The sequence below is a fragment of the Aptenodytes patagonicus genome, chromosome 2, assembly GCF_965638725.1.
Source record: "Aptenodytes patagonicus chromosome 2, bAptPat1.pri.cur, whole genome shotgun sequence".
Classification (NCBI taxonomy): Eukaryota; Metazoa; Chordata; class Aves; order Sphenisciformes; family Spheniscidae; genus Aptenodytes; species Aptenodytes patagonicus.
The window spans coordinates 59,606,812-60,183,527 of record NC_134950.1 but is presented as its reverse complement, the minus strand read 5'-3'; the positions used below and the strand labels follow the sequence as shown (position 1 = coordinate 60,183,527).

General features: G+C 41.5%; 5 protein-coding genes and 1 long non-coding RNA gene across 18 annotated transcripts; 3 read left to right on the top strand and 3 right to left on the bottom strand.

The window, feature by feature from the left end:
* The first annotated feature begins 106,660 nt into the window (after positions 1 to 106,660).
* Positions 106,661 to 107,620, top strand: MC2R (melanocortin 2 receptor). Its single transcript, XM_076332227.1, has one exon. The coding sequence runs from the start codon at positions 106,661 to 106,663 to the stop codon at positions 107,618 to 107,620; it is 960 nt and encodes a 319-aa protein (XP_076188342.1).
* Positions 107,621 to 149,774: 42,154 nt separating this feature from the next.
* MC5R (melanocortin 5 receptor) lies at positions 149,775 to 154,268 on the bottom strand. 3 transcript variants are annotated; one of them, XM_076330043.1, is made up of 2 exons: positions 154,058 to 154,268; positions 149,775 to 153,220 (listed from the first exon to the last, which is right to left on the bottom strand). In XM_076330043.1, exon 2 carries the CDS (start codon positions 153,136 to 153,138, stop codon positions 152,161 to 152,163), a length of 978 nt encoding a protein of 325 aa, XP_076186158.1. In that variant the 5' UTR covers positions 153,139 to 153,220; positions 154,058 to 154,268; the 3' UTR covers positions 149,775 to 152,160. The 3 variants fall into 3 exon arrangements, with proteins under 3 accessions (XP_076186158.1, XP_076186159.1, XP_076186160.1); XM_076330044.1 differs by having other exon boundaries at positions 154,066 to 154,268; XM_076330045.1 differs by lacking the exon at positions 154,058 to 154,268 and having other exon boundaries at positions 149,775 to 152,908; positions 152,995 to 153,035.
* Positions 154,269 to 190,004: 35,736 nt separating this feature from the next.
* On the bottom strand, positions 190,005 to 214,435 carry RNMT (RNA guanine-7 methyltransferase). Of its 4 annotated transcripts, none has more exons than XM_076330036.1 (11): positions 214,219 to 214,435; positions 211,599 to 211,875; positions 208,685 to 208,817; positions 207,065 to 207,187; positions 205,670 to 205,785; positions 203,550 to 203,731; positions 202,783 to 202,947; positions 201,506 to 201,623; positions 194,590 to 194,691; positions 192,010 to 192,043; positions 190,005 to 190,132 (listed from the first exon to the last, which is right to left on the bottom strand). In XM_076330036.1, exons 2-11 carry the CDS (start codon positions 211,857 to 211,859, stop codon positions 190,095 to 190,097), a joined length of 1,272 nt encoding a protein of 423 aa, XP_076186151.1. In that variant the 5' UTR covers positions 211,860 to 211,875; positions 214,219 to 214,435; the 3' UTR covers positions 190,005 to 190,094. The 4 variants fall into 4 exon arrangements, with proteins under 4 accessions (XP_076186151.1, XP_076186149.1, XP_076186150.1 ...); XM_076330034.1 differs by lacking the exon at positions 214,219 to 214,435 and adding an exon at positions 213,560 to 213,605; XM_076330035.1 differs by lacking the exon at positions 214,219 to 214,435 and adding an exon at positions 212,880 to 213,180.
* Positions 213,734 to 232,945, top strand: FAM210A (family with sequence similarity 210 member A). 4 transcript variants are annotated; one of them, XM_076330040.1, is made up of 5 exons: positions 213,734 to 213,798; positions 225,655 to 225,772; positions 227,036 to 227,508; positions 229,679 to 229,790; positions 231,082 to 232,945. In XM_076330040.1, the coding sequence occupies exons 3-5, from the start codon at positions 227,060 to 227,062 to the stop codon at positions 231,313 to 231,315; spliced, it is 795 nt and encodes a 264-aa protein (XP_076186155.1). In that variant the 5' UTR covers positions 213,734 to 213,798; positions 225,655 to 225,772; positions 227,036 to 227,059; the 3' UTR covers positions 231,316 to 232,945. The 4 variants fall into 4 exon arrangements, with proteins under 4 accessions (XP_076186155.1, XP_076186156.1, XP_076186154.1 ...); XM_076330041.1 differs by having other exon boundaries at positions 213,756 to 213,798; positions 225,652 to 225,772; XM_076330039.1 differs by lacking the exon at positions 213,734 to 213,798 and adding an exon at positions 213,891 to 213,960 and having other exon boundaries at positions 225,652 to 225,772.
* A 10,244-nt stretch (positions 232,946 to 243,189) lies between these two features.
* Positions 243,190 to 442,447, bottom strand: LDLRAD4 (low density lipoprotein receptor class A domain containing 4). Of its 4 annotated transcripts, XR_012994631.1 has the most exons (6): positions 441,989 to 442,444; positions 404,560 to 404,700; positions 266,205 to 266,359; positions 254,896 to 254,949; positions 250,351 to 253,604; positions 243,190 to 249,916 (listed from the first exon to the last, which is right to left on the bottom strand). XR_012994631.1 is itself a non-coding variant. In XM_076330031.1 (5 exons), exons 1-5 carry the CDS (start codon positions 442,026 to 442,028, stop codon positions 253,062 to 253,064), a joined length of 933 nt encoding a protein of 310 aa, XP_076186146.1. In that variant the 5' UTR covers positions 442,029 to 442,447; the 3' UTR covers positions 243,190 to 253,061. The 4 variants fall into 4 exon arrangements, 3 of the variants coding, with proteins under 3 accessions (XP_076186146.1, XP_076186148.1, XP_076186147.1); XM_076330031.1 differs by having other exon boundaries at positions 243,190 to 253,604; positions 441,989 to 442,447; XM_076330033.1 differs by lacking the exons at positions 404,560 to 404,700; positions 441,989 to 442,444 and adding an exon at positions 270,094 to 270,157 and having other exon boundaries at positions 243,190 to 253,604.
* On the top strand, positions 270,317 to 290,008 carry LOC143156474 (uncharacterized). 2 transcript variants are annotated; one of them, XR_012994630.1, is made up of 4 exons: positions 270,317 to 270,480; positions 285,276 to 285,410; positions 289,199 to 289,359; positions 289,816 to 290,008. It is a non-coding gene; the product is annotated as an uncharacterized LOC143156474 (long non-coding RNA). The 2 variants fall into 2 exon arrangements; XR_012994629.1 differs by lacking the exon at positions 270,317 to 270,480 and having other exon boundaries at positions 285,199 to 285,410.
* Positions 442,448 to 576,716: the final 134,269 nt, after the last annotated feature.

Sequence of the window (576,716 nt, the reverse complement as noted above, 5' to 3'; positions counted from 1 at the left end):
TTTCTGACCGGTGGGAGGATAACCATAATCCTTCACCATCAAACTCTTTTTCTAGTCTTCCTCGTTTAACTAAACTTTATACTGCTGGGGTTGTTGCATGGCGATTCACACCTTCCAACCAAAAATTTCATTTAGTTACCAAAAACAGATAAATGTCTGCTTAAAAAATCTCTTTGATGTCTTTTGAATGAGCTTGGCTTTTTCATGCTCAGAGGAATAAGTATAAAAGAATATGAAATCAGGAAAGAATTGTGCTTATAATTTTAAATTTATGCTATTCCCTTATTCTCCTTTAAACTGTTGAAAAGGTTGCATTGCATCTTTTTTGAAACCTGGGAATGAGACCTTCAGCTTTTAAAAAAAAAAAAAAAGTTAAAACAAAAACTAACTAGAAACCTTCAATAGTAATTCTTTAATATAAAACAGGCAGAACTGAAATCATTAGATGGAAGTGTAAAATTAACAATGGATTGGGTAGAAAGAAGTTACAGAACAGTAACAACACAATAACTAAACAAGAAAAAGAGATTGCCAACTCCTTCTATGTGTACATGAGAATATCAGGACTCCAGGAATACCTTCCAAGGTCCCACCAGTGACCCCCAGTGCAGTGTTTGGGCTCTGGCAGAGCTGCGAGCTTCCTCTGTATGCACTACATGCCCTCCACACCAGCCAATCAACCTCTTTGCCAAGAACTTCAACTTGCAATTCTAAATAAATCATGGGTGATTACATTGCTGAGCTTGTTGCAGACAACACCTTCAGTGTATCGGTTGTTATGCTGCTTGGGATTTAACCATTTTATTGTAACCAAACCTTTTCCCAACATTGCCAAACAGATGTAGTAGGCCCTTTAGATAAATACCGTAATCAACAGATAGGACTGTAGGACATGAACACTTTCATGGATTAAGCTGCTAAACAGTGTGATTTTTTTGAGTTACTAAGAAAAACAGAAGTTGATGACAACAGGAGAGAGGAAGTTACAATGTGAGGCTGTTTATAAACCACAGATGTCAAAATTAAACCCCAAATTTCTAATTTTTAATAGAAGGTGTGATTGCCTACTCCCTTTCTAGCTCTTTTAACCTTTTTTATATACAGAACAAAATAGATTGACTAGGAAGGAGTAAGATTAATCTCTGACTACCTACTGGCTTGGTGGGAGGCCAAACTGGTTGGGAGATGGCCCAGACTAGGTCCCGTGGGTTCAGTCCCTGACTCTCAATCACTCAATGCTAGGATTTCAAAGCAGATCTCCCAGGTCACAGGTGCTATAGGTACTAGACTGTCAGTTCTTCATCATTTCTGCAAATAGAATAAGGAATAAAGAGCAAGCATAGGCTTTTCAAAAAGCTAATCTGGTCCATGCACACCACTTTTCTCTCACTCCAAAGACCCTTTCCTGCCTCTCATTCAAATTAGGTGTTTTCTTGCTTGGCTGGTTTTTAAACCTGGTTTTAAAACCTCACTTACAGTAGCAAACCCCAGCCATCATCCTCCTTCGCTCAAACAGAGAAAAGGCTTTTATCTCTGCATGCAGCTTCACAGGTGGCACATACAGTGACAGTCTTGCACGTTGGGGACACACCAACTTCACCACTCATGCTCAGTAATTACTATGTGCACCCAGTTCCCTCTGGGTACACATAGTACCTGAGATACTCCAGATACTGCCTAGAGTGTGCATGCACACCAAGACTACTCTGAGCACACACTGTAAATCAGGGCTGATATGTGGGTATGCTATGGCTCTGGTCATGCTGCCAAGGAGGAAGTACTGTGTGGGAGCTCGCACTTGCCAGCACTGAGCAAATTTGAAATTACAGATGTGTTTTGAAATGTGTTTCTGTATGCATTTGTATTTTGTTTTAGTGGAAAAGAAAAGCCTCCTGCAGGGGTCTTGGGCAAGAATGACTCACTGAAAAGTACATGTTATTAAGAAAAGGATAAAGCAATCACAAGGAACATAGTTTCTGTCATCTTTTGCAATGAAAGGCAGCAGGAGGAATCAACTGTTGTTTAGTACCAGGTTTAGTTTTCTGTTAAAAATCATGGAATGAGACTATGAGAAGGCAGAGGATAACTTACAGGGATGTCTTGAGAGGAGAGGGCTCCTTGCCAATGCAAGAATTAAAACATCATCTGCACTAACCAAAGGATCAAAGATACTTTTTTGTAATGCAAATGTCTGAGCAATTCGACTACAACATTTTCTGTTTAGGTTGGTTTTGTCTTTTTGAGATAGGTGGTGCAATTGCAGGTAGAAGCATGGGGGTTTTTTTCTGTTTTCCTGGGGAAAGACCAAACTATGTCAATACTTTCCTGGGAAAGACCAAAGTATGTTAATGTTTTACTGAAACCACAAATGAGAGTCATGACAGTGTTACATTTAGCCCCATACATTACACTGGCAAAGGCTGCATCATCAAATAGGTGGTCCATGTTGGCAGACAGGTATGGAGGGGAAAATGAAGCCCACATGCTCATGTCAGCAAGGTGGACAGGGTGGAGATTTCTTGCATGCCCTGTTGCTTGTGCACCTAGCTTTCAAGTAAGTAACATTCATGTTCTCTGGCTTTAAGACACATTTAGCATCTCTCATAGTGAAATGCCTCACACTTTTATGAGATAGATCATCCAACATTTTAAACAGGAGCAAGAAGCAATCTGAATAAGGACTTCAGCATGGATCATAATTGCTCTTAAATATGCTATTGAATACCAAGGAGTTTGGACTCAGTTGCAGTAAACAACAGCATATCACCATAGAAATTGCCACCTAAGATAACAGCAGGTTCTGAGTCAGTGTCTTTGTTTATAAATTTAATCTATTAATCATGATAACAAAAGGCATGAAGGGGGAGCTTGCAGTAGAGAAATGTAGTATCTGAGAATAGAAAAACAAGACAAGAGCTTATTGATAGGCCAAATAAGACCTTATAATGTTATTTGCATAAGCAAAAGACAGATTGCCCAGAGGCACCCTGTACTCAGAATCAGTTGAAAATAAATTAGTTTCCTAGTAAAAACATAGAAGAAATCATAAGGATCATATAATAACTGAATGCTGGGGAGGGAGTTTCTTCCTCAAGTGAAAGGGAGAATTAAAGCTTCAAGTTCCCTCGGTAGAAAAAACATGATTTTTTTTTTTTTTTTTTTTTTTTTTTTGCTAGTCGTTGTTAAGTGGAATCAACAACGGAGACTCCACCTGAAGACAAAAAGGCTGCTCTTAGCTTTTAGCAAATACAAAGCTATTTTGTAACAGGACAACCCTTCTCTTTTACAGCTCACTTGTTCATGAGAAGACTTGAACAGCAAATCCGGCAGTTATGGACAAATAGCTTTCTCAGACCTCTGGAGGCTTTTAGTAAGATGTCTGCTTTTGTGAAACGTGATCAGGTCTCTCAAGGACTGCTTTGCAACAGTCTCCTGCTTTTGGTAACTCCTGAATATTCAGTAAGTTGAGAAGAAATCTGTTACTTCCCTCAACATCATGGCTACTTTTCAGTAATACATCCTGGGATGCAACTAGCCTTTTTTTGCTGTGAGGGCACACTGCTTATTCATGGTCAACTTGTCTACCAGGACACCCAGATCCTTTTCTGCAAAGCACCATTCCATCCAGCTAACCCACAGCCTGTGCTGGTGTATGGGGTTATTCCATCCCAGGCGCAGCACAATGACATTCTTGAAGTCCATGGGGTTCCTATCAGCCCATGACTCCAGCCCATCAAGGATCCACTGAGCAAGATCTTTGCCCCACTTCCCAAGCATATCAATCCCTTCCTGCAATTTGATATCATTCCTCAGCTTTTTGAGGTGCAAAAAGCACCTGGTTCATCATCCAGGTCAGTAACAAAGAAGTTGAACAACATCAGCCCCAGTATTGACCCCTGAGGAAAGCTACTAGGAACGATCTACCAGCCGGACTTTGTACTGCTGATCTCAAACCTTTGAGCCCAATGGTCCAGCCAGTTTTCCACTTACCTTGCAGCCTACCTATCCATTCCATATGTCACCAGTTGAACTATAAGGATACTATGGGAGACTGTTGAATATCTTGCTGAAGTCAAGGTAAACAGCCACCTCTCTCCCATCATCCACAGAGCCAGTCATCTAAAGAAAACTAGCATAATGGCCAGGTACACAGTGCCCTTGGAAAATCCATGCTGGCCATTCCCAGTCATCTTCTTGTCCTTCATGTGCTTGGACATGGTCTCCAGGAGGATTCGCTTGGTAACCTTCCCAGGGACTGAGGTGAGACTGAAGGGCCTTCAGATTGCAATCCCTTGTAATTTCTCTGACCATTTTATGTAGCATGACACAGGTTAATTTGGATTTGTTGAGATACAAGACTTAGTAAAATTATTTTAGTTCAAGGATTATAGAACCCTCCTCTACTTCTCACTAATACAGGCACATGATATTTTGATTAAGCTCAGTTCTGGCTGTCATTTAGCAGTTAACTAAATTGATAATATTTATCAAAGGTCTCACGAAGGAAAAAGAGTGTGAACATCTACATTTCTTGTTTTTTTTATTATTACTTTGTTATTTTACTGTTGTTAGTTGCTAATATTATTAAAACAAATATCATAAAAGATAGAAATAAGGGAATGAAACAGGTTTATACACTGCTAAAAGTCAAGATTTTTATGGTGGCAGCTATTTATGGGTCATATCTAATATCGAAAATGTCAGATGGATTTTTTGGAAAAATAAGTGTGGGGGAAAAAGGGGACATGAAGAGTTTTCTGCCAGAAAGTTTCCAGGCTACAGGAATGATCAACATTTTCCTCCAATTACAATTTTCAAAGTCGCAAATTCACATTGTTGAAATGAAAGACCTCACAGAAGTTGCTAACTAATGGTCAAAAAAAACTTCTTTTACAGCTAGAACAGTTACATTTTATTTTAAATAAATGGCTAGCATACAAGAGCTCGAGGCTTAGATAGGTCCTCTGAGATCTACTAGAATACAAATAATTAATAGATCATCTGCCTTGCTGTGGCTTTATCTCATTGTAAGGGATGAAGCTCCTTTGATGATGCAAGCTCATCAGAAAAGAAAATTCATTTCAAAGCAAAAAGTTTAAAGGATGCTCAGCACCATGGCATTTGGATGCCTACCATACCAAAGGCTTCTTTTTAAGCAGGAGCAGCTTTTACCTTGAGGACAGTGGTGTCCATCCACACCAGAACTTAGTTACCCCTGGTAAAATCTTTCTGATCCTTGTTTACCTCTTGGACTAAATGCAGAAAATGCACACACTAGCATTAAGACTAGCACCACAACATATCAGGAAATACACACCAGAAAAGGCAGATTACTGTGCCTGAACATAGTCATCAGTGGGGACTCCCTTAACTATCTCAAAGTCACAGAGACAGGCATGTGGCAGCCTGAGCTGAGCATGAAAAGAAATGCACAGGGCAGAGTTAGAGTCCCAACACCACAGCACTACTGTGATTTCATTAGTAAGGTGAGTGATGAGAATTTGATACATAACTGTGACCCTCAGCCCCTGCTTTTGTGGTGCGGTTGAACCCTTTTGTGTGCAAAACCAAGTTCAATAAACGTGTGGGAGAGCTCTCATGCACTTGCGTGTCTGCACAGTAGCTCTCCAGAGGGATTTCACTGGCTACCCCCATGGGTCTGTGGCAACTCAGGCTGCACATGAAAAGGGGTATGTAGGAGAAAGACACATGGTCCTTCACAAAATAATGTCAATTTTATTTTTTTAATACATAAATTTCTGCAGTGCCATAATTGCAAGACCAAGGGAAAAGCTGCCAAAAATACAATGCTGAATCGTGAATCAGCTATTCATGTGTGCTGTAGATCCATTTAAACCATGTAGGATTTTATTATTCTGTGTGAAATTGCATTGTTTTCTCCAAGAATGTGTGCTAATAGCTGTTCCCCAAAATTTTGGAGAGGCAAAGCATGATATACTCTTGAAAAACATATTTTTGACATGCCAATCACCATTACATTTCTTGGGCTCACTGTTCTCCAGCCATCCTACCAATGCCACATCTTATGTAAGGTACACTATTAAATCCAATTTCTCCTCTCACAGAAACCATTGTCAGCATTCTAACCCTCGTCACGTCGGTATGAAAGGGGTTACAATTTGTGAAGCAGAGGATCTTCAGGTCAATTAAATTTTAGTAAAAGGGGACTATTATCCTGTCAACAAAGCTGATATTGTTATAAACTATTATGAACAAGACACACTTGATAACATCCTGCTATTGTGAATACAGTAATTACAGATAAGTAGAAAAAGAGTTTGCTCACCCCACAAAGCCTATAATGATTTCTAAAAAGTTTCTGTTTTCAATCAGGACAAAAGTTTGACCTTAGGAAAGGGGTGAAGGAAAGACAGGGAAGTTTGGTGAAACCTGGAAAGAGGTCTTTCCTCATCAAAATAACAAATTCCCAAATGGTTATTGCAGCCGTCCTTGGTCATCCTGCAGGACCTCTTCTATTTTGTATTAACATGGACTAACATGAGAAGAGTTGAAGCAAGAACCAACATTCACCCCTCCAAAATGCTGAATGAACGCTCCAGCCACCAGGAAATTATCTAGTCTTTCATGGAAGATGGATGTGTGCCTGACTTCGGATTTGTTTTTTTCCTTTTCTTCTTATTTAAAAAATTGTTCATTACATTTACATTGTTCACTACAATTAAAGAAAAAATTGCATGTAAGACCTAAAAAGACTTGCCAAAAAGAGTTCAAATGAAGAAAATGCTTCGCTGAAAAATTCTCCAAATTGCAACCAGTACTATTACTTTAAACATGAGAACGTTAAGAGATTTTATTCTTTCCTGAAGGTGGTCTGGAGAGAAAGGGTACATATTTCTAACTACACTCTATTTCTCTCACTTTTTATTTCAGTGACTGTGAAGATGAGGTACCTTCCAAACTGTCTTCATCCCTGACAACATGCACTGAACACCGTACCCCATATTTGGAGTCTTGGTGGAGACAGGTAGTTTTTTGTAACTAGTCACTTAGGCATCCAGTATTCATGTGCAAAACTGGGAATTCGAAGTAGCACAAGCTGGGTTAGCCAGGAATTAGTCCTCAGGTAGCTTGGATAGACAACATGACCAAGATAAACACTGGGACACTAGAAGAGAAATAAGGACCCCACAGGTCAACTACCAGCATCATCTGGCAATTTCTGTGTGTAGATTATTTCAGCTGATGGAGGCAACAAGGACTTTGATTATAATAATGCAATGGAGAAGATTACAGTTGTCACAAATATGAACTAACTACATTGCCAGGTGTGAGAAAATCATTAAACCCATAGGAATTACAAATTGGGTACTGTTTCAGGGGCTGAGGAATGTTATGAGTTATTTATTAAGAACATAAAGATGAAATTGCCCTTTTTATACAACATCAGTTAAAACAAAAGAAAAGCCTGTAAGATGTCACACATTTCCTGTTGGTTGGGTTTTGTTTTTTTTTAAGAAGAAGCAGCTGTCTATCTCTATAATCAACAACTTCATTAGTGGCAGAAAAATGCAGAAAAGGGGTAAACATACTTGAATTGATACTACTGCAACTAATTTTTGGTGAACAGAATATTTCCCAAATAACTACTCTGTGACCCTAATATTTTTTTCCTTTTACCATTTGCAAATCTGCCTGAAAACAAAAATGTGAAAATGAATCTCCATTACTGACAGATTCCGTGTACTTTGCCTCCTGCTATTTGTACCATGTTTGTGTAATGCAGGAAAACTTTCTTTCACTCCAGTTTTGACTGGAACCAGACCAAAAACTATAATTTGGAAAATGTTTTTGTCAGCATGGCTAATTCTCTTCAGAAAACTCTCTCTTTTTTTTCACTTGATGGACTCTACATGAAAAAATCTTTTTTTCAAAATGTCAACTCATGATGTTTCAACTTAAGACTTTTCCGTCTTTGGAAACAGACACCTTTCTGCTTTCCATTTACAGCATTGGATTTTCTGTCAAAGATTCTAAATTCCTCTCTCTTGTTTTTGGAGTTAACAAGGTGGTGACTTTTTTCAAAGGTTTTCCTGCAAGAGTAAAAGAAATTGAATATTTTATTTTTGTTAAATTTAGAAATATTCCATTGAACTAACTCATAATGAAATAATCCTCCTGAAGTAACTCAGGAAAGAGTCTTTACCAAAAAAGAAAAAGGATATGGTGGAAATGTCTTTTATCCCTTCTTATAAGAGATATTATGATGAAAGGTGTCATAGAAATGTTATCATTCTGCAGAGGACAATGTAACAGAACTCGTTATTTCTAATCCTGCCAATCTCATTTGGTTTTGCTATTCCCTGTGGTACTATTCTCTGACAGAGAAACTTGCTAGGAAAACTCCATACAACTAAATTAACATCAAAATAGAAAAATGGGAAAGAAAGTGGTCTCTTCAGGTCCCACGCTTTTTTGGAAGACACAGTATGCCTGCAGAAATTGACATCTTTAGAAGTAAAGCAGCTTTGGGGCTGAACTCAGCCATACATCGCTTTTTAGTTCTTTGAGACAATGAGGATAAGGCTGAGACATGAAGGGAGCTCAGCATGTTTGATTCTAGTCTGTCAGCAGCAGACCTTCTGCTAATGTGGATCTAATACTAACAAATAAGACCATGTCCTCAGTAACTCATACTGAAGCAGCTTGTATGATTGCTATCAATAATCTGTGTTTCAAAGCCCCCTGAGTTTTGTTGCATTGATTTTTCTTCACTTCCATATGCTTTATGGAACAAGTTTAATGACGTTGAGAAACTAGTGGACGAAACTTTTACCATTGCATTACAGAAACACTATCGTAATACCATAATGCAAAATAAAACACAGTAATATCTGCAACCATTTTGGTCATCCTAGGAAACTGGTCTTTTGAAGAAGCAATCACAATGTTTACTTTTATAAAGGTAAAAAAAAGCAATCTGAGTCCTCAAAGAAAACTTTTATTGAGTTTTGTTGAGTTTCTAGCAGTATCCTTCAATAATATCTAAATCTCAACTTTCCTCCTTCTCTCCAAACAGACACAAATATTTCCTTCCTTTTCTGCTAGCCTTCACCTAATGAAGCTAAAAATTTTGAGCAAAATCCAGTTTTGAACATGTTCCTGAGGGATGGCCTGAATGAAGTACATTTTGTTTTAAAGGCACCAACCTCAAAATAATGGTGTTACTTATCCTTTGGGATCAGTTTTCAAATGTATCATCCAGCTGATCTCAGCTTCTAGCAATTTCTTGCAAGACAGATAGTTTAGGTAGTCCAGTGGACTGTAGCTGTGATGAAGACTGATGACCGGTGAGGGCAAGGTGGTTCATCACAGGGGCTGGCACTACAAACGGTGTTTAAGATAGAGACAGGCCTACTGTGTACAGACTTAAATTCTTTACTGTTAGTGATGACGTATTTCAGAAGCCTGAGAGCTGAATCAGACAGGAGGGGAGTTTCATACTAAAAATGGATGGAGAAGCATATTTTGAGGAATGCACTTTGTTCCTAAAGGCTATCTCAGTCAGAAAGCTCTGACTTTTCTAGCTGTGAACTAGACTTTGTAACTGAATTGTCCCTCAGATTTCTTTCAATCAGACAAGAAAGCAAGCAGCAAAACAGCTCATGTTGAGATTTTAGACTATGCTTGAAGGAGGAGGCCATTGTTTCTGTTGGCTTCTCGACAGCAACATGACCGTCATCTTCCCCCTATAGCACTAAGCTCCTGAAATAGCTGACAGATTTCCTGCCAGTTGTCATGCGTAATCATTATGCTCAATTAGGCCCAGAGCTACAAAGGGAGAGGGCACACTCAGGCTCTTATAGCGAAAAACCCACTAATTTATCCTTATGCAAGGCATAATATTCGGCAGAGAAACATGGAAACTCTTTTGTGCAGCTAAAAATTACCACTATTTTAAGTCCTGCAATTACCACTGTTTTAACTCCTGCAAGGTCCTAATTTTTACTCTACAGCCTCTTTTCACTCACATTCTCATTATCCAAAAAAGTAAAGTCCAGCTGCAGCAATAGCTATCATCTTCGTGAAAGCTACAGCAGGATGGAGCGGGGGGGAAGAGAAATGTGGTTTGTCTGACTGGCTACTAAACTGTCCATTTTGGTGGTTATCAGCTGCTTAAATAATATTTCCCTTAGGCACCCTAAAGGCACAAAATCACGTTTTATAATGTGCTCATCCATCAGATAATAAAAGTGTTTGTTTTAAACAAGTGTTGGTGAAATCCCTCCTACCCCCCTACCCCCTCCTTAACAGTACAGTTTGTATGCTTATGTCATATACAGCTTCCACTAATTAGTGATAAATGACAAAAACGGCAAAAGGTGACTCAAATTTCATGAGTGTTCCTTTGTAGAGATTTCATATTATAGTACACGCAGAAGTGTTCTGTCTTCTAGCTGCGATTGCATGAAGTTTGTATTTGATAAATACATTCACTGAAATGTGATCTTACTGAAAAATTAGAAAGAATTAATGAATAGTAATTGTTTTTCTCCTTTCAATGGCATTTTTTTTACTTATCATTGAGCCTTTGCATTCAGGTTTGTAACAGTATTAACCATAAAAGTGTTACTCTTTCCGAGGTTTATTTTAAGTGATATTATCAGAGATACTATTTACCAATAGTATCCAATAATAATTTACCAATACATACCAATTAATCAAGTGATATCCCTGGGAATATTCATGCCTCCATCAAGGGACTGGGTGCTATGAACAATGAAGTCTAATTGTATTTAGAATACAATTGTTGGAATAATTTGTTCACTGCTACTGTCCATGAAAGGAATGTCTGTAAAGGTTAAACTCAGTCACACTATTAAGGCAGCTTTCTGATACACTGGCAAAAGAGCATCTCATTAAAAAGACAGTATCCTTAAAGACTTCCTCGTTACAGACTTTCTTGACTGAAAACCAGGGCAGAAAGAGCAGAAATGAACCCTAAACAATTGCAACACAAATTATTCAAGTTCAAATACTTTTTCTGTACTCAGAAAAGCTGTCTTTTATGTCACACATTTTTTGTTTCATCAAATATTTCTTTTTCTTGACAAGACCCTGGTCCAGTCTCTGGGCACAACGAATGCATATACAGCCCCAGTTCTTGCCACCCGAACCCTTTCAGATCCCAACTGCATGTGTCCCTGGCTATGTGTGCACCATGAGCGGATGTGTGATTTTACAGGGTTTAATTGGGCTGGCTCATGCTATAGCTGCAGCCCGGCTTCAGCACAGCCTGCTGACTTCCTTAGCCATTTGAGACACCAGAGTGGGCTCAAGTAGCTGACACAGCCATCTGAGCTTAACTATTATCCAAATTAGCTAGATCACACTGAGCTTAAGTATATGTGTATACACTGTGATCCCTCTTTTGATGTGTCTGTAGGTGTACCTCCCCTCCTCATATCACGCTGGGCGAGGGGGATGTAAAGAATTAATGACTTCTTGCAATTATTAAACTTGCTGCTTTCAAAAGGACCCCAGGAAGCTGTTTTATGAGGATGCCACATTTCTTTCTGGTTTTGGTGGATACCCCTTATTAGGCATTTTGACTGAAACTGAAACTTGTGAGTTCACTTTCCATTCCGTATTTCAAGCATGGTGTGCCAATTTGGAAATTTGAGGTCAGATTCTCCCATTCTTACCCACTTTCAGCACAATTTCTGGAAACTCCTGGAAATATGAGTGGGCCATACCATAAATACATTAGTTACTGAGCAAGGTTCTATTAACAGTTACTGAAGATGTCAGGATTTAACCTATAATAAAATGACCCTAAAATTGATGCACTCAAGTGCAGTTGTAACTGTATTGCAGCTCAATGTGCCCAAAATCCTTTATAAATATTAATTAAAGCTAAAACTGTGCTGATAATGCAGCACATTCTGAGCTCTGGAGAGCTACCATTATACCATATTCATAATTTTAATGCAATTTTAGTATAACCTAACTTATACTATATAAATAATATAAAATAATATAAATTAATCAATGGAGTATATATGTATGTATTAAAATAATAAAATTTAAAGTATATAATATGATATGGAGCGGTTCATCTTGAGGGCGCTCACAAGGCATATGCAGGACAACCAGGGGATCAGGCCCAGCCAGCACGGGCTCATGAGAGGCAGGTCCCGCTTGACCAACCTGATCTCCTTCTATGACCAGGTGACCCGCCTAGTGGATGAGGGAAAGGCTGTGGATGTGGTCTACCTAGACTTCAGTAAGGCCTTTGACACCATCTCCCACGGCATTCTCCTCGAGAAGTTGGCGGCTCACGGCTTAGACAGGTGTACTCTTTGCTGGGTCAAAAACTGGCTGGACAGCTGGGCCTGAAGAGTTGTGGTGAATGGAGTTCAATCCAGTTGGCGTCCGGTCACGAGCGGTGTTCCCCAGGGCTCAGTTTTGGGGCCAGTCTTGTTCAATATCTTTATCAATGATCTGGATGAGGGGATCGAGGGCACCCTCAGTAAGTTTGCAGACGACACCAAGTTGGGCGGGAGTGTTGATCTGCTCGAGGGTAGGAAGGCTCTGCAGAGGGACCTGGACAGGCTGGATCGATGGGCCGAGGCCAACTGTATCAGGTTCAACAAGGCCAAGTGCCGGGTCCTGCACTTCGGCCACAACAACCCCATGCAGTGCTACAGGCTTGGGGAAGAGTAAGGCTGCCTGGCAGAAAAGGACCTGGGGGTGCTGGTTGACAGCCAGCTGAACATGAGCCGGCAGTGTGCCCAGGCGGCCAAGAAGGCCAATGGCATCCTGGCCTGTATCAGAAATAGTGTGGCCAGCAGGACTAGGGAAGTGATTGTTCCCCTGTACTTGGCACTGGTGAGGCTGCACCTCGACTACTGTGTTCAGTTTTGGGCCCCTCACTACAAGAAGGACATTGAGGTGCTGGAGCGTGTCCAGAGAAGGGCAACGAGGGTGGTGAAGGGTCTGGAGAACAAGTCTTCTGAGGAGGGGCTGAGGGAACTGGGGTTGTTTAGCCTGGAGAAAAGGAGGCTGAGGGGAGACCTCATCGCTCTCTACAACTCCCTGAAAGGAGGTTGTAGCGAGGTGGGTGTTGGTCTCTTCTCCCAAGTAACAAGCGACAGGACAAGAGGAAATGGCCTCAAGTTGTGCCAGGGGAGGTTTAGATTGGTTTAGATCCTAGCCACTGCACAAGAGGAAAAGCACATAAGGAAATTCAAGATCTTTGAGATCTCTATGCTTGAAGATCTAAATTTTATAAGGAAGCTCTGGAAGAGTCTTATAACGTCTTGAATTGGAGAGTACTCCTTGAGCTTAATAGTTTCATGTCCTTTGAACAGATATCATTCCCTAGAAAAGAAGAAGTTTTACATATCTGTAATTTATTGTGGACCTAAATACCTATTTTCATTCAGGTGAAAGCAAACATAGAATCATAAATCATAGAATCATTAAGGTTGGAAAAGGCCTCTAAGATCATCGAGTCCAACCGTCGACCCAACACCACCATGCCCACTAAACCATGTCCCTAAGCACCTCATCTACATATCTTTTAAATACTTCCAGGGATGGGGACTCAACCACTTCCCTGGGCAGCCTGGTCCAATGTTTAACCACTCTTTCAGTAACCCACATTCACTGGGACTCTGGGTCCCTGTACCTGGTTTGAGGATGTAAGGAGAAAAAGTGGCCTGAGCTGGTCTAACAGTCCTCTCACCCTTTTAGCAACTCACCCAATGGAAAAACAAGTCTAGATTTCTGCCTGAGCAGACACTGAATCAGCTCCCTTGGGAGACAAAGGTGAGCACCAGAAGGACAAAGTACGCACCTCAGATGCAAGCCTTCTCAGAAAGTTTGTTCATAACTGTGCAATTATATTGTAACTGAAATAAACAAGTCATATACATAACCTATAATAATTACATGTATGCAATTATGGAATTAAATATCATGTATCATTTTATGATTAAAACTATGACACAGAATGTCATGATCTTTAATCTCCTTTTTAGAATAGAATAGAATAGAATAGAATAGAATAGAATAGAATAGAATAGAATAGAATATTTCAGTTGGAAGGGACCTACAATGATCATCTAGTCCAACTGCCTGACCAATTCAGGGCTGACCAAAAGTTAAAGCATGTTGTTAAGGGTATTGTCCAAAAGCCTCTTAAACACTGACAGGCCTGGGGCATTGACCACCTCTGTAGGAAGCCTGTTCCAGTGTTTGACCACCCTCTCGGTAAAGAAATGCTTCCTAAAGCATTCTTAAAGCATCTTACTTTTGTTGTTGTTATAATGTTTTGCTTGCTCTGGAAAGTGTTTTCACCTCTAAGGAGTTATATACCAAAGCAGAAAATAAAATGTGTGCAACAAAGGTTGTTAGAATTTTTTTTTTTTTTTAATCCCTATAATTGTTTCAGTGTTAACATAGGTATTAATAAGATTCATTACCAAAAAAATATATTACATCTCTTTCCCATATTTTAGAGCACACAGAAAAAGCCTCACTGTTCTTCTCTCAATCTCCGTAGTGGCCACGCTAAGTTTGTAAAAGAGTTACATTTTGCAAATGCCACGTTTCATGTTTTCAGTCATTCAAGCACCAAAGAGTTGTATTTGACTTGAAATTGTATCTAGGCTGAGTTCTCAGCTGGTTTGTTTTTACCGTGATTAAATGTGGGGCTTTACTAAGGTCAAGGCTATTCATTCCCATGTTCAGTCATCACTGACAGTGAAGGGTGTGTCCAAAGGTCCATCTCTTCCAGTGCCTGAGCTCAAACAGATGAGCACTACAGCACACCAACTTCTATGCACCGGTGCTGGCTCTAGCTGGCTTATAGCAAATGCTCTTCAATATGACAAGTGTCTTACTTCCCAACCAAACAACCCTGACAATGAACACTTATGGATGAATATGGTATTTCAGAGAGCTGGTACTAAATTAACTAGTGATGTTTAGCAGCTCTTGGAAGCATGCTCTGCAGCCAGCGGGACCTTGGGTCTCATCTTCAGAAGTAATGCCGGCAGTGCAAACTTACTTTTTTTCTCAGAACAGACAAAGCTTTTGTTGTTTGTTTCTTTTTTGAATCAGAGCACCGTCTAGTCTGGATTGTTCTTGAGAGCACTTGTGACAAAACCTCTGTTTTACCTCCAGTTTGAAAATCAGACATTTGTAACAGGAGAGGGGCAAAATGAGGTCTCTATTCTAGGAGGCAAGTAAGGGTAAGCACCATTTCCAATTATAATAAATGGCTTTTGACCAGTTGCTGCTAACACTGACCTCCCTTAAACAATGAAAAAATCTTAACACAGGCAATATCAGAGCATTATTTTCATGTATGGACACTGCACTCACATTTGGTGATAGCTCTTACGGTGCACAACCAACCACCTACAGTTACGAGATCTGTTTGGGTAATGTGCTTTCACACTAGTTTTGCCAGCACCGCAGGGTTCATTCAGGTCCTCCTTTCCTGAAGATTTGTATCCCATTTCCCACCTCAGTGTTCACAGGCTGTTGGGACTGGCAGCTAGATCAGACACAGATATTACCTCTTGTGAAAACGGCAGGAATGATGGCCTTGTTCCTAACATGATCTTTCTGCACATTCTCCTCTCTTAACTTACCTTTTAACTACATAATCAGCCTTTTGTTTAGTTTGTTCTTTTAGATTTAACCAACCAATTCTGACTCTCCCTCCAAGGCTTCCAAGAGCCTTCAGCTGTTTTTCCTTTCCTCGGAACATTTCTTATGCAATCCTTACTACTCCCTATACCAGTGTTACCCCATTTGTAGTGCATGGACCACAGATGATCCACAATATATTGAGCAATCTGAGAAAAAAATATATTTAGAAAGGCCACAATGCATGCATTCCTTCCCCTCCCCCTCCACACCCTATTGTTCCCCAACCAGGCAAACACATGTACAAAATGGCAAAATGGGGCAGGAGGGAGAATAAAAATAAAAACTAGGCAAAACTTTGCACATTTGTTATATGATTGTAAATAAAAAACATCCTGTCAGCATTGTATTCTCACACAATATATCCATTGTTAAATTAATGCTAAGACACATAGGCAGGGCTTTGAAATCTATCCAGATATACAGCTACCTTTTTTTTTCTTTTTCTTTGTTTATTGTTTTATACTTAACAATTTTTCCTTCCTGCCCTTTTTCCATTCCTTTTTTTTGTTTCATTTTAGAATATGTTGAATGCAGCCACCTAAAAACAAAGAAGCAACATACCTTTTAATGTTTTTTCAAATGCAAATCACCATGTACTGAAATAGCAGTCTGCAGAAAATAATTGCAGTGTTAGAACTTTAAGCCAAAGAGGCGATGTAGTTGCCAAATGTTTACCACACAGAATGACTCCATTTCACTTTGTAAATACTTAGTAGAGAACAAAATTATCTTGAATGGCAGACAGCTTTCCACCTGAAGGAAAGTTTGCTAAGAAAACAGCATCTTCAAAGTGAGTAGAAACATGATAAAGACTTCAGGGGAAAATGTTGGGCTTGTGAATTCAAAGAGAAATTGATGAATGTTGTGACATTTCCTCATCTTTCCCAAAAATAGTAAATGATAAATACAATAAATTAAATAGTTAAAAATAGTTAGAAAATGGGCAGTTGTGTTCTTGCTCTTCAGAACAGATTTGGATATTGCAGTTTGATAGAAAATTATTTAAGGCTGAGAAGAATTCTTCATCCTTGACCCACTATCTAACCTTAAAAATAATAAATATTCTAAGGAAGAAGCACTGCTAATTGAGTTATATTTAGATAATCCTGGACTTATAAAAATAAAGAAAAGATAAGAAAGAAATGGAAACTCCCCATCTTCTGATTTAGATTGAGAAATAAAGCAGTAAGTGTGTTGTTACCATTTCTGGCAGCTTTCTTGTGAGAGTCTTCCTCCCCACCCCACATTGTAACGATAAAATCATCAAAAGCAGAATCCGCAGCAAGATCTTGTTGATGCAGAGCTTTTCATACATAAGCTTCACATTGTGGATCAACAAACTTGCATAAAAGTCGTATCTAAATGGAGTACATTAACATTTTAATTATCCATAGTTTTAATTAAACAATTTAAAGTATTAATTCTATTTCTTTGACAGTAACTGTAACCACATGAAGAAAATCTTGATTTCACAGCTGTCATATTAGTTTCCTAAACGTTTTACTTATCACATTTTGCCCCTTTTCCTCCTTTATTCTGTAACCAACAAGTAATAGACAGAAAATGCCATGCAGATTTTTTTCCAAAAAGAAAAGTCTCTAGCTGCAATGCACCATTCAAACATGCTCTGCTGGCAACTGAAATGCCTTTGATGTTATATGACCATTGATAGAAATGTGTTAAAGGAGATGGTATATTTGCCGAAGATAAATTCTAGTATTCTACAGGCAACAGCCTGTGCTCCACCATTGTGTGACATTTTCCACCAAGAATGCATTAAAAACAGTCCCCCTTGTTTCAACTTACTAAACTGCTTGGTTGGATAGAAGGATAGGTATTATTGACTTTTTAAATTTCATTTTATTTTATTTTTTAAATGAGCAAGTCCTGTGACTGCATCTTCTGTGATTTCTCCTTTATTTCTACCTTAAAAAGCAGAAACTCGTTTCTGAATCTGCGATCCTTCACGTCTCTTCTGCAGAGGCTCACTATCTTTTGGAGGATCCCTAAACTCTTTGATTACTTCTTCTCTTGTCTTTCCATTGCTTAGATAAGGGGGTCATCATTTTTAATCTGAGGAATTGTCTCTCTTTCTCAGTGTAGTACCTACCCATATAGTTATTTCACACATAGATTTGGCTGGCATCAGCTAACTCGCCACTGTGATGCCCAAATTTCATTCATTAACTAGGTTTCCATCAAGTTGTTCTGCAGTCTTATATTCATTTTGCCATGATATCTTTAAAAAAATTAATAATAACCCAGAATTATTCCTGAAAACTCGTCTTTTCAGTCATTCCCAGTGGTTAATAAATAATTTCTTGGTTATAAACTCCTCCTTGAAGGCATGTTGACATGCACACTACAGTATTATTATGGATACAGGAGCTATCTTCAAATATAATAGTTTAGAAACCAGAAATAATTTTGCCACCCCAGAACAGAGCCCTGCATGAGTTAATTTATAATGTCAGAAAACATTATGGTATTCCAGTCTGCTGTGGTAAGGTTGTTTCAGACTATAAAAAGCCCCCTTTTTAGTAATGCAGTTATGTGAACAAAAAAGCTGACGTAGCATCACCTTGATGAAACCTGTTAGTCCTTTGTAGGACTAGTAGGGCTTAATACGTGCCCCTGTAACCTCCTTGCATCCAGAAGAATATTGCGTACTCATGACTGCTATACAATTATTTAATATCTTAAACCCATTGCAAATCTGATAAGCATTGCACTCCAAAGAACATCCATCCATATGCAATAGTACTATTTACACAATTCAGCTAGAGGTTTTTATGTGCTTACCGCTATGCATTTTGCTGTATAGCAAATACTCTTCCAATATTTTCCCCCCGCATACATACATACTCTTGTAATATTACAACTCTAAACTGCATAAAGGAGATTTGAAAATTGACATGGAGTGGTCAAGAGAATTGTCTGAACTTTTCTGTGTGGAAAAAAAAATCATCCTCTTCTCCCATGTTAGTTCCTATGAGGAAGAGACGTTGACTTCTAACTTGGTGATTGAGGCTCATTTGATCAGAGGCTCATGTTACCATGACAACACAGAGGGATCAAAGTCAGTTCTGTGAAAGACAACCAAGCTGATGCCAGCCGCCTTTTCACAAAAATCTAGCAGAGCCTCAAGCAATTCTTCACCATCCAAAGCACGTCTGGGCTTCTCTGGCATTCCCTTACCCACTGCATGGGCGGACTGCTCCTTCCAGGCTCGTGAGTCTATGTCCCGAGCAGTACCGAAAGAATCAAATCTCTGGCAGATGAGAACAGAGGACTGCATGACATTTCACCCTTGTCATATGTGTACTTTGCATTCATTGATTTCCCTCTGAACACATTTTATGTGTGAGTCACTTTCCATTTGTATTTCACAATGGGTAGTCAGCGTACTCACCAACTCCCGATGACAAATATTTTATAAGAATGTTCTAATTTATAGCTTCTTCCTGAGGTCCCTGTATCCACTTTTCAAGAATCGTGTAAGATAAGTGTGGATACTAAAATGCAAGGTGTAGAAATATTTTAGCAAGAAAAATGTAACTGCCATCTCATTGTCTTAAAAACAAAGATGGAAGATTACAATGGTAGCCTCAAAGTGAAAAATTATCCATTCAAATTCAAAAAGTATTTTCTTAACCTCAGCTTGGAGCTGGAATAAGACCAATTAGATGCGCTTCATAACATAATAGACACCCTGCAGTATGGTTTTGTTTAATTAACTAAAGAAAAACTAACAACTTACTAAAGAAATTATTCAGTATATTTCCAGAGATAAAATACTTAGGCTCATTTGTTGAAATTAATTCATTAATTTAGAGTTAAAAAAATTAGCAGATCTCTGATGGGTCCGTTTTCTTTCCCTCATGATAAAGATTTATTTTACTTTTACAGGCAACAATATAGACATTAGAACATTTGATGTAACAATGCTTTGCTGCAGCTGTGAGAGTCCAGACATGTTTAAAGGTAATTTAAACTATTTGTTGGAAGGTTATGCTCTGGAATCCTTATCCCAGAAAAGGATCATAAATACATTCTGGTAAGCTACTCCTACCTTGTTTAGGCAACATCTGAGCTGTGTTCATGCCCAATAAGATTCCATTTGATAAGTTGGACCACTATGTTAAGAAAAGTGCGATCTTATAGAAAACACCTCTGCAGAGAAGGACCAGAGGATGGTGGTGGACAACAAGCTGACCACAAGCCAGCAATGCAACTTCATGGCAATGAAGGCCAACAGCCTCCTGGGCTGGAACAGGAAGAGAATTGCCAGCAGGTCAAGGGAGGTGATCTTTCCCCTCTGCTCAGCACTGGTGAGACACATCTGGAGTGCTGGGTCCAGTTCTGGGCTCCCCAGAACAGGAGAGACACAGAGAGAGTCCAGTTCACTGGAGAGAGTCCAGTGAAGGGCCACAAAGATGAGTAAGGTAAGAGCTTGCAGTATCCCTCATGTGAGGAGAAGCTGAGAGAGCTGGGGCTCTTGGTCTTGGTCTTGGAAAAGACCTTTAAGATCATCGAGTCCAACCGTCAACCCAACACCACCATGCCCACTAAACCATGTCCCTAATTGCCTCATCTACTGCTTAGCCTGCAGAAGAGAGGTCTCAGGGGGATCTTATCAATGCGTATAAATACTGAGGGCGGCAGGAGGGCGGGAGTGGCAGGGAGCAAAGAAGTTAGGGAAAAAGCTGTGCTTCACTCAGTGCATGATATGGCTGGCAGCTCTGGAATCAATAAAGCTTGACTGTTTCATTAACACTTGCACTTTTCAAGGTAATTTGATAAGCACAATTAAACTTCAGACATTTAGGCATCAACCGCAGTACAAGACTAGATACACCACCTTTCTGTGAAGATACTACTATCTGATCTAAAGTAGAAATGCACAGGATCTCAGACAGTCATTTTGAAAAGCTGCTAGGGAGCCAATTCTGACTCCTTTACGAATAGTTGACCTCCAGCTCAGCTATCAGTGTAATTTAAATTTGCTAGATTTGAATGCAGTGCAGAATGAGTCATTCCCTTGTGTAAGCAAGTCTTTGTACGCAGGACAAGAATATTAAAATCAGAGCTTATCTTACAGCTGTGAACACTACAGAATACTTCTGTTCTGCATTTAAATGTTGAAAAGAATAAATAATCTGTTAAGGGACCAGACAATTATAGAAGATAAAGAGAGACAAAAAGCAGGAAATTAACAAAGAAAATACAGGAAAGAACAGCAGACAAAAATATAATTTAAAATGAAAACAAAAAAAGGAAAAAAAAAGACCCACATGGGAGAATTAGAATATTTAGATATGAAAAAAAATTATTATAGAAAATGCCACCATAGAATCATAGAATCATTAAGGTTGGAAAAGACCTCTAAGATCATCGAGTCCAACTGTCAACCCAACACCACCATGCCCACTAAACCATGTCCCTAAGTGCCTCATCTACTCCTCTTTTAAATACCTCCAGGGATGGGGACTCAACCACTTCCCTGGGCAGCCTGGTCCAATGTTTAACCATTCTTTCAGTAAAGAAATTTTTCCTCATGTCCAATCTAAAATTCCCCTGGCACAACTTGAGGCCATTTCCCCTCGTCCTATCACTAGTTACTTGGGAGAAGAGACTGACACCCACCTCGCTACAACCTCCTTTCAGGGAGTTGTAGAGAGCGATGAGGTCTCCCCTCAGCCTCCTTTTCTCCAGGCTAAACAACTCCAGTTCCCTCAGCTGCTCCTCAGAAGACTTGTTCTCCAGACCCCTCACCAGCCTTGTTGCCCTTCTCTGGACACGCTCCAGCACCTCAACGTCCTTCTTGTAGTGAGGGGCCCAAAACTGAACACAGTAGGCGAGGTGCGGCCTCACCAGTGCCGAGTACAGGGGCACGATCACTTCCCTAGTCCTGCTGGCCACACTAGTTCTGATACAGGCCAGGATGCCATTGGCCTTCTTGGCCGCCTGGGCACACTGCCAGCTCATGTTCAGCTGGCTGTCGACCAACACCCCCAGGTCCTTTTCCGCCGGGCAGCCTTGCAGCCACTCTTCCCCAAGCCTGTAGCGCTGCATGGGGTTGTTGTGGCCGAAGTGCAGGACCCGGCACTTGGCCTTGTTGAATCTCCTACAGTTGGCCTGGGCCCATCGATCCAGCCTGTCCAGGTCCCTCTGCAGAGCCTTCCTACCCTCGAGCAGATCAACACTCCCGCCCAACTTGGTGTCGTCTGCAAACTTACTGAGGGTGCACTCAACCCCCTCATCCAGATCATTGATAAAGATATTGAACAAGACTGGCCCCAAAACTGAGCCCTGGGGAACACCGCTCGTGACCGGACGCCAACTGGATTGAACTCCATTCACCACAAGTCTCTGGGCCCGGCCGTCCAGCCAGTTTTTGACCCAGCAAAGAGTACACCTGTCTAAGCCGTGAGCAGCCAGCTTCTCTAGGAGAATGCCGTGGGAGACAGTGTCAAAGGCCTTACTGAAGTCTAGGTAGACTGCATCCACAGCCTTTCCCTCATCCACTAGGTGGGTCACGTGGTCATAGAAGGAGATCAGGTTGGTCAAGCAGGACCTGCCTCTCATGAATCCATGCTGGCTGGGCCTGATCCCCTGGTTGTCCCGCACATGCCTTGTGAGCGCCCTCAAGATGAACCGCTCCATAATCTTCCCCGGCACCGAGGTCAGGCTGACAGGCCTGTAGTTCCCTGGATCCTCATGCCGGCCCTTCTTGTAGATGGGCGTCACATTGGCAAGCCTCCAGTCGTCCGGGACCTCCCCCGTTAACCAGGACTGCTAATAAATGATGGAGAGTGGCTTGGCGACCTCCTCCGCCAGCTCCCTCAGCACTCTTGGGTGGATCCCATCCGGCCCCATAGACTTGTGATCATCCAGGTGGCGTAACAGGTCATTGACTGCTTCCTTTGGATTATGGGGAGTTCATCCTGCTCGCCGTCTCTGTCTTCCAGCTCAGGGGGCCGACTACCCTGAGGATAACTGGTCTGCCTGTTAAAGACTGAGGCAAAGAAGGCATTAAGTACCTCAGCCTTTTCCTCATCCTCGGTGACAATGTTCCCCCCCGCATCCAATAAAGGATGGAGATTCTCCTTGGCTCTCTTTTTGTCGTTAATATATTTGTAAAAACATTTTTTGTTGTCTTTAATGACAGTGGCCAGATTGCGTTCTAGCTGGGCTTTTGCCTTTCTCATTTCCTCTCTACATGACCTAACGAGATCCCTGAACTCTTCTTGAGTCACCTGCCCCTTCTTCCACAAGCGGTAAACTCTCCTTTTTTTCCTGAGTCCCAGCAAGAGCTTCCCATTCAGCCAGGCCAGTCATCTTCCCCTCCCATTCTTCTTACGGCGTATGGGGACAGCCTTCTCCTGTGCCTTTAAGACTTCCTTCTTGAAGATCGTCCAGCCTTCCTGGACCCCTTTGGCCTTCAGGACCATCTCCCAAGGGACTCTCTCAACCAGCGTCCTGAACAGGCCAAAGTCCGCCCTCCGGAAGTCCATGGTTGCGGTTTTGCTGCCCCCCCTCCTTACTTCACCAATAATGGAGAATTCTACCATTTCATGGTCGCTAAGCCCAAGACGGCCTCCGACCACCACATCTCCCACCAGTCCTTCTCTGTTTGTAAACAGCAGGTCAAGTGAGGCACCTCCCCTGGTAGGCTCACTTACCAGCTGTGTCAGGAAGTTGTCTTCCACACACTCCAGGAACCTCCTAGACTGCTTCCTCTCTGCCGTGTTGTATTTCCAGCAGACGTCCGGGAAGTTGAAGTCCCCCACGAGAACAAGGGCTAGCGATTGAGAGACTTCTGCCAGCCACTTGTAGAATGCTTCATCCGCCCCTTCATCCTGGTTGGGTGGTCTATAACAGACTCCCAGCAGGATATCTGCCTCGTTGGCCTTCCCCCTCATCCTTACCCATAAACACTCAACCGTATCATCATCACAATCGTTGAGCTCTATACAATCGAAACACTCCCTAACATACAGGGCCACCCCACCGCCTCTCCTTCCTCGCCTGTCCCTTCTGAAGAGTTTATAGCCATCCATTGCAGCACTCCAACCGTGAGAGTCACCCCACCACGTTTCTGTGATGGCAACTAAGCCATAGCTATCCCGCTGCACAATGGCTTCCAGCTCCTCCTGTTTGCCGCCCATGCTGCGTGCATTGGTGTAGATGCACTTGAGCTGGGCCATCGATTTCACCCCCAGCATTGGCATGCCACCCCTAGGCTCATCTCTAGTGAGCCTGGTTTTATCCCTTTCCCCCTTCAAACCTAGTTTAAAGCCCTCTCAATGAGCCCTGCCAATTCATGAGCAATGACCCTTTTCCCCCTGTGAGACAGCTGAACTCCATCTGTCGCCAGCAGGTCCGGTGCCGTGTAAACCTCCCCATGATCAAAAAAGCCAAAATTCCTCCGATGGCACCAGCCCCTGAGCCACGTGTTGATCAGGTGTGTTTTCCTGTTCCCTTCAGGATTCTTCCCTGCCACTGTAGGGATAAAGGAAAACACTACCTGTGCTCCTGATCCTTCAACCAGTCGCCCCAGTGCCCTGAAGTCCCTTTTGATACCTTCTGGACTTCTCTCTGCAACCTCATCACTGCCAGCCTGTATAACCAACAGTGGGTAGTAATCAGAAGACCGTACCGGACCAGGGAGTTTCCTAGTAATGTCTCTGACCCGGGCCCCAGGGAGGCAGCAGACTTCCCTGTGGGACGGGTCCGGTCGGCATATTGGGCCCTCTGTTCCCCTCAGAAGGGAATCGCCTACGACAATTACCGTCCTTTTTTTCTTAGCAGAGGCAGTCATAATGCGTGGGGCTGACTGCCTCACCCTAGGCAACCCCCTGGATGGACCTTCATCTACATCCTCATTTGCCTGGCCCTCAAGTTCCAGGGCCCCATATCTGTTCTGTAAGGGTAACTGGGAACGTGAGGGAGGCTGGGTGGGGGTTCGCCTGGCACCCCGAGCAGGGACCTGTTTCCATTCCCCCCCCGTCGCTTAGGTCCCCTCCTTCTGCCTGGTGGCAAGAGGGCAGGGGATCCTCTGCTTCTTGTGGAGCCTCCATCTGCTGCCTCTGCCTCAGGGACGGTAGGGTGCGGCTCCACCAATCTATCTCCCTCTCACACTCCCGGATACTCCTTAACCTTTCTACTTCCTCCTTCAGCTCTGCCACCAGGCCGAGCAGATCATCCACCTGGTCACACCGCACACAGGTGGTGTCTCTGCTGCCCTCCGGTACAAGTGACAGGCTCGGGCACTCCCTGCAGCCGGAGACCTGGACAGCTGTATGCTTGCGTGAGGGCTCCATCTGGGTTGCCACATTCCTTCTGGCAATGGCTTTCGGCCAAGTGGAAACCATAGCTGGTCCTCTTCTGGGAGGGTGACGACTACTAGTTGAGTTGGCCTCTGGAGCCAGGAGGGGTCTGCGCCCTGCCCGCTCACCTTCCCTGCACGCCCTGCCTGCACGAGCTGTCACGCCAACTGCCACGCCACGCCCTTCTGACGTGCCACACCTTGTTTGCCCGCCCTGTTCGCCGTGCTCCCGGTCACTCGTGCTCCCTGGGGGCTGCTCTTGTATGTGAGGGGGTTTGGCCGCCGTCCCTCCTGTCCCTGCCCACACTGAGTCAGAGTTGCCGCTCGTCAGGAGCTCCCTCCTCCAGCTTTTGCCTTCACAGGTTTTGCCGCGGTTTTGCTGCTTCAGGAAGGGTCCCCCGGTGCGATCCTCTGCTCCGGAGCCCTTCGTCTCGGTGGCTTTGCTGAAAAGCCAGCACACCAAAGTCATGAAACAGACAGGAACAAAAGAAGTGATGCAACAATACCATGAAATAAGAAGACCCTTCATTAGAAAGAAAATTTGAAGAAGAAATAAAAGAGGTGAGTAAGATTTCATTCCAAGGAGCAAAGTAGATAGCAGTCTGGAATTTTCTCCATGTTAACATCTGCAGTAGGGATCATTTGTTTGAAGCGCTACTGTAGGTTATAGGTAAGAAGGAGGACACTGGTCCTTGGAAGGTGTCCAGGACAAAAAGTGTTGCATCACTAAAAAATTGAGACTACTGGCACGTGATTTTCAAAGTTGTTGAGATACGCAAGCTCCCACCAGTGACATTTGTAAATGCTGAATCCCACTGAAACTACCGATATCCCACAGAAACCCCACTGAACTACAAAACCTTAGTTTAAGCTGCTTAATCAGCCTCTGCCACATAGACCCCATTCTTACACACACCTCTTATCCTACTCCTCCATCACATTTCACTTGTGCCATACCAGATGGAGGTACAGATATGCACCGCATCCTGGGGTGCATTAAACACAGCATAATCAGCTGGTCAAAACAGGTGATTATCCCACTGTATTCAGCATTGGTGCGGCCTCACCTTGAATACTGTGTGCAGTTCTGGGCCCCACAATTTAAGAAGGGTGTGAAGGTCCTTGAATGTGTCCAGAGGAGGGCAACAAAGCTGGTGAAAGGGCTGGAAGGCATGTCCTGTGAGGAGCGGCTGAGGACTTTGGGTTTGTCTAGTTTGGAGAAGAGGAGGCTGAGGGGCGACCTCATTGCTCTCTACAGCTTCCTGAGGAGGGGAAGTGGAGAGGGAGGTGCTGAGCTCTTCACCCTGGGATCCAGTGATAGGACGCATGGGAATGGTTCAAAGCTGCACCAGAGGAGGTTTAGACTGGACATTAGGAAGCTTTTCTTTACCGAGAGGGTGGTCAAACACTGGAACAGGCTTCCTAGAGAGGTGGTCGATGCCCCAAGCCTGTCAGTGTTTAAAAGACATTTGGACGATGTCCTTAACAACATGTTTTAACTTTTGGTCAGCCCTGAATTGGTCAGGCAGCTGGACTAGATGATCATTGTAGGTCCCTTCCAACTGAAACTAAACTATTCTATTCTATTCTATTCCATTCTATTCTATTCTATTCTATTCTATGTAGTGAAACTTCTAGATTAAAACTGATCCAGAATTTTTTTTTTTTTTTTTTTAAAGGGCAGTTCTAGTGCATCAGCTGTGCCAGAACAAGGAAAGAAGCCAGGCAAGAATGGTGGACAGCTATGGTGGACAGTGATGTCCATCACAGATAGATGATAGGCAGATGGGACACCATCTTCTTGTAGTGCTGGATTGCTGCTGATTGCAGCTGACACTCCAAGAGGCATATGAGTAATTTACCATGATGTAACCGCAACATTTTGGAAAAAGGCTGAAAAGATCTTTCAGTTCACTGTTGAGGAAGGGGGGGATGTCACTCTCCAAAAGTTCTGTCTCAGTTTCTGCTGTCTAATCCAACTACTTCCCTTACACCAGCTGAGCACTCATCAGCTCACTAAATGTGTAGAAGAGGTTTTGAGTAATGAGTTTGACTTTTTTGAGCTAAGGGCACTCCTGAGGCTCCCTGAGTGAAAGATCTAGTGCAATAGAAGAGCTGGGAGCAAGACCACTTCTTCCAATGGCTGGTGGATGGCTTTGCCGTTTTCTAAAAGTGTATCCCATCTTTGTCCCACCTTTTAGACATTTCTTCTTGCCATCTAAATACCATTCATACTAAGTAGTTGCGAAGAACACATTGCATCCATACTTAGATAATGTAATTCTCATTGCAAGCTAATATTTCTAGGCCAATGCCTTCACAGAACGCCAGAAGATGTATGGAGCACCGTTTTTAGAAAGAACAAGTTACAGGCTCTCTCAGAAAGAGTCTGAAAATAGTGAGCCTGTACAGGACCTAAGTTCCCTTGAAGATGATATATTCAGCTTTCAGGATCCAGAGCGACCTATTAGGAAATTATGACAATGAGCATGTTTCCAAAGGTGTCTGCTGCAACGGTGGTGAGCTGCTAACAAGTACCTCTGCTTCCTGGGGACCCATAGCCCCCAAGGGCAGATGCCTACAACTTTTCAGCCCCTTTCATTCTATTATTCTACCATTATTATGGGTAAAACAAGACAACCCAAATGTCCTAAAGTCATCTAGCTCCCACGCCATAGAGTACAAAGCTCCTCTTCAGTCCTGGAGAAGAGTTTACTCCTGTCCTGGTTTCGGCAGGGATAGAGTTAATTTCCTTCCTAGTAGCTGGTACAGTGCTGTGTTTTGGATTTAGGGTGAGAATAATGATAACACACCGATGTTTTAGTTGTTGCTAGGTAATGCTTACACTAGTCAAGGACCTTTCAGCTTCCCATGCTCTACCAACTGAGAAGGCTGAAGGTGCACAAGAAGCTGGGAGGGGGCACAGCCAGGACAGCTGACCCCAACTGGCCAAAGGGATATTCCATACCATGTGACGTCATGCTCAGTACATAAACTGGGGGAAAGCTGGCCAGGGGAGCCGCTGCTCAGGGACTGGCTGGGCATCAGTCGGTGGGTGATGAGCAATTGCATTGTGCATCACTTGCTTTGTATAATATTATTATTATTATTACATTATTATTATTATTATTATTATTATTATTATTGGTTTTTTATTTCAATTATTAAACTGTTTTTATCTCAACCCACAAGTTTTTCTCACTTCTATTCTTCCAATTCTCTCCCCCACCCCACCAGGGTGTGGGGGGAGTGAGTGAGTGGCTGTGTGGTGCTCAGTTGCCGACTGAGGTTAAACCACAACAACTCCAAAACAATTTCTCTGAAAAATGTTCTTGTTTTGGAACAGTGTGTTTCAATGATGTTCTATTTCCCTGAAAATATTCTATCAAGTTTTTGTGTGCTACTTTAATTGCAGCTAAAAGACTCAACCACCTGTTATGCTTTCTGCATGTTTGGAATATTTATGTGAGGAATTAATTCAGTTGTTTCTTCTTTAGTGGTTTGGAACCCAGCAGAAGTCCTACATCATCTCTGAAACACCACCATCCAGGGCACTGGTGTTCACGTGTATTCAGCCTCCTAAGCTGCCATGCTTTGCAGCCCCGGTGCACCATCTGGCTCTTTTCACTTAAATTCTTTAAACTGGGGAAGAGGGACTCTCATAGTCTTGCAAACCAAGGTGCTGGAGGAACTAACTTAAAACAGCTAGTCAGAGTAAAATGCTGCTCCTTTTTTCCTAAACGTTCTAGTAACCAGGAAAACAGGAACAACGATGATGCTGTATGTGTCATTGCTGGTGTCAAAGCTGGTACACAACAAAGTGTAGAGGTCAATTTACATGACTCACACCAGTTATTTTCAGACTTCGAGCAACATTACCAAATGAATGGTAACATCCAATTACCTTTAGTTGTGTTTTCAAGGTTTTCTATACAACTGTGACAACACAATACTTCCTCAGTCTCTTGTGGGGTTTTTTTGGTTTTTTGGGGTTGGTTTTTTTTCCCCTTTTTCTTAATGACAGGTGACAGAAATAAGAGCTAGGAGAGTAGCCAGTATGCAATACTGCTATGCCTCTGACAGACAGGGAAAAGAGAACAATATTTGAAAGTAGGAGTGAAGACAGGAATAAATGCTTCCCCAGTGATATTTCCATGCACGTTATCAAATCCTCCCCAGTGTATGCACACATGCACTAAAATCTCATCCACATCTGTAGAGAAGTGAGTCTTATTTTTAGCATGCCAGTTTACACAGGCTGAACAAGGTAAAAGATAGATAGCCACTGTCATGAAGAGTATGATTTAAAAAAAAACTTTCTTGCCTTTGGAGGATTTTCCCTATTAGACTGTAGATAACTGATAAAGTAGGATTTATTCTTAAATATCCTTGCATATTATGGGGGAGTGTGGAAATGTGTAGAAAGCCCTGCTTCTCTGGGCACTTTAGAGATAAATAGCTGGTAAAAGAATCTTTATTCAGATATGTCACTACAGGGAATCCTACATCCAAAAGGATGAGCAACTATGCCACTTCTGCAAACACCTGCATTTACAGCTGAGAAAACACTGCATTATTTAGGTCTTATTTGTCATATCACCAAATGCCTCAGGCCTTTCCTCCCCGCATCTTTCCCATTGCCTTTACTAAATCAAGAACCTTAATTGCTCCTTCTGTTAAGTCTGAAAGATCATTTGTTACTTCCACTCATTTTTTAAATGTGATTCTTTCTAGCTGAAAAAATTATGCTAGTATCCATTAACTATTTTAAACATAAGCTGTTTTGTTCAATTCTTTTTCTATTTTTTTTCTCTTACATAGTATTTGTAGCGAACTCTGATTAAAACCATTCTCATTAGGCTATTCCAAGTAAGCAATTCAGAAACTACAGCATGCAGGGAAACCCGCTACCTGATTTCTTTGTGGTAGGGGACCACACCATTCATATGGGCACAATTTGACCTTCTGACAAAACTGAAACAGGTGCTTCACAGAGCTTTCACAAAACAAACTAAACCTTTCTGGGTACAAAAAGTCAGCAACCATTGCAAAGCCAGCCATCCAGCACTGTGGTATTTCATTAATTTCCTTAGCAGTTTGCTTGTAGCAAATATATTAAATCTCAAAAAAGATGTGATCCAAAATAGGATTTTGCAGGGAGATGTTATAATGAAGCTGACTTCTAAAGACTGTTTCAGCAATGGTGTATATACAGGTGTGTTCTTGTATACATAAGAATGTATAAGTATTTTAAATCAGTAAAACTAGGGAGTTTTTTATTGATGTGAAAATCTCCTTATCATAAAGTCTCAAGCATTCAACGTCAGGTAAATCTCCCTAGCAATAATAACAGACACACCACAATTTTAACTCATTGTACAATTGCATACAATCAGGGGTTTTTTTCTTTTCTTTTTAATTAAGCATTAACACTTGAAGATGTGTAATATATGTTTGCTTGCAAGACCACAGCTGAGTTCAAGGCACAGTATACCACTCTAATTAACATTACTTTTAGCACAATTTCTTAAAACTTGCAGGGTATCATAATTTGACATGGGGGGAGATTGACATGGCTTTTCCCAGCAGTGCATGTAGATTCAGAATAGTAGCAGGATAAGCTAGGCGTGCAATCTTTGCACCACACTTTCAGTCACCGGTTAGTCATGTGTGATTTTTCTGCTGGCTTTTATTAGCTCTTGCCTCCCTCTGGAGTCTTTAGTCTTGCACTTAACCTCACTCAAAAAAACTCTTTTTTTTCTTTTTTTATAAAGTGCACGTTAAACATTTAGAGAAAATGTTTGTTCCACATAGACTGAAAATGTAGACCTGTGTCTGCCCAATAGGCTACAAATCATCCCTGACCTGAACACAGCTCTTTAAGGCAGGAGCTGTGCAGGCTTCACCAAAGATTAACATGGACCTGACTGGTTAGGAAAGGACAAGTGACACTGTACCCAAAGAATGACCATGACAGGGCTATACTACTCAAAATATCCCTTTAGAAGTTTTTATTAAGAGAGTTTTTACATTGTACTGCTATCAAATTTCAAGTTTCTTTCACTTTCAGAAGAAGAAAAAATATCTATCTTCCTCTGGAGCTGAATTACATTTTAGAGTTGGAATCAAGCCCTCCAGGTAGGACAATTACAAGTATCTTACTCATTCAGTCATACTTTAATGAAAGCCATAACTGTTTAATCATATTTAATAGTTTGTATTTAATACCAATCTTTGCCGTTTCTGAAAAATCTCTCTCTTGATAGCGTAAAAGCCAGCATACTTATTATCCACACAATGTTACATCACATAATATGCTAAGTTGGTGACTGTGTACAATCGTCAACGAACTTCATTTTTCTTTTTGCTGAAGGACAGGAGATTTCTGTTGACAGCACTTACATTAGACAGTGCAAAGTTGAAAGTAAAACATCAGGGGTGGTTCTCAAAGAATACTTTTTTACTGTTAATGTGTGTGCAGATTTTTCCAAGCAGCAAGGCAGTAGATGACTATGACTTGTCACTGTTTTGATTGTATCTCAGTAGGACTTCTGAATGAGACAGAAGCACAGCACTGTATCTTCCAAAAGAAAAAAAAAAAAAGAGAATTTATAAAATGCAGTGTAAATCTCGCATGCTAGGTTTTCCTTCTTCCCTCCCCCACAATGACATTTTTAATAACCATCTTATTCTAAATGTTTTTACATATGGCGCTCTCAGGGACAGGAACAATTCACATCTGTGCTCCACAGGATCCCAAGCACACTCTTCACACATAACAAACAGCACCATGCCAGCTGTCTGCCTGTCCTATAATGGGAGGTAATTGGTATGTCCTGTTGCCCTGTGATTATTCTGTTCTGCAAACTTTCATTTGCACATTTTAAAGGCAAGCTTGAACTGAAAACCTAGATCTGGGTCAGTGTATTTCTGTGAGTCCAATATATTTCTACACAGCTGAATCTCAAGGACAAATGTGAAAATCCTAAGCTTTTTTAAAATTTAATTTATAACTGGATATCGGAGTCCAGTTTCAAAATGTGTATTTCCTAGATTTAGATTCAATGAGTGTCTCTGTTGCTGTCATACTGAGTGAGAGATACCTACTTTTTATAATTATTGGTAAAAGAAGCCTATGATACCATTTGAAAATTGTCTAGTTGATAAATCTTTCAATGAAATCAGCTTACATAGTTGCAGAGAAAGAGAGAATGGCAGTAATATATAAAGGAGACAATGTATCTGAAAATTAAGACTTAGGCTAATGTTTATTAAAGATGTGGATGAACTAGATGGAAAGGGCATTCAAGAGGGACTGCAGCAACAACACCACAGAGAGCAACAGCTGGATACTCCAGACCCAGATTCAGCACTCCTGACTGTGAAAAAGTGCAGGGGGAATAAATGCAGAATGCTTCGCCTTAACACCAGTATGGCCTTTGCCAAGACATCTCCTGTAGCAATTAAATTTCTCATTTATTAACAATGTAAAATACAGCCTGGCTTCTCTTTGGAAGTAAGGGCTTGTCCACACAAAAGTGCAGCAGCCTGATAGCTCATAGCAGAAGACAGTGATTGCAGCAGACAGAAGGAACACTGACAGAGAACGTAGAGAAAAGGACAAAATTCCAACAGGAAAGTCAGTCCGGTATCAAAACACACTTCCTGCTCAAGATTCAGAAAATCTTGAGAAATAGGAGACTTTCACTCAGGTTTTTACACTTGAAAATGTTCAAATTTTCATTTGCCATTTTTATATTCAAGTAATGTAGGAGAGGCACTTACAGACTGAGAAAAATGAAAGAGCTCCACATCCCATTATCAATCATTGAAAGCTGTCCTGCGTGTCCTGAACATATATAGTTTAAATTAATGCTGATATCTCCTGACAGACCATAGCACAGCCAGTTCTCATATCTTTCCACCAAGCAACACAGTATTGACAGGCATTCCACACACGTACTTGGTGTCACAAGAGATGTGCTGTTTTTCCTATACTTAATTAGTTTACTTTATTAAATCTAGCTTGAGGTTACCTTTCAAATTTTTAAAGGAAGAAGGCCACTATATTCCTTCATTTCTGAAGTGTAATTGAATTATTCTACTGTCAAGGTATAAATCATGTTCTTGTAATTGGAATCAATAATTGAGTTCAAATTCTCATTATTTCATGTGGGGAATTAAAATTTTCTTACAAAGATCAAAACTAGCAGTTATCGCTAAGCAAGCTATTGTAATGCATTGCAAACATCTGTGTTGACAAGGTTAAGTGTCAATAATTTTTTAGTCATACATGGATAACAGCACTGAGATTTGAGGGTTCCTTCACTCTGCCGCTCTCTCTCTACTACAATTAGAGAGGAGACATATGAGACACTGGAATGCAGCTGCTTTACTAGTGCTTTCGTAGAATCGTAGAATCATAGAATAGTTTGGGTTGGAAGGGACCTCTAACGGTCATCTAGTCCAACACCCCTGCCATGGGCAGGGACATCTTCAACTAGATCAGGTTGCTCAGAGCCCCGTCCAACCTGACCTGGAATGTTTCCAAGGATGGGGCATCTACCACCTCTCTGGGCAACCAGTTCCAGTGCTTCACCACCCTCAGCGTAAAAAATTTCTTCCTTCTATCTAGTCTAAATATACCCCCCTTTAGTTTAAAGCCATTCCCCCTTGTGCTGTTGCAACAGGCCCTGCTAAAAAGTCTGCCACCATCTTTTTTCTAAGCCCCCTTGAAGTACTGAGAGGCTGCAACAAGGTCTCCCCAAAGCCTTCTCTTCTCTAGGCTGAACAACACCAACTCTCTCAGCCTTTCTTCATAGGAGAGGTCTTCCATCCCCCTGATCATTTTTGTGGCCCTCCTCTGGACCCACTCCAACAGGTCCGTGTCTTTCTTATGCTCAGGGCTCCAGAGCTGGACACAGTACTCCAGGTGGGGTCTCACCAGAGCAGAGTAGAGGGGCAGAATCACCTCCCTCGACCTGCTGGCCACGCTTCTTGTGATGCAGCCCAGGAGACGACTGGCCTTCTGGGCTGTGAGCGCACATTGCTGGCTCCTGTCCAGCTTTTCATCCATCAGTACCCCCAAGTCCTTCTCGGCAGGGCTGCTCTCAATCCCTTCATCCCCCAGCCTGTATTGATACCAGGGGTTGCCCTGACCCAGGTGCAGGACCTTGCACTTGGGACCTTGCCTCATGAGGTTCACACAGGCCCACTTCTCCAGCTTGTCCAGGTCCCTCTGGATGGCATCCCATCCCTCTGGCGTGTCGACCGCACCACTCAGCTTGGTGTCATCTGCAAACTTGCTGAGGGTGCACTCGATCCCACTGTCTATGTCATTGGTGAAGATATTAAACAGGACCGGTCCCAGTACGGACCCCTGCGGGACGCCACTCGTCACCAATCTCCATCTGGACTTTGAGCTGTTGACCGCTACACTCTGGATGCGACCATCTAACCAATTCCTCACCCACCGGACAGTCCACCCATCAAATCCATACCTCTCCAGTTTAGAGAGAAGGATGTTGTGGGGGACTGTGTCAAAGGCCTTACAGAGATCTAGATAGATGACATCTGTAGCCCTTCCCATGTCCACTGATGTAGTCACTCCATCATAGAAGGCCACTAGATTAGTCAGGCAGGCCTCGCCCTTGGTGAAGCCATGCTGGCTGTGTCGAATCACCTCCCTGTCCTCCATGTGCCTTAGCATAACTTCCAGGAGGATCTGTTCCATGATCTTCCCAGGCACAGAGGTGAGACTGACTGGCCTGTAGTTCCCGGGGTCTTCCTTTTTTCCCTTTTTAATAAATGGGGGTTATGTTTCCCCTTTTCCAGTCAGTGGGAACTTCACCAGACTGCCATGGCTTCTCAAATACAATGGATAGTGGCTTAGCAACTTTGTCTGCCAGTTCCTTCAGGACCTGCGGACGGACCTTATCAGGTCCCATGGACTTGTGCACCTTCAGGTGCCTTAGATGGTCTCAAACCTGATGTTCTCCCACAGTGGGCGGCTCTTCATTCTCCCAGTCCCCGCCTTTGCTTTCTGCGGTGGTGAGGCTCGAGCACTTGCTGGTTAAGACCGACGCAAAAAAGTCATTGAGTACCTCCGCCTTCTCTGTGTCCCAGGTAACCAGGTCTCCCGTTTTGTTCCAGAGAGGGCCCACATTTTTCCTAGTCTTCCTTTTATCCCCGATGTACCTATAGAATCTTTTCTTGTTGCCCTTGATGTCCCTGGCCAGATTTAATTCTATCACGTTAGCTTTCCTAACGTGATCCCAGGCTGCTTGGACAATTTCTCTGTATTCCTCCCAGGCTACCTGTCCTTGCTTCCACTGTCTCTAGGCTTTCTTTTTGTGTCTGAGTTTGTCTGGGAGCTCCTTGTTCATCCATGCAGGCCTCCTGGCGTTTTTGCCTGACTTCCTCTTTGTTGGGATGCATCGCTTCGGAGCTTGAAGGAGGTGATCCTTGAATATTACCCAGCTTTCTTGGGCCCCTCTTCCCTCCAGGGCTTTGTCCCATGGCACTCTACCAACCAGACCCCTGAAGAGGCCAAAGTCTGCTCTTCTGAAGTCCAGGGGAGTGAGCTTGCTGTGCGCCCTCCTCGGTGCCCTAAGGATCTTGAACTCCACCATTTTGTGGTCACTGCAGCCCAGGCTGCCCTTGAGTGTCACATTCCCCACCAGCCCCTCCTTGTTGGTGAGAACAAGGTCCAGCATAGCACCTTTCCTCGTTGGCTCCTCTACCACTTGGAGAAGGAAGTTATCATCGACGCATTCCAGGAATTCACCATCAATTCACCTCTACGATATTCTGGCTGGATTGAGACTGCAAAGTGTGGAGCTTGCTGAAAACCTTCATTGTGCTCAGAGGTCCTACATGTTTTCCAGTCACCTTGCTGACTGCTAGCCTGGCTAGCGCCCAGGGTCATATCATGCAGATTTTGCTCAGAAAGAATCAAGCTAGGCCATCAGCTTGTTACCTGGGTTATAAGAAACTTACATCTGTGCAAAACCCTTCCAAAAGAGGTCTAAAGCTCCTCTGAACCACCTGAGAATAAATGGCGTGGATCAGAGATGGCTCAGTGTGAAAATAGGTGCAAGACCCAGGCTTACTTCAGAATGTAGAGGTGTGTCTTTATATTTATTTCAATGCACCTTTGTGACCCTATTTGTACCTTCTTTTCTTCTCACCAAGCATACGCACTGCTGCCTTTCCAAGCAATTTACTTAGTCCTTCAGCTTTGCACAAACACTTATTCATTTCTGTAGGATGCCAGGCTTTTGACCTTCTTCTAGTTTCAGTTCAAAACCTTAGCTTATTAAACTGCATATGTTCTTCCCACTATAAGATTTAGCAGCAGGATGCATTTGTTTCTTTCTCTCTTTCATTAACTCTGTCATTCTTTCTGAGTTGAAAAATGCTAATAATGCTTAATCAGCCAGGCAATACTGAGCTTTCCCATCTAGATGCCATTCTCTAGCATAGCAACTACTGAAATAACCCATAATTGTACTGGAAATAGTTTATAAGATTTTTTTTTTTTCCGGACTATTCTTTTTCTGTAAGTTATGTGACTGAAAACCACTCACAGATAGAATCATTAAAATCATTAGCTCTATGAGACATGCAAGTGACAAACAATGGGCTAGCCCCCCAACTCCTCTACCTTCTTTCACTTTGGCAATATTCCTAGTTTGCTTAGCCATTTTCGTAACAGAAGGCCAAATTTTGAGATCCTTATTCTGTCCCTTTCAGGTGAATGCTAACTGAACTCCATTGATAAAGAAGAGACCACAGGATTGCATCTGATCCTGTGTACAGTCTCCAGTTTCATGTGTTTCATCTGTAGCATTGCCAGTTTTGCTCTTCAGGCAAATTTATTTGAGCTAATATTCTGAAAAACTTGTGCAGCTTATGTCTTCTTTCCACAGAGCCCAGGCTTTGCAGTATCCTTTCATCTTCACTTTATTCCTGAAGCTGAGTTTGGTTCTTGAGTGAATAAAAGCAGGTTATAGGACTAGAATGTTTCTAACATCAAGTCCAGTCCCCTGGTATTATGTGTGATAACATATAAAATCACTTTCATAAATTGCTGCTGGGGAGTGTGACGAATGGCTGTTGACTTTGTGTTCTTGTGATCCACAGCAGTAAGGTTGAACTAATGAGTCCATAAAGGTGGATATGTGGGTCTTTCTAGTGGATGCATTACCCAGGGGCAGAAAAGATTCCACTTTTGATCAGGAAAAAGTCTTTTATAATGACTATTTTTTTCAGTTTTAGTATTTGAGATACTGAGGTCAGAAAACAGAGCCAACAGTGCTCATCAAACTAAACAAAAACATGCAACAGAATAGAGATTCTGTGAAGAATTAAGTGAAGACCATATCCAAAAGAATTACAGTCACACACAAAGATTTTCCTATAAACTTCTATACAGCAGAGATTAGATCCACAGTATCTTCTACCTTGCTGCTTCTCCACATCTTCACCAGACGATGGCCTTGTGATATCTGGAGATGGCCAACGTGAGCTGGGTTTGTGGCGTGCAAAAACAAGGTAAATAGATAATTTTGTGGAAGGGAAGATGGAATAACAAACTAACAGAGGTCCATGCAAAGGTTTACAGAACTAAGGTTTTAAAGAAGAGCTAGGACTGATAGATAACATTGATGGAAACAATTGTCAAACTACAGCTTATCAAGTAAACATAAAGAAATGGAATCCACTTTGCCTTTTGTAAACACCTTGTGGATGAAAACACAACTCCTGTGCCACTGAAGTGCTTAATTTACTTATATAATACATCTGAGAAGGCAATTCTCTCTCCATTAAGATCCATTGAATCTGGAAAATGTATTTTAGCTACTCAAAATGTTGACTTTATTCAGCAAGCATAAATACCTGTTTGATAGTTAAGTTCACCTTGGTTTAATTCTATCTGCAACAAAGGCTTTGTTAACAAGAATTTTCTATTTAATAATGTGTTTCCCCACAGGATGTCTAATTAAAGCCTATACTTATGTTTTCTCCTACTGAGTAAACTGCGGTATGGATAGCTACTCTTGCCACACAGCTACATCTAACAAAGATGACAAAAACCAGTGTATTTTGCAAAACAACAAGCTCTGTCCATGCAGCAGCTAATTGGAATTTAAGAAAAGATTATCAGTTTGTGAAGACTAATTCATAAAAAGGAATATAACAGAGATGATGCCAAGACATTTAGAGTGCAGATATGAGCAACTGGGAGAGAAAGTACCCTTTGGGTGTGGTAATTTGTTAGTTTTCATCTTAAATTATTTTTGTATCTAGAGATCTACGGAATTCTGCTAGATACATGGAATACATTAAATGGGAAGAGTTGGGTTCCAGATTTCAGCAGTTTCCATCATCAGCTTCATGAAAGAAAATGATATTTGTGAACAACATAGATTTCTTTTTACTTAACCTACCATACTTGGGAAATATCCAAGGCCAAATTACCCAGTAGCACAGATTAGCTGTATACAGGCAACCGTAGCCTGTATCCAACTGTTTGACAGGGAGCATGTAAGAATTAAGGATTTTACTAAAGACCAAAGTGTGCCTAATCTTTACACAGAAATAGAACAACATTTTTATAGTACTCTGATACACATGCAATACTTGAAAGTAGGAGCAAAGAAATTGCTCTGACCCTGCTCTTGAAGTACAGCCTAAGGGATCTAAGAAGAGAAGACTCGGGGAAGACGCACGGTGAGGCGTAGGCTACTACCCTAAAAAAGGTTTAGCACCAAGTCATACTTCTCCAATGGGATACTCAGTTGGGAGGGATGAACCTAAAGCCTGCGAGGCTCTTGCACTCTCTCTGAATGTGACAGTAATATTGATACAGCACCAGTTCATGCATTAACCTGTAAAAGCCTATTCCTGGTTGCTGAAGGTATTGTGAAGGTCTTTTCTAAATAAAAGTAAGGGGTTCTTTAGTTAAGTTTGACGGCTAAGAAAAGCATATAATATAAAAGCACTGAATTTCTTTTCCCAACTCAGGGGGTTCTGGTACAGTGGGAATGGTTTTGAATACAAATGTGCAATAAACTGCCAATTATGAAAAGAATCCAATTAGCTTGTTCTTGAACACTGAATATTTTCTTTGCATAAATATTATTTATTATGCACTTGAAGAATGGGGAAAAGGTGATTGTGGAGATCACAGGAGGGAGGATTTTTTCTTACTTTCAAAAGCAAAAGCAAAGCCAAAAAGCTTTGGGGTAGGGTTGGCTCAATGTTACAGTACAAACACACTTTTCAGTGACTGTATATTTTATTTTCATATCAGAAAAGGTCGTCTGGTTTGAATTTAGGTTTAGGATTAAGTCGGTAGTGGAATCCAAGTTATTGCTGTTTCTTGGTGGCCCTGCAGAACTGGGAACAGAGCTGGTGTCCTTATTCACACGTTGAATTTAATGTTTTTCATCCAGGTATGTTCCTTGTTAGATGAAAACCACAGCATTATGAAAAGCTACTTTGAATATTCCCTTTTAGTGATGTATGGTTTTGCACACATACGTTATAAATCTTTTTCTCTTATAGTTTACCTGCAGTATTCCTGTTCTCATCACAGTTTCTTGTCTCTTAAGATCCACTTCTTTTTTAACACAATGCATTGAATAGCTTTTTATCAACACTGCTTATTGTTTTCATCTCTTCTCTGTTATTTTCATTTGTTTGAGAGGTCTTTCAATACAGCTTGCCTTAATCTGCATTTTGAAATCTTCTGTAGGCAATTGGAGTAACTTGTGACTAGCTCATGGAAATAAGGGAGTGAAATTAAGCACTCACATAAATTATTTGCATGCCTGGACCACCAATACTGTTGTAACTGTCCACGTTCATGCTTACTTCATCAGGGAAATAGAGACCATTTACTTTACTTACCAGTGCTACTGAGCCAGCAACCCCTGAAAACTCAATAGTGCTGCCACAAATAGGAGAAAATTACTTAACGATTTAACAAAAAAAATCTTTTAACGTCTGACATCTTCAGTGGGAGAAAAGGGATATGCTGTTTTTCCCAACTTTAAATGCCCTGTGTAATTTTTCTCTAAGTGAAGACTCAAATATTCTACAAGCTCTATTTTCAGGAAGATTTCTATGTTTAAACAATCTGTTTTTCAGCCTCCAGAGGGACTGGTTAAGCTCACTAAATTCTCTTAAGACTTAGTTAAGTTAGCATTAGGAACTGCATAAAAGTGCGGTTACTTAATTTCTTTAAAATATTCATAACAAGGAGCTGATACTTTTGAAGTTTGTGATTTAACAGTTATAAATGTATCCTATATACATTCGTACATACGAGTCTTCTTCCCCCAGCTTTATATACTGAGCATGACGTCACATGGTATGGAATATCCCTTTGGCCAGTTTCGGTCAGCTGTCCTGGCTGTGCCCCCTCCCAGCTTCTTGTGCACCTCCAGCCTGTTCAGTCAGTAGAGCATGGGAAGCTGAAAAGTCCTTGACTAGTGTAAACACTACCTAGCAACAACTAAAACATCGGTGAGTTATCAACATTGTTCTCACCCTAAATCCAAAACACAGCACTGTACCAGCTACTAGGAAGGAAATTAACTCTATCCCTGCTGAAACCAGGACACATGGTAAAAGCACCAAGTCAAATTCTGCTCTATACCTGGGTAAACCCATTTAGCTCCAAATGATTCATTGTGGTGCACATTAATGCAGCTTTTGACCTATGAAGTGGAGGAGTGACAGGGAAGCATGCCCTGCTGTTAAAAGCAAGCTGTATCTGCAAGGAACAGACTCCCTTCCCTTGTACCTTGCCATCCTTGCATGCAAGTTAGGATGGTCATTTTTAATAGTCTACACAGCCTGAAAAGCTGCAAGGCATTCGTGATTCAAAACTGCAATGACATAATGTTTTGGCATAAAGTAAAGGGCAGTAAGATCAAAACTTGCAAACAGAAGCTACACTGAATGAATTATACTTCTGAAGAATGAACTTTACTGGTGGTGCTTGACAGGTGAGTATGAACATAAACCTGCCTCATAGATCTGCCCAGTAACAGGACAGATATGCTGGGAAAGGGATCACATTATGAACTCCATGTTGCCGGCTTCTCCATATCCTGCGGGATTACGTGAGAGAAGACCAGATACGCAGATGGAAGCATCTTTTATATTATTCTGTAGAAGAATTAATAAATGTAGAGGGATGGGCTCCCTGATTAGGGGTTAAGTTAGTGGCCAGCACAATGGCAGTGCAAGTGGTTGAACTAATAATAACAGCCATGAAAGTGATGAGAGAGTAATATAGGAAAAGAATAGCAAAAGAAAAAGAAATTATCAAAATCAATATGTAATTTCCCTTACATTGAAACAATTATTTTTTTGGGTGCAGAATTTCTAGCTCTTCCGCAATCATTTCCTCAAAATCTAGACTACCTAAATTATGCTCCCTCTTAGCCAAAAGTGTTGTAACGTGATAGAATAATTAGAAAAAGGTTTCCAAATTCATTCATTTCTTACATACCTTGTAGCAACTAAATACATGAGGAAGGCAGCACAGGAGTAGAGAGCAGTGCCAACAGGATGATAAGCATCATAAAGGAAGTAACAGTTTTTAAATCAAATAAATATTCTCCTGAAGAAAGTAAAGAATTTTTCGAGCAGTCTGACAACTGAAGCAGCAAGGGTTGTGGTAAGCAAGGAACCATACTCTCATCTCTTTATCCTGTCTTCTACCTACTTGGTCACTGTGCTGACTTTTTTCAGCACATTTTATCACAGTGATTAAAGTCTACAAAGGGAGACTGGTAAAGACCGGTTCTCTGCTGACTTTCTGTGCTCACATCAAGGCCAGCATTCAGTGAAGGGAGCACATAGGCAGCAGCTAGAAGTGTCGTACCCAGCCACTAGGCAGTACAGTTAGATGCTGAAATTCCCCTTAAATTATATATAAGTGCTCTACACCACCGAAACATGCCCATAGGAAATGTCAAAAGCAAGCCAGTTTCTGCTAAAGTTTCTTCCATGATCTGCTCACCTCATTGTTCAGGCAGGCACTTGCAAAACTAGAGCTTAAAGCTAGGGTCTGCATCAGCAAGTCGAGATGCCATATTCTCACACAAATAATGCATATCTTTTACCTTGGACAATATCAGTGAGAAAACAAATAATCCAGAGATTCTCTGGCCTCAGCCAAGTGACCTAACTTCTCAGGTTGAAAGAATCAGGCAAAGAAAGGTGCCAAACCAGTTAGCTCAGTCTGAAGAAGTCCCACTGAGGAGGCTCTACAGGTTCAACAGGTCAAATAACACAATTGTAAATACCCTGGAGAGCTTCTGCACAAAACTTTAGGCATTTATGACTTTGTAAGCACCAGTCAGGTATTTTCTTGCATTATTCTTCTGAACATGTGCTCTTAAATTCCATTTCCACCAGCTAACTGGTTTATTTAATGTCTTCCTAAGCTCAGTTAAAGGATTTGGCCCACTGTGTTTCCTTGGAAATTAAACTGTTAGAAATTTTAGCTGTAAAGGGTTTCTGTCATCTTTGGCATATTCTTTATTAACAAGTTTCATAAGGCTAAAAACAAGAGTTCACTTGCCTTTTAAATACTTTAGGTTTCACCTATATGAGTTTCCTGTTACTGTTCTGTACACAGCTTATTTTGCTCCTCCACCCATCTTCCTGCATATCTTTACTTTTATGTTAAAACCTTGAAATTTGTTGTTGTCTGGTAGAGATTCAAGAAGTGGCACAATACATGCATTATCTAAAAAAGTGATGCTATATAATCTCGATCATTTTTACCTAATGGCATTTTGTAATGTCAGGAGAGTGTCTGACCTTTGAAGTTATTCTGAAGTACAAAGTCAGATGTTGAAAAAGAAAACTAGTTCATCTAATATTCAGTCCATTTCCACCAGAGAAAAACAGACTGGCAGGATTTCTGTGTAGTATGAAATAAAAAAAAACTTAGTATTTTTTAGATTACAGAGGAGACATACAAGGAAGCAATTATAAAGTTATACAGAATAAGCAGTAGAACCAGAAAGGTAAGTCAGAGCTTTCTTCACTTAATAGAGGACCAGGAAAAAAATTAAAGTACGTAGATGGATATAGTTTTGTGCACTGTGCAGTTTAGATAAGCATGAGAAAATTAGACATGTAGAGGCAAAACACAAATGTGAAACTGCATAGAGTTCATGGGTTTGATTCAACTTCCCACTGAAAGTGATTAAAAATCTCTGAGTTTAAGAGTTATTGGTCAAGTTTTGAAACCCTGCCTCCCTTCACCTCTTCTTAATTCTTCTCCTATGTCAGAAAGCAAGCAAAAATTGGTACCTTTTCAAAGCTAGTGACAAGCCCTCTTGGAGCAAGATTTCATATAACTGGACATTTGGATAATACTTTTGTGTCTTATGCTGAGATCTTTAGTATTGACCCCTGTCATGGACAGAATAAAACAGACTGGTCTGACTTAAAAGACAATTCCTATTTTCCTAAAAGTGCACCCTCTATTGTAAGTAGCAAAGAAAAAAAATCAGACATAAGCCTAAGTACATGTCTTGTATCTACATTTTTACTTCACAACACTTCAATATAGAATATTCCACTTGCCACCCACCAAACAATTCCTATCAGAACATAAAATGTCACTCACTAGACAGGACTAGATTATGGAGACTAAGACGTACACAGTGCTTGCCCTTACATTGGAGAAGATTACAGCAGTAATGTAAGTGGGGTACCACTTTAAAAAGGCAGCCAAGAAAATACTGAGTTCCTATTCATTGTCTAGGCATCTTTTCACCATACAGATTGACGCGATCTCTGTCTCCAAGGAGCTGACCAAACTTTAAAAGATTGTGTTCCACTGAACAAAACTGCAGAACTTCTTTTGTTGTCCATGTAGCAGGGTTGGATTCAGCTCTCACTGAAAGCAAAATGATGAGAGAAAGGAAAACCTTCCATGTCAAAGGAACTGTGAGATCTGTTGAAAAGCTGTATCTCCAAAATTCCTTTCCTACTTCTGTCAGCAGGACATTCAGGTTGCTGCAGAGTACCTAACTCAAGACCTCCAGTTTCCGTGTTAAAGCTAAATCCTTTTGAGACGGCTGTTGTATCACACTCATTCCATTTCCTTTTAGCTGTTTTTAGGGGTGGATTTCAAAACTGAATTCTTTAAAGGTTTAAGTTTATCCAAAATACAATTGATACAGTTAGTACCTACTGAATAAAAAATTATCATATAGAAGACTTTCCCTGCTAAAATGAAATACTGCATCAAAGATTAACGGTAGCCTTTCTTTTCCCACAATCTCTGAAATGTGGGGAGAGGACAGAAGCAGCCTTAGGACTAGCAGCTTCAAAATAAAGACTCTACTTTCAGCTAAGATGCATACTGAGTATAATTGTTATTAACATACATTTCACCTTTTTACATTTATATTTTTTTTAGGCAGAACTGAATTCCGTGCCATACTGCAACTTAAATACCCCCCACATCATCGGTTGGACTTGATGATCTTAGAGGTCTTTTCCAACCTTAATGATTCTATGATTCTATAATGAGACATTCAATTCCTAGCAGTTTTCTTATTTGATTGCAATTAGCACAGACAAGGGATTATAAACAGGAGTGCGTTTAACAACAGAAGTAGGCTTTTCATAAAACACCCCCTGAGAAGTTAGTAATGTGCAATTACACACAGAGAAAAATGTAATTTATTTGGAATAGATATGCGAGGTATAAGATTAATCCTGTCAAAAAAAGATGGAGATTGTCAACTAAATTGCACCTTTCTGTATGTTGCTACATTGAGACTGATATTTTACATACAAAAAAACCTACACTGCTGCCCAGATTACAAGAACTGAAGAATCAAGAGTGCTGTAATTACAGTGCTCAACACTGAGAGAGGGGTCCTGAAACCTGACACTTAAATTTGAAAGACTGATTATCCATGGACTCTGGACCTTTACCAGAAGCAGACATGCAAATACATAGTATTATAGAAAGAGCTTAAACAGGAGTGTCAGTGCAGTAACTGCCTTTAAATTACTTCTATAAAATAGAAGAAAATTATGAAGTACAAAATTACTTCTATATGCATAAATAAAGGGCGGCAAGAAACCTTTCAGATGCTGCAACTGAGTCATCTATGTCTTAATTATCATTACAGTCTCTGGCACACTTTGGACCGTGCAATTTGCACTCTCCCAAATCATTCACAGGCATGGTTCGTGAGATAGCAGAGGTCACAAACAATTACCAGTCAACCACGCTGGTTTGCAGGGTTAAGAAACTTAATTAATAGCATTAATTAATTGCAGGTCATTCAATGCCAATTGGTGTTCAAACCACAGAGCTGTTGTACAACTATTTAATTTGCTAGTGTAGACACAGACTGATGGGCTTAGGGAAGACTCCCTAAGATCTTGGTTTACACAATGTGGTAAGTCCAGAATGGGGATTCGAGCTGCAACATATTTTAGGGTTCAAATCAATCAATGTCTAAATCCTATATCCTTCATTCCCAACTCCTGTACCTCCCCACCACGGCGCGGCGCCGCAGGGTGAGGGACGGGAGCTCTGGCAGCTAATGACCTGCTACGCCACCTGGATGCTCACAAGTCTATGGGGCCAGATGGGATCCACCCGAGAGTGCTGAGGGAGCTGGCGGAGGAGGTCGCCAAGCCACTCTCCATCATTTGTCAGCAGTCCTGGTTGACGGGGGAGGTCCCAGACGACTGGAGGCTTGCCAATGTGATGCCCATCTACAAGAAGGGCCAGAAGGAGGATCCAGGGAACTACAGGCCTGTCAGCCTGACCTCGGTGCCGGGGAAGATTATGGAGCGGTTCATCTTGAGGGCGCTCACAAGGCATGAGCGGGACAACCAGGGGATCAGGCCCAGCCAGCACGGATTCATGAAAGGCAGGTCCCGCTTGACCAACCTGATCTCCTTCTATGACCAGGTGACCCGCCTAGTGGATGAGGGAAAGGCTGTGGATGTGGTCTACCTAGACTTCAGTAAGGCCTTTGACACCATTTCCCACGGCATTCTCTTAGAGAAGCTGGCGGCTCATGGCTTGGACAAGCGTACTCTTTGCTGGGTCAAAAACTGGCTGGACGGCCGGGCCTGAAGAGTTGTGGTGAATGGAGTGAAATCCAGTTGGCGTCCGGTCACGAGCGGTGTTCCCCAGGGCTCAGTTTTGGGGCCGGTCTTGTTCAATATCTTTATCAATGATCTGGATGAGGGGATCGAGTGCACCCTCAGTAAGTTTGCAGACGACACCAAGTTGGGTGGGAGTGTTGATCTGCTCGAGGGTAGGAAGGCTCTGCAGAGGGACCTGGACAGGCTGGATCGATGGGCCGAGGCCAACTGTAGGAGATTCAACAAGGCCAAGTGCCGGGTCCTGCACTTTGGCCACAACAACCCCATGCAGCGCTACAGGCTTGGGGAAGAGTGGCTGGAAAGCTGCCCGGCAGAAAAGGACCCGGGGCTGTTGGTCGACAGCCGGCTGAACATGAGCCAGCAGTGTGCCCAGGCGGCCAAGAAGGCCAATGGCATCCTGGCCTGTATCAGAAGTAGTGTGGCCAGCAGGACTAGGGAAGTGATCGTGCCCCTGTACTTGGCACTGGTGAGGCCGCACCTCGACTACTGTGTTCAGTTTTGGGCCCCTCACTACAAGAAGGACGTTGAGGTGCTGGAGTGTGTCCAGAGAAGGGCAACGAGGCTGGTGAAGGGTCTGGAGAACAAGTCTTCTGAGGAGCAGCTGAGGGAACTGGGGTGGTTTAGCCTGGAGAAAAGGAGGCTGAGGGGAGACCTCATCGCTCTCTACAACTCCCTGAAAGGAGGTTGTAGCGAGGTGGGTGTCGGTCTCTTCTCCCAAGTAACTAGTGATAGGACGAGAGGAAATGGCCTCAAGTTGCGCCAGGGGAGGTTTAGATTGGATGTAAGGAAAAATTTCTTTACTGAAAGAGTGGTTAAACATTGGAAAAGGCTGCCCAGGGAAGTCATTGAGTCACCATCCCTGGACTTATTTAAAAGACATGTAGATGAGGCACTTAGGGATATGGTTTAGAGGGCATGGTGGTGTTGAGTTGGTGGTTGGACTCTTAGAGGATTCTAAGATTCTATGGATTCTATGGGGGGGTTATCCTTCTCACGGTCCCTGTCTTCCAGCTCAGGGGGCCGAGTACCCTGAGGATAACTGGTCTGCCTGTTAAAGACTGAGGCAAAGAAGGCATTAAGTACCTCAGCCTTTTCCTCATCCTCAGTGACAATGTTCCCCCCCACATCCAATAAAGGATGGAGATTCTCCTTGGCTCTCTTTTTGTCGTTAATATATTTGTAAAAACATTTTTTGTTGTCTTTAACGACAGCGGCCAGATTGCGTTCTAGCTGGGCTTTTGCCTTTCTCATTTCTTCTCTGCATGACCTAACGAGATCCCTGTACTCTTCTTGAGTCGCCTGCCCCTTCTTCCACAAGCGGTAAACTCTCCTTTTTTTCCTGAGTCCCAGCAAGAGCTCCCCGTTCAGCCAGGCCGGTCGTCTTCCCCTCCCGTTCTTCTTACAGCATATAGGGGCAGCCTGCTCCTGTGCATTTAAGACTTCCTTCTTGAAGAACGTCCAGCCTTCCTGGACCCCTTTGGCCTTCAGGACCGTCTCCCAAGGGACTCTCTCAACCAGCGTCCTGAACAGGCCAAAGTCCGCCCTCCGGAAGTCCATGGTTGCGGTTTTGCTGGCCCCCCTCCTTATTTCACATAGTTACACCAAGAATAAGTAATCGTATAAAATCATCTCAGTTACCAAAAGATTGAGTACATGCAGAATTATACATCCTCTCTTACTTTTTTAATTTTACTTTGCTTAGATAGACTAAACAGATTCTGGAAACGCAGCTCATACCTAGTTTTTTGCAGTTATCTGATGGTTACAAGGAAAGGCTCTGCCAACACATACACCACCATTTTTGGGAAAATGAGTCAGTTCTTGTCATGCCAGGAGACGTTACTCAGGGCAAGAGGGACTCCTTCCCACCGCCTGCTGCTCAGACTTTCCAGTGGCAGAATCGGATACAACAGGTCTGCAATACCAACACAACGCATTCGTCCACAGTGTTTGCTTTAAAAGGCTAATTTTCCTATCGGTTTCTCATTGTACAGCAAAACTTTCCCAAGATATTGAATTATTATTAATAATACCATTAGTCATAGGAATCTCCTGGGCTAGCTGCCACTGTTTGAACAAACACTGAATAAACATTAGCATGTCCTATTGTTCATTTTCAGGGTTTCCAACTAGCGCAGGGAACTGCAAACTATTAGTAGAAAATACAAAGTTTGAGTCAGTCAGAAAAGTTACCTTCAATCCTTGCAAAAATTTCACTGTGCAGTACCGTGTGTTTGTAACATTCTTAATGAGAGAAAAGGGGATAACTTGGTGTGTTGTTAACATTAAATGGAAAAGCAGAATGCATGTTTGCTTTAAATGCAATGAAAAAGCATTGGCTTTCAGACTTCTTTATTAAAATATTCCAATACTGTACAGACATAAAAACTTAAGCTGCAATAAAACCTAAGTTCTATTTCATTTTTTAAATGAAACTTAACCTGGTAGTAGAAATAAAGTTATGGAAAAAAATATTAGTTAATATTTGACATTTTTTCAGAGAAATGGGAAAAGTATTCAGAATTATCTGTACATACAAATGAATACTCAATTTAGAAATACTTTATTAAGAAAGAAGAAAAAGAAATGAGAATGATACTTCAGGCTCTTCTATTACACTGTTTCGAATTGATTCATGAAACAGGAAAATGTGAACAAGAGAAATCTGGAAACTTGTTTTTTTCTACCAAAACATCTGTTTTTAAAAGGATGTCTTGAAACTGCAAGATATAACATACACTGATCATCAGACTTAAACTTAACTTTATAGCCTGGCAAATGCAACTTTGCCATTGCTAATAAAGGCTCATATGCTTTGTAGTGACTTGATGCCTCAAGGTCTCAGGACCTGTTTGGGCTGGTCTTGGCCTGAGAAAATTTATCTTGTCTACTTGTGATAGCAATTATCCATCAGTCAAGTAACTCTTGCCTAAATTTGTATTAGTTTAGGTTTAATCGACAGCAATAAGAAGCAGTGACTGGAACCATGACTCTAGAATACAACATAGTGGGGAAGAGTGCAGACACAGGTGATGGCAGGAGGTCCCAGACTGCAAACACAAATCACAGCGGTCACGCCAGTCACTACAGAAGGGCAGCCTTCTGAATCACTTACAGCTGGTTTCAGAGATAACAAGGAGAATGGAAAACAGATTAACTGGGAACCAATGAAAAGAGAGAGCATGTGAGGTGCCAGTCTTAATGGGGAGAAAAAAAAAAAACAAACAAACAAAAACACCAAGCAGACTGGAGACTGAGGAGAAAGAAAAATGAGACATTGAACATTGCACTTATCCTGTGAAGATGTCAGGACGCTGCCAGCTCTTTGTAAAGCGTCCCTCCTGGTCTTCCTGCAGAAGTCTGAAACATCAGCTTTGGGACATCACCAGAGCAACATTGGAAGGTCAAGCATGCCTTCAGCCAAAGAGAAGGTGGAGATGCTAGGAAGTTCTGGAACAACATTTGACACTATATTACTAATGAGACCTTTCTGGGTTAATTTGGACTATGAGTGTTAGTATCATTGCAACTGGACTCATGATAACTCTTTGTTCTCTTTTGATTACACTGTTAAAGTTAGACTAACAGTAATGTCTCAGCTCCATAAACAAGGTTTGTTCCCTTTTGTCCATACTAAGATTTTGAGTGTAGTGGTATCAAGATGGACTTAGATAGTGAGCATACAGAATTGTTGAGAGCTGGTTGTGGAAAGTTACAGGGGCTGTGAAATTGACGGAGAAAAATGAGAAAAATATACACTAAAAAGAGCTTAAAAAGAGATAATTTAGATATGGTAAATATAACTTCCACGATTTTTCAGTAAAATGCTAGAAGATGTAGTTGGAAAATATGCATAAACATCAAAGTGATAACCAGATCATGTTCATTAAAAAGAAACAACAATGGAAACCCTTTAGCACTGTTGCATGTGCATTTCTAGAAACAAAGACTAGAGGTTATACAATTGACAGGGCAAACTGTTCTTATATGAAATGGTGTAAACAGTGAAAAATTCACCAAAAACAACAGCTACTATGTTTTCCCCATTTTATCAGCAGTGCTGACGACTGAGCTTGGCCCACAGTATATCAAAACCAGTAAACTATGAAATGATTTTCTCAGTCTATCTATCTAGAAAAATTATTTTTAAATGGCTCTTCTATGAAGTCAGCCAAATGGACTGAATGCCAGTTTGGTACTGCATAGAATCATAGAATCATAGAATCATTTAGGTTGGAAAAGATCCTTAAGATCATCGGGTCCAACCATTAACCTAGCACTGCCAAGTCCACCACTAAACCATGTCCCTAAGCACCACATCTACACGTCTTTTAAATACCTCCAGGGATGGTGACTCAACCACTTCCCTGGGCAGCCTGGTCCAATGCTTGACAACCCTTTTGGTGAAGAAATTTTTCCTAATATCCAATCTAAACCTCCCCTGGCGCAACTTGAGGCCATTTCCTCTCGTCCTATCACTTGTTACCTGGGAAAAGAGACCGACACCCACCTCGCTACAACCTTCTTTCAGCAATAAGGTCTCCCCTGAGCCTCCTTTTCTCCAGGCTAAACAACCCCAGTTCCCTCAGCCGCTCCTCATAACACTTGTGTTCTGGACCTTTCACCAGCTTCAATGCCCTTCTTTGGACACGCTCCAGCACCTCAATGTCTTTCTTGTAGTGAGGGGCCCAAAACTGAACACAGTATTCAAGGTGCAAACACATACTGACTTTTCTGTGAATCAGTGAATCATTTAGCTGGAAATATTAGCTGCCTATTTCAGTTTGAAAGGATAAGGTGGAAACACAAGAGTACAAGACCCCTGAATTTATGTAAAGATCACATGTGGTCATAATCTTTGTACTCCTATGGCTGATGCAAAAATTTCTGAAGACAAGTGGAGTCCCTGCAGTAGAGAGTCAGTCTCTCCAGTGAAAGAGTGATGTGGCTACAAAGGCACTGGCTACCCAATTCCAGGCTTCTGTGCTGACATCTTCCTCAAATTTCTTTTATGTCCCTGGAACACTGTTTTTAGACATAGCCTGAAAAGTAGGAACTGCCAACAGTAAAATGGATCCTCCTAGGTAACATTATCAAACCCATAAGGCTGGGGACAAAGCAAGACAAGGCAAGGCCATAGATCTGTCCCACATAGCTGCACTGGCTAATGGACTTTGGCTGCATTCTCCTTTCTTAAAGAGGAATTTTTAAATGTTTTTATGTCATTCATAAATTTCCACAGAGGTTGTCCATTTAATAGCCAGCGGAAGAGCACTAGACTGATTGTTTCATTCATTGGTTTAAACGATAATTTTAACCTACTCTTGGCTGAATACCATTTTAAACCATTCTTTCAGGCATTTCCAATGGAAAAAGAAAAGAAAGAGAGAAAGCAGGAACAAGAAAGAAAGAAAAACTTAAAATCTTGAAAACATTTTATTTTCCCAATAAATACGTGTGTTTCTCTGGAAAGCTATTTTTCATCAGAAAACATGTTACAAATCTCTTAAATGTTGTCCTTCATAAGAGAATGTGGCAGGCAACAGTTATTCTGAATTTTATTCCAAGATCAAGTACTGAGTATTTGCTAGCAGCCATTTCTGAATTAATAGAAAAATCATTATAATGTCACTCAACAGTGTTGTTGCATGCCTGAGTTAAAATGCTATATATGTTTGTATTTTATTTAAGTGAATACTTTTCAGCCTTCACTTGAATCTCTGCAGTATTTTAGGATATACTACAAAACTCTCTATGCTTATTCAAATGCATGCACAAAAACATTGCCCGTGTTCTACCTCTCACGATTTCTAGCTTTTCAGTGGATTTCCTTCGTTTGGGATCAGCACTCCGTTCAAGCTACCTTTGCACTGCACTATTCCTGCTAAAAAGCTTGCAAAATTTTGCAATTATTTAAAAGAGTTTATTTTAGACAATTTCTGTAGAGTATTCCCAACTAGCAACTTCAGAAGAGTCATTTTGGTCCCAAGATTGGGAGTTACAAGAGTGGGTGCTGCTCCCAGCTTTGCCACAAATCTGCTGAGAGACACTATGCCCCTTTGCAGTGCTCTGCTTCCCTTTCAGCCCCTTCCAGGTAGATGTCTTCCCTTATTCTGTGTTACATTGGATTTATCACGATAGATGACTTTCACCATCTGGAGACCAAAAGCGTACACTCAGCTGAAGCAAACAAATTAAACTCAATCTGGGAAGAAAGTTCTGAGATTTTAAATTAACTTAAAATTTAGTCAAGAATTAAAATTTAAGTTGTCTACAACAGCTAAAGTCTGAAAGTGACTCCATGGTGAGGCAAGCTCAGAATCAAAGACACCTAGTCCCTGACATCAGTGTAGCATGCAAGGGTACCCAACAGCCACAAATATTCATGGTTTGCTAAAGACTCATCAGTCAACCAAACAGATAAGAAATCATTTTAAAACTGTGAACCATTTCAGCTCCAACTGCTCAGCTGCCTTAATGAAACCTCCAACTTCAAGAATTCAGAGAACTCTAAGTAAAAAAAAAAACCAACAAAAAAGAGATTTCACATAACTTTCCCACCTCTGTTGTAACATACAATATTTGATATACATGTCATACCTTGTGATATTGAATGTTCACAGCAACATGTTATACGCATAGACAGCATACAGGAGAATAATGCTTTTCAAAATTATTACTATGGCTTTACTTAGGGACTGGACACTTTTGTAAGATACTATAGAACCATAACTTTACATACAAAGAGATGCTCCCTGCCCTAAGGGACAGCTTACATTGAAAGGGAACTGGTATGCAAAATGTGAAGAGAGATAGAAACAAACAACATTAAACAAATTATGAACTAATTGTGCTTTTTGTTACTGTAGTTCTTGAGAGATCCTGTCACTTTTTTCCTCTGTAAACCATGAATAGTTGTTGGATAACATTTGGCAGCATGGGTCTTCCTTATGAATTGCTATATTCTGAATCAATGATAGCCTGGAAGAAGATGCTAAGATTTTTGTCTGAAAGTCAATAGGTAGACAAGGGAGTTCGGTGCCAAAATAGAAAATTAGCAGTACTGCAGAAAAGAGTAGGTCTTCAGGCAGGAACAGAGTAAAGAAAGGTCTTGAAAATTCACTTGACTTACTTTTGCTGAAACAAAATGAAACAACTGTGAGGATTCATAGTGATTGGCAGCAGCAGTAGGACAGAAATAAACTGGTTGAAACCATGCAAAAGAAAAATGTGCTTGGTGTTGACGAAAGTTGGAGTCAGAAAGTTAATGAAAATAATAAGGTCTTGAGACCTGATAATTAAGAGTTATAGTGGTTGGCTGACTGCACAGAAAGGAAGTTATGAAGTCTAGTAATAGGGAACAGAAATGCAGCTCAAGCTCATTACATGGAAGAAGGCATACAAGAACAACCATCACCCCTTGTTCAGGTCCAGTAACAAGAAGAACTGCACTGTTGACAATGACAAAAAGCCAGTGAGTGAAGATCCTGGACCATAAAAAGTATAGTTTCAAACTAGAAATAAATTAAAGAAAGACATGATCCCCTCATGGACTCCATATGAACAGGATAGGAAAAGTAATCCTACAGACAATTCATCCTATGCTAGCAGTATCCAAGTTATTTTTCACAAAAGTTATCTTAATCCATTTATACCACCTTGGCACTTATTGAAAGGTGTATTTTCAAAAATTATATTCATGTCTTCATTACTCTCACAACTTAGCATAGAAACATTGTGTATCAGTGAATTAAAAGAATCTAATCTAATTTTGTATTAAACTAGATGGTAAACTGTTAATGTTTCTGCATTCCCATTTTAAATTTTGAATCTACCTTAGGTTTTTAGAATTAATAATTGTAATTATTCAAAACCCTTCACATTAATATGTCAATCAATTCAACTATATACATCTTGTGATCAGCTGGGATAGGGTTAAGTTAGAGATCTTGTTCTTCTTTAAACAGGAAGAGAGAAATTCCTCCAGACAAATATTTACCCACCCTTAAATAAGTGGGTTTGAAAGAGTTATTATACTGGGGCATATTATCAACTGTGCAAGTGTTAATAATTAGAAGACTACCATGCCTCTTTTTTGCAGCAGTTGCCAATTCCAGAAAAGTGAGGAAGAGATTAAATATTTCTGTCAAAACAATCTTTATTAAAAAACTTGTGACTAAAACAGATCATCAAAAAAAATCCCTCTCAGTTAGCAAAGAGAAGATGTTAGAGAAGGTAAGCCCTATGAAAAAGAGGAATTATGGTGTTCATTCAAACACACTGATCCTTGAAGAATTGATCTCTGAAGGCAATATTTCTCATGTCACTGAAAACTGGAATAAGCCAAGTCATGTTTTACTCCATTTCATAGCCTGTAGCTCAAGAAGAGTGTCTCATCCCACAGGAAATAATTGCAGCTGAGTTACCGGTTTACCAAGCTGGTTCCATCTTGACAGTGTTAGCAATATTTAAAATGGAAGCTTTAAGATCAATAATTCAGATTTAGATTCCCCAGGCAGAATAATCAATGGAAGAAGAAGAAGAAATCACAATAAACAAGTAAAACAATGGTGTAAGAGTAAAAGTACTGAGTGAGGTTTATATATTCACACCTGCAGTGAATGCCACAGCTCTCCTAATGTCTAAATGATGTGCTGTTATTATTCCTAAAAGGCAGATTAATCTAGTACTCTTACATAATGCCAGTTGCGCACAGTATTAGTTAAGTGCATTTTCACATGTTTCAGATGTCCATGAATTGTAACATCCCACAGACAAAAACTGAAATGCCTTAAATAAATTCTTAGGAAATATAAATCTGCTTTTATTTTTAAAGTCAAGAGTCTTGCTTTAACACAACTTGTGTCACTGAAGAAAATGGGGTATTTGTGCTACGAGACCTCTCATTCCAGGGCAGCACAACAATTTTTGCAAAATTCTAAGACATTTTAATATATCTTGTATGGAATATGTACGATAATTACCAGCACACAAGTGCTGTATAAAACTAAAGTCTTTAACCCAAGAATGTCCAACGAGTGTTAGAGAGGTCATTCATTTACTTTCATATAGAGTTCATCTTTATTTTGGATGGCAAAAAATATTCCTTTTTTGGAAAGAGAATTCCTTTCTCTTTCATCAAGGAATAAATTGTTAGTTCCCTGAGATGAATTCAGACCTCCTGCACGCCCTCTGGTCATTTTCCAAGTCATTCAGGATTACAGGGCTACATTTGCATAGAGCTATCAGCCTGCATCACAGAGGAAGAATTAAACAAGTATTCATGAACATTAGTAATGGTTCCTTTATTATTAGTGTCAGATTAAAAATATCTTGGTATGCAAGGAAGACACTGTCCTTCCAACTCAGGGCTGTGGAGAAAAAAGAACATTACCCAGCCCAAACAAAATGCAACGACTGTCATCACGGCAAATAATCAGTATTCACCGCCAGTCTAAGAACACAAGGTAAAGGAAGAAAAGGAAAAGCAAAATAAGAGCTAAAAAGAACCGAAAAAAAATCAAGAAGTTTTATAGCCACTGCACTGGATCCTGCTGTCTTATTTCTTTTCTTGTGTGTGCCACTTATGCTACAAAACTGTTATTGCAAAATGTAGTCCAATGGAAACAAATTGTGTGAAACTCCCCTCATGAACCATAGGAGTCACCTGTGCTGCTGAAGTATATACAGCATGAGCAACACAGCCTCGCATACGCGAACACCCACGTATGGCTGGCACAGAACTAGTTTCCTTCTGTATCTGCCAGCTAGCCAGCATCTGGTGTGTCACACAGAAAAAAAGCAAGTAATCCAATGAGAGCAACTTTTTTTCTTCAGTTCTGTTATATCAGGTTTCTGCCTTTGCCTTTCCCATGATAACCACTACTAGATACAGAAAAAGCGAATGAGTTTTGATTGAAGGTTGCTCTACATAACTCATGCACTAGAAATATTCTCCTGCATACAGCTAAAGTATACGAGCATTTTATTTCATCTTTTGTTTTTACATTCCAAAGTTTCTTCTTCTTTCAAAGCACAAAGTTGAATATGGTATCTGTTGTTTAATTTGTTGTTTCATAGGCACAAATGCTCGCTAGTTGTCAACCCACAATCTGTACCTTTTAAAATGTTTATTTTCAAGAAATAGTGACTGCTTATAAGCACAGTTAATTTTTTTTTTTTTCCCCCACTGCTATTCAGCAAGTATAACTTTACCTGTTCTAGCAGGGTTACTGTTGTAGAGCACGTATTGCTGTGAGTGATATTATGAAGATTTCCTTGGATTTTAAGGGTGTAGGCGTGAATTTTTAATAAGGCTACAGAAAACTGATTTAGTTTTCTAAACTAAACACACACTCTGCTTGTGCGTGTGTGTATGCATTCAGATTTGGAAGTGAGGGGGATGCAGCTGAGCAATTCTGCATGAAAGAAGGAAAAAAAATTGCTATGATGAATCACAGTGCATTATAAATCAGTGTTTTGATGGCATAATATGTTGGTTTGTCCTATATAGATTTCACTTCAATGATGATTTGTCCCACAGCTTATAGAAAGAGCAGTTCTACTTGTAGGGTTAAGACTTCACGTCAGCTAATAATGTCTTAGGCTTTTTTGTAAGAGATGTATTCCCCGAATTATCTCTTGAACTGAAATTTTCCAATAAATATAGAACATTAGAGAAGTTATTTGCTGTTCTTTTTTCTGTAGTAGCTCTAAATCTCTTAAAGGTCTTTCTACAAGCAGGGAAAAAAGTGATCATTTTCACATTACTGAAATCTGGTTCAACAATATCATATCAGATTGCTCCTCAGTTTAGCACACAATACTGTGCTCCACGTTGGAACATGATTTCTTAGTGAGTAACATTCAGATGCCTGTGGATGTGTCACTAAACCAAAAATGCCGGCTCATTTCTCCAAGTCAGGTGGCTTAGATGCAAGAAAAATGCAGGAATTGTTGATGCTGGTGAAATCCAAAGGCCCATAATTTCAAATGAGAGCTATGTAATGCCAAATTATTTGAACACTAGATCTGTAAAACAATAACAGGAAGCTTACAAAACCCCTTCTAGGAAGTCAACGTGCTGGGGTCCCTCTCTGAAGTGCCTGTATAGTTTTGCATGCGGTATGGGGAATAAACATGATGAGTTAGAAATCTGTGCAGGGCCAGAATATTGGGATCACAGAAGGTCATGCTGCCAGCCAGAGGGACCTCAACAGGCTAGAGAAACAGGCTGACAGGAACCTCAAACACTTCAACAAGGGGAAGTGCCAAGTTCTGTACCTGTGTAGGAACAACCCCAGGCACCAATACGGTGCTGCACCAATGCAGGCTGACCAGCTGGAGAGCAGCTTTGCAGAAAAAACCCTGGGGGTCCTGGTGGACATCAAGTTGAGCATGAGACAGCAACATGCCCTTGCCCCAGAGAAGGCCAGTGGTATCCTGGGCTGCAATAGGAGGACCTGCATTGCCAGCAGGTCGAGGGAGGTGATCCTTCCCCTCTACTCAGCACTGGGGAGGTCATAGCTGGAGTGCTGGGTCCAGTTCTGGGCTCCCCACTACAAGAGAGACATGGACATACTGGAGAGACTCCAACAAAAGGCCACAAAGATGATGAAGGGACTGGAGCATCTCTCCTATGAGGAAAGGCTGAGAGAGCTGGGGCTGTTCAGCCTGGAGAAGAGAAGGCTCAGGGGAATCTCATCAACACATGTAAATACCTGAAGGGAGGGTGGAAAGAGGACAGAGCCAGGCTTTTTTCAGTGGTGCCCAGTGACAGGACTAGAGGCAACGGGCACAACCTGCAACACAGGAGGTTCCCTCTGAATATCAGGAAACACCTTTTCACTGTGAGGGTGACCAAGCACTGGCACAGGTTGCCCAGGGAGGCTGTGGAGTCTCCATCCTTGGAGATGTTCAAAAGCCCTTTGGACATGGTCCTGGGCAACTGTCTGTAGGTGACCCTGCTCGAGCAGGGTAGTTGGAGCAGATGACCTCCAGAGGTCCCTTCCAACCTCAACCACTCTGTGATTCTGTGATTCTGTTTCACTGTCCTTCACACCTGAGGTGTCACCCCATTAGCCAATAGCTGCACCTTTACCTCTCATGACTGTATCAAACAAAACAAGGAGTCAAACAATACTTATGTAAATAAAGCAATAAAGTTCAAAACAGCTTGTGGTACCACAGAATACAACTTTGGGAAAGATAATACTCACAGTGATACCACTGAACATAGTAATACAAAGTTCCAACTGTATAGACATAATTTTTTATATGGATGGATAGGTAGGTGGATAGTTAGATTTGCCTTAGTTTATGTTGGCTGTTATTTCAAAAGATAAAAGGGAGTCAAACTGACATAAGCAAATACTTCTAATATTGGCTGCTTTTTTCTTTTTTTTTAAAGAAGTAAAAGTGTTTTCATGATTAACTTTCCCCTCATGGTTGAATTACTCAGCGAGTATACAGTTGAGCCTATTCAGGCAAATGAAGTTTGCAAAATGATACTCGTAGGTAGATGAAAGTGGGATTTTCAATTTTTTAATATTTATGAAGTACCAAGTGCACTACAGAGAAGACAAATGCTAATACCTGATGAAACATAATTGAGGTTAGGCTAGATTTTATTTAAAACCCATCTTATCTCCCACAATACTTTTGTGTTGTCTATTATGAAGACATTATTGTTGTTATTTGCATTGTGGGAGTACCTAAGAACTGTGTTCAAAATCTGGCACTCCATTAGACTGGAGTGCAGTCTATACAATAGACAATGTATATTTGAACAACCTCTTTCCCACAGAGTTTGCAATTTAGAACCTGATTTGTGGATTTACATTATACGATCAATATCTATCACACTGTTGCTGATAAGAAAAGGTAAATTTTCTTCACTGTAATCACAAGTTGTAGACCCTCCATTTATTTTTCTGATGTTTTGTTATAGCCTGAAAGGGAAATCTCATAAAGTCAAGCCTTAAACCTTTCCATTACTGAAGAAAGCAAGAAGCAATTACCCCACATCCATCCAACTTCTGAGCAGAACCAGCATTAAGTGACTCTTAGTCATGAATAATGTGTAAGAGCCCTGAGACACAGAAAGAGATTTCTCTTTCTCATTTTAACTCTGAGAGGACAAGAATCCCAGAATATCCCATGTTTCTAGATACTGTAAGAGAAGAGATTCTGCCCAGGGAGATTCCACGGAGCCACACAGGAAAACACTCCCAATCATCTTCCGATGCCAAAGTATCCTTCTTGCTATTGAGGTGGGTTTTAATCCAGTTGCACTATTAGCAGGAACTCATATAGAGTTAATAATGAATCACTTTTTAAAAAATCTCTGATACCTACAGATAACATATGACATAGCAAAGTCAAACATATCACATAGCAAAGTCACAGTTAGCCTAAAAACACCAGCCTCTTCATTCATACCCTCTTTACAGAGGCATAATTTCTAGGCATGTATATAGTGTGTCTTAAAGCAACACATAAATATTTTGAGGGACAGCTTGACAGAGGGGCAAAGGGCTGAATATTAAAGGTTTGGTGCTATCAGATTGGATACTTGAGTCCAGAAGAACACATGTGAGCAATGGTTGTACCACCTGAAAAATATTAGAGGAGATTCAAGTGGGGTGAAGTGAACGGGCCTCAGCCCTTCTACCAGAGGGGGCCAGCCAGGCACCTTGTGTAAGGATGTGCAAAGCTCCACTCTCTCATAAACAGGAATGATAACAATTATCTCCAGGCCACCTCTCTTCTGCAGACTGGTCCTCCACAGTTGTTCTGCACTGAGGCATTAAATCTGCCACACTGCACAGCAGTGTGATCCAAAATTTCCTGGTTCTGATCTTCATTATCTCTCTAACATTATCTCCTCATTCTCTCTCTTTGTTCTCTCTCTCTGTTTCCTCTATAATATATCTATTTTCAGTGCTAATATGTCTGTTTATGGTGATTTTGTAACACAGGCAGCTTCTGGATTCATTCAGAGCCAAACCATTCATTCACAGTAACCACTGAGCAGCCTTGGGACAAAAGAGACTATGATGTGCTTTACTATGATGCGATTTTTTTGGTCATCTTCCTTGATGCTGTATCTCTACTTCCACTGAAAACAGAGCTAAAACTGGTGTTTACTTGAGATAATATAAATTTCTTCAGAAAATATAAATTGAACATAAATTGCCATATAAATTAGCCTAGACCAATAAAAGCAATGTAGTGGTGAGATTCTCCATCTTATCTTCAATCCTTTAATTTACAGCTACTTCTCTGCCTTCCAGCGCAAGCAAACAAAATGCAAGAAGCAGACAGTATAATCAGTAATACTACAGAGTATTAGTTGCAGCAAAGGAGCTGAGCATTCTTAATCTTCACGGTCATCTGCAGCACTAATTATGTTCTCAGTATCACCAAGCTATTGTCATGTGAAATTTGCTTCACTTCCATGTGTCATCATTTATGCACTGGGTGCAGCGGATGGGTATAAAATCTTCCTCTTCTCATGAGCAGAGGAGGCATTTGCATGCAGACCCTGGAGCAAATGAAGGGCAAAAAATAATTAGCAAAATGTTTGGAGCTAAACACAGTGCTGGAATGGTGAATTCATTGGAGAAGGGCTAAGCTGGATCATCCCAAGTTGAATGCGAATTCATTCAATGCCAGCAATCAGCAGCAGAAGTTCTGGGAGAGCAGTTGGGCCAACAGCAGAAAAGAAACTGTATCTCTCAGAGTTAGTCTTTGGCATAACAGTAAAAATGAGCTTGCTTCCCACATCTGTTTCTGTTCTATTATTTAGATTTAGATTTACTGGCTGCTACAATATTTCTGTAGATTTTTTTTTTAAAAAATGGAATGTGATTTTCTTGGAAACTTCAGGTTCCCTGTTGCATCTATTCAGGAAATCAAAATATGCATCAAGTAAAACATAGGAGATAATGAAATTCACTATGTACTTCTACAAAATGTGACATATAATTAAAATAGCAAGAAGCTGTTTGGAAAAAATCATTGAAGTAAATCCCTGAGAGGCTGGAAGTACTTGGCTTGGCTGATACTCCAAAAATACTTATAACAGTCCTGAAAACAAACATCTGCATCTGAACAGTCTCATTACATGTCAGATCACAGGATCTTTCTTTGAGCAGATAAACTTTTTAAATTTTATTCTGTAGTTAATCACAGTAAAAGTGGGAAGCACCATTTAGAACTGGTGAAATAACATCCCAGGGAAATTGTCTTTCCTGAATCAAAATCCTGTGAGATTCAACTATTTTGTTTTACAGAAAAAGATGTCTCATCACACTTTCAGTAGTTTTTATTTAATTCTGTGAACAGCCTCCAAACCACATGCTGTGAGGTAGTACCTATAGTAGCACGTTTACATAAATTTGATTTAAATGAAGTGACAAAAACTCTTCAAGGTTGACGTCTTCAGTGCTGTGATGTTACGGGATGTGCCTGGGAAAAAAAAAAAAAAAAAAAAAAAACCACAAAACCAGAATGTTTCCATTTAGTTTCAATGCAGGAGACGGCTAGATTCACGGGAAAACAGGATTTGAGACTACTTGTAGGATCATGTTTCACAGGACATGCTGGGTTGCAAAGATTTGTTACGCCCACACTTGCACAGAGCAGAAGTGCCCCACACCATCACCAGTACTACAAGAACAAGCTGGAGGTACCAGAATGGGCACCACACAATACTGCCATCACCACAGCGGTAACATCAGCAGGTCCTGCTGCTTGCGTAGGCACAACTCAGTCAGTCTGTAAAGTTTTGTTCTCCCATATTCTGGCATGTGTTTATATGATTCTATTCCACTGAGATCAAGCAACTGATCACAATTCCTTTATATTCATGAAAAAAAAAAAAAACCACCAACAACAAAACCAGATTCTTCAGCCTTTTCCTTATCTCCATTGCTATGCAACACACTTGCACTTCTTTCTTCCAGCAACTCTTCTTCTACAATTGCTATTGATGCCAATGCTGGACACTTGCAACATAAAAGGTAAGCAGTTTCTCAGAAAACCTAAGACATCTTTGTAAAATACTACTTCTCTATGCTTAACACCTGTTTCATTTAAACGCACTGGAAGGATAAAAAGACCAGCGCCATATTTTGGTTTCACCTCCTATTAGCACAGTATTTCTAGTTACATCTTTGAAAAATATTCACAGAGAAGATAAATAGAATTTTCTGCTAGTCCTAACTAAAGAGAATATACCCAAAATGCATCCCCTGGAAGATGCCGATTTACATTTCTGTCACCGCTAAAGCACAGAATAGAATTGGCTCTCTAGGGGACTTTTTCTGTTGTTTTTGGTTTGTTGAGTTTTTTTAATAATAGGTGCAGACTTCCTTTTCTATGTGTGAAATTAATTCAGATGTAATTTTAGCAGAAATTATGCAGAGAGTGTTAATATGATGTAGATTGCTCAGTTTAAATCACAGAATATTTGTATGAAATAGATGTGTTCATTTTGTGTTGCTGAGGAGAAAAGAAGTGTTTGATGAATATGTTTGATTCAATATTAATAAGATCAGTCTGTAACTATGTCTTTTAAAGAGTAAGAAACTGCTTTCATTGCTGTACTGTACACCATGAAAAATTATACCAATACCCTACTCCACTAGATTTCTGATTGAATAAGGCACTGTTCCTTTGAATAACACCAACCTAAACTACAAAGTTTTGCTGTTATAGCTATGTGAATGTAAACCAGGGGGGAAACATCCTTTGTAGACACAATCTGTACCTGACAGGTTATATCATTCTGGTAGGTAATTTAATTATCCTATAGAAAGAACTCCTTTAATGGGTACAAGCATCTCCTTTATTAGAAGTGTAATCATTTCAGTCTAACTATACAATCAGAGATTTTATAACATAGGTAAGCTCTGAGCTGGGTTTTTAAGTGATAATATTTAAATTAAAAAAATATATAAATCAAAGAGGAGGCAGAGAGACTAATGGAAAATAATTTTACTTGTTACAAAAAAAATTTATGTGCAATTTTTAACAAAATGAAGGGCTGTTTTGTTTCAAAACATCTCTCCTGAATCTTTTTTTAGTTAATATCTTCGTATTTAATACTTAATTAACTTAGTTAATATCACTCTGAAATTGTTTTCCTATGGAATAAAAACTCCAGCACCATCTTTACCTGCAGTTAAACCTCCCTCCTTTCTATGGAAGTTACTGTCTTTTTTTGGAGTGCAGTGAAGTTACTGGGAAGTGTTTTCCCTCCATTTTTTGTTCACATTTTAAAGAAATACTTTGGCCTAATTATATTCTTACTTACATAGAAATAAATTAGATAAGTACAAAACACTAAAAGAAAAAATTCTTCTTAACGTGTTCTTACATTTATTCCCTGCTCGTAGAGATAATCCCATTTCTCACTGTACAGATAACCTCCATCCTATCGCTTCACCCTCTTCAACATGAAATGGCATTTACTATGACATTTAAAATATCAGCATTTCATTTCTCCTGTACATGTCGGCTTTATCACTCCCAGTAATTGCACACAATTAGGGACAGATTTTCTAAGGAACAGCTTGACAACAAAGGGAATGATGACAGGAATCTTAGTACTGGGATAAAGAATGATTAATTTTAACCTGAAAAACTGCAGGCTTCATATTAGCAATTCTAATTAGTACCTGACAAAAATTAACTAGAATAGAAAGAATCCAGTGGAATCCCCAAGGAGAGGTAGCACATAGCATCCCACCTGACGTCCTACTTCACCTCCTCCCTGCCCTTCCTCACAGCCAGTCGTGGGACCCCACTCCCCTCCCTGCACTGCACTGGCTCAGGTGCCAAGTGGGCATTTTTCTCAGCAGAGTCAGCTCCCTGACTTAGCATAAAGATACTCATTTTTAATTGTTATATTCGTTTTCTGACAGTATAGTTATCTGAACCAGTTTGGCACAGCAGATGAGCATCAGAACCTGTAGAAGGAGTAGAGAGGTGAAGAGGCTGGACTGGGGATTAATTAGCTCAGGCCGTGAAGTATTACTTCACCCCTAAGTGCACTGTCTGCAGAACTTATTGATGTAGAGCTACTGTCATTTCAGACAAATCAGCCCCTGAAAATGTATCAACATTGATAAACTGCTATGAATATGGAAATAAAGTAAGCTCATTTGCTTTACTAGGCTTCGCTCAAGCCATTTCTTCTGTTATTACTAGTAGAACAGGCTCTTTAGGTCACAAAGGCCACTTCAGGTTGTCTCAGGAATAACAGAATTCTCAGCTGTTGAACCAGCAAAAGTAGATGTATCAGACTAGATCAGGCATAGAAGTCTGCTGAGGCTCTGTGTGTGCACGTTGACATAGCCAGCACTGAAAGCAGGAATAGGATGTGTGCGAACCTAACCATGGGATGGGGAACAGGCAACCCAGACAAAGTGATTGCAACGGGAGAAAGGGAGACACTCCCTATATGTACTCACCATAGGTGGGCTTTAGGTCCATAAAGGCAGACTTTAGCTCCAGATTCAGATATTTCAATTTAGGTGTTTGCGAGATTGGTATCCACATATGGACAATGTGCCTGCATTTCCACTACGGTCAGTGGCTAGTCTAGTGTATCCTAGAGCGATGTTCAGCTGACCAAATGTAGGTATGTTTGTTGGGATGAGCTAAGTAGCTCTTTAGATCCCACTTAGTGGACTTAAGCATCTTAGTGCATGAATCAGCTGCCTAAACATGGGTGCTTGCTGTCGTCTGAGACCCCGTCAGTTACGCCCAACATCTGATGGATGGGCTGGTGGATATGACACAAGACCTACAGCAATCTGCTTCCCTTTGGAGTTGCAACTGGGGACCTGAAGGGATACCTTACACCACCACCTAGAATAACACTAGGCATCTCGGTTTAGGCAACTGGTTCCCCTTTTCCCCTTCCCCAGCTTGAGATTTAGAATGACTCTTACCAAACTTGGGCTATCTTATATTTTAAAGGCTATTCTGAAAAGAGATACCAGTAGAATTAATAGTTTATAGGGTTAGGTACATGCCACTCATTCATTCCTAATGATTGCTCAGTAGGAACATCTTCAAAAAAATAAGGCACAACAGCCACTCTCTAATAGACATGTTTTTCCCTCTCTTACAGCTACCTCTGCCTGGTAGGAGAATATTGAAAATTTAAAGTTGTCTTTCAGACTTGAAGCAGAGTAACAGGTCTCAAAGAAAAATTCTTCCAGTCTGTTGACAGCTTCTAACTCCTCAAGCTGGGAACAACTAGAGAATGACAACCAGCTAGACCTTATAATAAAAGCAGTGATATCAAAGCTCAGGCTTATGCCTAAGGGAAGGAAAACAGCATCTAGGGACTTGGGCTAGCATATTAATCTACTCTCTTTTCATATTTTGTACCTGATGGTTTGAGTGGATAACATTGTCTTTTGAAACAAAAAGCAAAAACATTGCATTTTAAATCATATCAAAAGATCTTGTTTAGTTTGTCATTTCTGGCCAGGCAGTTGACATCATTGCACTAATTCCCAGAAGCATTTAATCAGCAATTGGTGGAATTAATAATAAATTTAGAAATGATTGTAAGGTTTTCAGGGACAGGACCCAATACAATTAGATTTGTATCGTGTGCAGTTCTGGGCCCCACAATTTAAGAAGGATGTGAAGGTCCTTGAATGTGTCCAGAAGAGGGCAACACAGCTGGTGAAAGGGCTGGAAGGCATGTCCTATGAGGAGCGGCTGAGGACTTTGGGTTTGTCTAGTTTGGAGAAGAGGAGGCTGAGGGGCGACCTCACTGCTCTCTACAGCTTCCTGAGGAGGGGAAGTGGAGAGGGAGGTGCTGAGCTCTTCTCCCTGGGATCCAGTGACAGGACATGTGGGAATGGTTCAAAGCTGTGTCCATCAGGGGAGGTTTAGACTGGACATTAGGAAGCTTTTCTTTACCGAGAGGGTGGTCAAACACTGGAACAGGCTTCCTAGAGAGGTGGTCGATGCCCCAAGCCTGTCAGTGTTTAAAAGACATTTGGACAATGCCCTTAACAACATGCTTTAGCTTTCGGTCAGGTAGTTGGACTAGATGATCATTGTAGGTCCCTTCCAACTGAAACTAAACTATTCTATTCTACAAATTCAGCTGCCTCACCCAGCCTTCAGTGCAGTGATAACTGCTTACAGCAGGGATCTTTAGCAACCAGTGGAGCAGGAGTTAGCAGTTCAGCTAACCAGCAGCAAAGTTCAAGGGAAATGGCAGGGATTAACTGACATAACAAAGCTAGACATTTTTCAGGTAGGACATAGAAAAGCCTCTTCCACATATGAACAATGATTTGGCAACCAGTTAGAACTTTTTATATTCTGTGTTGGATTTTCTCTAAGCCTCTCCTATCAGCATCCTCGTTCCACTTTGTGCGAGTAAATGGCACGCATCCAGAGAAAGTCACATAGCCACGTGGCTGACCATCCATCTGCGAGCAGGAGGTATCTCAGTCCCTGTTTACCCACTGCTGTATCCCACTGGCAGCTCATCATCACTCTACGGTAACAACTGCCGTCAGATCACTGTGCTGCCTCTCATGTCTCCAACTGATGAGCCAAAGTTTTATGGCTTTATTACAAAACACTAAACTTTGCAATCTGCACTTTAATGCCTTATTTAAAACTGCTTTTAGGTTACGTACATGATTAAAAGCAGTGAAGAAGCTTGTAATACTTTTCTGTCCTCAATTTATTATTTTTCAAAGTGTTAGCATTTAAATGGATTCAACTTCAAAGTTAATATATTACTGAGGTGAATACAGTCTTGTAATTTCAGAACTCTGCTATTGTTTCTGCTTATCTGGAACTAGTTTTCTGCACGGTTACATATATAAAAATAATTATTTTGGTTACCTTTCTGTGACATGTAAAATGAATTGAAATGGGAAGTCTCAGAATGTTTCATGGTAGGGATTATATTTTCCTAAAGGAATAAGCATGTGCATGTGCCTAAACATACTTCCCTACCCATTCACAATGAAGTATCAACCCTAAAAAATGTCAGCATCTATTTACATGGCAAGGTAATGTTATGAAAGAAGTTCAAGTATCTGTATTCTTTACTATGATTTAGTGGTAATAAACAAAGTGGCTAGAAACAAAATCTATACAACTAGCTGTCAAGTGCCTGAACATTGGTCATTAGCATTCTGAAGTTAACCAAGTTAACAAAAATGAATTTTAAAAGAAGAATTTATTTAAAAATTTGCTGGTGCTTTCTTTTGCCTTGCATACTTGGTGCCAACTCAGTTTACTGTCACAAAACTGAATAAACTCAAAAAAATTCATCCTGTTAGCACTAAAATGTGATTCTTTGCTTACCATACTGTATTTCATTGCTTCATACACAGGATTAAAACACTTTCTGAGACTAGTTCTCAAGACAGTTAAGCACCACTACATCCCTTGCAGCCTCCAGTTATGGACACAGATAATGGACTGTTGACACCATACTTCAGAAGTATCTCTAAGTTGGAGTCATCAAACACTGGTACAGGTTGACCAGAGGAGCTGTAAAGTCTCCACACTGAGAGCTATTAAAAACTCTGCTGGACACAGCCTTGAGCAATCTGCAGGTTGCAATGTAAAAGCAGGTTTACATTGACCCTGCTTTGAGCAAGGGGCCAAACCAGATGACCTCCACTGGTGCCTCCCAGGTAAAATTATTCTCTGATTCTGTGATTACATTTTTGGAAAAAAGACAGAGGAGTTGGCCTCCCTTCCCTTTTTTTTTTTTTTTTTTTTGGTCTATTCGTTTTTTTCTTTCTGTTTGTATTTACTTATAAATTTATTTATTTTCTTACCATACATTTGTTCTTTGGAACAAAGATCAGACCTCTGTGCCTCTACTTCAGCATACAGGGTCCTGTCCAAGAAATAGTACTGTGTCCAATCTCATAGTAACTGATAATTGTGCTCCAAGCAGTTGCTATTCCTATTATTTCTGACTTTGAATTATGGATCTGACTTAGCAATCAAGTCATAGTTGTTTTGATTTGCATAACCTGCAAGAAATTGTTCTGGAACTTTCCTGAAGGAAAAAAAAAAAAAGAAGAAAAGGAATATGCTGTGAGCAGAACCTCACAGAAATAGAGGTAGCCTGAAATGTCATAATTTTTTCTTTATTCCTAATTCTGATGTTAGTATAAATTGCCCCAATAGATCACTGCATTGTTCAGGACTTCATAAACCCTGATGCTGATGTTAACCTAGTTTTTACCCATTGCAGTTTAACATTAAAACCTCTCCTCTTCTGCTTACTTGAGTCATAATCAGAGATAATGCATTCCCATGTTAGTGATGACAACTGTGGGCAAGCATCTCTTCTTTATGATTATGTTGCTAGTTAGAACACTTTCTTATTTTTTAACCTTATCATATAAATGATGACTTTCAAGTGCTTCAAGGGACTTGATGCTCTCCTATGAACCTTGAATCATTAATTAGTTTACCTTGAAACGTAGTTTTAAAATGGATAATGGATGTTTTGTGGTGCCAAAGGCACAAGAACCTTAGTAAATATGATAATAATGATTTTACACTGTATAAACAGTCAAAAAAAAAAGCAAAAATAAAACACAAAAAAACTTAAGTGAAGCATGGCTCATACAAGACAGGATATAATTTGCTCTGGAACATTTAGCAATCATTGTCATTTGAAGAAATATTTTATCATCATACTACGTAACAGGCAGAAGATTAAACCATATTTCTTTTCTCTTTACCCTGATATAAACTCATGACAGATACCAAGTCCATTCATAAACTGAAATTAGTAGGCTCAGTTTAATCCTTTGCAATATCAAGTGGCAGATAAATTATATGCCATCTATCGCCCCTTCAAAGGTCCTTCTTACTGTGTCATGGTTCAGGCAACACCAATATTCTCAAAATCAGTGATCAGGTATTGCTTCATCCTGGAGATTTCTGAGCTCCTACTAGGTGATCTGAGCAAAGTTATAGGTGAACTAACACCACTTCACAGGGGAAAAAAACAGACACTGAAAAATAAACAAACTCCAAAATAACCTGCTAGTTTTCATCTCTCAAAATCAGCTGCCTGTACAGGATGTTATCCATGATTGGTGTGAGGCCAATTTCGTACATACGCTTTCAGCTAGACAAAATAAGTACAAATGCCACTGTGATTTCAGAGGAGCGCACAGCCCCTGGAAGTCCATACCTTCCACCTCCAACAAGTGCAGAGGTTCATCACAATGCAGGCAGTGTGGCACACAGTGTGCTGGCCTGCACCTTTCTTCTGCACCTCTGAGGAGCTCTGAGATGACCATCTGCTTTTACTATCAGTTTCAGAAGTTTCCTTTATGATTTATTTGAGCTGTCAGTATTTTCCTAGGACTTTATCAAGACCTGGAAGCTCTTTGGAGTCACCAGGCCACACCTGGGAGAAGCTGAGCTGAGGTGTCCCTAGCTGCAGAACCCCCATGTCTGTTTGCCCAAGGATGACTGCAGCCACCATCACCCAGTTTCGTGGAACTGGCAATACTCCAGGCTGCTCTCACCAAGCATGAGGGGTACTATGCACCTGTGTGTTGGGTTCACCTTGGCTGGCTGCCAGATGCCCACCAAGCCGCTCTCTCGCTCCCCATCCTCAACAGGACAGGGGGAGAAAATAAGGTGAAAATCTTGTGGTAAGGACAAATCCTTGAGGTAAGGACAGGAATTAACAACAATCACCAATTACCAACACCAGCAAAACAGACTCGACTTGGGGTAGATTAATTTAATTTACTGCCAATTAGTTGTAACAGAGTAAGATAGTGAGAAATAAATACAAAACTGAATACAACTTCCCCTCCACCCACCATTCTTCCCAGCCGCAACTTCGCTCCTTCATTGCCGACTCTTCTACCTCCTCCTCCAGCCTGAGTGGTGCAGGGGGATGGGGAACGGGGCTTGTGTTCATAATGCTCTGTCTCTGCCCTCCAATGTAGGTCCTTCCCATGGGCTGCAGTTCTTCAAGAACTGTTCCAGCATGGGTCTTCTCCATGGGGTACAGTCCTTCAGGAATGGACTGCTCCAGTGTAGGTCCCCCACAGGCCACAGTTCCTGCCAGAAAACCTGCTCCTGGTTGGGCTCCTCTCCACAGGTCACAGCTTCTGCCAGGAGCCTGATGCTGTGTGGGGTCTCCACAAGCTGCAACTTCCTTCAGGGTATGTCTACCTGCTGCAGAATGGGGTCCTCCACAGGCTGCAGTGTGGATAGCTGCTCCAGTGTGGTCCTCCACGGGCTGCAGAGGCACAACCTATTTCACCATGGTCTTCCCCATGGGCTGCAGAGGACCCTCTTCTCCAGTGCCTGGAGCACCTCCTCCCCTCCTCCTCTGGCCTGTGTGTCTGCAGGGCTGTCTCTGTCACATTTTTCTCACTCCTCTCTCTCACAGCAGCTGCACAGTGTTCTTTGCCCTTTCTTAAATATATTATCACAGAGATGCCACCAGCGTTACTGATGGGCTTAGCTTTGGCCAGCAGTGGGTCCATTTTGGAGCCATCTGGAACTGGCTCTCTCCAACATGGGGCTAGCTCCTGATGTCTTCTCACAAAGGCCACCCCTGAAACACACACACACACACTCCTCACTATCAAAACCTTGCCACTTAAGCCCAATACAGCACCACATAAAAGATGATTGCAAGGTGCAGCATCAGCCTCAGACCCCTGCCTTGGAAATCTCAACATGCTTATGTTACACTTGTTCCCTTTCCTCACCCTCATGTCTCTATGCCCAAGCTCTACATCCATGCACACTGCCAAGGCACAAAACTGTGGTGCCTTTCACCCCCAGAAGAGGGTGGGGAACCCTGATGAGCCTGCTGGCACCCCAAGGTACAACCTCACACACGAACTGGGAAATCCTCCATAGAGGTGTGACCTGGGAGAGTTCACAGAGCAGAGTCCTATAAACTTGTAGTCCTTTCCATGAAGGAATCCTGTTGCTTGTAGTCTTTCCATGAAAAGAGGGAAACCCTGACACAGACACACATCAAGCACACCAGGCCGCAACCCTTCTTCCCTCCAGATGTTTGATATTTCAGCTGCATGTTTCACCTCTTTAACTCTTCTCTTCCAGTCCCACCAAGCCACAGGACATCCTTGCCACAGCTATCTATTTCCAGCTGTTCATGCATGGTGTGTCTCCAGACAGAGCATCACCAAAGAGCATCTGCCAGCTCCTTGGAGAGCTTCAGGAATTCTTCGCCTTCAGGAATGCTCTGTCCCCCTCTAGCTCCAAACTACCCTTTGAGGCTCAATTCCTTCCTTTTTTCATTCTTTGCTCCCTGTCATAATCTATTTTTCTCCCTGATTTGTTTCTTAGCCCTTCCGCTTCTGTCTGGATGATGGAAGAGGACATTTGGTTTAGGGGAAAACCAGTGAAAACAGTTGCCATTAGCAGGGAGGACTAACAAAAGTATTGACCTAAGGCCAGTGCATGAAGGGAAGCATAAGGGCAGGGCAACTGTTCAGCCACCTCCAACCATCTGCAGCTCAAGGACTTAAAATTAATACTCATACAAAGGAGAATAAAGCTGTAATGAATTAATCCATACAGGACATTACAAAGAAGTGTTTTACTGTCAAATCTGGAAGGATTTTCCAAAGAAATTAGCGGGGATAACTCCCCGTTTGAAGATGGAGATAGCGTGATTCAAAGACTGAATTGTCTGAGCTGATCAGTGAACTAACAATTAAAATGTCTGCTACAGTGGGTATGATTCACAGATATGATAGATAAATTAATTGCTATGAACCTGATGTATTGTATTTGAGTAACTAATTACATGCTTTAGTATTTCACTCACTTGCACAGGTTGGCTTTTGAGTGAGGAGCAAAGACGTTTTCTTCAGGCATCAGGTTTTAGAGGTATCTAAAGATTGGGACAAGTGTAGTTTAGGGAAAGTGCCAATTTCTACACCTGGGTAGGAACAACCCCAGGCACCAATACATGCTGGGGGCTGACCAGCTGGAGAGCAGCTTGTCCTGGTGGACATCAAGTTGAGCATGAGACAGCAACATGCCCTTGCCCCAGAGAAGGCCAGGGGTATCCTGGGCTGCAATAGGAGGACCTGCATTGCCAGCAGGTCGAGGGAGGTGATCCTTCCCCTCTACTCAGCACTGGGGAGGTCATAGCTGGAGTGCTGGGTCCAGTTCTGGGCTCCCCACTACAAGAGAGACATGGACATACTGGAGAGACTCCAACAAAAGGCCACAAAGATGATGAAGGGACTGGAGCATCTCTCCTATGAGGAAAGGCTGAGAGAGCCGGGGCTGTTCAGCCTGGAGAAGAGAAGGCTCAGGGGAATCTCATCAACACATGTAAATACCTGAAGGGAGGGTGGAAAGAGGACAGAGCCAGGCTTTTTTCAGTGGTGCCCAGTGACAGGACTAGAGGCAACAGGCACAACCTGCAACACAGGAGGTTCCCTCTGAATATCAGGAAACACCTTTTCACTGTGAGGGTGACCAAGCACTGGCACAGGTTGCCCAGGGAGGCTGTGGAGTCTCCATCCTTGGAGATGTTCAAAAGCCCTCTGGACACGATCCTGGGCAAGTGGTTGTAGGTGGCCCTGTTTGCATCAGTGGGGCTGGAGCAGATGACCTCCAGAGGTTCCTTCCAGCCTCAACCATTCTGTGATTCTGTGACATGCTAGTGCTCCTAGGGGTATTGAGAAATTACTTGGGTGTGTGCCCAGCTTGCCCACACACGCAGAGATAACATCAAATGTCAGATGAGACACCTGACTTCTCCAACTTGGATGGAGGATGACTGCTGGGTTGGATGGTTTGTTTAAGCACCTGTTTTTTGACAGCCCTGAGCATAAACCACTTTCTGGGACCATCATTTGGCTGGCTGTGTGCTAGTGCTGACACGCTGACCATGTCCCTTGAGCTCTTTGCTCTCTTCCATGGTAGATTTTTCAGTGGTCGTGTTTTCAATCATAGAAATAAAATCTCCTCTGTTAGAGGAATGTCATGTGTTCTGTGATCTGAGAAGAAAGAGAATGAATTGACATGTAACTTCCTGATGTACTCCTGTGCTGGTTTTGGCTGGGATAGAGTTAAATTTCTTCATAGTAGTTACTATGGGGCTGTGTTTTGGATTTGTGCTGAAAACAATGTTGATAATACAGGGATTTTTTAGTTGCTGCTGAGCAGTGCTTACACAGAGTCAAGGCCTTTTCTGCTCCTCACACCACCCCACCAGCGAGTAGGCTGGGGGTGCACAAGAAGCTGGGAGGGGACACAGCTGGGACAGCTGACCCCAACTGACCAAAGGGATATTCCATACCATGTGACGTCATGCTCAGCATATAAAGCTGGGGGAAGAAGAAGGAAGGGGGGAACGTTTGGAGTGACGGCGTTTGTCTTCCCAAGTAACCCTTATGCGTGATGGAGCCCTGCTTTCCTGGAGATGGCTGAACACCTGCCTGCCCATGGGAAGGAGTGAATGAATTCCTTGTTTTGCTTTGCTTGTGCGCGGCTTTTGCTTTACCTATTAAACTGTCTTTACCTCAACCCACAAGTTTTCTCACTTTTACCTTTCTGATTCTCTCCCCCATCCTACCGGAGGGGAGTGAGCGAGTGGCTGTGTGGTGCTTAGTTGTCGGCTGGGGTTAAACCACAACAACTCTCCTGCTTGATTTCCTGCTACTGCAGGGGATTGAACTTGACTTAAGTGGTCTTCTTTGGTCCTGTGTTTCTAGACAGCTTCCAATATCCAATATTAATGGATAATTAAATGAATGGTTTTGCAGGAGTAAAGTGGCTAGAAACAGTGTGTGGCATTCAATTAGTTACCCAGAATTACAGAAATATTATATGCCAGAAGAGCCTGCCCTATACAATAAACAGGATCAGGGAAAGGCTGACCTAAAACTCCCACAGGATGCTACAAGTCTCTCCAAATCAAAGTAGTTCACAGTTCATTGTTTGCCCTTACATTTTTTTTCATTTTTATTTTATGAAAGGGAAAAACAGGCAATTAATATGAAAAAAAAAATTGTTCTGTTAGAAACTTAATCTGTCAAAACACAATTTCAACAGAGAATTTTCAACTCATGCTATTTTCCATATCACTCTGACTTTAATTGCAACAAGGGAAATTTAATTTACATATGAGGAAACACTTTCTCATAGTAGCAATAGTGAAAAGCAACACTTAGGGAGGTTGTGACATACCCAGAAGTAAAGGTTTCTAATAAGAGGTTAGAAAAGCAACCTGCACCAGAATAGGTGCAGGTGTTTCTGCCTTGGGGCCAGGGAATAGACTAGTTCAGCCTTATTTTCTATTTTCTGTAGTTTTACTGGAGCTAACCAAACCAACTGTCAATGCAACTCAGTAGTAATTATTCTAGACTTAATACATCAGAGTCCACAAAAGATGTCTGTGAAAGGCCTAAAGCCATAAGTGTTGTAAGAATAGACTTATAATCTCTCACCCTCTCATAATACAATACAGAATGGATGCAGTGTTAAGGCAAATGATAGAGGACTTAAGCAAACCAAAAAGTCAGTACTTATCTAATTATATTAATTTGTGAGAGGTTTGGTATTTTTCATATTTAGCTATTGTGACACTACCTCAAAGAGGTTTTTTCTTCTTTTTGAACTATTTATATATGTTTACAGTGGCACTTATGAAATATCATACCTTGATTACCAGATCTGAGAGAGGTTAGGAAAAAGGGGTGTTTTTCATTACACTCTCTGTGCATCTCAGCTATTCTGAACTGACTTGCCATAATTACACCTTTAAAAAAAAGATTCTGTATACAAAGTAGTAACCTATGGTTTTGATTAAAGGCAATGAATTCACCAGAAGCTAATGAGGGGGTGACAGGTTTCAGAAGGTAGGAGAAACAAACAGAAGAAACAACAGTTTTCTGTTTGCACATTCCACTTTGATTTCATTTGTGCTCCACAGCTTCATTTGGAACACAGCTCCTGCATTCTTTGACTTCAGCAGGATCCTGCTCTGTGTATAATTGCATATATAAAAAGTATAAATATATATAAAGGCTGAGAGAGTTGGTGTTGTTCAGCCTAGAGAAGAGAAGGCTTCAGGGAGACCTTGTTGCAGCCTCTCAGTACTTCAAGGGGGCTTAGAAAAAAGATGGCAGCAAACTTTTGAGCAGGGCCTGTTGCGACAGGACAAGGGGGAATGGCTTTAAACTAAAGGGGGGGTAGATTTAGACTAGATGTAAGGAAGAAATTTTTTTACACTGAGGGTGGTGAAGCACTGGAACAGGTTGTCCAGGGAGGTGGTGGATGCCCCATCCCTGGAAACATTCCAGGTCAGGTTGGACGGGGCTCTGAGCAACCTGATCTAGTTGAAGATGTCCCTGCCCATGGCAGGGGGGTTGGACTAGATGACCTTTAGAGGTCCCTTCCAACCCAAACTATTCTACGATTCTATGATTCTATAAAACTAGAAAACAGCCAGAAATTCTTCATTACTTAGAGATTTGGGTTGTTCTGGGTTTGTTTTTTTTTAATCAAGCCTGGCCATCTTTCTAAAAGATAGGCTTTAACCTATCAAGGAGGAATGAATCTTGATGCAAGAATCATGAATATGTCTGCACAGCCTGCCTGCAGACAGACACAGGCCAGTTCTGCTTGTTCTTCCATTCAACCAGCTGCAAATCAACTCCAAACTGAGGCTATTAGCTGAGATTCTGCATCCAGCTAATGTACCCCTATTGCTTCCAATCGAGAACCAGGTCCGAATGCAGAGAGAGTGTGAGCCTGTTTCTGCCTGTGATCATATCTCACATACCAGCTACAGCCTGATACAGGAGGTCGGACCATTGCGGCTTTCAGGTTTTGCAGGGAGAAAAGGAATAGGAGAAGGCAAAAGGGATGCAAAACAGAAAACAAAATTTGCACTGAACATTAAAAGGACAGCTGAAAAAGCAAAAAATTGCATGCAAAAGCAAGCATGTGTCTTCTCTGACCTTATTATTCACAACATTGCATAGTGATATTTTTTTGTATGCCTCCCCCTGCAACAACAGAAGGTAATCAAAGGGGTTGTCTCTTTAATCAGCACATAAATCCGTTTACACACAAGGGTTTAATTAAACAAATACTGCAGTTCAAAGGCACAATCCAGCAGGGAAACTGACATCTGTAATAAAAATCTGGTTGGCAAAGAAGCAAGAGTATAGTGGAGGGGGAAGAAAACTGGTATTATCAGTAACCACTCCCCACATAGTAATTTAGTTGTTCTTTTTTACTGCAGCACAGAAAAATTCCCCAGCTCTCCAGATCTGCGTAAGGACTAATGTGTGAAGTGCAGTCCTCTTTTCTTGCTGAATCTTCCAGAGTTAACCTGTGCAGTCTCCCATTAATAATACTGTGACTTTGTCCCATAAAGTAATTAATAATCAATCCCAAGAAGGGCTGGAGGTAGTTTACTTACAGTAGAAATGTTTAAGTACCAGAAAGCTTAAAAAATGCATTTCACACATCAAGTGGTATATACATGCATCTCAATTCATGACAGAACGAAGTCATTGCACTTCACTATCAGTTGCAATCCAGCCTCGCCACTGCTCACAAATGCTGCCAAATTGCTGGAGAAACAATTTCTCAATTTCAACAACACAAGCTAAGTCAAAATAAGACATTTAACGTAAAACTGATGTACAAGTGTTCATCAAAGTAACAATGGCAAAAGCCTAAAACGATTACATATTTGCAAACTAGTACATTGGGGAACTGCAATTTTTGTAGAAGCAGACATTAACATAACATGAAAAAAATCCCTCAGAAATCTACCTTTAAAGGTCTATAAAGAACTATTTTTTTAGACAGATGGATAACAAGAAAAAAAACCAAACCTCAAATTCCATTGGATTGGAAACATCTAGAATATTTGTGAAGTGAATAATTTGGTAACCTTTACATAAAGCAGAGATTTAGGGAATAAGCAGAGTAATAATTAGTCTTTTCTTAATCATTAAAGTGAAATGTGTAAAACTGACTATAGTGGTAGAAGTAGTCAACTGAAAGATTTATTTCACATAAAGGGCCCAATGCAAATATTGTTCATGTGAGCTAGCCTTTTTGCTGCACTTGAGAAGGAAAAAAAGAAACTACTCAGAATTGCTATACAAATAGAATTCCCCTGAGAAAAGCCAAAAGATTCATCCCAGCATGTGGCCATTATGAACTGTACCTTTAAAGTATCTGTTTTGCTGTATCGTATTAAAACGTTGCCAGCTGGTTTGGAAAACATGTTTTTAAGATACTGTCAGACGGTAGGTGGTTCCTAGATGTTACTGCTACAGAGCAATGCTTTGCTAGCTCTGTATATTACATAAATGGTTGCTCTTGGAGAAATGCCCATTACCAACTGCCCGCAGAGCACTCTGATGCTGGAGTCTGTGTCAAGTGGGATGCATCCAGGCTCTCATTTCCATTGAAATCCATGGCTAAATACCTCTGTGAATATGGTGTTTATGGTTAATATCACTGATTGGAGCAATAGCTAGTAATTAAGCTGTGTTTCAATGGCCATGCATTCTGGCACCCTGCACAACACAGGCCATAGACATGCTATGCATTAAATGTTGTTTCAAGTCTAGTATTTGTGCTTGAACAAGAATTTTTGTTTTAGAACAGCATCTTGATTTAAATTATCACTACTTTACCCTTCACACATTGTCCCTATTGTTAACTATAAAAAATGAGAATCTGAATACATCCATCTTCAACTTTGTACTTTGGTCAGATGTTTAAAACCCTCTATTTTGAAGCTGCTACTTGGGTTTCAGTAAGCTGTATTCAGATCACCCCTGAACTCTTGCTCTTGTAGTCTGAATAAGTGAACTAGAATCTCGTGTTACGTTATGCTGTAGGCTCAACTCTTTATAAGTAGCCTAAAGTTAAAAAATATTTTGCACATATCTTTAGAAATTGCATATTTTGGCAAATACTTGATGCATAGGACAGTTTGGAAAGCAATGCCTATTCGTAGCGCTGTGTGCCAAATTTTCAAACAATCATATTTGCAAACTATGGGTTTTCAGGCTTCTTGAGCAAGCCCTGCACCACTGCTAGTGGGTGTCTAATCCAGGGACAGCAACTGTTCTGAACATGTAACTGCTTTTATGCAAGAACCTAACTGTTCCTAGTGGATAGTCTGCAGGTGTGACAAGACTTATCTCCTTGTTTTTCAGTTTAGTGGTGGTGATGCCTTAGAGTTTGCATGTGGCAGTTTTTATAAAAAAACCCATAATGCACAGACAGCTTATGAAAACTTTTGTATTTATTCAATATTCTGCATGCACAACCATGCCCTTTGCAATGCTGCTTTTACAAAGTAGAGAGGTTTATAAATAGAAAAGAAAATGCGCATAATCTACAGGAATCTTTTTTTTTAAGACACTCTTCATTTTGTTAGCATAATGACTGTCTATTTCACTTCTTTTTTTGAGCTCTTTCTTGCTGAGCATCCTGTATCTCCTTATCTAGCACAGACCCCTCTTAGTGGGAAAATAAAATAACTCCTTCGACTCCAGTTGTTAGCAAGGTTCCAGTACCACAATTACACACAGATGTGTTTATAGCTGTGCATAAGCATTTGCAGGAACATGAATCTCTCTCAGATGGCAAAATGCAGTCACTCTCCTTTTTGCCATATCATTATCCTAAAAGGTGATAATTAAAATTATTTCAAAGTTCAGATTTAAATAACATTTTGATTAATTATGGACTGTTCATTATTGCCATATTTTGAAATTTCTCTCATTAGCTTTGTATTCCATAAGCAAATTAGTATGACTGTTTTATCGTTAATAACTCTAAATAGAAATAATTTTCATAATCTGTACACTGGATGTGTCAAACTGTACAGATTTTTTTTTTTTTATTTCACTTTCTGAACTACTCCATCTTTCTGGCTTAATGTAATTATGCACCTTCTTTCAGAAAAAAAAGCAAGCTATTTTGAGCTCTGCTGAGAGCAAATATAGCTCTTTAGCAGCCCTGAACTATAAAGGGATAAGATGAAAAGTTAAAGCACACGTAGCTTGCTGAAGAAAAACATTTTCTGATTAAAATGGTGAAGGAGGTAGCGTTCTTTAACTATAATACAAAACATCAAAGATCAAACAATACAGTCAAAGTGCAGGAAATCTGTGTTAGCTCTCCAGATCAATGTGATCATTACAGATGTTTTCATTCTTCTGCTTCTTGGAAGTATTTCAAACTGTTTCAATTTTAGCTATTGCACATAATAATCCTGGTGGGAAAAATCTTTTTTCAACTGATTTTTTTTAAGAAGTGTTCAATTCAACAACTTTAAGATCACAGCCGACCTGTGCCAATGCTTCCCTAGCTAGATTGTGTCTATGGCGGACCCATCTCACAGACACGTTCTGTGTTCACGCTGCCTGCAAATTGTATCGCAATGAATGAACTGTGGAGAAAACCCCAAGTGCTTATGCTCCGTTAGAGTGATTCGGTTGCGCTGCCCATTGGTGGAAAAGAGAGGGAGGCTGAGAACAGTCTGGTCTCCCTTCTGGCCCATTTATTCAACTTGGTGGCTGAAAATACGCAAAGAGTCTGAGAAGAAAAGGACTGCAGCAGTAATGGTGTCCTGCTGAGAAATGTGAAGTCCTCATCTCTTCTTCTATTACATATCGGTGGTAAACCAGTCAAAATATAACAGAATTTAAAAAGTCAAACTCTCTATGCTCAGGAACTGTCCCAGCTGTGGGTGCAGGAAGCCTTTAGGTCTTGTCTCTTAGAGAATGGTTATGAGAGATTATCCTGTGGAGCAAGGTGTCTTCAAAACCTGGCTTCCTGATTCATGGAAAGTTCAGGAAGGTTGGGGTAAAAAACCCGAAAGAAATTCCACCTCCAGAGCCATTGTTTCTGGAAATACTGTGAGGTATCAGCATATATGGAGTTTGGCTGGAGGAGGTTTCAGAGCAAGTCTGTCAGGGCAGTTTATCTTTCTCACGCTGTCTTGCAGGTTGCCTAGGACCCCAACAGGCAACTTAACAGGAATGTGCAGGCTGCTGTGGCCCTATTCAATGGTGGCTTTGTTCAAAAATCATTCCATGAGACCTTCTCACCAATTGCGGTGATCTTTCATGTTACAGGATCTTCACTTCACTGTAGGTTATAGTCAAACATCTGTAATGATCTGGGAAATTTTTCCACTTGCCACCTATAAATTGCTTAGTATTGACAACTCATTATATGTAACAGCTAGATTAAAAATCACGAATCCCCACATTTCCAATATTTGCTTCCTCTGTGGCTTTTTAATTACATTTAGAATGCAGTTCCAAGGGCTAATGAGAGACCATAAACAACAATATTCATTAAACCTTGACAATCTTTCATTTAAATGGAAGCAACCCCTTGGGCAACAAAATACACCAGCACCACCAAATCACATCAAAGAAAAGTGCCTGCTGGTTATAAGACTACAAGGTAGGAAGGTGAATCCCTTGACAAAAGATACAGAAAACTACACAGCAAGGAGGTAATTTGGCAAAAAGGAGTTAAAGCCAAAAGCAATCAGCTTTTTACAGGAGTGAGAGGGAGAGTTAGAGATGCAACAAAGAAACCATGCACAGAGAAATAAAGATCCTGCACTCCATAACTGAGTGTGACAGAATTTCAAAGACCTTTTGGTGGGGAGAAGAGGCCAGAGCATGTTGTGCACATTTCTGAATGTCTAGTGTAAACACATACATTGTCTTTTGTACCATCAATCTACAGACAAGGATATTTGGATTAGAAACCATTTATAGGCTCTATATTTGTTTAAGCTTCAGTATCATTTATTCCTGGAGGCTTAAATAGTACAAAATTCCTGGAGACTTAAGCAGCTCAAAAATTTGAAACGCTCGGAAAGGTTATGCTGAAGTTAGAGAAGAAGATATTCCTGGGCAGAATTCCCAAACCACAAGAAAGGTCCAGCCCCTTAGCTCTCAGAAAAAAAAAAAAAACAAGACCTCGATGTATGGGACTGGGACAAAAAAGCTCATTGCTCAGTAGAGGAAGAGAATTGACCTGATCTGGAACATCATCCAATAGGAAAAGCATGAGTATATGTTTCAATATGCCATTATCCGTGTCTTTCTTCCCCACCAAAACCCAGCTTGTCCTTCATAAAATGAAAATAGGAGCCATATTCTAAACAATAAAAGCAGGATGTCCTTCCCACAGAAAAAAATCCCACAGGTCATAAACCTGAGGAACTCATTGCAAAAGGATGCTTTGAAGGCTTTACATGAGCATGAAGGGAGGCCAGACAACCACATTTAAAAAAAAAACTTCCGATTGTCTCCCCCATCCCACCGGGGGGGAGTGAGTGAGCAGCTGCGTCATGCTTAATGGCTGGCTAGGGTTAAGCCACGATAGTCCTTTTTGGCTGGCAGGTGTTCAGCCATCTCCAGGAAAGCAGGGCTCCATCACATGTGACAGTTACTTGGGAAGACAAATGTCATCACTCCAAACGTCCTCCCCTTCCTCCTTCTTCCCCCAGCTTTATATGCTGAGCATGATGTCACATGGTGTGGAATATCCCTTTGGTCAGTTGGGGTCAGCTGTCCCAGCTGTGTCCCCTCCCAACTTCTTGTGCACCCCCAGCCTACTCACTGGTGGGGTGGTGTGAGAAGCAGAAAAGGCCTTGACTCTGTGTAAGCACTGCTCAGCAGCAACTAAAAAATCCCTGTATTATCAATACTGTTTCCAGCACAAATCCCAAACATAGCCCCATACTAGCTACTGTGAAGAAATTTAACTCTATCCCAGCCAAAACCAGCACAATCATTCCCCTCCCATCTCCTTCCTGCAGTGCTCCCTGTTGTAGTCTTAGGCAGCAAAACAGCCAAATAAGCTCCAGAAAGTGCTGTTGCTGTGGCTCTGCCCTGGGACTTGGCAGCAGGGGGGAGCCAATACTGAAGTCAGCACAGTCTCATGTAAGCGATCTGTAAGTAAGCAGCAGCAGGTTACAGTGACGTGATCTAAGGGTTCACCTGCCCGTGCAAACCCAGTTTCCAGCACAGTTCCATGCAGCTTTTGCTGTTCACAAATACGGCTGAGCTAATACTGATAGCTAGCCTGAAACTAGCTCTGAGGAGCTTTTATCTTACTGTAAATAGGCCCTTTTCAGCTTCTCCATGACTCAATTACCCATTGGCCGAGGCAACTAGAAAAAATGAGTTAAGTATGTTTTTTCCCTCAAGGGTACTGTGTGGATAAATATATTGAAGATGATGGAGTGTGTGCTCAGACGCTGAAGCAATAGAGACCAAGCTAATGTCTTCTTCGTTTGCTTTCCATTCTCTTCTTACATTACCTTCCACTGCCCCCACCTCCTACCAAGACAACTACCCTCTGGCTTTGGAATTAAATTAAGATTTTTAAAAAGGGAGGAGGAAAACAGAGTGCCTCCCTTTTCCTTTCTTTTATTGCCTACTGAGCCCAAATGCCACTTGTGAAAATTAGTACGAGTACAAAAAATTTTATTTACCGATGCAAACACGCACAAATATTTCCTCCAAGTCTCAATACCCATGCATGGCTGAGAACGACAAATGAACAATATAAGAGGCCTTTCAATTATACATAACAGATAACCAAACATTGTTTATGGAAAATGTGTTTAGGTGGAATAATAGGCAGGTAGATACAAACTAGATTGAGAACAAAATGCAAGTCTTTGTCAATTTTCTGTCACACTAAACTAATGAAGCATTAAATAAAAGCATGCTATAGAATAATTAATAGTCAAAAGAAAAACTAAACTACAAATGCCTGAAGAAATGTTCTTTTTCTTCAGTTTCTATCATGAGCCTAAAACAAAAGCTGAATATTAATGTATCGAGAGAGAAAAAGCAATAGACAAAGATGTTATATTGGTTATCTCTGTTCTTTGCATGTCAAAAACGAGAAGTATGTTATTTTAGACAGTAATGATTTCATACTAAACAGAATATGAGAAGTACACAAACAACACTTTAAAATATCACCTGATTCCTAAAGCTAGAAATTAAATGTAAGAACAAAAAGATGTCAATTAAAAAAATTCTCCATAATCCAAGGGGAAATGGTTAGTAACCTGCTACACCACTTAGAAACACACAAACCTATAGGGCCAGATGGGATCCACCCAAGGGTCCTGAGGGAGGTGGCAGAAGTGCTCACCAAGCCATTTTCCATCATTTATCAGCAGTCCTAGCTAACTGGGGAGGTCCCAGTTGACTGGCGGTTAGCAAATGGGACACCCATCTACAAGAAGGGCCAGAAGGAGCATCCGGGGAACTACAGGCCTGTCAGTCTGACCTCGGTGCCGGGGAAGGTTATGGAGCAGATCATCTTGAATGCCATCATGCGGCATGTACAGGACAACCAGGTGATCAGGCCCAGTCAGCACGGATTCATGAAAGGCAGGTCCCGCTTGACCAACCTGATCTCCTTCTATGACCAGGTGACCCGCCTAGTGGATGAGGGAAAGGCTGTGGATGTGGTCTACCTAGACTTCAGTAAGGCCTTTGACACCATTTCCCACGGCATTCTCCTGAAGAAACTGGCTGCTCATGGCTTGGACGGGCGTACTCTTTGCTGGGTCAAAAACTGGCTGGACGGCCGGGCCCAGAGACTTGTGGTGAATGGAGTTAAATCCAGTTGGTGGCCGGTCATGAGCGGTGTTCCCCAGGGCTCAGTTTTGGGGCCGGTCTTGTTCAATATCTTCATCAATGATCTGGACGAGGGGATCGAGGGCACCCTCAGTAAGTTTGCAGACGACACCAAGTTGGGCGGGAGTGTTGATCTGCTCGAGGGTAGGAAGGCTCTGCAGAGGGACCTGGACAGGCTGGATCGATGGGCCGAGGCCAACTGTATGAGGTTCAACAAGGCCAAGTGCCGGGTCCTGCACTTGGGCCACAACAACCCCATGCAGCGCTACAGGCTTGGGGAAGAGTGGCTGGAAAGCTGCCTGTCGGAAAAGGACCTGGGGCTGTTGGTTGACAGCCGGCTGAATATGAGCCGGCAGTGTGCCCAGGCGGCCAAGAAGGCCAATAGCGTCCTGGCTTGTATCAGAAATAGTGTGGCCAGCAGGACCAGGGGAGTGATTGTTCCCCTGTACTCGGCACTGGTGAGGCCGCACCTTGACTACTGTGTTCAGTTTTGGGCCCCTCACTGCAAGAAAGACATTGAGGTGCTGGAGCGTGTCCAAAGAAGGGCAACGAGGCTGGTGAAGGGTCTGGAGAACAAGTCTTCTGAGGAGCAGCTGAGGGAACTGGGTTGGTTTAGCCTGGAGAAAAGGAAGCTGAGGAGAGACCTTATTACTGAAAGGAGGTTGTAGCGAGGTGGTTGTTGGTCTCTTTTCCCAAGTAACAAGTGATAAGACCAGAGGAAATGGCCTCAAGTTGCACCAGGGGAGGTTTCGATTGGATATTAGGAAAATTTTTTTTCACCGAAAGGGTTGTCACGCATTGGACCAGGCTGCCCAGGGAAGTCATTGAGTCACCATCCCTGGAGGTATTTAAAAGATGTGTAGATGTGGTGCTTAGGGACATGGTTTAGTGGTGGACTTGCCAGTGCTAGGTTAATGGTTGGACTTTATGATCTTGAAGGTCTTTTCCAACCTTAATGATTCTATGATTCTATGATTCTAAAAGTCCAGGTTAGACTGGACGCAACAAGTGTCCAAAAGAGACACAACAGATATCAATACATTTAGAGACTTCCCAGATAAATTGTTTTTAAAAATCCATTTGGACAATGTTTTTGTTTTTATTGGGTATTGATATGTAATAGTCATCAGAAAAAGTAAATGAACACATTTCAGCAGTAACAGAACCTTCACCTGTCTGTCTTTTGGGGTTTAAGTGGTATAAAAATTGCATGGGCTGTCTTTGACATTCCAGTGAACCCTCCTCCACTTACGCAGTCACTGCATTAGAGGTGTTTTAACACTAAGAGGTTTATACTTTAAATTGCAGCATTTCTTTCTGTAATATTGTCCGTCCCATTAAGCTTAACTCTATTGTCAAAGCTTCCAGTATAAAGGTAAATTAGCATTTTATAGAACACAAGGCAGTACAGGTAGTCAGGTTAAATGCAGTTATAAACCTAGGATTGTAGGGATGATGTCTCAGCCTGACATGAAGTCTTCACATACTCCATCACCAGCCCTCTGCAGAAAAGGAAAAGGAAGCAGGAAAAATAAAAGGAGAACTTCAACTTGCTTTATCAAAGTATGACACTCTTCCCCCCTTCCTGCCTCCTGCTCAGTACCAGACAGACATACTGCTGCTTTCGCCCTCAGACAATCCCACTGAGGGCCCCGGGGCTCAAGATTTTTCCGAGAGGAAGATAAGAAAGAAGAAAAGTAAAACAGCTGAAGTAACTCCTCAATCTCTGAATCATCAGCTAGAGATTTCAATAAATTGACAAATTATTTTACTGTCTTGAAAGTTTAGAGTCTTTTAGTGATACTTATCTCTGTCATCACCCTTATTCCTTTGCATATTTTTATTTGTTTAATTAGTGTTAAAGGCATTAATATTTCTTCTCCTACTTAGAGAGAAAGCACGAAGGTATAAAATGTTATTTAGATGTTCATGTTTCTTTAGAGATTTTTTTTAAAATGAGAAATAAAAAGCCAAATATAATATTAAATTTCAAATCAAGAAACTTCTCATGTTGCATTGATGGTGATCCTATGCAAATTATTTGGAAGTTTATGAGGTTTTTTTTAAAATTAGCTGCACTAACTGAACATGAAATTTCTGCTTGTCAATAGCAAACTAGAAGACCCACTCAACAGATTATCCCCTTATGTGAAACACCATTTTGCTGTCCTTAATGTGATGCATGTTTTACAATTAAGCAATAAAACATGGCTTCCCCATCAGACAGTGAACGATGAGAGAAGCAAGCTATCCCAAAGAAGACTCTAGGTTAAAAGCTACCTGATCTGTGCCACAGTCTGCCATTAGCAATGCTTACCATAAACAAGGCTAGAAGGAGAAGAGGAAAGTACTCCTACCTTGTAGGAGGTTCTGGAAGAGGAGAATGAAAGTCCTAGATACTTCCCTTCTAAGGTATTGGCTCCTCCTAAACTTTGAAAGACTAGACCTGTCAAAAAAACCTAAACTGTATGTATCTTGAAGGCTTTACTGTGTTTAAGTTCATATAATAATGAATATCTTTAAGTTCTTTACCATATTTACAGATACTTTTTAACAAGTGTAATGATCCCAATCTACCTAGAAATGTTGTCATTTATCTAAGTGTAATGTAAAATTAAGGATATGGGGTTTTTTTAAAGGCAATTGTATCAATGAAAGTAGGTTTCATTGAAAACTACATCAAGATCAATTATTTTGTTGCCAGTACTCCAAAAGCAAAATTAGTAAGAAAAAGCAAAAATAAAGTTCAGGAATTTAAAGAAATGGGAGAAAATCATGGAAATAAAGTCCTTGATAGAAATAAATTCATTAATTGAGAAGCTTGTTGTTATGCATCACAATACTTGCTTTTTGAAGGTGAAAATAATTATACAGTAATTTTGATAATGGATTATCATGTGGAAAATACTTAGCAAATGCCTCCTCTAGGTTTTCTTTGGTAGGAATGTCCCCCAAAAGCTCCATAAAGAGGGAACACAGGGAAAACAAACAGTAATTAGGAAAGAAAAAAAGGATGATGATCCTAGACAGCCAATCACACTTAATAACACATATACTCCTTTTGACAGTTCTCATTCACACTTTTGAAGAAATTAACGTACTTTTTACAAGATGACTAAGTTGTCCTGACATACTATTGGTTGAATGTACTGAACATCTATAGAAAATGTTTCAGTCACCTTGAATACCAGTATTTGAGCAACAGTGCCTGACCACTACACTATGTGTGTGAAAACCATCTCTCAGGGCAAAAGCAATGCCAGCTTTTCCTTTTAAAACTTTTTTAATCTTTCACATTGAATAGCAATATTATACCTAAAACACTTGCAACAACATAACACAAAAATAGCAAATCCAAGTATTTAAAAATTAGTAAATGTTAACATTAAAGTAGAGCATGCAACTGCAGTTAACCCTTATGAGTACTGAGTCTAATGCACTCCTTAATTATGCTATTGTAGGCTTTAACAAAATCTCATATACAATTCCTTTTGGAAAAATTGAAGTGGGGGAAAAAAGTTCTATTGCAAGAATTTGCATTAATACACACATGAGGTATCTGAAATGAAAAGCCATTTAGATCAACAGTGTACTCTTGTGACATTTGGGCTGACAAAATTAGCTGCAGCTCTCCACATGGGCTGACACCAGAGATTGACTGCTCTTAACCTCAGAGGAACGTAAGAGGATCAGGAAATTAGGTCTCCATTTTAAAGAAGTCTGAAGGAGACCATGGTCACATAGCCATCCTTACCTCCTCCCACCTTCTTTTATTACTCTTTCCAGCCTGCCCGGGTGAGGGTGTCATGCCACCCCACCACCCCAGACACACACCCCCCGCAGGCTGCTGGTTCATGACTTTGCCCTTTTCCATGCCTCATCAAGCAAGGGCACACCAGCTGGGAAGTATCCAGCTCTCCTCCTTCTTTTCCCCTCACTCTAATACACTAGATACAACTACTTAGTGCAAGAAAATAAGAGCACTACCTTTGATATTACTGCAAGTATTTTTGATTAATGACATACCAAGCTTCCCAGGGGTTTGGCACCGTAAACATACATTTATGCTCAACAGTGTTCAGCTGTGAGGTGCTGGGAACCAAGCAAGAGGTGATGGCTGGAGACAGAAGTATACCAGTGTTGCACCCTGGGCTTCTCTATCTACCCCAAATTCATCCCAAAAATTCTCTACTGGCATTTTAATACCAGCTGTTATCATCACACTTGCTATATTTCAGTGTGCAAGATAAAACATGTTAACATCTGAAAAAGTTGGCTCTGTTGGAGCTTTGTTTGACCATATGGCACTGCCTCAGGGATGAATTCATTACCAGTGTGCCTCCAGAAATTCCCTAAAACTTAATTTTCTATCATACTCCACATTTGCTAAGTCACTGAAAAAGAACGAGTAACATCTTCGTGCAAATATTGGGTTATTAGTAATAAAATTGCAAATATTCACATATTCTTGATTTACCAGACAGTCTCAATTAGGCTGTCTTCTGCTTAAGAAAAACCTCTTCTACTAATGTCTTCTCTAGCCATCTGTCCCCAAAATATTTTGTTTGCTTTCTGATGATAGAGTAGCCTAATAGTTGCCTTTTCTGCAAAGTTCCAAGTTTGCATAGCATGCTGAGAATGGCATGGAATGAAAATCTGACCTAACAGGACTGTTTTTAAGCAAGAATCAAATGGCAGGCTAAATCCACTGATGAAGGCAGTTGACTTTTGCTTGCTTGTTTTGCTAAAGATAATGGCTACAGAATCTGAGACTTTACTAAGTATTTAATATAGCTAATAAACTACAGTTGATGTATTCCCTGTCTACTGGATGGAAAAATTTTGTATACTGTGGAAATAGCATTTGTGTTTTTCTTGGCCCATCTGAGCTCCCAGTTTTCATGCACTCCTCTTCTAGTCAACTTTACTGATCATGGCTCCTCTTTGAAAGCCTGGACTATTTACAGAGCTCTTTACTGCTACAATTTCTAGATCTCTTTCTGTCTTCACATGTTGTGAAAATACTCTTTATTTCCTGGTGTGCTCTTCAGAATTGAAACGCAGTGGGATGAAAACATACACAATGTAAGTATTAAATTGGCTATAGTTTTGTAAGCACAGAACTGGTAAAATCATTGAAAGAAGTCTGTCAGGTGATAATGTCCTTCTCTAATTATTTTGCATTTTCAACCTTTAAACTAGAGTTGTCTACTGATTTCATGGCTCAATAAATAGAAATAAATTTTATGCAGTGTGATAACAGGTGCATTTTTTTATTTATGACATGCAATTCTAGCTGCTTTTTCATTGTAATTCATCGTAGCACATTTGTTTTACACAGTAATATTTTATTCAAAAAAATATTTAATAACTCTTGGCCCCTCCCTGACATGTCCTTTCATCTTTACATACCTTACTGTCACAAAACAAAACAGAAAATGAATGCATTAACATTAGAAAACCTGATCTGCCTAAAATTACAGGGTTTTGTGCTTAGGTAGGTGGTTTGTTAAGGGAAATTTTAATTTATTTCTCACCTCTGATCCCCTCTCTAAATGTACCTTCCAGAATAAATCTCTGAATACTAGCTTTCCTATTTCTTACCGTTGTGCTTCCTCAAATATTCACCACTCGTTTAACCGTAGCATCATACATCTCTGCTGAGCAGCAGGGAGCCTCTATAGCCAGGTCAAAATTATGCAGTTCAAGCTCTTTTACTGCTGCAGCTTTGTACTTAATGTGCCTCCTGGAGGCTGAAAGTTTTGTTAGCTGCAGTTAGAACAAAAGGCACAATGTTGTCCCTCGCAAACCTACAGCCCCAGCTCTGTTGGGCTGGTAGGAGTAACATTCACATTACATCTGAACACAGGTATTTGAAATATTAGTAGAGACATACTAGAGTGTTAGGCTAACGTAACCTGAAGAAGACTTCTCTGAGGGCCTTCTGCTCTTCCGCTCGAAAGTTTTAAGATAATAAAATGATCATAGGGCAAATCATGTCCCCAATTCTTTTTACTAACCTGGTAAATCACCAGAATTCAATGAAATCAATATACCGCTCTCTTGTTGACAGCAAGTACCTTCTGGCTTTCTAGACTTAAATAAAAATAAAAATTGAATTTTTGTATTGTACATGACCCTAAACGTTGTTATGAATTCTGACTCTTTACTTCATTCTCAATTCAGACTTGATCCAAACTTATTTGTTGCCTAAGGCTGAGTGGAGGCCTCTGTGCCTCCAGTGTGTTTATTTTCTCTGCAATCGAAATAAAATGTAAGCACAAATTTACAGACTTTTTTCCTTATTAGTTATTTACTATACCTTATGGTACAGACATTTGTGCATTCAATACACTGGTAGGCTGTGTATTGTACTCTTAGTCTAGAACAGAAATTCACAACACAAGAAGAGGTGAAGGCCTTCCACAATTAACTTCTAAGGCACCTAATGAGTGTCTTCAGGTCCAAAGCAGTGCAAAGAATCTGAGTTCATAAGGAGATGAGTTCTGCCTGACACGATATAGAATGAGTGCCTCTGAAGCTGGCGCTCAAGAGCAAGGACCATGATGAGGTATATTTGAAGGAGGTTATTCAAATGATGGACAAGGCAGGTGAAAACAAATAGTAAAAAATGTTCTGCACTCCCGTGACATCAGTTGTCTTGACTGTGTCCTATTCTTCCACGTCATGCACACTTTTACTATTAATTATCTTTGTGTATCATAATGGCACTCAGTGGGTCCACTGGTCTAAAGAAAAGGAAGTTAAAAAGTGAAGATGAAACCTGTGTGCATTTGAGGATGGAGAGTGAGAATAAGGCACTTTTTTCCTCCTTGGAAACCTGAAAGTCACTCGAATATGATGAACATACCTTCCATTTGCTAAAGTTTTTTTCTTCTTCAGGTCCCCTTCCCTCAAATGTCTTGCTAAGCCTTTTCCCCTCCCATTATTATGCACCAGGGACCCAAATGACTCTCACTGGAGCTGTCAAACTGCTAATTGCAGAGGGTTTGTGTTTTCACCAGTCCTTCTGCACACAGATGAATTAAATCCTCAGTTCCTGAGTCCAAATTCACCCTTTCTATAGTAGGCTTGAGCTTTTGTTTGGTTCCCTGGAAGCAAACAAATTTTCTCAGTTTATAGCGTTAAGAATATGATTCTGCTTTTGGGCATTGCTATTTAACCGCTACTTAATAGATCCAAATGTGAAGTCTTTCCCTAAGGTAACTAACTTATGCTATTCCCCCCTATTTGTTTCAGTAACAGGGACTACCACCTCTTCATGAAATATTGTTAAAGCTCAGTACATGTTTTACCTTCATGACCTAAATTACTGTTCTCCATAATGATCACTTAAATTTATCCAGAGAAGTACAGTTGGACTTTGGTGCTGCCGAGTTCTCTCTACCTCGTTAACTTTTCAGTTCAGCTACCGACTGTGTCTTTGGTGGAGGTCTTAGATTGAAAAGCAAACACAGTGACCATCATCTTGATAGACCGTGAACATCCTATGACATCTCAACCCTCTCCCTGAGTGTTTAAACACTATTTATAATATGGACCATGGTCTTTTTGTGAATAGACTCCTTGATTTACAGTCTGCTAAATATTAGGAGGGGAGGTTACAAAGATCAGGAGTACCTGCAAGGGTAGCCTGCTGAAACATAGAATATTTTCCCTTTGACTGGGCATCTTTTCTTTTTTTTCCTTATAAATCTTTCCAGAGACAGTGGATGATTTATTTTAAAGTGACCCTAATTCAAGGTTATGCCAATGAGACAACTGTCTTTCTCTTTGATTTAGATGTCCCAATCTTTCCTTTACGCAAAGATTATGTTGGCTTCATTTCATTTATAAGTAATCTTGCTCCCAGAGTTACCAGCACACTGACTCACAAGTTGTTTCACTAGCAGGTAAGTGGGGGTTTACTAAATCTATCTATCTAAAACTTAGAAAGCCTGCTTGGAGAAAGTAGTGAAAGATGCAATGTTATTTGTGGAATGAAGTGCCATATTTCTGATGTTCCCTGAAATCTTTCATCTTACAATCATTCTTCTCTAAAGCAAAATTTTGGCAGGGGTTTTACGCCTCTTTTATGAAGTTTGAGTAAGATTTTCCTCTTTACCACCTGAAGAAGTTAAGCTATACAGTAGGAAAGCTTCCACTGAAATGTTTCTTATCTTTTGGATACTGCTTTACCTGCTCCATCTCAGTTTTTTCACTGCATCAGCCAGAGGTCACACATCTCTCAGAGACTTTCTAACTGGTGATCAATGAGTCTCCTTCTGGATCTGGACTGGGAATTATGCAAGGAAGGCTACTCCTGCCAGGTACAGCTTTGAACCATTCACTCTGCTGCAGGGAGACCAAATTCTGTTCTCACCTACTCTAGTGTAAATATTGAGCAATTCCATTGTTCTATCTGATATTATCATAGATTTTCAGGAGTATAACTGACAGAAGACTGTGTGCTTTGGTGCACTCTAACTACCAATACTCTTAGATACTTAATCCTGTGTCAGTCTGCAGCACACAGAAAAGGAAGGCAAAGGGCAGCAGAGGTCTCTGTCCTTGAAGGAGATGACCACAACGAAAATTGAGGCAGAGTAAATGCCTATATTTAGCACATGTTGTTGTAGATACCTGAACTAACATTTATCCTCCGACTCTCCTTGTTACTTTTTTTAGACCAGAAGCAGAAGCCAAATGACACACCACACACACACACACACAAATATAGTTTGGGGCATCTTCATAAACCTCCCACACCTCTCCAGATGTGGGTTTGGATGACAGCACACCTTTTTCAGTGGGACTTTGGCTACTTCTACCTATAGCAGAAGCTGTGCCAGCACTGGATTCCGACATGCAACCAGACTAAAGCTTTATGTGGCCACTACTCCAAATGCAAGCAGATTTTTATGGGCTTGCAGAATTTAGGTTCGAGTCTTCCCACATTTGTTTTCCTATTCATTATTTCTCCCTCCCAGACAGATGGGCATGAAGACGGCTCTGAAAAGATGCATCTCAAAGAGGTATTTTCTTCACCCTGCCCCCATCCTATAGGTTTCCCAGAGAAAGTAACCATCTGTTGAATTCATTTTCTAATCATTGTCTTTTCACTATTTTTATTTTTTAGCATAAAGAGATGTAAATATAACAGCTCAGTGGCAAGATAAAAAGCACAATAGTGTTTTTAAGTAGCTCTCAGGAAAGAAGATCCTGTATCTTTCATGCATTTTTTTTCAATAAGACATACTTGGGTTTACAAGGCAGTGCACTTAAACAGCAGTGAATGCAGTATAAATCCACACCCTCATTTTCTGTCATTTTAAAAATGTAAAATATTATTCTAATGATTCCATCTACTTTAAATATTGCTTTCTTTGCAACTACTGGAGCAATCACAGCCAGAGAAAAAGATGGGTGGCTCCTAGAAGAACCCCTAGGAGGGCTGCTTTCTTTAGAGCAGAAACACAGAACTTCTTTTTCAAGAAATGGTTAATGCTTTTTTGTACGGATTTCCTTGATGCTTGTTGATAACAACATTTCTGCGATGGCACTATTACTGGCAAACTTAATGATTTACTGTAAAGAATAAGAACAGAGCAGTGGCCTCAGAAATGTCACTTGAAGGCCTCTTGATTGATTTTTACAACGATCCCAGAGAACTATGTGTCCTGTATTCAAATTCACTATTATTTTTCATTCCTTGTAGAAAGTTACAGCTATACATAGACTTAAAATTAATTTACTCTGGAAGCAAATAAGAAAGAATAGTGTAATAAAAGCAGACTATGAAGTCTGGAGCACAGTAACTAATGTTTCAAAAAAACATGAATCAGCCTACTACAACCTTAATAAAGGAACATATATTTAGTAGGCATTGATCATTGTAGCTTTTCACCAAGTCACTCGAATGGATTGAGACTGATCTGCTAGATTGAAGGATGTGACCGAAGGGTGTAAGTACATCACTTCCAAAGAAATTACCTGTATCAGGAGCAGCACGGTTTGGGGTTTTTTTTTCCTTAGGTATATTATGTTGTCACAAATTACAATAGACTAATAATTATATTTCTTAATGTACCACAACCTTACAAAGCAACAGCAGCTCTATGGAGAGTGAGATTCCCTGTGTTTCAAAAAAAACCAAATAACTCTCATGATCACATAGACTGTCCAGCTGCAAAGACAGGGGAAACCTTCCCTGAATTTCATTCCCTTCCCTGATAGCTGTGTATTAAATGACTTGTGAAAGTTCCCCCTCCCCAGGGCACAGCGTGCTGTCTGCACTGGTGGGAAGGCCCCTCCAAAGTGCAAGGACTGGATAAGGAAGCAAAACACCAGTCAGTAGTGCATTAGTGCATTTACAGCCCTTGACTTTCTACAAGTTTTAGGTTTTCTCTCTATAAATTGCTCATTTTCAATAATTTGTCCACACACTTGATATGAAGAGGGTTATTTCACTAATAACTTTGTGGGCATTCTGTGCTTATGCCTCATGACAAGACAGGCATTTTTATATAACCTCCAACGCTTTATGCAATTTTTTTTAGTTCCAGATACTTGAGATAACAGCATAGCTTACAGCCTCAGCAATTGTATGTGAAAAATGATACTGCTGCAAGGAGGTACTCAATTAGAAAGCTTTTCCTGACTTTTCAGCTTTAATTTATTTTTCTGTCATTTTAATGACTCTTGTAATTTCCTTCATAAACATCCTAAATAATTCCTTTTCCTCTCTGCTATTGCAAAGATTTTTTTTTTTTTAAGTATATTGAGAACTCAGTCCATCTTTTCTTAATCACTTTTACTTTTCTTGCTTTCAGTATCTTTGTTGAAATACCCGGGGCTGTGCATGTTTTGAATGAAGCTACACTAGCGTCGTATAGAGAGAAGCAGTCCTGGCCAGTAAGTTTCTGCATAGCTTAGATGCTTTATTGCATTTTTTGTTGTTGGCAACAAAATTGTTGAATTTACCTAAGCTTAAATACGAATGAGGAAATCTTTCCCAAAAGTGACATTTTTCCTTATTCATAAAACAAACACGTAATTGTGTTATTTCAAAGTTGATCTTAAGGGGAAAGAAAAAGAAGTATCCATAAGAAATAAACCCGTCTTTCAGATTTTCTCCATCTGGATTCTTTGCAAGACCTCCAGTCTGTCCAGTTTCTGATCCAGTCAGAAAATTCTTTTCACACAGTTTCCAAAATCAGGAAAAAACCTAGTATATAGAATTCTATTCAATTTATACATACATATCTGACATTTAAAATTTCAGCAAGTGTGATTTGCAGCCTAATTTCAGTCTAGAAATGCTGCTTATAGGGAAGCCACAGCTATAATCATGTGAGTAACATTTTGTTAGTAATTAGCCCAGTCGGTACATGTGTGGCTTTAGATACAACAGTATTTTTTCTGTATTTAGCTTGTATAGATATACACTTCCCTTTTTTTGTCTCTTTGCTGTTTTTTTCAAAAAGTACTGTCTCTATGTCTGTCAGTATGAAGTTAGTTCTAAGAAAGTACTAGACACTGAAATCATACGGGACATATATTCATTATTCTGATGCAGTAAATCTCCAAGACAAATGGCAGTGAACACTCTTATACGACAAACATTTATCTAGGTCTGATGCCAATTCATGAAATTGAAATTAAGCTACATAACGTTATATAGTGTCTTGGGCACATGTGAGGAGCCAGAATAGCTGTAATCAGTCATTAGTACCTGGCTAACCCTATTTTGTTGAACACTAGAGGGAGATCAAAGCAAAAGAATAAATGATCTAATAGATTATGGATACTAATTGGAGTTGTTCATAAAATTTCAATGGATGAGAAGATGAAACACCAGGTATCGTAGTATCTTAATTTTTCATCATAGTTTTCACATACCCTTATTTGATACTGTTTTACCCAGAATGTAATTTTAAAGAATGAAAAAAAAAAAGACTTAGAAGGAAAAGGACGGTGTTTATATCAATACCTCAATTAATGTATTCTGTATTAAATTACTTTTTCATATGACATACGTTTACTTCAATGAGAAGATAGAGGTTTTAACAACTGAAAAATGAAACATAAGCGCAGAGTCCAGCTATCTCACTGTTCTCTGAACAGGCAGTACTTTGTTTTAGTATGTACCTACAGCTGTAAGCAGGGGAAACTTGTGTTTCTGCAAGACCTTCCCTAGAAAGAGATCTTTCTGTCAGACCTAAAGGCAAGCAGCTGAGACTGTTCACATTCAGAACAGGATGGAAATTAATGCTGTCACTCTTTTGCCATCAGAACTGTCATTTTGTTCAGTGTTTGCTGAACAAAGTTTGTAACATAAAATGCGTATTTTAAAATACAGACATTTTTGAGTTTTGCGTGAAAGAAAGTTATCAAATGCACACTTTTTTGCCCCCTCAGTTACTGCTGGGAAATACCAGTACTTTCAGCAGGATTCCCAAAGGAAGGGTCCTTAGGGCCTTGAGTAGTTTCCAAAGAGGAAGGACCTGGTTAATCAGCCCTAGCGGAGGAGGAACACTGGCATCCGAGTTTCACAACCAAGGAACTACTCTTGCTGCAGTTTGTACAGAGCTTGTTATGCTGGTAGGGATGTCTGAGCTGGATGGAAACAGCATGGTGTTGGCACTGGTAGAAATGTAGTTATTGACAAAGAGCTCACAAAGTTAGGGTTAGTTTACCCTGAGTAAACTCCTGTGCATGGTAGATTGCAGCTACATCACACATCAGTACAGTGTGCTGCAGCCCCTGCACCAGTCGGCACCGCCAGCATACCCCGTTTTCAGTGTACACCATGGTGTAAGGAGAAAATGTGATATATACACACTAATAATTGCTATTGTTTTTTAGCAAAGAAAAGGTTTATATAGGCTCAAGGGAGATGACAGGAATGAGAGGGCAGGAGCAGAGAGAAGCGCAGATGGGAAGGGAGAGACGGAAAATTGCCTTTCAGCACGGCGAGCTGCTGAACTGGCTCAGGGCTTGCTGTGAAGCCATAACCTCTCACAAAGTTACCAGTCAGCTCTCCTCCACACAGAAAAAAAGAATGCTCCAAGTCTCACCTCACAAAAAGGAGCAATATTTATACAGTATTGAACAACTGTGCTGCCACTAAAGTTAAGTAGCAACTTCTCAGATGCTTTCTGCACTATTTGGGTCTGTTTAATAAATGGTAAGGAATTTAAAATCCAGGCCATCTGAGGAAACTATTTCCTTCAAGAGTTTAACAACTGCAGCTGAGGATGTTTCACATATGATCTGCTCTTGTTCATCAAACAGACAGATTTCTGTTTGGGTTTTTTTATGCCGGACATGTTGAGGTACCTTAATCACAGTCAACCTAGAATTCAGTGAGATATTTTAAGTACTCTGAGACAGCCAATGGTCTTCACTTTAGCCATGGCCAGAAAAGCTAGGGGAGGTAGAGCAGGCAACTTGCAAGCTAACAGAGCCCATAGGAGTCTGTAAATATTGTAATTCCTCCGACTCAGTTACTTTTAACATCTGTGAAGAACTATACAATGTGCAGGGCAAGGCAGAATCAGGCTCCGTGTGTCCTTTTTCACTTACTTGCTTGTTGAGGGCTAAGCCCAGCTGGTAGACAAAAAGAAATGCCCATTAGAAAGTGTAGGGAACATCCTATCCTCATAGCTTACCTTACTATAACAGGTCCAGTCCCCTTTGTCTCTGTGAAAGCCATTGCTTACCTACTGAAGAAAAAAAATAAAAAGAAAAGAAAAAAAAAGTTTCTCCTTTTACTTGTTTTACAGCTTTAAAAACTAAGCCTCCACATCAATGTTTTTAAGTGGCTTGTTTCCTTCTTAAGCACCTTGTATGTATATAAAACCTGGAAATAAGAAAAAAAGGTAATTGTCCATAGTGCTTTTGTCAAACATATTTTGATACAAATCTGTAACAGCTTGAATGGAAGTGACTGAAAATGTATACAGCTCCCATCCACTGAACACGGGACTCATGCTGTCATTTTCAGAGGAAGGTCGCCCTAAGCAGCACCAGACAGCGCAACCAGTCACACACAGCTTGTCTGACCACCTCCACAAGGGATTAGTGTTCCACTATGACCAAGGCTTAGGAGGAGAATGAAGCTGAACGGATTACCAGGTGCCCTGATGCCCGAGGTACTTTTATTTAAGCCAATGAGTGGTTTTACACTGGATGGCTTTGGGGATGAAATGCTAGAGATAATGACATTAGAAGGCATTTGTTACCATATTGGAGATTTTTCTGGATTGAGAAAAGGTCATGGTATTTTAAGTGACAAATAAGTACCTCTGTCTATACTGAATGGATTGTGAAGTATACTGTATATACTGCGTCTGAAACACAAAACACTTGTTCTTTTCCATTCCTAATAAATTACTTTTTTAAAAAAACATATATACATAGGAGGACAGGGAATTAATACATTTCATGGTTCTAGAAACAAATCATTGCATCTACATAATTGGCTAGTTATATCTCAGCTGTTTTGCGCAGTCCAAAAGCAGAAGAGACTACTCAATACCCTTACAGTTTTTATTTACTGCCAGCTCTTTAGAGAGCAAATACAGCTTGGGGTCTCTCCAATAAAGGGAGGTACGGTTTTCTAGTAAAAAATTAATAGATGCAAAAAAACCTGGGAAATTATACAGTATTTAAGGTATATAATTTCTTTACTATATCTTATCATTATAGTTCATAGCTGAAATTACTTTTGTTGCTATTACAGCTGACCAGGCCAGTTTATCTAACATTTTGGGATTGAGGGAAGTGTGTTGTTTATTTATTTAATGAATAAGTTTTCATCCAATAAAAAAAAATAAAATCGAGTGCAGACCTATTACTCCCAGACCTTTCAGGTGCTAAGTCATTGCATTTATACTCAGTGAAAACTGAATTTTTTTAATCGATAGGCACTGGGCACACAGGAGAGAATTATGCTTTTTGTCCAAGGCTAATCCTGCATGGTGCTGGGAGCTCCCAGCATACATGGAGCCATTCTCAGCCTTGTCACAAGCTGAAGTACTGGGGCTGGCTTCTAGCTGTGTAATATATACCAGTGTGAACATGCTTTGCAAGTGTCAGTGTTGTAAAGAGCCAAACCATAATCATGGTGAATGAATACAATTGACAGGTAACCTGAATTCTATTTGTTTCCTAAGTCTGTACAATACTGTCAGTATAGTTTCTGGTCCTGTCTTCCAGTCTCCCAGCTTCCTGCTTCATCTTGCTTTAGATAACTACAAATTGAATAGAAATTGCTGATAATATTACAAATGTATGCATTTTTAGTAACTTTGCTATTGCCATCAGCTCATTGCCCATTATACCAGCTCAGGAGACCGCCTCTTTCTAGATAAATAATGTTTCTGAATATCCAATGTTACTGAGCTGTTGATTTCTCCTTCCAGGACCTAATTTAAACATGAAAAAGAATGGGTTGAGGTTTTTGCAGTTTTTGTAATACAGCTACATTTGCAAATGTGTTTCAAACTTAAAGGGCCTTTTTTGTCATTTATTGCTTTTTGACTGTTTTACATTTCTTGCTACAGCCAGGCAAACTTATTCTTAGACTGTGAATGACCTTGAGAAAGGTAAAATCCAAATAGTTCAGCCATTGCCAGGAAAAAATGATTGTCATATAAGGCACTTTTTTATTCTTTAATTGTTGTGTTCTATTTTTAACAATTCTGACACGTAAACACTAGCTGTGAAAGGTCAACTTTGCAGATACCTGCAAAAGATAAATCTGAGGCCTTTCAAAGGGTCGTGTTGGTGAGTGGCATGAACCCTTTATCTGGACGATACAATGATGAAGCAAACTGGCAAGGTACTGACAGCAGAGAGGAAATCCATTGCATCCACGCTGTCTCTGGTAGTGCAAACAACACAGGAGGGTAAACTTTTTTTTCACCTGATAATTATTTACAGCTTTGTGTGAAATGACCTTGGCTCTAATATCTGTAGCCAGTGGAAATATGCATCCAAGCTCCAAGGTGTCTTGTTTCTCCATTAGAATCATAGAATCATAGAATCATAGAATCATTTAGGTTGGAAAAGACCTCTAAGATCATCAAGTCCAACCGTCAACCCAACACCACCATGTCCACTAAACCATGTCCCTAAGCGCCTCATCTACTCCTCTTTTAAATACCTCCAGGGATGGGGACTCCACCACTTCCCTGGGCAGCCTGGTCCAATGTTTCACCACTCTTTCAGTAAAGAAATTTTTCCTTACATCCAATCTAAACCTCCCCTGGCGCAACTTGAGGCCATTTCCTCTCATCCTATTGCTAGTTACTTGGGAGAAGAGACCGACACCCACCTCGCTACAACCTCCTTTCAGGGAGTTGTAGAGAGCGATGAGGTCTCCCCTCAGCCTCCTTTTCTCCAGGCTAAACAACCCCAGTTCCCTCAGCCCCTCCTCAGAAGACTTGTTCTCCAGACCCCTCACCAGCCTCGTTGCCCTTCTCTGGACACGCTCCAGCACCTCAATGTCTTTCTTGCAGTGAGGGGCCCAAAACTGAACACAGTAGTCAAGGTGCGGCCTCACCAGTGCCGAGTACAGGGGCACCATCACTTCCCTACTCCTGCTGGCCACACTAGTTCTGATACAGGCCAGGATGCCATTGGCCTTCTTGGCCGCCTGGGCACACTGCTGGCTCATGTTCAGCTGGCTGTCAACCAGCACCCCCAGGTCCTTCTCTGCTGGGCAGCTTTGCAGCCACTCTTCCCCAAGCCTGTAGCGCTGCATGGGGTTGTTGTGGCCAAAGTGCAGGACCCGGCACTTGGCCTTGTTGAACCTCATACAATTGGCCTGGGCCCATCCATCCAGCCTGTCCAGGTCCCTCTGCAGAGCCTTCCTACCCTTGAGCAGATCAACACTCCCGCCCAACTTGGTGTCGTCTGCAAACTTACTGAGGGTGCACTCGATCCCCTCATCCAGATCATCGATAAAGATATTAAACAAGACTGGCCCCAAAACTGAGCCCTGGGGAACACCGCTCGTGACCGGCCACCAACTGGATTTCACTCCATTCACCACAACTCTCTGGGCCCGGCCATCCAGCCAGTTTTTGACCCAGCGCAGAGTAAACCTGTCTAAGCCGTGAGCCGCCAGCTTCTCTAAGAGAATGCTGTGGGAGACGGTGTCAAAGGCCTTACTGAAGTCCAGGTAGACCACATCCACAGCCTTTCCCTCATCCACTAGGCGGGTCACCTGGTCATAGAAGGAGATCAGGTTGGCCAAGCAGAACCTGCCTCTCATGAATCCGTGCTGGCTGGGCCTGATCCCCTGGTTGTCCCGCTCATGCCTTGTGAGCGCCCTCAAGATGAACCGCTCCATAATCTTCCCCGGCACCGAGGTCAGGCTGACAGACCTGTAGTTCCCCGGATCCTCCTTCCGTCCCTTCTTGTAGATGGGCGTCACATTGGCAAGCCTCCAGTCGTCCGGGACCTCCCCCGTTAACCAGGACCGCTGATAAATGATGGAAAGCGGCTTGGCGAGCACCTCCGCCAGCTCCCTCAGCACTCTTGGGTGGATCCCATCTGGCCCCATAGACTTGTGAGCATCCAGGTGGCGTAGCAGGTCATTGACTGCTTCCTCTTGGATTACAGGGGGTTCATCCTGCTCGCCATCCCTGTCTTCCAGCTCGGGGGGCTGAGTACCCTGAGGATAACTGGTCTGCCTGTTAAAGACTGAGGCAAAGAAGGCATTGAGTACCTCAGCCTTTTCCTCATCCTCGGTGACAATGTTCCCCCCTGCATCCAATAAAGGATGGAGATTCTCCTTGGCTCTCTTCTTGTCATTAATATATTTGTAAAAACATTTTTTGTTGCCTTTAACGACAGCGGCCAGATTGCGTTCTAGCTGGGCTTTTGCCTTTCTCATTTCTTCTCTGCATGACCTAACGAGATCCCTGTACTCTTCTTGAGTCGCCTGCCCCTTCTTCCACAAGCGGTAAACTCTTCTTTTTTTCCTGAGTCCCAGTAAGAGCTCCCCGTTCAGCCAGGCCGGTCGTCTTCCCCGCCCGTTCTTCTTACGGCGTACGGGGACAGCCTGCTCCTGTGCATTTAAGACTTCCTTCTTGAAGATCGTCCAGCCTTCCTGGACCCCTTTGGCCTTCAGGACCGTCTCCCAAGGGACTCTCTCGACCAACATCCTGAACAGGCCAAAGTCCGCCCTCCGGAAGTCCATGGTTGCGGTTTTGCTGCCCCCCTCCTTTACTTCACCAAGAAGCGAGAAGTCTATCATTTCATGGTCGCTAAGCCCAAGACGGCCTCCGACCACCACATCTCCCACCAGTCCTTCTCTGTTTGTAAACAGCAGGTCAAGTGAGGCATCTCCCCTGGTAGGCTCACTTACCAGCTGTGTCAGGAAGTTGTCTTCCACACACTCCAGGAACCTCCTAGACTGCTTCCTCTCTGCCGTGTTATATTTCCAGCAGACGTCCGGGAAGTTGAAGTCCCCCACGAGAACAAGGGCTAGCGATTGAGAGACTTCTGCCAGCCGCTTGTAGAATGCTTCATCTGCCCCTTCATCCTGGTTGGGTGGTCTATAACAGACTCCCAGCAGGATATCTGCCTCGTTGGCCTTCCCCCTCATCCTTACCCATAAACACTCAACCATACCATCATCACAATTGTTGAGCTCTATACAATCGAAACACTCCCTAACATACAGGGCCACCCCACCGCCTCTCATTCCTCGCCTGTCCCTTCTGAAGAGTTTATAGCCATCCATTGCAGCACTCCAATCGTGAGAGTCACCCCACCATGTTTCTGTGATGGCGACTAAGTCGTATCTCTCCTGCTGCACAATGGCTTCCAGCTCCTCCTGCTTGCCGCCCATGCTGCGTGCATTGGTGTATATGCACTTGAGCTGGGCTATCGATTTCGCCCCCGGCATCGGCACGCCACCCCTAGGCTCATCTCTAGCGAGCCTGGTTTTATCCCCTTCCCCCTTCAAACCTAGTTTAAAGCCCTCTCAATGAGCCCTGCCAATTCATGGGCAATGATCCTTTTTCCCCTGTGAGACAGCTGAACTCCATCTGTCGCCAGCAGGCCTGGTGCCGTGTAAACCTCCCCATGATCAAAAAAACCAAAATTCCTCTGATGGCACCAGCCCCTGAGCCACACGTTGATCAGGTGTGTTTTCCTGTTCCTTTCAGTATCCTTCCCTGCCACTGTAGGGATAAAGGAAAACACTACCTGCGCTCCTGATCCTTGAACCAGTCGCCCCAGTGCCCTGAAGTCCCTTTTGATCACTTCAGGACTTCTCTCCGCAACCTCATCACTGCCAGCCTGTATAACCAGCAGCGGGTAGTAATCAGAAGGCCGTATCAAACCAGGGAGCTTCCTAGTGATGTCTCTGACCCGGGCCCCAGGGAGGCAGCAGACTTCCCTGTGGGACGGGTCTGGTCGGCATATCGGGCCCTCTGTTCCCCTCAGAAGGGAATCGCCTACGACAATTACCCTCCTTTTTTTCTTAGCAGCGGCAGTCATAATGCGTGGGGCTGACTGCCTCACCCTAGGCAACCCCCTGGATGGACCTTCATCTACATCCTCATTTGCCTCGCCCTCAAGTTCGAGGGTCCCATATCTGTTGTGTAAAGGCAACCGGGATGGTGAGGGAGGCCGGGCAGGGATTCGCCTGGCACGCCGAGCAGGGACCCGTTTCCATTCCCCCCCGTCACTTAGGTCCCCTCCTTCTGCCTGGTGGCAAGAGGGCAGGGGATTCTCTGCTTCTTGTGGAGCCTCCATCTGCTGCCTCTGCCTCAGGGACGGTAGGGTGTGGCTCCACCAATCTATCTCCCTCTCACACTCCCGGATACTCCTCAACCTTTCCACCTCCTCCTTCAGCTCTGCCACCAGGCCGAGCAGATCATCCACCTGGTCACACCGCACACAGGTGGTGTCTCTGCTGCCCTCCGGTACAGCTGACAGGCTCAGGCACTCCCTGCAGCCAGAGACCTGGACAGCTGTATGCCTGCGTGTGAGCTCCATCTGGGTCGCCACATTCCTTCTGGCGACGGCTTTCGGCCGAGTGGAAACCATAGCTGGTCCTCTTCTGGGAGGGTGACGACTACTAGTTGAGTTGGCCTCTAGAGCCGGGAGTGGGGCTGCGCCCTGCCCGCTCGCCTTCCCTGCACACCCTCCCTCGTGAACTTAGCTTTTAGGACACAGTGAGGTTACTTACCATGTTCACAACAGCTTTACATCCCATGTGTACTCTATCCTACACTGCTTAGAAATGTTAAACTACTTCATGCACACTACCTGGTAGATCTGCAGCAGTGAAAGAATCCTGTAAATGTGGGACTTACTACAGATGTATGATACACTGTGTATTGTGTAGACCAAGCACTGGATTCACTACCTGTGTACAACACTGTATACACAGATATTTCTGTCTGGGAGGTCTGAGACAGCAATATGACTGTGCACCACACTGAAGCATCAGAAAAGGAGATAATTGGGAACATCCTTGATGGAACCCTAATAAAATAGTGTGCAATAGCCATGTATACATGCTGAAATTAAAATCTCTGAAATAAGAATGGCGTTTTCTGGTTTTCTATTAATTGTTTGAAAACAACATTAAGTGGTATAAAGTAATTATTCAGTCTACTGTAACTGCTCTAAAACCCTTATAAGTTCTCTGCTCTAACCAAATGCTGTACTTAATATGAAGTTACTGTAAAATTATAAGGAGCAGATGTAATATATCATGCCACTCATAATACTGTATGTTTTCTGTGAAGGAACCTTCATGTTTGTCAGGCAGGTTAGTTCAGCAATATGACTATATCAGCAAAGAAGTATTATTGAAAAACAGTTATGAGAGAATAGTGGCTTAATAGATGCATTTTTGCCTACTGATTGTCCTGTTGAAATCCCATTGAAATAAGGGATTGTCTGAAGTGTTCGTGTTGACTTTCTATTAAGAGTGAAAATTAAGTTGTTAAACAGATTGCTAGATTAGAAGTCATAAAACTTAACTGTGACAGTAGCTGTAGGTGAGAATAGGAAAAATATATCATAATAAAGACATTGCTGAGTCTCTTATTCTTGTTAGTAACTCCTTCCTTCACATACTGACAGATGTTGACCTAATTGGCTTTGGGAATGTCCATGCATGCTGCAGTGCAATACAGTTCATTTATTCCACTACACAGCCTTTGTTTTCAGGTAAGTATGGGTACTGTCTTGAATGCTTTCTCTTAAGTGAGCTTGTTGGAATTGAATTCATGATGGCTGGTGGTCCAAGTCTCAGCATTCTTCACCACAGGTAGCACCTTACTGGCAATCTCAGTAGATAACATTAGCAAACCCAGGTCAGAAACCTGGTTTCCTTTGAAAAGTGGCCAAACACATTCACCGGCATTAAGGCTAATCTCATTCAAGCAGCAGTTCAGCTGTCCTGATTACAGATACCCACTGACACTTGCAGAGGGCATTGTTTGTATACAACGTAATTAAAACTTTTTACTTCTCCCTTTGAAACAGTAATAGAGTCTGTTATGGCATTCGGCAACCCTGACTATGAACAAATGTCCAAAGGAATTTCAAGACTTACTGGTATGAAAGTGCCAAACAATTAAAAGCTATTTTGAATTTAAAAACAGGGGGAGAGTATATCAGTTCTTCAAAAAAGGGGACGTTCCAAATAGCAACTGCATCTGTGTTTCACAAATGGGGCTATAAAAACTACAAGAAAAAGTGGGTCTTATTGTTTATGGGTAATATCCAAGCTAAATTCATATCATATCCATTTATACATTAATGAAAAGCCTGAAAAGCCTAAAAAGCCTAATCCTTTGGAAAGATTCATATATGTTTTAATGTAGTTTAGATCAGGATCATTATGGAGAAAGAAAGACATTGTCTTGATGCTGAAATAAACATTTGGTCTTTTAGATAGTTGTAAAATACAGCCAAGAAAAGATTGTACTTTGGATCTTAATCTGCATTAGAAATATGTTCATCAAATCAAAAGACGGTTTCAATTTACATGAAAAGGAAGTCTCTCACTAGTACGTAACATGCCTCAGAAAAATATCAATATTTACAAATGTTCACACCTAAATTGAGGGCATTTTATTTCACCATCAACAGTGTGGTGGTAAACATGTTACTGTCCTGGACAACAGTTTATATTGGCATTGGTCTCATTTGTGTATAATAATACTGCAAATCTTGTGAGAAATGCCAGACTTTCTCAAAGCAAACAGCTGGGCCAGTAAAGGTTGCCAAACTCTTGAAGTCTGTCAGATCAGTTTCAGTAAATGTGGAATGCTCATTGGTAAAGAAAATTACATATATTTTTTAAAACTGCTTTGAAGCTAAAAGCGAATTTACACTTTGTTTTCCTCTAAGGCTCAGCGAAGCCTGGAGCAGCTCTTATTTTATCCAAACCAACTATGCCTCTCTCTGATGATGATATATGTTCATTCCATTGCAATAGGTGATATTTCAAATGTCTATTTTTGCCCTATATGTGTGGTAAATTTCTTCTTGATACTTATGTTTCTACATGTTTTATTGTAGGAGAAATTCAAAACATTTCAGTTAAGTCTTAAAATTGCTCCAGATAAAGGAGAAAGTCTTCACCAAAGGAAGAATGGTCTGACTGACAGGTCAGCTTCAGAATAAAGCCAAGCCTGAGAAACAACAATCCAGAATCTTTCCACAATCAGAAGAAATGAGCACTGAGAGACCTTCCAACCTAATCAAACACCCAGGGCAGACAAACATTCCTTCCCTCGAAAATATGAGTGATTTCTCCTTAAATATCACTGACTGCACCCAGGTCGTGGTGCCAGAGGAAGTTTTTTTCACTGTTGCTGCTGCTGGAATACTGGAAAATCTGCTTGTCCTTATTGCTGTCATTAGAAATAAGAATTTGCACTTGCCCATGTACTTCTTCATTTGCAGTTTAGCCATTTCAGACATGTTAGGTAGCTTGTACAAAACTCTGGAGAACATCTTTATCATCTTGTGCAAAATGGGGTACCTGACACGTCGTGGGGACTTTGAGAAAAAGCTGGATGATGCCATGGATTCCATGTTCATTCTGTCTTTACTGGGGTCGATTTTCAGCTTGTTAGCTATTGCAGCAGACAGATACATCACTATCTTCTACGCTTTGCGGTACCATAACATCATGACGCTAAGAAGGGCCTTGGTTATCTTGGCAATCATTTGGACGTTCTGTGCTGGCAGTAGCATTGCCATTGCCCTCTTCTCCTATGAAGCAGCAACAGTCATTCCCTTCACCATCCTGTTCCCTTTAATGATGTTTTTTATACTGTGCCTCTATGTCCATATGTTCCTCCTGGCTCGATCTCATGCTAAAAAGATCGCCTCACTGCCAACCAGCACAGTCCATCAGAGAACTAACATGAAAGGAGCCATTACACTGACCATTTTCCTTGGAGTTTTCCTTTGCTGTTGGGCCCCCTTTGTTCTTCACATCCTCTTAGCAAGGTTTTGCCCACATAACCCTTACTGTGCCTGCTACATGTCCATTTTCCATGTGAATGGGACGCTCATAATGTGCAATGCAATCATCGACCCTATGATATTCGCATTCCGAAGCCCAGAATTACGGAGTACATTTAAGAAGATGTTCTGCTGTGCCAGGTCAAACTGGAGCTGGTAAACACTTCATGAAAAATGAAGATTATAGAAGCACACCTATGGGGTGCTGTGCAACATCAGTTTGCAGAGTTAAAAATACTAACGATTATGCCCAAAGTAATACTATGCTTGTAGGATACTGCCAGTGACTTTCAGCGGGCTACCAAAGAATGCATAAAAACTAAGTATGCACATAAATCTTTGCCAACCAGACCTCCAGAAATATTACTGATTAAGTTAATTCTGCAGACATTTTTCATGCAAGTAAAAAGTAACTGCATCTTAACTATCTTTTGTAATTTCAGAAAAAATCAGACATAAATCTTCTGCAGCAAGTATTGCATTACCCCAGAGATGAGTTTATGCCAACTCTTTTTGTACCAGTAATTTCAATTTAAGGTGTATACCACTTAAAAATTCTGTTGTTTAAATCACAATGAAATGAACATTTGTTTCTAAACTGCACATTTATATAAAAGCCTATGATAAAGCAGAAAATGTGGACATGTAATTGGATTTTGCTGGAAAAGTGAATTCATGACTGTTCTTTAACATCTAGTCTCTTTAAAATCACACAATTAGTGTTCTCTAAGCTTCAAAAATAACTTTTGGAGTGTGAGTCCAAGAGAAGAAGATATTTTGGTTTAAAAGCTATTGTTAGTGACTGAAGAGTTTTTTCCAACATAAAGTTGTTGTGGCAGCAAAGACAGGTTTTGAATTTTAAAAACCCAAAGCCGTGTCTGAACTAGCAAAGCGAATTGCTGAGCTTGCCAGCTCCTGGGCCAGTTTATTTTAATAAAATAATAAGCTTGGCAGACAGTAAAAGAACTCTGATTTAGCCATGACTTTCTAAACATGCCACAACAAAGAATTAAAAAAATAAAATACCAAAGAGAAAATTCAAAGACCTCCAAGGAAGTCAGTCAGCTGGATAAGGAATCAGCTAGCCAGTCTGGAAGGATGCTATGAAGCAGTTTGTAATTTACAAAATCCTAGTGAGAAAATTTTGAATTGTCCCTGCCAAAATAATAGAAAACTCACAAACCTTTAAGGCAGAATAGTTTTCAACAGCAAAACGTCCTGAAGCAGTGCAGAGCATATGGTGAGGAACTAACCTCACAATAATTTAGTGGAGTTATTCAGCTGTGCCACAGACAGAATGTTTAGTAAGAGACAGCCGTGAAACTGAGAAAGCCAAGGCACAGCTAGAACAAGGAGAGGAAAAGATAAAAATCTATTAGAATTCATAGATAAATAGAAGAACTTACTCTGATGGAACACTAAGAAAAACAGGAATTTCAAGATACATGGAATATGGACCAAACCATACATATTCAGGTGGACTTAGGCTTACAGATAAAGATATAAGAAAGGGACAATAAACCTGAAAGCTTCTATAGAACTAAGCAAAGAAAATATCTTAAAGGAGAAAATAAATACTAAAATGAAATTTTTCAAACCTACATATTTATTACAAAAAACGGTTTCTCTATAAAATGCAAGTTCAGAAGGCAGTTCAGATATAATCACACATTTTATTCTAATGAGAATTTTTTCCTTTCCATCAAAAGCAGAACAAATGTAAAGCTGCACAGCAAGAAATGACTGTTAGACCTGAAAAAAAAAGAAAAAGATTATACAATATTGTCCTGGTTTCGGCTGGGATAGAGTTAATTTTCTTTCTAGTAGCTGGCATAGTGTTGTGGTTTGGATTTAGGATGAGAATAATGTTGATAACATACTCATGTTTTAGTTGTTGCTAAGCAGTCAAGGACTTTTCAGCTTCTCATGCTCTACTGACTGAGAAGGCTGGAGGTGCACAAGAAGCTGGGAGGGGGCACAGCCAGGACAGCTGACCCAAACTGGCCCAAGGGACATTCCGTACCATGTGACGTCATGCTCAGTACATAAACTGGGGGGAGTTGGCCAGGGCGCGGACACTGCTTGGGGACAGGCTGGGCATCGGTCGCTTGGTGGTGAACAATTGTTTTTCACTGGCATCATTTGTCTTTCTTGGGTTTTATTACTCTCTCTTTTTGTTATTTTCCTTTTCATTACATTTTATTATTATTATTTTTACTATTATTATTACATTTTATTTCAATTATTAAACTGTTTTTATGTCAACCCACAAGTGTTCTCACTTTTACTCTTCCAATTCTCACTGCCCCCCACCGGGGGGGTGTGGGGAGGGGTGTGAGCTAGTGGCTGTGTGGTGCTTAGTTGCTGGCTGGGGTTAAACCACAACAAATATTAAGGCAAAACAAAAGACCTACAGTACCATAATACCCCGTGCACATAGTTGATGGGCTTCAAAATGATAAAAAATATTGGACAGACAATTGTGATTTAGGCAACCCTTACGTCAACTCTGCAACACATGAAATATCTACTAAATGTACCTTCCTCAAAACTTTATTTTCTATCCGCTTCCCTAAAACAGACATAGTTAAGAGAGCGAAGTAGCCTCCACCGTGTTAGAAGTCACTGCACCTTGTAAGGAAGTCCACTCTAACTCTACAGATGCAATGTCTCCATGTTCAGACTGAGATCTCCAAGTGTAAATTTTAATAAAATATGTACAATAAAAAATTAACCTATAACTTCTAAACATGGAGAAGTAATCAATAAAGAACATACATTCAGCACTGCAAAGAGGAACATTCAAGACAGACTCATGTCGAAATCCAAAATTCAACAGTAAAATATATCATTGAAATTCTGTATGAAGTCCTTTGCAAAGGACTGCTCATCTTGTGAAAACACTGGCAGTTTCGGCTAGGAAAGGGACAAATGTGAGAGACCAGGCTGGGGGTGGACATGGCCATGGCTACAGCAGGCCCCAGATGGGGCCACCAGCTACTGCTTTCTTCTACCACACCAACATGTGGCAGCTTAGAATAGTCCTGAGACAGGGTTGGCTTGGCCTGGAGGGAACAGGACAACTTGGAGCCGGCTGCCTTCAGCCCTCATCTGACTGCCCCCACCTACACAAGAGTCTCAGGAACTAGCTGGCGCCAACCTTCCTCGCAGCATCCCCAGGCCCAGGGGAGAGAGGAGGGCGAGCCGTCACTCACAGACCCTACGAGCCAGAGCCTAGCTCTCATCCCTGCGCTGCCGGCACTGTGCTTTGCAACAAGGACCTGGGCTCCTACCTCGCCACAAAGCCTGGCCTCCAGGCCGTGCCAAGGGGAGAGCAGCCTGAGGAAAGGAGGTTGGATGAAGCACTATACCCACCCTCATCCCAGACCTCCAGCCTGCCTTACAGGTTCCCCACTGCCCTGCCTATGCCACAGCCTCAGGACATGGCTGGGAGCGGTGACACTCTCCTGCCATGGTACCAGACCCACACTAGGAGCCCTCAGACAGCCTGTGTGGGGCACAAACTGCTCACCAAGCAGCTGGGCTTACTCCCTCCTTTCCATTACCCATGCCTCAGCTTCACCCTCAGCCTAAGACCCTAAGGGCACCTAAGAGAAGAACTTAAGATACAAAATCAGTCCTACAGCACACCTTTGATGCCCCACTTCAAGGGCAGAGCAAACTGTCCTCTAGTAACCCAGCACCTGTCCACTCCTTCCCAGGCTGTCCCACTGTCTTTCTCAGCACCATCCCCAAGCCTCCAGCCATGGTTTACCTGCAAAACCTTGGTTATGTAGGATATGACCCAGTGAGATTTTTTTTTTTCCATCCAGTTTGTTAAAACAAGTATTGACAAGGAGTCAATACTTAGGCAGCAAATTTTTGGCAGGTTTTATCCCACATTGTTCTCTTTGACTTGCAAGTATTTCTGCAGTTACTGACATTGGATCTCAGACTGCCATGAGATCCGAGCACTGTCAGAAAGTGGTTCCTACCTAACGTTACCAGGAATTAACTGCCTGTTCTTTGTAGCTTACCTGGTCTCATCTGTGGATACACTCAGAACAACATCCCAAAAGCATTTGTTCATGTCATGATGCCTGAACAACACTTAAACTTATGGCTTGAGGTTATGTCTTTAAACTGGTGATAGAAACTTGATGGCTGTTACTGTTAGACTGTGTGTCTAATATCCAGGCAGCCAGCAAGGTGGGGAAAAAGCTGCTACATAAGGGGATCTAAGACAAAGCACAGAGAAAGCAGGCTTGTAAAATATGAGAATTGCCTGTTGTTCTCCATTTTTAATGGGTTCAGGACAATAGAACTTGCCATGTTCTCTGTGTAAATTTATAAGAAATGCAGATCCTATGCATTTGCAATATAGCTAAAATCTGCAGCAGAATATTAGATCTCAAGCTGAGCCTAAGAGTTGTATAAAAGACTCAATGTAAAATTCAAAAGACATATAAAAACTTTTTTTTCTTCAGTGTGCACTAGTTACAATTATTTCTTTTGAAAATATTTCATTTCAGGGGAGGTAGAGTCAGGAAGAGCACAAAATATTCTTGAATAAAAAAGCTTCTAGGAAGATTTTCATTTTTAAGTCTGCAACCATTTGTTGCATGTCAGCAGATGGGTAAATCTCCATATGTTATCTCCTAATTGGCTGTAAATTTGGCTTGCATTTTAGCTGTTGTGCAGTCTCCAAGCAAGTAAGTTTTTCTGTTTCACATACTAATGTCTCCATATATTTCCCTGTGTTGCTCTTTGAACAGATTCTTTAAGCCATGATTTGTGAAGCCTTCATTGTATTGTACTGAAGTCACTCTTGAAATTCTACCCTGATATATTAAGGTATAATAGTGAACACTTTTCTCAGATTTTTGGACTTTCCTTCATCTGCCCAGTTTAAAATTACAAGTGTTTGGGGGGCAGAACTGTACCTCAGCATTGGGAGAAATAAGATATTATTAGAAGCTAATAAGCCTGGAAGGAAAATCCAGTCCCTTGAAAATCACAAGCAACACTACAATCGATGTTTCATTTGGAAGGGCCCACAGAACTTCACATGCCTGTGGCAACAAAATATTTCCTAGCCACTTACTGCAAAACCAAAGAAGAAAAGCTCCTCCTGTTTCTGTTGTTTTGAAGTGAACTTCATGTTCAGGAACAAAGTGAACAAATCTGATAAAGGCACCCAGGGGAATTAATTCCACTGAAGCAGTCGGTATGCCAGTGAGAGACAGACTTGCATAGCAGTTTGATTTTGTTCACAAAATAGCAAGACAAATATAGTTTATTTGTGAGAAAATATAGTTTAGAGTTTATTTATGTGAGAAAAATCTTGTTTCCATGAATCATGGTCCAGGGCAAGACTGTCAGAAAAATAGGTGTCTTGGACTCCTATTAGCCGAACAAAATTTCAATTTTTCAAACAATATTTAAGTAACTGAAAAAGAAGTTTGACTTGAAGTGTAGAGCACCATCAAAGGCAAGCAATACTTATTTATAATATTTGTTTATAATACAAGGCAAATGTTAGCCTTCTCTTTTTAAAAATCTCAAGCAAGATACTTCATATAGAATCAGCTAAAATTACAGGCAAGGAAAACAATACAAGGATCTTAAAGTATCTATTTATCGTGAAACCTAATACTGCTTGTAAGACTACTGAATTGCGATTATGTTCACAACCTTATCGATTTGGTTGATTTTTTGGATTTGGTTTAACCTTGGAGGCTTGGAACCTTCAGTACTTTTTTTTCAGTACTAAACATCTATATTTCAAGCGAATACTTTTTTTAAAAAAAACTTTTTGAGTCAGATTTGAACTAAACTCTTCAAATGATACATTTATTCAGACAGAATCTATTCCCCAAATAGACACAGGGTCTGATTTTTAATTCTCTCAAGGTAATTACAGTAGATAGCCATCTATGAAGATAGTATGTATTCATCACTCGATAGTGCTTTGATACAGCTTTGTTTGAAGTGTCACTTTTACAGAAGACACAATGCCATTGTGAGCTTCTGATTCAAAGAGGATGACTCACAGTACAGTTCTGGAGAAATGAGTGTCACCATTTAAGAAAACTTTTTATGTCCACTTGAAAGCAGTTTTCTTATGTCTGCAAATCCCCTCAAATTACTGCTATAACACAAAGATCATACTTCTGTACTGTCACACATAGTCTAATGAGTGACCATTAGCTATCAAGTAATTCTGGATAACCCAGCTGGAGTACAAATGCCTAATGAGTAATTAAAATTATTTATTGCTTTCCATATTTTTTTTTTACATTAAGACCATGAGACAGGTTTGTTACTCCACGTTCCACTGCTTCAGCGGCACCTTTACACTACCATTTATTACAAATTCAGTCCTTCAACAGTTACACCTAAACTTCATATGAACTATCTGAATAAAGGTAGAGCTAGTCAAAAACCATTTACTAATGAGAGGAGTTACTTCACCGGAAGCATTACACAGTCTGACAACCTGACTGAGGATGGAGGAGATGGAGCACACGGCCTGGGCAGATACTTCTGTTGACAATTCAGCTGTAGTAAGTCAGATGCGTGATTTACATGGATACCCAAACAGCCCTTTATTAGTATTGCTGTATAGAAAGGTTTCCAGAACAAAAAGGCAGGCTGCACTGTATGCAGCTTTACAGGGCAACAACTCATTTCAGTGTCATGGCCCTGAGGCACTGCCAGGTCTGACTGTCCCTGCCCACCCCCGGGGCTCCCCCCACCCTGCTTATGGCCCAGGACCCCATGTCAGTCCCACGGAGCCGGCAGACCCTGCCTCAGTGATGCCACAGCAGGGCCGGTCTCCAGCTCCCCACAGCCCTGCCCTGTCCGGCCATGGGCCCTGCCGAGCCTGGCCCACCCCGTGGGCCCACGTCCTGGCCCAGACTCGGACCATCCCCAGGGAGGTGCCCGATGCCTGGGGCTGGGGCTGCCCTGGCGCTGCCCTGGGGCTGGGATTGCCCCGCTCCTGGCTGGGGCAGTGGGATGAGTCCTGGCTGCCAGGCCCTGCCCTGACAGACCCCAGAGGAGCCCCATGGCCACCAGCCCCCACAGAGCCCTGACTTGAAGCTGTTAGTTGCAAACAGGCAGTTAAGAGCCACTCTCACAGAATCTGAAACTATACAGGAGCCTCTGCAGCATAGCATGAGAGCATTCAGCTCTGCAGGAAGCCTCGGTGTCAGCATAATAACATGTAGTTTAATACAGTCTCTAAAGCCAGCAAGAAATATCTTCAGCCCCTTTAAAATCCTATTACGTACGTTATTCTTGCTAATTGTCCCTTCCTGACAATTTAAATTTGGTCTCAGTATTTGGTGGCACTGAAAGTCTAGGGCAGATGTCTTCCAATTCAAAACTAACTTCCCAGTCCCAGGGACTCCTGCAGCTACTCACTTTCAAAATTAATTTATATTATCCACCATGCTAAATACGCATTTGAGCTTTCACTTGAATTTTAAAGAATGATCTACAGAGTCTGCTCCACTGATGTACCGTTTCAGCCTTACAGTCTACAGTCTTACATTTTCATTTACTTGAGAAAGGAAACCACAGCCAAGCAATTTGGGTAATCACATCATCTGGTGTGACATCTAAATCTGTCTTAACTGCCAGTCTGTGCAATGAGGAAAAAAGGAAGTCAGAAAAGAGCGCTTTAGCCCAGCATGGAGTGGTCCATGTCAGAGGGCAAGCCGAGAAGAACTGATGGAGGCCTCAGGTCTCTCTTCTGCGCTTTGCTTCCTCTCAGAACACAGCAGAGCCTTTGAAAGAGGGGGAATTTGGATAAAAGGCAGCTGCTGGCTCCTGGATGAGCAAGCAGATGAAAGAAGCACAGCCTTACAAGTGAGAGCTGGCTGGTTAATACGGGGTTGAGACCGGCAATGTTTCCCATTAGAGGAGCTGGCACTAGGGGTTGTTAGAAGTCTGGGAACAGACCCAAGGAAAAGGGTCACTGAAGAATAATCATTTTTTAAAATAACAGTGTTAAATGAACTAAATCAATTGTTCAGCCTTTTTCTATACATAGGGGTCTTTACTGAAGGCTTTGTCTGGGTGGCTCGGGAGTATCAGGGGCATGAGAAAGCTCATCGGGCAGAGGGGTCCCTGGGCTCCCAGGCTGGAAACATTCCCAGTAAAGCCAGGGTCAGGCTAGGAGGGAAGAGGTCAGTGCTGAGACCTGGATGGGAAGAAATTAATTTCTAGGATTGGGTAGGACAGCATGGAAGTAACCAGAACAGAGAAAGAAAGGGGTGGAGAGGACGTACTTGTCTTGCACTGCTGGACAGAAGTGTGCAGACCTGAGAGAGAAGCAGAAATGAAGAAAGCAACATTCAGGTTCAAACAAAGCAAAGGAATGTCAAGAGATGAGTGAAAGGAGCAGAGATGTCCAGAATAGGGCTTTTGTTCTTGATTTGCAATAACAACCAATAATTGCTTTTTTTTTCCCCCAACTGCATTTTCTGTTCAATATTGATGTATTGGGTGCAGGTGGCCAGGTGCTGGCAGCAGGGGGGCTGCAGGGGTGGCCTTTGTGAAGAGAGGCCAGGGCTGCCCCATGCCAGACACAGCCTGTTCCAGCCAGCTCCAACGGACCCACCACAGGGCGCAGCTGTGGCACCTCTGTGAAAACGTGCTTAAGAAAGAGTAAAAACGCTGTGCAGCAGCTGTGAGAGAAGAGTGAGAAGAAATGTGAGTGAAACAGCCTGCAGACACCAAGGTGAGAGAATAAGGAGGGTGAGGAGGTGCTACAAGCACTGGAGCAGAGACTCCCTGCAGCCTGTGGAGAGGACCATGGTGAAGCAGGTATTTCCCTGCAGCCCTCAGAGATGATCATGCCGGAGCAGCTATTCACACTGCAGTCCATGGAAGACCCCATGATGGAGCGGGAGGATATTTCCTGAAGGAACTGCAACCCATGCGGAGAGCCCATGCTCGAGCAGGTTTACCCTGAAGGGCTGCAGCCCATGGAGACGACCCATGCTGAAGCAGAAAAAAAGTATGAGGAGGAAGGAGCAGCAGAGAGGAACTGCTATGGACTGACCACAACCCCCATTCCCCATCCCACTGCAGAACAGAGGAGGACATAGAGGAGTCAGGAATGAAGAAATGAAGTTGAGCCTGGGAAGAAGGGGAGGGCGGGGGGAAGGTCTTTTTAGTTTTGTCTTTGTTTCTTGCCATCCTACTCTGTTTTAATTGGCAATAAATTAATTTTCCCCGGGTTGATTCTGTTTTGCCTGTGACAGTAACTGGTGAGCAATCTACCTGACTGTATCTTGACCCACAAGCTTTTTTAATCTTATTTTCTCCCCCTGTCCTGCTGAGGCGGGGAAGTGAGAGACCAGCTGGGTGGGCATCTGGCAGCCAGCCAAGGTCAACCCACCACAATTGATTAATCCTACAAATAAGGTTTAACTGTACTAGTCTAGAAATCAGATGCAGTAGCACTGCAAGGGTGGGCAAACCACAGGCGAAGGAAATGGCTTGCAATAGACTAGTGTGGTTTAACCCGGCAGGCAGCTAAACACCACACAGCCATTTCCTCGCTCCCCCCCCCCACCACCAGTGGGATGGGGGAGAGAATCAGGGAAAAAAAAGTAAAATTCGTGGGTTGAGATAAAGACAGTTTAATAAGACAGAAAAGGAAGGGAAAATAATAATAATAGTAATGATAAAAGAATATACAAAATAAGTGATGCACAAGGCAATTGCTCACCACCCACTGACAGATGCCCAGCCAGTTCCCGAGCAGCGGTCACTGCCCCCTGGCTAACTCCCCCCAGTTTATATACTGAGCATGACGTCATATGGTACGGAATGTCCCTTTGGCCAGTTTGGGTCAGCTGTCCTGGCTGTGCCCCCTCCCAGCTTCTTGTGCACCTCCAGCCTTCTCAGTCAGTAGAGCATGAGAAGCTGAAAGGTCCTTGACTAGTGTAAGCATTACCTAGCAACAACTAAAACATGGGTGTGTTATCAACATTATTCCCATCCTAAATCCAAAACACAGCACTGTACCAACTACTAGGAAGAAAATTAACTCTATCCCAGCCAAAACCAGGATAACTAGTTTAGTGAACTTGCACCACCTTTCTTAGAGATCCCAACCTGAAGCATCCTTTGTGCTCTTATACTGACAGGAAAATACTGACTTAGACTAACAGACAAATAAACCACAGATAATCATGTTAAACTGGGTTCTGTCCATAAGCCTTGGACATCCACTCTACCTCAAAGCACTGGGATAAACTAAAACAATCTCTCGTTTCAGCTGATGAGAGTAAACTTTGCAGGTATACATGGCTTTATGTGCTGACTACCATCTGCCAGCTTTCTGCCATCACATGGTGAAAACTGGGTGAAAACTCCTCTGACTGTTAGAAGGCAATCTGAATTAAACAGAAGGGTGATAATAAAATGACCACAGAGGTTGGCACTATTGCCTTGATAGTACCAAATAAAGTCTGAACACTCAAGAATATTTTATATTGAAAATGCAGAGCAGTAGCTTTTTATAACAGAATAATCCATGACAGCTGCTCAGGAGTGTTCCCAAAATGGTCCAGATATTTACTGTTTATTTAACTGTTGTTCAGGCTCGAACCCTGTAATATTTTTTGGAACCAATGTCAGTCTAAGCATGTTAAAGGCAAGATTTTCTGACAATACTCAAGCAAGATATAGAGAGGAGGCAGAACTGACATAGCCTGTGAAGCAGTTATTTCTGTTTGACATATTAGTGCCAGAGCTACAGTACCACATGGCAAAAAGAGCACTTGCCTCAGAAATCCCAGTGAAGAGGTGGCTAATAGAGAAAAATTACCTTGAGCACCATCAGCCATTACTGCTGCCAAGGAGGGGGGACATCAGTGGTGGCAGCAGCTGGAAGGAGTCCCTGGTGCCTGGAAGGAACGGCGAAGCTATGGCTATCTGATTCACCCAGATCTCTTGCTGTGGCTCTGCTCAATGTCATGCCACAAAGGAACTGAAATATTCATACGTATCTTCACAGACACACAGCGCATTTCCTGTGTTATCTCTTTGGATATGTGTAAATAAAGTGATATCGTATCTCATGGAAGGAATTCAAAACAGGTCCTGAAGAATCTATAATGTGAACAAGGGTTATGTTTGTGTTTGATGGCTTAATTATTAATTTATTTTTTATTTCCTTCCCCATATCTTTCAAAAATGTTCAGTTTCTTCCTTAAATCATCATCATAAAATTGTCTGCCATGATCCTGGTCCCTGTTAATGTATTATGTCTGGGGGTCAGTCATATTAGAGTCAGATTAAGTGTGGTGCTTCTGGTATTTCAAAAATAACCTGAATATTTAAAATTTAAAATATATTGCACATTCATTTGAAATTCAGATGTTGAGGTTTCAAAAAATATTTCATGCATTATATCTGCAAAATGCTTTATATCCATTCCATAACTAAGAATCTTACAGTATACTTTCCTCAGCTGATTGTCCTCCCAGCAACTAAGTCGTGATCATAAATTTAGCTTAAATGACTAAAATTACCTAAGGTAATATCTGTACTAACATTCAGTAGTCTGTTCAAATGTTTGCCTTCTTATATTTGTAACAGAAAATGTGAATAAAAGGCAGTATTGTGAAAAAAAATATTTTAGGACTAAATAAAATTAAGGACTTTGGTGGAATTTGGTGCCTAAAACAGGAACTCGTACAGCTGTTTCTGTTTTCTTTGCAAGCAAATGCACACAAGCTCAGTGACACAAGCAACCCCCAGGAAATGGGAGACTAAGATTCACATTCTTCTTAAACAGAGAGAATTCAAAACCTTACTTACAGCCTTTCTAAAGCAACTGTTGGGTCACAGGGTTTATGTAGGTAGAAAAAATTCCGGTTGCTCTTCCTTGAAGATGTTCCTACTGTTGAAACTGTGCAGTGAAGAAACCAGCATTCACTGGAGCAGGGGAAGAGAGAGGCGCTTGTGGGTCAGAAGCACCCCTGCGGGTCAAGGAGCTCTGCGACCAGGTCCTCCTCTCTGCACTGCTGACGTACTTCACTTCAGCAAAAATATAACAAAGTGATTCCCTAGGAAGTCTGAACTAGAAGTCCCTCAGGTAATAGAGGGACCAGAATCCAGCCTCATGTACTTCTGGAGGGGTCGTTTAAACATCAGTCTATTGCATGAAGATCATAGTCTTACAAACAAGACAATGGCAGCATTTTACAAGAATGATATCTAGTACGCAGCTCCCTCAAAAAGGACGTGTGTGATCACCTGCTCTTAAAAGACATATCCATTATGTGGTTCCATACCCCACAAGATTATTTGAGTCACCTCCCTCCTCACTTTTTTCAATATTTCTGACCCTCTTTTTAGAGACCACCTTGTATCCCCACCCAGTCTGGTGGGGTAAGGTCTAGAACCTTAGACCTAACCAGGGCTCTGGATTCCTCTCCTGGCACCACCGAAACTGACAGGATCCTCAGAACTAAAACAGTTTAACTCAGCTCTCCAGACTGTCATCTCTCCTATGTGCAAACGGAGTGGATGGTGACAATTTAGCTCCATTCCCAACATGCTCTGTGCAAAATCAGAGCCCCGTAGTAGCTGTTTGGCCTATGCAAAACTGTGGAGCATGAACCATCCAGAAAAAAAGTATGAAAAAGGTACTGTGTAGCCCTGGTTCCCAACTGCAAGCTCACCTGCAAAGCAAATCTCTGAGAAGTGAGAGCAATCCTGCTTCCTCCTGATTACAAGAAAGATCTGGTTTTGAACCAGTTAGAAAGCATCTTATTTTTGTTAAGAGGCACTCTGTATTACACTAAGCCTGTAAGGAAGAATTTCTCTCCCAGAGAAGACAGATAAACTTAAGTTTACTAAATGATCTCATATTGCCTGCAGTTAGCTTTGTACAAGCCCAGCCTTTCAGTTTAAGGGTTTGTAAAATGTTCTCCTGAAAGAATGTGACAGGAAATGAGGGGGAAACAAAAGGTCTTTTGAATTAAGTAAGTCTGCTCTCCCAGCCCTTCTGGCTATACTGATGACAAAGCCTCCCCCACAAAGAATATGCCTTACCAACTGGCAATGTGAAACCAATGCCTAGAATAAGAGTCAGAAATAGCATTTGGCAGTTCAGAAATGCAGTTAATGATACTTTCATATCAGTATTTTTGGGTCACAGATGAAGCTATATGGAAATGAAAGTGTCTTTACATCAGTTTAATTCTTCTCACGCTAATTTCACTCTGAGGCACACTTTTTTGTCCATTGGTGAATCTGTTCAACAAATATCTTTGCTCAGGTCTGCTTAATAAGTCCTAGAAAGGCATACGTGGGCTGGTTTGTGCACCTGACCAGTTACCAACTTCTCCACCACAGACTGCAAGGCAGATTGTCTTGCCTGTGAGCTTAGGTGCCCAGAGCACAGCTTCATTAGTACAAGACAGCAGGACAGCTGTGGGGAAACAAGGCCTTTCCCACAAAAGAGAAATCTGATGTTTGCTAGCAGCTGCAGCGCACTGGGTGACAGTCCCCCCAGGTTCTGAAAGTGGGTACGGGTAGGAGCAGCCACGCTCTCCAAAGTGCACAAACCTCTGCAGCAAAGCGTGGCATCTGCTGGCAGGTACGCAGCCAGCATTGCAGGGTAGGTGACACAGAGCAAAGGAGTTGCCAGCAAATGTAACCTTAAGAGAAAGAAAAGGCAAAGAAACTAACTGCTTCATTTTAGTAGTGCTTTCTAGCAACAGTAGAAATACTGTCATAATTAGCAAGAGAAAAATGTCAAGCACTACTGTGCCTAAGACGCTGCAGGTTGTGAAAGAGTTCCTTGGCACAATATTCAAGCAATAAGAAATGAGAAAGCACTAAAGATAGATTATTAGGAATTAAATTTAAAACAGTGTATAATTCAGTAGCGGTAAAAAAGGAATTTAATTCTAACATTTCTGCTTAAAGCTTAGCAATCTGTGAATTACCTGAAGTGCACACTGAGTTTCAACGTTTGGCTTTTGAAGGATATTCTAGTACATATCGTAGCCTGCATTTTCTGTAATCACTTTTATCCATCAGCTCTAGAGATATTTTGCTGCCCTTTAAAAATCACTTTTTCAAAAATCATAGAGTGCACTTTCAAGACCTGTTCTTTGCTGCTAAACCTTCACACCTTTTCTCATGACCCACTCACCACTTTTTTCAACCAGTTGCAAGATGAAGCCTTAGTACTACTGTCCTAGACTAGTTACCTCAGGGTATTTTCTTTAAATAACAATACTCAAGTTTATTACAATAATATTAGCTAGAGGGAAGGTCCCCTGATTAAGTAATAAACACATTGAAAAGTGAAGAGGACATATTTTGACCATGTGGAGGAAATGTTCTTGTAACAGGGGTAGAAGGTCCCTCATGCTTTCCTCCGTAACAGCCAAGGTGGGCCAGACTAATAGTAGTATCTGAGCCCCATTACAGGGAATAGCTACAAAACATTTCATCCCACCCTCACCATTGTAGCTGAAGGACCCCAAGAACTATGAACTCTGTGCTATGAGCACACACACCCACCAGTAGGTCCCTGCAGCTGAAAAAATTGTTCTTTAAGTGAATTAGTACATAAAATTAAAAGACAAAATCATGATTAGTTGGACAAGAAAGACTGTATCTGGAAATAGAGGCCAGAATGTAGCCAGCTTCTATTTCTGAGGAGGAGGTTAAGGAAACAGGAGGTGAGCCACAGGCTGATACTCCAGGGAGGGAAGAAAACAACTGTGAGTTTAAACCCAAACACAGTTCATCCCTGCAGGAAAGAAGGTAAAGGTAGAAGAATACTCCTGCAACAGAGCAATGAATTAATTAGTTTTACCACCTAGCAGTGTAGACTGACCTCTATGTGGTTGCTTATGGTACTTTGGCCCCTGGTCAAATCACAGGGGCTTTCTAATAAGATTGTACTGTTTTTAACTCTTGGTTTTTGACTCTCTTGTTTTTACCAAAAAGATATAATGAGAGTAGTGGATTTACTGTGCGGAATTTAACAGCCAGTACACTAGCTTCCCTTAAGGAATACTAGCATCCCTTCAGGGGAGAAATGCTGTAGCAAGACATAATGGTGAGAGTAAAGAACAGATACTTGAAATAAGCTTTCAAATAGATGTTTCCATGGGAGCAGATTAGCTATACTATATGGAAGGACTGTACCCACACTTCAGCCAGCATTACTTCCTCTCCTCTACCTGGCCACATCTTGCTGTCTACGTTTCAAATGTGTGTGCATATGTTCAAGATTCAGATGTCTGTCCTCAGCTGACTTAAAGTAAGTTCATCTATTATCTTTGGCATGTTTTATAGACCATTTGACAAGTAGTGCATTATCAAAACCACAATTTCATATACTTCAAATACAACTGTACCCACCCCCAAGGCTGAGAGAGCAACAGCTGAGAAAAACAATCTGAAACAAAGAAGAGCTTCACCTATCCACCAATAACTTGTGTTAGAGCAAACATCAGGGAGAAGAAATGCAAGACCCTTTTTTAAGACACGAGGAAATGGTAAGTTGGCAACCTGTCAGGACAAGAGGAAGAACCGACAAGGACTGCATGTCTCTTATGCCAATGCACAACTTGGTTAAGTCTATCCTTAGCTTTGCAGCCCATGACCTTTGGATCTGTATACAGATGCCTGTTGTTCAGTACCCCTTTTGTTCTAGGAAAAATGTCTTTCCCAACTATAGTTCCCCCTTGGTTGCACAAGTTTCCTATAAAAGAACTGAGCTATTACACCAGTATGGCTTTAGGTCCCTTAGAGAGGTCACAAGTTGCTGTGCTGCTGCAGGAGGGGAGTTGGAAGGGCCAGAGGGACACGCTCCCATGCAGAATCTGGTCTAAACAGAGGCTCTCAAAGGAGCCCATTACAGAGAGCAACCCTCTTGCCTTCATTTAAAGGGAGCGAGCTCTACCTAGCCTGAAAAAAAACTGAAAAGAAATACTGGGTGACTCTTTGACATTTCACTAGCCATGCCACAGGTTTGTCTCCATGAGACTGGTTGACTTTTTAAAACAAATATTCTTTGCTCCAACATTCTGTGCATATCTCTGACATGGGATGAAGTTCCACAGAGCTGTTTTGTACATGTGGAAAAAATAGGAAGATTAACAATAGCCACCCAAAAATTTTGATCTGGAGGTTCAGATGTGTTTCACGAGCTGTTAGATCACTAACATGTATCACTTGTCAGATGAATAAAGAAATCTATTTATCTATTTGTCTATCAATAAATAGATAATAATGTTATATCATTATTATGGTTTTTTGCCACTTTAGAAGCAAAGTTAGCCACTCAATAAAGAAGTACAAAAGCCTCAGAGACAGAAGCTGACTGGTAAGAAAAAAATACATTTTTGGGGAAGGATAAACGGAAATAGCCCAAATAATGAGACTAATGTGATCAAAGCACTAAGAAAGTGCTAACAAGAAAATTAACTCTATCCCTGCCGAAACCAGGACAATAGGACAATGACTATTTCCCACCAACAAATGGGCATGTCTGGATGGTGGTTTCTAGGGAAGATAAGAACTTCACATCCTTGTCTTTAGTATACAATGGAGCAGAAACAAAAAACAGAATTAGTGTTGCCATCTACAGCACTGATGAGGTCTAAAACTATAATGATGAAGGGAAACTTCTAAAAAAATCTAAAGAATTACTGATTCAAATGCTGCCAAAAAAAATGAATGTGGAATTGTAGAGTCAGAATCTTCTTACTAGTTATTATAGCTGCAGCTTTTATTTACAGGGACTCTGTGAATGTAATTAATTATTATACTAATGAAGACGGCTTTCATGTTAGTATCAAAGACAGAATTGTGGTCCAAGGAAAGGTCCAAAATTTCTCAAAATGGAAGTATAAAGCTGTGTCTTATATTTCCCACCTCATTTTGGCAGAATGTAAGTGGCTTGCTACTTCATCTCTTTTGCAGAGAGGACAGTTTCACAATCAATTACTGCAGCCATTGGTTTTAAAAGCATTGGTTTCCCTGGATGGAAAAAGCACCTATTCTGTAGTTGAAGGTAAGCACAGTACAATTTTATGCATTCAGCTATGACAACACTTGTTGATTTAAAGCCAATGACATGATTACTGAAAGAAATCCCTAGACTATTTTGCAGACAAGTTATTATTTTGCCTGACCTCTGAAAGCTCCACTGATCAAAAACAGAGGAAAAATTAAGCAATTATAGTAATTAACCAAGGAACAGTAATGGAATCTCCATTAAAGGGGGTAATGTATTCCCTTCTAAAAGACACATCCCGATCTAGTTTATTAACAGACATGTGACATCGACAGGAGATCTCACTTAGGGAAGCAGTTTTCTTTATCTTTCACAGAAAGTTTTATTAAATCTACTTAAATCAAAGGCTATCAGAAAACAATAAGTTGTTCATTTCCTTTTTGCTATGTTGATTGAAGTAAAAAACTATTTCTCTACCTAGTCATGTCAGATTGAATCTAAGTACTTGCACCATCATTATCACCATGGCAGCTATATTCATAGTATTTTTCATTACTTTCCCAGCCACTCTAACTCCTGTTTTGACAAATAGTGTTAATAAAAACTAAAATTGCTCGAAAAGCACTTCACAGATGAATTGTCTTGTGTATAAATTCACCTTTTTCCCAGCTAATTAAAATAGCATTCTGCAAGGAAATCACTTTTCTTGCAAAAACCATCTATTGATTTTATTTTTAAAAGCTTACAGTAAAACTAAAATGTTTCAAACAGAACCAGTCCAAAACCTGTACTTTCTTCAGGAGCTAGAAAGCTATAAATGTTACTTGAGACGATAAATGGAACTGAGAAAGGACATTCTGATAATGTGAAGGCAGCTATCTTGGGGACAAAGGTTGGTAACCACAGTCCTTTCCATCTCTAGTAGTTGCATAACTAAAGATTTTGAAAGAGAGTAGAAAAAACAAACCTAATAGTGCTGCCAAAAAAAAAAAAAAGCCTAAAATTGCAGAAAGCCAGAGTGACTAGTTACTAATTAGTCCCTTCCCCAGCCAGAGATAAATACCTGTATTTCAGGGAAACATGTTTCAGCTTCTTTTATTATTATTTTAATTACAGTGAGTAATTGAGGATTCACAGAGAGAGTGTGTTTGTAGGCAATAGAATAAATACATGCAGTGAGCTCCAGAGAGATGGCAGCAAAGGAAAAATAGTAAGTAGGCAGCTGGGAATGTCACATATTTCAGCCTGGAAGAGCTTTTGGCCTGGTACCTTGCTGCTGGCTGATGACCAGCTTTCTCATTAGAAGATCTGTTTTGTTTAGGTACAACAGCATAAATAAAGATAATGTATTGTGCTTTCAGGTCTGTGTTTGCATTCACATTTCTTCCCACTCCTAATGATCATATAGGGACACATTCTTTCGGCACAAGTGGGATTTCAGTGTACAGACCTGTTCTCCCACTCAGCAATCACTCCAGCTTTGATGCCTGAAGTCATTCTTGAGCCACTGGGAAACTACATTTAAAGACCTGGCAAGATGTATGTTGCAACCCCAACCCAAACAGACACTACATCCCAGCCAGTACCTATTCCTCTACCTCTTACCTTTATGTTACCAGTGGGATCTTCTCCCAGCTGGTGCCACAAGGGTAAAACCAAGCTTCCTGACCTTCCCAAACACTTGCGCACTGGGAGACAGGGAAATGTTTCCTGCTGAGAGAGATGGCTCCTTTCTCTGTGGACAGACTTAGTGTAGTGGATCTCCCTAACACAGCAAGAGTGTTTCCATACAAGTCCATACTTTCTTGCATACACACAAAGCCAAGCTCAGAGTAAAGCCCAGAGTAACAGTAATGCACAGTATCTTAATTCTTTGTGATATTTCTACTTGCTGGTTTGAATCTTCTAGACAAGTGACTTACATGGGATAATCTTTTAGTGTCCTCTAGATCATAAGGAACTCACATGACCAGTAGCTCTCTATGCAGTAGCTGTCCACCTGCACTGACATGTGGAATGACATAGGCTATAGATGCCCATTCAGTCATTCTGCTTAACTATACTCCGATTGATAGCTGGTTTTATGTAGTACCTCAGCACATAAAACCAGAATTCCTTGCTTACAACACCTGGTCCACACATGGAAAAGGTTATAGCACTCTCCCATCCACAACAGTGGGGAAGAAAAGAGCATGCTGAGATAGAAGTATGCTGTCTAAGAAAGGAAAACCCTTCCCAGGCAGACTTCCTTCCCCAACTTATCATCTATCAGCGCATGACTATATCGTTCCACGTGTCACACGCTTTAGGTATCCACCATATTTCCCTCCAGAACTTACAGCTTTTAAGCTTCTAATAGAAGTCCATCGTTAATTCTGTGCTCTTTTAAACTGCTTGAAGCAGTTTTGCACTTTTTTAAAGTTGAGGTGTCTTTCAAGGCTTACTGGGAGATCAGAAAAAGAATCCTGATCCTGGCTCTCCTGGGACTGATGGAAAGGGGAACCCAGCAACCTTCTCTCACCTGAAGCTGAAGCCCAGGCTTGATCCTTCACTCATTTTCATTTCCCCCAGAGAAGTTAATACAGGTAGGTACTACCTGCTGCTGGATTCTGCCACGAATGCTAACCTCGGAAGTCTCTGTCCACGTAAGCTGAGGTCTCAGTGATTTTACTTCACTGGCAGAATTAGGATCCCTGCTTTTTCCCTGCCTAATATGATGACAGGCCTGTTAGGTAAGAAGCAAGGTGGTTCAGCAGGCCTGCTAGGAAGGAAGGAAGGAAGGAAGGAAGGAAGGAAGGAAGGAAGGAAGGAAGGAAGGAAGGAAGGAAGGAAGGAAGGAAGGAAGGACAGACAAATACCAGCTTAGGAAGGTTGGCTCCATTCTCAATAAAAGGTCTGAAACTGTGGCATTCACAAGTGGAGAATAAGCACAGTGATTCAAGTTCAGATTGGCTACAGAGTCAGGCCAGTGCTGGCAGTAGCCTGACAGCAACTGTGGATAAACTCATGAAACTACTTGACTCATTGAGTCAAAAAAGACCAGGAAGACCTAGAAAAAACTTCAATTTGCTTCATGTAGAAGAAACCATGAGCCATGAAAGGAACCTGAAGTTGACAAAAGAAGGTTGGTAGCCTCAAGTTGCGCCAGGGGAGGTTTAGATTGGATGTAAGGAAAAATGTCTTTACTGAAAGAGTGGTGAAACATTGGAACAGGCTGCCCAGGGAAGTGGTGGAGTCCCCATCCCTGGAGGTATTTAAAAGACAAGTAGATGAGGCACTTAGGGACATGGTTTAGTGGACATGGTGGTGTTGGGTTGACGGTTGGACTCGATGACCTAAGAGGTCTTTTCCAACCTCAATGATTCTATGATTCTATGATTCTATGAACAGGATAGGAGTCATTAACCTGCAATCAGCAGTGATACAAACAAGAATGATCCAGGGAACTGCATACTGAAAGAGCACCAAGATCTAACATGATGTAGCAGTAAAGCAGCCAGGATAGAGTAAAACTATTTCTCAGTGATGAGCTAATAACCTTTAAATCCCTTTAGTCCCCCTCAATTGTCAATAGCTTTCATAAAAACACTTCAGCAACAATAACCACTGTAAAGAGATGTGATAAACAACTTGGCAAGGACAGCACATGCTGCAAAAGAGAAGAAGAAGAAGTCAGTCTGTCAGCATGTGCTGGGATGCTACCAGCAGCTATGCCTGACATAGATTTCTCAATAAAGAGAGAACTTAGTTTTTAAAACATGGAGAGTTCTGATGTTGTAAGTATATAATCTTCATTGACCTTGTCATAACAGGACAACGAAAAGGAGAGAAGCGGAAAAGGGAGCTAGTTCATTTATGATATCCCCTCTATCCTTGTCATCGGAGTCAACTCATTAACTTCTCTGCTTCTCCCTGAACTTCTTGAATCATCTTTGACAACTTCACCTTTCATCACAGAGCTCTCTGTCACTTGGATTGCTCAAGCAGATCAAAACTTCTTGAGGGAGGTTTCCTCTTTTTCTTTCACCTTGCCAACAGAACAAACAGGAATGCCAAGTCTGAATGAAGTCCAGTGTCATACCTTCAAAATAACATGGGTCACTTGAGAGCTGTGAAATGCCTCTGTCACTGTTTTAGTCTTGTTGCAGTGCAGTTGTATTCAGCTTTGTATCTACTTATTTCTGTGCCTGTATAATCCCCTTACCTCCAACTGCACAATAAAGGCTTTGAGGAGAACAGAAACTCTTTTTTGACACAGAATGCCACAAAGAGCCAGAGAATGTGGCAGAGTTTTGCAGAGATGTGCTCTCAGTGCCCTGCAATTCTTAGACCTGTGGCAGCATAATTTGCCTTAGGAAATTATTCTTTCACAGAGTTTTGTTTGGAATAAGGTCTTCAGAGGACCATAGTGACACCTGTAGCTCATGCACCACAGGTTTCTAAGCAGAAGGGCAAGGCTGTTGCTTCTACAAAACACTCTTCTGCCTCTGCCAGTTATGAGTCAGTCCTGTTCTGTTCTTAGTCAGTTGTTGTGGGTTAATCCCCGCCAGCAGCTCAACCCCACACAGCCACTCGCTCACTTGCCCCCAGTGGGATGGGAGAGAAAATGGAAGGGTAAAAGTGCGAAAACTTATGGGTTGAGATAAAGACAGTTTAATAGGTAAAGCAAAAGCTGCACACACAAGCAAAGCAAAACAAGGAATTCATTCACTACTTCCCATGGGCAGGCAGGTGTTCAGCCATCTCCAGGAAAGCAGGGCTCCATCACACGTGATGGTTACTTGGGAAGACAAATGCCATTGCTCCAAACGTCCCCCCCTTCCTTCTTCTTCCCCCAGCTTTATATGCTGAGCATGATGTCACATGGTATGGCATATCCCTTTGGTCAGTTGGGGTCAGCTGTCCCAGCTGTGTCCCCTCCCAACTTCTTGTGTACCCCCAGCCTACTCATTGGCCGGGCAGCATGAGAAACACAAAAGGCCTTGTTGCTGTGTAAGCACTGCTCAGCAATAACTAAAACATCAGTCTGTTATCAACACTGTTTGGTCACCAATCCAAAACATAGCACCGTATGAGATACTATGAAGAAAATTAACTCTACCCCAGCCAAAACCAGTACATCAGTGTAAAGAAATTATATTTGCTTCAGCTATAGGAAATATGAACACTTTAAAAATAAATAAATAAATAAATAAATACTTAGTAAATACTATCAGTAAAGCTGAAATGAGAAAATAAGAGTAGCACCAGATGGATCTTTAGTTTCATAAAATACCTAAGCAACCTTGAAGGAAGAGAAAATGTGCCATTAACTTTCCATCCAGGATTTGGCTCCCTCTTTGCTTTTAAAGATGGAACATCAAATTCTAAGTCATCTATGGACTTTTCACATGTATTTTTAGTATATACTGTACTACTATAGAGTACAATTGTACTAGTTACCAAATACAGCAGTAAAGTGTCTTAAAACGGACCCAGAAAGGGGGAGAAATAAGGTTGACTTTGTACATAGAACTTTTGGGGGTTTATAATTTTGTGCTTACAGTTCTTTTATACATAAATATATTATTACAAATGAATGCTTCCTCAAAAATGCATTACACGGGAGAGAGCAAAAATCCTTTTTGCTTATATGGCAAATGCTTGCTCACTTCTTTTGTTCTAACTTTTGCCTCTGCTCCACATAAACAACACTGAGCTGAAGTGAACTTGCAGCAAACCTCACTAAGTGAAAGTGGAGAAGCAGGATGTATATTCCTGTTTTGGTTCCCACTACTGTATCTCACTTTCAACTGGGACATTGGGAACAGTCAAGGGCCTATACTTCCTCATTTGTCAAATGAAAGAAGCTGAAGTTTCTGAGGCAAGACACTCAAATGCTCATACAGAAGAGAATTAAATCATCTTTTTCCCATGACCCTTAAGAGACTTGACGTTAATACAGTTCAGGCAATCTAGCAGGATCAACACTGGAACAATGTGTATTTTTGCAAATTTGGGTTAAGATACATTGGCAGAAGTCCACAGCATGAAACTCGCCTAGCAGATACTCCTACAGCTATCGAAAGTCTTACCACATTCCACTGGAGCAGCATTCCTTTTCAAAGTTGCCAGTTGTAGGAAAATATATGTATTACATCCTCTTGGGAGTAATTTAACAGGTATTAGCTACTCACTGAAGCATAATTATTCAAAAGAAACAGATAGGTTTCATGTTTTGACGCTGTTTCCAGTCTTTAAAGAAAGGTTGATCTTTACTGCATAATCCATCTCTCCAGAAAAAATCTCCTAGCTCCCTCCTTTGTAGCAACAAAGTGATGAAAAATCAAGTAACACCATCTCTCAACTAATGTAAAAGGAGATAGCAAAATGATAAGTCTGAATACATACAAATATTTGAAATCCATTCCTTTAGATCTAAAAAGCTTTGCAGTGATTTAAAAATTAAATCCTAACTGGCTTCATAGGTCTTGTCATTATTGACTTTTCTAAGAAAAAGATAACACAAGACTGTACTCCTTCAGCAGTAACATCCTTTTAAATGCATTTGCAGATAAACAGCACTTCCCCATTTGTGCTCCTACAGAAGAGACATCTTAGACGCACACAGAGAAACTCCTGTATCTTTGAAACATTCACATATGTCACTTTCAGGGTATAGGACAGTTACTAGATGGAAATGTTTTATTCCTGATAATTACATAAGCACATAACTCAACATGGCAGCTGTGAGCCTCTCTCTCTGGCATTTTGGATCAATTCAATTGTGTATGGAAAATTAGCACTCAAGTCCAGAGTTCAAGTCTGTAAGAAGAAGAGATCCAAAGTGTTTTTTCCTTTTGGCAGCTGTTGTTCAGATGTTTCGGTGACTGTTCTGAGGTAAATAAAGCTTTTTAGTTATGAAAGTGATTATCACAACATAGGATGAGTTACAGCGATATAGTTTCAACTCATAAAGGAGCAAGCTGCTACATGAGACTCAATCAGCTGGCCAGTTACAGATGAAATAATTTGGGATCTTGTAGAGCTGGTGAAAAACCAGGAAGTGCATTTAGAGAAAATATCTGGAACTTTTAGCCCAAAATTTTAACTTTTATTTGCAAAAAAACCCACCAACTTTGAAACCAAATAAAACAATTCCTTCCTTTTCCTTTTCCATTCTTTTTTAATTTTTTCTTCCCTGATAAAATTTGATGAAAAACAACCCAAGCATCGGCAGGAAGAAATAGGAAAAAATCACTCCTTCCATTTTAAAAAATACTGAAGCTTCATAAAAGTACATTTGAAACTGAAAATATAATGCAAAATACACTAAATTATCACCTTTTACCCTTTTTTGAGAAAGGCTTTTGCAGTGCCAGAACTGTCCTGTACTGCTAAAGCCAAATCATTCTGTAAAAGTGTGTTAGCTTCAATGGCCTTTGTATGGGAATGCTTCTGAAGTCAAGGAGTCCCCGGTCACCTCAGAAGCCCAGAGGAAATAACAGGCAGAGCCTGAGACCTAAATCTGAAACCTTGACACAGTCACATTTCATAAAAATGGGTTACAAAGCACTACAAATTTCAGAACCTTAAAATCTCATAAAGTGTGTTTGTCCTCCGGTGGACATTCATTCAGCTGTGGTTTGAATGGAAGGCTTCATCCCGTTCCAATGAGGAATACACCACGACCCAGGCTGCAGACAAATGCTGGAAGCTGGGCTGGGGAAACTCTTCAGAGTAAATCAGGTAATAGCAGCAGCTACGTCTTGGGAACATTTTTCTTTTTTATCAGCTCTATTCTGCCTACGCTACTTTTGAAGTAACTGCAATTGACTCTGTGAGGGCTTCAGGAGCATCCACAGCAAATCTAGATTAGGAGAATAAGAAGACCAACTTAAGTACATTATCAGAGGTGAAAAAACATTCTAGCATGGCTCATGGCTGTCATAAGGCATGGCCGGGCTCATCTCAGAACAACCAGGATGCACCGTGGTCACGGTCCTAAAGACACTGACATCCCAAATAGCATAGCAGTAGACGAGACAAAAATAAGCAGCTTGCCCATGAAACTGGTGGGTGAGCAGAGTGTGCTGTTTCCTTTCTCAGGATGAGAGAAAAGCAAGGTCAGTTTACTAACCGTGAAGAGGAGCAAGGGATGTCAGGCTCCAGTTTTATGATCATAAACATCTTGTCACTAGAGCCCCCACGGCCACCCTTTTTTAGCAGGTCTTGTGTCCTGGGAGTCTCTCTGCAGCTGTCACTTTGACAGACAGCCATGCCTGCACTGGCCTTGCCACTCTATTCAGCTGGTGCACAACCCTGTGTAATTCCTTTCTGTACCCTGTGACTACTTTCACAAACTGTTATGCCGCAGTTGCCTTAATCCCACACTTCAGTTGTTACTTCTCAGACAGACTATGTAATCAACTGTTTTCTTCTTTCCCCTCAAACCAATCCATCTACTTCCTAATACAATGTTGGTTTCCCTTTTTTGGAAACAATTCCAATGTGTTAGACTCTCTGCTATTTTAAGTGTTCAGATTACAAAGAGAATAATTATGAGGTTGGTAAATCTTGAAATGTTACTTTCCAAAGTAAGAAGGCAACACCATAGACAAAAGCACAAACCTTAGAGGAGAAAAAAAGTTGCTAAGCAAGTCTGTGTAAAACAATAACATTGTTTTAATTAAATTGTAAGCCTGGTCCATAAGCTGTAGCACAAGAGACTGGCAGAGGCAGCAGCAGAGTTTGTATTTTTCCTCCAGTCATGAAAGTTCACTAGTTACTAATTGAAATGTATTAAAACCTTAAGTCCCAATTATTCCTACCCCTGCATTCGCTCAAATGTGGTGATGGTTCATGTATGAATTATTCTGTGTTTATAGTACATAAAGTCGGAGGGTGAGGACTGCAGTTATAGCATTTACTAAAGCGTCTTTATTACAATCCTAATCCTGATCCCACTTTCCAAGCCAATTAGGCCAGTGGCACTGGATGGATGAAAGGAAGCGATGGGATGACATGCTCAGCTCAGTGCTCTTGAGCTATTTGTGTGATCATAACTGGGCAAAATGACTTCCCACGGTGTCTCACACTAAGAAAGCAGGCAGTGCTTCTCATTTCCCTTCTCCATCACATGAGGAAAAAGCATGAATATGACATGACTGGAACAAGAGAGAAAACTCAATCACAGGTTTTTCCTTTGCCTTCTTGCAGTTGTGCGGGTGCCTTTATTCCCCCTATGGCCAGGCTGCCACTTTCAGTCTAGGCCACAAAGGAGGAGAAAAATCCTGCTTCATACACAATTGGCCCACAAGTTCTCGAACTGAAATAAGTAGAATAATACACAATGTGTAGTATCCCCCAGCAGGATTCAAATAGTCTGCCTCTTCAGCTCTCCATTCATTTTAAAAGTCCATTGCACTCCCAGGAAATCTGTTGTTGGATTAAGATGAGTATTTTCAGGTATTTTATGTCTAATGGGTTTCTACAGCTGAGACTGTGTTCGGGAAATTCCTACCCTGCATTTACTGCATTTCCACTCACTTTTAGTTTGAGAAAAAAGGCTGAGGCATAATCGTTATTTTCATTCATTCTCTTTTAAGTCCATTAGGAGAAAAAAAATCTAAACCAGAATATTTTAACGCTATAGTAAGAATTTGCAAGAAACAGTCATGCAGGGGAAGAATATCTCCAGAGTCCCCAGTAATGACTGGCTTTTATTTTGTCACTTAATCATAGGTTATATAATGGTGTATGTAAAATGAAGATCAGCATAATACCATTCATATAACTGCCAATTAATCAGGCCCTTTAAAGTTCTCCCTGTATTTCACCTTGCCTAGAAGAAAAAAAATGTACCATCAGAGGACATCTGGAACATGCATCTTCCTTCCAAACATCCTGCCTGCTGCATAAAGATTCATGATGCTTATTTATACATTTGCCAATCAACTTCTTAGCCAGAGTCTTGTATCACAGCACCCCTCACTGCTCCTCCCTGTGCCAAAGCCACAAAAAGTCAAGGTGTTGGTAACTCCTAATGGCCCTGCAATCCCTGCTCCGCAGACAGAGAAGTTGGCAAAACTGTCTGCATCAGGGGAACTCAAACAAGTTTTAAGAGGACCCACTAAAAAAATCTAAGTAAATAGAAACTTGCACTGTACAAGCACTAGCAAGTAAAGACATATGTTTGAAAATAATTCTTAACCAGCTAGATTATGGGGCTACTAAAATGATATCCAGCCATCATAGACATTAGTATTAAACAGGAATTTCTGCTCAAACCAAGTTAAACTTTAAACATACACTTGAAAACTTCAGAACTGCTCTAGAAGCCATAATTAAACAATTTTACTTATTTCTAAATTTATTCCAAAGAAGTTCTCCCATCCCAATCAGGAATTATTCTATCATTTATCCTTTACAATCTTATTTACACAGTTTACCATCCTGATGGTTGAATGGATATCTAGAATGACAGCTCATCCTTTCACTTGTGGGAATTTAAAAATGAACATTGACAGGCATGCATGAATTTAAGGTGATTTTTATTATTCCCTTGCATTTTACCTCCTCCAAATTTTGTAATTCATTGCTACCTATACTAAATATTTTGGAGGCAGAAAAAATATACACATAACCAAAGCTCTGGATGATTAGAGATGCAGTAACCATAATCAATGCAAAACTAAATAAGGTTAATCATGGTTGATTCAAATAAGGTTAAACAATTCCAGGAAATTAGCTGATGAATTAAATGTGTCATGTCACTGCTAGATCTGGATAAATTAATTTTAACATAAATTATTCCATGCACTTAATTCTTCTTTCTGTTTTTTTATCAGTTAATTACACCCTCAACACTTCTCAGCTGAAGAAAAATTTTGTACAAAGCTACTTCACAGTTCAGGCTGTTCACTTGTACTGTGATTTCTGATTCAATTCTTCTGTTAACCTTTGCATAGTTCTGATGTTCTGGTCTTAACCTGGTCTCATGAAAGCTTCTAGCATGAACCTCCACATTTATAAATGTAGGCAAATTTCTTTTGGACCATATTAATTTACTCCTTAAGAAGAACAGAGTTATCACCATTCATTAGCTTTCTTGGGAAAGAGACCTGAACATTTGTTAACTTTCCAGGAAACTTAAATCAGAATTTTAAGACCAGAACAGAGTAACATGATCAACGAGTCTGACTTTCATAATAAAGGCCAAAAAAATCTCAGCCTGTGATTTCTGCACCAAAATCATTGAGGTATTAATTCCTCACTATTAACAACTCAGTTTCAGAAAGTTCTTGCCACAACTGTTTTCACAGCCTCTCAATTCATTATGTTAATACAATAGTGGCACCAGACATGAAAATTCACATTTCCACATGTCTGATGAAGAATTTACTCCATTGATAGTATCTACACAATCCCTTTACTTATGTTTTCTTGCTTAATTCTAGCTCCAAAATGAAATACATGCATACTGTATGAAGAAGGGGCAGAGATTAATGACACTTTGCAAAAATAAATGACATGAAGAATCATCTAATATCATTAGGCACTTAAATCTGTCAAGTACAGAATATGGAGGCAATGATCCGGCTAAGCAATTTACTCAGGGTACATCTACCCCTTGCTTTGGGCCACAGTGCAGAGATCTCTGAAGCAGCCCTAAACAAGCTGGCGCCAAGACTGTGAGAAGCATCACAGGCACTGACACTGCTGTCGGTGGCTGGCTGTTACACTTAGCCCAAATGCACCACCACATTTAGTTGGCTGGATTATCTGGGAGCCTCAAGTCAGTCCTTGTGCCATATTTTCCTTTGCTATGCAGGGATATTGCATCTAGTCGTGGGATCTCTAGCACAGTCCTCTCACCCCAGAGTCATCAGGTATGCAAACAGTCCTGCAGATTTCAGAAAGACAGTTTGCACTTGCAAAGAGCAGGCTGTTCTTACGTATTTGCTTGAATTGGAGACAAAATCAAGAATGCTGCCATAAAGTTAATGAACAGCAGGTGCCAGTCAACTACAGATCTTTTCAAAGGAAAACATGCAAACTGAAAAAGATGCCCTCAAACCATCTGACTGCAGATAGACTAAGGGGATTTCAGACCAGATGGCTACATATAGGGTGAGTAATCAAAGACAGCAACCTTAGTAAAACTAAGGTATTTTAAAAAGCTTTACTTGTTTTCATCCATCACTGATTTTCTTTTTCCCAGAGGATGAATTCTTTTTAAATTTAGTCTGTTTCTGCAATGCAGAGGAATGTGTTGCTGCAGGAGGCACAAGCAATGCTTATCACTAGCTGCTATGGAAGTCCATGGTTACTTAAGAAGTTCTCAGTGGACCCATAATACTACTAGACTGGAGCAGTAGATTGGTGAAAGAGTAAAACTGGAAAGAAAACCATTAGAAGTGCACAAAAAATTGCCTCATCTGCAGCACAAGCAATACAAAACAGCGAGTGGTAGAGGGTCACTGACAGCTAAACAGCAATAGCCCTAATGCCCCCAAGAAATTGGGAGTTAAATGTCCTTTAGTAGAGAAGTAGAAAAGATTTTTAAGTGATTCCTACCCTATACAAGAAAAATAATTTCTGTAGAATAAAAATCACTTCCATTGGTTTTATAAATGCCTCAAGTTGTAGCAAAAGATTAGCTTAAAACTGTGGATGTCATTAACAAATCTCCATCTAATTTCAATGCATTTGCACATTTCAAGAGCAAGAAATGGTGTTTCGTATTCTAACTTCCCTTTTTTTCAGAGAATTTTCTAACTGCCTCAGAAAATAACAGGGAGAATTTGACACAAGCTTCTGTCTTTGCCTTGTTTGTGGTTTTGCCAAGACATTTGCATAAGAACATTTTTAGACTACCAGCATCCTTTCTAAGCCCCTGAGCTACAGTCTGAGCATGCTTCCCTCTGGAACTACTGAGCCCCATACTACAGGCCAAAACTGAAAGAAGGTGGATGTAAACGCTCATATCAGAGTACCTGGTAGGAATTCCAGTGGCAAAATTATTAAGTTTAAGAATCAGTAGTTCGTCAAGTTGAATTACATTGGTCACTTCAATCTAGAGGTACTTCGCTATATCTTTGTACTAGCGATATCCCACCTCTGCCTCACAAAGTTTCCCTGTCTGAAAAGTATTTTAAATGAAAGCAGATATTATATTGAAAGTACAGTTAAATTAAAACATCTATAGGAAAACGCAGAAACTCATCAAGCACAACTTTTAAAGTGTGCTTCCCCTGTGGCCTGGCTCATTAGGAAAGCCACGCCAGTCTAATAAAACCTTACCTTACCTATCAGCTAAGTCTATTGCTAACATCCAAGTCAGTAGCAATGAATATGACACCCTTAAGCCTTGAAATCCTATTGACTGTGACTGTTTCAGTTAATTAATAAATAAAATTGGTTGTATTTGGTTTGTTATCAGAGGACAGTCCTAAGCAGTACAAGCATTTCAGAGGACTAAGGATGAATTAGGAGGGCTTACTAGTGTGCAAAGTGCTCTCAAACAGTTTGAAAAAGCCTCCAGACACTTTCGCATCCTGCAAGTCAGGGTCCCACTCCCTATGCTTAACTTATGTTTTTATGTATTTATTTATTTATTCAAGCTCCATTCATTGCAGAGCTCATAGCTGCTGCTTCAGATTTTTTTACATTGCAAAGAGATTCTGGACCTGTTACGAAGATGCCATTCACAGGCCACAGCCCAGAAACTAGAGAAAAAAAAGGAATACACCCAATTGTCTTTATCCCCCGAGGGAGCAACCTCATCAGCAAACACTGCACTGGTATCTGATGACTTCCTCCTGTGCTCTCACTGTGTCTGGGCTCCAGGGGAGAGGAGGAAGAGTCAGGGCTGGAAATCCACTTTTTGAGAGCAGGAAATGCCCTCCCTGCCCTTGCAGCCCAGCGGGGACTCGAGAGTCATGGCTGGTACCACCGCACAGGGCATAACCCTTTTTCTCAGATGTGGTACAGGAGGAAACTAAGCTTGGGACTATCCTACCACTCCACGTTATACCATGGGTGTCTTTTTGGTGTCTCAAAACTCGGTTCTTCAGATTGTGTGATGACTTCAGAGAAGTGCTACTTAAGTGCAAAGGGATGAAATCAGTATTTTAGAGCTCTACTTTCAAAAATAACTTATCTTTAGCTCTCTACCTTCACCTTCAGGGTAATGTTATGCTTCTGCAAGCAATCTTGCAGCAATGGTTTGAGATTTCATTCATTAGTGTTTGCAAAATACTTTGAGACTCTCAGAAGGAAGATGCTACTGAATTCTAAATATCTGCTTAGTTAGCTCTGTTCAGAAGTTATTTTACCCAGTCAAGCTGAAAGATCAAAAATATCATAGAAAGGTAAACTGCAGAACAAAAAAAAAAAAATCAATTTGGAGATGGTTAAATACCTCCCTATTTCTCTATGGAGAAGGCTTATTATATCTCTTCCAAAGTGCGTGACTGCCAGGGCCCCATGGGTGCCCCCCCTCCCAGGGCTGAAGTGTGGGTGGGGGGCACCTGCTGCAGGCAGTAGTGACCTAGGACGAGGTCTGGGAGCAGCCTCCACAGGGCCTTTCCTCTATCAACTCCGTTAGTTCACCACAGATTTCCTTCATTATTATTAGCCATATTCTTGTCATTAGATGCTTTTCTTCACAGCAGTAACAATACTGGCACTTCACTGGACATTATTAATTCAGCAAAGTTTTAATGTATGTGTAGTTCCAGGTGTCCAGCCTCTCTGGATCTTCACTCTGGTTCTTCCCTGAGCATTAAACCTTTCATTATTCAGTCCAGTTATTTATTACCTTCTTTACAAATTCAGTACAATCTTCTAACTGACATTTTCAATGAAAGGTCATCTGAAATACACATGGTGTTCCTTGTATCACCTGCCGTCCCCTCTAAAGGTCCACCAGAGCTGATGTTGTACTTGTCATCTATTTACTCATTACATTGTGCAAGAGACCTTTGATCCCTTGCTTGTCTGTATGCCAGGGTGTCCTGGTTTCGGCAGGGTTAAACCACGACAAAGGGCTGTCTCCCATGAGGTAGCTCTAGGGTGTCTTTCTTCTTTTCCATTGCCTTCTCATTAAGCTGGACATGTTTTCAATATCCCCCACTCTAAATACAGTTCCAGTGTATTGCTTAAAATGCCATGGCTAAGTTCAGTTATTAATCGCACATGACTGGAGCACCAGGCATGTGGCCAACAAAACCAAAGAGCTGAAAGAGGAGCTGGGAGCCTAAATCCACCTGCCACTTGTTGTCCCTAAAGTCCTTGCACCTTCCAGTTTTCTGGAAGCTGAGCACTTCTGCTTTGGACAGCAGGGGCACCGAGGGCTACAGACCGCAGATCCCATCTTAAAAATAAGTCCAGTCAAAATTAACTGAAAAGATGTTTCTCCACTTATTTCACCAGAGGGACTGTCAGACTTTCCCAGAGTGTAACTAAAACAGTAGGCTACACACCAAGTACCATTTTTTTCTTCGCAAAGTTTTCCTTCAAAAATCTACCTCCAGATTCAGAGGTGGCCATGCCAATGTCCCTTTAACAGTGAAAACCTGAATATTTAGCAGCTTCGCTGTGAGATGAAAGACCTGGACTTCAGTCAAGCACTTACCTCCTACCTTTTCATTTTTTATGCACTTTATGCAGGGACATGAACTGTCATTGGAACTGCACTTGAAATTCAAGTGATTCATCTCTTTCCTCTGCCATTTGAAAGAAGGGCTTTTTAAGCACCTGCTGTACAAACTGTGGTTACCAAGCAGGGCACTTAAGCCCAGGAGAAGTCAAAGGTTTAACCTACCTTTTCCAAGTGAGTTAAGCAGGTTCCCTATGAGCTGACTTTGCAGACACCCCCAGTCAGAGCACTGGATCCTGGGGGCCCACTGTGGACAGCTGGCAGGTTCTCGGTCTGAGGAATGTGAGAAATAAATGTATTTGTTGACACACTGATTTTCCACTAATGTTTAAAATATTATTTTCCTTTCTAAGGAGGAAGGAGCTAGAGAGCTACCACATCCTGAATTCCTACTATATATCTTTGTGGGGACAAGATGTCTTACAAGACACTTCAGTGGAGTGGGATTCAGTCGCACCTGGTGAGGGCCTTGCACACCGACTTTTGGTCAAGTTTCCAGCACTCACTGGTTCTTTCTCTAAAACTGAATTTGGCACAAGTTTGTCTACCAGGACAGAGGCGGCAGATTTAAACGCAGTGTAACCACCACCAACCGTCACTCACAGATGCGATCAGCTCCGGTGCAGGCGCATCCCGCAGCAGAGCGCTGGATCGCAGCATACAGGGGGGTTTCCTGAGCCAGGGAACCCACAGGGGAGCGCAGAGACCCGCCAGGAGCCGGCAGCTCTCACCAGGGTGGCTGACGAGGTGTGGGCGGGGCCAGGAGTAACGGCTGCCACCCCCCACTCCCGCTAAAGGCAGCCCCAGGGAGCGCTGCCACCAGGAGGGGCAAACAGGGCGTGGCGCGTCAGCTAGGGCGCGGCACGGCAGTTCGCGAGGGAGGGCGCGCAGGGAGGGCGCCTCTTTGAAGGAGGGGCATTCCACGGGCCAACTGGGGGACTCGGCGTACACATAACCCAGCAACTGGGTATAGGTCAAGGGCACTCATCCTACCTGACCCTCAAGGCAGAATGGTGGGCACTCGTCTGAGGGTAAAGACCATGGCTCCAGCTGGGGGGTCTGCACCATCTATCCCAGAGGCGGCTGATGTCTCCACGCAGATGGAAGTGCTGAAGGGAGAGGCTGCAGTGCAGACCTCAGGCTGCAGGAGGTGCCTAGACCTCTCTCCTGGGGCAGTGACAGGCAGCAGACCTGCCTGCAAAAGGTGTGCCCAGGTGGAGGACCTCCTGCAGCAGGTGGCTGAGCTGCAGGAGGTGGTGAGAAGACTGCGTAACATCAGGGAGGCAGAGAAGGAGCTAGATAGCTGGTTCCAAGCACAGTCTGCAGCGGACCCGCAGCCCACGGCCAAACAGCCAAAAACTCCCCCACCGGCACACGCAGAAGGGAGCAGGGGGGCCAACAATGCAGAAGAATGGACAGTTGCAAAGGCAAGGACCAGCAGGAGGAAGACACTTCCCCTGAAGCCTGAGGTGCCCTTGTAGAACTGCTTCACTGCTCTGCAGGCCGAAGAGGAAAGTCCTGTCACACCAGGAGAAGCGCTGGAGCTGAGTAATGCAGCCTGATCTGCCTCCTGTATAACAACCAACACAACTAAGAAAAGGCGACGGGTGATAGTAGTAGGCAACTCTCTTCTGAAAGGTATGGAGGCACCCATTTGCCGACGGGACGCACTCTCTAGAGAGCTGTGCTGCTTACCAGGGGCTCGCATCAGGGACGTCACCGAGAGGCTACCAAGCCTCATACAGTCCACTGACTATTATCCGCTGCTGCTGTTTCACGTGGGCACCAGTGATGCAGCCAGGAGCAGTCTGAGGACTATCAAGAAGGACTACAGAGCCCTGGGAGCGGTGGTAAGGGACTCGGGAGCGCAGGTAGTTTTTTCATCAATCCTGCCGGTCAAAGGGAAGGGGTTTGAAAAGGCCAGTCGAACCTGGCGAGTCAACAAATGGTTACCGGACTGGTGCCACAGCCAGGGGTTCAGCTACTTAGACCATGGGACTCACTTTGAGAAACCTGGTCTACTGGGGGCTGATGGAGTCCATCTGTCAGAGGAGGGGAAGAGCATCTTCAGTCATAGGCTTGCCAAGCTGGTGAAGAGGGCTTTAAACTAAAGATGCCGGGGGAGGGGAACCTCAATCCATCCCATTCCTACCAGTTTGATGCCAGGGCCAGCAATAGATGCCCAGAGCCTGGAGGAGGAACACACGTCAGCAGGAGAGCACCTGAAGAGCAGCACAAAGGAACTCCAGCCAGTAAGACAGCTTCATCGGGGGCCCAACTTAAATGCCTCTATGCAAACGCACGTAGCATGGGGAATAAACAGGAGGAATTAGAGACGTGCGCACGCCTGCAGGGCTATGACCTTATTGGCATCACAGACACATGGTGGGATGGCTCCTATGACTGGAGTGTTGGGATGGAGGGATACAGGCTCTTTAGGAAGGATGGGCAGGGGAGACGAGGAGGGGGTGTTGCCCTCTATATCAATGACCAGCTGGAGTGCATGGAGCTCTGCCTGGGGATGGATGAGGAGCCGACCGAGAGCTTATGGGTCAGAATTAAAGGGAAGGCAGGGACAGGTGACATTACAGTGGGGGTCTGCTACAGGCCACCTGACCAGGAAGACCGAGAGGATGAGGCCCTCTATAGACAGATAGGAGCAGCCTCACGCTCACAAGCTCTGGTCCTCATGGGGACTTCAACCACCCTGATATCTGTTGGAGGGACAACACAGCAGGGCATAAGCAATCCGGGAGGTTCCTGGAATGCGTCGATGATAACTTCCTTCTCCAAGTGGTAGAGGAGCCAACGAGGAAAGGTGCTATGCTGGACCTTGTTCTCACCAACAAGGAGGGGCTAGGGGGGAATGTGACGCTCAAGGGCAGCCTGGGCTGCAGTGACCACAAAATGGTGGAGTTCAAGATCCTTAGGGCACCGAGGAGGGCGCACAGCAAGCTCACTCCCCTGGACTTCAGGAGAGCAGACTTTGGCCTCTTCAGGGGTCTGGTTGGTAGAGTGCCATGGGACAAAGCCCTGGAGGGAAGAGGGGCCCAAGAAAGCTGGGTAATATTCAAGGATCACCTCCTTCAAGCTCCGAAGCGATGCATCCCAACAAAGAGGAAGTCAGGCAAAAACGCCAGGAGGCCTGCATGGATGAACAAGGAGCTCCTGGACAAACTCAAACTCAAAAAAGGAAGCCTACAGAGGGTGGAAGCAAGGAACAGGTAGCCTGGGAGGAATACAGAGAAATTGTCCGAGCAGCCCGCGATCAGGTTAGGAAAGCTAAAGCCCTGATAGAATTAAATCTGGCCAGGGACATCAAGGGCAACAAGAAAAGATTCTATAGGTACATCGGGGATAAAAGGAAGACTAGGGAAAATGTGGGCCCTCTCTGGAACAAAACGGGAGACCTGGTTACCTGGGACATGGAGAAGGTGGAGGTACTCAATGACTTTTTTGCGTCGGTCTTCACCAGCAAGTGCTCGAGCCTCACCACCCAAGCCGCAGAAGGCAAAGGCAGGGACTAGGAGAATGAAGAGCCGCCCACTGTGGGAGAACGTCAGGTTCGAGACCATCTAAGGCACCTGAAGGTGCACAAGTCCATGGGACCTGATAAGGTCCGTCCGTGGGTCCTGAAGGAACTGGCGGACAAAGTTGCTAAGCCACTATCCATCATATTTGAGAAGCCGTGGCAGTCCAGTGAAGTTCCCACTGACTGGAAAAGGGGAAGCATTGCACCCATTTTTAAAAAGGGAAAAAAGGAAGACCCAGGGAACTACAGCCAGTCAGTCTCACCTCTGTGCCTGGGAAGATCATGGAACAGATCCTCCTGGAAGTTATGCTAAGGCACATGGAGGACAGGGAGGTGATTCGACACAGCCAGCATGGCTTCACCAAGGGCGAGGCCTGCCTGACTAACCTAGTGGCCTTCTATGATGGAGTGACTACATCAGTGGACACGGGAAGGGCTACAGATGTCATCTATCTAGATCTCTGTAAGGCCTTTGACACGGTCCCCCACAACAGCCTTCTCTCTAAACTGGAGAGGTATGGATTTGATGGGTGGGCTGTCTGGTGGGTGAGGAATTGGTTAGATGGTCGCATCCAGAGTGTAGCGGTCAACAGCTCAAAGTCCAGATGGAGGTTGGTGATGAGTGGCGTCCTGCAGGGGTCCATATTGGGACCAGTCCTGTTTGATATCTTCATCAATGGCATAGACAGTGGGATCGAGTGCACCCTCAGCAAGTTTGCAGATGACACCAAGCTGAGTGGTGCGGTCGACACGCCAGAGGGATGGGATGCCATCCAGAGGGACCTGGACAAGCTTGAGAAGTAGGCCTGTGTGAACCTCATGAGGTTTAACAAGGCCAAGTGCAAGGTCCTGCACCTGGGTCAGGGCAACCCCTGGTATCAATACAGGCTGGGGGATGAAGGGATTGAGAGCAGCCCTGCCGAGAAGGACTTGGGGGTTCTGGTGGATGAAAAGCTGGACAGGAGCCAGCAATCAGCACTCGCAGCCCAGAAGGCCAATCATCTCCTGGGCTGCATCACAAGAAGCGTGGCCAGCAGGTCGAGGGAGGTGATTCTGCCCCTCTACTCTGCTCTGGTGAGACCCCACCTGGAGTACTGCGTTCAGCTCTGGAGCCCTCAACATAAGAAAGACACGGACCTGTTGGAGCGGGTCCAGAGGAGGGCCACAAAAATGATCAGGGGGATGGAAGACCTCTCCTATGAAGAAAGGCTGAGAGAGTTGGGGTTGTTCAGCCTCGAGAAGAGAAGGCTTCAGGGAGACCTTATTGCAGCCTCTCAGTACTTCAAGGGGGCTTAGAAAAAAGATGGCGGCAGACTTTTTAGCAGGGCCTGTTGTGACAGGACAAGGGGGAATGGCTTTAAACTAAAGGGGGGGTAGATTTAGACTAGATGTAAGGAAGAAATTTTTTACAGTGAGGGTGGTGAAGCACTGGAACTGGTTGCCCAGAGAGGTGGTAGATGCCCCATCCCTGGAACCATTCCAGGTCAGGTTGGACGGGGCTCTGAGCAACCTGATCTAGTTGAAGATGTCCCTGCCTATGGCAGGGGGGTTGGACTAGATGACCTTTAGAGGTCCCTTCCAACCCAAACTATTCTATGATTCTATGATTCTATGACTTTTTTTAATACAGACCAGTCCTCACAGCAAGAAAAGTCAATTCATCTTCATCCTCTGTAAGAGTGAAGTGTGAACTTAACACAGATTTAAAATGCTTGCTTCCCCAAGCTCCACCACTTATCTACCACTGTATGAGCAGAGATCAGGAATTTCCTCTCCTTGTTATAGCCAGGGCTCTTTCTGTCCTCTGGGAAAAACTTTTGGGAAAGAGCTACTTTTGGTTTCAGTGATGTATCTCTGAGCTTAGGTCAATGTTGGCACTACTAATAATTATGTTGCTATAGATTTAAAACAAAGTTAAGGTATGGGAGTATTTCCTGCTACCCTTTCAAAGGAAGAATATCCTGGACAGATTCCCCTGACTTTAAAAAGCACAGGGAACCTGTGAAGCAGCAATAATACTAAGGTCTATGTAAGGCTATCCCAGCACTATGAACTGCTGGGATATCGCTAGAAATTGCTAGAAATTCAGGGATTTAGGTCCTGACTCAAAACCCATGCAAAGCTTTCCAGAAAGTAGTTCAGAGCAAAGCTATGACAAACAAAAGGCATAATACAAAGATGATAGGTATTCCTAGGGTCATTTTTTCAGGGTAGGTGAAGTAGGCACGAAGTTTCTGTGCAAGGTACAAAAGCCAATGAAAAAGCTAATTTATGTGCAGCACCACTTATTGCTTGCCAAAAGTAGCTGTGTCCTGTTAAAAACTGGCAAACTAGAGAGAAAAAATAATCCCATTTTCTTTGTGGGTTTTTGTTTTGTTTTGTTGCTGATAATTAGGGCATTTTTGCAACAGGGCATCAAAAAAGTTCATTTAGAGCCTTTGAAAATCATCTGGGACCAGCATACAAAGCTTATAGTTCCAATTCTTGTTTCACTTTAATCAGGTGTAAAACCAGCCTAATTGAAAGGAGAGGCGTGACGAACCACCATCTGGAGGTAGCTGCACAAATGACATTCTTACCATCCTTCTCAAAGAAATGATGGGCTTCCAGGAGAAGTTTGTGTCTGAACTTGGGGTCCCTGATCCTCAGCCACCCGGAGCGTGGCTGGTACACACTGCAAGGCCCTTCCAGCCTCTGTGGCCAGGCTTCCTTCCCATCAGAGGTAGGGAGATGGAAGCTGTGTCCATCAGATGAGTTCTGCTACAGAGCTGGGACACAGCCAAGGCATGTACTTGGACCTAGAAACACAGAAGCACTCCTAAGCACCATATTTTTGGCATATGTTTTACATGCTGATGTATGACCAAAGCCCTCACCATTGAAAACATAAGCCTATTTAGAGAACAGAGAGTACGTGTTCCTATGAGCATTTGCAGAGAGGGAATTCTTTTAGAGATCTTGAAATTTTCAAAATTATGGAGCATGCTGTACTAAATGAAAGTGTATTGTTACATACTGCTAAGAAAAGAATAGAGAACAAAATGTGCAGCAGCATCTGGCACTGTGGAAATTTAGTTTTCACCTATATCTGGATTATCACATGCTTATCTGGTCGCCCCTGAGTCAGAAGGAATATAGTAGATCTAGGAAAACAACATAAGGACAACAAGGTATGAAATTAAATAGGCTAGGATCCTTGGTTGGAAAAAAGAAACTTTATAGGGGAAAATAAGGGAGTGGGATAATGAATGGCACAGGGAAGGTGAATGGGGACCAGTTTTTAACTCTTTACAACATAAGGACTCAAGGGCATTGAAGAAAACTTCTAAGCAGATGTTTTATAAGAGAAAAAAAATAATTTTTCCACACAACATATCTAACTGTGAAACTTACTGTCACAAGATGTTGCAGATGAGTATAGAGAGATCCAAAAGTGATTAGATAAATTCTTGTAAGAAACATTCACAAGCTGTAAATATAACCTCCTGCCCAAGAAGTCCCTAAACCATAGCTTGCTGGAAGCTGTAAGGGTATTCCAGAGGATTACCATGCACATGTCCAGACTTTGTATAATTCCCCTAAACAGCTGCTCTTTATTTTGATGGAGACCCTTCACTTTCAGTGCTCAGTACAGCCAGTCACACATTCCTAGGTTTTTTTAGGCAAACAGCTCAAGAAGAAAGTGTTCTAGGGATAGTGCTTAAGGACCATAAGAATTTAATTTTTACTAGACAGTGTGACAGGTGCTAGGGGTACTCTGTTCTGTCACACTGATTCACTATCACTTTCAAAAGCTCAGGATGCAAAAAGCACTTGAGGTTTTTTTGTTCTACTTCAGGTTTAGACTGTTGCTAGTTTGTTCACAGGTGGAGGAAATATGTGAGAAACAAACTGCAAATTGGAAAGTAGTGTAACAAATAACTGGATGACAAAGAGCAGAAAGGTTAGGGAAAAAGAAACTATACATCCTCACATATATTTTGTTTGTTGATGTCATTTGTGATTGTACTCTATATTTGGGAGTAAGAACTCATACACACATAGGCATATATGTAAGTATAGACACATACATACATACTTCAGATTGTCCTTTTCCGTCCTGTGTGAAGAACAATCTGGATCCAAGATGCACACAGCTCCGGTTGTAATACATGATAAGATTAGAAAAGGAGGGAGAATACCTCACGTGCAGATAACCTAGCACAGAGACTTGTGCAGGCAGCACCACCACAGCCTGCATGACTCTCCATCCCTGATGTGGGGATCCCCATTTCCACATCCATGTTCCCATATCTTATTCACCCACCCTACCTAAAAGGAAGGGCACTGTGCATGCATACCAACACAGCTGAAAACTGGGACCTTCCATTGCAATCCCTGAACACAGCAGTGGTCACCACGAGCTGGTCTTCTGTGCAAGAAGCTGACCAGCAACAGAAGAAGGATTTACTGCAAGAGAGGCAGGAGAATCCCCCACAAGGCTTTGGAGGCAAAACAGAGTGCTTTGAGATTTCAGAGAGCAGACTGTGTGAGGGAGTTAGTTGCTTTCCCACAGATGTATAAACCTTTTCTGCCTTCTTAAAGTTTGTGTGTGCAGGAAATTCCTGTGGTTTCTTCACTTATTTTGTACAGGATTCCTGAAAAATGCAACTGAAGTCTCCAGAGAGCCACTCAGAGAAGGTTTTGTAAAGGAAAAGCCCAAGCAGTGGGAATGTGCAACCCACTTTCAAAAGGGAGTTGGACACTGGTTGCACGAAAGTTGCAGGCCTGTAGGTTGTAGAGCTGAAAGCAGTCATCCCTCACAGCCCAGACCCAGAGGCAGTAGTACTCAGTAGTTAGAGCCCTTTGTGACAGACTTGTGCCCATTTGGGAAGCAGGGCTGGCACAGGATCATAAACCACCTCTTTGCTCCATTCAGTTATGACTTTTGTGTTACGGGAGATGCTAAGGCTCTTGGAAAACTAGTATTTCCAGGTACCTTATTGTGGCCTTGGCCTGGAGAAAAGATTCAGATTTCCCTAATGCTAGTATAGAAGCATGCTGGGTGTGGGATTATCCAGGCAATGCCATCATTTGCAAAAGCCAACCACCTACTTCAATCTACTAAAGCAAGCAAAACTTAGAGCAACATATGAAGTACTTCAGTGTGATCTGGAGACAGAGTACCATGCCTACCATCAACCACCCTTTGCATTATTACAGACTGAAGAACCCAGTCTTCTGCTTCACTGGATGAAGTTCTGGTGCAGCTAGAAATGTTGGTTGGTTTTTTTAATATTTTCCCTGCTCCTACTAATCTACTTAAAATGCAGGTGTAATTTCACCATCCTTTGTGAGTTTGTAGAAGTTGACCCCACCTGCAACAGGAGTGAGTTCAGAATAATTTCGTATTAAAAACTTCAAAATAGTGGCACACAAGTTAGAATTAGTGAGGTGTTCAGTCATCAAAGCAGCAGTGGACAACAGAAGTTGGTTTTGGAGCTCTGGGACAGAAATAGTATGATTTGAGCTTCTTTCCAATGACTGATACCAAACGGTAAATGACTGGCAGCATAAGCAAGAGTAGTACCATTAGCTGTGGGGACACAGTGCAATGACAGCCTAGCAGCTATTTTTTTCATGACTGTCTTTTGACAGCAGATTTTGTACTTACACAACGCTTGCTTGTCCCAATCTATCAGAATACTTAGTGTTTTCCAAGCTCTGGTAGAAGTGAAAGCATGCTAAATGTTGCTTTCATTCTGTGGCTAAGCAGGAGAAAGAAACAGATTAAAACATGTCATGGCCTGAGAGAGACATGTATTTTATATGCATTCCTATAATGTAAACAGCCTTTTTTTGCAGGAACTGTTCTAGCCTGTTCTTGAAAATACTTTCATTTCCCCCTTAAGCTGTCTTAGCTCCCACCTGTAAAGCTTATAAAGAGGATATGATGCTGACACCTAGAGGAACATAGGTATGAATGTAAATACATTGTATGAGTCTGTAACTCTCTTTCATAATGTGTTTTTTAATAAGCCATCTGTTTAAATTGAGAAGTGAAAGCCTGTAGTGCAATATTTCCTCTGTGAATAATTTGTAAGGTTAGTGGACACGTTACAATGAATAACCAATCGTAGTGGGTTTTCCAGCAATCCAGTTTAATAGCTTCTTCATATGTCTGTGTTTATACATCAAATAAACTTCCAACAAAAAAGTAATGTACAATTCAAGAAAATACCCAAAGCTATTACAGTTTTGGCTTCCTCTTTGTTGATTTACAATTATGTACAAGACTGCCTTTTTTGCAATACCCAGTGAAGATTTAATGATTAATTTACAACATCAGCTGGTACCTTTCACTACGCAATTGAACTGTCTCCTTTTTGCTATTTACATTCATAGTAGCAAGAGCCCACTCTTAGGTGCCATTTGTGGATCGGGTTAAGAGGTGGACTGAAACAAGGGAAGATTCTCACTACTGACCACAAACATACCTCCGAAAGCCCATTTTCAGATATAGCTGAAGGAAGATTCCAGTGCCTAGTGCACTGATATAACCATTATATTTACAGTCAACATAATAAGGTGTCTCCACTGAGAATAACATTCCCGCTCATATCAGAGGGAGGTATGTGCAAGCTGGAGGCAGTATATATTTTAAGCTGCAGCAGACAAAAGGTATAAGGTGCTAAAGGTGCACTCTACTTATCCTGCCAGAGACCTCCAAAGCAAATGAAGACACAAAGTATGCTATTATTCTAAATGTGTGGAGTAGAATCTTTAACAAGTCTTCTTACACAAGAGATTAAATTAGGAGGGGGAAAAAAATGATAATTTTATCATAATATGCAAACTGTTTCATAGAATCACAGAATAACTTGGGTTGGAAGGGACCTGTGGAGGTCATCTATTCCAAATCATTCAAAGCAGGGCCAACTTCAAAGTTAGAGTCAGCTTTCAACTTAGAGCAGATTGTTCAGGGCCGTGTCCAGTCAAGTTCTGAATATCTCCAAGGATGGAGATTGCACAACCACTGGGCACCTGTTCCCATGTTTGACCACCCTTATGGTAAAAAAATTTTCCTAACACATGATCAGGACTTCCACCTTGAAGGTATAACCTAAGGCCCGTTGAATCAATCGTAGTCCTTCTATTGACAGCAACAGTTTTAGAGCATCCCTAAACCAAGTATAACAAGTGTTATTCTTTCAGCTTTTCAGAAGAAATAATTCATTTTTCCAAGGTATTTTCTGATATCTAGTCAAAAGGGTACCACTGCTTGAAATATTTTCATAGCTTATATCGCAGTGCATATGTACCATCCATTGGCATCAAGAAACCAATGCCACAGTTGCACTTCCTTCGTCTGTGATAAATCCAATATTTTGCACATTACACAGCTGTTGCAGAACAGCATGTTTATGAGAGCATGACTAGATGCAAATCACTCACACAAAAGGCATGAGTGTTTCACCTTAGAATCCTCTCAACAAAGACAAAAACTCTTTGTTTGGGGAGCAAAAGTCAGGAGACTGTTGTAGCTACATGTGCTTGAGTTTTTGAAATCCCTGTTTTGCCATTGCCTGCTATGTCTTCTGATCATCAAACTTGTTTTGTCTCTCCCAGCTTAAAAGATGCATTCTACAGTACAGCTTCCTCCAGTAACAAAAGCTACTCCTAGCTGAAACACTTTCCTAATGTCTATATAAAGGCAGCCACTCACCCAGTCTTTCCATCTCCACAAAACATTACATGACTCTAGAGGCCATGTACCCTTTACCCTAGCCCTGGCAAATAAAGAAAACAGACAAACTAGAATCAGCTCAGTCTTCATATTCAGCCTTAAAATCCACCTATGATACATCCTACCCCACAGTGGTAAGAACACATATAGTTAGATTTGAAAATCTTGTGGTAACACTGTCCTCTTACATAACACATATTTTATGACAGTAACAGTCATGACTGGAATACAGGACTGCTGATATGTGCGTATGTATTGGTCATAACTGTTGAGCGAGGTATGTGAACCCTTATAATTGGAGCTACTTCTCTGATTTTATGTCTTCAAAAGGAAATAGCAAAAAACCTGTTAATTCTGGGCATTAAAATAAGCCATGCTGTATCTAGAGAGACAAAGAATATCAAGAGAAACACACACTGATGGGCTCATTGCATGGCAGGTCACGCTCATTGCATTTGTCACAAATTAAAATAAGGCTTCCCCTGTATAATCCTCTTATAAAGATCCAGTCTTCAGTAGGGTAAATGAGATTCAAAATATTCTTTCTCCCCGTAATACAGATGCACTGGGTAGCTCCTACCACCAGTGTGAGAGAGGTGCGTGGAGAGAAAGAAAGGCAAAATCACATATTAAAATATGGTTTCTGATTGCCACAGAAATAATGACAGCTGAATGGAGAAAGATGTTCCATAGGCATTTCAGCAGAATTACAAGATGCTGCAAGATGTTGCATTTCGATTCCCTTCCCCGGTTTTGAGAATTTTCCCTTCCTTGGCTTTGTTTTCTTAATACTTGTTTGATAACCCACAGACCATTCTCAGGCTATAGCAACAAATTATCTCTTTGAAGGTCTTCCTCATTTCCTGGCTACGAAAGGCATAGATCAAGGGATCAATCACTGAGTTGCACATAATGAGAATGAGGTACATGTTGAAATGAGACATGAAGCAAACACAGTAGAGGTTTTGAGGGCAGGAGATCATCAGGATGAGATGAAGGAAGAATGGAGCCCAGCAAACAATGAAGATGCCAAGAAGCATAGTCAGAGTGATGGCTCCTTTCATGCTGGTTCTTTGACGGACAGAGTTGTACCCAGGCAAAGCAGCTATTTTCTTCACATGAGTACGAGCCAGGAGGAACATATGGATATACAGCGAGACCATGAGGAACAACATGGTAAAAAACATAGTGATGAGACAAATGATCACGTAAGTTGATTCATAATAAAGAATGAAGATAATGCCACAGCCCGTGCAAAAGGTCCAGACACATGCGATAATAAGCCCTGATCTTTTCACTGTCATGATGTTGTGATAACGCAGGGCATAGAAGATAGTGATATACCTGTCTACTGCTATAGCCAGCAAACTGCACATGGAAGCCACCACAGATATGCAGATCATTGAATCAAAGACATTGTCTATATGACGGACAAAGGCATCTTCCATAATTATGTGTCTATTGTTTATTAAATATATTGTTATGGTCTCCCAAGCATTAGACACACTAACCAGCATGTCAGCCACGGCTAAACTGCAAACAAAAAAATACATGGGTGAATGCAAGTTCTTGTTCTTAACTACTGCACATATAACTAAGATATTTTCAAGGAGGCTTACAATGCCCAGAGTTAGGAACACCTCAGCTGCAATGACCACTTGCTCACATGGCGATGACTTGCTCTTGACAGTAGGCACAGTAAAGTTGCTGCCAAAGGCACTCAGGTTTAGTTCAGAAACATACAGTTGAGAGGACGTGTTCATCTCTGGAAGCAAACACGTTCTGTTCTTTCTGAGGGACTTGCCAAGGAGTGTGGTAAATGCATTTTCCAAAAGGCAAAAGACCCTGCCAAAAAAAATATAGCATGACGAGAACAGGCAGAAGTTGACAAAACAAGTATCACCCATTTCTGTTTAATTTGGCTTGTACACATTCTGCCTCTTCCACACCATATTCCTCTACTGTTTCTAAATTAACCTCCGATTGGCTCAGAGTTTTTCTACCCATCCTTACTGGGAAATTAAAACCACAAACTAACAAAGAGATTCATGCACTCTTCATTCATAGTTTTGTTTATTCTATTCAGTCCCCCAGAAGTGAGCACAATGTCCTGGAAATTCTGCTGAACACCAAACAACAAACAGTTTTCAAAGTCTCAGTTCTCAGACCCCAGAAATGCAGGAGAATATAGTGTTAGGTTCAGCAGAACCTGCTCACTTGAATACAATATATAGAAGTTTGAATTATTGCCACAATTAAGAATTGAACATTTTCAGTAAAAGATTTAAATGTTTTCCTGACCTTTGTACTTCTTAAGTTCACATGAACTGTTATAAACAGCTTATCTGAGGAATACTAACATGCTCACTTAAGAGCATAGTATTAAACACCTAACCAAGGCAAATCCATACATTTCAGGATACCCTAAGGTTACAAAATCAGTATGGGTGTAATTCTGTCATAAAAATAAGTTTTCTCTTCCAGATCGTCAGTATTTTATTCAGTGCTCTTTTGGTAACGACAATATTCAGGGCAAGTTGTAAGCCATTGGATTCTTAATAAGGGGAACACTTAAAGCTGATTGTCAGTGACTTGTTGCAAATAAAATTCAAAGCATATCAAGCTAAATCATTTTCAGTTTTTAAGAGTAACCTTTTGTTTACAATCAAGAATTAACTGTACCTATTTACCAGAGTTGCTCCTTCAGCTGCTCTTCCTCTTCATCGTATGCAATCTTTCCTCCAGAGAGCAGAAGTTTCAGCCCCCCTCTTCACCTGACATCTGGGGCTGGGGACTCCTTGGTGGGAATGGATGACAAAAATAGAGGAAAAGGAATGAGTAAATCCATAGAGTCAAGGCTGACCGCGTATAAATTACTTACTGTGCAACTGCCTTTTTATAGACTGCAAGCAATAATGACTTCAGTACTCAAACTGTAGCTCCTCCTCCCCTTCTTTGCCCCTCTGAACTTCTCTTTTCACAGATTTTGTTAGCAAAGGCTTGGGTTTTTACCACCATCTAGTGGTCTTCTCTTGTTTTTCTAAGTGTACAGTGATCCTGATCTAAAATTCATGATGAGCTTTTTAAAATGTTAAAGGGGGAAATGCACTAAGCATGCTCCTTTCCAAAAACATTTCTTTTTTGTTTTCTCTGCTGTTGCTACTACTCACTGACAATAAGTTCATACTGCAATAGTACTCCAAAAGAGGTGAGAGCAGAAGACTGTTATTGGTGGGAGGCTTATTACTGTTACAAGCATTTGTCTTATATTCACAGTTACAATTTTGCAAGAATAAGAACCACACTGTTACAAAAATCAGAGAATGTACAGTCAAGCACCACTAATAGATGATACAACTCAAGTAATTTGTGGGAAAAAATAGAACAAATAAACAGTTGTGTTGTGGTCCCCTTGCTAGAATAGAGATTTCGATGCAGACGTGGAAGGAGTACACAGCACATTGTGCTGGGAACCAGGGCTTCCCGAGATGGATGTGAATTCCCCCAGGTTTCACAGGGTCTAAGAGCTGGGAAACTCAGTGCTCAGTATTGCAATGGCTGAAGTCCCTCTGTGGGGCTAGCGGTCAGGCAGTCCATGCTCATTCTGGGCCTTACCTAAAAGGTGGCAAAATCAGTGAGAGTCTTTTCTTTAGCAAATGGGCTTTGCTTCTGCGCGCAGACTGAGGAATGCAAAACACACACCTTCCTGACACTACCAAATGCCCTTTATGTTATCCACTAACCAGCTAGTCAAATACTATGCAGGTTTTGAAGTTAGCTTGAGATAAAGTCTCTGCTTCCCCAAATCACCACCTTTCCACAAATTAAGGGGTTTGGGGGTTTTTTGTGGTATATAACAGCTTCAAATGCTTATTTTTAACCTGTAGCATTTTTCTTAAAGAATCGCCACAAACACAAACTTTATTGCTGTATCCTGTGCCGTTTTTGTGTTTTCAGTGTTCAGATGGAGTTTATTGTTATAATGCAGCTAAATCCATATTTCTGATTTTATATTCCACAGAAGCTTCCTCTGTTGTTACTGTTAGCTTCACTCTAGGGACACTGAAAGACCTGGGCCATGGTATGAAATGTTCTTATGTACAAATAGTCCCTGCAGCAAAGGAGACAGTGAAAAGCATTTTTATTCATTTGAGTAAAATGGCTCCTCTAGCATTATGTAGTTATAGTCTGGAGATGAACTTTGCATGCCCCTTCTTCCCACTACAGGAAAGAGAATTTAGATTATCACAAAATAGAGGTAGCAAACTATGCTCAAGTGCAGCTGTTAGATCTGAGCAGATAATGCCAGCTAGTGAACAGCAACACTCCCTGCTGTATTCAACCTGTCTGTGTGCCAAATCTGAGCTCATAATTCTTCACTATGCTCAAAAGAATAGAGGATGCCCATCTGCAGTTCTCTTTCTGTTCTTTAACGTATAGCATGTTTTAGTTCTCCTAGGTTATCATTAGTTAACTTATCTTCGTTATCTTTGGTTATCTTTTGCATAGTTTCTGATTTTTCCCACTGTAGACCCTGGAAATCATACACCTAAAAGTAAAATTTTACTTCTTTCACTGCTCCTATATCTACCAAGAACTGTGCAGATGCTGTGGTCTTTCCATTTCCAATTATTTCTCTTCCAGTATCCTATTTTTTTGCTTATTACACTCTCTCTCTAAATTCTGTTCATCTTCTGATTTACAAATTTCCCTGTATGTTCAGTTTAATAAACTTCTTTGCAGCCCAGCTTAGCTGCCTTTACAAAGTTCTCACTGTACCTGGTAGGACTCAGTAGACCAGCTGATTACAAGAAATAAATCACACATCAGACTGGATGGTTTGGCTGTTACTCCTTAGAGCAATGCCAGGTCTCTCACATATAAATTACAAATCAGCCTTTGGATTCTTCTTCCACAAGCCAGACACTGCAGGCGTAAACCCTGGTACAAGTGTCTATGCTAGACAAAGAAAATCCCTTATTTACAAAACCTGCAGAAAAATTATCTGCCTGGAAACTGGGGTAGTGATATAGATGTAGTTTGTTTATGTTAGAGGATTAAATGAAAAAAATACTTTTTTTTTTCCCCCCAAAAAAAGAGAGTTTTATCGTTATATTGCTGCAGCAAGAAACTATAAGCATAGTACTTTGAGAAGCCAGTAGCTGAAGGGGCATCCAATTTGCAGTGGGTGGAGGCATGCAGGTGAGTTATAAGGATTGTAAGTAAAGGGGCACTGGAGCAGATCTTTGGATTCTCTCAGGAAAAATCCAAGAGGAGCTTCACTTTCCAGCTGGAGGACTCCTGACTGAATAGGCTGGTCTTTCAGATGTTCATGATCTTGGTGTTCAGCTCCCTTGTTTGTTCAGTTAAATAAATTCTCTGTCTGTACAGACAGATTGGTGCTCGGTGTTTTCCAAGGCCACAAAGATCATGTTTGGACTGCCAGTGTGGGCAAACAGTACTCTGTGCATCACAAAGCCTGTGTTGGTATTTAGCTATTGGGCTGTACCAACACAGCACAAGACCTGATCCCTTGAGTGCACAGAGTAGGCACCCTGAGGAACACACTGAAACCTCTGTCCTGTGCCCAAGCCAGCATTTTCTTTCCACAGATGGAAAGAGGAAGGGAGGTTGGACTGCGGGCTTGGGGTGTGGGTGCACAGGTCTCCCTGCAGCATAGAAACAAACACAGCTAGGTCACACACCAAGAAGCCTAGATCTGGAGCCCTTGGGAGTGCTCCTGAGATCCATGGTCTACATATAGCCAAAAGCGATGCTAAAATGCATCTTCAGGAAAAGGTGTTCTGTTCATGTAACATCTTACCTGTGTAAGAAAAATGCCAACTTCTTAAAGTCCCTATTCCACTGAACTCAAGAGTTTGCTTTAGGCCCCAGGCAAAAAGATTGAAAGTGACATCAGTGAACATAAGAAAGAAGTAAAACATGATGCCAACAGAGAAAGAGATGCCAGGGCCTGTTTCGGTCCCATGCCATTTCTTTCCATTGTGAAGTGGTGAGAGAGAGCAGAAAGCCGCTCCAGCTGCATATCGGCCTCGCAGGCTTCATCAGCGACGAGAGTGGGAGCCGTGACAGTGTCACTGACAGGAACATCCAGCCCTTGCCTGCCACCAGCACCGCTAGCAGTCACGCCAAAGCCCCCCTTCACCCAGCACGTCTGCTGGGACAGGAGAGGCCGTGACTACCCTGACCCGTAGGCCAAGTTACATCATGCCAAAACCAGCAGGGAATTGCATGCCGCCTTCATGACAGCAAGGTACTGATTTTATCAGTGAATGCATAAATGAAACCAATGGTACAACATGCCCCCAAAGAAGTTTCTGTAAGAAGAGCTTATTACAATCAGATGCATTCTGGTATTAATCTGTACTAATATTAACAGGTTCAGAGAAGAGTTATACTGAGGCCAATACAAATCTATCCAACTTGTCTAGTGCTAATACATTGAAGCAATTTAATTCCAGTGTCCTTCTGTAGCTATTTTTATCTGTTTGATGAAAATACACTTGTCCTTCATAACATAGCTTTGGATTGGTGCTCTTGGCCTATTTATGCAATCTCTCTTCTGTCCACTCCTTGCCTATGCTGTCATTAGCATAGTATTTCTGAGCCACAGAGGATCCTCTCAGACTGCTCTAAGACATAACCGATGGATCACCAAAAACGAAGATCGTGGCCTTCTCTGCATTTGAATCACATAACAAATGTTCTCTAACTTCTCAGACTGAGAAAACTATTTCTCTTGACCTCTGTGCTGAGTAGCTTTGGCTGAGCCCATCAAGGTCCCCACTGTTACCTCCCCAGCATTACCATCCAGTTAGCATTTAATAAAGACAGGCAATTAATCAAGATCAAAAATAAAAGGCATCAATACTTCCTGTCCTTAAATAAAAAAGCTGGATGAAGTGGTGATAGACCCTTTGTAGTTCAGTCCCCTCCCCTGTCCAGGGGACAGCTGAAAGCCTAAAAGTTAGGCTTTGCAGTCAGCAGTGGTATAGTGAATATATTCTTTTACATCACGGCCCTAATCTTCAAATCAACACTTGAATGTTTTTTGCAGGAAGAATCACAAAAAAGCAAAACTGAAAAAAGACCTCAAAATATCACGTAAACTGCACCCTGTCAAAGGGCGGGATCAGCCATACTTAGTATGACTGCACCAACACTTCTAACCATCACCCCTTTCATCTGAGTGCTTCAAAATGGTTTGAGATAATCTCTGGCCACTCTCAGTTAGTACCGATCAGCGGTGCTTCTCGCATCAGAGTAGAAAGCTGTGAAAGACGCAATATAGTATAAAAGGCATTTTAGAAAGATACCTCCTAATAACCTAAACCAGACGATGTCATAACTAGCCCCCTAAACTGTAAAAGGGTAAGAGGTTTAGTAACCATCATTTTTATGTGCCTTCTAATGGGAGCCAATTCCAATCATTAATCATCCCCAAACATTTTGTTAGAGCATGGATCAGCAGTACAGACCTGGTGAATCATACAGAGGTGCCAGCTACAGACTCAAAAAACCACAGATGACCAGTGAAAAACCGTAGAAACTTTCTGACAGAGAGGAGGGCTAATTCAATAATGGACAAACAGACTGGGGAAAAAAAAAACACAAAACACTTAGCAGGTTCTTATTGGATACTACTTTCTACAGGAGAAAGGAAAGTATTTCTTGCTAGACCACAGAGAAGATTTAGTACATCTTTATCCATTAGTATAGTGATCTAAAATAAGTGATTAAAAATGCTACTTAATTACATATTATAAGACATTCCATGTCTCATTTCTGCAAGCTTATCTTGGCAAAGGTAAACATTATGATCACGTTGTTCATTTGCTTCAGAAAATGCTTGTGCATGAGAATAATTTTTTATATATATAAAATGCTGCTAATTTGTTGTATAATTCAGCTTCTCAGTGGGACTTTGATGTTTGAGCATTTAAACTTTTTTAGAGTGACCACAGGCAATTCAGTGAGTGCTGACATATAATACCTGGTCTTCACATTCAGAATTCCCCATTTTTCCAGCCCAGTTCATAACACCAGTGCTAGATACACAATTCGCTGCCAGGTGGACCTTCCAGTCACTCATTTACCAACAAATACTCACAAGCAGATCATTCTTTTCCCAGCAAGAACCAGCTGACTTGATTTGCACTCTTCTTGAGGGGATCTAAGAAGAAGTAGCCCAGCCTAAGACTCATTTTGTTTCAGCTGGGACCAACCTGGGGCTTGTTTCACAGACCACTAGCAAACAGCAAACCTTCTAAACCCAATGCACTGCACTTAGGTCATCCTGCCCTGGGAGTTTCCTGCATGTGCATCTGAGTATAAAAAGCCACCTATTCCTCAGAAAGAGTGAAAAAATTCTGACTTCTGGGTTTTTATAAACTTCTGGTCTAAAGAGAACCCCTGAACAGCTGCGCACTTCCCTCTTCCCTCCTGCCAGATGAACACAGGAGCACAGCGTGAATCCTCCCCTGGGAGCACTGCGCTCCCCATCCTGGGCTGGCTGCTTGGTTTCAGCAGAGCCCCGCCAACCCGGTGTCTCTCTGTCCTGTGCTGTAGTCAGGTGTTGGCATTTTAGCACAACATGGGGATGACAAACAAGATGAAGGACAACTTCAAGAAGATGTACAGTGAGAATAATCATTAATTCACTATACCCACAGAGATATTGTTACACACACAAAATTGCAGATGCAGCAATGTGTGCATGCAGTTCCTATCTAGGCAAGTGCAAATATCTCTGATTCAATACATATGATGACTAAACATAAATATACATGCTACCCAGGCAATTTTCAAGAATGCTATGACAGCAATATCAATATTTCGGTCTTTAGAAGTAGTTTTCAGTGCTATTTCTAATGCCTCTGTACTGATACACAGGTTCTTTCCTCACTATCTGTTCAGGTTAGTAAAAAATTCAGTTACTTCCTATTTAATGAGGTGTCTAAATGCATCAGAAATGAAAATTAAATATTAACCATTTAGCTCAGAAATTATTTTTTTTGTTAAGCCCTTACTATACTACACTTTCTGAGCTTTCCTACAACACAGGCTTGCAATATACAGTGTCATTTTTAATGTCAGGATGTTTTTTTAATCACTCTATTCTGAAAGAAAAAAATAAACAACATTATTTCAGGAATAGGAATAATTTATCTTCTAGCATTCACCTGCTAAGGAGTGAAAATGTGGAGTTTTGCTATGGCTGAAACCAAAGATGTAAAAATTTAAAAGGCAAATTATGTTAGCCAGAAACAAACAGATCTGCAGAAAGGAAAGAAATCCAGTATTGTGTCTGAGCACAGAATATTGTCTTCCATTCTGAAGCAACCAGTGCATTCAGTTGTACTAGTGACAACCTAAATCAGTTTACACTTAAGTGTAAACAGTAAAACAGTAAAGTGTAAACAGTGTAAAGCTTACAGTTTACACTTCCATTTATACTAAAGTTTACACTAAAGGGGGAAAGGGAGAAAACCACGCTTGCTAGAGCAAAGATTGGGGGCAGCACGCCAATGTTTGAGGGACGGTGTGCTAGCAACACACTTCCATCTGCCATCTCAGTGGAGGTAGGGGATGGAGATCCATGCGTCAGCAAAGACGCAAGGGTTATGGATGTGTTAGAAACCACGGAAGCACCTGAGAATGGTCAGGTCAGGCCAATGGCATCCTGGCCTGTATCAGAACTAGTGTGGCCAGCAGGACTAGGGAAGCGATTGTCCTCCTGTACTCGGCACTGGTGAGGCCGCACCTCGACTACTGTGTTCAGTTTTGGGCCCCTCACTGCAAGAAAGACATTGAGGTGCTGGAGTGTGTCCAAAGAAGGGCAACGAAGCTGGTGAAGGGTCTAGAGCACAAGTGTTATGAGGAGCAGCTGAGGGAACTGGGGTGGTTTAGCCTGGAGAAAAGGAGGCTGAGGGGAGACCTCATCGCTCTCTACAACTAACTGACAGGAGGTTGTAGCGAGGTGGGTGTCGGTCTCTTCTCCCAAGTAACAAGCGATAGGACGAGAGGAAATGGCCTCAAGTTGCGCCAGGGGAAGTTTAGATTGGACGTGAGGAAAAATTTTTTCACCAAAAGGGTTGTCAAGCATTGGAGCAGGCTGCCCAGGGAAGTGGTTGAGTCACCATCCCTGGAGGTATTTAAAAGACGAGCAGATGTGGCACTTAGGGACATGGTTTAGTGGTGGACTTGGCAGTGCTAGGTTACCGGTTGGACTTGATGGTCTCAAAGGTCTTTTCTAACCTAAATGATTCTGTGATAAAAATATCACTTCCACTGAATCAGGTGTCCTGTACTTTTTCTCACTGCATCCTCTAACTCATAGGAGCATGTCTTCATAAGAAATTGCAATGGCCGTCATGTTATTCTCTAGCACTTTACAAGCTCTCTATGTTAATTTCAAAATCATGTAAGAAGGAGACATTAAAAAGAAGCATGTAGTTACTGACAAATTTACTGTCTTTTAGGAAGACCCTAATGAAGATGAAGAGGTGGAAATTTCACTAGTTGATTAAATTATCTCTCATATTATGAATTCTATAATAATATTAAACTTTAATTTGCCTTTGTATTTTAATCAATTGTTGTATTATTTATAACTGAGAAGCACTGCAATTTTTTCCTAGTCTTGTTTAGGACGCTAAGTCTGCTGAGAATAGACTTCTATAAATCTATAAATCTGAAAAAGAACACTGTGTCTTACTTTAAGTTTTGTTTTCTCATCATTGTTGTCACCGCATTAGTAGCAGTTAATTTTAACTCTCAGTGCCAAAAACAGTACTTGGGTGCAAACCTCAAATTAACATTCTCAACAAGATAATCGATTTTCTCTAGTTTGCTTCTCACTATGTATTAAGACAAAGCTCCAACTGTCCTACAGCTAAGGCTGAAATCAGGCTGTACTGGGAAGTGTACTTCGTGTTTCCTGGTTTTCAGAAGTGATGGTATCATTGAACTTGATAATGTTGGTAACGCAGGTCAATAGTAATTCTGTTACTGAAATTGAGATGTATGCTAACCAAGTGCATTTCTTTCTCATTGCTGGAAATTGGGCTCCTTTTGTTTCATCCTATTCTTTGAATAAGTGCCTGTGAACTTGCTTCGCTTGCAAATTTATTTTCTGGAGAAAAGTCAGGAGACTTGCAATTTCTCTTTGTCCTGATTCTTCTAATTGATCTGAAACTTTGAATTAACTTGTTTATCCCCTTCTCTTGAAAAAAAAATATTTGCATATATCAGCTGACTACGCTGCTACTACTTTCCCTGAAGCCAAAGTTAATTCTTTGCTACTCCTTTGTGTGTTTGTGAGTAGGTATTCAGACCTTAGTTGTTCCCTGCTGGCTTTCAGGGAATTTTTCATAAGAGCTAGTCATTGACAGAACAGGACATATCAACAAAAAATATACTTGGTTTTGTGAATCAGAGCCATGTTCTGTAGCTACGTGACATTACTGACATTAATGGAGTTATACTGTTGAGTGCAATCCTTACTGTTTAAACTTCTGTAACAACGCTGGTGGTGGTTCTATTCGTCCATGGGAGAGTACAAGGAGTACAAGCATAGTCAGTAGAACTAGAGGGCCATGGTGTTTTTGTGGTATCAAACTGCTGCTCCATCACTGTGTCTTATATGGACATGTGGAACGGGAACTCCTATCACGGTGTTCTGCTGTAAGGTCTACACAACTGCATCTTCCCTCCTGACTCCCCAGAGATTTTCTTGAAAAGCGCTCAAGCTTTCTGCCTGTCAGCCCTGGAGACTGTGAAGGCTGGCAACTCAAATACAGATTCACGGAAAAGTTTAGTTTGATTTTTCCTTAAGATTAAAGCTTTGGGGGTTTTTTCCAGAATTTTGAAGTGTCTGTCTCTCATCCCCTAAATGGAAATATTTCAATCCCAGCTTTCAACTAGCCATAGAGTTTGAGGTGGATTTTAGGTATTTGGCATCTTTAATAAGCACAAAGGTAACTTTTTCAAAAATGGAGCTTTTCACCGCTTTGAAGGCTGTGATGTTTAGCCAGCATTGACCTCCACGCTGCAATAATTGAGGAGCTCAGCAAGAGGAAGTAAGAAAGGTCATAGATACCAGGCAATTTTTTTCTTTTTACTTATCAGCAATTAGAGATGGCATGAAGAAATGTAATTCAATTGAGAAACCATGGCATAGTCCAGCTTAGCTCTTGCAGAAATTGATTTCCCAATTGATCCAATAGCAACCGATTTCTTGGAGACACAAATCTGCCATTCTTTTTAGCCTGAATGATTAACCCATGCACTGGACTTTCTGGGTTATTTTCATTAAAACCAGGGCTTGCTTTAGAGGCTGCCCTCTCTCTGAAATCATACAGGATTTCTTTGGTTGGTTTTTGGGGGAAAAAAAAAAGTTGTTTTTTTGATTCATGTTTCAAAACCTGCCAAAAAGAAATTCTTTTCTGGTCTTCTTTTATAACCATGCACTTTGTAAGCCCAGGAAAGCCAGAAAACTGCAGCTTATAGGCAGCTTCACCAAACCAATACGACAAGAATTTTCTTGGTTTCAGCTTCACTCTTAGTACTGGCTTAGAAACTAAATACAGCAGGGCACATGGTGCCTACTTTTGTGAGGGGTTAATGGTGCTTGAAATTTTAAATACCACAAATTTGAGGGGCTCATGAGAGTCGCTTGGTTTTTTTATGTCAGCAAAGAGCTTGCCATCGAGGACAATCATAGAATCATAGAATCACAGAATCATTTAGGTTGGAAAAGACCTTTGAGACCATCAAGTCCAACCGGTAACCTAGCACTGCCAAGTCCACCACTAAACCATGTCCCTAAGCGCCTCATCTACATGTCTTTTAAATATCTCCAGGGATGGGGACTCAACCACTTCCCTGGGCAGCCTGGTCCAATGCTTGACAACCCTTTTGGTGAAAAAATTTTTCCTCACATCCAATCTAAACTTCCCCTGGCGCAACTTGAGGCCATTTCCTCTCGTCCTATCACTAGTTACTTGGGAGAAGAGACCGACACCCACCTCGCTACAACCTCCTTTCAGGGAGTTGTAGAGAGCGATGAGGTCTCCCCTCAGCCTCCTTTTCTCCAGGCTAAACCACCCCAGTTCCCTCAGCCCCTCCTCAGAAGACTTGTTCTCCAGACCCCTCACCAGCTTCATTGCCCTTCTTTGGACACACTCCAGCACCTCAATGTCTTTCTTGCAGTGAGGGGCCCAAAACTGAACACAGTAGTCGAGGTGCGGCCTCACCAGTGCCAAGTCAGGGGCACGATAGCTTCCCTAGTCCTGCTGGCCACACTTTCTGATACAAGCCAGGATGCCATTGGCCTTCTTGGCCACCTGGGCACACTGCTGGCTCATGTTCAGCTGGCTGTCAACCAACACCCCCAGGTCCTTTTCTGCCGGGCAGCTTTCCAGCCACTCTTCCCCAAGCCTGTAGCGCTGCATGGGGTTGTTGTGGCCAAAGTGCAGGACCCGGCACTTGGCCTTGTTGAACCTCAGACAATTGGCCTCAACCCATCGATCCAGCCTGTCCAGGTCCCTCTGCAGAGCCTTCCTACCCTCGAGCAGATCAACACTCCCGCCCAACTTGGTGTCATCTGCAAACTTACTGAGGGTGCCCTCGATCCCCTCATCCAGATCATCGATGAAGATATTAAACAGAACTGGCCCCAGTACTGAGCCCTGGGGAACACCACTTGTGACCGGCTGCCAAGTGGATTTAATTCGATTCACCACAACTCTTCAGGCCCGGCCGTCCAGCCAGTTTTTTATCCTAAAGGTTTGTGCTGGATTCAGCACATAATATAGAGTCTATGCTCCACAATGGGATGATCAATACCTCACCTGACATAGAGTTAGAATGGTGTGGACAGGCAATTCAAGCACTGCCATAGAGCATGCCAGTATCAAGTTAACCCATCAAAATTGTTTAAAGAAATTTGAGCCAGCTGAATGAGTCTGTATTGCATCAGAGCTTTACATCACAGCCACATTTCTAACAGAGGATCAGAACATTAATTTTACTGCCATGTCAAACCACAGCTCCTACATCCCTTACAGTTGAGGTCTTTGCCAATTTTAATATTGCAGGCTAACTTGCCAACTACTTGCAATTGTAATAATAAGGGTTTTTCCATGTGAATGTGTCCACTACACACAGTGAATAAAACCAAAATACATTGGATCTTAATACTTTAGCCCTGTCTAAAAATTTTTCTTCCTATTTTTTCACCCGTTTTTTATTTTATTTTTAACTTCTGATTTTTTGTGTTTCTTGAGGTTGTCCTATGCAATCATTGAATTGTTTTTTTCCAAAATACTTTCCAGAATAGATTTTTATTAACAGCAGAATGATCATTACTTTTGAAATTCAGGACATATGTTTGGGTCATTATTTACTTAAAGGCTAACTCCAGGCACATGTTTTAGAAAACCTTGCCCTATATAATGTCCAGCCTAGAGTTATGAAAATATACTGGGGGCTTTGGGTTTGGGGATTTGGTTTTTTGTTTGGTTTGGGGGGAGGGTTTGCATCTTTCCTATTTCTTTGGCATAACTAAAGTTATCTGAAGTATCTGAAAATTATCATTTGCAAATAAACACCGGAAAATGAAACCATGAAAGAAGCATTCACACAGTATGTCATGAATGTATTTCCATGTACTTCCACAGCTATGGAAGTACTTCCCTCACTTCCCAGCCTGGCCTCCACACTGACCCTGACAGCAGGAACACGTGGAAGCCGTACAGCAAACAGGATCAGGGAACAGTTCTGAGCTGAAAAAAAAGTAGCCTCTTAAAAGTATGTTTATTTTACTGCTAAATTTTGCTCTGGTCTATATATCTACATATAGATCTGTGCAATACAAGTGGGAGGAAAAAGTGGCCAACAGAGGACAGAAACTGTTAGAACCAGCAGAGCTGCCAAAGGAAATCTGTGCCCAACCACGGTCTTAGAAACCAAAACTGTTCTGCTAGTTTAAATGTTTTTCACATACAGATAAAATAAACATGACTGACCTTACTTGTCGATGTGTGTCTGCTAACAAACTAAATCTGTTAACAGGAATATAGATGCATAGTAAATGGGGTTTGTTTTTACTGAAGCGCCACACAATTAACAAGGGGGTGAGCTAGCTCAGAAAAAACTTACTTAGCTGAGGGAGCCACTTAGTAGATGAAAGGAACAAGGCAGCCTTCCTCAGCAGAAGCATGGTAATGATACCTACCTATTCCTCCTCTCCTGACCCAGACCCAGGCACAGCCTTTAGCTGCCTGAAAGACCACATACTCGTTTGAGAGGAAGAAGAGTTGAGTGCTCTGAGGTTTGTTGCCGTTTCTAATCCAACAACAGTAAAACACTTTGTCTAGGGAACAAGGTCAAAAATACCAGCTTCTCCTTTCTCAGAGGAGGGTCCTATTGACCAGCTACTATTCAGAGATCATGGCTTCCTCTTGTTTGATCCTTTTCAGCTCCAGAGAACTCACTTTGGTGTAGCTGCAGCAAAAGATTGCCTCTGACAGCAGTCCCGTAGTCAGACGAGCAAGTCTTTTTCCTTGGGAAGTGAGAGGCTTGGGGTTGAAGCCCGTGCCTCCAAGGGGGCCTGAGGTGGAGGCACCACTGCCCTGAGTGAGGGCTTGGGCCCCAAAGTTGTTCACTAAGTGGTAGGCAACTCTTTGAACACATTGCTCAAGGCTGCTATAGTTAAGGGGCTCAAATTCAGCCTGGTGTAATATTTATTTCACCTACAGCAATGCCAAGTTCAGTGTAACCGTGATAGAAAATATGTCAGATGGGGTGCAATATTTTAAAAAAACAAGCTCTAGCTTCCCTTCCCATAACAGGACACGGCATCACTTGCCAAGTGAGTGATGCTGGCAGAGCAGGAGTGAGACCAGGACCACCAAGCTGTAAATACCATACCAATGCATCATTATCTTTTTACAGCTCTGCCTTGAAGGTTGGAAATGCACGCAATCATGACAGGAAGATCGAATTCCTATTAAACTTTCTTAATCTAGTTTAGAAAAGATATGTCAGGTAGAGGTGTGACATCTTTACTAGGATAGTTTCACTTGGCACACCTTGTTGTACTTGAAGGGGTAGAGATGTTTCTGTGTATAACATCTGCCTCTTTGCATCTGTAAATGGGCTGTAATGGTACAAACACACCTCCAGCGAGAAGTTGTACCACTTTCACGTAACTGGTGGCACTAATGCAAAACAGCTGCTGTCTATAGGGAAGCCCTGGGTGAAACTGAGCATTTGGATTCTTGCACACGACCACTTAGAGGAGAACTGACATATTTGTTCTGCCTATTTCTATTTCCTGCCTGAAAAAAGCCAGAGCAACGATGTCAGCAAGGTACTCTCTGCCCTTGTCAAAGGGTACAGAAACCTTCTTTTAGGCCTGATGCTGAACTCTTGATTAAAATACACCATCCTTGTGCTTTTTTGGAGAAGCTGTGCTCTGGCATTTTCCTCTGAAATCAACTGCTATATCTAAATACCTTTTTGCATGAACTTTTTCTTTTAGTACTAACTGCACTTGATTTGCTGTTTGCACAAAAAGCCAATATTACTATTAACAACAAAGAATAATCCATGCATTCACGACTGTGGTTTGATTCCAAGTTTTCTACTCCATATGCCTCCCTTGCATAGCTTTGAAAAGGCTTGCATAGGACAACCTTTATTTGTTTCAGACTTGTTTTAATGTTTTTACTTGAAAGGAGACTAATGAATTTTCTTTCATTAAAGGATGGGTATTGTTCTGAAGCAGTGGTATAGCCGCAGTCGCACTGATGACAGTCAGATAATGGACTTCAGACGAACAGTGTCTGAAGATTAGCTTTCGGCACAAGGACCAGAGTTCAGTCTTTGTGACGAAATGTTATCCAGGCAGGAGGAAATTCCACAGGCTCTTTTGCTAGCACAGGATGCCCCGGTGACCAAAACCTCCAGCTCCTACAGCAGGAAGTGTGAAGACATGAAACATGCTGCTAGGTTTGGATGCACAGGAGTAGGGCAACGGCAGTAGTGTGAGTCTCCTTACCTACATCTCCATCTTGGATAGCTAATATTTCTTTCAAGTGCTTCTTCCTGGCAGCCAAAGGTTTTGACATCCCCAAGTGTCCTCCTGTAGTGCTAGATTTATTCACATGAGATTAGGTCACTGTGTAAGAGACATGCAGGAGTGGATTTTCATCTCAGTGCCTGCTCAGGAACAAGACAGGGCAGAGGTACAGCGAGGCTATACCACCCACTATACCATCCGATGCTATGAACATCAGCCTGTGGTCCAGAGCAGCAGGGGGAAAGCTGCGGGGAAAAGCTTCCATTATGACACAGTACAGGGATGTGTCTGGAAAAAAAGCAGTCGAACATCGCCACCAATTTCGAAAGTCAGAGTTCTGGAGTTAAAGAAAACAGCTTTTCACTAGCCTTTGATTACTGCTATATTAGATTTTGTCTGCCACAGTAAATGTTAGTTCTGATGTTCTTAATACCTTAGCTACTGTGTTATAAATCTTTGATTGATGAAGCCGACTGCAGAATGAAAGCCTCTGTGGAATAAGCTCTACTAGCATAACTGTAGTATAAATTAACCCCTTACCTCTTTTCAGAGTAATCATTTAATGCAGACAAGCTTTAAAGATATGGGGTTTGGGTTTTCAAATCATGTGTTTACTGAGCCCTTCTGATAAGAACAACTGCTTTCCTCCTCAGCTTCCTCCAATATACAACCACAAACTTGTGACTTGGGTAGTACTCAACTTCAGGTCACAACACGATCCTCTGCAAATCTGCAGCATGCCTTGGTTTTCAGTTAGAAATTTTTTTTTATGTAGACACTTCTCAATTCAGATTTAATTTTCCCCACCACAGTGAAAGATTCACCATGCCCACCCAACAGCATCCACTGCTCCTCACAGGCAGCAGTGGTGCAGGTAATGGCACACGCTCCAGGGGGCTCCAATCACATAACACCGTGTTTTCAGTTCAGCAGCAGTTTATTTTCCAGGTAAGATATGTAAGGTGATAAGAGGTAAAAGTGTTGTATCTGTGTCAGGAGTAGACACACACATTGAGGACTGATCAAGACGGTGTGCTGGAGACAACTCTCAGACAGTGGAGCTGGAGCAGAAGGCAGGAAACCTCAGCTGGTACACGATCCCTAAGAGGGTCTTAAGAGAGTCTTTCTCTGGCAGGGGCAAGAAGTTAAAGGAAGCCATGTGAAGGCATTCCACTATCTCCAGTTTTCCTTCATTGGTCCAAATTAAAAAGTTACTTTATGAGTCATTTCTTTTTCAAATAGCATTTGGGAAGCCAGTGCCCTCTGCTTGATCCATAAGATAAGTGGCTTTTTTCTTAGTAATAAGATCAATAAACTAATAGCATTTTGCAAATTCCAAGCTTCCCATTACATGAAACTCTGCCCTTCGCTTTCAGTGAGGAGATAAACTATCATATTTAACTATCATATTTAAGATTAAAGTAATTTTTTTTCTTTTAAAGCCATGTTGGGATTTTACCATTAAAATCAAGCCAAAAAATTTAGAAGACTTTCAGAGAAACTTTGATGAGCAATGTAAGATAGACATTCTTCTGAATACATTTATGTTAAATTATGACTTAATATCATGTCTAGTTCAACTGTTACTGGCAGAGAAGGCACAGTGACCTATCCTCACACACAGAAATACTGATTGATTTCAGAGAAAGCATTGGGAGCTCTCAGAATATCAATAGGGCACGGCTTTAATGAAAATTCCAGCCTCCAGCTTTTCACAGGAGCACTCTACCCAATCTTTAAAGCACATAATGGTAAATTTGGCCATAAGTAGTTCAAAAGCATTTGTTTTCTAATATGACTTTTTCTCTTCAAGGGCATTTTGACCACAGATTAGGAAATTGTGAAAGTTTCAAGGAGCAGATTCAAACAGATGGGAGCTGAATGTTGCACTGAACAGGCTGGTGTGACTTTCAGGTGTGAGCAAAGCCTTGTCCAGAAATTCACCCCTTTGGCTCTCCCCGTTCCTTCGGTATTATCAAAGGTCACCACAGCAGTATTTTACCCACTGAAGTTACTGGAAGTCACCTTGGCCATCAGTTGTGGAAAGTTACTCAAAACCATATTGATGATTGAGGGTTTGATATCCTTGAGTACATGTGGCTGCCACTATCGCAGTGTGGAAGTGTAAAATCAGATATTCTCTTCAATGGTTGTTTTACTGATGTTGCAGACGTAATACAGATTTTCTTCCTCATTTTCTTTTTAGATTATACAATTCAATGATTTTCTGCACAGTATTTTCTAATGAATATATAAATGTGAAATTAAAAATAATGGCTGCTTCTTTTTTCTCTTAGTTGCTTTTTTTTTTCTTTCTGAACATGTAATAAATAGAAAATTAAATAAAAAGTGATCCCAGCCTGGCCAAAAAACTGCTTCTTACGAAGTCAGCAGTGAATAAAGAATACTAAATATTGCACTTCCATTGCTGAAGTTGGAAGATCAATGAGTAAAGTGGTATTGAGGACAAATTTACTACAAAACTGCCTACTCCATTGAAGGTAGCACTGAACTCACGTTGCCAAATTGCCAAAAAACATCCAGGTTCTTCTCTAAAGACCCCCTGCACTGATCCAACTTAGCAAAGGCAGCAGCTAGGTAGTGCATTGTGACCAGCCACAGTAATTAGCACCTTCCCCATCCACTGTTAATTGCCTGCACAAAAACAAGAGTCATAATCATGCTGCACTCCAGCTCTGTCACTTGGTTACACTAATTGTGCAGCCACCAAATTTTGAAACTTAAAACAATGCAGTGATAAACAGAATCTTTAGTATTCACCACAAGTGTTTAATTGGGTCTCAAGGAGGCAAAAAATTGTGCTGTGTATTTGTGATGAAGTAGACCACTGTAATGATTACATGTACTTGAGTGAAGACAAGACTGCAGAAGTTGTGAAAGATCACATTGTATTGCTACTCAGTAGATGGAGCACAAATACATACCACCAGGGTAGCCACCAGCAGTAATCTTTCCTATAGCCCTGTAACTTATTACTTTGCCATCAGGAGGAAGAGGATCATAGACCCCTAAATTTGCTTGTCTTACTACCATGTTACTTTTTTTATGACGTGGTACACACTGATGTTCAAATATCAGTGCACACAAATCATTTTAGCAGCTAATGAGAGTGGCTTTATGTACTCACTATTACATGCAGGGTATTTTAAGAAAGACTTTGCATGTCCAGCTGCGAGGGACCTGATTTTCAAGGTCTGCTGAACAGGTCATTTAAAAAAACAGACCTTTTTATATTATTTCCACTAGGGTGCCTTAAAACATAATTTCTAAAATCAGTAATCTTTTAAAATTCAGCTTTGTTGTACTGTGGTGGGTTGACTCTGCCCGGCAACCAAACACCCACCCTGCCCCTCACACTTGCCTCTGCCGTGGTATCAGGAGAAAATATAAGGAAGGTGAAAAGACTCGTGGATCAAGGTAATGATAGTTTAATTTTCAAAGCAAAAAGAATTCATTCACTGCTTCCCATCAGCAGGGAGATGTTCAGCCTCTTCCAGGAAAGCAGGGCCCCAAGCATGCATAATGATTACTTGGGAGGACAAACACCGTAACCACAGACGTCCTCCCTTCCTCCTCCTTTTCCCCAGCTTTTAGTGCTGAGCATGACATCATATGGTACGGGATGTCCATTTGGTCTGTTGGGGGTCAGCTGTCCCAGCTGTGTCCCCTCCCAGCCTCTTGTCCACCCCCAGCCTACTGGCCTTTTGGAGGAGTGGTTTGGACAGGCAGCGTTGATGCTGTGCAAGCACTGCTCAGCAGCAGCCAAAACACTGGTGTGTTATCAGCACTGGTTTAGCCACAAAATGCAAAGCACAGCACCATACGGGCTGCTATGAACTCCATCCCAGCCAGACCCCATACAAGTACTTTCCATATGTGATTTCTCCAGTGTTCCTGTAGACTTTGACAGTCCTGGTTTGTCTAGGTATCCCAGCCGAAACCAAGACAATACCACAGCCTAATTGTACAACCAGACACTGCACTTCTACCTTTAAGAAAAATCAAAAATATTAGGTTTTATTACAGTTTAATTCAGAGATTAAAATGTATTATGTGAAGAGGCAAAGACAGCAAACTTTACCTTGTCTGCGATGGTCTTCTTCAAGTAAAATTCCTAGAATTGAGCGAGTAGTCATAGACTTACAGAACTCTTTTGCAATGTTTGAAAGAAATCTCTTGGCAGATGGGCAGTGCCTCAAAAGAAACACTATTCGTTTAGGTTAATCAAAGAACCGGTTAAATGTGCTGTGTTGAAATCTAGCCTCTATTACAAGACAGGTTTTTTGCAATGATATTCAGACAGATCTGAATTGCAGTTGCATGTCTGCTCTGAGGCAAAGACACACAACCTAAAGAGGGAACAATTATATATTAGATGTGCAAAAATACCTGAAAAGGAGCCAAGAAGGAGCTTTCTAATAAAGTGCTGGCTTGGAAGACATTTAAGACAAAGAAGCTATTCCTATCTGATTGCTGCTACCTTGTCAAGGAAATAGGACATTCTGGGCCTTTTTGGTGAATAAGGAGGACTTGTTCAGTGTTAGGATCCTGGCAGTTTAGAACAAGTCTTATAAGCTCCTCCCCCAGGACTGGACAAATAGGAAGAACAGCTTTCTTCTGCATTGTGCTTTACTGATTCCACTGTCAGCTTACTTACCTGGAAACTCGGCCTGAAGTCCAGTTAATGTATTGAATCTTTTTACACTGAAGTATTGGTTTCCTACATCGTCACCAAAGATCCTGAAGATGGCTTCAACTATGCCTTTGCAATGTGATTTATACCTCTGTATGGTACCATTGAGGACATACTCTGAAGATGAGGCAAAAGCACAGGTCAGCTAATTTGTCCTACATGAATTTTACTATCACTTCAGAGATGTAAAGAGTCTATAAGACAATGTGGCTTTCATTGGTGGCATTGTAAGGCTGGCAGCTGAGGTATCCAACTTACCATGTGTGAATGAAGCAGTCTTAACGTGGAAGTAATGAACACACAAAAAATCGCAACTCCTCTGCGCTCTCCATGATGCTTCTTTAGAAGTGGAGGGGCAGCAGTAAACTCTGCACAGTTTCCATAGGTACCGTCTTTACATTTCACCTCTTCACATTCTTGTGCAGCTGGATGCCACCCTCCACTTGTATTTCCTGGTAAATCATTCCAACCTCTGTGAGGCGTAATGAGGACTTTATATACGAAAAACACTCAAAGCAGTGGGTGGCTTTAGTATTATACCCTCACCTAACAGAGGTTTAGTCTGTTTATAGCCAAATCTTCAGGTACACTGAATAGCACCTCTTACTTCACATACACCTTCTCATTAACGTAATAGCCTACATGCTCACCTGTTGTGATGAAAATTGTAAAATTTTTCTGTAATTATGAGCTACTTTTTGCCTTTCTTCAGCAAGAGAGTAAGAGCAATTTGCCTTCGGCTTGTGCAGGTAGTATTGTTTCTTTATTTTGATTATATCTGACAGGGTTCCAATATATGTTGCAGGGCCACTGCTTGCTGCAGAAAAACAATCATCGTAGACGGTATATAATTATGCCGTACTAATTGAAGCAGAAGATATTTCCTGGGCAGTAATGAGTAGTAGAGAGGGTTTAATGGACCAAATTGCTACAGAAGCCAGTCTCAGTCACTCATTATGCCTTCAGTAGCTGTCCTATGCTAAGTGCAACTCAGCAACTACACAAAATATCAGATGAAAACCTAAGTGTACACTGCAATAATATGATATTTAAAGTTTCCACCAACATATAAAGCTTTAAAGGTGGTATTTTTTGCACCAGTAAAAGTCACATAGTGCCCAGATCTGCAGAATATCTTCCCTTCTAGACTGGGATTAGTTGTTGGACAAAAGACCAGTGCCAAAACCACCTAACATGCCTCTTTGTTCCAAGAGTGATCAGTTGATCGTAACAAATTTATGCCTATCTTGCTTTACTTTTTTCTACTTTTACTTCTCTTAGGGAGAACGAAATGACTGAGTTTTTTCATAATAAATATTTATCAGTGTTTCTGATGCAAAGTCCTGCCAGACAGATGAAAAACCTGGAACTTTCACATGTGCTCTGCTCCTTACTGTAGTGTGTGAGAGGTAGAAAAAGCTTTCTCAACTCAGAAAACCATCTTAGATTTCTCAACTAATGGTCTTGTCTCCTGCTCCTTCTCCTCCGAGGAAAGTGTTGCCTTTTATTTGTGATGACTGAGGTTACTCACAGGGTGACTTATCAGCTACAACCAGCTCTCCCAAGGAAAGCCACCGAGGAAGGATGAGATGGCTTGTCTCACCAAAAAAAGTGACATGGCAGTAAGCAGCCCCAGTCATAGTCAGGGGAAACCAAAGCAACTGCTAAACATTATGACACTACCACATCAGAAGAATATATATCCCAACTTGTTCTGGCATGGCTGATCTGCTGCAGGCCCTTGTTAATAGATAGGTCATGTTTACTCTGAAGTTAATCTGCTTTCTATCACAGTCCTTTAAAATCAGATGCAGGCAAAGAAATGCATGAAGAGAAGTTTGGGATTCACAGTAAAGCAGGAGAAAATATATGCCTATGCTAGTAATATGGACACTGTCCCTTTTCCTACATTTACTCATACATTCAGCCAGAGCACTGCTGTTCACTGTGACGCAGGGCAGTCAAAAATTACCTCCCTCTCTGCAAAAGGAGTCTGGCAGAAACACCCTGTGCTGGAAAGCCAACTTCTACTTTTCCTGCCTGTATTTACTGTCTTCACACCTCACTGTTACCTTTTGACCACCATCTTCCGTACCAGCACAGAACAAAAGACTCAGCAATGCTTCTGCTCCATTTGTGGGTCATCCCAAAGGGAAAGCAGGCAGGCAAACCAGGTGCTGCTCTTTGTGCGCATATCCTTTCTCCACCACCCTGTCCCTTTCCTCTTTCTGATATCAAGGGACAACTATACTCTTGTAGCTACTCCTCAGCATTAATTGGGGTTTAAGATGGGGACTGCGGGTAAGCGTCTAAAAATCTGCACGTGGACATACAGCCAGTCTCAGAAAAAACATCCTGTATGAAAAAAAAGGCAAAGAAAAGCATTAAATTGTGTGAATGATAACAGAGTGCCTAACTTTTGCTAGGATGGGCATCACCACCTTGCAAGGCTATACACAGATTTGCAAGCACTTTTTCCCCCTCACTTAATGAGCAATCTTGACTCTTGGAAAAGTACGCTGCCCCTGCTCGTGCTCTGGATTGCTCAGAGTTTTTTGTCAGAGTAACCCTGGAGACCAGAAAAAGTTACCCTGTCTCAGGAGAATGCAGCCACTGTCTTGGACTCTGGCAGCGTAAATCTTCGATGCAAAGCTGTTATGAGGAAACCTGACCTTGGTCTTGGGCTGACAAAGAGGGGGGTGGATAAAAAAGAACACAGTACATCATGGCGCTCCCAGCTTAAGCATCGCTGGGTTTTCCTCCATTAAGAAGCTGACAAAACATCTTTTGGACATGTGATACCACTCAGCAAAGGGACGGAGGCAAGTGCCAGAAAAGGACAAATAGTGTGTTTGACATTCGCATCTGCGTAACCACCAGGCTGCTCAGAATTAATACAACCATATGATGAACCTGCGTTCTGATTACAGCCTGCCTGTGCAAAATCAACACCGAGGAAGAAGCTGAACTGTGAACTAGTTTGAAGGAGTAATTGTGCAGGCTGATGAAAACTACAAACCACTTCCTCGGATTGCCAACCTTCCTCCAGAAAGAAGGTATAGTGGTCCCACTAACAAGCCAAACACACTTAGGGTAGCAAAAATAGGCCACCTGCAGCACAAGAAGCCTTGATTGCATCCGTATTTTACATGCATTTCTTTGGTAGCACCAGAAACTGGAAAGGGCAATGACGCTTCTAAACACAGCATACGAATGAGTCCCGATTGCCATCTACTCCTGCTTCCCAGAACTCTGTAACATAACTTTACTCTTTTCACAGTATTTTCCACCCTGGCCCTTACTGAAAACAGTCAGAAGTTAAAATTTTAAAAGGAGCCTAGAACGGCTGGAGACAAAAAATCATAATTTCTTTTGGATGAAAACCGGATTCCAGCTCCCTGTAGCCTCCTTGGAAATTCCCAGCCCCTGCTATTTTGGGAGCTTAAGAGAGATGTTAAACAATATAGAGGATTCTTGCCTTAATGAGTCTTTACATTATTACATTAAAAACTACGGTACTCACAATACAACAGGGTAGACATACACAAGCCAAAACATCAGGTGTGCACAGTGCTGCTGTTCCTGCGCAAGGGAAAGTAGATCCAAATGCAAGTACCTGCAGTCCTTTGAATGAAATATCCTCCGAACACACACCATATGATACCTGGACAGCTCTGATGATTTACACTTGAAAAATGCTAAAAAGTTTTCAAGTAATGAGGATGGCTGAAAGTAATCGTATCATCCTACACAAATGGTTAATGCAAAAAGCAGAATTTAAAGATACATTGGAAGTGATATTGAAGGCTGCAACAGCCAAACACATAATCTACTAATAAAACCTATTACCGTGTTGTTACTGTATTCTTCCAGTTATGTCAGTGCCCTGATGTGATTAAGGAAATATCTCAGTTATTTTACGCTTGACTTCTTTTCCTCCGTCAAGCTCTAATTTATGTGTGTCACTAGTGGGTTTGTCTCTGAATTACAGCTCCTGGCAAATTCTGCTTCTGAATGTGCCTGAAGTTCCCACATGATTTAGGGAAACAGTTTCCAAGTGCTGAGGTATCATTTGGTTTCTAGAAATTGAAAGGAAAGTCAGTGTTGAAATCAACAAGGCAAGGGACCAACTGACTTTTAAAAGAAGAATGGATAAGATCGTAAAATGAACCTTTCAAAGTACAGGTTTTTAGTTTGGTTTCAGGCACAGTGCAGCCAGTGCGGTTATACGCAGATTCTCCTGTATAGCTGTGGGACATCCTCAGCAAAATAGGGGCAATTTATAGAAGACCGTGGGAAAACTCCCTCCACTCCCAGTGGAAGTCAGACTGAAGCCTGATCGTAGTTGCATGAGGCTTTTCGTCCCAATAGCGCATGCTAGCCAAAGGTTTTCAGTAAGTGTGACGGGGCACAAGCACAGACTCACAAAGTTTAAGAAAAGAAAAAAGTTCACAGTTGTCATACTTTTAGGACTGAAAGTAAATGGACTTCTATTTTGGCATAGATCTACGCTTGAACGTATTTTTTTAAGGTGTTGAGTACCAGGCACAAGAGTGACATTGGGCATATGTTTATTTCTGCTCCACACAACTCTCATGACTGTCAGTATCTGGCGTGTGAAATGCTAGCAACTAGCTGGAGATCTGCATATAAGCTTGAGTTGTACCTGGAGTAGCTTGTGCTCCCTGAAGCACCTCCCCTACATTTCATTTTTCCCAAGCAGAGAAGCAATTATAAATACCTTAGGTCCTTCATTTAATAAAAATGTTCATCAACTACATTGATTCATAATTGATAATCAAATTTCATTAAAAAATACTGATCATTTCTTCTTTACTTTTCTGGTCTCTGGAAATAAATAAAAGAACTTAGAGGAGGATTGGGAATAAAATTTAGTGGAAAGTATGAATTAAATCTTTGGTGACTTCATTTTTCCCTCCCCTGCCCTGCTCCTATTCCTGACTACCTACACAGAATATGGTTTGCCAGCAATATTTAATGAAGATTTGCGTGAGGAAGACTCTGGTCAAAGGTTACAACAGCTGGGCTAAAGAAGGACTTTCTTGGCCTCTCTGTATAGGCATTGTCCAAAGAACTGTCAGAAACCTACGGCCTTGGGAAAACGAGAACAAAGGCATGCCTTAATTATATTCCATGGAGAACTGGATCTGAGAGAAACGCTAGCAAAGGCTAACATGAAATTTTACAGACGCAGTGTCGCCTCAGTACTGTATATGAATGCAACTGAATGCGTAGAACAGGACAGAAAGACGAGAGAGCCAACCTGGATCTACCAACTACTGACGTTTGGTACAGGCAGAAAAAATGTTGTTATATATGTAGAAGCAGACAACCAGCAGCTGAAAGTGAACCAAACAGCTTTTAAGTGATTCTCTGACAGTGCTAAAACACTACAGAGTACTCCTGTTGCTTTCTACAAACCAGTTTCTGGCCAAATCAGTCATCTAGCCAGGAGACCAGAAATATTTTTGTGTGCAATATCGCCCAGAGCCTTTGCTGAGTCACTTAGCGTTTTTCTGTATCTATCAGCATATTAATAGATATCAGAACTCAATTACTTATTCATGTAGTTGTATTAGCTCAGCATTTCCCAGACTCCTGAGCTTTTGCTGGTAGTCTGCAGGTCTACCCTGCATTCATTCTGCTGCCTGCCTTACATCATTATATGAATTGGTGTAATTGCCCAGCAGAGCACTGCCTGGCATGTCTCATTAGCATTCTTTAATTACAGCAGGACTGAACGGCATGTCATTTACTTGTAAAAACTATTCATTGTATATTACAAAAGTGATTATAAACTAATCTCTAAGCTTTGGCTTCAGCTTGGACCTGACATTTTTATAGACATCTATACTTCATTCTGGTAGTTCATGACAACAGATCCCCTTGACTAAGCTGTTGCCCGTTAATAAGCAATCTATCCTAATTCATTATCTCCCACTTTATTAAGCACAGGTAAACAAGAGTCTGGGAAATTCCTTTATTGCTTATTTGACTTGTTAGCAAATGTTCACACTCATTTGAGCTATTCTCCCTCTTAGCTCCTACTTGCTGATTCCAGTGATTAAAAGAAAAGTTACATTTCAGCTGGACTTACGTAAGTTTTGTAGTACAAATACAAACTAACATGCTCTGCCTCCATATTGGCCCCTCTACCCTAGCTCTCTTGCTGTCCCTTCTCTTTGCAAAGTGATGGCAATGAAGTCCACCTGAAAAAAGACTCTTCTAGGCAATACTGACTCTGCTCAACATAGTCTGAGCAAACCGCCTGGATCAGGGTTCTCAAGGACTGCGCCACAGAAGAGGCAAAACTGCACTTAAACTTGGGGAAAGCAAGAAAAACAGGAGGGGGAAAAAGAGGAAGAGGTTTCTACAGGAATTTGGAATCTGGTAAGCAGGTCTGGGGGAATCACAATTTCAAATCCAAATACTTAAAACTCCTCCTCAGTCCGGTTTTAGAGATCTGAGACCTTTTGTATTACTAGCCCTTTGTATAATCCCATGCCAAGCAAGCCAGCCAACAGAATAAAGTTTTGCCTCACAGCACAAGGCTGAGTCACATAAAGTCTGTGGTCCTAGTGAATGATCTACAAGGAATCCTGTCATTGCTCTACATAAATGTCATCAACTTAAGCTGATCAAATTGGATTGTGTTTTTAGATCTAACATGCCTAAATCCAAAAAGAGTTTCAAGGTGACAGAAGTAAAACAAATACTTTACTGTGTAAGTGCGAAGTCAAGATTACCCAGGCTGGTTTATTACCGAAAGAAAGAAAAAGTACTACGTTCTGTAGGGAGTATATGCCATCTTCCATTTAGGCTGAGGGGAATGCAGTTAGCCCCAGTAGCTGAATACAGAAATCCTGACTATGAATTAGTTTTTCTGCACCACACTGAACACAGTCATCTATATAGTGGGCGAAGTGGGCAATATTAACACCCTAAATCAATCAGGATTTAGTTTCATGCCCACATAGGAGGTTCAGTACGTTAAATGACTATAAAGGTACCACCACATCTGTGAAAGATTCGTTTTTCTTTTTATAAGACATGCTTCAGTGTATAACTGCTAGATTGCTGCTAGAAAGGGCCGCTGTGAGAGGAGAAAACATGATAAGCAAAACCACAGATACTGTCTGGAGACAAGCACACCTTCAAGAAAGGATGAAGGAAAATATTCACCTGATTTAAGCCGTTAATTTAAAGTAGAAATTGTAAGCAAAGCACAATGAGAGCATGTTCTCTGTTCCATGAACTGCTTCTGGCCTTGAATCCACAAGCAGAATGTTGTATTTTCCCCACTGTGGACAGTTTATGGAAAACTCCTCACCTGCTAGACCCAGAATGCTTACATTGCTTTGTAATGTATATTTCCATCAAAATCTTATTTGCACTGGAGGACCCATGGCCTTTTCACACATGAAACGGAAGTATTTAATACAGCTAATAGGAACTGATTATTTAAAGCAGTGACCACCACTTACTGAAATTCATTTCAAGTAAAACGAAGAAATGGGCAGTGATTATTCTACACTACGGTTTGAAGGAAATCCTGCAAAGCTGAATAATGCATTTTACTAATAAGTGGTCTTCTCCCCCAAAATAGTCTCACTATAAAAGTCTGTTACGATAATTGAACTGATCAACTCCCACAGGAAACATGAAAAACACCCTTTCAGCACAGCATTTGATAGAAGAATAGAGAACAAGGGGGAAAAGGAAATATAGGAAATTTAAAAAAAAATAATCCTTTTATCTGCTTTTTTGTTTATTGTAAGATGTCCTACCCTGCTCTCTACAAACCACTTTTAAAGCAAAAAACCAATGAAATTAGTTGCTGAGCCAAAAAATTCTACAGCAGGCTCCAGCTGTGACTCACGCACAGATGCACAGACACTGCAGATGCTCTTGGTTACTGCACCTAAGTCATCTTTGGAGTTAGCACAAATTGACAACAGGAATGATGACTAAAATTAAAAATTGTACTACAAAAGTAGAAGAAAGTTGTTTAATACACTGACTTCTTCTGTCAGGCCAGCTGTAGGTGAAAGTCAGCTAACAAAAGAACATTTTAGCCAGTCTTTTAAAAGTGGCTTCTCTATAAAACTCCATTGTTTCATCTTGACATTCCTAAATAATGCTGTGAGAATGACAGGTTACAATGCTGCAGAATTAATGGACTTCTACCAGCAGGACATCCTTCCCTTTCTCCTCAGGAAAGAGGGACACAATTTTGCTTGGCATATGAAAACACTGAAGACAGCAGCCAAATTGCACATTTAATTTCCATTTACCTCAGGAGTCAACAGAAGCCTATGAAAAGGAAAAACATAAAACTTACCTTTTGCCTCTTTTTTTCTAATATTTTGCTAGTGATTAGTAAAACAGTAAATCCATCTCCATCAGCAGATTAATTTCATAAAATAGCAGTGATTTTATAATTCGTATTCTGGCAGGGATGAAAGTATGGCAAGAACAAGAAAAATATTTCCAAGATGTCAAAGCGGATATAAGTAACATGCACTTTATATAAAAAATTATATTCCAGAAATAAATGGGTTATTGCAGCCATTAAGTGTCCTAGGTAGTCTTAAACCATTTGGTAGGGTCTCTTTGCCTTCTGTGCATCCTCCTGTCTCAGATGTTGGGCTAACAGCTGCTGCACGGGTATTTAAAATCCTGGTCTCAAGGGCTAATGCACATATTTATTTATTGTTGGGCAACGATGTAGTCATCTGGTGGCAAGAACTATGATAAAGTGCCAGGTTTTGGTACATTAATTTTGGATGTTCTTAAATACCAACATACTATAAAATACTGCTGCTTTGCTCGGAATTCTTTAGCCTGGAGAAGAGAAGGCTCCAAGGAGACCTTATTGTGGCCTTTCAATACTTAAAGGGGGCTTATAAGAAAGATGGGGACAGACTTTTTACCAGGGCCTGTAGTGTGTATGGACAAGGTGTAACAGTTTTAAACTAAGAGAGGGTAGATTTAGATTAGGTATAAGGAAGACATTTTTTACTGTGTGGGTAGTGAGACACTGGCACGGGTTGCCCAGAGAAGCTGTGGATGTCCCCTCCCTGGAACCATTCCAGGTCAGGTTGGACGGGGCTTTGAGCAACCTGAACTAGTTGAAGATATCCCTGCCCACGGCAGGGGGGTTGGACTAGGTGATCTTTAAAGGTCCCTTCCAACACAAACCATTCTATGATTCTATGAAATTGCCAAAATGTTCTTACAAAATTACAATAAAATATCAATTCTTCTCTATTCAGGCACAAATCCATAGTACTATTGAAGGCAAAGTTCCACCCAGGTAGGGCAACTTAGAAAACCATTGTCTTCTGATTTAAAACTGTTCTTTAGAGGAGAAACTGTTCTTTCACTTGTCTGGACAGCATCTGGCATGCAAGTGCTACCACACCACAAACCAGCGACACAACCCACAAGCAAAAGGACAAATTTAACCTAATCACTGACGGGTATGCCTTTAGGGCAGCCTTAGGACTACGTCTTCCTTTCGGATTGTGTTCCATTTTATATAAACTTCACCTTAAACAGGCGTGAGACAAACTGTACACTATGTAATCAGCCCCTTGGTTATCACAGTTGGGGTTCCATGTTTTTGCCCAAAAGCCTCCTGTGGGCTCAGACTCACAGTAATCAGCCCAGATCCCCCAGTTTCTAAGAGGTCCAACAGTCCATACCATTATACTCAAGGTGCAGGGGGCCCTACACACTCTTAAGGCAGCCCAATTTTTCCTTGAGGCTGTTGTTAAGAGGAAGCAGTGATCTGCTTCTAGCTGAAGAAGCATTTAATTGAATCTTTTATGAATTATGCAAGGAAGCCAACAATTTCCAACCCTGTAATTATTGTTTTTTGTTCAGCTCACTACAGCTCTTTTATAAAGAAGCAGGCTTCAGTTCCAGCTGTCTGTTGCACAGATGTACACGGGCAGGTGTCAAAAGCAAGGGAACTAAAGAAAGAAAAGGACTACCTGGACCAAAGAATTCAGAATAATTCTGCTACCAGAAAATTACTACTCCACAAAGCAGTTTCCTTGGACTATAAAAATTAGAGATTTAAAAGCTGTATTTTATATATAAACCAAGGCTGTCTTTGTGTTTATGTAGGTTTTTGTAGTTTTAAACCAACAAACAAAGACTATTTTTGTGCCTAAAGTCAGAACAATTCCATCACTGTCAAGTTAGAAGTGAGTACAAACTGAGAAGGAAGTGTTACTGGTTGGGAGCTAGTAAGTCATCAGCTGAGTAATCTTACTCCAAGACTATGAAAAAGCCTGAAAAGGTAAGACGAAGAGCCAAGCACCTAGGTGGGAGTGAGAAAGTATGACTCCAGAAAATGAGAATATTGTTACACTGAAGCCCATGGTGATGTTCACTCCACCACTAAGTGCAGTAAATTTCCAGTTTAATCGCAATTAGTGATTAATTAAGGGTGAGCAAAAGCACATCCTTCTATCAGACTGTTTCAGAAACATTGTGTGAATTCAGACAAGACTCAGAGAGACTCAGAGAGAGAGCGCAACTCTTATGAAGCTGTCTAATGAAACAATATGGCCTATGAACTAAAAGAATATCCTTTCCTTGGGCTTCAAGTATTAACAGCACAGATCAGTCAGACCTTAAATGTTCAAACACCTTGCCCTGAAAGCGAATTTCAGTTGCTGGGAGACACATTAAAGCGAATAAAAAGACGACAATGTTGAGAACCAGCTTTAATAAAATGAAGAAAGGATGACAGCTTCCATCAAAACGGCATTTATGCACCATCGGAAAACCTTTAACTTATCAAAACCTGATTTATCAAGTTAGCTTTGTTCTGCCTTACATCTGTTCTCGAAGTAACAGAAACATTCAAGGCAGTACATAAATCTATGATGGTGATGTATTAAAGAGGTATGCTATAAGGGAGGTTAAGGGAAAGCCATTTCACCAGCATCAGCACATCTATGTAAAATGCTACACATTGAAGCTGCAAAAAATTAACTATATTAACAGGTTTTAGTTCAGTACACAGTATTCATAATGTCATCGGCACAAGGATTCAGATTTCAGACTTTTTTATTTAAATCTCAAATGAGGTTTCTTGTTCAAAACCCACTCAAACGCTTGTCTCCGTGTCTTTTGGCACTTAAATGACCTGATTTTTGTGCTTCACACTTCTGAAAAATCAGGACGCTTATTTGCATTCATGAGCAACAATACAGATGTCGTTCCCTCACTTCCATACAGAGGCTCTCATTTGTAGCATACAAGGAACACTGGGGACTGAGATTACAAGACTACTGCTAATCCTGCTTGATATTAGACAAGCCATTTCTCCCCCCAGAAGCATTATTACTTTGGCAATAAGTGGATTGCAAAAGTGGATTTATTATCAGCTCCTTGATTACTCTGCAGATGTTTTAAATTTATTGCTACCCAGCTTAATGTTCCCTAAATTAACCATTTTCAAAGTCTTTACAAACAGTTTAGCAACCAGACTACAGCATATAATTACTTTTTTTAATAAAAATAGATATTAGAAGAGAGAGTGCTTTATTAAATAGACCATGACTCAAAAGGAAAACACTTTTAGTCAAAGGACTGAGATGTTCATTATGTAAATTAAACTATTCAAATGTTGCAACAGGAGTACGTGTAAGATTTGCAGCAAGTCTAGCTTCTTAAGTCAGTCAAATACATTCTACATGCCTCCTTAAGCATTTGCTTAAAACTTAAGCACAAAACACAGCACATGCTTAAGTGCTTTGCAGCAATTTCTACCGCACTGGTGTGCAAGTCACAAAAGGAAACTCATACAATATAGCACTAATACAACAGTAACCTACTGAAGCATGACATATTTCCTGCACAAATACAATATTTCATTTCGTTATTTTTGCTGTAAGGCTGCAGAATATCCTAAACCCCACAAGGAACAACTACCTATACTAACAGTGCTTGGGCAACTTCGTTGCCTCATAACCTCAGCTACAGGACAAGGAAGCAAAATACATAGCTGCTGCTTTCAAAAGCGAAGAAAGATGGGAGAAAAAAAGTTAGGACAAATCGCCACTGGCAGCCAAGTACCTTTGTTTTGAACAAGTCTTCCATCCTTACCTCGGCAAATCATCTTTCATGAGCACTGAATCCATCTTAAATAGAAAGGGCTGGTGTTTGACTTGACTCTTTATCGACACAAAATTATACATATAAAGCATTATACTTTTGAACATATTAAACAATTAGTTAAAACAGGATTTTCATACATCCAGTTTCATGGTGAACCGAGGTGTTTCCTGAGGCAAGGAATCTATTTAACATAAATGCAAAACAGTTTTTTCAGCTGTGCTGGCTCTCCACAACAACTACATGCTGAGCAACTGGGTTCTACCACAGTTCTCAACTGCCTGCCATCACAGAAGGAACTAGAGGAAAAGGTTGCACCTCGTCTAGCTCCTGTTGCCAACTCGTATGTCTCAACACCTAGGTGAGAGAAGATAAACTGAACTACAAAGTTGCGTTGCCATTTCTAATCTGAATTCCTTGATTGTGTAAAGTGAATTTGAAAATTGAACCACTTAATTGGTGTAGCACCCTTCATGTATCACTCCTCCATCCTTTCTTAATTCAAGGGATTGCCAAAACTCCTTCTGTCGCAAAAAATCACCCAGCTCAGATGACCTTGGCACTCCCGTCTTCACTTTTTCAGCAGCAATCCTGAGGGCCTTGATGCTCTGCACTCCTTTAGTTGCTTCTCTGAAGCCATCCAGTTCTACTGGGAGGATGCATACTGTATCAGAAAATGTTGCAGGGCTACGCAGTTGCTGTTGCAGGGCTATGATCTTGCTGGGATCACGGAGACACGGTGGGGTGACTGGCATGACTGGAGCGCTGCAAAGAAGGGATACAGGCTCCTTAGGAAAGGCAGGCCAGGAAAACAAGGTGAAGTGGTGGAGTTGCCATTTGCGTAAGAACACAGCTGGAAAGCATGGAAGTCTGCCTTGGGATGGACAATGAACCAACTGAGAGCTTATAGATAAGGACTAAAGAGATGACAGGTGTGGGCGACATTATAGTGGGTGTCAGCTATAGGCCACCTGACCAGAAAGAAGAAGCGGATGAGGACCTCTACAGACAGCTAGAAGCAGCTTCACATTCACAGGCCTTGGTCCTCAATATCTACTGGAGGGACAACACAGCAGGACATAAGCAATTCAGGAGGTTCCTGAAGAGCATCAATGACAACTTCCTGACCCAAGTGATAGAGGAACCAATGAGGAGAGGTGGTCTGCTGGACCTCATACTCAGCAACAACAAGTGGCTTGTTGGGGATGAGAAGGTCAAAGGCAACCTTGGCTGCAGTGACCATGAGGTATTGGAGTTCAGGATCCTGAGATGAGGGAGCAGGGCAAAAAGCAAGCACAACGCTGGACTTCAGGAGAGCAGCTGGCCTCTTCAAAGATCTGCTTGGTAGCGTCTGATGGAATAAGGACCTGGAGGGAAGGGGGGCCCAAGAAGGCTGGTTAATATTCAAGGCATCACCTCCTCCAAGCTCAAGAGTGGTCCATCCCAATGAATAGGAAGTCAGGCAAAAATGCCAGGAGGCCTGGATGGATGAACAAGGAGCTCCTAACAAAACTCAAACACAAGAAGGAAACATACAGAGGGTAGAAGCACAGACAGGTAACCTACTAGGAATATAGAGACACTGTGCAAGCATGCAGAGATGCAGTTAGAAAAGCCAAAAGCCCACCTGGAATTGAATCAGGCCAGAGATTTCAAGGGCAACAAGAAGGGCTTCTATAAGTACATCGGTGAAAAAAGAAAGGCTAGGAAAAACGTGAGCCCAGTGCTGAATGGGGCAGGGGCACTGGTGACACAGGACATGGGAAAGGCTGAGGTCCCGAATGCCTTCTTCACCTCTGTCTTTACTTGCAATACTGGCCTTCAGGAATCCCCGGCCCAGAGACCAGGGGGAAAGGCTGGAACAAGGAATATGTGTCCTTGGTTGAAGAGGATCAGGTCAGGGAATGCTTAAGCAAACTAGACATGCGTAAGTCCATGGACCCTGATGGGATGTACCCACAAGTGCGGAGGCAGTTGGCAGATATCATTATGAGGCCACTCTCAATAATCTTTGAATACTCATGGCAACTGGGAGAAGTGCCCAAAGACTGGAAGAAAGTAAATACCACTCCTATCTTCAAGAAGGGCAAGGAGGAGGAACCAGGGAACTACAGTATGGTCAACCTCACCCCGATGAGGTGATGGAGTAACAGATATTGGAAACAATTTCCAGGCACACGAAGGACAAGAAAATCATCAGGAGTAGTCAGCATGGATTCATCGAGGGGAAGCCACGCTTGACCAACTGGATAAACTTCTATGATTAAATAAATGACTGTCTTGGTAGATGAGGGGAGAGCAGTGGATATAGTCTACCTTGACTTCAAGAAGGCTTTTAACACCATCTTGGATGAGCAGACAGTGAGGTGGATTGCAAACTGGCTGAGCAGCCGGTCCCAGAGAGTGGTGATCAGTGGAAGAAAGTCTAATTGGAAGCCACTAACAGTGTACCCCAGGCATCAACACTGGGTCCAATTGTATTCAAAATCCTGGATCACCTCTCATATGAGGAAAGGCTGAGAGAGCTGGGGCTGTTTAGCCTGGAGAATAGAAGGCTCAGGGTGGTAATCTTACCAATCTGTACAAACACCTGAAGGGAGGGTGTAAAGATGGAGCCAGGCTCTTTTCAGTGGTGCCCAGTGACAGGACCAGAGGCAATGGGCATAAACTGAAACACGGGAGGTTCCCTCTGAACATCAGAAAACATTTCTGTACTGTGAGGGTGACCGAGCACCGGTACACATTGCCCAGGGAGGTTGTGGAGCCTCAGTACTTGGAGATACTCAAAAGCCATCTGGACATGGTCCTGGGCAACCGGCTCTAGGTGAACCTGCTTGAGCAGGGGGGCTGGACCAGATGACCTCCAAAGGTCCCTTCCAACCTCTAACCATTCTGTGATACATTGAAATTTGCTTAAAAGAGGAAAGACACTCCACTGTATTTCCCCTCTTTTTATTATTCTGATTTCTTCCAAAAATAGCATAACAACATACTTGCAAATGAAATTTGATACAAGAAATCTAACAAAACTAGCTTTGATGCACACAAATTTCAATGCAACATTTCAGCACTTCTAAAGTGTTGGTGTTTTTCAGCTAGTTTCATGAATACTAATTCTAGCAGACAAGAAAGTTTTTTTTTCTTAATTTCAGCAGCAGAACTGACTGTGATTCTACTGCTTTGGTGAAGGTTATAGGTGTTCTTCTATACAATTGAAAAAAATAAATCAGGAGTCATAGCGGGAAGAGTACGATGTAATTACAGGGGGAAGGCAATCAACTACAAACTCAAATAATTTGAACGCTTAACTTTGTAACAGAAATGTTCTTTCCTAGGTTTATTATAACTTTTCAAAATACTCATGTACCATCAACAGTTCATCATTTCATCTCTATATAAACTATACTAGCCAACGGCAGCAAACAGCTACTGTTAGCCCAAGAAGGGAGAGAAAAAACATGAAGTACCCATGCGCTCTCAGTAGTGGGTGGCTACAAGCATGTGGAAAGCAGAGCAAACACCATGTCAGAAATCCCTAAGCCAGCTCTAAGAGACTGACAGGCAGTTAAGATGGTAGTTAGGCAGTTCTGCCTATTGATATCATTAGATTACATTCCCAAACAAAATATTTGGCTCTAATTTGGGGATTGTTATCCACATCTACTGGGGCATGTACACACATACACAGCCCTCCCTCCCAGAGTGAACTTCTAGTATCTTCAAATGTTATACAGGCTCCCCTTTTAGTTCATGATCCAGTACGTGACCATGTTTCCTAATGCCTTCCTAATGCCTGCAATGAGGTCCCCATCACCACCAATAGCTCATCTTTCTGCCGAGCCCATTTGGAATTTTATGAAACAAGTAAAAAACACATCCTAAGATCTGTCTAATAAGTTTCAGGAGACATTAAAACTACCAAAAAGTCAGGGGAGTCTTTAATACAATAGAAAATGTTCAGTAATCTAAGTTCAGCAGCTGTTACTGATTACTGCACAGTCATATTTGGAAAAATGACGTAAAGATTTAAAACTTTAGAAATTCAGTTCTTTCAGAGCAGTTTTGTACAGAACAAACTCATTTAATCTTGAAAGCACCATGAAGTGACACTACGTATCAGCAAGCACAAAAAACAAGAACATCATGGGACTTCACCATGTAAACTACACCTTGAATACCACTAAGGTAGATTTACACTGCAGGCTTGAGCACAGCACAGAGGTACTCAAACTGACTCAGATACTACTTGCCACTTAGCTCTGCATGCAATGTAGACATACCCTATGTGCCTGAATATATCTCGTTATGAATTAACTGAGCTCTGCAGTACAATATTTAGGCCCTCATTCTGCACCATCGAAGTCAACAGTCATTTTTCCATCAACTTCAGAAAGTGCAGGGTCAGGCTTGTAATCACAAACATACTTCTACTAACAAAACATTTGTTTCTAACATGAAGTTGTGTCAAGTTCAAACATGAGTTTTGAGAGCATGCAGATTGCTTACAAATGCTTAAAAAGACTGGTTCAGAATCTTTCTTATATATACACACACAAGTCCATCTGTCACAGACAGGCAATGTAACTCAGAATCATGAGCTTGCTCTAGTTTTTGGTAGTGTCCTGCACACTTCTGATAATTACAAAATAAAAAATAAAAAAATAGTTGCAACAATGGATTTCTGACCATTCCAACTTGCACATGGATATGATCTCTTCTTGCTGCATCCAGTACGTGAAGTTTCACAGTTGCTTCTCAAATGCAAATACCAAGTAAATACCTAAAAAAGAAAATGGAGTATTTAAAGTTTCAAGCTTCCTCTGCCACTCAATTAAGTTTTCAAAATATAAACAGGTTAATACTCTGCCCAAACAACCTGCTAGCAGGTTACTGAAATTATAAAAACTGCTACGGTTTCCCAATGAGTACTTCTAGCACTCAATTCCAGCATGGTTTTAGACATATTTTCACAATAGAGCTAAGACTGCACAAAAGCAAAATATTTTAAAAACTGTTGATACGGTTAATGCAACGCTAACTTCAGTTAACGATATTACTGAAATGTGAATGTAATTCATAAATTACTACGCCATTCTACACATAATTAACATTCACTGGTACATAAGAAGTCATATGCAACTAAGTTTAAAGACTCCTTCATACACGCAGTAATGGACAATTAGGGGTGAAATGATCAACTTCATTTTTAATTAAAAAGTGAATAAATTCATGGTACAAAATTATTAATTTTGCTCTTTTAAAATATCACGGACAAAGAAGAAATATTTACAAATGCTGGACGGCATTTTCTCAACTCCAGAACAGTATGATTCTACAAACGGGTACTCATACAGTCCACACCAGCACCCTTGGAAAATACTTATTTGGCATATAATCAATGCCAGCTATGTCAGAAATTCTTATGCTTCATACCAGACAGGTAAGTTAAACCAGTTTCTTGAGACCGTGACTCTAATTAAACATTTATGGATTTCCACTTGAACTCAGCTTTTGTTTTACGGATGAGGTGCAAATCTTTCAAGACAAGCCTCAGCGATAAAGCAAAGTGAAGTTCCATGTAATGAGCAAGCTGTGCTTATACCCTAACTATCAGAAGCTCTGTACTCCAAATCTCTCTGAAAAAAAGAGACTACTTAGAAAATACAGTCATCACTGGACTTTTAAAGGTATAAAAAGCCCCTCTCAATTAGATTAACAGTTTACATAATACTTTTACATTGCTGGAATTAATGTGCACCTTATGATTCATACCTTTAAAAAACAGATAATAATTTAAGAAAGCAAACACCTTAACTACAGATTTTTTCATTCATGAGTTGAACAGCATTTTTTGTTTGTTTTTAAACAACTAACACAACCAGTATAATGGTCTGAAAAATGCAAATGCTGGTTGGGTGCAGTTACACAGAAGTTAGTAATAATCTCTGTGGGAGTCAATTTTTATCCTTAGAATTCTCAGTCCCTTATATCTGAGTTTTATTAAACTCAACATTGGAAAAAGATGATGCCAGAAGTTTTCCATGGCACATGCTCACAAAATTTCAAAACATATTTAACAATAGTGTATCCTTTTTGGTGTCTGAGGCACTGACTTTCTTCTCCTCCCTTTATAAAACATTCAAATACCTCTTCACCATCCATGCTTTAATTGCTTCTTCCTGAAACATGTATCACTACAGGCAAAGAGTAAAGCTTCAGTCCCTGTCTTCCCAAAATAGATTTGTATTATTTTTGATGAATGTTATGTCCCAACCGAAGTTTGTTTTCTAGTTGACTGATAACAGTGTAATACCCAAGTGTACCAAACAGAAGTATAGTATTTAATCCTCCAACACTAGCAAAATACTGGCATCCTCTTTTCATACACTCTAAGTAAGGCTTCCCCAAACTATTTTAGCCCAAAAGTTTGTGTGCTAAAAGCTACTTAAATAAAGCAAAATTTCAACCTACTTTATGCATTTCCCTCCCAATTTCTTCAGATGTGTGCACAACATAATCTATACACAGGCATTTGAATAACACAAACAATAAAATTTCATTATATTTAAAATTTGGATTTTCTTCCATAAGCAGGCTATTTTACAGCCTTCCATAGCAGTCATTCAGTCAATACTGAGTTTTCAAAACAATACTTACTTGTTGCTTCCCATTCAGATTTACTCAAGGTTCCCTAGAAGGGGACAAAAAAACCAAAAACACAGTTTCAACAAAAAATGAGGAAACAATAAAACACTGCTTTAACTCAGGATAATCAATCTTTCACAGACCAACTTCTAACCACCCACACTGGCTGGCTATTTAGGGACTAGAAGAGCATTACTGTAGACCATAGAGACTTATAACTCCAATAACAAGGACGGTAGGGAACTGGAACACCACAGATAACGGAACACACCTAAATTACAGAGGTATAGGCGAATGGGCCAACAGTCTGCTGGGCTGGATGTCTCTGCAATGCAGAGCACGCTGGGTCCATTACCACACATCAGTGTGACTTGACCTGGCTCAAGCTGCTCTCCAGCCTGAGATGCCCAACACTTGTGCAGAAGTCAAGAAGAGGCCCTATATCACGGTGCTGCCACCTTCCCCAGGAATACTGCCTGTCTCCACCTAACACCTCCCTGCAGCCCACAAAAACTCTATTTGCAAGAGACTAACTCCCAAGCCCACTCACACACTGAAAAAACAGACTGCCTTGCAGCCTAGGAAACCTACTCCTAGCTCAGCCTTTCAGATGAAAGCAGGACAAGTGCACAAGTGAAAAGCTGCTGCCATTTACCCCACCTATTAAGAAGCACGAGGTAACAACAAGCTGGTTTTCTGCTCTGCCCACTCCATCCCCTTCCAGTGAGTTCTCACTGGGGGCATGATTTAGCCCATATGCTTGCTACCCACTGACCAATCCTGACCAAATGATTCATCTTTTAAAACGCTAGTGAAAAAAGGCTTGTTCAAGCAGATTTCTTCTTTGCCAGGTGACACAGCACCTGGCAAAAGAGGTCTTTGGTCTGACCTGACCATTCTCCTGTTCTTAAGCTTATTTCTTAAAAGAAGCATTTTTCTTTTTAAAATTTTTAGATTTCAAATACAGAGAGTGGGTTTCTTTTCCCTCTTGATGTACAATTTTTGTATATACAGTAAAAGGAATATATCTTCAAGAATTCAGAACACGAACCAATAACCAATGGATCCCAATTAATAACCAATAATCCAATAATCATTGGATAAACCAATTATTAAAAAAAGAAAAATCCAAGTGGAAAAACTTCAAGCTGACCAGCCTCATGCTATGTCTATAACAATGAAATACGATGCCATCTATCAGTAACTGCATATGATTTTACTAAAACTACAATCTTTACTCAAACTAGTCTCCAATTTTGGTTCTCTCTTGTCAAAGAGCCTCAACACATAAAAAAGACCTGAAGTTCAGACTGAAAGAGCCAACGCTGCTTATCAGGAACCATTCAGCATGAATAGTTAGGTTGAACCAAGCCTTTGCAAGGATTCCATCCAGCCTGACTCCCCAAATGCACAGACAGAAGCAAACACACAGCTATATGCTACCCTGAATAGCTAGCCTGGCTACAGATGGAGAAGCAATAGCCAAATGGCAGCAGCTTCTGGGAAAAAAATGACAGCAGGCATTGCCTGTCCTCCCACTCACTTCCCAGGAACAGCAGCTGTGCGGGCTCCTGTCCACCACGCACCCAATTCTGAGATCAATACAGAAGAATGAAAGGCTGGGAGGGGACCAGCTGCAGACAACGCCAACATTGTCATGTACTGCTAGGACAACGGAAGAAAGAAAAACTCTATAAAAACATGAGAAAGACAGCAAGCTCAGAAAGGTAGCGTGTGCATTAGAAGCCAGGACTAGAAGCAGAAAAAACATATTTAATTGGACCACCGATCTAAAACCTAATATGACCTCCATTAAAGATGGTTCAGTATTCTTTTATTTCTGAAGTCATAAATCAAGCTGCCAAAACAGGAGAAATGCAGAAAAATATATGACTGGATATCAGACTAAGTTTTGTACAAGGTAAGATTACGATCATCACAAAGAAAGTTTCTTTTCATTCCAGAACATGAACAGAATATCATATTTAATAAAACTGAGGGCGGAAATATATGGATTTTGTTTTATGCATGTAGGACTACTCTAATTCTAGGAGCTCTATTAAAAAGAAAAAAAATGAAGGCACAGCAGGTTTAAAAAAAATAGCATTTACAGAACTTTAATAAAATCGGCCGAGAAGTGAGCTGGATCTTCTTCACCCAAAAAGACAATAGAAAAGCAATGTTTAAGATTTCAAATACATACAGTATTATGAAGAAAGTTCTCAACTCTCCTGACAGAGGATTAAAAGAAGAAAACTAAATCTTTAAATCGGTAGTATGAAGATCCGTAAGAAAATTCTTCAAATTAAAAAGAGTTACGTTAGAACAGCTGGCCAAGGAAGATGGCAAAATATCCTTTCCCTTTTGCATTGTTACAAATTTCTTAATAGCTACCAAATTAAGTGAATTTGTTTGAGTATGGGGTATAGATTACATGAACTCCTCAGCCCTGCAGCTTTACGATTTTTCACATGCACATAGACATTCATACCAATTTCACTGCAGTTGAAATGAAGAAGGCACCACATGTCCAAAAGATCAGGACCTCAATTTTAGACACCATTTGCTCTAGTGAAGCAAGAAGGAGCTTACCAGTGGTAACTTTGCCTTGCCATCTTTGATGAACTCTTTTGCGTGCTCATAATCATCAGGTTTATCGGAAACAAGCCTGGAATCACCAAATGTAGAATATGGCTGGAGAACATAGAAAAAAAATAACAAAAAGTATTAATTGCATAGTAAGATACATTAATCACATCAGTCAAGGGTTTGTCACAACATAGCCCAGAATGGAGGTCAGTAATTATTAAAAGGATTCTAAATTTAGATCTCTCCTTTACAGCACCTATAAGGTCAAGTCCAATATTCCCTACTTCCCAGAAAATCTGACACCCAGGATTTTTATAAATGAACTTTGATCCTTATGTTTCCAAAACAGGGGAAACAAAATAACTATAAAAATTATTCTCCCTGTACAGCACATTATGAGTATTACCTAGATACACCCTCTTTTAGAACAGCAACTGAACAAACCAGCATCTCTTAAGTAGAAACACTAAGAAATGAGCAACTGTAAGATTTCAAGCAGAATGCTTAAAATGCTTTAATAACACACAGGAGCTGTAACAGAAGTATACAACTGATTCTTCAAAACTAATATATACTTATTAAGGATGCCAGTTACTGCATAATGGTCTGTACTTAACAATGCAGTTCTCAATAGTAAAGTGGCCACTAATTTAAGACAACTCTCACTTTTAGAATCATAAAATCATAGAATTGTTTAGGTTGGAAAAGACCTTTAAGATCATAAAGTCCAACCATTAACCTAGCACTGCCAAGTCCACCACTAAACCATGTCCCTAAGCACCACATCTACATGTCTTTTAAATATCTCCAGGGATGGGGACTCAACCACTTCCCTGGGCAGCCTGCTCCAATGCTTGACAACCCTTTCGGTGAAAAAATTTTTCCTAATATCCAATCTAAACCTCCCCTGGCGCAACTTGAGGCCATTTCCTCTCGTCCTATCGCTTGTTACTTGGGAGAAGAGACCAACACCCACCTCGCTACAACCTCCTTTCAGGGAGTTGTAGAGAGCGATGAGGTCTCCCCTCAGCCTCCTTTTCTCCAGGCTAAACCACCCCAGTTCCCTCAGCCCCTCCTCATAACACTTGTGCTCTAGACCCTTCACCAGCTTCGTTGCCCTTCTCTGGACACGCTCCAGCACCTCAATGTCTTTCTTGCAGTGAGGGGCCCAAAACTGAACACAGTATTCGAGGTGCGGCCTCACCAGTGCCAAGTACAGGGGGACAATCGCTTCCCTACTCCTGCTGGCCACACTATTTCTGATACAGGCCAGTATGCCATTGGCCTTCTTGGCCGCCTGGGCACACTGCCGGCTCATGTTCAGCTGGCTGTCGACCCACAGCCCCAGGTCCTTTTCTGCCGGGCAGTTTTCCAGCCACTCTTCCCCAAGCCTGTAGCGCTGCATGGGGTTGTTGTGGCCGAAGTGCAGGACCCGGCACTTGGCCTTGTTGAATCTCATACAGTTGGCCTCGGCCCATCAATCCAGCCTGTCCAGGTCCCTCTGCGGAGCCTTCCTACCCTCGAGCAGATCAACACTCCCACCCAACTTGGTGTCATCTGCAAACTTACTGAGGGTGCCCTCGATCCCCTCATCCAGATCATTGGCAAAGATATTAAACAGAACTGGCCCCAGTACTGAGCCCTGGGGAACACCACTTGTGACTGGCTGCCAAGTGGATTTAATTCGATTCACCACAACCCTTCGGGCCCAGCCATCCAGCCAGTTTTTTACCCAGTGAAGAGTACGCCCGTCCAAGCCATGAGCAGCCAGTTTCTCCAGAAGAATGCTGTGGGAAACAGTGTCAAAGGCTTTATTAAAGTCCAGGTAGACAACACCCACAGCCTTTCCCTCATCCTTTAAGCGGGTCACCATGTCATAGAAAGAGATCAGGTTAGTCAAGCAGGACCTGCCTTTCATAAACCCATGCTGACTGGGCCTGATCACCTCGTTGTCCTGTACATGCCGCGTGATGGCACTCAAGATGATCTGCTCCATAACCTTCCCCAGCACCGAGGTCAGACTGACAGGCCTGTAGTTCCCCGGATCCTCCTTCCGGCCCTTCTTGTAGATGGGTGTCCCATTTGCTAACCGCCAGTCAACTGGGACCTCCCCAGTTAGCCAGGACTACTGATAAATGATGGAAAATGGCTTGGTGAGCACTTCTGCCAGCTCCCTCAGGACCCTTGGGTGAATCCCATCCGGCCCCATGGGTTTGTGTGTGTCTAAGTGGTGTAGCAGGTCGCTAACCATTTCCCCATGGATTATGGGGGCTTCATTCCGCTCCCCGTCCCTGTCTTCCAGCTCAGGGGGCTGGGTACTCAGAGAACAACTGCTCTTACTATTAAAGACTGAGGCAAAGAAGGCATTAAGTACCTCAGCCTTTTCCTCAGCCTTTCTCACTATGTTCCCCCCACATCCAATAAAGGATGGAGATTCTCCTTAGCCCTCCTTTTGTTGCCAATGCATTTAGAGAAACATTTTTTATTGTCTTTTATGGCAGTAACCAGGTTAAGTTCTAGTTGGGCTTTGGCCCTTCTAATTTCCTCCCTGCATAACCTCACAACATCCTTGTAGTCCTCCTGAGTTGCCTGCCCTGTCTTCCAAAGGTCATAAACTCTCCTTTTTTTCCTGAGTTCCAGCCAAAGCTCTCTGTTCAGCCAGGCTGGTCGTCTTCCCCGCCAGCTCATCTTTTGGCACATGGGGACGGCCTGCTCCTGCACCTTTAAGATTCCCTTCTTGAAGAATGTCCAGCCTTCCTGGAGTCCTTCTGACAGTGTGCTCCCCCCCAGCCTTTTCCCGTAACCCTGCTCAAGTGATAACCAGCAGTGGCAGTCATAATGGATGCATCTGGTTATGATGGATGCATCCGGCTGAAAGTGGATTCTGGGGAGACCGATAACAACACAATAGCCAAGGGCTAATTTATGGCAATGCATCCACCTAACCACAGTGCTGGTCAATGTCTAACTCAAGCCAAATTTGGAAGAAACTAACATCTGCAGCCAGGATGTAAATATGACTATGAGTCAATCATCTTACCCCCATAAATAGTGAGCAGCCCAAGAACTCTTTGAGCTCTCCTGCACAGCAGCAGGCTGCATGCCAGGATCTCCCCTTGAGTAAGGACGCCTCTCAAGGTTACTCCTCGAGGTTGAGAGAATCCTTATCACGTCAGATACTCAGTAATTGGGAATAAGCACACTGAAACTTTGAAATCTTAGCTAAGTGATACAAAGGATTGACTGCGCATGTATAATCCTTTAGACATAAACCATTGACCAAGTCTGGGACTAGGATTGGACCCAGCCACACCTAGACTCTTCTCTGAGGAATTTAGAAAGCAAGGGGGTCCTTTCTGAACCTCATGACTCAACAGGAGGGTCTCCCTGACAGTTTTGTCTGACCCTGTCCCCTATGCAGTAAATAATCAAGTGTATCTTACCATCGAATCTTGTTAAACCACTGTCACATTTACTATCAAACTTTGTGAAATCGCTGTTTTAGATCAATAAACATATTGCTGCTTGTCTCTTACAAGTGAAGTGCATCACTCTTTCTGCGACACTCCTTTGCCCTTCAGGACTGCCTCCCAAGGGACTCTGTCAACCAATCTCCTAAACAGGCCAAAGTCTGCCCTCCGGAAGTCCAAGGTAGCAGTTCTGCTGAACCCCCTCCTTACTCCTCCAAGAATTGGAAACTATCATTTTGTGATCGCTGTGCCCAAGACGGCCTCCAACCGTCACATCACCCACAAGTCCTTCTCTGTTCACAAAAAACAGGTCCAGCGGGGCGCCCTCCCTAGTTGGCTCACTCACCAGCTGTGTCAGGAAGTTGTCTTCCACACACTCCAGGAACCTCCTAGACTGTTTCCTCTCCGCTGTATGGTATTTCCAGCAGACCTCTGGTAAGCTGAAGTCCCCCACGAGAACAAGGGCTAGCGATTGTGAGACTTCTGCCAGCTGCTTATAGACTATTTCGTCTGCCTCTTCATCCTGGCTGGGTGGTCCATAACAGACTCCCACCATGATATCTGCCTTGTTGGCCTTCCCCCTGATTCTTACCCATAAACATTCAACCCTATCGTCACCATCATTAAGCTCTCGGCAATCAAAACCCTCCCTAACCTACAGGGCTACCCCACCACCTCTCCTTCCTTGCCCATCCCTTCTGAAGAGTTTATAGCCATCCACTGCAGCACTCCAGTTGTGCGAGTCATCCCACCATGTTTCCATAATGGCAACTGTATCATAGTTTTTCTGCTGCACAACAGCTTCCAGCTCCTCCTGTTTGTTGCCCATGCTGCGTGCATTGGTGTAGATGCACTTCAGTTGGGCTACTGATCCCGCCATCTTTTTGGGGGGAGAAACCCTAATTCCTACATGACCATTCTCAGGTGCTTCTGTGGTTTCTAACACATCCATAACCCTTGCGTCTTTGCTGCCACATGGATCTCCATCCCCTACCTCCACTGAGACGGCAGACCAAAGGACCTTGCTAGCTCACCATCCCTCACACATTGGTGTGCCGCCCCCAGTCTTACCTCTAGGGAGCCTGGTTTTACCCCTTTCCCCCTTCAAATCTAGTTTAAAGCTCTTTCAATGAGCCCTGCCAACTCCTGTGCAAAGATCCTTTTCCCCCTTTGAGACAGGTGTACCCCGTCTGTTGCCAGCAGGCCTGGTGTCGTGTAGACTGACCCATGATCAAAAAAACCCAAATTCTGCTGGCGACACCAGGCTCGGAGCCAGGTATTGATCTGCTGGCTCTTCTGTTTCTTCCCTCATCATTCCCTGCAAGTGGAAGGATAGAGGAGAACACTACTGGTGCTCCTGATCCCTTAACCAGTCTTCCCAAGGCCCTGAAGTCTCCCTTGATTGCCCTCGGACTTCTTGTTGCAACTTCATTGCTGCCTACCTGAAAAATCAATAATGGATAATCATCTGAGGACAGTACCAGGGTAGGAAGCGTTCTCTTCACATCTTTAACCCAGGCCCCAGGGAGGCAACAGACTTCCCTAAGAAGTGGGTCCGGTCTGCATAATGGGCCTTCTGTTCCCTTCAGAAGGGAGTCTCCTATGACAGTGACCCGTCTTTTTTGCTTTATGGAAGCAGTTTTGATGCAGGGCGTAGGCTGACTTAACCTTGGCGACACCTCCAAGCTAGATGAACCATCGTCCTCGTTATTGTTTGGTTCCACTTGCAGAGCCTCATACCTATTATGCAAGGGCACCTGGGAAGGTGGGGTAGTCACAGAGGAGATGTGCCTGCTGCACCGGCCAGGAACTTGTCGCCATTGCCCCCTATCCCTTGAGTCACCGCGTTCAGCCAGGTGGAGAGAAGATAGGGAATCCTCTGTATCATGCGTCCTGTCTGCCTGTTGGGCCTGTCCCAGGGAAGGTAGGGTGCGATTCCAGTAGTCTCTCTCTCTCTCGCACTCCCTGATACTCCTCAACCTACTCACCTCCTCCCGGATCTCTGCCACTAAGCAGAAGAGTGCCTCTGCCTGGGTGCACCTCCCACAGGTGTGCTCACTACTGCAGCCCAACACTGGCATAAGAGCAGGGCACAGCCTGCAGCCTGACACCTGGGTGGCAGCGTGTTCCCGCCGGAGCTCTGTCTGGGAAGCTGCGTCAGTGGTGGGTGCAGAGCTTAGAGAGGCCATGGCTTTCTGCCGGGTGGATACCACTGCTCCCTGGTCGAGCTGGCAGAGCTTCAGTGTCCTTCCTGCACGCCCTTCCACGCAAACTGCTGTGCAAACTGCCATGCCATGCCATGCCCTTGCTGACACACCATGCCCTGTTCGCCCGTCCTGCTGGCGGCGCTCCCGGTTGCTAGCACTCCTTAAGGGCTTCTTTTATATGTGTGTGGGGCTCCTGGCCCTGCCCAGGTCTCGTCAACCGCTGTCATGCGAGCTGTGGGCTCCTGGCGGCTCCCTCAGCTCCCCCTGAGGTTCCCCTGGTTCGGGAAACCACCCTGTGCACCTCGCTAGAGCACTCCACTGTGGATCGTGCCGGCATCAGAGCTGCTCGCCTCAGCAACTGAGAACAATGCTGGTATGTCAAAGGCTGTGTCACCATGCTATTGGCAATATGAGCCCATACAAAGCACCGTCCCTTTCAGATGTCAACAAGGACAGTCAAGTCCACTTGCAGCCCATGTGACTCAGTTTAGTAAGTCACCAGATACTTGACTTGATAGTTCTATGCTGAAAAATTCTACTGTTTGAGGGAGTAGGGAAGCACAGAGAACTGTGAGTAAAACCAAAGCCTCAGAGATGGCTTCTCTGAAGCTGCTCAAGTCATCCAGGATAAGAGCTTGAGGATAAAAAAGCAAAAACATTGGGGAAAAACAGAAGCTCAGTTACAGGTAAGTACCATTTTGTTCCACAAACACAGCCTGTCCTTTTATTCTACAAAGATTACTTTCTGTCTTTTCAAACAATATTCCTTGCACAAAGATCCAGCTTTCAGTTTCTCTCTGCTGAGGAAGAAATGGATTATGGTTACCACTATCTGACACCAGACATGATTCTTGTGCTTCTGCTTACTAGTTAGTAAAAATGAAAACTTGCCTCAAAATTAAAATTTTATCTACAGAACTGAATCACTCTATTGGGTGCTGGTGCCCAGGTGATGGCAGTGGGGGGGCTGCACAGGTGGCCTCCATGGGGAAAGGCCAGGGCCAGGGCTATCCCAGACACAGATGGTTCCACCAGTTCCAACAGAGCCATCGCAGGGCACAGCTGAGCCCTTCAGCCATGAGTGGGGCACCACAGTCACACTTTCAGCCACAGGAGTTTAGTTCTTCTATTGGTAGCCCTTAATTAATTGCACAATGTTCACAACAGGAATTTCAATTATTGCACAAATAATTACAAGATGTAAAATGCTATTTAAATGAAACAAGTTAACTCCATATTTACCTCCAAGGCCTGCATTCTCCTTAACAGCATTTTATGCTCCTCGTTCTTGATTTTTTCTTCATAGAATTCCCGAAATGTCATTTTGTAGACTAATTTCATACCATGCTTCTTTGCCATTCTGTCAAAATAATAAGCTTAATTACAGAAGCCACAAAATTATTGTAGTTTTATTTTGAAAGGAACAATTTTAAGCCACAGTGACATCTTATGGTATTCACTAGGATTACACTCCTTCTAGAATTTGTTTTTTTAGTAAAGACATTTAGATGAGAAAAACTGCACTGCCACCACAAACTGTACTTTTTTTAATTAGGACAACAAAAATCTACACAGAAGTCATTTACAAACACTTTAATAGAAAAATGTCTCTTCTCCCAACACACAGAAGTAAGTTCCATTTGAACTTCCAGAAAGACTACGCTATTTTCCCTGCAGTATCATCACCCTGTCACATCAGATATTATGGATATATTTAGAGAATCTCTTTCTACTAGATTTAGTGCCTTACATCTCACTTATATGTAGACACTGTGGTCATACAACACTGAAGTTACAGGTTTCAGTGACAGACGCTGGTATTTTTCATAGAGAACTACAAATGAAGTGTGTGAAAATATACAGGTTTGAAGGGAAAGCTTAATATTGTTTAACAACAGTTTAACAATAACTGAGCTTGAATGGCAGGAAAAACCCCAACATAGAAACATTTGTCTGTACCTCAGGAGACAGGCTGGGAAAGGCAAATCTGAATTCACACAGAGGTAACAGCAAAATGTATGCGCTCACAGATGAAGATTTAGAGGAAGAAAAAATAAGTCGTAGGAAAAATCCTACAAACATCCAAAGGAAGTTGGAGAAGACAAGAAAGAGGTACCATGATGAAGAGGATATACAAGAAGGCTTGCTGAAGAACTAAAGAAAGGTAGAATGAAACCCCCCAAAAAGTTAAGATTAAAGAAAAAGTTGACAGCACTAAAGGTTTGCTGACAGATCCAACATATGAGATACAGACATTCTCCTGTGAGACCTAGTTTAAGTCTTCACACAGCTTCTGACCAGAGCACCTTCAACTGAGTGCAATGGACAGACCACAGTTGTGGGTGGAAATGCAAGAACCTCTTCATTTGGAGCAACAACAAAAAATGAAGAACTGAAAAATATAATAAGAAAGCCAAAATGTAATCTTCTGCAAGTATTATGCAATGATGCACAAGCTAAACAAATGCTTATTATGTTTCACAGCTTTCATTGTATAATGAATTCAAAACTTAACTTACTCTTCCAGTAATGGAAAGTAAACCAAGAACTCAGGGACATCAACCACTTCTTCCAAGTGGAAATCATACTTGCAGCCAAACAAGGGATATTCTCCCTTCTTTTCAAATTTTACACTGTACACCTCATTCCCAAATGAATTTGTTTCTGAAGCTTCAAGTCGCTTTCTATAAAATGAGATATAAACAAACATTTATTGACCAGTTTTTAATTTAACAGGCAGAGAAAACTATGCATAAGAGGCCTGAAAGTGTTTCTCCCAGCACGACAGCATTCAATGATCTCTGTAGTCTCCCACCTCCCTTACCTAGAAAGGCAATGAAACAGTGAAATGAAGAGAAGAAACATACTAGGTTTTAATAGTTTATCATTCCTATATAACATACCAAGGACTAAATGGACCTAGAAAATTAACCTTTAGCCCAGACACAGTCTACATGGACAAGTCAAGCTTCTTGGAACAACCACAGCAAAACCCTGACAGTTATTCCCCAGGCTGTGGCTACTTTGCCACTATTTAAGTTGCTACAGAGGGTTTATGTATGAAGATCTATATTCTATACCAGAAGAACCATGGGTGCAGGAGACAAGGATTAGTGCAGATTTACGTGTTTGAGTCAAGTTCACAGGTGAGATTTTCCTGACTAGAATCCAAAACTGTTGCAAAAAACTCGCTTATGTTTGCACAAACATATCAGAGCACGGTAAGAACAACTATCACAATGCTTCACAGACTTTTGAAAGACTAATAGAATATAAAAGTACTTACACAAGTTCAAAGCTATTTGGAGTTGTGCCAATGAAATACCCTCCAGGAGAGAGGTTCCCACAAGCGTTTTTAAGCATCATGTCAGCCTGTTCATATGTCTCAAATGAGTAATGGTAAACAAATTGACAGCTGCAAATGTCAAAGCGCATATCTGGATCATTGTATTTGGAAGACAAGAGATCCTGAAATAGATTAAAAAGAAAAAAAACTGTAACAAAAGCTACAGAAACAAGCATGATTCACTTAAATCTTCCAACAAAATACGCTACTTCCATAATTCTTTGAAGTTTTTCCTTTCAGCTCCCACTACTTCACAAGTTCAACAAGAACAAGATGAAAAAGGTAAGAGTAAGAAAAAGTCCTCTGCTACACAGAAAACCATACGTAACATTTGGGAACAACAAGAATACACATTTCAAAGTTATCATGTCCTCGACTTCTTTTCATGTTGTCAAGTAACACCACGGCACCTGAAAGGCCAAAACGCGAGGTTAGTTACCTAACAGTTTCCAGAGATATTTTACTGCTGAGGGTTTATAACCGGCCACCGTTTAGCTGGAAACAATTATGATAATAAAATGAATTTTCAGTTTACTAAGTCTCTGTAATGAGAACTGACCCATTAAACATATAATTTAGCAGAGGAGGAGTTGTTTTAAATACGGCAAATTGCCTGCTCACCAAGTTGTGTTTATCTGTATTCTCACACACGTACATACATGTGTACCAACATACTCCTCCCCACCCCAGACCAAGTAACCATTAACTCTAAAGAACTTGGAGCCCTTAAAATTTGTCAGGTTAAAGTTTGCCACAGTTTGACCCTGTACTCAGCAGTTCTCTAACTCTTCTTGGTCAGGCTTCTTTTATACAATACTAGTAAGCCAACATAAATAACACAGGAGCACATGGGTTCTCCCCAAGGCCCATGATGTGCATTCCATAACAGTTCTACCCAAGCTTCTCTTCTCTCCCAGACTTCCCATCCACCCACTCACTCTCAGTCTCTACCAGTTCATGCCACATACTGTCAACGTTCTGCATGTGGCAAGACAAAAATGGACACTTCACATACCCATAGCAATTTTATCTGTTCATTTACTCCCTCTCTGCATTTTGAGAAAGAGATACAGGAAACTGAGAAACAAAGGTGGGCGGAATTGGACAAGCTGTGAGAAGGAGATTTTGCATTATATACAACATAGATGATAGAGAGACAAAGCCAGGGAGATGAACTTTTGTGTCCGTGGACAGACAGAACAGAGTGTGCAACAGAAAATACACGTGCATGTAAGACTGAGCTGTAATAGCAACATGAAAAGACCCCTTTCTCTCCTGGCCAAGGCGCTCTCCTCTCTCTGCTGACTGTAATTTTAAGCAGAGACAGATGACCTGGAACCTGCAACAGACTGTATTCCTCAGAAGAAGGGGAGGCAACCAAGAATTCAAGTCAACAACCCTTCCTGCAAGTCTGGGAAGAACAGTTTCAGCCTTTCCGCAGATATGCTGGAAGCAGGCAGGCTCTGTCCCTCAGCCTGCATCAGCAGCACACTCTCAGCCTTCATTTCATGGAAGCAAAAGCAGCGCTGGTTGTAAGACTGTCTCCTAAGCCTCAGCGATGTATTCAATATTGCCTCCAGACAGTCTCAGAAATCTGCTCTATCACACAAGTTTTGAAGATATGTATTATAGTAATCAAAATGCTGCTAGAAAAAAATTATTGGGATAATCAAAATGTACAAGTCAAATCAGAAAACATCCCTTATTCATTCCAGCATAAAAACCACATTCACCAAGACAGTTTCCAACATTCCATGCTGGCTCCCAGAACTCCAGAAATAAGTAGTCATTCCCTTTCCCTTGTCAAGTGAAAGAACCTAAAAGCACCACATTTATTATCTGAAAGACATTCAGGCTTCAAGAATGTTACACTGTAAAACAGTAACGAAACACATTTAACTACGTCTCAGTAACCTGTATAGTTGATTCTCCTGATAGCACAATAATCTGATTTTAAAAATACACATGCCCTAAATAGTACAGCACTAGCATCACTTTCTATACTTGCTTAACACAAGAACATTAAATCTCCAACATATTATAAAGCATAGGAACTGTACCTTGGTGCTATCTGCTTGTATAAATTCTGCATCAAAAATATGTTCATTGTAACGACATCGGGCTTTCATGTCTTCGTATCGCTGCTTGCACTGCTGCACAGAAATGTCAGCAATATCTAGAGAGAAATTTAAAAAAAAAAAAAAAAAAAAAAGGTGCGTAAACTGTTCCCCAGACAAGAAAACCGTAATGATTACTGGAACACAGCAGATCCATTACAGTGGGGATAAAAGTTGATCTTCAGTTACACTTCGATGGGAACAAATGCTTTCATTTCCAATTTGTAAAGAAGGAATTTAATTTGCAGGAGGTGTTTTCGATTATAAGTCTTTGTCATTTTCAGTCTTTACGTCAGACAAAAGTTGTAATCTGAAGATTTTAGAGAGCTCCCATCCTCAAAAATGCAAAGCAAGCCTCCAAAACTTCAAATGATGGATACTAGGTGATTGATACTAAGTGCTGTTAGCATTAAGTGTCTGGTATGCATTAGCTAAAACAGTTCAGCTCCCAGAGTTTCTCCAACAGTACTGAAAGCTCTTCATCTTCTTACAAATATACAAGATGTTGAAATGCAATTATTTGTGATATATGCGGATATATTGCATCATGGGAATTTTTTTATTTTGTTTCTAAGACTGTTCCTCTCTCAGAGTTTCACTGAATTATATTAAAACTAACAATATGCAATAAATTTACGTAAGAACTTTGTAAGCAAATTCATTAACTGTATTTGAAGACTGCCAATGGAAAATGAAAGGCAAGAAAGAACTGTAAAATGTAGAATACCCAGAATAATTCCCACTAAAGGAATTTTACGAAATTTCAGTATCTGTTAAATTTGAAGTTAAGTAATGCTTCCTCTGATTATCCTTGGCATGCTTTTTGGGAGAAGAGAAGATGGTATCTCCTTTCCAGCATCTAAACAAACTATTTAAATGAAAAATTTTATCAGACCATATTTTGTCAAACGACTGTGGGGTTTGTTTTATTTTTTTTTAAATGTAACTGTTACGTGTGTATTTTCAGAACAGTTAAAAACACTACAAAAGATTAGATGTGGAAGAAAATACATAAAATACAAAATGTCGGTCTTCTCCCCAGTGTTACACTTTGCCTAAGACAATCTGTGGTAATTGTGCACTTCTTTACTGATAGCAGTTTTTATTTATGAGTTGAACTGAAAGCTCATTACACAGGAAATCAATGGTTCTTATATTTATGCTGGCAATCAAGTTGATATCTTCAGGTTAAAAGACAAAAGAAGACTTTTTGACAGAAGGTATATCATTGCATTCTTGGGCTTACTGAAAAAGGAAATAATGAAAGACTGGGAACGTGCTTGGTTTTCCCATAAAACACTGGTATACTTTCCCTGGAAAGTTATTATGTCTTCTTACCCGTACAGACAAGTTTTTTAATTCTGCCTTTTTTCCATTTCAGTAAGTCTCCACCTTTGCCACATCCTAGATCCAAAACAGTTATATCATTCTTTTTCCGTCGTACCCGGTCTATAAATTCACCTAGAAAAATAAAGAGAGAATGCATATACAGGTCTCTAATTCACTTGTATTGTACAGGGATCCCTAAAGGACCAGATGGGTTTGAGAATTTTAAAACATCTCAGAACTTACTTTGCCTATAAGTTTTCTTAACATTACAGACTTAAATCTCTTTTTCTAGAAACCACTAATGATGAAAGCAACCACAAACTTTTAAAACTATGGAGAAGATAATGAATGTTTTCTGTGCTTAATGTGCTTTGCATGTAATGTGACTGGAGCTCTGAACTGTTTCCCTGGCAGACAAAGGCAAAACTGCACATTGCTAAACAACCACCCCATGCGTGAGTGGGGAAACAGGGCTCCCTTTCACTACCATTATAACGAAGGCAGATGTTATTTCAAAGTATGGGAAAGTCTTTTGCAAAAGAGTAAAAGCCAATTAAATGCATCAGCCACAACTTTTCCTTGCGGTCACATTACAAAAATGCATAATGTTCTCCACCCACTCTCCTAGGCCTTGCAATAACACTAGCTACTTGTTTGCTGTCTTTTTACCCTACATATACCAATTTCATTTTCTCTTCTACCTCCACTCTGTCGAGATTATCTCTGCTCTGACTGATGCTGGCAAATTATGCAAAATGTATCAGCATGCTAGCAACTTTTCTTCACAGTAAGAGACATGAAATATGTTTGGATACAACTGCTATAACACCACACTACTGAAATTCATCATGACTGAAAGGCTTCAACACAGGCTCCAGGGAAGTCTTTATATAAACCAAAATACTGCCTCTAACTGCTCTGATACAACACAACAAAAAGCAGCATGCTAAGACAAATGGTGCCAACATCTCCTGGCATGGATCCCTCTTCATGAATCTGTGGTGCTCTGCCGGTAATTCTTTCCTTTGTTTGGAGATATCTGATGGTTTTGTTTCCTCACTTTGGAATTAATTTGTGGGATAGCAGACTTTGCCTTTTATAAAAAGCTGCTGATTCTTAAAGAACTACATCCTCCAGTTTTTCATCTTTTTAAACCGTTGACTATGGGTAATACAGAAAATATTTATGTGTTCAAGTTTCCTACAGAATTGCTTAATCTAGACCTAAAGACAGACTACTTTGTGAAAACAGCTGTGAAATTATGAGACAGATTTAAATAACAATAACAGCTCAATCTAACAAGAACAGATAGGTTCTTTATGATTTAAAGCTGTACCTTTCTCTTTAAAAAGGTCATGAAGAAGAACAGTTTCTAATAAGAACTTTTTCTATCTTTCAGATCAGTTGATCTTTAAAACTTTAGCATGTATTTGGCACCCCAACAATATAAAACACTATCACAAAGATTCAAAATATAAATATAGATATTTTATTGCACTTGAAAATCTTATTGTGTATTAAGAGACAAAGTGCCATAATCAACACCAGAAAGCAGGAAAAAAGTTACATTTTGATACAAAAATTAGTTACATTTTATTAAAGTCTAAGCAATCAATTAAGGAAGTTTACCAATGAGGACGCTCTTTGTCCAATTATTAAAGTTTCGGAGGTAGAATATGCGAGACTGGCTACGTTTTTCCAATCCAACTTCTTGAAGTTCATTATAATGTGCAGCTACAGCTTGCCCATGGCCTATCTCACGCTGCAGGAACGAGGGAAGCAATAGACTCAAACAATGAATTCTTTTTATTACTTTTTCATGTAATCAAAAGCCCTGTGTTCACTTTGAGCATTTAAGACAGTAGACAAGTAATACTATGAAAAGCACCATCATTATATATATAAAAACATTTCCCATATCAGTCCTGGTACTGACATCAGTACTTCAATTATCACAGAGACAACTCCCTTAAAAATTTAATCCCCTTTTCAGTTGGTCCAAGTAATTTCTGATGGATGATGCCCACCATCTTTCCTTCACAGAAATACTTAACTTTCAGTTCTCTAATACTCTCACCCCTCTCAAAGAATCAGTTTCATTCCCCTTAAGCCTGGGATTGAAGAAACGGACATTCCTTCTCAAGGAACTTTAAGCTTCTTCAAAAATCCTGTTTCAGAAATTCAGTGTTTACATCTAACAGAAGTGTATAAACTGCTAATTTAACCAAAAATGCCAATGTCACATTGTCCTGGTTTTGGCTGGGATAGAGTTAATTTCCTTCCTAGTAGCTGGTACAGTGCTGTGTTTTGGATTTAGGGTGAGAATAATGTTGATAACACACCAGTGTTTTAGTTGTTGCTAGGTAGCACTTACACTAGTCAAGGACTTTTCAGCTTCTCATGCCCTGCCAGCGAGAAGCTGGGAGGGGGCACAACCAGGACAGCTGACCCAAACTGGCCAAAGGGGCATTCCATACCACGTGACGTCATGCTCAGTATATAAACTGGGGGAAAGCTGGCTGGGAGGGCAGCTGCTCAGGGACCGGCTGGGCATCCGTCGGCGGGTGGTGAGCAATTGCATTGTGCAACACTTGCTTTGTATATTCTTTTAGTAGTAGTAGTATTTTATTTCAATTGTTAAACTGTTCTTATCTCAACCCACGAGTTTTCTCACTTTTACTCTTCTGATTCTCTCCCCCATCCCACTGCGGGGGGGGGGGGAGTGAGCGAGCAGCTGTGTGGTGCTCAGTTGCCGACTGAGGTTAAACCACAACAAGCATAAAGCCCTAAGTGGATGATCCCACTGCCAGAGCTTTAAACAGACCATGGTAAGGGAATGAGAGTAATGACTTGACAATGTATCCCATTTAATGCTTAACAGTTAGCTGTAAAAATGTCTGGTTTAGCCTTAACTGTAAATACTCCAAGAAATTTCTGTCCCACGTGACACAGAGAAGCAGTCTACATCCAGATATTATGCTAACATTTCTTCACCTTGAAAATAATCTTCAATTATATACATGAAATTAAAATAAATTATAAATAAAATACAAAGTAACAGAACATGGATAACCAACACAAATTCTGTGAGGCACAAAAGTGTTTGAAATAACAGTACAAACTAGAATGAAGGATTCTCAGTTAAAACCCACAAACATGCCATAAAGCCCCCGCCAGTATGAATTCACACAGCAATTAAAAGCATTCCCAACAGTTGACTACAGAAGTCAACATCCCGGTATCTTATTATTCAAACAGCAGTTCCTCAAGGGAAAAGAAGGTTTGACTGACTTTCATATATTACATGAATTCTTCAGTGTTTCATATAATTTTGGTAACCTTCAGAATGAACACAGACATACTTGTCTGGAAACTCTATGACCCCATCATCTGTTTATTACCACACTCAGCTGACTGATACTGACAAATATTTTGACCATTTCTAGTCCTTTTTAGGGTAAGCACAGATGGCTCCCTCAGTGGCCACTGAAGGTGATGTAAGCTAGAATGGCTGACTTCAGCAAGTGTGAGGGACATATTCATACAACCCATTAATACAGCTCAGCTGCTGCAAGCACAGTTGCAAACAGCCATCAGTGATAACAGCTAGAAGCTGGCAGCTGCGTTCAATGCAATCACCTCTCTACAGCCTTAAGCTACACAAAACCAATGTACTTCTTGTCTGCCTAAACCTTATACCAGAACTACCTTATTAAAAAGATGAAAGGGTTAATAATGTTTCTACCACAACAAAGGGCACCCTTTATTTTACCAGACTGCTTAGCCATAAATTAACATCCTGGAAAAATTCTGAACAGAGAAACAAAACATTACGTCAAAGACATTTTTAAATTATACTTAAATATCCCAAAAGGTCAAAATTAGACTGGATATTACAGCACCAGTTTCTACAAGCTCATACGTAATAAAGGACAGCGTCATATAAAACATTACCCTTTTCACCCTCCCAGTTAAAAGGACAAACATTTTCTGCTACTCTTGCAGTCTTAAAAAAAAAAAAAAAAACACCATGTCTGTAAACCTTTCAGTACTTCACTTTGCTAACAAATCATACTGAAATTATATCACAGAGGATGCAGTTTGTAGAATTTTCAAATTATACAATACCTTATTGAGGAAGTTAAAGGACAAAATTATCTTATAGAAGAACCTCCCATGCACAAATACTAACACACGGGATAACAACATACAAAATATATCAATTCAAGATACGGGACTTGGACTAATGCCAGTAAACCCTACACTACACTACCAGATTGCTACCACATAGATGATGGAACGATAATCTTAGAATCAGACTAAGCATGTGCTGAGATCAGTTTTCTTAACATTCTAATTACTAGCCCTCTTTCTCTTCCGTTAAACCCAACGTAACTTCTGCACTGTGCACTAAACCCACAAACTTTGACATTTGGTGTTTCATGCTGGTTCACATACATTTAGCATAAATATTTTCAATCTTTTCTTAATCTAAGGCTTTGAAACAAGGATTTGAACATAGCTTAAAATAAATGATACTCACTACTTTCTTAGGAGGTTCATCTTCAGAATCTAAGTTCTTCCTTCGTGCTCTGCCGTCCTGATTAACACTACCAACTTCTTTTTCATTTTCAGTGGAGAGCACTGTACCTGAAGTTGAACTATCACCTTCCCAACCAATACCTGAATCTGCCTCTAAAGTACGAGGTGTTTTCTCCACTTCTTCATCCAAACTCTTCTCTGCTTCCTGTTCTTCTATCTTGGTTATATCAGCCATTTTTGACAGGTTAGTCCCCTTGTCCATTGATCAGAATGGAACTCTATAGAGGGAAAAAAAAAAACAAAACACCAAAAACCACCACCAACTATTTTCAGTGTTGAATTTCACTCACTCGTGGTTACAGTCACAACTTTCAATCATAATACTAGCATTCTAAAAAAATAACACACCTTTGCCCTAGACAACATATAGACTTCAAATTTGACTAGTTATTTAATAAAGATAGCACGATAAAATATGTGGAATTTCAAAGTACTCTCATTATAATAAGATCAAATTAAGATAAAACTTTACTCTTCATGTTTGAGTCTTTCTTAGCTATCTTTATTGATTCAACCGCAAAGTGTTATTGTTTTTAAGCCTGTAATCTCCCTTTTCCCCTCCCCGTATAAAGTAACCTACAAATCACTTTATGTTTAGAAACACAAGCTGTCAGAGCCCCAGAAATTAGCAAATTCATTATTTAATCTGAAATGCTTTCAAATGGATGCCCTCAAAAAATCAAGGTGTTTTTAAAGATCAAATTTTCACAGCAGTTGTGGATTTTCAAGGTTGCCAAGAATATCCGCTATGCCTCAAGCTTTACTAACGCTAGCATTCTTCAGCTGTAACTGCATTCCGTATCTCCACTTCACAAATATCTACGCAGTCTGTAGGACTGCAAGCGACTGCTATAAAGCTCACTTAGTCTCCAGCACATCCCAGCCTTCTTTACACCATCGCCAGGAAGCAGGGCACCTACTTTTCAATAAAGCATAGAAAATAATTTGGCGACTCCTTTTCTAAAACAGTGGCCTATTTCAGTCCAACAACAAACACCCACACTCCACTGTATGCAGGCTCACGTCTCCTAACGAGGGCCGAAACACATTCATTAAGTGGACCGCTACACAGAGACCCCAGAACAGCTTTCCTCAAAACGGATGGCCCCGAAGTATGACTTCGTGGTGGAAATAATTTTTCCACTACGGTACAGCATCTAACTCACGCTTCCGAAGAAGCGCAGCCTTTCTCATCTTCACCCGGCTGCTCCAAGCAGCTTACCAGGTGCTTTTAAGGCCTAAATTCAGAAACGGCCGCAATTTCAGAACCAGCGATGGCAACCAAGTGCCCAGGAGGCAGCTCCTTCGGAAGAACAGCCGGAGAGCTCAAAGCCCCAGGGGGACGGGGGACGGGACGGGACTGCGCTCGCAGCCTAGGAAGCGCAAGGAAGCGCCAGACGCTGTAGCGCCACCCCCCCGCCGCCCCGTTAACGGCCTGGGCCCTGAAGACTTCTAGCTGCGTCACGGGGGGGCTGCGCAGGGGGAGGGAGCGCGTCCCGACGCCGGCAGGCACGGACCCTCCGGCGGGGCGCTACCGCCGGCAGGCCGCCGCCCGGGCGGTTTCCGAGGGACGCGGGAACCCGCCGAGGCCCGGCCCACCGCAACAACGGACAAAGCGCGCGCCGCCGCGACACCACCCAGGAGTGACGGCGCGGCCGCAGCCGATTGGCGACGGCCGGTGGCGCAGCGCAGGCTCCCGCGCGCACCGCCCCCCCTCGGCCCCGCCCACCCCGGCTGCCCGCGAGGCCGAGGGCCCGGGGCCCGCCTCCCGCGCGCGGCGGGGCGCGTCCCGCGCAGCCCACCTCGCCCCGCGCCGCCGCCTCGCGTGCTCCGCGCCGCCCGCCCGGCCCCGCGCCTCGCGTCTCCGCCACCGGGCCGCCCGGGAGGGCGCGCGGCACTCACCCGGCCCGGCTCTCCGCCATCCTGTTTGCGGAAATGACGCCCCCGCAGCGCGGCGGCAGGAGTGGCGGCGTCACGTCCGGGGGGGGGGCGGCGGGAAAGGGGGACGCGACGCTGCGCACGCGTAAAACGTGACGGGGCTCGGCGCCCGGGCTCGGCCCGCTGCAGGAGAGGACTACGAGCCCCAGAAGGCCGCGCGGCGGGGCGCGCGCCTGCGCAGTCGGGCCCCGCCGGGCCTCAAGGTGATGGTGGGGACGGGCGTCGCTGCACGTTGCCCTGCCGCGCGCGCGGGGCGGGTAGGGGGAGGGGGCGGGAGCGGCGCGCGCGGGAGCGGCCGTCGGTCGGCCGCCGCGTCTCCATGGCTCGGGGCTCGTGAGGAGGAGGAGCGGTGGCTTGGCCGCAAGGTACCCACTTGGTGGGGCCGAGCGGGAGGGGCTGCCGCCCGGGAGCGGGCGAAGGAGGGTGCGGGCGCCTCCCGGAGCCCCCCTGGGCGAGCGGCGGCGGGGCGGGGGGGAGCGGGGCCGCTTGCGTGCGGGGGGCGGTGGCGGCTGGTGGGGAGCGGCAGGACCTGCGGGCGGCGGGCAGGTTCCCCCGCCGCGCAGGGGTGCCGCCGCCCCCGGCTGTTTTTGCTATCGCAGTCCCGGGGGATCGGGCTAACTGACCTGCGGCTGCGGGGGGACGGTCCGCTGAGAGGCGCCGGGGCCGAATGCCTGCTGGGAGCTCCGTGCCGTCCTCCTGGCTGCTTTCTCTTTTGTAAACTCCGGGGCCGTTTCGTCTGGCGTGAGAAATGTCGGCCGCGAGTCCCTGAGAGTGGTACCGTTAAAGGGCCGTAGTTAGGTTATGCTCCTTAGGGTGCTTCTCTCCCGAGACAACTGATTCTGCGCGTGTCTTGACTTCTTAGACTACTTAAAGTGGCTGTACAAATATTTTGTTGTCTAATAAATGCTTTGCACGGTTTCTGGTGACTCGCTTGTGGCACGTGACAAATACGTGCAAAGGGCTGGCTTCCCTCGGTGGGAGAATCTCAAAACTGAGAAATCTGATTTTTGCTCCTCGTATGCGTTCACTGGTAAAATCATGTTTTCTTGCTCATCTTGAGCTTTCAGTGCTTTTTTTTTTTTTTCCCTCTTACGTTTTGTATGGACTAGCTTTGGAGGTCTCTGAATCCATAGGAGGCAGTGGCTGGCTGAACGAGACGCAACCCTTTTGGCAAAGCTGCATAGAGTTATGGTTCTCGTTAATAATCTGCTTCTGGTAATTAACTATGGGAGTTATCCAGGGAGTCAGACTGAGAAGTCATAAGAATTTTTATTAAGGCTCTTAAGTCAAATGTGGATTTATGTCAGATATTACAAACTACATGTTCAGCCTCATTTATGTCCATTTCTGAAATGCCTTCTACAAGCTGGCCCAAAAGAGAAAACATTAATTTGGACAGTAGTACATGAAGGGCCCTAGAATTCCTTACCAAAACTAATTCTTAAGCAGGCTTCAACTGAAAGCGTTCCTCAATTTACCTAAACCTCGAGATGTTATTGCTGTTACAAGTATAAACGTAAAATGATTTGCCAAAGTTTTACTACTTTAGGAAGAGATGGGGACAGGTTCCTCAGTTGGAATGTGTCTTGCTGCCTGTGCCGCTAGCTTATATGACTTGCAGCTGCTTCTGTGTGGGAAATGCATGCACGGAGGATAATGTGTCCCCGCCATCCATCTCCTCCTATGGGGCTGACAGCAGGTGTTTATCTCCCTTTTTTGTTCAAGGGCTGTTTGAGGTAAAAGGGGCATGACTGGCCTCTGTGTCAGCATTATTGAATTGCACTTGCTGCTTGAGAAGCACTTCCATCAGTGAGGAAAAAATAAAAATCATTTGATGATTTGGGTAGGTGGATAATCAGGTGCCTTGCACATGGCAAAAACTGAGTAGGCAAATTCAGACTGTTAAAGAGTATGTAAGGAATGTAAGAAGTTAAAGATTTGTCTGGCATGACTGTCTACAGATCTATTTCACAGACTATAGCAGCTGATAAGAAAAGGCTTGTTCTGGTTTTGTTTTTTAAAAGGATCCATGTAATTCTCCTACTTTTCTCCAGATAAACTGACCTAGCTCTGTGTGTATGCTTATAGGCATCACTAAGAAACTGAAGTCTGTTTTTGCAAGATAGGGAGTTCCTGATGTCCCCTTATCCCAGGTAACAGCCCTCGGTTTGCATCTTGACACATTTCTGGATCTGTAGGGAGTCCTGACTGGTCTTGAAGATGAGGGCACAACAAATTCAATGACAAAAGCAGAAAGACCACTGATTTTTAAAATGTAAAACTGCTAGTTGAATCCATAACAGTCCTTGCAATCAGTTAGTTTTGCAGATTGGGAAGAAGATCCAACGTAGTTCTTGTTGGTGTTGATACACTGTGAACCCAGATAGTTGAAGCTGAACTTACTTGCAAAATTAGATGCTGAAGCAAATTAAACATCGGTCAGCAATATTTCAGTATTAAGAGTGGAGTAAAACCACTAGAAGAACTGAGGCCTGGGCCCAAAACATGATTGAAGTCTTCCTGGACAGTAGGATATCGTCACAATAGATCATAAGGATTTTATCTTGATATTCTGATGGGTAACTACCTAGTTCCATCACTTTAGATCAAGGGTCAATCTCGGGGTCAGGGATTCTTAATGACTATAAAATATCTCTAGTAGATTCTTTGACTTGAGACAAATGGCAACAACAACAACAAAAAAGAATACTGCTCAAGTTGCAGCATTTTTTCTTAATTTTTAAGTCTTGGATCATGATACCTTCTCTAAAAACCACAGATTATTCTTCATGTCCCTGTCCTTGTAATAAAATTACAGTAAGAGTAGAAAGTTATTATTCGGTTAAAAAATCTTTATCATCTGTTGTGAGGATACCTTCTTAAATTCAGTTGATAGTGAAGATACCAGTACAGGTGTGTTAAGTCCAGCATACTTTGTTCATATTAAGTCAAGAATGTATTGCTTCAAACTGTCAGGAAAATTATGGTTTAACCAGGTGTTAGTAGGCCAGATTGGTGTGTCTAATTATGTCAGTCCTCCCACCTTTTGTCTGTATTAGTAAGCAACCAGTTAAGGACAGAAGTCATTTCTCCCTTGAGACACTGGGATTATACAATAGGGCTTTACCCTGGCAGGTGTCTGGACTTTTCTGCAGCACAAGTGGTAATGATCTGTGTTCTCATGAACTTGGTGTTTCTTCTAAACAGCTCCAATCCTTTCTACCCCAGTGCCTTCTATCACTCAATTCTCCCCACATCATCTTCAAACTAGCTACCCGTTGTATGGTTCAACAAAAAATGAAGTATTTTTGTTATGTTTCCAGACGTGATACTGCTTCTAAACAAAGACATCTGAATGGTAAAACTAGGTCTTAGCCTGTGCACATCAGAAAATGAAAGCGCCACTTAGCTGGGCTATAAATTTTAATTCCATGGATCTGCTGTTTGATCTTGTCCAAAAACTGACCTTGACCATGTGCAACAGTTCTTACATAAACAAAACAAGAAGTTGCGTGGCTGTGATTGTGGCTTTTTACAACGTTGTAGCAGATGATCCCCTGCATCTCTCTAGAACTTGCGTAGTCTGTCCTTGCAGAGTGGGATGAGGGAAGGGAATGGGGGTTAATACAGTCAGGTGCTCATGAACAAGTTATAAAACACAGCAGTAGATTTTTCAGATGGATGGATTTTGCTGGTTTTAAATAAAAATACGTGAATGGCTTTACAGCAGTTCTGCAAGTCTCTTCCAAAAGTGGCTGATGGAAGAGTAGAGTAGAACGTGAAAGCACTTGTCTTTTAACTGTAATGGTAATGCTTAGCCCCAGTGTGTGCCAGTCAGTTAACTATTTGCTCTTAATATTTTGTGGATTTAAAAGCTGATTTTGCTGATGTTGAAGTTAGATAGCGTCTTTTGCTTCCTGCTGTCTCAGGCCATAGGATAGTACTTTCTGACGGAGGGATGTTTCTGTGCTGAAACACAAGCCTTGGGCTTTGTTGATCACATCTCGTAGAACGCAGTGTGCTTTCCAAGGTTGCAGTGTCGCATTCGCGGGATTCCTTTCTCAATCTGAATACTGAAATGTAGTAAATCTGCTACTTCAGACTGTGAGTGGGAGTGTTATTAGGGACCTATTACTGAAGTCCCATCAGAGTTCCTTCTGGTGTAAAGACACAGCTCTGAGTCTGATGCTCTTTTGGACACTTGTAGATGATGTCATTTTGTTGTTTGCATGACTGGCAACGTTAGCAATCATGTCTTCTAAGCAAAAGATGCTGTGTAGGGCATTAAATTGAATGGTGGGCAAGAAAGTTTATCCACTCGGGTGTCAAGACCTTAATAAAAATAATACTTCTTTGATAAGAACAGTTCACATTCATTTGTAGAGATGTGGGGAATAGCATTTACTAAAAATTAGATGAAGAGTGTGGTTTTGAGCATGTGTGTGTTCTGTAAATGTTATGATCAGCCTCTTCACACATAATTTTTCAAGATATTCTGATTGATACTACACATATTTCCCCATATGGACAAGTTTGAATTCACAACAGAGAATTCAACACTTACTTTGAATATTTAGAAAAGATTTATACTGGAAGTGAATGTCTGCCAACAGTAATTCAGCTGAAAGATGAACGTTCTGGGTTTTTTGCTGGGAAAAATGACAGCTTTTCAGTGTTTGAAAATGTGAGGTAAATGTGGTGAGAGAATAAAAAGAAAATCTTGAGCCTAATGCTTCCACTGTGAATTCTGTTCTTACTGAAGCTGGAGGTTTTTTGCAGTTTGGGGCTGTTTTACATTTATTCCTACTTTGTTTCTAATTGTAAGGCTTCCACGTTTTTCCTTGAGCATGGTTTTTAGAAGTCTTAGAAGCACTTTGGGTGAATTTGATGGGCAAAAGACTTGTTACTTGGTGGGGATTGTTATTTTAAGTGTTTTGTAATATTTTAAATGCAAATTATATTATGTAACAATTTTATTACAGCTGATACTGTTGATTACAGTTGGGTTATGGAGGGAAGGGACACGGAACAATGAGCCAATACCTGCAAAGATCCAAGTTGGCAAAAGCGGCATTTAGCAAGGCTAGAAAAGACAGTTTTGGTAGTCACGATGCAAGATGAGGCAGAAGGCTGTACAAAGTTGATGCTAACTAAGTTTAAGCGTATTCCTAATAAATGCCTTTTATAATTAGTCAAGAGAAAGTATTTGCATACCTAAGCTCTTACTCTATGATCTGGTCAAAAAGGCTGAACTTTATTTGGGTTAGCACCATTTGTTTTAGTGGAAGTCACAGTATCCGCATTGTGTCTCCAGTTGTTTCATTAGACCTTTCAGGAATAAATATTTGATTATAACTCCAAGAGCTGTTTAAATTACATATAATCTAAATTTTACATGTCAGCGAAATCCTGAAGTCACCAGAAAGATTATGAATTAAAAAATGAGCTTGGCTACTAGAATCCAAATTATGAATAGCAGGAAGTCTTGAGCAAGCTGGAGTTCAGTTTTGCCTGCAACCTTTTGACTGTTATTGATGGCTCTGTTAGTGAAGAGAGATGTGCACAGCAGTTCTGAACTCTAAAGAGAGGTAGCAGAACTTCATAAAATAAATATCTGAACCCTGAACATAGAACTAATAGTTATGTTTCTCATGCCTTCCAATGTGTGTTAAAATGTAGAGTCAGAACTCTTGAGATGCTCAGTGAAAGTTGAAAGAGGCAAGGAATCTGCCAATTAAAGGTTCAATGAACTATTGAGAGAGGAGATCCTAAGAGTTTCTCAAACAATGTTTCGGTGAAGTGTAGAAAACCGATCTGTGTGTTTATTTATTTGTTTGTGTTCTAGCATCTAACCCCTCACCAGTTCAGTTGTGGGGTATTTTTCTGAGGGAGTTCAAAGCCGTATGCAGGAAACTGCTGACATGAGGCTTGCTTATGTGAATTACCTTTTGCAGCCCTTTTTAGTTATTTAGTAGAAACTTCCCAATGCTTTGCAAAACATACCCCCGCACCTCACCGTTAATGGCCCTCTGACAGAAAAACACAAGTGTTTTGAGGGGAATGAACTAATGATACATTGGGAGATACAAGGACAAAAGAGGCTATTAGGGGTTGCTTGGGAAAGTTATTACCTAAGAGTGGAATAAAAAGGAGACAAAATTACATCTTATTTTGATCATTAGCTTAAAGTGAAAGGTAGTATGCAGAAGGGCAAAATAATAAGCAGATGAGTACAGTCCCTGCTTTGAACTAACAAGGGGCGTTTTTTAGCCTTTTTAGCATAGATCTATATATACTATTTTTAAGCTTAGTTAACCTCTAAAAGCATAACTTTTCTAACTTGCTTATTGCAGACGTGTCTATAGAGTGACAAATGGACAAAAAATCAAATCAGATAGCACTTTAAAAGGCAGGGTTTTTTCCCCTCCCCTTGACATGTGCCTCTAATTTTGGGGGGCTCTGGAACGAACATAGAACATGATCCAGCAAATTTACACTTGTTGGAAGGAATTGTGGAGAGTAGAGACCTTTTGTAGCATTAGTACAAGAGGTGTAATTATGTAAAAATTCAGTAGAGGGCAGAATGAAACTTCTGAACGAAGGAACCCAGCATAGCTGTTCAGCACTGCAAAGCAGGAAAACAGAGTTAAAAGGTGGAATAGCACCGGTTATTAAAAACATAGTTCTGAAGAGCAGAAAGCACTACAAATGATTGTGGTACTTTCTTTTAGAAGAATTAGAGAGAAAACATTCACACTTTTATATGATGCCTAGCTGCATGCAAGCTTAAGATCTAATACCTTCCAACATAGCAGAAAATGGGGATACCACTGTCATATTGACTGGATGCAGATGAGCTGTTAAGCCTCCTGTTTAGCATTCCGGATCTATAACTCAACACACAGGCATTGCATTAGGTTTTCCTGCTTTATTTGCCTTCTGAATCCAATGTTCAGACTTTATAAATGTCTACAAGAGTTTTTATTCTTCTTAAAGCTACTTTTTTGTTGTGCTTTCTAATGCTTAAGTATCAGAAGATTGTAGTAGTGAAGACTGTGTGTGTAAGGACCCTGTGAGGGTTTATTCTACTTTCTTGACTTCACTAAGCTTGTTTTAGCAAGAACAAGAGTAGCTTAGATAAAATAAGGGTAAAAAAGTTGTTGGCTTGTCTCCACTGATATCAGTATTGAACTGTAGTAATATGATCAATTTAAAAATTATAGCATAGCATTTACTAAGTGAAGATATTATAGAGATTAGACATGATGGAGGTGGGATGGGGCTAATGTTTTAGGGTAGTTTGTCTACAAGAGTTTACTCTTTCATTTGTTTTAACGTGATGGGTTTTTACCAAGATTTTAATAAATTTCACCATGACTTATTTTGCATTACTCCCTTTAACCTAAAATGCGGTGTTATATTTTTTTTAGACAGTTCTGAATGATAGACAGGATTAGACAGGTAGTGATGCCCAAACTTCAAATTATAACCAAGTTTCTTAGTTTAGAATGAATAACAGATTGTATCAGGGACACTGCAAAAGTAGTAAAGGTCAAAATACAAATTCTAAATGCTCATTCATACACTCTTAAAGTACTAATACAAAGAATAAAAAGTCCCTATACACTGCCATTTTCCTGCCCATGGATAGTGACTGCATGCTATGCTGAACCATTGCAGTTACTAAGGGGTTTATAGTTATATTTTACATTGAGTTTAGGAAAAACAATGATGCTTTGTATTTATTACACTATTATTACAATGATTTTTAAATGTGTTCCCAGCTTTTTAGGCAATGCATATGTTTTCTGTTCAGTTGTGTTTTTCTTATTTTAGTTTATTAGCTAGGCAAGATTTTTTTAAAAAATATACTGTCAATAAGCTCTTGAAAAGAACAATTTAAATCTGAAAACAATTTTTGATTATTTTTTAATTAGATTTAGTAAAAATGTAAGCAATACAGTGGGGGGGGTTTAATTATATTTAGTAAAAATGTAAGTGGTACAGTGGGTTTTTTATTAAACTGAGATGTTTGGATAAGATCTCTGTACACTTGCTTTTTATGCAATCTGAAAGGTGAGCTGGAAAGGATTTCTGAAAACTTGGTTTGTGTCCTTTCAAAATTCTTCTGTATATACAACACACAACGCTCAAAGTTTGCTTGATTTTACACTAAAAATGACAAGAATGTAAATTAATTCTCTGGTTTCATAGAAAGATGCCTTGGGAGTGGAAAAAGCTCATGGATTTTCATTGGGAACTCTCCTGTGGTATAATTAATGTTCTTTTTTTAAACAGTAACAGAACAAGTAAAAATGCTTTAAATTCATCCATATTTACATATTGTGTCCAGAGTGTTTCTGGTAGAACTGAGAAAATAAGCCAGTGTAGTCTACATATACTATGCCCTCAATTCCCTCAGATGCTTTCTGACCTCTTTTGTAAAAGAACTTACACTAAAGTTTTTGCCATCTTACATCCACCCCCATTCTTGTATTTTAATTTCTCTGGTAGCTCAAAAAATGTTAATTGTAACAGGGTAACTGCTTTTATACAAATTATCCTGATGCAAATTTCATCTGACAGCATCTCTGGCATGATTTCTCTTTCCAACAACAGATATCCACAGCAGCCTTTGCTGTATCTATACCAGCCTGGCTTGTTACTTTTTTGCTTAAAATGTTAGTACACATCCAAACACATGAATTTGTGGTAGTCATGCAGATCAAATCTGTGACATTAAAAGATCCTGAACTGTTGATGTCCTTGGGAACAAGATAATCACTGGAAGGTAAAGATTTAGCAGAGCAAATGCAAGAGACAGGGTACTCCTGCAGTACATCAGTTTTATGCCAAAGCTGATGTAAATGATAATAGAAGTACCAACGTTTCCTAAACAAAGCCTCTGGCACTCTAATGAGAAGCTGATCTATACTTTTACTCAAGAGGCCACTAGAGCACTCCCTTTATGTCAGAGGGCTTGTTAACAGCTTGCCATGAGACAGACGTGCCTTCAGGAACTAAATGGATGTCCAAGAATCCCAACCAGGAGTATGTCCTGAACAGCCAAGATCTCTTCAGCTCAGTTTACAGCCAGCTGGAGATACTACTAAATAGTTAGCCAGAATATGACAGCACTGAAGAGGAGACCTTATCCCAGAAGCGTTTGTATTTCATTTTGTAGTTTGTCCTACTAGCATTCAGTCACTGACCATGTGAGATTCTTACAGCAGAGAACAGCTATATTTGTCCTTAGACATCTCCATGTTGTTGGGGTTTTTTCTTTTTCTTGTGGCATTTTTAAGAGAAAGCTAATGTAGAAATCTAAGATCCTTTAAAACACCTTCTGCCCCCCCCAAATTCTCATGCCACAGACCAGCTGCTTTTCCACCTTGGTATTTGAAGCTTCTAGTTCTGTCCTTTTCTGTGCCTTTGCATCATCATGCAACGGCACAGAAAAAATGAAATATACTAAAATGAATGAACAACTTTTGAAAAGTCACTAGGTGTAATTGTGGATAACATTTAGGTTACTGTCCTGACTTCCTTAGAATCTGAGGGGTTTTAACAACGTGAAGTTACAGGGGCAATTGTATAACTTTTATAGCTCCAGTAATTTCTATAAGGAAAGTATTATACTTGGAGAATAAAACTGCCTCGAATCCATAGGCTGACACACTTTCTCCTGCTGCCTGTTGGGTGCACAGGGTACTAGGAACTTCCTTTCACTTACCGTATCTTAAAGGACAGATTTCTCTGTATTCATCTCATGCTTTAGAAGGATGAAACAACTACAATTTCGTCTTTCTTTGGACCTCATTTATTGTGCACTTTGAGTTGTCTGTCCTGTTTAAGATTTGTTTGCGATGTTGAGCCAAGTAATTAAAATATTAGTTGAGCAGCTGCATTCATCACCCCTTTAACAACATTCATTTCTTTAAAATCAGTTACAAAGTGTATGCTATATTAATCTGTTATTTTATTCATTTGTCTTTCCTACATCCTGCTGCAACCATTATAAATATAATACTTCCCTCCTTTAGTCTTGTAGTGCTGCTGGATAGTAGCGTCATCCTCAGCTTACGAACACTTCAAAAGTCTCACCTTTGTTAATTTAGATTAGTAAAATAAAGCATGTACCTGTAAAACACAGTAGGATTGTTAGGAAAATTCCAACCTTGTTTTGAAAAACCCATTTTCTTTTATTCTCAGATATAAGCACTATCATATCTAAGCCTTTTCTTATATATCAGGTATTTAGCAAAAAGCATTTTTAAAGTGGAGAAGCAAAAAGTAAGCTGTTTCACAGAATATTAGCTAGGACCATGCTATCATCTGTGCTTACAAGGTTCAGGACCTTTTCAGGCTCTACCATAGACAGAGAACCTTCCCTTTGACCAGCCAGGTCTTGCATCATGGAGAAAAACCCTTTAGTTAATGAGTTCCAAGTCCGTCTGAGGATGTAGGAACAAAAAAAATGGTGTGTCGGGTCTTGTCAGTGGCCCTGGTAGCTCCCCTGCTTTAAAGCCTTCTTCAACATTCTATCTTTAAGTCTTACACGGTGCACCTAACTCTGTGAGCAGAGGCCTTGAAACTCATTTACCAATCACAACTACGTTAGCTACTGACTGATGAGTATTGAACATGTAGTAGTGACCCATTGCTTCTTCACATTAAGGAGAATTCTCACCCCCTGAAAGCTATTTCATACCTCAATGTTCTGCAGCCATTGCAATGAATCAGAGGTGTGGTACGGTGTTACTTTTGTGCCGTCAGTAGGTGCTGGACAGCAAAACCTAGAAACAGGGTTCTGAGAAATGCTACTATATATACACTATATATAATGGGAAAATTCAGAAATACTTGTTCAGTTTCTCCTTGCTTCTGTACAGAAGAATGATCTCCTTCTAAGGCTGTTGGAATGCAGAGTCCTGTTAATAACATTAATGAACCAAAATCAAGTGGTTTCCCCCATGCTGCGTGGTGGCAATTTTCAAAGCTTGTTTGGAACAGATATTTTTCAATAGGGTACCATCCACTGTAAACAGATGAACGGCAGAAGTCTGACTCAAGAGCTCCCAAATTCCCATAGATGGATAGGTATCTTTTGCTGAGTCTGCTGGCTGGATATTGTGAAAAATCTCCTTAGGGCAGATGCTCAGTGTTGTGTACTTATTAGTGAGGGGGGAAAACAGTCCTCTGGAGAGTGTTGTCCCTCAGGAAAGGAGTGTAAGTGGCAATAGGCAAGCAATGTAGTTGTTTTCTTCCAGTTTATGGTTATAATTTCTATAAATCAGTAAGGTAGTTGGTATGTGACAGAGTGCCATCTTAACACTTGAGTTTTGCTGAGCGTTTTCACTGATTTTTTTTGTTTTGAGAAGCAATTGCATTTGGATCTAAGAAGTCGGCAAGAATCTCCGCTTCTCGTAAAACCAGAGATACCACAGGCAGTTGCTACTTCCAGTGAATTCTTACAGAAGGATGACTCGTTGAGAGGCAGTACCTGTAGCTGATTTACTGCTCTATAAGCAGCGGTACTTCTTGGCTCCCACTAAGTTCGTAACTCAACAGGAGTGAGTAACTGCTTGCTTACATAGAGACAAGAGTTCCCTTTTCCCCTGTTGATGCAATACCTCCTCTGTTAGTATGAGTTCAACAAAAGTGGGTGTCTGAGCTTCACATGCAAGGTAGAGGTTCCCAGGGAGTTTGAAACTATTCCTCCAATCTTTTCCCCACGTCAGATGTTGTAATTCCAGTAATTGCAATTAATTCAAGCACAACAATAACATCTAGAAAACATATAGATAGGCAGGAATGTTCCAACAGATGCATTTGGGTTATTAAACTTTTCTCTCTTGGAAGGAAACAGTAGTTCACAGTTGAGGAACTTCTAAGTTACACAGAAAAAAAATCTCCTGTTAGCATGTCAGTATCCAAAGGGGAATTTATACCAATAACTTCTTCAGTAAGCAAGGTTTCAGGCTGACCAAAAACCTTCATAATATTAGTTTGCTGCTGTTGCTGTTTCTCTAAATGTGCCTTTTATTCTACTTTAGCAGACAGTCCTCAATATGTTCAAGACATATATTTGAAAGGTGGGGAACTAGTGGAAGAGTTGCAACTTTTTGAAGATACAAACCTTATCATACTTGTTGCATATCTGGAAAGTAATAAAGGGTATGTATGGCTTCATTTTTTTGAAACTTCTGCTTGTGTTATGAAGTATTGATAATTTTCAGCAGCCTAGACAAATTCAGTATCGAAACACCTGACTGAAATATATCTGAGACTATAGGTGAAGGGGAAGCAGACATGAAGACGACAGTGGAGTTTCAATTAAACCTAAATGATTTCTAGTTTGGATCAAAAATTGTTATGATAATTAAAAATGTAAAAGCATCAGAAAGATTCAGAAGTTATATTACAACTGACTTAGTTAACTGGTATTTGTTACATAAAATCAATTAGTGGCACTTGTTTTGGAGGGAAGGAAAATTAATTCTGTAACTTGCAGTCATTGTATAAAGGAGAGGAGAGAGTTAGTGTTTCATTCACTAGTTCAAAGTATGCATTTTTGAGGGGGAAAAAAATGACTTCTTGATGTCTATCCATGCCAAACAAAATTCCTCTCTTCTTTTATGGGGAATCTCTCAATGGTTCTTTTGAACTTTCAGGAGTAACTGTTAAGTATTAAAAATCATAAGGTTAACTGGGTTATCCACAGTTTTAAAATACTCTTTGCATTGTAATATTGCTGAAATTGCAGTTCAATTTTGCTCCTGTTAATACATGCCATTCAACAGTACTGTCCCCCTTCCTAACAGATGTACACTGGGCAGGCTCTTGTGGTTAGGTTTGTTACTATTAAGATTACTGATTGATTGTTAATAATAATAATTATTGACTTTTTTTACTGTATGAGCTTTTACTCTTAGTTCAAAATAGTATAGAATATGAAAAATTATACCAAATCTAAGAATGTATTGACACCAAAAATTAATTTTCATTGCACTTCAGTGAGTTCATACTACATTTATGTAGGCTGGAAATATCACTCAAACTATCAGTAGCTACTAGAAGTGAAGTTTCAAGGGTAACTTTTCAATGGCTATGCCGGATTATGCAGATAAAAGCAGTAGTTAGCATTAAACATCTAAAAATGTTTTTAGAGAGTAGAATGAGCATTTTAGCTGTGAGGAACAGTGTGTGTTAAGTGAAGGGGCCATTTTAGTTCAGAATGCTAAAGAAGTGAGATCTAAAATTATTTGCTTAATTCTAGAAGGTAACAATTTCTGCAAAGCAAGATAAGGAAAACCTTTTAAAGTAGAAGAATAGAAAGCAATTTAAAATTTGAGAATTTCAAGTGGCATTGGAGCAATTAGAAATCAGATTCTTGAAATGCAATTTGTTTACTCTTTTCTTCTTGTTTCCGCTCTATAGAAACCTCAGCCACACTTCAACAAAATGCAACGGAGTCTATTACATACTGCATCTCAGCTGGCGCATGGGACATGTTTGGTTTTTCCTCGCACTAGTATCTTTCAGTGCTTAAAAGGGCAATCAGTGTTGTCTAATGTTGGATGCAAAGTGGTTCTGGCACTGGACCCTCCTAAACGATGTCTTCATGCAGGTGCAGCACGCTTTGCCTCAAAGAAAAGTGCTTTTTCATCACAGCCAGCAGACGCTCCTCACAAAGTACCAGAAGAGAGAAATCCTTTGACTTCGGCCACTGATACGCCCAAGCAGAGCCCTGTAGAGTCAGATTCTTCAGATCCTGATCCATTACAAGACAAATCAATTAGTCTCGTTCAGAGATTCAAAAAAACTTTTAAACAGTATGGAAAAGTCATGATTCCAGTGCATCTTCTGACTTCCACTGTGTGGTTTGGATCCTTTTACTATGCAGCCATGAAGTAAGTTGATATTTTTGTTGCAGTGTCCAATACTGCTGTTGAATTGAGACTGACTTTCACAGGTGAAAGGACAATAAATTATTATTACATGTTAAAAAGTGCCTCTATATGTAATAGGGAAATGAGGCTACATTTTTAACTGAAGCACAAGATTAATATCGAAAGTGCATAGGATTCATGAGTGTGTCACGTATGTACTATTATTATGCAGTTACTGCTCTATACCAATACGTTGCTAACATTTTAAGGAGTGCTCATTTCCACAAAATACGCGTGGATTTAAACAGCGTTGAAATTGTTAGTAACCTCTCACAAGGTAAAGATAGGGATTTGGAATCCTGATTACAATTTGCTAGGTGAGATCTTTATAGACCTGTTCTTTTTTTGCCATTGGACTTGAGGGGTGTTTCACCACTTCCTCCCGCCTTCATCCCCAGTCCTTCCTCATCATTGGACTTTCATGTCGTTCACCTCACTCTGAGCTCTTCACAAGCCATGTGTATGTTCTCCTTTTTTTATTTGTTTCCTGTCTTTCCTGCCTTCCGCTGAAAAAATTGCTTCTGTAGGCCAGACGTTTGAATTGGAAATTAAATATTTGTGTGGCTAAAAAAAAAAGATAAATTATGTATTCTAATTTTAGTTTCTTTCAGCTATAGCGTGTGCCAGATACTGTTCTGGAAAATGGCATTTATTAGGAAAAAAACTACTATATCAGCTCTAAGCTGCTAGTTCAGATGAAAGAGGTTTTATCTATCTGCAAGTGGTTTGCTAAATATGTGTAAATATCTCTGGATTGCTGGTGTTGTATATTTAATAATAGAAGGCATGAAACAACGACAGTTAGTGGTGGCAAGGATGGGGCTTTAACATCAGAATGCCTTGCCGCACAAGTGTTTGTTTTAGTTACTCTAACCAGCTGGCATAATTGCCCTTTCTAGGAGCTATAGAACCAAATGTCATTCTAAATTTAGCTCATGTCAGAGGAATAAAGGTCTTGAGCTATAAAAATATTTTGCTTGGATGAATTCAGATTGATGCTTACATGCAGACATTTCAGATTGAGTGAAGATTACTTTTCATGAAACACTTAAGTTAGCTGCTAAAATAGATATTTGACATGAAAACAACTGAAATATTTAACTAGAAACTAATTGTAACAAAGCTTCAGTTTGTCATGCCACAGGAGCAGCACCCTCTTGAAGTGGAAAAAAACTTTCAGAATGACTGCCCATGATACGAGACTAAATAATGGTGATTTGTTAAATAATACGGTTAATGCTGTCTTTCAGACCTTACTAGGTCTCCATTTTCTACTCTGGGGATAGGCCTTCAGATTGTACATTCTAGTAACTGTTAGTAAATTACTGCCCGTTATCGTTCCTGATGCTAAAGTCATCGCATGCACAGAAGCATGCTTAAAATATTAGGTAGAAATGGATAATGATACTAATAATACAACAGCTCTAAATATTGGAAAGGCAGGTCTTCTATAACTGCATGTAGCTTTCTACTGTAATGTAAAGACGGGCTGTCTTTTTTTTTCTTTGGTGCTGATGTTAGCTTAGCTTCCCTGGTTTTCAAATAGAAAGAAATTGTGATAGGAGCTCCCTCCACCTTATATTGATAAGGTAGAACAACTGGGCACAAAACCCCTGAAGTCTTCTCCATACAACATGTTGCCTCCTTTTCTTTTGCCACGTTCCATCCGTTTGATATATTTAAAAGTGAATGGAGGACACTGAAGTCTGGATTCTGTGCTTCTGGGCATGCTGCAGATTAGTCTGAAATTGTAAAAAGAAAAAGTAGTAATTTTAGGCAAAACAGAACCTGAAGTTGAACCTGCACAACTGGAGCCTGAGTAGCTATCTTACCACCATTATATCTACTTACCTCCAAACATAATAAACTGGGACACAGGTAAGTTAGTAGCTGCTCAGCCCAACAGGGATAATAAAAATGGGTCACCTCTTGATGGAATGCTGAAAAGAACATTGATTTGCCTATATGTACAGAAATATAAATCCTGTAAGTATATTGCTTAAATGAGAAAATACTTTGCTATCAAATTAAAAAGTCTGTGTAATAGAGTTAAAGAATGGAAATGGTACTGTAAATCACTGTTCAGGTTTCAAATTCCAATTCAGGTTGTCGATTTTTTTCTCTTTTACAGAGGAGTGAATGTTGTTCCATTCCTAGAGTTGATTGGCTTACCAGACAGCATAGTAAACATCCTGAAAAATTCCCAGAGTGGAAATGCACTAACTGCATATGCATTGTATAAAGTAAGTACAATTATAGTTTGTAAATAAGCTCTAAATCTTGCCTGGTGAACTAAATGGGGTTTATTTGTTTACAGCAGAAAGAATTAATGCTCTTTTCTCTCTTTGATAGTTACACATACTTGAGCAGTCATTTTTGTAGTAAAAATAGCCACATGTAAGTTGATACGGGCTCTGTGTTCCTTTAAGGAGTCTCTCTGTATTTCTAAAATAATTTCTTTGTTTGCTGCAGAGCTATTGTCTGCCCTCAGAGATTTAATTACAATTAAGTTATTCCTCTCTATCCCTGACATAATTAACAGGGATGAAGCGGTAAAGTCTAAACACCTCATGATCTCCAGATAAAAGTACAGTTATTTTTATCCTAGAGGATTCGCTAGTTTGTCTTCCTACCTTAGTTCTCCATCATTGTCAAGTACTTTCATTGTCCATTTGAATCAATTACATTCAGTTTTGGGTTTCTTTTTATTGCTTTATATGTGCACAATCCGCATTTGGGAAACTTAAAACGTGTCAGACCATGCAAAAACAAAGTGCTGTATTTGCTTTGAATGCCACTCATCTGTTTTGTTTCCAAACGTGATGTGCTTCTTATCTGTTATTTAAAGGGGTTATTTTCCCAAACAAAATGTGAAAGCACTACTCTTGCCAATTATTCCTGTGCCTAAAAGAGACCAATAAATAAATGTGGTTAAATATAAAGATTTTATTATAGCTGGGAGATCTGGCAGTGTTGGAAGAAACTTTCAAGACGTGGAAGCACTAGAATAGGTTACAAAGGGAAGATTGTGCAGGCTCTATCTTTGAAGTTGTGAAAGAACAGGTTAGTCTGTCTAGCGTAACAAACCTGGTTTGTTGTGTCTTGGATTAGCTGACCTCTAAAGGTCTCTTTTAGCTCTGGTTTTCTATGTGTGGGTCCTAGTTTTGGACCGAAAGCTGCCTATACTTTTGTGAATTTTAGAATTTAAAGCATATCTTGTTGTCGGCATTTCCTCTTTGCTTGTATGGCTCAGGGTTCAAACTGTCTGTTCTGAATTGCATTCCGAGATGCCTAATGCTCATCCCACAAGCTGCACGGGGAGTTTTTTTTAAAATGGAAGTCTAATGCCTGTGCTGGTTTTGTCAAAAGGATACTTTAAGTAAAAGGTATGCATTTCTGCATATTATATTATTTTCTTATAATAGAAGATCTTTTTAGTATCTGACGCTGGCCAAAATAAATTCTCAATATTAAAAATACCTTTTGCTAGATAGTATTGTCCTGTCTTATGGTGTGTTCTTTGGTTTCTTTAAGATTGCAACTCCTGCCAGATACACTGTGACTTTGGGAGGAACGTCCATCACTGTTAAATATTTACGTAAGAATGGCTACATGTCCACACCACCACCAGTAAAGGAATATCTACAAGATAGGATGGAGGAAACAAAGGATAAAATTACAGAGAAGATGGAGGAAACAAAGGATAAAATTACAGAGAAGATACAAGAAACCAAAGATAAAGTTTCATTTAAAAAAATAAAGGACTAGGAGAGATACTTAATTTTTGGATATATCAAACTTAGCACTTTAACCCTTTTTGAGGCAGGATAAACGAAGTGCACTTCTGAGCTTTTTTTTTTTTGCCTTTTACTCTTTTTCCCCCCCTTGTCTGGAGACTACAATTGCTCTGTGGATTTAAAAATTCTGTATATTCACCAAGGATAAAGTTTTTTGGGGGAGAGGTGGTGGCAAAATTTCAATTTACAGAAGGAAAAGCAAATCTCAGATTAGAAGTTTGTGTGTCCAGTGGTAATAGTGTTAAGTTACTCTTCCCTCTCTTCCCCCCCCCCCCCTTCCCCCCTCCCCTCAAAATGAAGATGGTTTCTTCCAAAAGCCACTGCTTTATTCTTCTTCCATCATAGTGCACAGCCATTATTTCATGAGACTGAATCTTCCATTAAATGAGAATGAAGATTTCTCTACTGGGAAAGGCAACGTATTTTGGTTTTCAGAGTATGTGGACCCAGGCCTCTTTAATCGTGATCATCTCTCAACTTGGAGACAGACCATTATTGCTGATAACTGCACATGAAGGAATCAATGGATTAGCTACTCAGTCTGAATGAATTATAATGGCTACATTGACTTCAGCCGAGCTGTGATAGTTTACAGGTGGAGACTATGAATCTTTCTTGGACAGTATATCTTTTCAGAAATCTCAACTGAAAGCTATAGGAAGATGAGTTAATCACAGTAGCCATACTGTCAAGTATTCTTTGTTTCCTAAAGTTGATTTACGGTAGAAAGAAAGTTATTAAATGAAATTAATCAATAATTGTATATTAAAAACTAGGATTTTTTTATTATGTTAAAGTTTACAAAACTGTTCTATTTCGGTTTTGGAACAAAAAAAATTCTGAAAGAGGTTTACTTGAGAAATTGGTATACTAAGGGGCTTTTTAAATACATGCAAAGTTAGAGTTAAGCCCAAAAGTTCTTCCTCCTATTCAGGAATCCCTCAGACTTCAGTAGAACAATTTAACTAAAAATAAGCATAACTTCTGAGACAGTGATCACAGTCTACCAAACTTTTTTTCCCTAGATTTTCTTAGATCAAGCAAATACTTATTCATAGTTGAAGGCTGAAATGCTGTCTCAGAGATGTCATAAAGGACTGATGTTGAAACTGTTCTATTTGACTGGGCAGGCAAACTTCTCTCATGGTTTTATTCAAATGTAGGCTAAATTGAAGTGGGTTTTTTCCTATTTCTATTACAGACCTCACTTTGTAGCAACTGTCTGCATGTGTATCTTGTTTAACAAAGGTGGTTTTTTGCAGGGGGTTATGGGGAAGCAACAGAGTTGGACCCTGGGCATTGTAATTGACTAGAGTAAAAGAATATAGCTGATACTTTATCAGCTCTGCCCCGCTCTTATGTTTTCAGTCAAGTCACTGAAGGCATCTCCATGTTTAAGTGAGTTGAACTTCATTAACTTAATTGTGCAGAATTGATTACATACTTCTCTGCCTCTGTCCACATGTCAAATAGTAACTGCAATCTAATGCCTACCTCACGGGGAAGTTGTGAGGAAAAATCATTGTATGTTCAGTGCCCTGAAGATGTAAAGTGCCATGTTTCTGATAAATATTATTAAAAAATAATTCTGTGAATTCTTACGCTGCTGAGATGAGCACTACTGTAGGATTGGCGTTAACAGAGGCTTTTCTTCCTGCTTTCTATTTTAGTGTACTTTTCCTTACTGTCCCCATGCACACATTCTTCTGATGTTGGCATTTGTTCCGGTTTTCCATTTTCCTGGGCAGTGTTGCCTGTGTCCTGCAGCACCCTGCAAAGCCCCAAGTCTGCCCCAGTAATACTGCATGGTCGTCATCTCAGTCTGGGACCAGATGTGGGAACCTCTCGGTGGAGCTCACAGGATTCATCTCTTCTTTGCACGTGGCAGGGGTTGCCCAGGGGCACCTTGGTGTCCTAGGATGGGACAGCCGCATCCTCCACCCAGGATGTCAATTAACAAAGCACACAATTATGTGGATTGATCCACACAAAGCGGGGGGGGGAATCTTCAGGACTTTGAAAATCTGACCTGGAGAGCTTTTGTGACAATTAGTCAAATGCTTGGTTGTGCTGGTGACCTTGTCTCAAGTCAGCCTGGTCTGGAATCAATGCATTGTCTCATTAGCGTGGAGACCAGCTGGGGAGTTCCTGGGCCACCCAGGGAATGAACTACGTTCGTCCACTGGGTGCCCAACATGTAGCCAGCTACACTGCGGTTTTAACTATAGGATAAAGTTGACTTTCATCCTTGTATCTCACAACTTAATTTCCGTAGCTTTTGCCACAATACTAGGGTGCAGTGCTCATTATTGACAGTAAGTCATAGTGGGTCCGCGTGGCTGGAAGCCAGTGTCCACCCCCCTTTGGTGAGGCAGTGCACCAGGACTGTGCTCACAGGCTGGGCATTTGCATCAGGCTAGGGGGCACCTGGGGACAACACAGGGTCTCCTCTTAACTGGTGCCCAAGCCAGCATAGTTGGCAGGCTCCCACATGGCAGCAGTGTCCCTCAAGGTGGAGCAGCATCAGTGGGTGCCTTTGGCAGCACAGAAGGGACAGAGGAGCAGGTGCCATGGCCTGGGAAAGCACACAGTTTGGCCGCAGCACCTAGAGCTAGCACTGAGGCAGCCAACAAGCAACCTGATCAAGGGAGTGCCCAGCAGAGCTCCCTGAACTCTCCCCAGTGGAGTGCCATGAGTCCTTGGTGAGGTGAAAAGCACAGGCAGAAGCCTAGGTGTGCCTTTCATTGCCTGCAGGACCACCCAGTCAATGCTAGCAGGACTGCCTTCTTCCCCTGGCAGCTCAGCATCCTCGTGGGAAGGGGCTGTCCCTTTACCTGCCCTCTAGGCCCTTGAGGGCGCAGGTCCCTCCACCTCTTTGCAAAACCTTCGGAAACCTGGTGAGACCAGGACTGAGGCATCTGCCACCACACAGGCAACAAATTGCTGCTTTGGTGACTACTTACCCAGTTCTGCCTGCTCCCTGACTCACACATAACATCACTGCAGGGCATCACATTGTCTGCCTCTGGTATAGGTACATATGTGAAGGCACCGAGTGCCTGCCATAGCAGAAGCTGGAAATGAAGTCGCAGCCCAAACAGAAGCCGAAGTGGTGCCCAAGCAGGACCTGGAGCCAAAGTTACAACCTGAGATGGGGCTAGAGCCAGAGTCACAGTAGCAGCCTGTAAAGGAGCCAGAGCCGAAGTAGTGGTCCAAGATGGGGCTGAAGAAGTGGCCTGTGTAAGGGCCCAAGCCAAGTGACCACTCAAGCAGGAGCTGAAGCCAAAGTCATGGCCCAAGGTGATGCCAGAGCTGAAGTAGCAGCCTGAGCAAGAGCTAGAGGCAAAGTCTGCCTGGAGGCAAATTAAGAGCCTGAGACATGGCTGGAGGCAAAATAATGCCCAAATGAGGACCGGAGCCAAAGATAAGACCCAGTCAGGGGCAGGAGCCAAAGTTTCACCCCGAGCATTGTTCAGAGCCAAAGTCACAGCTGAAGATGGGGCTGGAGCCCAAATAGCAACCTGAGGTGGGATCAGAGCCAAAATTGCTGCCCAAGGTGGGGCAGGAGCTGACATCTCAACCCACTATCTTGACAAAGTTGAGGCTTGATTTGGCACCAGTGCCAAAGCTGCAGCCTGAGCATGAGCCAGAGCCCAAGTTGCTGCCTGATACCGGTCAGGACCCAAAGTCACAGCCCAAGATAGCAGCAGAGCAGAAGTCAAGGGCCAAGCAGGAGCCGGAGTAGTCATGAGAGCCCAAGCAGAGGCTGGAGCTGAAGTCACAGCCCAATATCAGGCTGGAGACGATGTTGCAGACATGGATGTGGCCAGAGCTGAAGTCACAGCCCAGTACGGGGCTGGGAGCTAAGTGGCAACCCAACATCAGGCCAGAGCAAAAGTCATGGCTCAAGATGGGGCTGGAGCCAAAGTCGCTGCCCAGATTAGGGGCCAGAACTGCAGTAGCCTCCCGAGCAGAAGCCTGGAGCCAAAGTAACAGCCCAATGCCTGACTGCAGCCAAAGTAGCAGCCCAAGATGGCACCAGAGCTGAAGTTGCAGCCCCAGATGGGGATGGAGCCGAAGTGGCAACCTGAGATGGGGGATGGACCTGAAATCGCAAGCTGAAATTAGGACAGCACTGAAGTGGAAGTCCAAGCAGGGCTGGAGCCAAAAGCAGGGCTCACGATTGGGCACAGAGACAAAGTCGCAGCCCAAGGCCAGTCCAGAGCTGAAATCACTGCCCAAGGTGGGGCTGGAGTTGAAATCACAGCCCAATATTAGGCTGGAGCTAAGTTGTGACCCGAGATAGATAGGTCTGGAGCCCAAGGAGCAGCCTGAGATGGGGCTGGAGTCAAAGTAATAGCCTGAACAGGGACCAAAGTCACAGCCCAAATAGTGGCCAGAGCTGCAGTAGCCACCTGAGCATGGACCAGAGCTGAATTTGGGTTGGAGGTGAGTAGCAGAAGCTGACGTCACAGTGCCATACAGGGCTGGAGCTGAAGTCATGCCCTGAGTATGGGGCGGAAGCAAATTTGTGACCCAAGGAGGGGCCAGAGCTGAAGTTATGACCTGAGATTGGAACAGAGCTGAGGTGGCAGCCTGAGCCAGGGCCGGAGCAGAGACCATGGCCCAAGATTGGGCTGGAGCCAAAGTCACAGCCTGAGATGGGTTTGCAGCCAAAGTAGCGGCACAGATGGATAGAGGATGGAACTGAAACCAGAGCTGAAACAGGGGCCAGAGCCAAAGTTGCAGTCTGAGATGGGGCTGGAGTAGATGTCATGGTCAGAGCAGGGATCGGAGCCAAAATTGCGGCCCAAGATGGGGCTAGAACCTAATTTACAGCCTGATATTGGGCTGGAGCTGAAGTTGCAAATTGACGCAGGGGTTGAAGCCAAATTTGCAGATGAAGACAGGGCCAGAGACAAAATTGTGGCCCAAGATTGGGCCAGAGCCTAAGTCACTGTTCAAGATGGGGCAGGAGCTGAAGTCACAGCCCAATATCAAGCTGGGGACAAAGTCGTGACCAGAGATGGGGCCGGAATCAAAGTTGTGGCTCAAGATAGGGCCTGGAGCTGAAATCATTGCCAAAGATGGGGCTGGAGCCATGGTGGTGGCCCAAAGTGGCTCCAGATCTTCATTCAGCCTGCAGAGAGGTCAGAGCTGAAGTAACAGCCCAAGGTGGGCCCAGAGCCAAAATTGCAGCCCAGTCAGGAGGCAGAGCTGGAGTCATGGCCCGATATCAGCCTGGAGCTGAAGTTGTGGCCAAAGCAGGGGGCCAGAGCTGCAGTCAAGGCCAAAGCAGGGGGCCAGAGCTGCAGTCAAGGCCAAAGCAGGGGGCCAGAGCTGAACTCACAGCATGATACACAGCCAGAGCCAAAGTTGTGACCAACACTGGGCCAGAGCCCAAGTATCAGCCCGAGTTAGGGCTGGAGCAAAAGCTGCAGACCAAGATGGGGCCAAGCCGAAATTGCAGGCCAGTATTGGGCTGCAGCTGAAGTTATGGCCTGAGCAGGGGCCAGAGTCAAAATCATGGCCCAAGATGGGGCAAGAACCGCAGTCATAGCCTGACACAGTGCTGGAGCCAAAGTCATGGCCTGGCATCAGGCAGGATCCGAAGTCTCAGCCCAAGATGAGGCCAGAGCTGAAATCATGGCCTGAGCAATGGCTGGAGCCAAGGCAATGGCCGAAAATGGGGCCAGTCATAATAATGGCCTGAACAGGGACCAAAGCCAGTCATGGCTGAAGTTAGTGCCAGAGCTGAAGGTGCAGCCCAGATAGGGACTGGAGCCCCAATAGTCTCCCAAACAGGGCTGGAGCCAAAGCTGTGACCCCATAACAGGCCAAAACAGTGGCCCAAGGTGGGGCTGCAGCCAAAGTCAAAACACATTTTCTGATTGTATCCCCTTCAGGGTGTCAGCTTAGAGCATCGCGCTGCATTCATCCTTGTTCATCACTTACCGTCACCAAAAATAATAATTAGAGAATTGTAATTATCCCCTGGCAATTATCTGGCTATTTTGATGAAGATGATCTTCTTTAGTAGAAAGAATACGTCTTGATTTCATAAGCCTGCAGGGCAACATGTAGCATTAAGTTTGGTTTTGAGTTTGATGAATTGATTGGACAATCACAGAGGAGGGGACACAGGGGAGGATACACAGGCTTGCTTAGGAATGAAAGAAGAAAAAAAAAACCCAAATCTAATACAACATGGAAAGAGTGTCATAAGGAGACATAATTAAAGAAAGATTTCTAACTAACTGCTGCTCTGTCTGGCAAAATGGCCAGAAAGAGACTAAACCGCAACTGGAGGAGAACCTACCTCAGATAAATTCTCCAGCACTGTTTTAAAAAAGTTTTTCTTTTTAAGTTGTTTTTAAAAGGTACTGTTAAAAAAAAAAAAAAAAGTAGTCTGCAAAGCTGTTACTTTTTCTGTGCAGAATTGGTATAACTGAAAGCTGCTCAGTTCTTTGCAGGCGCCAGACGTGAGACATCCTCGTGATGTGGGGCAGCTCCGTGAGCGCCCAGAGAGCGCTTCGTCCTCAAAGGCGCAGCAGTGAACATGGATCTCTGGCCAGGAACCACAGGGGGTAATGGTGGTCGTGACAGTGCCCACCTCTGAAGTGAAGCCACGTTTCCCTAAACCTTGTTCATTACCGTAAAGAACTGTCCTACGTGGGAAGACAGAGATTCACACTGGGACATCTCCTGTGTCCCAGCTCTCTGAGAAAGCAGCACATGGATGGGCGTAGGGAGAAGGCAATGGGTGCTCTTGGCAGTATCTCATTTGCAACCTCTGGGCTTCAGCATCCCCTAGGAGCAACTCATGAACTGTGTGGCAATATTGCTGTGTTAGGCGGCTTCATGCTGAGCAGCTGAAGGGTCAGGCTGCTGCCAAACACAGTTTCGATAATGTTGGTTCACCAATGGGCTAAATCCAGGTTTAGCATACTTAGTACCAAGTTACGTGTGCCATGGCTTCCTGACACGTGTGATCTCATGTTGCTCAGACATGCTACAGTTTTTGAGTCGACTCCATTGGCAGACTGACTCATTACAGAATCAGTCTGTGTCCTCCTCCTTTTAATCTCATGCTGAATCAAGGATCTTACGTTCTCTTGCAATCAGAATAAAGTCATAAAACTGACATCATTTCCACTTGAGATGCCGTGTTGGATCCATCTGAAATGCAGTTGTGATCCTACACCTAATCCGAAGCAAAACTTTACTGCTGGGTGGTTAGTAGTGGAACGGATCCAGTACTGGTAACTTCAGAGCGCTGTCTGGGCAGCCCTTCTGCAGTAAAGCAGGCGTGGAGAGACAGCATGGGCTCCTCGCAAACTGCATTTACCTGGCCCTTGTGCCTACTGACGTCTTCCCAAATGGGGTCTCAAAGCAGATGGAGACAAGATGCAGATCCACCGTTAGGCTCTAAATACACAAGCTGCAAGTTTACCACACTCTTTTTTTTTTTTATTATTTCGTATCGATTTGCCCATAAATGCCAAAAGAGTTGCCAGAGAGCTCATAAGCATGTGGAGCTGAGAGAACATGAGAGAAGTTGGAGACGAGAAGTAACGCTGTACTTGCCCTTCATGCTTAATAGGCTCTGCGGTAAGCGGTGCAAAGTGCCCTCAGCTGGCACCAACTAGCACTTCCCACCAGCGCATTTGCACCGACAGCGCTGCTCTTTATCCAGGCACTCCATGAGAGCCGACTCAGAGTACCTTTCCCCCAAAAGCAGGAGTCTGCACACAGCTACGGCATTCAGCCACCTCCCAGATGTGGCAGCCGTGTTTCGATGCGGAAGGAGACACTTCGGAAGAATTTTAGTGGGGGAAGGGAAATTTCTCAGCCTTGGCTGACTGATGGCTAATGCTTCGGTTCGCCAAATACCTGCATTTAATTTTTATCCTGGATTAGATAAACCAGGAAAATAAAGATAATGTACTATAATTTTGTATAAGGAGTACTCCAAGTTCTGCCTAATGTCACTAACAGTGTATTTTACATTTTTTGATTGTTGTGCAGTAGTCCTGTATTTAAGCAGAGCTGCATATATCTGCATAGTATGTACCCGTATACAGCCAATCTGCTTTTGAAAAAGAAAGTAAAACTGCCAATGCACAAGCAGCACTTAAACTACAGCTGCACAGTTTACTCCGAGTACAGTTTTACCGCAAACAGGCACTTTATTTCTTCTGTGTTACTGTCAGACGGCGATTTTAGCGTACCTGATACCGTTCTCCTGACAGAGCATAATTTTACAGTAGATGAAAGTGCCTGTTTCCCCTAGCATGTGGCTGGAGCTAGCATGCATATTTTCTTATCTATGGGCATAGTATCAGCAGAATATACAGCATAATTTAAAAAGGGGAGGGGGCCTGCATGTTGAGCAGCTAATGTAGTTATCGCTCAGCCATACGGCTTTTAACACACACCAGTGCACCTCTCGTTGAGAAGCTGTGACACCTGATATTGCACCAGCGACTACCCAAAACAAATACAGTTAAACTTTCAAGTAACTATCAGCACCTTGGATCTGCAGAGCGAAGGGGGCCAAACGAACCAGACTGACTTTGCAGTCAGTCACTCAGGCTTTACTTGTTAGGCCTTTCCTGACAAAAGGTTAGTGAAAGTCACCAGCCCATCAGCTTTTTCCCTGAGAGCTATAAAGTTTGCAGCTGTAGGCAAATTTTATAGCACTTACAATCCTAACCCCATTGTCAGGAAAGAACTAGCTCCTATACATTTTGCCGTTGCCATAAACCCTGCTGAACAGCCATGCAAGCACATTCGTGCTTTTATATTTGACTTATATGGCTTCTTCGCCAAGTGAAGCCAAGTAGGGCAAAATTGGCTCAGCTTATGAAACATTCACAGCATTGTAACACAATTATGGGTGTATGCATAGACACAGGGACTTGTAACAAACTGGAACGTTCTCACTGCTTTGAGATGAAAAGTGTTTCTTGCCTTTTTCCTCTAAGAGTTTCTTGCTGCCCAGGGTTAAATGTAGGTCAAGCTGTCTGAGCCCGTGTCTGTGGCACACAGAGTGGGATTAAACCAGAATTTTCCACTCAACTCAACTGTCAATCACTGTAATGTCTGCAAATGTTAAATTAATCTGGAGTGATCTGGTGTTGGCATTGAAGGGAGCTTTTGGGGCTCAAGGATGGCATTTTGGCCTCCATGAAAAAGATGCCCTCTTTCTCTGGACGAGGGATGGCTGTGTTCTGGCTGCTTGCTTAAACGCCTGCAATGGTCAGCCAAACACAGAAAAATAGCTCTGCACGAGACAGCGGTACGTGCGTGCTAGAAGTGAGCGGGGAGAAACTACGCCTCGCAGGTGGAGGGACTGAGAACAGTGGCGACGGGAAGGTTATATTCCCAGCACCGCCACAGACTGCGCTGAGACCTGCCATGTCCTTCTTAATGCACGTTTCCTCATCTTTAAAATAGTATTAGCACCTTTCTGCTGCTGTTCTGCAATGCGCTTCATAGTGGAAACCATTAAAAGGTACAAAATATTTTACAGTAAGCATCTTCTGGTTTACATGTTAGTCCCTTTTTCAGGGAGAGCAAGCCTTCAACATGCCCCCCTCTAGCCGTAGTTAGTACGTCCACTGGCATCCCAGCCAAACTGCCTTCAGCTTAGCATGTGATGGACACCACTGGGACCGATCATACAGTCCTGCCAACTTAAATAACATACTAAGGGCAACTCGGAACACCTAAGGTAAGCAGAAATAGGCAGTTAAATAGCAGCAAGTACAGCACATAGTTTCTCCCATATGGTTTGAAACATTCTGGGGACAAGTGATGTTACTGACTATAAAGGATACTGAGAAACTCAGCTCAGCAGTTTTACCACATGTAAAGAATTCGGTATCTCAGCTCTAATCCCCTTTCTCAGGAGCAATCACTTGGCAGTCAATCTGGAAAAAAAAAAATGTAGAAAACAAACAAACAAAAAAATCGTGCAATTTTTTATCCTAATCAGTGCTAGACTTCGGTAAAAGTGGCACAATGCAAACTGCACAAAAGCAGGGCATCGCCGCAGTAGAAGTGAGCTATTAGAATAGGATTCAGCAGTAAGGTTTTTAAAATGTGCATTTTAATTAGGACTCATTTAAAGCACAACTGATCAAAACAGTGATAACAAGAGAAGCCTAATTAATTTTTGTCTAAGTAACGAAGCCTCATTACAGACGGGTCTTTGGAAGAAAAGGGATGTTAAAAACAGGGTGTTTGTAATGAGACGCAATACTGCTGGGAGCCTGGAAGCCAGACCTAGAGGTTTCACAGGACTGCAGCAGCCACTGTATTAATCTTTTAACAGGAAAAAGTAACCCTACTGAGATAAGACATCCCATTTATAGCTGAGTTCTGAGTTGCAACCATTGGCAGAGATATTAAAACACAATCAAACAGAATGGCATATTATAAAACAAATATAAATAGAATTAAAACCAGATTAAGTAAAAGATCAAAGCAGGCATAAAAAAAAAAAGCGGTTTCCAGGGAGTTCAGGGTTCAGACAGTAGAGGAGGAGCAGAAGCTTGGAGATTTGCAGCACTTCTAAGCACTAAGGAACTAGCGATTTTCTAAGTACTAAAGAATTAAAATGCTGTAGATGGAGGACAGCTAACTCAGGGTGGTTAGAGGAAAAGAAAATGGTTACTTTTGAACCAAAAATAAGTATTGCAACATTTAAGGAACCAAGCCATTTGGAAAGAACAGCAGCAAAGGGAACACCCCGGGGTTCCTATCTGAGGATAAAGGCGGCTCCGTAAGCAGGGTGTCAGAAACGGGCTGGGACTGTGGCTCCCGCAGCAGAGCTCTCTCTCTTGAAAAGACCTGCGAGAAAGCCACAGGTTTGAAGTACTACCTTCCTCTAAGCATCGCATCTCAACAACAGAGAGATCAAGCTCCAGCAAGCACAGGCACAGGTATAAAGTATAATACAAGAGAATGATTTCATTAATAATCATGCTAAATACTTTTATACCTAAACAGAAATTAACTGCTCTGTAAAAAAAAATCTTTCCTAGTTTTGTTAAGCTTTAGTATAGCAAAGTGACAGGTACCAGCCATGGATAGTTTGATCTACCTTGCAAAGATCTGTATTACCAAAGACGAGTGTCTTTCACGGGACCCTTTTGTCTAGTTTCTTACTAACTGCATCCTCTCCCTCTTCCCCCCATACTATACCACAATTATTCGCTTTAAGTATCATCCAAAGCACGCCCCAGGTTTCTTAAACCAGGTTGTGCTTTCCCCCCACTCCCCCATGAGCCCTATCCTGTATGTTCATTTTTTAATCAATTTTTGCAACTCAAGATTTGGGGCCACTGCTTATCTCCCAGCTGGTCAGTCAGCACTGATGTGCCAGGGGCAGTCACCCACACCCAGGGCTTCAAATGAGATTGAGGTGGGGTTGTTAGCTTGGAGGAACTGAAGTCATGACTGGCTTAGACTAAGAGTCTAGACTGTTAACTACAGGGGTGACGGGCGGGCGCTCGGACACAGCTGCCTCTGGCAGAGAGGTAGGGCACAAACATCTGAAATCATCCCAGTATTAATCACCGACGGTGAAAGTCAGAACACTGATGTAAAATCCTCATCAGACACCGGTTTCCCAGGGCCCTCCCCTATGTTTCAAGGGCTGAGTCCGCCCTCCGATTCCTTAATGATCAGCTACCTGGTTGCCAGCAGCAAACCAGCAAGGGAAGACGACAAGTACTTGTTTCACAGAAGGCCACTCTAGTGTTTCCCTTTTCTTGTTTAGTTTTGTTGGGTTTTCTTTTTTCACTTCAAAGAGAAAATAAATTCAACAGGAGACAAATGCATTTCGTGATTTTTAATAATTTTGTGCCATGGTTTAACCACAGCGTATTAAGAACAAGCATAAAATCTGTATTTAAAACTAACAACAGCACTTAGAGCAACATCTTCCTTTAAAAGTATTGCAATAAACAGACCTTAGGTCTAAAAACTAGGACATCACCATTTGCTCAATTAAGAGAGTCAGATACACAACAGTTGAAATCTTTTCCTGTATATAACTGGGAGTTACGGTGGAAAGAAAGCAACAAATTAATTGTGTTAAAAGGAAAATAAAATAAAAAAAAATTAAAGCAAGCCAGGTTTGTCATAGCGTCACATGAACAGCTATTGAGAAATTCCAATACAGTTGTAAAAAGACTTACTGTTTTTAATAGCTTTGTTTTTACAACAATAAAGTTTAAAAGAAAAATTAAATATTGTTGATAGTGCTGTACATATTTCAGAATAGCTTGAAACAAAATGGACAAAAATAAGAGATGTGTTGAAAACATGATCTTGAAAGCCACAATGTTGGAAATACAAAAAAATCCATACAGCAATAAAGCATTTTACACTGTAAAATAACTAGCAAGAAACAACAAAGAAAGGGTCAACACTCTAACAACAGGCATTTGATGGTTAAGTGTAACAGCCTGACTGATGTACATACCGTCATGAAATGCTCTGAGCACAGCAGCGTTGGGCAGTTGATAGCCATACAAAGATAAAACCCCTATCGACGCTTATCTAGTCTTTGTACTATAAGTAGAAAAGCTTTGTTAAAGAATATTAAAGTGAATTTTTTTTATTATTATTATTTTTGCTGTCCGGGTCTATGATGCCTGAGGCTCTCATAACTTCTGCTTATACTTCTTTTAAAATCTTGGCTGCCTGCTGTGCTTTGTGGTAAATGGAAAAGCGTGAATGCAGCTGTGAGTACACTTAATAGATAGTCTGCTCTTTTCACCGCAGCTTCAAAGCAAATTAGTGCCTCTAAAAGGAGATATGCTCGTGTTTGGTCCACTCAATATGCAAGTTTTCTTATGATAAATCCTACCCTAGATTCCTCCAGCGGGAGGTTTACTCTGTCCAGAGTCTTCCTAGTCAAGGCCTGGGGTTTTTTGTTTGTTTTTCTTCCTTCATGCACAGAAGTGGTACTGCAGCGCAAACAGAAACATGAACATGGCCAGGCAAGCCATACTTCCAAAACAGTTACTCTATGCCCTGACAAACAATAAATGAGTTAACAAATGACAGTCATGAAATATGCGTATTTCCCTATGGTACATGCTCACTGATAAAACAGCTCAATATATAGAGGGATGGATACAAGCTACCTGTAAGGGCTCGATGATGCGGAACTGGCCATAAAAAAACTTACACACTTCTTTAAAACAAAAAAACCAAAACAACCATCATCAACATTCAGATACAGGACTCCTGTGAGGGCTTTTAAAAAGATATTTACAGACAAACGTGTAGCTGAAGTTTCAGGTCGACAGAGAAGTCGTGAAGGACTGTGCTCCAAGGCACCATCCTCCAGCGTGACGGACCGGATTGAAAGCCCACTCAAACCAGAGGAAGCCTCACCATTGACTTCACTGGGCCCCGGATAAGGCCCCCTGAGTTTTAGCATAGCGTTTAGCTAGTCATCTGAAAAACCAAACAGAAACGCCATCTCAAACATATCCCAACACGTTGCTACCTTACATCTGTCGTTAAAGCCTGACAAGTATAAAAAAAGCTACATATAGACACGAGTATCTATGAAAGATTAGTCGGTATCCATCTGTGAGAGGACTAGTCTGTCTCGGACCGATAAACCTTTACATCACCTACCATCCTGGGATAGTTAGAACAAACAGTTTAGAAAAATAAGTACAGCATCTGCAAGTCTCTACACTAGAACTTCATGTTGAGTTTTCCTGAGGTATTTGCTTTACCGAAGAGCCCGCGCCGAGAGCGCGCAGGGGCACGGGATCGGACAGCCAAATGCGCGGAGATGCCAGGGGAGAACCAAACTGCCGAGGGAGCCTGGCAGAAAGTTAAAAGTGTTGGATCACTTTCCACGCCGCTTCCCGTGTTGGGTCTGAACAGGTTTAGGCATTTCTCCATAATCTTAAATACGAACCTGGGTTAAGCCATTGCTGTCAGAGGCCAACACAGCAGCAGCGCTGCTGACTCAAAGCTCATGCTCAAACCCTGCATTCAGCTCGCTACCGACTGCGGCTTTTCTTGTCTACCCTTAAGGCTTGCACCCCTGCAGCTACACAGGTCATCAGCGAGCCCCAGCTACACACCAAGCCTTAAGACAGTCTGCAGTGGCAGGATCGCGTACCAGTAGTGGGCACAGAGCAAGGGCTGGCTGTTGTCACAAAACTCTCGTTGGCCTAGTTTTGATTTTGCAGGGATGGTTTGGGTCAGTTTCCACTTGTCTGAGCTTCACTCCAAATCTAGGACATGGATAAAAAGATTCGAAAGGTTTTAGCCCATTTTTAAGTTAAAAAAAAAAAAAAGGTAATCAAGGATAATAATAAATAACGTATCTGCTGGAGAAGTAGTAACTAATACTGGTCCAACTCAGCAATAGCGAGGCAACAACCAATACGAGAAGCATCTAGTTGCAAGGTTAAAGCTGTGGAGGTTTTGTTTGTTTTGTGTTTTTTCCTTTTTCTTAAAGTGACACATTTGAAAAAAAAAAAAAAGAACAAATCTTCACAGCAAAGATGCATCAAATGACCAATCGCTATACACAGGCTAGTCAAAAAGGATTTGTTCAAATTTTTTCCCTTATGATATTATATTGATATTTAATAGGAAAATAAAATACATAGACTTTTTGTCATTTGTATGCATTCATTTGCAAATTTTCTTACAAAAAAGGACCAAGCACAGAAGTTGGCATTCACAAAGTCTATGCCATTTTTTTGTGTTAAAATTGGTTTCATCTATACATTATCTTACAGTATTAACATCTATTTGTTTTTGTATGTTTGTTTGTTCTACCCATTGGGTAGGATATGTGCATAATATATTCAAGTTATACACAGCACCGTACAAAGAAAAAAAAAAAAACCAACAGGAAAAAAAAGACAGACAACTGAAAAAGCACCATTTTAAGTGAGGCACAACAAAGGTGGGAGCGTAAGGCCTGATCCAAAGCCCCCTGAAGTCGGCGAGAGTCTTCCTACCAACTTCACCGGGCTTTGTATCAGGCCCTCTCGAGTGCAAGGGGATTCCTATCTGCTCAGACCTGAACATGAGGCACCTTAGTTGCTTACAAACTACCGACATGCAAACCTCCTCAAAATTATACCTAATACAGACGTATCTAATTCATTAATAAACCTACCACGGCGGACAGACAAGCACAAACCAAGGAGAGAAAGGAGGAAGAAAAGAGACAGCTTCGTCACCCACGAGATCCTACACACACCACGTTGTTTCAGAAAGCTCACGCACCAAACCATTTAAAACAGCAGCAGCAGCAGCAGCAGCAGCAGCAATATAGCAAAGAAATGACAGAGTCATCTCTGGCAGTAAATCACACGGCTGTCGGAGGGAAGGGGGAAGTATCTAGGTTACGAGTTTGTTTCTTTATTGTTAACCAACATAAAAAGGTAAGCTCTTTTATAGCAGGAAAGCAATGCTAGCAATACCCGAGTTGCTTGTGTTCAGTCTCAAAATGAAAGAGATGACAGCAAGGCAGAAGTAAGAGCCAGGAGAGTTTGCAACACTTCTCAATACAAAATCGTGCTTGGTTTTCCCTTTTGAAAGCAGGAGAAATGTAGTGAGTGGTTACAAAAACAGCATTATCGGCCCTGAAATACATTTAATGCAAATAGTTGCGATTTCAAGGCAACACCAGTAGACTCCTCCACTGCATGCCTGTGGTACTTACTAGTGTGGTAAAGCACTTCATCGAAACGGAGCCATCGCCTACACTTGAGTTTGCTGGGAAGAGACAGTGCAGGTCTGATGTTGTTTTTGGAGGCTGAACTTAGTGGTGCGGCTTCTGCTAATTCCCCAAGCAGAGCGTACCAAGAAAATGACTCTTTTTTTGCTGGTGCAAGTGTGCCCAATGGGGCTTTTGCCAGCATAGCAATGGCAATCGGAGGTGGGTCAAAAGGTAATTTACACCCCTGATTAATGAGCACAGACTGGCAAACAATATATTAAGTATTAAAAAAAAAAAAAAAATCTTACCAACCAACATTTTCAGCTGGGCCACTCTCAAAACTTTAAACTTAAATTTCCTAATGAAACATACAGAACAGAGTTTTCAGACAGGAAACCTCTGTAAGTTCAACACGTCCGCACAAGGGACTTTTCCATGCTCTAAAAGGCCTCAGCAGGTCTCAGACAATTCAGTAAGAGTGCCTCTTTCCAGGGATTTAAACAATTGACACATTTGGGGCTAGTTTAGGAGAAAAGTTGTGATCATACTGGTTGGCAAGCAGGCAACACAGTGCGGAAAAAGACCAGGTATGTGCAATTAAACTATTTGCAGCAGCCTTTATCTAAAAAGCAAAGATGTAATCAAAAGCCAGCCTTCATCTGAAGCCACTGTACAAATGGATCACTTGGTTCTCAGCATCAGCTAGGTTTGAAAAAAGATGCTTCTGCGATTTAGAGTACATGAAGTACATTTCCTTCCTGTACATCAATACACAAGCTCTACATGATGGTTGTCCCAAAAGCACGAGGATTTTTCAAAGCTCACCCAAAAGGAGAGAGCTGTTGGATGGAAGATGCACTAGCGCACCAGGTCACGGGCAAGCATTTGCACAGCAAGAAACTCCCCTACTGATAACAGGGCCATGACATTTACAGGACTGAAAAGCAAATATTCCTCATGCCTCCAGCTCTTTGACAAACGACCTGTCATTGTTCCTGAGAGTACAAGATATAGCCATTTAGCACTTCTGGAAGGTGATTATGGAATCGTAACTAATATATAGATAATCAAGGGGTAGGATACAGGCACAAGTTTGCATGCAGGTATGTATACACACAGATGTGCATGGACGTGACTTAATGGTAATGACCAGAGAGAACTTGTGAATAATCCTAAACACCTTCAAATGTACCAGCAAGCCTATTGTTTATCCTTGGGGGAAAGAAAAAAAAGAAAAGGAAAAAAAACCCCAAAGAACAATTTTGGAGCGTATCTATTTTCACCAGCACACTATTTTCTTTGCCTACGAAATCAGGTTACCTTAGTTACCATGAGCGTTCAGGGCTCAGAGTCAGAGAAAGGTTAGTAATCAATCTTCTCCAAACCATTCAAACATTCCTTACAGATCAGAGTGTCAGTTTTAAGGTCTAGTATCTCACTACCTGGCAGGGTTAGAAACAACCGCTTCAGACTGCGCTGTTCCAGACATCCTATGCATGGGACTCTCCAGCAGGACAAGGCTTTCTTCCCTCTTGCAAAGAAAGTGCATTCTTTCAGAAACAAAGTCATTTCATTCCTTGCCCTTCCCTGAACCACATTCACGGGGGGGGGCAAAAAAAAATCTGAGACACTTTTTTTTTTTCTTTCCTATTTCTGCAACACAAAAATTCAGAGATTTGGGATAACAGAAGCAGCTTCCAGCTGGGACAAATTGGTGGGAGAAATGGGCAAGCAATAATAAAAAGCCAAATGAAGCACAGCTTGATCCATGGTTCCTGCAGCTTCCATGACTGCAGGAATGTAAATACCTTCCTCACCTGCTATCAAGAACTTGTACGTGGGGCATGCATCTGATTTTTCATACTTACAAGGAAAAAGCATGCTGTAATAAAGTCACATCAGACTGAGACTGGGTTAAGTGCAGAGTTCATCAGTGACAAAACTAGGAGTAGCTTAAGTAGGTCCTCCCTGACGAAAACAACCTATTACACAAAGTACTGTGAATTCTGCACGTGCCACACGCTACAGGAAAGGGACCTGAACACCACTCCGTTGACTAGGTACTAGTCTTCATATTCCTCACGCACGTCTTTTAAGCAGCGTCACATACACAGAGCCTGCTTGTACAGCACTGAGATGAACCCAACCACAACCCAACAAAGGTACACCCAAAATTAGAGCTAAGTGCCGAGTGCTCCATCGGGAAACTGGGAGAGAAACCTCTTTTCTGTTGCTAACACCCCTGCCTTTTCTAGCCCTGCAAGACCATAGGAAAATACCAAAGATGGGGCATATTTAGCACCAAGAAGGGAGCCATGCCAAGCCGCATAAGGGAAAAATTAACCTTTGCAGTACGATAGAGGTCATAATGCTTTGTTTCTTAAAGGTACATTTAAAAAAAACCAAAACCTTTTAACTTGAAACTTTCTGAAGTGGGGACATCACTGGACTGAATTTTGGGAAGATGGGTTACTGGGCAAAGGTCAGGAGATGCAACCAGAATTCAGGCTAATATGATCCATCACATAGAAAACTCCACATACATATTATGTGAGTTTTGTGCATGATACACATAAACCAAAACACCAGTATGGAGGTATAATCTGCATGATTAACTCTACAAAGTTTGCAGAAATCCCCCTTTTGTAATTTACAAAGCTTCATTTGAGTGGCTGTAGAATACAGTTTATTAATTCTGGTTATTTTCAAAGGGAGTTTTCCATAAACGCTTCATAGAATTACCTCTCTTCAGAGATGGCCAATTTCTAAGCCTGTGAAGGTTGACAGTGCTATCTGATATTCCTTCTTTTACCATTCTGTTCTGTTAGCATGGGCATATTCTCTGTCACTGCAACAAAAGAAAAAATAGAAAGAGAAAACACACACTGTTGCAACATTATACTATTGATGGCACCCCCATCAGAGATCACTAATATTCATCAGAAAATACCATATTTACTCCTATAAGAGGCCCCAAAACAAAAGTAGCAGTTTGCAAGCTCACCTATAGCAAGCGACAGGTGACTACACTGTCAGAGCTGACAGGTATACTGGCTGCACATTAGCTCTGGACAGCAGAATACGATGAGAAGGCGAAGATGCAAGAGGAAATGCAACCATCAGGTAAGCAAATACTAAGTTCTTTTTAAACAAATCTTTTCTACAGAACTGAAACAGGTTACATTTTCCACGCAAAGAAAAATTTCCTCAGTCGAGAAAAATTAAGAGACAACAGTGCATGCATCGCACTGGACAATGTTAATGGGAAATGCATAAACCCACCGGCATGCAGAGATGGCAAAAGATGGCAAAGGGCTGTCTTCAAAGAAAGCATGTTCCCAAGAGGTGACTTTGAAGGCAACTTCAAGGCTCACTTCGCTGAGATCTGTGCATGGGGAAAAGTTGGTACTCAACCGGTCCAAGCCCAGGGCCCAGTCCAGTGTGCTCTGCCATGACAAATGAGTTCCAGCTGGTCTCGCCTAAAGGCTTCTCGGCCAAATAATCCTCATTTAGGCAACAGCACAGCATCTGTGTGGGCACACACGTTCTCTGACTTAAAAGCTCATGTCTGAAGGACAACAAAAGTCACTGAAGACCAAACCCAACATTTTCTGGTTTTGTCTTCTGTTTGGTTGTGGGTTTTTTTTTTTTTTTTAACAAAGAATTATGTTCATAGGTTGTTTGCAAAAATCTAATTTCACAGCTTTTATTCCCAGGAACCAGACATGACAAAGAGCCTAGCTGACTGACAGCCACCTAGTCATCTCCTAAACACCTGTCCTGTGAGTCTGAGTGGAAAAAAAAAATAAGCAAATCCCATCATACAATCTCTATCTCTCCCTTCAAGTAACACGTAAATTAAAAGGCAGCTTTACTCTGCATTACCAGCGTGACTCAGACCAGAAAACAATTCCAGAGACAGATGAGGCTGCATATTCAGACTAACAGTTACACAAACATGTTCTAAACTAGAATAAAACCAAATTACCTTATGAAGAAAATAACCTACGCTGAGGCCCATAAAACACACACACAGACACGCATACTGTTTTGGCATTAAAACTCTGCATAGATCAAAGATGCACTTCAGTTATCAGAGCCCCCGGTGTACAGAAGTCCTGCAGAAATCCAGCCTCCAGCCACGGGACCAGGCACTAGGGCACGGTACTCCTCCACAGCGCGCTCAGGGCACTCAGTGGCTGCTGCCCGTAACCAAGCACAAGGCTTAAGAAAATAGAAAAAAGTGAAAGATCTTAAAGTCAAAAGGTCTATGACACCCACACATACACATATATATATTAGAAACTATTCAAGCTAAGACTCTAAAGGTTCTTACTTTAAGTCCATTTCCGAAATGCATTTTAAGTGCAAGTTGTGCTTTTTCATGTGCTTGTGATGCCACTATTACCATTTGTCAACTGCCTTCCAGCGCTGCGTGCGCTTCCACACAGAAACAGCCAGGGAAGAAATACCCCACATGCCGTTTTACAGGCAGGTGACATTTTCCAACTACTCTTAAGACCAGCATGGCAAAACTAGGGCTTACAGACACTTAGTTAATATGCAAGTCATCTTTACCCATGAGCATAGTTCTGCTGGCGTCAACCGGATGACATGCACGGAGGAGGGTTTCCGCAACAGGGCCCAGAGCAAAACAGTTTGCAGTGAGAATAGCCGGTGCTCCCACGTCACTGCCAGAGACGCCACAGAAGCCAGCACCACTGCCACAAGCGCTCTCGGTACTGCTGCGGAAACTGCGCGGGGGGGGTTATAGCTACACAAAGGCCCCTTCACTTCAACAGGATGGATCTCCAGGACTGAACTTCAGTATCTAAAGGATGAAACGGAGAGCGAAAAGCACAACAGTCTCACGTATTTTAACAGCACTGCAGGGGAGAAAACCCACCTTGCATTTTTAAACAATTTATTGCATAATGTCATGATATGTGACTAAACACATTTCAGCCTACAGTGAGGACAAAAATCTCTAAAACCATAAGTACTGGTGATACTGCATTATGAAAAGGAAAAGAATGGCAGCACTTAGAATCAATAGAAATTAACACATCTGGGATTTTGTTTTGTCGTTTACGAAACAAATAGTCTACGCTGCAAAATAGCTAAACCCTAAGTGATGGAAAATGCTGGGATTTCATATTTGCCTTCTTCCATCCAAAAGTCTCCAAGACACTTCACTGATGCACTGTTATTTGAATGCAAATTATTGCAAAGACAAGTTAAGTGTCCCTGTATTTGTTGATTTGTAAAATTCAAGAGATGTTAGGCTAAGTCCTGTCCCCTTTTTCTAGCAAACCCGGGGGGAGGGGGGCAAACTCCTCCAGATTACTTCTGGGGCTCTATCATTATTCCACAGGTGAGAAGACAACATATAGAAGAACTTCACATAAAACAGTTCCCTCATATATATTTTTTTAAAACATTAAGATAGTGCAACTTTTTAAAACACATTTATCACAACACAAATTAATTCCTTGCATTCATCTAAGTTCTCAACTTTATACCTTGGCACACAAAACAGGAATTTTGTTTCATATTAAAAAAAAATCCACACTCTGGGAGGAAAAAAAAAAAGCAAACTGGCCAATTCTTCCCCCATTTATCTAGCAAAACCGCCTTCTTCCTTCTGCCATTCAGTGAGTATAAAACAGGCTGTACAAGCCTCATTTCTGTGCTAAGTTAACTTTTAGAATTAAATAATTGAAATAGTTTATTAAAAAAAAATAATATATCCCCCCCTCTCCCCTGAAACACTGCTCGTAGACAAACTGAATGGAAGTTTGTGTTTCTTTCAATCTGCTTTGCATGCAATTCCCCTGAAAGGAATCAGAAACAAAGAACTGGTTTGCACGTTTGGTTTTACTAAGTTGTACCACGTGAAACGTAACAACATTGTGCACCGGAGCATGGGGGTCTTCCTCCACCGCTCTGTTTGAATCTCTTGTCTTCAGTTCAAATGCACCTGGGCGAGTAACTTAGACCAGGTTTCCTGGTTTCCGGTCTTGGCCTTTGCTGGGGACTATTGTGCTCTCCGAATTGTTCTGCTGAAACTGAAGTCTGCTCCCCCTCTGCGAGGAAGGAGGCGCGTTGCTGTGCTGGTGATGGAAAAAAGAGGAGCCTGGGTAATGACCCATGACCTCGCTGTACGTCGGGGGTGGTCCTTCCATCCTTCCATTACTGCTATAGTTGGTTGCACTTATGCCCGAATTGCTGCTTGGTGGGCAGGGGCCCCCATTGTACATCGAGATGTCTATCAAGTCGCTATCGAAAATGGTTCGGTTGGGTGGTGCCCTGACAGATTCCCGGTTGAGCTCCATCTGCTGCTCTGGGTCCCGGAGCTGCAGGGTGCACGGGCCTTGGTACGGTGGTGGCTCTTCCCCGTCAGAGAGGGAGATGGTCGGAGGAAGGTCAATCTCATGCTGCATGTAAGGGTAAGTGGGCTGGAAGCGACTGAAACGGTCCCGCTGCATAAAAGATGGGGCGGTAAACCTGTCCCTGGACCTTGGAGCATACATGATCTGAAATGGGAAGAGAGACACACGTGACTCCACGTCTGAGCAAAGCACTGTGGGTGCTCCGTATTTACGAAGGACCGATAAAACAGAAAATACTTCTCTTTGCCACCTATCCTAAAAGATTAAACCCAGCAGATATTTTGCACTTGTGCTCCCACACACGTGCATGTGAAAAGAAGAGGCAGGAGTTGCAGAAATGATCTAACACAAGATACTTGAGAACAGCTTCACGAAGGAAGACCAAGACCTCACACACAGCTCCTTCTGACATTAAAACACGCAGAGCCGAGAGAAAACAATTCTGTTTCTGTACGTAGGAAACACTTTTTCTCTAGTCTTGACAATTAACTAGTTCTACAAAAACATCCCAATACTGAATTTCAGCTGCAGTCTGAGCCTCCCCCTCCTACTCAGAGTTAATGTAATAGCCTGCATCACCAAAGAATTCAGATGGTCATTTTAGTACATTTTATAAAGGCCTGGCATATCTCACGCCTTCACTACCAGAGTGTATCAGGTGTCCTCCTCCCCCTCAGTTCTCAGCCAGAACTCAGCCTCTGGGGAGGCTTCTGCACTGAGAGTGGAAAAAATGTCCCCGGCATATTAAGCCCTGGAGAAGGTCAGGCTTTACAAGAGGAAGAGTTCAAGACACTCTGTGAGAAGCTATTGCTCCTCACTTGGTCTATCCCAGATCTAGAGAGACATACCAGCTTCTTAGATCTAGATCTATCAAACTGCTCTTCCATTTTTGGGTCCATGCAGGGTCTTTAGCCCCCGACCTTCATAGATGCAAGGTTAGCCACCAGGAAGATTCTGTTTGACACAGGTAACCTGGGCCACTTGGAGCAACACACCCACAAATTATCACTCAGACCAGGGATCTGTGCTAGTCGGAAGACAGGAGACACTGGTGATAGGATATGTGTTATAAATCCAGGAAAAACACTGGGAGAAGAGCAACTGGTCTCGCAGATTCCACTGAATACTCAAATTACCGAGCCACTGCATGAGAGACACCTCCTCCACTTACCTGTGAATGCCTACTATGATACAGGGAGCTGCGGACGGAGATGAGGTGTCAGGTAGGTAGAATTTCTTTTTTTTAATTAAAAAGTCTTAAGCATTTATGGAACGGGAGTTAAGGCAGGCTCAGATGTCCACATGAACCTGGCTCTTTGTCTACACTGAAAAAGCTTTATTTACTAAATAGATGCGTGTTTTTGAGAGGACCCAAATATACATAACAAGAAAGAGGAAAGCACATTGGCGAAGATAATAAGAAATCTGTCTGTACCTCTGAAGCACCCTGGCGCGAAACCGAGCTTTCTGAAGGCCACAAGCACCCTTCCTGGAATGTAGAAAAACACAACAAAAGAGAAAAATTAATAGATCACATCACCATCCTACCTCAAATACCATGACTTTTAGGAGCAGTCAGCTTCTAAGGACTGGCTGTCTCCACCTAGAGAAAGGTGATAAACAAGTTACGTCCCACCCCTTGCTTTCCAAAACTAGAGCAAACAGCAGTTCTGCACCCAAGCAAGTCAAGCTTGGTCCATTTTGCAAGTGCCAAGACACCAGCCACAGCACCCAGCCTCACAGGCCATAAGGACGCAGCAAGCCCGTTGCAGCTACAAGCACATGGCACATGCAGAGGTGACAAGAGACATTTCAGCACTTGTGTGCTGAGCGGGTACCCTTCACCTCCCAACCTGTGACAAGGCCACATCGGCACAGTCGGCAGGTCTGATGAAGCTGACCTGCCAGCCAGGATCCCGATTACACACCAGAGCCAAAACAGTTCGCAATGAAACCTGGTGTCTGTAATCTCAGTGAAGTAACAGTCACTCTAAACCCAGGTATATTCTGGCCAAAACTGTCACTTGCCCAATTCCCACCATAAACAGTAATTAAGCAGCTGAGGTTTCAGCCACCAGCTCCCCTCTACAACAACTTCCCCAACCACATTATCAGGTCGAAGTATTTTCTTTCTCATGCTGTGCTGGTTTTGGCTGGGGTAGAGTTAATTTTCTTCATAATAGCTAGTATGGGGCTATGTTTTGGATTTGTGCTGAGAATAATATTGATAACACAGGGATGTTTTAGTTGCTGCTGAGCAGTGCTTACACAGAGTCAAGGCCTTTTCTGCTTCTCACACCACCCCACCAGCGAGTAGGTTGGGGGTGCACAAGAAACTGGGAGGGGACACAGCTGGGACAGCTGACCCCAACTGACCAAAGGGATATTCCACACCATGTGACATCATGCTCAGCATATAAAGCTGGGGGAAGAAGAAGGAAGGGGGGGACATTTGGAGTGATAGCATTTGTCTTCCCAAGTCACCGTTATGCGTGACGGAGCCCTGCTTTCCTGGAGATGGCTGAACACCTGCCTGCCCATGGGAAGGAGTGAATGAATTCCTTGTTTTGCTTTGCTTGCGCACGCAGCTTTTGCTTTACCCATTAAACTGTCTTTATCTCAACCCCTGAGTTTTCTCACTTTTACCCTTTCGATTCTCTCCCCCATCCCACCAGGGGGGAGTGAGCGAGTGGCTGTGTGGTGCTTAGTTGCTGACTGGGGTTAAACCACAACACATGCTTTGAAAGGCTGTTCTGACACTGTACCAGCACTCAGGGCAGAATAAAAGGGTGAAGAACAACATGTATGTATCATTATTTTTCTTCTCAATTAATTGTTTAGAGTAGCAGTAACTACTGCAATGGATTTATTTTATTGGAAAATTTTGAAGCTGAAAAGGACACATCAGAGCAGCTATAAAGCACAGAATTTCAATCTTGGTGCAAAAAGAGAAAATCAAAACATTGTATGGTCATGACTATTTTCTTGGTGCTAATTCAAGTTTTATCATTTTATAGCCATAAGAAATTTCAGGAACAGGAAGGAAAATGCATACTGTCCCCAAAAGCACTACCCTGTATAGACTACTTTCAAATCTTACTGTACTGCTTCTTCTCTGCATAGCATCTTTCAACATATTTCAGATGTAAAAATAGACCTAACTAGATGTTCATCATGACACTCAGAGACCAAAAGCCGTCTGTGATCTTGTCAGGAGAGTCCACCGCAGAGGAAAGCTGCTCTAAGAGGAATCTCCCACAGGATTCAGCTGTTAAGGGAAATGCTTTGAATAACAAAGCTGGTCAATCACTTCTCTTCTGTAGCTTTAGAGAGCAGTGATAGAGGGAGGCTGACAATTGCAGTTATTTACAACTTCCTTTTGCAAGTATCCCCATTTGCAAAGGCCTGATACAAAAGACAAATCTTACATAGATTCATGTATTTGAGTGCCTATTTAAAATTTCGTCAGTAGAAGAAATTGTAACTGTATATATACACATGTATATGCATACCTGTACCCACCTTCCTTTCCACCCCTCCATCACCCAGGTGCCCTCATTTGGAAATATCTGAGGGTATATTTGCACAGTTAAAGACAATCAGGTTACCAGCAGCTGACCCAGCAGGCTCCAAGCCTGTTGCAATTGTTAAGTAAAACATACTAGTCAAAGCTAAAGCGCTCAATTAACTGCCCCTGAACTACAGGCCATACACAGCCCAACAGCAGATTCCTGAGTGATGGTTTGAAAAATACGATAGTGTGTAGCTTTATGCTTAGTGCAACTGTCTCAGTCACTCCTTTAATGTATTCAGGCTCAGAAGAAAGGAAAAAAGGCAAAACCAATGACCCAGCCCAGAAAGGAATTCAATCTACCACCACCACTCATGTTACTTTAACTCCCTTATGAAAGAGAGTTTCCGATACGGAAGTGGAAACGACGACTCCCATCCTAGGGCCCATCTCCCCTACGGCAGGAGAGTAAGAAGAGCCAAGGGAGATGGTGCAGTATATGGAGAAAAGCTCCTCGTGCTGAGATGAAGCGGGACCTGCATGCTGAGCCTAGGCACACAGGCCTGGTACCAGCAATGTCTAGCAGAAACAACTTGCTGGAAGAGTGGAGTTGCCCATTACTTCTACTGCCGATGCCCGAATCCCAGTACAGTAAAAGACCCTGCCTGGAGGCACTGCAGCTGCTACAAGGACCCCACACAGAGTTCGATCAGGGTGCTGGGACAGTCGGACCAAGACGATGAGACCAAAGCAGCCCAAGGCTTTCCCCACTCTGGGCTAACTACTCGAGGAGGTAGACAGCTTGGGATGCACCTGAACTCCGAGGCTGTGAGATCCTTAGGATGCAAGGATGCGTAACAACACAGCCTCTGTGACAGTGTGTCCTACAGCCCACCTGTAGCTACTCCCTTCCCTAAGGTTTCCTCTGGAGAGAGCAGCAGGCTGAATAAATCATTTAGCAGCAGCCCACCCCCAGCAAGAGCTCTATCCCAGGAGCCAGAGGAACTCCTCAAGCAGATGGCTGAGTAGCATGTGCTCAGCATGCCCGCGCTTGGAAAATACCAACCTTACCATGCATACGTGGTCAGTCCAGTGCTACAGTACAGGATTCTCTCATCACCACTAGAATAAGCCCGTACTAACTGGCCCAATGTAGGAAAAGGTACTGCACTCTTACTTAGCGCATGGACAAGTCTTAAAACGGACAGCGAGAGAGGCAAGGAGAAAGGGAAGGAGCTGACAGACAACTGGGTTTCCTGCACTCAGCTATAGAGGAATCCTTGAATCCTTCTAGGACACAAACTACTCGCACCGTGACCTGCAATGACAAATACAAACATGTAGAGGAGCTTCCTAAACTTCAAGAGGAGGAGCAGTACAGAGAGGAGGAAAAGAGAGAAAGAGACAACGGACAACATGCCAGTGCTTAATTATGATGGCTCTATAGCATTTATAAGTATTTGAGGAAAATCATTTATGTTTAATGTCACACACTAGATACTCTGTATTCTTTTACATAGCACATATTTCATTAGGTGCCTCTGAGCCAGACACAGTAGCTCGCTACTGAGCTGTGCAGCTCCCGCTTCAGGGCTGGCCTGGGAACTGCCAGCTCAGAGCAAAGGCAGGCTCTGCTTGGGTCTGTCTGCAACCACTTATTTAGATGTGCCCTTCTGCTAACAACCCAAGGCTAAGAGAAAAGTTAGGAAATTAATAAAAATTTAACACACTGAAGTGCTTTGCTGAACCTTGCCCTGAAACGCTACAGGGGTTTTTCGCACTTTGCCTCCTATAGACAAACCCCATCTCCTCTACAGAAGGTGGCATCTGTCTGGAACAAGAGAACTGCATCCAAACAGGCGCCTGGCCCCCTCTTCCCAATTTTGGTCTTTTCAGCCATTCTGCCTTCCTGAAATCACTGCATCCACCATGGGAGACTTACTGTCTACCTTTCTCAAGTCTTCGTATCGGGGAAATCCTCCCTCCCCTGCACTGGGTAGATACAACCTAACCCAAGGGTTGGTGCCCACCTACCCCGCTGTTCTTGGGGTGATGGCAAGGGGTTGAGAAGAAAGGAAAAACCTTAGTGTTGCAGAAGGAAGATATCCCCATGACTTCCCCCCCCCCCCCCCCCCCCCAAGATATAAGAAATAACATGCTAGGACTGCCGCGAACGATCTGGGGTGACTTACATTAAGGGAAAGTGTTATTTCTTGCTCTCTCCTTGTTCTTCTACTTACAGACCTTCATTTGACAGCTAAAAATGTTTCCCTGTGCTCAGATCAGTGAGAATCAAGTAAGAACTGACAGCATTTGTATTTATGTTCCCTCATATTGTTTCTCCCTTTATTATTCAAAATACCAAGTTAGATCGGCCTAATGATAAAAAACTACTTTCAACTTCTTTTCACTCAGTGACTTCTTATCCCATGAGCGAGATGATATCGGGCACAAGCAATACAGCTCGGCACAACAGCTAACCAGCTGCCAGGCCTGGCGCAAGCTCGCAGCCCCAGCACCGCACCACCTGGCAACATGCCGACAGGCACTTCCCAGCTAGCAAATCCAGCGCTGGCAGTCCTGCTGGATGCCTCCTCACACCAAACGCCCAGGGATTTGTACAAGAAGTTCTCAGGTATGTGCAGTCAAGGCTAAACCCGAGCAAATGCAATTTACTCTTTTTTTCCTTTGGGCAATATATCATTTACCTGCTTCTTACAGGTTCTGAACAGCTAGCCACTGCAACTTGCTCCTTCTTAAAGAGACTAAAGGTCTTCAGCCATGAGCTTCAGTACTTAGAAGTAACTGGGAGAGAGAGCTTATGTGTTCATTCCCTATATTGTATTCCATTTTTAACATTTTTAGGTTTTGGAATGAAAAAGGATGAGTCTCCATGGTAAATCCTAGCTCCTACAAATAACACCAAAGCAAGAAAAATCTTAGGGATCCAGCAATGTCTTTTGCTGACCTTAGCCATTCCTGGGTTTCCACAATAATTTACAGAAATTAGTTTTGCGATTAGGTTTTGAAATAACAGCATCATTTAATAAATCCAGCTGGGTGATTACTTAATTATCTTATGGTGATGATGATTTAACTCAATATTTAAAGCTTAGAAGACTGGATAAGCCTAAGATGATTTGCCTAATTTGTATTTTACAAAGGTTAACAGCCTCTAGAATTAAACAGTTTAGGAAGATGACTATTTGAAGCCATTTTTAAACACTGTGCTTCCTGGAGCACACAGTGTCATCCAACTACCTTGGCTGAGCATCAGCACATTGACAGACAGCAGGAAAGACATTTACTGCTTTTTAAAGACATTTATTTACACATATAATCCAAACTCTGTTTTTTTACTGACTCTTAAGGAGGTTTTCAGTTTTTCTCCACTTTTCAGTTTCTGAGAATTAGAACTCTGCCTGAAATTGTATTTCCTGAGAAACAAAAGTCAGTTTTTTTACTTTCTGAAATGCACTACAAGTATTAAGAAGGTCTCTCTTTTCCCCTCGATTAAACTCAGATTTTTATTTTATTTTTTTATATGTGTGTATATATACACACACAGAAAAATATACCCACCTTTTTTGCAAATAGCAAAAAATCAGATAGCAGCGTAGTTTCTGATTCTGGCCCTAGGTGGCAGTGATACATCACACCACATTAAAGCAGTGGCTTGCTCAAAATGCTCTGGGAAGGCACAGGGGCTCATTCCTCCCTGCCTCTTCCTGGGTGATAGAGACGATCACAGCCCTTAAGATTGCAACATTTTCCCTGCTGAACACAAGCAAAGCAAAACTATTGCGTTGTCCCCAACAGAATGACAAGTATTCCAGCAGGATTGCTCTTCCCTTTAAAAGCTGTGTTTCTCAAGGGCAGGAAAGGTTACAGCATCTGTAGGTACTAGAGAAAGATAATTACGGAGGGCGCCAAACCTGTCACTTGTAGTCCACCTCCCTATGCTTACAGTGATTATTTCTGTTACTTAATACTTTAAAACTTTTATTTCCCCAACTTCACAGCACTTTACCACTTTAAGTAATCTTCATTTCATCCAAGTGAAGGACATAAGTACTATTATCCTTCCTCCTTTATTTGGAGATGAAGCAAGTTGCCCAAGGTGACACACCGAGTCAGGAGCCACCCGAAGCCAGCGCTCCTCGATTCTAGTCCTACCTGCAGATTTCTTAGATCATCCTGCCCTTACTAAAGATGTTCTGACTTCATTGTGGTTGACTTCAAAGAGCAGCAGCCAGTGCACACTGTCCCTCCTGGCAGCACACCCTGAGGAGAGGCAAGCCCATATCCCTCACACAGGCAGCAGGAGAACACAGCGCACATCCAGCTCCTGCCAAATGATGCCTGGTGCAAAGGAAAAGGTTTGGCAAAGCAGAGTTGTCTACAGCACTCACACTCTCTCCCAGCTATAGACTGGGTTCTTGTTCCCACTGGGATTTTCTTTCTTTTGCACGCATCAGTAAGAAAGTGAGAATGAGTGGGCCAGGGATGCCAGCAGAGAACAGAAGGAATAATGCTAACACCGGTGGGGAATAATTTAAAAGGCCAAGAGGCAAGACTAACATTTGAAGTCACCGACAAATCCCTGGAGTTGTCAATATTACTGAGTATTTTCTGTCACCCTCCCAATGTTCCCCTTTTACTCTGAAATAGCTGTTCCAAGAAGGAGGGCAGTATTTTTACAGTTGTGCTCCTGAAGCTTGGCATTCGAGATGGGTATTATCAACGTAGGTCCTAATGCAAGCTGACTAGCCTAGCAGCAATGCTGCCCTTGGTGCTGGGAGGCAGGGGCTGCTCAGGGTGAGCACCTTGTGCGATGGATGCAGGGACTTTGCTGCTAGGAGTGGGCCTGGGGCAGTCAAAGTGTTCAGAGTACTCCTTCAACATCCACTTTATAAGAGAAAAAGATGCAAAGACAGAAGCCACCAGGATGGTGAGAAGGAATCAACTTAGGAACATCAGAAGCTCATTAAGTACCTCCCTGTAAGTCACTTAGTTAACCTCTTTCCCCTCAACGTCCCCCTGGAAATCACTGGTGATGACACTAAGGGTTAATCATCAGAAAGCAGGATTTATCTTGGTTTTATCCCAGCAAACAGCAGAGTGCCATGGCAGCTGCTTGGCCACAGCTACCTACATCCAACAGGATGGTTTTGGTTACCAGCAACGCTGCCCTCCCAATACATCAGTCCTCCCAAGGCACAGCCAGCAACACTGCAACGTGCACCTTCCCTGGGACATCAGACACACATACCCTGTGCACGGATGTGCCTTTCAAGGCTGCCACATGACTCTGCCCCAACACCCCCCCCAGCAATGCTGGTAGCATCAGTCGCTCTCAGGGGAGGTTGTGTCATCCTAGTGAAGCGGCCCTGGACATGCTCCTGGTATACCCCACACCCTACAGCCTTTGCATCCCCCTCAGATGTTCTGCAAACCTTGGCTCGCTCCCCGCTGTGAAGCCAAACACTGCTGATGGATCAGCCAGCAGGGGGAAACGTTCAGTATTTTACCCATGGTGATACAGACACCATTCAGTACCATGCATGCTCACTTCAGGTTGCCGCTCATGCCAACACGGTTGTCACTCAGCATTGTTCCACCTCTCACAGTTATGACCCCAAAACTCGTATTTCTGCTAATGTTAAAACAGGCTTTGAATGTTTTAATATCCATGCTAGGAGAGGGCAGGGCTTGCCATGGGAGGACAGGCAGCATCCTCGGCAGCACTGCTGCAAAAGCATCCAGTACTCCTGAGCATTCAAAGGTTCTCCTGCCCCTGTGTGATCTGTTTAAGGCCTCAGCACACTAACCAGGGTAATAAAACAAAGACCAAGGGAGAGATTGGAAGATGAGACTCCAGAGGGGATGAAAAGGAAAAAAAAAAAAGAAGATGAACTGGTGGTCACACAGGAAAGCATATTTACGGAACAGGAACGTAACAACTACTTTTCAGCATGTACTTGTCAAAGAGCAACTTTTTTTTTCTGGGATCAGTCCCTCTTCTGCCCTTCAAGCATTACTAACACTTGTGATTCCAGTGATATTTCATCTTCTTTTTAACACTCTAATTTCTGGATTTGGAAGACAATGAGAATTTTAACTTCCAGGCCTTTTTTTTTAAAAAAAAAAAAACCATGAAGGAAGTTCAGCCAGACAAAGAAGAAACCCACAAATACCTTTTTTTTCCCTTCATTATTTTGGAGGCCTGACCCCATGAGTTTTACAGGTGTGAGGTTGGCAATAAAGGCAGCAGACAATTTATCCGTTCATTTCTACTATGCTTTCTAGAAGAACCAGAATAAGAGAGATCATCTGTTCAATAGTTGGTCTTTACGGGGCCAGAAATCTGCACAATTCAGCCACAGCTGAGCTGTTGGAAGGCATGATTATCTAGAAATAGGACAGGCTTGAAGAAAAGGAAAATTGAAGGTAACAAAAGGACAAAAAAAAGGCCCATCTGAATAGGAAAGGCATGATTCTGCATCTTGATACACCTCTGCTACCTCAGTTACATGAAGGGGGGTTCACTTCATAGTTCACTACAGGAACTAGCCAACAGTCAATTAATTTGCTTTACTGTTTTCTTTTAAGAAATACAGCTGAACTTCCTCCATTTCCATTCACTATTTCTCCACCAACAGAAGGCCTGAGTCAGAATGGTATTTTCTTTAGACAGTAGTTAATAAACATTTAAATCTGTTTTCAGAGTCTATATACCATTAAAAAAATATATTCCCTTGGAAGAAAATCCACTTATCCATAGCATTTGCACACAGAACAAACCCTGCCTGGTTAAAAAAAATAAATGTATTTTAAAAGTGTATAATCTAACCTGCATCTTACTGCTCACACTACCTATTTACCTTGTGCAAGTCACTCCACCGTGGACAATGAGAACAAACTGGTCGTTTCCAGTTTCACATCACAGAGCAAATGCTTTAGTTTCCCAACCCTCACGCACCGCACACTGCTTTTAACGTTTGCACTGCAAGCAGTGCACAACCAGTTTCTATCAGAATTTTCTTCTAACACCTGAGACAAAGGAAAATTCAAACATATTTGACATCTGACCTCAGAGACCTCTGAAGTCCCATTCCCCACAAGTATGACCTTCTTTTAAGAACAGCTTCAGCTTATCATAAATCCAGATGAGCAATAGTGATGACAAACCTATACCAGAGAGTTTTTGGAAGAATTAGTAACCAGTTCTTGCCAACCAATCATCAATTCCCATGAAGTGCTCACTTGGCTATGATTATCATTACTTATAAGGGTGCCATAAAACTAAAACTGAGTCAGTGTTTTAAAAATGATTTAAAAGCCGTTCTGGATACTAAAGCGGCTCCCAAGTCCCCACTGCCAAATTGCATGTTCTTCTTCACAAGAAGCTGATGTTTCTCTTGGATGCGAGGGAGGAAAAGGCACCGCTTGTTCTGATAACAGACAATACTAAGGAACCATACAAAGAAAATAATGGGTTACTTCACACATTTGACAGCTTACTGCAGTTTTAAAAGATTTGTGAAGATGAAAATGCATTTCCTGTATCTCAAATTATTTCATTTTAGGTACTTGTAGCAATTATAGCTAACATTTTTCAGACAAAAGTGTGGTTCTTAAGTTACGGCATCCATTTCAAAGCAACACTCAAATTAATCTAGCCAATTTTTCCAGACCTGAAGTCCACAAGGCTAAGGTTTGACAAGTTCCAGTTTCATCTGTAACTAAATTAAAGCTAAATATTCCTGCGCTACTGAAGTGCTAGGGAATGAGACGACCTCCCCTTGAGGGGACAGCTCCTTTCCTCCCCGCGCAGCCTCCAACGTAAGAACTGTTCACCCTAGCAAAAGGGTGCAGGTGATGTGCTAAGCGAGAGCTTTGGGAACCCTGCGTGTGTCATGTTTTACAGCTGGCTTTCAGGAGGGAGCTGCCAATTGCCAGGATTGCCAGGGGTGCAGCTCCACAGCAGCCGCTCAGGTCCTGCCCTGGCTGCGGCACCCCTGCCTCCTCCCCTGCCAGCGCTCCCTCCCCTGCCCGGGCACTTCGCTTGCTGATTTGGCTGAAATCTAACTGGAGAAAAAAAAAACCAAAACCAATTAGCGTTCAGCCAGATCAGCTCCCTGAGGCCTCTCGCCATGACCTTGGCAGCTCCCTGAGGAGCACAAAGAAGGAGGAAACATAGGACTGGGATGGAAAGAGAGGTGCGACTGTGGACTTAAAACCGGTGTAAACCATTATGGGACTGCACCTTCCAGTCACAATCAAGACAATTTTTTTGACAGCGAAATGAAACGAAGCTGTGAACCCAACATTGTTGCCAGGAGTTCAATGCATCAAAAGGCTACCCTCACAAATGGCCCCTTGGCCACTGCAGTCAGCAAAGAGGCCAAGGGCACCACTGAGGACATCGAAAAGCACATCAGAAAAAGGACCTCCCTCCAGCATAACAGGATACTTGTGTGGCTTGGTATGTCCCAAGGTCAGGGACACCCTGTGGTTAACTCTCACAAGGGAGCAGTGCATCCCACCCAGCAAACTCCTGGCTCACAAGGCAAGTTAGGTGCCCATTTACTGTTGCACTGACTACAGACAGCCTTAACAAGTCTCAAATGAGACTCGGTCTTAAGCCTTTGGCTCTGTAACAACACATCTTAACTGCTCCAGGTCCTTGGAGGGATTATTTCCCTGATATTTTCTTGCTGTTTGAGTGAAACAAACGTTTCATTTTCCTGGGCCCTTACTGGGCCAGTGTTTTGGATCCAGCAAACAGTTACTCAGCTTCACAAAACAGTAATAGTGATAAAACTCCAGGATTTTAGTAAATATATGGAAAGTCACAACAATGTGTATTTCAAATCTTCGTACCCCAGGTGATCTCCATTCATTCCCCCTCCACTCCCCTTGAAATTACAGCAGCAGCAAACAGGATGTCACATCTGAGCCTCCAAACACAAAATGAAAACAGGCTACATAAAACATAGTAGGGTCTAAAAAAAAAAATAGTCAAAGACAGTATATCTTTAAATTTATGTTCTGATTTTTTTTTTTCTACTGACAAATACAACCTCAGCAAAAGACCTAACTATAGGGAGTATTAAAATGACATCAGAAGTTTTTCCAACAGTTGCCTGTACCGGAGCTTCTCGGGAGGCTTTGCTGCAGACCCATACAGCACAGGGAAAAGGAATTTGGTGCAAGGGGCTCATACTCACCGTCTGCAAAGTTTCCTCCTGTCTTCTGCTTTGGCTCTGTCGGTTGATAAAGGAGCGTGTCGAGAGTTTGTAATGGTTCAACAAGCAGATGATCACTACCACCATAACAGTTATAACCACAATTATAATGATGATCTGAACAAACTCCAGTTCAGCTAAAACAAAGGAAAAAAAAAAAAAAAAAGAGGAAAATATGTCAATCACACACAGAATGTTATCCACCAAAGCAACAATCTGAAAAACCCTCAGTATTTCATTGAGTTTGTTCTGGAGTAAGATGTTACTGCTGTCCATTTCACAAAGTTTTGTGAAGAAAACTGCGTTCTAAGAAGTATGAAAACTTTATTTTTTGGCAGTGCCGATCAGTTGGTATGAGTGGTTGCAGGACAAAGCTAAGAAACTTCTTTGTGATCCTTCTCTGCAGCCTTCACAGGTAATAAATTCTTCAGCATAAACACCACAAACAAGCCTTATGGATAATATAACAATTTCACTGGGAGGAGGAAGAAAAAAAAAACCAACAAACAAAACCACACAAAACCCACTCGAATTTAACAGCCACCCTGCAATGCCAACAGAGTCCAGAGGGCTCCATAAGCTTCAAAGCAGAGGCCATGGAGAGAGGAATCAGGACACAGTACCTAGTAAACTATCACTAATTTTTTTATCAGCTAAATAGCACGAAAGCTACCTAATTCAAATGGAAAACAAACTTTTTTCCTATTGCATCTACACACAATGCCTTTTTCAGTTCCCTACTTCTCTCCAACTAGAGTAAAATTAACTTTTCTAGGACATTCCCAGTCAGGTAAAAAAACTAAAAAGAGATCTGGTACTCTAAAACAAGATATGTTCCACTATGGTTAAAAATGAAACCGGGGCCTTGGCTGTTGGCATGAGATACAATTACAATGAACTCCATCAGAGCCCATCATCTTATCTGAAGTCCTGCCTATACCACAAATATTAAGTATATTTAGAAATTAGTCACTCTTGCACCCTTTCGGCTATACTGGAGCAGCAAGGATGAGCAACGTAAGGGGAGAAACTGCCCTTTGGAGTTACACAGTTGCTGATATTTCTATGGAAACTGCATTGCTCACAGGGGATGCTCTCATCTTGAAAGAGAACTCCAGTTAATGGGAGGTTGGTCTTTGGTTGCTAGGCTGGTAGAAACAGCAAAGCAGCAGCGCAAGTTGCTCAGTTTCAGCACTTTCCAAAAATGGCACTACTTTTGGGCGCCAAAACATGAACTTTGGGGAACCGATATTAAATTTCTGTTTTAAAAAGCCAATGAGGAAAGAAAGATAATGAGGTATAAAAAGACAAAGCGAACATAGGAGAAAACAAGCTTCCCCGCCCCCCCTTATCTCTTTCATTTGTAGTCATCCTCAGCCTTCTGTGTAACAGCAGTACGCTTATGCAAACGCAAACACAACACGGCTATGAAGCTCAGCTAGAAAAATGCTGTTCACATAAAATCCAAAACAACCTGTGGTGGAACTAAAGGAAACCCAAGGCTGTTTCATTATTCCAAGATCTCTTGCAAACAAAACCTCAGACTACTACCAGGAGCTACAAGTGCACTGGTGTCCAGTGGAGGCTGGTGCCAAGGTCCAGCTGTTTGTCACAAGTTACCAGTGGGCACGGGCACGCCACCATCTAAGTGCTGAGGTTCTGCGATCATCTCAGCAGGAGTAACTAAACTACTCTTTCCTTAGCCTTAAGTAAAAGGGCAACAATACATCTATCATTTAATTTCTCTTTGCTGTTAAGTACCATCCACTCATTATTAAGACCACCAACATTTTTGGAAAATTTGATTAGTCAGTGCTTTGCTCTGCTTTTGCTATCAATCTCATATGCAGCAATTTTTTTTTTTCTTCTCTCTCTGGAGTCATTGGAAGCTAATGATGTCAGCACCAAAAGATCAAAAAGCAGGAAGCATAGAATTAATTAAAAAACAAACCCACCAAAACCGTGCTTAAGTAAAAAGTCAGTTTTTCTTGGCTCAGAAGCACAGAACACAGACTTGACACAGTTGACAACTGCTGCAATTCACATTCTGCGGCTACTAAGTATCAAAGGGTTTCTTTACCCAAAACTTTTTTTTGGGGGGGTCCATGTAATAACTTTAGACTGGAAATTGAGAGAGTGTTGCTAAAGGGCAACATGCAAAATAAGCAATGTTGATTTAGGCTTTCCTAGAATGCAAAGATCACTGGAATGACATGTTACTTCTCTATCTGCCAAGGGCAGAGTCTTCTAAATTTATCAAGGCCCCAGCATTTCAGTGGCGGGGGACAGTACCTCTCCTTTAGAAATAAAGGACTGGGACTGTGAGCATTTCCCTTGGGGGGAATCATTTGGAAATGTCTGACTAAAACATGGCCATACAATAAAAGAAATGAAAACCACAGCACACAGGTGCGAGCCCACAGGATTTTCCAAGTCCAGCTTTACATCGCGAACATTAAAATGCAACAAAACACCCTACTGATGTTCAAGAGGATTTCCTCGCTGGAAAGCGGAGGGAAAGGAAAGGGGAAGGTGATTTTTAATCTCTTCTTCCTCCCGACTGGCCCTCCTGCTGCTCATTAGGTCATTAACAGGAAAAAGCAAAGAGACCAGAGCGGCAGCAGTCTCTATTTACTGCCACTGCTCAAGGCAATTCGAACAGTTTCTGGCGGCCGCTGACACGCACCGGGTGCCTCCGGCCCCCGCCTCGCCCCCTGCCCCGCACCTGCCGGGCGAAGGGCCCCCGCCGCTGCAGCACCGCCTTCCGGACGGGCACCTCCTCCTGCCCCCTCTTCCTGTGAATTAGGGACCGGGGGGAGCTTCGGGAAGAGAAGTGATACGGTTTTACCTCCCCCAGCTTCTCCGTCGCGCTCACATATACCTGTTTCTTCACGCGCAGGAAATATTTACAATCCATTTTTCCCCCAGGAGAGTATTTTTCATGGTAAACGCACAACACGAAAAAGGCAGCTATATATATTGAACGAAAACACCTTCACAGAAGAGTATGAAAAAAAAGCAGTAATTTATAACCCCATCAACAATCACGGAAGCAACAGCGTCTGGACCGTCACCCTAAACCCTCCTCCGCAGACAGACTCTCCCAGGCCAGGGAAGCCTCCCCTGCGCCCCAGGGCTCTGCTAGCGAGCGCTCTCCGAGCTGGCTGGGCCGTAAGTCGGGCTTCGCTCCGGGTAACTCGGGGACGGAGCTCGCAGCAGCCCTACCCGTGCAGACACGGCAGACGGACAAACGGGTACCTCTTTCCAACAACAGGTCTTTTAACCGCGCATCCTTCACCGCTGTCCTGTTAAGCTGCTCACTGGACATGCTCGCCTCCGGCGGACGGGGGGCTCAAGCCGCTCCGCCAGCCCCCCCGGCGGGCACCGCATCACCGGCAGCCCCGGGATCCATCCAGCGAGGGGACACCGTCCTCGGGCTGCCCGCTCAGCCCTACGCGGGGACGGACGGACTGACAGCCTCCCGGCCGGCCGGCCCTCTCCCCGGCCCTCAGACTACCGACTACCAGCCGCTGCCGCCGGCAGCGGGCAGCGCGCCGCGGAGCGGCGGCGCCGCGGGAGCGGGCAGGCAGGGCCAGCACCGGCCGCTCTCGGCCCCCCGCCCCGTGCCCCCAGCCGCGCGTGTGTGCGCGCGCACGCAGGGACACGAGAGACGCCTTCGGGCTCCTGACGGCTGGGTCCCGCCGGGCTTTGTCTGCCGCAAACTGAATTAAAAAAAACCCCAAAAATAACAGTTTTTAAAAAAAAAAAAGTAACCGGCGAGAGCAAAAAAGGAAAGAAAAAACCCCACGGCGCCCCGCTCCTCCCCGAGCCCCGCCGCGGGGCCTGGGAGGGAGGAAGGTGCGTAGCTTACCCGCGCCGCCGCCCCGCCGCTCTTTAAGCCCGGCCCGGCCCGGCGGGCGCTCGGGGCGCCCTGGCTCTTCCGCCTGCCCCGGCCCGCCGCGCCTGCGCCGCCGCCGGCCCGGCCCGGCCCGGCCCCGCCCCCTCGCACGTGCCCGCGCCCCGCCCCGCCGTCACGCGCCCGCGGGGGCGACCGCGCCGCGCGTCCGCCGCCGCCGCCGGCGGCTGCCCGCCCCGGCGAGGAGCGAGGGAGCCGCGCCGGGGCGGGGGGGAGCGAGCAAAGCGCCTTCCCGGGTGATTTAACCATCCAGACTCCGCGTCCGTCCTGTTTCCACCGACTTGAAAAGGCACCGGCAGGGGAATCTCAGCCCCAGCTTCCCGTCTCCTTCCCGCGCCGCAGGTACGCAACCAGCAGAAGTGACCGCAGAAACCTTCACGAGCTTGCGCGGCTGCAATTTTATTATGCAGCGTTTGAGAGCGAGCCGGGGGGGTAGACGAGTAGGGAGACGCATCCTGGTACAACACTGCAAAACAATAACCACCAGAAGAAATAATGCCTGTAGCCTCAGGCAGTCCGCACGCGCAAGTTAAGAAGAAAGTAGAGCGGGAGGGGAGAGGAAAACGCCGGAGATTCTGAGACTCGGGCTCCAGTCGCGTGTGTGTTTCCTTAGCAAAACCCCCGGCTCCAGCAGCCCCCGCCTTCCCTTTAGCCCCTCTGCCTGCCCCAGCCCTGCCACCGAGCCAGCCTTTCTGGCTTGGCTGTTTTTCAGGCGGATCGGTTCCCCATCCCAATCCCAACCCGGATTCACAGTCAAAGCACCGCAACGGAGGGCGGTAGCAGGGACTTGAAGGCTGCCTCCGCCGCTGCTGCTGACTGGAGCAGCACAGCCCCACAGGCGCCCCCGCCACGCCAGGAAGCCCCGTTAGCACCACGTCCCTCATTAGCACTATGTCTCTCAACTCCCGGGATGTTCTTCCTACACCTGCTTCACCAGCACGGCCAAGCCCGCCTCCCGTTCCTAGTTACTTCTCTGGATTATGGTAGCATCCCAAAGCACCGAGTAAGATCGGTGCGTGTCTACGTGAGCAGGAAAAGAGAGTTCATCCTCTGGGCCACACTTAGCTGGGTCTTGGGAGCTGCTGAAGGCGGAGGAGCTGGGCCGCAGCGCTGGCAAGGCTCCATGTCCCGCTTCCAGCGGGCCGGCTAGCTCAGCACAGACCCACCCCAGCACTGCTCCCCCTCACAGCATGGCCACAACGGTCCAAGCCCCCAGGACATGCTCAGGGGCAGACCACGGACATAGACCTGCTGCTCCCGGCACCTTTTAGATCCGCAAACCCCACGGACCAGTCTCAAAAAAAAAATCCCTTGACTCGAAGTCAAGGAGCAAAAGCCAGGAGGGGAAAGAGGCTGAGAGGAGTGAGCCAGCTTGCGGTCACCCATCAGGCTTGCACTAGGAAGAGTCAGGGGGTTTAAAATACTGGGGAGACACATCCTGAGATATATATCCACCGCACGCAGCAGGGCCCTCTCATTTGGTTACAGGCTCTCCCCACTGTCTGGATTTATTAAACCGTTGTTGACATTTAGCTCGATACTGCAAGGTCTAAAGCCCCAATCCAAACAGTACAGTCAAGCTGGGGGACAGTGATTGTGAACTGTAAATAAATATCCTTTGAGGGTTCCTAGAAGAGCAGAATGATTTTAAATTATATGTCAAAGGAATGCTTTTGTGCAAGCAGAGTATTAACTGACTACAGCACTGTTACCAGCAGAGGGAAATAATTCAGTACAGATAGCAGGTGTGGAGCACCTTCAAAACTACAATCTTATCGCCCCTAGACTACTTTGAAAACAATTCAACAGACCGACCTTTTAAACATGGCTGTTGTATGGGCATGACCCGCTTTGTGTGTACAGAGTTGCTGCTGAGGCTGATTATGTTCCTGTTGCAAATTCTCCATTGTCAAGGAGTGAAGTGTAAAACAAGGTTTCTGAGCCAAAGATTGACCCACATACATCATTCCCAAACCTCATGTTTAAAAAGAGAAGTTGGTTTCAGGTAAGCATAGTTTAAAGACTATAAGCAGAAAACAAAATAAAATTAATATATTAGTATTAATGCTGCTCTTTTACTTTGGTCTCCTACAATTGAAGCCTGGATGTTTAGAGTCTTTTCAGACTGCTGTAGCTTAACCTACAGCATAAAACAACTGCTGTGGCAAGACTGGGGATTCGGCGCATAGACTGATGCTTTACACACTCTACTCCCTCCCTAGCCCACTACTTCCCTACCCACCGCAGTTTGTTTAATATTACTGTACAAATGCAGGCACAATGACTGCAAAATGGTTACAGACTGCTGTATCCATAAGCAACGCACCTGATAAGCATCCTCAAGAACATCCTCAGAACAATATTTGGCTCATTACCTATTTATTAAGAATTCATCATCAAGTTTTTAATGTGAATCAAACCCTTTAGGGGCTGAACAACTGCACAGCAAGTACCAGATAGCCTATAAAAGCTGCTTTGTCAACAAGGACGGGGGACCTAGTAGCAGGATCCACCGTGACCCCTGAGCAGGACGGCACACCATTAAGCAGGCTTTGGCACACCCAGTTGTAATGCTCCTCCACAAGCCATCAGAAGTCTAGCATATTAATGATAAAGCCAAGGGCTAGTTAAACTTGGTAACATTTAGGTGAAATTTTATAAAGGAGCTGTTTACTGATAGGTCTCCTCAGTCTTGACTGGGAAAACAAAAAACTCATTCTGGAACCCACAAGAACAAAACCTGATTTTTTGTTTTACTAATAGTAAAGATGTTAATCTCTTAAGTGTAAGAAAACACAGTCATGCTTTGGTGACAAAAACTGGACAGATGGTGCTTTCTCAATATGAGTTTGGCATTTCCGCTACTTACCCCTTTTTTTCTCTGCTTCTCTAAAGACATTACTGACTGTGGGCAGGCTCTTGGCCAGCCCTTACTCTGAAGAGTAAAAGAAAAACCACAGTCTTGAAACTGGAAAGTAAGGGGGTGTTTCCTCCTGCCTGCAGTCAGCCCCTTGGGGTCACTCACCTGGGGAACCTGAACAGCGGGGGAGAGCGCGGAAGTGCTTCCCCCTCCCTGCGCTGTGACACAGCTCGGAGCCATGCGCCTAACTTCAGCCCGGAGAAAACATCTGAGACGGGCAGAAATCTACAACTATTAACACTTCACACAGGGCCACGTGTCCTTATGTGCCTCTTCCAGGTGGCACCAGGACGATGCTTCATGCTCAAAGCCATACTGGGGTGACACGTGCCCGTCGTGAGGGAGCCGTGCTTTCAGCCCCCAGCCAGCCAGGTGGGCAAACGGGCCCGGACAGCAGCCCTGTGGGTCTTCGGGGCTACCCGGATAACCGCCACCTGCTGCAGTCCCAGCCCCGTGTCAAGCTAGCGGCCATGGGGGCACGGCCCCGGCTCCTTCCTGCCGCCCGTCTTGTGCTGGCCCCGGCGCACACACGGACAGCGACACAGCTGAGGCACAGATGAGCCGGACCAGGTCTCTGCTTACAGGGGAAAAAGTCAAATTGCTTGCTGGGTGAACGCCGATGCCAACACAAAAAAAGGAGGTGGGAAATGGTCAGTGAGGGACAGAGCACGAGACCAGGACCATCCCCTTTTGGGTAGGGGTCTGCATCTGGATGGGCTTCAAGCGACTGCAGACACACTCACTGAATGCCCCACACACCCACCTCTCAGACTGCTACCTCCTGGGGTAAATTTTCGCCCTTTCAGTTAAATCTGGAGTTTATAGGTTAAGTTTGTCAGAAAAAAGATACTGAGGAATGGCACCACTCTAGGGAAAGGAAAAGTGCTTTTCTCACTGGCAGTGAATTCAGGTAACTTATTTGCCAGCAGGTGCATATCTAGATGTATTATGTCGTTGTGTTTAATGTGATTAGGCACAAGGAACAAGCAGTTGGGAGCAGTGTCGAGAGATTAGCAATACAACCCAAAAGAAGCAAGTTTGGTGGAGGGATTTAATGCAGAAGAGGACAGTGTTTAAGGCCTCTAAATTAACTCCCTGTTGAAGCTGTTCTTTACTCTGCATTAATAGGAAGGATTGTGAAATTGATTTCTCTCTTTTTTTTTTTTTTTAAATCACTCTTTGCAATCCTCAGTAAAAGAGCTCCCTCCAAATCTTGTTTCCTAGAAAAACAAAGTGGTCCTTCATATGCATAGTTAGTTGCACAGCCTGCGTGGTCCATGTGCTGGCCACGCGTGCGGTGGTTTGTTTTCCTGTGCTGGAAGGAGGGTTCAATCTGGGACACTGAATTATAACATGCCATTTTAAAAGTAATCACCGTTTCAGACCTGACTAGCCCTAGCTCTGTTTACACTAGCAAGTGAGAAAATCTACTCATGGATTATCCCCGCTGCAGTTCTAATAGTCCTTGCACGCCGGCTCGACACTGGCAATTTACAGTCGTCTCCTCCAGCAGGGTTAAATGGTACAGTGAGAATAATACACTGGCCCTGTTTACCCTGGAGATTATGCTGCTGGTAACTTTGATGCTCCCCTGCCACTGCTGAAAAACAGGTACAGAATTTCCTAGTGATGCATAAGGAATGAGAAACTCTGGGCAGGAAAAGTCAGCTGTAAATCTGAGGGTGATAATCAGCCCAGGCTACTCAGACCATGAAAATATCCCTAAAGGGACAAAACAACCGGGTGGCTGAGAACCAAAATTTCACACAGGTACCCATTACGCTGAACACTTATACAGTGGTTTCCACTTATTTTAATCATTGACTAATTCAATCCTCCATTTAGTTCTATTAGAAACTCGTGAACAAAATCTGCTGCGCTGAAAATACTCCCTTCCATCCTTCATTTTGATCATATTCCATAGCTTTTGGCTTGTTTTGAGCTCAAATCTAATCAGTGGTTTTAAAAATGAGCCATTTAAGTAAGAGAAAAGGCAAGAAAGGATCACAACGTATTTTTTTTAATGCCATTGTTATTCATAGTTCTCCCAGCAGTAATTGCAATTAGTACCTGGTACTGGACTCTGTGGAGTCTCAGTGGTTGCAGCATGACTACCCTGCCTAAGCTCCCCACGGTTTCCAGGCAATTTCCAGCAAGTACAGGGAAGAATCATCCCTCATTATTAGTTGTTTTTTTTAGCCCGTTCAAACAGGAGCTAGAAGAGATGCACTAAGGACCACATTAAAAAGCTGAGAGATCACATCATGCATTATCCTACCATAGGAACAGATGAAAGTTAAATGAGACAGAATTAGCATGGGTGCTAGAATCTATGCATATGCAAGAATCCACCTCCAACACAAAACTGAAAGCCCTGTTGTGGAAATATAGATTGCTAAATAAGCTATTAGCGGTATTTTACACACAAAAAAGAACGTTCATTCTTCCACTAAAGAACGCTCTTCGGAGTTACAGAGAGTCTCCTGCCAGGTGGATTATTCACTCCATAAATCTCAATTGCCAACAAACTCCCTGGCAGTGAGGAAAAGAAAACAATGGGCACTTGACTGCAGATTAACCGACTATCAAGATATTTTAGTACTTTCTGACTAAGGTGGTATGGAAAGACTTCAAAAAGCTGGACAGTGCAGAAACCTTTCAAGATCACAAGAAAACCCAGCAATCCTGGTCTAAAAAAGAAACCTAAGGGCAAGACACAGAACGGAGATAAGAAGGGAAAGCAGAACCAGGATTACAATAAGGCACTAAAAATACAAGTAGAATGTGAAGAGCTGTATTTTATTTCTGCCATTAATATAATCAGCTGGTTTAGAGATACGAAGCTCTGCCTCACTGACGGTGCTGTCTAGTACCTGAAAGTAAAGGATGAAGAGAGGAACCTGGAAAACGTATCCAAAGAGATATGGGGGAGAAAGGGAATCAACATAATGCAAAATTTGAGGTCAGTGATGACAGAAAAATGCTTTTCAAGAACTACAATGCCAATATAAGTTAGTATTAACATTTAAAAGTGAGTAAGGGACATACATCGATACTGAAAAATGGATCTACAAGCAAAACAAAGGAATTTTCTTTGTTTTCTTTTATTCTACAGTTTTATCATTTGTCTTGCAGCATTTACATACATGCTGTCTGGATGTGTAATCATATGGGAAATTAACCCTGGATAACCCCATGCTGCAGCATGTTTACAGAAATTGCTCTAGAGAAAACAACTCTAGGAATAAAAAGGGGGGATGTTCAAACCATCGGGAATCAAGTGAGTCACAGACATGATAGGTCTGAAGGATGGGAAAATCTCTTTATGAGAACATGCCATTAAACATTACAATCAAGCATAAAATTGCTCTGCCACAGTATTTTGTTTTATTTGCATTGTTAAATTTCTTCTCCTAACAATAATGGATTGTTTATAGCACTAATGATTTATACAAAAGGAGATGTGTAAATGCATCCCAAATGGGCGGCTTCTTTCTTAAGAATTGTAGATTCAGTTTCCTTCAGCTTGATCGCAAATCAGTGGCTCACACAAATTTCACATCTGCCTCAGGATACAATGGCGCAGCTTCTAATGAGGTTTCATGATGGATTAAGTTCCTATGGTGCAAGAGAGGTGTAAAAACTTACGCTAATTTAAAAAAGCACACTGCATTTCCACAAATTGCCATGGTGCAAAAACTATAGATGCTTTGCCATTAACAACTGTTATCACTGAATTCTGTATGGCTATTTTACTAAGTTCATTACTTCTGGCTTCTGCAGCTCCGCTTAAAAGAAAATACATTGTTTGTATACAATTTGTGTATGTACACGCACGCAAACACAAATTGTCCCCACTAAATCAATGTAATTCATCTGGAGAAGGGGGCTACAGTTTAAGAGTATTTAAATTGGTCTGCAAAACACATTCACCTCACTTGCAGTGCACCCCCAAAAGAGATGGGGACTGAGGTTTTTGACATGCAAAATGATTTGGATTTGCTATGGTTCATAACCCACTTCATGATAGAACAGAGTATTTTATTCCCAATCCCCAGCATTCCAAAACCATTAAGTCAGGCTCCCTCAAATCAGAAATCAGAAGAGTGGCATGAAACACCACTTTGCGATACACTTTGATCAACATCTTTCCAGTGTTTCTTTGATCTTTACGTCAAAATGAAGGTATTCGTCAACTCCCTTGATTCCAGCAGCTGAAGCATTAAGAAAACCACTTAATTTACAGTAAAATCTTGAGAACTGACAACACTGGGAATAAGAATCAGAATCTAGTCAAGACTTCGTAGGCCGGCAAGAATGAGAGTAACTGCAGATATAATGTACTCAGCTCATGGGGAAGCATCAGGAAGTTTCTAATGCACTACTTTTCTGACTAATGGCCTAAGTGAGTGTGTAGACAATAATCCTCACGTAGGAGATGTGAGGAGGAGACGGGAGAGAAAGTCCACAGAGAATGTTGGTCGTCAGATGCTTCCTGCAGTTCTTCCATAACCACTTACCGGGAGCCAGTTTTAATGCATCATCACAGGCATTCCGCGGCAAGCAGCAGTGTTTCTGCTGCTTCCTTCAGACTGGCAAAGGAGTAAGACTTTCCAAAAATACATCCTCTAGAAAAGAGGGAATTAGGCGAGCAAGCTCAGGGCTCAATGGGAATCGGATACCTCGCTGCTGCTTGTGAAAAGCAGACCTCTGAGTAAACCACCAGCGAAATGACAACCACATTGCAGAAGCTACCAGGCTATTTTTACCAAAGCAGAATATGTTATCTTTTCATTTTGTATAAAGGCAATAAAAATTCATAAGATTCATGCTCTGCATTTAAAAAGAAAAGCTTGGTAATACAGCATTCAGACCACATGGTTTTTAACATTACCATGAATGGTCTACATTCTTCAGTCTTCTGACATGTTCACAGGGATGGTGTTTACACTGACTCGTTCATAGTACATCATATCACATTTTAATGATTCATTTCGGCTCTGACAAAAGCAAACATCTGCCACAATTTTTTCTTTCGTGAACTTTATCACAATTAAAAATCTGACGTTTCACCAGCCTGTGTGCCAACCGAGAAGCATGCCAAGTTCGGCACTTCCTGATATATACAAATGCGTGCAGCATGAACAGCTAGTACCAACAGCACCAAGCCATCACTGACTTGTCAGTTCCCACCACAAAAGAGAAAAAAGATCACAGTTTGTGGGCAGTAATTTCATAATCTTGATCTGGTTTCCATATGACAGAGTGCAAGAGAGAGAAAGCAAAAAAAAAAAGAACGCTTCACAGCTCTGTGTGATGACAACATAAGATTTTTATGTCTTGCCCTATTGCAGCCAGAAAAATATTAAAGCAGCATGTCAAAACTGGCGTAGCTTCTGAAAAACAATTTCCAAACATCACTTGAGGGACAGCACCCTAGCAACTCAATACGAAGCTCAAATCCGCATCTACTTTACATAAAATGAGGCCAATCCCACCCAATGCAATGACACTAGTCTTGTTTTCAGCAGAATTAATGGTATCCACAAACTCAAGCCACTTCCGAGACACTGCACATATATGATAGGAAGGCAGCTTGACCATTTACCATGAAGACTACCAACCTCTTGTACCCTGCGTAAGGCTGGGGTGACTCTTGTACCTCTAGGCAGTTCCAGTGACACCGTCATTTCAGCATGGAAGCCAAGAGCCAGAAACAAAACCAGCAGCCTAATGATACAAGCAACGCAGTGCTGCTTCATACATGGAGTAGCAGGGTCCCACTGCTCAGTGGGCTGTGATGTTACTGAGCACAGGCAGTCAGGAGGGATGGAGTTGAAGAGACTCCAGGACAGAACTGGGGTCTCAGTGAGGGTTGAGGGGTGCTTTCTAACACTGCTCCTCCATCCATTTTTTTTCCTGTAACACCAGCATAATACTGGATCGGGTAGGGTACAATTAAACTTGAAGTGTCTCATAGGAGGACTTCATGGACTGAGAAAGAAAAGGAAAAATGACCCTCCATACAGAACATAGAAGACTGTCCCAAATGTATTGCATAGGAGATGTTTAAGGAGATGCATGGTCTGCTAGCTACGAGATCAGACTGAGATTCAGCTTCTCTCCGCAGTTCTATCACAGACCTGCTAGTGACCTAAGGGAAGTCCCTTCAGCTCTCCGTGCCAGCCCCCACTCTTCTCTCTCTCCATACCACAGCAGCACCTACACAGCACTTCCACAGAGCACGGCCTCACTCACTTCAGTCTTCACACGCTGCCTGATACCAGTACCATATGAAATTTGGGCTGCTAAGCCACTTTTGAAGATGACGTGAGCACCTAATCACAAAGGTGCATTTTCAAAATCTGCCCAGTGGCAAATGGACGGGTGCCGTTTCCCAATAAGCAAAAGGCCGGCCCCAAGCAGCTGCAATGGCATTTTTCCTGTGTGCGACAGCAAAAACCAAAATTTGCTTGAAATCTCACCAGACACACTGGGAACTGACAGTTAATGTATCTTACAGTTGGTTGGCTGGTATTTTTGGACAGGAGGCTGCATTTCAAACTACTTCATTCTATGTTCCCACTCTGTACAACTGTACATCTGATACTGTACTGACTCACCAGTAGCATTTTTGTGTAGCCCACTAAAGAGATACCATTACACCCCATTTGGGTGGGGCAAGACTTTCTGGGTGAATCTCCTTGTTGGAGAGGAATTTTTTTCAGAGTAAGATACTTGTTTTCAGGGTTACAGAGAACGGTGCTCTCCCATGTGTGCACACACACACAGAGCGGGAAAAGCACGTTCACTCCCTCTCACTTCTCCACGTTACCCCATTGGGGTAGCAAAACTACTGATGCTTCAAATTTGGCGCGGTCCTGATTTTTAATAAAAAACATGTTTTTCATTAGGATTAAGGTAAAGGGTTAAAACCAAATAAAACCAAGTTGTTACACAGCCTCCAGGGAGAGGGCTGTGCTTTCTGCCCAGCCTAGGAGGGGACACTGCCCGCACAGCACACCTTCCAGACTGCTTCCAAGCAAGCGTAGGGCAGATGCAGCCTTCTGGAGAAGCAAAGGGCAAAGAGATCTCTCCATCATCCCTTTCGGCCTGAGATCAGGGGTCTCTGCCATACTTCTGATCCGCCGAGTTTTAAGCCAAAGCTGCAGAGAATCTGCCTGAGCCAGGCAAGCGCTTTGCAATGCGGCTTTGTGATCCCCTGCCACTGGGACTGCTTCATGCATTTGTGCAACGATTCAAGAAACAGCCTTGACTGCTCACTCATTAACTGTGGGACGTGAGTCAGGTTTGCAATGCTGGGAGACAGGCTATTTTTACCACACTTAGGATGTGCTGTCACAACGGTAAATCCCAGTTGCAGATTTACCAAAAGCGCTAAGGGGATTTGTCTGGGATTTCAGGACGCCCGGCATCCTGATCTGCATAGCAGCTCAGACCAGGCTTTTTGCCATTCAGAAGTCTCAGACAAATGACTCGTGAGAGTGTGCAGTTTGCCAGCGCAGCGCATATTTAGTGAGCGTGCAGGGTCTAGGATGCATCTGACATTGGAGGCACGTGCTGGCCACCTGCACATGGTATCTCAGCCTCCCCGACGTGCTGCGCGCCGGACTTCATCAAACACCTACATGCACACACGCACCCCCTCTCCTGTCCACGATGCCTGGGCACACCAGACCATGAGACCATGCATACAAAATCCCTGTGGCATGTGGCAAAAGACCTGGCCACGCAAGCCCAGCCCTCAGGCAGGGTAGTATATGCTCCCTGTACATCCCACGCCACTCCTGTTTCTGTAGTCTCAACCAAGTGCAAAGCAAACTTGCAATTACTTCGCTCACAAAGTTTACACCCTACAGCAAGAGCTTCCTGGCCCACCTCTGTTCTCAGAGATCCGATCCCCTGGCTGCGGTAGGTACACAAAAGGGAGAAATCTCAGTGCACCCACCACTGATGGCTCATGGATGAAGTCTGAGAAACGCTGCCGTATGACACTAAGGAAGGCGAGGCTGAGTTGCTGCTGATACCTGCCGTACTTCCTGCCTTGGAAGTTGCATGTCATCGTATTAGCACAGTTTTGCTAAATTAATTAGAAAAGGCACACCCTTTCCAGCGGTCATCCTGGGTTTTTTAGACATGTTGAATAACTTTACCTTGCTGTCAGTATATCTGGTTTCTGTTTTACACACACAGAAGACAGGAAGAACGGAATTGCTCAAGCCAAGGTTGTGCATATAAGGAACATGAATCTGTCATACAACCCAAACTGGCTCTCAGCTTGAATCTATCCTTTTTTGGGCAGACGGCTTAGACATTTTGAATTTAAAAGGACTCTGGCATTTTTCCTTCATGTCCTCTCATATTTCTTGCTCTGAAAGCTCAGACTAGGACTTTCTGTTCATTGTAGGTGTCTTCCTCAAAGCCAGCTTAAACCTGAACACCTCAAAAAATTCTCAGGAAGGTGGTTTTTGTTTTGGGTTTTTTTTACTTTTAGAGGTAAGAGTTGTGGTTCCCAGTGTTAAATTGCAAAATTTTGAGGGTCTGTTTTTCTGCTAAAAAAAAAAAAGTTGCTTTTTTTTTTTTAGCACAGTGTGAATTTGTTGCATAAAGAACTGAGTCCCAGTTTCCAAAATGTTCATATTTTATCTTTTCTGCTATATTTCTTCAGTTAATACTTTACAATTCTGCCTGAAACTGAAGTAGTTTTAGTTACTCTATTGCCTACATACTTTGTCATTTCTAACACGACAGTACTGTAACCCATTTGTTTTCTCAGTGCATCTTTCAGCATCACTTGTACTTCACAGTGCAGATGTCTAATGCAGATCAAGGCAGGCACTGCAGTATATTCTGTTCCAAAAGATATCCCCACCTCCTCATTTGTTTTGCAACATGGCTATCAAAGCATTAAATAAATAACATAATAGTTAGCATATATCCATTGTTTTACATATTCTGAATAGTTTATAAATGTTACATAATTTCTTCACGTGCTGCTCCTGTGAAACAGACAGAGGTGATCATTTTATATGAAATGCAGCTACAAAGCAAGTCAATAGGTAAACTAAATAATCAGATCGACAGCCCTTTCTCAATTTCCGAGGCCAGAATACATCCCATTCATAAGGAAGAAACAACAGAAAAATTGCAGACCACCTCCTGCAAACAAATGAAATGTAGGCTAAACTTTGATCACAGCTTTTTCTCCATCAGCCTCTAGCCCGAATCCGAAGCCTGAGTTCTCTCCCTTAAAGCTCGTACCCAGAAGTACGGCTCACTGGTCAATGCAATCTTCAAAGTTTCCCATCTTGAACAATTTATTTTCAGGAACAAAGCCTGGAAAAGGTCCAAAAAACCCATGTGGGTTGGCAGCAGCTCAGGATGCTGTCTAGGTGTGTCTGGCTTGCCCAACTTAACAACTCTTTCCACGTCCTCCATTCAGAGCACACTTGTGTTTCACCATACTGCAGCAACCCATTAACATCTATTCCTTCATTTCTAAAAAGGCTACCAGTTTCTCCCACTAGATCCCCAGCTTTATGGGCTGTCAGACACTTTGGGTTTTAGCTAGTGGCTGAGAATTCGACAGCGAATGTACAGTTTAGGATTTACGGCTGGGAAAACAATTTCCCAAAATATCTGTATGAATGCAATGCCGAAATATGCCACATTATAACGGTGAGTATTCTTTCTCAAAACGGAAGTGTCAAACTTCAAGCACAGCTCTATGCCTGAGATGAGCCAAGAAACTTCTGAAATGAGTAACAGGCCTTGCTCAGCACCCTGCAGCAAAGCAGCCCCCTCCTTCCTGCTCCTCTTCCCCCTCCAGGTAGCCCCGGCACAGTAAAGACTTGTTTCTCAGCTACGCTTTTAAGCCAAACTCCCCTCAATACTGATACCAGGACAGTGTTTCCCAGCTGCTACTCTCAAATTGTTAAATCCTGAAATGGATCCCTTTAAAGGTTATTAGAATCACAGAATCATTCAGGTTGGAAAAGACTTAAGATCATTGAGTCCAAATTTAAACTAATTTTTCATGTGCAGAAACACAGAGGGAAATAAACACTAATATTAACCTGTTCAAACAGCAAGAAATCCCCCCCTTTCTCCCTCCCCCCTGCTTAAAGCCACAAAAATTAAATCCATAAGGGCATTTATAGAGAATGTCTTATTTAGGGAAGAAAACAAAAGTGACTGACAGTTATTTGCCACTGCTGGTAAATAAATTTGCACGGCTTATAATGTTTACCCTGGAGTACGGCTGAAAGATCCATTTGTGCTGCATTAGAAACCCGCCTCAATGACAAACTTCAGCTCCCTGCTCTGGCAAAGCTGATGTATTGACTAGACAGGTAGATATTAGGTGCTCCGACTGTCTGGATGCTATGGAAATCATGCCGCACACATCTGACCGTTGTCAGCGGCAGAAGACAAGCGCCGGCCTCATTCTTATTCTAGCCAGGAAAAAGGCCTCGTCTGCATTAGCCTTTTTACTGAAAGGCTGCCATATTTGTCAGTTCAGACGCATGTAAGATAAGCTCTTTCCCCGTTATCTAATATTTCACCAGGCAGTGGAAACGAAGGATAAGCAGAACCTAATAGTCTATGTGGGCAGGAGATCTTGAATGCTGTCAAGCTCAGCGCAAGGCCTGGATGCCCTAGACAAGGGGAAGTTTACAGCAGAAGTTAATCACTTCATTTTGAAGAAAAACTCACAGGGATTTTGAGAAACGGTTACGACTTATCCTGGCTACGCAGCCAGCAAGGAGACAAGTATAAAACCCTTAGTGCAGCATTATACTCGGTGCCTCTCCCTCCCTATAATGTAGGTACCGCTCGGTTAAAACTGCAGTCCAGTCAAAGGGGATTAAAGAAGGCAGCTGTAAAACTGCTGCTTTCCCTAAGCAGCCGGAGGAAACAGAAGGACAGGCAGGGAGAAGTAAAATGAAAATCCAAATTCTGCGTTCTTGAAATGTCCTGGGCCAATCAGTCCCTTGCACGGCAGCTAGCAGAGAAGCCAAAAGTACCATTGCAGCCTGGTTTACCTGTACTTCTTCCCTCTAAAACTGCCCAAGTCTCACACAGAGTTGGTAGCAACCTGACAAACTGATCAGAAAGGCTCTTGCTCCATCGCAGGGTCCCAGGCGAGCACGTATCTAACAGGCCTTTATGCTGCATAACGTGGATACAACAGTGCTAAGCAAATTCTGAATAAAATTAAGATAGCCTGTTTCAGAGCTCACAGAGTAAGTCTGATTTAACAGCATGTCTGCTTAACAGACACACCATCTTAAACAGTAGTGACTATACTAAATGGTCGCACTACTCCATTTTAATGCGCTGACATGAGAATCAAATCGTATTTGCACAGAAGTGCAGCCCCAAGTATAAGCTTTCAACGTTGTTTTGGCCCACCCAGAATGGCCGAGCTATGCCCAAACGTATTTTTTTTTTCATCTGGCAAAAGTGGATTTTTTGGGCATAACTGTTAATAGGTGCCCTGCCAAAACATAAGCGACAGCCTCTGAGGGAAGGGTTACAACACACGCGTCGGATGTGGTATCCAGCATCCCTCTGACGCCTGTTCCTGATCCACTGCCCACATTTTAAACCACTGTGTAAGTGACACGGTGAATTGTGTCATGTGCATGGACTCCTAACGTCAACTCTACACTTAATACCTCATCTGGTCACCAATAATAATTTTGATCCTCCCTGCAGTCAACAACGCTTTGGCTGTCAATAGCAACAGTCCCAGGATAGCTGCTGTCAGCAGCGCCGCACCGTGCATGCCCACATGTGACGGCAGCTCTGCCGTGTCACCCGCCTGCTCCCATCATGTGACGACGGGGAGTATAGAAAGTCACAAGAAATCTATTCCCAGGGAGTCAAGTGCTCCTCGGCATCAGCGCTTGCTATCCTCGTGGAGTAGGCCAACTGGGGGAAGACGCATGCAGCATGTGAGCCTGCAAGGAAAACAAAGCCTAGCCTGCATCTAATTTTAGGCTTGGCAGCCTTAAGGATGTCCTGGGCCGTCTTTATCTTTGGCTTTTCCAACTCCTCCTCCTTTAAGGTCATACCCTTAAAAGCAGTTGTGCTGCCTCTCGCTCCAGGTCTCTTCCCTTCCCCACATGAGCCCAGTCAGAGGGTGCAGCAGTGTGAAAGCCCTGACCTCCCTGGAAAACCTTCCTTTCAGGGAGCCAGCAGGACACCTCGCCCGGCAAAGACCTCCCAACCTGCTGGCATAGGTGGGACAGAGAAGGGATGATCCTTCGCACTTTATCTCATCACCAGCTGGCTGCATGGCTTTCTGAATCGCCCTTGTCCTCAGGTTGGTCAAGAGCTTCTCTGCCTTTTCTCACATCAACCTTGCGGTGTGTTTGGTTTTTTTTTTTAAATCGTGTACATTAACCACTTCATTTAAGATGATCAGTTTCACATTACTGGGAAAGAAAAGGGAACAGGGAGGTGCCAGGAGCTGATGCAACATGGAGTCTTCTAGCTGGCTAAGCTCCATTTCCCCTTATAGACCCCCCCAAACCCCAAAGCCTGTCCAGCGGGACTCAGATACCCATTCCTCACACAGGAGCAAGATGCCACAGACTAGCTGCTTTGCAGAAATTGCCTGGAGGTATAGGCAGAATAACGCCAAGTATCCTCCCGCTCTCTGCAAGCTGCAAGCTCCCTGCTGCGGCATGCCGGGGGAGGGGAGTGGACGCTGGACCACTGTGTCCCCACTGACGTGGGGAAGCTGCTCCTCCCCCCAGTGCCTCAGCCCAAGGCTGGTCCCACCATCTAGGTGCGGGCCCTCTCCAAATCGCAGCTGCAAAGAGCAAGCACACCGCGGCAACGCTGCTCCCAGCCCCAACGTCCAGCAAAGTGGCACCCTGTGTTTAGGGAGTGTAGACATGCAAATGGAGAGAAAGGCAACGGTGGCTTTCCAAAATGTTTTAATTTCACTGTTAATTTCCTAAAATGCAGCAGGGTTTTATTTAAAAACTGGAAGAAAAATACAATAACCTAATAGTGCCCCTTCACCCTTTACAGTATTCCACCTCTGCCGCTGTTTTCCACACCCACACCCGGAGAATGCAGCAGTTACCCACTGCGAAACCACCATGGGGTCCCAGCCCCAGGGGTACCGCACAGCCTCCTGCCCACCTGTGGTAGGGCTGAACAAAAATACCAGCTTCTGGAGCAAAGTGTCTTTCGTGCAGCCATATAACATGACCTCCTCCTTTTACTTCGCATTCTAGCTGCCACTCCGAAGCTTGCACAGACATGAATGATCTCATTTTTTCTGTTTTTTAATATTATTCTTTTTTCAGGGGGAAGGGGGAAACCTTGATTAGACAGACGTGGCTACTTAAAAGCAGTCTCTAGCAAGTCCATTCTCCAATGAAACAATTGGGGCAGAATGGCTCTCTGTTAATGTTATATTTAGTCATTAAAAATGTGCATTTGTGATTCTAAAAGCTGCTAGAGGCAAAACACAACAGAGAGATGATACACACTCAGATTTACAATCAGTTTCCAGCCTGGTAGACTCAGTGAAACTAAAATTAACATTTCTACCTTTCATATGCATTTATGGACAAACATACATTGAGTAATAACCACCACTGCTGTACACATTTGAATCCTCTTTCAGCAGAGGACTAAATGCCTTTTGAAAAACCTAAATAATTTAGCATCATAATAGTGTGAAGTGTGTAAAGACACTTTTATATACTACTGCATCTAGCTCTGGGGTACAGCACGGGGCATGTCATCATCTTAAAGCAACAACATGATGGCTTTGGGCAGGAAATACACACAGCTATTAGATAAAAGGAACAAAAATACTTGAACTGGACTGGAAACCATCACTCAATAGTAATAATAGATAATTAAAATAAAAATAATAATAAAAAATAATACAAACTATACAGTGGGATCTTTAATTATGAGGATCTACAAAGACCTTGGTTTCACATTTCATCCATGCTTGTTAAACAACATCTTGGGTAAAATTAGTTCATTCTCATCATTTATTTGTGTAACGGGAACATAAAGATCCTTCAATCAAGAATCACAACTGCAGTGGCCTGAGCACTGCATAATTTAAAAAAAGACAGTCCTTACATCTACAATCTTGAGGTCTGAAACTACAACAAAAAAGATGAATTGCTTAGGAAACAGGAGGTGAGATTAAGGAGTAAAATGCTCACATCCACTGTGCGAAATTCTGGGTATTCTTAGCTCAACAGCTGCCTAGCCAAAAAACCCCAAAAATCAAACCACCCCGAAGGAAGCCTTTTTAGGATTTTGACAGCAAATATTATTTCCCATATATCAGGGACCATTTACTGAATCACCAAGACAGCTTTCTGTTGCACTAGGACAATCTCCCACCAAGCCACACACAGTAAATGCACAGCCAAAATAAGGGGAGTAGCAGGAGAAATTAGCACCCACTGTCTTTTCTGTATTCCAAATGCTTTCTGCTCTCTTCTTTTCCGAGCAGTAAAAGAAACGGTGAAAACAAGGTCCAGATATTAACAGAAATAAAGCTGTTTCCTATCTTCCTGTTACCTATCTTTTAGTATTTTTGGTGTCTCGAAAACCAACACACACTGGGAAATAATTAAAGGTTTAAAAAACCAAAAGGGCAATCTGAAAGGTTCAACTTAAGTAAAAGCAAATGAACTAGATGGACACACAGTTCAAACGCTGTGGCCATACTACCCAAGAGTCTCCTTCACTACCAGCAGCTGGAAAAAAACAAATCTCAAAGCTGTTTATTTTTTGTTTTATCACCCAAACTTTGCTTTCCTTCCAGACTATGGAGACCAGGAACAGAAAACTATAGCTGGTTTTCCCATAATAGTTTGCAAATTTCACAGCCCACTTCAAACAACTTCTGGCAGAATTTTTTTTTTCCAGAGCTCCTTGGAGCAGGGAACCTTTAATAATTTGCTCCTGCAATGCCAAGCAGAATGCCAAAATGAAAAAAGAAAGGAAAAAAAAAAAAAGGAAAAGCCATAGAGGTAAGCAGAAATGAAATAATGACAAACTAAGCTTCAACGTAAAAAAGTGGAAAAAAACCCCGAATTAAGGTGAGGGACTATATGAAAATAAGCGGGTGAGATGAAACAGGCACCCACGCAGGTGCTCAGAAGTGACGAGCTAATGGTCTCTTCTGATTTCACAGTTCAGGAGCTCCTGGCCCACCACTGCCCTATCTGCAGCATCTCCACGCTGGAAAGAAAAGTCTCCATCTACAACTCATTTGTTAAAAAGTGGCTCTTTAGGCTACTGTAAGACAATAATTTACAATGTCTAGATTCACTCTGTGCTTTGCTGCTGAGGAGAGCAGAAACAAACTTACTGTTCCTCTTCTACAGTGGTTTAAAAGCACAGCACAATTTCAAGGGCAGATCAAAGTTAGACTAATTATTTCCTTTCTGCATATCCTATAACTAAATGTAACAGGTCACCAGGGAAGGGTGAAACAAAAGATGAATGTGTTTGCACACACTAACAACAAACACTAAGAAACAAGGACATTATTTATATAATAAAAAGATGCATAAGGGAAAACATCAAAGCCTGTATTAAATATACAAGCCCACAAATGTATCACCAATGGTGCCTAAATAACTAGGGAAATAAACTGGCTGCTCTCTTTCTCCACACTTCAAATTAAACATAACTGCTGAGGCGGTTAAATGCTTCAGGAGCCTTTAGCACTACTGATCATGAAGGTTTGATAATTCTAGTATTGCCCACTTGAAGTTAATCCAAGACTAAAAAAATACGTTTTCATTGCTTTCTGTTGTTTAGAAACATTTGAGTTTACTAAGGCCATACCTTAAAGATTTACACTGCAGTCAGGAAGACTAGAACCATGCTTCACTATATATTTTTTAATGAAACTTGACATTCTTATTTATACAGTTCCAGGAATCAGAGCTCTGAAATACACCAACTATCAGGAGAACTGAAGAGTGGACAAGAATATGATTTGCCTGTAGAAACTCGCAGAAGCAAATAGCTCCTGTTCTGCATAAACTCCTCTCTAGGAAACCTCAGCAGGGATATTTTGCTTATGTTACTGTTCCTTTGTCCTTTTCCCAGGTTACTTCATCTGCTAGTTGAGAAATTGCAAGCTTTTGGGGGAGAAAAACTGTGTAACTAACTCCGGTGTTTTGTCCATCTGTCAGCAACTGCAAAACCGTTCTCTGTGGCATATCATAAGCATTCCTACTTCAACCACTGTTTCAAAGTACCTACACAAGGTAAGATGACCCCAGCATACAGGGACTCCTACAGAGAGCACACAATATACAGCAGCATCTGTCCAGGCTCCGGCAACTCTCCAACTTCTGTTAAGACCCATTAAACTCTCCATGATTCAAGAGAGCTTTTGGTACAGGAGCAGTACTGCTTCTTGTTTTGAGATCTTCCCCTGAAAACGATGTTCTTGGACAATATGCTTTCTTCCCCTCAAAGGGCAAAAGAGGTTCACTGGAATAGGAGGAGAAAAGGGAAGGGGCCTTTTCAAGGCAGAGAACTGGCGGTCTTCAGAGAAAGCCCTCTTGAACAGAAAGGTGGCACACAGGACAGAGGGATAGCCACGGGTGCACAGAGCATGGGGCCACCACCGTCAGCTGGGCCTCCAGAAGTGGCAAAGTGTGCAGTCCTGCGGGAATAATACTTTGCATATTTATTGCTCTTTTCTTTCATTCCTGAAGCCTTAGGGAAGGCTGTTGCCTGGCTCACATCCAGGAAAGGTTGCACGGATCAGGCCGAATGCAGACAGAGGGCTACAGCCTGGCACACGGAGGTCTGAACGGCACACCTAAGTTTCTACAGTAAAGCCAGGAGCAACCCCACACTCCTTCTCCATTTCTACACACAAATAAAGGGCCTTTTATTTGCTTGACAGTGCTCTTTATTTTTTTAATGTGTGGCCTTTTACTGTTCCTTGACTGAGAGTACAGATACAGGCATTTCTCACCCACACAGTACTCAAATGACTTTCAAACCTTTGTGTTAGCTTGTCATTTTTGGTAGCTTTCACACCGCTATTGAAACAAAGCTTAGACAAACCCTGAAAACTAAGGATCTCTCCAGACATGTCTAGACTCTCAGTTCAACAAGGCACAATATTTTTGAACTCTCTAACCTTTATGGGAGGTGACCAAAGCCAGCTCAGACAGACTAAACTGACACACCGCCAGCTAATACCCTGAACACCTTAAAATGCAAATAGCTCTAATCTTATTAAAAATGATGCAATTCGCCCTACCGCAACAGCAAGAGGGGGAAGGGAAGCAAAAAATACCGTTGATAGCATAGGCTACTGTTCTCATCAGACAAACAAAACTGTAACTTTTATGAATTATTTCCATTTGCAGTTAAAGAAGCCAAAGAATTACAATTTTTTTTTTTTTTAAATCCATATTGAGCCCGGTAAAAGACTATATCTAGGCTATGCGTGGGAGGTGAAGAACTGCCACCATCTCCCAAAGACATGACTAATACAAGATTTGGTAAGTCAGGAAGACAATGCCAAGTCTTTCCTCATACTGTACAACTTGGATGAAAGCAAGTATGTAGGAAGGTAGCTAGAACATGCCAGTGTAGGCTCATGCTGTACCCGCCACTATAAAACAGGTACCTCACTAACTTAGATGGAGCAAACAATGTAGAAACATAGTAAGAAAGTAGCTCTTTGCAAGCCAGAGCTGTTGTATTATCCTGTCTCCTACCTCCAGTGTAGGACAGCAGGAAACCCACAGTCTGTATAATGGAGGAGCTGGGCAGCTGCGGGTCAGTTCTACTTGGAAGAGGGATCGTGCCACTGATGTGGTGAGCCTTGGACACCGCCTGATTCAAATTGCCTAAAACCTACTCATTTACAACCTGTTAAAGTACGGTCTCAATTTCCAGTCCTACAGGGCACACGCTCTGAACATAAGGTAAATGAGGGTTGGCGAAAAGTTCCTTATTCTGATGGGCTACTTGTATCCAGTATCCTGGGAAAATAATGCTGCCTTGGATTTCCGCATGCCCTTCCAGCAAAGGATTTCCAGATTCCTCCCAAAGACTTCCGAGTCCTGAGTCTGGCCCTCAGTGGAAATGCCTCAAGTGAGGATGCCCAACTCCAAGCTTGTGACTACTCACATTTCCAGATATCCAATTCACTCCTTTTCCAGGAGCAGAAACATATCACCAGCCAGGGCTATCAAAGTATCAAAAAGGACACTGATAATAAACTGGTTTCTACCATGCAGTATCAGTAGATGAGCTGTGCTGCAGTAGCAGAAAAGCCTTTCGGCGATGCTAACAAGCAAAGGCATATGGGAGAAAGGACTGCTGGAGCTTTGGAAGCTATTTACTGTGGTAATCTGCAACTGGTGTAGAGCAGCATGTATGGATGGAGTGTGGCAAGTTGACAGAAAGCAAGTAGCAAGCTTCTCTTTTATTGAGGCTTTGCTCAGCTGGGTTGCCGTATGCAACCACCACGGGAGCAAATTCACCATGGGAGGCAAGAGGAAAAAAAGACTGATTTATCTTAAACCCTGTAGAGCTTCTTCATTCTCAGTTTTGCAAAGAGTGCAGCCCCAAAGCACAGATCCTATCACATGGAAGACCTGTCAAAAATAAAAAACTAATCATTCGATAAACACTAGGGCATCAGCAAACATACATTTGCCTCCAGATCATGGATTATTGTTAAATTAGGACAAATCTCTTTCCAAGTGACATCTCAAAGTAAACCAAACCCAACTATAACACCCAGAACCAAATGAACCAAAAGCCCTACAGCCTACTATCCCAACCAGATGCGCACCAACCTACGTTTCTGTCTGTTTTGGATCATAAGAGCGTAACTATGAACCTATTCTCAGGCAAGCATTCCCATGCCATTAAAAAAATCGCTACCCAATCTTCAATACTGAAAACCCTGGTTTAAGTCAGGTCACAAAAGAAAGGATGGAACAGTCCCTGTAACTGAGCTGGGTTTTGCTACTCCTCTGATGGATTTGAGATGAGGGATCTGGTGACAGTCTGCCAGTCATCGGACAAAGGGCCAGCAAGAATGTCAGCAATTAAGGGAGACCTGCATGGAATAGGCAGGATCTGGGAAAAACCTCCAGGATGAGAGTCAGAAACAGGGCAGTCTGCCTGTGCCATGCTAGCCGGAGAGCATCTCCCTGTAGTGGCTGGTGATCTTGTAAAGGGAGTTTCAAAAAGAGCGGGCAGCACAACTAGCGCTCTCTCTCAAGTTGCACTGGATCACAAAACAGATCAATTCCATTAACAAAAAATGAAATTCTGCCACTGTGAGGCACTTTGAGTAATACCTACACCATTGTTTGTTTTTCCAGCTTACACAAGGGTCCAACTGACCAGAACTGCAACTCTGCAGAGAACCTTGCGTGGCTACTGCTAGTTCAGTGCTATCAATTCCAGACTGTCATAGTCTCCAAATTACTGCTGAGTGTCTTTGAAGTCCAAAAATAAGCCATCGTTCCTGTTACCATTCAGATTGCTTTGCAGAACTTTTTCCTGCAGGATCTGAGTGTTCACGTGGAACATGCTGGGTCTTTACATTGGTTTTAGTCTCAGAATGAGTTGGCAAACAAAATGGGAAATCTGAGTACATGGTGGAGCACCAGAACAGCAAGACAGGAGTTCCAGGATTTTCTTCACAGCCCTGCAGACTCCACAGAATTTAAACCCAGCTCAAATGGCAACACTGTTGGAACAGGATAGTGTAAAAAAGAGGGGACAGCAGGGCTTCCAGTTACAAGCCCCACCTTCAAATTGCTAGAAAGACTTGGGTCAGTCATTCCAAGTCAACAACCTAAGACCCCTAGTGCAGAGCTTCACCCAAGGAAAGAATTTTGCTCACGTCTTTTGCTCCTCTTCTTTGGCTCCGGCCCCAGTACAGCGCTGCTGACTGTCTAGCTCCCATGATCTGGCATGTAGAGATAGGAAATCGGAGAGGCACCGATTATTGGGAACATAAGTGGTGCCAGCACAGTGACGAAGAAGCAGGAGATGAGAGATCTCCTCTGTTAACCCCCCATGACCTCACTCAGCAAATCCATGTGGACGATCACCTCTGTGCGACAAAGAAGGAAAAGATCCTAACAAAAAAATCTTCTGAACACTGAAAGAGGGATTGAGAAATCTTGTGCCATTTTCCTTCACACTGCTAGCTCATTGAGGTTATTGAGTGCAAGGGAGGGATGGTAGATGGACCACAGCTGTTCTACATGGCATGCACCGCTGCATGTCAAAGATATAACATCAGAAAAACAACAGGAACCGTAACAACACTTAGAGTTTAACAGTGCTGTTACTGCTAGCCCTGCACCTTTGGAACCTGCCAGGGATGGCAAAGTGCAGAGGAACCATAGTTATCACCAGATGAAGCAGAAGAGAGATCTGGGCACTCAGAAAGCATCCATGATACAAAAGATCCTTTTTTTTCGTCCATTCAGACAATTTTCTTGGATCACCTTGCCAGAACCAAAGAAGGCTACATAAGTCGTTCTTATGCATACAGCACACGCTGCACCATCGCCCTGAACTGGCACAGCCCTGCCCAGAGCCACTGAATCCTTCAGGCTGGAGGGGCCCTGGGAGGTGCCTTGTCTGACACTGTGCCCAAAGCCAGGTCAGCACTGAATCCAGATCAGGTTGCAACTTACATTCTGCTCGTCAGATTGACTGTAAGAAATGCCCTTTAACTCATCAGGACAAGGAGGGAACTCCACTAACTTAAATGAATTAACTTCTAAAAAGACATTAAATTGGTATTGCTTGGGTCTAAGTAAGGCTGGCAAGGGTTTCTGAAAACAGGCCATCTTGGCAACAGGAAATATTTCTCCTAGCATGACAGCACTTAACGGAGTTCATAAAGTTATGCAGGTAACTGTCTCTTACCCCTACACAGCCTATACAAGCGAAGAACCCCTCAGACAGTATAGTTTAAACCTGTCTCTTGGAAAGAATAAGCTACACCAGCAAAATATATATATATTTTTTTTTAATAATTTCATCTACCCTCCAGTCTCTGCTGGCACAGCTGAATGTGTTAGGAGAGTGATTTACGCGCAACCCTCGCTGACATACCATTTTCTAGTGCAGACTAAGCTGCAGTCATTAACTAAGAGAACTTCAGAGTACGACGAGTTTAAAGGAGCTCCCCAACCAGTTCAGAAATACATGTCAAGCAATTTTTAGTAGTATTGCAAACAAGTCACTGATAATCTTTCCTTTACGAATGAGACTTGTCTTTCAAAAGGTTCAACGCAATCATTGTGGTCAATTTTGGAAAAGCACCTTGTGACATTTAAGATTACCCAAAACCAACAGTGCTGGAGGAGGGAGACAAAACTTTAGCGCTAAAACATATGGCTTTATAGTCTGAGGAATGCCAAGTACATACGTTTTACCCTTCAGTTTGCTTTAACACAGTGTGGGTATTATCACTACGAGCTGATTTGATACCTGAAAAACCCTCCAGGTAATGTAAAAGCATGTTTTCAGATGTGCCAGCACTGTAACAGCTCTGCTTATGGCCCACAAGCTGACAGTGACAAAACAGTGACTAGGAAAACTTTCTCTTTATTTAATTTAAACAGAAAAGTTCTCAAATCAGTCAGTGAGTTATACTTGCGCTACCAAGGTAAGCAATTTTCCAAACACACTAGGTTCAAAGCTGCAACTGTCCTACACGCAGGATTCCTGAAACCTCACTGGAGCACTACATTTTTTTAGGAAATAATTATATGTGCTTTCGTTATTTTCCTTACTCTGCTCTCATTTCTGATTCCAGAGGGTTTGTTTTCCCTTGCCCCAAATGACCCATTCCTGCTACCACAAGCTAAAATTACACATAGCTGGCACATACACTGAGAAATATGAAGAATAATTTTTAATGTGATTTGCTTTTAAAGGCAAACCAGCAGTTACTAATCGGTTGACCTATTTCTACTCTAATTTACCATATTTAAACACACAATCCCAAAAACCCTCTACAGAAATGAAAAACCACCTCAAAAACTTAACTGAGGTAGAGAAAGAGGTAAAGATGCCATTACCTACTAAATTCCTTGGGGGAAAGAAAATTGGTATTTAGAAATAAGATTAACTATAATAAAAAGAAGAAAAGAAAGGGAAAGCTTAGGGAAAAGATCCAGGTCATGAGGATGGTATTTCCATTTTTGATTTAATATTTTAAGGCTGCAATGCAACATTCCCAAGCTGAGAAAAACATGTTCCCTGCCCTCATGGCAACCCCGCCACAGAGATGCCAGTGGCCGTCTATCTCCTCTTCCAGTTCTTCGTGTCCCACACCTCCAAACCCAGAGACTGACTCCTCCAGCCAGACGCCAAGCTTCCCGCACGTCTGAAGGAAGACTGGCAGAACTAAAGACATTGCTTACAAAACACGCCCCTATGGGTATTAGCAAAAGCGTCTGTTTTAATAGTATCATTTATTTTCACCTATTTGTGCTTTTTTCTTTTTTCAATACTTTCTCCTTGAGCAGGCCAGAGGAAGAGCCTAATTGGTTTCCCTTTTCTGTGCTGGCACAGATCCTGGTCACAGTGCCAGGGCTGGCGAGATGCCTGTTGATTTCAGTGGGAAGAGGATCAGGCCCAGTCCTGCAGATGTTACTCATGCAAGTACTCAGCTCCACCCTTCGTTTCTCACACCGCTCCATGCTCTACTACTTAAAAAACAGGGACAAACTGGAATGATGGAGCCCGGTGTGCAGCACTTGGCCTCTCATGACTTCTCGACGTTATTACATGCTCCCCTCAAAGTTCTTTGTCACTGCTCAGCCGGGGACTAATAACACGTAGCATTTTGCACCTACAACTGCCAACATCAGGCCATTCGCAAGCGGATCTTAGTGGGAGCCATGCACCGTCATCTTTGTTTGTCAAGGACCATGGCTATTCTGGCCTGTGGGAAAGTCACAAGTCAACAAACATATCTCAAATACTGGGGCATTTCTCTTTTTCTTAAAGTCTCAGTTCCTGGAGTCATGTTTCTTCTTGAGAAACTTGGCTTTTATTTAAAAACGAATCTTTCCGGGTTCCCATAATTGCAGAGGATAGCCTGAAAATATGGCTTCAGAGTTTCCCAAGAGGAAATAAAAAGTCAGTAAACAAATAGAAAGAACTGGAAGGTTTTCTTGGTTTGATATAATTTGTTGATTTTTCTTAACATCACTATTTTAAGCAATTCTCTTTTTTTTTTTTAATGTATTGGCAAATTATTTTTGAATGCTTTAGAATGGCAGTTTGCTCTGAGCTAAATCCTGATTCAGACTGCCATCACTGAAGATTAAAAAAAATGTTTCTTCACTTGTTTGTCAGCATTATCTAATATTCATTAATTATATTTTTATATCTATTCTTTTATAGTAACGCTTTAAACCTCTTTATTGGGTTAGAGACAAACTTGGGAAACAAAGTCCATTCCTAACCTAGAAAACCCTTAAGGCAACTAAGAGACTTGGATCTCATTTTATGCTTATGAAGCTGGTGCAGGAATTGTAAATATATACCTATGAGACACTCTAGATTGGGAAAGAAAAGCTGACTGCTGCCCCTTCGCAATTGGACAATTTACAAGTATGTATGTAATTGGGCTTTAGTTGCTGACCTGTGTAATGTGCACTATTTCAGTATTTCCGACTCAAATAAAATAATGCTCATTAGAAAAATGTTCAGCTTGCATTATTTCAATACTCAAAACTGTTCTTCCCTAAGCAGAACTGAAATAGAAAACAGGGATATATTTCATTTATATATATATCTACACATACAAACACACTTTTTTTTTTTTTAACCACACTTATGCCTTTAGGAGAGCAAGATATGCAGCTTGGACAACTGCAGATGTTTAAGAAACCCTTACAATGCTTAAAGAAAAGGAAAGAAAGAAGAGAGTTGTGTTTGCTTAACGTCTACGTATTTTATGCACGTGGGTGCAAGAGCGTATTAGCTGTAACCCTCACTTTGCATTGTTAATTAAAAAAAAAGGACACAGAAAAGAATGAGACTTTCAGTGCATCTGGGTCGGCTCGTACCATGGGACTCTCATCTGGCACTGATGTGGCCCAGCTGCGCAAAGTATCTTATGCCAATGTCACGACCCAGCTACTACAAACGAGGGCTATTGCGCAGTGGTAGCAATCTCTAGCAACAGGCTGTCGGGGTTGTAAATACGCAGCCCTGTCTTGTCCCTGGCCACCTGGAACCATGCCTGGCTGAGAAAAGTTCCTGCTCGCGGACTGGCACCGACTAAGACGTCGATGCATCCCAGAATTTATGACTCTCTACACTTTGGCTGCTTACAATGACCTTCCTCATAAAGCAGGATGAGATGGGCTGGGCTGTCAGTGCCGGGCTCACAAGGACGGAAATGCTTCCCCCACCCCCAGAAAGAAACCCCATGCGTTTCCCCCTGCCTACCCAGCCCCGACAGCCATCCTTCTCCATGACCCGCCATCATAAAACAAGCTGCCTACAGATAAATACTCACAAGGAGCTATTTCACATGATTTTTTTACAGGAATTCGAGCCTGGGCTCTCCAAAATACACCCATGAAGGTCTCTGGACTGGCCTCTAATGAAATATATCACCATACAAAAATGAAAATGCCATTTATTTAAGTTTTTTGATGCCAGAAGTGAGGGGCAGGAGGTTGCAGAAGAGATTTTCAGCAGTAAGGAAATAAACAAACTAACAAAAAAACCCACAACAGTGCAGCAAGCTTTGAGACAACTTAAATATAATACAGTTGACTCCATGTCTAGTCCTGCCAGCCAAATAGGAAAACTACAAGTTATGTTGCAGAAGTCAGGCTTGGAAACCTAGGCTGGACTGTTCTGCCCACCCCTCCCAGCTTTCTGGGTTCTTGCTGAAGTTTATGAATTTTAGGGAAAAAAGCGCAAGTCGGCATCCTGGATCTTTATGTGAAAGGCAGTGATGACTGAAGGAAACATACTTTGGTTTTGGTGCACAGACGAGTGAGTGAGACTCAAGGACGTATTTCTGAGAAAAATAATAGCAATATGCATTGCAGTAGCCCATCAGGTGATGGAAGAACCAGCAAGAGAGCTTAAGGAATTGCCACGGCCATGAAAATAGTAAGATGTTGCAGACAGGGTGCCTCAGCTCAGGGAAAAGATGGGACAAGATAAAAGTACCAGGAGAACACAATGCTATCAGGACTGACTCCAAGTTTCTACACCTGCAAAACATTCTCATGTGTTAACAGTAGAGCATGGACTTTAGTTAGGATTTTAATACAGACCAAAAAAAGCCAAGAATAAGTCATGTAGAAATTTAAAATTACCAAGTCCTTTCCTTCTCAACTCTCCCCCAGGGACTTCAAGTCTAATTTAAGCATAAAAGACATCTGAAGCATTGAGACTATTTCTCAATGGTAGAACATTAATTTGGGGGCAAAACAAAGACAACTGATTCTTCTGGAAAATACCTGTTCCCTTTTAAAATGGAAGCAAAAAGTACCTGTTTGGGGTATGCACACACCCAGAAGACTGATGTGTTTACGATGCAAAAAAGTAACGTACCAGTTGATGCTGGGAACTTAGGAACTGTCAATTGACCTCACCGTGACTGCACAAGGAGCATTTTTCCCAAAGGCAAACTTCAAATAATTTTCAGATACTGAATGCAAGTCTCCTATTTTTGTTATGATACTTTATTATGATGCAGGAAGATCTGAATAATCTTTTCCTGGTTTCTTCCTGAATTTTAAACTTAATGAGATCAGAAAAAATCAAATCAGTCATTTTTTCCATTCCCACAGAGGACTTTTTTCATGCATTCTCTGGAAAATGCTTAAGCTTAACCAAGTGTAGCCTTTCATAGAATCACAGAATCACAGAATCATAGAATTGTTTAGGTTGGAAAAGACCTTTAAGACCTACCACTGCCAAGTCCATCACTAAACCATGTCCCTAAGCACCACATCTACACGTCTTTTAAATACCTCCAGGGATGGTGACTCAATGACTTCCCTGGGCAGCCTGGTCCAATGCTTGACAACCCTTTCGGTGAAAAAATTTTTCCTAATATCCAATCTAAACCTCCCCTGGCGCAACTTGAGGCCATTTCCTCTTGTCCTATCGCTTGTTACTTGGGAGAAGAGACCAACACCCACCTCGCTACAACCTCCTTTCAGGGAGTTGTAGAGAGCGATGAGGTCTCCCCTCAGCCTCCTTTTCTCCAGGCTAAACAACCCCAGTTCCCTCAGCCGCTCCTCAGAAGACTTGTTCTCCAGACCCTTCACCAGCTTCGTTGCCCTTCTTTGGACACGCTCCAGCACCTCAATGTCTTTCTTGCAGTGAGGGGCCCAAAACTGAACACAGTAGTCGAGGTGCGGCCTCACCAGTGCCGAGTACAGGGGCACGATCACTTCCCTACTCCTGCTGGCCACACTTTCTGATACAAGCCAGGATGCCATTGGCCTTCTTGGCCGCCTGGGCACACTGCCGGCTCATATTCAGCCGGCTGTCAACCAACAGCCCCAGGTCCTTTTCTGCTGGGCAGCTTTCAGGCTGGGTTGTTGTGGCTGAAGTGCAGGACCTGACACTTGGCCTTGTTGAATCTCATACAGTTGGCCTGGGCCCATCGATCCAGCCTGTCCAGGTCCCTCTGCAGAGCCTTCCTACCCTCAAGCACATCAACACTCCCGCCCAACTTGGTGTCATCTGCAAACTTACTGAGGGTGCCCTCAATCCCCTCATCCAGATCATTGATAAAGATATTAAACAGAACTGGCCCCAATACTGAGAGGTTGAACACCACCTGTGACTGGCCACCAACTGGATTTAACACCATTCACCACAACTCTTTGGGCCTGGCCATCCATTTACTTTTTATCCAAAGTAAAAAACTCCCTCAGTTTTTTACCCAGCGAAGAGTACGCCCGTCCAAGCCATGAGCAGCCAGTTTCTCCAGGAGAATGCTGTGGGAAACAGTGTCAAAGGCTTTACTAAAGTCCAGGTAGACAACACCCACAGATTTTCCCTCATCCTCTAAGCAGGTCACCTTGTCATAGAAGGAGATCAGGTTAGTCAAGCAGGACCTGCCTTTCATAAACCCATGCTGACTGGGCCTGATCACCTCGTTGTCCTGTACGTGCTGTGTGATGGCACTCAAGATGATCTGCTCCATAACCTTCCCCGGCACCGAGGTCAGACTGACAGGCCTGTAGTTCCCCGGATCCTCCTTCCGGCCCTTCTTGTAGATGGGTGTCCCATTTGCTAACCGCCAGTCAACTGGGACCTCCCCAGTTAGCCAGGACTACTGATAAATGATGGAAAATGGCTTGGTGAGCACTTCTGCCAGCTCCCTCAGGACCCTTGGGTGGATCCCATCCGGCCCCATAGACTTGTGTGTGTCTAAGTGGTGTAGCAGGTCGCTAACCATTTCCCCATGGATTATGGGGGCTTCATTCCACTCCCCATCCCTGTCTTCCAGCTCAGGGGGCTGGGTACCGAGAGAACAACTGCTCTTACTATTAAAGACTGAGGCAAAGAAGGCATTAAGTACCTCAGCCTTTTCCTCAGCCTTTCTCACTATGTTCCCCCCGCATCCAATAAAGGATGGAGATTCTCCTTAGCCCTCCTTTTGTTGCCAATGCATTTAGAGAAACATTTTTTATTGTCTTTTATGGCAGTAACCAGGTTAAGTTCTAGCTGGGCTTTGGCCCTTCTAATTTTCTCCCTGCATAACCTCACAACATCCTTGTAGTCCTCCTGAGTTGCCTGCCCCGTCTTCCAAAGGTCATAAACTCTCCTTTTTTTCCTGAGTTCCAGCCAAAGCTCTGTTCAGCCGGGCTGGTCGTCTTCCCTGCCAGCTCGTCTTCCGGCACATGGGGACGGCCTGTTCCTGTGCCTTTATGATTTCTTTCTTGTAGAATGTCCAGTCTTCCTGGACTTCTTTGCCCTTCAGGACTGCCTCCCAAGGGACTCTGTCAACCAGTCTCCTAAACAGGCCAAAGTCTGCCCTCCGGAAGTCCAAGGTAGCAGTTCTGCTGAACCCCCTCCTTACTCCTCCAAGAATTGAAAACTCTTATCATTTTGTGATCGCTGTGCTCAAGACGGCCTCCAACCGTCGCATCACCCACAAGTCCTTCTCTGTTCACAAACAACAGGTCCAGCGGGGCGCCTTCCCTAGTGGGCTCACTCACCAGCTGTGTCAGCGGTTTAGGACGAGAGGAAATGGCCTCAAGTTGCGCCAGGGGAGGTTTAGATGGGACATGAGGAAAAATTTCTTTACTGAAAGAGTGGTTAAACATTGGAACAGGCTGCCCAGGGAAGAGGTTGAGTCACCATCCCTGGAAGTATTTAAAAGACGTGTAGATGTGGCGCTTAGGGACATGGTTTAGTGGGCATGGTGGTGTTGGGTCGACGGTTGGACTCGATGATCTTGGAGGTCTTTTCCAACCTTAATGATTCTATGATTTTATGATTCTATGAAGTTATCTATCTTCCACACACTCCAGGGACCTCCTAGACTGTTTCCTCTCCGCTGTATGGTATTTCCAGCAGACCTCTGGTAAGTTGAAGTCCCCCACGTCTCACACGGGCTAGCGATTGTGAGACTTCTCCCAGCTGCTTATGGACTATTTCGTCTGCCTCTTCATCCTGGTTGGGTGGTCCGTAACAGACTCCCACCATGATATCTGCCTTGTTGGCCTTCCCCCTGATTCTTACCCATAAACATTCAACCCTATCGTCACCATCATTAAGCTCTAGGCAATCAAAACACTCCCTAACCTACAGGGCTACCCCACCACCTCTCCTTCCTTGCCCATCCCTTCTGAAGAGTTTATAGCCATCCATTGCAGCACTCCAGTTGTGCGAGTCATCCCACCATGTTTCCATAATGGCAACTGTATCATAGTTTTTCTGCTGCACAACAGCTTCCAGCTCCTCCCGTTTGTTGCCCATGCTGTGTGCATTGGTGTAGATGCACTTCAGTTGGGCTATTGATCCCACCACCTTTTTGGGGGGAGAAACCCTATGTGACCATTCTCAGGTGCTTCTGTGGTTTCTAACACATCCATAACCCTTGCGTCTTTGCTGCCGCATGGATCTCCATCCCCTACCTCCATTGAGACGGCAGACTGAAGGACCTCGCTAGCACACCATCCCTTAAACATTGGTGTGCTGCCCCCAGCCTTATCTCTAGCGAGCCTGGTTTTACCCCTCTTCCCCTTCAAACCTAGTTTAAAGCTCTTTCCATGAGCCCTGCTAACTCTTGTGCAAAGATCCTTTTCCCCCTTTGAGACAGGTGTACCCCGTCTGTCGCCAGCAGGCATGGTGTCGTGTAGGCCAAATGTTCCCTAGGATTAAGCTAGTATTCACATCATAGAGAAAATTTTGCAGTGAGTACAAATCCCTCCTCCTCTACACTGCTCTAGCCTTCAGTAGGTTCAAGTAGTAACAGTCTTGAGGACTTGAGGAACTGCAGGTTCTGCAGTTCTGTGCGGTTCTGCAAAAAACAGCAAAAACTCCCAACCAAACACGTGATAAAACGCTTCAAACCCTCCCCGCATTCTCTTTTTCTCCTTGTACATGTGTATGTTTCGTATCATCCTGATTTTTCTATGCAGAGAATCTAAGAGTGTGTTCTCCCACACTTCCACATCTTCTTTCAGAAATTTTTTTTCTGCTCTGGATATTTTTCTGGAAATATGGACATAACTAAGGAGAGGAGAACTCTTTATGTCCACATGGAAAATTGGACTGCAATTCTGATTTCTCCCACAGTGGCTGGAGTCAATGAAAATCTCAGTGAAAACAACTGAGTTATTCTGGTGGGAACTTCAGGGGGAAAAAGAAGAATTAGGCTATTGCCTCACTACAGAAATAGATCAGTGATGTATGTTTAGGCAGTGACATTTTTCAACCATGCACTAATAAGAATACTCAGCTTGAATATTCCACAAATTCCTTAAGATCCTGATGCCTCTTCCTGGGACTAGCTCGTTGTTAAATTTAATGACTCCTTAAAACAGAAAAGAGAAAATGTCAATACCACCTGCTAACATGAGTGAAAGCTATCTAGGTAAACTTGGTCAAAGAAATTATACTGGAAACTTCCATGAGATTTAGTGGTATAGTGAATATTTTCTTGCACACACTCATGCACACACAACAGGAAAAAAACCCCAACCTGTTTAAAGACAAATTCCTGTCTTTCCCGTACAGTCCTCCCTGCCCCCCCCCAACCCAAAAATGTGATTTACCAGAAGGAGCTCACAATGCTGCTCTGGCTGAGAAAGTACACTGAGAACTTCACAGCGAGCCCAAAATAGCCTGAAAAGAGGAAATGGGTGGGGGTGAGGTTCTTTCTTCTGCTCACAAAGGACTTCACCAGCCGATATAGATCAAGTAAAAACAGTCCTGACATGCAGAGCAGCACTTGGTGACAGTCCTCCCCTCTTTTCCCAGTCTGGTCTATTTTAAGATCACATCACAGGAAACTTGGCAGCTACATGTTTCCGAAAGTTGCCCCTGCCACTTCCACAAGTTCAAATCATTTGTAAGGGGAGAGCTCACAGCACAGAAAATTCTGAGGGAACAGAAAAGGTACTGTCGGGCTACCGAAGGCAAGTGAAAGAAGACAATTATTGATAATTAAATGAAGCTGAAAACATGTTCGCTTTTCAGTACTGTATTACTGTTTTTCAAAGAAATGCAACATTTACATGAGCCGTCTAAGTGCTGATAGTACTTGTGATGGACACCATGTGTCTGCTCAAAGAAAGAAGTTCTCATCAAGAGATTCAGCTGTGTGGGCTGTACCTTGATCATTTGGTCATGGACTCTCTCTCACCTTCTTAACATTTTTCCAGAAAAAATTTAACGTTCTCAATTACAAATAAAATAAGGACACATGCAGACATAGAACCAGGAACAACGAACAACACAGTTGTTGCACATGAACCTCAACTCTGATTCCCATTAAGCATGGAATAGGATAAATGTTAATGGCATGGTCTGATTAGAGAAATTGATGATAATTAAAATACTAACAAAAATGTAAAAGCACATAAACATTGCTAATGCCTTCACCCTGCATTATAAAATCATCCATATATACAAAAGCAGCAATGGGAGATGAAGCAGTAGGTTTCTGAAAGTAGGAAGATGAACAGTAATTGTAATTGAGTAAAATTCTTTTAAAAACCTATGTTTTTATTATTTCATAACCGTATCTTTTTACAAATGCCAAAGCTTCATGGTCCCCCTTGTTCAGAGAACTAAATTTCTGAGTCATCTGAGCTCAAAAAATCATTGGGAAAAAAAAATTCTGCAGGAGAAAGACATACTATTTAATCTCAATGGATTAAAACAGCCAAATGGATGTTTATCTCCCTTTCCAGAAGTAATTTATTTCTGCATATGGGAAGAGCATTCTTATCCCAAAAAGTCAATTCTGAGATACCTGTAAATAACTTAAAATACAGGTCCTCAAGTTCACTCTGTATACTAACATGATTATTGGAACACCATAAATCTTGAGCGGCAACCTAAAGCTATTAAAAAAAAAGGATTAATACTGTCTACGAAGAAAGAGAAAAGGCACAAGCCCTTGCCTCTTTATGATGTGTAAAACTATGCAAAAGCTTTCAGGGAATTTCACGTGGTTGGTGTTTTGTATTTTAGTGACATCTGCTTCAAAAGGAAGGCCACCAGAGGAAAGGCATATTAGATCTCTTCTTTCAGAGCTCACTCACTGCTCCCATGCTGAATATCACTGCCCCCTCATGCGAGGGCTCTCTGTTCAGCTTCCACACACAGTTAGACAGATTAGCTTACATTGCTGTAAATAACTCCTACTTGCTAGTCTTGAGCCCTTTATACCAGGCTGCTCCATATTCTTAAACTGTACCTGAGTCACCTTCATGTGTTATCCTCGGTGCTCTGGGAAACTCGGGGTTTAGTAAACAGGTTAAGCAAATGAAAAGATTAGTCAGTATTGTGCTTCAGATGGATGCAAGATGAGATTACGCTGAAAGCAAGCATATTAACAAAATTAAGAAAGGTAGGTTTCCAGAATCTTTGAACTAATCCAAATAGCATGTACTGCACAAAAAGAAACCACCCCCAAGTTTTGTGCTTGAGTCTTTTTGACCCTGGTATTGAAGCCCATTACTGATACTACCAGCTTATTGGGCAAACCGGGTTTTTTGGTTGCCATACAGGCTAGATGACATGGACATTACAAGTTCCCTATAACTGAAAGTAAATAAATTGGAAGGAACAGAGATTAAGGTGGCAACTAGATAATAGTATTAGTCATGGAAGACAGAATAGCACAGTATACTTACATTTACTCCTCACCATGTGTTAATGTGTATCTCTACAGCAAACAGCATGAAATTCAATATACTTAAATACTCTTTTCACCACACAAAAGAAGAACTGAGGCAAGTTAAAGCAAGCTCAATTAAGAATGAATACTGACATTTAAGAAAGGCTCAAGATAACATTTCTTCATTCATTTTTGTGGGTTCCCTCCCCTGCAACAAACATGCTAGTGACACTAAGGGCATGACAAGCCATCACTAGTTTGAACTCAAAGCTTACCAGGGACAAAAACATTAGGTGGGAAGCAACATGATCCAACCAGTATGGCAATGGATAGAAAATCTACAGAGGCCTGGAAGCAATCCAGTTTCTTCCATTCTTCTCTGCACCTCTGTTGCAAATCAGTCCAACCCTCATACCTCCATTTTCCACTGGCCATGAGATAGACCATGATAGTTATTTCTCTGTAAAAGCACTTTATAGACAACTGTAGAAAAATTCTGTACAAGAACTTCTTATTCTTATGTCCTAAAAATAATTCTTCACATGAGCTGGCTTTACAGTCTTAGTTTCTCCATGTTATATGGTCCCTCAGCACGAACGCATTCAGGTTCTGGTAAGTGTGCCATCATCTCAATATTAGAGGCATCGTCCATCATCTTGGATCGTTAACAAATAAGCATCCTCAGAAATGAGAAGGGGAAAGGACATGGTAGAATGATTTCTCCCCTGCAAATTACTTCTGAATAACAGTGAAAATATCTCGGACGTAAATCTGATCAAGCAGAACAGAAACTGGCTAAGTTTTCAGACTGAAGAACTGCAAACCGACGGAAAATGTCTGGTGCCAGTACCCCCAATAACCCAGCCCTCTAACAGTTTTCAGATGCAGTCCTTCACCTGTGAGATAAGGTGATTATTACAATAACTCTTTACATATACAGAACCCACACAGCCACACGCAGAGCTGAAAAAGTTTTTCCAATTCAGTGGCATCAAAGTAAGGAAACCCCCACACCGGTGCCGCTGCACGTAGCAGCATGGCACCTAAAAGTCCCCATGGTGCCACATGCAGCCCACACACATCGTGCGACCGTATCTAATTAAAGTTTCAGTGGATGTAAAAGGCAAAGGGTAAGCAGAAAAATAGGCACAATGAGATGAACCCACTCTTAGGAGCACCAGCTGAAGGCAAGTGGCAAAGCCAAGAAGAAAACCCGAAGCCGTGTCTACATGATTGTAAAAGCCTGACTTCTGGAGAAGCCATAAGCACAATGCATTCCTTGCCTTCAATATACAACACTCACGCCTTGTCTGTCCTTTCTCCCAAGCCATGCAGAACGCTGTAGTAACTTCTCAGCTACCTGGACTGCCATCTTTTTTTTTTTAAATGACGCACAATAATTTCATACAGTGGGCCACATTTTCAGAAGTTCTCAGCATCCAGAAATGTTGAGCCTTAAAAGAGCTCAGTACTTCACATGTCCTGAATATGTAATGACATATCTACAGATCTGTCTTGTTCAAAAATCTAACCTCGGTAACCTCTCTGGAGGTTACATCAATACACAACTCTTCAATAAGAAGAGTTGTTGAAACCCTCCCCCTCCTGTTAAAAAAGAAAAAAGAGGCTTAAAATATTGTTCTAGTTTTTAGTAACAACTAAAAGTTAAAAACCAAAACCTAAATCTCTCCTGGAACTCAAACAAGTGCCCCTCCACAGTAAGTGCCAGTGAAATTCTCACAGGGATGCCACCAACTCTGTGTAACTAACTTTTATGGTGTCTCTAACCTTTTGAGCCTCTCGGCTAGCTTGAGGCACGCTCAGAGCCATGTAACCTATCAGTCTAGTGTTCACACACAATTTTTTTTTTTTTTAAATACCTCTACGGTATGAGGCTGCTTTTCAAAGATGCTCATCACTGTTTCCTGTTGACTACTCAGGAAACAGTGGATCCTCATCATCTCTGAAAACTAGGCCATAGATGACTTCAGAGCTGAGCTGACGCTTACTGAGATGACAACTTCTGCACAGTTACAAAAGTCAAAGTCTTCCAAAACCAAACAACGGATCAGGGAAAGAACAGCTTGCAACACTGAAATGCGAGATACTCTGTCTACACAAAAATATTAAAAGAAAAAAATCCTAAAAATCTGGCTAATTTTAATATATTAGCAGTCACATTTTAAAACGCAGCCTATTTTCCTAATGGAGATATGTCTCGATGAGGGTAAGGAGCTGTTTTGCAGCTAAGAAGGGTTTATCAAGAAGAAAATAGCCACTGTGATAAAAGACAAGGAACGTAGCATTCGTCCCACCAGCTCAGCCCTGGTGTATGTTGGCAGGAGCTGCAGAGGTGGTTGTTAGCCGGGGAGGAGCACCTGGGCCACCACCAAGAGAAGGGGGAAGGCAGGTCCTGGGGGACACCTGTGCGAGGCGGCTCAGCTCTTGGAAGGGATGAGAAGGTGCTATAGGCAACCTGGTGAGCAGGAACGTGCCTTGCCGAGCAGGGACTAAAATGGTGAAACACAACGCCGGCAGACAAGGAATGAAGAAGAAAATCTGGCAAGCTAGGATAGATACCACCAGCATTTTGCACAGGTGATGTCCGTCCACTCCTCTTTAGCCTCTCCTGTTTGGATTACAGGATGTCGGCCTCCTGCTCACGGAAAATGGTTGTTGAAATTGGGTCCTCACCACAGGCTCAACTGCTGGCATCTTTCTCTGCTTCTTCCCCTCAAGTTATGGGGGCGGGGAGGAAGCATGTAGGTTTAGGCAGCTTTGAAGAGCTGGTTGGAAGGCTTCGAAATGGGGGGTAGAGAAAGGGACTAATCAACATGTTTAGTTATGAACTACCTAAGTTTTAATCAAATTATTAATTTCTTTAATAAACCATTAAGGGAACTTGATTTATGTTTCTTTATTGCCAAGGTGATGGTTCAGCCCCCACCTCTTTCCCTGAACCCAGAAAACAGCTTTATTTCTTCCCGGCTTTATCAGGCGGCCCTTGCGAGCGCAGCCGGAGGGAGGAAGGGAAGGCACGGGCCGAGCAGCACCCACAGCCGGCGGCGGTCGTCGGCAGTCTCCCCTCAGCGGGGCAGGGGCAGCCCGGCGGCCACGCCCGGGCGAGGAAACCCAACGGCGGCGGGCCGGGCGTTAAACCCGCCCGTGGCGAGCGAGGAGGCCGCTCCCCAGCGCCGGGGACACCTGCCGGCCAACGGCCGCCAGGGCGGGAGCGCCCCGCAGCCCCGGCCCGGCCCCCGCCGGGGCTGGCTTTTTCTGGAAACATGACAGCCGGCCTCGGGGAGCCGGGGAGGGGACGGGGGGAGCCGGGGCGGGGGGGCAGGGGGGGCGGCAGGACGCGAAGGCGCGACGTGGCGACGGTTGTTAAGGGAGTGACAACAGTACGATCAACACAGGGGCTGGTGCGCGGGGAGGTGCGATGCCCCGGGTTTTTATAGCCGCCTCATGATGTCAGCGAGCCGCGCTGGCCGCCACACACGGAAATAGCTGGGCCCTTCAAACGCACGGCCATAAATCCATTGGCAGGCCTACAGTGAACGGTTATTTTTGAAAGGCCTGAGCAAGATAAAACTTGAATCGGGGGGAGAGTAGCTGATTTACAGCCGCTTTAAGGTCAATTTGCTTTGCTACGGAAGGGTAAAAAGGCTTTTTAGCGTGTACAGGAACATTTCAAATCAGGGAGCTTGGCCCCCTCTACCAGAAATGCAGCTAGCGTGTGCCTCTCCAGCACCGCCCTGCTGCCCAGCCTGCCAGTCCCAACCCACCTCTGCAGGCAGCAGGTGCAGCTTTTCAGCAGGAACAAGAGGCAGAGCCGAGGATCCGGCTTCCCGCCCACGCTGACCAGGCCACAGAGCAGCCCCTGCCATCCCCTGAGTCGGTGCGTTTTGCCCCACAGGCCACACTCCCTCCCGCAGCGGCTGGCCCTGCGTGGCAGGCACGGCTCGCCGGCCCTCTTGTGAGAGGAGGCGGTAGGCAGCTTGGGCCACAAAACCGGCTTTGGGCTTTCCAGCCTCGCTCCTGAAATTCAGCGCTGCATCCGCTCCGAAAGCTGCTTTGCCCGTTCAGCTCGGGCCTTCTGGCCAAAGCCTCTGTACCTGGACAGCGAGGATGCGCAAGAAAGCCCAGCTTGCTTAAGCTCACGCTCCCACACCGTGCCTTAGAAAACAAGGAAGATGTGGAATCCCCTCATCAGAAAAATTAATGTGCTGAACTATAGCAAAAGCCTTGACAATCAAACTTACGTTCCGACAAAGCAGTAACAATAACCTCCTACACCGCTTTGGTGAGGCCCTGAGTCGAATTACATTTACTCATTTTTTTTCCTTGTTAAAAAGGAGAAAGGAAAGAATTAGGAACATTTACTAAGCTTTCAGAAGAGCAAAAGATTGGGTACCTTTAAAAAATAACAGTATTTCAATGCAAATATAAACTTATGATAAGCTTCCTGAAGCACACACAGCATAAAAGCAGTATCACGGCAGAGAAGGTATCTGCTTTCAAGGGGATTTGCATTCTCATTGAATGCTGGCCCAGGTCCAGACCAGCCGGAGGATAACCACCCTCTAACCTCCCTGCAGAGACTTACAGAGACAAGACTGAAGCAGTATCATTTCTGACAGAAATCAAATCCTGGCTACTGCACTGCTGGGAACACTACAGACAAGAAGAAAAAAACACAGGGAGGAATTGGAATTAAAACAATTCTGTGGAGCTCATTTAGATAATACCTTGTCAAAGGACCTGATATGGGAACACATATATTTACTAAATGCATGCAAATGTAAGTGTCTGCTAGCATAAAATTTAATTTTAACAAACGGGAACGTACAAATGTTAAAGCTGACCAGTTACAAAACAGCTCAGTTAGTTACATGCCCAGGTTAACCAAGCTAAATAATGTCTAGTCAAATTGTACATAAAACCATGGAGAGCATTCAAAAAATACAATTTGTTCAAATTTTCATCAGTTCATATTTCAGCACTAGCATCTCAGAGGACAGGATAATTCCTAGCAATATGTCTCCAAAGACTGAAAAACAAGTGACCTTAATGGAAGCTTATGAATATTAGGATATTGCTTTACGGGTGCTGGGTACATATTCAGTACTTCCTTCTTGATGTAATGCACCCAGGGACATATATAAGAAAATCCCAGGGCAGACTGATGAACAGCTTCTAGGTATTCCCTATCTTGCCATTCTCATTCTGCTGTAGTGGTAGAAACGTTTGAGCAGGCACACAGCAAACTGGATCAGAAAAATGGTAAGCAATTTTTGGGCGCCAGCAAAGCACAGGAGGCAGCACAGGAATGGGAGCAAAGTGACTGCACAAGACAGCAACCCCTCAGTTTTGCCAATATGGCCAATAAATGAGTAATCTTCATATATTGTTTTCAGGGCCAGTGAGCTCTAAGATTGTCCCAAAAGTAGCAGCATTTGAATTGTGTTGGGCCTACAGAGACTCTTAGCCATGGCTGGACTGTTCCTGACAATGTGTCTAGACTACAAGAAAATGTAATGTTTTAAAATGCCCTAGTTGGCCTGTTTTAGCTGTAATACTGGCAACCCGAATTATGGATATGCCAAACCCAAATGACAGTCAGATATAAAATCATGACATTACAAAAACAGTAGATACAATTTATTTTTCAACTGATACCTTAATTTGTACTTCTTTAAGTCACAGTTTAAAATACTTCCCACTAGAATCCTGTTTTTGTGGTTCTGTAGCATTTGTAGCAGAAATATTAAGATTGGTCTGAAGAACGTATGAGCAGAAATGTCTGTGGGTAAAAGCACCAGGAAAGGCAATAGAGCAAAGTTACGAAAAAAAACCCAAAACATTTTGATAACCATGGACACAACTGACAGCAATCAAACAGGTAAGCACTGAGGAATGTGGTGTTTGCATCAGGACCAGGAAGCCTGTGCCCTAGGAAGTCCGCAGCACGGATTAGCAGAAGAGCTGCGCTGTGACAGGAGGATGGCAGCGAGGTTGCACCATACTATTCGTGCCGTTCCTCTTCCTGTTCTCCCAACAGGGGAGCTGACTGTAGCCATAAAGACACCCACAGCGGGGAAACCCAGGAAACAGGCAGCAAACTAAGATTCACCTAGGCTGAGGTAAGCAAGATTCGGAAGCAAAAGGACACATCATAATAATGTGCTTGACTCCCAAAGGATAGGGAAGAGCTACCCCAAAAATAAGGCATCGCAGATGCAGAAGTCAAGCGACGTGGTGAGAACTCGGTGGGTGATGTCCCTTGTCCTCCAGGTGCACACAACTGATCCTGGCCAGATCATTTCTCGGGCACACATCTCTCAGAGCTTAAGAGTGTGGGGGTTGTGAGAGTGGGCATGAAATTGATAAAAGAACAAGTGTGGGAGGAATCAGTTTTGTTTAAAACAGACATCACCTTCCCTTTCCATAATGTCTGGCTGAGGGGGGTTTTTTGCATTAATTTCCTTGTGGCTATGCGTTACAATTAAAGCTGAGATTCTCAAATAATCACTAGAACCTCAGAGTTGAAACTTGCACAAAACCATGGAATATGCAATAAAATTGCAAGAACTAGCAGGCAATACTGCAAATAAAACATTTTAACATGCTAGCACAGAAAAAAGGGCAAGCCAGTTATGGAGAACCCCACTGCTGTTCATTTTAAAGTACAGTTTGCTCTATGAGAGTGTTTTAGGAGTCTTTTCTAAGAAAAAACACTTTCTTCCCTGTTTTTACATGCCCTCCTGGTGGCTCCAGGAGAAGCTCCATCAACAGTGCAAGTTAGACTAGGTTTGGGGTCTGAATGTATTTTAATATTTGCATAGAGACAAACTTCATTGAAGGGAGAGGGGAAGGAATATACAGTAATTGTGGCCTGCCTCTAAAAATGGGACAGATTTACCAGAGGGGACAGTACTTACTTACACCATCAAGAGACTTGTCAGTGTTAGTGCTTTGCCATCATGTGTCTGTGTGGGTTCTTACTCTGCCACCACATCCACACAAATCTAGGGATCTTTGCCTAGGGAAGGCAATTCTTCATCTGATACAGAATTCAGGAGGTAATGTAGTTTTGTAGAAGTATTTGAGTCAAACATTAGGAAAGGCAAAAAAAGGAAAAATTGAAAGGATCAGGGCAATCTTGCAGGAGAGACAATCTGAAGCTATTCTAGATGTGCAGTTTCCTTCCAGAATGAAAGCAAATACTTACCTGAAAATAAATTGACTTTTATGCTGAAATGAATTGCATACAGATTCACAGATCCGGGGGGGGGGGGGGGGGGGAGTGTCACATCAATACAGCTACAGCTGAGTAACCACTCCGCTAACACTATACTGGGAATCCTCCCAGTACAAACTAGCTCTAAAATTTGGTCTGTTGTTTCTGTGCAAGTACACTTGATTCAGTTATAGGTGTAATTCTTACCTAAAGAGTTTGTACCAGCACAGCCTGTAATACAGACACATCTATACTGGTATGGAAGTTTCTGTGACGCTGCTACAGCTATTCCCACATGGGAATACTCTGATACTGGACAGAGTACACCCACACTGAAATCAAACTACTTCCACACTGTTTTCAAAAGAATTTGTTGCTGCAGTGCTGCAGAGTGCCTGCTTCTGAATGCTGGTTGCTCTTCAAGCACCAGTTGCTGTTTTCTGGGATTTATGACTGAGAGGATTAAAAACAAAGAAAACTAAAATAGATCTCCAAAGGATATTAATAGCTTCTTCAAGCTCTGTTGCATTCCAGATCTTATTATTACAGCAAAATATTCCTAAGGTAATAGATACAGCTTCCTCAATTTAAATGTTTTTTCCAAAAAGTAAATTCTAACTCATTATACAAATATCCAGTATCCTAAACACAACCATCCATGCAAATGATAACTGGGTGATCATTTGTCCCATTTGCACATACATTTAAAGGGCAGCTGAAAATTTGGGCCATTGTAAATGTATGTGCATGCCACTGTTTTGCAAACATAGGGCTAATGCCCTGGAAACACTGAAATGCCCAACGGCATCAGTGGGAATTGAGGGCTCTCAGCATTTGGCAGAACAGAGCCCTTCTTACGTGTGGGTGTAAACACATGCGCTCGCACACGGAGAGGTTTTGAATAAAACACAGATGGTGGACAATAATTTTCTATTCATCTGGACATTCTGTGAGATTACATTCCTGACTATAGTTTTAACATTATATTTATAATAACATTATAATTAAGATTTGGTAGTTCATTTATTTTCTACAGATTCTGGTTCTCAGCAAGTGAAGAAAACACATTCCCACATAGCCAGCAGACCAATCATTATATTAACACTCTCACACTTGCAGATAACCTTTAAGGAAGCTTTACCTATTTATATCACAGCCATGAAAACGTCCAAGAAGCATATTAATTGATAGTGATAATAAAAAATAAAGCCTTTAGTCATGTGTTCCATTCAATCACTTACACCCTATATTTTTAAAATGAACAAAATACATTTGCAGTTTGCCGGGGAATTATTTTAAGGTCCTGGTGTCCCTTAGAATCTCTTCTCGCGTCTTCAGATGTCTGCCTTTTTGCTCGCGCGGACTGAAATGTCTAGACATCCAAATTAAGGAGTGACCAATCACCGACAAACTGATCCCTCTGCGTACAAGGTCAGGGCTACAGAGGCACACGCGCGCGCGTGCGCGTGCACACACACACACACTCACACATACTTGCAGCCGGCACTGTGCAGGAGACCTTTATTTGTGCACAAAAATATTGATGTTGCTAAGTGATACGCAGGCGGTCACTAGCCCTAAGTCTTTGTGTTTGTTTATTACTGTGTCTTCTTCCCCAAGTAAACAATGCAATGGTGATGCAGAGATAGAAGAACCTGTCTAAATTAAAACAGCTATGGGACTTAATTTATTATGTCTGTATGATATCAACCTATTACTTTTTTTCCTGATTGTGTTCCGTCAAGTCAGAAGGAAAAAATTTAGGAGGAACTTGAAAACACACATGTCCTGAACAGTCCCAATTACCCTACTTTCCTTCAGTTAAATAGTAAAAACAATTTATTTGCAAAGGTTCCTCTGCATCTTATGCTTGCTGGCACCAGATTAAAGGAAATTTTTTTTTAAGTTAACATAATGGTCCTGTATTAAATTCATATGTCTAGTCAATTGGAATAAGGGGTAACCTGAAAATAGTATCTCATGACACCACATAACAAGCAAGGATACACCTTCCTTATCTAAAAATTCATTCCAGTTCCATTCAGTTCTAGAACCCAAGTTTCTAGTAAAAAAAAACCTTTAAAAAATTCCCCCCAAAACACCCCCCCACACACACTCCCCCTTTTTCAGTTATCACAGATTTTAAAAACTGTATCTTTGGTGGTACTAGGAGTAGGTTTCTGGAAACACAAGTGTTCATGACAGGGGTCCCGTTTGGCATTTTCAAAATAAATTGGCTTTCTTGACTTCAGGGAAAGCAGAGCGTGGAGAAGCCGGGTTTCCATAATCACCTCCCCTGGCTAGCCTTCAGGGCTTCTGGGGTGCCCCGGAAGTGCCGCAGACCCCCAAGCTTGTGAGCCCTCCTGCTCTGACGCAGCCCCCCAGGGGAGGTGCCCAGGTAAGATCTTGGGGAGCCCTGCAAAGCAGGTCCCCAGAGGTCACCACCCTGTCTGCAAGCATGCTGGGAGGAAATCGGCCCGGTCTCCTCCCGGAAAGCTTCCAGATTTCCAGAAATTTTTACGGTCAACATGGCAGACCATTAGACTGCAAATCCTTTTTTCAACAGAAAAATATTTTATAGAGCTTTGCCGTGTCATAACAGAGACGCCACTGGAGCGAGGCCAGTCCCCCCCTCACCTACATGTACCACTACTGACACCTGGAACTACTACTTACACAGAACATATTATTAGGAAAATAGTGAGTGTATTTTGACTTTATTTGATTTTATTTTAGCAGCGAGACACAAAGATGACTGCCAATGGCAACTGGCTGTGGCAAGCACAGCTTGAGGAACATTTCAGAACCTTTTACACCCTACCTGAACAGCAAAAGCCTGCGCAGCAATATAAAGATGAAAGGGAACTAACATAAAACAGTAATTCAGGTAACTTGTTTTTGGTTTTGCTCTAGGTTACTACAAGTCCTGTAATAAATCACAAGACAGGTGTAAACTTCTGGTTTTAATTGTCATGTACATACAAGCTCCTCCCAAACTCTGTTTCTCTCGCTCCCGCTGAAACAACAGTGAGTTTACAAAAGTAGTATTCTTCCAAGTGACTACATTTTGGAAGTCTTCATACATAACCATACCCAAAGCAGCGGCTGCTCCAAACCGTCTTCCATTCAGTCAGCCGAATCAGACACGGCAGCAATCGGTCCAGCAGGAAACTGAAGGGACCAAGACAGCTCAGTCCCTTCCTCGCTACATCAGTAATTTGCTGGATGAGTCACTGGCCTTCTCTGTCTCAGTTTGTCCATCTGTACAATGTTAATAGTAATGATACCTTCCAAGCAAAAAGTGCTGCTTTAAATTCCAGAGATCAAAGACCAGAAATGTTTCCATTCCAGATAAAAGCAATACTTTGCCTTATTCCCAAGCTGCTTGCACGGCCAGCACTGGGTGCAGACCACTCCTGCAGGAATCATGAGGTAAACGTATTAACCCTTATGCACGAAATCAATACGTTCAATTAAAGCATTATTTCTGCAGATGTACTCTGGACAAATACTTTAGTTGTGGGGTGGGGAAAGAAGAGGGAAACAAGGACATAAATAGAACACGTTTTCCTCAGAAAAGCTGTATGTTAATTAAAAATATTCTTTTCCAACGGACTTCTATTTGTAGGAAGAATGAGATGCTGCAGACAACAGGCCTTAACAGTAATGGCACTACTTTGAAGGACCTGACTTGCCTTCAACTACAATGTGACCTCAGGCAATCAACACACCCTGTGAAGAGCACATAGCTTAATCACACATGAACTTACTTATTTTACTTCTTCTTCCTCTTTTCTTAAAAAGCGTTTTACATCTCACTAAAATCCTAATTGTCCTACTGAAAGTTCACACTTCTGATTTTGCCTGTCTAGAGGAGAAAGCTTATTCACAAACCTTGCAGGATGGAAAAATGACAAGGAAGAAAATATCAAGTCAGACAAGTATGACTGGAAACTCAGATGTAAAGAGTTCAAGTATTTCAAAAGACGTCTTGATAGGTATATTCCCACCTCATTCCAAGCAAATAAGATTAGCGTGTATTACTGAGAATTTTATGCCTCAGTAGAAGGCCCTAATTATATTTCACACTGCTCTGAAGAATCCTGTAATATACACACATCTTTAATGTGGAATTTTATACCCTATTTATAGCATATAGGCTCTTTTTGATATTATTACTTTTCTATGAGTGTTCCTTTGAAGTCAGGTAATTACCTTAAGCGAAATATTTAGCCTGTTGTGAGAATTGAACTATGAGATTTGTGTAGAACAAGTAAGTCATCATATAGCCCAGTATAAAGGTTTCTGAGCCACAAGTGGGGATGGAAACGTTAATTACGAAGACAAAGCCAAGAATGCATTTTAAAAGTTATTTAAAGTGAGAGCTGATAAATCTGCATAGTACTATATCTTGCTTCATGCATGCCCCTAAAAACTATTTGACCTAAGCACTAAAGAGCGTAAAATTATTTCATTACTAGTTACTATCCTTAGAAAAGCCACAGCTTTAGGATACCACAGACCTGGCCAGAGTCAGGCTATAGCTGTGAAGAGGTCAGGAGTTACTAAAATGGCTAATAACAATCTGCAGTAACTTCTCCCCAACCAGAAATGTCGCATCATTAAAGACTTGTAAATCTGGATTCTTCCCATGCTAGAAGAAAGTGTGCCTCTTTTTCTGCAAAGCTATGAATCTCTTTAGTGGGGTAGATGACCTATGGCTACCATATATCAATATACAAAGTTATGTCATTTTTATATTGCATTCTGATCTAGGACTGAACCGTGACCATTTTGTGTCTGACGGTAGCATTTTCAAGAAAAGTCACTTGTAATGAGAAGTCACCAGCGGGTCCCCTCTTCACCTCCTCAGACACAGTTCCTTGAAGCTACCTAAAAGTACAGGATGTTAAAACACCATGCCATATGGATCCACAATTTGTCACGCAAATGTTATCCCTCATATGCAATGCATAATATAACATGTGAAACCAAAACTTCAAGATGTAACAGAGCCATACATACACACACACACGCACACACAAAAGGCGAGTCAGCCAATGCAGGACTGCAAAACCAATTTATTATCATTTTTCACAGATGGAACAAATTCACCTAGTTTACTGTATCCAGACAGGTTTCCCCAACTGCATGCACTTCAATAATCTGAGAATTGAAACTGCTATTTTTATTATATTTTTTGCCTAAGCAAAAGTCTAGCTTCTTATTAAGAATGCTTAATAAAACCAACACACATTAAAAACAGTCAGCAGGGAGTGTTGCAATTAGATACTTGCACAGTGCTTCCCTCTGTGCCTACATGCAAATATTTTTCATCTTATACAGACTTTCAGAAACTTCATCATGTTGCTGCAGTAAGAGCGACCTCCTCCTTTTTTCTTCATGTGAGATGTTAGGCCATCAATTGCATATCACCATTACTTTATAGAATAAAACAAAACTACTTGTAAACTGCCTAAAAATGTAAGTCTTCCCCCTTCCCTCCCCATGTGGCACCTAATTACAGCCTAACTGAAGACACTGATACTGCAGTTTCATCCCCCCCAAAATTAGGGGCAGAGGAGAGACTAGGCTTAAAAAAGCAGATGAGATATGGATCAATAAGGAGGTAAAAAGCTGGAAGAACCACATCTAAGATGACTGATAATCTACATCGATTATATGAAACATTTTCCTTCACAGAATATAGAAATGCTGTTGAATATGTTCTTTTCTGGAGGGGAAAAAAATGTTTGGACTAGTAAGGGCAATCACAGGGAAGACAGGCTTACAATTCATCTCTGTCGAGTTAGTCAGATGCAAAATTCGCTCTGATTGCTGTAGGAGTCTCTATATAAAGCCAAAGTCTACAGAGTCTACAGCGTGCTGCATGCTCTCAGCATAATTCCTTCCATCTGAGTGAACAATGCTCAGCGGTTTATAGGAGGTACTCCTCCATCTTGTAAAATTGGCTGCACATAACTTCGTAACAACGTCTGCAATTCTCTTGCTTTATATTCTTCCTTCCCAGAGTAACCCACTGAAAGGACTACAGCATATACATGAAAGAAACCAAACCAGCAGGAGGAAATAGGAAGAATAGGAGGAAGGTTCTGAATCACAGGCTCACAGAGGGTCGTGGCAGGAAGGGACCTCTGGAGGTCATCTCGTCCAACGTCCGTGCTCAAGCAAGGCCACCCAGAGCTGGTTGCTCAGGACTGTGTCTGGCTCTTTCCAGCCTTGCTCTGGCGAGTGAGAGACTCTGTTCGAGGGGAATAACTGCGGCTGTCTCACCTCACCCCTGGGATGCTACAGGACATAGTCCTTTTCTAAACTAATTCCACAGCCTATCTTTTATGAAACATTGAACCTTTCTCTAAAGGCTTCCAGTCAGAGCCTGGTGGCATTTGACATCAGCTTTTCTGACGCCACAGTCTGACAAAGGAGGCTTCCATTTTGTCAGGGCTTTGTTCCCACTGCCGTAACCTAGCCTGCAAGCATAGCAAAACATCTCTACCAGAAGCGAGTACGCAAACAAACAAATGTTGCAAAAATATTCAGTGTGAAGGAAAGCCACACCCGTCATCTAGGTCTGTCCAAGTCTGTCTTTTCATCATATTTATATCCTAATGTTCCAGGTTTGTTGGTTTATTAATTGCAAATTTGTCTGTGTGAGTCTCTTGCACATTCGTCACGGTCTTTATAAAGATATTCCTTGCAAATGCCTTGAGGTCACACTTAAAACCATGGTGTGAACTATGCCAGACATCGAGTTTGTGAAAGAGCTTCTTCCAGGACCGTGCGTGATGTCTGCCTCTCTGCGCAAAGCAATTCAGAAATGAGGTGCAACTACAGCAGGCCTTTCCCTGCTGCTTAGCAGCCTCCACATCTCTTCTCGGTCACGGCCGATTCCCACAAGATGGCATAGCACAATTTAATCTGAGCTTAATCTGAGATTTTAAACGATGACTCCTTTACTGACGCAAAAGTCTGCCAGTGCACTGCCTCACTACACATCTCTCACGATCCACTTCCCTCACGGAGCGTTTTTGCAATTTTCCCTGAATCAAAACATTGCCCATCTCTCCTTACTGACAGCAGAGCACTGTTTCTTTACAGCTCTTCTGCAAAATGAAGTTGCAATAACCTGAAAATAAAGGTAGTTTTAGGTTGTGTGATCTACCTGAAACACCACTCAGGCTCTGAAACATCAAAATGGGAAGAGCTTGAAAATAAAAGAAAAATAAGACATAAATGAAGAGTGTGTTTTGGTTTTGGTTTAAGATTTTTTCAGCTCTGATGGTTGCCAGTACTACTAGTGTTTTGGTTTAAATCAGTCTTACAACAGACTTTGCCTAAATCTTTTGGAAGAAATTTAAACTGAAATGGAAAATTAACACTGGTTCAATCAGTACAACCCCTCAATTACACAAGATCTCCATTATCAAGTTGGAAAAAGAAGAAAGAAAATGACAGTTCTGGTAGCCATGCATGAAGTTGCAGAGAAAAACAACCTTTTGCCAAAAGCTGAGTAAAGGCTTCCCCTTCTTTTCACTATCTTTATGGTTCCTACCACTTTGCCTGCCCGAGACGGTATTTCAGCTCCCTACCCGGGAGCATTCTCCACAGCAGCTCCCGCGCTGCTGGATGCGTCCCTGCCTGTCCGCGGCCAGGAAGAAAACAGTTAAGTTGAGCAGCAAAGTGACAAGAGAGGCAGCAGCCTCCGGCAGCCATGGGAACAACAATTTCTACAGACTAGAGGCTGAAATTTCAGAGGGAAATAATCCCAACTGCCATAGCCAGGTCAGAGACGGGGGCCTCAATGGCACTGGCTTGAGTTTTAAGGCAAAATGTTACTGTAGACGTGCATGGACCTGACTTTACCATCCTCTAAAGGGCCATAATAATGACAGCCACATACCTGCAAGAGGTAATAAAGCAAAGCAGGAATTTTGCCTGCACAAAATGTAAACATCAAAACAGATGGCGCAGTTATGTTAATCAGTTAATGTTTGCAGAGTGCTTTGAAGATGCAAAGCACTATAAAGGTACTAAATACTTAGAGTCTTGTCTAGACATCATCAAGCTCATTTTTAGATTGCAACCTTTTCAGGCCAAAACAGTGCCTCTCTGTATGTTTGCACTGCGCCTTCTGTAACGGGCTCCCATCTCAGGATGTACTCGTAAGGGAGGAATAACAGAGGAGCAGCTCCTGGAGGTGAAAAGCACAAGCCAACAGCTCCTGCTAAAGCAGCATGAAGTAGCACAACAGAGAATCAGGCTACATATCATCAGGGAATCAGATGGAAGTCAAAATGTAGTATACCAGAATCAAAATAAACACATCACTTTTGTGCTGTGCAATGCGTAAAATACACATTCAAATACAAAGACTTTTTTTTTGATGTTTCGCCAGAGAAACAGGTAAAGATTGAGGCTGTCACAACAGATAACCCATAACAAAACAGTTTGCCATGACGGTGTGTCCTGGTTTTGGCTGGGATAGAGTTAATTTTCTTCCCAGTAGCTGGCATAGTGCTGTGTTTTGGATTTAGGGCGAGAACAATGTTGATAACACACTAGTGTTTCAGTTGTTGCTAAGTAGTGCTTACACTAGTCAAGGACTTTCTAGCTTCCCATGCTCTACCGACTGGGAAGGCTGGAGGTGCACAAGAAGCTGGGAGGGGGCACAGCCAGGACAGCTGACCCAAACTGGCCAAAGGGACATTCCATACCATGTGACGTCATGCTCAGTACATAAACTGGGGAAAGCTGGCCGGGGGGGCCGCTGCTCGGGGACTGGCTGGGCATCGGTCGGCGGGTGGTGAGCAACTGCATTATGCATCACTTGCTCTGTATATTCTTTTATCATCATTATTATTTTCCCTTCCTTTTCTGTCCTATTAAACTGTCTTTATCTCAACCCGTGAATTTTACTTTTTTTTTCCCGATTCTCTCCCACTGGGTGGGGGGCAGGGAGTGAGCGAACGGCTGTGTAGTGTTTAGCTGCCTGCCGACTTAAACCACAACACAGTGAAAACTGTGTTTACTGCACTAACAAGCCAGGATGAGAAAAAACATCTTTTACAGAATAAACTATGTATGTAGACTCAACAGAGCTGTGAGAAGTGCAGTGGCAATCATCGTCGTGCATAGTCCGAGTATGGAATTTAACAAAGCAAGTTATGAACAATAAGATCACAGATTTTGTTGAGGTTTGGGAAAAGTCCATCTAAACCATTTCAAAACTCGCACTTTTTATTTGCTCTAAGGAACGTGGCATGCAAATAAAATTAAACTCCAGAGACTTATTCTGCAATAAGTGAGCCTTCTATGTCAGATTGTCTTGCAACCTAAACCAAACCTTACTATTCTTATGTTAAGAAACCACAGATTTCAGAAACCTTTTCCACTCACGTTTCCCAGTCAGCTCAGACTGTAAATGGGGAAAGAAGTCTGGTGTTACACAAAAGGTGTAGACAGCTGAAACACGTAATCCTTATTCATTCCCTAAAAATAGACCCAAACTGACCACCCAGTGCATAACCAGTGCTACCGAGCATGGAATCGGAGATTTCAGCTCGGCCACTAGCTCCCAGCTAGGAGCATCACGGAGTCGTGTGGAGGCCTGAGGGCAAAGCAGCTTTCCCTCTCTCTGAAACGGCCCCTCTGACCCACTCCGAGGCAGCACTGACCAGACCCACGGGGGAATGGCATCCCTTCCCCCTTCCCTTGAACAGAAGCTCAGCTTCGGTCAGGGGGCTTGTAGTCAGGATAGAAAAGACTGAGGGAAGAAAGGGGTGTTTGTATTTAGAAAATTGATCCCTTTCACCCTAAAAATAAAACACCTTTTTTTTTCAGATCAGAAACGTACATTCTGAAATGCGGGGGAAAAGATGGTTTTATTCCCGTTTGCACTTTTGGAGCATCCCCCAAAACCTACCTTCCTACTCTGCTGGGGGAGCGTGCGAAGGGTCTGCTACTGACTCACTATTCCTGTAAACAGCTGTATGGCAAAGGTCTTACGCTGTAGAGTCGCTTGAATACTAATGAGAGGTAAGGTTATTTTCTTGCCTTTGAGGTTTTGTTTTACTTATTTTCCAGCCTCTTCACTTCAGCTGTTAAACATTAATTTCTAAGCAGAAGAAAAGCCTTACTATCATTACAGCTCTTATTTCTCAGTTTGTTCTCAAATCATTTCTGTCACTGTCCCGAAAAGAAAATGTTAATTGGAAAAGGATTAAAATAATTAAAAAAAAGGAGTCCTTTGTACTGACAAAGCACATTAAAGAGCAATGCCAACACCATACTGACTTCTTTCCAGGGAAAGTGTTGCCTCTCCCTCTCTGTTTCAAAAAGCATGTATATATAATAAGCCAAATTTTCAGTCTCATCTTAACTGGGTTACCCTTTCCTTGCCCGTAATTTTGTACATGCTCACATAATTATGGCCTGAAATTTGCAAATACAATTACTTGCTGACACACTTTGTTATCTGAATGATGAAGTATTTGATTGTATCCAATGAAAACAAGATTAAGATGTGGAAGCAAACGTGTTTTAGCAAACTTAATGTACTAACTTAAGCTTTTGTTGTTTTATGGAAACATGATCCTCTAACAGCAAGTCTACACCCTGTAGTGAAGTGCTGTCTAGAGACCTTGCATTAAAAGCAGGATAGCCATATTGCTGCATTACCACATTTGCACTTGCCTGGTAAGAAATACAGCTACATAGGAACAATCACCTTTTTTTTTTTTTTTTTTTTTTAAACGGGAAAGTTTGCTTGCATAAAAGTCATCAAGTTAACAATGACATATGAATGGAGTCACAAAATAACTAACAAAAAAGGTGCTGCTAAATTAAACTAATGTAGAATTCGTATTGCATCTTGATGTTTGTAGGTTCATGACATGTAATAGAACTTTCTGATTTCTCTCCCAAAGAGAAAATTTCCAAAAGGTGTTAAATTAGAAGTTGTGACGAGCAGCTGTCAAGATACTGAACTACAGTTTAGCAAAACTAAGAGGGTTTTGACTGAGTTTAGTTAGGTTTGTCAATGACTTTTGAAGCTACATTTATTTCTCATTAGTTCAAAGTTAGCAAAAATTTTATTAACATTTTATTAACAAAATTCCATAGGAAATCCTTAAAACTGCACATTGCATCTATCTGGGGCTGACCCTCTCTCACCGCAGTCTTGTAGAGTTCTCACGGCAGCTGGATTTCCTGGTGCTCACCATAAATGCAAACTACTAACCGGAAAATCCAGATGGGGTTCAACTGTATTTCAAGAACAGTTATGACATAAGACTTTCTTGGTACAGAGCACAGATGTGAAGCTAGGGAGATTACACTAACAATTCATTTTGGTTAGCATCTTTCAGGAGAGAATGAGGAGCAGGGGGAAGAAGCCCACTAATTACATTTAAAGATATTATAAAAAAAATCTAAGGACAGCAAAAAAGTTACCATATGCTTAGAAGCATTGTCACTAAGACCAGGAAGAAAAAAAGATTTTTGTTGTTAATATTTTTGTCTATGTTTGAATATACTGTCATCACTGGGAAAAAAAAAAATATCCAGAGCCTGGAGTAATTAATTTTAGGTCTTGGAGCTGGCACTGAATAAAAACACAGCTAAACACACAGAGAGCTATTTAACAAATGAATATTATACGGAATCAATCAACATAACATGAGTTGCCACTTCAAACTATTCAGAAATTATGGCAGCGCTTATATCAGGAGAGCTTAAAGATTCCTGCATCTTTTTTCTTTAATTTTATCTAGTTTCAGAGCCTTCAGGGATCATGTGTTTAAGCTTTTCTTTGCAACTGAGAGAGTTGGAAATTAACCTTTTTTACAGTGAGATCGAAATTCTTAAGTATTTCTATAATTAGCAGCCTTGGACAGCAGGTTTTAAACAAAATGCAAATCAATGCATGACTATAGAGGAAGACTGCAAGAATTGGTAACTATAATCCAGCAATGACGACACACCACAAATTGGCTATTAACTTCAGGAAGAATCAAACAGCAAAATTCCAATGAAGTCTTGAGCAGCATCAGCTTCAAGTTATAATCCAGGATGTCTGTACCATGCTGGCCAAACCATAGATAAAGCATCATACCAATATATAGTTAGAGGACAGGTAGCCCCTGAAAGCAGCTCAGTATTTACTGCTGCATTCGACACGAGTGTTTATATATGAGGGTCAACCTGCCTTCTTTGTGTTTCAGAACCCCCAGGTGACCGTACTCAATCATCTGTATAAAAATACTCCGGTAGTCCAGGAGGAAGCCTACACTTCATCAAACGTATTTACAGGACACATCCTACCAGCATGCAGTCCATCGCTGCCAGAGAGAAGCACAACACGTTCCGCATGAGCTGCCAAGTGTTGCTCCTAAAACCAACCTAAATTCGTGTTTGTATTCCAGCCTTTTAGTCCCATTGGAGCTACACAGGTTCAAAAGCTGTTTACTCCTTTGGCTTAGTAGGTGCTACACCAACGAGAGGTTTCAGGAAAATGTGCCAAAACCACCAATCAGGGCTTTCATGTTGTTGCTAGACCCTAAGGAGGGATGACACTGTGTTTACAGCTCATGCAGCTCTGAACTCTCCAGTTCTCTGGGCAGGAGAGACAGCATGATCACAGTCCCCTGATTATGGCTTGCATTTTTGAAATGTTCGAATCTTTGCAGCCTTTCCATAGTATTCAATGCATTTTGACCATAAACTGCTCCAGAGTGCAGGCAAAAACAGTTGGGAAAATATTAATCCTCTCCTTATATGGTGAGAATAAAAATGAGAAAATACAGGCTCCATTCAATGTGATAAATGTCTAAGAAATTTCCTCTTTGAGTGGATTCCCTGACTCTACCTTCTACATTCACAGCAGACAAATTATTTTGGCATATAGAGATAAGAAATTGTGCCACCTCAAGTTAATTTTGTACAATTATCAGAAAATGCTGGTTTGACCTTTAAAATAAAATACATTTTTTTACTGAATACTGAAAATACAGTATTTTCAGACTTTCACCCACTCTTAAAACTTAATTCTAAGTGCTGTACAACAGTTCTTGCAAGTTAGACAAGTATCTTTATTTTGCAGACGAGGAAACAAGATAAAATTGTTAAGTAACTTCCCCAAGTCATTATTAGACCTGGACAAAATTTCAGAAGACTTGATCCTGTACCCTGCGTTGTCCATTAATCAACATTCCTGATAGAGTACATAAGTATAAGCTATCACCACTATATATGTTTGCATTATAACTACTAAATGGCTACATGAGTTGAATAAATTACATTAAACTAATCTCTCTTACTGGGTTGCTTTCCTGTTGGGTCAGCATTACAGTCTAGGTCACCACACAGCTGTAGGAGAACTGTCACAAGGAAGTGGGCAAGAACATGTGGCCGGAGGTAGAGCAAGACCAAGTGCAGACAGAGATAAAAGTAGACACAGAAAGAAGACAGTGATCTAACAAAGTCCTCTGTTTTAGCCACAGGGTGCTCTGTTTTTTTTATTCATGCATAAAATCATACAAATATGGGGCTGAAGAATTCAGAAATTAACTAGTCCAACCCCCTACTCTAAGGTAGGATCAAGCACACACAGCTTGCCTATGACTGATGATTATCTAAGCTGTTCTTACCTCTAGTGTGGACACTGCATTGAGTAACCCTCAGGTAGCTACTGACGAGGTTTCACCATCTCAGCAATGGAAAGGTCTTACAGACTCTTAGCCTAAATCACCTCTGTGGCACATTAGATGATTGATTTCTATGCTTCCTCTGGAAATTATGGCAAACCATTGATAACTGTCACTTAAAATACCGACATTCTGCATATCAAAGACTTATCATAGGATCATAGAATACCAGGTTGGAAGGGACCGCAAGGATCATCCGGTCCAACCTTCCTTGGCAAAAGCACGGTCTAGACAAGACGGCCCAGCACCCTGTCCAGCTGAATCTTAAAAGTATCCAATGTTGGGGAATCACCACTTCCCTGGGGAGATTATTCCAATGGCTGATTGTTCTCATTGTGAAAAATTTTCCTCTTGTGCCCAGTCAGAATCTCCCCAGGAGTAACTTGTACCCATTACCCCTCGTCTTCTCCATGTAACTCCTTGTAAAAAAGGAGTCTCCATCTTCTTTGCAGCCACCCTTTAAATACTGGAACATGGAGATAAGGTCTCCCCTACACCTTCTTTCCTCAAGGCTGAACAAATCCAGTTCTCTCAGCCTTTCCTCATACGGGAGGCTTCCCAGTCCTTTATCTTTGTGGCCCTTCTCTGGACCCTCTCCAGCCTGTCCACATCTGTTTTGTATAGCGGGGACCAAAACTGAACACAGTGTTCCAGGTGTGGCCTGACGAGCACTGAGTAGAGTGGGATAACGACTTCTGTATCTCTGCTGGTGATGCTCTAGTTGATGCAACCCAGCATCTTGTTGGCTTTCTTTGCTGCAGCAGCACACTGTTCACTCATATTGAGGTAATTGTCCACCAGGACCCCCAGGTCCCTTTCCACAGAGCTGCTCCCCAGCCGGGTAGATCCCAGCCTGTGCTGCACTCCTGGATTATGTTTTCCCAGGGCAAGACCTTACACTTCTCCTTGTTGAACTTCATAAAGTTCTTGTTAGCCCACTCTTCCAGCCTTTCCAGGTCTTCCTGCAGGGTGGCTTTCCCTTCTGAAGTGTCCACTTCCCCACTCAGTTTGGTATCATCAGCAAACTTCATCAGGGTACACTTGATCTCATTATCCAGATCACTTACGAAGATATTAAACAGCGTTGGGCCCAATATCAATCCCTGGGGACCCCACTTGTGACAGGTTGCCAGTTTGAAAAGGAGCTGTTTACCACCACTGTGCTGGTTCCCCACCCACTGCACAGACCACTTGTCTAGACCGTAACGCATCAGTTTCTCCAGGGGGAGGCTGTGGGAAACCGTACCGAAAGCCTTGCAGAAATCCAGGTAGACAATGTCTACTGCTCGCCCCACATCAACCAAGCAGGTTATTTTGTCGTAGAAGGCAATCACGTTTGTCAAGCACGATTTGCCCCTGGTGAATCCGTGCTGGCTTTTCCCAACCACATGCTTCATTTGACTTGTGATAGCCCCCAGGAGGATTCGTTCCATAACTTTCCCAGTGACTGAAGTAAGACTGACGGGCCTGTAATTTCCTGGATCCTCCTTTAAGCCGTTCTTGTAGATGAGGGTGCCTCATCATTAGCCTTCTTCCAGTCTTCTGGAACGTCCCCTGATCTCCACCACTTCTCAAGGATTATGGAGAGTGGCCTCGCAATGACGTCAGCCAGCTCTCTTAACACCCTTGGGTGGATAACATCAGGGCCCATCGATTTGTAAGGGTCAAGCTCCCGCAATAGTTCACATACAACTCTTCTTTCACTGACGGTGGGTCTGTGTTTGCATCAACCTGGATTTTTGTTCCCAAGGCCTGGGGCCCAACAGTGCTGGTAAAGACAGAGGTGAGGAAAGTGTTGAGAACCTCTGCCTTTTCAGTGTTGTTGGTGACTAATTCACCTCTTCTGTTTAACAGCAGGCCAATATTTTCCTTCTGTTTCTGCTTGTTGTTTATGTACCTGAAGAACTCTTTGTTGTAGTTTTTGACATCTCTGGCCCATTTCAATCTGAGCTGAGCTTTTGCTTTTCTAACTGCATCTCTGCACGCCCTGGCAATGCCCTTGTAGTTCTCAATGGGTATTCGTCCGCTTTTCCATCTCTGGTACACTTCTCTTTTGGTTTTGAGCAGACTCAGAAGCTCGCAGTTAAGCCAAGGGGGTCTCTTGCTCTGCCTATTTCCCTTACCTTTAAAGGGGATGAACTGTTTTTGTGCTTTCAGGAGTGTTCTTGAAAAACTCCCAGCACTTGCTAGCTCCTTTATGGAAGCTTCCCATGGAATCCCTCCCAACTGAGCTCTGAGCGAGCTGAAGTTTGCTCTTCTAAAATCTAAAACCTTTGTCTTAGTACTAACCTTCAGCATGCTCAGCAGGATCCCACATGCCACAATATTGTGATCACTGCAGCCAAGGCTACCACTAACCAAGATATTACGAAGCAGGTTTTCTTGGTTTGTGAGCAGCAAGTCCAGCAGTGCCTCATTCCTAGCTGACACATCTAACATTTGTATGAGGAAGCAGTCCTCTACGCATTCCCAGAACTTGATGGATGACGTGAGCTGCTGTATTGTTCTTCCAACAAATGTCTGGGTAGTTGAAGTCACCCATAAGAACCAGGTTCTGTTGACCCAAAGCTCGCTTAAGTGACCCAAATATTGCTTCGTTGGCCTTATGTCCCTTCTGGTCTCCTTTGTTATAGACTAAGCAAGCCAATTTTTTCAATCTTTTCTCTGTGGTTACCTATTTGAAATCTCGTATCATTCAGAACTTTCTCTACTTGAGTTTTGTTTCTCTCAAAGTGGGGGAACTCAAACAAAACACAGTATCCCACTGATGAGGATCAGTACCAAACATAGCAGAAAAATGACTTCCATTGTCCAACTGTTAATTTATCCTTACATGCAATGGAAAACTAAAATATCACTGAAGACGCTGAGTGAATTCCAACAATATATTTTTATGTGGAGAATAAAATTAAATATGATGCAAGGAAAGTCCTTGCCCTACAGAGCTAGCTCATCTTTTGAAACAACATAATTACACACACGTTCTCACACACATTATAATGTAGCTAGCTGCCTGTATGACCTACAAATTCTACTTGTTGTTATGTACTTTTATTTATTCAACAATCTTCATTTTTCAGAAATGCGGTGCGCCATGACCTTGGCACTACAGTCACCAGACAGAGTAGGAACATCCTGGATGTGACGATAGTTGCACCTATCAATACCTGCAAGGACTGTTCTTTCAGACCCATGTACCCACAGGAAAGAGTTGCTGGCAAACTACTCTTTCTAGTTCGGACATCAAGTCTATGCTGGGCAAGTAACCAGTCACCTGAAGGTGCTCTTTGACTCTCTGGACATTTCAGAGGAGAGAAATCAAAAAGCAGAGAACAAGACTCCCAGCAGCAAGGCTCCCAGCAAACAGAAAAGATGTGGATAAAGGCCAAAGGATCACTGCTGTGGTGAGGGAACATAAACAGGCATTCGGGAGCAGGTCTTTCTATTTTCACAGGGCTTCCCATATTGCATACTGCCTGCAGTCAGAGGGACTCGCATACAAATCTTTTTTGCCAACTTCATCTCTTTCTTTCAAAGATGAATCTGAAAGAATTGACTGAGAACTGCAAGCTGCCAGAAGAACGGGAATCTGGGGAAGCGCCTGCTTAAACTACCGGGTACATGGATTGATCAGTATTGGGTCTAATGCTTTTTGCTTTTTTCCCAAATTATTTTTCTGCAGATAAGTTCCCGGAAATAGTTCACAACAGTGGAAAACACCTGTATTTGCACAGCTCAGGGCAGGAAAGAGTGGCTGGAAGACACCAGCTGAAAGTCACCAACATTGACTCAGATGTGAAACCAGAGTCTTCAGTCCCTTTGGCCAGGCCTGAGAAATTACAAAAGAAATTGAGAAATCAGTTCAAACAAGATTACTTTTATATCTTAAGAACCTGTAGATCCATTCATATATATTATCTCAATATTGCAAACTACGTGTTTTTTCCTGACATACTACAGCTACCAACATCTGCTGGGCTTCACTCAAATTGCCTCTTATAACTCATCGTAACACAAGCAATCTATAATGTTCTTGCAAATCATGGCAATAGATTTTCCTTAATTTCAACCAGCAGCTGTTAAAGCAGACCAATAAATAACCACAGCACAGTTCCCACTGAGCTCCCAAAAAAGACTGTAAATACATTTAACAACCTGCAGCATACACACATCTATTTTCAACCGACATTGAATACCTTTCAGAAAGTGTTTTTGTTACGAGTGTATTTGAAGAGAAGAAAGGCTTTAAAGGACACAACTGAAATGCCTCTTTTTCCAAGGGATGTATCCACACTCCCTGCTGCATTGCATCTCCCAGATGAATCAGCGATCCACAAATACCAGCAGCTAACCAACTTTCTGAAAATGAATGCAGTAATCAGTCTGATTAATTTAACATTTACTTATTTTAACATGAAAACTTTAAATTGAGGAATACGTGACAACTGATGGAAGTCACAGAAGCCTGTAATAGTGTCTTGGTTGGCTTATGGTATTTCCATAATACACTCCCACCGTTAGTGCTTAAACTAACTCAGATTTCTGAGTAGCAGGCGTGTGGCATTTGGCAAATTGCTGGCTATGGCACTGAGTTAAGGTTTAAAGGGTCCCACTCACCTGGACTCACACCACAGCTAGCCACCACAACTGTTTGTGCCACCATCCTTCAAAACACATCGTTGAATTGATCCAGCGTAACAATATCCAGTACTTTTTTTTCCTGTAGCGTTGTTTTTCCACACAGATATTTTCAGCGATGGCTCAGCAGTTCGGCCCTGCCAACAGTCGTACTGTCAAAACCTCGGTGGTGGCAGGCAGATGCACAGAGCCAGAAGGCTCTTGCACCAACTTCGCCAACGAAGCCACTGTCTTACTGAGTTATGCTCTCAGGAGGCAGCTACCTCTAAAACTTCCCTTGAGCTTAGCTAAGAAATGGCACTACAGTAGCATACATAACATGCTGAGGCAGCTTCCAACTGAAAAACTAAACAAATAAAAAACAGACAGAAAAATCAACCTAAAATATTAAAAAAAAAGTGTTCTTGAATGAAACTAATTAAAAATTAAATTATGTTTCTTTACAGCATCAGGGTACCTGATGCTTCATCAAATTTGGAATTCATCAGAGTCACACTGAATTTGTATAAAATGAAACCAATTACAGTCTCCCCCATCTTTATTAAAAGTGACGGTCTTCGGTAACCATATAACCTGGTGCTCAGAAGAAGAGTCCTAAAGGGGACATCTCTAGGAAGGATTTGATGCAAGCTGAGAGAGCTGGTGATGCAAACCCCACTGCCTCCTTGCCCCTGAGACCAGTCTACCATAGTCTCTGGTTATATTAAACCAAAGCCAGGCCTTTACTGTTGCTGGTGCTGAATGTCTAACATTCATCCCAAATGTCAACTGCACCTTAAATTAAATTTCTGAAAAAACAGAATATACAGGGGAAGAGCTGGTGTACATCTGCCTGCCATTTCAACTCCACCTCCAGCTTGGGTAAGCAGGAGTCACTGGGAAGGTATTAACACTGTGTTATTTCAGCCAGGACCATCCCATCAAGGATACGTAAGAAATGACTAACAAAGGAGACATCAGTTTATGCGGTGTGCTGTGTCACTGGGAAAATCATGGTTTTGCCTGTGTACAAATACACCTTTCAGTTTATTAAATAGACAGCTCTTGGGTATAGCACAGGACTTAAATTCAGGGCAGGGTTAAAGTCAGGGTGGCTGGATCAGGTAGGGAGGTTCTGGCATTAATGCTCAGGTAGTTTGTGTGAGAAAGTCACTTCACTTTCTACCTCTGTTTCCCTCACTTGCTCTGTTCCTCCCTTTCTGGTTTTTTTTTTTTCATTTCAACACTTTGAGGCAAAGACTGAAGGCGTCTGCGCAGCTGTATGGCACACAGATTGCCCGGCCACTGTATGACTTGTTGTCTGTTCTACCTTGCCTTGTTTCACAGTTTCTACTATTGCACAGCACTCTAGTCGCTAGAGAGTTTCTGTTCCTACTTCTAATTGCAGAGCACGTAAAAGGCTCTAAGTTTTCAATAACAACAATAAATCACTATCAAACCCAGAAAGAAATAGGAATTTGAAATGTTCTTCCTTTAAGCAGAAGTAAATGACTCTGGGGGAGCAAAGGATGATCAGAGAAAGCTAACAAGAACTCCTTCCAAAATAGAGAGCACTTTACCTAGAGTATGGAAAACTACCCCTGCCAGCTTTGAAGAAAATACTTGACCGTGGCCCTCCCTGAGCGTATCTGTTAGGCTACAGAAGCAGTCTCTGCTCACGTCTGCTGACGCTTGTAAGTACCTGCTCAAAGCACAAGACATGCACTTTGGGGCGGGCAGCAGCTCGCCATGTGAGGCTCCAGTGGGGGATGCAGGAGATCCAACAAACTGGTTGGATGAAACCTGATTCATCTCCAGTTCCACCTCGATCCAGGAAAAAAATCTTCTGGTAGGCACTTCACTGCAACTCTTATGTTTTCCTCAGTTTTCGTAAGAGTTTTCTGTAGGCTCAACTACTCTTGACTCACACCCAAGCCTCCTAAAGGACATTATAATGAACTACAGCAGAATGCCTTGTACTACTGTAAATGTTTAACATAGTCTGAAAACTCCCTGCAAAGAGTAATGAATCTTGCAATCATTATCATTATATTGTAACTGAGAAAAAGATACCTGAAAAGAAAGGATTTTGTTATGGTTTGACAAGGGGGATAAAAAAGTGCCTTAAAAGAGAGCAGCATTTTGGCATAAACAGCATTCCCCTAGTAACTAACACTATTATCAGTGCAAGTGAGTGGAAACACAACCATGCTCGGCTGCAAAAAAAGTAATGCGCTTTGCTACTGTCAGAAAACCTTCAAGCAAATTCTTTGTACCCTGGCGAGAAAGTCCTTTGGTTCTGCTTCAGTCAAAGGACTCTCTACGCTGTGAAACAGTCCCAATAAATGCTCCTAAAGCAGCGACAGAAGGAAACCTGAAAAAAATGAGTTTGCGACAAAGTTTCTTGATTATATTAGCTTAGACATTCCGCTTTTGGAAAAGATGTACAAATAATATTCCACAGTGACATTACCTCAGCTACATATTTGTTTAGAAAAGCTGAGCAGCAGAGTCTGGGAAAAGTGCAAACTATTTCTCAAAGTAACCTCTTGTCTGTCTGGCACATTTCAGGGGACATAACGTCTGGGTCACATAGGAAAGAAGCTGGAGTCTCTGTGAACCTTGACAGAGCCATGTTGAAAGCTGCGTGAACTGCTTCAAATGAGGCAGCTAAGGTGGGGCGGGGGGGGGAAGTGCCATTGTAAATGTCTCACAAAAGCACTTAAAATACTGTAAACCTTCTAGCATAAGAGACTCAGCGTTGCCAACCCTTGCAATTTTATTGCAAGTCTCATGATGCTCTATTTAAAGTCATAGCTTTTGAAAACAACCGATTACCTTGGAATCAGCTTCCATTAAAGAAGGCCTCCAGCAGAGGTTACACAGAAAAGCCTGAAAAGCCCAAGTAGGTTGCAAAGCCCCAAGAAAATAACCTGTTTGTTAAAGGCTCGTGATCTTTAATCTAATCATGATGATTTTGACAGACTGGCTCATGACTTTGTTTAATAGTTGGTGCTAGCCATATCAGAGAGGTGAAAAAACCCCAACAAACCCTGCCTCAAAACTAAGCCTAAATGAATTCCTCAACAGCATGAGAAAATTGGCAGGAAGAATGGAAAGCTATCTCCGCATTCCCTTGCCTTTGAAAGTCTCTCAACAAAACAGAACAAAACAAATCTCATACTTCTCTAAATCAAAGGGTAATAATCAAAACCAGCAGAACCCCAGAAATATGTTGGGCTTATGGAGCCGTTCCTGGAGGGAAAGGTAATAAAAAGTGGAAGAGAATCTCCGGGTTGTTGATTCCAGCCCGATAGCTGGAGCCTGGCAGTCAGCTGCAAAATAGGTGCAGCAACTTCAGAAACAGGAGATGTGGGAGCTGGTGGAAAACAGATGGATGGTTTGCCTACTATGCCAGGGAAGGTTATTTTTTGCTGCTTCTACTTCCATCCACACGAATTATAATATACATCCTGTGGATGTTGACTGTGAGGGAAGTGGGGCGAGAGGATCGAGCCACGGCCACAGCAGTGGGAGAGAACTATCAACACTCATCAAAGAAGCTCGGATGGGAAAAAAACAGTCTTCAAGTAGGCCAGATCAAGATAAGAGAGATGTAACGCCATGAATAAACTATCACTTCCACCTTTGCTACATTTATCTCTTCCTTCATCATTATTTCTCCACTCCCCCCCACCACTCCTTCAGATTTCCATTTCCAAGTAAGACAGAAGATCAAGAGGTGTGCTTTAATTTAAAAGGGAAGGCACAGAGGAAGACACAAAGAGATTAAAGCAATCAGACTTATTTCTCACTTGAAAGTTTTGTTTTTACAGGGAGGAGGCTGGTCTGATTTGAGTAAACAGTGTTTTGACAAGGTATCATTGCCACGAGCAGCGGAGCATCTCCAGCCAAGAGAGCAGCTGAGCCTGGTGGCGAGAGCCACGCCAGAAATGGGAGCGAAGAACAGGGCAGGGAAGTTCTTCCCATCCAGCCCATTTGGCAAATCACCACGGAAGAATGGAAACAGCATTTTTCCTGCAGGAAGGGGGCCTGTTTACCTCTCTTAGACACAGATAGGTATATTCTTTTCACAGTCCCCTTCTCTCTGAAGCAGCTTCTCTTTAAAGCTGCTACCATGCCAAATACTGTTAACAATAAAAAGCATACTTTTTCTATCTAAGATGGAAATTAAAAGTAGTTACAACCATACAAAGAATTCCTGGAGACTCCCAACCAATGCCTGTTGGGTCTATCCCTGCTAAACTTGCCGCATGGAAATAATTTAGAGGTGGAAAGCCAGCCAGGCAACTCACAAGAGACTTGTAGTCCATATTTTTCTAGATTTTGGTCAAAGTCTTGTTTCCCATTTGTTTTTAATATACCCAGGATTCCTCCCAGACCTGCTTAGCTCTGCACCGCTTTTGTTCATTCAGTTTAAGATCTGTTCCACAGACACTACAAACAAACAAACAGGAAAAAAGCTTCGGGGAATGGAGCACAGCTGCCATTAAAACTGCATTAAGCTTTCCAAAAGACAGTTTCACTGGCCCAACACACCTCTAGACAATGACCACGAAGCAGAAGGTTAGCAAGCCCAGTCTTTCTCATCAAAGTGACCCTACATTTAAATGGTTAGAGAGAAACACGGATGTTTTCCTTAAAATGAGGCCATGGACGCATGCGTATGTCAGCCCCACGCCCAACAGCATGGCGTGACTTCGGCAGGGAGAAGAGAGCAGGAAGGAGCAGTGGAATTTAATCTGACCTTTCATCCACCTGTCCTGCAGTGAGCAAAGCAGAGCGGCTCAGTTAAGAAGGGCTCGTGCCCCCTACAAAACCTGTGTGAGGCAGCTACCGCCTTGTACTGGTGTTGCTAACTATTTCTGAAGCTTTGGTGGATGTTTTCACTTTGGGCAATCCTTGTCACAGGTCATACCCAGTCGCCCTCCAAGAGCTGAGCTGGTCAGGGCTGGAGGGAAGGTTGCAGATGCAGCGGTTTGCAGCAGCTTCTGCAGACTTGCCAGTTGATACGCCCAGGCTTCAGAGATGCGTCTGCTGTTCGAGCACAGCTTAGTAAGGCTTTTGAAAGCTGTTTCTGCTTCACTAGCAACCAATTGAGTCAGTCGCTGATCAAGGACAGAGAACTTTCCACTGTGGAGACACCAAATAAATTGTTAGTTTACTGGACTCCATAGTCATTTGGAAGAACTGGGATGGTGCCGCACTTAAGCTCTGAAGTCAGGCTGATGTGTTACTTGTATAGTGTACACTTACGCAGTAACACTGTGTAGACTGATAAATCGCTGCATGGAATGTATTTATATGTGCCTGCTGAAATATATACCACCACAGTGAAGCCTTGCATATAAATGTAAATATTTAATGGCAAAATAGGGGTAAGTCTGTGTGTATATCAAAATATTTTCACCCAAGGACTTTATTTAAAACTTACTTGTAACACGCCAGATAAATATTACTCGCTGTTTTATGGAGTCTGCGGTTTGTTGGTGATTAATATTTGTTTACTGAAAGACTGTATGTAAGCTGACAGTTACCAACATTTCTATATACACAGTAGCCCTCAGAGGAATGTACTACCCTCTTTAATATTTCCTGAAGAGCCACAGCTCTGTCCTGTGCTACAGAAGAGCGAAGACAAGGTAGAGGTAGGACGGAACATAATGCAGTCACACACGGTACATACAGACATGTCATGCCCTACCAAGAACAGATAAGGCAGAAAACAATTTTCAGGTAAGTAGCTCAGTACTACCGATAAAAGTATACAAACGCATGTGTTGCATAAAACTTTTCAAAGACCGTGTGTAGCTAGATATGAAATCAAATTAATGGCCAACACGATATTGTGTAAGCATAATTATCAAGATGATGGGATGTCTTAAGTTAATTTAAGGAATATTAACAGGTTCATAAATCTTGTCAGATAGGTTTATCAGATTGGAATATTTTGAAAACCTCACCAAACAAGCTCTGACTTTATAAAGAGGAAGATTAGACTCTGCTGTTGCACATCTACAAAAACAAAACAGAAAGGTCAAAGCAGTGTGCCTGACATAAATTGCGCTTGGAAATATCATTATGGATTGGCACATACTCTATTCACAGCATCATCTAAAGTTACCTTCAGCCAGGAAGCAAAAGATAAAAGGTTCCTCAATATTCAACAGAATATCAAAAAAGGAAAACTATATCTCAAGTGCAAAGCCCTCCAAAATGCTCAGTAAAACATATTCCGTATTTGAAAATTAGGCTCAAGTCAAAGGAATATTTAAGGACTATTCTGCTTCCTAGCCTTCCCACAGGACCCAGCCGCGCTTCCCAGGCACAGATCATGTCCTAACTCAGCACATAGCTTCAGCTCCCGTAACGCATCTGCAACTCCTTTTAGTCTGAGCTACACAGGCAAAATTAAGCATGCCATAATTTAAGAGATAATGGTATCAAATTAATTCTTCAGCATAATTGTAACTGTAGTTGATATAAGATTCAATTTTGTCAGTAAAGTATCAAAGGAATTTTAGCATATCCTAGACAATGATTCAATCATCTAGTAAGAAGAGACCTTATGTCACAGACAGTTTAGGTTAACATCCACGTATATTATACTAGGATCTCTCTGATGCCACAGGTTTTATTCCATTCCGTGTTATGCTGTCAACAAAAATGTTTCAAGCCTTACTGTTTACAACATGTTAAACCAAAAATAACTGAGTGCGTCATAGTTGCTACAGAATCATGGAAGTTAGGAGGAACATCTACACTAATGCTTTTCTTCTATAACAAAGCTGAGTATGCCTTCTCCTGCGTTGATGAATCTGAAACAACAGGACGTCCATAATGTCTTAGGTGAAACCCCTGCAGTCAGGGTAAGGGACTTTTTCTTGATTTAACACCTTCAATCAATTTTACTTCCAACCATGTACTTTTGTTCATCCAAGATATTCAATAAGTCATTAATAATTAGAAACAATCCTCTGTGAAATAGCTTGAGTCAGGTGTTTTGCATAGTTTTAAAGAGTCCTCCGGTTTGAAATCTGGCCACATCATTTAACAACCCTAGCCGAAAGGTAGAACCCTCTTCCAGGTTCTGCTAATCCCCCCCCACCTTCCTGAGCTTCACTGATTCAAAACAGGAGAGTCTCCTGCCATTCCGTATGTTGTGAGGATTAATATTTGTTCACTATTTTAGGCATAAAAAATACTACAGAAGCATGTGTCTTTATTCTAGGTGCACAGAGCCGTGCCGTTCTAGGACTCTGTCTGCAGTCTCTACAAATCCTGACACTGAGCTATTTACAACTTGATCAAATCTAAACCTTGGCTTACCAGGCCTTGAGAAATAGTGTTGACTACTTACATAAAGGGAAATACTTTTCCCTGCAACATGCAGATGACGGTAGAATTGGCTGTTATAGGCTGCCGAGGGTAAGAATTTCACAAAGTGTATGACGACATCTGTACAGATCAGAAGGCTGTCCAGAGTTACACCAGTTAAAGATTCAGCAAGAATATTAAGCATCTGACTTCTGGGTTTAAGCCAATCATGATGAGAAATCAAGCTGAAGCTTAATATGGAGCACTTAATTTTTTTTTTTTTTCCTTAAACTTTCCTCTAAAACTGGAATGGTTTACTTATGCATAATTAGGGGGCATTTCCCGTCCCATCCAGCTGTTTAGTAACCAAATGACCACACAAATGATGAGAAAAGCGAGAGCAGTTGGGCCAAGGACCTTCCAGGAAGAGTTTTCATCTCTACAAGACCAACGCAACACCACTCCAAGCTGCCCCAGCACGCTAAAACTGACGTGACACAAGGACAGCGTGACAAGCGCTTGTCACCTCTCCAGCAATGGGAGGAGCTCACAGTTGGAGCACGATACCCCGTGGCCCTGGCACCCACTAAAGAGGGTCCCACTAAACTTGCAGTGGGAAGGTGGAGTACACCGCACGGATCGTGCTGGGCTATCAGGGCTTATCAGCTCCTGCTCAGTGTGAGCCCTTTGGGACACTATGGTGCAAGCTGAGGGAGAGAGTGGCTTGGTTCAGGCACAGAGGCCAGCCCTGAGCTGAGCTACTGTGCCTTCAAGGTACCAGAGCACAGGGAATTCACTGCACAAACACCCATGTGCTTCTGCATGGAGGCAGCCCAACGGCCACCAGGGCGTACGAGCTAGCTCAGTTGCTGATGACAAGTGATCGCACTGTTGAAATAATCTGGAAAAAAGTTCAGCTATTCCTATACAGTGCTGCCTGTGAGCTAAAAAAATCTTTTAAAGCCAGAAGCGGCTCTGCAGGGGAGAAAGCTCTGGTATTCCTGATTCCTCTTAATCTGCCACACAGGTAGTTGAGACTGACTGTCTTTCTCAGGGTGCACAACTCCACTATTCCTTACCCATAACCTACTCACACTGCCCCATTGCGGACACCGCCCTGCCCTTCTGCATCCATCAACTCTACTATGTACTGAAATCCCTGTCTTTTGTCTTCCTTTATATGCTTATGAAAGAGCTGTACAACAAGCAGCGCGCTAAATGATTTACATGACCCACCAGGGATGGAGAGGGATTTACAAGGGAAAAAGTATCATCGAGCTAGACAGATGGCTGTACTGCAGGGGTTATGGCTAAGGAAAAGGCTGCAGAGACTAATCAGAAAAGAGAGGTCCAGACTTTACAACAAACTGCCAAGCAAAGGGTTGGTAGGGACTGCTGGACTGGGGCAAGATTTATGCAAGAGGCCATCCAGTTAATTTTAAGGCTGGGTCACTAGGCAAACATGTAGGCAAAGGATTGGAGGGGTTGCTCGTTAGATAGGGCCAGTATACAAAGTCTGATGAATAAGCCTTGTTGCAGCGAGGGCTGCTAGCAAAGGCTCCCTTCTCCAGCTGCGTGAGCCCTGCAGTCTACAAGAAGGCACAAGCAGGTGAATATTAAGAGAGCAAGAGTGCAAGGAAACCATCGGGTGGTGTAAGTCAGAATAATACCCTAACCAACCACTGCCAAGTTTCTGCAGACACAACAGCAAGGGAGACTTCTGAGAAGGATACTGTGAGTGCCCTGAGGATGTTTACAGGAGCTTTCAATAAAGAGCATCGGTGTTGAAAGCACAAAGCTAAGGAAAGTCTGCCCATGTCACTCTTTTCTTCTAATCCTTCCACCAATTCCCCTTCCTCTATAACAAAATCTCTAGCACGTAAATTGCTTGTCTTTGCTTTCAAGACCTATTCATTTCCTACCTATCATATCTCATTTCTCACTGAAATATCATCTCCTGTCTGATCAACCAGTGATGCCAACATTCATCACCAACTTCAGTGACAAGCTGGGACAACAATCTTTGCAGGAGCATTTGCCATGGATATGAGCAAGACTGCATTTGTCAGGGCAAGACAAAAGTACACAGCAGTTGAAACATGAAACTGAATTTTAGCTAGATGAGAAGGTGGATAGAAACAGAAGATGTTTTGAAAAAAATCTAATTTGTCTGAGACTCAGACTCTTCTTGCAGCTGTGTGTAATTCCACAAACTTTATCCCAAAACCAAAACAAGGTTGTGTTCTGAGGCTCTCGTGACTTTCTGCAGCATTTCCTTGCTATTGGCTTCATGTGAAAAAATTCCATTGTTTTCTAAAGGAAAGCTCAGCTATCCAATTAATTATAATGAAAGGCAGCAAAACAATCATATAGACAAAACAGACAATTCAAAAGCTTAATAGGAGCAGCAAAGCTGCTCCTGTTAAAAGGAGGCTACTTATTGTAAATAAAGGGTTGTTTTGATTTAATTTCTACATTCCTTCACCTTTATTCAGACCCATATTATGTATCAACTTGACCATGTTATTGTAAGTGAAGTAGCTGCATGAGTTACAGACACACTGCATGGAAACAAAAACTAGAAGACATTAGTACTTGTAAGTTTGGACTCAAACTTCAGGTTTAAAGTTAAAAAATGTGAGTTTGTGAGTAATTGAGTAATCATGATGCATCCCGTGCGTTATTGTGCATCCCAGTATGTCATATCCCATGGATCACAGACTCACAGCGTGGTTGAGGTTGGAAGGGACCTCTGGAGGTCATCTGGTCCAACCCCCCTGCTCAAGCAGGGCCAGCCAGGGCCAGTTGCCCAGGACCATTTTCAGGCAGCTTCTGAATATCTCCAAGGATAGAGACTCCCCAACCTCCCTGGGCAACCTGTGCTTGGTCACCCTCACAGTGAAAAAGTGTTTCCTGCTGTTCAGAGGGAACCTCCTGTGTTTCAGGTTGTGCCCATTGCCTCCGGCCCTGTCACTGGGCACCACGTGGCCCTTCGCTGGACTCTCTTGCCTCTCTCTCAGTATGTCCATGTCTCTCTTGTACTGGGAAGCCCAGAACTGGACACAGCAGTCCAGCTGTGGCCTTACCTGATAAAGTAGTCACAGATAAAATTTCCCTCATCTTTATCTATACATTCACATATGCGCCAAGCCAACCCTATTAAACGCTAATATTAGGACACCTGTCCTTCAACTGCTCAGGCATTCAAAATTGAAGACATGCAAAGCCATTAGGCCCATGTAAAAGCTGGGTTTCAGGACCTGACTCAGATCATGCTAAAAGTTTTGTTCATTTGCACTGTTACATCCATTTCACATCGGTGGTAAATGAGTCCAAAAGAGACCTCAATTCCTCAAATTTTTTTACTTTACCAGCTACCTCTCTCCACACACAAACAATGGAGTGAAATAGGATGTGATATTTCTGAGTAATGCGTAACCAAGTGACAGTGCAGGGGCTGTCTCCTGCTGCGTGCACGCCCCGTGTGTGCCCCATGGCTGAAACACCGCGGCAGCTCCTCTGAACTGGCCACGGCATTTCCCAACAGCCAGCTGAAGAGGAGAAAAGAAGTGCCAGAAGGAAAGAGAAAGGCTGATGATGAGCCTGCGTGCTGAAATGGAGTGGACTTGGCTTGGTTACTTCACGTACACGTCAGGATCTGTGGGTTTGCAGAGTTCGCCATGTTGTAGATTCCCAGTTTAAAGTCAGTCTGCACCAGCCTTTAAGTTCCACCCAGCTCCCACTGTACAGACGAACATAAAAATTGTTGAAATAAGTAAGTGGGACACAATATTCATCTCGAAGAGACAGTTCTAAGACTACTGAAGAGAGAATATTTGGGAGTTTGAGACATCCATAGAGCACTTCATGTTAAAAAAGAGAGACGCCAAGCACACTACCATAGCTCTCTGCAAGGACTAAGTATTAACTCGATCTACCGTTTTAACAAAAGGTTGTAACATATACCAAGCAGAGTTAGTGTGAGGAGCAAGCAAGAAAATTATCGTGAGCTCAGCACAAACCACGCTAGGCCAACAAAAGTACTTCACTTGCGGATGAGAAATTATTTGCTGAAACTCTTCAAACAGTCAGCAGTTTACAGGGGGTTTTTTGTCCCCCAAATCATACACATCTGATTACAATAATTACTCTAATCTGCCAGCATATCTGCCAGAATGGACCTGACATAGCAGCTATTACCAATGAAGCACAAAGCCTTTTACAAGATGAAAACCAGTGAAGCTATCAGGTCCTTCAGGACTGGCAAGATGCCAGGTGATGATGGGTTGCCACCTAAGTTCTGTAAAGAAAGCCCACCAAGACCAGGCGGGTCCAGTCTACCAGGCAGCATTTCAGGAAATGGAGAAAAACAAATTTTTGCAATCCCATCTCATAAAGTTACCAGTTCTTTGATAGACAGAAACTCCCAGAAAGGCAATGAGATGCCACCGATAATGGATACACTGTAAGAATTTAGGCAGACCAATCACTGCAAGAATGGTCATCTAATTTTATAGCCCAGTTTGCATTTAAGTGCTATGTTAAAGTATAGGAGAAGGCTTTAATACCGTATTAACTGCAAAAAAGTAAATGCAAATGTAAAATAATGTCGTTTGACAGAGGAAGTGGGGGATCCATTGTACATCATGGAAGAGTTGCTGGTTACCAAAAGGGCTTTTGACTGGGTGGAGTGAAAGAACTTTTCAAAACTCCTGATGGATATGCACTGTTATTTAACTGCAAGTATGTTTTTCTTTTGGATACGCAAATGCAGGAAAAAAAAAAAATCAAAATCTTTTTGTGAAATGGTTCTATTTCTCTACCATTTGAAGCACTTGAAAATATTGCTTACTCTACTATTTCAACTTGAAATTTCTCCTGGGAACAAATGGGAAGAAATACACCAAAAAGGCATTAATATGAGCAATCAAGTCTATAAAAATTATACGATGCTGAAAGAATGCTGCAGCCACTCCAACATTCTGTTATTGATATTTAAAGGTCGGTTTGCTGAATCTTAAGATCTTCAAATTAACCAAGTATTTAATGTCACTGCTCTGCATTCCTGGGTTAACCGAATCTGAATGGTACTTTAAACTGAGCAAAATAAAGCATGACCTGATTAGGTAATGGATGATGAGGTACAATTAACATTACTACTCAAAATAATGGGTCAGATTCTCTTCGCTATAGAATTTCTGCTTGGTTCAGCGGGAAGGAGGGTCAGAAAAACAATTACAGCTCCCTACTTATTTGTCCAGCCTTGAAACACAGACAAGCCTCAAGTCTGCTTTAACATGCAGCAGAAGGAAAAACTCCTCAAAACATACTCTGTCAGCTAAAGAGAGACGGAGTACTTACTCAAACCACAGCTTCTCCCTGTCTCCACCACACTGCCTGAAGATACCCGTGTCCTGGATATGGTGAGAATGGTGTAAAGAGCAACTGTCTTAGAAGAAGAAATCCCCAAGATGTATCTGAGCAGAGCCCCATGTAGGTAGATGACAGGAAAGATGAACAAATAGAAGTCTAATGCATTACGTAGACAGAAATTGTATTAACAGAAATAACTGGATTTTGTGGTGCTTTGCAAAATGAACACTGAAACTATGTTGCAATGCAGTTTGGATGCTTACAGAGTAGCAATGCAACAGCCTAAAAACTGAAGGAAACACAGGAGATTAATTAGGAAATAAAAATTCAAGTTGTTTAAATTCAATATAAAGCAAGTAGCTGCCTGAGAAAATATAAAAAGCGGGATTCAAAACATTAAACTGCAAGCTTTTATATTTTCATTTGTCCTTTTTCTAATTCCAAACCCAGACAGCAATACCCTTACAGAAAAGTAAGACACATTAGGATATGAGCATGCATTACCATTTAGCTCTGGCTGCTAAATCAAAGATAGCTCAACAGCCCACGGACAGCTAACACAGACCTGTGCTCCCTTCCTCCTCAAGAGGTCTTCATATACTACCATGAATAGTTTTACCTGTTAAGCAACCCAAAACCGAGAAGATGTGGCTTTAATAAAACTTTTTTTTCCTCATATACAGAATAAACAGTGCCTAGCTTCTCAGTGATCTAATAAAGTGTATTGGGTGCTTCTAAAGACAACTAGTTTAAATGCAAAAAAATTAATTCATACACACACAAAGCTATTTTACACTTCTTTTGGGAGTATCTATTTGTACAGTAGAAAACCTACAGGATAAGATCTTGGAAAAATCAAAAGAAGGCTACGCAACCTACATTTGAATAAGGTTTAGACTTTCAAAGCAAAGCATTTTGTAAATGATTGTAATGACATATACACACACACACTTTGCCCCTCTTCCTCTCCCCAACCATTTAGCTTTCATAATATATGCATCAGATGCATTTCTAATATAGCATGATTCTCGAAACAAAAGGAAGACATTTGACTTAGAGTTAAGGTTAAGAGAACATAACCACAGTTTAAGGGGGGTGGGGAAATGAAAAAGATTCTAAGGCATTGTAAATAGCAGCACCTTTAGAAAGCACAGAAATTTAGAGACCAAGTTTGACATGAAATCTGTATGTTTAAAGGCTGTGGAAATGCACAGCTGACAGAACAGAAACACTAATTCTGTTCTGTAGGGATGCCATTTACCCCACTCCCTTCCCCCCACAAATAACCACACAAAAACGTAACAATCCCAAGAAATGCTTATGGAGGGTGGTGAAGCTACTTTCTTCATACTAAATTCACAGAATTCTTTATAGAAAGAGAGTATGTCAAGAAGGAAATCACCCATGAAAACAACTACATCATGATAAGCTTATACACATGGTAAAAGTAGTCAAAAAACTGTGTGATGCTATTCCCCACTCCCCTCTTTTTTAAAGCTGAGGCTGAATACCATATATAATTAAGAGGCAGTAAAGTGTTAACCAGGTGAATACTTTGGTATCTACTCTTTTAGATGACAGAAGAGAAATTGTGCTAATTATCTGCATTCATTCTCAGTACAGAGCTTCTCCTGACCAAAGGCAACACCTCAGAATTAAAGGTGGAGGCATAAGATGCTGTAATTGCCGCTCCCTCACACTTTCTTAGAGTATCGATCTTTTAACATGAATGGTCTGTATGACGCTGGAAAGCCATGAAGTTTTTAAAAAAAAGAAATTTATCATGCAGGATAACTGGGTTGAACTGCACTTTAATTACCTTCCTAGACAGGAAAGGAAACCAAAAATAGGAAATTAACATTCCAAGGAACTTTATGCATGTCCCAACTTAATACCAAACAAGTTTAACAAACGTTTCGTTTGCTTACTCGCAGGCACCATCTGAACAAAGCTGCAGTGCAGTAAGTTACACGGGAAGTTTGATGAAGCTCAGGAGACAGGTTGATGCTTCATTTCCACTTGGCAATAACCAGGAACTCCCTGGGTATTCCTGGGAAAAGAGTGCCCTGGAAGGGAACTCAGTGCTCAACTGCTTCTTGGCTTCCCCAGCTAATTTATACCTGAAAGGTCCTAAATAACAGCTACTGAAGTGTTCCTGATGTGGTTTATTACAATAAATAATTTATAATATTATAATATGATAATACAGAATTTAAGTCCTTGATTTGCTAGCAGAAACAGGTTTCTGGTATTAAGAACAACTTCAAAGAAACTCAACAAACAGTTTTCTAAACAACTCTTCCATATCATACTGCTTATTGATGCAGATTTGCAAATGCCTGTAACTTAGCAGGAATTGCACATGCACAGGAACCAAGCGTGTTTCCATCAAGCTGCCATTGCCAGTCTGAGAGCTGGTACCTACATGTGTCACTTCTGAAGAAGTTGATTTCCCTGAACTGGCATCAAACACTTTTTTGGCAAAGAGATACTGTCAATGACATTGGATACCAACCAGCAACCATCCACGGCTGCCTCATCATCGTTGCTTACAGGAAATGTCCAGTCTCACAGATAACCAGCAAGGCACTGCCGCTACCCCTGCAGTGACTCAGGAGGGATTATCCGCTGCTGGCTTCTTTGGAGGTTCTGCAACTTGGACCATTCCTGATGATTATTACGAACCAGCCTTGACCGACTGACTCCTGCAAGAGGAGTTAACGAGTCCAAAGGAAGAAGGAAATCCTGCTCCAGACAAAATCCTGCACTTATCATGGACCCTGCTCGAAGCCCGACATCTGCACTAGTCTCTCCCTCAATGCTTCACATGCTCGTCATTCCAGACTGTACATTGCTGCGTGACATATTGACCCTGGTTTTGCTTTTGATGATGCTTCTGCCTTGTGTCCTCCTCTCTGATACTTGTGTCTGCCAACATCTGAATGCCAGCAGGAGACCTAACCACTAAACCTCACCTACCCAGGCACCGGGCACTGTGTCCCCAGCAGGAGTGCCATCGGGTTATGCCCTTACTAGCTCTGATGAGTCTGCACTAAATAACACGTCAGGTCTGGGACTTCCAGAACAGTCCTTGAAACCCACTTGGAAATGATGAGTTACCAATACCAGGATTGCACACCCTCATATCCAGACAGAAGTGTCTTACAGACATTTGGATCCCACCTCTGCTTGGCAATGAAGTTTCTCTTTCTCTGTGAAAAAGCTGGATAATTTAAACGTGAATGGATGGATATAGTAACTGTCAGGGTCAAGAGAGTCTGAGCCGTTCATCTGTACCCACGTACATAACATTGATGTATATCAGCATCATCTTCCAGTGATTTCAAAATTTCATTTTAACGGCTGTTTTTACTACTGTTTTCTCAGCAAATAAATAAATAATTACTAATGGGGAAAAAAAATCAGAAACAGCCAGGCACAAGTGAATAAATATTCAACCACAAAAATCTCAGAAGAAATGTTTAGACTTACCTGTTGTGGGATGTTTACAGACTCACATCTTATCATCTCTCTCCTGTTTTACTAATATACAGTGTACAAGCCACACCACTGGACATGTGGTAGCATGATCCTTATGATAATACGAAGGGAGGCGAGTTGTCCATCAACCTCTCTAAAGTCCCAAATCTTACTACGACTCGAAAACTAGACATTGTTAGAACTGCAAAATCTGGCAACAAAATCCCTCACTAGAGCATTCTGTTCCCTTTCCTTCTGAGAAGGGAAATGTTTCCAGTTAGTCAACAGTGAAAGTACCTGAAATAGTCTTCACCATTTACGATGCATCTAACCCTCCTGGACTGCCTTCAGTGCTAAGATGCTTTTTACCCAGCATGGAGTTATGACAGAGATTACATCATAGTGACAGAAATGATGCATCACTTAGATTCCATGGGTGACTGCAGACTAGTATGTATGATGCTGTGCCTAAGTGACATAATTTTTGTGCAGTATTGCTTTGATGAGCAAATAAAGAGGAAAAGGCATGGGATATAAAGGTCTGCTATCAAAAACAACTTCTGTCCTTCCCTGGAACTTCAGCAATAAGGATATAACTCACCATTTTACTGCTTTAGTCATCAAATTTTATTACACTTTTGGTAGCATGAATGTTTTCTCTCTAACACTCTGGCACTTGGTGATTTGTAAGGTCTCTTTGTTCAGCTTTGAGCAAAAAAAAGGTGCAAATTTTAATACCTGTTACAGTCACTCCTCTCTGCTCCCTCTTGCCGTGCCTGAGACTTTCAGAGCCTAAAATACATTTAACAAACTGAAGAAAAGTATTTGCAAGACATGGGTGCTCTGAACAGCCACACACTTATAATATCATGTACAAACACTTGGGGCTACAGTCCCAACACTTTGGCTCTACAGTTATGGCACCAGTTTTCTCTTTTCAGAAGCAGAATATTTGTCTTTGTTTTCTTCCCCAGTCTGATGCTTCTTTTAATTGTACTTGTAGAGTGAATCCCTTCAGATTTTTTGCCAGGAGACTTTTTTCAGTTCCAAAAAGTGTCAGAGGAGTCTTAAGATCCGGTATTCAAACCTGAAATTACTGAAATGCAGGCAATGTGAACCCAACTGCACATCCAGCCACACATTTTTAATTTCATATGCATGATCATGCACCATTGTCCTTGCATAAAGAGGAGCACAGCCATTTTGAGAGTAAATTTAAGATGCGGCCCTTCATTTAAGTAGGTGTGCTAAGTCAAAAGTCAGGTTGGAAAGTAATGTGCCAATACGACGTGGCATTTCACCTTTCCCTCTACGTAGTCTTTCCCTATTAATGCACTAAAGCTTTATGTAACTGGATTTCAACATTACATAACATGTATGAACACATAACAGTGTTCACTGCTGAATCAAATAAGTGCATGCATTAATGATGGTCTAATAATAATTTTCTAATGGTTTTGGAGTTAAAAGCTCTGGAGTCCAACTTTAATGATGATTACCTGCAGAACACAGGAAAACACACACAACCTCTTTACGTCTCGCTCCATCTGCCATTTAAAAAAAGGGGGGGCGAGATGATGTCAACCCCACTTTGACAGTGTTATCGCGGTAGTTAAATTGCTATTTGTGAATTATATTAAGAGCTTCAAGATAAGAAGATGCGTCAGTTATACTTGTTAAACAGTCGCATTCAACACATCATCATTTGTCTGCATATCTGTTCTGTTACTCATGCAAAGAGCAATGACTTGCACAAGGTCAAGGTGCATAAAAACTCTTGGCCTGAGATCCAAAAAATCTCAGAAGGCTGGAAGTGACTCTTACTCACACGGATACGCAAAGTCACAGGTATGTATGACCATCGAAACACATGCACTTACCCGTACCTATTCACATGTGCTTTTTACAACGTTCCTAGCACCACACATGCTCTCCTACCTATTCTCAAACACCGCACAATCCAGAAAAAACTACTACAGGAAGCAGCTTCATCTTCCACTGATGCTAAACTATATGACCCTGGTCTTTGGGGAATTCATTAAGTCTTCTTGTAAGCAAACTGCTTTATCTGAGCAAGGGTAGCAATGGAGGGCATTCCACACACAGCTGTGTGTACATGGAGACAGATACACACTGCGAGTAGACTGAGAAATATGAACACTTTTAAGATTCTGCAAATTATTACTTATTAATTTTCCATAAATTGAAAGAGTTTATGAAAAGTCCTTTTCCTTACTTAATCTCCCACTTAACATCCACCTCTTAATATGAATTCAATTTAGACTATTTTTAAGCATCTCTCAAGGTACATTCCATAGCATCTTGAAAGAAGATCAGAAAATACAGCCCAAAAAATATCATGAATCACCAGACTTGAAACAACTTAGTGATAAAAATAAAATCAACATTTTGGGCAGCCCTTTAGCAGAGGAAAATTACCTAAGGCTGACGCCTCTTCTTTTATGCTGCATTCTTACTACTACTTTTGAAAAATACTGCCTACCTCTGGTTATAGCCAAGACTAACGCATGTTTCAGTAACTAAACTGAGCTTTCAGAATTATCTAATATGGCAACTAAAAAGAAAAACAGGTCCTAAAAAAACATATAAATTCTTACATGTACTAACACCACCACCTTAATGGTGAGTAAAAGCTAAAGCATTTAGGACATACTTTTTGTTTCCTCTTTAGTGTATCTAAGCACATAGGATATCACAAAACCACTGCAATAGAACTCTGTATTCTGTACCATAACATAATTTATCTAGCCATCCTTTCCGCCAATTTTAAAGCTTGAGAAAAAAACCTACTAATATAACCTTAACCTATTGTCCTTCATTATTTGAGTTACCTAAAAATCCAATCTTTGTTTTTAACTACAAGATATAGAAATGTGAACAAGAAGAAAAATCTACAATGGATCTTTTGAGCTGAAAATCAGTTCACCAGAACTACACCTGAAACGCCTTAGTAAGAAAAAGGGACCCTTGGACTCTCGCATCACTCCCCCCTCCTCCTGCCCCCTAAAACCAAAGTGGCCAGAATACAGTCTTTTGCTCCTAAATTCCCAATTCAAATCCATCTTTAATCGGTAATAACTGAAATTAATTGCCATCTTGAAGGCTTTTTGGCTTATGTTAAAGGAATCTGAGGTCCCAGCCTAGCTCCTGGAGAAAAGGTGACCACAACATGGCCCATGACAACTGATTCAACTTGGCAAGTTCCTTTCCTGGCTGATTCATAAAGACAAGAAGTAAATGGATATGAAAGGGAAAGCACCTTCGAGTTTTTACAGGCAGCAGCAACTCTGCCTTGCTGAAGAGCTTTGATGAAACGTGCAGGCCAGCCTACATTGCTATTACACAAACTCCTTTGCTATTGGAGAGCATACAACTCCAAAGATACCAACGTGGCAGTATTCATTCACCCTACATGTTCTTCAAAAGAAATGTTAAAATCACACACGGGTCTGTGAACAGTAAAACTAATGACACCTGATTTCCCAGAGCTTTCTGGTTGGATTGCTGATGTTCAGTAAGATGAAGGACTAAAAAAAGTTCTTCCAGTAGCTGAAACATCCATACCATCCCTTTCTCACACAGACTCTGGTGTTGACGAGGCACTGGGCTCTTCCTGCAGCTTTTCATTCAATTGGGTCACTAATAAGGTCTTTCTCTTTCACCTGCTTCTCACTTTTGAAGAAACCATCACATCTCTAAGACCTGTTTCTCTTTTGGGGGACGACTGGTTCCAAAGTTGTTGCGGAGGGGTGAGAAGTAGGCAGGCAAACAGGCAAATGAACGTCTACATGCACATGCGCGTGTGTGCGCGCACACACACACACACAATGTTCACAGACAGTCACTGAAGCAGTCACAGTCACTGTGAATTCACACTGGGAATTTTAAACAGGGAAGAAATGTTTTGCAGTGGTTTTAGTACCTAGTAATTCTCATTTACTTCTAAGTGTCTGAAACATTAGCAGAGGAAAATATCCAGAGCTTAGCAGCATCTGGTAAACACTGCACTCTGCTAAAAAAGTAGTTTGAGCTTCGTGGAGAAAGAAAGTCGGCCAGAGCTTCTGGCTCAGTGGAGATGCATGCTCAGTAGCCCTGTCCCCAGGGAGAGCAGCCCAGCATCTCTCACTGCAGCTGGCAGAGCCTTCTGACACTTACTCCCCATCTGTGCTGGACCACAGACAACACTGCTGAGCACAGAGCGCACCGTGGGCAGTGCTGCACCCTCCCATCCTGAACACCAGCACCTCAGCAGCTCTGAATCAGCTGAAAATTTAGTATGTTGAGGATCCTGCCTCTTCCCTTGCAGCCCCCCTAAAGATCTGGATGCCACTGGCAGAGCGTGGTAAGCAGAGACTAAGCAGTGTCTTCACAGATCCACTTCTGTCTGCAAAACACATCACAATATTTAAATTCATGCCATTCAACAATACTCAAAAAACCTCTTCTCTTACAAAAGACACACAGGAAACATTTTAGTTTTGTGTTCTAATGTAATGGGCCAAGAGACTTTGTCTATTTGGAGTTTCAATGTTATCACTAAAACAATAAGAAACTGGCAAAATCAGATTACCAATATCCAAAGTAGTACGTGATCTGAACTGCTGATAGGTGGATGACAACAGTAAGCTAAAGAATTGAAGTTATGTTGCCTATCCATTTGACAACTGCTAATGGTACCAATATTATTAAAAAAAAAAGCAAGCTCTGCACTCTATTTATTTGTTCCTTATTTATTGACTGATCTGTATTTTACCTGTTTAGGTAAGTAAAACAGGATAGCTATTACGTTTTAATGGCATCATATCCTAGGGCAAATATCATTATGGAGTAAGATCATAGCATTGGTAATGAAGTGGTAAAATAAAAGAAAAAAATCTAAGTCAAGAAAATTTAGAGAGATCACAGTTCAGGGCAGGGGTGGAGGCTTAGGAGTTTATAATCATCATGTGAAAGGATACATCTGCTTAATGCAGAGATCACACCATTCTTCAATGGATCTAGGAGTTCAAGGCCATTAAGAATATATATTAAAGAGGAAGTAACTTCATTTGCCACCAGGTATACGGTGCCAGCACTGTTTTGTCATGTTGACGCAGGCAGAGATTGCTGATAAGATAAAGTATCCTGGAATCTACCATACCTCCCTGTTAGCAACCTGCTGCATTTCCAATTTAGATGAAGATGTAAATTGTCAGGTCAAAAGATAAGCCACAGGACAACTTCTAGATACTTCTCTTTTTCAAGTAGAAACAAAAATGCTTGCTAAAGAAGAGTGTTGTAACCAATGGCTTACGCATTTTTTTGTCCGAGCCCTGGGATTTAACAAGAAAATTTAATTGGGGACATACTGAAAAAATTTTGTTCACTCTTGCACGGTCACTGGCAGCAGCACAGGTTGTGCTGGCACTGTACATGACTACTGAAACAACATAATATTTTCTGTCACGTCTTAAGCAATGATGTTCTTTCTTTTGCCTTAAGTGAGGAAATATTCTGAAAAAAATGAAGATTATGTTCCGCTTCTGTTTTCCCTTGAGAAAAATTCAGAGAGCAGTGTCATAACCCAATGTCCATCCTTCTCATCTACGGATGACAGAATGGAAAATGCCACTTTATTTCAGAAGTGAGCTACTTTTTTCTTCTTCCGTTAGTCATTCCTGCCTGCAGGCACAAGGGTTGCGGAGACGACTCCTTCAAACTCATGTTTAGAGTACTAGCTCTTCTCCTATCCAACAAGCTAATGCTTCTATACTTTGATAACTTAGGCAGCTTGATCTTCCACCACGCTAGTTGGCCCCGATGCTACGAAAGATTAAATTCTTAAATCAAGAAGCCCAATGACTTTTATAATTTAGCTACAAATTAACATCCAGAAATATCTCAGTGGTCTACTTGTCCTTTCATAAAGAGGACAATCTGACTTTGCCAATCTTTTACCACTTAAATAACCTGTCTGAAATGTGTTCAAGGTCTTCTGCCTACATCAAACTAGGCCAAATCACTAGTAACAGGAGAGTGCCCTTTTTTGACTATGAAGTATCGGAAATACAGGAATAATGCAGAACTTGATTATCCTTTATATTGCTGAGGAAAAAAACCAATTAGGTCAGAGACCTCCCTCAGACATTTTGACGAAATGCAGAACTTTGATGTAGTTTACCGAGATCAAGCAAACATCCTTTTCCTTCTCTGCTCCAGAGGGCCATAAGCTCCTACTGTTCCCTTGACGAATGTCAGGACACTGCTTCCCTTTCTGCTGATGGCATCACTTTTATGCTACGGCCTCTTAAAACCTCACTTTAAGATGGTGCTACTGTTTCAACGAATTTAATGAAAACAATGACAAAATACTCAAAAGCAATGTTGAGCATCTGGATCCCTACTCCCTTGTGAGCGTTCTTTAACAATTCTATCAGAAATATTAACTGCCACTTAACCAAAATGATAGCCTTACAAATTAAAATGTTCAGCTCTACCAATAATTAGAGAGTGGAGAATCAGTGTCCACTTCTGTGTTTTTACAGTGTCTTATCACTGCAGTTGAAGGATACGGGATTTTTTTATAAAGGATTTTTTCCTCCTTTAAAGACACTCAGGAGACAGCAACTTGCTGCTGTTTACCAACAGAAAACTCCCTTCCTGGAAAATAACACAGCCATCAAGCAGGTCTACTAGTGCAGGACTCCACATCTCCAGTCCCCACACCATTTCCAGGAGAGTGATGCATGTTTCAACAATACGCTTTCTCAGAATTAGGACCAGTAACCGTGAGAAGGAGAAAAGTAACTTCCAGAACTTGGCCACCTGGAAGAGCAGGTCCGGCAGAAGCCATGTGTGTTTTGGCAGGACAGAAGAAGGTGGAAGATGCCAATCAATTCAGGCCTTTTCTCCATGAGGTAGTTCCTCACCATTTTCAACAGTTAAGCCAACTGCAGTTTAGAAATACAGCCACTGATCAAAACAGGTAAGAAATCTACTGTATAAATACCAGCCTTGTGCGGAACGAGTTCAGGTTTCTGAACATCAAAACAGAAGAACAAAAAGTTTAATTTCACTGTGACTTTTCTCCACGTCTTCCTGAAAATATAAGCAATGGAGCCAAATGAAGAAAAAGCACAGAGGTGGCCGGGTGGCCAGCTTCGTACAGGTATGAAATGGAAATAGATGTATACATGGGAAAATACTGACATGCCAACACAAAGGTAGAGGGGTGACCTGTGGACATCCTCAGCTCTTGAATGCACGAAGGCATTACTGTGAGCACTTCAACAAATCAGTAACAGTGATACTGTATCCTGGACTCCTTGAACCTTGCTATGGAAAAAAGAGTAGTGGTAGCCAAGCAGGTGGATAGTATGATGCTCTTTTAAAGGTGCTGCAACAAAATCAACTGTTGTTGTTGGGGATTTTTTTCCTCCACTTTGTGGGGGTTTTTTATTACTATTTTTATTACTACTTGTCAGACTACTTGTCTGAAATACATTATGAGGCTTAATTTTTTAAGGAATATACAGCATGCTGGGAGTCTGTGATAGAAGACGCTCTACACAGGCCAACTATCATAATTATGCTATGATTTTACGCCCAGCAGGAAACTTATGATTTGCCACCCAGGAACAAAGCTAAAGAAATGATCTAAGGTAGCCAATTAAAGTTTTCATAAAGAAACCTTCATCTATTCTCAAAACCCAAAATCTCGTTTTATAGCACAATCCTCTTAGCACTTATCTCTCCCTTCCTCATTAATCCAGTTTCACCTAGCTGGCACTGACACATGCAGAGACGGGGAGGGAGATACACACACATATATACACACTTTACTTTTTTCCTTCTGTTCTTCTTGACCTTTCTGATTTGGTTCAGCATTTATACTAGCCCACCTGTCTGGCCGATCTCCCCCGCAACGTGCCCTTCAAGATGAAAAACATAGTTTGATAACGCATGGTGACAAACCTTGCAGAGAGCAAGCGGGCGAGCAAAAGAGAGAGAAAGCGCTAAGGGAAATCGCTTCTAACCAGGATCTGCTGCTGCACAGCTAATCAGGCAGGTATTCAGTTGTTCACTCCTGCAGACTTGCTTAGCATAGAAATAGGCTGTCTGCCCAGGAAGATGAGGTAATGTCTAGGTTTAATGCCAATCTCTGTAACTGGCAGGACACATCGGGTAAATATTTCTGCTGCAGGAGACCACATTAATTTGATTTTGCTACCAATTTTCATTATTGTTATTATTTCTATCACTATGAATATGCATGAGTTTACCTGCTAACGCTGAGGATGGAGAGGGCACAGGGCTCCAGGTGAGGCTGCCTCTGCTCTGCAGCACTGCTCTCCCCCCTCACACTGCTCCCCACACTGCCTCTGCTTTGTCCTCTCATCTTCTTCACTGAAGGACCAGGCATTTGTCTGCTCACTTATCTTCTCTACTCCATTTATGTAGTATTAGAAACCCTTTTCCACTCACAGCATACTCTTTGTCCCTCCTACCATACCACAAAACCCACCTTCCATTCAGTACTGCAATACTGTGGTCAACCACAAGTGCTTCTTATGCAGGCACTGCTTTACCTGCATATTAATACAGCCATCTCTTCTATCAAACTGTCAAAAATGAACAAAACCCCCAAAACGTCACACAAAACTTCTCACAAAACACTGCCAAGCAAATATGCAAAGGGGTCTTTTCACCCTCTTTGCTCTCTTCCCAAGCAAAAAAGATCCTGAAATGTCGAAGTGAAAACATAAACAGAAGTGCGAGTCTGTCTGTCCATCTTGGAGCTTCATAAACACAGCCAGAGCTCTAAAACTTAAGAGATGTTTAAGTAAGTCAGGAGCACGAGAGCCTGCGAACAGCAGCAAGAGAGAAGTGGAACAATCCTGCAGGAACAACACCACGATCGAATTCCCCGTGACATGCTGGCTCCAAAATGGGCAAAGATTTGGGGGGAAAAGATTTCATGACAAAGGAGGACATGGACTTATGGTCTGAGAATAGCGTTGCAAACAAGGATTTCCCCAAAGTGACTCGTTCTTGGCCTTAATCACTCTTTTATTTCTCTATCAGTTAGAACAAAACCAACTATCTGTGCCTTAAAAAAAAATTTCCCCCAAACTTTGCCCAATACACTACATTTTCAGTTTCTGGATCATTTGCTTTTGAGCTCTACAGTCTACTTGAAAACAATATCCTGAGGCTACAACAGTGCTCATTGTAGGCTCATATTTGGTTAGAAACAGAGGCAAGGGCAAAAATTTGTTTTTGGCAAATGTAATTGTATTCAAAGTCTTAATGTTGCCTTTATTCAGTTTAAAAAGCCTCAAATATAAGGTATTTTCCTCCTTTTTCATGAGGTCTCTCCAGAAGAGCAGATTCCAACCACCTAAACACTATCCATATCAATTTCTTTAAATCTTCAGGTTTGTCAGCATAATGGGTACGATCGCACTTTCAAAGCTACCATGCTCTAAGACAGTTGCATGCAAACTTGCTCCAGTCTGGAAAGACTGCGACAGCAGGGAGCTCAGGCTGAACACCCCTCTCCTCTAAGGGGGTCTCTCAGCCCTGGCTGCGGGCCAGGCTCACACCGCAACCGGCTCCCGCGGCAGAACCAGTTTGCAAGTCCACAGCTCAGGTCCTACATGCAGATGTCTGCAACCCGCCTTTCAAAGTACTCATTTATATTCAGTTGTTGTGCACAATTGTATGAATGTTGGGTGAAATCAAATATGGTCATTTTCTTCTGTTCAAAAGTTTAACGTGCTTAAAACAATCTTCTCAGTATTAAAACGGAATAAAATCTTTGAAAACTGCTAGCAAATCTCTTGCATTAAAACTACTTTTTTCCTTGTCTCACCTTTCATCTCTTGAATGTCAGCACATATTTTAAATCATATAGCATCAAAGAGAGTGAGGATATGTTTGAGTTCATTCTTTTCCCTTTGATACCAGTATATGGATGAGCACTTCAGGTTAAAATCTGTTACCACTTGTGATCAGCATCTACACACTGAAGACTGCACTCCAACTCTTCACTTCTTTCCTTCACGCTTCAGGACACGCTGTCTTTTCAAACTGTGCTGTTCCATTTGGTTCCACCATAACCACTCCTTGCACCAGATTTAATATTTAAAATACACGGTCTACCACATGAAAGTAGTATACTAGCTTCCTTGGGGTTCAACCAATTCAGGGCAGACATAATACAGACTTACCCACTTCTACTACATACACGTATTTCAATCAAGTTCTTTGTAGTTTCTGCTGAAGAAACTGCTCAGGCATCACAATTACATTACAAATTTGTTTCTGGTTCATCACTACCAGTGATTCAAAAACATGAAAGCAACATTTTATGTAAAGGAAGGCTAAAATCTGCATGAAGAGGAGAGGCGGAAGGTGTCGCAGTTTCTTCCAGACACCTCTTTATGGCAAACAGCAAGGAGAACTGAAATTGAGGAAACTTATGTAAATCGTCCGTCCAAAGTGAGGTCTGCCTTCTTTCCTCTCATGTGCGCCGGATACCAGTGATATCTGACAAACCTGAGACAGAAAATGATCCAGAGACCTTTGTCAGAACTAGAAAGGAACGTGACTTTGGCAAGAACGTGGTGACTATTCCCAAGCTGACTACAAGCCAGAGCACGAAGAAAGGAGCCCATTTTCAGTGTCAGGGATGGGCAGGCACAGAAATCCAACTTGGAAGGAAAAAAAAATCTCCCCTCACTATGAAGAAAAGCATAGCTAAAATGAAATCTGTAGGCTTGATGTTACTGGGACCAGGAAATGAGACTCTTTGCCCAGCAAGCCTCAGCTACTTGGGCTGACAAGACAAAGGTAGTGGATGTGCTCTGCGCGCTGCTTTTTCTGATAGGAATATGTTCTCATATTGCATATTCAACTGAGGCCATGCCCTGGCAAAAAAAGACCAGCATGGATTTGACAGATGATACATTAAAATGATTTTTCAATATTTTGTAGCAGAAAAATGTGTCTGTTTAGAGGAAGGCTGGATATGCCTGCTGCAAAACACTAATGGCATCCAAGTACTGGACATTACCAGATTGCACCGTATACCAAAATGCTAACACACTTCTTCGCGTGCTTCCATTTGCTGCCAAAAAAGCCAACAAAACAGGTTCTCATCTCTAGGTCCCTCAAGTTAGCATCTTTTACAAAGGATGATTTCACTTTAAAATACTGGAATTATTTTTAGCAATTCCAATTTTAAGCCATGAAGTCACCAGAACACAGTAATCAAGGACAGCTGCTTTTGAGTGCCGGTACCCTGACAGGTTGATGATACCTCTGTCTTACGCCCTTGAGTCACTCATTCTCTCCTTCTGTATGAAAGCTCCCTCAAGAGGTTCTTAGCAGAGATTTAGCCACGTTCAGTTTCTACCCTGGAGACAAAGTCCAATGACAAGATAAAAAGAAGCCACAATTGCAACGAGATTCCTGTTGCAACACTCGGCCTTCCCAAGGACGCCCAGGCTCTTTCAATAAATTTTCAGAATTATGTCAACAAGAAGAACAGGTTTCTCTGAGTGTTTCTGACTTTATTTTTTAATAGAACGACAGCAGCTTTGTATCACTTAAAAAAACATAGAGACAGAGATGGAAAAATTAGTGTCCCAGCCACGAACCAGCTCTGCAGAGAGTTAACACTCTGCACTGGGACAGGCCAAGTCTGAGCCAAAACGTTGCCCTCGGGTTGTCCTGCCAAACAGAGAAAAGAGAGCAGGGCAGATTGGCGGGTATGCCAGATTCTCTGTGACACGAAGTATGTGCCATATTGTGGGTGCAAGCCTCGGCAGCCGAAGCAGGAAAGCCGTGGTTAGGTCTCTGTGATCGCTGGAGCAGCTGTGACAATCAGATGAGGTGGCAGACACATGCCTTTAGCATGCAGGAAAAAAGAGGTCTCTCGTCTTTGCCACTAAACGGGAACTCACAGCAGCGCTCCGCAGCTGGAGAAAGGGGATCGGGCCACTTTGTCACTTCTGAGCAAAGGTTTTGATAAGTGGAAAAGGAGGTCTGGTGCATGCAATGAGGGCACAAGCAGAATTTCTTTTTAAAAAAAACAAACTCAAGAGGGTTTTGACAACAGAGTGTACTAAGGGCACCTACCACAAAAGTCACTCAGCAAATCTCACACATACCTCTAGGCTGATGTGAACTTTTCACTCTTCCCTCCAATCTGCTGAAGAAATTCTCCCAAATCCCCTCAAGTGGTGACAAGTGCTCTTATTCCTGCTGGCTGCCAAACCTCCTTCCTCCCCCAACCTGTTACAGTAGCAATGCAGGAGGAAGATAAAAGGGGAGAAAATAAAAGTCTCTAACATGGCTTTCCTGAATCCCAATCCCTGAAAACCAGCTTGATGGATCTTTTCCTGAGAGCAAAAAAGCTTCTGTGTAATTGAAATATTTCTTATTTGCCATGTTCTAATTGTGCATCATAACCACAGGACTAAAAAGAATATTCGGCTCTCTTCAACTCAAACAGAAATTGGGCAGTTGAGGATAGTGATTAAGTGAATAACAAACAAAGCTTGGGGTTTTTTTGCATTTAGTACTTAAGTTTTCTCCAACATAAATTGTCTTGTAAAAAATATGTGAAATTTAAAATTTAAAAAAATTCTGAAATGGAATGTTTTGACAACTTAAAAATTGAAAATACTGAAATACTTCCCTAAAAAATTATTTACCGAGTTCAACAGAAATTTGTGACAAGATTGAGTTGGCTCTAAACTGTGTTTCTCAGCAAGCTTACACCTCACCTGCTTTGTGGTTCACACTCCTGTACAGCTTAGCTTCTCACTCAGTCTTCAACAGCAATTTTGCACCAGCAACTGCAGGTCACACTACATCAAAGTCCGGAGATCCATGACAAAACTTGCATTGAGATTGGCCTTTTGCTTTTCAGAGCATCAAGACATCATTCAATTCCCACTGATGTTAGCACAAAAAGTCCAAAATTCAAATTGTTCCTTAACTTGTTACCTAACTTTGTGGCAATTTCAAATACCAAACACAAGATATTCCCTAATTACTTCCTTCACGTAAAGCCACCCGTTTCATTTAATGCTGAGGTTTTGTGAAAGCAAGCAAACTGATTTTCTACCCTTCTTAAAAATCCTACTACCTGATCTATCGCCACGTATCCTTGATGACAAACTAGTGAGTTGGTTTCTCTGCGACACTCCTGAATCAGAAGCAAGATTCTGATTTTGAAAAGCCTTCTTCACATGGCTTTACCACGCAGATGTCCAGGACTTCTGAAACTACCATTCATTACTTCTTAAAGAAAATGCCTTGATTGCTTCCTCGCCATGTACTCCCAGCCATGCTTCTGTGTCCCTCTGTTGTACCCTCTGGGTAGCAGACAGGGAAGAAAAAGCATTGCAGACATTTTCACGTAGCTAATCTTTATGAACCAACAGTGTTTCTGACAAGCCATTACCCACAAACTATGGCTATTACTGGAGGAAAGACATTTTTCAACTACTTACAAGGATACAGCAACAGCTTAAAAAAACCCTGACAAGAACATCATATGCATCACTTCAAAACTTTACGCTAGCCTACATCATCCCCCAGCAACCTTAACTCTCCAGGGTATAATTTTTCTTTTTTTCTGCTTAAGGTCTTGTAGTTTGCACACATAGGCTGTAAAACCAGGCTCTCTCCAGAAGATGAACAAGTTAAGTCATTGGAATTAGCAAGCCTAAAGTTGTTTCTTAGGCTGATGAATACAAGACATCTGTTTACTGAAACCAGTAAAAAACCACGTAATATTTTTTTGTCAACATGGAGCTCTAGTTTTCAAAGGGACTTTGACAGTAATGCCTTGAATTTCTTTTCCTTGCACTAATCAATTAATTTAAAAACTGTGATAGAAATTAATACTAGATTTTAGCCCTTTCTCCAACTTCACTCATCCTTCCACAGACAGGTAATGCATGTAGCAAACGATGGCCGCAGTAAAAAGCTACCACCAGGAAAATAATGGCTTCAACAAAACCAGACTGACTGATTTGGCACCATTTCAGCTCAGTGAAGATCATATGAAGAAAAAATGTGAATTACTATTTCAACCACCCACCCGGGCCCACTCGTGACACTGTTTGCTCACACTACCCACGCTGCAATGCACGGATCAGTTCCAAATTACCACCTCTAAGAGAAAGAGCCAAGTGGAAAGTTCCCCACCCTTTCCAGAACAGTACAGTTTAACATCAAAATACCTCCACATACAACACTACCTTCCTCATTTCTAACCACATTTCTTTCCTATATGGTCATAGACTATTTATATTTTCAGTAACAGCTCATGATACCATCCTTTCTCTAGAATCTTTAGTGGAACTCAGCACATGACATTAAGATCAAGGAGATCTGTTATACTAAGGTCTAACTTAGCCTTGTGAAGTTATTGCCGTTGAGTGGAGATGGCTAACACAAAGTCAGGCTTTCATCTGCTGGAAATGCACTGAAATTTATTCGTTAAATACAGCACATCGTAGGCTGCTGGTAAATCTCAGGTCTTTCACTACTATGATACCTGTTTATTAAACCCATTTTTTAACACAGTGAATTAAAACATTCATTTAAAATAAAATGGTTTCCACTGAAGACAGTCTATCTTGTAATCTTGACACTCAAACTGCAGTAGCCCTTAGGACCAGAATTGAAGTCCCTTCGGCCTCTCAGATTTGGAAGGCTGCATCTGCAACATCCCCAAATAACAGATCCCTGTTGGGTTTTTTTTCTTCTTCACTTTGGGATATCCAGGAGAACATGGACAAGGGTTTTTATTTCCCATTTTCACTGAATATACGTTTTCATGTCAGCCAAAGTGAAAGCTAACACAGTTGGAATATAGTAAATGTCACTATTTAATCTGGCCTTTCCTTTCCAATTCTTTAAACCACAATGCATCATCTCAGCATGATTAATAACAACTCTTCTGTTGCTTTCCCTGAACCGACCTGAGGTATTTTTGTTGCTAGGTGATGTTTTGTTGTGAGCTGTCCTCCCAACATAGGAAAGATTAAGAGATCTCAGACGGAACCAAAGACGGCATGCCAGTAATCACAGCTGAAAGACGCTTGCACTTGACATCTTGAGATGGGAACAAAATGTCTATTGTTTGGAGCCATCAGTCCTTTGCTATAATGCATGACAGACAAAACCACCTACCTTGTCAAGAATTGTGAACCTTGTCAAGAAGTCATTTGTACTGATTGGATAAACAAAAGGGGAATCTGGAGAAGCAGGTTCATAAAACAAACAAAATGTTCTAGAAATGGCCCATATTCACCATTACATTCCAGAGTAGAAAGGAGCTCTCAATCTACTTTAAGTGGTCCCAGGAGGATCCAATACTCATAAAGAAATCTTGCATTGACCTCAAGCTTCCACAGCAGCTTTTATAAGAATACAATGCATCGCTGCCAAGGGAGCAGGTTTAGCCAGAGAAAAGAGAGTTTTGGCCAAGACATTCCTCCATCTGACTAATCCTTGGCTTTCCAAGAGCCTGTTGGAGCCACCGGCAGCCGATTCAAAAAACCTAACACCTTTTTAGTCCCAACCTATATGAGATAATATTTCAGCAGCCCCAAATCAGGCAAACGTGTAGTCATGTTGCATACTTCCTCCAGACTTTAACTATTCCTTTGCCCGACAAGGGCATTTATTCTAAAACACTTTTTCTATGCAAGGATCAACATTCTTATTAAGCTTATTTACAAAAATACATAGCCATATCTCCGAGTTTCCCAGCAATACCCTTGGCAGAAATAAAGGAAGCCAGACTGACAGAAAAGTTATACTCCAAGATTACTGTGTTGTATTCTTTGCCAAAGGGTAATTTGTCAATGCAGTTGACACATTGAAAAAGGGGAACATTTTTAGTGCCAGCCCCAGAAAACAACAGAAGTGAAAAACAACGCTCATTCCCTTACTGAAAATATCACCATATAGCCTGTAAGATAAGGAAGGGAAATACAGTGGAAGAAAAAGAAGTCCCTGCACCAAGAAACCTAACTCCTTAATCTTATATTCTTTAAGACTGTCTGAGTACAGAGAAATACAGTCTACTTTTCCCAGTTAACAAGCTATTTGCGCATTCTGGTGGCACCTAGGCTCCCATCAGGAGTCAGAGATCCTTTTGTGCTAGGCACTGTAAAAACACTTACTAAAAGGACAGACAGCCCCAAAGGCTTTATTATCTAGAATAAATAAATTACCATGAATTAAGACTCAATTTTCTAGCAGTGTGGGTAATTAAGCACTGGAACAGGTTGCCAGGTGGTAGACTCACCATCACATGGAGTCTTGAAGACTGTATTTCTCTCTAAAAAATATGCTTCCAACTAATTTATAGGAAAAACTAAATGGCCAACTCTAACGGGGAGGGTCAAGCTGAATAATTACAGCGATCAGTTCTGACCCTTGAACCCATGAATCTCCCCTATTCAATCTCTTATTGTGTTAAACCAAAGGCAGATAATTAATAGTACCGCACTCAGCTGCTAGTAATACTTACCGTTCTGCATAAGGCAACAATGACAACCACACTTCAGAGCTTCAGCCACTGGGCAGGAGATTTTCTCCTGCTGTGCATCCCAGTTTTATTTTCTACTGCAAACTGGAGCAGTCCTCCAAAGTGCTATGCCACAGCAAGAGTCACTGGGTAGGACAGAACGATATTCTGTGGTAACACAGACAATTTGACTTCTTCAGTGCTTAATGTGGTGGGTGTTATTTGGCTGTTACTGGTTATGCTGGCAGCATCTCCCCAGATCTGGAATCCCAAAGGAATTTTCCTGCAGTAGTCTAATGATATTTTTGCTTTCTTTTTTAGCACGGTGTGTGAAACACAGGGTTCAAGCCCTTATCTCAGCTCATCCAGATGAGCATCTTAAACTTTTGATGTGACCTCTGTCCTGACCTCTTTTCTGAATGTGGCATGCAACAATTTAATCCAAATAAAACCCCTGGGGTCGACATGGAGGACAAATGAATGAAATTCCAAGGCCTTATAGACCATCAAATTAGACAATGAAGTCCTTTGGGCTCTAAATTTTGTGAAGTCGATATAATGGCTTCTCCATGGACAAAGAGCACCCAAAACATTCTTTTCTACCATATATAACTGTTACTTTCAGTTTAATTAATACTAAACAGCTTAATCTTCATTATATATCTCACTGTGTCTATGCAACTGCCTTGGCTACTTGGAAGCATTAAACTACTTGTCCCCAATGACTTCTTAATGAACAGCATTCTTCTACTGCATGTCTGGGAGCTTCTCTCCCTTTATTAGCCACATTACAGACCACTGTGCACAGGTGGTCATAAACCGTGTGCTGCATCTATACATTATTCATATGAGTTACCATATTAACCAAACTCAGAAATGCAGAGCAACATTAAAATAAAATGGATTTCTTCAAAACAGCGTTCTTCTCGTGGATTAATACAAATCGCTGTGAGACATTTCACTCCCTTAGGCTCCCAAAACCTTCCTGGACTGCAGCAGAGGGAAGGCAGCAGTAAGACCTTCAAGATTATGCTGGGTTTTGTTATTGCAGCTTTAAGAAAGCTGGCAGCCTGCTTGCCACATCCCACACGCTTCCCACATCCCTGCCAGTTGTCTTGAAGAGTGAAGTCAAATTAACCTTAAAAACCTGAGGTAGTCGGCCAGCAGCTGTGGAAATACTAAAAACAAGGAATGGTTGAGCTAGCCAAATCACTTCATTTCCTTAGGCAACAGCAAAGAGAAAAGGGAATGGGCAAAAAACCTTTAGGACCCGGGGGACTTTGGGTATATATGTATTTGTGCTTGAGGGTAAAGTACTCCCTTCCTGAATCAGAGAAGGGAAATAGATAAGAGAAGTTGGTGTTTCAGGTTAAAAAAACCTCAAAAACCCAAGAAAACCCACCACACTCAGAAGTCAGCAGTTTTTCCTTCTTTGTTTGAAAGTTATTGACCGAGTATGACTTTTATTACGTTCCCATTCTAGTTTGAATTCCAGACACAACGCAAAGCACAGAGAAAACAAACCCACTCCTATCAAAGAAAAACAAAGCCAAACCCCAACAACTCACATCATAACCACCACTTTTCAAAAAAGCTCTGCTTATAAAACATTAAGAGAAGAATCATTTGTGTCCATCGCTACCCAGAAACGCTGCCCAGTATAATCAATAAGACAGACTCTAACCTTCAGGGATATTTTAATCATCACAACCATCCATGGCTATCAGCTCAAATTATGCGTCCACCCCTAAAACATTCTTCAAGGAGAGTTCACTCTACTGGCACTAGTTTTAGGGCATGTATTTTACGATATAACAAGTAGCTACAAGTCTAAGAGGACCACGACGTTTATAAAATGGCATAGGCATGCCACCCTCCTATAAAACATAATAAAAATCTATGTCAAATCAGTGCAGGGGCTAAAGTTTTATGCGGAGCAGGCATTTGCCTGGTAATCACCATCAGCATAGAGCCTGGTTGAACACTGCAGTAGGAACATGTTAGGTGCTATTTGTCCAGTGGGGTTTATGCTGGTTTCAAGCCCGAGTAAGCTCCATCAGTGCAAAAAGCAGCTTTGCCTCAAAAACAAAAAACCCAACCCAAACCAATCCACCCGACATTACTACTCAGGACAGTCACACCTGAGTTACACAGCCTCTCTCCCTGGTCTAGCGAAAAGCAAGGAGCAAGACCAGACAGCTCTGGAGAGGGAACCTTCAGGACAACCCAGACACTCTCCACAGGAGCACAGTTACCCAGACCTGACTTGTCTCACGTCTGCAGCTGAGCTGCTTGCACTGCAGTTTACTGTAACTGCCACCTTAAAAAATAACCCAAACAACCCAAATCAAACAAAAATCCCTTCAGTTGCAGATAGGCGTCATCTACTTAGTATAACCGTAACACTCCTTTCCAAATTCAAGGGATGAAAGGCTTCTCTTTCAAAAAGCTGTGAGACAGCAAATTGAACATTGTGATAAAAGAAGTTTCTGATCAGCAGGTGCCTCCCGTGCTGGCAGCAGGCAAAGATACTCCTGTCTGTCAGCAAACATGGTGGCTCCTGAACAATGAGGGCTTCCACCTTGGGGGCTCTGCCAGAAACACTATCACCACCAATATCAAGTAGCTGGCAGCACATGGCATTATGTGCAGAGATCACCTGAAGGTCACCGAACATTTACCTTATGGTTAAAAGCCAAAATTAGATTATCCCCACGCATGCCACCTAATAAACACACGCACCAGGCTGTAAGGGATGCCAGCTTGTCTGGAGTGATAACCACCACTCAGTGCTTGCGCCGGCTGGCAGGAGGGGAGTGTGAAGAAGGAGCTCAACACGTCTGCGCAGCCCCCGCTTGGGCGGAACTCCAGACATCCCCATCGCCTGCTTTATGGCCCATGCGTTGCATTTTGTGCTTTAAAGCCTTGCCCTGTTCACAGGCCAAGCAGTGCCACCTGAACTGCCTCAGTGTACCCGAAGCAGCTCTTCTTCTTCTCATCTCTCAGCAGTGATTTCGTTAGGCGGGTATTTCAGTCGAGGTCTGCAGATCGGCGCAGGAGTTATTACACGGAAAATCTATGCAGCAGATAGCTAAAATATGGGCAGTCCTCGGAAAAAGGACATTGCTGTCAGAGAGAGCACTGCAAAAAAGCTCACTTCACACAGACCCCAAAGATATTATTTAAAGAAAAAAGGGGGGGCAAAAAGAAATGCCTTAAGCTAAGAGGAAAGAGGCTGAAACAAGATCCTTTGCTATTTTCTTTATTTGTCACTTGCAAACTTCATTTCTACAATGATGCACAAATGTAAATAAATAAATAACAAATGGGTACCATCCCAGGGACGGATATTACTCCATGGCAATTCAACAAGGTACAACAGAGTGAAAAATAATGCACTATGTAAAACTGTCATAGATAAAACCATCCAGCACTCTGGCAAGGACCAAATGCTCAAGAACTCCAGGCCACAAAACCAGCTGATTTCTGTATAAGGCACCATCTTGTCCTGAAATTCCTCCATCATCCCGATGTGTTGACAGTAAAATTCACAGGTAGCTGTTGGGCCATGAATCTGCTGCCCGTGAGGAGCAGGATTTACAGCTTGCTGTTACCTCCACCCGCTCCTCTTGTTACCCCATCCCATCTCCTCAGGAATGGCCCACGCTGCCGCCCCCACCTGCTGCATCCCCACCGGCCACTTCGGTAGGTGGGACACCATGCCTGCACCCAGCCTTTAATACAGTCATGCGCTTGACCCAGGCCAATACACTGACTCACCAGCACTGTACTATCGATTAAGTGTACCTTTATTAAGAATAATAAGGAATGTAGGGTGCCACGATGCTCAATATTGGGTCATTTCTGTCTTTCTCCTCTTCTGCTTTTCCACCACCAGCTCTCCCCTCGTCAAGGGATGCTACAAGGTCTCTTGCTTTGGATGACTGGCTATACAGCTTATGTTTAAATAAAATCCAAAAGAAGCCTTTGGTTGAAGACCATGTTATTTGTGGCAAATGTTATTTGTCCCTGACACAGACACCACCGATAATGGTTCTCCTACTGTTTGGGATGCCCCAACGCAGCACCAGCAACACATATCTCATGCACATTCTACAACTTCTACAGCCAATATGGGGAAACACCACTGGAAAAATAAATAATCCTGCTCTGGCAGCTCAGGATCAGATCAGTTAAATGTGTCTAACTGCTCCTGGGAAACCCTCTCTCTTTATGAACTGTTCAGAGGTAGGTTCTGAGTTGCCTAAATAGTTTTAGATGTAGCCTCTGGGGTTCTCAGCGGCAATCGAAAGCAGACACTACTGGTCCAAAAAAAAAAAAAAAAAGTAACACTTTTTAGGATCATGCCCATACTATTAGCAGATGCCTTTTTAAAACAACTGGCACATTGAGTTTGTTGCCTTCACAACATCAGGAAAACAAACGTCACACCCCACACCAACTAATAATGAGCTGACTTCACCTAGTCAGTGGACAGACATTTGCGTGGCCCCAAGAATATCCCACTGTTCACCCTACACCAGCAAAAGGCACCATATGGCCTACTATATTGGTGTCATATCTAATTTCTGAAATTATGTAGGGCACTCTTTCGGAGAAGTAGGTCGCTGTGATATTTTGGATGCAAAGGTCTTCCACTCTTGGAGACCTGAATCAAACTTTCATGTAAGCATAGTGCTTGTTGCTATGACATAATTGCAAGCTTGTTTATGTTATGAATACTGTGTAATGAAGTCTGCATGCAGTCTCCTCTATTCTGGGATTGAAAGTACTTTGACTTATGAGTTATGGCAAACATTTTCAGTCTGGGTATCTGCTGTCACAGGAACTATTTGGAAGGCAGTGGGGCAGAAAGGCGTGCACAAGGGGAAGGTGCTCAAGGACGTGATCAAAGGAACAAGAGTACTACTCAAAAAGCAAACCCGCCGAGATAAAAAAGTGCATGAGGTAGTATGTTCCTTAGATTCCTCTCTGCTTAAGACAAGGCTATTCCTAGTAACCCCCCACCCCTCTCCAAACTAAACTGCTAACTGTGCATGGCAGTCACCGATCTGACTCAGTACATACACCAGTCCCTGAATACACATCAATTTAATTTGAGACAATACACCAAGTCATCGTTATTCCTTCCCTTCCCCACGGCTGGCACAGCCACCTAGCCCTCCCAAAGAAGGGGGGGTATTACCGAGTAGGAGACAGTGGGGTGACCCTTCACAGTTAATTTGCTCTTAGACCCCAGTGCAAGAAAGAAATATTTGGGTTCCTGGGCGTTTATGATAACCATAATTTCCCCATCTGAGGTGGCAAAGGGAGCAGCTCTGCTCTACACAAATGCTCTTGAGCGCTGATCTGAAGCTTATAGATATCAGATGGGTTAACATTTTCTTTTCTAACTTGCATACTCCCATTCCCAGAATATACATATGAAAAAACAGTAATTGCCCTTGTCTGGTTGATTCAATCACAAGGGCAGTAAATGGCTCAATGGGGTAGCTTCACCCAGAAGAGTCTTGGGAGAGTCTTGGCACTGTTATTGCCCTGCACTGCACCAACCCAATTTTTTCACTTTTTACAGAGATGTCTGCAACTTTATTTTAAATGAAGCTTCAAAAACTGTGAAGTATTTCAGGGGGGTACTGGGGAAAGAAAAAAAAAAAAAGGAGAGAAAAGGAGAGAGACCAAGACAGAGACTATTTACATTTCATTCTATAGTTTTAAGAGAGAATTCTTCAGGAGCATGGGAAGAGCATCGCTTGAGAGTGGAGTATTCAGCACCACAGCATTAATTGCTCTACCTGAGAGCCTAATAATAATTTAGCTGGGGTTCTGCTTTCAGAGTGGAGCCAAAAAAATTAATTTCATAAAACTGAGCCATGATACAAAACTTCATTTCTCCTCACAAGGAAAAAGTACTGATAATTTTTTTTCCTCCAGAGCTTCAGAAAAGATTTTTTCTTATATATTCCTTGAGTTTGTAACAAAAGGCAGTGGAACTAAATACATACTCTGTGTAGGAAAAAAAATTGGGTATCAGAAAGGCCACAGCACTGTATAAAATAGTCTGCAAAGTGGAGGTTACAAAGGGATTAACTGCATGACATGCTCTACTAGGGAGAAATAAAGGAGGGACTAAATCTACATTCAGAAAGGAAAGAAAAAAAAGTCAGATTATCTAAGGGCAGACCATCACCCAGACTTACTTCAGGATTTGGAAACCAGATCCAAACATTACTGAATGACTCTCTCCCAGGTATAGACAACACCACTGAAAAGCCAAACCCCAGTCATCACTTTCTCTCTAACATTACACACAACTGCACGTGTCCTAGCACTCCCTGTGACTCCGTAAGCCGAGCTTCCCAAAGATGCTTCTGCAATCAACTGCAGAATAAAACTGTCTGCACTTCTGGGTATTCAAGGTAGGGAGCCAAAATTGTGAGAAGGCTTTGAAGGACCATCAACCCTCAAGTTATTTAGCCTGTGCCCTCACTGCAAGGTGACTGTGATGCAAGCCTTGGTGAACGGAAGGAGCCAGGCTCTTCGACTCTCAATCCTACCTCCAAGCAGATTAGCCTGTCTGAGAACAAAGCACCAACAAACTGCACTAAGAAAGTTTTACATGTAAATAGGAGAAAAGCTAAGAGCAACACCTGAGAAACCAAGTTAAGACAGAACCTGGAGTGCTGAACAGATTGTATCCAGATCAAAAGGAAAAAACATTTATTCTTGCTATTCACATTTTTATAGCAGAAATAAACACATAGAGGGCCTTTGACAGTAGCTCCAAAATCAACAGAATATTGTTATGAGAGGGTGAGTAAAATAGAAAGCATTCACCAGCAGAGATTTGCACTCAACCAGAGGAAAAATCAAAACATAACATAGACGTAGGGCAAGTTGAGAGCTAGACGGGTGCCAGAGGTCCCCATAAGGTACTGAGGTACACTGACTGAAGTACATTTAAGAGAATACCAATAGCTCAAAGCTACACTATCATAGTTTTTCAAAGTCAAACTAGAAAGCTACCTTACTACGGCATTCATCTTTATGAACAAGACTCTGCCGCCTCTGGTGATTTGCATATCGCCTGCATTGTTTGCCAAATGCCATTGACAACCTCTCACGGCCATTTAAAATCGGTAACATGCTGTATCTGTTTTAAATTAGCTGAGCAGGTGTATATGGGTTCTTAGGAAAAGTGGTCTGGCTTAAGCAGGAAGAGTAAAGCCTTTGGTAAAATAATAATAACTGGAAGATAAATATGCATTTGAAAAACCACCAAGGCAAGAGAACGACCTCGAGCTGCAGGTCAGAGCGAGCTAAGTAAAAAAGCACCAAAGTGCATTTTGCTGTCAGCCTCTGTGGGCCAAATCATGAGAGGTACTGAGTGTTTATTTGCTAGGGACAGCAGTTACACAAGCACCCTTCCTCTCCTGCTGCCTTACGTAAGCTTCCCCGTCTAGACACAAGCTCGACTTTGACGGAACATGCTGGTCCTGCATTTTTTTCGGGACTTTCCTCACCATCTGGAAGCTACAGGGGAACAACAATGCTCTTGACAGTGACTCTGCCTCCCTTCAGCTGCTTATATAAAAAGTCTGGGCTTTTAAGTATTCAGTGGAGGATGAAGAGAGTAAAAATCCACCTGCTTGGATTTCATTTCTTACTTCAGTGATATTTCCAAGGGGTTGATCTGTCATGCCAACATAGACAAGAATCAATATTCCTCAGTTACTTCTGCAAATAGAAACCAGAATCTGAATCAGCCTAGAAAATAAACACACAGAAAGGGAAAAAAGGAAAAGAGAGGTAATAAAGGACAAGGAAACTACACATAAGCAAGCTATATATAAACGGTTTTATATAAAACACCTTCTACACCGCCCCACACTTTTTCAAGGCTTCCTGGCAATAACAAATGGTATTTTGTTCTCTGGGAAATAACATAGTCTAAATCAATGACACGTTGAACTCCAGTACAAGAATGCACTGAAAGTAACAACAGGTTTGGTTGAGGTCACGATAATACCTTTGCTAAACAACCTAAAATTGCATCTTTTACTGGAGTTCTGAAAAAATCTGGCATTTTAATAATTTTTAAGGCAAAATTAGGGCAGAAGAGTCTCTATTAGATGTCAGGAATTGGTAGGAGTTCATGTACCAAGTTCTGTTTTCCTTTTACTGAAAATACAGATACACACAAAAGGAAAACGGCACAGCCAATATTCATAGCCACTGAAAGTTTGTTTTCTGGTAGAAAACAAACAAGAACAAAAGATAACAAGTTTATCTCCTAGTGGAAAGCACTTGGGCATCCCTTCAACTTTTGTCTAGCCATTGTTTGACTAATACTGGCCCATCCTGATCCAGTAGCCTGACCCAAGCCAGCCTGTGTACAAACAGATGCAGCACAGGACTACAAATAGAAGACGCAATTTTGCATACCTTAACGTATTTCCAAACACTAAGCAAAAACTCAAAAACAAATAGGTTCTGAAAATTATCCTCTGGAGCCTATGCAAAGCAAGGCAAATATCATTTGAGATCAGCCATAAAATAAAAAAAAAGAGGGGAAAAAAGTATGCTCTAGTTATAAATGGCTTGTTAGTGGAGTTCAGCAGGGCAGTCTGCGATTGATCAAGTTGGCTGTCACCAGCGGGAACCGCTATAAAGGTTTTTGGCAGAGGGACTAGGATGGGATGATGAAGGTATTTGCTCAACTAAGGAAAAAAAAGGAAATAATGTTTAATAAAATATATATTAAAAGATATTCACAAACATGGTTCATGGTAACACTACAAACTCAAGAATTTTCTGCAGTGACACAGGAGGACTGAAGGAGCTGTTGAAAGGAGGAACAAAAAGTACTTTATTCTTATGTATATATAATAAAAAACACCCTTGGCTTTTGTAAGAAGCCAGTTAAAAACTGTTTGGCATCTCCCAAGATTCCTCCTCTTTGATCTCACTGCCAACATGATCCACACTAAATGAAGAAGCAGAGCTTACATTATATATCTGTCAGTAAGAGTCGGGAGAGGCGTCGGGAGAGGCATCAGGAAGGAACATCATGACATTCTCACCCATGTCATTTTTGCAAATCAAGGCAGAGCTTGCTATAAAAGGAAGAGGAGGACAAAAAGCCATCACCTCTGTGTGAAAGAGCTGTTAAGTAATGGGTGAATAATGCAGAACAAGACGATTAAACAAAATGCCACTGTTCACTACATATAGGGGGACTGTATATAAACACACGTACACACAGATGCAACTCTCCTGGTCACAAAGAATAAGAAAAGGGTGCGAGTGCCTTGACTGCCAACATGGAACTTCCATCATCCACCCCAAATTGCCAGCGTTCATAACAGGTGTGATTCTGGGTCCTTATAATCTCTCCATCATAGATTAAGTGATATGCTCAGCATAGCAGTCTCAGGAGAATAAGGAAATTAAGGAAAGAAGAGTACAAGTGACCCTGTAACAGGAGTGTAAACCAGTCAACCATGGAGACATTGGCCCATTCGTTCTCCCTGGCAACTTTGCAGCTGCACAGTGGCCAGGGCACTGCTGGTAGCTGCCACCATAATGAAATCTGGAGAAACATATTTAAAGAACGATAAAATTGGAGTGAAATAAATGATGGACGGACCTTAATTATTCTGCATTTAGCGAAACAAAACTTCTGGCCATGTAGCTGGGAAAAAAAAAGTGATGAACCACTGAGATCCAAATGTTCTTAAGAATTAAAAGAGAGAGGCAAAGCTGAATATATCCTGTACCAGCATTGGTTTGAACAGTGTTAAAATTGTTGCGAGTGGATAGCTTTTGAACAGCCTGCATGAGATCTCACCTCTATGCATACTATACAAGTGTCCACACCACAAAGCCATCAGCCCAGCTGGCACCCTTACTGTTACAGCAAAGAAGTCAATACTTCAACCTGACCTGAAGACCAAATACATAAAAGGTATTTGCTGCCAAGACATTAATGCTGGGCAAGCTTGTGGTAGCAGTGTCCATATGTTCTACTCATTAAAGTACTGCCAACACCAAGTACTCAAAAATATGAGTCAGGTACCATAACATGTCAAATTTGGCATAAAAAGGGGGGGCTTCTTTTAATAAATGATGGACTTCACTTACAGCTCCTAAGCATAATTCTTTCAGGAATGTTAGGAAGGCACTCCTCAAACCCGAGAGCTGAAATCCTCAGGAAATCCCTTGATGCTAGTAGACAGACTTCCCAGTAGGAAGGAAGCAAATACCATGAGACAGGAACAAAATCAGAAAGTTAGCAATGCTTTGGCAGCAGCACCTTCAATCCAGACTGGTCCAACAGGCACCAAAATGTAATGGCCAGTCCCATCTTAAACCATATGTTCTAGTAGAAAGCAAAGATCATCATCCACAGAAAGGCAAGAGGACAGCAATACATATCCTTCTTGCCCAAAGTCCAGAGTTCAAAGCCAATAACCCATTTTAAATAACGCTATTTCAGCTTTTGTACAATAAGTGCATTACTTGCACTTCTTGCACTGTATGTGATTTTCACACTAGAATTTCACATTGCCATCTTAGGTTTAGAAGGAGGACTGCAGTTCTGCATGTATTCACACAACTGAGTTATATTTACCTGCTCTTACAGGAAAAAGAAAGTGTTTCTATTTTAAAAGGAACTGTAGCTCAAACAGACTTTGAGTTTTGAAAACATGTCTTATTCAAGTGCCAAATGATCAGAAAGTGATGCACCACACCTAGGCGAACATCACCGTTCTGGGGATCATCAGATCTGCCAGCCCCACAGCACAACACTGGCTTTCCTTGGTGGACCAAAAGCAGTTCATTCTTCCCTCTTAACACTTCTTCAGTCTGACAAACTCAAAACCTGTAAACCTCAATTAAATATCCTGCTATTGTAGAGAGCTGACATCTCTCCCCAACTGAAGATGTGCTATGCCTCAGCTACCTTAGATCTCTGTGACTCATCGTTGGGAAATCTGCAGTTTCACAGGTAGTGTCTCTTTAAATAACTGTTTTTCTCGGTTTCATTAAGTTGTGTATTTACTTTAAGGAACATTTCTTCACTGCAGAGTCAAGGGACTACTGTAATTTATTCCTCAGTGATTTCTCATCGCACAGACAGAATTGCTTCAACAAAGAGGAGGCGGGTGGTCAGCAAGTCCGTAACCCTGCTGATCATCACCGTCCCCGTGGGAGCTGCTCTCGTGTAAGCTCCCCGCCAAGCAGAGCGGACAAGGAGGAACTCCCAAGCAGCGACCCAGGGGCTCTCTGTTGCTCACCTGTTGATGCCACCGACTTAATTTACAAGGAGATTCGCTGAGACGGACCAATTTGGTTCTCCCCATCCTTGTCTGAGCACTGTTACCACCGTGCAGTGAACAAAAGCCAAACTATGATTATAAGATGTCGATCAGTTATTGGCAAGTCCACCTCTCCCCCTACTCTCCTCACCCAACACAAACTATTTCATCTATTATTCATTACTCCCGTTCTCTGTGGTCAGGCCCAGAATGCACTAAAAATGATATGGCAGACGCAGAAGGGACAGAAGAAGGAGAGAATAAGCAGGCAAACTTGGGGAAAAAGCTATGGTAAGAGTGGCCACATTTGGATTATATAAAAGCCCGAGGGACAGCAGGGTCCAGCTATCCTGTGCCTGCTGTCTCCTACAGACCACCTTGAGGGTGATTCCCATTCGCCACCTTGCTTGGTCCCCCCCGAGTGCTGCCCGGCTCTCTGGCCACCGGCCGCAGGAGCATGGCCATCCCAAGGCTTCCCTGGTGGCCAGCAGCCCCCAGCAGCTTGGTATCTGCAGGGATGGCTACAGGTGTGACTGCAGGATCCCCCAGCACATCCCAGTGAGCTGTAACCCGACGGATTTGAGCTTTAACATTACTGCAGCCATGGGAACAGGTTTGAGTCTGAGCTGGATTCACATCTCCAAGCAGCTGGGCTGAAGCCTGGCTTCTCCAATCTCCACTTCTACCAGCGACTCAGCCCACGCAGGTCTCTGTGCCCGTCGCAATTAGATCTCCAAATTGCCACGCAGGCATCGCAGTGACAAATCTCTCGCTGTGCCTTTACGCTCCCCTCAGCCTTTGCCAGATCCAGCAGGGCATGTGAGATGCAAATGCTTTCACACCTACGTGTTTTGTTTAATCAACCACAGATGCTCAGATTGATTGAGCAGTGATTTGCATAGATTAGCGTGATGTCAGTATTTATAATACAGAAGGAAGATCATGCCAAAATCCACCCCTGAGGAGGTATCTACACACAAACTAAACAATAATTGGATAGATTTTCTAGTAGAAAAAGAGACCAAAATTAAAAAATTGAGATCTTCAAGTCAGACTTACCAGATTTCCTCAATCTTCTCCCCTCTTGCAGGCTTCTTTCTTCTTGTTTGTCTGGTGACATCGGAAATTTTCCTCCTTACCTTTCCTAGAACAATTACAACAGCTGCCAAGGCTGTCACTGTGACCAGATCTACCCAAAGTGAAGAAGATATACACTGCGAAGTAGGTATTTTTACACATTGTAATTAGTATCTTCCTTGGAGCTAGTTGTGGGTAAAGATCATAGTTTTTCCTATGAAAATCTTCATATTTTAACAAAAAAGTGAAAAATAAAGTGGAAATTATTTCAAAAGTTCAGTTTAAAAGTAGTAAGAGTTGTCCAAAAGAGGTCTGAAATCTGTAGGAGATTTTTGCCACGAAAAATTAAGATTTTAAAGAAGACAATTTCAGAAAAATAGAAACTGTCAGCACTTCTAAGCAGCACTACTCATTTTTCTCCTGGCCTAAATTACAGACAGCTACAAGATTCACTTTTGTATTTCAGTAATTTGCATAGTAACTACCTTTATTTAAAATGAATTTAAAAAAAGGCCCAGAATATATAACTCAAAAGGATGAACAAGAGAATTAAATTACGTGCTGCATGCTCTTCTGGAATTCAAGTTAAACATTTCGTTGAAATACAGTGAAATGCAGTGAATACAGATTGCTTTAGACAGGCAATAATCCCCATTTTATCATATAAGATATTAATACCTATTTTACAGCCAGCTCTAGTAAACATCTATCAAAACGGCAGAGTAGAGACCTTCACTTGCAATGTGAAACGGTTACCGTGACCAAAGGATGCAAGTACCATCAGCTGTCATGAGATGCAAGTACTACAAACAGCAACACAAACCCCAGGTACTTCAAAGAGTAAATCAGATGGCTTTTTGCAGAACTTCAGAGAGACTGGTAATATTATCATTACTGTACTTAGATACATACAAAACTAAGGGTTTTTTTCCCCTGAAGTTTCAAAATAACATTAGGTAGACACTCTGGGATTGACTTACCTATTTCACTGCCTGCTTCCAAGGACCAATCTTTTTTTCTTTTTTTCTTTTTTTTTTCTTTCAAAATAACAGTTCAGGACCACATCCCAAATATCATACCACCAGCAGGCACCAAAATTGAGGACCACCTAATGCAGCCCAGGCATTACTGGCATGGCACATCGGCCATGAGTTCTCTTCATCTTCGGTTTACCTCCTCAGACGACGCCAAATGGTTTCCAGACCACTGAAAACTAGCTTGGGATTGAAAAACCCATTTGACTTGTTTTGAAACCTAAATGTAACTTGTACTCTGGTACGACTGAACAGGAGTCTCAATTCTGCATCAGAAAATTCTTATAATATTAAGAGAGGTTTTGTTTTCTAAACTGGTCTTTGTTTTATGTATTTTAAATAGTAAACATGGACAATCAAGAGTGAATTCAGCAAATATTTTAATCAATGCATATTTAAATTTTATTCTATGAAGCTTTCCAGTTCAGTGCCCTAACACTCAACTAACCTAACCATTCCTGGCAATAGATTATTATCTTTTAACAGATGTTACTGATTGATTTTACCACCCTTCTTGCAGATGTTTTGTAACCAAGATGTTCGTTGTGTTTCCTTGCTTTTACACAAAAGTTGGGATATTTCTAAGAGTAGCAAATTTCTAAAGGTGGCTTTAGCTGGCAATTAAAAAGTACTTTTTGCTCCCATTAATTTTCATTGAACATCTGCATGCACTGATGAATCCCCCCATACTGCCACTAGAAAAAGCAAAGCTATTAAATGAAAAGTGAAGAAAACATGGACAAAAAAAATCAAGAGACCAAAATCCCAAAATACACAGTCCTGTCCTTGAACATCAGGACAACATTTAGAAGGTGCACAAATTCTTGAGGAAAATGCAGCCAGTCTGTAGGAAACAACTCTGGGTACAGTGATGCCAGCGGAAAAAGCATGCATTCACTCCTGTCTCTGAAGTACATGAATATGCACCTTCCTCTCTGTAAAGTGACCAATTTACCATTCGGAAACTGCAAAGCGATAATTAATGTACAAGGTTAAAGAGAAAGGAAAAGAAAAAAAATCTTTCAAGGATGCAGCAATAGAATTTTCTGCCTGAGGCTACATTAACCAAAATAAGAACGTCTACTGTACAATATCTAATTTCATGCATGAATGCTGCTCTGGGTCACAGCTTTTCACTCTCTCCCTCTGAAACTTACCCATTCACCCCTCTACCCCAGCCTAAAATACTGCTATTTATAAACTGCTTGGAAAACTGGTGTCCCAACAGCCTCATAGGTTTTATAAACGAATGTGACTGTCTAACTTGATATTGAATTTATAACATTTTTCAACCAAGAGGAGTAAACAAGATGATGCACAAGGCCATTACTTCCAGATTCAGGCAGAATGGAGAGGAGTGTTATTGACAGATGAAAAATTGCTCCTATTTTTGCCAGCAAAATTAAGAACTCTGCTGGAACAAAATGAAAACTCCTTCCAATTTCCATTATTAATTTTTTTTTTCCTTAAATAATAGAACTCAGGTTCGTTTTAGGGAAACCATCCTCAGGGCCAATTAAGGTATGGTTTATCAGGACAAACACTGGCATTTTTTTCCATTTCAGTTTAGGAACAGCAAAATTGTTCAAATATGTCCTATATGACATCCTGGGGGACTGAAATCTATGCTGAAATAAAATAAGGGCAGATAATCAGGCTCCAGAACAACAGCTTTAGGGCTGGCTTACACAGGACAGTGTAGTAACATAGATGAGCAATGAATTATCTTGGACTTACTTACCCACATTAGCATGGCATTTTCCTAGACTAATACAATCATGCTTCTGATACTCAAACAGTTAGCTGGGGTATCTCAGCAATTATGACTGCATCCACACGGACACATCTTCTGATGTTACGTTGTATAAACACACTGATTCACCAGTTTCAGCCATCAGTGGACAGTTTGCATAGGCAAACCAGGCACAAGCTAAAAGGGAACGCAAAATAAATCCAGTACGAACTTGCTCTATGCACCTGTGGAATTGCCATGATTGCAAGTGAGATAAGCTGCAAATAACAGTTTTATCTGTCTAGACTAAAGGTTTAGATTGGCTTGCAACCAACTGCTTCAAATAAAGCAAATCTCCAGGACAGGAAGATGAAAAAGGAGAGAGGAAAATCAGTATACGAAAACTTCTTTAAAGATATGGCATATCTTTATGGAATCACGGAATGGCTGAGGTTGGAAGGGACCTCTGGAGGTCTTCTGGTCCAACTCCCCTGGCTCAAGCAGGGCCACCTGGAGCCGGTGGCCTGGACTGTGCCCAGGCAGCTTCTGAATATCTCCAAGGACAAGAGACTCCACAGCCTCCCTGGGCAACCTGTGCCAGTGCTGAGTCACCCTCACAGTGAAAAAGTGTTTCCTGATGTTCAGAGGGAACCTCCTGTGTTTCAGGTTGTGCCCATTGCCTCCGGCCCTGTCACTGGGCACCACTGAAAAGAGCCTGGCTCCGTCCTCTTTCCACCCTCCCTTCAGGTATTTGTACACATTGGTGAGATCCCCCTGAGCCTTCTCTTCTCCAGGCTGAGCATCCCCAGCTCTCCCAGCCTTTCCTCATAGGAGAGATGCTCCAGTCCTTCATCACCTTCATGGTCCTTCGCTGGACTCTCTCCAGTAGCTCCAGATCTCTCTTGTACTGGGGAGCCCTAAAAGACACTTCCCAAAAGCCACTTTTTCCAAAAGACACTTTTCTCAAAAGACACTTTCTTAGACTGAAAGTAGCAGATTTCTCCAAATTCAAAACAGCAAAGAGTGAAGATTTACTTGAGATGGTTAATATAATCTACTTTCTCACCCAAAGATGTTAAGCCTTTTTGTTTTAAGGGGTCAGTACTACTATTAGGCCCACAAAAAAACACACCAAAGTCTCTAAACAACAAAAATTTTGATGCACACCAGAGACAGAACTATACATATCTTTTTCACACAATTTATAGCTGTCTTCTAGAAAAGGCTTGAAAATGACTAAAAAGGAAATTTTATTAAATTGTTTACTGCTCAAATACATTCTGAAGCAAAAATAAATGCCTTGCCAGCTGGTGTTCCTGTGCTCTCTGCAAAGAAGCAGCGTTCGACACTTATCTCATAGGACCTAAAATTCTTCTTTCTGCCTTTTTTCCCCCCCTGTGCTGTCAGTTTTTCTCCTAACATTTCCTCTTTAAAAAAGCGAGATCAATAAATAAATTCTTGATATACCTGTTTGCATAATGTCATGAACATTGTGGGAGAGCACAAAGTGATCCTTAACCTATCCCTCACTGCCCGGGGCAGCTCAGGCCGGGAGCAACACCACAAGAGGGAACAGACCATCGCAGGGTGCTGCTTGCAGCCCCTGCCGTGTCCCAGACCTGAAGCCCCAGGTGCCCAACCTCTTTAGATGGAAGCTTCCCTAACCCTTTAAAAGCTGTAGTTTCTGAAGCTTGAAAGAAGAAGGAGGGGGGAAATAGGAGAAAAAAACATATGCTTTTTATGTCCTCTTCTCTATCCGGAAGGAAGTAACTTGATAAAGGATTGTTAAAACCAGCATTTTAATGAAACCAAAGACAGGATATCAACTTTTAAACTACTCCTCTGCACAAATTTTTCCAGTCTATGTTGGGGAAAAATAACAGCAAGAACATGTTAATCTTGTTCTGGCTTACTAGTAAGTTATTTATAACACACTTGAAAATTTTGGAAGGTTATATTATGGAGTCAGAGTTGTATTGTCTATTGTTTTACAACCAGGTGCAGGAAACTCAAGTAGAGCCAACATGCTTACTGAAAAAAAAAAAACAAAACAAAAAAACCCAAACAAACCAACCAGAAACCTCTGGGTTGCAAATTTTGCTTTTTGTACTTTTTTCACATATTTTAGCAAATGTAAGTATCCCATAAATCAATATATACTAAGCATAAACAGAGACATCCTCCCGTTTTCCTTATGTTTGTTCTTCTATAAATGCCAGTGTCTATCAGAGGCTCATCTTTGAAGGGAAACTCCAAACTTACCTTAAAATTGTTCTATCTTGCTAGCTGATTTCATATGAAAGACATAGAATTTAAAGCAGTTTTGATAGGGAAACGCAAGCTTTTTGCAGTAGTCTGGTCGCTGTACTTCAAAGCAGAGACAAGAAGTCTTCTTGCTTTTCTGAACAGACAAGTAACAGAAAATTATGTGGGCTATTCTTTTTTCTTACTCAGTTCTTGCTCTTCTTGCAGACCAGAAATAGAGTCACCTATTGAAGACATCTCACAGGGCATTTCCCAGGTCTTAAAGAGCTAGAGAAATCCAAGTAGCAGCAGTACAAACACTATGAACAAGAAAGGAGTCTATCTTTTAATCTAGATGAAATAATACTGACTTCAACAAACAGATGCCAAATGTGATACTTTTTTCCAGCAGCAGACTGTGTTGAACAACCACAACATAATTATTAGACAGCTGACAATTCTGAACGGGATGCTTTTCTGATCTTGCGCAGTAACAGCCAAAAATTTGCTTAATTTTAGCTTTAGGTCAGGTAGTCCAACACAAAGCCTGTGTCTGGGGAAGTTATGTTTATGTACCACTTATCTGTTCTTCCCCTCAGAAAATTCATTACCCAGTTTTCCTTCCTGCTTAACCTTAACCTCGACTTCCAAAAAAGTATCAAATTCTGCTTACACAGTGTTCTTCATAATTAGGCACAAATTGTTCAAGAAGTTCAATTATAACTTTTTCTGCTGTAGCATCTAAAAATGCTGGATATTAATAAAAGCTTTAATCATCCTGAAAAATCACTATGCTATCACAGTTCTAGTCCACGTTTTAAATTCCTCTGAGCAGAAAGAAATATGAAGACCGATATATTAATTATTACTATGCACATAGCTACCATTTCCTGAAGTTGAAAAGTTGGGTTACAACAGTCTTACAGTGTTGAGAACACACCAGTCAGTTAAGTTTTCATCTATGGTGTTGGATACAGTAAAGCTTATTTTATGATACATGAGATTTATATTATCATATATTTAAAAATGTAACTACTCTCTATATTGTAAAATGTTATGTTAATATGACTTTTATTGTACATATATATTATAAAATACTAACACAATACATTTAATATGTGCATAGATGTGTTCACATACATATATGCACATAAAAGAGGCAAAAGAGACATTCAGATCCCTGGGAGTCTTTGATGGGCAATGTACACATTACAGTGTACACATCCTTACACTATCCGATCTGAGTGTCTAAGTCCTGTCTAACAGACACATACTGCGACACAAATATATCAGTTACCACGTAAAGCTAAAACAACCAGCCAAACCACTGGCTGTTGCTAACAGAGCTTGTAAGACACACTAAGTGTCCAAAAACTCCTGAAGCTTATTCCATATTAATATACATTTTCAACCTAATATAGGTATCAAGTTAGTTTGTCATCTTCACATTTTAAGTACACATCGTCTTGTTTTTCCATTTCAATTGTCTCAAATCTTTCTCCTTTAATTCTGCTCTCTGCTAGCAGATCAGCCTCCCATTCTCATTTTCCACATTTTACATATTTCCTTCTTCGGTCATTCACTGGCACTTGTCAACAAAATTTACCCGCTAACCTGCTTGCTGATGTTGACATTTTCCAGGAATATGTGCGTCAGTGTACAAGGAACTTAAATAAAATGAAAAAAATGCAGGTTTCCTGGAAGACACTAATTTAGAAGTCCCTTATGCAAAGTCTCTTCAGTTATACAAAGACTGGGCACCCAGTGTAATGTCCTGCCAGATAAACTTGAGCACTGCCCTTTGCTCTTTCACGTCGAGTGGCTTTTTCCATCATCAGCTTCTGCTTCCACAGGCCTGGGTTTGGGAGTTTTCTATGGCTCTGCTGGTATTTGGGAGGATGTTTTGGTTTGGTAAGCAGTTATGATGGATAAATACACTAAAATACACTAATGGATCAATGCTGGAGAACCCTCTTGTTAATAGGGAACCCCTGCTCCCTGGCTTTTTAAATTTGCTTCAGGAGCTGCTGGGCTTTTTCCCCTTTTATTTCCCTTCTGTATTAGTTTTATTTATTGCTGGCTGTGATCATTAACAAAAGTGGACAGCAGCAACTCTTCAAAAGCCAGCTATGTTTTCTTGCTTTTCAACATGCCTCTCTGAAATTTTCCTCCAACCTATATATTTTAGGTTGGAGAAAACTGTTTGCACAATGGCTTCCCCAAAGAGACACTTCCAAACCTAAACCAGAAAGTTTCTTATTTAATATTTGCTCTTTGTTTTCCCCTTCCAAGAGAAAAAGGTGTTAGATCTTGTACAACTGGACAATCGTTGGTGGAAGACAGGTAGGTGGTCACAGATCCAGAAGACTGAAGGCCACACTTTCCCAGGCACCGAGAACACACCACCCAATCTGAAGATGCTCAGTACTTTTGAAAATAGTTGGAACACATGCATGATCCTGATGAAAACGAGGGACGCAATGACCAAACTGGACAGATTTCCATTTCCAGCAAAGCACTTTACATCCCAACTAGCACTGTTGCACTCACTCTAGAGATCATAATCACATCTCCAATACAAAAAAGTTTTCACTGCTACGTGATGAACATCTCACAATTTACCACTTTAGGTCATTCGGATACTACTACGTCAATACAGGCTTCAAAATCCTAATCAAAAAGTTTTTAGCCTTCCTGTTTAGCTCAGAAAACACGCAGCCTTAAAAAACAACTTTTTTTACAAGGTCATATCATAGGTCACATTTTCCTTTAACACATGCTCACCTGACAAGAATATATTTTTTTTTTAAACAATAAAGAGGTAGGATATAGGTCCAAACCTGAGGACTCAAACAAGCAGTAAAACCTGAGCACTCAGACAAGCCAGATCGAACAATAATTTTGGGGCACTTCACATGGAAGGTTTTAGGGGAGAAAATTAGTTTCACTATAACCACTCTTTTTTGCAAAAGCATACATTGTTTTTTTTCCAGTACACATGTCCAAAAGTAAAGTTTCGTTCTAAAATAAGTGTAAATTTGGACTTGTTACAGTCAGTAATGAAAAAAAAACACAGAAGAAAATGTAAATACTGAAGTGCAGCTACACTAGCAAGAGGTAAAAGATGACACTTTTCTCAGGCAGCAAAACTAGTCTCTGCGAGGCCGACTTAGAAAAAAAATACCATGCCGTATCTCCTTGTAATCAGCTGAAGGAGGCAGGTCTAAAGAGAGAAATGAAATCCAAACAACATAGAGGCAATGGAGTTTTCCAAGAAAAGAACAAGAAATCGATTGTGCTCATTTTATTGAAAATCGTTAAGAAGAATTCAAAGAAACCAATTCCCAGGCTTTTTTTCTGGACTGAATGACTAAAACCTACTGAACTGGAACACTCTGATGTAGGCATGGTGTAGGAAGTACAAATCCAGTTCTTCATGAGCAATGAAGAGGACCTAAATCCAATTGCATATAAAAGCAAAAAATTTTACATACAAAAAATAGTTTTATGGGAAACTTGGGAGAGCAACATCTATTATTTCAGCAGAATTAGGAAAACAAGTCCAAAAACTGCTTTTGAAGATCCATGCGGCTTCATTCAACAGTGGATTTTAATAATTATTTAATAGTTTGACATTAACGAATATTTTATATTAAATATTGTATCACATAGAATACATGCCAGCATTAAGTATTAATGTTAATAAATATTAGCTTAATTTTAATTAAAATCAGTTTATTAGTTTGTTTAAATGAACTTCATCTGACGCTTTCTAAAATTATTTGGGTTTTTTTTTCCCCCCTCTTTTCCTTTCATGCCCTTTTCAACTTAGCAGTTTAATTAATATCTATTTCTAAGAATAAGTGCTGTCCTGGAGAATTTAACTAAACATGCTGAATGAACCCCGTTTCTGAGAAGACCTATAACAACACACCAAGCTTCAGTTGAGCTTCATTTCCCAGAGTACAAATCCCTCCTTCAGCTTGCTGTAACATTTGACTTATCACTGGGAATGTACAAAGTTTATATTATGTTTTGTGGAAAAAATCTGTAGAACTCGGCTCAAGTTAATACAGACCCAAATGACCTTCTCCAAAAAACCTTCTTAAGCTTCCAGAAAATAGCTCTTCGTGATAAAGAGGGTATTTTTTAAGCAGAGTTCTAGCTCTGTAGAGCTCTTCAGTAAACACAGCCCCTTCCAGCACACTGTGGAGACTACCTCTTTCTGGGGAGATAATATAAATAAGTTTAAATAATATAAATACGTTTCTAAAGAAGATATAAATCCTTTTAAGCTGGAACTGCTCATTAGACAGTGGCGCGTTCATGCAAAGTAACCCGTGACCTGACATGGGTCTATAAAATCCAGACTTTGACCCTGAACTGGCTCCTGAAAACCCCTCCTACAGTGGCCGGGGGGGGGACGATTTCAAAGAACAGGAGAGTGGGAAGGGGGAAGAGGGGGAAAAGAGGGAAGCGGGGGAAGAGGGCCAAACTGACAGGTCATTTTTCTCATTAAACTTCCCATGGCTCAAAACCTGGTGTACCATGCAGGGCAGGATAAAAATCCAGCAGATATACCACTGAATACTTCTTTGTTCGTTTTATTCTAATATATTTTGCCACAAAGAACAGAAGCAATACTGTTAGACTGGAATATGTCACCAAACTTGATTCTTTTATCTGAAACTGAAGTCTAAATGACTCCATTATCTGCCTTGCTGGTTCGCTGTCCCTCTCCAAGTGCCTGAATGAAAGCAAGGAAGCTCAAAGCTGTCAAATTTCCAGATGTCAGTGGACGTCGCAACACCCGTACTTTGAACAGAAGGAAGTGGATGGATTTGGTTAAAAGGATTTTAGGAGGCAAAACATCAAAAGATGGCAGGAAGCAAGAAGAAGGAGGGGAGACCGCTGGCTAGTTCCAGCCTTGGCGCTGATTGAAACGAAAGGAGATGAAGCCGGATCTAACGAGCCCCTTTCACTGCTTTCCTCAGCAACGTGCAGCTGAAACAGTAGGTATGACTCAGTGAGAGGAAAGCAATTTACTGAGTTTAGTACTTCTACTTACAAGCATGAATTCCAACTCCTCACAACTGGTACCACCGTACTATTTGTTTTCAATGTGTTTATTTTCAGCATCAGTTGTAGTTGTCAGTGTATCACTAAGAGATACTGTATTGTTATCCCACAAGCAGCAATCCTTACATCCTTCTCTCCCAACCTGGAATTTACTGAAGCTTATCCAATATATAGATTTGCTGTGACACGTATTAACTACATCAAGAAACATTTTAAAAGAGCCCCCTTTATGCTACCAGGTATCAGTTTTGCTACTCGGAATGTCCGCACCAAAAAGGCCTCCCTGGATGCCTTCTGTGCGTTTAGTGATCAACTTCTTTTGAAATTAAAAAGAAAAGTAGTAACCCCTCGTACTAGACTTGCTGAAGTAACAGAAGACATGAAGCAACTTATACCACAAACACAAATACTATTAAAGCACAGCTTCCTCCACATTCATGCTTTTTAACCCTCCCCACCACCAATGGTGGCAATAACGTCTACCTTCTCTTCTTCCTCTTCCTCAGGCCCATCAGCATGGCCAACAGAGCTGCAGCTAAACCGGAGCTGTGCACACGCTGCCAGGTCCCTGGTATTTAATTTGCCAGTCAACCATAGGTCTGAAATACACTCAATGCTTGAAACACTTCTTTTTTTTTGTTCTTTTCTTTCTTAATTTATGAATAGTGTCTGTATGTAGTACTTAGGAAAGTAACAGACAAGATGAATAATTAGATATCCAGCAGGGCTAAATCAACGAAGCTCCTTTGGACTCAGTTCACGATGCATGTAATTTCAGTGTGAGGTTCTTCCCATCCAGCCCTATGAAAGGGCCCCAAACAACTCCAGTTATAGATCTTTTTAATCACTGCCTAATTTAGGCGTGAAAGGAATAATGCCACGTAAGAATGAGGTCTATTTTCACCACTAACCTGAGCTGAGACACCATATATGAGCAATTAGGACCCTAATCCTGTACCACTTAATTTCCCAATTGCTTTTACTGGTTTTTAAAACGATGAATTATTGCTTCTTGTTTTCTTCATGAAAACACAGCAAGTACAACCAGGTGCTCTAAATACTCTATCTGAATAAACGAGAATCTGCGGTGCTCCATCTGGAGCAACATCCTCGCTATTAATGCGCACACGCAGAGCAGCTGATTGCAAACTCAGCACCATGAACCCCGGGGCCGACTGTTCGGTTTTACCTACACGATTTCTGCAGAAATACTAGGAAGCAAAAATCCCAGGGAGTTATAATAAACTGACTTCAAGACAACCAGCAGGAAGCGCGACTGGGAACATGTGCACACGCAGTGAGTTTCGGACAGCAATAGCTACGCAAGGCAGGGCGATGTCTTTGGGAAATCCAGCAACTTTTTCTTCCCACAACCTGCCACACCTGCTTTCTTCCCAGCGACTGACTGGCTCTGCCTACCGCAAGTTATCCATCTTCCAGTCTCTCTACCAAATCTCACCCAATCTGTTCGCTCACAGACTAGTATTATCCCTGTTTCTCCATCCTTCATGGACACACCCAAAAGGCCCAGCTGCTTTTTCTAAGGATTGTCACTGTTTTAATATGTCAATGTAGTATTTTGTGGAAGTCTCAAGTCTTTTAAGGTCAGCTAAAGGGACCTCCTCCAGGCCATGTACACTATAAACATGTAATGTAACAAATTCTGACAGTAACTGTCAGAATAGAGTTACTCCTATAAGCAGTGGAAATACTGTGTAAAACTGCAGTGCAAGGTGAAGGCTTCACGTCCATGAAATACAACATGTTTTATCCACGTCTACTTTCAATATGCTACGGCTGCCAAGGGGCGGCAGGCCCAGCAAACAGCCTGTGAAGGAATCAAACGGAGGCTACAAAGTCAAGGTGTTGCTTTGATTCCTGTTTTAAAGAAGATACTGACAAGATTCATAGGCCAGTGGTAGGATTCAGAGACCAGGGCTGATGCCTTCAGGAGGCCAAGTGATTCAATCACATGGAAAAGAAACACCTCTGCAACTGAAAGGATTAGATGCTTGCTCCTATTTATAACCAAGTACCTTTAAAAGACCATCTTCTATCCCAGCCCTCTACCAAAGAAGGAAAAAAAAGAACCCCAACACTATGCTACAATCTTCAAACACCCGTGTATTTATAGCTGTTCTCATTTCACTTAAATTTCACACCGTTTATGGTCAGCAAGCTCTCCGTCACAATACTGTACTTCACCGCACAGAGTGATACACCGTTGGTGTGGAAATATTATGCCATGTGGAATATACAGGGTTTTTTAAAGATCAGCAGTTTAGGAATGCAAGTTATGTGGGATCATCACCTATACCTGTCCATTTGAAAGTAACACTTAAAACCCTGGTTTCCAACACACAGTGCCCGTGCCTTCGCCTTGTTTCCCCCAGAGTAATGTTGTACCACTATGAATCATGCATAGATGCAGCTTCACGCACAACATAAGGCAGAAAACCCAAAGTATTTTTCCGATCTTTTTTTTTTCTGAGATGAGCAGATCACTAAGAAAATCCCAATAACTGCATTTCTTTTTAAGATTCATGTGATGAACACAGATTTTTAAACCTCAAAAAGCTGTTTCATATCTGCAGATTTCTAGCGGTTGGTGGGCCCACTCTGTAATCAGATTTTCTCTGGAAAATCACCTCTGGAATTGTTTTTGTTCCCCCACTGGTTGACAACTATAATTAATTAGAAGAGAGGTGTGTGTCTGTCTGTCGGTCTGAATAATGGAATGAGACACAGCTGGTAAAACTAGCATAGCATAAAAGTAATGTCTTGACCACTTGTCACTATTACAAAATCCTGTGGCATTTTCCCTTGTGTATTAGTCTTGCAACGGGGATAATTACGTTCTGTCTACTTAAATCCTTAGTTTAAATAGCTACTGTGGTCACATATAGAAAGATATTTGTGTGTCTAGCTCCTACTTAAGCGACTCAACTGCCATTGAAATCAGGGACAAACATACCTTTTGAATATGGCTTATATATGACATAATTAAAGAAAAGAATTTCTATAAAGAGCCTATGCAGTCTGTAGTTTAGTAAGGTAAATTTTCTATTTAGCTAAATACATTTCCTACAATAACCAGTTATCCACCTAGGTAGAATATACTATAAAGTCTATTATCACTCTTTTTAAGTCAGAGACCATCAGTGTAATGAAAAACACACTCTGCAAGCAAGGTCTTGACAGTGAAATACTTCAGCTTCCTCACTAGAGAGGCCAAAAATTAGAAGTATTAAAAATAAAAAATCTAACTGATATGGTTCAAACAAGTAGTTAAGTTCAGTTAAGTTCTCCATTCCTGCAGAATGGAGAAAGGAATCCTAATTATTATTACTATCGTCTAATCCAGCTCAGTATATTGCAAAGTACTGCAAAATTTTGTATCTGTGGGTGCAATTCAAAGACCTCTGAAATTCATTTTTATTGTGCATAAACATTTTTGTACACAGTTATTAGCTTGACAAATGATGTCTTTATAGAATCCATAATAGACAGTGTGGCCAAATATGCAACTGAAGTGTTCCAGGCAATATGGAGAAACAGTTGTGCTCGTGTAGAAATTAGGCTTTCCAACAGAGATCTCCAAAGCCCCATTTGTACTTGAAAGACATGTCTCTTGTTTCGCTTTATTTTTTGCTAGCCAACAAATAACTCATCTGTATTCTGCAAAACACACCTTTCAACTGTGGGAGGAAAAACAATGTTTTAGCATTCTGTGGAGAGGGAAGATAAGGAGGGGGAGAAGGGGAGGGGGGAAAGAGGGATTATTTCCCCAGTTACCTGGAAGATTAGAAGCGCTCTTCTAATTCACAAGCTTTTTCATATGGATAAAGAAGGAAGTTGTTTCAGGAAAGTGCAAGAAACATTCTACAAATGCAGAAACTGGATCAGAAAAATCATCTCTGTGTTTATGCTCTGGCAGCGAATTTGGAGTTGCTCTTTCTGATCTACAGATGTGCCTTTTACCTGGAATGCAGCGCAGCATAGAGTACTAGATAACTTACAACCCCAGTGTAGCAACGCTAATTGTGCTGTTTGTTACTGCCTGTTCCTATAATGATGGGCAGGGCTGAAATGTATCACGGATCTGGACTTCACAAAAGAAAAAAGACTGTTCTAGAATATATATACATGTGTGTGCATGCATGCATGTATTTTTAGGACGTATAGCAATTGGAAATACTAATACTTTGTACTGAAATTCTTAGAGATAATACAGTAAAATACGAACTTTAGATAAATTGCAATAGTTTTCCTAAGGAGCCGTTCATCATACAGGTAACATTACCACGTACTTCCCCCAGCTATGGCCGTTCAGAAATTGGCTGCTCTTTGCTGACTCTTCACTGAAAGAGGTACAGTGAGAATCATCAAGGGGGTAGTTTAAAGTTGACATGGCACACACTGGGTTCATTAGCATGACAGGAGGCAAAACGGATGAGTCAGGTTTCATCTCCTGTGTTAACCCAATGCTGTCCCTTCAAGGGTACAAAAAGCTGATGGCCCTACACTTAACAGTAATCTACACCAAGAAATTAATCTGTTGTAACAAGGAAGTTCTAGATACTTCACTTTCAAAACAATTTTAATTGAAGCATGTTAGTTACGGTACCGCATAGAGATTAAGACAAGTGTGAAAACCAGATGCAGGACTGCACTCAAGCAATCGCACAAACACCAATGTTATTCAACATTCCAGCCGCTAATTAGCAGACGGATGGTATCTGAGTAATAGCTGGCTGGTGCATACATGACCACACATCTGTTTCCCACCTCTCTGCATCACTCTGCATGTTCACAGCCTACACACATTTCTCTGAAAGTCCTAATTAATGGATGGCTTGTGTTGCAATAAGCATAGAAACTGTTATCGCCTCCTGCAAGAAGAGAAGATCTACAAATGTCGTCCACTACTGTTGAACGTTTACATCTGGAGTTCAGTACATTATATTTAAGGAGTAGACATTTCTGAAGGTCTGATTTATTAACTACACGAGCCTAATGGACAGAAGGGCTGTAGGAAGCTTCGAAGAATCAAATACCAATCCATATTGCAACACATTTAATCCTAAAACTTTCTTGCTTAAACCGGCTTCCTCTGCAATTCCTAGTACACGATTCCCGTCAGCATGCTCTCCTGCGCTGCGGATGTGCTCAACAGCCCTCCCAGGGCTAGAGCCTGGTGAGCAATAGGTAATCCAGCACCAGCTGGCAGAGATACCACAGTTTTCACTTGTTGAGCAACTCGTCGTGCCCGCCTCGCTAGTTAACCACCTTCTATGAAAAAGATATACACAAGACAGTCCAGATTTCTGCTTTACAAGAGATGACGGAAGGCTGTTACATGCAGTATCACTAATTACTTAAGTCAGGGAAACTGCACATGAGGACTTTCATCATAGCTGCATGCAAACACTATTCCAAGCCACTTACTATGGACTTCAGTGTCACACCACACATGGGAACCTACGCGCTGTCCTCCTGGATGAGGATGTTCAGTTCTCCAAAAGACTGAGGAAATGTCTTCTCAAGCTCTCAACCCGATCTTACAGTTAGAAATAAGTTTAATGCCTGAAACCTCAGCCTTATACATTTCCTAACTACTCCTCTCTGGATAGACTACACACAAGTGGACCCAGTGTTCAGAGGCTTCCTTTCTTTATTGCTAAATTCTTGCCTCAGCGACACCGCACGGTAATGAGGTCTACAGCCTGAAGACAGGATGTATGAAAAAATTTCTTTTTTATCAGCTTTGAATTGGACTGAGCGATCTTCTAATCTTACGACACAGCCTAAGTTCCTGACCCACCTTCTGTTCAACACCCATAGTTCTGTGTACCTTTTTATTTCCCCACTCTTTACCTACACTCAAAAGTAAACAATTCCAAACTTTTTGGTCTCTATTCATATCAAAGTCTGTTCACAACTTCTTTCTGCTGTTTTCCGATGTTTTCTACATCTGCTGCAGCAACACTTGAACACAGCATTCTAGATAAAGGTGAAATGTTGATTTATGTAATGGCATCGTAACATTTCACATCCTACTTGTATTGATTCAAAATATTTTATCTGACCACAACTATATTCTCTAAAGAGGTCTTCATTCAGCCCTTCATAGTGATGCTTTGGTCCTTTTCCTTAAATTACACAATTAATTAGGATCCAATAAACTGCATTAATAGCACATACTTTCCCCTCCAGAATGAATTACTTTGCATTAATCAAGATTGAATTTCATCCATCATTCTGTTGACTGCTGACCTCATTTGATTAAATCCTTCTGATATTCCTCTTCAGACTCCACTAACACACAACCAAATATTACATTGCATTACATTCACCATTTTTTAAGATATTCTGCTCCAATTGTGGAATTATAGTTGACTGATGAAACTCACTCCTATTCTCCTGTCTCTAGTCACATTCTAATGCAAACTGACTTTTTATATACCTACTTAGAAACTATTTAGCATATCCATTTCCTTGCTCTTAGATGTTGACATACAAGTGAAAAATTAAAGATAAATTTATTAATATTGGACAGTATGTGCTAATGTTAATATACAATATAAAGCACATACTTTCTAAACTTTTTTTTTTAAATTCTGTCAGCTTATCATTGTATTTTTTCCAATATAATACCAATATTTCTGAGGTTATTACACAGCTTAACATCTCTTTGCATGTTTCTTCAGCCACATAAAAATTTCATCATCTTTTATTACTTCTGCAAAGTAGACGAACATCATTGTCTCCATTTTATAAATAAAGAAATTAAGGAAGAAAACCAATAAGGATTTCTTCAGGGTTACACAGGAAGTCTGTGGCAAAGATGCCAAGCAAACCTGGAATTGTTGGCAAGACCTATTCACTGATCACCAAGTCTTCCATTCTTCGCATCATTTCAGTCCTTCCTCTGGTTTTCTAACATCAGTGGAATTTCCTTTCCCCATACATTATATAATAGGCTTGTCAAAAGGGGACGTGATTTGAAACCTGTGTTATATAGCACAGTAAATGCATTTGCTGGAGGAGCACCACCAGCCCCAAATACTCCCGGCCAGCTGACTGATCATCTACATTGTAATAGCCTATCAAAAGTGACAGGTATTCACACTGAGAGCTGCAGCTTATTACAAACAAAAGCCACATGCACCTTTCATCCTGGTAATTAAAACAAACAAGCCAGTACCTTTGTCAGGGAGGGAAAAAAAAGAGCAGGTTTGCAACATAATGATTTCCAACATTGTCTAGCAAATCTTTGACTGGTACGAATGGTATTTTCTTCTGGAATATCCGAATCTGCTGGAAAGAAGTCAAGATCTTTCCTATTGAAACAGCTGAAAGGTTCTGCAAGATAGCAATTATCATTCTTGGCATTAGCTGCAAAGCATTGAACATGAGAGAAGAGACTGAATATGTGAAGTACCATGAGATGGGTGGCCAGGCTGAGGTACTGGACTGAAATACAGGCCACTGTGACTGTTCTCCAGAAGACTACCGACTCTCCTCTGGAAAACACAGGGAGATGACCCTTACATCAGTCCGTGGCTCTACAGTTTCTCAAAGCACATGGTTTATTCTGGCCAGATGAGCTAGGTTTTGAAACTATCTGAAATTTAGTAGGAGATGTAGAGCATGAACTATTCAAGAACTGAGAAACTGATTCCCACCATCACATACAGCAGTGCATCCATTCTCATAGAACCCCCCGTCTGAATAAAGACAACCCTAGCCCAGCCAGCCTTAGTCATACCCATTTGTTTATACACACCTACATTCGGTATCTTAGACCACAAAAAAGAACATTCTAAATCTTGGTAAAATATAAAAGAAAGGAAAGATTGTTTTGGAGGACTGTGCTGCCAAGAACACAATAATATCACCATCAGCCCCCACACATTTGTTATTGCATTCAGCACAAGTGCCGGATGAACATCTGCACTGTAAAAATTCAGTCCATTAGCTCCTTCAGCTTGTTAGCATATTTTAATACTGTGATCACAGCTTTCTATTTCTATCAAGGTGCTACTAGGTGCCAGACTCAGTATTCACATAGTGCGTCATTATTATCTCTACACCCCCCAGGTCCTTAATCTTATGAAGCTATTACACAGCAATACTGAAACAGAAGGAAAGAAGAGGGAGAAATCTGAGGAGAAGTAAAGAGGATGCTACCAGTGTAGCAATACTGCTGGAAAGATAAGTACAACTGTGATCTTATCGTGTATGGTTGGACTAACGCTGTGTTACGTACATCCCTCTCTAGCCTCAGTCTGTATTGTAACTTAGAGAAAAGTCATCTATCACATACAAAATGCAATTAATTTAACAACTCACTTTCTCCTGATCTACTGCTTTCCTTCAGCTCCTTACAGTGGCTCAGTATAAATAGTTGGTCAACTGTCTAATTTATGGTCTAAATAAATTTCTTAATGCTAACTAGTCTGTATTCACTCCTTACGTTTGCGTAAGACATACATGTGAATAAAACAAAAGTAAGTGCAAGCCTGCTGTAATATACACACACGTGCTCCCACAGTATCTGATGCCGGTGTGCTACACAGTCACAGGTGACAACCGTGTTTTCTACATGCAGTAGGCTCTGTGTGTGCATTATTTTTTTTAAACCAAGCCAAATTTAAGCCTACTTTCATCACAAGAAGAACTTGGTTCACTATTAAATATAAAGCTGTCACACAGTCCACAAATCCTGACCAAAAAAAATCCAACACCACAAACCAAAAAACCCCCCCACACCACTCCGAAAAAACAGTAAGCTTACAGAAATTAAAAATATCTGTTCCTCACAAAATAAGTGAAAAGACCCAGGCAAATAGTCTTTCAGGTTCACATGAATTCAGCACTTTGAAGCTTGCGTCCTACATTCAAAAAGCCTTAACATGAAAACCATGTGCTGAATGTAGAAGAAACCAACATGCCCACACATCTACTGGTTAGCAAAGCGTTGATGGATCTTCTCTTGTTCTTACACTTACGAAATGAGACATTTTCTCTTCATCTCAGTTCCTGCCCTTTCTAAATGCCAAATTCTCTCAGAAGGGCAGAAATCCCATGCTCTTCACTCTCAGAGCAGTGCAGCATTCTTCCAAGGAATCAGGTTTACTGGGAAAAGCACAACTGTTAATCTAATTTGCTTATACTCTTTCACTTAGCATCTGCAACTGACCAGTGCCAGATTCAATACTGGGCTAGCTGGGCCTTTGATCTGACCCAGGACAGCTGTTCCTATGAACTCATTTAACTAGCTAACATTATTCCAATAAAGCCCCACATCTTAAGCCAAACTGGACTTTGTTACTGAAAAGAAATGTTATATTGCATTCTACTAGTATGGGTTTATTCCAGATGAACCCAAGCCCATGAATGGTCATGAGAGACCCCTTCTGATGCTTCATTCTTCTGTTTCATTTCTCCATAACAAAAAGTGACAAATGATGAGATTTTCAGAACGGGGAGAAGGGGGAAAGCAACAATTAGCTCTTAATTTCCAAACTCTCTTTTATTCAGGGAAAGGTCTTGAAGCATGTGCTTTAGTGAAGCAAGGACTAAGGCATTTAATAACACTACAGTTTCACAGAAACCTTAAACCTGTCAAGGATAAACCACCACTGAATGCAGCCACTTCTACTGCCCTCTGCTTTGTGCTGGCAGAAGAGTTTGCACAGTTGAGCTGAGAACAGAATCAAAGACATGACACTGGCTGAAACAAAGTGGAAGTTTCTCAAGAGTTCATCAGAACCAGATCAGGTCTCCCACCCAATTCCTGTGTGGCTGCACAAGCATTTGCACAAGTGAGGGAGCAACCACAAGGGGCAACATTGGCTTACGCTGGTTTCAAGCACTTGCAAAATGAGAGAAAATAGGGTTTCTCAGACTTTCCAGTCTGAGAAAAACAACTGCACACTAATGGCCAAAGCAACATGCTTTGGTTAAACACTACATGATATAGAAAAACATCATTTCACACACAATACAGACAACAGAGATCACTGAAAAGCATAGATTTCTTTGAGCACCAACATGATGCTATATGTTAAGCTACACGGAAACTTCAGACAAATTTTTCAGTAGGCATTTATTTATCCCAGAACATACAAGCAAACTCCCAATTCATCTTCATCTCAGCTGTTACTTTAAAACCAAAGAAGATGAGCCTGCTTAAGAAAAATTAAGGTGGTTCATTTCATTAGGGAGATGAAGAGTTTCTGGAGATAGAGCCAGATATGCATCTGCAGAATGAAATGCAATCAAACATCACAGTCTGCAGCATTCCTAGAGAAGGAAGGTCGTCCAGTTTGACTCTACATCCCTTTTTTGTGAGATTTGTTTAATTATTTTTTATTTTAAAAAAGCTGCCTTAAAAGCAGGTTCTCTGAAACACTTTAAACCATATGAAAATATAAGTAATCTTCATACTGCCTAAGCACCTGAACAGCTTCCAATGCTGTACAGAAGAAATAGTTTGTGACTGTGCCTCTAGGCTTCTATTAGCCAAGTGCAAACACAGCACAAATGCAGTGCTCCTAATGAGCATTTACCAGTGATAACCGATGTGAATGAATGACAGGGAGAGCGGTGGCTTTAAAATTCACACTGGAGGATTTCAGAACTGCATCTAAAACTCACAGAGGTTTAGCCAGGCAGCTCCTAGTGCACTGTACAGTGACCCCTGCAAATGAAAATGTAGAGAAGAAGGACAGCAATGAACAATACTTATTAATGTGCCCTGAAAATATAATCAACGAGTTGCTCAGTTCCACTCTATATGATTTCTGATGTCGTGTTTGAGCACCTACTAGTTGTACATGAAATAATGTCTGAAAATAACTGTCTTGCAGTTTATTCTCTTCCTCTCTCCAGGGGGAGAATTGTGCCTGTGGTATGATACTGTGCTGTGGTTTTTGTACTTCAGTTTTAGGCCTGCATTTATTAAGTATTTTTGCTACCATGCACTTCTGGTGGAGAGAACAGTTTGAAAAAGGGTGCCCTCAGAGTCTGTGGGATGCCATTTCCCTGCCTCATACTGGTCCACAAGGAGCTCCTGTCTCTTGCAGTCAACCATACCTGTAAGATAGAAAGCCACATCGTAACTGATGCCTGGCACTACTGCTCTGAGATTTCCAGCCTGAAGTTTAGGCACTCTGTCAGATAGATGAAAATCAGTCTTTGAATGAAGACTTTAATACACTGTACACTTTGAGCACTTAAAATTGTCTTCTGCATCTGTAAAGAATCAGTGGCAGAAAAAGGAGACAGGAGAAAGCAAAAGCATTACCAGGCATAACTGTACTAAACAGTAATGTTTAGTACTAAATGAAGTTTCCTAAAAGCTAACAGGAATTGAAGGAGGGGTGAATGAAAGGTGTATGAAGAACAAACACGAACAGTTCTAACAAATGTTGTTTCTAGCTCTTGATTAAAGGTGATACAACTGACTTACATACTTTGCGAATGAATAATATAGCATTTCAGAGCTATTGAAATGCCCACATTTTCATCTGCAGGGCACTGTGAGCTTTTATTTCTTTTCTCATTAACTGTAAAAATATAATTAATGTTCAGCTGGAAACTTTGTGAAATAGAAATTCCTTACCAGGAGCTGAGTTCAGCCCTGTTTGTAAGCAGATGCAAATACCTGACATTGTACCGGCATATTTCATGGTTGTTACTGGCCACGTACGTGTGTGTCTGGCTTGTCCAAGTTGCTAATACTGTAAGGCTCTGGATGAAGAATGGGTAAATTCCAGCATTACTGAATTCCACTGCAGTTTTATTACAGAATTCAAGGGACCAGCATTCTACTTCATTTATTAAACACTAGGAAATACAGTATTTTTAAAAAGACATACAAAATATTAAAGGCAAACACAAAATTCACCTTAACGTTTTGCTTTTTTTTTTCCAAATTTTCAAGCTCATATTAATTGCTGATGTTCCATGATGTGCTTCAAAAATATGCAAAGATGAAATTATTTCAAAACAAAGCACAGAACCTGCTTATAGCACTTTAAGAAACAAGACTGCACTATAGGCTGAAAACCAACTGGATTTTCTAAATAAGAATATCTAGTATTTAGTTATATATACACAGAACTAAAATCCAGAACACTATGGCTTATTCTGTAACACAAAACCCAGAGAACCTCTTGCTTTTTAAATAAGTTAGCATATGTATCAAATTAAGTTTTTGTTACAACTCCACCAGTCAAAAAATATTTATCTGTCTACATCAGAAATTTTTATTTCCTTATCATTAATTGTACTTAGTGACAGAGCAAGGACAAGTAGCAGCATGAGAGATCACTAAATAGCGCAAGATCCGCCCTAGGCTACGGGTCTCACCTGGTTAACACAGTTTCTCCCTTCCAAACTGTACGCAGCCTCACGTAACCTCATCTTAACAGCCCGGGACATACGGAGCCCCAGGTAGGGAGAAGAGAGGAATCCTTCTGAACAAGTGGGCCAAATCAAGAAAAAGTAAGCAAGTAAATAAGCATTTTCAAGCGTATACTGTGACTAAACCAATCAATAAATACAGGTGACGGAGCAGTTTTATGCACGTGCTTTACGGCCAGATGATGGCTCTCCCAATCCACCCCCTCCCGAGATCTACACTCCCAGCTAAATCACCCCACAGTCCCTGGGCAGATGCAGCCGAAATCAATAGCATCGTAACACCACCCCTCTCCTTTCCCCCCTAAAGCCCCAGGATAGCCAAGTTTCAGCTGAGATCAGTATTGACCGGCTCCCAGCACCAGCGGGGCCTCTCCTCCCGCCCGGTGGGGCAGGATCAGCCCCAACCGCTATCTGATTAGAGGGGAGCACGTCCTGACTTTCCCCAGTCACTTAAGCCGGCGTCTCATTGCTTGTCCTTAGAGACCACAGCTCCACTCAGGCAGAGAGCGTCTAGACAGTATTCATGATCCATCTGTCTGGCACAGCCAGGCTGATGACAAACTCTATTAGACCCGAAACAATTTTTTTTTTTCTTTCGCTCTTCCCTCCTCCCATCTCCCTTTTCCTCCGAGAAGCAGTAATCTGACACTGAAAATTACTATCATTGTTGCAATGCTCAAAATAGCAGTGCCAGACTTTCATTAACATCAATGCTAGACTGCTAAATATTTAAAGAAATGGATAAATTTCACCTGAAGTGGGACAGCCCGGCACACATGAAAGCAGAAGCACAATCAAAATGTAAATCTAAGTGGTTGTTTTTATCTGCGCAAATTCAGTGTCACAGTCAGAGGGGGATGCCAAAGGTCTCTTTAAACAAAATATTTTCCTTTGATTGAGCTTTTTGTTTTTAAAACAGAATCATTCTCCAACCCCCTGCAGATCCCTACAAGGCTCAGAGCTGACAGAAGTAGGTGGGGGTGGTGAAAGGGAGAGCTATATATTTGATTTGTTTGGGTTTTTTTACCTTGCAGAGGAAAATGAACTCCTACAGCAAACTCTTCTATGCCAAAACAGCCATGACACATCACCTCCATCAATGCTGACAACTTGAAATTTGATGTAGACATAATTTTCACATGACAAGGAGGGTTTGTTCCCCCTTATTTTATTTATTCTTCTTCAAATTCTCATGCATGTCAATATTTGTGTTTCATATGCCCATGAACACATACAGATCACAGCAGAGATAACTACCTGTACTGTTTTCCACCAAACAATTGAAGAACTAAAATCTCCACCATTGCAACCCTTCTCAATTAGACATTACGTGGATACTGCAGTCTGCAAACAGACAACAGACTACGCTTCCCATTTCAAAATCTAATTTACTTTTAGCAGGACAAGGCAGGCTGATCATTTGTTGCAAAACAAAGGGAAATGCTCGAACAAATGAACTGTGTCCTGCTAGAAGCAGGCACATTGTTTCAATTCCTCGGAGTCCAAATTTTGCAGGTCACGTGGAGCGGCAAGCTGCCGCCAAGGCCAAGTCTGCAATGTTTAAAATCCTGCTCTTCATCTCATTTTTCCTATCATGGCTTTGTGCCGTTAAATACACCCTTGACCTCCAAGTAGTGTTAAAAGAACAGTAATCTCTATTATCTCAATCAGTAAGTCTTCATAGTTGATGAAAATAAAAACACTAAGCGGACCTACCGAAAGTTGACACGGGCTACTTTGCACGAGGCTACCTGTGGGGAAATGTGCGGTAATCCCAGAGTGTCCTCACTGAGGAGGGGGAGGTACGCTTCAACATGCATCACCAAACCTGTGTTAAAAATCCCAATGTAAACCAAGCAAGCTGTTACCTTAACATGTTCGTCTTAAATGCCTTAGCATGTGTTTTGACCAACTTGCTGGATTGCAGCTTGTGTTGTCTAAAATCAGACTCTAACACACCTTGGAGCTGGTGCAGATTTTCCCCGGCTGCCCTCCAATTTCTCTGTGCTATACAGACTAAACTGCCCATGTAGCAGCGTAAAGAAACCCTACCTACAAGTCAGCAGAGGAAAATTAATAAAACCAAAGGGCTGCAGAAATACACGTTTTGTTTAACTTTGCACACATGAGACATCTTATTGAGTTCAGTAGCAACATTTAAAAGACTGAATTAACAGCTTTCACAGTGGAGCCAGATAAGAATAGCAAGGAGAGAGGAACACCAGGTCTGGGAGATTTAAACTCCTCTAACACAATGAGATAGCGTCTGCTATAATCATGAGATCCAGAGAGCAGGTCACCCACAAAAAGTATCTTTCTATACCACTGCTCATGCAACTTAACTAAACTAAACAATAAGCTCCAATGAGACATTCTGGATTTGGCTGCTGGCAAGGACACAAATGAGAAATGCTTCAGTAGCCAGGAAATATGGGCTACCGCTAACATGGCACATACTGCTTAAATAAACTGCAGCAGAACTTCCATATGAAAATTTATTTATTTAGACATCATTTGGGGGGCAGTCTATGTATTACTGTGAAATGAGATGCGTATTTTTTCCACCATAGGAGGATAGAAGGTTTGAATACAGTATGAGAAAGGGATTCTTTGAAGAAACGGCAGAGGAGAAGGCATACCACAGTAGTGCCAACGTGCTCTCGGTAAAGACAAGAGCAGTACCAGGGAGAAACAGGCCACCCTGCTCGGACGTAGACCAGCACACACTTAACACGTGGCTCCTTTCAACAGTTTCCTGCCCATTCAAGAACTGTGCACAAGCAAGAAGATGCAAGAACAGAGCTGATACATAACACTGACCAGAAAGAAATTCCTGCTTTAAAATTCCTCAAGTGATTCTTTTTAACACTCATTTTCTTCTTACAGAGCTGTATTACCTTCTTCACTAATTAGAGGCCAATGAATACATGTGTTGGAAAGTAGCCTCGTCAGCTGGGACATTTCAAGCACATATACTCTGGTGTACTCTAGTAGGGATCCCCATTAAAACCATTGAGCAAAAGCATGCACAAGCTCCTTAATTCAACATGTCATCCCTCTAAGGCCTGGGGACCTCACTTCAACAAGTATTCTAGAAACATTTTTTCAAGGCTGGAATAACCAAATACAACCAACTGCCACATTCATAATAATGCTCTTTCCTATTACCAGTTGGCACTGATTTCTACCATGTAACAGCCTGTTTAACAGCCAGAACATGATAAATATCACTAATCCTCATTTGTTTTAAATACTGTTTATGGTTGTATTATTTTTCCATCTGGCTTCGATCGTTTTTCTCTGTGTTTCACCATTAGGACCCTGTTTCACTGGGTTTTGCTTTTTTATTTAAAACAGAAGTCCCTCTATTTATCAGCACTTGTCGCACAGTCCCTATTGCAATGAAAAAGTACAGTCACTATCAAAATCCCCAAACGCAACATATAATGAACCACTCTCTCTGCCACAAGGTAAGCAAAAAGTAAAACACTTCCAAATGCTCCTAGCAATACATCAAATATTCCCTCTACAAACTCCTCATTTGCAATGTTGTTACAAAACCAGCAAATACAGTTCTTGAAGGACTTAATAAGACTGTTTACCTAATTATTCCTCTTCACTCAGCACTGGGGAGGTCTGAAGTAGCAGGACTACTGGACACCATGTTTTAGGAGGAGTCAGAGAAAATGAACAAATATAACAGATTTAAGGAAACATAATTCATGTGAAGGAACTTGGTTTTATTTATTTATTTTAAACCCTCCCAGAGGGTAACTGACAGATGGGTGGTGACAGTCCTCACATCTGTAAAAGGCTGATCTGCGAAGGAAGCAAACAATTTTTCTCCACGTCCACTGAAAAGGGAGAGAAATGCCACCACTTCGACCTGCGCAACTTTCCAGAGACAGGATCATGAAACACGCCAACTGAAGTTCCTGTGCAAGCAGTAGGAAACGTGCTGCTGAAGGTTTTTTGCAGATACATTTTGTCATGTTTGGTCCGGATAAACTTTACGCTGCTGGAGGCGAGGAGGATGACCTGCCAGCTGCCCAGCGCCGCTCCCTTTCAGGCATGCCTGGCTTCACATTCTTGACCTACTACAACGCCTGAAGGGAGGGATGTGGCTTAGGGGGAGACCAGGAAGTTTGCAGATCCTGGATCAAGCAAGTAACAATTTCTACAGTCCAAAGGTCTTTTGAGGAAAAGGCCAGCATGTGGTGCCAACACGCTGCTGTGATTACTGCACGACTGCCACAAGGATGGAGGGGTACTGAAAAACCAGACCTCAAGCTGAAGGAGGCTTTGGGAGCTCCACCTAGGAGCTCCAGCTAGGAACTCACAGGGTGCCACCGTCATGCTACGGCCGCGCAGGGCAACCACCTGCGATGCCCCAACTGCTGCTTGTTACCAAAGTCCTTCCCTCCATCTGCAGTGGTTTTCATGGCTCCTTTTGGGCAAACGGTTGTGCTGGCTTGGTTTAAGAGAAGAGCTGTACAGTATCCCAGTCAAAAAAACGCCTCTATTTGAACTTGAAAGATATGCTCACAAGTTTTGCATGCACAAATAATAAGGCATAACTTTTTTACAACTCAAATGCCAAGGTTAGCCTAAGTTCATGGGCAAATACATGTGACATTTTGATCTGGACCCATCACCAAAGCCTATGGCTAGTCCTGGGGCTTTGGAAAGAGTTCCACTCCAAAAAACAAATCCAGACAAAAATAAAATGAAGTAGCATAAAAGCATATGTAGGCCATTATTATTTCAAAACCTCGGAAATCACTGCAGAGGTACCAAAGTACTGCAAAGTACAAGATTTAAAAGCATTGACAGTACGACGTTTAGAAACATGTTCATTTGGAGGTTAGAGGGCAGAGGAAGAAAGGCGTATATCCAACACCTGACTTCATCTTCTATTACGAATCCACTCCAGTGATTCTGTCCTGCTTAATGGCACATGCGTTCGTTACAAAAATTACAGATACATGCTGCTTATAATTCCTATTATTAATAACAACATAACAACACAGATATTCCTAAGCCATAGTCACAAGCAGAGGTGAAACAGCGTGCTGAGGGATGTCTGTATTGGCAGAACCAAACCATTTGGAAAGCAGTACGTAATGTAACACCACTCCTATTGTACTTGCAGACCAGAAGCATTATTGGAAAATTTCTCCCCCATCCAGAAAGCTGAATTGTGGTGTAAAAATAAATTATTGCAGAACATACAAAAACAAAATCGAAGTTTGATTTCAGTGTACATCACTGAGGGCAAAGCACTAAGAGAGAAATTCTGGTGATAAACTCTGGCACTCCGTTTGAGATATTTATGCACCAAAGAATAGCAACTAAAGGTACTTTAAATATATACCTACAAAAGCTCAGTGACCTACCAAATGATGCTGATCGCAGCACTAATAAAATATATTTGATTAATAGGAATGATAACTGGAAAGATTACAACTTTCTTGATAGTCACAAAGCATAAAATATTTTTTAGAGCCTTGGAAAACAAATTATTTAATCATTTATATATTATGCTTTCTTTCTCAGAAGCCACGTATGATCCATATGATTATAACCTCAATGTCTGCAGCACAAACTCCCTTTACATAACTACAACTTCCCAGGTTTAGAAACACAGAGAAAGCGTGTTACAAATCCCTGCTGGTTCAGAGAAAAACAGTATTTATTTCCTCTGTCTCATCCCCCCCCAGATATCATACTGCAGACCAGGTTTCCGAACAGACTGGTTTCTGAGGTAAACAGACATATTCGACATACATACACACACGGATGCACACAAAGAGCCAGTACTTACAGCTAAAGATGCCTGGAGGTGGATGCTCTGTTACAAGCAGACAGTTCTCTTCATCACTGTTATCCCCACAGTCATTCTGTTGGTTACAAATCAATGAACCAAGATACAAGCATTTACCACTGGCGCAGGTGAATTTGCACTCTGAAAGGCAAAAAAGAAACCAAAACAAAAATTTGTGAGGAAATTGGTGCTTACCTTCTTCACTGCTAGAATGACTGATATTAAAGGCAATATTTTTCAAGCAGATGCTATCACGGTGGACAGGTCTTTGGCACTTTATCCCCAAAATGAGTAATACCGTATTTGTAAGCATTGCACATATAAATATATATGTGACACATTCCAGATCACCAGAATCAATCCACTAATAAACCCGATTCGCCATTTGGGGAAATTCAACTTCTTCTTCTTAAAAAACAGACAATATTTTTTTGTAGTTCATGTTGATTACAATTCACTTAGGACAAAGACCATGTTCTCTTACATGTTTGTGTGGCACCTTGCATATTTGCGGCAAGACAGCACTATGAATAAAAATACTAATTGTCCCATATTAAAAAAAGTCTTGCACAATGTAAACCAGCATCAGCTGTAAGGCAACAGTATAGTATGTAACCAGGAACAATCCTGTCCAGACACAGACAATTATTCCTTAACTACCTTACTAAAGCCAATTTGCCAGTCTCCCAACTAATTACAATCATGCACTCAGTGTCTGCACATTGAATTCCCACATGCCAGTTTGCTCTACAAAGTCAGTAAACTTCTAAAACCTCTATAAAGTGTCTGAACACTATACGCAGGCATGCTGTGTTTTTTACATTTTGTTCATTACAAAGAATGAATGGTTTCCCCTAAATATGGTTCAGTCATGAGAACAATTCCTATGAGACCAAGTATTTAAACAAAAACTTTGTTACCTCAAGTTCCTTCTTACTTCTCTCCCTTTCTCTGCAAGAGGATGCAGGCTGCCTAACTAATCCTGTGTAAGATACCTCACTAGACTGATCTCTAGCTCTTAAAAAAAAAAAAGTCAAGGAAAAACTCCTTACCTTGTCTCCCATGCAAATTTTACACCGACAGGAGAGCTACGCAGTTACCCCTTCTGACAGGGATGACATTACCTCCATCCTTGGCCTTTTGTTTACTGGTAAAGATTCAGTAAGTGCTACCCAGTGGTAGCTTTTTATGTGAATTAAAGTCCAGTGCCTTGTCATCTTGCATGTTTTTTCCTTAATTTTCAGAGCCCAGTCAGACAGGGCTTGTCTTTTGTCTGAAGCTGTAATACCTCAGTATTTAAATAAGGTGTTATGTACTAAGGATGTCTACTCTGGTTGATAATTAAAAGTCCATTGCCCTTCTGCTAAACTGATCATTTAAATGTCACTTCCAGAAACAAAGCTTTATAGCAAGTATTTGAGATGTAATTAAGAAATGTTCACAAAAATATACATGCAATTATGAAAAGCTTTCTCACTAGGCTTGTTCCAAAGTTAAATACACTACGCATCCAGAACAGAGGACATATTATATCTAGACAAATTAAAATTTAATGATTACATTTCCAGCATATTGCCAAATTCTGGCGATTCTCATTCACAAGCAAAGGCAAAGTAGACGGAAGTATCATAGAATCATAGAATCATTAAGGTTGGAAAAGACCTCCAAGATCATCGAGTCCAACCGTCGACCCAACACCACCATGCCCACTAAACCATGTCCCTAAGCGCCTCATCTACTCCTCTTTTAAATACCTCCAGGGATGGGGACTCAACCACTTCCCTGGGCAGCCTGTTCCAATGTTTAACCACTCTTTCAGGAAAGAAATTTTTCCTTACATCCAATCTAAACCTCCCCTGGCGCAACTTGAGGCCATTTCCTCTCGTCCTATCGCTTGTTACTTGGGAGAAGAGACCGACACCCACCTCGCTACAACCTCCTTTCAGGGAGTTGTAGAGAGCGATGAGATCTCCCCTCAGCCTCCTTTTCTCCAGGCTGAACAGTCCCAGTTCCCTCAGCCGCTCCTCATAAGACTTGTTCTCCAGACCCCTCACCAGCCTCGTTGCCCTTCTCTGGACACGCTCCAGCACCTCAACGTCCTTCTTGTAGTGAGGGGCCCAAAACTGAACACAGTAGTCGAGGTGCGGCCTCACCAGGGCCGAGTACAGGGGCACCATCACTTCCCTACTCCTGCTGGCCGCACTATTTCTGATACAAGCCAGGATGCCATTGGCCTTCTTGGCCGCCTGGGCACACTGCTGGCTCATGTTCAGCCGGCTGTCGACCAACACCCCCAGGTCCTTTTCCGACAGGCAGCTTTCCAGCCACTCTTCCCCAAGCCTGTAGCGCTGCATGGGGTTGTTGTGGCTGAAGTGCAGGACCCGGCACTTGGCCTTGTTGAACCTCATACAGTTGGCCTCGGCCCATCGATCCAGCCTGTCCAGGTCCCTCTGCAGAGCCTTCCTACCCTCCAGCAGATCAACACTCCCGCCCAACTTGGTGTCGTCTGCAAACTTACTGAGGGTGCACTCAATCCCCTCATCCAGATCATTGATAAAGATATTGAACAAGACTGGCCCCAAAACTGAGCCCTGGGGAACACCGCTCGTGACCGGACGCCAACTGGATTGAACTCCATTCACCACAACTCTCTGGGCCCGGCCGTCCAGCCAGTTTTTGACCCAGCGCAGAGTACACCTGTCTAAGCCGTGAGCTGCCAGCTTTTCTAGGAGAATGCTGTGGGAAACAGTGTCAAAGGCCTTACTGAAGCCCAGGTAGACCACATCCACAGCCTTTCCCTCATCCACTAGGCGGGTCACCTGATCATAGAAGGAGATCAGGTTGGTCAAGCAGGACCTGCCTTTCATGAATCTGTGCTGGCCGGATCCCCTGGTTGTCCCGCTCATGCCTTGTGAGCGCCCTCAAGATGTAAAACAACACTCACAAGTAGTTTATTAAACCCTGGGCTTCCCTAAGGCTGCAGTTTGGGTTGGCTGATTCTGCTTAAGAGAGATGATCTCTCGTCATTCCCAGCAAAGAGATGGCATTTGTTCATCTTCCACAGTATCAACAAGAGACTTTCCTTTAATCTTAACAGCACATGGACTTACTCTGAACTGAGAAGACAGGACCTGTAATTCTAAAAAGCCCCTAAAACTTTTACTGAGGTGTGATACTTACCCACACATATCTGATGTGTAACATAAGCATGGTAATAGTGAAGGAGAGGAAAAATAAATTGGGAAAGTGAATGAAATAATTTTTCTTAGCAAATTTGCTTTGCAGGTAAAAGTGATTTGCGGACTTCACTCTGAACACTTTTCATCAAGAGTACTAATGGCATTTTGGTACACGTACCAGCAAGAATCTGCTGCTGCAAAAATATATGCATCAACATGTGCAACATATAAAATGCTACTTAGGAATATAAATAAATGCCGTAAAATATTACGCAAGAAAAACAAGCATTTCCTGTAGAAAAAACCTATCCTTCTATTCCACTTAGTCAAACTGCACTTAAAAATCCGTGAGTATTGGCCTAAGTAAGGTCCTCAAGATTTAAGCTTTTTCAGTCCAACCCTATAGTACTTGAACTACTCAAATTGTACAATAAAATACTGTACAAACAAAATATTTTTCCCTGTTCCTTTGTCACCCTGTCCTTCTCTGCTACAACAAAGAACTGAAGAGGCATTTAAGGGCTTAGTTCTTCTGTTTTGAGTATAGAGTATAAAAAGATTCATAACCAGAGTAAGCCTTTGAAACCTAAGGAACTAAGAAGGTCATTAACAGTTACTTTTCGAAAGGAGACTTAAAAGATCAGTCTCAATATTAACAACCTGATAATTACAACACTTTAGGACTCATTTCTGCAACTTCATGAAGTAAGAAACTGGAACAAGAAAAGAACAAAGCTGCCTTGGAGGATTAGAAAAGTTGGCTTGAAAGGGTTCAAACTTTCCAGGTATCTTAAATGAGGAATATAACACAGGGTGAAATTAGAGTGGTAAAGGACATACTTCTATTTGAAAGACAAATATCAAACACCATATTGCTTGAAGTTAGAACATTTGGCATGTTACTTTGGCCACAGTATTTAATTCCTTCCCATGTCTTTGTGTTGAGTCCTAATGTTAAGCTTTCCACGCTTCCCCCATGGCTGATATAAAATGCTCAAGCAAGATGACAACTCAAAAGCAATTAAAGCTATGAACTTTGGGTTTCTATTTGCCACCAGATTATACAGCCTTCAGACAAAAGACCAAACGAAGCATTAAATTTTTAGTAGCTCTATTAAAGTCTTGAAGTTCTGATTTTTAACTAACATTACCATAAGAGGACTAACCAGAGGGAAGAATTTGCGCGTTGTTTTTTTTTTTTTTTGTCCTAGGTAACGGACCACATTGAAATTCGAATTAAAAAAATGGACTCAATCAACTTCTCTTGTAAAATTTTCCTCCTTCCCTATGTGAACATTGCCATTGTCAAGGTGAATAAAAAAAGTCATCAGGCCTCTCATTCCCTGTTGATGCGCCTATGTTGACTGGAAGGTTGCTCACAATACCGCAGGAATTCTGGGTGTTGATTTTAAAATGGCACATTGCCAAAACCATCTTGCCTTGTGATCTCCCACCAAATCTATTTGCCAAGAAAGCAGTCATCCTGTACTGGGCCTGGTTGGGATGGAGTTAACTTTCTTCATAACAGCCCCTATGGTGCTGTGTTTTGGATTTGTGACCAAAATAGTATTGATAACACACCAGTGTTTTGGCTATTGCTGAGCAGTGCCTGCACAGCATTGAGGCTTTCTCTTTTTCTCACTCTGCTACTCCCAGGGAGTAGGCAGGAGGTGGGCAAGAGGCTGGGAGGGGACATGGCCAGGACAGCTGACCACAACTGACCGAAGGGATCCTCCATGCCATATAGCATCATGCTCAGCTATAAAAAACAGGGGGGTTGTCTTCCCAGTGCTCGGAGTCTGGCTGGGCATCGGTTTACTTATGGGAGGTGGTGAATGACTACTTTTTCCCCCTCTTTCCTTCACTTATTAAACTGTCTTTTTGCTGTTACTCTTCCTATTCTCTCCCCTTCCTGCGGGGCAGGAGGGGGCTGTGAGCAAATGGCTGTGCAGGTGCTTAGCTGCTGGCCGGCATCAACCCACAACTTTTGCATGCATGTGCAAAAGTAACTTCTAAAGCTGACAAAATTGAATATCCAATGGAGGACACAAAAGTGCAAAACTTAGCCTGCATAATCATGTTCTGTTGAAGTCTGAAGGAAATACTCAAAGGAAAAATATATTGTAGGAATAGGACAAATTAATCAAACAGATTATTCAATGAAAATACAGGTACTTCCGAAAACAGAACATACCTAACATCAGCTATTTGCAACTTGTAAAGGAAAATTCAGTACCTTAAAGTAGTTTGCATAGTAAACCCATTTAAACCGTGTGTGCTTTTACTAAAACCAGAACAGAACCCTTCCTTGTAAAGCAAGGTGGATCAAAAAGTCAGGTTGATGGAGACAGTAGAAAGCAAGTATTAGAGTATAGTCAAACTGAAAGTTAGTAAATAAACCTGCACAGATCTGTACCAAAATACTAGGAGTGACCTCAAAACACTCCGACAGGGAAATCCAGACCAGTCCAGACTAGACCAATGCAGCTAATGACACACCGGAGAGCCCTTTTCAGTGCAAAGTCTTGTACTTGGCCCGTCTAAACAAGAAGAGGGGGAAAAGCTCCTGTTCTGAAAACAAGCCAGCACAATCCTTCTTTCGTGAATAATGTTTCAAAGCTAGGCAGTTTTCCTTTTCATTTTCAAGTGGCAATTAGTGAAACATCAGTAGGTTGGTCAGCAAAGCTCTAACTACAGCTAAACCTGAAGCAAGATGACAGCTACTAGAGGCTGAAAAAAGCAGTCCTTCTTATAATTATGTCTTCCTATGTTCATAATTATGTCTGCAGCATAATTTTAAAATTTATCTTGCCGATGTACTGATTCTTCAACATGAAGTTTTAATAAACATACTTCCAGGTAGAATTAGACTACCTTGAAAAAAAAGGAATACTAAGAATACTACTATGAACATTTCCTATTTTTATAAACTGTATGCAAGTAGTATATAGAAGTATATTGCTCACATGTTCAAGGGAGATGCTTGTATGTATAAACTCTCTACATACAAATACTCATTAATATATGACTGCATTTCAAATCATTAATTGAATGATTTGAAATTAATTGAAGGTTATGTTTCAGCTGCAACAGCAAAAGATGGATTTCCCTCATGATACGAAAAACTCTGATCAGAGGTTTTTTATTGTGAAATACAAGATCTGCTGTATTGGGTAGGCTTATTTTACACTTTCTGTGCCTACCCAACAAGATAATTTTATCCTTGCATTCAGCTTAATTCTTTTAGACTTCATTTACACTTGGCTTCATCCATATGAACAGCATTCCCATTGTTTTGTCATCCCACTTACTGTAGGGCATTTTTAATTATAGCTAAGTGCCGTTTGTTTTTGTAATGTAAGTCTGACCACAGGCCAAGGAAAAAAAAAGTGATGAAGTGTCATATTGAAAAAATATGGGGGTTTAGGCCACTGTTATGATGCATGTCACAGCTATTTATTTAACGGGTCTGAGATTATTATCTGACCCAGGGGCAGAATTCTATTCCATCCATTCGAATAAAAAATAGAAAACTATATACACAGCCAGTGATCTCAAATTGTTGTCGCTGAACTGTAGTAGCACAGTTCAAACGCACAAAATTAAATCCTAAGTGATGTCTGGGACTTAACCGGAGCGTAAAGACACTCTCCCAAAATCCAGCGACCCGATAGCAGCCCTGGCAGTACAGCCAGCAGAGGGTGATCAAATACCCTGCTGGCGTCATGAAAGTAGAAGGTGAAAATCTCTTTGCCTCTGGCTGGATCTAGATCTCTAGAATAAAGGCCTAATTTCTAACTTCTTACATAAAGGCTCCATTTTAAGTAGGTCATCATATTTCTTCATACTCCTGTTCATATTGCAACACGTAACAGCCTGAAAGAAAATATGTTTAAAGGGCATCATCACCTGTTACGAGGGTAATAAGAGGCAGAAGTAGTAAATTGGGGAAGGTGGGAGGAAACACACTTCACTAGAGATTAAAGAAATAGAAACCACAAATACCAGAGTCAGTACAATAAAACCCTGTTCAACCTCTGATAAACATCTGTCTGTGTATTGTTTTTAATATTGTAGATTGTAGCTTTATAATGGGAAGTAAATCATAAATAGGAGGCAGTGTACACAAGGAACATGTTTATTCGGGAAAAAGCTTGGTTAATAAGGAAGATGGCAGGCTGCCATGCAATCTAATAAACCTCCATTGGTGCAGGGAAGGGAGGGATAAATAGGTCTTTACAAAACAAAAAAACACTTCATAAAAAGAATGCCAAGCAGAATACCAGCAAAAATGAAAGCGGATCAGCTTATGCAGAGTAAGAAGCAGAGCTGTAAGTCACAGTCAAAGGCCTGTCCTCGCTGCCCACCGCTTCACGCGGGACAGGGGAGTCTGTTCTCAGAGCCATGCAACATGGAGACCGAGAGACCTTCTCTGCCCAGGGGAGATTACAGCCTTAAAACTGGACTGATTGAAAGAAGATTGTTACCGGTTCAAAACCGGTCTCATTTGCTGAACTGCTACCCTCCTGCAGTCCCCCATGCTTGATTGCTTATCCAGCAATTATCTTTTCAACTTCTTCTTAAGGCAAAGCCTGAAGCCATGCCCTTTAACTAGTTACTATTTATGCCAGTAGCTAAAGGAAGCAAACACAATATTCTTACACATAGGTAGTGAAATCTGCTGTTCAGTTCACCAATTCAGGGCATTAGGACATTTCACTATGCTTATCTTAATTAACAGCCTGAACGAAATTACATTAGATGCCATGGGGACAACTGAAAGGCCTCCTTGATTTTGAGATTTGTCAATGGGTTTGGTTTTCATCTGTAATCTTTCTTCCCATATATACCTGTCTCCGGTGTGAAAAGAAACAGGCCTCTTCCTGAAGTCCATTGGGGCATTACAAGAAGAGTTTTCATTAACGTTGGAAACTTTTTTGCATCTACAGTAAGTTCAAGAGACTGGTGACCTCGAAGACCATCAGGCTCACGCAAATTGCCAGTTTTGCCACCACAGGGAAAGGCAAATAAAGGAAAGCTTCCTTTATTGCCCCCTTCATGGACAATCTTTTCTGTTTTATGTATCATTTATCTTTCCATAATACAGCAAGGCAGTATCAGAGTACAGGTTTGTATTTTCTGCCCTTCTACCCGCTTGCTTTTCCAGACCTGCAATGACTTGCCCATTTATGCCCACACAGCACTAGAACACCAGAGCTTCTCAACAAATCTCGAGAATTGCGTCCCCTGCTCCGCACTCATGCAAAGCCTCCTTTACATCTCCACCAAAGCAGCCTGACACCTTCTGCAGCCACAAAGCTCCTGCAGAAACATCGCCCCCCAGCACCACGTGCCCTGCGCTCCCCTGCTCAGGGACTTGTGTCAGTGCCAACAACTCAACTGAGCCACGGTCCTGACTTTGACCCACGAGGTGCTTGGGTCAGAGCCCGCAGAAAGAAGGACACAGAATGCCACAGCAGACATGTGCAGCTGCCAAGGTGGCGGACAAGGAACACCTTCACTCCAGCTCCTGAGAAGGAACGCCCTACAAGGGATGGGTTTCCATGAGCCATGAGAAGGCTTCGTGTTTCTCCCAGTTCAATGCAGTGGCAAAGCCGGATCCGCTCTGGCATGCCAGGCCCACCCGCGGCCCATGTCCCAGCCCATCACTTCACCCCAGGGAGGTGCCCGATGCCCAGGGCTGGGGCTGCCCCGGTGCCCCCTGGCTGCCCTGCTCCTGGCTGGGGTGGTGGGACGGGCCCTGGCTGCCAGGCCCTGCCCTGACAGACCCCTGGAGAGCCCCCATGGCCCCTGACATTTCTATACGTACTAGCAGAGTTTTCCTAATCAAGCATGGGGAAGGCACATTGGTGACTCAGCTAATGACGCTCTCATTTTCAGTTGTGAAATGACATGAGGAGACGATTAAAAATACATTAAATATGTACCTTATAATTTTTGTCAAGCACAATGTCATTATCATGGGCAAGTGCAGATGAGAAGTAAAAGGTATGTGCAAATGAGATTTTCTTAATGTCTAGTTCTCCTTAATCATAATTCAAAGAATTCCTGAATTATGGTAAATATTTTAGAATTATCTTAGTTGGTTTTCATCTTAAGAAAACTTTAATAATCACAAGCAGTGTCGCTTACCAGGTTTGTAGAGTGCTGCATACATAGAGGAATATAAAATAAAAAATCACGTTACTGTAGCAGGTTCTTGTTCTTTGGAATATTGTTTGCATAGCAAATAGCTCAAGACTAGACCATTTTATCAGGTAACATCACAATCTTTGAATCCAGAGAAATATAGACTAAACCATGTCACTTCACAGATGCATTGCTAAGTTTTGATCACTGTCCTAAAAATGGGCCCAGATGAGGACACAACAGTTACTTCAACACCCGAGGACTATCTGGGGGTTGGGAGAAATGGGATGATTGGTGCAAAAAAGTGCTGTCTTTATGTTCTCTGTTATTGAATTAGGTCGGATTACTAAAGGCTGTGACTCCTATAAGGCAGGAACTGTTTTCAGTTAGCTCTCCAAAGAGGTACTGAAATACAGAATAAATACCATTCTCATCTGCAACGTTACTGAAGCAAGTAGGGGTCTGAGAATACACCCGAGAACTTGACCTTCCATACAAGTAATGTACAATGCAGGCAAGCGTATACCATGTTTCAGGTGGCTGTTCAGAAGATGTCAACCTAATACTGATGACAGTATTTTTTTACACATCTTCCTATGCATACTGTGCAGAAAATGTAAGAGAAATGAATGTATTTACTATGTGTCGAGATGCAGGACAGTTACGGAGCTGTAACGGGAATTCCAGATTTTAATGGACAAGAGAGTTCTCCTTTCATTTCTCAATGGCATTTGAATTGTACAATGCACACTAATGTGAGTAATGACAAGTTTTTTATCATCCGTAACATTCTCCAATCCACATCTGCAGAGATTTGCACATTCCTCTAGTAAATACCTTGTCACTGTTAGTTTTTGTACTTTAAAAGCGATTTCCCCTTAAGTCCAATTATCTAAAAAGCGTCTAACTCAGGTCACTGTGCCTCAGTGTTCACGTAACAAAAATTACAAGCAGAATAATACGTAGAGCACAGCCAAACAGATTGCTCTCAATGGCTTGCATCGTACAGCAGAGACAATGCATTTTACATACTAGTACTGTCTTGTATCAATTGTTATTTATCCATTCTTCAGTCCTTATTCAGGTCTATCTAAAAAATGAGTCACACATTTTATTCACCTTAGTACCTTTCCCAGAAGGCTGGGGGTTTAAGGCTAAACCTTTTAAAAATTAAACAAAACAACGTTTTTCCTATTAGAAAATTCCTCTTTTCTACCTCTTGCCTTCTCCTCCAGCCAATTTCCATGAACACTCCCTCCCAAATATGTACTGCATTGCAAATGTATACAGACTCTCACCTATATGCATTTCCATATAGCAGAGCTGGCTGGTAGTCATTCGGCTTGCCTAACGTTTTCCACTATAAAAGTCTTGGAGAATCCCTCCCATGTTCACTGCATGCAGCAGGTCTGTGATGCTGAGCGGGAAGAACACCCTCAGGCTACAGAAGTGCCTTTTCTTTGTCCCAGGAAATTTTCTTCTGCTTTTATGGAAACAAAAACTGTTTAAAAAAAAAAATGCAGTTATCTGTCCATTGTCTCTTTCAGGAGAGTCTCTGGCAATGCTCAGAAATAACTAAAAGGCACAGACACTGCAAGGCTCCAGCGATACCACTGCCGGAGCAACAGCCCAAACCATACTGAGACAGCAGGGGAAGAGGCAGATTAACTGTGGCAGGGAAAGGGGGTGAGCTCTGCTCACCCACACTTTCACACAAGATTTCTGTTTCGCTCCCAGGTATCTGTGCTGCTGAGTTACTACTGCCACCAGATGCTCCTCTTTTGTCCACGAGTGCTCCCAGCATTCAGTGCACAGGACAGACAGAGGGAAGAAATGTGAACACACAGCAAAGAGTAAAGTCAGTATTTTAGGGGTTGAGAGTGCCTCATTTAGCAACCTAAGCAGCATAGTTTCAATAAAGATTCTTTCACACTACAATTATGTAATTTTGTTTAAACATCAGCAACATATTTGACCATACAGCAGCTATTTAACCAAGATTATTTCTAATTTCCATGGCCAAAGTGCTTACAAAGTAGACTATGCAGAAAACACTGATACAGGCATCCCAAAGAAATCTCTACCATATAAATCTTTCTGTTGTTGAAATGGTATCATTTAAAAAGTAACAGTGCACTTAGGACAGTGCATTTCTGGTTGTGAACATGAACATACAATAACACGGCGCTGGACGGTGCTGAGTCTACCCATGCACCATGCAGTATCTTGGGAAACTTTACAGCACAGAAAACCAAAGCAAACAGCTTTCCTTCCCCAAACCGCATTCAAATTTGCAGACACACCGTGTGTTTAAGTGAAAAAGTACCTAATAAACAGGCACAAGCCTGACATGATGCTAAACTTCTATATGAACAGAGCCTCTAGTTCACAAGCTCAGGCTGACTACACTGCATGTGAGAACCAACGTAAATGAGCTGGAGCGCTGCGTCCCCATAACCAAACACTTTGGGCTGGCACTGCTGCCCAACAGGGGGGCACAGCCTTCCTCCACCATCGGCTGCGGCTCCCATCCATGTGCAGCCGCTTCTCTGGAAGGAGACAGAGAAACTAAGGAGGTTTGCAGCGGGTCCGTTTGAATCAGGTACTCCCCCTGACCTGAATACCATCCTGCTGACTAAGCAGCAGGGTGGTGAGGAGGGAAGAGACTGGAGCGGGGCACCGAGGGAGGAAGGATGGTGCCAGGGCGCCCAGGTGTAATGGTAAGGGCTTGTCTTCACAGCTGACATCTGCACATCTGGCTTGGGTGGAGCCACACAGCCTGGCACCCTGCTGGCACAGCTGGCTTTGAGAAGTTAACCATCCTTGCCTCTTCCTAAACACAGTTCTGCAAAAGGAGCACCGTCTAGTTTACACTGAAGGCCTGGTGCCCACTGTACCAGCACACCTGAGGAATGCTCACCTGCCACGCATGTGTACATGTGTGACCTGGGCTTGGGGGACCACCGATGGATGAAGCTGACTTTACTGACAAAATGCACATCGTGTTTGAAAGCCAAGCAGCATTTGATCTCCAAACCACACCCCAAAATCCTGACACATTACCTCAAGCATACGGCTCTTCTGGACATTATTTCTCTCTGTGGTTTATCTTAATATGCTGGACTGGAAACTACTGTGGTCGACATGCAGATCAGCCATGCCAGCCTTGAGACAGCAACATCTGTCAGAGAGACAAGGTAGGTGGCTGATAGCGATAACCATTTCAGCCATCTAATTTTAATCTGCCACTGTACATCTGTCAGAAGCCCTACAGCATTTTTTGGGTGGGGACAAGAGATGGGCTAGGACAAATCTCCAGTTACAGCTCAAGTTATCAGTGTATCGATGACAAGTTAAAGCATGTTAAAAATTATACAAGAGATGCACTGAACACAGAGAACCACCCAAAACCATACCAGCCGTGAAAAAGAATAAGCAGCCAGAGCATTGGAAACTCAAGAGCAGCTAATTGTGTTTTAACTGTGGGCGAGGTAGTTTGTCATATTGTACCAGCTCATTGTTACTAATCTGTTCAGAGACAGTGATAATTTTCTGTGTTTTTATAAGCCAACACAAACCGAGGTCAGTTTCATAGCGCTGGTGTCTCCTCAGAAGACTTCAAACAGGGAGCTCATAGTAAAGCGAAAAAGCCAGCTAGTACAGCACGCTGCTAATTTTCAAGCAAAACCAAAGGAACAAAGTATTTGTTAGAGCTTCCTTGTGTTCCATCACATCCCTCTAACTTAGGGTCCTTCAGCTTAAAAAATTATGTTGAGACACTAAGAAACACCTTCTAAACAGATTCATTTTCCTTGTCATTAGGAAATATTTCTTTAAAACATAAAATGTGTTACTACTGAATGATATACTAACATACAAAAAATACTTCTCCAGAGAGGTGATCATTCCAAAATCCAGGCTGCAGATTAAAAACATTTTATGATTTGTAGGCACTGCTTTCAGATAGATGAATATAAAAAGAATTATCACACATCCTCAAGAAAGAAAAAGGAAGTTCAACAGCTACCAAGATAAGGTAAAGAGCAACCTAGCACACAAATATTTGGGGATGAAATTCAAAGCTGAGTGAAACTCTACAGTAGTGTAACATAGGGCTCCCTGATTTTTCCTTAGCCCAGTTAAGCTCTCGGCTATTTACTGATACATAATGAAGGCTACAATTAAATGAACACTGTGAACATGTTAGTACATTTTAATAAGTTTGTGCATCAAACCTGTTGTTTGTAAGGTCTGAGCTGAGATGCGGCTTCCAGTGTGCAAACACCGCCTGTTCTTTGCAGTGTTAAACAAAAGGCGTTCACCTAAAGTATTTTATGTTACAGTGGCTTAGGAACAAACTAACTAGAGAAGTTATAATTAATAACAGTGGGGAAATAATATTGAAGTATGTCTTTTTACACTTCATGCAGTAACTCTGTATTTGAGTTGACAGCAAATTATTTAATGTGCTCTACTACCTAAGAGACAGAAGACAGAAGCAATGATGGCAGGACTATACACCCTGATATAAGGTCATTCGAAAGGGTAGGAAGGCCCTTTCATAATAGATCAGGGTTATATGAAACTTAAGAAAAATTTCCTTAAAAGACCTATGTGTAAGGGGTTTTGAGGAGGTTACCAATTTTAAACAAAAAACACACCCTCTGATACTTACTGTATGCGGTCGTAAGAGGCTTCAAAATGGGATTAACCAGTTAAAAGACATGAGCATGTTTATTTAAATATAAACAGATATGCATGTGTAACAGTAAGAACTTGCAGTCTTCAGAATATATTGCAGTTGCTAAATGGCTGATTAAATGGTAGCACATTTGAGAGAGAAGAATACAGTTTTAGTTTAAACACGTTTTCTAGATTTCCAAACACGGCCTCACACACTCAGTTTTGTTTTTGTCAAAGCTTAAGATTCGGAATGAAAAAATCTTATTCTACAAGCACACATTAAGAATACCATTAATAAAAGAAAAAATATATTGTCTTGTGACTAAAACATCAACATTCACGTAATATGATGCAGCAAAGTATTTGCTTACTCTTCTTGAAAGGCAAAATTGTGGCAGAGCTGCTATCGTCAGACTAGATGGATGCAGTTTCTTTCTGTTCCTCAACATTATTTCTCAGGACACTAAATCATCACTTTTTGATTTTCGTGGTGATTTATAGGGAATACAGCTGTAGGATGTTGTTCTTTGCAACACTAAGTTAGGGCAAACATTTAAAAATGCCAGATATTAGAGACATTCACGAAGGAATAACTGAAGAAAAGAATTAATTCTATTTTTAATTTCCAAACAGTAGATTAGGGTCCTTCAGAGCATCACCATCCTGCAGCTTTTTAGAAGTGTAATTACATCAGACAAAACTTGGGTAAAAAAAAATTTCTATTTGATGACATCAAAGATGGAAGGAATTCACATACTTAGGCTGTCTACAAAACCAGTGTTAAAATTATAAGCATCAAAGAAATGGGCAATGGATACAGCAGGCTAGGTGCCTTTCTAGTAACACACTGATGTTCAGTGAGTCTGTCTCATTTTCGACATTTTGCAGGCTAATCACACGTATTTTAATGATGACTCTGCTTCACTGAATTCAATTCCTAAACATGTATTTTAAATATCTTGCTCACTCTTTTCTTTGACACTAAAGGTGATCTACATAGACTAAGATTGTGGAGAGATACTATGTATATATATAGATATAGGAAGATATAAAAGGAACATTAAAAAAAGAGAGGAATGTTTTGCCCCTTCTTATTTTTTAAAACATTAAGTATTTCATTCTCTCTCTCTTATCCCGTGGAGAGAAAAAGTAAAGAAATATTACAAGTACCTACATGGTAAAAACTAAACAACTGAGATGAGAGAGGACTACTCCTTAAATCACTTTAAAACTCTCTAGATTAGATCTTCAACTTTAACGGGGCTTCACGTATTTATTCCACTTAAAGCTTATTTATATCAAATGCCTAGCAATCAGCAGCCTACATCTTGCCTTTTGCATAAAGATTTCAGCAAGTGTCCTCCAAATCTTTTTCTCTCTCAAGCCACAGATCAACAGCAAAACAAGGAAAGCATAACCTGATTAATAAAAGAATCATACCAGTGTTCTTTCTTTAAAACATATAGGCAAATGCCTCATGAAGAAATAAAATCAAAGAACAAAAAATCCAATCTTTCCGTGTTCCTTCCTCACAAAGTTGACCTTTGATTCATACCATTATAGACAGAGACATATACCGTCACATGAATATATCTAACAGCAAACTCAAAGCATAGACATTGTAGGCCAAGGTTTGAAGCAAAGTCTGGCCTAAGATGTAGAGGTATTGACCCTGAGATTCCTTCACAAAGCACTCAGCCTGTGAATTATTTCATACCCCTTAAAGATAAGGACAACGTAGAGTTCAAAATCTCAAAGCAGAACCATCACAAAAGTATTGACTTATTTTATATGGAAATTCCCACGGGTCAACAGGAAACACATTTTTTATTTTAAACAGAGTATCATCTGATTTTGAATCCATATATCAACAATATATTATATAATGTATGATGTGCATTAGGCAATGCAGGGCAAAAAAGCACATTCCAAGCACACATGGAATACTCCTGCCAGACTGTACTACAATTTTCCAGCTTCTGTTTTACTACTTGACGTGTGCATACAAAATCAGCAGGCCAAACAAGAGAACTAGCCTCAATTGTTTTCATATAATGTTCAGGAGAAAGATTTGCTGGCTATACTGGTTGCTGTAAGAGGGAGCATCCTGCAGTACTACACTACTACGCTTGCAAAGTATGAGAGACAGTCTTGTAAAGTACGGATGCTCTCCCAACGTGGAGCAGCATGAAGGGAACGCATAAGGTTGTGTACCAAAAGATCCAAGGGGAAAAACTATTATGCTGTCTTAAGTAATAGTTCTAGTCATTTTTCTTCCTGAAAAGCCACAGGAGATTTTCTAAGATCTTGAAACAAAAAGATTACAGTTATTTTCTTAGCTGCAGTTCTCCCCCAGTCTGTATGACACTGGGCAAGCTATTTGGCTTTTCTCAGCATATCTACAGCTGGGATAATAATAATAATAATAATAATAATAATAATAATAATAATAATAATAATAATAATGATGATGCTACTACTGCCGCTGTGAAATGATCCAAGTAGGTAAAGCTTGTGACAACTGTAAGAAGGAAGGTACTAGCAAACTAAGTAATATTATCATGTGTCTCAGCGTTGAGGGGAACCTCTACGGATTAATAATTTTAGTAATTTTCTAGTTCCATTAGTTTTTTTAAACTCATCAACTATTAATTCATTTCTGTTATCTGCACATATTTTCTCAATGGAAACTGGCCAGTGTTTCAACCGTGCCACCCAGACAGCTATCAGATGAGATATAATGCTCTTGCTCACTTCCATTTAGTCCAAACATTTATCCCTATCAAAGAAAAAGTAAAACCAAACACTTCCACATCTCATCTTGCATGAAAAGTCACTTTTTTGCTCAGATGTGGTTCCAAGTGTCTCTTTTGAACCATCTACGAAGAACAATTATGTCGGTATATAACTAGCACTGCTGCACTGGCTAGTGGAGCTTTACCTTGTTTATCTTTCATTTCCTGAGGCAGATACAGCACGTAAAGAAGAAACCCTGAGCAATATTCTCTTAGAAGACTAATCCGTATTCTTCTCATATCCTTCACTTCATTCAGGATCTAATCTCTATACTCCGTGAAGTCGGTAATAAAGCTAATGTTCACTACAAGACTGCAAGGATCAGGATTTCAATGAGGAAGGAAAAACGGTTATAAATTTCTTGCACAAATATACAAGGATGTCTTTGTCCCCGATGACGTCTTCCCCAACTATTTCAAATTAAAGCAGCCAGATAAATGAAAATGCTTTATCTCCGCATGAAGGAAAAGAATACTAGCAGGGTATGTGAGGCATCATAAGGATGGAAAGCTGCCATGAGCTCTGTCTAAAATATTGTGCGTCACAGTCTATGTCAATTGTCCATGACCCCGTCACCTCTCCACCCTGGAGGCCATGAAATTGGGCCTGTCCGAGACAGCCATCATTTCATGATGGCTCTGGGATAGTTCAGAATGAAAAAAATCATTGCACTGTTAAATTCCTAATTTATGAGAAAGGTGTGAAGGTTTGAAAGAACAACTCTGAGACTTCTGCTGCAGCCACCACGATGAATATGCTGAGCCGCCAGCACCCTGAGAGGGTCACCTACAGATTGCCTTTGGTTTATTATTCTATTCCCCAGTACGTTAGGGAAGGATAATTTTAAGAGGACCTACAAGTGAACAGAGACCAGTAGCTCCTGACTTAAATTGTTATTAAAACCTGAACAGCCATTTTATTTTATTGCCAGTTCAGCCACTAGTACCAATGGGTCAAGGGCTCAAATTCACTTTCATTTGACATCGTGTCTTCAGTTACTAACACAGTCGTGACAATATGTCTCTCAACAGCCTAATTTCAAGAGGACTGTAATAGGACCATAACAGGACTTTCAATAGGACGTAGGACTACGCCGCAAAACAGGGACCATGTGTTTCTGCAGCTGCGTGCCAGCCCTACACCAACCGATGCCCCCCAACTCCAAGTGAGCAAGCAGCGCCCAATGCTGATGGAAAGGAGTTTGCAGCACATGACGGATCCAGGTGCCTCTCCCAGTTCCCCTATTCCAGAAAAATGAACAGGATAATTAAGCATGTCTGGGATTTACTGAGCTGGCAGATTTAGTACTGAAGGAGAACACCTTGTGCAGTAAGCAAAGTCCTGATGCATGCAACATTACCTGCAGGGACAAAAGGAGACAGCCTTACTTGCGTGTCAGCTTCCCCTCCGTCTCGCATCCAGTGATTTTCTTACTTTGTCTCACCATGCAGAAAACACCCTTATGGTACACAAGTTTTCAGACTAAACTAATATTGATAAGGTCATAATTTTGCTGGCAGTACCAGTTACCTTCTGAAAATGAGCTTCATGTATATGTTTTTCCTCCCTTTTTACCACAGCCAGCCAACAGACACTGGTCTTCTAGGATTAAAACTAATTCAAGGTTAAAAATATTCACAACTATTTTCTAAGGAATCACACACACACAAAAATTATTACCAAACATAATGAAAAGGGAAAAGTCAGAAGATTTTGTGCCTGAGCTGTTGAATTGCCATAGCTGCTTTTTGGATGCCATGATAGAAATAATGCATATTATATACAAATGTCATATAGAAACTGGCTCCATTGCACTCAGCGTGAAAACCAAACATTGTAATAATTGATAAAAGGTCTATCATTGATATTAGCAACATTATTTGGCAATGTAATAAAGCATTAGATGGAAAATTACACTGAAACATAAACTTTAAGTTTCTTAGAAGTTTGTAGTTCTCAGCCTATCTGCGCTTTGCATCTTAGACACATCTTCCTTATAATTGGTATGTCTAGGTTTTTCATAGGTATTTCCTTCCTCATGAAATGTGAAATTTACCGTGTGTTTGTCTTAAAACTCATTTCAGAAAATTTTCCAAGCTTCCAGGTTACTAGTTTAATACTAAAAGAAAATGTTACTACAGGAACAAAAAAATACGCTATTTTAGTATTAAAACTTCCTTTCTTAGGAGAAGTTACAATTTTATGGAGCAGTAGTGGGAGAATTTTAAGTGCAAAATGCGCTTAAGTAGTTGCAAAAAAAACAACCAAAAAAAACCCCCTTACATGATGGCTCTTGCAAGTTCTCCATGTATTCTTTATAAAAACAGAATAAATGAGTAACGCATGTTAAAGCCCAGGAAATCCAGGATTTCAAGATCCCCAACCCATTTCTGCTCCTAACTGGTAATGATAAATTTTCTGCCACATTTCTGTTCATCACTTTACACGCATTTGAATCACAAATACTTGCATACCTTGCTACCACACAAGGGAAAGTATTAAATGGCATAGCAGAGCCCCTTTAGATGGTCTAATGACAGAAAGTTTCTAACTGAAGCTAACGAATATGAATCCTGATTTTGTAATAAGGCTCCTTACGCATGATACCTCTCCTGTAGGAAGAGAAACAGTGGTCTTAAAAAGAAAGAAGTCTTGTTCTTCTTCACAATGATGTGTTGTAACTCAAAACACACACCAGTCCATACACCGGGAGAAGGGATCTTCCAGTCACTTACTCCTTAGCATGGCTCTTCCACAGAAACCGCTACAGTCAGCTTGGTCAAGTCTTGGCAGGACCATCACAGCTAGCAGAAGCCAGTCTCTCAGGCTGTTAGCTGGAGCAAGAGGGGATATTACAGTTTCCAGTAAAGCCTCTTGTTTGACCGCTGCTCCCCTCTCCATGGGGAAGAGGCAGAAAGCCATACAGCCAGGTTCTCAAGCTACCAGCTGGACCACAACCCCTGAAAGGAGGTGGTGAGTCTTACCGAAAGGTTCTTCTCTTTTGGATCGGTCATCAGAAAGAGGTGAGAAAGGTGGCATGTGCACAGGGCAGCTGTGAGGGGACCGGTACTTCTCTTCTGTGTATTGAATCACTATCGTGTGCACTGCCGTTGGCCCCAAAAAGGTTCCCGTGGCAAAGTTACTAGTGGAGTGTAGGCAAAACTCTGAGAGGAGCGGGGGATCAGGAGGAAGGAAGTACATTCAAACTGACAGAAAACTGCAAATGCTACAAAGAAGAAAGTGACTCACCTGCTCTAGGACAATCCCCCTCACAAGGATGCAAAGCTGTATGGTGTGCCCCTGAAGCCAAGGTGATTTGACTGAGGAGCAGGGCCAAGCTCTAAATAGATTGTTTGAATCACATATGACAGGCCACAAAATAAATACCTTGGCCACCAGTAAGGTCTGTAGTGAAGTCTCAGGGGATGGGAACAACGTCAACTGAAAAGCAAATCGCAGGCTCAACTGCTTCATCGGGTTTTTAGCACAACTTGATTTGAGCTTAGGTAGAAGAGTCAGCCCTTCTGGCTATACCCAGAGTGAGAAAATGTGAAGGGAGAATGCGGCACAAAGCGAAATGGCTGAAAGTAACTTTAACTCAGGCAGTTCAAAGAAAATAAGGGTATGCGTCCTGAATGGCAAAGGCTGAAATTACAAAGTTCTTGTTTATTGTAGACATGGCAGTTTAACCAAGGCAAGCTTTATAAAGAGACAAGTTATCTTTTAATTCATCAACAGATACAAGTGGAAAAAACAGGCAACATTTGGAGCATGCAGACCTGTCATTCAGCACCTTTTTCAAAGACCTGAAGAAGGAGCTGCAATGCACACAATAGTTGTCTATTTTCTCCAACTAAATCAGATGGTCTAATAAAAGAAACTACCTTCCCCTATAATTTCTGCCTTGTAGAAATTACTAATACAGGGATGTATAGCTCAACATGATATATTTCATAGCAAACCGAACAGCTCTTCTCAGTAACAAGAGCACCCATGAGATCATCAGAGATGCAACGTCTTCCAATGTCAGCATAAGCCCTTATGGGGAAACTGAATCTCCAAATATCTAACAATAAAGTCCAGCAGAATAAATCTAAGGATAAACATTACATTTGACACACTATGCAGCCACGCACCTGCTGCTATCAATATCTGAACTCTAAATCATATGTAATTTACTCTTCATGACACCTACAACTGTAGGTCAGGAGCAGATGCAGAACCGTTAAGAAAGTAATCATTCCAAATTTCAGCTACATTGTCGTAGGAAGTAAAATCCAGAGTCATCTTTTTTCCCAGGGGAATCACCCTGAAACAAAGCAACTAAGTGTTATTACTACTGAGAACAGAAAAACAAAGCTATGTCATATCTTCAGTCTTATAATCATCACAGCTTTTCCAATCAGCTTTATTTTAGCCTTTGTTCCTTCAATTTTTATTCTTTTTTAATATCTTACTCTAATATAAAACTATTTGCTATTTTAAAGATGCAGTTTCAGTTCTCCTTAATTCTCCCTAATATACAAGCTCTGACAGCTTAACTTAACCAATTATTACCTGTTCAGAATATAGAAATCTAATGACAGATGTTATAATCCCTGTAACTTCTTGTGGAGTCTGCTTCTGTTGTAAAACTTGACAGAAGAAAAAAACCGAACAGTGTTACTTTCAACAAAACTGCAGAACAAACTGAAAGTAACGGAGACAGGAAAGGAAAGGAGAGGGTTATTGTCTCACTTCACACTGAATGATTTAGTCATTCGTAATCAACAAAGATAACAGCGGCAGGTAAGAAATATCATCACTACATTAGAACATCTGCACAGTGGTGAGAAAATACATACATTTATTTTCATAGTGGACCAGAGCAGTAATGTATCTTCCCCTTGTACTAAAGGCGTATCTGATTCTTTTTAACATTATGAGACTTGAAATACTCCTTTCTAAATGAACTGGACATATTATTCAATTTTGTCTCTTCTGGTAGATGCATTTAGCAAAACTAAGTGTTCTTAACAACTGCTCAAGTGTTATTAAAGTGGGATCTCTTGTACCATTTATACAAAGACTACCTTGTTCTTTATTTAATTTCTAATTTCCAAAGAATGATCTTGAAAGATTCAAATACAATAAAAGCATGCCTGCTGCAGCAGGGTACACAAATATTCTACACACTATTCTCACAGCTTAAGTAGCACTTTTTAAACCTCGTAACACTCATAAGATATTGACAATATTACACAATGTTAATCAATAAAAGAATTTTTAAGGTTCTCATTTTGGAATGCCTTTGCTAAATTATTTCTACTTTTATATCTCAAGGATTACTGCTCCACTCAATTTAACAATTCATTATTACCACAGAGGTAAAAAGAACATGTGAGGTTAACAGCTAGGGCTATTAGCTGTAACCTAACCAGTGTTACACTGTATAATTGATCTGTTTTCTTCAGGAATAAAATTCAGAAGAAGAGAATTACTACTAACGTTTCTATAAAAAAAGTACAGAAAGCCTGGGGGCAAATGCGTGGGATAACAGCAAAGACAAGAGGAAGGAAAATGGGAGCGCACCAAGAGTTTATTTATAAATATCTGGGAACTCATTTCTTGGCATCATGTAATGTCTACACAGTCTCACATTGATCTAACTTTTAGACAGTGGCCCTATATTTAAGAACAGAAAAACTAAGAATCAGCACACTGGACTTATGATACTCTTCTAGAAAATGAATATAGCTCTTTCCCAGTTGAAACTGTTTCAAGACTGTCAGTTTAATGATAAGATTTCCAGAGTTTGTTCCCTGTACAAGTATTTAAAGGTTCTTCTAACCCAGTGTTGGCAGAACTTCATTGTGGTTGTAAGGACAGCAATTGCTGTTAAGAGAATCACGTTAACCACTGGATGCATGTCTAATTTTAGCTTCAGCTTTACCTTCTGCAACCATCACAAGTCAGGCTTTGATGTCTTTCTTCCGTCTCTCCATGAACACTCTTTCCAGGTGGCAGGCTCAAGCACGTATTTCTTTCAGGGTGAAATTCTCCAAGTCCGCCTAAATTTTAGACATTGTCCCTAGGTCTCACTTCTCTTTCCTTATTTCTCTTATTAACACATCCAGCATCCCATTGCCTCTTCATTAGGTCACAGGTACCGAACAGCTGGAAAAAAGCAACTTCACCTTCGCCAGTCTTCTGTTAGCAAGTGCTGGCTACTCTGGTGGCAACGAAGCTGTCTTGTGAGCTGAACCACAGTGCCATGAATGGGGACAACTGGGGGATTTAGTTCACAATCACAATACTGATTGAAAGCAAAATGGTAATACAGCAACAGCCAATTTCACTTGCATGAGAATTTTCTCCCCACTGGCCGCCCATAACTGGTTTTAATGCTCTTTTGCTTATGTAGCAGAAGATGGCCCTTAGCAAACTGAAGAATCTTGAATGCTTATTTAAAGATTTCCCGGAGGTGAAGGGCTCATATGCCTGAATACTTGTGGGTTTTGGTATCTTCTTTGTTTGCTTTCCAAACAGACCACTAGTTGTAGTATGAAATAGGATCTTTCTACAAAACTTGCCTTTTTTCCTTCAGAGAAAGCAAGTTACATGAAGAACAGACCTTTCTGAGGCTCTTCAAAATACATCTTAAGACATCACGTAAGTCTGATCCATACGTGTATAAAGCAGCAAAGCAATGAGCCTGCCTCCATTACATGAATGAACATCGTATTTTGCATTTAAAGATCCTTGAAAAAGAAGTGAAACTAACATGGACAGCTTTATTTGTATTCATCTCACTAAATTTTGTTCCCATAATTTCAATAATCTTACTCTCAAGTTGGCAATTCAATGACAGAATTGTTTTTTTTAAGCCCTTAAGTAATATCCCATATCCTTCAAGCAGTCTTGTATACCAGCACCCCCTTCTTCCCAATGCACAATTAACACTTGCAGATGAGAAGGGTTGTTTGTGTCACATATAGGATCATAGAATAATAGAATAGTTTGAGTTGGAAGGGACCTTTAAAGGTCATCCAGTCCAATCCCCCTGCCGTGGGCAGGGACATCTTCAACTAGATCAGGTTGCTCAGAGCCCCGTCCAACCTGACCTGGAATGTTTCCAGGGATGGGGCGTCCACCACCTCTCTGGGCAACCTGTTCCAGCGTTTCACCACCCTCAGCACAAAAAATTTTCTTCCTTATATCTAGTCTAAATCTACCCTCCTTTAGTTTAAAGCCATTCCCCCTTGTCCTGTCGCAACAGGCCCTGCTAAAAACTTTGCCGCCATCTTCCTTATAAGTGCCCTTTAAGTACTGAAAGGCTGCAATAAGGTCTCCCCAAAGCCTTCTCTTCTCTAGGCTGAACAACCCCAACTCTCTCAGCCTTTCTTCATAGGAGAGGTCTTCCATCCCTCTGATCATTTTCCTGACCCTCCTCTGGACCCGCTCCAACAGGTCCGTGTCTTTCTTATGCTGAGGGCTCCAGAGCCAGACACAGTACTCCAGGTGGGGTCTCACCAGAGCAGAGTAGAGGGGCAGAATATTTTATGGGCAGCTGTAATTCTTCATCGGAGAAATTCTTTCCAGCAATGCTGGCATAAAGCAAGCCTCCAATTTCCACAAGAAATCATACTGACTTATGTTCTCCTCATGGCAGCAAGTAAAAAGAATAAAGATACAACAGAGGAAATATGAGAAAATAGTGCAGTAGGTATACTGCTGACCTGGAGATAAAAATAAATATGTTAGTACTTATGGTTATAATCTCACCCTTCATACTGGGTTCAGATTCAGAGGCTGTAGCTTTAGTTCTCAGGTCTGCCAAGCTTTCCAGCTCGCTCCACGTAAATATTTCATCTGTGCCTTAGTTGCCTATCTGTAAATGGAGGACAGCAGTACCTTTTCTTTCTGCTTCTATCTTGCCTTTTTTAGATGTTGAAATTTTAAAAGGGGCTGACCTTCACTGTTTTGGCACAGCAGGGTCCTCAACTCAGTTGAAGGTTCTTCAGTGCAACACTGATCACTACGAGTCACATGCCTGAGAGAACATTAACTTGTTTATATCAAAAAGTAGAATAATATCATTTTAAAACATACTTGAGAGATTGTACAAAAGCCCCTAAGTCAATGCTATGTCACTTTTTCCATGCATACACTAGAGAAGGCACTGAATAAAAACATCTTCAAGAACCATACTTGTTGCCTTTGTTGTTGGAGCTTACCCCTATTTCTTTTACTACACAGAAACTCTCCAACAATTTCTATAAACAGGACTGGTTTGGGCACAAAAGTTATGATCTCTACAGAAAAAAACCCGTGTCTTTAGTTCACAGCTGCCACCTACATCCTGAGTTAAGAATAGTGAAGTTTTTCTGAACTTACTCTTGCATTGCTGTGGTAGGTCACGTGTGTCTTCAAATTCTCGCTCTGAGCAACTGGAAGCAGATATTATCTTGCAAGTATTTCTTTTGAGATAAACAAATCAAGTATAATAAAGCTCAGAAAGGGGAAAAGTGGAGACTCATGCACAAATTCCAATTTTTTCGTTTAAATCAAGGACCGACTCAGTACACAGTCAGGCTGTGAATCCGTCTTCAGCCAGTACAAATTACTGGTTTGTACAGTCTAAGCCTCCAGGATAAACAGACAATTCTTGAACAATTCATATCCAAGCAAGTCTTCCAGGCTTTTCGGAAGCCAGTACCTTGTCCCAGGTCCTCCTCCCACCACCTCAGCATATGTACACCTACAACACATAGGCACGCAGTGTTGTCAGCAATCAAGTGGCATTGAATGAAGCTATTTTACCCGCTAACAACAGAAATGAGCTTATCCTCAGAGGCATGGATTGAAGATGCTGCTTAGATGCTGGCTGTAGAGTAGGATTCTTTTTGGGTGTTTTCATCATGAAAAATCCTCATTGTTAACTCCTCACTTCTCAAACAAAGCTTCCTCTATTCTTGCCCTTAAATCAGAAGGGAGTGACTTTCTAGTGAAGAAAGCAAGAAAGCTAAGGACACAAAGACCCCACAATAGCACAGAAAATTTTAAGAAATAATATCAAAACCCACAATGTATGAAAGACAGACTGCCCAATCTGTTCTTCGCTGTTTACAGATTGTTAATCCCGGCACGAGAGAGCATGGAAATGGACCCGTGGTTGTGAAGAGCAGGGAGAGTGCCCCTGCTTGCCACTTGCACACAGATACATCCACTTAAACCCCTGGGAAACACGTCTTGATGGTTTTCAAAGCAAGCCTGGGATTCAGCTGCCCAAACTACTGGGTAAGTTTCATAGTCAAATTATAGTGGGACAACTACAGGAACGGAGTCGAATAGGATACAGAGGAATTTTGTTTTGATGTCAAAACCCAACTTTCTGGGCTCCAGATACTGTCAAAGCCCACCTGCCCGAAGCCCCCTTGGTTCAGAAATCTGCGGTTTCCCAGTCCTACATAAGCACAGCTCTGGAAAAGATGAATCTCAGAAAGCAGCAGTGTTATTACAATTATTATCCGAGTATTGCGTCATATTCTCTTTCAGGGAAAAGAGTATCTTTGGGTGTTTGTAAGAGGCTGGCAGGGTACACCCTATTGGCAAGTAATGATCCTACTAGAAACCAAACATTTTGCTTATTCACTGTTGCTGAGGGCTGAGTAGAAATTAAGGAGGGTGGGAGTATCGCTCTAGAAAGGGTTTGGAGCAGGGGTTGGGCAGTCCCCGGGGAGAAAACCTGGGAGAGGCGCGGCGTGGGGTGCGTGCTTGGGTGGATCCATATTGCTCCATAATCAAGTGGTTCTGTGAGGAAAGCCAAGCCCTGGGATGGGAGATGTAGCCGATACAGCCACCGGAACGTGCGCATTCGTAGAAAGGCTCAGAGGAAGGACTGTGTCCACCCATAAGAAGCTTTGCTCTGAACAAAAACCAAACCAAACAGCAACAAAGAAAGGCCTGGCAAGTAAATTAATCCCCATGCATCCTGGCCTATTTTCCTAAAAAGTAAAAGGGTGTAAATATCAGAGAAGTAAATGCAACATTTAACTCTGTATACACGGTATTACCTTCTCCTCAGTAACTTTTAGGCTTTTTCACCACAACATTTATCTGCAACGTCAAATGTTTTCACTTCTCTGTTTATCCAAACTGCAAGTTCTGATTTGTAAAGGCATTGCTACAGCATACAACAAAGAAACATAACATTAATTCATACTCTTTATTTCACGGTAAAAGAAAATTGATAGACTATCAAGTCCAACAGCCTGCTTGACATTACAGAAAAACCAAGCAGCAAAACATTAGACCAAAACTTCACCTCGTGCTATTCACTCAAAACACTGCTGCCTGGAGCTGAGCACACGGGGACGTCCTGCATCATTTTTACGTGAATAAAATTAGGTTTTGGCTAATATCACTCATGTTTCCACTCGGCCGCTGTACCTCCTCAGCTCCCAAAAGGGCACAGTCAAGTGCTTCGGTAGCTTTGCATCGATTTGGGTTTTACGCTTCCTCTTTTAGTGCTTTCAAGAGCGTAACGAAACGCATTCCCAACCTGCCTCACGCTGGTGGGCCCAGGCGGCAGCACCGCTCCCGCCCCCGCCGCCGGCCCGGGCCCCCGGCGCTCCCCCTGCAGGACGCCGCCCGGCCGCTGCCGGGGGGCCGCCCGCCCTCCTCCCCCTCCCCCTGCCTCCCTCCCACCCTCCTCCTCCTCCTCCTCCTCCCTCTCCCCCCCACGGGTTATGTCGGGCCCGACGGCCCGCGCCTGATCGGTTTGTTAGGAAGAAGTGCGTGTTCCTGCGTGGGATTTCGGGCCACCTTCAACAGCCGCCGCCGAAGGCTTGTTTTCTGTCTGAAGCACCACCAGCGAGACTCAACCTTCAGCAGGCAAAAGGCCCTTCCAGCAGAGAAAATACCCTCAGCCAGCCACGAGCACAGCCTGAATGCCGTATCCCATCTCTTCTCTTAAAAAAATAAAAGGGGGCAAAAGAAAAAAGCTACCTAATTAATTGGAAAGAATTAACAGAAAACATACACTACCAATTTAACAACCAATTTTTCACCCCTTTTTATTTTCCGGCTTTTACTTGAGGGACTACGCATTCATTTTGTCCATTCAAATAGTCTGCCTTTTTATTATGATTAAACACTGAAATGTAGCATATTTACAGCTAAATTTATTGTCACATTCAGTCTGGAATTGACCATTTGGCTGATTAAGTTGTATCATGAGAAGGCAGCGTGACATGTACTATTAAGAAATGAGAAATGGCAGATGGGCATTTCCAAGGAACCATCAGCTTTGCAAATGGTAACGCTACAGCTGAATATCATCTACTAAAAACGGTTATCAAAGGTGAGGATCCAGGCTCAACGTCCTCCATGAACAGGCTAGAGCATTCCCCTCCACGGGAATGGGACTTTGGGAAGAAGTTTCCCATTTCCAGCAATGCACGACTTCATAAAATAATTTTAATGAACAGCACTGGCCATGATGTTTCTCTAAATGTGAACCATCTTTCGCCCTGGCTTGCACAATTCAACAGCCTTTCATTTGGGCTCTGGACCAACTGTCGCAAGAACAAGTGGACCACGCACATATAGCCAAGACTACACCTAGACTGAAAATTAAAGGACTTTTAAATGGAATTTGAATTAACTCAATGAAAATTAATGAAAAGTTAATTTAAAGTTAAAAATCAAAAGAAAATCCTTCCGGATCAGAGTAATTATTTTAGGATGGAGCTTGATATGAATGGTGTTACGTGATGCAGTAGCCTGCAATATCAGGGGACTGAATGCCAGGTCTGTGGAGGATCCTTTCCCGAGTCCAGTGTCTCTCAAGGTGTTTCACAGGACACCACACCACGGCATTTCCTCTGGAGTCCTCTTGACTTCTTTTCTGCCTTCCTCTGCCTCCACATTCACTGAGCTCCAGGTGGCTTCACACAGCAAGGCCACCTTCTGGAAGTGACTGCCACCCAAATTCTCCCATCTTCCCCTTAGCAAGTGGAAAAGGATGTAGTACTTCACTGAAACAAGCAAACAGGCAAGGAGGTCGCCTACCCCAGTTAAGTAAAAATTTGAAAGGAGAAGCATTTAAAATATTAAATCCTTGGCCTGTGTGAAATGTCCCTCTATTTGCATAAGGACTGCCACAGTTCAATTAGCAAAGGTAGTATCTGTCCAGTTACAGATTAAACAGACCAGACATTTGAAAAGAACTATCTGTTTTCTTGAGGTGAAAGGAAAGAAAGAAAGAATAAAACACAATGTTTCACCTACACAAAGTTTGGGATCAAAACTTAAAAGCTGACCTCCCGGATTTGAAGAGCGACCTAAAGCAAAAAGCATTGCTGTTCTAATCACTGATCTTAAGGACCACAGAAGAACTAGGTTGTGACCAAAAGCTATCGCTCTCACATGGCATCTCCGCTCGCAAATTGATTTTCGCAGTTTCTCACTCTCCTGTAATTCTATTCAAGCATTTAACCCGGAAGAGGAGACTTCCAAGCTAGGCATTACTATACTTAGAACAGTTTCACTGAATGCTACTTACTGAGTGTAACATATTTACATAGAAAACTCTTAGAAACTGAAGTGATATCTTCTTCCATGTATTTTTGCTGAGAACACTATCTGTACTCCAAAAATTGCACACTCTAAATAAAATATCTAAGGGAATACAATGGAATGCGATCTGTACTATCTGTGTGCTGAGTAAGGGGCATTGCAAAAAGCAATCTGTTTCTCCCAAGAACTAAGAGACAGTAAGAGTTGTCTGTTGTTGTGGGTGACATAGTAACCTTGAAAATTCATAAAATAAGAATGCATTTGTTAAGAAAATTGCAGAGATTTTAGGAAGGACAGACTAGCTTTGAGGCAGATGAAAACAAATCTAGAACAGAGGGGGATGAGAATGCTCTGCTACATATTCAGGTTGTATTTTTTAAATGAAATGCTTATCTGTAATTTAAAATCATGCAAGTAATGACAGCAGCAATGTGGGAGACCTGTGTTAATGTATAAATGAGTTTTCAACTGCTTTTAATATTAATTACATTATACACTTATTAGAAGACATTTCAAACCTGTTTTGCTGTTTTACATTGAGCCTCAATTATAATTCCGAGGAAGAAGGCTACCTTCAGCAGCAGATACACCAGTTATATATTTGATGCTAAGTAAATCGCACACAGTTTTATTCATAATAAAGAAAACAACCTTAAAGGGCAGTTGCTTTGGTTTTGCCCTGTTTTTTATTATTCTTAATAAAGAATAATTTAAATATACCTTTTAAATATGCTTACTATCTAAGAGTAGAAAAAGCTTTTCTTAAAATACTTGCATACTGTGAAACAGAAGAATGGATGCAGTGTTTCTGTAACATTAAAATATTTCTATACAAGTTGCACAGACATAGAAACATATGTCACACCCCCAAAAATAAGATGTTTAAAGAAGGCGGCCAGGCTAGAAGGAATGCAATGGAGCAATACTCCAGCAAAAAGAGAGACAAGACTTTAAACACATAAGACTCTTAATCTATCCTTTATCAATTATTCCAAGATCTCAACAGAATGTACTTAAACACTGAGAAGGTAGAGTAATGCAGGTGGGTTACTAACTTTAAAAATGTACATTTATTATCCAGGGAACCAGCAATAATAGAATCACAGAAAAGTAAGGCTGGGAGTGCTCTCATGAAGTCCATTCCCCTGCCCCAGGGCAAGATCAACAATACATAAACCATTCCTGACAGATATTTGTCTAACTTGTTCTTAAAAACCTTCAGTGACGGAGACTTTGCAACCTCCCTAGGCAATCGGCTGCAGTTCTTAACTATCCTTACCATTAGAAAGATTTTCCTCATGTCTAACCTCAACCTCCCCACCACAGTAAGCTTGTCTGTTACTTCTTGCTCTGTCCCCAGCAGAACTGGAAAACAGTTTCTACTACCTTCCTCTTTACATGAAATTTCCATATACTTTTAAATGGTTATCACATCTTCCCTCACTCTTCCATTCTCTAAATGAATAATGGGCAACTGGGTCATATGCAATCTGCTGGAGCAATTTATCTGGTCTCCCATGTAATCCCCTCAAGGAGCCTCCCTATTCTGGAACTACCACCCTCATGCCAGAGACATCTCCACCCGGAACGCCAGCAGTTAAGCAAAACAAGATGCACGGAGAGAAGCCAAACTGAGCAGCAGGCTCTCAGATCACCTTCCTGCAAAGAAAGGTCCTACACAAACCAGCAGAACTCACTGTGGAAGAGGTGTGAGGTGGGGAAAGGTACTCACGCCAGAGAAGGGCAGACGAGGAGAGGAAGGGTTGAGTCTAGAAAAGAGGGGAAGAGGCTTTTAGACAACCTGGAATTAAGTTGTAGTGAGTTGGTCTGGAAGTGGGAGAGGTCTGGAAACAAAAGAAGGTGAAGGAAAGCGGTGAAAAGCAGGAAGATTACCAGAAGGGTAGGAAATCTGGAGGAGAAGTGAGACCAGATGTACAAATGGGGAGGGATGGAGGAGCCTCAGTACAGAGAGAGGGGATTTGGGCACTGATGGGGTAAGAGGCGGAGAGAGGTTGGGAAAGCATGAAACACAGGACAAGATATACAACAGAAGTCCCGAGTACCAGGGAGCAGAGGTGGGGAGACTGGAGAAGCTCCACCAAGCTGCATTCCTATGAGCATGAGGATCTCCTAATAGATGAGGTCAGTTTCTCTGCTGAAGCGGGGCCTAGGGGAGTATCAGCCAAGCGGAGGAGCTGCTCCTTGGGAGTAACTTGGCCTCTCTGGATATGGCCCAAGGTCAAGCTTCAGCGACAATGACCTTGAGACGTAAGGCTGCAAGGGATTATGGAAAGATCTGAGGGTGCCATCACTTCCACAGGGAAAGGTGTGAGGGAGAAGATACGAAGCTATGACAGAATGGGATCAGAAGGTGACAGGAAAAGTCAGTGCTAGGCTGAAGGGCAGGGGCCCACTGCACAAAGCAACCTCTTACTATTTATTCTGGTTTCCCTAGTGCCAGAGCCAATAATCCCTCTAGCAGTGCTGAGGGTCACAGGGCAGGAATGCCTCCGAGTCAGCCCAGGTCTGACAGAGCTTGTACTGAGACAGAGCTAATAAAATCCTCATGGCCCTAAGCTGACCTTGCAAGGTCAGGAGGCTTCATACACTGATTCCTAACCCATCCCACAGTCTTCCCCTTATCCTTTGATCATCCTGGATGTCCCTGTGCCACACACTCCCCAATGATGGAGAAGTGATTTCAGAATCACACTGTTCTCCTAAACCAGCACTCAAAACACACACTGGTGAAGAAACTAGCTAATTTAAAATACAGACCTTGGCTGTCCAGGATCCCCACCACTGTTACCCTAGTGCTAGCGCAGTACTGAGAGTGGCCAAGGCAGAAGGTGAAGTACTTCATGGCAGTTAAGAAGTGTGCAAGCGAGATGGTCCTTCTGACCATCACACCAAAGCACCGCTGTATCATGGCCACATCTTGCCATGTAGCTCAGTGCATCAGACGCATGCCCCGGCAACAAATCCCCACTGCTTCGTGGGAACCTAAGAAAAACATCTTTAGAAAGTTTGAGAATTACTGCTCTAGTCTGAAAAAGACTGTTTTTCAATTCTCAAGGGTCATGTTGTTTAGACCACTGGCCTTTTTCTTTTGGTCTTCTCTGGATGCTTCCAATGGGCCCAAAGAGCGCTGCTCAGAGCAGAATTAGCATTTGTGTGGCTGGTGTACTAAGTAGAGTGGAAAAATTATTTTGCATGTCTTACATGCAGATTCCTGTCCATATATTCTAGCATAACATTTATGGCACAGTATTGTTGATTCATAGCCATTTTCTGAACTCTTGCAACTGCCCATCTGTTTTCTGCAGACCTGCTGCCTCACCAGTTATTCTACATTTTGATTTGCACAGCTGATTATTCCTGCCCAACCACAATTTAGAACTTGTCCTTGATGAACTGCATCATATTTCTTTTAGATCAGTTCTCCAATATACCACATTAATTTGAATTCTAATCCTATGCTCAGAGGGTTTACATCCTCTCCCTGGTTGGCGTCATCTGGAAATTTTGCATGCAGATTCTATCATCTAAGTATTAATTAAAATATTGAATATTTTCAGGCAATCCAGGGCAGAATCCCACTTGACGTATCCTTCTAGTTTGACTATGAATCACTAGTAATTATTCCGAGAACAGCTTTCCAGCCAACTGTGTACCCACCTTGTAGCCCATATTGCCTCCTTGTTTATGAAAGGGTGAAAAGCCTTCCAAAAATCAAGATATACTATTTCTCTACTTACAGGGAAATGAGGCTCCACTGACAAGGTACCTTCTGGAAAAAAACATGCAAATTCATTTATCATATTATTATCTACAGGCTATTTATTAAAAAAATCAGTTGATTATTTGATTCAAACTTTTTTCCCCAAGAATTTAAGATAAGCTATCTACTCCTAAGGGGAAAAAGAAGGACCAAAGAAAGTTTACATGTAGGTGCAGTGTTTGCTCTTTCACAGCTTTTTTGAACCTAGACTGTCCTCCAAATGTTCTCCAGTGTAACCACTAATTGCTCAGACATTGCTTCAGCTATTTCACCCTATGTTGCAGAGATAATTTAATAAGCCCCAGCTTGTTCTAAAATACCTATTATCCTATCTCATTAGTTTATAATCAGTTCTGTTCCTGCTCTAGTTGGAAGTCTTACTTTTCTCAAGGTAGCAGTCCTTTTCTTGCCACCTGATTACAGGTCATCCTTTTTGGCAAAGAATGATGCAAAAAATGTCATGAACTACTTAGTCGTCTCTGCACTATCAGATCATGAGTTTTGTCATTCCCTCTCAACTAGTAGTCCAGAAACTCAGTCTTCCTCTTATTACTACTGAGAACATAGCATGTTTCCTTGTTACTGTGTCCTTTATTAGTTGTATTTTGTTTTGTGCCTTGGCCTAACCTGATTTGGCCCTTGCATTCTTCTAATGTTCTTTTACACTCATCTCTAGTAATGCATCTAGTTTCCACTTTCTGTATGAGTCCTCAATTTTCAGATCATGCAATTGTGTCTCTTCTTACACTTTTTTATTGGGACACCTTTTATTTGTGCTTTTAATATTCTTTATTGTGACTGGAAAAGAAAAAGTTAGTTCCTTTAGAAATTGCTAGCCTTCCTGAATTTCTTAGGTTTGTTTCCCAAGAAATGTTACCTATCAGTTCTATGAGCTGAATGCAATCTACTTTCTTGCGTACTATTGCTTTTATTCTCAAGTTCTCTCTTCTCGTCTTCTGAAGAATGATAAGCTCACTCTTTCATGATTGCTATCACTCAAATTGCCTTTTACCATCATAGGCTCAGCCATCTCTTTCCTAATCAAGCCTAGGAGCACTTCCCTTCCATTGCCTTTTCTACATTCGGTAATCCTGAACCTATTATACTTGCACAATCTACTGAAATTAGTATTTAGCCAGTAAAGTGAAAAACCGTAAGCTATTGTTTGGTAATATACTGTAAAGTGATTGGATGAGCCCATCTCTTGCAACAAGTGCCACCTGCAAAAAAGGACAGCTTTGGCATCTGTGCCAGTAAAATGAGCATACAGGCAGGATCAATATATCTCCTAGCCTTTACTGTAAGCCTTTCCAGGACACAGTGATTAGCACGGTGGAAAGGAGGTTTATTAAATACTCCAAAGGTGGCTACGCAGAGGTATCGTCCTCCCAGGCTTCTTTTGCCAGCACTCTGTTCAGATGTAAATTGAAATGATTACTCTGATTGTTGCAATAGCTGCAATCACTTAGCATGGCCAGACTCAGTGTTGACACTGCACAGGTTTCAGGTATCAAAGCTTTTTCTGTACAAATTAGCTCCCTTCTGTATGTGGTCATGCCCCCTCTGCCGCTAGCAGCTACTGTTTTCTCCTACAGCTAAACTGGCATTCCAATGAAACAAAAGGAGCAGTATAGCAAGGATCAGAGGAGCAACCATATGCACCTGCCATTATACTTTTATTGCAACTCTTAAATTAGCACAACACAGTCCAATGAATTTCTCTAAGAAATACATACCTACCCACTGTTTACTGCTGAATCATAGAATCATAGAATAGTTTGGGTTGGAAGGGACCTCTAAAAGTCATCTAGTCCAACGCCCCTGCAATGAGCAGGGACATCTTCAACTAGATCAGGTTGCTCAGAGCCCCCTCCAACCTGACCTTGAACATTTCCAGGGATGGGGCATCCACCACCTCTCTGGGCAACCTGTTCCAGTGTTTTACCACCCTCAGCATTAAATATATATATATATATGCATTATTCATTGACTATTATAGTGTGTGTGTGTGTGTATATTTATATAATTATATAAATATATTTTAATATAATAATAATATATATTTATTTTAATTGTATATATAATATATACATTATATACAGAATGCATTATATACATCTAACAAGGAACAAGAAAGATCTTCAAAAAGCAAATACAGATTATCAATTTGATACAAGTTGGAAAAAACAGAAGTCCTTGCCTTCTCCTCATATAAAGCAATGATATCTCAACCTGTTTCCTTTACAAGTCTCCTGCCCGTTTCCTTTACAAGTCTCCTGAACGTATGGTGCAACTTAACTCAATGTTTAATAATTCTTTAGTACAGCTACCAAGATTTGAAAATGTTTATTAACATCTTTACCTGAGGGCAACTCCAAAAGAATGTAAGAATTCCTTACAAGAGATCAAGCAACCTTCACGCTGTTAAAGTCTCCAGAATAGGTCTGAATCTGCTGGGTTGTCACCACAATCTGACTGTTGTCCTGGGCCTCCAGGGACCCCAGTTTCATCTCCCTGAATTTTACGCAGCACTATTTGCTAGGTCTCTTCCACCCAGCAGCAGTCACGAGGTTACCAGCTTTCTGACACCCTGCTGCCCAAGCACCCTGATCACAGTGCCAACAACCCTCCTCCTTCTGGGAGCTAAGGGATAGCAGATGCTATAGCAGAAGAGTATAAAGCTGGAAAGAAAATAATATAATATTCCAAGGGTGCTAAAGGTAATAAGGTTTTCAGCAAAGGGGAGAGCTATAGACGGCAGGGCAGGTAAGGAAGAGAACAGGTATGCACACAGTAGGAATTCTGGTGGAGAGCAAAGGAGTGGCAAAAACTCCTAGGAATGAGCTGAGGGCTGGCAGAGAGCAGCGAGGAGGAAGATGCACAAACAGGACAAGAACGGCAGTGGGGAGCTGTAGGAGTGTGCTGCCAACCAGGCAGAGGCAGGAGGGCCCTGCGATGATCCCAGACTTCACATCTCCCATCAGTGCTGGAGCATGCGTGGAGAAAAGCTTCCCGTTTCCTCTCCTTCAAGACACGTCTCGCTGACACGCACAGACACCGTGTTGTAAATCAAAGCAACGTGACCAATGGAGACAGTTCAGAACTGCACTACCGCTCCAAACCGATGTGCTGGTGCGGACAGCCGGACACAGAGCTGCCACCTCACTGCAGCCAGAAGGGTGGGATCAGCCTCTGAGGGTGGATCTGCTTTGGGAAAGGACAAAGTGGGAGCTTGCCCACAGGGAAATGAACAATTTTGCTGTTCCTTCCTGGGCAGAGCTCCTAGAACAGCAAGCAGCCCAGGGTAAAGCAGCCTGAGACAGAAAATGATCTTCCCATACATACAACCCACAATCCAGTAAATTATTCTAAAGGCAAAAGTTTTAAATTGGAAAAATAAAAGTCTTGCACATGACTAACTTTCACTGTGGTACTAATCCGTTATCTAGACCTACTAAAGCAAGAGGAATATCCAGTTGATTTCCTACCCATTTCTTGCAGGGTCTCATCTGGCCGGCAGATGTGGAAACAAAGCAGCAGGATCTTCTGATCCCGGTTTCCTTCTCCCACCTCTCAAATCAGAAACCAGTCCAGCCAGGGAAAGCACTGAATGAACTCCAGCAGACTTTACACTAGAGGGAGCTTTCCTCAGAGACACACACCACCTTGGCATCCTCTTTCTCATTACATTATTTTCAACGTACCTACAGGGAAACGCATTGGACTCAGGTGAAACAGTTATTGTTTCAACCCTCCGGTTTTGCCGGTTCAAGCAGTGCAGCACGTCAATGGTGCGGGGTGGGAGGGAGTACAAGGAGAAGGTACCTGGCAAGTTCTGCCCAGAGACGTGTTCTGGCTGACGAGATAAAGCTCAACACTGACGTGTTTCTGAGAAGCCTCCTGATATGAACTGTGTCCATCCTGTGCCCTTGCCAAACTCCCGTGTTGAACACAAGAGCAACTTAACAGACTATATTTTATAGTGACCCAGGAGGCCGCTCATTGTTAAGCTGTTAATGAGTACTTTAATGAGGAAAACTGAGATACATCTTCCCTAAGGCTTGTGGCCATCCGTTTCAGAGGGCCTGAAATACAGATAACTGTGTTACTCACTGTTAATACAAGTGTTGAACTGTTCCTCAAGTGAACTGTTTTAAAATATTATTTAAACAGAAAGTACGACAAGGCGCTAACGACAGCCAGGACCTATTGAATTTATTTTCTAAACTCCAGTAAACTGTCCCAAAACTATGAGCTGAACTAGAACAGAAGTCCTTACCTGTGAAAGCATTTGTGGCCTGAAAACCAGCTTCCTGCATACTGCTCTCCCAGCGAAGCTTGAGATTCCCGTCTTAACCTGTCCTTACTGGAGACAACTGCTGAGCTTGGAGCTGTCAAGTCACTTCCATCTTAGCTTGTCAGAGTCCATTTCTCTTTCCATTCCCATATTTGGCACCATCCAGTTCCCACCTGATCCCAGGTCTTTTGATCCGTAGGCAGAGGGGATCTGCACTGAACCTAAGTAGGAAGCGTTGGACAGTCCCATCAACCAGCCAGCCAGAGGATTTGGGCCATGATGAATGTGGAAATGAAGCAAATCGCCTGCCAAGACTTTATTTCCCTTTTACAATTAAGTTCTAATCCTCTGTTCATCCAGCATCATTTTTTCAGGTCTCGGCCAATGGTGATGTTCAATTGTCTCTCCTCTCTTGTGTTCCTCTCCCCTCAGGCACGCTCACTGAGAAATTAAAAAAGAAGAGATTATGTTTCCTGATGACCTGTAGCAACACTAAAATTAACAGACTCCAGGGAACAAAAACCCAAAACACATTATCAGGGATTGATTGTACACATTAAAGGAGATCTTCAGAAGGCAAATATTGCAATTTTGCTGAGATGCAAAGTGTGACCACACAGCTCTTTGAAGTGCAAAGAGGAACAGTGCTGAGGGTGTCATATGCATCTCTGAGAACATGATATGATTTACATTTCAAAAGCCATATTTAGCAGAGATTGGGGCAGCAACACAATAACAAAATTGCAGTTAAAAGGGAAAAGGAAAAATACTCAAGGCTCTCAAGTCTAGTCTGTTCAAAACCACAGTGAGATTATTAGCATTTCATATAGCTGCTTCCCTTCTTTTCTGGAGCAGGAAAAGAGCGCGCTGTCTGCCGACACTATATATGCTGTTCTAACAGTCTTCTGAGGTGAAAAACCTTTGTATGTCTTGCTGTCGATTATCTATTTAAAATCTCAATTGCAATACAGGTGACGCAATTCAGATGTCTTCAGACATTCAGTAAGGTTAAAAACACCCACAGGCTATACGAGAGAAAGGTGTTTAAGTTTTTCTTGATACTACTACTTCTGCATAGCATGGGTATCTGCAGCTCACTGAAAACTAGAGTTGTTGCACATCCAGCTCTTAAAAACCAGGATACATTTACTTCTATGGGGTGAAGGCGAACAGCAGACAGGTACATGTTTAGGGAGAAGATTATTTTAGAAAACAAGGAAGAAAGAAAGAGGACTTGGAGGAGAACCCACCCGCTCCCCAGCCATCCTGTTCCTTCACGTAATAATGCTTGGCTCGCTATCTCCCAATTCAGTGGCACAGGCAGGTTGAAACTACGTCTGTGATGATCTTATGATCTACTAATGGGTTTTAGCTAATGATCCCAGCCAGGGCTTGCAGTATTGGATCGGACCCGAGGTCCATCTTCTGGAGCAGCCCATATCAGAGGGTGCCAGTGTCACTGTCAGTCCCCGCACCTGCTGCTTCGGAGAACAGTGCAAAACCGGGCTCAGCGGGCAGGTGTGAATAACCTGCCACCCGCTCCCCAGCCCCACTTCACCCTTTACCCTGATCTGCAAGATCTAGAGACCAGCTTAGACCCTGAAGCGTTAAAGCTGAATATCCCAGATGGTCCAAAACTGCAGAGAAGATTCTCATGCTCCTTGGGGCACCTTCTGCTCTGCAGGCACCGCCGAGTGCACAGCCAGCCGGCCCTCAAGGGCTTCATTAGGGCCCTTTCTTAGGGGATAAAAAGGGTCTCTTCTCAGGTGTGTCACTGAAACCAAGTGAGCCTGACACCTGATGAATGAATGTCCTTTTCCTTGGAACACACTGAATGAAAGCTTGCTGCTAAAAAAGACGAATTTTCTATCTTAATGATGTTGCTGTTTTTTTCCCCAATTTTGTTACGCCACTATTACTGAAGAACACACGTTTTTGTCTCAAAACACAGCACAGGACTGACTGATTAGTTACTTGTATTCAAATCTAGTAATTTGCGTTCAAATCAAACAAGGTTACAGAACAGATTTAAGAGGTTTTCCCCATTTCTTACCCAAACATCTCAACTTAATAGAGGAGAAAGTAGAAATTAAGGAAAAAAAAAACCAAAACACGAAAACAACACCTTTACATGTAGTATCTTCTATCAGAAAAAGCTGCATAAAAAATTTTAGAATAGTGTTTAAAGTGCTATTATTACTGAATGGTAGGTCCTCAAGATGCTTTTTCATCCCTTCAAAGTGCTCTATACAACTAATAACCACTTCATATGAGGTTATTTTATTCTAAAATACATACAACTGCGCAAGTATAATATACATACACCGCAGCACATATTTCTTTTGGCTCTCAACACTGTGCTAACTATTCTATAATGACTACAGATGGATGCTGCACTCATTTCCCAAGCTTCTTCTCTAGAGGCCCGAGTTTCTTCTATATTTTTAAGAGCAGGTCCATATTTGCATTCACATTTTCAGCCTTATAACTTTTGATTTTGGTTTATAAATCCACAATTTTGATGCCTTCTATTTTCAGCATTTTAATTTCTCTCCCCATGTTAGAGATGCTCAAGAGATATGCACTAATACCTTAGCATCCAGGGAAATTCTCTTATTGTTACATCTTTGTATTAGATATAATAAACTTATGATTCTTAAAAGAATAAAATACTTTTACTTTCTTGAAAATTAACTTTTTATTAAAAGAAGAATTATTTTCCACATCTTCAACATTTCTGCTAAACTAGTTAAGAACCCAACAGTGCTGAAGAAACTCTACGAAGCAGGCACTTTCAGCAACCACTGCTTCTTCAGACAGAAAGATGTAATTTTAACAACATTACAGGACACTGAAACACTTACAGAGTTCATTCAGACCTTAAAATTTAAAAGGCAGTGCACTGCATCAGGTTTAAGTCCTCCCTTAAGGCCTCAAGCGAAAGAAGATACGGTATCTCTTGATTGCCCTAAGTGAGCATTTTCTATCACTGCAAAAGCACTCTTCTCCCTTGGCGGATAATGAACTCGGAGGTGGCTGGCAGGATGTGAGTGAGGAAGCGGAGCAGGCTGCTGGGGCAGGCCAGTGCAGTGCTCAGAGCTTGCTGGGCCTCTTCACAACTCAAAACCAAGTTCAGTACTTAGGAAATGCTTCACGCTTATGGCTAAGCAGGCTATTTAATAAGCACTTTCAATAGGTAGACCTTTCATCGGTCACATTTGCACGACAATTTCAGGTCTCAGATTTCGAATGCATCCAGATGAAGACGACAAAGCAGCCCAGCCGATACTACAGCAAATCAGGAAAATGGCAAATTCCATTTTTTAACAGCATGTAAAGCTATGACCTTTCTATTATACTTTACATTATCCAGAAATTTTCCATTAAAGCTGAACCGATGTTTAAACAGAGGAGGTTTGCGTTCGTTCCTAATAGACTGGCATGTTTGCATGCACAGAATGGGTCGGGACCTTTGCTGACACATTTCGGCGTGGCTCAGCCAACTCCAGTGAAGCTATGTGTTTATCCTTTTATACCAGTGGGGTGCAGAAATGTTAAACTAATCTACTTAAAGGAAGGAAAAGTGAAAATAGTTACCTGAAAAAGAGAGAGGAGAATAAACAATACGATAGAACTACAATAAAGTGTGGTCTTCGATGTAACTATTCTAGTTTTCACAACCTGCAGCGACCCCGGTGGGAACACGTCCCATTATACTGATCAGATGGCAAAGAGAAAATGTAGACTAGAAAGACTAGAGATTTTCTCTTTGCTCCATCTGTTACCTCCTTTCCAATTGCAACAGGAACTCTGCTTCCACTTCTGCTTTCATTCATCCACTGCAGTGTTATATGAGCCTCAGAAGCAAACCAAAGCAAAACATTGTGTTTTATAAATATGTAGCTGTGCTATAAAGATTTTCAGCTACTATGCACTTACGTGATTGAACACCTAGAGAAAAATCAAATCCATTTGTTCTCGTCCTCTCCATTTTTCTCAGATTTGGTCCTGGGAAAGGCACCACCATCTGAACCTCACACAAATTGCAAACAGAAAATATTTTGACTGTTTAACACCTTATGTGAGTTACATGTTTTCACGGTATATTTAGCTAGTGAACCTGCTATTCCTCTTTTCTAAATATTTGAAGATGCAGTATTAAAGGGCCACTGTAAAAAAGAATCCAACAGGGAAAAGTAGCCAGTGAGTGTCAGAAGCCCTGCAATAATACAACATTTTATGAACTATTGTGCAATCATCAGTCAGGACCAGCCTGGAGGAACTTGCACTGAAAGAAGAAGTGAAATACTATTTTTTCCAAGACTGGTATCTCTGTAACATCTTGAAAAACTCAAAAGCACTGGCTGACATGTAAATGCTGCAGCTTGGGTTTTTTGTTTGTTTTTTTTCCATTTCCTTTCACTCTGTACAGTCTGTTTCTTTGGCCACGCGCTGTTGGTTCCCACACAGGCATTAGGAACTCACTGGATGTGTTGTCAGAAGGGCTACGGCCATGGGAAGCCTTTCCTGTGATAGCCCTTGGCACAAGACATCCTAAAGGACAGCGTTTGACTGAGGTGTTTAACAAAATTTGTAACAGAAGTAACTGTAGCATAAGCCTACACATTTACATTTTTGAGAAAATTACTGAACAGCTTGTGAGCTGTGGTTTAACTTAACTTAATCAAGGGAGGACTCACTGCTTGAATTTCTAGCTTTCAGGTGAAAGAAGTCTAAAGGGGAGAGAGCCTGAGCTAACCTGCCCTGCTCCCGCTGCGGTCCCTGCAGAAGGCAGGTGCCAAACAGGGGCAGACCCTCAGCGGGAGCTCGGCCGGCGGCGGCACCGACCCACCCTGTGGCTAAGAACAGGAGAGAAGCAACGCTGGCCGAGCTGGCAGCATGACTCCAGCTCAACGGGAGATTTAAGCGTGTCTCCAAATTCAAGGAAAAAAGCAGTCTGACTGAAGCCAAGACAAGTACTGAACTATCCACATGCTTAAACACTTCGCTGAAGTAAGGCCTATATTTCCTCTAGGTTAAGGCAGCACAGACTTGGATATATATAAGAAGTTTCTGGCTGGAAAAACACTTCCAACATTTTGTTTTTATAAAACTGTTTGCTAAAGCAATTTAAAACGAAGCATATGTGCACACATATAGCTCACCTCTCCATACCCTTTTGGATTCACCAAGAGTTTCCAGGCTTTGGTTTTGCTTCTCATAGAGACTTCTAAACTAGATATTAATATCTACCAGTTATACCTACTCTTTTTTAGATGGTAAGGCCTGCGTTTTACTGTGTGATCCTCATTTATTTACTTCTATCTATAATTTGTCTTCCTTCTAAGATAACATTGCACCAGTGCTAACTGAATCCTGGTTCTTGGGAAACGCTATGCTCCATAACTCAAAGACCACTTAAAAAACTCAAGGCGACTTTCACAGGAGACCATACACAAATCAAACTGAAAACCAGGTGTTTAAAATATGTTTATCTAATCACATCTTTCTCACACACATATATACATCATTTGTTTTCACTTTCTATCTTCAATATTTGTATAGGTCAGTTGTGACTTTTTAAACGGCTGCTGTATTTCACTTTCGTGGTGCATTTCAGTGACATACAAAATGAGTGTGTATGTTAAGTTATGTTATATATATTTATATTCCTACACATACTTTCAGATACTCTTCAGCTTGTTTAGGAATAGCGTCCAAGCTTCTTTTTCCTTCCTTTTCGTTACAGCACTCCCTGAATTGGGGCAAAAAGAGGACAACCAAAGCTAGGTGTGGTTTTTCTGCATTAGTTGAAGCAGGAAACGGGTCTTGAGAAGAGGGCATGTTGCCAAAATCAAGCATCATTTTTTCTAGCCTGTTAAGAAAATGTTCTAGAAAGCAAGATATATCCCCAATGCCAATGCCAGCATACACTGCAAAACCCACTACAGACAAGGCCCAGTTTAAAAGAAAAAGGATGAATGTTTCCGTACAGACATTTCTTCTCCTCCTCCTCCTATTTGTTTCTTTCTTTTTGGAGCGAAGCAACAAACTGAAGCAATGATACAAAAATCAGTCTGTTCAGTAACTTCATGCCAAAGTGAATAGCCTCTGGTAATCAGATAGCAAGGAGTATTTCACTTGAAGAAATCCTATAAATAACTGATAACACAAAGGAGCATGCCACATTTCCTTCCATTAATCTTGTTAAGTGAAATAATTAACTTGGGTCCTCTATTTTCTATCTCTACGAACAAACTAAAGAGCCACGCATTTTCCCATAGCTGTGCTGACAGAATGCGGTAAAACCCCAGTGGAAGAATGTTACTAAGATCTCTGTGACAAGCTATTGGGTTTGGAGGAGATAATTATTGGGAGAAATTGTACAAGCCGTGTTACACAGGGCAAATGAGAAGATTGCATTGTTTATTTTTGGACCTTAATAAAACCTGTAATTACCAGAAGTTGTCAAGAGAAATCATTAATCATGCTGCTCTATGAACCTGACCAGTCAGAGAAAAACCTGAGCTCTGAATTTTATTTGCCAAAATAACAAAAAGGTAGTAAAAGCAGAATCCAGTCTTAATTAATCTTTTTCCAAAGCAACACAGGGTCAGTATTTGAATTTGCAGAAGGATGGTAAAAGCAAAAATTACATTGAACAGATTGGAGAAAAGATCACAAGTTTTTGACTGGTGTCCCTGTGACTTGTATGAGAAACGAGCAATTGCCAGAAACCCAAGGATTCTGCATCTCTCAAGACCGTGAGTATCCAACATCCAACTACCCTCCAAGGGGCATTTAGCATCCCTGCACACCACCGGAAAAACTGAGGTTCTGCGTCATAGCTGCAGAACCTGACCACCCAGATAAGCAGCAGTAGGACAGGGAAGTTACTGGATTAACTCTGCTGTGCCACGTAGGATGCGTGCGCAGGGAGGAAACACCTTAGGAGAACACAACATGGCCACTGCCTATCTGTTGTTAAGAACATTATCAATGTGGAGCTGAGCACAAGATGAGAGAGACGTTTCTCTCCTCCTCCTCTCCCACAGCAACCCTTTGCTGCTTCAACAAAATGTTTCTTCTGGCTTCCTTTTACCTCATCTCGAGAGCCCACCACACAGACACAAGCATTATATGTTATTTACAAGCTCTCCATTTTCCAAGTGTGCATCACGCATTTCCTAGCTTTCTGCCGGCCAACACAAGCTTCCCAATTTCTTTATCTTTATATAGGTTTTTAGGTATAATAGGAGCACATGGTCATATCATCGCCACTGACAAACCTTGCATAAAAGAAGCGAACGCGCAGCGCGCCTTTTCTGCAGCAAATGAGTTATGTCAACCACCCCCATCATCCCTAGGAGACCCAGTGGCACCCTTCCTCCCTCCACCGACAGCATCTTTCGGGTGAGGGCATCGCACGCACCAGGGAAAGGGTGCACAGCCAAAACCAACCTCTCCCACGGAATTGATTAGAGCAGCCAAAAATCCTAATATACACAATGAAGATACAGACACATGTACCGACTTCACTCATAAAAAGGAGACTGTGTGGATCTAGTCAAGTTGCACTTCATTTTTGAAGGCAGAAACATCTGCACTCTGTTCTGGAAAGGAAATGCAGAAGACAGTACCTGCCACATGAAAATCTCAAGCACTGTATGGACACGGAATGGCGCAGTCCTCCCACTGAACAGTATTGGGGACTATGGAAGTAAACATATATGGGAATCTGAAAATTCAGATTAATAAAAGTTATCCAACATTATTCCAACTTCTGTCAAAACACTTGGTATGAATGAAAAACCGCAACACAATGCTCATTTTGGCAAATGCAAAATGCAGAAGAGAACAGTGAACCTGTGCTAACTGTAATGAAAAATGAACTGGTGCTGAAGAGACCCTCAAGGGGCATGGAAGCTCTTGGAGAATAAACCTACTATCTGTACAGCACTTGGGTTTGCTATGTACACCACTGGGAAGCAAGGATGCTCAGCCACTCTCAAGAAGGATGGGGTAGGGCTTTAAACTAAAGTTGCCGGGGGAGGGAAACCTCAATCCATCCCACTCCTACCAGTTTGATGCCAGGGCCAGCAATAGATGCCCAGAGCCTGGAGAAGGATCACAGGTCAGCAGGAGAGCGCCTGAAGAGCAGCACAAAGGAACTCCAGCCAGTAAGACAGCGTCATCGGGGGCCCAACTTAAATGCCTCTGTGCAAGCAGACGTAGCATGGGGAATAAACAAGAGGAGTCAGAGACGTGCGCACGCCTGCAGGGCTACAACCTTATTGGCATCACAGAGACATGGTGGGATGGCTCCTATGACTGGAGTGTTGGGATGGAAGGATACTGGCTCTTTAGGAAGGACAGGCAGGGGAGACGAGGAGGGGGTGTTGCCCTCTACGTCAAGGACCAGCTGGAGTGCATGGAGCTCTGCCTGGGGATGGATGAGGAGCCGACCGAGAGCTTGTGGGTCAGGATTAAAGGGAGGGCAGGGACAGGTGACATTACGGTGGGGGTCTGCTACAGGCCACCTGACCAGGAAGACCGAGAGGATGAGGCCCTCTATAGACAGATAGGAGCAGCCTCACATTCACAAGCCCTGGTCCTCATGGGGAACTTCAACCACCTCGACATCTGTTGGAGGGACAACACAGCAGGGCATAAGCAACCCGGGAGGTTCCTGGAATGCGTTGATGATAACTTCCTTCTCCAAGTGGTAGAAGAGCCAACAAGGAGAGGTGCTATGCTGGACCTTGTTCTCACCAACAAGGAGGGGCTGGTGGGGAATGTGAAGTTGCTAAGCCACTATCCATCATATTTGAGAAGTCGTGGCAGTCCAGTGAAGTTCCCACTGACTGGAAAAGGGGAAATATAACCTCCATTTTTAAAAGAGGGAAAAAAGGAAGACCTGCGGAACTACAGGCCACTCAGTCTCACCTCTGTGCCTGGGAAGATCATGGAACAGATCCTCCTGGAAGCTATGCTAAAGCACATGGAGGACAGGGAGGTGATTCAAGACAGCCAGAATGGCTTCACCAAGGGCAAGTCCTGCCTGACCAACCTAGTGGCCTTCTGTGATGGAGTGACTACCTCAGTGGACATGGGAAGGGCTACAGATGTCGTCTATCTGGACCTCTGTAAGGCATTTGACATGGTCCCCCACAACATCCTTCTCTTTAAATTGGAGAGAGAAGGATTTGATGGGTGGACTGTTCCATGGATGAGGAATTGGTTGGAGAGTTGCATCCAGAGGGTAGTGGTCAACAGCTCAATGTCCAGGTGGAGATCAATGATGAGTGGTGTCCTGCAGGGGTCTGTATTGGGACCAGTCCTATTTAGTATCTTCATCAATGACATAGTGGGATCGAGTGCACCCTCAGCAAGTTTGCAGATGACACCAAGCTAAGTGGTGCAGTTGACACGCCTGAGGGATGGGATGCCATCCAGAGGGACCTGGACAAGCTTGAGAAGTGGGCCCATGTGAACATCATGAGGTTCAATGAGGCCAAGTGCAGGGTCCTGCACCTGGGTTGGGGCAACCCCTGCTATCAATACAGGCTGGGGGATGAAGGGGTTGAGAGCAGCCCTGCTGAGAAGGACTTGGGGGTACTGGTGGATGAAAAGCTGGACATAAGCCAGCAATGTGCGCTCACAGCCCAGAAGGCCAATCGTATCCTAGGCTGCATCACAAGAAGCGTGGCCAGCAGGTCGAGGGAGGTGATTCTGCCCCTCCACTCTGCTCTGGTGAGACCCCACCTGGAGTACTGCGTCCAGCTCTAGGGCCCTCAGCATAAGAAAGACATGGACCTGTTGGAGCGGGTCCAGAGGAGGGCCACAAAAATGATCAGGGGGATGGAAGACCTCTCCTATGAAGAAAGGCTAAGAGAGTTGGGGTTGTTCAGCCTGGAGAGGAGAAGGCTCCAGGAAGACCTTATTGCAGCCTTTCAATACTTAAAGGGGGCTTATAAGGAAGATGGCGACAAACTTTTTAGGAGGGCCTGTTGCGACAGGACAAGGGGGAATGGTTTTAAACTAAAAGAAGGTAGATTTAGACTAGATATAAGGAAGAAATTTTTTACAGTGAGGGTGGTGAAGCACTGGAACAGGTTGCCCCGATGCCCCATCCCTGGAAATATTCCAGGTCAGGTTGGACGGGGCTCTGAGCAACCTGATCTAGTTGAAGATGTCCCTGCTCACGGCAGGGGGGGGGGAGTTAGACTAGATGACCTTTAAAGGTCCCTTCCAACCCAAACCATTCTATGATTCTATGATTCTACATAGCATCCTGTGCACTTGGGCCATGACCAAAGAAAATCCTCTTCTGCTAAAGAGCAAAACATGAACTATATAATTGAATTAGCATAAACTGCCACCATATTAATTGAAGAAGCACTGTTAAGAATTTCATAACTTTCTGGAAGGCTGTATCAGTCAGTGCTATGAAAGTCCATCTGCTGTGAGCAGCAGCTGTTCAGGAGGGCAAGGAATATAGGACAGAAGCCCACTAGTATTTTATACACGTTACTACACAAAGCTAGTTCTAGTTTCCTGCGAATCAAGCCACGCCACAAGAATTCATCTGGTTTATTTACAGTGTCGGTAGCCAACATCATCTGCGTGCTGCACGAAGAAATGCAAATGGAATGTTATCCAGACAAGCAAAACCCAGTTTAAAGAAACCGTAGACAGCACCGGGCACATCAGCTGCAGGGTGTTCCCAGCACTACTGTGAGCAGCACAGGAGACAATGGCACTCTGCAATATAGCTGCAGTCAGTGCAAAAAGTCAGTCACGTGTGTATGCCTCTTCTAACCTAAAGAGGGTTTGCAACTATTTCAGACTGCCTATATAGATCATGTACTGCACAAATCCATTTTACTTCCAGTACCATAGAAAACTTAAAAAGATGTATGACTGTATCCAGAAAGGATCCTTGTTATAACAAATACCTAAAATTTCTCCTATAGAACTGCACCAGATTTTAGATGACTGAAAAATCCTGAGGTTTGCTGATCCATATTCTACCAGTTTTGATTTTCACGCTAAACTACAACAATCTACATGAAGCAACAGAGACCCAAACTCCTGCTTGTCTCCATTAATACCAGGTCTCCGTTTTGCCCAGTATGTAACAAAACCAGCAAGTTTAAATCGTATCTCTGTCATTATACTATGACTGAGCTCTGAACTCAGTGCAACAATCCCGAGACCCAAACTGTCGCCTTAACATGGTCTCCAGATGCTGTGTTTCCAGAGCATCTACTTGAATTTTATCCTCTGAATGACACTAGATAACAACTAGATTAATATGGAGCCTGTACCAGAAGCCATATCCAAGAAAAAGTTTCACCTGAGTCCATGGTGGCTTTGCCCATGCCAGGCCAAGGAAAGTGAACTCTGCTTTATTACTAAATAATCTAGACAACACTGAAGAAAGCACTCCTTCAGCATTTAAATGCATGTACTTCTAAGCCCCACAGTCAATGGGGCGTAAGTAATTGTCACAGCAATTCTTAGTTACAACTAACTACAACTTTACTCCAACTTCCAACCTGGAAATGAGAAAAAGAACAAAATAACGGTTTAGCATCTCTCATATTTTTCTTGGACTTGGGAGACCAGCCTTTGGTTTTTTGGGCATGTTACCTGATCTCTCTAGGCTTCTGATCCCATCAGTAAAGTGGATATAACCGGTGGAGAGATATAAAATGCTTAGGGAACAGAGGTGTTACTGGTAAAATAGATCAGAGAGAAAAAGCTAAAGCAGCATTTTGATTAACTTGATTTTGTTCTCAAGTGAGTATATCATTCTGCAAATCCAAAACAACTCTATTAGCATTGTAAAATCGCACCAAAGAAACCTTTTTAACTAAGAGGCCAGTGATTCTTTTCTAGGCAATACTAACAATACATACTCTCCTTTAAGCCTGGCCTTCTTCAAAAAATCTGTTGGAAAACAATTCACAAAATAACTCACAAAATTCAAGGGGAGAGCACAGCTGGGAAGCAGTATCCTGAGGTGATCAGCTAAATCTCATTTTCCAGAGAACTACACAGTTCATTCTCTCAAATCCCTCATTACTCAACATACAAAAGCAAAGAGGCTATTTTTTTTGTCCTTGAAGGACAGCTTTTTACATAAACAAACTGCATAAAGGCATGGGAAGTAATGCTGTTATCAGTTAAATCTGTGAAATTCCTCTAGTTGAGAAGTTCTTGCTTAGCACAGATATAAGAACAGAATTTTGACTCCCTCACTTCAGCTGTAATCCAGGAAGCATTTCTAATCCCTATCAACAAAACCAAACAACTCACCAAGAACACAATGTTTGTGTTTTTTTAATCTAGTGCTCTATCTATTTTCTACCAACATTTTTTAATAACAGGTATATTTTAATATACCTTTGTCATATTTTAAAACCATTCTTGCTATGCTCATATACAGTGTCTGGATGCAACTGAGGCATGTAATTGCACGTAACCGACAAAACATGTTAGCAACGCAACACTGACAGCACCTTCTTTAATAACTGGGGGGGGGGAAATACTCTGAGGTTTTTGACCAAACAACTCAAAAATTGCTATTTTTATCAAGGAAAATTGGGCTGTTTTGTTTCTCTTGGGCAAACATCCCATTCACCCATTCTCTTCCTGTACTATCCATGCATTTACAGAAATCTGACTTCTCTGGCCTTGTTTTGTGTTTCACGTTGTCCTTTTAAGTACAAAAACGTAACGTTTACTTTCAAATATCCGTAAGATCACACATGTGGTCTTTCAAGCCTACCTGCCAGCATTCTCCCCCCACAACCCTCTGCCAATAAAGACACGGATTCCTATAGGAAGGGCCTACACAGATGTAGTTTATAAATAATTATGAAGTGTAATTAAAGCTTCACAGCTACAAACAGACACACTGCAATCTCGTATTAGAAGAAAATAATGATCTCTGCAGATGAACAATCATTATCTTCCTTGCTCAGCCATGGAGTTGCAGCTTTGTATTTCCCAGCTGTTAACCTACCGTCAGTCTTACCATAAAAACAAAGAATACTTTTGGCTTTTTTTTTTTCTTTTTAAAGAAGTGGAACATGTAATGAGAGTCTGACTTTGTGCCTTTGATAATTAAGCTTCCAATATCATGGAACGTTTTCTAATAGCAGCATCTGCTTTCTGCATTGCAGCCCTACAGCTAAGAAAGCATTGGACTTATTAATAAAGCACAATAAAGAATGAAACATCTGGGTGGGAAAGACGCACGGAAGGGGAGAGACTGTCTTCCTCTCGAAATATTCAAGAGACAGCAAAGCTCATCAAATAAAATGCAGTTTTTCTGTTGAGGAGGCAGCTGGAACCAATGATGCTGATGATTCTTATTCCACTATATCCCGCTCCAAGACACAAACCTATTTAGAGGAAACAGAGGAGAAAGCAGGAAAAACCCCACCTGTATTAATCTATACCACGTAGTTAAAAGCTCCTGCCAGTGCAACCATTTCCATGCCCAAGGAACAGGCAGATGGGCGTACATAAGTTCTTTCTGCTAACAGCTCTGGCAGAAAAGGGCTTCATACCAACACTTCAAATACTGAAAAGAGAAAACAGGACAAAAATAAAACAAGAAACACTAAGATCCCAGAACAGTTAAATAGCTAGAATTCTGGATCAACAATTTGAGCATCTTATATAACACAGTTCATCATATGTTACCCAGTCACTCATGCATCAAGAGCTGAAACTGGGTTAACTACAAAATTTCTCAGAAACAAACTGAAACCTTGATTTTAAAACACTTCAAAATGTGCCAAGTACTTCGGTACACTGTTCAAGTTAATTACCATCAAACTAAATATCTATGCTTTGCATTCTTTTTAAATGTAAAATCTGTGAGGCTGTATGCTGATCCTGCAAATGGCGCTCACGTTCTCTAAGGGTACGCAGTATTTCTTCGCACCGCTGACCTAAGGGAACACAAAGGTGTCAGAGAACCTTTCTGAGGGAGGATGGTCATCCCAGAACCCACAGCTGGAGTCTCCCACCTGGCAATGGGTGCGCAGACATGACTGGATTATCCCACCTCCAGCTCAAAGGGATCTGCACCCCATGCCCCGGGGGTCACTGCCCTGCCCAGAAGAGCAAACAGTAAGGGCTACTGCCACTGCGGGGACAACAGCCAGAGGAACTGCACACAGGTCTATCTTCCTACGGCAAATGGAAGAATTACTTACTCTCTTCAGAGCCCCATTTTTTGGAAGGAGTAAGTTGCTACCCAGTATATGCATAAGCTAGCAAGACTAATCCTCATATACTTAGGCGTTTTTCTGACTTTTCTCACCTTTCCTAGCTTAACACTGGTGGTTTTGGGTTTGTTGGTACTCTTCGTTTTTAAAGAACACGCAAGAAAAAACAACCGAAGTAGTGTATAAAATCTGCTCCCTAGCATGATGACAAAACCAAAACCAAACCAACCAACCCTGGCATGTTAATTCAATACACATTATGGATTTGTAATGGGCCATTTTCAAGCGTGTGTATCTTCACAACTTTAAAACTCAATTATCAACAAAATGTCAAAGGTTTTGCTCCTGTTACATCATGTTATACATCAAAATACATTGAGACAGAATGCATTTTCTATCCATTGAGACTTCATGGCAAGACTGAAGCTCCACATTTATTTTAGAGTTCAAAAAAGGCTCTGGGCCTTTTTATTAAAAACATACAGAACAGACAAGGAAAAAAAAAATCAAACATGCATTTGCAGACAGAACTATGTGGATTTTTAACAAATAACCAAACCAAATTTACCTTGTGGCCAGAAGCAAACATCAAAAATGCCAGCTCAGAGGGCTGTTTTCTTTCGGTAACACTATCACTTTGGGAAACTATTAAAATAGCACAAACTTAAAAGCAGCATTGGCAAAAACTAAATGCACTTCAACTCCGGTTTCCAACTAAATGCCTTTTTCGCACACATATGCTTTGCCTTCCATTACTCAGCTGCATAATCTAAACCACCAAACTGCATTTACAACAAATCTGAACTGACAATGCCAAATTTTAACTGAAACACACAAGAGCGGTTGGGCAATGCACGAGCATTTTATAGGGAAGTTAGTAGTGCTCACAGCTGGAATAAACCTCCACCCTTATAAGGGAGAAAGGGATCTAATTTCCTCATTTTATTTTAATTCTTCCTTCAAGAAACAGACAAATATGCTAAATTAAAAAAGCGAGCAACACCACAAATACTTTTCTAGTCTGAAAAATCTTCCCATTCAAAGCCCATGAACAGTCTGGTAAGTGGTGAGTTCAGGAAAAAGAAAAAATGTTATTTTCTACCTCTTAATGAATGAAACTACATACCTTCTCCCAATTCAGAGAGGAGCTTTCTTGCAGCCTCTTTATATGACAGCAACATGCAATGACCTCTCATCATTGTAAGAGCTATACAAGTGTCTCTGAAAATTGCCTGACTATCTGTGTACACACTTGCGTATGTCTTTGTATAAAGCCCTGTACGCAAACTGTGCCTGTACGCAATATATGCTCTTTTAGAGCACTTCATGGCATTAATGCAGACATTTTTCTGCTTAAAGAGAAAACTAACTTAGACTAAAAAAAAATCACCTCACAACAATACAATGCAGTCCTCCTCCAGATAGTTTTGCTGAGATAGTAAGTCAATTTTATCATGAAAGGGAATGCCAGGGAGGCAAAGGAGGAGACCTACAAAAGTATCAGGAAGTAAGCACGTAGCATTCAAACTAAAATACGTTAGTGGTACCTCAAATCTAACTTTTAAAATTCAGACTTTTCTCTGTTATTCCAGTTAGCTGGATGAAAAATTCGCTACTTCTCTATTAAGCCCCCAACTTTAGGAAAGCATGTACCTGGGAGTTAAGGCTGGGTGGCTGGGTGAGGACAGCACACGATGTCCTTCGGCCACAGCACCGTCAAAAACCATTTGCTCATACTTGGTTTTGGGAAGGCAAAAAGGTCATCTGAGATGGAAGAGGGTCACTTTGTCTCTATTTCCAACCAGTCCTTGACTCCTCGGATGAGCTTGTCAGCAAAACACCACCACTTATAAAAGTCATTCTGTCCACAGAGAAGTACATTAATATTATGGATGCCCCTAAAAAGTCATGGCCCTCAACTATTATCCAAATGTATTTATTTCTGCAACCAGCTGAATCACAGCAGCAGTAAACTTCCAAATCTGTTTCCTCATTGAAGTTTTTAACTTCAAAACTTGCTTACAATCTACAAAGTACACCATGATACAGCTGCAAAAAAAGCACCCATATTACGTCAGCGAAACTGTAAAATATAACTGCTGCACCTATTTCTTCCTTTCTGGAATGCTGAAGATGTCAGGCAAATGCCCTCTGCTCACATCATTAAAACAAACAAAGCCATTGCCATGAAATCATTCACCGTGCAGAAACTTTATAAGCTCTTCTATTACCCTTTATAGCTTAATTTGAGAACTCAGAATCTTTGGAGTGCTTTGCAGCACATTAATAGGAGACACTTTGCTTTATAAAGTTTATCATTATTACTGTACTGTCTGCGTCAGCTCCTTGCAGTCGATTTTTTTTTCCCCAAAAAAAAATTCCTTATACCAAGATTTGATTTTTTCAGTGAATGACAAAGGTGGCGGTGGTTCTCAGGGTCTCTTTCATAGGACTGTTGTTACTTCATTTTCCATGGTGCTTTAAGAGCCCGTTATTAACACTGCTGAAAAATTCTTCTCTGAAGCCATCAGGCATCATAGGCTTGCCTATGCTCCACTTTCTCTCACTAAAATCAGGGGCCTCTGAAGTTTGAAGAGTGCTACTAGAAATTAAAAAAAAAATACTGGGAGTGTCAGCTGGCAAACAAACACACACAAACTCCAGTGTTTCATACCTTACTCTGGCTACTTAAATACTTTACAGCTTACATCAATCTTTATCCAGTACCTAACACTGAACATGATCTGGATTCAGTTACTTGAGGGGTTTGAAGACAGACATGTAGAAATACAGACAGGCAGCGGAGGCCACAATGATACCAGCAGCTTTCACGAGCACCTTAACGTCCCTTAGGGTGTGATCCTTTCCCTCTTCTCTAACAAAATCTCTGTGCCAGCGAACGTGCTAACACAGCAATATCAGTATAAAGGTCCATAACTGGGATGGCTTATTTCAGTCCCTGAGGCACTACTTTGCCTGGAGGATATGCATCAACTTTCCCGAGGCTGGCGGAGCTAGCTGCACTAGCGAGCCTTCCCTGGGCGCCAATGCCCAGGTGGGAAATGCGGGTGAGAACTGGTCCCTCACCGAACTCCACCCAGCTCACAGCGGAAAGGATCCACGGGGGTATCATCAGTGGAGACCTGGTATTTCTGGCACCTGCCCCAAAGATGTCCACCCAGGTGTGGAGCACAACCCGTAACACAGCGCAGGGCACCTGCTCAAACCCTCACATGATGATTACAGCATTTCAGAAGCAACGCTGCAATGCTTTTACCTGCATTTTCCTAAAGCATGATGTTGCATATTTCTGGTGTATTCACGTAGGCTGCCCAACTGTCAGATCTGGGGCTAAATTTGTAAACAAACTATTTCAAGCAAATCAAGAACACTAAGTGTTTTTGAAATCATGCTTCACTTTGTTAACAAATACTGACTGGCAGACTCTTCTGTGTGGTTTTTTCTTAAAAAGTATATAAATTGTGCTGCATCCCAACTCATTAACCATGTTGGGTTTTTCCCAAAAGGGGTACAAGAAGGGACTGGAAGCACATACAGATTTTCTGGACCATCAAAGGCAAATAACAATTTTTTTTAAATGGTGAAAAGTATTATTTAAACTTACATTTATTCATAGAACTTATTTGAACAGAATTTATTTACTCAATTAGTTCTAAACCCCAGCTACCTAAGCAAATAACTGATTGCTTAAACATGGTTACGTGGAATTGATATTCTCCATTTAGTCTCCAGAATATTAACTCATTTTTAAGTGTAAAAAAAACCTATACAATATAGCTAGAAAATCTCACTAAGTTCATTTGAGACATGTAAACGCACAGAATTTTTTCCTCTATTCCTACCCAGATCCTCACGTACTCAAGAGAATGCAGTTAGTTGATTTCACAAAATCAAGAAATCACTCTAACTTTTCAAAAATGCAACTAAAAATAATGCACACTCAATCAAGAAATACAAACAAAAGCTAAAAAGGTGGTCTTTCTAGTTTGAGTCTAACAAGACTTGCAAAATTTCTCCACGGGCTCCGATATCCTCAAACAGTGGAGTCATGTAAGCCTCATATTGATAAAAGCGTGATGAAACGTTTCTTTCTCTGATTATACTCTTGAAGACACAGTACAGAGAACATTATTAAGATTTTCAAATCAAGTTCCTAAAAATGATCGTGTCGTCCCCAGTCTCTTTGGGAATATGTATTAAGCAAATCAAACTGGTTTTGCAGCAGAATTCAAGAACCCAAGTCCTGCTGTTCCTGGAGTCCAGCAGCCCAGAAGCTCAAACCTGTTCATATTCGCATTGCCTTCCCAAGACTCCCCAGCACAGCATTTATTTTACAGAACTTATGTTTTTCCTCAGCCCAGGATAAAAATGCCTTCAGAAATGACATATGCATGTCTGATACTGCTTTTCCTCCTTGGCCTCAACATATGGCCTCAATCCTGGTTAACAGCTCTGTTCAGACCCTGCTACGACAGGAGAACCATGTACCTCCTCCGGGGCTTTTAACGGAGTTCTTCATTACATCAGTTCGATGGAGGTACACTAGGTGAGACAAGCAACGTTTTACTAGTATTTACTGGTAGCACTGGAAAATTAAGAAGCAAAAACCAAATTTCTGCCAAATTTCTAAATAAGGGAGGACCATAAGCTTCTCAAGCAAAGTTCGCCAGAGTATTTCTTTTTCACAAATGCAAAATATGCTTTTTATTAATCCCATTATTGGAAACCGTGGAGCCATTTTGGCTAAAATAAAACATACCGGAATGCAGGCAGCCAACATGGAAAACTTCAGTCCAAAAGTTAAAGACATGTGAAGTGATAAGCAGCTGAAAACAATCATACAATAGCAAATATTTAATAAAGAGCAGTAGCTAGATTACACACATTTGTTTTACAGTTTGTGCATGTGTATAGTTCACACACATTCGCTTCTCACTTTCGGAAGCATGAAGTTTAGCACAGCTTCCATGGAAAACTTCTACAAGAACTATTTCCGCTAAAACTTTCATTAATAACACAGAAAAATGAACGCCAAGAATATGACCGTAAAACCTTAAGTAGTAAGCTAGGTAGTTACCAAGACATTATTCTTGTATGAACACGCACAACCAATCCAAACATACAGAGAGAGTCCACGAGCTGTTTACAATTAAATCTGATGCATTTCCTTGTATGTGTAAAATATGTATGTGAAAGATTCAAAATCTCTGAGTTTAAGAGCCTGTTCCTGTCAGTTGGACGTCCAAGAAGACCTCCAAATCTCAGGGGAGGAGGCTTTCCCAAAGATGTTTCCCAGAAGAAAAAAACATACAAAGATCAAGACTAACGTACTGTAACACTAACATAAAGTATTATGAGATTATGCAAAAGAATTAAAAAAGCTAATTTAATGTGGCGAGAGGGTAGTTCTTTGCTCCCGATGACTAACATCTTGGACGAGGCTTGTAAACAACTTCAGGAGTATTCTTAGAGCACTTCCAGTAGCCATCACCAAGAAGACCAGGGCTACCAACCATTTTGCAGGTACTGCATCTTCCATTATCACAGTACAGGAGTAGGGAAAAAAGTATGCCTGGCAGTTTCTGCCTGCTTGTAAGGCGAGGGCAGACATATATGTTGTCATGATCCCATTGGTGTCAGCATGACAACAAAATTACTGCAGGTTCCACTAACAAATGACAAGAAATGTAAAAATTACAACATGCAAATTTATTCTATTTAGAAACCATGAGGAAAACGGGATCCTTTACAGCTTGTCAAAAGAAAGGGCAAATACTTTTCTGTCTTCTCACGAGGTTAGCCATAGAGAGCTCTGCTGTTGTAGACAGAGCTTCACCTGAGGAATAGGTGTGCCTGCGTTACCGACAAAAACTGGTCACCCCCAGTCATTCTCTGCCTTGCACTGCACTGCCCACTCCAGCCAGACCGGGAGAAGGGAGTGCTAGTAGGACATGGGCTAGGAGCAAAAGTATTTCTTAAACCTCTATGATCTGCCAGAACCAGAAGTTAGGAGGATGCTGCAATGCAAAAGTTGCCTTGCTAGCCTTCTTTGCTCCTAACACAAGGCCAAAAATAAATTTTAGCACACAGAAAAAAACCATCCTCGCTACTCTATTATGCATATTTTTAACAAACTGATCAGGCTTTTAGAGTTCATAACTAAGCAATTCTTAGTGAATGTGAAGAATAAAAAACAAAGAATCTCCAACAAATCATGTTATCAACCAGGAAAGTCATAACCAAACATACAATAGCAGAGTCTATTAAACCCAGTTGCTAACTACCTAATGCTACCACCTAAATTTGACTTGTGAATTATGCCCCTGTTGTTTTAAACCAGGGGTCTGATTAACAGCTTTCAGGTTAGTGTTTAAGTTCAAAACGTTAAGTCAAATGCAGTTAACAGAGCAAGCTCCTTCATGTTAAGGAGGATGAAAATACTTTTCTTACAGGAGGTACAGCCTCTGGCTATCTCCAAATTATAGAAAAACTACAAATAACAACTTAAAATAAAACATACTAGCATGTATGTTACTAAAGATCCAGTAGAGACCATCTGAAATTGCCTAGAGGAAAAATGCTTAACTAAAAATACTTGCTGAGGTGAAACAAGCCATCTTCTATCCAAATGTTAAAACCACCTCCGGACAGCTCTAGGAGGAGTACGAGAGTTAAGAAATACAATTTGGCTTTGAAGGGTATGATCTCTCAGGGCTTGCGGAAAGCTGTTTAGATAAATTATGAAAGAAATGAGTAGCAGAGATGAAGGTAAGGCAAGAAAGGAAAGAAAGAGCCAAGCCAAAATGGTTTGTAACAGACAACTGCTAAAATACTACCAAGGAAAATGCTTTTTATCAAAAAACTACAGGACAATCCCCAGTAAGAGCTACTTCCCCAAACAGCGGCGAACAGCAAAAATAACTGTCATGAGGATTGCTCTCTATCCTCGTTTGCTGATCAAGCTGCCTCATTTTCCACCCTGCTGAGACAGAGCCTGCTCTCTCCACATAGCAGAGAGAAATGAAGTTTGGCTATTCAAAAAAAAAAAAAAAAAATCTCTTATTAAAATATGAAAGAACCGACCCAGAAAGCATCAGTCTCTCTTGTTTCTCCTTCTGGGATGAGATACTGTTTTTAGCCTTTCATTGAGGCTAAAAAGCGGAGGGAAAATACAGGAGAACTTTCTCCCCCTGCCCCAGCAGCAGCTTTCCACTCTGCAGAGGGGTCAGGGAGTCGGGGCCTCCTCTCACCCCCGGCTCTGGCTCTAGAGCTCGCAGAGTGCGAAATTTTTTGCTCCCTTCACTCCTCTTCATGGGCTCAGGCAGGTGTCTCTGCAGGTTTGGTCCAGCTACCTGTGGGACCACTTTTGGGAAAGTAGCTCCCTGCCCCTTTCCCAAGCACGTGTTACAACTATACCAGTCATTCAATCCCAGCTGGGCACAGCATCGCCCATCGCTCTGTCCTCCTTAAGAGCGCGTAGGAATAATGATTCCCCAGGCTCGAAGCACGTCTCTCACAGCAGCGGTGACTCCAGAGGTCCGACAGGCAGGCTACTCCTCCCTGCCTCTCCAGGGCAAACTGACAGCAGGGCTTGCGGTCTGCCCCAGGGAGTGTTTAAGTAAGTCAAGACTTTAGGAACAAGCCTTGAAGGATTTCTTTCAGTGCTGCAGTCTTACTGACAGGTTGGGTTACATTTCTTGATAACCCTGTTTATACCTAGTATGAAAGCTCATAGCTCTCCCTTCATCAGAACAAGAAAACAACCAAGACAGCATCTCCACCGTGGTTTTAAAAGTCTTTTTATGAGTCACCATATAGCACAAATTAAAAACAAAAAGGTATGTTGCCGAGTCACTTGGAAACTAAATAGAAGAAAGGCTCTTGTTTTTCAAAATTCCGTTACTTGAATGGGAATAATATGAACATCTCATCTATTTAGGGTTAACACTTTTAATACTTTGTGTCAAAGACCCATTTTATCCTGTCAAAGGAAACGTAAATGGACGCAGAGTTGTCGTCTGTGTGAAGGGGTGTCCATTAGTGCGTTACCAATTGTTTTTATGAACACTGTGAACAATTAATTTCTATAAACAAACTCACTCTGATTTAACTTAGTAATATTGCCTGAAGAGATGTGATGCAGTTTGAAGAAAAATAAAAACATTTTATTTTAATAAGAACATGAAGTTTATGAGAAACACACACACTTATTCAAATGAGAGTTATGTTTCTGGTTTGTTTTTTAACCTTGCACTGGGTTTCAAGTGTCCTGTGTTTCAGTGAAATTCTGTCCCCACCTCATTCAATGGGAATTTTGCTAATAACTTCACTCTGACCAGAATTTTACCTGGGGGAGCCATATTCATTTCACCATTTTGTAAGTAAACCCAAGAGCATTATGCCTTATACAATGAGGACAGAGCTTGAAGAAATCAGTAAATCTTCCATTTTATGCATTTTTCCAAGTTTCACTCGAAAAAAAGAATGCGTGCATACTTACATACATTAATACTTAGGGTAGCCACTGTGTATATTCACTTCAATTTTCAGCCAAAGGTCAGAACGAACTCCTTAGCTTTATTTTCTCATAATCAAATGCAAGTCTTCCTAAAAAGTTTGGTCAGATTTCATCTGACCATAATACAGGTTTGCACAACTACTTTACTTCAAACTCGCATCACAAATTACTAGTTCACATTCACTATGGAAACAGACTTTCAGTTCACTTGAGAAATAACTAAGTCATAAGGATTTAACTCCCCGTGCTATTCATTAAAAATAATTATTCAATGCATAAAGCCTTGGTGCTGAGCGAGTGAATGGTCAGGCTGAAGTATTCCCTTTAGCTGTAGAACAGACATCTCAGATGCACCAAAGACACGTTTCCTCACGCAGTCCCCTTTATTGCTCGTTTGGAAAGACTATCTCTAGAATAAGATGAGACTACAGACACCCATTTAGTTCCCCACTTCTATATTGGCTTTTCAGATAGGAGTGCTGATTACTGGTAGACAATAATGATTTTGTAATGTGAACATCTGTGCAACAGAAAACAGACTGAGATTAAATTAATGGCATGTATCTCACCATTAAGCAGGTACCAAATAGTAAAGATTTTTTAAACTGCCAATAAACCTGATTAAATTCTTACCAAAGATTTAGCCATGGAAACACCAAAAGCATTTAAAAATCTGTGAGTGAGATGCTCTTCAATACCCTTTTGAAATAAAGAAAACCATTTTTTTTTAAATTAAATAATCAAACTACTCTTAGGCAAAGCTCTGAGGTCTGAACATACAGAACTCCAAATTTTATAAGTTATTGGTCTCACTGCAACAATAACTCAGCCATATTGCCCACGAGTAGCAATTAATTAAATTTAATAAGGAACACTATGAGTTGTTCCTGTTTTCAAAATCCTAGCCAGGACCCTAAACAATGCTGTTTTTCTTATTCCAATTTTCAAATGTTTAAAAATCCAATTGGACAAAATCGTCTTCAATGTTGGAGAAAATCCCAATGCATAAAAATTCACTTAAGTGCTCTATTAAACAAACCAACTAAATCTACGTGGCAGAGGAAATGTCAGTTTTTAACAAGCTAGTGAATACCTCCTTCCCAGCAACAGAAATATAATTTATATTTAATAACATGCATAGAAGAAGTTTCTCCCCATCGCTAAACTCTGAAACAGGCATTCACTGAGGATTAAAAAGCAAACATTAGAAAAAATGAACTTGATGTACTGAAAATTCTCTATCCACTTCTGTGCGTGCAGAAGATTTTTCCCTTTCTCCTTCCAGTGAAGAGGGAGGTGATGTTAAAAAGCTTGACATTATTTTCCTCTCTTTAGTATCTGAATATGAGACTACATCATACGACTGAAAGCTGAGGAAAAAATTCAAGCATTATACAAGCCCATAGTACCCATCTAATTTCCTGGCAAATACAGCACAGTTGATAAATGGGAAACCAGCAAAATTTTTCCAACTGTCTTTTACAAAAACTTATTACCTGAAAAGACAGTACAAAAAATAGTGCGAACTGCTCTTGGAAAAAGAGATCAAAGACAGCCTTTAAAGGAGTAACATCACAAATTACTGGCTTCTGAGTAAGAAAGTTAATAAGTAATCGATCATGTAAAACCGTAAAAGAATATTACCAAGGGAGGCACCAGGCTATCCCACCTACATTTGGAAGAAAGGTTAATGCAATCAGCAAGAAAAATCCATCAGACTGGAAAGCCATTTGTTTATTCCAGTGTAGTACATGTTTACATTGTGATTACTCTAATCTGATGTTTTAAAAACTCTCATCTGCTTCCTCATTTGTACTTATCATTATCAATGCCATCAACGTAATGCTAAAAAAGAAAAGCTTAACTAGCTTTGCAGAATTAGTACAGAAAGCACTATAGTCACATAAATTTCATTGGTGTACTCCAGATTGGGAAAAAATCCACAATAAATAGGAAAAAATGGCAAACTGTAACCAGCTAAAGAGCTGGATTCATTTGTACCAACAACTACTATCTTTCCTGAGTAATGTTTGGTTTTGCTACAAATTAGGTCCAAATTCTGAGGTTTTGAAGCCAAATTCCACTGGGAAATGCTACATCAGATTTAAAAATCCTTTCAAATTCCAGGTGCAGCCTCAGCACTTTTTACTTGTTCTTTGAAGAAAAAAAGTCTACAATGCTGGTTAGGACCTATATTTACAAAACCTGCTTATGAAGGCAATCATTCCTAATTGAGACTATGGAAGAGTTCCAGATGCTTAGCATATAACATAGGAACTCCCTGAAATGAAAGGTCAATGAGCCCCATGTTCCCACCAGAAACCAAGGGCTGGGAGAGCTTTGTAGCGGTGAGTACCTCGGGAAGGATGCCCTTGCTGTCAAACGCCCTTGCAGACAACCAGGCGGACTCCTCTTCTCCCAGCACTTTCAGGGGCTATGGATTCCTTAAAACTCTCCGCTCCCTCACCGTACCACCAAACGACGATACTTACCTTACAGGAATTAATTGTTAAAGAGGGTGCCTCGTACACACAGCCCATTTCAATCAGGAAGGCTGAGAAGCAAAGAGGAAAAAGGCAGCCGAGTATTCTCTGGCCATTTTTCCCCTTGTTGGAAGCTTGCGTGCTCCTCTCAGCGCAGAGACTCTCTTGCCTATTCAGTTTGGCGATCGGCGTGCCAGCACCACTCAGTAAATAAAAAAGCTGACTCCAAACTGCACGTTATTTGCAGCTCAATAAAAAGTAACGCTGGGTCTTTGACACGTTTATATAACACCTAATATAAAAGGGTTGTTACCTTCTCATGAACAAATATGCAGTGCAAGCAGAAGTCTGGAAGCATTTTCTAACTACGAAAATAGAATCTGTGAAGTCCAAACTCCAATTCAAATTTTTCGTAAGGATTTTAGACCTAGGGTTCAAGTTTGGGACCATACCCAGTTAAAACTAAGTAGACTTGTTAAAGTAAACACAGAAAGTACATTCTGAGATGCAGTGATCTTGACTGATTGGGTTTGTTTATTTACGCTTTCATAGAATTTGGTAATCTGCGACAAGTGTCTCAGCTAATGCAAGACAGATTCAGTCACCTGGAAACAACCAATATTTTAAGATATATTAATAATGCTCTAACAATAAACAGTAGCCTTTCCTACTGGTTCCAGTAGTTACTGTAGAGCTTTATAAAGCCTGATCTTATCATGCAGCTCCTTCTTGTCACACACTACAGTGCTTACACTTGGAAAATTAATGTTATAGCATTTTAATCTTTATTATTCTCTACAGCTTCTGTCTCTTCAACTTTACAAATAACCCAAATACTCTGTACGCTTAATTTGCTATCACCGTAGAAATTTCTTTCAAAGGATGGGTCAAATTCTTACTCCAAAATTAAATGCTTTTTTTTCAGTTAAGTCTCTTCTTGTGGCATTAAAGCACTGGGCAGAGTTTTTATTCAAAAATCCCTTTCTTCTTCATGCAAATTTCATTACAGCAATCATAATAAACCTTTCTTTAACATGAAACACTAGGTCTTATATAAGATGTGTTTACAACATTTACTACCTTGTTAATTCTTTTGTTCCACGGAGCAGGCATTTGCTGTGACACCGAGTCTGTCATTCTCCTCAACTCAGTGATTCATCTGCCTTTCCTACACTTATCTTCCAACCTGCCTTTCCTAATTTTTTGTTTAACTTATCACTGTTTAGGTACTGCTCTCCCTCTTCAGATTCTGAACCAAGCTTTTTCTTTTCCACTATATAAGGTCTAACGTTTGAAAAGCTGTTGAGCACTGCAATTCATGGTACCATGACTCATTTCTGTAATGACTACTGTTTCCTACAAAAGAAAACTAGTGTTACTTGTCATATAATTACAAAGAGTTAATTCACCCAGGTGTTGGAATATATGATTCAGGAAAACAGACGCATAGGAGCAGCAGTTAGCACTTTTGGAAATCAGAGCAATCTCTGGTGCCCCTTTCATGCCCCACTGCCTTGCTTACAACCAGGAGAAATAACCCACGAAGAACTGGAACAAAGAATTTTTCAGATGGATAAAGGGACATCCTTGAAGATCTGGGACAGTCCAAGAACCCCACCCTCCAGACCCTGGGGTATCTGTGCTATCACAAGTTTTGGTAGGAGTGGCAGACATGTAAAATCCCGTTCAGCCTGGCTCCTGCCTTTTCAATTCAACAGTATCTTGTCTTGGGGGAAGCTGTTTGGGTCACTGAAGTCACTGGAAGTCATAGCTACCAAAGTAAAGATATCCATAACTGCAGGCCAGGTCTGAATCAGGGTGTACTCCCATGCAAGGGAAGGAACTCTAGAAAAGATCAGTAAGTTAGTTCTGAACTCATCTTGACTGTTTTAGGTAAGCACGAATAAACTGGTTTAATGAACCTTCCTTACACGGGCTACCAGTTGTTTGTTTTGTTCAGCTACTAGAGGCTCTTTATAATAAACATTCCTTCTTTTCCAGAAATTTTGATTTTTCATGGCTGCTGTACTTACATGAGCTAGAAACACAGGGCTGTAGCACCCATTTAATTTTCTTTCTTCTCCTCCTCGCAGACACTGTATGATGAACTGTAACATTCAGAAACTACCGGAATAACGAGATTTCCACTCCCATGACTGCTAACAGAAAAATAACACCACACCACTGCTCTCACTCTGCCATTGTGTATGGTCCCATCTTTCAGTTTTAAACTAAAAGACATCTGAAAGACAACACCCATAATTCTAAGTTTTCAAACCTCAGAACACTTTAAGAACATTTCCCACATGGCAGGCTGGCAATCTTTTGATTCACGTGGCAAACTGATGATGGCACAAGAGGTCAATCACATGACACTTTTTTTTTTTTTTAAATAAACCTGGCATCACAGAAGATCACAACTTGCAGACATAATTGCCGTCCAAAAGCCAATGGAGAAGAGTATGTTACCTTCGGCTTCATTACTTCTTCGATGTGAAATACAGGCTACATACTTCCAGTTAACTAAAGACACTGCTGCACAGTATCTCATTAAAAGTAATGCTTATTTTATCTTATCATTTTTTATTGAGACAATTTATCTACCTGAGCATCTATGCTTTATCAAATAGTATTTTTGAAAGTTCAGAATTCTGTCTTGCACTGAGTTCATTGAATTTGTCTGTCCAAAAAATTGCTGTCCCAAAACAGAGCAGTTACTTGCAGAGCATCTACTGGGTCAAACCTGAACAATCCAGGCTCTATCCCACAAACACAAGCACCTTTACACAGCTCAGTTTTACACATCCTTCAGATGCATTAAAACTCCATCTAACACCCATTAAATGCCCCAGAGAGGACCACAGAGGAACTGAAGTCTCAAGAGACTTGATTTAGAAAACATGACGGTAGTTTGCATCACTTTTTACTAGCTACCACAAAGTCAGAAAAGACCTTCTGCTTTCCGCACAAATAAGCGCTACTAGATTTTCAACTGGATTATGGATTACAAAGCAATGAATTCTGACAAAATAACTTCTGAAGTTAAATTTTAAAGATAGATACGCTTAGGATACCAAGGATAATTGTTTGAATCTTTGATACTTTCAATAAACATTTTGCAAAGCCAATTATAAGCACTGAATCCCCTGAATACGTTACTATTTTTTTCTTTCTAACATTAAAGCTACTGTAAAAGTAGGGGCAAGGAAGGCGGCCAAAAATACATTTCTCTTCATATATTGCAGCTAAAACAGACCTTAGGAGGATACAGTATTGCCCATCTGCCTCTCTGATCCTCCAGCAGAATAGAAAAATAGTTGGAGAGCTCAGGAGAGAAGTCAAAATTATCCAAATGCCCAAGGATGTAAGATGCTCTGCAGTAGAGGTAATACCATCAAAAGCCACAACTAACATTACCTTGCTAGTCACAGGAGATTTCTTGCTATCCTTTTGTCTCCTGAAATGACAACTGAGAACCACAAACTTTTTGGCAAGAACACAAAAGATGGATAACTGTAACAACATGAGAAGAGCTTCAGAAGGCAGATGAACAGAAGGAACAGATGTGGAGCAGGTGTCTGCTCTCTGCTTATAAAATGATGGTTTTTCAGGGTCACCACTGAAATAACAGAAACTTGAAGCAGAACATAAATCCTGAGAAGGTCCCTGTGTCAGGCTTTCAAACATCAAATGTAAGATTTCAAGCGTTCACTGTTACTAGGTAAAGCCCAAGGGTCAATGATTTCCTTACTAATTTAGGGAGTGACCAAAAATAGAAGACAGCTTGTGGCATTCTTGTCAGAGCCGACATATGGAGATCATAAACCCTGAGAAGGCTTGTCGCTTCTTCTCTCACTGAGGAGTGTCTGAGATTACAGTTCCCTACAACTACATCCAACCAGGTGCCATACTCCATATCCTCCCGTCCAGCTAGGCCCATGAAAGACCAGCACCAAGATCTGAGCCACAGGCTGTCCAGCCTCAGATGTGCTCAGCAAGAACTGCACCGATTAGAAACTAATGAGAATTGAGCCACCTGACACATCTTTATCACAAAACATTGGCTCAACATCTTCATGTGCCCGTTAAAGATTTGCCTCATATTTGAGTTTCTCTAAACCACACAAGGTGCTTTAACCAGCATGAGAGGACAAGCGAAGAGGCAGAATGGCCCTTGTTCCCATATGACATTAACTCTGCAAAGACATTCACTTCAGATTAAGTCCATGTCATGAAAGCGACTGTTTTGAGAATCTATACAAAGGGCTAATTTAGACATTATGTTAATAAAAGTATCTCTGGACTGCCCAAAGCAGCTGGTGTACTTCTACCTAGTGAAGAAACAGAGACCATCTACTGGTAGGCTGTACCTGTCGTGATCAAGAAGTGATGCAGTTGATGTATTTCTTAACTAGCAACAGAAAGCAGGACAATAAACACCACAGACAGCTATGGCTGTAATACTGACCCAATACCCCAGGGCCATATGATGTTGTAACGTGTTATTAGGTGCTGCCTAGTGTTGAAATGAAAATCCTGGGGCTTACAGCCATTGTACACTGACCCACAGAAAGATCACACGGCCCTCCCAGCAATTTTTACAGTTTTTACCTTAGGTTTTTCATAGGTCATCTCTAAACGCACATGAACAAATCCATGTATTCTTCAGCTTTCCTCAGCTGAAATGCAGGAAGAAAACCTTCAGTGCCCCTGGCAGAAGAAGTTACCAAGCACAAAACCCCCTTAAGCTTTTAGTAGCCTCTTTCACCTGCTGAAAAGATCGTCTCCTCCTTGAACTGACACCAGGCTACCAGAGGACAAAAATCTTTGGCGTCTCCAACAGCTGCTTTTCACTGTAAGTCAACGGGGGAGACTTACGAGCAAGGGAGAGTTTTCAAAAGAAATGGATACTACTTTATGACACTTTGCAGTCAGAGGTGGCAAGAATGACTAACAACTTCCCAGCACTTAAACAAAACCTATGTTTCAGCTAGTTTTTCCCCCAGCAGTAAGTTGTGTTCTTACACACATGGCAGAGGTGTGTGGTGAGATCCTGGGCTCCGATGACTAAGAACAACAATACCCCCATCAAGGAGCAGAAAGTATTTTTCGGAGCTGAAAGCTTACGCAGAAAAGTTTCAGCAGCTCAGCAGCTTCCTGGTGGCTGGCTGGCTGAGCTGAGCACAGCGAGATGAATCACATTCTGCAGAAGAGACAAAGTTTTTCCCTTCCCAGACAAAATTAAGACTTTCCTCCTATCTAAGTCTGTTTTAGAGGAATGTGCTCTATGCCAATATACAACTGGCTGCCTATAACTGCAACAACATTACTGGCAAAAAGGGAAAATCACTAATATTAATGTAAAAGTGGCACAGAAATGCATGCACATGATGATATCCACTAGCAAGTACGCATATTTCTTGGCTGTGAAAGGTCTTCTTAAAGGCAGTCTTAAATCATTCACCTTTGTAAATATTTCTCCATAGAAAACTTATGGATACCTAGGGGTGATGTGATTAAAGGGTTTCACGAGAAGTTGTTTGTTAGCAGAAAAACATCATGGCCAGCATCTAACCGGCCAACTGCTTGAATAATACTGACCTCAAACATTCATGCTACCACGTACAGCAATACCTAAAATATTTTTCCATCCAACATTTCCTCCAGTTATTTTTTCTCCCTGCTAAGACACCAGCTCTCTATTCCTGCAGCAAACAGCAAGAGCAAACAACTGGCTTCTTCACCAACATACAACACTGCCAGGTAACTAAAAGCACCCACATTTCACATTTTCAGGTTACAATAACGCAATTGTACTTGACTGTTACCTGCTGTCAGAATTCAAGCTATCAATAAACCACACAGTCCCATACCCGTTAGTTAAACCAGTATAAAACATGCTTTTTTCTTTTAATCTCGCTATTTATTTGTTAGTAACGTCCCCACTTCCCAGGTCAGGTCTGCTTATCATTCCTACGGCGCAGAAAAGGCAAACAATTACTAAGATTTTAAAGCTGAGACACGCTACAGGAAAGTGCAAGTTTCCTGCAGCTGCTTAAACAAGGTTTTGTTTCACACTGTGGCCTTAACAGGACACTGTAACCCCAACTCGGCTAAACCCAGTAATTTGAAGTTAATTCTTTTTTCTTTCCCTTTTTTTTTTTTTTCTTTTAAATAGGCCACCCCCAGACCAACTAATTTTCAGTTGTAACTTATCAGGAGCAAAGATTTTAGTCCTGTGTGAATGGAAAAGCAGATAGCAATTGAAAACAAATTAACCTATCTCCAACTGTGCCTAAGTCATATTACTGCATTTTCAAAGAAAATCTTTACAATAAGCACACAAATCCTGGTAACATTTAGAGCAGGGATGGGAGAACAAAACTGGGTAAAGGGAGAGGTTTTGCATCACTTGGCTGCTGTGCTTAGTTAGACTGAAATCATTAATTTCCAGGGCAGATCGGGAGGTAGTTAATTCCTAACTGCTAGCAGAAGTGTTGTACACAGAGAAAACTAGTTTCATACATCTGGAAGACTGACATTTGAAATATCAGTAAGCTACCTTTCCCTTGAGAATAACGCAGCTATTTTTTCCTGGTATTGCAATTATCTGACCAGAGATCAACAGAGAAAAAGCATCAAAATTCAGCATGCTGATCAGTCATCGCTCTCCATTACCTTGTAATGGAAACATTCCCATTTGGCTTCATGGAAGTATCATATACTTCCTGGGTGTATCGTGGAAGTATATTAGCTATCCTGTGAACTCAGTAATCCTGACCATCATTCCTCACTTATGACAGAAAAACTGAATTGATTACAGTAGAGACACATCAGCATAAACATGTCATTGTGGCAACAAAATTATCCCTATTTTGTAAGTACTCCATATTTTGAAAATACTCCATAATTTACTCTTTATTTTTCAAATACTAACTTGGATTGAATAAACAAGGCAAAAAAGGAAAGGCAGCAAATCTAGGAAACTCAAATACGAAAAACGCTATTTAAGATTACTGTTAGTCTGGAAGGCATTAAAAAGGGGGATATAAATGTTTAGTTCAGGTCTGGTTAAAAGATTTCCTGGCTTGTCATTAAAGAGGAGATTTTCTGAGAGGCCCGAGAAGACGGTCTTGAAAGCTAAGCACAAAACTGGGCATTCAGACAACTCTTTTCCTTGCCTGATTCTGGGTGGGTTCATTTGACCTCTGGCAGCCCATGTAAGCCAGTTTATCAAAAAGAGTAACTAAATTGGGGTACTCGGTCTAAAACATTTAAAGCCTGACAGAGGGGCTGAATCCCGTAGTTCAAACCTGAGTGAGCACGAGGTAAGAGCACGGGATTTCTCTTTAAGTCAAAGCCTCCCTCTGAAGCCTGGCACCCAGAGCTGATGCCCAAAATAGACTCTGTGAAAAACGTTAGCCTGAATTTCCCTTTCCCTCAGCCTGAGCTCTTCAAACTGTCATCTGATGTGAGGTAAAAAGGGAAATTATAAAGTGTATTATTAAATACTTTAGATGTTGCCTGGAAAGAGGAAAGTTTTATTTTGTGAAAAGCTATAGCTCCTATACCCGTGTGGCTGCAGAGGCTGGATTGCAGTTAAATGAAGCAAAAAGTAAACTGACAGCAGAAACAGAAGTAGGGTATCATCCTGACCATTTGCACCGGGCTCCATCTATTCTGCGACAGACAGACAGCTTTTCACCACTGTATGATACGTCTGACAACTTGAATTTGCCAACCTGCTGTATTTATTATTGGGGTGCCAGGTAAGGATGTAGACAGATGTGTCTAAACCAAGCCATTTTGCTTTACTTCCCTTTACCTTTCTGCTCAAAACAAATTGAGACCAAATTTATGACTCCTAATTTTAATAAGGATTTTGTATTTTCCCTTATAGCATGACTTCTCAATTCAGACAATAATTTGACTAAATCAGTGGTCATTCGGAAATGGTACAAATAGCTCTGGGTACTAAAACACAGCTTAGAGGTTACAAAAATATTCAGCATGGTGACAGAGAAAGGTAGAGAAACTTGAATTCCAATCGTTCAAAGAACAGAAAAACGTAAAAAGAAGCAAAAGTACACTGGTTTTATATGTCATGATTTGATTAAAAAAAAAAAAGTTGGTTTGGTTTGGTTTTTATGCTTAGCATCAGTGATACTGGACCCAGAACAGCAGGATTCAAGCTCTTACAGAACGACATTTGTGATTAAAAAAAGGTGTGAAATTATTTTCAACTGCAACAGAGTAAAACAAGGACTAAGTGCATTTTTGGGCTCCATGTTGCTTTTTAGTAGAACAAATGATGACTAAATCCCTGTTCTAGATTTTGCTAGTTCAAAGAGTCACTGGAGTTGAACCGAAAGCAAGTACCCGCAGCACGTGGCAGAGCGGTAACAGCGTGCCTCTCAAGTCTCTGCTGCTCTCCGCCTGGGCCGCTCACAGGAGGACATTTCCAAAACACATACCCTTGCCCACCCCACTGCATGCCAGTGAAGTGTCAAAATACGTGTACTACATGTAAATATTTCCAATGCTATTTATTCATTATTAAGATTAGGAATAACTCCACATGAATAAGAAAAGAAAACCCTATTGCCATATTCACGCATGCTTAAGATAATTCAGCTTTACAGTTTTGACATGTGTAGCTTATTAGACTCTTAAGAATGTAAAAACACCATTGGCATTTTTCATATTGCAAGTGTCTGGTAGATAATGGCCGTGCAGATTTTATACAGAACGGTGCAAGTAAACTTGCCAAACTTTCATCATCACTCCTTCGGAAACTCTGAGGGGGCCTATTAAATTGGCATTTTGTTTGACATGTACACAGGATGTGCTTAGCATGCAGAACAAGTATGGCAATAAACCTTTTCTTAACAGCTGTGTTATTTTAGCAAATGATAAACACGTATCTAAAGCCACATATCACCACGACTTAAATTGGTGAGAAAAGCTTAGTCACCCCATGGAAAAAGAGGCCATCACAACAGAGAGGAAGTCATTTATTTATTCTTAACTATGCAATTAATTGTCTCACCAATAAACACAGCCAAATACACAAATTGTTGTTCTAAATTAAGTACAGTTCATGATTATCGTAGCTTATATTCTGTCTCTGACCTTGCTGCATCTATTCTTTAGCAACAGATTCCTACCCACGGGCACATGTGTGCAATTATCACTGATCTCGGTGGAAGCTGTGATTGCATAACTGAGAGAAGAGTTTATTTTCCAGAAAGTTTCCTTACGGTCTAAGAGCTTCGGAGGCCAAAAAGGCTCTTTTTGTCATCGTGTCTCATTCCATTCTGACTACATTCAAAATGAAAAAAATCTGGACATGTGAAATGCAGATGTTAACGAGCAAGACAGCATATTGATTTGGTTAAGCCATTTAATTTTGACAAACTGCCAAAACAACAATAAAAGAATCGCAAACCTGAAATATTGGAGATTTCATCAGCAGCCTACAATGAACAGGGAGATAATGAGTCGCCGGCAACCTCTAGGAAGGGATCGATGCTCTCCATGGAACTGCAGTGACTGGGAATTCCAGACAGTGCCCTTCGATTTTCTCTGAAATCTTATCTTTACAAAGTAAACAAACACGAGATAATAACCTTTAAACTTTCCACAGCCATTCATAAGCGGATTCATTACGACAGAACAGCAGCCGACATTCAATATTAGTCTCTGTTCAATAGGTGGTACTCCATCTGTCATAAAACTCAACCTTTTAAAAGGCACAGGCTGCGATTCCCAAAATCGTGACACTTAAAAAAATAGTAAAATGAATCAGGGTGCCTCAGAAGCATTTTCCAGCTTTTCTCTGAATCAGCAGAGCTGTACACATCCTAGCTTTCCAGTGAAAACTAAATTTATCATATAACCAACTGAGTCTGCAATTTGAAGTCTTAAAAAACACTAAATATTGCAGAAAAGACTGCAAAAATCTTAAGTTTCAAAATGGGAAAAACAGCTTTGTTTTCAGCATTTTTTAAAAAAGTGACTAAACTTGGATCAAATTTTAAAATAGTTTCTTTTTTATTTACTTGCGATCCATCTAATTTTGGTTCCTGCGTTCAGAAATATCTGAAGCAAACTAAAGTATGACTGAGCTTTTAAAGAGCACGTGCCTGAAACATTACTGGTCTCTACGGACATGTTAACGACGTATTTTTAAACACTCTCAAAATTAAGTTAATAGTTATATAAAAGCAGAATTTTTCAAACCAAACTTTGACATATCCATCTTCACGGGATTAAAAAAGATATTTTACTGTGAATATTTGATAAATGGCTTCTGATTCCTTGAAAACATCAGCATTTAGACTACATTAGCCCGGTATCTTCTTCATTTATAACTGTACCATTTCATTACACTGGAGAGAGAAAAAGAGGTAAGTGCTGCTACATTACCCCCCATATTATTTTTTTTACAGCAATTTGCAGAACACCATCAGCAAACACAGTGCTTTACAAACCACGTAAGAAAGGTCATTACCCCAGAGAGCGTACAACTACAGCAAACAAATCAAGTACAACAACCCTTCCATTCAAAGGAGATACGAGAACGTTCCTTTTTAATATATTAGTGTATCACCATTAAAGAGATCTTTAAACCACTTATGAACCCCAAGTCAAGCAGCACCAAAACAGCACCAAAAGTTGACAAAAAGGGGCACATTTTTCTGCTTGCCCTTCCTTACTCGTAAGGTGCATCTTGAAACAGTGGGCAGATGCACATCAACTCACTTCTCCATCACAGGCACGGAAGGTGAGGTATTGAAACACACTGTGTGGGAGACACAAGGGAACTGTACCTGTCAAAAAAACCTACTAAAATCCAGGAGCACAAGCTGGGCCCCAAGTTCTGCTACTCTCCTGCTCTTCGTGTTACCCCGTCATGCCTCTTCTTTTGACTCTTGCTGGCTACACCTTGCTCTGACATTTTGCAGTCATGCGCGCCAAAAACACCACTCAAGGGAAGAGGTGAAGGAAAACAGGAGGAGTATTCCATGCATGATTGTGCTGGCTTTGGCTGGGATGGAGTTAATTTTCTTCATAGTACCTACTATGGGGCTGTGTTTTGGATTTGTGCTGGAAACAGTGTTGATAACACAGGGATGTTTTCGTTACTGCTGAGCAGTGCTGACACAGAGTCAAGGCCTTTTCTGCTTCTCACACCACCTCACCAGCGAGTAGGCTGGGGGTGCACAAGAAGTTGGGAGGGGACACGGCTGGGACAGCTGACCCCAACTGACCAAAGGGATATTCCACACCATATGACATCATGCTCAGCATATAAAGCTGGGAGAAGAAGGAGGAAGGGGGGGACATTCGGAGTGATGGCATTTGTCTTCCCAAGTAACCCTTACGCGTGATGGAGCCCTGCTTTCCTGGAGATGGCTGAACACCTGCCTGCCCATGGGAAGGAGTGAATAAATTCCTTGTTTTGCTTTGCTTGCGTGCGTGGCTTTTGCTTTACCTATTAAATGGTCTTTATCTCAACTTTTTTTTCTCTCACTTTTACCCTTTACTCCCCCATCCCACCAGGGGGGAGTGAGCGAGCGTCTGTGTGGTGCCAGCTGGGGTTAAACCACGACAACGAGAAACAGGATAGAAGCTAGTAAGAACACAGATTGAGATGTTTGTTTATATTGTGGGCTAAATATTATGGTTTCCTTTCAAGTTTACTTCTTTTCACAGTGAATTTCTCACATGACATGAGACCTGGAAAACAGCCAATATAAGGTCTGACTATGACAGTCATTTACTTTCTTTCAAAGCATCTCCTTTTCTTTTTAGATCAGCAATAAACATCTTCATTGGGTCCTTCAGAAGCTACCATCATGCTCCTCTTACAAGAGCACTAATCGCTAGACAGGCAAGTACAAACCATTATCAAAGCAGAGAAGCCTTGTTTTCATTGCAGGTTCTGCCACCGCAGCAGCAGTGCCTGCAAGACACGCGCGCAATCATTTTGCTCTTAATAAGCTCCTTCACAAATGCAAAAGTAATTTTTTTTTTCTTCGATTAAAAAACCCCAGTCCTTAGCGCTCTCTGCTGAGGTGCGCACTCCTTTCAATTCAAAGAATCCGTGTCTCCATAACCGAGGAAATTTCCTTCGTGGCCTTAGGCAGCATCATCACACTCCTCCTGCTACTTATGAGTTAGACACTTAATAAATCCATCACCTGCTACTGTCTACATGTTACCAGAATTTTTCCCACACCTAAGAAAGCAAAGAAGCTAGAAAAAACCTGTGACGGGACAAATACAACCTTCCATAGGCAGGACACGTTTAAAACTCTAGGCACGAGGCGTAGCTCACAGGCCAACAGTGAAGGGTGATCAGGGAGGTCGCCGTGGCCTCGAGCGGAGCCCTTCAGGAAGCACAGGGATGGGGAGAGCAGGTGCAGCAGCTTAATGTGTGAGACAAAATAATGTTCAGTCTAGAAATAAAATACTTCCTCAAAATTATGTTTTAATCCTATTTTTCCTTCCACCACCACCAACCCAATCTCATCCTCCTCTCCACCCAAAAACCTATCGGAGAAGTTTACTCTTTAGCTAAGAGAGAAAAAAAAAATAAAGCAGTGCAAACCCCAGTAAGGATAAGGTAAAAATGCTGAGTATCTTTAACATCAGTCAATTCCCAATAGTAACATTTATGAAAAAATTATTACTCAAAAATATGTTCTTTTTAGAAATTATTTCTGGTGATCATTGTCAAATTTATTAAATATTAAGGTTTCGTTTATAATTGATTAACATAAATTATCACCTTCTATACCCACTGCAGACTAGATTAATTTTATATTATTATTGATTACAAACAAAAAGGTGGCTATCAATTATCATGAGGTTTTCTTTAAAAGATGTATAGATGATAATTAACTAGGTATCAGCACATTGTACACTGGCAATTGCTCACCCATTCATTAAAAAAATCAGTCATGTGTTACTTGTGCATGACTATAAACCTGAATATAAAACGGAACGTTACTTTCTCACGTCCTGCCGATCCATGCCCCCAGCCTGCATGACTAGAAAAAAAAAAATTGAAGATGTTTTCTGTGGGTAACTGAGGAAAATGTCTGGAAGAGTTAATACTGAAGTTGGCTTTCATTTAACAAAAGCAAAGAGAGATGTACTGCATTTCCCTAATAACTCCCAATCATAATGTTTAGAGAAGAGGGAAGATAATTTACCAGGTGTACACATCATCTTCGCTGAATTACCAAAACACCAGAATGAAAAGAGGAAGCTGCTGAAATGCAGGAAAAAAAAACCCACATGTGGGTAAAGAATCGAATAGCTTAGCTTGATAATATGGCAAAGTAATTAAGAACTTGGACCATTCAGTTACTGTGAGAGTAAAGTTTTCCTGGAGTACATTTAAGATGACCAAATGGCCTACGTTAGGTAGAAGTGTCCTACTTTCAGTACACCCAAATATTCCTTTTTGGACATGCTATCTTGCTAGTCAAGTGTACAACCATCATGATAACTTTACCACATATATACCCACACTACCTCAGATTTTGTTTGCAATTTACTTCTGTAGATTCAAACCATTTCAGCATCTTTGTCCTGACTGTTACCAAGTCTGTACTACTTTTGTAAGGGTGTTTGTTTTTTTTTTAAATAGAATTTATTCTCCTGTTAGACAGCATTCTTCAAAAAACCCAGCAAGTGAAAATAAGTGGCATAGTTTTTCTGGCATCAGACACCTAGTTAAGTTTATCATGTTTTCCAATGCAGGATTTAACAAGAATTTCAGAAAAAAATACATTATTATACCTAGTCACACTGGATACTGCTAGGAAGATAATTTATTTACTTTTACTATAAACTAATGTCAGGTTTTATTTCGTTGCTGTTCTAAATCTGTAAACATTTTTAAATGTCATGTTTACCAAATTTTGAGGTGATTAATAGCTATGGTCAAACATAGGCACCTGTGAGACAGCATTCTTGGTGTACCAAGCAACGAGTAATGTGAATTATCCATCTCTATGCCTCAGTGCACTCAATGAGGACTGGACTACAGTATCAAGTCCTAGGAGAAGAAGGGGGTTTGGTTCTATTTAATTTTTAAGTTGTATGCTTATACATGCAAATAAGCTGACAAAAATCAAACCTTTCCCTTGCCTTCAGACTCTCAACCCTTCAGAAGGGTTGAGGCTGGATGAGGCCCAAGGCCTCATCCAGCATAGCTCCCCGCCAACGCCAGGAACAGGCATTCAGGAGCAGCGGGAAACAGAGCACTGGAGATGCTGGCTGCTCTTCCACGGGCTTTTCTGACAACAGGAGGCTTCAAAGACAGAGCACAAAGCACTAAGCAAGCACCCAAGTGCCTCGGAAACAGAATTTGGCAGCCGAAACTAGACAAATACCATAGGAATGACCTTGCATAGCACAGACCTAACATAACCGTGCTGTAAGGACAGGAAGGGAGATACCTACACTTTATTTACATATACAAAGGACTGCCGTATAGGAAGTCAGGTGCCTTGCAGTTTGCATGGTACCACCTTTGTGAGGGTTTGAGAATAAACTTACTTTCAACAGTGAAGCAGCAGCAATGACCACAAATGGTGCCTCAAAGAGAAGCAGACAAGAAAATGTAAACTTAAAATACCAAGCTTTGAATGATCCAATTTACCAGTCTTCCACAGATATCAGGAATGGAAAAAACAAAGCCAAACGAAACCCAGTGACCCTGGACAATGGCTTTCCTAACTTAAATAAGCAACAACCACGGTGCATAGAAACAACCGGCGAAGTACATGCTTGAAAGATGAACTCTCACCTATCCTTTAAATGTCTAGCAATGAAAACACTGGTCAAACAGAAGAACAAACATTACTTAAATATACTCATAAAATTGGACTCAAAATGCTTTTCCTTTTTAAGCAGAAATTTAGAGAACAGACCATTCTGGTGAACCAGAACTTCTAAACTAACCAAGTGGGGTCAAGGAACAGTTCTTCAGGAAGAACCAAAAAAGGAAACAAAAGGAGGAAGAGCATTTCCTCTTCGCAGAGGATCGCTGCGGCCTGCAGTCCCGTAACTGCAGTGATGAGATAAACCTTTTCCTCACTAAATAGGAAATGTCTCTTCCTCACAGTAGAAAAAACGCACAGCCAAATCATCTAGCACTCAGAGATGTGAGTAAGTTTGAAATTAAAACAGTTTGCACGTCCACGATGGACACATACTTTATAAGTAAGTAAGTCCAGGACAAGAGGTTATCTACGAATACAAATGTCCAGCAAGACACTAAAAATAGTTGACAAGTCTGATATATTGTGTACTGCTAAAAGTCATTTGAAGATTTTTTTTTTTAGCTATATTAACATGTGTAAGTTTTACATATACATGTTGTATGAGAAGTGTTTAAGCATAACCAGGTCTCAAATAAAATTGCACGAGCATAACGATAGGTAAGCTACTTCAAATTATAATTTAGTTGCACATACCTTGTTAATTAATGTTACGTACACAAATGATACACTACACTCACTTTCATGAATGACATTAAATATTAAAAGCCTAAGAGGAAAAAAGGCATAAGGTTTTAAATAGGAGGAAAGAGATGAAATTTACTGCAAAACGTAAGATGGAAAAAATGGAAAAAATAAATATAAGATTACAGTTGTATTTGTTTATTATTTAAAAATGTCCATCCACTAGCGAGAATAACTATTAACTTTGCTTGGCAAATGGTCGTATGTAACTACCAGCAATTGTTCCAAGAAGTCGAAGCATTTTTCTCATTAGAAGGTAAAGAAACAAAGGAAGATTGGAAATGAGAATAAGGCAATTCCCAGAACAGGTAACACGTTTTGGGGAATACTGCAGTAGGCAAGACTTGAAATCAGATAGCCATACTAACACAAAGAGCCAATTTTAAGGCTTTAAAGCTTTTAATGTTTGCTTTTCTTTCCCACTGTCTAAATTAAGACACTTTATCAGCCCTATTGATTTTACCCATTAAACCATGGATTTTGAGATTACAAAGAACAGCAGAACTTTTTTAGAGTGGACTCCAGCCCCACGCGAGAAGGGCACACAAGCTAACTTCATCAGACGTGACCTTTAGAAAGCAGTATTATTCACCCCCTGCTTGTGGGTGCTTTGACACATTAGCACTTTGTGAGATCTCCAGGGGGTATTTTATCAGCGGGGCCCATCCAGGCATGATGTGCACTTTCACAGTGCATTAGCATATATCCAGAGAAGGAACAACGCGGACTGCAATGGCCTTTCCTTGTAGGACAGACTTGAAGTGTGAAACAACTTTACTGACATTCTCACTGACATCCAGGAGCATATCCAAAATTCATCAGCATGTAAAACCTAGCACTGTATACTGAAGAAACTAATTTCCAGAGCAGCTTAACTACTAGTACTTTAATCTTTGACCTACTCATAGCCTTATGTTCTAAAGAATTAATCATCTTAACTTTTTCCTTCTTACCTTGCACATTAAGAAAATATCGGTCTATATTCTGAATGCTGAAGTTTAAAAAGAAATCAAACGTATTTGACCATGTAAACAGAAACCCTGCTTCTCATCTTACATCTGTACTGACCAGAAATAACCCCAGTGAAGTCAGTCAGCACAGGTACACAAAAGGAGGGAAACTGGTCCAAAGAGTAACATAACCCTTCGTACACAGACGCAACCCAGCAAAAGAAAGAGCCGATGAACTGATCTGAGGTCACACAGAAAGATGGCAGAGCAGTCTGTAAAAGATTTTCCTCCTTAATCGCCAACCAGTTTTGCACTCAAGGTTTCTGGTGGTCACTGAATCCCGGTCGTCTGAGCAAGGGGTTCCCCCATTACACTTTCAAGGTCATCTTGCCAACAAGGTGGGAGGGCTCAAATCGCAAACAGCAATCTACAGTTAATTCAAACCATTCTGTAGCACAGTAGCTTGGGGTGTAAAACTAGACACAGACCTAGCTCATTATTATTAAAAACATTTCAAGCTGCTTCAAAATGTAACTTTCAAATTTTAGTAATGAAAAATTGTTTTTTCTCTTTCCTGTTTTATTAAACATAGCAAATGAGCAGAAATTTGGGCTACAAGCCACCCTCAAGCCCTTGTTCCTGGGCACTTTTGCAAATGTCCAGCTGGCTTCACCAGTTTCTGAAACACACTGAAGGCACTCCTGAGGGAAGACCGGTTTCGTCATCTTTGCCACATTTTTGTTAGCTGTAAGACACAACATAGCTCACTGCTTTAAAAAGGAAGGCCAAGAGGGATTCTTCACCTTTAAAGTATTAGGCTAAGAAATTTGGTTTGGCGATTACAATTCTGAGACCCGCTCTTCCAGATCTGGATGTGACTTTTTCAAGGATATGCATTAGTAGGAAACCAAGAGGTTTTTTTTAAATAGTAGATGCTGAGCAAGCCAGAAGAATTTCGTCTTACAAACAGAGGTGAACTGAGCTGACTGTATCCCAAGTGTAACAGCACTTCCCAAAGGAATCACACTAAGAATTTACCTGTTTAGTTTAACATTTTTATAACCAAGCCTCCTATTATAAAACCCAACCTTTCTTAAAAGGCATTTCTATCACCGTATCATAGTATGATACATTTTACTCAATTCTGGAGTCATAAAGAATCATGTTTACATTATAAAATTTTGGCTATTGTTACATAGAGAAACGAACTTTAACCTGCATACAATATTTATTTTGAAATTGATGTAAGTTAATGTTCCATCTTCTTTGTTCTGCATCTTTGTCTTTAGGGTTTAGCACGAAGTGATGAAGAAGTTTATCTCATACATAAGACATGCCTCTAACACTGATCTATTCCCTCCCCAAAACATCAACAAAAGGAGCTATGGGTCATTGAGCCAAAAAATTAAATGCTGAAATGTACATCCAACAACGTTACCCTTCACTAGTAGATATCCTGTGGAAAAAAAAAATAAATACAACTCATATGTCTAGCCAAAAGAAAACATTCAGAGAAGAACAAGGTGAAATTCAGTCCCACTCTTCAGGACGAAAGGTATCTTGTTACAGCTTCAAATTTTCTGTAGCGTCTGCTTGAGCACAGCTAGAACGTGTGGAGAAAATTTATGGTATTTTATCATGGTTGGCTTGGGGGAAGGAAGAGGTTTCTCTGTGAGGTCACGCACAGGAAATTATTAGCTTTTTTCCTTCAGTTCTGCAACACGCATTCTCTTCTACTGCTAACATTGCAGTCATTTTGCCTACAGAAAGCTGACTAGCCAAAGGAGTACTAAATTAAGGTTAGCTTGCACTATAAACGGGCACTTCAGTGGAAGGTACACCATTTTTTCCAGGTTTGAATATAACAAAGCCAAATTCCAGTCCATATTTGAGCAGGAGGTTTGCACCTGATGAATTGCAAGCTCCACATATAGGACAAACTGATGCAGTCTAAAGGAAAATAGGGAATATTTGTAATTGTACTATGTTTCCCCTCTACTACTGTTCTACTTTCCAGGCTCTTTCTTTGGGGGGGGGGAGGGGGGGGGGGAGAAGAAAAAGACTAATCAAGTAATATACCTTTTATTATAGACCCAATGAAATTCATCATTATTTTATCAAAGGGAAAGACGACTGCATTGTAAAAGTTAACGGTGTTTTTTCAAAGTTGTGTCTGCAGTGTTCTCAGTTCAACAGTTATTCATCCAGCAGCTCAAGTCAGAGCTAAAGACAGAGAGATACTAAGAACAGGACATCGCCAACCTCATGGGAAAACAGGATCGGAAAACATTTTGAGGAAATGCTGGGGAAAAAAATAACACTTAGTAACTAAAGTGAAAACAGAAAGATCAAACGTGCCACCATCCAGTTCATCCTTTTCCAAGCCCAGTAGGAATTTAAGAGAATTCTTGCATATTGAATTGGACAAAGCTGCGAGCAACTTCGTCCTCGTTTGAAGCAGATTTAAAATAATTGCTGTCAAAAACGTCGATAGCTTGAATGGCTGCAAGCACAAAACCACAAGTGTCTTGTAGTCACGGAAATAGGAAAAAGCTGAAAGACACCATACCACGTGTCAGGTAGCTACAGAGATCAAGAGGAAAAATAGGTACAAATATTTGTAACTAAAATACATTCACTAAAAAAATATCTAGGCCTGGAGTCTTCTAACTGTAACAGGATGCATTAATGAGAATATTTATAATATATTAAAACAAGAATTTCTAGTAATGCACTGAAGAACACCAGAGAACAACCATCAAGGAACGATGAAAGAATACACACATATACTCAGCATCATCTGAACAGTGATGATAAATAATGAATTAAGACTTTTGCTAGGCAAAACTACAAGATATGCTATCAAACCTATAGTTCTACTACCCATCCTGGAATTCTTTTTAATCACTAGAAGGATAAACCCAAGGCACAACATAGTAAAAGAGAAAGCAGAAGATTCAAAATTTGAAATGAAAAGATTTTGATCACGCAGTCTGTTTTCCTAATTAGTATTTCAGCTATTTAATGCACTTAAATTCAGGCAGGAGATAAGCAATTTTCATTGCCTGCCAACCAGGATAATCAGATCTATAAATCCCTTTTTATTAGAATTCCTTTTTAAATATAAATTCCTTGCGATACATTTCCCCTAGCAGGTAGCATATAGCAATGTGCTTCTATACAGTCTGTCTTTGACCTTACAAGTTTGACATGAATTCTTTAAATTAGAGTAGTATTTTAGAAAAAAGAGCTTTGAAAGATGCATCGTTTTTCCAGAGAATTCCAACAGATACACACTTTGGCCTTCTGATTGACAAGACCAAACTTCAGCTGTATTAAAATGAAATCCAAACCTAGCATTTTGTATTCCATTGAGAGGGTGGAAATGAAGAAGGATGACTAGAAACAAGATTCTGCATGTGTGAAAGCCCCACCACCACCACCACCACCAATCTCCTTTGGTCACATTACTGCCAAACAGCTACACCCCCCTAGAAAATCCCAGTCAGACTGATCTCATTTTACTAGAATTTTTCAGAGGATGAGATCTTTGGCAGCAATCTATCATAGCTCATACAAATACTTTAATTTTTCAAAAGAAAGGGAAAAAGAAAAATCTCTTTTGCAATTAGTAAATAGTTCAATATAAAATATTAATGTACCATCAAAGGCCTGATTATTCAGAATTCTTCTGTTAGTGCTTTGAAATTTGAAGTTCATTTTGCACTAAATATGCTTATTTTAGTTTAAGAAAGCAGACTGTTTAAAAGTCAGCAACTGAAAACTTAAATGAAACTAAACTAAAAAATTATATATTCTTTTTTTTTAACATCCTGTATTTTCAGTGTATATGTCTCTCTTTAATTTAATTTCATCCTCAACATTGTAATTAGCAATTTTAGAACAAATACCTCATGCTAAAACACAGACTCTTCATCTTCCAAGGTTATTCCTCAGTGTCACTTTTTTATAAATACTGTTAATATAAAACACTGTCAGTGCGTGGCAAAGGCTGCTGTTATAACCTGGAACACTTCACTAGCGAATGCGAGCTCAGTGAGCCCCTAAGAACTTCCCAGCAGTTACAGTTTAATAAAACAAGAGTCATGCCCTGATGACCAAGGCTCGATTTAAGAAAACAGTAAAACACATGCGCAAGTGCTCCTCTGAGTTTTGCGTTAAGGAAAAAAAAAGAGAAATTGTTTGGAAAAGCAAACAAGTCAAAAGCACAGATAAGAACTAGAAAGGTGGCAACAGAGTAAGTCTTTATAACAGAAGTGTAGAATTAAAGCAAGAACATTCAAATTTACCTACCTACATCTAAAAGAGCCTCCTCAGAACCATGAAACCTCTTATCAAGTGATCATTTGTTGAGTGTGCTCTAGCACTGCAATTTGTATTTAATTACAGTTCCACAGTTACTCCTTATTTAAGCTATAATGCTCTCCACGCAGAATGCATCTCAGAAGGTTTATTGCATACCAAGGGATGAAAACCATCCTTCTTCAATCACCAGAAGAGCAGCATAATATCCCGTGTAGTCACTGCTACATTACTGAAATGGCATTTTTAAATATTACTTTCATATACTTTGACTGAAATTCATACATCACATGAAATCAATGAAGAGTTAATCAAAAGTTTAATTTGCATCTAGAGTCTAAGCCTGCGATAATAATTTAATATCATTGAAAATGTAATCAATTTCATAGGTGATAAACAAGGGGGCAAAGGCTAATATCATAAAAACCCAGCAACTGCCATATTCAATCCTTTGGGATTCTTTAGATCCTGCTATACTAGACACTTACAGTTTACCTAATCAAATAACTTTAGACAACAGCCATAACTGGATGCTCCAGGAACAAATTAAGACCCATCGGTGTGCACGTGTATAAAAACATTCCCCACTTCACTGATCTGTGTCTTAGACATTTGTTAAGCTGTGAAGCACAAGGTTTTGTGGCCCTTCCAAGGAAAGTCTTGGCATTTTTGTGGTAGTTGACATTACTGTTAATATTTCCTATTCCAATGAAGTGTATTGTTTGTTACTGAGGACAACATGATCCACACATCAGCACATATAAGCTATGGAAGATATACATTGTTCATATGAATGCATTCAAATGATGAGTTGCCCAAAATTAAAACAGCTGTTAACAATGATGAAAACTTCCAAGTTCAGAAAAAACTCAAATGGCATTTTACAATTCCACAAAACTCCAATTTCTTCCAAATAATGAAGAATGCTAATGAATATGCACTGAACCGAATGTAACACAAAAACACCTCTCTGAAGCCCGACTTCAAAAGTGAAACACGTCTTCAGTAATGGAGACAAAAACAGAAAGCTAAAACCAAGAACAAATAACGAAAGCATAAGGTCTCCTAACAAAGCAGGAAAAATATTCCCTGCTCCTTAATCACCTTTCCCTCACAAGGCCACATCAATCCTTCCTGCTCTAAACCAAACCGCATTCCAAAGCGAACTGTTCTATCATTAAGCTGTAGTCAGTCAAGCTAGCTTTGCTAGAGAGAGCAATTGTGTTTAGAAAAAATTGCAATTAAAATACCAGGTCTTGCGAATTTTCCTTAGAAAGGAGCTCAACCTCATGAGGTCCTGACAAAGCCACATAACCAAATAAGATAAAACCTAAAACAGGAAAAAGAAATAACTAGTTCATGAGACAATAATAAATTACTAATAGCACACTAAGTGCAGATCTGCATTAGAAATAGCTGATGGCTACAGGATTTCTGTTTTGTACTGAAGTCCAAACCAGGATTCCCTGATCTGTATGTATGCCAAGTTGTATGTGAAAACTAGAAAGCTTTGGTTGTCTCTAATACACACCTGCCATCATTAAAAATTAAAAATGTATGCTGTCAAAATACCACAAATGCCACAACAAAGTTGTTGTTCATGTGTAGGTAGTGAGGATCTAGTCGTGTTGATACATGGACCCACCTGCATCTGGGAGACCTCTTAGCATCCCTAGCGAAGATGCCATCATGCCTAACATTCAGGCTACATGGATGCCCCTGGACAGGTCTAGTCCCTGTATCAACTGTATGGTTGAGGAGCTGTGGGAGGAGGTCTAAATGAAAAGAAAACAGGAAAGATTTCCTCTTCTTTCATATATAAAAAATATTTTTTTTTAAATTGAAGTCTTTGTAAGATTTGCCTTCTAAACCTCAAAAATCTCACCGCTTTACAAAACTGCTGACCCACTGTGGAACAGGTTTAAAGATGTCCAACCACTTATGTGAAAACATTCTTTTTGCTGTCACGTTTTGGATGTTGGATTTCCTTACACGTGTGTAAACACGTGTTCTTCTGAATTAGCTTAAACAAAAAGGTAGACCAGCTTGCTAGAGTGGAGGAGCCTAAGTGGTGATGACTTTTTCACATTTCAAATGCAAATTATTTATTCAACTACACAATGCCAAGTCATAAAAAAAACCCTACAAAACACATTCGCACAGCTAACCCTTTTGTAAGTACAGAATGGTGCAACTAAATTAAAATGCAACCTAAAAATGCTGTTTTCTTTATACTGCAGGAAAGTAAAATAAAGTGTATACAAGTTCATTAGCATAATGAATATAAAAACTGTATTAAAAAGCAATAGTTTCTTCTAAAACGGCCTACGAGTCCTTTTCTTCTGAGTCCATGAACATCATACAAATACATGCACATAATCGGTTATTGTGCTGGTTTTGGCTGGGGTAGTTAATTTTCTTCATAGTACCTACTATGGGGCTGTGTTTTGGATTTGTGCTGGAAACAGTGTTGATAACACAGGGATGTTTTCGTTACTGCTGAGCAGTGCTGACACAGAGTCAAGGCCTTTTCTGCTTCTCGTACCACCCCACCAGCGAGCAGGCTGGGGGTGCACAAGGAGTTGGGAGGGGACACGGCTGGGACAGCTGACCCCAACTGACCAAAGGGATATTCCACACCATATGACGTCATGCTCAGCATATAAAGCTGGGGGAAGAAGGAGGAAGGGGGGGACATTTGGAGTGATGGCGTTTGTCTTCCCAAGTCACCGTTACGCATGATGGAGCCCTGCTTTCCTGGAGATGGCTGAACACCTGCCTGCCGATGGGAAGGAGTGAATAAATTCCTTGGTTTGCTTTGCTTGCGTGTGCAACTTTTGCTTTACTTATTAAACAGTCTTTATCTCAACTTTTTTTTCTCTCACTTACCCTTCCAATTCTCTCCCCCATTCCACCAGCGGGGAGCAAGTGAGTGAGCGGCTGTGTGGTGCTTAGTTGCCAGCTGGGATTAAACCACAACAGTTATAAAATCCTAAAAACTTCTTCCATCAGGACAGTCTCTGTTAAACTATTAAGGCAACATTTAAGAAGCAGTGAGAATGTACATAGAAATTGTGCTTATCTATATATTTTTAAGCTTTTATATTAAAGTTCGACCTCAAAGTTACATCAATTTATATAGTAACAGTAAATTTATATATATTTAAATGCTTATTTAAAAAAAAAAAAGAAAAAGAAAACATCATGTCCAGAATTTTGGAAAGAAAACAGAAACTTTCATTATGTAGGAGAGAAAATTTGGCTGCGGTACTCTAACACATGGCTGCAATAAAGAATAGAGAGGAGGGGACAGGAACACCCCAAGCTATCACAGCCTATCTGCAGTTATTATATAGCCATTGATTTATAAGCAAGTAAACTGCATTTCCAAAGACAGAACAAAAAGGACACAAACTTCATCAGAAGTTATTAAATGAACACACAGTGAGGTAGTTAAGCTTCATGGCACCATGAATCTTCAGTATTTTGCCCCTGCTGCTTTTCCTCCCCCCAAAAACAAACTGAGAAATGTGTGGATATGAATCAATAATTCAGTTTTCATACCTATTTTCTGAGGACCAAATATTCAAGAGAGCCTGAAATTTGCTGGGCCAACTGCAGGAAATGTTTTTTCATCCATGCATATTCAAATTGCTGCTTTCTTTATAAATGTTAATGGAAGTGGCTGGCATTAGAAACTTAGATGTGAATTCGATTTTTCAATATGATCCTTTGTTAGAGCAAATTTCAGTTTTGCAACCCAGCAGTGAACACCAGACCTCATACCAAATTTAGGGGATAAGTTCTGTAACACAGTTGAACAACATTTGTCTTCTGTGATCATGATGCCCTGTGCTTTTAAGATTTACACTAATTAAACCAGAAAAGGTCACACAATTGAAAATGTTCACAATTTGGGCAAGACTCGATGACAAAATCTCTCCCATCTATCACTAATCTTTTATACACAATAACGGTCACTTTGACAGAGTGTCTCTGTCAGCTCGCTCATGATTATACACAAGAAGCTTCAGCCTTTATCCTCTGGAAGAGTTCACAAGCTTTGGCTTGCAAAATGCAGTGAGACAGAGCCGCAAAAAAGAGGAAGAGGAAGCAAAACCCGGCACTCCTCAGGACTTCTCTGTCATCTGTTCAGGAAACAATTTCTCTGCAGTTTAAAAACTCCTTCAGATTTAACTTAAGGATTTCAGTATTGAAATTCTGGAAGAAAAATGTGTATATTTTTACAGCTAGGAAGAAGAGGAGACAGAAAAAAACACCTTGGTTCTGATCCCAACCTTTGAAAATTAGCTGCAGTGAGACCTGGGGCAAGACAGCTTTTATGTCTCTCTTTCCTCACGGGTTATCCAGTAACATTGTTATTCCTCCAATTTTTGAAGCCTTAAGACCCTCTATAGAACTCTACTCCTTCCTCATCCCATATCATGCCTTGAAAAAAATGGGACCAGAAAGCATTTCCTATGTCTTCAGACTCTGAAGCCAGCCAGCTAAAAGGCCCTTAAAATACCTCTGCGTTTACAGATAATTGATGAGAGTTTGATCTGTCTTTAGTTCAGTTAGGAATTTGAAAGGACATTGAGGCTTAGCCCCATGTTCTGAAGTCTTTCCTGAATCTGAACAATCCTCCAGGTATAACCTAGAAAACCATTCCCTCTCTGAATCTCCTCTTCTCCAACTTTTCTTGTTATGTGGAAAACTTTTTTCCCCAATACTCTGCTCCCTCTCAGGTATTTAACGGGCGATTTAAAAGAAATAAAAGGATGCGGAGAAAAAGGCTCCTACCCTTCACATCACAGTGGACTGCCCAGGATCAGGACGAAAGCCTGCATTGCAGCACAATGCTATCAAACCTTTGGGCCCTTCAAAGGCTGCAGTATTGCTTTCCTATTGCTGGAGGAGGTGAGAGCTTGAAAAAAAAATAAAAATCACACAACCTAACCAGTCTGAGAACAGTGGGCTTAAGAATAAGCGTTCAATCAGCAAAGACGCTGACAGAGCAGCTGAAAATAAAATGCTTTCAGAACCTTTCACAATCTATTTCTGGATAAAGTTCTCAACTTCATATGGTTTTCTGCCACTTTGAACTACACCTTAATGTGTCTACCTCTTTAAATGGTATTCAATATATCAGATACAAAGAAAAACTACAGAAGGTATCAGAAAAAAACCCCACAACTACATATGAACCGAAGCGTATGCGGTGTTGCCATTCAGCCCAGACCCAGGACGCGTTCCCCATGGAAACAAACTTATTTAAAGGACTCTGGTCTGCTCCACGACATAAAGGAGAACACCACAATCTAGCATCCTGCGTAAGGAAACCATACCCACAAGTGCAGGAACTAACAGACATAACAGACATACATCAGTATACACCAGAAACCTCCAAGACAGTCATGAGATAGTTCTCTCTCAACAAAACCCCACAATCAGACTACAACCACATTCATTTCCCTTGTAATATGCAGGCTTTCAGGATATGCTCCTCTTTCGTTCTGATTCCTCATCTTTTCCTTGTGCCGTTAGGACACCAGAGATCGCAAAGCCTAAAAGGAAGCACGTATGAGCCAAAGGTATTTTCAGTCTAAAGACAACTGGTACGAAATGAACTTCAGAACTGCAAGTTAAGAGGAAGCTGGGCAAATTCAGTGTCTGACCATCTTCAGAAAATAGAGCATAAGCCTTCCTGTGGGAAAGCTTCTCCATAGTAACTAAAACAGCAATCTGAGCATTGACTCCCTGTCAAAAATACCCTCAACATAAAAACGGAGTACAAAAGCCTCTCAAAAGCAGAGATTTCAATGACCCAAAAAGAGGCGAGGAGGAGGCTCCACTAACCACATACAACTTTCACTGACACTGATCTATTTTACTAGTAGGGAAATGACAGACAGAAATATAAAAAAAAGATTAAACAGCTATTTAACATGCGCTGACTAACATTATCATGGCAACTAGTAAATTGGTGATAGTGCTTCTCCAACAAAAGGTAGGATCAATACAGCTGACCCTCAGCATTACAGTTAGGGATGAGAGCACTGTCTATCCCTGAAGTTATTTAAAACTCCACTAAGCTTTAAAAATTGATTTGAAATTTTTCATTCTGAGTCTATGCCTTAAGTCTTAATTTTTGAAGTACTTTAATTTCAGTCAGAACAATTCAGCTGTTTCGTGGAGGACAAAGAAAAATAATCTTGTTTGGCCCTTGTTAAAAGGGCAGACTTTTTAAAGAAAAATGTCACAAGACTGATGCTTCCAAGAGAGGGTCTGGGGTAGCTTTGGATAATCAAAATACCTTCTGTGACCCTCAGGGTAATTTCTGAATAAGGCTAACACATCTTTGAAAAGATATAGATTGCTCATGTTCTTCAAAATGTAGCTAAGAGTTTTGCAGCTGAGGTCTCAGAAGAGTCTGGTCTGACAGAGCATCCCTGCCTCCCTGCACCATGAGGAAGTACCGCTGAAGAAACAGACACCACCACAGAGAGCAAAGTAGTCAAAGGAAGGAAGCAAAAATCCCAATGGTGGCTTCCTCCTGTAATCATCAGGACAAAATCTTACTAGAACTATAATTTTGTAAATATACATCTGTCTCATAAAAGAAAGAAGAGGGGAAAATAGGAACGGTGGGGTGTTTCTAACGCTGGAGTCCAAAATTCTAGTTAAACAATAATTCAAAGAACTTAAGTATGGGAAGAGTGCCATACACTTTATCAGGGTGCCACACTCCAGTGCATCTCTATCACGAGTAATCACATTGTGCTTTGCAGTTTTTCTTAGGATGATAGCATATGAGAAACACTATATACATGCCAGTCACCAAACCACCACAGGAATAAAAGGCATAGTCACTACCATTAACGCTGGTCCATCATACGGACTAGACAGTAACAAGGACAGTAGGGAGAGAGAAAGCTTACTACATCTCCAACTTTCCTTCACCTCCCTTGTATGGGGAGTTGATGTGTATGAAAAACATGTTACTATCATTTTCCCTATTATAAAAAACACAAAGTACTATCATGATAAATGACAGGGACAAATGGACTAGGGACAAGGACACTGCCATAAAGCTGGCACTGTGCAACTTGCATGGTTTCTTTTTTTTTTTTAATATTTTGTATATTATAGCAAGTTTCCCTAATAACATACAGCTGAGACTCCTACAGTTCTGTTATGATGGCTTACTAAATCAGCACAGGTAAATATTAAGATTTTCCTGATGGCATTAAAGAAAAATATTCCGAATTGAAAGTCAAAAAACTGAACATCTGACACTGAAAAAGGATCAGTTTAAGCCAATGTTGCACCATAAGTAATCCATACTTAAAGTACAAGGAATAATAATTAATCTTGATTCATGAAACTCACTGAAAGATAAATTAGATGCTTATAAATTAGGTATCTCCTGAACAATCAGGCGTTTTCACCCAAAACATTGGGGGATAATATGAAGAGAAATTCTTTCCATTTATTGTGAAATTAAAAAAAAAACAAAACAAAAAAAAAAAACAAAACAACCAACAACAAAAAAAAAACAAAAAAAACCCTAAACCCGTATTTTTCCCAAGCTCATTAAATGAAATCTTGAAACAACTATCCAACCATCAAAGAATATTACTACATAAAACTTTCCTACAATTTTTTTTACTTTCAAGTAATTTTTCAACTGATTTCACTTAAAAACTTACTAATTGAAAACATAAGAGGAGCCAAGAAGGCAACGTGATGCAGCATAAAATCATGCAAAAACAATTAAACTGCACACAATTGTCAACACATCCATTTTTTGAAAAACAGTCTTCTTCATACCAACTATCTACCAAATAAAATATCGATGAAATTCCTTAAAAATCCCTGATCTCTTCTGGCTCTACAGAATTTGAAATAATTATCCTTAACTTCAAAATAGTTCATTTTCGTGAGACTGGTTTCAGTTTCAGGATGGCAACCGTGTGGTAACCACTTCTCTTTTTGTTGTTTTCCATTTCTAAACATATGCTTTGATCCCCTTGGTCTTGCTGGTAGAGCAGTCGCCTCACACATACAGTCTCTCTTTGAAGCCTTCCAGCAGTGCCAAGAAAGAAGCAGGCTGTGGCAGCAGGCTCAGTATTCTCCGGTTATGCAACAGATTAGATCATTATCAACAAAACTGGATGCCTCCAGCAGAGAACAGAAACAGGGAATTTGAGAGCAAGTTTTTCTTTACTTTTTGAATTAAGGATGGCTGCTTGCTCAGTTTGAAAGGAGGAAAAAGTTACCTGCAAGTAAGAGCTGGTCATGTCAGAGAAGATTACTCTTTGGTGAAAAGCTCTATAATAAGTATTACTGTCACATTTATCTGTCCCTTCCTTGGCAGGAAAGTTTTCCCATTCATTGTGTAACAGAAAAGAAGTATTTGGCTCAAGCTGATGCCAATAATTTAAGAAGCCTGGTTTAGGCATGTAAGAACCAAGCAGATTTCACTCCCCGTAGATGAATGATCACATACTAACGGGATGCAGGAGAACAGACTGGGTTCTCACATAACCTGCACAGAGAATCTGTGCATCTTACCTATGATACATTCATTTGCCCATAGTCTGTGCATGCGGATATCCTACACATCTGTCACACTTCTCTCTTCTCTAGTTGCTCCAACAACTTTCACATCATAAATTATGTAAACTGGCTTTTTAAAGACACCAGTTTAGGATTTCACTTCAGTTAAAGGATGAAGTACCTACTAATTGGTCATGGAGTAAAGATAGGGATTTTGAGTCTTCATACATAGCAGAAAAATATATACTTTAATTTCTTAAGGAAATGCCTTGTATTAAGGAAATGCTCCATCACTGCACAACTGCCACATCCATTTGTGTTTTCCTTACAGATAATTGGGAAAAAAGTGTTACACTGCATGAAACAAATCCCTTGAGTCAAGCTCTGACAATGAACATATAGTTAGAAGGAGGTTATTATATTGTATCGAACATATTAAAGTATTTATTGTTTGTATGTAAGATTTCAGTCGTCAAGACTAACAAATGCATGCAAATAAATGTTCTGAGAAGGCTAAAAGCTTTTTAGTTTCTACAGAAGATGTAAGAGTATTTAGATCTTGGACATATGAATAAAATAAGTACAAACCACTTTAATATAGAAAAAGCTATATGGTTGCAAGAAACTATCCTTATAGTGCTTTAATGTGTTAATTCTAGATGCTTATAGATTTCTAAACTTAGAAAGCACTACTGAAGTCGGGCTTTGCTTTACAAGTTTCCACAAAATTAGCACTGAAAAAAGTCATTCATCTGGTTATATTACACGATAAATGTAACATTAAAAATAATGTTACTCAATAAAATAAGGATTATTAAGTACAGTAGACATTACATGACCAGTGTAATTTGTTTCCAAATGCATATTATCATTAGATAGTGAGTGACTTAAAGAAAAACTAGAAATCAAAAGCTCTGTGTTTTGGGCTTTATTTGCAGGAGGTATTTTCCAGACATGAGATTTTTTTTGTATCTTATACATCTGGAAACTATTAAGGCAAAGGAATTATGAGCATAATAATGAGCTCTTAGGACTCACTTGTTACCATCCTTGTTTAACACTAACACTGAAGAATCAGAAATTGCATTTTACATCATACAACACTTTATTGTATGATGTGAGTCTTTAGAAGCACAGACCTAAATAAAATCAGGTGTTTAGCTGGAGTGCCTTCATCTCTATCTTTATTCAACAGTCAGTAATAATTAAAAACCACACATGAAAAACTAACTGGCATTTCCCCCAAATCATGCCAGAAGAAAAATCACTGATGAGTCAAGTTAGTCTGTAAGTGGGACACAAAGTTATGATTCATAAGTCATTGCTTCAGGTTTAATTCTTGAGAGATAAAAAGGTCCATCAGTAATGTAAGATAGAAACTCAAACTCTCACTTTCATTACAAAAATATAAAATTAAATTAACTACGTCTTTTCAGTTCTGAGTATTTGTTATGTATGTTCATAACAAGGGTTTAAAGCCACAACCTGTAACCTTCAGCAACTCCTGGAGGCAGTGAAATCTTGCAGAGGACAGTGAGCATGTCAGACCACATTCCTAAGCTGTCTTCTGCACAGCTGCGGGGCACAAGCCCTGGTGTCCAACGAGACCTTTCTGACTGAAACCATAATGAAAGATTCATTAGGACGCAACTCAGTCACCGCCAGCATCTTAGATAACGCAAATTTATAAAAGCAGCTGAGATTTAGTAAAGCTGTTGAATTTGCCTTTTTTTTTCCCCCAAATGTAATGTTTAGGTAAATTAGACCACAACACTAAAAAAAAGCAATCTCAGTCCAATGAGACGATGGCAGAGGAACCAATGGGTGCAAGAAAGATCACCACTACTCCTTTCAGACAACAGCTCGGATACTCAGCACCATGTCAAAAATGACCTCTGTGCCTCAGCTTTTATAGCAAGATGGGTTTTCAAGTGCATTCCCCTTCCCCTCTGCCCTTCACATTTATCTTCTTTCTTTCTTTCCAACCCACACCCAAAAAAACAGAGGCTCTGTGAAGCAATTCCTGTTTAAGCCCAAAGGACATTTATCACAAGAGTATTTTCAATGTTTAAGGTATATAGTAGAAAAAATACAGAAGTCTAAACCTATAAAGAAACAAAAAATAAAGATCCGGGGGCTTTTTTCATTAAGGAGCTACTAAAATAGTAAAAGCATCTAAAAAAACCCTACTTCAAAACCCTGTATGACCTTGCTGCTCAGTCATATCCTTCAAGCTGACCGCTGGAAGAAATGTGAAGTAATGCTCATTTTCCCACACCTCCCATCACAGGCCAAATGATAGCTCTGACATTGGAAACAGACTGGCAAAATATTTTCTCTCTCTTTAACCTCGGTTACAAAAAATGTGAGAAATTTAAAAAAATAAAATAGCCATGCTGCTGTTGGACACAATTTAATCATACTTCATACTTGTACTGCAGAAAACATGCAACAAGATTTAACTTCTAAAATGTAGCTGGATTTAAAATGTATGCTGCTTCACATATATTCTCAGTTAACACGCTTTTAAAAAAGATTATCAGACACTCCAGTAGGTGCGATCTGAAGACAGAACAAGTGAGCATGACCTTGGGTTCTCCCTTTGTATTTGGTGGCATTTCTTCTTTAATATTTTAAAATCATCAAAACAGTAAGCACTAACATGGACACTACTGAATTACACATGCTTTAGCAAAGGGTGATGAAAATTACTTGAATGTGTGTCTTTTGTTTTATGTGCTCATTTACATTCCCCTCAGGAGTAATATATTACCAATGTCACTGCTATGAACAAGTAAGTGACATATCAATAACGATCATTTATTAATAAATACTTCACTCGTTCCATGAAGTTAATCTTCATACGCACCCGTGAGGCAGGAAATTATTAGCCAGTATTTCCCATGGGGAAGCTGAAGTCATGTTATAGACTGTCCTAGTCCATGAAGTGATTCAGGTGTCAAAGCCATAAGCAACAAACCGTAAGAAACCCTGCCTCCTAATCCTACTTTCTGATCACTGAATTTTGCCCATCTGATAAGAAAGAAACTATCAGGATGATGCTGTCTTATCATAACTGAAATGTAAAATTAGCATTTATTAAAAGCTGTTAGAAGCTTAAAGATAGTATTGCCATTAAAAGGGGAAACACAGAAAACCGTGATTTATCAGCTGGTCTTCCCCTCGTCTTCCAAGGATGTACGGGTGATAACTGTTACAGAGTTACTGTTCCCTCAGATTAACACAGGCCTTTATTTGAATAAACATCTTTTATACGGAACTTGAGAATGTTTTCTCTGTCTAAATTTATTGACTTCTCTTTACCTGGCTCCTAGTCCTCAGATACTCCCCTATGTCTGAATGTGAACTGAATGCTTATGAGGAGACATTACTACCGTTGCCAAGAAAAGCAAGATAAAGATTAAGACTTTAAAAAAAAAAAAAAAAGAGAGAGAAGAGAAGAGAGATGTTTTGCTGCACAACACAAACTTACTGCTCATTTCCCCAGTCTGTTTCTAATAAAATTAATACAGCAATGAATACATGAAATACTAGGCACTCCTCTACTTCTACAATGAGAGTGCAGTGCTTGTCTTCAGAAAGGGAAACCTCTTGTGGTACTCACAAATCGCAGGTGCACTACTAAAGTAGGATTCTATCAATATGTTAAAATGCCTATTTTCAGCATGTCTGAATTAGCACAGTAAATGTTTCAAAGCTGACTAGGACACTGACTTGGAGTGCTCCCTTTAAAACTACTAGCAAGTGTATGGATAAATTCCTTAACAAGCTTTCGTATCTCCATCCGTGAGTTAAAAAAATTAGGCTGCAAATCTTGTAAGGCTTCAAGGGCTCTGGATTCTCACTTGTCCAGAAAAAAAACACATCATCTACCTTTATTGTGTGCAGCAAAGCATTTCTGCTATCACCCAGAATCCAGGAGGTGAGAACTTGAGAAACAGTGAAGTTCTGACGAATGTTTAAAAATTGGTTAGGAGCTCTGCACAGAGATTTGAATGAGTTCAGGGTTTTATGCAGACTTCTTCGATCTCAACTGTCAACTGCTTGCTCGTGCTGAACGTACTGATGAGGAAATCCTCAGAGCATGCAGCAGCAGCAGCCCACTGCAGGAACGTCATTGTTCCAAAAACAACTTTGGTGCCTGAATAGTTCTTTCCTTTCCTCAAGTTCCTTAAGATTAAAGGAAATTAATGGGACAAATTCTGGTGAGCATGGACAATGCAACTCTTCTATATTACCGCACCCCAGAACACCCATTTGTTCATTTCTCAGCTGACTGAAGACCAGCTTCTACAAACAGTTTCTTCCTACAGGTAACACTCATTTCCACTGTCTCTCTAACAATTAGAAAACAACGTGCATCACTGCAAGTGCTACAGGCCTATATACCACAGCACAGACACACAAAACACTGCTCATTTCCACCATGAATTTCCAACTTAAAGGTGAGTAGACAAGTCAATCTTCACAAAGTCTGAACACAGGTCTCATAGCATATTCTTCCATAAAAGTTGGGCCAATACAAATATTATTAAAAGCAAAGGAATAGGGGATGGAATAGCAACAGAATATATAGGCTATGAAAACCATACAAGCAAATGTCAGCCCAAAACATACTTGCAACAAAAGATTAATTTCATTGTCTTCCATACAGGCAAAAAAGCAACAAGTAACACATTCCTCAGTAAAAATACTTCTTGTAAGCCTGGAAGCAAGATTAAGCAGAAAATACAGGATTAACCCTTCATGAAGTGCTTCAAATGACTTGACTTCTGAATCCTCACCTTGTTTTGTGGGGAGTTCCACTGAGCGCAAAGGGAATATTCTTGTGTGCTTTGTGCAAGGGTGTTTATAGGATCAAGACTCAGTTGCTGACCCATTATTTTACTTGTGCTCAGAAATCATTCCAAACCAAACACAAGAGAGCAGTGCTTAATACAGCAACACAGAGTTTCAAAATGAATCAAATGCATAATCAATTTTAAGCAATGAAATTTTGCATTTAACTGAATTTCAAAGGTCACCAAAGTTCAGCTCTAGCCCTTCAGCCGATCATCTGGATTTCTTATTGCCTCTCTACTAGTCACTAGTGATGGACAGGTAACCTCAAAGTCACTATCACAGAGCTCAAGAGCTAAATGCTTCTTACAAAAATAAGTATTTCTAGAATGAAAATAAAATCATGTATATTGTTGATGATAGTAAAAATAAGCAAAATAACACAGGAAGTCCATGCTTTTCTGTTATAAAAAAATGTTATATTTAGAAAGGGATATGTTTGCTCATATGTGAGAAAGGAGAATGAAAGTGGAGGTCCCTCCTGCTTCCACTGGGTACCACATGGTGGTACTCAATCCAGTGTGCACAACAAAATGGGATCCAACAAATCTCATCTTCTAAAACAGATATTCTTGAATCTCACATTTGTTCCCCAGTCACAGCAGTCAAAATCATCATTAGCTTCTAAACAAAAAATTATTTGATGCTTATGAGCATGTACAACATTCTTAAAGGTGCTACAAAGACTGTGTGTCACTATCTTCTAAGTTCTTGCTTTAAAAAACAATACTTCTTAAACTTTTCCATAATACTTCTTACTATGTAGATATACAATTTCTCTTCTGTCAATGTCAATAAAGCAGTATTTGATACAACTTTTTCCAAAAGCAAGCCAACCACTAAAAAAAATATATGAAATATTTAGAAGATGCATGTGTCTGTGATGCTTTATTTTATCTTCTCTTCATTCATTAGTAGTTCCTGAAATTTGAGCAATCCACTGTAAGAAAAGAAACAACCCCTAACAACAAGAATTTCATCTACGCAAAATCTTCCTTGAGGGTCTCCAGTGAACAGGACAACCTAGCGCTTCATGGAACAGACTCCAAACCACTGGAGCAAGCGCAAGCTAGATCGGAAGAGTTAAATAAAGCTGCTAAAATTCAGCATCATTGCAAACTATTCCAGACTATGGTTACTATAACCTACACTGGGTGTCCTCTGCATAAGCACCAGTGTGACTTTGTGGACTGCTGAGACTCAGTCTGTTGCAACTGGCATAAGTTGCCACAGGCGAGTAATCACAAGAAACCGACCTTGGCAAAAGCACATTTTACACTTCACTGCTGTTCAACTGTGTTATACTAAAGAGAGAGCAAGTGAGCACAAGCAGAAGGGGGAGGGAGAGAGAACAAACGGGGATAGACAGAAAGCATAAAAGTGATCGCAGCCATTTTCAGCTTTACCTGCATTCAAGATTCTAAGAGAGGTACATCACCTCCAGTGCACGTCGCAACCTACATGTGGTTACATCAACTCTGCATGGTATCATTTTTAAACCAGTGGGGTCTGGGTTTTTTTGCGCGGGAGGAGGGGGAGAAAGAAGGGAGATGAAGTACTAAATTAGGAATTAATACCTCAAAAAAATCTCCCAACAAGGCGGGGGAAAAGTATAGAAGACATTTACAACTTCACATTTTCCTACCACTGGATTACTGAATAAATGAGGATTTTTAAATTGTTCTTTCTTCCTGTTTGGCTACACCTCTTGAGAATACATTTTGGAATCAGCTGCAACAAATAAAGACTAAATGTATTCCATGAGGTTTGCAGCAAGATGTCTTAGTCCTGATTTTTAAAGTTTCAGCTCAACCTTAACTTCAGAGGCTCTCTCAACAGCCCGGCAGCAATTTGCATGAACCAGTATGGTAGAATTCCCACCACTGCACATACAGTTGCATCTGTCCTTTCTTAACCATCTTTCGTCTCCTTTGGTTTGGATCAGTTATCTCCTGTCAAATCCTTTTCTTAGTTTCTGCATTAGATTTTTTTGGTATTGATTACCATATCTCCTAAGAAACAGGACCTGGCAGAGCAAGATGGCACAGGATGCCGTCATTAGCGCTAACCCACATCCTGCCCAGATTTCACAGCAGTTTAACACAAGGATCTAACCTTGCAGGCATGCTGGGTTTCCAGGACATTCAGTGGTTGAAGCAAAACATGCACAAGCTTTGTACGAGTTCCAAAATACCCAATCACTCTCCACTTGGGAAATACACAAGGTATGCAAGTCTAGACAAAATAAAATGAAGACTACATGCATTTTATATCTCAGTTTCCTTACCACCCTTAGGTCACTGACCTAAGGATCAGAGCCCTCTAAAAAAATCCCTACTACACGCAGCTTCTCTTCCAAATCCTGAAGGCTGCTTCTCTCCTGTGTAGACAGTTTCTCCATCTGGTTCCATAATTAACTCAAAAACCCTGCTACAAAAGCCAGGCTTTGTTCCTCTTAAACATCCGAACCTTTCACATGTCTGTCTTCACACAGTCTCCATTCCTCTATTACAACTCCTCTTTCTCCATTTCAGTCCTCCAAATGTCATTACTACCAATAGGCTGATGAAAAGTGGCTTTTTTTGGACACAGCCACGTTATTACCTTGAACCATTCCCATCTGACAGAGAGCCATCATGGTTTAATGACTTCCACTGTCACTGGTCAGGGAGATACAAGACTCAGCCCTGACAGCAGATGGCTGATTCACACACACTGACATTCAGCAATTCAACAATTATATGATCATGCTTAGCCTATAAATCATAAAAACAGCAATTCTACTGAAGCGTGACTTAAAATTTCAAGGGACTGAAGTATTTCCAAGTCTGAACTTCAGATCTGGGTCAAAAAGGTGTCAGCTGTGGATCTGCAGAATTTTAATCATCTCACCAGATTGTAGCTCTCTTTCTCACAAATAAATGATGTTTGGAAGGCCCACCGGCATGCTTTGCGACAGCAAGGCAGGACTCTGTCATAGGGGGCTGGATGGGTCACCAAAACACTCACTCCTTCTGTGCAGCGTGTAAGAAACTCTTGTAGGGTTCTAGGCAGAAAGTAAAGTGATATCTGTCATATTTTGCTGACTGTGCACTTGGGCACAAAATCTAATTATTAAATTTTTTATTGACTATGTCCTATAATAATTAGTTATAGTAGATGGAAAAAAAAGAAATCGGAAAGAGTGCACTAGTTCTGCAGTAATTACTGTAAGCATTCAGGTTTGGCTGTGATATGGTCACAATTTCTCACAATGGAGCACAGCAAAAGAAAGAAAAGGGTAACAAGAAAATAAGTGCCTGAAAGGTACTCACATCCTCAGGAAGAGTGAATGTTTATTTTTACTAGCTCAAAAGTAAGCATATCTTGTATTACACAAGAGCACCCTCAGCTGAAAGCAAGAATTTGACATCTCTTACTTCTTCAATGCTTATGCTAAACAACAGGTTATTGAATTAGTCTTTCTCTTTGCGGCTCTCTCTGTGTCTCTCATACCGCACCATATTTTAAAAGTATGTGTCACTCAATGCTGAATGAGCCATTTGACTTTATAGTTCAGCAGCTACGATCTCATTTTCAAGTAATTTTTCTCAGAACAGAAACATTAACTGGGTCTTCCACATCCAGGCAAATAATTCCCAATATACTGGCTACTCTGGGCACCTCACTTCTCTCCCTCTTCTGAGAATTCCTTGAAACCAATATATTTCCACAAAAAATACCAGGGCTAACAAATCACAATCTTCCAACATCTAAAAATTACTAGTAAGGTTTAGCTATAACTACATATATGGATATATATCTATACACACACATCAACACATACATATATATAATTGCTATAAAGTATGTATCAAAAGATCAGGATGTTGTGGTATGGTATGGCTGAAATGTTACTGGCATGAGATTAATTTGACCAAAGTATTCCTCTACTGGCAAAAGATTAGTTTGTCTGATTTACATTTACCTTTCTGGAAGTGTTTCAGAAAGAAGTCTTGCCTAGTTTAAACTCATCCAATACAACATAATTATATCCTTGAAGCCCAGAGAGTCAGGAGATTCTTCCTTTTCCTTCTAGTTGTGAGTATTGAGTGTGATCTACAAGAAAAAGAAAGTGGGGAAAAAGAAATTTGGCAGGCAATCCTTTGTGTTCTCAGTGGGTCAGTATTTTCAAAATCTTTACAGAACAGGGCACCGACTCCAGAAGATCAATGAATCAATCAATCATTACTGGGTTTCCAGAAAGAATTCAAAGCAGATTTTGTTCTTCCCTAGGTATCTCAACAAGCCACACCAAGGATTCGTTTTTCCATGTCAGATATTCTGTCTCTCTCTTCACTGTCTTAAACACAAAGATATTCCAGTGAAAGGCCTGATGATGTTCTGCTTCTTTTTAAAAAAAACTATTAGTGTGCAGTTTGCATTTTCTGCTACAAATTTAAATTTAGCATCAGGGAATTTGTAACTTTTTGTTTGAACTTACCTAAGAAAAAGGTCACAGTTTCTGTGCTGTAAAGCGCTAATACACTTCACAAAACCAATAGCAACCCCTGAAACATAAGTAAAACCATGAAAACCATAAAATACCCTTTTCTCCTATTAGACACTTCAATTAAGCTATTGGTGGATAAGTTAAGGTAAGTACTCAACAGCTTTGTCAAATAAACATGTTTTAGTCTAGAAACAGCTGTGAAAAGTTCAGCAAACCTTATTCTCTGCAGCGTTCTGCTAACTCTGGGATTTCCACTTTTCTAGGGAACATCACTTTTTCTGGATAGCATGTTGAACACGTAATTTTGCAGATACTCATGCTGTATAGTATCAGCTCAGTCTTTCTAGTTCTTTCAGTAATAGCAAACTCACAAAAGCTTTGCCTCAGATTTCACAGGCATGCGTGTGCCCCTCTCTCAGTACCCAGGCCGCCGTGCCGATATGTAGGATTAAACTTTTTCCAAGGTTGAATAAGCCACCATCTGTCTATCTTGTGTGGTGCTGTGCGCCATCCGGGAGACTTGTCCCTTAGAGCATGTTTCTACCATATGTCACTCCTGAGTGATCAGTTATGCCAAGACATTTGGGAAAAAATGACTAAGTCGAGCTGGAAAACCCTTTCCGAATTCCAGAGGAGGTGTGCCAAGCCTGTATTTGCAAATAACTTCGCATCCACCAATTTTTGCATATATTGTATGGAACGATAAATAACCTTTACCCAAACGGACAAAACAATTATTTGGATGATGTGCCTGCCCTCCATTGTCCAGAACTCATGTACTTTTTAACAAGCCAAGAGATTCAGGTATGATGCATCTTCAGGAAAAATACAAGGCACTTTTACAGAAGAATTGCAACTTTTATGATAACTAAGTTAAGAAAGAAAAAAAACAGACGTAAAGAATATATTTCAAGAAAGGCTCTACTTGGTATTTTAAAGCCACAACAAATTAGTAATTTCTTTCAAAATACTTAACTAAAAATACCTAAGGCAACTGAATGCAAGGCTTTTTCCTAATAATAACTGTATCTAAAGTGCTCACCTGCATGCAAAGCAATCACCTAAACTAAAATGTTAAACCGCTGATATATCATAGTTCATGCAATTAGAATTTGTCTAATAAAGAATATGACTCTATCCTATTTTAGATTTAAAGAACCATTTTATGTTCCAATTCCTGAACTATTAAATTAAAACTCAAGCCAGCATCATTCTTATGGCCAGCTCAAGGTTGCTCATTTACATAACTGACTTTCAAGGGCACCTGGTTACACAGCAATTAATACCAGCAAAGAATCTACCAGATCTGCTACTTAATGTTAAGGAAGACATTCTTGAGAACATTAAAAGAAGAGAGAAATTAGTAAGTCGTGATTACAGCCTCCCTGAGTAAGTTTAACATGGGAAGGAAATCTATTCCTAAGGGCAACAGTAGAAGTATTAAATATCAGAAGACAAATTATAGGAATTACTACATTTAGTGACAAAAGTGAGATGAGAAGCAGCACTAAAGTCCAAGAGAGAACACTCACAGAAGTCTGAGGGTCCTTTGTCTGTGTTTTGCCTTCAGAGTTTGGACAATCATTGAAAAAAGGGGAAGACATGAAACAAGAATTCACTACGGCCCATTGGGATTTGTAGAACAAAGGGCAACAAAAAGCAGAAAAAGTTCATGTTAGACAAAGAAAACCAGTACTGAAAAGAGGTGATTATTAAAGGAAAATGAGATAAATTATCACCTCAGAATGGATTACTTTTTTTTTTTAATGTATCTAATTTAAACAGTCTCCCTATGCACAAAGAGCAACACTTGCGAAGGTGAGGGTATTTCAGTCAGGTGACAGGTAACAAATTAATCTATGAAGTAATGAAAACCTCATACCGCCAACACTGACTTGCGGAATGGAAAGAAGAGAGGAAAATAAATATAGAACAGCGAGGCAAAATTGGACTACTTGCCTACAAAACACACCTAACGATTTTGAAGCCAGCATATTTTTTGAAAGGCTCAGCTCCTTGCTGGCCCACTCCGACAGCCTGAGGCATTCCCACTGCTTGGCCAAGAGAGACTGGAGATGCTGGTTCTACAGCACCAGCTCTCTGCTGACCCTTCTCATCCCAACGGGAAACCTTTAGACTAATGTGTGTCTGTTCTGACTAACGTTCCCCTTGCTTCTTGCATCCATTTACAGATCCAAACAATCTTCCCTTTAGGATGAAACATGATTTGGGTATATCACTGACTGACTCAGAGGGCTGCGAATGGGGACAAGAGGAGGGGAGGGAAATTTATCAAAGTTGCCAATTAAGAAATTTCTTATTCTGGATGAGCATTTGCGCTATGAAGCTGGTAAACAGCTTCCTCACAGAAGGAGCAGCTATATAGCTTCTGCACTATCATCTCTTGTCAGAACTACAGCAGAAACAATAGTTTCTCCTACAACAGTCATCGTGAAGATCCCCACATATCTGTAAGGAAAAACTACAAAGTAAACAATATAAAGGGAGAAAGCATTAAAACATGGAGAAAGATGAATTTTTTTTCTTTCCCTTTATGTTCAGCTGAGGAGGCTCAGGATCTGTCACCTGTTTGTCCCACACTAGTGTAGACATACAAGCAGGAATCCTATCAATCTTTATAGAAATGATGTCTTTTAGTTTGGTTTAATCACTGTAAGTCCCTTGGAAATGCTTGGCACACATAGGCAGTGTTAATTTGTGTTCCACTTCAAACATGTACTAAGCCTCAACACTCACTGTTGTTCTCACAAACTTTTTAGGAAACTCTCCTATGCTCCTGGAATTCATAAGCTCGCGATTCCAACAATCACGTGCAAAACCATTCCTCTAGGAACAAATTCACTCTGTGGCACAACTAAGTATTTCTGTTACATAAATGCAAAACTTAACTGAAACATCTGCTGATAAATATAAGACTAGGACACGTAAAAGGCAGCAACAATGAAATTTATTTCCACAGGAAACCTCATTTAGAGGGCATGACTGTGAAGACAGTGTTTACAGACAACAAAGGCTCTCCGAGTGCAAGGCCAATCTCGAAGAATCGTTATGTTCTCCGAGCCACCCATCTGCAGGGTATTTCATATTTTCCCACATTCATTCATCAAAGTTCATTCCCCAGCAGAGACTCTAGGCCCTAATTGGCAAGAGTTTCTTTCACTGACCAAGACATAAGGAAGAAAATACAGGTTGGTGGGAAGCTATCAAATGTCACTAAAAACTACAAAGGAGCCAGTCCTCTAATATAAAGTCCATTCTGCAAAGGCTACGGTACTACAACATAAAAAGAGTTTGTTGCTTAAAATGTTAATGCAATATTAAAACAAAGTGGAGTCCCTTTTCTCATCAAGAATCGGTATTCATAAACTAACTCAAACAAAGAAAATCTCTACATCCAATGTAAAAGTAGCTTGGAGTTTATTGAGTTACCTTTGTTAGGGGTGCAAAAATAGGGGGGGGGGGGGGGGGGGGGGGGGGGGAGGTTTGCTTTTTCCAAGCACAGAGATAAAGCAGTTCTCCTCACGTACCTTTCCTCATCTTCACTTCCCCCCTCCTCCACACAAAACCCAAGAAAATCTGCCATTGCTTTAGGTCAAAGGAAAAACAGGCCCAGCTGCCGTAAGCCAAACAACGTACAGGTTTGCTATCTCCCCTGCTGTTTTGGCTCGAGCTCTTCAGACTGGAAAATTCAGAAGCACGATCTCCCAAGCTCTATAAATGCCAGAACCATCTAAGGGGAAAATAGGACAAGGCCACCCCCAGGCAAGTTTGTACTAAAATCTGCTGGCTGCAAGGCAAAAATACAGTAAACATCGCATAGGGACAGACTGCTCCTTGGAAAATATTCCACAAGAACAATATAGCTTCCAAAGAAAGGCTGTGCTAAAGGGACTTCTGGAGAAAAAAAATGCAATGCTTTAAGATCCTTGTGAGGAGTTAGCAAGCTAATGGCACACTCAACGACAAATTGTGTGACAGGCAATATGTTTTTGACATTAATCCAAAGAAGAAATGTAAAAGTGACATTGAACGTTCTCTACAAAGTGGTAACAAATTCAGTATCCTAGAATAGTTCTGCAGTTCACTAAGGAAATTTCACTTTTGTCTTGACAATTGATTTCATGGAAAAAAAACAAGTAATAATTAGCAATTAAACTGTCAATATCATCATCTTGTCTTTTCAGGAAAGACAATTTAAGTTAAATTTTTGCAGTCCTTGAGAGATGATCTTTGCAACTGATTACTGTATGTTTTAACGTGCTCTATACTGACTCAACCTAGCAAAACAAGCCAAAAACAGAAGTTGAAACATCCCTTTTCCTGTGTAGCTCCAATTTGCAGTAGCAAGAAGCTAAACAACATGCCCTCTACCAGATGGCTGAAAGAAAAAGAACACTCTTTCTCATTAATTAGGAAACAAATGAATCTGCTGTTAGCACAACAAGTTACCGTCAGGAAACCTGGGCTCCCATTAAACTCTGGTATTTGTGCTTTCTCTGCAACCGTGTTGAAGACCATCCCCAGAATTGTCTCTCATTTCAGAAGCAAAACATTACACACAAGTCCATCACACACAAGTATCACACCAGACACTGCAGAACCAAAAAGGGTATTGGCACTTTTCACAAACAATGTTGTAAGAGAGAGAAGTTTCCTAAAAGAGAAAGTGCCCATCAGAATAGAAATTAATGAAGGTCTCCTAGTGCTGTGAGGAATCACCCCAGGCAGAGTCAGTAGGTAAAACAACACATTCCTTGTCAGGGTTCAGTGAGCAATGGAGGCTCACGCGTGCACACTCGAGCTCTCCAGCTGGTCCGGGAAACGGAAATCCCCAGACCAGATATAGCACAAGGAGCAAGGATGTGACAGCCTGAGCAACAGAGGCCAGCCCATGGTTCTCTGATGAGGCTGCCAAGGATGACTGTTAACATCTCGAGTGAAGGCTCAGAATACAGTGCAGGTACTGGGGATGGAGCCGGGGGCGGGGGGGAAGGCATAAAGCACACAGAACACGCACAAAACACAGGCAAGTGCATGCACTTAGAACATGAATATAATGCATAGTGCTACTGAGGTGAGTGACCTCGGGAAGAAGGGAACTGAGCTCACCCAACCCGGGGAGGTGCAGGGAGTTGCAGCTAAAAGCTTTTGGTGTTGTCATTATTCCTCTGCTTTCGATGGAAGACCTGCTGTTTAAGCAACATACAGCATGAGCTCCAAAACTGGGAAAGGCATATTCAGGAAAACCATGCCCTGTTGCTAAGATGAGGATACTGAGGCAGAGAGATCCTAGCTTTCTCTGCATGAACAACTGCTTTTCTGCACCAAATCTGGGACCTGATATTTCAGTAACAGTGGTTAAAGAAGGACCACTTCAGAAGAAGCTGGCAATGCACTGAGAAGGAACCTGCCATGTTTGAGGGCTAAAGCACAATTTCACCTTCTTCAACGACAACATGCGTTTCTAAAGAGGCATAATGCCTTAGTGAGAATCCAGGGCTGCCAACAAACCCACACCACTATAACTTAAGAGTATTTCTCCTACATGCGCAACTGAAGTTCTCAAACACACTGAGAGAGTTATTTTCTAGGGACAAAGGGAATGGTGGAGACATTTACTAGAAACTAAATCCAAGACTCCTTTTTAAAATCCAAGTAAAGGTACTGTATCCTCCTAAGTAATTGAGGAAGCTGGGAGACTAAATAAGAAAAACCAAAAAGGCTTCCTCACACATTAAAAAAGGATTCCAATAATTTTATATATATAGGGAGGCCACTTAATTCAGCTAAATGAGCTTATCTCACTTTTCCTTATAAGCTTGTGATAGTTACCTACTGCGGGAAATACAAGGCTACACAAAACTTCAAGAGAGTATAGAAAACACTGATGTTTCAAAGTGCACCTATCCACTACATCATACATACAATTACAGAAAAAAATGATTTTTTTTTTTTTGAGCATGTAGTGTCAGAAAGTGGTCCCATGTAAACTTTCAGCAAACACAATATTCTTCGGCACAGTGTTTTAAGAAGACCCACCTCCTGTTTGCTTATTCTCTTACTTGATGCCTCCTAGGACTCGTGTTGGAAGAGACAGTGAACAATTGAACCTGTGCACCCTCTCCCCATCACTCACAATATTGCAGACCTCAAGAATATCCTCCAATGTCTCTTCTTCCCAGGATAAAGAATGCCAGTTTTCTCTGTACATAAGCCTTTCCATCTCTCTTACAACTGCTGCTTTCTCCAAATTTTTTCCATCCTACTGTATTGTTTCTGAGCTGAGAGGACCTGAACTGCACATGCTATACAAGAAGCTGGTGAGCCGTGAACTTACACAGTGGCAACAAGGATGCCGTCTGTTTAATTCTCTATGCCTTTATTAATATTTCCTAGCATTTGATTTGCTTTTCTGATCAGCGTAGAGTAGTGAGTTCCTGTCTTACATTGCTGTTTATCATAACCTGGTAACTGACTCACTCATGGTAACAGTCAGCTCAAAGCTCATCATTTTTAGTGGAATCACAGTTATTTTTCCCCATGTAGATCACTTTCCATTTATCTGCACTGAATTTTACCTGCCCTTCTTCTACTCAGTCACACAGCCATGTCAGGCACTCCTCCAATTCTTCATGGTTCACTTCAACCTTACTACCATTAACAAGTTAGCATCATCAGCAAAGTTTCTCACTTCATCAGCAAGCCCCTTTTCCAGTATACTTTTTATATGTTGAATCCACCAACCAGTCAAACTACACTGGTGTCTGTCAGAAGGGACCACTTATTCCTACCTTATTCTTCGCATCTTTTACACACATATTAGTCCATGACATGATCCTCCTACTTCATGCACAGCTGCTTGGCTTCCTTCTGGTAAAGAACGTTGTCAAAGACTTCTGAATGCCATCCAAATCTTTTTTTATTCACTTGCACGTTCACCCCCTCAAAGGGCTGGAGTTACTTTGAAAGGTAGCATTTCCCTTTGTAAAAGAAAAGTTGACTCTTCCCACAGAGCTTGTATTCATTCAGGTAAGTAACACATTTGTAAATATCGCATTATGAAGTAGATATTATCCTTACAATAGATGAATTCTGCATCTTTGCAGACAAGATGTTAGGGAACAAAGGAATGTAATTTTCTGCCTTTTTTTTTAAAAAAAAAAAAAGAGCCATAAGCATTTGCTCATTTGGAAGCCAAACAGCCGGGGAATTTAAGGTACCACCAACCTGTCCCGTTTATATATGGCTCCATATATGACTAAGAAGTGGCACAGGCACAATAACAACAATTTCTCTTCTTGTAACTCTTCAGTGAAGACAAGACTTTATTCATTTTTCTAACAATTTTTAATCTGAGGAACAAAAAGTAAGCAAATATTTAAAAAATTTAAAATATTTTCCTGCTGTTTGCCAGGTGTGCGGGACTGCCAGCAACTGCATAGCACCAGAAAATTTTCTGAGTCAGCAAGTTACAGCTTCTCCCGGGTTTTCTCCTTGATCTTAGGCAAATTTCTACTATTCTTTACCAGATTAATAGACTAATTTCCATCCCCCTATTGGCTCATTTTTCCTGATCATTAAGTTAATGGTGCAGGGAATTGTGTCCTTCCAGCCTCCCATCCTGGCTGTTTCCTGCTAGCACACCACGGAGGGCACGGGTACACCCACCTGAATTCTGAAAAGATCTGACAATGATTTGTAGGAGTTAGAGATGGGAAACTGATTCCACTTACTCCCATGTGTTCCTGCATTAACACTAGCCACAGCCCAACCCTTAAATTTATGTCTGAAACCTGCAATGACGCCTCTCATAAAAGTGCTCTCCTAACATTTATTCTAGCAGTTACCTGTAACACCCTCAGCTTCTTTGATATTACCGCTTCCAGACTCTGTATCTGGCTCATTCGTGTGAACGGTGGCCAGAAGCTCTGGAGCACAGGACACAAGATGAGTGCTGGCACCCTCAATTTACATTACATCTCACACCAAATAACTAGTTTATCAACAAGCTAAAAAGATCAAGAAAACAGCACAAAGAAAAATTTCAACAAAGTGTGGCTTCATCATTAAAATCTCTCTTTATTCGAGCTTTCGTGTTGGTTTCATTATATGGAGAGGCAGAGAGCTCTGTAAACAGATTTGCTTAGTTTCCACGTCTGCTGCCAAATTTCCATCCTGCGGAACCAATTTTAAATAGAAAAAAGTGTCTCTTCCCATCCTCATCCTCTGTTCCTCAGTGTCATTCTTATTAAGGATACAGAGTAAAAATTGAATGGAAATGAACTAGTCACAGTGGGGTTCAAATCCAAATGTTAGGGGTTTTTTTAATTGCCAAAAAAATCCAGATTACTTTGATCCATAATTCTTCCTTTCTTGCAGCTACGGAAAGTTTTTAAACTGAAGGCTGCCAACAAAGACCTTGTTATAAACTGGAGTTCACAGTTATTTTTCTGGAATTTTGTCTCACTAACTTTTAGCTCAAGCAGTTCTCATGAAAATATTTCCAAACCACCAACTTTGCTAAATATTTCCAGTAAAGCAAAATAATCTCCAGCTCCTAAATAAAACCCTACTTCTTTTTTTAACTTCATTTTATCCTTCGGAAAACTAGTACAGCTTTAAAAATGGGAAAGACAGAAAAGGGAGAAAGGAGACAAAAAAAATCTGAGCACTTCAAGCAGCCTCTAGCAGATACAGAACTGGGAATGGAGATGAGATATGGGAAATAATCTCCCACATATACACAAGTATTAATAGCAATGGCAAATAAAAACAAAATGAACACTGTAATTCAAAATAGCATAGTACTTGCCTATCAGAAAGCTCTCAAATAGATCCAGCCGCTGTTAGCCCATGCTCACAGCCAGAGTTTCCACACTAACATAAAGGACTTCATAAACGGGAAAGAAAATCTGATGGACTTTGTATTATCATTTTGTTTAGCTTTTTCAGAGAGGGAGTGCAAAGAAATCATTTATTAAAACCCTTTTTGTATCTGTCAGATGTTGCATGTTTTATGTAACTATCACACATTTAGCAAACTCTTCCTACCTACCCGTATGCTAGGGAAAAGCTCAAACTGTGGAAGAGAAACCTTCCTCCACAAAGTAAATTTCCTCTTTGAGAGAACTGTGAGTTGCACCTGGGGCTCCAAGATCTCTGCGCTCTCCTCTCATCGCTAGGACTGATACTTTCACATAACCCAGAACTCACACATCTGCCTCCCTGGGAAGCAGAACTATCCGCCCTGTGCTTTACACACGCCAAAACAGCAGTTGCATTGGATCATTTCACATACTGGACCACAACACAGACACAGTACGACCAAAGCAAGCCCTCATCCATGCACCTACAACGGCTTTTTCAGAACACAAGTGCCAGATGCGTTTGCACGACTGGCCAGTATATTGCCATCACTAGTGACCAGGTCCATTACCTGAAGCAGAATAAAAGGACACCCACATCCAGGACCCCACCACAGACCCAGGAGCAGTCAGCTGGGCATTAGAGCTGCTCCCAGGGGCCAGCCCACACAGGACGCACTGTGCTGCTTGCGACAACTCTTGATCTTTCACCTCAAGCAGAAGACGCCCCCGCCTCTGATCTTGAATTCAAACCTCATTCATCATATGTAAGAAACCAAAATATGCAAGCTCCATAGGTAGTCCTGAAACTGGTATTTTCCAGCTTTTTACCGCAGTACGTAGGGAAAATGGCAGCAGCTATGACGAGTGGGAGCTGCCACCAGAGCACCCCAGCAGAGCAATGAGAGGAGTGTATGGAGAGCACGTAAGAAGCTATGGAGAAACAGAAGAGGGCACACCACAAAGCACTTGCAGCAAGACCTGAGAAAAAAGATACCCTCCTCAAACAATGGGGCTAAAAAAGAAATGGCAGTGAGGAAGCAGATGCTGAGAAGAGTCCAGGTACAGAAGAACGGGAGAGGCTGTTCCAGGCAACCAAAAAGGACCTTCCTTCTTGGCTCACGATTAAGACACATTTTAGAATTCAGGATTTTAGAAATAGATTTGCAGAGCAAACTGGTAGTGCATTTCATTCTCCAGAGCTTTCACCTGCAATGTATCTATACAATTTTAAAATGTTTTCAACTAAAACCATTTACTAATTAAATACTTCACATAAATGTCATAAACAGTTGTGTATCTTGGCAAACATGCGCCACAAGCAGTCTTCACACCACCACCTCACTATCAGATCGCACATTCTTTAGAAGGTTCAACTGTGAGACCAAGCAGGAAATACCCTTTACCTTCAATATCAGGAGTGGGGGCATGCTGGTAGAGCTTGTGTGGGACTTTTCAAACCGCAGATGGACCAATTACTTTATCTACTAGGATTGTCAAGTCAAAATTTGTTGCTGACTTTGTTTGGAAAGCTGCTTCACTAGCCTTTGGAGCCCCCTGAGTTGCAGAAAAAAATTCTGTACATCAAATATATACACACAGTTTAAAACTGTGATACACTTGAGTTAACAAGAACTCAGAGAGTCTGTGATTACAGCAACCACAGCAGCGTTTCTGAAAGGGAAGATCAAGTCACTGTTTTGAAAGGAAAAAGTGAGCTGTCAAGTGACTGACAGGGAGGTTGCAACAGGATGTTCCATGGCATCTGTAGAAAATAGTGCTAAGCCCATCCATGAAACAAGAACAGAAAAGGGATTTAAGGGACAAAAAGATACAGCACTTGTTGTTTCTTAATCTAGAAAATGAATCTTACAGGGAAGTATGACAGAATAAGGGTGGGACGGACAGATGGACAACAGTAGGCTGCATTAGAGACCTGCAGGTTACAAGTAACTTGTCCTGACTGAAGAGGTTCTGACCAAAGTCTTATCAATGCCCTACGCTGTCATTGCAAAGAAAATGGGGAGCAAATCCTTGTACTATCCCCTGCTGGCCCACGTGAACACAGCTGCAGCACTAGATCTGAACCTGATGGGCAAAAGAAATCTTCAGTGAACAGAGCAGGGGAAAAAATGTATTCATTTGTCAAGTAAAAGGGACTGTAACTGCCTATTACCATGAAGTCCTGCCTGTTATTTCTAACAAGGTACCAATGCATTGGATATTAATTTCTAGAAATCAAACGAGGTAGACAAGCTCAGAGGAAAAAAAGATTTTTTTTTTTTTTTCAGTGCTAACTGATGCCATAATAGGTAGGAAGCATGGATATTATTAAAATTATGTAAATTTCTGTAGCAAATTGTTTCAAACAGCTGATAAATGCCTGCGGAAGTGCAGTGTGGTTTATAAACCTGAAAATCATGGAAATTAATAGCCACTTCTGGACAGTGTGTTAAAGAGGTCAAGGTTCTGAGATTCCTTTTTTTGGCCCAGTGCTATACAAACAGAATGCACATTGGTAGAAATGCATCGATTGCAGAAAATACTCCTGCTTCGCAAATACACCAACACACTAGATGGATTACATAAAATTCTCAACCTTCCTAAATCTCTCAAGTATACTGTGTATATTATGCTCACTTACAATAGTGATAAAGGAACAAGTAACTCCAGTGTTGTCTTATGACTGACACAGGCACAGAAAACAAAGATATCAACTCACCACTAATTTTCAAACAGCCAATTACTTAATCCTTGTTAAACTAAGCATGAAGAATGTAAATTAAGGTATCCTGACTTAGACATATACTGAATCTCTTCTTCATCCGTTTTATGATCCTGTTCCCAATTTAGATTTTAAGTTACTCAATAATGACACAGCCTAAATTTTTTTTAAAAGTCTGTATTGGGTTTGTGTGGCAAGGTTTTGGTAGTGGGGGGGGCTACAGCGATGGCTTCTGTGAGAAGCTGATAGAAGCTTCCCCCACGTCCGATAGAGCCAATGCCAGCCGGCTCCAAGACGGACCCACCACTGGCCAAGGCCAAGCCCATCAGCGATGGTGGTAGAGCCTCTGAGATAACGTGTTTAAGAAGGGGGAAAACGTGTACAACTGCAGCTAGAGAGAGGAGTGAGAGTATGTGAGAGAAACAACTCTGCAGACACCAAGGTCAGTGAAGAAGGAGGGGGAGGAGGTGCTCCAGGCACCAGAGCAGAGATTCCCCTGCAGCCTGTGGTGAAGACCATGGTGAGGCAGGCTGTTCCCCTGCAGCCCATGGAGGTCCACGGTGGAGCAGATATCCACCTGCAGCCCGTGGAGGACCCCACACTGGAGCAGGTGGATGTGCCCAAAGGAGGCTGTGAGCCCATGGGAAGCCCACGCTGGAGCAGGCTCCTGGCAGGACCTGTGGACCCGTGGAGAGAGGAGCCCACGCTGGAGCAGGTTTGTTGGCAGGACTTGTGACCCCATGGGGGACCCATGCTGGAGCAGTCTGTTCCTGAAGGACTGCACCCCGTGGAAGGGACCCACGCTGGAGCAGTTTGTGAAGAACTGTAGCCCGTGGGAAGGACTCACGTTGGAGAAGTTCATGGAGGACTGTCTCCCGTGGGAGGGTCCCGACGCTAGAGCAAGGGAAGACTGTGAGGAGTCCTCCCCCTGAGGAGGAAGGAGCGGCAGAGACAACATGTAATGAACTGACCACAACGCCCATTCCCCATCCCCCTGTGCCATAGGGGGGAGGAGGTAAAAGAAAATCAGGAGTGAAGTTGAGCCCAGGAAGAAGGGAGAGGTGGGGGGAAGGTATTTTAAGATTTAATTTCTCATTATCCAACTCTGATTTGATTGGTAATAAATTAAAATTTTTCCCCAATTCGAGTCTGTTTTGCCCGTGATGGTAATTGCTGAGTGATCTCTCCCTGTCCTTATCTCGACCCACGAGCCATTCGTTGTATTTTCTCTCCCCTGTCCAGCTGAGGACGGGAGCGATAGAGTGGCTTTGGTGGGCACCTGGCGTCCAGCCAGGGTCAACCCACCACAAAGTCCTAAATGATTTCAGAAACAAAGGCTTCAACCCTACAGACTGAGCCCAGCCCTACCGAGAACTACATTCTCCTGTGATTTAAGAAGTTTCTCTTCTAAGATTCCTCTTTGTAGGTGTGGAGGAATCTGTGCTTTGAACACCTTGGAAAAGCAACCAACTTTACCTAAAAGAAGTAAGACCGTCTTCAAGAGCTAAGCAATGCACTCTATGATAGAAACCCTGACAACAAATCATTTCACATGGGTATTGTACAGTTCTAAGTAAATATTGCTAAATAAAAAGTCAAAATAAAGAAAGTAAAAACGTCAACCAAATAGTTTTAAAGAAAATTGTGGAAAATACATATAAACTTGTCAAACTGTCTGCAATAACTCTAGATTTTTCCTATGCGCACCTGTTATGCAAGTTTTTAACACAACTGTATCTCAGTACATCAAAAAATACTCCCGCTACACTGTATTACACTTGATATACTATAGTAATTATTCATTTGATACCCATATATTACATATATTCTGCATACTACATCACATATATTCTCCACTTCCTGCTACTCTGCTCCCAAAGACCTTTTCCAACAAGGCAGTCACACCACCATCTCATGACTTGTACATTTTATTAATCTGTAGTGAAACCAGCTGAATGCAAATGTAGTCATTTTAACTGTCCACATTTCTACAATTTTGACAGTATGAATCCTAATTTGACTCCACGCATGCCTTTAAAACATTAGAAGTATATTCGTGCTTCCTTAAAACCTATGTGCCAAATGATAGTTTTATTATACCAATCAATATCTAGGTAAGGCCAAACATGCATATAAGAATGTAACATATGACTTAGTGGAGACTGTGTGATGTGTCACACATTGCTACTTCCACCCTTCAAGGAAAAAAGGAACATCTATTTACAGTTGAGTCCAGAGCTAGCCCCTTCTTTGAGATAGAGAAGAAAAAATACACAGTCTACTACAAAAGTAAAACAAAAGACATTTATCAATTATGTGCCTAATCTTCCTATTAGTAGCTGCATTAAGGCAGCTTCACATGCACAGAGCACAGCATGCTGTAACAACTTAGTCAACTATGTCAGAAGACTTCACCACATTTATAAGTTCTGCAGCTTATGCGACCTCCTGAATCTTCTGCGTACTACTTTATCTATATGTACTTTATCGTACAGCTTCATCAGGGGCCCAACTTCAATGCCTCTATGCAAACGCACGTAGCATGGGGAATAAACAAGAGGAGTCAGAGACATGCGCACGCCTGCAGGGCTACAACCTTATTGGCATCACAGAGACATGGTGGGATGGCTCCTATGACTGGAGTGTTGGGATGGAGGGATACAGGCTCTTTAGGAAGGATGGGCAGGGGAGACGAGGAGGGGGTGTCGCCCTCTATGTCAAGGACCAGCTGGAGTGCATGGAGCTCTGCCTGGGGATGGATGAGGAGCCGACCGAGAGCTTATGGGTCAGAATTAAAGGGAAGGCAGGGATGGTTGACATTACGGTGGGGGTCTGCTACAGGCCACCTGACCAGGAAGACCGAGAGGATGAGGCCCTCTGTAGAGAGGAGCAGCCTCACGCTCACAAGCCCTGGTCCTCATGGGGAACTTCAACCACCCCGACATCTGTTGGAGGGACAACACGGCAGGGCATAAGCAACCCGGGAGGTTCCTGGAACGTGTCGATGATAACTTCCTTCTCCAAGTGGTAGAGGAGCCAACGAGGAGAGGTGCTATGCTGGACCTTGTTCTCACCAACAAGGAGGGGCTGGTGGGGAATGTGAAGCTCAAGGGCAGCCTGGGCTGCAGTGACTATGAAATGGTGGAGTTCAAGATCCTTAGGGCACCGAGGAGGGCGCACAGCAAGCTCACTCCCCTGGACTTCAGGAGAGCAGACTTTGGCCTCTTCAGGGGTCTGGTTGGTAGAGTGCCATGGGACAAAGCCCTGGAGGGAAGAGGGGCCCAAGAAAGCTGGGTAATATTCAAGGACCACCTCCTTCAAGCTCAGGAGCGATGCATCCCAACAAAGAGGAAGTCAGGCAAAAATGCCAGGAGGCGTCCATGGATGAACAAGGAGCTCCTGGACAAACTCAGACACAAAAAGGAAGCCTACAGAGGGTGGAAGCAAGGACAGGTAGCCTGGGAGGAATACAGAGAAATTGTCCGAGCAGCCAGGAATCAGGTTAGGAAAGCTAAAGCCATGATAGAGTTAAATCTGGCCAGGGACATCAAGGACAACAAGAAAAGATTCTATAGGTACATCGGGGATAAAAGGAAGACTAGGGAAAATGTGGGCCCTCTCCGGAACGAAACGGGAGACCTGGTTACCTGGGACACAGAGAAGGCAGAGGTACTCAATGACTTTTTTGCCTCAGTCTTCACCGGCAAGTGCCAAGCATCACTGCCCAAGCCACAGGAGGCAAAGGCAGGGACTGGGAGAATGAAGAGCCACCCACTGTGGGAGAACATCAGGTTCAAGACCATCTAAGGCACCTGAAGGTGCACAAGTCCATGGGACCCGATGAGATCCATCCGTGGGTCCTGAAGAACTAGCAGATGAAGTTGCTAAGCCACTATCCATTGTATTTGAGAAGCCATGGCAGTCCAGTGAAGTTCCCACTGACTGGAAAAGGGGAAACATTGCACCCATTTTTAAAAAGGGAAAAAAGGAAGACCCGGGGAACTACAGGCCAGTCAGTCTCACCTCTGTGCCTGGGAAGGTCATGGAACAGATCCTCCTGGAAGCTATGCTAAGGCACATGGAGGACAGGGAGGTGATTCGACACAGCCAGCATGGCTTCACCAAGGGCAAGTCCTGCCTGACTAACTTAGTGGCCTTCTATGATGGAGTGACTACATCAGTGGACACGGGAAGGGCTACAGATGTAGCCTATCTGGACCTCTGTGAGGCCTTTGACATGGTCCCCCACAACAGCCTTCTCTCTAAACTGGAGAGGTATGGATTTGATGGGTGGACTGTCCGGTGGGTGAGGAATTGGTTAGATGGTCGCATCCAGAGGGTAGTGGTCAACGGCTCGATGTCCAGGTGGAGGCTGGTGATGAGTGGCATCCTGCAGGGGTCCGTATTGGGACCAGTCCTATTTAATATCTTCATCAATGACATAGACAGTAGAATCGAGTGCACCCTCAGCAAGTTTGCAGATGACACCAAGCTGAATGGTGCGGTCGACATGCCAGAGGGACAGGATGCCATCCAGAGGGACCTGGACAAGCTCAAGAAGTGGGTCTGTGTGAACCTCATGAGGTTTAACAAGGCCAAGTGCAAGGTCCTGCACCTGGGTTGGGGCAACCCCTGCTATCAATACAGGCTGGGGGATGAAGGGGTTGAGAGCAGCCCTGCTGAGAAGGACTTGGGGGTACTGGTGGATGAAAAGCTGGACATGAGCCAGCAATGTGCGCTCACAGCCCAGAAGGCCAGTCATCTCCTGAGCTGCATCACAAGAAGCGTGGCCAGCAGGTCGAGGGAGGCGATTCTGCCCCTCTACTCTGCTCTGGTGAGACCCCACCTGGAGTACTGCGTCCAGCTCTGGGGCCCTCAGCATAAGAAAGACACGGACCTGTTGGAGCGGGTCCAGAGGAGGGCCACAAAAATGATCAGGGGGATGGAACACCTCTCCTATGAAGAAAGGCTGAGAGAGTTGGGGTTGTTCAGCCTAGAGAAGAGAAGGCTTCGGGGAGACCTTATTGCAGCCTATCAGTACTTAAAGGGGGCTTATAAGAAAGATGAGGGCAAAGTTTTTAGCAGGGCCTGTTGTGACAGGACAAGGGGGAATGGCTTTAAACTAAAGGGGGGTAGATTTAGACTAGATATAAGGAAGAAATTTTTTACGCTGAGGGTGGTGAGTCACTGGAACAGGTTTCCCAGAGAGGTGGTGGATGCCCCATCCCTGGAAACATTCCAGGTCAGGTTGGACGGGGCTCTGAGCAACCTGATCTAGTTGAAGATGCCCCTGCTCACGGCAGGGTGGGGATTGGACTAGACGACTTCTAGAGGTCTCTTCCAACTCAAACTATTCTATGATTCTATGATTCTACTTACTCATCCAGCTAGAGAAAACATGAACAATAAATAGATAAATAATGTAAAGAACCAATAATATACATGACTTACATAATACATCTCGCAAAATAAGATTGTGGAACCAGTCTAATGAATTAAAGCAGCACTAAAACTGCAAGGGGTCTGAGTCCTTAGTTGGCTGAGCAGGGAGGGCACTTTGTATCACATGCGCTCACAGAGAGATCGCTCCTCTGAGACAATGATAGAGCATCTGCAGCAGTGGTTATCTGTTTGACTTGTTAGGATTCAAAACTAGTTAATGTCACACAATTTACACTGTTTTCAAGTATTCGCCTACATTTCTGACTTGTTTGATGGCATCAGAAGACCTCACAGCAGACCCTATCACAGGAAAAAACCTACCACCTATTGGCACTGACTGCCTGGACAAAGGTAACTCCATTTGGCTGCGAGACAGCGAGTGAACCAACACAACAGAGTCACCTGCAACAACGAGGGTGTGACAATCACTAGGAACACAGTGAAGCAAACCACTTGGGTGAAAAAAAGAAGTTTTATGTATGTGGAGTATCTTCTCTTCAGTGGCTTCATCTTAAAGAGCTTCATCATTAAGAGCTTCACCCGTGAAACCACCTAAACATGGAAGGAAAAAGTGATTCACTGGTAACTGCATCTGAATTTTTCAGCATCTTATAAAAATCTAAACCATCAATCTTAAAATGATACCGACTTCTAGAAGATCACAGTTCCATCTGAATTGTTTTAACCTACTAGTAACACTTTAAAACTATTTTGTCTTGTCACAGCATTTTCATGCTTGCCTTTTCTAATGTTCATTTAACAACTTGCATTTTTCTGATGTTCATTTAACAGACAGATCCAGACAGCTACTTTCCCTTTTCCTGTCACTAGGCTTCTGCTAAGCAGCAGGGGTAAAATCATTACAATAAAATAGGGAAATACTTTAAAACATAAATTACTAGAAAGATTTCAGCAGCTTTAGTATATGGAAGTACTTGCAATGACTTTAGTCAGCTCCACACAGTAGTTAGGACTGATTATGTTACTTTAACTGTTACTGGTACCAACATAATTCCCAGTGATGAAAACATCTGTGCAACGGAGAGCCAAGTGAGGGAGAAGGGGCAAGAACAGAAGAAACGTGAAAATCCTAAGGAAAAGGGAAGATCACAGATTCAAGAAGCTTTAGAAACTGCAAAGGCAGGCAGTGAACTGAAAATGTATTTTATAAAAACATAGACTGTTTTCCCAGACAGTTAAATATTTTTGTTAATGGATAACACTTCCTTAATATATAATTTCTATATGGAAACATTAAAAGAAGGAAACAGGGAAAAAAACAGCAAATGACATATACAAAAATTGCCCACTCCTTTCTGTCCATGGCCATCTTTTTCTTCTCTGGTCTGTTTTGGAGCATCTACAGCATTAACACAGAGAGAAGGCTATAACTAGAAGCTTAAATACGACAGAATACAGACACTTGCCTTGCATGCACACTGTCATTGTGAATTAGGCATGAGTTGACAAACTAAAGACCTGGCTTGCAGTCTCATCATTCAATCATCCATCCAATCTCATCAATTGAGCAAGGCAGTAACACATGTCCCCTCTAGCTTAAGTGACAGCAAAACCGTGGGCTGTAATCACAGGTCATCTTCAAAGGACACTTATCGTTAAGGATGGTTTTGTTCCAAATCAATTGTTTATTGAGAATTACTCTAATATGATACTTCTCTCTGCTCCTTTTAACTCTTGAATTTAACACTGTTTAGAAGAACGTATGAAAATGAGAATTTTATAATTTCTTAGGAATAAGCTAACAATAAACGACATTGGGTAGAATGCAAAGTTAGCCATTTAGAGTTCAAAAACTTTGACAAAAATAAGGTTATCTAGATGAACTTCCACAACTGAATCTTTAGCTAGTGCTAATCTATGGTGCCTTATTTACAGTCTAAACTATTTTAACCATGTAGAAGCTGTCTCAAATTACCCTGGACATAAACATTTCAAAAATAAACCAAAATATAAATGACAACATAGGGACCCTTAAAAAACAGTGCCTCATTTGCACGTAGCATCTAATGTTTTTGTAACATGTAAAATGCATCCTTTGTTCTAAATTTGCCAAATCAGGATTTTGTTCTTTATTGCCCTTCTCCAAAAAAGACTGAGCAGTACTTGTCCTCTCTTTTTATGGAACTTGAGGGGCAATCCTGGACTAAGTCAGCCAAAGTGTGACCTCAAAGGATGCTGATGGAGTCAATGGAAAAATAACAGGAAGAAAAGTCACATTTCTGTAGAAAGGGTAAAAGTAAAGTAAGAATCACTACTTCAGTGAGAGGATAGGCTCATCCGGAGCTCATTCACCAGTTTTTAAACACCAAGAATTCCTTAATAAAAAAGGCCCAAATCCAACAGACCACAGCAGCATCTCTGGGAAACGACAGACAGAAGAAGAGATTCTCCACTAGTTAGAGAAACATAATCAAGTCTCTATTAACACCATTTGCTTTGTGATAGTTTACATCAGCTGAGGATCTGCTCTGAGGATAACTGAAAATTTTTTTGTTCTCTCACATCACTAGACATGATGCACACGCTTCCCAAATTCTACCAAGCTTAAATGAAATTCTAACCACCCAGCACAGACATTTCATCGCAAATTTGTGTTTCTCTATTGCACCCTCACCACCTTCCCAAGCATATCAATCTCAAACATTTCATAACAGCTACAGAAAATATGGGAATAAAGTTCTGTGACAGCATATAAACACTACTAAAAATGTATTTTATTATCAGAAAATGTATTTTAACATTTGCACTTAGTGAGCTGTTAAACATAGCATTTTTCCATCACTCCAGCAGGAATGTTTTTATCCAAGTCAAAAGTAAGGAATAGCTTTTAGATGTTTTCCAAATAACTGCACTCTCAATAAGATTGCTATTATATTTTAACCAGATTCGTATTTTCACCTCAGTGATGTTATAAATGATCCCACATTTACCAGAAACTGGGAGTACCTGAACTATGCTTCAAACTGATCCTCCCCATACAATCTGTCCCCTCTGCTAGCTCTTTGGATGCATCCTTTGCAGCTGACCTTTTTGCCTCAATTTGAAGAAATTTTCACAAAATATTTTTGTTCTGCCAGGAACTGAGTGATGGGAAATGTAACATACAGGTAATTATTCACTCTCTCTAAGGTCTATAACAGATATAATTATTATCAGCTTGTGCAAAAAGATCACTTCAGTGTGGCAGCATTCCGTCCAGGATAAGTCCTTAAATCAAAAAAACACACTAAAAAATTATTTTAAATAATAGAATTTAGAAGCCAAGTATCAGTTTAAAGCTCGACTTCATTTTTATTAAAAAGTTTAAATTTTTTAAAGCAGAATAATACCACAAATACTGATACTTGTTTTCTTTCATACAGCAATCGTGATTACTTTTAAGACAAAAATTGAGTTACTGAACTGCAAAATAAAAGTATTTCTATTTTCAGCTGAAATATTTAGTATCTTAACTCTGGAAATATTTCTTACCCATGCAATTACAGACTCACGATCTCATTTTCACTAAATCATATATTTTAACTTAGAAAACATACCAAATAGTTATGATACGTCAAAAAATGCAAAGAGGAAGCCATGTGTGACAATACTGGAGACTGTATTTGATAATGAAAGTGCTGCTATTTTAAACACAAGGAGTGGCTAGTGAGAATGGATGAATTTGAGAAGCCATGGCATAGTAAAGTAACCTAACTGTGAATTTCAAGAGAAACTAACTTAAAAATTAAACCCACCAGATATTTAATAACTGGTGTTGCTAATATCTTAAGGAGAAATATTAGTAAGGCTGCAACTTGATTATTCCAAAAATTAAGAACAAAAAGGAGGCTAAATGCACACAGAACAAAGCAAGTACTTTGGGATACACACAACAAACTCGGTCAATCATATTGAGCTCTAACTCATACTATATCTTCAAAGTTGCCTTTTTATTTAATCTTTGGCCAAATACACTTTCTTTCCTCACACAGATGACAAATTATTTTCATTACAGTTCTCAAGTGGGGGAGAAGGAGTACTAAAACTTACCTTGATACAGTAAAAAAGAATTGGCTATCAAAAAAGAAGACTCCTAAACCAAGATTTAAAAAAGAACTCGGGAAATTAATTCAGATGTCCAAGAACAACAGTAAAACTAACACAGGGAGCGTCCAAGAAAAATGAGCAATCGGAGAAATACTACCTTTGACGTACTCTTGATGACAACAAGCTCCCTGCAAGCCCTGAGGAATGGTAGATATTCTGTAATCTCTTTTCAGCCACTTCTTTAGATTTAACTTCAAATGTGAATGACAGGCTTCCACTTTCAGAGCTGCACTGCTCCTGTAAAGGCCACATACCCAACCAGGGTCACCAGAAATGGCTGCTATCTCCCACAGTTAATATAACCACCACCTCGCTACACTAGTACAGAAGTCCTCACACTGGTAGATCTTGTGGTGTAGCTCCTTACGTAAGCAGCAAAAGATCTGCTGAAAATCTGATGAAAAGAAGAATCTTACCCAGAACAGCTCCAGTCCAACATGAAACACGGTCTCCCCATATGATAAAGCAAATCCAAAAGTCAGAAGGCAGACAAGGTATGTCAGTAGGCAGGGCTTTGGTATGATCTCCCTGCCAGTGAGGATCCCACAGTGATTAACTGCAGGTTTATGCGGCCGTACTGCAGGATATTAGCACAGTATGTCTTAAAAAGAAAGAAAGAAAAAAAAAAAAAACAACCTTGCAACTCCGTTTTTGGTATCCTCATAAGATTATAACAGTTCCTAACTAGCTAGCTAAAGAAAAAGTAAACTTGAACCTACACACCACACCTAGTAACTTTCTTTCTGAAACAGTGCTTAGGAGGACTTCATGTTCAAGGTGACAGACTGGCAGTAATGAAACGTGAACTCTTCCATTTCTCTTCAAAATGATAAGAAACAACACAGGGAGCTTCTCACATTGTCCAGTTCAATTTCCTTCGCACTTAATTCTAGATCAGGAGTAATTCCACTACAATTAATTAAGATACATCAGAGGTGGACAAGAGAAGCAGCAGTCTGTCTACAGCGTGACACAGGGGAAAGACAACTGTTCTCCCACCATGGCCATTCATTTTTAGCCTCAAAGAACATTAAACCATTACATTTGCACTAATGACCAGAGCCAATCAATCAAAGGGCAATTAAAGTTCTGCAAAATTCAAGTCCTAAAGTCCAACCCTACTTTTTAGGAAAGTACCTTAACGAACAAGGTAAAGACAAGCCTCAGAGAAGGGCTCTCCAGCCTTCCTGTTTAAATTGACGCAAGAGCCACAGGCAGAGGAAAGGAGGGGCAGCCTGCGAGGACACCCATCACTGGAGAAGATTCCCCCAGTGCGGTCCTTCTCACCAAGACTCCTGCTTTTGGCATTGTGTTTTGCAAACATCCAACATTTGTTGGACAAAATGAAAATACACCTCTTCCAGTGTTTTTCATTTGCTGCTTCACAGCCATAGCACTGACTGCTGTGAATCCCACTTTCATGTTTAATTCTCCCTTTTCATTGCAGAGGGAACAAAATGCTCTGGTGAACTAAGATGGATGTACGACATCCACCCCAGAACCAAGCAGCTAAAAGTCCAGAGCGCTGTACCTCAATGCATTTGTGAGTCTGCCCCAAAGTATGCAAGACATCAGACATAAGGTGAGAGTTTTCAGGCCTGGGCTGGATGTGAATAAGTAAACTACAGGTGAAATTCAGCTATAACCAAGTTTCTTGACTTGGAAAGTGAGAAGAATTAAAAACAACTAAAGTGTAACAGAACTCCTCACCACCATTTCTGGATATTTTTTAATAGTATCTACACTTTTTCGGTCATACATCGCCACTCCTGTGTTCTGTTTTTGGTTTATCCATCGGTTTCTCCCACATCCACCTCAGACCTTCAGCATTCTTTCAGTCAATCTCTTCCCTGCTCTGCTCTGTTCATTTTCTTTCTACTTACTCTTTCTCTCTAGCCCTTTACCATACACAGCAGTTCCATGCTCTCCTTCTCCAGATGTTACCACCTCACTTACATTTCACCAACAGCAGAATGAACCTGACTAATTCTTACCCAGTCACTGACAGGTCACTGTGGGGTATCTCAGAGACTGACCCCAGTTTCACTGAGTTGCTAGTGCAGACTGCAAACTGGCACTAGGAAGACAGACCTTAAGTGCAGAAAGGGGAAGAGAAGCAAGCCGAGATAAGCAGGGAGGCAGACGCACCCCATATTCTTTTGGGGGCTCTGTCAGTACTGCACAGATGTTGCCTTACACAGCTCATCATAGGAAGCAGCGTGTGAACAAGAATCCTGGTGCTTCAGACACTTTCAATGAAAAGACTACCCAACCACTGGAATGCAGTAGAACAAAAAATAGAATGCACAGGACACAAAATTTCTAATGGAAATACAGCTTAGATATCAGAGGGCTAAGAAATACCATAGGCTGCATTACAGCAGACACACTTTTAATACTTAAAAATTAGTGTACTTTATTAGCATTGGGAAAAATAAATTTGAAGTGACCAGCACATGACTGAGTACAATTAAAGACAAAAAGTTGAGCTGCACGGATCTGAAAAGAGTCACCTTGACACAGTGGTGGCTGCTGCAAACATGAGCTGCAGGGGGGGGTGGGCACTTTCCAACCCAAGAAAGGCAGTGCAACTCAGAGACGGTCAGCTCCTCTCTGCATTGCATCTACATCAAAAAGCCACGACCTTAACATGAAACTGTATTTTAAGTCAGTACCCAAAAGGCGTTTTAGAACTTTGTTTGTACTTCAGTATTCCCTTTCTCTCCATTACAGTTACAGAAGATAGAAACACGCCACTGGCTGTGATCCATCCAAAACCACATGGGTCCTCTATATTCCTAACAATATTTATTGACATTTTGATGGGGCCACACTTCCTAAACACTTATTAGCCTGTGTGACAGATGGACAGAAGTCTGCTTTAACCAGCCATTCCAGATCCATTTCCACTTTTTATATGACAGCATATGTTGTTGTTATTTACTGGGAGTGATCGCACAGGTTACTGGCTAACTTTACAGCAACCTGTTTTTTTTTTTTTCTTCCTTGGCCTAACTCTCAGACAATGCATATTTCTATATTTAGCCTGGTGGCTTAAAGTGAAATAATTCTACTAGCCTAGCCATTTCCTCTGTTAAACAATAGAAATCCAGGGATTTCTGGATTCTGCAGGTCTTCAAGCCCCGCTGGCAATCTACAGTTCACCTGCAAGAACCTGCAGCAATTGACAAATTGCAGTTGACAAACTGCATAGGAGAAAGAGAGTTAGAAGCTATGTATCTTACCAGCTGCAGCCTAAGTACCTACATGGAAGCCTGGCCTCACTGAAGTCAATGACCAGCACCATGTAGATCAACTCCAACCAAAGGGGGTGTTTTTTCATCTGTTTTTAAGTCAGTTATAAAAAAAAGTCATCCATTGCTGTCATGCAAGTAGGGAAAGTTATTTTTCCATAGTTATTCTTCACATCACCCATTCACCCACATCACCCTTCCCTCAACTCACTCCCAAATCCAGCTACTTCCAGTTGCTGACACAATTAAACAACCGTTTTTATAATACTGGTCCCATACTGGGTCATTTATAGAGGCTCCTTGTTTCTAAATAGTTTTTTTTCTTGTTATTTTTCTTATAAATTCCTCCTGCTACCTCCTGCAGTTTTTTACATGCAGACAGGACTTAGGGCCCCTGGAGAGGCATTTTCCCCAAACAAATGAGTGCTCTGTATTCACATACATCTGGGGCAGACTGAGATCACAGAACACATACATATGTGCTCCTGAAGTGCTGACGGTGAGATTCAACCTATCAAGTAATCATCATTTAAGCACAGTTTATTCTCTTAAACAAGATGCTTCCGAGTAAAACATAACATGGTACCCCTGCTAGATGGAAGACTGGCTTCAGCAGCAGAGCTTGCTTGAGAGGTTTCCACCCCTGCTGGCCACTCCATTCACAGCCCTCCCTGTTCTTCCCCCACTCCAGTTGTGCCTCCACAACCGCTTGCGGGGCTGCAATCAAACTGGATGGCTGAAACAATCTGCATTAGCAGTAACTCCCTTCCTATTCCCACTTGGAGGGTTAGTCTAAATCCAGACCCTTTCAGCAACCCGCTTTAAAGCACAGCACCACAAACAGCTGTACTGGCACAGCTCCAGCAATGGTCAACCACCAACTGTCAAGTCTTCCCTCTAAGAGAGACTGTTGCGAATGGGTGAGACCCCACTGAGACAACAGTGACCATTTTCTTTCCTAAATTCATGCTCAGAAATACTTCAACTGATTTGTTGCACCTGAAATGCTTTCCAGCCCAAAATAAGCAGTCCAAAGCAGATAATCAGCAGGGAAAATTTCAGCTCCAATAGCTCACGTTTGAGAAAGTTACAAACAACTGAAATAGTCTTACCTAACTGAAAGTAACAGGCAACCTCAGCTACAGATGCTGTCTATTATAATTCAAGCATGTATTTTTCCCTTTATACTAATTTATATTTAATAGTGTGTTATATTTTTGCATTTTTTGCTCCTGAAGATCACTAGAAAGTGTTTTGTGCAGGTTATTATTATAGCCAAGTATTAAGCATAACCCAGAAGACTTAAGTTCTTTGTCCATACAACTTAGTTATCTTTATTAAGACACTAAGGCCTTCTATATCATGACAATCCAAAAAAACACCTACAAAAGATGAAAAGTTCTATTCAAGATAGAGACAGTTGCTCTAACTTCTGTTGAATGCCTACTTCTACAGCTGTTCAAAGAAAAGGGAAAGCCAGCGTACAGCTCTTCTTTCCTGGTTAAACCCAAACTTGAGAGGATTCTCTCCCATAAGAATTTCTCAAGACAGATTCTAAGCACAGCAGTCTGTTCAAAGCAGGCAGCCGAAGGACAGAGCTCCACCTCCATCTGAAAAGTCACAAAAAATACCAATGTCTGTACTTCAGGCAGTGAAAAACAACAGCAAGTGATATAAGTCTAATACCTCAAGGTGTAAAATGAGATGGCGGGGGGGGAAGTACATAACATAAAGTTATCCTCCAGAAATAAAAGAATGGAAACTCAAAACCTCCACCTCTTATCATCAGCTTAATAGTCTTGACTACTGGCTTTCTCTTCATAACATTGCCAGATTTAAGATACACATTTCAAGAAAACATGAGGAAAACTGTTATCTTTCTACCATGAATTTAAATGAGAAAGGACATCACAGTCTGAGTAACACATCCCCAAATCGCCTCCCAACTCTGCAATTTTATGTAAAATAACCTGCAGTGATTATTCCTATCGCTACAGATTAGAAAATTGACACCAATATGCTTTTGGGCTACTTCTCTGGACAACGGCAGTTTTACAGAAGAGTCTTCCCTTGCAAGTTTAGCAGAGCACACCACAAACAAAGGGTTTATCAGATTGCATCCAAGGCATAAATCAGTTATTCAAGATGCCTCCTGTAGAAGGCAACAGAATGAAAAGAGGGATGGACAGCAAGGGAGGGCTTCTAGTCTGAGGCAAACACAGGTACAGTGTCATATCACACCCCAATTATCTCCAGTGTTATGTAGTAGATGAATGATGAATTTCTGAACAAAGGCATTCTGTAATAAAAGGGCCTCTCTCAGAGCTGATTTTTCACAGGTCCAGCAGAGTAATAATGTTACCAGCATATGTGATTTTAAATACAATGTTCGTTCTTTCACAAATAGTTAAAAAAATAGATCCCACTGTTAAATCTCTCTTTTAAAACCACAGATGGAACCACAACAAGTGAGCTTGTCTAAACTTGTTTACACTAACTCCCACTCCAAAATGCAGTCCCACAGAGGTCCTCACTACAGAGGATGTCCTTACTGTTGTTTAACAGTTCTTTCTCTCCACTCCAGAAACATTCTGGACGTAACTCAGACTCTTCCTGGTTTTTTTGTGCCGTAACCAAACATGACATTTACATGTGATTTCTGATACAAATTCTTCATGCTACCTCCTCTAAAGCACCCTATACCCAGAGGAACAACTTAACGCTGAGCCAGAACTGCTGTTCCTCCTCAGAATGAGGATCAGAACTTAAGTTCCATGTTTTGAGATCTATTCACACCCTGCTCTGGGAAGAAGTATTAGCACAGCAGAAATGCTGAGGAGCTATCTGACTCTTCTGAAAAAAAAAAAGGGGGGGGGGGAGATAGATAAAAGTCTAATATTTTATTTCCTAAAAGTTTGTATATTGTTCATATTACTGTAGTATATAAGCACTTGCCACTACGTGCTAAGTGCAAGCTAATGAAGACTGGGTAGGTGTCTTTCATTTTAAAAAGAACTGGAATGGGCCCACTAAAAAAACCCAAAGTTAAATAGTAAAACTAAATGGATGAAGAAGAAACAGTTTTTTCCAGTGTTTCCAACTGTCACATTACATGTCATTGCTTCCACGCTATTAACTCCCAACCATAAAACAAATCATATTGGAAATTCAACTTCAAAATGGTTGAGAGAGTAAGTGGGGGAGGAAAAGGAAATTATTAATCTTTTAGTCGAGGATAAAAATCACAATGAACCTATTACTTGGCTCTCCAAGTAAAAGCCAGGGTTCTTCTGAAGCATACACAGTACGTTGGATTGACATGATGATTCCCAATCAAACTGCAATGCACCTTTGAAATTTTAACTCACTGAAATATAAGGAAGAGCCATTACAGTGCAAATAAACAGTCGTCTTTGCAGAAAACTAGCATAGAAAACACGTTTTATCACAGGAAAACCAGCATCTAAAATAGATACAGATGAACTCTACTATAAAACCATTGTGCCACAGTGAAGTCTGAGCTCTTTATGCTACAGATCTAAAACACAAACACATTTGTCTTGAGATCAGCTCCCAAACTCAAGAATAAGTTTGAATTTTGTAAGAATTATGATATATTTGGACTTGTGGTTTCTTTAGTTACCTATTATTAGCTGGAGTTTAGTTGTCAAGACAACAGTTTCCACTTCTACAAAATGCTTTAACTGTAAGCAAAATGTCACAGTCGATAACAAAAGTTCACCAGATTGGCCTTGTCTATAGCCAGGAAGTAAGAGTATCTCCTTAGGACAGGGTCAGGCTGCCACCAGAACAATGGCAATCAAACACAAGGAGGCTGGGTATTTCTAAAAGATCACATCCACCTGGCAGAAACTGAAGGATTCAAAGAGCAGTCCACCTTACACAAGATCTGCTGCCCTACTTGGCTTCTGTGCAGTACATTACTACCATGGCCACTCCAAAGTACAGTATGATATGTGTAACATCACTGATGAATGTATATGTTTCAACAGAGAAAAATCTGATTTTACATATCAGAGATATTTTAGGGTACGGCAAAAACACCCCAAAAACATCACTGTGCAATGAATTCATATTACCAAAGAAATGGAAGTCAAAGGAACACAGCAGTTAGGTACTGAACATCTCCCATGCAGCAATGCGGGGAAAAAAGGAGCATGCTCCCAGAAATTAGGTCAAGCCTCGTATCGTGAAAGAAAGTGAATGGACACCTAGACTTTTTTTTTTACTATGTGATGTAAGCATGATAGCAATAAACATAATGCAACATGAGTCACACCCAAAAATCTGTAATTCACAAGGTTCCTTTATGTCCACAAGTCACCATCGGGAAAGCCTGCCAATATGCAGTTTAGTTTTTGTAAAATCAAGTACCTTAGGATTACATCTGTTTTCCTTTTACCTGTTTTTCTCTCAAAATAAGTATTTTGTATTTAAAAAAAAATCACAGTAGACCAACATAATAAAATAATGTGGATATCCTCTTTACAGTCCCAGGCTCAGACTCTTCACTGTGTAACTGTTCTCATGTATACAGACAAAACAACACACAGCTCCTTGAAAGGTAGCTATGTACTCTGCTCCCTCTTTCCAATCATCTTCAGGTTTACATGAGCCATAGGTTGAAACAACAGCCTAACAGTCTACCCAAAGCATTTTTCCCACCCCACTGGTATTCATTCAACATAGGAGAACAGAAAAGGACAAAGGGAAGGATACTCAGAGGTAACTGTGCACAGAATACTCTAAAGGATTTAGAGTCAGTTATCATTACTCACTTCATTTTAAAGATACATGTGACTAATTTTTTTCTGTATATATAATGTATATATCCATGCATATGCACCGCCCCTACACAGTCATCTTCTGCCTTTTATTTCTTTGCCTCTCTAAATATACGCTTACTTTAACTTACAGAAAGCAACTGTACCCTAAACCACAACCTCAGATGCAATCCTTCCCCTCTGATGGAATGCTTCATAAATACTCACAGTATTTAGTCAGAACATTTATTTTGTTGCAAGAACAGATGGGAATAAGCTACCTGAAAGTATCAATATTAGCTCTTGTTAACTCAGTTTGCAGGAAACCAGAATAGCTCACTGGCAGCAAAACAAAGTGGAGAAGGAAAGGGAAGAAGAGAAGGCGGGGGGGGGGGAGAGGGAGGAGAGGGATTGATGTACAAATAACCTCCTTAGTATGCTATACTGAGGGATATGTGAGGAAGGTGTCTGGCAAATTGGAAGCAGTCCTCTTGAGCAACAGGCATTTTTGTCAAATTTGCCTTCTCAGGGATACGAGAGTATTGTTGCCTGCATCCCTATGTTGGAACAACTCCTCAGCTCAGTCAAGGCATCAGGCACTCATTTGTCAGATTTAAATCTTCTGGATTAAATCTTTTGGCCTCTCTTTTTTAAGTACTATGTTTTATTTTTATCTCACAGGTTACTTTCAACATGTGGCAAAGTAACCCCTACAATGTCTAAACAAATCATTTTGTTTGCATTTAACAGTGCCACTGATAATCTACTCAGGTATGGTTCTTTTCCTTTAAGTTTCCATACTTAGTTCCAACCACAGTTTGAACCCTATACATCATAAAGGAAGGTTACAGTTGCCTGAGCTGTTGTTTTTAATTATCATTTCATACTAAAACTTAAAGAATGAGCAATAAGCAATATTGTCACATCATATTAATGTCCTTCTGGTCCTCGTTTTAGAAAAGAATAATCTTTCTTTTTGAAAGCCTGTTGGTGGCAAACAGGTGGCAAAGCTTGCCACTTTTCTGCCACCTTGGCAAGGTTTCTTGCGCTAGGAGGATGACATAAACTCTACATCCCATACAGAGTCCAAAAGTGACCTACTCAAGAAGACTACTTAAATACTCACAAAGTCAAATTCAGACCTGGCACCTAGGAAACTCTTACTAAGCTAAGATTCCCAAAGTTTTGTGGAAATGGATGGAGAAATAGTCTGAACAGCAGTGAGAGGAAAATTAAATTAACAGTGACAAGAAGGTCTAGAAGTCATCTTGGTGGTTCTGGATGGCAGATAGTCCTCTACACCAGCTAGTTGAATTAAATAACGTATGGAGCAAGAGCGTGTAAAATAAGACAGGAAATGGAGTCTTGTTCCTTCCTTAAACATTTGAGATGGCATGAATCTAACAGCTGCTCATGCAAAGAGAAGAAAAAGAGTAACTGATTTTTTTTTGTAAAATTATTACAAGCCTCTGCAATATATACTTCATGTTGTGGGGGTTTTTTTAAGTCCTAGTTTATAGTCCTAGTTTTAAGTCCTAGTTCATACTGGATTTCAAACATTAATGAACTTTCAAGTTTTCTATATGCTACCTTCATTTTAAAGGTTCTAGACCAAGGAAAACACATTTGTAAAGCTAATTAACGTATTTATATGCATTATAAGCACGTTTGGGTTTTGCATGATCCGTATTACTCTACTCCATTTTATCAGTAACTTCCAATTATATGGGGTATTGTATTTGTACTATTTATCTTTTACAGGCTATCTAAAAATAAGATGAAAAACATGAATAACATCCATAACTTTTTTTTATTTAACATTAACAGATAAAACAACATTTTCAGACAAGTATCATCATTAGTAATTGCTCAACAATTATTCTTAATAAAAAAACAATGCAAAAAAATACTTCATGGTCAGCTCTTTGCAGGACCGTTTGACACTACAAAGGGAATACAGTGTTCATAGCATAGGCACAAAAACAGTGCAGAGGAGATTGCACAGTGATACTCATGCCACTTTAATCAAACTCTAATTAATCTGATGGTTTTACATTCTGACATAGTTTTGCTGAAAACAGAAATACCTAATTAGAACATGACTTGTTTATCCAGCAGCTATAAGGTTTTGACTGTAAAAGTGATGTTCACAAAACAAATGCACCTGTAGCATGTAATTTACTTTGATATGAAAAACCTTGAACAAAAAAAAATTATGCTGTGTCAGCAGACAGCTAAACAGAAATTAAAAAGGTGGTTAATTGCTTCGGCAGACCTAAATAGCAAGTATTTTAAAATAAAGTGTGTGTTTTCGTATCATCTACCATTTCTAGTGGGTCAGACTTTGATGTGACAACTCACTATAGCTTATTCCACTACTAAAGTTAGACACTGTGTCCATCCTTAATTGTGTATTCAAGGTCTAGCCCCTGCTGAGCAATGTTGAAATGAGCCTGTTGGCTCTTACAGCATTCAAGCCTGTCACACATTCAAGCTCACAGAAGAAACTTTCAAGGCGAAAGTCAAAGACGCTCTTCTTTTTCACTTATGTCCTAAGTCTTTTTCTTTTAACTTAGGTAGCATAAAGATTATAACACAAAATAGTGCCAAACAGAAACCACTCAGCATCAAGCGTAAGGACTTTCCAAAGTCAAAGATTTGTGTATGTCCCTTCTTTTTTTTTTTTTCCTATTCTGAATATCCTAATACAAAGACAAGGACTTAAAACTCTGTCACTGTGAGACCCAAGCAAGAGCATTCCAGAAATTACTCCAGGAAGATGCACCACCATCCTGCATCCCCTTTTTTCCAGTCAGTATGTTACAAAGCTATCTTTGTATACAGAAACTAAATTGGAGAAGACAGTCCAATTTTATGTTAATTACTTCAGCAGAAGTCAAGCACGTATTCTTCTTTTGTAACACAGCACTTCTGCATAACTGGACAGGAACATTTAATGACAGGAGAATCATATACGCATAAACACATATGAAGTGCTGGAAGAAGGAAAACGCTTGGCTAATGGGAAGAAGACTTGACATAGCCAGTACTATGCTCTTCAGAAGCAAAACCTCTTTTTGTTTGTTATTAGCCTCAATTCACAGTGAACAGAAACACAGAGTGGGTTCAAAATTATTAGGTCTCTGTATAAGTCTTCTTCCATTTGTAGGAATCGTTAAACTACATAGGATTAGCAGGAGGTAAACAAAACTGGGAAATCAGCAGTAGGAGATACAAAAAATACAAAAATAATGAGGAACTTTTATAGTGTCTGTACATGCAAGAAATTAAGAAAAGAAGATTAATATTGCTAGAAATCAAGTCAGACAAACCATATTCAATAGCTGAGACTAATCAGGAAGATACCCCATCTTCTATACAGTAATATATACTCTTACATGGTAGAACAAATACGAAGAGGAATGAAGCAACAGAACGGAATGAAGCATCAGAACGACATAGTTTTAGTAATCTCCCTAATCAAGTTCCAAATTTGCAGTGGAAATGCAAAGAAAATAAAGGAACTGAAAAAAAAAAAAACAAACCCAAAACAGATAAATGTAACTAAATAATACACAGCAAAGCAAAGCTCCCAAACAAGAATCCTGTGGATCTGTTTTCCATCAGAAAATCAAATGCACCAAAACAGAAATATTTCTTGTGATGTATCCTTTTGATGACAATAATCATTAAATAAAAACTGAAATAGGCATTTTATAAGATAGAAATTTTGCAGTATTTCATAATGTTACGACTTTTCATTCTAAATTATTTTTTCTTTTATTTTGCATGGTATCATACAAGACTACAGAAGAATACTTCGATACAATGTAAATGTAATTTTAGTGGAAAAAATGCAAAAATGCTTTTTTCATTCTGTTTTAAAACAATCAAGTTTTGATGCAGTAAGCTTTCCAGCAAGATGTAAAATCTTTCTCACCAATAGCTTACTCAATGTTACTCTGACTCATCAGAGAGTTACCTCTGAGAGAACTTCTATGTTTTTATAAGATGACACAGGAAAGATTCTTTGATTGTGTTTTATTTAACGATGGATAGTAGCCCTGTGGCAAAAGGAATACAAATAAAAATACGTAAGTTCACATCGGTGAAGAATTGTCAGCTGTTTCCCTTCTCAGAAAGTAAACCGCAAGATTCTTTAGTAATTATGCAGACAACACTTAGAAGAGAACATCTCAAGGAAATAAAACAGTGTTGATTACTTTAAACACATGCAACAGCTTCCAGCTACTCATGAGATGGTAACTCCCTCCCACTTGCAACAAGTTTGTGTCAACTTTGCTCTTTTTTAGCACTTAATCAGAATCTTTAGAATTAAGGTTGTCTTTTCTCATCATTTATTTTCTTCCACTTCACCTTTACTGCACTTCTGCCCAAACACAAGCAATTCAAAACATATGAAAAAAATCAAGTTTTGAAAATTATGATCTAAATAACAAATTTCTAGATTCAAGAGTATTTCTTCAGAAAAGCCTTAGTCCTATTACTGCAGGTTGGACTAGATGAACCCCAGAAGGTCCCTTCTCACCAGAATTATTCTACGATTCTCTTTGTATCACTGGAAGATGAAGCAAGAATGAGTACAGTTCACCTCTTCAATCTCTGTTTTGCCTGGACAACTCTACACTCCTCCATGGAATTGTCCTGATTTTACTTTCACCTACTTCTTCAGCTTAGAGCTGCTACTATGCCCACAAAAAAATGTTTTACACCTGTAAGAAGAGAGGCCTCTAGTGTACAGCCAAGAAACAATTTTTTTCTGTGCCTTATTTAGGATCTATTTCTCAGCCTTATTTAGGACTTGCATAGACTACAAATTTTTTCTTGAGGTTCACTAAGTATTTTTATCCATGTCCACTATTTTTTAAACAATGACTGTCAGGTAAAATTTACCAAACTCAGTAGATAGCACTGTGTTGGCTCCAATCATACAAACAGCTGTATTCAGAAAAAGCTGTCAGTCTCTCAATTCCCACTGAAATCAATGTGATGCTGCATGTAAACTCCCTTGCAAGATATGAATGAAGATTTACTGATGGACTCGATTGTATAGTGGTTTGTCTAAATACACATATGCATTTTTCCACACTAAATTCACCAGATTGTCTGAACACAGATTAATGTAACTGCCATTAACATAAAACATTCTTTTCATCTAGATCTGCATTTCTCCTGCTGTTTTGCCCCCTTCTCAACTCAACTCTGACTCACAGACAGATTAGAAACCAGATCAGCCTAGAATTTGCAACACTGACTTAGCCTCTTTGGACTAAAAATAAACGGTAGATAGAGCGGCTGGGAAAAAAGTATCGATGACAGTCAGTCCCAATGTGCTCTATTTTATCACAGCAAGAACGAGCAATATCTGAAGTTTACAGGGCTTCTCTTCCCACAGTACATTTCCACCACAGTTCCTAGAGCTCTGATTTTGCAGGGCCATCTGAGAATACAAATATCTAGAATGCGTATGTTGTAGACTGTGAACCCCTTAATCTTGAATAAACATTTCTGTTAAAGCAACCAAGAGAAATAATCATCTGGTTTATTCCATATAGCTGTGTAAAATGTTTACTTAAAGCAACCAAGAGAAATAATCATCTGGTTTATTCCATATAGCTGTGTAAAATGTTTACTTAAAGCAACCAAGAGAAATAATCATCTGGTTTATTCCATATAGCTGTGTAAAACGTTTACTGTGACAATTCCGGCTCCGATTGCTGCAGGAGGAAATCCTCACACAGCTCTGTATGCTAAAATAATACCCTAAAGTAGTAGCAGCATGATTGGATTTCTACATGTATCTAAGGTCACCCAGGTCTTGCGCCTAGTCTGTTGATCCCTCTGCCATCCAGACACCTGCACTGCATGGGCTCCCTGCACCGGAAGGCTGGAGCGATCTCCTAACAATATGCTCACTCAAAATTTGGGAGTACAACATCCTGAAGTAGATAAATAGATCAAACCCATCAAGCCACAAACTTCCTGACATTCTCCAGAATGGGCAGGTTTTTTTCTCCAGAGCACGGAGGGTTTGGTATTAATTTGAACAGGGAGGAAAGCTGGAGTCTGCTACTCAGAAACATCTAGTCAAATAAATACGTCATTAAGCTAACTAGCTACAGGATTGTCTAGCAGATGGATGACATCTTGGTTGCTAGTGGAACACTTTTCTATAGCCTTGTTTGAGGCAGACACATATGGCTCTCCCAAGCATTGATGCAAGCTCCCAGATGGACTAGATCATTGCTGACACCTTATTATAAACCCTAGAGATGAAAGAAGGGAGCACAGTTTTTGAATCACAACGCAGGACTCCGAAATATTCAGACTTCCTAAAAATCAAGTTTACAACAGAATATCTTAACTTCTTTCTGTCGAAAGCAGCTACTTCCAACCAGGAACAGAAAATAGGGGAAAATGCTATATTGAGGATGATTACAAGAGCCTTGAGGAAACTTAGAAGACAGGAAGATCCTTAATGTAAATGTATATCATAACTACATATATGGAGTTACAACTATTACAGCTCTGAGGATGCAAAAAATTATCTGCTGTGCAGCTGTTACTGACACCAAAGAGCTTCCATCTGGAATTTCTTGATTGGGGTAGAAGGGGAAAGGAAAGAGGAGGAAGCCATTCAGACGTTACAGATGCATGACGTCTCTGAAATGTCTGTATCCTAAAGGACGAGAGAGAGAGAGAGAGAAGACTAGCTACAGGAACAACAACAGGAAAACTAGCAGAAATATGTGGGAGATAACAGAACCAGTTGCATACAGCATTTGGTTTTGGTAGGTGTCAGAGACACCTGAGAACATCTCAAGTACATGAGGGAACTATGGAGTATTTTACACATCAAGGTCAGAAACAGGAAAAAAAATATTCATTTGACATTTTTAGACTGTGAAAAAAGAATATCCTTAGCATCCAATAAGAATTCTACCCTTCTCCTTCATCCAAACGTAAAACTCAAGATATCAGGAAGATGACTTACTACATATTTTCTCTTGCCTCTAATATCATGTAAACCAAGAAAGTTAGATCTTTGAGACTATTATCACTCTGTGACAAAACCTGTCAATTTCAGAAACGAATCAACTCACTGACCCCAGGAATACATTTGGAATTCTGCACATTCATGAGTCAGGGAGATGCTTAAGCTGCTAAAATCTATCTGCCTCTACGTCAGTGGCCATAAACTTAACAAGTATGCAAACATCTTGGAAGCGTCAGCTAAACATACAACAGCTAATATATCATAACTCATTTGTCTCTTCATTTTCTAAAGGGACACTTGTGCTTTCAGTATTTTCAACCTTACAATCATTTCAATGTATTGAAATCAAAATTGCTCCCAAGTTTTCACTCACAACTTTTAGCGTGGCTTTTATCTGCTTGGCCAATTGAAAGTTCACAAGGTTTTTCTTATAAGGACAATACAATAACCCTTGAATCATAAAATAGAACATTTATAAATAAAGAGACAAAGGTATCCTTTTCCTCTTTAGAGAAATAATACAATCTCTATCTCCATCACATCACAGACCCCAACAGGAATGTCCAGGAAAGTCTCAATTTTGTAAGGGTCACTTACAAAAGGGCGTAGGTAGACTAGAATTTCCAGCTACATACACTGCACCTCCAACTACTTCAAGTGGGTAGTTCCTCTTCTCTGCAATACAACTGTCTCTCTGGGAGACAAGTTCAGCTGGACAAAACCAGAAAAAAAGACGACAACCATCTCCCTTCTTTCTCAGAACCCTGAAGAATATATGCTTCATCATTTATTTTAACCTCTCAGAATATAGAAACTTCAGGATATTCTTTCCTTTATGTAAGTCTTCCTATGCAAGACATAGGGAAGTGCAACTCGCAAACCTCTGTGGTCAGGGCTGACATGACAGAGCCTTTAGAGGCTTTGGTTCTCCTGAGGTACTCCTTCAGATGAACTCCAGATTGAAAAGAAAGGGGAAGAGAGATATTAATCAGCATCCATGAAAGCATAATGAAACACAGCTCAGACTAGAACTAGCCAGTTTCTGGGCTGCAAGATATTTTCCAAGATTATTAACTTGTCTCAAAGCAGACAAACCCCCAAAATCTCCTAATTTCCTACCAACTGAAGGCTTCAGTTTTACAACTGTCGAATAGAACAGATTTTTTTCTTAGTTTTACTCTTTAGAGGACTGACAGTTTCAATATGTAGATACAGAGGATCACTGCAGGTCCCCAAATCTGAGGTGGGTCCACAGAGATTTCTTCAGTCCTTGACTTTGCAGCAGACTTCTCACGCAGGCTGTCCAAGGAAACCACATGTTCCTAGAAACACAGTGCCCCTGGTCACATAGGATCCTTGGCAGTTCAGCTCCATGCCGAGGACCCTGAAAACACCAGACCTCTGGCCAAAACACAGTTCACCAGGAATCAAAGAGAGGTTGTGTCTTGTTTTGATTTCAGTGAAAGTCTGTCAAATCTAAAATATTTGCAATGAAACATCTCAAGTTCAACAAACTCCCATTTTCTGACTAAATTACGTTCACTTGAAAGTTTGCAATTAGCTCCATCTAAGATGCCTCTTAATAGCAGCATCATGAAAACTGATAAATAACAAGCAACACAGAGGAAAGTCGAGATGAATCAAGTACAGTATAAAACGCTGAAGTTAAAGCATGGTGAACATCTATGTCAAGAGGCTCTCATTCATACACAGATGGTTTTAGATCACTGTAATTTAACTTATGTTCTGGATGATGTTCTCCTTCAGATGTAAAATGACCTTTGATTGATTCAAGCTAAATATATAAGGCTGTTCTATTTCAACACAGCATTCACACACAAGTTTAACATACACATCTTGACTCGACGCTTCAAGTGATTTGCTTTGGTGTCCCCATGTAGACATGATTAAAGGCTTTTATCTCCAACCTCTAACAATACCCAGAGGAAAACAGGGAATGGGAAAAGGCAGAGTCTGTTGCTGGTTGCATATTCAACTGAAAAGAGAACTCATTGTTTCAAGAGACACTTTCAGAATATCTTACACATCTAACTCCCACTCTACAACCCATAGAGGCCCTCTTTTTCCTCTCTGTATTTCTTTTAATTTCTCTTGGTTTGCTACATTTTTAGGTAATTTCAAACAAAATTAAAAAGAAACATGAACCAAATGCTTCTTAACTCATTACTGCGCGTTATCAGCACTAACACACATCAGCACTGTTCTATTTCTTGAAACTTGCCCAGCCACCACCTATGAAAAATAGGGAGACCAGTCTACGTAGATTATTGGAGCTTTCGCTGTAGAAACTTTACATTATTCCAGTCATTTTCATCAAAAGGCTGTAAAGATCATTAGAACAGAATAATGATTTTCACCTACAGCTGCGAGTTAGAATCCTCACCTCTGTACCCACTGCAGGTGACTTCCTCTTGCCACTAAAGAGACGTTTTATCTCCCTAATCCTTGGTACATTAATCCCTACATTAAAAAGTGATACCACCGTTGCTATCAATCTAATAAGGCGCTGTAAGAATAAAGATATTTGTAAAATGCTTTGATGAGAAGCTTTGCCATAAGGTGCTAAGTAGAACAGGACAGATAAAGCACACATTTGACAAACATTGGCAGTATTTCTGTTCATCAACAGATGGTAGCTTTTTAAAAATTTTTTATTATTATAAGCTATGTGAAAGTAGGCACCAAACAGTACCTGTATTCAACATAATGCAAGCTGCTTTGATTGGATAGATAGATCACATGTTAGGCTTCCCAATTAAATAAGGATAACTCATAACTTAAGACATTTTAAATGAAAATCGAGTACTTGCAAAAAGTGAATCTCAAATGTGCTGTTTCTAAAAACCTACTAGGAAGGTTATTAAACAGCAAGAGGAATGTGAAACGGTTACAAACACAGAAAACATCCGTGTTGGAAACATTCATAGAACCCCCTTCCTCTCCACTTCCACTACCCATACAAGTCTGGTGAGGAATTATAGTCAACACAAACCTTTTGTAAAACAAAACATCTACACATGAACTGCAATGGCCAACAGAGGCTATTAGTCAGCCCAAGTCTAGCTTTTCTATGACCAGGTGCAATCTTTAATTTAGGAGTATTGTATCTTATCTGCACATATTTTTATAAATGTTCAGTTTCATTTTGCTTAACACTAGTTAAGCAAAACCTACAAAACCAGTTATCCATTAAGGTGAAATTATAAGAGAAGAACACACACCAATTTGGTATTTCACAAAGGCGCCAGTTCAACAGCTATGGAGATCAACTTAGGTTATTTATAAGCATTCCTTACATCTTCTCTCCCACACCTTCTGCTACACTCCTCAACTCTGACCCATAGGGCAGAAGCCAGGCAACTCACTTTTGTCTTATGAAAATCCTAAGCAAACCATGGCAAACGTCCAGTTGAAATTCTATATAATACAGGCCAAAATACCCTCTACAAATTAGCATCAGCAGATTCAGTAACTAATGGTTAAGCAAAAGCAGAAAATGAAGCAATACCTTTTACACCCAATAGTTTAAGAAACACTGCTACATTTAGGCAATTACATATAGTACATCCCTACTAGATATAGGACTAACAAATTCATATTAATTCTCGCTTCATGTGTCATTAACACTTAATGGAATGCTTAAAGGTGTTTACAAGTCCAAAGTAATAATGGATCACTCTTAATTAACACACAGTAAAAATTTCATGGAAGTCTCAGTGGAAGAAGGTTGTTAAAGAGATTGCTTCGTATCTCAGTCACAGACTGCCCCCTCCTTTCCCTCTATGAAATGGAGAACAAGTAGGTTACAGGTGTGAGAAACCAAAATAATAGGCTCAGCTACACAACATAAAAAGGTAATTTAAAAAGAATCACACATTTTCCTTCTAATAATCTTTGAAATCGAGAAGAGTGGAAGTTGTCTTTAAAAAACAGAGTACTGTTTGAAGATGCTTGCAAGTACTGGATGCTGAAAATTAAAGACAAAGCACAGTAGCCTTATCCTGACATATGCTAGATAATACGAGGCAGATGAGTCAACTCTTATTTTAGAATTCTGAGTAAAAATCAGGGTTTATCCAGAAGAAAACACTGTTTTCCAGTCTTCTCTCAATGTGGGAGAGATTCTAGATTTTACTTTATTAAGCATTAACACTCATTCTAACAGAAACTCTAACAGAATTTTGTACTGTCCTCTAAAACCGTGACTTAAAAACATTCAGCGGTCAAAGATTATGATAGAATCATTCAAACCTCAAGATGTTTATCACACAAACATTCAAAAAAACACATCTTCCCTAAAAGCCAGTACATCTTTTACAGACAATTTCAGAATACAGGAACAAAATGAAATATTGAATACAAAAATAATGGAAATCTCCAAACTCATCTTTTACAGGCAATAGCAAGTTCAATATTGTGACTATGTTTTTTCAGCAGCAGATTTATTATCAGTTTTCAACAAAAAGGGTACCAGGGTGTTTAGCATAGAAGAAATCAAGAGCAACAGGAGATGGAAACACAATGAAATTCCTACAGACACTTCATCAACCCACTCCGTTCTCATGTGCAGCATTTGAGCAGTGTATCTTTTCTAGGAAATATTGTCCTGCCTTTTAGAACTAATCCTAAACACATGCTAGTTTAAAAATGTAGGTACAATGTCCACCACTCTCACCACTTGTTTTCCCTGTCCTGTAGACAGCTAGGAGTCAGCGTCAACACAGATAAAACTTCGCAAAGATCCCCATACAACTGTCAAAATATATTTATCCTTTTTTCCACTGCAACCAGCATTAAAGTCCAATGACTTTAATATTTTCATTTATCATCTTAGTGAAACCAAACAAAACCAAACAGGAGCATCTGGATTACAATTTAGTCCTACCGAAAAGTACACATCAAGCAGGTGCCACTATTCTAGTGAGTAAAATTCCTCTTAAGAGAAATCGTTCTCAGAACTGTAAAATACACAACTGAAACTTATACTGAAAAGCAAGTAACAAGCACACACGTTTCCAAATTCAGCCATGTGCAAAAAACTCCTATTAGAATTATTTTAGATTAAAAAAAAAAATTTTTCAGTCATGCCTACTAATCAAATGTTTATTCATAAATTTGTCTATGTAGGACTAATGCTTTTTTGGCTGGGTAGGGGAGACTAAAGCCAGGGAAAAATGCTGAAAATGTTCGTGCTTTAAATGTCTGAAATAATGTTCAGTTCAGAACACAACTAAGTTTGCTTAATCAGTTTCAACCTTTAAGACTAAACATTTGATTCAACACAAAACAATGTATTTGGTTTCTAATGGCACTCTAATGGAAAAACGCCTCAGCTTGGCATATGACTAATTTTTTTTAACAGTTATCTAACCATCAGAGAGTCTATCACACCTGCAATTCTACTTAACACGTAGCAAAACCTAAGCACAGTGGCATCAGGCAGAGCCACACACCACAGGTTTACGCTGAGCATAAGCCTTCTAGCAGCAGTACTTTATTTATCCCTGTCATGTAACTTTAACAGCCTTTCTGTGTGGATGCTGGCAATCACCGACTTCCATTGTCCCCTAAATTGTCTAACAACATTTTCAAATGCTTTTCAGCTTTAGCAGATAATAAAACATAAAATCACTACCATTTCCCATCCTCTTTTGGTGCTCTCCTCAAAAACTAACACCCCTAACTCATAAATTACCTTCATAATAAAACTATATTCCTATGAGAACACAGCTACCTCAATTTGGAGCATCCAGACTCCCGCGCCCAATGAGTTTTCAAATTCCAGTGGTAAGGATTTCTGATCAGCTTCTCTGCAAAATGCAGACATTAAAAATAAATTATGGGTGTGGACATGTTGCCTTCCCAGCCCCTCTCCCCACCACATGCACTTCCACCCCCAGCTTCTTCGCTGGTTTTCATGCAGATTTGTGCCAGACATTCGGCATCCTCATTAAGTGGTGTCTGGCAACCTGCCTAAGTTTTAGTGGGTTCTGGGAATGCCAATATATTAACCAGAGGACTTTTTGCATACCCTACAGAGATTTTATTCTAGAAAAGTCAACCATTTGGCACAAACAAAACTTACTTCAAATCTAGGAAAGCTCTCCATTGGCAATAAGAAGAGAAACTGCATTTAGATTTTTCTTAATTTCCGTCTCCTATCTGAAAGAAAAGTTTGATGTAGAGCAAGATCATCCAAACACAGTTTAAAAGGTCAGAGCGCTGTCTGTAGTAGGATTTGAGAGAAAAGAAAGGCAGATATGAACAACACAAACACAGCACAACATCAAGAAAATTATTCCTTTTCATTCCCTTGTCTCTTGTGACCAAAATAATCTTAATCAGGAAGATTAAATTTACCATTATGCTGAGTGATAATGAATGGTGATATGGGTACTTGCAAACTTCCATTGCTTAACTAAACAATAAGAAAAAGTGTTTAGTAAAATGCATCTACATTTAGCATATTCCAAATATGCTAAATCAAGGCATACGCTACTGAAATGCATATATTAAATAAATATAGATGATGAATACAGACACATTTTGCCAGCATGAAGTACAGAACACACTGTAACGTCGCAATCACTCTTACTCACCTGCAAGCATTCTTTCTACTGCAGTCCCCTTACAGTTACCATTACTCAACTGACGGTCTCAGAAGTAAGCAAATAAAACTCCTCTCTGAAATAAAGAACTTAAATTTCTCTTTCAAATACGAGGTTCAGAAGAACACAATGGAAAAAAACGTCAATAGCTTTCCTTCACTGGAATATTCTGCCTGTGCAGCACACAGAAGAAGTTAAAGTAGACTGGACAAATGTGTCATTATTTCGTTCTGAGACCGTTTCTGCAGACTTAGATACCTAATGAATCACATTCATTTCAAGAAGTTATTCAGGTAATCTGCTATCATTTAGATAGCGCTATCCGTTATTATTGGAAATTGCTTCAAACTGACATTTACTTCAAACTCATCATCTTGGTTTGTGGAAAAAATTTCTGACTTCCTGACAGCAGCTCCAAAATGTCACAATCCCTTTATAATGACCAATTAGCACCAGAGATGTAACAAGACTCAATTAACATCAATTCAATTTAAATGTTTTAGTGTATATATTAAAACCTGGCAAAAATAAGATTATGTTTGGTGGAAAAGAAATTTTTAGCTATCTAGGCTGCCTTTGCTTAGATATCAACCTTCTAGGCAAGACAGCTATTCTTAAAAATAGCTGTCAACTGAGAAAAGAAAATGTATATGTATGAATCATTTCACTACAGGGTTGGATTCCCAGCAACTGATGCACCACTGTTCTGGCATCAGCGCCTTTAACGAGCAGCTGATACTAGCTTGGTGCCATTGAAGAATTTCACGGTTACCACAGAACCAATCTGTAGAAAAATTCATCTCTCAACTCCTAGAAGTATTTGTATTCTGTAACTGGCAATTCACTTGCAAGGAGCTGTTTTAAGCTATTAGAAACTCCAGACAGAAAAAAACTTTTCCAAGACCACTCACAAGTTAAATGCAACAACCATTCCTGCCGATGCAAGAGTTGGTGGGCAGGCATGCGCTTTTTAACACTGAGTTAAATTACTTTTAAGATATCTTTCTATTATTTCAATAATCATTTACTTCCTTCTGGCACATCACATCCTGAAAGTATTCCAAATTATTTTAGACAGTGTCACTTAAATGCAACCAGTTCTTGGTGGAAGGGCAGCAGCCACTAGACAGAGTATTGCAGGGCAGGTGCGAAAGAGAAACCTGAATTTTGGTCAAGAAAATTAGAGAGAAAACTTCTCTCCCCCCACCACACACACAAAAAAAAGACACGGTACTTTCACTGCACAGAAAACTAACAAATCATCTTTTCAAGTCTCACCTTCAATGTCCTATGCAGAGAAAGCAGCATTTTATCTACTTAAAAATAACAAAGGGACAGGTTAGTTCTAAATCCTTAGGTTAAGCTACTGTTCAATAGTTTTAATCTTACCAAACTTAATACAACTGTGCCTCAATCTTGAATCCCAATTTCTTTCTACTTCCACAAGTTTTCTTGTAACAAATCTAAGATGCTGAAGACTGAATTCAAACTTCATCAGTCAAACTCTGCCTAGTGTCTGTAATGTTTCAATTAACGTAAACCAATGATCTGAAATATACTGTCTCACATTGTTAACTCATTCTGCATTATACATTTATCATCATTTAGGCCCGCACAGGCCTCTGAATTTACCGGAGAATACTGATGTGCCTTATGTGTATGCAACAATGATCTTCACATACCTAAGAGTCAGAATTAAATATGCTGCTGTAAACACAGAATATATAAAAAGATGTATTTTTACTTCTTTACATAACTGCATACAGTTGACGCATTCCAATTTAAGTTCTCCTCACGCTGGTCGCTTCATGTATCACAGTAACTTAATACCTGGTGCTAAAACACCAGTACAGATATAGATGTTCAGAGTACCATCACTATTTCAGCTAACATGGACAAGGGGATGTTGCTTAGACTGCTTCCCACCAATGCACCAATTTTCCAGCAAAACTTCCCCTTTTATTTACAGCCACGCAGCCATAATATTTATATTCTCATTAGTGGAACCATACACGTGTGCACCACACGCACAGTTATTCAACTCTACTCAACAGTACATCAGATGTTACTTAAACAACTCTGGATCGTTGCAAAGAGTAGGTTTCCCAAAACATTACCCTAGAAATGAAGTTGGAAGGCAGAATAAAAGTTTTGTCTAACCAACATACTAGGGGGTTGAAAGATGAAAACCAAAAGACTCTTTCCAGAAAGGAATATTACCATACTTAGGCAGCATCTATGTTCTCACCTCATCTATGTTCTCACCTCATCTATGCCTACCAGTAATTGCCCCTCGGGCTTTCTTACCGGCAAAAACTCTCCCCCTTTTTGGCTAGCCTCAGATGTACGATGCTGCATACATTTCACTCCTCACATTACGTGATGCACCTTTCCAGTCCACAAACATTTTAACGCAAGAGCTTTTTGTTTGGAAGAACAGACAAACCTCTTAAGAGTTTTCCTTCCTGACAAGATGCTCATGTTTTAGATCAATAAACTTTTATAACACCAAACACTATTTCTAGCGCCATATAAAATTATTCACCAGGTTTCTGTTCTCTTGCACAACCATCATTTGCTATTCAGAAAAGGTTCTGAACAATAAAGAAAAAAGTCCCACTAAAACCTTTATCATTCGAGATGTTCAGTTACGATCTCCTAACAAAATAGAAGTTACTTTTGCATTTTGCCTGTTTCCTGTTTATTCTCTAGCAAACTTAAAGCTACACACAACAGTGTGTTTGTCTCTTCAGCAAGCATCAAATCATAACCTATGCGTAACTACCTACCCACCTACACGATGGAAAACCTGGCAGAGCATTCAGAAATTTGGGATGCACATATTCAATGCAAACAATGCAGGCAGGCGTCAGATACAGATAGCCAAAGCTAGTCTTCTACCAATAAACTTTTTTTTTTTTTAAAAAAGGCACTTCATTAAATACAGGTCACGCGTACGTGAGCCCGGTAGCCACACTGCTGCTCTCCCTTCCCGTAAAAGTTGCCTGCTTGGACCTGGGCGCACGCCGCTGCACCGACATCCCCGTTAGGATCTCTCCCGCGGGGCTGGGCAGGACACCCCAACAGGGGCTGTTCCACCAGTATTGCCCACCGAGCTGTATTACATCAATCCTGAGGCGAGGTGAGCGTCCGGGCGGAGCTGAAGTATTTACTTCGGAGCAAACGGAGAGGACGTGCCGCACACTCCGTGTTCCCCAGCGCCCTGCCCGCCGCGGCGGCTCCCCAGCCCCGCTCGCCTCCGCCTCCCCTGCCGAGCTCCGGGGATCTCCCCTCCTCGCAGCCGGGCTGCCGGTCCGGCTTCTCCCCCGGCCACGCGGAGCAGCACGGAGGCGGCGGGCAGCGGCGGGGCTCCCCGGCGCCCAGGCCGCCCCCCGCTAACGGCGCTACCTGTCACCGCTGCCCCTCGCGCCGGCCAACGGCCGCCCGACGCCCCCTCAGGCAACACCCTCCGCGCCCGCCGGGGCACCTGGGGGGGGGGGGGAGGTGAGGGGCGGGCGCGGAGGACGCTCTCAGCCTGGCCCCGGCAGCGGTTCTGGGGGGCCGGGGCACCCCGCCGCCGCGGGAGGGAGGGGGCCGCCAGAGCCCCCCGGCAGCCCCCCCGGCAGCAGCAGCCTCCCTCGCACGCTCCCAGACCTTCAACTCGGGCCTCCCCGCACTTTCCCCGGCACTTTCCGCAGCGGCGACCCCCGCCCGCCCCCGGCCCCGCCGCCGCGGGCAGCCGGCCGCACGCACTCACCTCCCCCCGGCCCCCGCCGCTCGCCCCCGCGCCGGGCTGGCCTCCTCCGGAGCGGACGGGGCGCCTCGCCGCCTCCCCCTGCCTGTCTCCGGCAGCCTCTCTCCCTGAGCTGAGGCTGTGCCTGCCTCCAACTCATCCCCAGCCTCTCCTCCTCCCCCTCCTCCCCCCCCGCCCTGCCCGCTCCGCTGGCTGCCGCCTGTCTGCAGCGAGTCTGGCTCTGGCGGACGGGCGCGGGGGCCGCCGGCGGCGGCGGCGGGGGGGGACGAAGGGGGGGGGGAGCGGGGGAGGGGCGGCGGCGCTCCCTCCCCTCCGCGCTCCCGCCAGGCTCCGTAGCCCACACTGACACCTGCCGGGCGGATGTGAGCGGCGGCAGCGGGGCCGGCACCGGGACCGGGACCCCGCCAGCGGGGGGGGCGCGCCCGAAATTACGGCGGGGCGTCTCCTTCGAGGAGCCGCTGCTGCTTCTGCGGGGAAAGGCCCGCTTCTCCCGTGCTGCTGCGCCGGTTCCCAGCAAGGCCCTGGGGGTGGAGATAGGGTGAAACTTGCGGCGGAGGCAGCCCCCGACCCGCCCGTGGGGCCCAGCCGCGCCCCTTCGCCCACGCCCGCCGGGAGAGGGGCCCCCGCGCCCCGCCCGCGGCCCCCGCGGGGGCAGCCCCGCCACGCGCGCGGCCAAGCGGGCACCCACCGGCCCGGAGGCGACTCCTGCCTCTGCACATCAGTTAGGGACGGGATCGGTGGGGGGCAAAAAAAGTACACTTTGTCCCATGGAGAATGAGAAATTTTTTGACATTTCAAAAAATGTTGCAAGACAGGAAAACCCAGTTCCAGTCCTGGCCCAGCAGGCATGAACCCAAGGCAGGCTTCTGCCCTGCCTGTGTTTACTTGCAGACACTGTCCATTTCAGATTCGGTAACGCAGTCCCATATAAAGCCATCAAGCTTTCCCTTGCCATCAGTCTCCCCCTCTCTCTGTGAATATCCTTTGGGATGTAGGGTTGTGATACGCATCATCAAGTAAATCGGCCACCTTAATCTCAGCTACGCCCAAGCCAGTTGAGAACAAGGTAACAACTGGAAGTTGTGATTATGTGTTTAAATGTAGAAATATTTATGAACACCATTCCCACAGGAAAAAAAAATATATCCCTATTTCTGTTAATTCAGATCATCAGCCTCAGTCCACATTCCGACTCCGAAAGACTTTTCCCTTCCCAGTTGTACCTGTGACCCTAAGAATGAACGGAAGAAATAGCAGGGAGTAGGTAACATGATGAACTGTAAAGGTTGCTCACTTTAAGCATGTGCACTTTCGACTCAAATGTGCTTCCCTTCTTGCCTCACCTCTCCCTAGTTGCAAGCTGGAAGGAAGATGCAAGTCTATCTGAAGGAGCTGGGAATCTCCTAACCCAGAGTTAAGAGCACCAAGCTATGAAGATCGTGGAGGTGATGGCCTGCAGTTTGTGCCACGGGTCACCGGATGTGACAGGAAACGGGGAACCAGTAGAATAGTTCCAAAACAGAGAAACAGTCAGATCGGCAGTGGAAGATGATTTTAGCAAACATATTTTAGATTAAGCAGCAAGGAGCCAAAGGAGCATCAAACAGTACAAGAAAGAAGAGCTTCCAGTAATCTGGATGATATATGGGGGCTACTTGTCCTGAAAGCTGCAAAAATCATCAAAAGGTCACAGGGTTAATAATCACCATAATCAACTATAATCCATAAGTTGGTATTTATAATTTATTTATAATCTGACAAATTGGGAGAACCTTGATTTCAAGTTTGCTCTATAGTTAGCCATCAAGAGTCAAGTGCTCCATTTCCAAGAGTGCCTCAGTAATCTGTACACGCTTCATAACAAATGAGTTTGACATGCTTCAGCTGTGTTCCCTTCAATGACTTCTCAAGGAAAACAAGTCATTCACTTCCGTCAGAGATTCTTGCCATGTGCAGAGGAATATCCCTAACCCATGGAAAACTCTGCAAAGCATAAAAAAAAATCACCTATCAAGTAACACATTATTTCTAGACAATACCTCTCGAGTGAAAAAATTTTCCTGGCAGCAATTTGGGATATTTTGGGCATGTAGGAGGACAGCAAAAACCACTGAAAATGCAGAGATTCATGCATATGCTCAGAAAGCACCATGTATGGATCCGTGTCTGGGAAGTGAAACACAGAGAACACTCAATACTGCTGGTACTCTTGTTCCTACCCAAGATATCTCTGGAAGATGCAATCTGCAACCTAATATACTGGCACCTGCCAGAGGACAACAGTTCCTCAGATACATAAATTCCTTTACCTTTTAATCACCAAAATTACCATTACAAGTTCTGTTCAGTGTCTGGCTCCACTTAAACATGTCTGAAGAATGTCAGTATTTCTGAAGCTTAAAGAGAGACAGTCTAAGAGGAGTGCTAACATTTATCCCCTGATAAAGTTATAAATCATAGGAGATCTTGGAACCGTGTAGAGGTTTCACTCTAAAAAGAATCCCAGAGAGAGTTTGATTATATGAAGAAACTTATCTTGGGGGGGGGACGGGGGGACGGGACACAACACGACACGGACACCTAACCCAAAAAAACCCACAAAAACCAAACCATCTCTTCAGTGAAAGTAATACTCACAGTATCACGATATTGGGTTTTCATATCCATGAGATTGCATAGGCATCCTGACAGTTTGTTTCCTGGATAAATAAGAGAAAGTTCTTATAATTGATTTAAGGTATAGGCAGATCTGTGTATGATTTTCTTTCTTTTTTTTATCCTCCTCTCTAAACCTAGCAATGATACAGTTAATATTTGAACTGTTGAGGGGTTTGGTTTGGGGTTTTTTTTTTTCCACTACTTTATCTTTCGTCTGATAATAAAAATGATTTCAATGTTACTGGTAGACAGCATGGTGCTGCGTTCCTAAAGGTGTAGCTTAACAGGAGCAGCCACTCACCCCTGCCATGTCCAGAACCCCAATGCAAGAACCAAGGAAACCTGGGAGACAGGTTCTCTGCTGACTCTATAATAAACACTTGGCCCAATCGTGCTATTAGATACGGTAGGAGATACACAACCTGGTGAAGCACGTGGTCTGAGTGTCTATATCCATCACCACTGGTAGGGCCCCTTCTCTGGGCTTGTTACATACGCTGTCACTGCTATCACCTCTTTCTTCCCAGTCTTGCAGTCCACAAGATGTGTTACACTGCTAGGGAGGAAGCCACTGGAGAAAGCAAGTATTTGAACAATTAGACTGAGAGGAACAAATCTGAATCCAGGGACATAATAGCTGTTGGTTTTAGTTACTGGTAACTCATCTTGTTTCCCACCAGGAAGCCACAGATCAGTGTATTTCAAGTATTACTGATTCCTATTATCTGTTATGCTGAGAGAACAAGGAGGAAGGAATTAAAAACATTCAAACTCCAGTAAGAACATAGCCAAATAACATATGGGCACATGTAATAAGCCAGTCTTACTAAACTACATGTAAAAGCATGCTACAAATAAAACAACACCTAGAACTAGTTAGAAGAGTATTCACAGGAGGGTTTTTTACCCACCAGGTCATCCAGATTCATCTCCCAGTTGTCCACCACAACCAGATAAGCACTGCCCATAATCCTAACCTGCTGCTGTTCCGTGAAAAAAGACTGCAACCTTACTGGCACCCTGCAGTACACAGGGACAGAAAAATCTTCAGTATGCTAACTTCCAAAAGACACTACTCAATCAAGCCCCTAGGGTGGGGGGGGCTGGGTTTTGGTGGTTTGTTTTTGTTGTTGTTGGTTTGGTTTTTTATCATGGCAGAACCTAGTGAGGGAAGACATTACAATAGGGAAAGAGGTGACAATTCTCTCGCTAAAGCCAAGAAGTTACCTTCTTTCTCTTGGATGATTCCCAAGAAGGTCATTCCTTTCAAGGGCTTCCACCCTCCTTTCTGATTAGACTAACAGGAGTACGTCAGGGAAGAAAATTTCTATATTAGGTGATTTATGGAACTAATGGCAAGCAATCAAATCTCCTCAAAATTTTAAAAATTAGTAACATACAAAAAGCATACCACAAACTTGCCATAATGTTTTTGGCCATTTCAAAGGATAAAGGTCTGTCAAATATTTTAATAAAAGATTCTGAAATTTTCCAAAGTGGTTCAAAATCTTAATGCAAATTCTAACATTCCAGTCATAGAGGGATGGAGGCCTTCACCTGCACTGAGCTTCAGAGTAGGTGCAAGGCCTTGATACGCACCTCAACGCCCAAGCAGGTGCATGCAGATGGACTTGTAGGGCCCCTTGACCACACACACAGGGTTCCAGGATCCAGACTGTATTTCCAACAGCACGTTACAGTGGTGTGCAATTGTGCCACTCGAGTGACCGCGCTGTCCCAGAAAAGGACCACTTTGTATGCCTTGTTAAGCAGGTGGTAGGTATTAAAGCAATGACAGGGGGAAAAAGTGTGCAAGGATGCAAGGAAGGCAGCACAAGAAAGATTACTTATAACATTTTGCTGTTCTACAAAATTGTTTGTTCTAGTCATTCACTGAAATTAGACTCCAGCTAGTTTGTCATTCATGGGTGCGCACACAGACACGCCTCATTCTGCAGTGTGTTGGTTCATCTGCCAATTCTACCCACACACCTGCAGACCCCTCCACTAGATATCAGTCTCAGTGTTAAATATCACACAAATCTTCAGAGATGTTTTGGTTTTCTTGTCATGATGGACATAACTAAAAAGGCTTTCACACTAAATAAAATGCAATGTCAGACTGCAAACTTAGTGAGCGCTATGAATATCTGGATTGCATCCCCAGGTTTTAACAATAAGGTAACATTACAGAGCATACATTTCTTTGTTCTCGACAACAAAACAGCTTGGAAAGGACATCATGAGACAAAGTACTATAGAGATGGCAATCAGCTGAGTCCAGACTGGAACTCTCCCAGCTACCGTACACGGTTAGTAATCTAAGAGCTTTGGAGAGGCATTGCAAAAACCTCAGTTGGACGCACATTCTGTATCTCTTCTTGAAATTTCAAAAACTGCACTGTTGGTCACGATGGTGTTTCTAGAAGACAGCACCAATGCACCGGTGAATTTGGAGCTTGTAAAAAACAGTGGATGAAAAGCTCTGGCCACTCTTACTGTCTCTGAATTTATACAACTGACACACAGCTAAGACAACTGGCACCCCCAAGACTCTCCAAACTATAACGGCAGTAATGCCCTCCTCTTTTTCCTAAAAGAAGGCCTAATGCAAAAAACTCCACTGGGAATGAGCATAGATCAGGTTGCCAGGTCTACCTTTAGCTTCTGATAAATCAGCCAAGAAAGCTATGACGTGGAAACCCTCTGTGAGGAACCAAGAGAAATGGACTGGAGTCAGATCCTATCACACAAGCCACCAAATACCACATACACTACCATAATAAAGAGAGAAATCACATTCCCTGTTAAGAGGGGCTGGATGACTGAACAGCAGTCAAAATGCAGTTCTGTACCAACATCTTATACAGAGTCGATAATGTATGTAGCAATTAGGCAATATTTGATCATCAAATAAGAAACAAATTCTTGTTTTAACCTGGCTATTCTTTTTTATAAAAGAACCTCAAACCATTTTTCTTGGAGTTAGCAGATCCTTAGGGATGTACCAAGTGTCTTACAAGGCAGCATAGACTGAAAGAACAGAATCCTAACCTGAAACAGAATTTTTCTTTTTGACAGCATTGCTTTAAAATAAAAAAGGCAACTACAGTTCTGAATTGATTCCCTGACTTACAAGTATTTGAAATACCAAACTGTCTAGTTTGCTTAAATGTCGATAGCACTACTACATTAAAATAGAAAGATATTTAGTAACTTCCATATGCTTCCACATCCATTTATCTGCTTTACAAATTAGTCAGTAAATTTTTCAGATCGGGGGAAAAAAAAGCCTGCAGTATGCAGCTTAATAATGATAATAAAATGCTATTTCCAAACTCTCTAACAGCACTTTGGACACTGCTTCAGTAATTTAGCATATGAATTAATACACAGGATGTACTCTGTTATTATCAATCTACAATTTACAAATAGGTGTATTTTCTGCTTTGCAAAATAAAGTCTTTGCCATGTGAAAGATACAAGATTCTTATTTATAATAAAATTTCCCAAATATATTTTCATTTTCATTCCCAAGTCTCAGACTGATTTGTGTTGGAGGACAAGTCTTACTATTTCCATGATACAGATAGAGACTCTAAGTCATAAAAGAAATATGACTTGCCTTAAGAATGTACTATGAGAACAGGCAAAATTGGGAACTGATCCAAATTCTCCTGGTTTATTCTACAGTGTACTGGACCACAAAGCAGCTATTCACTGCTTGTTATTCTGCAATTTTTGATTTTTAAAGTACTACCGAAACCCCCTTTTTCTCCAAAAACATAGCCAGAATTACTTTCTTAGCTACCAGTCCTAATGCACTGGTTTATGTTAGTTGTGAGGGAAGGAATTAGTTTGCAGAGCGCTTTTAAATGAAAGAATTGCCAAATATTACTGGACAAGATCCTAACTCTTTTCAGGTCCACATCAGACATCCCACTGACTCCAGTAGGACCAGGATCAGACTCATTTTACACACACAGACACACACACACACACAAAACCTACAGAAAAAGTATTCAATAAAGAATGCTGTGCCCATCTAGTACTCAAATGAAGCCATGACTCAAAAACCCCAAAACTTTGGATAGTCTTACATGAAAAGAGGGAATTCACATGAGAAGGATGCATAATAGCACTGATTATCAATAACAGCATCATCATCTTATGCCCAACTGTAATGGGAGAATCAGTATTACAATCTATAAGCTTCTGTCTTTTCTGTTCACTAATATAATCATTCCTATTCAGCTGCCCATGCTCCTAGCTTTCAAATCCTTCCCAGTAACTCGACACATCCATGTGTTTAAAAGCTACTCTATTCTTCTCTAGGGCTTCACAGAATAATTCTTTCTTTCTATTTACACACTTTAAAAAATCCCTTATTTTTTTGCGATAAGGATCATCTTCACTGTGTCCCTGGTACAGTACAGAGCACCTGGTCAATGCCTAAACTTTAAAATGTAACTGCCTTACTTTTAAGAACCCTACGTTGCACTAAATTTCTTTTAGTTCTGCCCTTCAACTCTCCCCAAGGATAAAGCTGGAGAGCTCTGAGAAGTTCCTAGTGTCCACTTACTACTACTTTTTTCTTTTTCCTCCCCTCCTCCCCCACCCCCAGCTCTTGGACTCCTTTTAAATTAAAGCCTTTGCATTAATGCAGCATTGAAAAATCTGAAGGCTTTACTATGACAGAAGACAATTAAAATTAAGGCAAATAGGTTGGACAGATTACACTACTCAAATTGCATATATTGTCATATAAGTAGTAGCTGAGTGTTTTTCACCTAAGAGGCAACTCTACATCACCTTCAGGTATCCCAGGCTAACATTGCCCACTGAATTGGATACCTGTATTGCCCAGAATGAGAACAAGTGGAACCTGCTGCTGACCGTATGCCTGCTTTGCCTCATCCGCTTCTGTGACCAAATGCATTTTTTCATGACTGGAAAAGTGTTTCTACAATTGCTTACAGAAATACTGCAAATAAGACTGTTATATTATTCCCTTCTAGCTTACTCCTCCCAAAGGGATCTTAGGAACTGTCTCTTTGCTCTTTCATGTTAAATGTATCCTAGTGACTTTTTTTTATCCTCCCCACCGCTTTTTTTTTTGCGGGTCATCTGTAATATATTTTTAATATTGAAAATCTGCATAGCATACAGTTGTTTAATGCCTTCCAGTAAAGGCTCTCAAAGCATTGTGTTGTCACTAATCAGTTCAATCTCACCAACCCAGACATACACAAGCATTATTCCTATTCTACAGACAAGAAAACAACTACAGAGAAGGCTGAGTGGCAGAATTCATTCCTGCATTCAAACTCCAACCACTAGATCATGAACAGCTTGAAAAAAGACAAACCGTTCTCTAATGCTCAGATCTGTATGACTGTATTAACAGGAGTTTCTCCAATAACTTGCTGTCTCTTCTCTCAGATACTTCCTTAGCTACTCATTTATTTATAAGCAGGCTACCTACAGATCTTAACATACCTTACAGACACCAAGAACAGAGGCCAATATGAAAAAAAGCCGTTAAAAAGGATCTTTCCCAGTTATTTTAGCATCAGTATAACAAGCTGCGAGAATGCAAAATACATATAAAATGATAAATTTTTACATCTTTTTCCTTTAGCACAGGGACTATTCCTTTGGCTGGCATCTTCAGCACTCTTCACTGACAGTTGAACCACTTTAAACAAGATACTACTAGAAAAATACATTCAAAATTTGTGGGGGAAAAAAAAAAGTTTCTACATCTCAAAATTTTAACTCCAAAGTTCTGTATCATCATAATAGATACCATTCTAACAGGTCATTCACATACCTCTCTAGTGAGTGCTAAAGTACCAAGATGTGCCCTGTCATGTGAAAATGATACCCCTATTCAGAAGTTTAACGTAATGAGATGTAAGAAAAAAACCTGTATTTCTCTCTCAAATCTAAGGAGTGAGAAAGTACTATGATCAAGAATAGTCTTCTGCAACTGATTAGAAATGCTACGCATCATACACTATGTAATACAGACTTTCACAAGTAAAAATGGAAATAGTTTTCCTAGGTTAGGAAACTATTTACACAATAGGTAGTGATGCCATATACTAAAGTTTTGGGTTTTTTTTTAAATGTTAAGTGAAAGGATGGATTGTAATCCTAACATTGAAAGACTCCTGTTGCAGATTAATGCAACCTCGGAAATTCTTCTGATACAATATCATCATTTGCAGAAATATGAATCCATTTACACTGTGGCATTAACCTCTATTTTTGTTCATTTTCTATTATTACATGTTATTGTTTCTACAGTAGTTTTCCCTTCATTGCACAGAATGGTGACTGCCCAAAGGATGAATGAGGAATACGTATAGAAGGAAGTTCCCCTTGCAGTAGAAGCTCTGCCTCACTTGTGCAGATTAACATCTTGTTCTTGTTTAGTAACATATTCACAACGCCATACTCTAACAGTAGGAATTCATGAACAAATCATCACAAGTTAAGCAAGGATGTCAAATTTACTACAAATCAGTTAATCTGCAATTATTTTCTATAAAATGTATAGTCTGCCTCAGCAATACATGCAAAAGAAGTTGGTCTTTAACCAAGAAAATAAATGGCTTTGAATTAGCTCATATTGACCTGACAATAACAATTTGCACACAGGCAGTTAATGCAAAACAGCTGACTTGGAGTAATTTACTTAGAATAAGGAGTTAGATACCAAGCAGGTTATTTGTGTATGTATACTCTCAATATACATGCACTTACATTATGTCAGAAAGTCTGGCAACATTTTTGTAAAATACAGCCACACCTATATCTTATGCCAATTTAAGTTACGTTGTTTCCAGAAAATTTCACTTCTTCAAGCTATGTCTTTCTGGCAAGATGACAAATGTGTGAAATAATCTCTTTGTTCCTCAAACTTGAGACTTTTCACCAGTGTGCATACATGGGCAAATAAATACCTGCTTATAGTTTATTTGTAGCTATGCCATTCACAGCTTGCTAGCATATAACTATCCCAAACTGTATTACTTCAAAACTCAACAATTGTAAGACAATAAAGCCTGTTCCTGCTCACAGGTATTAGAACTATCTTCTTAGTGTTTATTTTTGTTTAATCTTTGTTTTTACAGTGTTATTTATTTATTTCTCTGCTGTACTCCATTTTTTATCCTGAAAGCATGAGAGATGAGCAACATCAAAACTTGAATTACACCATACGCAGTGAGGCCTCGCAGAGACCTCAGGGCCTCCCCAGGGAAATGAGACACAATGTTATCTCCAAGCCCTTTCTCCCTCCAAATATCTGCCCTTCTGCTGGGGGCAAGGAAGCAAAGCAAAGAAAATATTGTTCTGTTCAACCCCATTCCTGGCAACGCAGCCCAACAGCAGCATGGAAATCTTGGCAGGGAACACCAGTGCTTGGAGCGCTTAAACATTTGCATGGGGCATTCAGCCAGAGGCTGCACAGCTGCTGCTGGAAGAGGCTCCAAGCGACCCTCTCACCTGCTGGGCGCCTCTGGTTTCACAGATCACTCGCTGATACAGTGAAGGTTGTAGCAATATCAAGGAGACTTCTCCCCATCCACAAGTCCTACTATTAACTGGCATAGACACTACTTGGTAGTTAACTGCAATGATCCAGGCACAGGCTAGATGATGAGTTCATCTAAAGAAGCCTCCGAGAATGTCAGAATCACATCTGCCACCAGAAATAAAACCAAAACCGCTTCGGAGTCAGTATAGCTATGATTTGTCTGTTCTTAAAGAGAATTACATGAGCATGGGAATTTATTTGTCAGTGGGCAGTCTCAGCTTTGCACCAGACATACGATTTTATATGAAATCCAGATGTCATTTAGAACAGTGTCAAAAGTCAGACTAAAATTAGTATTCATCGAATGACTTTTTTGAAGAAAAAAATATGCTCTGCAGCTTAAAGAAAGAATTGTAAAAATATCTCAGACTCGTGTATTTCTCTTAGCAATCTCATTGGGTTTTTCTCTCGTACAAACATATAAGCCTAAAGAATCAAGAGTGGAAATATCTTCCATGTTTCTGTTTGGATATGGCTCGTAACTCAGGATCAGTTTATGAGTCTCAGTAGTTCCCCCAGAGTACAGAGCTGTCCACCACTATAGTTTGATTTACATGCACGATATCTACCTACATGAAGAGTCTTGATACACTGGAAAAGACCAAGATGGGTTTTCTACATTTATTTAGCAAACAAATGAAATTACTTTCAACAGTCTTAGGTTTTCTTAGGCAATATTAGAACTGCCTGCACACTACTCTACTAGTCGGTGCAAGCAGGAAAAAAAAAAAAAAACAAAAACCAAAAAACACCACCATTGCTTATTTCATTCTGACAGCCACACCAAAGCTCCACCTGCCACTCTACAGAGTGAGTTCACCTTCGTGCCATGCCATGCCTACCCAAATTGTAGCAGTCACCCACTTTCATTGAATAAAATGGTGCTTTATTTGCAAAGATTTAAATAAAGCTCTCTTTGTTCATGTAAGATCTCTATTCTTTTCAGCAGAAGGCATGATCTCATCATTCTGATATAATTGTCCCATTAATTGCGTGAAAGAAACTTTGCATTGCCACAGCTGAGACAGATCACTCTAGAAGGTGAATCTGGGAGTCTAGAGGGATGTTTACCATTTACCTCATCAACAGGAAGAAGAATGTGTGTCATTTAGCTATTCCTTAAGAATGAGAAAGAAAGCAAAATCAGCACGGGGCTAGGCTGACATCAAGATGCCATTCAAAGAGTATCCAGCCCCAACAATGTCTCAGCCTCATAATAAGCCTTTTACAATCAGTTGGCCCCCAGTTGCCTTGCAAAATTCCATCTCAGAAAGGGATTAAAGATGTCTTTTAGCCAGGAACATTCAGTTGCACCTTCAGGAACACCTGTTTATTTTAATGGTTGGTGTTGATATTTTCTGCTGCATGGTCGTCTTTAACTTCTGCAAAGACATACTATACATAGCTTTCTGTTCAATTGCAGGCTTTTGATTGAAAATTGTTTAGATTTGTAAGTCACAGCAAGGCAAATTTCAGAAAAAAAGTGGTATTATTATAGTTGACTTTTTTTTTTTTTTAGAAGAAAACATTGTGGTCATACAATAAGTAAATTTCTCTGTTGTAATAGATATTACCACTCTTAATACAGTTTTTGAGCTAGTGACTTTCAAGTCACTCTTCCTTCCAGAGTTCTAAACAAAGAAGTGAATAAGAGATGATCAGATACAATAGCTGAACGAAAGAAAAATCCTTTCCTTCAGATGCATCCCAGTAAGCAGATTGTTTCAGCAACTTAACACTTACTCTTGAACTGACATGAGTACTTGAGTCATTTCTAAAACAAACATCACAAGAGTTAGCTACAATAGAAACATGTTACCCTTCAGCACTTTGAGAGTTTCAATTTATCAGGACTGACAATCTACAGAAGCTTGATGCTGAAATAGCAGTACTGATCTGGATGCAAAGATGCTGCATTAAACTGCCAGCACGTTCTGTAAGTCCCACTAAGATGCCTGAAGTCCTTGTGATTATACACTGTTCTTGGCAACTAAAGCCAGAGGTTCAGGAGTGTGTTCAAAATCAGGCCCATACCCTAATCACTACAGAAGGCAAGACCAAGTAAAACACTATCTCCACCACAGGTCCTTCTACTTTTCTCAGTTGGAGGTAGTGGTGCACATCAACACTTCCTATGCCAGAACAGGTGAACAGACTTTCCACCTTTCCTCCAGCTCATACTCTTGTGACCCTACGACTGCAGTCCTACCGTTGTACTCCCACCACTTCCACTTGTATTTCATCTAAAAGATTGGCTTTGCCTTTTTTGTTTCAGAGTTTGTGTCTGACACACCTGACTCTACAGGCATGGCTGTTTAACTGCTTTTCCTGACATGACTTCTTGGACTTTGGGACTGACTACAAATATATCTTCATCTGGGGAGAAGCTGGTACACGGTGCGTGTCCCTGGTAGTGAGAACGAGCTGTGGCTTACCGAGCTGGGACCTGGGTGCACTTGGTGGGTAATGCAGAAGGATGGGGAAGTCCGATGTGTACCTCAAGGGGATTTGATTTTGGGTGAGAATAGCCAATGATTTGAACTATATGATGTTAATTGCTACGTAATATTATATGCCATATCAATGGTATTACAATAAGAATCACCCAGATTAATGAAGAATGAAGTTCGATGAAACCAAGCAAAGCACAGTGATGACGGAACCAGAACTGACTTCAAAATGAAACAATCCAACACCACATACCATCTCTATCTTTCCTGCCCTGAAAGATTATTACGACAGATGGAGCCCAAAGTCATGGACTAAATGAACTCAACGAACATTTTAGAGGGATGGCCCACAGACTAAGGGAATGATATCTGTATGTGTGTATATATCTATATCTATCTCTCAAAAGACAGGAAAAAGGGTGGTGATTAACGGGAATGTATTGGAACAGGGAGGACCTGGGCATGACGTAGATGGTATAGAATAAGGGGTGGATACTGTCCTCATTTCGGCTGGGATAGAGTTAATTTCCTTCCTAGTAGCTGGTACAGTGCTGTGTTTTGGATTTAGGATGGGAATAATGTTGATAACACACCGATGTTTTAGTTGTTGCTAAGTAGTGCTTACACTAGTCAAGGACTTATCAGCTTCTCATGCCCTGCCAGCGAGAAGCTGGGAGGGGGCACAGCCAGGACAGCTGACCCAAACTGGCCAAAGGGATATTCCATACCATATGACATCATGTTCAGTATATAAACTGGGGAAGAGCTGGCCGGGGGGGCCGCTGCTTGGGGACTGGCTGAGCATCAGTTGGCAGGTGGTGAGCAATTGCACTGTGCATCACTTGCTTTGTATATTCTTTTATTATTGTTGTTGTTGTTATTATTACTACCATTTTATTTTATTTCAATTACTAAACTGTCCTTATCTCAATCCACAAGCTTCCTCACTTTTACTCTTCTGATTTTCTCCCCCATCCCACTGGGGGAGAGCGAGCGAGCAGCTGTGTGGTGCTCAGTTGCCGGCTAAGGTTAAACCACAACAATCTTCAAATACGAAGATCCATTTGAGGGACCATGTATTAGTCTGACCTGCTAGATCTTAGGACTAGCATATTAACACAGAAAATGGACCTCATCCTATCCCTGGATAATCAAGTAGGTCAAATTCTTGGCAAGGGGAACCAAAATTTGCCTCCTTTAGATATCAATATTTATGATGTTTCATATCCTGAGATACACACATTAACTAGGCTAAGCACTGTGGAGTTCTTCCTCTGCAGAGAGGAAGTGCTGCCTCCCATACTAATAATACCTCAACTCATGCATCTAGAAGAACAAATGCTTTAGCACACTGACCTGCATTGGCTTTGTTGTTTTAGGTGGGACATGTGACTTATTTCTGCACTGCCTACAGATCTGTTGAAAACTGCTGCTCATAAAAAGCTAATCTCACCACAGGCTGCTTCCCTCCCTGTTTAAGCAGCAAGATACCATCTTTTTCACAGACCTGGCCAAGTGATAGCAGGCTTTTTTCTTGGATATTTGTTTTGATGTGTCAAAGTGACTAAAAAAGAGTATTTTGTTCCCGGTCGAAAAGGGACCAACCTCTGGCCAGCAAGTGTTGGTGGTGCAGAGGTGCACCTCTTCTCTCCGACACAAGTCTTTCACATGACAAGAATCTGCCTAAGCAAGCAGTGTGGGCTTTACCTATCAAAAGTGCAACGTATGAAGCCCGCTGTTCCCCAAAGCAATTATCATGCAACTTCCATGTTACCAAATTAACAAAAAAGCATCTTAGGTCAACCATCATGTTATCACTTCAGCATATATAAATTGGATTACTGAGGAAGCAGGTTTTCAAGAACTGCAGTGCACTCCAGGGCATTAACAGACCACAGTCTCCCTGCTGTCACTGCTGCAGCAGCTGTTCCCCCTTTTGTCGCAGTTAGGGGACAAGAGCATCTGGGTTTCAACCCAATCTCATGAAGTTCAGAAAAAATGGCACCTGTAGGTGGGCTGGTCTTCAGTCAAGCTGACAAAGGCATCCTCATACTTAGCATCACTGTTCCAAGCTGGCCTGCTTTCCACTCCAGCATGTCTTTCTGACCCAAACAGGCTCTAAATACTGACACCATCCTTTAAGTCACATGCCTATAGAAGGGAGCAGATCAGCAGCATGGGTGGCTCCTGGGTGTGAAAATGCCAAAAGCAGCTTTCCAGGGTGAGGGGTGTCTCCAAGACCCCCACCCCTGCAGCAGATATGCTTGCTTCTGCCCAAGTTTTGGAATAACTGATGTGTCTTAAACTCCTCCAGCTCAGCAGAGGTTACAACCTCCAGCCACCTGTCATCACCTCTCTGCTAGAGATTATCTCCTGGAGGGGCTCTTATTACAAATGTTCCACAATCTGTTGCCTTCAAAGTGAACTAAGTTAACTTTAAAAAAAAAAAAAAAAAAAAAAAAAAGAAAAAACATCTTTCTAACCTAACTCATTTTGACAGACAAGTTAGAAAATGACAACACACACAACAAACAGATCTGAGACGATGACAATCACCAGCTGAAAAGATGGTGACAAGCAGCTGAGGGGCAGTTACCTCTTCTGCAAGTGTAGCAAGATCCATAGTAACTTCTGCCCATGACTTCATTAAACTACAATTTTGTCTTCTAAAAAGCAGCTTATTTTCTATACATTGCTAGAATCAAGGAAAATTATTTTAGTATATTACTCATCTGTATTGCTAAAGCTAACATCTTCTACTTAATCCACAAACGACACTCTTTCTGCACAGCCAAGTGTCAAAGTATCCAAAGTCTCTTCCCAAAACCTTTGTTTAAAAGACCTCGCAACTTGCTTACCTTCAATAAGTTAACATTTTTCACCTGTTTGTCCCATTCTCTACTGCACCAAAATAAAAAACTGTTTTAAATTATTTTTAACGTTCCAAATGCAAGCTTCATTCCAGTATATGAATTTCTATTTCATTCTACACTCATAAATGTGCTTTTGCGATTACACAAAATAAAATAAAGTCTTTCTACAAAAGACTGTAAAAGAACCTCCATGCCATAAAATAAGATCCATAACCTCCTTACTGAAGCAGTGAAGAAGTATCTTTCCTAGATCCTTCCTAAGAGGGTAACTACTATACTGCAGCAGCATAGCTGGTTTCATTTCTGGTAATGCTAGTGATTATTCTTCTTTTCAGTAATTCTGTATTATTATAGCAGTTCCGGGAAACAGCCTCAGTTCTTCTCTGGGGGTTTTTTGTTTATTTGTTTTGGAGTGTGTTGGGCTTTTTTAAACTCACAGACATCTTTTTTTGTTTACAGCAGTACTGAAAATCCTAACAGACTAGTTCCTATAGGCCACACAGAGATGCCTGGAGCTATGACAGTAGTTCCTCTGAGGTCTCCAGGGGTGACCACAAGGGAGAGAGCTACACAGAAACTATAGAGACTATGCAAGAAATACGTAGCATATGGAAGAGGCTTTGAAATTACTTCCTAACATACACCAGCTGCCTAACATGTATTGTTTGAACCCAGGAAAAGCTATGCAGGTGTGAAGGGGCAGCAAAAGAGTTTTGGGGAAGTACATCATTTGCCTACATTAAATTGTTTATGCAACTAAATGGCAAGAGTAAGCACCAATTGTTGTTCTAGGTATGCAAATGCTTTGAAAATTCCATCCCATGATTTAATTTACTTGATTACTAAAAATACCAAACCTCTTAAATTACTATTCAACTACACAATAGGTTGCTAGCCTGTAAGCCAGCATTCTTTCAGAGACAGCTTTTAAGCTCATGGTCGTGTTTTCACAATTAAAACCAGGTAAGAATCTTTATCTCATAATCTTAGGTTATGTTCACATCCTGTTCACACACATCTTGCTTTCTGTTTTGTCACAAGGACAATACAGCTTAGATACTTTGTACTACCACTTCTGTCTTTTCATTTAATTCTTTTAGTTCCTTAATTCTTGTAATATTTATTCAATTTTCAGCTATTGTCAACAACTAAGTGCATCAAAATTTTCCTTTCTTCTTTTTGACTCTCTAGAGAGAAAGCTAAGGGGCTGGTGGATGTGTGAAGTTTAAAAATTTAAAACTAAAACCATTAAAAGTTAATGCTGTTAGTCCATTTCCTCCATGGTTTTTCATATCAAATATTTAGAAGAAAAACTTTTTTGAATTGCCAGTACAATCAACTACAAAAAAAAAAAAGGTTTTTAACTATATTGTAGAATTATACTCAGATAATGACAACATATATATTTATATAATCTACATCTGTAAAATTTCTACTTGCAATAAAAATTAGATTGCACCATACTATGGGAAACGCCCCTCTGATGCACAATTCCTGTTTAATTCCATAGAAGTATGCAAGGTAAGCCTTCAAAAGGCATGGTTTTGAGAGAGATTCTTATAGGTACCATCTGTTTAAATCATTAGAAAATAAAACTTTAACATTTCACTAAAATTTGTTTTGTCAGGTCATCTCTAGATTCTATTAAATGAATCTTCTGTCCCTAACACTCAGCAAAACAATTTAGAAAGGAAAACATGTTTGTTCAAGAGAGGCTTAGAACAGGACACAATCCAAATATTCTTGAATTTTGGAAAGTCTACTCCACACTGTTGTCTTTATTTACACTGGAAGAGAGAGAAAGAAAACCATGAGGAGCTGTATCGATATCAAAGTGAGGAGGATATTTTAATGCTTTGCCTTTGCACCCAATGTTTCCCATAGAGAAAATAAATCAAGAAACCACTCCAATACCAAACACTGCAATGAAAATTTTAAAAACACCACAACCCAATACTAAAAGCTCCTAAACCCTACAGGACATACTCTGAGAATCAACAGGGTAACACGTCCTGATTTACCTGAAAGGAAGAAAATTTTTCCTACTCTTTGGATCTTACACATGCCAGTGGGTTAAATTACAAGCCTTCGTTGCTTTGGCATTCCCTTCCCTCTCCGTGGAGGCCCTGGTCTCCAAACGCTGATAGCATCCACAGGAACAAACAAACAGAAGTTCTGAGCTGATTTTCACACAATTGCTGAAAACCTGTAAGATAAAGGTGAAGAACATCTTAACAGATTATTGAAAAGGAAAAAAAAAAATCTGCAACATGAGGACACAAGATATTTCTTTCTGAATACAGAAACCCCACTTGCCCAGCTATCATCCTTTACTATGGAACAAACTTTCAAAGACTGTTTCTCTCTAGTACTCATGAGTCATTTTCTAACATCGCGTCTTTGGCGGCTTGAAGCATTTTGAAAGTGGAAAGCAAACAAAATTGCTTTTAATGCACTCATAAGAGGGTACTTCAGGTTTTTTAAAAGCCATTTTTTCTCTATCTTTTAGCTGCTAGGAGGCTTTAAATGGGACCCCTGTAGGTTTTTGTCTGTAAACCATACGAGAGCATAAAAGCTTGGAAAACTTGCAGAGATTCTGAAGCAGGTTCACACAGCTTCATTGAAACTGTGTGTGGTTTTGAAGCTCACCAGGGCTCTACTCACCAGGAACCATTTAAAATTGCCAACTTAAAAAATAGATTTAAAACTCATAAAGGATTATGATGAAAACGTAAGACTTATTTTGTAGGCTTCCAGCTTGAAAGAAAAAATACTGTTCTGTAAATAGAGAGGAATAGGTTTTTATTCTCTAAAGGTTTTTGGGTATTGTTTCTTTGAAAACACATATAGTAGCCTGAAAAAGGGATCAGAGTAACCTCTGTAAACACAGCCTGAATTAACCTGCATTAAAGTGATTTACCAGTATCAAAAGAATCAAACTGATCAATCCATTATACCAACACATGGTGGCTCAACTATCCTAAAAGCACTTGCAGGATTGTTACAATTGAAATGTGTCAAATCTTTCCCTGTCTTTGGAGGTGACTCTTCTCAACCCATTTCAGTATCAATCAGAATAGCCAGCAAAAAAAGAACACTTGGAAAACCTCCACTGCCCTCCATATATACCATGAGAAATGTGAAACTACTTTCATTTAGATGAAGAATCAGTCAAACAAAATTTTCTGACTAACACTGTTATCTCGCTATCACCAATTTCTTGTTTTACACTGTAAGGTTTACTAGAACTTGGTGCTGCAAAAGAAAATGGAAAAGTATTGTTCTGAATGTTAAGGGAGACATGAAAAAATGTATCACAATAGGGTCTAATATGGCATTTCTTGTACATACACAGTTGTCATTGAAGCCTGTGAGAGTTCTGTGAGGAAAGATTGCCAGACTGGATTTTTACTTCTATCTTACTAGAATTTCAGTGTTGACTGCAAAAAGTTAATGAACAGAAATGAAACTGTGTTTTTCACGTTTTCTGATGGCAAGTGGTACAATAGATGGATGATGTTTAATATTATTTAAATTTGTTGTGGGACTGATTTTGCCACTAGTAGTTGGTTTTAGTTTTTATGCTCATTACTTATAAATTTTATACTCATTGATAGTGAAGAATACTCAGCAGTGCTGTTGATTTCAGATTAACCATTCAGTACATCAGCAGCTGTGCAATGCCAGGGAATCAATGTAGCTGTTCACTGGGACCATAAAGAACATGGGGTTGGTCACGAAAGCTTATTTTTCCACAATCACAACCAGCCATGGAATTAATGCCTAACTCAGGAAGGTCTATGTAACATCTCTTCTGTTAATATATAATACTCCAAAAGCTGTTGAAGTTTTTTCCTAGCATCCTATTTGGCTAGGAATCCATTGGCTCACATTAAATGACCAAAATCTATAATATGTGAGACCTAGCATAAGAGCAGGAGAGAGCAGAGATCAACGGTTTCCTGAGTCCTTGCAATAGCCGAGATTTTAAAGAGCTCCCAGAGGTACAAAGGAAAAGGTTCAAACCATGAGGAGGAAACCAAAACGTTTATCCCTGCCTATTTGGACTGGAGGGGACAGAGGACCTGACCCCAAATCTAGTGACAGGAAGCAAGATATACTGACCAGGTGCTTAAAAGATTTATTGCCAAAGAAAGCACCAGTATACTCTGCCAACCTTGTGTGTACACTTGTAGCAATCTTAAGTGCTTCAGAAGAAGGGAAGGAGGGAAATCAGAACAGAGAAAAAACAAAACCAAACCAAAAAAAAACCCACAAAATGGAAGGGGAAGGGGAAGGGGAAGGGGAAGGGGAAGGGGAAGGGGAAGGGGAAGGGGAAGGGGAAGGGGAAGGGGAAGGGGAAGGGGAAGGGGAAGGGGAAGGGGAAGGGGAAGGGGAAGGGGAAGGGGAAGGGGAAGGGGAAGGGGAAGGGGAAGGGGAAGGGGAAGGGGAATTCTTTCCTGGATCCTAAAGGTAAATAGCAATTCTGAAGCATGGCATTAATACAGCACAATAATGTAAACAGATACTCAAGTAGTCTCACTGTTTAAAAAAAAAAAAAAGGAAAAGAAAAAAAGAAAGGAGGGGGAGAGGTACTATTCAAAGTACTACTCAGAGTAAAGTCTGGAAAAGCACGGCCCACGGCTGCATACGGCCCACGGCTGGCATCTCAGTATTTCTTTTCCATCACTTAGACCAATTTGAAGAAAATCCCTGCAAAGAAGCTTTCATAAGATGGCATTTTTGTGATTCAGTATAGCACCAATATTCCTTTTGAGTTTTATAACTGTTCCTAGAACATTCTTGGCAATGAATTTAAACTTTTTGAAAGAGGTTGCATTTCACTGTAAATGGTTATCTGGTATTCACAACACAAAATAAGCATTTGAATATTTATTGTGAGCACATTGCATTTTAGGGAGAACACACAAAGATTCTTACCACAATTATCTTGTTCCAGCTTTAATATATTAGCTGTCACCTCTTTAATGGATCTTGTGAGAAAGGAAAGTTTCTTTCTTTAACTCTCTTTTCCCCCTGAACGCAATTACCACCTCATTCAGAGCTCTTTGTGTCCACCTAATCTCTCTGATTATGTCTCTGACACCACCACAATACTACATGACTGACATACCTGACAGCTGTGACTAGTGACAGAATACTCACAATGAAAACCAGCTCTATGCAGGATGAGTATTACCTACCGCCAGCCTCATAGAACAAACATGGAAGGAAGGTAAAAAAGGGGTGGGGGCATTTCATGACTAGCCTAACCCCTACCGATTTTTCCTCCTTTTAGAGCCAAACAGCATTGACAAGCAGAGCCTCTTTGTACATACCTACCTAATGAACCAATTGTCGGATGAATACAAAAGAACGCCCATTAGTATTTTAATTTTGAATTTATAGAGTAGAAAATGCACGTTGGGAGACCTGACTTACAAGTAGGACTTGATGGATCATTTTGTCTCTCTCCAGCCCTTTTATGCTTCTCCGGGTCATAACTCCCAGCTGGTGCTCAACTGTCAGATTTAGGCAGGTGGCAATAGATGAGAGCCTGTGAGGAAAGCTATACCTGAAAATGTCATTCCCAGACAACAAGCTGCCATTGGAATCAAGCACAAACTATTTCACAATTCAGCATTTTGAGCCATAAAGGCATGAAGTAGTATTACAAATAATTGGCCAATACAATAGCAGTAATGAATACACTAATCAGGAAAAATATTAAGGTAGAGTGCTTTACAAAGTGTCTTATGCTTAAAAAATTCCAGGTTTTTAAGTGGTATTTCTACATTAAAAGCTTCATCTTGTCAGCACTGACTTCCTTTTTTTCCCCACAAAAAGAAGGATGAGAATTCTGGGAATAGGGATGAAGCAGATTTTTCTAAATATACTGAATATTTAGAGCAGACAATTTAGTTGCATCTTTCTGAGCTCTTGAGCAGCTTCAGAAATTACACATTCCCAGAGTCAGAGAGAAGAGAAGAGAAAAACCACCATTTTCAAATTGGAACGTCTACAGGTCTACAGCCAAAATGTGCCACTCAGGCACCCAGTTTTCAGAGATAATCAGATAATATTTACAGAAAATTAACATAAGTGCTTTATATCCATCTGATTTTACATCTAAAAACTGCTTGTGTAAGAGTTTCCTCAGACAATCGTACAGCAAAAATAAAACGTGAGCTTGAAGGATATGCTTAGGAAAGCTTTGTGGTCAAACAGTATGTTATTGAAAGCTGAATTGGTCATATTCTTATCTTAACTTTCTTATGCTGCAAGTAAGATGTTCATGCTGTTACTATAGATTCAGCACAACATTACATTAAGTTTGAAAGGTTTAAGGAGCAGTTGAGTAAATTAATAAAATGTTTAAAGAAAACCCTCTTTTTAATCTGTCATGTTCCAGCTTGTAATACTTGTTTATTCTGTACTTTAAGTTATGACTACCTTGGAACCTGTAACGCAGATTCCATGTTACATGATGTATCAGTGAACTAATGCAGTGTTGTAAAGGAAAAACTTCATTAATGTTAATAAGCACATTGAGAAAAATCTCTTCTACTGTTAATGCCAACTCAAATTTTCAAATGGGAAGCTGGAGTCAATATTCTACTTAACTGGTAAATTTGGTGAGAAAATTGGTATGATGCAAACATTGCCACTTAAAAAAATTATTAACAGACATCTTTCTTACTGAATATGAGGCATCACTGCAGGCAGGTGAATTCTTCACACAAATATTTCATGTCTGTCTTACTGATTATGACATGCATACTCTTCATCTATGCTATACAATGAAAGCAGTAAGGCATGAACTTCTATTATCTAGTTTTTGGGGGAAAAAAGTTAGAACAAGATAGCTGTGAATAAAAGTCAGGATATTCAATTACAGTCCCAGGGACAACTGATCTTATGTCAAATGCCCACTCTTTCATTAGCTTCCAAGGACTTTTGTCCCTAAAATGTCTTTTCTTATTTCCAAAGATGCTACAACATAGAAAGCTAACATACTTCATATATGATACATTACCTACTAACTCGTAGTGAACTCTGATAGCCCTGTAGCCCCCCAACTCCCCCACAAATCATGGAGCAAGAATATACCAGCATTTCACCTAACAGGCATTCCTACCACAGCAAAGGCCAAAAGTCTTTAATACTCTACTTCAAAAAGCCACCACTGCCCTCAGCAACTTTATACACCAAAAAACCCTCACAAAATTCTCTTTACCATTTTAACCTTTTATATAATCAAAATAATCTTCTAGACAGCCAAGCCTTGATATGCACCTTTACTAGGTTTTCTGAACACTAATTAGTTTCAGATGCCAGGGCAACAATCTCCAAAACACACTGAAGCACGTGTACGGAATGTATTATAACTTCATTTGTAGTCAATGATGTGAAAGCTTTACAAAGCTGTTGAATAATTATGATTACTAATATCCCAATTAGGCTGAGCAGATACAAAGACATCCTCAGTGTTAGACACTTAATGAATTTTTAAAAATAATTGATTTCTGAATTTTCTCTCTGACTGGTCTTAAAACCAACAAGTAAGATTACTATAATTAAAGAGACATCATTTGGGTTTTGGGGTTTTTTTTGTTTGGTTTGGTTTTTAAGTTTGCCTGCCTGGGATGTTTGAGCCAGTCTTCCCAGCCCGAGACAAAGGATTGCATCCAACAGCAGGAGAAAATTGAAAAAAGTTTCAAAACTGACAATGACCAAAATAAGAGAAGAATTATACCCAAAGCTAATTCTGATTCTTTTATCAAAAGTATCATGGTTTAAACTCTTAATCCAATTTGAAGTCTTTCAGAATTGGTCAGAATTGTTCTATTTTTCTGTATCCCTAAAAGATGTAGAGACAGAGATCAGGGCTTCTTCATAGTAAGCACTGAACAACTCAAAGCAAGATCATCTTGCCTACAAAAGTTTACTACATAGTTAGGCAACCACAGGGAAAAGAAGCAGTCTCATTTTATGGACTAGGAATGGAAGCAGTTTGAAGTGACTTCCTCAAGACTTTTGAAGTCCCACTGATATTCTCACTTTGCAAGTAGAAATACATTGGTTATGCTCCAGCACAATACGCACCTTCATTACTAGGGAAAAACATCCCCAGAAGTGATGAATCAGCTGTCTACCAAAGACTTGGGCTTCCACTGAAGTACTCCTTTCCTCTTCCTCACCTTCTCTGCCTCAGAAAAAAAAAAAAAGTCTGTCTTCAAGTTTGCCTTGCACACACTAGAGCACATCTTTTCCTAGAGGTCATTTACTTTACCTGTATATGACAAGGTCTATGTCTAGACATGATAATTATTGCCAATACATCCAATGACTGTTGTAACCATACCAAAACAGTATGGGGATACTTAAATTGGAGGGAAGAAAAAAAAAGAAAAAAAGTCATACACAACTTATCCTTCAGCAGGTAGGTTAATCACACATCACGTAGTACTAATAGAAACTTCTGTTAAACATTTGTGAAACAAGAGCCTAAGGAGTAGAAC

Excerpts from the sequence above, each read along its gene's own strand:
- RNMT (XM_076330036.1), bottom strand. The coding sequence starts at position 211,859 with ATGGACAAGGGGACTAACCTGTCAAAAATGGCTGATATAACCAAGATA. Across the intron at positions 203,732-205,669 it reads TACAAGCAGATAGCACCAAG|GATCTCTTGTCTTCCAAATA; the intron begins GTACAGTTCCTA and ends AATCTATTTCAG. Across the intron at positions 202,948-203,549 it reads CCAAATAGCTTTGAACTTGT|AAAGCGACTTGAAGCTTCAG; the intron begins GTAAGTACTTTT and ends CTCATTTTATAG.
- LDLRAD4 (XM_076330031.1), bottom strand. The coding sequence starts at position 442,028 with ATGCAGGAAGCTGGTTTTCAGGCCACAAATGCTTTCACAG. Across the intron at positions 266,360-404,559 it reads ACCTCCAGGCATCTTTAGCT|CTGAACTGGAGTTTGTTCAG; the intron begins GTAAGTACTGGC and ends CCTTTGTTTTAG. Across the intron at positions 254,950-266,204 it reads AGGAGGAAACTTTGCAGACG|GAAGGGTGCTTGTGGCCTTC; the intron begins GTGAGTATGAGC and ends TCTACATTCCAG.
- MC5R (XM_076330043.1), bottom strand. The coding sequence starts at position 153,138 with ATGAACACGTCCTCTCAACTGTATGTTTCTGAACTAAACCTGAGTGCC.
- MC2R (XM_076332227.1), top strand. The coding sequence starts at position 106,661 with ATGAGCACTGAGAGACCTTCCAACCTAATCAAACACCCAGGGCAGACA.
- FAM210A (XM_076330040.1), top strand. The coding sequence starts at position 227,060 with ATGCAACGGAGTCTATTACATACTGCATCTCAGCTGGCGCATGGGACA. Across the intron at positions 227,509-229,678 it reads TTTTACTATGCAGCCATGAA|AGGAGTGAATGTTGTTCCAT; the intron begins GTAAGTTGATAT and ends TCTCTTTTACAG. Across the intron at positions 229,791-231,081 it reads CTGCATATGCATTGTATAAA|ATTGCAACTCCTGCCAGATA; the intron begins GTAAGTACAATT and ends GGTTTCTTTAAG.